A 576,716-nucleotide genomic window follows, 5' to 3' on the forward strand; every position below is an offset into this window, starting at 1 on the left:
AGACAGAGATATATTAGTGGTTGCTTAAGATTGGCAGGGGCAGGACATGGGAAAAATCAGGATTGACTATTACTGGGTATGGTATTTATTTCCAGTGAAACAAATGTTTGAAAATTAGATTGTGGTGATTGTTGTGAATAGAAAATAAAACATTGAACTGCATACTTTAAATGGGTGAATTGAGTCGTAGGTAAATTATTTCTAAATAAAATTGTTAAGGAATTGATGAAAGCCCCACTGCCTTCAAGCCAAATAAAGAAATAAAAAGAAGAAAGCTGAGTGACATTTTAAATTACAATTTTCAAAACATTCAGTTTCAGATCAAACTTGTAATTGTTAATACAGGGTGCCAAATATTAATCAGCGAGTGTCTATTGAGTGTTCAATCTTATGTAAGCAGTGTAGAGGATATAAGGAAATCTAGATGAAACCCAAAAATCTCATCCAACTATATGTTTTATCCACATGATTGAAAATATCCAGATGGTGAAAGCTACTTCTGAAAATATAAATGCTTATATAAAATCATTCTCCCTTTAAATCTCTCCCTCCATTCTGTTCTCTGTCTGTCAACATTTCACACTGACGTCCAATTAACTGTGCTGCAAAGTCCCATTTGGTAAGCAAGAATGTTGACTTCATTATGTTTTCATTACATTTCCAATAGTTTCTTCTGCAATGGAAATTTAGTTTATAGTATGATCAAAGATGTTAACACACCACCTGTTCTATGTCATAATACTTACCCTGTTTAATGGAATAAAGGCTATGGTGGGAATTCCTTTAAACAACCAAGAGAAGAAATGCATATTATGTTGCAGATTTTGAGACACCTTTCCTGCACATTAAACTTTTTGTCTCTCTTTTATCTTTTTGCTTCTATTTAGCTATTTACTCCATCGATTTTTTCACCAAAACAAATATTATTTAAACCATTATTGTGGTGAAAAGATTTAATTGAAAATTTATTTTTAATTGTTGCTTAAGAGATTATTGTAAAACTTTTAAAATGTGTTAAAATCATGAAAATTCCTAAATCCTTCAAATTTGGTTGAATATTTCAAATATCTTGAAGGTGTTATATAGCAAATTTGAGAAAATTACTGAAACCTAGGAGATATATATATATATATATATATATATATATATAAAATACAAAATTAAGTGAGAATCTTGAAATATATTTCAAGATCAACTAGGGCTTATATAAGATTCTCACTTAATTTTGTATTTTTTTATTATAATAAATGAGTTCCAATGCATATTATTGCTGGGTCTGGCATTTTAAAGAACAAATAATCTGTACTGATGAAAAACTATATGGAGATGATATCTTATAGGTGTTCAGCAATGATTAGATTAGCTATTGATTTTTTTTAAAAAGTTCCTTAGCACAGCACCTGGTGCATAGTAAGTATGCAATAAATATTGGTTAGTCTTTACTGTCTTCATTATATTAATGATATGTTAGCAGCAGTTACTAAAATTTATAATTAATAAAGTTGGGCTTCCTGGAGTTACAAATCCTACTGGAGTTGACAGTTCTTGTACCACCACTCTCGCCTCTCACACCTATAATGAATACCACGGATGGATCATAGCACTCTGTCTTTAAGTGTGTCTTAATGTCAGGTTGTTATCAAAATCCTTCTCAACACTGCTAGGAGTATCCACTAACAATAGATCTAATTTGACACATAAGATGAACATCACCTGCCATTCCCACTTTCAGTTGTAAATAAAGACTTTCAAGCAGGGTAACAAGCTTGAGGTTGCAGGGAATTTAGTGATAACAATAGTTTCATGGAGTCACTAACTGAAACTATTTCCACAGTTTTACATAATTTTCTGTTAAACAACATTCTCACAATGACTACTGTGGACCATTTAAAAAGGGAGCATTTTTCTATTCTATTACAGTTAACCTAATAGATGCAGAGTCAGTTTCACCCGCAGTTGACCTAAGAACCTTAAGTTTGTAAAAGAGTAAAACAGACTGTGGGTGGGTGGAGATCTTCAAGTTCTATTGTCAATTTGGTAAAACTCCATCTGTTTTGATATCCAGAGGAAAAGATGACTCCTCACTGTCTTCCAAGAGAATAAAAATAAACTGAAATTGATCTAATCTTAAAGTGTTCTGGCAAATATGGGGCTTCCAATCCTGTTTTCTGGCCAAAAGATTGACATTTGGCTAACAAGATAGAGCAAATAAACTATATGAGGTGGCATTCAAAATATAAATTGGAGGTTAATATCCAAAAATCATCACAATGAAACTTTAAAAGTATACTCACATCCTTAAAAACTCTAATGTATTCCAGAAGAAAGACTATATTTTGTATCTCACATCCAGGCTGACCAAATAGACTGGAGCACAAGTCTCAGGGTGTAAGTTGACAAGGAATGTCTAAAAACCTCATATTTCCTAGGAGACTTTCCTTAATGTTATTAGCTTTAAAAATCAATGTTACTTGCCCCAAAGTTTATAAATGAAAGTCAAATAAAGCATCTTGAGGAATGTTACTTGTGTTTTTGTGTAAATAGTACAATCATAAGGTTCTAAAATAACAATATTGTTTAAAATAGTTTATATTAAACTGTCTAATTCCCATATCTGCCTCCTGTCCACTCTTTCATTCCCTTACCTTTGCTTCCTATAGGTAACTACTTTAAATATTTTCTTATTATTTAGTCAGGGTTTTCCAGAGAAACAGACTGATATGTATATATATATGTGTGTGTGTGTGTGTGTGTGTATATATATATATATAACAACACGCCCGGCTAATTTTTTGTATTTTTAGTAGAGACGGTGTTTCATGGTGTTAGTCAGGATGGTCTCCATCTCCTGACCTCGTGATCCACCCACCTCGGCCTCCCAAAGCGCTGGGATTACAGGCGTGAGCCACTGTACCTGGTCAGGACCGTTCTTAAAGAAACCCCTGACTTTCATGAGCTTTAATTTAAGAAATACCACCACATGCTCCCAGTAAATACAGAATACAGATATGTGTGTATATATACATGCTCCCAGAATACAGATATGTGTGTATATATACACACAAATGCACTGATATATTTGTGTGTACACATATATACATATATATGAAAGAATTAGTATGCTTCTAATTACTGATATAGAAAAAAGAAAAGAGATATCCCCGATATATTATTTTGTGAAAAGTAATATTCAGAAAATTAGTAAGTGATCATTTGTGTGCAATAAGGGGTCAATAAATATTCATTGCTTTCCTTATATTATTATATGTCTAATAATAAAATATTATGAGGCTGGTGGAAAAGTAATTGCTGTTTTTGCCATTAAAAGTAATGGCAAAACTGCAATTACTTTTGCACCAATCTAATGTATATTTCCATATATATCTATGGAGAGAGAGAGGGAGAGACAAACAGAGCAAGAGATAGAAATGAGAAGGGACTTATTAGAGGAATTGGCTCACTGAATTATGGAAATTGAGAAGTCCCACAATAGGCCATATGCCAGCTGGAGAATCAGGAAAGCGGGTAGCATGGCTCAATCCAAGACCAAAGGTCTTAGAATCAAGGAAGTTCATGTCATCATAACCTGGAAGTTCTGATGACTAAGGGCAGGAGAAAAAGGGGGCTCTGGCTTTGGAAAAGAGAGCCTGAATTCAACCTTTCCTTTGACAAGGAAGTTCATGTCGTCAGAACCTTAGTCATCAGAACCTGGAGTTCTTTGGAAAAGAGAGCCTGAATTCAACCTTTCTCCACCTGTTTGTTCCATCTGGGCCCCCAGCTTACTATATGCTTCCCATCCACATTGAGGGCAGATCTTCCCCATTCAATTCACTGAATTAAATGTCAGTCTTCCCTGGAAACACCCACACCTGAGGAATGCCAAACCACTTGGTTTCCCTTTTAGCAGAAGAAAGATTGGCTCAATGCCTACAGGAGCATTGAAAAGAGTCAGTGCTTCACCAGCTATTTGGGTATCCCTTAATGCAATCAAGTGGATGGTTAACATCCAAAATCAACCATCACAGATATCTTCTCAAGATTCTTTATGCTAATACAACTAAATATAAAAAAGAATTCTTATTCTTCCCTTATTGTACACAAATAGTCACTTACTGTATAATTTTCTGGATAATACAAAATAATATATTCTGGATATCTTTTTCCTTTGTCCTGTATCAGCAATCAGAAGCATATTATTTCTTTTAACAAGTGTACAGTGTTTCATGGTGTGAATGTATATACTATATTAAATCAAACATCTACTGATTGACATTTGTCTACAAAGTAATAGACTCAGACATTGGAACACTAGGCATTCAGTCAAAAAAGAATTCTTACAGACTTCTGTTTTCTGATATGTAAAAAGCTTGAAAGTCATCACTCCTATTCTTAAAATGAGAAAAAAGGTAAACAAACTAAAAATCAATGATTTTCTTTTATCCTTCAGAGAATTGAGGTCGTAGGGCAAACTGACTCCTCTTAATCTGGAAAGACAAGCAAATACAGATAAATGAAGCTGAGATCAATTTTCCCCAAGCAGAAGCCACTGGAGCCATAAACTGGTGGGAACACTGAAATGATAATTTTGACAAACTGCTCGAGGCTATAGACTGACTTGAAAATGAGAAACTCCTATGGACCATGATTTTTTCTTACTTTTATTTTTTTTTTTTAAATGGAGTCTCGCTCTGTTGTCCAGGCTGGAGTGCAGTGGCGCCATCTCGGCTCAGCGCAAGCTCCGCCTTCCAGGTTCATGCCATTCTCCTGCCTCAGCCTCCGGAGTAGCTGGGACTACAGGCACCCACCAACATGCCCGGCTAATTTTTTGTATTTTTAGTAGAGATGGTGTTTCTTGGTGTTAGTCAGGATGGTCTCCATCTCCTGACCTCGTGATCCCCCCACCTCGGCCTCCCAAAGTGCTGGGATTACAGGCGTGAGCCACTGTCCCTGGTCAGGACCGTTCTTAAAGAAACCCCTGACTTTCATGAGCTTTAATTTAAGAAATACCACCACATGCTCCCAGTAAAGAGTCGAGAAAAACCTGTTTGTATTTCTAACAGGGTAAGAGAAAAGTAACTGTTTGAAATATCTCAAAAGAGAGGTAACAAAGGACTCCCTTGCAATGGAAAAGACTGCATCATAGACTTTCCCAAACTGATGGAAAGGCAGTTACCCAACTCCAGCCCTCTTTAACCTTTCTGTCTTACTTAAGGTAGGCAAGCATAAGGCTAAGAAACTTTTGTGAAGAACATTGATCAACTAAAAGACTAAGATTGAATTGTAAGGTTATAGAATGTTCCCCTCCCCTACATTTTGCCACAATAGCATCAGGGCTCCAGTATAATAACAGTGGATTGATGAAAAACAAACAAACAAAAAAACACCAAACAAAAGAACTGTTAGAAACAGGTTCTATTTTGAAAACCCAAAGATAACAGAGGAGACAAAAACAAAGACCCTAGAAGAAATCTCCATCATCTGCAGCTGCAGCTAATATTAAATCGATCACAACTTCTAGCCAGAATAATATAAAATACTACACTCAAGCCCTATTTATCTCAGTTTCCATTACACAATACACTGCATCTGGCTTGTTCTTTAAACAGAATAAATAAAAAAATCTATTGTCAAGGATATTACATTTAAACCACAGAAAACTAAAGGCAAAGAAAAAAATCTTGAAAGAAGACAGGAATAAAGCATGTTACCCATCCTGCACTTTTCATCAAAAACCATACAGGCAAAAATAAACTGAAATATAATTTTTAAGGTATGGAAAGAAGAAGAAATACTATCAAATGTGAATGCTATATACAGTGAATTTATCCTTCAAAAGTGAAAGAGAAATATTTTCTCAGATAAACAAAAATTAAAGGAATTCATCACCAGGACACCTGACCTGAAAGAATGTTTTAAAAAAGTTCTTTAAAAAGAAAAATCACCAGGCACCGAGGCGGGGATCACAAGGTCAGGAGATCCTGACCTGAAAGTCCCAGCTACTCAGAATGTTTTAAAAAAGCCTGGGCAACAGTTCTTTAAAAAAAAAAAAAAAAAAAAAAAAAAAAAAGAAAAATAATGTACCTCAGAAACTTATGTCTATATAAAGAAATGAAGATAATCGGAGAATAAATAAATACATATAAAAATGAAATGTTTTATTTTTACTATTCTTAATTGATATAAGACTTTTTTCCAAAGGAATAATAGCAATGTATTGAGCAATTATAACATAGGGATAAAAATGAATGGTGACAATGATATAAGAAGTAGGAGAGAGGAATTAGAAAAAACCTTCTAAGTACCTGCATTATGCATGAAAATATATAGTAATATTTGAAAATGAACTTAGATTAGTTGAAAATGTATATCGCAAACTCTAGGAATGCCATTAAAATTTTCTAAAAGTAAGTATAATTGTTATACTAAGAGAGAAGAGAAAATGCAATCATCTACAATGTTATTTTAAAATCAGAGAAGGCAGAAAAGAAGCTATTAATTTAAAAAAGTACAATGATTTGAACAGTTATAAACATGGTAGTTGTTAATGTAGCCATATAAATAATCATTTTAAATGTGAATAATCTACATACATAAATTAGAAGACAAAGACAAAGACAATTTTATGTTAAAAGACACATTTATGTGAAAAATAAAGGGATGGAGAAAGATATACAATGCTAACACTATTCAAAAGAACTTGAGAGACATTCTATTAATCTAAGAAAGAGAAAACTTCAACACACACACACAAAATTATCAGTGATAAGAGAAGCATTACATAATGATAAAGGAGTCCATTCTCCAATCAGACCTAGCAATCTTTAATGTGCATACACCTAACAGCGGAGAGCCAAAATACAGGAGATAAAATTGATAGTACTAGAAGGAGAAATAGACAAAGGTACTATTACAGCTGGAGACTTCCTCAACCCTCTCTTAGTGGTTGATGTATTCATTAGGCATAAGACATAAAAAGATATAATTGACTATCAATCAACTTGATCTAATTGACAATTATAGAATATTAAATCCAACAATAGTGGCATACATATTTCTTTCAAACTCACATAGAATAATCTCCATGATAGACCCTATTCTGGGTCAAAAGAACATATCACATCAAATTTAAAACCATAGAAATCATACAAATTACTTCTTCAAGCCACAAAGGAATTAAGGAAGAAATCAAAAACAGAAAGATAGTGATAATATTGGTAAATATTTTAAGGTTAAACATATAATTCTAAATAACATACGAGTCAAAAAGTCTTATGGTAATTTAAGAAAATAAACTAAATGAAAACAAATAAAACCTATCAAAACTTGTGGGATGCAGCAACGGCAGCTACTAGAGAAAAATTTATAGCATCAAATTCATTTATTAGGCAAGAAGAAAGATCTAAAATCTATAACTTAAGCTTCCATCTTAGAACAGAATGAAAATATTCAGACTAAAGCAAACAGAAGAAAGAAATAATGCAAATTAGAAAAGAAAAAAATAAAATTGAAACCAGGCAAAATATAGAAAAAAGTCAATAAGATCAAAAACAGTTTACTTGAAAAGATAAATAGAGTGGATAAACCACTAATTCAGGATAATCAACAAAGAAGAGAGAAGACAAAAATTATTAATATTAAAATAGAAAAGGGATCATAACTACTTATCACATGGATATTAACATGGACAATAAAGGAATATTATAAACAATTCTATGATCAAAATTTGATAGCCGTGATGAAAGGGACTGATTGTTTGAAAGATATGAAGTAACAAAACTCAAATAAAGAGAAACAGAAGAATTGAATAGCCATATAGATCTGTCAAAAAAGTTGAATCAACAATTAGTAACCCTCCAAAAGGAAACCACTACGCCCAGATGGTTGCATTGATGCATTCTACCAAAAATTTAAGGAAGAAATTTTACCAATTATTTGTAATATCTTCCAGAAGATAGAAGCAAAAAGAACACTTGCTAACTCATTTTATGAGGCAAACATTAATAATAAAATAAATTAAATCACAAGAATTAAAACTATTCACCAATGTCTCTAATGAATATATATGCAAAAATCTTGAATAAAATGTAAGCAAATTGAATCTGACAATGTATAAAAATAATTATATACCACCACAAAGTGCAACATATTCATTTAACATAATCCAGCACAACAACAGGTTAAGTAAAACTTACAGAATCATATTAATTGATACATAAAAAAGATGGCAAAATCCAACACTCCCTCATTATAAAAACTTTCAGTAAAGTAGTAATACAGTGGAACTTCTCAACTTAATATCTGCCTCCTTTCCCAAAAATCTACAACTTATTTATACTAAATGATAAGAAACTAAATGTTTTCTAACATCAGGGAAAATACACGGGTGTCCCTGCTCTATACTCCTGTTCAACGTCATAATGTAAACCCTAGTTAGTGCAAAAGATAAGAGAAGGAAATAAAAATATGTATATAAAGATTCAGAAGAAAGAAAACTCTCTGTTCAAAGATAATATAATTGTCTGTATAGAAAACTCCAAAGAATCCACACACAAAATTCCTCAAACTAATAAGCTATTCTATGGCTTATAGTAAATGCAAGGTTAAAATAGAGATGTCAATTGTTTTCTGTATTGTAATAATAAATAATTGGAATTTGAAGTTTAAAACACAATGCCATTTATAATAGCACCAATAATAAAAGACTGAAGTATAAATTTAACAAAGTACATATGGCATCTACAAAATGTACAGAATAGTACAAAATTCTGATGAAAGAAATAAAAGAAAATCTAAGTAAATGGAGAGATATTCCATGTTAATACTCGGGAAGGGGAACATCACACACCGGGGCCTATCATGGGGAGGGGGGACGGGGGAGGGATTGCATTGGGAGTTATACCTGATGTAAATGACGAGTTGATGGGTGCTGACGAGTTGATGGGTGCAGCACACCAACATGGCACAGGTATACATATGTAACAAACCTGCACGTTATGCACATGTACCCTAGAACTCAAAGTATAATGATAATAATAAATAAATAAATAAAAAAGAAAGATACAGTATTTCTAATATGTCCATTCTTCTTAACCTGAATCTATAGATTCCACACAATCTCAGTCTAAATTTCAGGAAGCTTTTTTGTGGTATATGAAATAAAGCACTAATAAATAAATAAATAAATAAATAAACAATATTGATGGTGTTTATCAAAGGAGCTAATGAGCAGACAGAAAGGAATCCCAGTTTCCAAATCTAAGACAATTTGAGCAACCAAATACAGTAGTAAGAGCCTAAGGTATAAAATAAATATCCATGAGTCTATACTGATATAATTAAATTAATAAATGGAGAAGAATAAACAAATCTCTTTCATAGAAAAATTCTAAATAATGTATGTTGATGTTTATCCTTGATATGGTTCAGCTCTATGTCCCCAACCAAATCTCATCTTGAATTGTAATCCCCATATGTCCAGGGAAGAACCTGGTGGAAGGTAACTGGATCATGGGGGTGGTTTCCCCCATGCTGTTCTCATGATAGTGAGGGAGTTCTCATGAGATCTGATGGTTTAAAAGTGGCAGTTTCCCCTGATTTCTCTCTTTCTCTCTCTCCACCCCCCCACCCCACATTGCCATGTAAGATGTGTATTGCTTCCCCTTTGCCTTCTGCCATGACTGTAAGTTCCCTGAGGCCTCACCAGCCATGCAGAACTGTGAGTCAGTTAAACCTCTTTTGTTTATAAATTACTGAGTCTCTGGTAGTATCTTTATAGCAGTGTAAGAACGGACTAATACTGAAAATTGGTACCAAGTGTTGGGTGCTACTATAAAGATACCTAAAAAGGTGGAAGTGACTTTGGAATTGGATAACATGCAGAAGTTGGAACAGTTTGGAGAGCTCAGAAAAAGACAGGAAGATGTGGGAAAGTTTAGAACTTCCTAGAAACCTGTTGAATGGTTTTGGCCCAAATGCTAATTGTGATATAAACAATGAAGTCCAGGCTGAGATGGTCTTAGATAGAGATGCAGAACTTATTGGGAACTGAAGTAAAGGTCATGCTTGATATGCTGTGGCAAAGAGACTAGTAGCATTTTACTCCTGCCTTAGAGATCTATGGAACTTTGAACTTGAGAGAGGTGATTTAGAGTTTCTGATGGAAGGAATTTCTAAGCAGCAAAACATTAAAGAGGTGACCTGCCTGATTCTGAAAGTATTCAGTCATATGCATTCACAAAGAGATTATCTGAAACTGGAACTTTTATTTAAAAGCAAAGCAGAGCATAAACGTTTGGGAAATTTGCAGGCTGACCATGAAGTAAAAAAGAAAAATGCATTTTCTGGGGAGAAATTTAAGCCAGCTGCAGATATTTGCATAAGTATAGAGGAGTCAAATGTTAATAGCCAAGACAATAGGGAAAATGTTGCCAGGACATTTCAGAGATCTTCAAGGAAGCCACTCCCATCATTGGACTGGAGGTCTAGGGGGAATGAATGGTTTTGTGGGTCAGGACCAGGGCTCTGCTGCTCTTTGCAGCCTCAGGATATGGCACCCTGTGTCCCAGCCACTCCAGCTCCAGCCATGGCTACAAGGGGCCAAGGTACACCTTGAGCTGTGGCTTCGGAGGGTACCAACCCCAAGCCTTGGCAGCTTCCACATGGTGTTGGGCCAGTGGGTGCACAGAAGACAAAAGTTGAGGTTTGAGAACCTCAGCCTAAATTTCAGAGGATGTATGGAAATGTCTGGATGTTCAGGCAGAAGTCTGCTGCAGGTGTGGAGCCCTCATGAAGAACTTCTACTAGGGTAATTCAGAGAAGAAATGTGGGGTTGGAGCCCCCACACAGAATCCCCACTGGGGCATGGCCAAGTGGAGCTGTGAGAAGAGGGCCACTATCTTGCAGACCCCAGAATAGTAGATCCACCACCAGCTTGCACTGTGCACTTGGAAAAGTTGCAGGCATTCAATGCCACCACATCAAAGCTGCTGCAGGAGCTGTACCCTGCAGAGCCATAGGGTTGGAGCTGACCAAGGCCTTGGGAGCCCACATCTTGCATCATGTGCGCTGGATGTGAGACACAGAGTCAAAGGAGATTATCCTGGAGCTTTAAAAATGACTGCCCTGCTGGATTTCCAACTTATATGGGGCATATAGCCTTTTTGTTTTGGCTAATATCTCCTATTTGGAATGGGATCATTTATTCAATGCCTGTACCCCATTGTATCTTGGAAGCAACTAACTTGCTTTTGAGTTTGCAGACTCATAGGCAGAAGAGACTTGCCTTGTCTCAGATGAAACTTTGTATTTGGACTGTTGAATTAATGCTAGAATGAGTTAAGACTTGGGGGGAAAGTTGAGAAGGGATAATTGTATTTTGCAATGTGAGAAGGACATGAGATTCGGGAGGGGTCAGGGTGGAATTATATAATTTGGTTCTGTACCCCAACCCAAATATCATCTCAAATTGTAATCCCCACATGTCAAGAGAAGGACCTAGTGGGAGTTAATTGGATCACAGGGGCAGTTTCTCCATGTTGTTCTCATAATAGTGAGTTCTCACGATATCTGATGGTTTAAAATGGCAGTTTCCCCTGCCTTCTACCATGATTGTAAGTTTCCAAATGCCTTCCCAGCCAAGCAGAACTGTGAGTCAATTAAATCTCATTTGTTTATAAATTACTCAGTCTCAGGTAGTATATTTAGAGCATTGTGAGAATTAACTAATACAGCCCTAAAACAGGGGTATATAACTCCCCACCTCTTATATGTATGTAGTGACTCCTTCAAAAAATTACAATATGGAAAGGGGGAAAATAAGAGCACCTTTACAATGGAGAGACACAACCAATACCACAGGTAATTAAGGTCAATATCAGCAGTCATAAATCCTTTTGATGCTGTGTACCCTTAAAATGATGTGATAAAAAAGGCACTATCTCTGTGATCATCTTTCTAAAGACTCTTAACTTCTGTCAAATCATGAGAAAAACATCAGATAATTCCAACAGAGAGACATCCTTCAATATATCTGGCAAGAATCCCACAAGACTGTGCACATCATCTAAAACAAGGAAAGTCTGAAAGACTGTCACAGTCAAGATAAGCCTTAAAGCGATGATGACTAAATGCAATGTGTCTTCCTGGATGGGACCTTGCAACAGATTGAGAGCATTAGGTCAAACTCAGGAAATTTGAATAAATTATGAGTTTTAGTTAACAATAATTTGTCAATATTGATACATTTTCCTTAACTCTGTCATACTAATGTAAGATATTGATAATAGAGAAAATTGTATGCCAAATATATTGGGACATTCTGTATTATTTTTGTAAATCTGAACCTGTTCTAAAAATGAAGTCTAATCAGAAAAATTCCAGATAATTGAATAGTAAATTTTAAACTTGAGTCATTCTTATAAATGAAGGACAAATGAGTTTTAGTCATAATTCTTCCATTACTCGTAAGCGTTGTCATAGTGTTAAATAATCTATTTGGAATAGCATACGGTATTTTTCTGTGTTTATTAACCTTTCTTTCATCTTACATTATTTGGATAGAAATAAGTCATAGGGTAAATTGTGGGAACCCAGTATTGGCCCCTCCTAATGGTTCTCTCCTAAAACCTACAACATATGAATCTTCAGTAGAATGATAGCTTAAATGATACAGTAACAAACTATAGCAGGTGTATATAAAGGATGACTTATGAGCAATTCTGACCCTTGTTAAATTTTGTCACAGTGACTTGATACTACTGTTTCACTTATTTGCAAGAAGTCCTTCTCTAAAGAAAAAAAAATCAGCATTTTTTTCTTCTTTATAAGACATGGTTATATTATTTCCACTAGTGTAGATTGCTTTGTCTAATTACTACCAGAAGAAGGACTATAGATCATTGATTATAAAACTAATCAGGATTTTTGGCAGACATTCCCCAAATTTTGACTGCTTTATGGCTAATAATCTTCATATTTATAGAGCAAACAGAAGAATAAAAATGCACAGTAGGCTGGGACAAAGAGTCATATGCACTTGATTGACCCTTGAGGATGTAACTCTGACACAGTATAACGAATGAGCCTCATAATAATAATAATCATAGAGTGTGCAATTAAAAATTGGAAGGGAGTTAAGGAATTGTAGAACCCAAGTACTGACAAATAACAACCAACCTACATTCCCAACACACATGAAGTGTTGAACAGCATTTTGAGGTTCCTTCTCAGCAGCAGGCAGCTTTGCGATAGATCAGATATTTCTGCTAGAGGCTCTAGAAGGAGCAGCAAAGCCACAGATTTCTATCATGACCTCATTGATATTACCTAATACCTCATTTTACTATTTAGGAATCTGGGAAGATCGACTATGAGTATTGTCTAAAATCAGAGAGCCAGCAGAATCCTTCTTCTACAGAACCAGCACTTGTTATTTCAGATTCATCTGATAAATACTGAAGGCCAAGTTCTCTGATGTTTTAACATACATTGTCTCACATCAAAGGTCAGGTCCAAGTGGTACTTTAAAAAGCTCTGACTAGGTAAAAGCTGAATGCACAAGTCCCAAATCCCTGAATTGTCCAGACTGTCCTTTGGTTTATCCAGTTGCTTGAGAGGACCCCTATTCAGGGGCCCTTTAAAAGCAGAGGGAGCTAGCATTTAGTATTTAAAAGCTGCATGAGTCTGGTAGTAGGCCAGGCATGACACATATGTCTTATATATCCCTCACAAAGCAGTTGGAGAATAGTAACATTATTCACTCCTTGGAGATTAAAAAACAAATCCGAAGCATGATACGCTTAAGTAACTTGCATAAAGTCTCATAGATAGAAAATTCTAAAATTAGATTTGAACTCTGGTGAGTTAAATTCACAGATTGTACCTTTTTTACCTTTTTTGCTCCATCCTAGTGCCACCTTGACAATGGTCAGAAAAACTCCCCTGATGGTTTTTGAGAATGGTGTGAGAAAGTAAAAGTTGTGTACTTAACCTGCTGCTTTCAAAACTTTAATAAATGGTAGCGATTTGGGGAAAGTAACAGAACAAAGACCAATAAGAGAAAGGGACAGCTATAAGGAAACTAGCACTTTCATAATTCTATAAAACTAAGATATAAATATATGAAAGCATTATTCTTATTCATAAGAGACACCAGGTTAGAAACAAGAAAGAAAAACCTCGTATCTTCTTCAGTGTTTTGGAGGGATCAATAGCATTAATATATATTTTTCAAATAAAGGGATATTTAATTCATCTTTAATCTAAAATCTTTAGACAATGTAAAACTTCCAAAATATTGAACTTGGAAGATTTACTTCAGTAAAGGGTATATGTTTTTGTTATAACACCATCAGCTGAGTAATAGTGGAAATGCAACAAATCACTTGACACAATTTATTATCAGTTGTGATGGAAGTGAAATTCGGTTGCTCAAAAGCATGTCAATTAGTCACACAAGAAATAAAAGGTGATGATCTTTTGGCTGCTTACATGGTATAAAAACATTGTCTAAAGATCAGGATAAACATATCAGAAATATCTGCTGCTACATCTTGTAACTTTGAAACTGATGATTATACTGTAGTTCTGAGTGAAATAAGCTGATACACCAAAGTTCTTGTTTAGTTACTGGACATCTATTTCTTAGAAAAGCTTTATGCTTGCCTGTTTACCACCTTGACAGCATGTTAAATAGAGGAAGTACTGCAGATATAGCCTCATATTTTTTCTCTTGATACTTTCTTTCATTTTTTTGTTGTCTTTCAACTTTTTAAAATCTATTTTCTCATTTTCTAGATATTTGATGAATTTTAACATATCTTTTTATAGGCCTCCCATTCTCACTGTTCCAAGATTCCCTCCAGAGACATCCCTTGGCTGATCCTTTTTGATTCTTGGTTTCTGTATAAGTAAAATGGGATAAAATATTTCCTATTTAATGTTTAAATGAAAATTGTATCGCTAGCACATAGTAAATATGCAAAATCGCTTACCATTATGAGATCCTAGAGAAAAAGATAATGTTTTACTTCTCTTTCAGCTTAGTGTTTGGATTATATAACTTACTAAATAAGTATTTCTTGAATGGGTAGGGATGCAGAAAATTAAAAATAAACAAAAGCATAAACAAATGTCTTGACTTCCTGGACTTTAAAGCAAAAAAAGTAAAGGAAATATATGTAGTCAAATAACTTCAATCCAGAAATATGAACAATATAAACAAACATATATTAAAGATCTATAAAGATGCAGTCATATAAAGGATTACAATAAATTATATTTGCGGTATTACTTCATTAGGAATCTCCTATATTGCAATGCATGCACAATGGCGACATGTCCTTTGAGGAGCTGCATATGCTTATACAGCCTAATATTCTCACAGGGCAAGCCATCAGTAAGGTGTGAGTCTATGTATTTGTGGCGAGTTAGGGAGATGTGGGAATCTCATTCAGGCTGTACTCTGCCTATTGTGCTCCCCATACTTCATCATAATCCCTCTGGTTAACTGCATCGAGAAGTCCATGTGCATGGTTTACATTCTTCTAAAAATGAAATTAGGCAATTGGTTAAGGAAGAATAGAGAGGAAGGTTAATTTATCTCTTCCTTAGAAGGTCTTTCTCTAACCAAAGGCAGAGACATCTGCTAAGAGTGGTTAATTAAATCCTTACTTGTTCTAAGCATCTTCCTTGAATTTTTCAACTGTCCTTTTAGAGGAAACACAATGGAGTCACCGTAAAATATGGAACAATATATCTTCTTTTTTAGGACTTGGCTGTAAAACCCTTAGTTCCAGGGAAGATTGGGGCTTTAAAAACCATTTCCTCTCATGCTTTTAAAACACATTTCCCTTTCTGGAATAGTCATGATGAGATGGTAAGACTTGGGACTTGGTAAAATGTTGGCTTCTAAGTGCTTATGTTCTCTAAATACCAAAAAAAAGGACATGACCTAGGGAAAACACAGATATGAGGGATGCTAAGGGGCTAAATATAGTTCTAGACATTGAAGAAAGAAGGCTAGAAGAGCTAACAGAGATTCAGAATTGTAATTTTGTTAGAAATATGGAGTATACATTCTGCTGCTGTATCCCCTTGCAATTTAGTTTCAGAGATCATAGTGTGAGAATTGGTTTTGATGGGAATATGATTTGGCTGGTGTAAGAGAAGCTAACAGCATAGGTTTACCACTGCTTTGAAGACCCATCTCCACAAACTACTAGGGACCCATGAGATATCTGACCACCAGAACTTTGGAGACTCTGTGCTTCTAGACTTCTCTGCCCAAAAGATGGCACAGATGGATGCAGACTCTGAGGAACTAGGTGTTCAGTGCCAAAAACAAAAACAGAAAGTGTCAACGAGATTGATGAAAGATAGGCAGAAGCAGCTCCCAGAATGAAGACCTCCATGAGCCAGTTTCCTGCATTGATACTTTGCACTGCCTTTTTAAAGCATAAAATAAACTTTATTTTTAGAATAGTTTTAGGTTCACAGCAAAATGGAGTGGAAAGTACAGAGAGTTTTCATAATACCCCAGTCCTTTTTCTAATGTAGTATTTGCTACTAAGAGGGAGGAGGAAGGAAAAAATATTCTAAAATAATTCACCATTGGAATTTATGGCTTTTTCTCTGTGCTTATACTATAGTAATTTCTCACAGCATCACTCACATAAGGAATCAGAAGGACAGAAGAAAACAGAAGGAAACATCATAAGTATTTACATTGTTCAAGTAACACAATACATGTATTATCATCTTTAATCATTATGGCAAATATGCAAAATTGATATAATCATTTCTATTTTCAAAATAGAAAACTGTAACTCCGAAATAAGTAACTGAGCTAAACTTAGCCAAAATTCAAAACCTGGGGCCGGGCACGGTGGTTCACGCCTGTAATCCCAGCACTTTGGGAGGCCAAGGTGGGTGGATCATGAGGTCAGGATTTCAAGACCAGCCTGACCAACATAGTGAAACCCCATCTCTACTAAAAATACAAAAAATTAGCCAGTGTGGTGGTGGGGGCCTATAATCTCAGCTACTAAGGAGGCTGAGGCAGGAGAATTGCTTGAATCTGGGAGGTGGAGATTGCAGTGAGCCAAGGTCGTGCCACTGCACTTCAGCCGGGGTGACAGAGCAAGACTACATCTCAAAAAAAAAAAAAAAAAAAAAAAATTAAAACCTGGATTCTGACTCTAAGGGTTGAAATTTAGCACTCTCAGATATTCAAGATACATAAACATGTTGAGGATGAGAGACTGTCAAGATATAAGCTCTATAAAAATGTAATTTGAGATACAGAATTTTACCTTACTTTACATTACTGCCTGGTTTACACTAGGTCCTCCCAGTTTCATCTCTAACCTGGATGCCTCTCTTCAGCCCAAATAGCCCCAATCTGTGGGTTATTATTCTGTTTCTGTTCTGGTAGACACTTATTTTTAATCTACATATTCCATATCAGAGCCATTCTTCTAAATTCCTCAATGAAGTCATCACAAGTAGAAACTCCAATACTGCTTGCTATTCCTCACTGTCTCTACTCCAAAAGTGTTTTTATTCTTTCTGTCTTTACAGATTCACCAAAATCTAAATTCACTACAGTAATATCATGGCTGCTTCTCTCCTTAGGCAATCAACTGGAACTATGATTTATGTCTTATAGAAAGTGGTATTGGATTATTTGAATTTTATTTGATTGTAGCCTGACGCACTTTCAGGCATACTCCACTTTAAATATACCTCTACATATGGGTATTCTTGCCAAGTAAAAGACGAGAGAAGTCCTTGCCTGTGTAGAGCCAAGTTAAGACTCCCATTGTTGCCCCTTACTTTTCTTAACTGAGCTGTTTAGTCACAACTCTCAGTCTCTTTCTTTCTTCTGTTCTAATTCTAATAATAAAGCTCAGTTTAATAAACAGGGGCCATACTACAACTCAAACTGCAAATGTCATAGGGCCTTGGAGTATTGAGTTAGTGTTACTTGATATTGATTTTAATATATCTAAATGTGTAACTCTTTAAACATAAACACCAAGTGTGATTTGTGTTTTGTATGACTACCATTTTTTCACAATAAATGATGATTATTGTAACAAGCTGTTGCCCTGGGGTATTTTTCTTTTGTAACATATATTAACAGCAGAGGGTGCAGAAAATATGCATAAATGAATGTGGATGACAAAAAATGTGAGCAAACCATAAAGGAGAGTTTCATACATGTTCCTATTTCTATTACTGTTTCTAGCTCAATAAATGATGATAATTTGACCCAATTTTTTTGTCCTCATAATAAATAGTATTTGCCACTGCATTTTGAAAGAGTAAGATTTGGGAACCAGGGTGCATGTGGAATTGCCATGGAAACTGCAGCCACAATCAGCCAATAAAAAGCTTCCAACATGCTCCTTCAACTTCACTTTACTTCCAAATTTAGTGATTTAAAACACCTGTTCTCTAGCACATGATTACTGTGATTTAATGGTGGCTTATTAGAGCTGTAAATAGGATGTTTTTTTAATAAAGGTGTTGAATATTGGTGTGCATATCTATTTTTAATACGGATAAAAATTCTCTCCAACTATTTCCATATCTATACAATTCTTATTCTCTTAAATTAGATAACTTTAAAGGGTAGAATGGGCAGAGGACTGCATCCTTGATCTTGTTGATACACAAATAAATTTCCTATTTCACTACTAAATTTTATCTTAAAACATGTATTTATAATGAATCTCAAGTACACCCAGTGCATTAGATTCAACCGAGTCAAAAGGTACACAGAAAAAAGCCCATCTAAAGTCACCTGTTACTATGTCCACTACCTATCTCTGATCTATACTCCTGTCCAGTGACTAGGGATGTACGTCTTTCACATACATTTAAAATCAGAACTTGTAGCATGCATTTTCTCTTGTGAAATGTAAGAAACATTTTCATTTTGGTAATTTATTATTTTTTAGTTTCAATGCTGAAGTTGTTTTGCAAAGGCCCGTTAATTGTTGCATCTGTTTAACATACTACTGAACTCTCTCTCTCTAATATATAATAGTAAGAATACATGATATAGACACATTTATTTTTATAAAATATTTTCAATTAAAAGTAATCATTTTATGCAATAGAAAGGGTTCAGAGATCTAAATATATAAAAACATGATAAAATGAACAACTTTTATTTAAGCTATAAGATGTTGGAAATATATGCAGAAACAATGCCTAATGATATATGATATTCATGGCTACTAAAACCAGTTTTGCTCTAATGTTACCAAGAAGTACACAATTACTGTGATTCCTCCAAAATATAGGAAAAACCTGATTAAATTACAAATTAAAAAAAATTTATAATGTTACAGAAAATTGGAAAATAAGGTTTATATATTAAGAATGTAATAACAATGATTGCATTTACAATAGGACCGTTGGCATTGAAAAATGAATGTTGGCCCAGTGCAGTGGCTCACACCTGTAATCCCAGCACTTTGGGAGGCCAACGTGGAAGGATCACCTGATGTCAGGAGTTCAAGACCAGCCTAACGGTAAAACTCTGTCTCTATTAAAAATAGAAAATTAGCTGGGTGTGGTGGCACATGCCTGTAATCCCAGTTACTCAGGATGCTGAGGCAGGAGAATTGCTTGAACCCAAGAAGCAGAGGTTGCAGTGAGCCGAGATCGTGCCATTGCACTCCAGCCTGGGCAAGAAGAGTGAAACTCAGTCTCAAAAAAAAAAAAAAAAAAGAAAAAGAAAAAGTAAAATGATTGTTGTTCATGTGTATGTTAATTATCCACTTAGCTATATAAAATGGGGCTGTTTTTTTACACTACCTCATTGGGAAATTATAGTGTATAACTAGTTCCTTTTAATCTTCAGTAGAGACTAGGACTTAGATGTTTATGAAAAGTAAATAAGTTAAAACAATTAATTGCATTTATAAGGTTTATGAGGTGTGCGACCAAGATTTAGTCTATCGAGATTTTGTGGATGCTAAGCTAATGGCATTTCACAAATAAGAACATTATCCAAAATATTATTTCTGTATTTTTAGATGGCATATGAAACATACAGTAAGTCTTGTAAACCCTTACAAACACTTTCACTGAAACTTTCTTCACCATCTAATTATTCACTAGAAGGAGCATGAAACTCACTAATATTTTCTATTACAATTATTTCCTTCTTAAATAAAATAGTCTATTTATTTCCTTGAAATTGGCATTCTCTATCAACCGATTTAATGTCTCCATTTATGGCCTATATTCTAGAAGCCCATTCCTAAGTTATTTCTGTACCCTGTTTGTAAGAATGTATGTTTTAAAAACTTTGCCAAGCATCCAACTAGCATCTCCATATCTCCCACAACTATGTTTGTAATGGGTGCTATGTGCTTATTATTTCTTTGGATGTAAAGATGAATAAGAAAAAAAACCTGCAAGCAGTTCAGGAGAAATGGTTTTTAATATAATTCTAATATAGAATCATTAGAAAACTCTCGGCATTCTTCTCTAAGTGACTAATTGTATTTATTTTGGAGGGTAATCTTGTCCTTATGCAGCTATTTTTAATTACTGAAGAATTAAGAGTTGATGAGGGTTGTTGAAAGAATGTACCCATTGTACATTGAAGATGTAATTCAGGATGAAATGAGTATTGCATGTCTTTATATTGTGTTATACACTCTATGATTCTTTTGTTCCCAAGCTCTAAACTGAGAAAAGAGAAGATTGGATTATTGATGACCCTTTTGTGCTACCACACTACATTGTGGCCTTTTTTTTTTTTTTTTTTTTTTACTTTACTAGCAGACGGTCTTAATAGAGCAAAACAATGCTAAAGTTTAGAAAGGCATACATTATATATCTAGAGATTTATATTGCTGTTCATAGGGAGAAACAAATCTGATGGGCACACTGAATTATAGAAGGCAATGTGATATAGTGGAATTAGACCTTATCCATACGTTGTAACCACTTCATTAACTTTTTTACTTTGCACTCCTCACTTTAAGACATCACACTGCTTCTTTGGAAAGTGAAAATGTCTTCTGGGATTCTATAGTCATTGTTTTTTCTTTCTTTCTTTCTTTCTTTTTTAGCATTTCGCAATATTTTATTTTCTGTCCTCTTGGTTTTACATGAGTACTACAATTTGGCAGTAGAGGCAGGCAAATTAATCATTGTCAGCCATCATAACTAAAATTCCTGCAAGCATATATATAGAAAAAAGCTATTTACATATCATGCAACACAAAACCAAGTGACTTTGTATTACAGGGTTTGGTTCAATTTACTCTGTAGTTTGTAAAATTTTGAAGAGTCTCAGGCTCCTCATTTGATTTTCTTGATTCATTTTTTTCCTGCCATGAATACCATCCTTAAAAGCATTAGTTGGGTAGACTAGTTATTGAGAAATGGGATTCTAGAAACCTTTCTGTAAATTGGCACTAAGGCCCGTTCATTTTAAGTTCATTCCAAGTTTTGCAGCATTTGGAATATAAAAATAAAATGTAAAATATATAAAATATAAGATAAAAAAAGGAAATGTGTTTTTGGAGGAAATCCATGCCATATATGAGGAAAACTGAATATTAGTCTATATTGTATTGCCGAAGCCAATAGGTGCTAACTTTCATGAGTTTTAAATATTATACATAGTAAGAAATACATTTTACAACACAATACATACACATGTCTATATATATGTGTGCACAAAAATATCAATATGTATATAAATATAAGCATATCAGTAACCAATTTGTTGAAATAATGTTTGCTCTTACTAATTATGATAAACCTAGAATTTTCTAATCTGGATTATTATAACTAATCAAAAGACACTTAGTGAAACCTACTAAACCAAGTTAATGATCCAGTAAAGACTTATAGTTTGAAAAATACTGGCCTACTGTGTTACTGTTAAGGGTCTCTTTTACTACAAATTGCTGATACAAGAAACCCTGAGTGTTTCTCAGTCTTTAGGCCATGCCATCATACTGGAAGAATTGTACCATAATGCATATTGCCAGATTAAATTTAGGGAATCAATTTCAGACCCTCAAATTTAATATGATTCTACTCTAATTTTAATTTGCCCGATAATCAGCATAAGAATGGACCTATTTTTTCTTTTTAAAATTCTCTTTCACCATATTTTTAAAAAGATAATACCACTTAATCTGAATTTCACTGTGATGCATTGACCAGATTAAAAGATAATCCTGCCCCCAAACACACACACACACAAACAGAAACATCAAAATGTATTGGTTTCCGAGAGGTTTCCTTTAATGACTTCAATTTAGATTTATTGTAAATAAGGTAGTGGGATCACTTATTGTCAAATAATAGAATGCTCTTGAGGGAAAGTTCACAAAACTAAGAAAATATTTCAAAACTAAAATATTGGTGGAAATATTAATTCGATTGATAAATTCACTTAAGGCCTTGCCACAATATACATCATTCAATCCTACTTCTCTGAAACAATATTATATATGTTTATTTAAACATTTTCTTATGATGCAAAATCTAAGTATTACAATTATTGCAGCTGAGAGTACCATTTTATTTACTAAGTACAACCAATGAATCTAAAGAACTATATCATATAGTTTGATACATAATTATTAAATCAGAAAGGTAATCTTGAAAAAAATGACTTTCTGTTTTTTGAGACAGGGTCTCGCTCTGTCACCCAGGCTGAAGTGCAGTGGCACAATCTCAGTTCACTGTAGCCTCTAACTCTTGGGCTCAAGCCATCCTCCTGCCTCAACTTTTGGAGTAGCTGGGACTACAGGAGACGCCACTATGCATGACTAATTTTCATATTTTTTATGGAGACAGGGTTTTCCCATGTTGCCCAGGCTCGTCTCAAACTCCTGGTCTCAAGCGATCTGCCAGTCTCAGCCTCCCAAAGTGCTGGTACTACAGGCATGAGCCATTGCGCCTGGCTGAAAAATGACTTTTCAATAAGTTATGTTGAATTTATATTTTCATTATGTATTAATTTATCAATTTTATTTATTTCTAGAATCAAATAGGACTCGAATTAATTATATTCCATGCTCTCATTTTAATAAATATTAGCATTAGGTGAATTTGTTTTACTAAAAAAGTAGATTAAAATACTTAAAAATGTGGAAGGCTATTTTTATAATTACAAAGTTGCTCAGATTTTGAAAACGATCTGAATTACATGACAAAATTCATGCAACATGTTATGAAAATGATTTTTAATGACATTCTACTTGATGACTGTATTAGGAAACAATTTTAAAGTTTTGAAAGCAATGAATTAGAAACTAACTGAGTTATTAAGTTCATTCACTTTCTTAATTTTGGGAGAATATTCTAAAAAGGATTTATCATTCTGTTATGAGAGTTGGGGAAAAAATTAATTTTAATACATTTTCCATTAAAATATTTTAATGTGATACTTTAAGTCATCCTATAATGCTTTTCAAAATTTCAGTTGGGATAATCAGTCCTTATTGTAAAAAGATCACTTAAATCACACTTATTTTCTATTGGAAAAAAATCTAACCATATTTTTTATGTATTAATACGTGTGTTGGGGAATATTTATTAAAAACTACTGAAAATAAAGTTTGGAATATTCCATGTAAAGATAAGTAATAAAAAGCAGCAAAATAAAGATCTAAATATGGTTTATTTAATGTAACTAAAATTATATTAACATTTAAGAAACAGGCACTTTTTAGCTGATTAATTTGTAATGCTATAAATTTATTATCAGCTGTAATCCAATGTTTATATTTTGTGTTTTTATTTTTAATTTCAATTTATTCTTAAATGCCCATTGTCATATAATGTTATTCATGAGTGATTTTGAGAATATTTCTAAATTTGTAAACATAATGGGGATTCTCTATGTTCATTTATGTTATTGATTTTTAGTTTAGTTGCATTGTCATCAGAAATATACTCTTGTTTCAAACCTTTAGAATTGCCTGAGGCTGGTGTTATGGTCCAGCATGTAGTCCTTAAAAAAAAAAAAGTCAATGTATGCTTTGCTTTAATGTGTATTCTATTCAGCTGTATATAATATTCTACATAGGTCAATTCAAGTATTTGGTAACCAAATTATTTAAATATTCTCTATAGTCACTGACTTTAGCCAATGAGTTCTAAAATTTACTGAGAGAGTTGTGTTAGAAGTATTTCCTGCCGGGTGCAGTGGCTCATGCCTGTAATCCCCGCACTTTGGGAGGTCAAGGCAGGAGGATCACTTGAGGTCAGGAGTTCCAGACCAGCCTGGCCAACATGGTGAAACCCCATCTCTACTAAAAATACAAAAATTTGCGGGCACAGTGGTGCATACCTGTAATCCCAGCTACTCAGGAGGCTGAGGAAGGAGAATCACTTGGACCTGGGAGGCAGAGGTTGCAGTGAGCGAAGATCATGCCACTGCACTCAGTGAGAACTTGTCTCAAAAAAAAAAAAAAAAAATATATATATATATATATATATAATGTGTACATATGTATTCAATTATGATTCTGAATTATATTTTTTCTTTTGGCTCGGATACTTTTGTTGTAAATTTTTAAGGCTACATTTTGAATTTTTATTTGTATAAATTTATGGTGTACATGTGAAATTTTGTTAACATGTATATAATGTATAATTATCAAGTCAGGGCATTTAGAGTGTTTATCACCCACATGGAATACATTTGTTTAAACTGTATAGTCACCTTACTCTGCTATCAAACATGTGAGTTTATTATTTTTTCTAATTATATGTTTGTACTGTTTAACCCACTTATCTTCTTCCTCCTCCATATCCCTAACTCATCCTTCTCTGCTATTTTCTCACTCTCTACCTTCATGTGATTCAGTTTTGGTCTCTACACATAATTGAGAACAGGTTACATTTGTCTTTTTGTGCCTGGCTATTTCAGTTAAGACAATGATCTCCCGTTCAATCCATTTTGCTGCAAATAATATGATTTTATTATTTTTGTGGATAAATATTATTCCATTGTGTACATAGACCACATTTTCTTTATCCATTCATATGTTGATGGACACTTAGGTTGATTTCACATCTCTGTTATTATAAAGAGTGATGCAATGAACATGTAAATGCAAGTATTTCTTTAATATATTTATTTCTATAATTTAGGGTTTGTACTCTTTAGTGGTTGCTGGATTGAGTGATAATTATATTTTTCATTTTTAAAGAAATTTCCATACTCTTTCAAGTAGTGGTTGTACTAGTTTACATTCCCACTAACAGTGTACAAGGATGGCTTCCCTTTTCACATCCTCACTGACATCTACTATTTTTTTTTTCTTTTTATTAATAGCCATTTTGACATGGGGAACATGCTATTTTGTGGTTTTGATTTGCATTTCTCTGATGATTAATGGTGTTGAGCATTTTTTTCATTTCTCATTTATATGTCTTCTTTTGAGAACTGCCTGTTGATGTCATTTGCCCACTTTTTAATGGGATTATATTGTTTTCCAGTTAAGTTACTGTGTTCCTTGTATTAGTCCGTATATTAGTCTCATGTTGGATGAATAATTTGGAAATATTTTTTTCCACTCACCAGTTGTGTCTTCACTCTATTGGTTATTTCTTTTACTATGAAGAAAATTTGTAGTTCATCGAAGTCCCATTTGTCTATTTTTGTGTTAGTTGCATATCGTTGTTCATAATTATCTCTTTTGATATTTTTTGTATTTCTGTGGCATCAGTTTTAATGTCTCCTTTCTCAGTTCTTATTTTGTTTATTTGGGTCTTTTCTGTTTTTTTCTTGGTGAATTCAGCTAGCAGTTTATCCATCTTGTTTATCTTTTTGAAGAAACAATTTTTCATTTTATTGATCTTTTATTTATTTTTTCTATTTCAATTAGTTCTGCTCTGATTTTATTAATTATTTCCTTCTTCTGATTTTAGGTTTGATTTCTTTTTCCTTTTCTTGCTCACTGAGGTGCATTGTTAGATAGTTAATTTGTAATCTTTTTACTTTTAATATAAGCATTTATTGATGTAAACTTCTGTTAGCAATGCTTTTGCTGTATTTCACAGGTTTTGTTATATTGTGATTTCATTTTCATTTGTTTCAATGATTTTTTAAATTTACATTTTAATTTCTTCATTGATCCAGTGGTCACTCAGAAGCATTTGTTTAATATTCATATATTTACATAGTTTCCAAAGTTCCTCTTGGTATTGATTTCTAGTTTTATTCTATAGTGTTCTGAGAAGGTATTCAGGATGATTTTGTTTTTTTAGTTTTATGATGACATATTTTGTGACTTTCTTTGTAGATTTTATTGTCCAGATAATCTGTCTAATGCTTACCATGAGGTGTTGAAGCCACCCACTTTCATTGTGTTGCAGTCTGTCACTTTCTTTAAATCTAGTATTATTTACTTTATTAATCTGGGTGCTCTAGTGTTGGATGTATTTATACTTAGAATTGTTAATCCTGCTGCTGGTTTGACCCCTAAAATCCCTTTATCATTGTATAATGGCTTTCTTTTTCTTTTTACTTTTTTGATTTAAAATTTGTTTTGTTTTAGATAAATATAGCACTTCTGCTTGTGTTTGGTTTCAATTTGCGTGGAGTATCTCTTTTAACTTCCTAACTTTCAGTCTATGTATGTCTTTATGGGTAAGCTGAGTTTCTTATAAGCAGCCTATAGTTGTGTTATGTTTTGTTCATCCATCCAGCTAGTCTGTATCTTTTAAGTGGATAATTTAATCTATTTATGTTCAAGGTTATTATTATTATGTGAGGCTTTGTTCCTATCATATAGTTAATTGCTTTCTAGTGTTTCATATGTTTTTTGTTCCTTTCTTTTTCTCTTATTCTTTGTCATTGTGATCTGATGGATTTCTCTAGTGATACTCTTTGAGTCTTTTCTCTTTTTCCATTGTGTGATTGCTATATCAGTGAGTTTTATAATTTAGTGTGTTTCCATGAAAGTGAATATCGTTCTTTCACTTCTAGGTTTAGTACTCCCTTGAGTATTTCCTCTAGGTACCTGTCTAGTGGCAGCAATTTACCTCAGCATTTGTTTGTTTGGGAAAGACTTTATTTCTCCTCATTTATGAAGAATAATTTAGATGGATTTAGTATTCTTGGCTGACAGTTTATTTTATTATTTATTTATTTATTTATTTATTTTGCTTTCGTCACTTTCAATATATCACCCCAATCTGTACTGCCCTGTAAGGTTTCTGCTGGCAAGTCTGCTTTTAGTCTGATGTGGTTTCCTTTATAGGGGACTAGATGCTTTACTCTTTTTGTTATTAAAATTTGCTCTTAGTCTTTGACTTCATCTGACTATAATGTGCCATGGAGAAGAATTTTTTCACTGGATATTTCTGAGAATATCTGAATTTCTTGTATCTGAATGTCTAAATTTCTTGCTAGACATGAGTTTTCATCTATTATTTCATTACATAGGTTATTTAATCCTTTTATTTTTTAACCTTTGGGGATACCAATAATTTGAGTATTCAGTCATTTCCTGTTGTCTCAAATGTCATAAAGGCCTTGCTTTTTGCTTTCTATTCTTTTATTTTTTATTTTTGTCTGACTGGATTATTTCAAAAGCCTGTCTTCAAGTTCTGAGATTCATTCTTATGTGTGATCTAGTGTATTTTTGAAGCTTTCAAATGTATTTTGTATTTTCTGTAATAAATTCTTCAGTTCTTGAATTTCTGTTTTGTTCTTTTAAAAAATGCCTATCTCTTTGTTAAATCTCTCATTCATATATTGAATTGTGTGTTTTTTTCTTATTATTTTTATATTTGTTTAGTATTCTCTTATATCTCACTGAGCTTCCTTAAAATAAATATTTTGAATTCTTTAAGTGAATTTTTCACATGGAATTTGGAAAAAAAAATCCATTCCTGGAGAATTGTGTTCCTTTAAAGGTGTCATATTTCCCTGCTTTTCCGTGTTTCCTATGTTACTACATTGATATTTGCACATCTGGTATAATAGTTGTTTCTTCCTATTTTTTAAATTTACTTGCATTGGGAGGACCTCCTGAAGATTTATCAATAAAGTTGGGTGGGTAGGGCATTTTACTTTGAATCTGGGTGCATACAGTGATGTAGTCTCTGTATGATTTCTGTGGCTGTATACAGCATTAGTGATTTCCTCAGGAGGTTAGGGTGCATTTATTAGTAGAAGCTGTGGTAAAGTTGTGCTGGGTACTAGGATGCCATGTGGGCCAGTCTTCAGGCCCCAATGTTGGCAGTAGTAAACTAAGTGTGTCTGTATTTGTGCGTCAGTGCACTTTATGCTGCCACTAGTGTTGGCAGTTACTAAGAGGTTAATTATTTGTCCTCCAGGAGGCTTGCTCAGATGCCAGTAGTGGCAGTGGTGAATTGGGGATGTCAGTAGGTTATCAGTCACCTGGGAAGCTGGCATTGCATGGGCAACAGCTCAAACTGTGGAGGGATGATTTTTTGGGTCCTGAATGGTGTGGTGTATTGATGTTGCCAGTCACTGTGATGGGCTAGGTGGGCCAGTCTCCAGGCCTGCGGGTGTTGCTTCCAGATAAATGCCAACTGTGGTGATAATGGCTAGGAATTTAGGCCCAACCTCTGTCTCCAAAGGTGGTGAATTCGGTTGGACCATTACTAGTACATCAGGTTATATGCTCTGTGTCTTAAGGGGTGGGAATCAGGGAAGAAGTTGGTATTAGCACTCTTGTGCTAAGGTTCCCCAATGGCAAGAGAAGTCACCAGCGATGGTAGGCAGGAGCAGGGTATTCTTCAGATTCCATGTAGAGTGCTTGAATGAGGGGTGGTAGCAGCTATTCGAAAGCCCCACCACTTGAAAGGGTGAGACTTAACTGGGTGGCCACAGCCACGGTCAGCAGATGTGAAATGTGTGTCCCTCTCACACCCCAGTCCTGGCAGGCCTTGCATCCATCCCTGGCAGTGATAGCCTGTGCCTAGCTCATGCCTGAGCCCCAGTTGCAGGAATATTTGTCCAGTTCATGACTAAGTATCTGTGGCAACTCACACACTGTTCCCATCCCAGTTTCCATCCTAGAAGCACTCACTTTCCATTGGTGGCAGTTGCAGCCCATGTCTTGCTTACTTTTCATCCATGACTTCAGGAGTTCTCCCAGATTGTGCCCCAGTCTTAGCAGTGACGGCCCAAGTTTCCCTAACACCTTAGTCCCAGCACTCCTGGGCCACAGGATAGCATGCAGTCTGACAAAGTCTCAGTTTGAAAATGGTGCCTTGTTGTAGCTATTGAGGTCTCAGAAAGAGTATGGAACCAGCCTGAATTCCCTCTCTGGAGCAGTTCCATCCTATGGTCTTCTGGAAGCTCTCTGTGTTAATTTCATGACTTGATATGGGCACGAGTCTCTCACATGTTCAGGATTGCATGATTCCATGGTGGGGATGTGGAACACTGAAAATCTCTCATTTACCCTTTGTCTACGTTGGGAAGTCACTCCCTGCCAATACTGGCCAAGCAGGCTTCTTCTGTCCCTTTTTCTTCCTTGTTCTTAGTTTTCCTGTCACTTTTCTGTTAAATTCCAGTGTTCTCTCTTGGATAATGTATTCTAAGTGCAGTTGTCTACACACTATTTAGGTGTTTCTAAGTAAAGGAGGTGGGCATGAAATGCTTCTAGTCAGCCATCTTAAAACCCCTCTGAGCCTATTTTAATAAATGTATATACATTTACATTTAGTATCTTACTGGTTATTTTCTTATTTTTGTTTCTTTTCTTTTATATAGCCTTTTTTTAAGAGCAGTTTTAGGTTCACAGTAAAATTGAGTGAAAGATACAGAGATAGTCCATATACTTCCTGTCTCCACAAATGCACAGCCCCTCTCCAGAATCAACATCCCACACCAAAGTGGTACATTTTTTACAGCTGACAAACCTACAGTGACACAACTTTATCACCCAGAGCCCATAGTTTTCATTAGGGTTGACTCTTGGTATTGTACATTCTATAGGTTTAGACAAATGTATAATGACATGTATCTGCTATTATATGGTATAATACAGACTAGTTCACTGCTCTACAAATTATCTGTGCTCTGCCTACTTTTACTCTTTTTTCCCCAACCTCTGGCAACTGCTGATCATTTTACTGTCTCCATAGTTTTGCCTTTTCCAGAATATCATATAGTTGGAATCATATGTAGCCATTTCAGAATGGCTTCTTTTGCTTAGTAACATGCATTTACGTTTCCTCCATGTCTTTTCATGGCTTAATAGCTCATGTCTCTTTTAGAGTTGAACAATATTCCATTGTATAGATGTACCACAGTTTATTTATCTACTCAAGTACTGAAGGACATCTTGGTGGCTTCCAAGTTTGGGCAACTATGAATAAAACTGTTATGTATATCCTTGTGCAGATTTTGTGTAGATATGTTTCAATTCATTTGAGTAAATATCAAGGAATGCCATTGCTGGATCATATAGTACAGGCAGTTTTAGTTTTGCAAGCAATTTATAAACTGGCAGATATTTTATTTGGCTTTTATGGTTAAAAGTTAAAAACCACTTAAAAGTGTAACCTGATGATCCTTAAAGAAAATCTCTATTATATTTGGCTGATTTAAAGGTTTGCACCTATACCCCTTGCTCCTTAATGTCTTTGTTTTCAGCATGTTCACCATAATGTGTGTAGGTATAAATATTTTATTTATATTTCTTGAAAATTATTGAGGATTTTGAATCTCTGAATGATAGCATCCATCAGTTTTGGAAGATTCTTAACCCTTGTCTCTTTATATTAACCTCAGCCTCATTTACTCTTTTTAATATTTCTGAGATACTAATTAAATTAAGCTTAGCTTTACCTGTTCTATTTTGTCTTATTCTCTTTTTTACATTTCTTTTCCATGCTTTGTATGGGATAGTTTCTTTCATCTAATCTGCTGTGTAATCCACCCATTGGATTCTTAATTTGGAGTGCTACATTTTGTTAAGTTTTAGGATTTTTAAATTATTTTTATTTAAAAAATTTTAACAGTACCTTTTATAATTTCCAGTTTCCTGCTGACATTTTTAACATCAGCTATTATTCCATAAGTGTTTTGAGTATACCTACTTCACTATCTATAATAGTAATTCCACTATTTGTAATATCTGATGTCTGTTTTTATTATATGTTGTTTGTGCTGGTTCTAAATTACATTGTTTTATTTCTTTATAGCCTTGGTTATATTTGAGAGGGTAGGACAATGTGTTTGAAAATACAAATATAAGTAATTTGAGAGCTAGGATGATGTTATCTTCCCTCATATAGATGCATATCAAATTTGTTTTATTCTACATACATCTGGGACCACTGGCAATCTGGAATCATCACATTTGAAGGCTTGAGATTATTCTAGGCCATCCAAATGATTCAAAGACCAGTAAAGTTCATGTGAATGTTGATTAGCTTTCAATTCACATTAACTTCTTTAGCCTTTCAAGTTCCCAATACTAAGTAAGAGCTATTTAACTGGGGCCCTCATTGGTTACAAGCTCTAGATGCTTTCCAGAGCAAGGCTCCCAGAGACTTGCTAAGTCTCTAAGCCACTTTTTCTCCATCAGAAAATCTTCCTTCTAATAGTAGTTTTTGCCCTGCTTGCCTGTCTGAATTTTCATCTCGTAGATGGTGGCACAATATTTTCATATGTTCCTAGTATCTTAATCAGTTAGGCTGCTTTGACAAAATCCCATAGACTGATAGGCTTAAGTAACCTCAGAATTTATTTTCCACAGTTCTGGAGGCTAACAAGTCTAAAATCAAAGTGCTGACAGATATGGTGTCTAGGGAGGGCTCCAACTTCATGACCTCATCTGAACCTAATCACCTCCCCAAATTTCCACCTCCAAATAACATCCCATGGGGGCTAGGGACTCAATATTTAAACTTTGGGGAAGCACAATTGAGTTCATAGCACCCAGTAACTATTTTATGCTTCGAGGAAGACGTGTTTATATTTTGTATAACTTACCTGGTTTCTGTGCTTCATGGAGCCTGAAGGTTAGTCAAAATAACTAAGTTTATCTTTACTATGAAAAGAAGTCTCCCTCATTCTTTTTACCTTTCTTGGGTGTAAGGATTCATTGTATCTTACTTATATGTCTCTCAAGATGGCTGTAATAATGTATTTTATATTAATTTATTAAAAATTAATTTACTATATTTTATTAAAAGACTTCTAAAAATATGGATGAAAGTGAAAATAAAAACACTTGCCAACATACTACCAAGTAACAACAACTATTATCATATTGTAATTTATTATGATAGCATTTTCTGCATGAATGTGTATACATTTCTTCCTTTTAAGAATAGATTTTTACTCATGAATCCCTTTTCACTTAAAACATCATGACTTTTTAATGTCATTAATATTATCTTATAATCTGCATTAGAATAACTATATAATATATCATTCTATGAATGCACCATTAATTGACCCCAGCTGTTGTTCATTTAGACATTTAGAGACTTGTAATGAGTATTCCTTATCATTGTGTGTGTGTGTTATTTCTCAGTTTAAAATGGGGGGTTTGCTTCTGAATTTCATTGGGAACTAAATTTAATAGTATATTACTACTAGGGTTTCAACTTTTTAATTTACTCATATATTACCATTTCAAATTTCAAGAAACAATAGGAGTTAGGTTTTGGTTGTGTGAGCATAATGAAAGAAGGTACACCACGAACTCCTCATGTTCTCACTAACTTAAAGTCCTTTGCATTTATTTTCCATATGTTTTTAGATAGAAAAGAAAATGAGTTTCTTTCTTCTTATTGTCAATGAATATATTACACAGTATCTTCAAAATAAAATACTTTTGATCAACCACATAATATAATATGTCCACTATGATCATTTTCAAACAACAAAGCATTTTGTTCAGCTCAGCAAATGTGACTACAAGAAATGTGTGGCTTTATGGAAAAGGCTTATTTAAAGTTCCTTTGACTATAAAAAGATATCCTGATCACCACCACCACCATGTTTCAAATCAATAAGTCCTGAGATGCAAATAGAAGAGTTATTAAAAATTAATCTCTACATTAAAATGCCTGTGTGACTAATAGTGAGTAAAAAAATATATGGTGTCATAAATCTCTGTGCTGGCACTAAAGCCCTATCCTCATAAAAACATTGTGATTTGCATGCACTGGTTATGCATTGGAATTTATGAACAACAAATAGCAACATGACAGGAAAAAATATCATACTATGAAAGAATGGAGAAAGCAGAAGGAATTTAAATAGCAGAATTGGCTCAAGGTGGAGATGGACTTAAAGCAGACCTTTAACTCTCACAGTCTTGCTTCTTTTCTTGGGTGGTACAGTGTGAAAAGATCATACAGATGTTAAATAATTTCAGTAATAAAAGCATCTGACAGAAAGACATTATCATATACTTTTTATTCAATTCCACTATTTTTACAGGAATGTTAGAGAAAATAATTTGGTTAATTTAGGACCAAATCATGAATATTATTTCAAAGAAAATGAATAAACCTAGGTGAAAAGTTGAATGTTATAGTTTTCACACATAAGGTTTGTAGATATGATTTACTGTAAATTTCTTAAATTCTTTAACATCTTCGTGTGCGTAACTTTAAAGGGAGAAGAGGGTGGAATGATTAAATAGAGGAAACTGAGGCTAACCATATTAATTTGGATTTGTAACGGAGTACTTCTGAATTGTTTAGTGGATCACTTAAGATATTGTTATCTTCACTGCAAGTGACTAAAATCTGATTCAAATTGATAGAAAATGAATGTCTTTGCTATATAATTAAGACACCTATGGATAGACCCAATTTAAGACAGGCTTATCCAGGAGTTCACTTATCTGTTAGTTCTGCTGTTGCACTTTGCCTTTCAGGCATATTGTCTCCCAACAATTCTAACTTCACATTCCTCCTGTTAAAAAAGTGCCTGGAACATCTCCTAACAAACACAGGGGAAAGGCTCTTTATCCTTTACTGATTCTGAATGTGCATGATTGATGTGTGTCTCCTCAACATAATCATAGAAGAAAATCTATGGAATTAGTCAGCTCTGAATCCCATGTCCACTATCCAATTCAGGGATCATACCAACTCTTCAGAAATGAGAATAGAGAAAGATGATCACACACACACACACACACACACACACACACACACAGAGAGAAATAACTAGAATAGTAAATGTGTATTATATATAGAAAAAACGAAGTCCATTGCATCCACTCTGAAGACTGCTCAACATTTTAAAAAGCCTTCTTGAAAAATATGCAAACACCTTTAAAAGTCCCACATCTATATGAGAATACTCATTGCAGCTGAAAATAGAATCACCACTTTTCTGAACAAAGAAAATTCCAGATACCAATTTGTTATTGGATCCAATCCCAAATCTTGGGTCTTTATGGGATATATATTCCTCTTCGAAGAGTTTGGATACAGTATCTCATTATCTAAGTAAAACAATTAATCATTTCCACTACATCTAGTATATATTGGTAGGGACAAAAAAGAAAATGTGAAAAAAATGCTGAGCAATTAAAAAAAAATCAAACACTAATAATACCGACCACTCTGGGATGTGCCAAAAGATTTTATTGCTTTTCAATCTAAAGGCGTACCTAATAAGAAGTATGTATGTTTCTTGATATCTATCTATCTCTATCTATCTATCGATCAATCGATCAATCGAAACTTTCCCCTTGTTAATGCAGACATAAAATAATAGAGGATTTAGGTTCAATTTTTCTACTTCCTTTGCTCAAAATAATATCTAGTTTCATGGAACCTAAAATCAGGGTCAGGAACAGTACTTTAAAACTGGTCAGATGAAAACTTGAAATAAAGTTATCTGTTTAATTTATGAACTAAAAGGTATGTACCTTATTACGTTTATATGATCTGAAAAAGTTATATATCACTAAATGAGTAACATCAGACTACTCCTCTGCTTAATATTCTCTAATAACATCCCATTCATTCCCAATAAAGGCAACATCTTTACATTATCTGTAAGTCCTACATAGACTTTTAACATTTTTCTGACTTCTTACTCTCCCTCAGCTACAATGTTGCCCAAGCCATTTCACACACTTGCCATGCTACCTCTCACTCAGGCATTTGCCTGAAGTATCTTCCTTCATATATTTGTACAACTACCTCTCTTGTTTTTCAGGTCTTTATTCAAATGACACCTGTTCAATAAAGCTTTCCTTGAAAATTAAATCTCATTTCTAGAAATCTTTGTTCCTCTTTAATTTTCTCCATAATTCTTATCACCATGAAGATACTATACCTTTCCTTACTTATTTTAATATCTTTCTGCCTCCATTATACTGAAGCTTCTCCAGGGCACACATTTTTGTCTATTTTGAAAATTGTTGTATCTACAGTGTCTAGAACAGTCCTTGAAAGAGTATTGATGCTCAATAAATATATATTTTTAAAAATTATATTATTGTTGTTTTATTGAAGACTCAGAATTATGGAAGAATCCCTATACATAGTCTCATAAAACAGCAGGGTATTCAACTTTTATAATACTTTATTTTGATATTTTTATAATGGGAATTATATTTACTAAATTTGTATAAATGTTAATGAGATACATTTAAAGTTTTTTATGTAAAGGATATGACAATATTAATAAATACTAGTAAAGTTTTAAATGTTAATAAACTATAAACATTTTATTAATAAAAATAATAAATATTAGTTCACTTTCTTCTTTTTTCCTGTTCCACATCTATTAAAAATCATCTGTATTAATCACTTAATATATGACTGTTTTAGTTTGCTAGCACTGTCATAGCCTTGTACCGCAAACCAGGTGGCTTCAAAGGACAAACATTTATTTGTTCAAAGTTCTGGATGTTAGGAATCTTAAGTCGAGTTGTCATTAGGGTTAGTTCCTTCTAGGTTCTTTGATAGAGCAACTATTTTGTACTTCTTTCCTAGTTTTGGGGGGTTACCGGCAATCTTGGCATTCCTTGGCTTATAGCTGCACCAACACAATCTCTGCCTTTATTGTCATACGGCGTCTTCCCTGTATCTCTGTGTCTGAATCTTTCTCTGCTTTTTCTTTTAAAGATAGCAGTCATTGGATACAGTGCTCCCCTTAATACGGTATAACTTCACCTTAAATGAATTACGCCTACAGAGACCTATTTCCAAATAAGGTCACATTTACAAGTGCTGAGGGATAGAACTTGCATATATCTTTTTGAGAGACACAATTCAACCTACTCTACTGTCTTCCCCTGCGTATCTCCCTATTGCCGAATCAATAAGGTCACCCTCTCAGTATTATCCCTCTGAGAATGACTGTCACTTCTCCAGGATAGTGAAACTAGAAAGTTAAAAAAGTAGGTAAGATATAAATTCCTATCAGATACCATCAACCACATTTTGTATTCAAAGGAGCTTTTAAAATTTGTGGCTGCCTTTGAAAATTTTTCTGATATTGATATTATAAATAAATAAACAAATTACAAATTTTCTTATAAATTTAAATGTACATATCACCCAAATAAAATATAGGTAAATATTCAGCTTTGCAAGTGTTAAAAGAAATACAACCGAAAACCATCTTAGTATGACTTTTTTTTTCACTAAGAAAATGACCAAAGACCAAAAAAAAGAGACAGAATCTGCCAAATTATATAATCTTCCTCTCTCATATATTAGAGTGAATGTAGGACAAACGTTTTTGAAAAGCAATTTCACAACACACATTGAGAATTTTCAACTGGAATCTATCCCAGCAACATGACCCAAAATTTGCACAAAGGCATAAGAGAGTCCAGTTTGATTACAGTAGCAAAAATCCAGAAGCAGCTTAAATATTAAAACATAAGAGAATAGTTGTATAAATTAAGTTAGGACTTTATGGTATGCTATTATGCAGGCAGAAATTTTATTCGTGGATGCTTTATTTCAAAATAAAAATAACTTTATAATTTCCTTAATTTAAATATATCTTCATATAAAAAATACACACGCAATATTGAAATAGAAAAGTATTCATAATCCCATGTTCAGAAGTACTCATAGTTAATACAGGAGATAATTGAGATGTTTAATGACAACAGTGGCCCTTGTTTTGGTACACAGGTGGATCACTGTGGTCTAAAATTACATCTAAAGAGTAGACACCGACTGAATCAGCATTTAAGCGTTTTCTTCTAAACTTCTAGGAATATTGCCTTTTTAAATTGACCTGTGTTTTAGCTTCATAGCTATTTCGTTTAGAAATCAGCTAAAGGAAAGAGGGATTCTGCACCTCTGTCAACTTGAGCAAGGCCATCAAGACAGGTTTTGTTTTGTTTATATGTTTGTTTACTTTGTTTTGAATATAAATGTTACATGAACTCTCATTAAAACATTTGGAAAGTATGTAAATTTCTAAAGAAGCAGAGAAAAAGATTTTGATCATCGTAACTAATAGATAAACAATGTGATAATTCTAAATATCTGTTTCCTCATTTGTGCTTATATTTCTTATATTACCAAGTGCTTATACTTTCTAGACTATTAATGTCTTATTCTTTCTACTTAATATCATGGACTAGGAATTTTCCTGAATTTACACAAATTGTGACATATCATCATCTAAAATATCCAGAAATTAGAATTTTAAATTCCCAAAAGCTAGAAAAAGCATGGTTATATTAATTTGGACATGCACATTTCATAAATATGCTTAATTGGATAAAACAAATACATAAGATAAATAGTTAAATAGTGCAAAGAGTATATATTATGATGTTTTCCCTATGATATTTATAATTAGATAATAATTCTTATAAACACTAAATGTTCATAAATCAACAGTGCTTAGTTATGACAGTCTACATGTAATAAAATAAAAAATACTGTAAATAATTTTATATTGTCAATTACAATCCTCAAAATATACATTGTTGCCTGAAAAAATCCAGTTGCAAAAATAGCATATACAGTTTGGTCTTACTTTATATGGGTTTAAAGTGTATATGTACTCTTCATCAATCACTGTTTTCTTCCAACTTTAAGTGATTATGACCTCATTCTGCTTGGCTTCACAGTTCTGATCTTTTTCTCCACTTTTGGACTTTGCCAAATTTACCTCATTGGTATTGACCTTTTCCCTTCCTCCAGCTCTCCCTGTTCTACATTTGCATTAACCCACATTCACACTTGTAAACCCCGCCAGGCCATTAGCTTACATGCGTGGCATTCCTTCCAGGATTGCTTCAACCTGTGTAGAAAGTTGTTTTAAAAATTAAATTACTTACAACAGAATTTATTTAAGAGATTGGACCCATGCTTAGTTATTACTACCAACAGTAACCTTGGAACATAGTTATTCAGAGTATACTTCAATTAAGAAAAATATTGCAGCAATCATTGACAATTCTACATGGATGCCCAAACAAGTTAATGTTCCAATTTAATAATCTGTGAAATTTAAACTGTGTTTTACAAACTTTTTATTTCTGAAATTAGAAGATTACTGGTCTGAGACAGCTGATGAAATTCACTACAAGCACATTTTAAAGAACACTTTTAATCTTTCCTTCGATCATGAGTCCAATCAGTATAGTGGACATCTTTTGATAATTTTATATGAATGTAATTTGTTTATTTAACAATCAAACTTTGTAGAGTACAAGAAAAAACAACAGCATCATTCTTGCAATCTCTGTGTTTTCCTTCCCTGACTCTCACACACCCCATAACTTTTCTAATTATTTTGTTATCAAGGACCACTCTCATTGTTTAGGTTTCTAAAAGTCAACTCAATCTTACATTAAAGCTTCAGTCTCTTACTTTGTTTAAAGCTTCTCCTCATTCAGAGACTGATGCAGACTGTAGAAGAAAATGGGTGTTGGATGTGTGATTGTCTTTTTATTTTCACTATTTTATCATAATTGAAATAATGAGTAGTTTAAAAACGTTTGCTTTTCTTGTGTTTTTTCACTTGGGTCAAGCCTCCTTCCCTATTCAGTATTTGGTCTGTGGATTGCTTGTGTCTTGAGAGGTGCCTACTTAAGAAATGTGAGAATTAGGAGCAGAAAAGATCTCACTTCACTGCTGTAGTCATAATCTGGCATTTATATACCTTAGGTGTGAATGAAGCCTAATTTTTTTCTCTCTTTCTTTCTTTGTAATATTCTTTTATGATTTTTTTCTGGTGGAGAAATAATGCATGTATGCAACAACCATGAATACCTATTAAAACCCACCATTTGATAATTCAGAATTTATCATAACAACATCCAAACCACTGATCCAATTTAACAAAACCCAAATCAGAAAAAAAAAAAGCATTTTACGCCTTTTAGTATGCTAGAATATAAAGTATATAGTATCCTTGAAATTAATTCAGCTCTTGCTTAATTTATTTTTTTAAATAGTAGAATCTCTATAACCATAAAATTCACTATTTTGGCATGTAGTCTCATTCATTATTTTATTCTGGAAATCATTAGATCCTTTTACACTAAATATTTTCTTAAAATACACATTATGATTCAATGTGTCATATATTTAGCCCAGGAATATTCATTTTAAGAGATTTAAAGGTATTTCTGATACATTTGTATAATAGACCTGATTTTGGGAAATGTGGCCTTAAGCATTATCTGTTAAATTAACTGTATTCGGCTAAATTGCTTTGCATTTTGTCTATTACATTTTTTGCTTGTTGAATTTGTCCACCTTGTTTTAATACTCAGCATGTTCTCATCTTTCTGTTACCCAAATACCAGACCAACTAATATATATTTCAGCTGATATTTCTCTGTGGCAATTTAGAATTAGACTATCATCAATCTGCTCATTAATGTAATGCTTTTTAATACGTAGTGTAATATTATTCTGTCCCAAAAGTGAAGTCAAACTATAGATTAAGGTGGTGTTTGATGTTCACTATTTTGGATTTCATCCTAAATGACTGTTCTTTATGTTTCACTTTATTAAGGATATTTGCATTTGACATTATTGGTCTCCTGTTGCATAAGTATTCCAAGCTAGGTTTTCCAAGCTAGGTTTTTTTTTTTTTAAAGGGCTCAAGATCTATAGAGAAAGACTTTACTCATACCATTAGCAATACTGATCACATGAAACTGTACATAGGTGCTGTTCTTGTAGTTTTATAATGTTTGCTTTTTGCGTGTGTGTGTGTGTGTGTGTGTGTGTGTGTGTTGTCTGCAATAGATAATTGATCCTTAACAACTAGATTAATCAAAATAGCATAACAGTTGATGATGGTCTTAAATGTTTCACTGATTATATTCCATAATTCTTTTAAGCATTTTTCAATTTAATATTTGAAGCTCAGTAAACAAGACAGATACAAAGACATTTAGAAGCCTTCATTTAAAAAATATATATCGGCCAGGTGTGGTGCCTCACGCCTGTAATCCCAGCAATTTGGGAGGCCGAGGTGGGAGGATCAACTGAGGTCAGGAGTTCGAGACTAGACTGGCCAACATGGCTAAACCCCTTCTATATTAAAAATAGAAAAAATTAGGCAGGCATGGTGGTGGGCACTTGTAATCCCAGCTACTCGGGAGGCTGAGACAGGAGAATCGCTTGAACCCAGGAGGTGGAGGTTGCAGTGAGCCGAGATCATGCCACAGCCTAGGCAACAGAGCAAGACTCCACCTCAGAAAAAAAAAAATACATATATATGTGTTCACTAGTGAATTTCTCAACATATCATTTATACTGACAAAAAACAAATATTTGAAATTGCATTATTTTAGTTTTTTAAAATTTTTCCTATATGTATTTAATTTTATATATATAACTAAAATAGTTAAACAAAATTTACTATACATTCGTTGTTGATTTTTTATTATGATCAGAAGTTTTACTTTGAGTGGAAATCAATAATTCTCAGATAATGTCCCACTATAAATATGTTTTTTACTGCAGATGATAGGTTGTATTTGGTACATTCAAATACAAAGGCTCAAAGACTAGTTGAGCCACAGTCTTGATCTGAGAAATTGCTAACATTTATGTGCCCCTTATAGGGAACATTTAGAATTCTTTGATTTATTGAACAATGAATGAACATTTGAACACATGAAAATTCCATCAGATTTATTTCTTATGGCACTTGATATCAATGAGACCATATTGGCTTTCCAAGGGATTCTTAGCCAATTTGTTTTTTAGCCTCTAATTATTTTAGTTGCAGACTTAAAAAAAATCATTAAATTTTGTTAATGAGGTTGATCTACTTTCATATCACATAAGTGTCTGCATTAAGAAAATTTCTTCCTTAATTGATTCTGTTTTTGATTTTCAAACCTGGATCTGCATTCCTTATTTTATTTCCCCTTATGCATTTTGCTTTCTAAATTTTACTGTAATATCACTAGTAGTCATGATATAAACCAGACACCACAGTGCTCTATTAAAATCTTTCCTTTACACAATCTTTCCCTATGGATAGCAGAGACAACTTATGCACAGGAAGTGGCAAAACTGTGAATTATTTGGTTAATGGTTGTGAATTTCTCAACATATCATTTATACTGATCTTTTTATGAGCTAAGACACAGTTCAAAATGTTGGTGAATGAACAAATAAACTTCCAACTCTCTAGTTTTCATTTTAGAACCCAGCATTGGTTATGTCTTATAAACTAGATTTATCTCATTCCTGTCCTCATGGAATGTAGGTTCTAAACATACCAGAAATCATGTAGCAAGATGTTACCCCTAATCACATGATTCACATTTTAATAAGGTTACCTATTATATTTAATGGTTAGCCTGTGTGTTGGCCATTGTCATGTCAATTTAATATGGGGCCCATTTTCCAGATAATTTCAGTCAGATAAAATGTTCCACTTACACATCCACTTAATGATAGTCTACTTCCATTTCTTATATTAATGTTGAGAGAAAACATTTTGAGTTACTGTAATTATGAGTTGATAAGGTAACATTAGGAGTCTCTTCCATTTCAGCTAGAATCTAATTGCAAAGTGTGATTCAGTGACCTCTGGTGTCTATTTATGCCACATGGGTTATACTATGTATGTATGTATTTATTTATTTACTTATTTATTTATTTTTATTTTTAGAGATGGAGTCTCACTATGCTGCCCAGGCTGGTCTCAAACTCTTGGCCTCAAACGATTCTCCTGCCTCAGGCTCCCAAGTAGCCGGGACTACATGTGTGAGCAACCACACCTGTTGATAGTCTAATTTCAATTAATATTCCTCATAGAAATATTTAGTCATGTAACTACTGGAGAACAGTTTATCTACCATTTTTATTCATTATAAATGAGATGCCATAGAGTGGTTTTTTTTGATCAAAGTATTTTGTGAGTGTGTCTCTTAGGTGAATGTGGATGTTTTTAGTAGTCCGTAGCTTAAAAAGAAAATGAGAAAATGGCTTCCCAACAAATCTATTCATGGATATAATGACCTGGCTCTAATTCTCTCCCTTAATGGGTTTAATATATATCAACATATCAGAAGTACTTTTGTTCTATAGACAATTCATTTCTCACTATAGGTATGCTTTCATTTCAACACATTATTTCTTTTTTCTTGCTTTAAATGCAGCATGGATAGAAGTATAAGGAATAAGGCCAAGTGTGGTGGCTCATGCCTCTAATCCCAGCCATTTAGGAGACCGCAGCAGGGAAATCACTTGAGCCCAGGAGTTTGAGACCAGCCTAGGCAACATGGTGAAACCCTGTCTCTACAAAAAGTTTAAAAATTAGCTGGGCATGGTGGCACACACCTGTAGTCTCACATACTCAGGGGGTTGAGGTGGGAGGAGTGCTGGAGATCGGGAAATCGTGTCTTTAGTGAGCTGGGATTGTGCCACTGTACTCCAGCCTGGGTAACTCTGTCTTAAAAAGAAAGGAAAACAAAATAAAACAAAAAACATAAGAAATAAAAAGAAGCCTCGTTGTCTTTATTCACTGTTTCTCTGCAAGACTCAATTTTTTAAAGAATGATGTTATATATTTTTTCTTCTCTCCATATTACGTATCCTTTAAACATTCATGTTGACTTCTGAAAAAGCCTTTCAATACAATCTTCCAGCTCAGTAATTCATTCTTTGACTGCATTCATTGTGCTACTTATTTTTTATTCCAATTCTCACTGTATTTAGAATATTTCTACTTTAAAATGTCTTATTTCTGTTTTGAGGATCATTATTAAGCCTGTTTTAAAATTGCATTCTGCCTCTATCAATAATTCTGCTGCATATGGCATATATTGTTCAGATTTTGTTTGCTTGTCTCTTTGTCAAACAGGGATTTCTGTCCTCTGGTATACAAACTAATGTTTGCCTGGGAGAATTCAACTTCCATTGCACAACATACATTAAGTAAGGGTTGAAAGTTAAGCTTCAGTTTGCACTCCTACATGTGACATTAAGAAGAGATGTAAGGAGGATCCCCAGATGAAGAGCCTTGTGCAAAACTGAAGCACTGTTTATTACCCTTGCATATTGACCACTGTCAGGTATTTGCCTTAAATCCTTCACCTGTGAGAAGCTCAAAAGTTTATGAAACAGTAGTATTGGGTAGAGCCAATCTTTTCAAGATGTAATCAACAAGTCATGGAGGGTGAAGGGCAAGAAGATAGAAGGGTAAACAAACATCTGAGGGAGGTTGTCTTCATCTATTTTAATCAGCTTCTCTCATCAGCGAGACTTTTATATGTTGTAATATTGTACCAGGGACACACTTTAGTCTGAACTGCTTTCTGTTTCTGCTGCAAAGGGGCAGCCTTCAATCATTCCAAACAATTCACAAGAAAGAAAGAACAGAGTATAAAAGTTTTTCCCTGATATAGACTGAATGTTTGTGTCCCATCAAAATTTGTGTGTTGAAATGCTAACTTCCAGTATGACTAGAGTTGGAGATAGGTCTTTACAGAAGTAACTAAGAGTAAATGAAGTCAAAAGGGTAGGGTCTTGATCACATAAGATTAGTGTCCTTATAAAAAGAGACAGTGTTCAAAATAGCAAAGACTTGGAACCAACCCAAATGTCCACCAATGATAGACTGGATAAAGAAAATGTGGCACGTATACACCATGAAATACTACACAGCCATAAAAAGGATGAGTTCATGTCCTTTGCAGGGAGATGGATGAAGCTGGAAACCATAATTCTCAGCAAACTATCACAAGAACAGAAAACCAAACACCACATGTTCTCACTCATAAGTGGGAGTTGAACAAGGAGAACACATGGACACAGGGAGGGGAACATCATATGCCAGGGCCTGTAGTGGGGTGGGGAGCTAGGGGAGGGATAGCATTAGGACAAATACCCAATGTAGATGACGGGTTGATGGGTGCAGCAAACCACCATAGCACGTGTATACGTATGCAACAAACCTGCACATTCTGCACAAGTACCCCAGAACTTAAAGTATAATAATAATAATAATAATAGTATGTGTAATAGGGAATAAAAGTTAATATTAAAAAAAGAGACATTATATGTGTATTTTTATCCCTTTCTCTGTCCAAACCTACCAAAATAAGAAGTCATGTGAGCACACAGCAAGACGAAGGCCACGCGCAAGCCAGGGAGAAAACAGTCACCAGGAACTGAGGCAGCCAGCACCTTGATCTTGGACTTCCCAGCCTCCAAAACTGTGAGAAATAAATTGCTGTTGCTTAAATCACCCAGTATGTGGTATTTTGTTATGGCAGCCCAAGATGGCTGATACATTCCCCTACCTGTCTTCCAACCCAGACTGCCACCAATATCATCCCCTAAATGCCTTTGCTTTTTTCAGTGGCTTTTTATTTTTTTTGATCCTTTCGTGCTTGCATTTATAGCAAGCTGCTATAGGAAAGAGAGTCAGCTGCATAGGCTAGTTCTCCATCTTGTCAGTGTCCTTTGCTTTCAAAGCAACAGTGCCCTGTGCTTTCTCCACATGTATAATGGTGAAGATCGTATGGTCCTAGTAAATTATTGAGTGTAGTGATTAAATATGCTTTCTTTCCTGTCAGAAGCAAACATTTTAGCAACCCACGGACTTCAGCGTGCTCTTAAAAGCTCTGGCCAGCATGATTTTTGTACTTATTCTTGTTATTATCCTAATTAGGAGGGTAGTTGGTTTTTATTTTCCTGAGAAAGACCATCTTGTTTAAGAACCACCTATGAAAAACACTCTGAAAAAAATATAAATTATTGCTCAAGTGTTTTGCGTACAAAGGAACAATATGACTTTTATAACATAATTGCTACACATATAATTGTGAAATGGAAAGTTGTAATTTTAAATATAAGCTCCATATGTTTCATTTGTGGATCAAATTCAACTATAATAAGTTGTCATTTATGTGGGAAATATATCAGTTCTCTAGAGTTCTAATTCACAATGTCTTTGCATAATGGTCACTTGAGGGAGAGTATTCGTTTTTGATTTTTAAGACCATGTTCTCATTTTTGTGTATTCTTAAGCATATGTCAATGTACTCTTACCTTCTTTAGATTGCAAATATGAGTCCTTCTCTGGAGTTATGTGATATGAATATGTAAGCTAATATTATAAAGACCGCATGCATTTATATATATAATGGAATTCAAATTTTGCCTAACATATAGTAAATACTTAAAATATAATTCCTCTAATAAATCTTTTATATTTAAAATCCTAAAAACTGATACTACTCTTCTCCCTTTGTCTTGCAGGTTCTGAATTTTTGCTCAGAAGTAAAAGTTTGCTATCCAAGGCAGAGACACTTGTATGTTTCAGGAAACCCATTTCTCTAATTGCTCTGTTCAGCTTCCTGTCTCTCCTCTATCTGAACTGATGACTGCCAGGCTCAAATGTGTGGTAGGTGTAACTTTTAGATCTGAAAATTATCTTCCTGATAGAGGCAATCTTTGCCTTTTCTGGCAAAACCAATTTTTATCTTTGGGTAAGTGGCTGGATATATCTGCAAGTCTTCTCTAGTCTTTGAGGGGAGGGAGGTTTGCTTCTCAAACTTCACAGTCTCAGAACAGCTCACATGCATCTTCCATCCTGGGTGGCTGAAGAGAGACCGGGTTGCTCTCCCTGCTTCCTCAGGGCTCAACATCTGCAAACACCAGGTGAATTGATATCTGTTTATATTTTTCCTGCTGGTAGAATGGATTAGGTACAGGCTCACAGTGATTATGCGAGGTATCTATAAGAATTCTTGCCCCACCCCCTCATCTGAGTAACCACTTTATTCAAACAGTGCACAAGGATCCAGTTATTCCTGTCATCTGCTTCCTAGTGTTTATCATCCTAGTCAATGAAAAGTTCAAAAACTGCAGCAAGTTATTTATTTACTTTTTCTCTCCTAAAAGTATGCCCTCTAAAGACCTTCTGTGTTGGCGGGGGCGGGGAAGGGAGTCGTGAGAATGTCTAGGTTAAAATTCCCTAACATCACCTCTATAGATATAAGGTTCTACCTTTCACTCTGTGTATCTATTACAACCTGTTTATCAGTGAATGCTATAGAAACCATGCTTACTACTGTCCTCTACCAATAACCATTCCAATCCTACATTAATTCACTAACTTTCATTAATAGATAAGAACTTAGTTAGCTAACTAGCTTGCTAGTAAACACAGAGATTACCTATCTATCTATCTGTCTATCTATCTACCTATCTATCCATACATCTATCTATCTGCCTTTAACATGACTTTATGATGAAGATAATTTGCATACTTTGCTCTTGATAATGTAATACTTGAATTTTTCCATGACAACAAGTAGAAATGTACATTGTCATTTTCATTATTGAGTCATATTCATTGATACGATTATACATTTGCAATTTTGTAGGCAATCTGATTTTGTTGTGAATTGGTTTTCAATATTAAACTGTTCAAAGAGCCCAACCAAAAATATTTTTTCTGCATATCTTCTTATACATTTCAAATCATTTATTTGAGGTATATTAAAAGATTAATAATGCTAAATATTGCAGTTTGTACTGTCAAATTGCCTCTAAAATGTGTGTATCAAGCTATATTCCCAACAGTAATGAGTGTTATCAATCTTTTAAATTTTAGGAAAGATTGGAATATTTTAAAATTCAAGAAAGGAGCTTTACTAAGCAATTAAAAGAAAAATAGGTAGATAGATAAATATAGCTGTAGGTATAGATAATACGTATATCTGTAACCTCTCAAGTGCTTAGGTTGGTTCAAGAACTTAAAATATATTGAATCAAATATTTTATATATCCATAAAAGAGAAAATTATTTGACAATAAAAGGTAGAAATTGTTAATAAATGTTGTAAGATGGACAAACTTTGAAAACATTATGCCAAGTGATAAAATGTACTCCTAATAGATAGCATATTGTATGATTCTACTGTGCAGCATAGGAGCATCTACAGAGATAGAAAGATCAGTGGTTGCTATGGGTAAGTAAGGGTCAATGGGAAGTAAAAAAAGGTTCTAAAATTAGATTTTGGTCATGTGGACACAAATTTGTGAATATAATAAACACTGCTGATTTTCATTTAGAGACCATTTAGACAGGCGAACTCTATGCTATATAAATTATATCTCAACAAAGCTGAGTAATATTTTGCTTTGGATGGATTATTTATCACCCCAAGTTGTACTTAAAAAAATCTTTTGTCTTTCTCCATTTAGAATGCAATGTATTTGACAGTAGAAACCACATTGATCATGATCGTTTTATTATCTCCAGCATCCAATACAGTTCTGGCATGTAGCATGAGCTTCATGAAATTCATTGAATGAATCTGTTGAGTGAGTGTCAATTAAAAAAAAGAAAAGGATACCACTAACCAGCAGGAAAGTGAGGAGGTGGACTAGGTTGTCAGTGGAGAGTTAGTAAGTTAAGATTTAAACATATCGTGCTTACAGTGTCTGTTGTAACTCACCTATGTCTACATCTAGGTGAGTTGTTCAATGGAAATTGTAATTATGAATCTACATTTTCAGACAGGATTAAGAACAGTGGCTTCCTTATATGATGACTATTTGAGGTTACAAAACTTAGGCATAGAAAACAGAAAAGAGGCATATTATGACTCTATGCAATATTATTTTATGAAAAAATGTAATTATTTTGAAATCTGCATTCATAACTAGATGATCCAAAGGCATATCATAAAAGATTAAATCACCATGTTTGAGACATTAAATTACTGATATTGTATTGTCATAGTCATGAATGATATATCCTATTTAAAATATTTCAGCTCTGTTGAGCTTATAAGATGAAGAGATTCAATCCTAGAACACTGACTGATTTCAGGCAGACCGACTTTTATAAGTTGCCTAAACCTGCATGGAAGTGATAATTACATTGGTAAAAGGCAATAATATTCACATGGAGTACTTGCCTCAAAGTTTGGCCTGAAATCATTTTAGCACCTTCGTGCAATCTATTTATTCTTTGAATCAACAGTAGTAAAGCCAAAAAAAGTCTTACCCACATCTTATACATTTCTATTCTTTAATCCCATCTACCCTCTTTAGTGAATGCCTTTCAATTTAAAATGGCTTGTGTCTGCATAATTTGGAGCAAAGTCTTAAAAGTGCTGCATTCCTAAGTAAGATTCTTAACTTGGTCTATGGAAAAAGAACTTAGAGTTTGAATAAAGTGAGTGTATTTCCATGGGAAATGAAATGAAATACTTGGAGATATATATATATGTATGTATGTATATATAATATATATCAAATTAGCTTCAGATATTTAAAGTGAATAAAACACACACAAAAGCAGATTCTTAGTAAATGTCATTATGGGCTTACCACATGCTTTGAATTATGCTAAATACTTTACATACATTATTGTATTTAATTGCATTAGACCTCAGTAAATTATATATTTTTAGACAAGAGAACACAAAAACAGAAATTTTAGGGGAACTATAGTATCACACACTTATTAAGTGTTGCTTCTAAGAACCAAACACAGGTCTTGTGATTTCAAAGTCTACCTTGCCAATGATTCATCTGAAAAGTTGTCTAGAAGGGTTTCTTGAATTTGATGCAGGTTTGGAGATTTCAGACCTACAGACTTAAAAATATTATGGCCCTTTGGATGACACCAGATGGTGGACATTATTGAGGCAAAATTCCATTGAAGAATATAGAATTGTGACAAAACTAGCAAAATCTATTTGCTTTTATATGTATGTAAATGTGTGTATATTGTATATATATTATACATATTTTAAAATAATTGATTTAACTTCATTTATAAAAAAATTTTCATGAATATAGTTTCAAATGATACTCTACATTTGTTGTGAAACAGATAGTTGGTATTTTCATAAATTCCCAACCACCAGAAGGCTCATGTCATTCCAAGTGATCAGACTCCTGAACCTTCCCTAAATAAGGCTGGCAAACTGGGGATGGCAGGGAGCGGAACCCAGAGCACCTTGGTAGTTTTGCACAGATTTTTTAAAAGCCAGTAACTTCCTTCTGGCCTTTCTAAAAGACAAACACTTTGGAGAAAAGCTGTGCAGTAAGGGAAACTATCAAAAATCATTCTCGTAGAACAGTGAGGCAGTGAGGCAAACACGATCTCCCTCGTGATTTTGCAGTCTGTAATAGAAATTAACAGTGCCATCTGCAGCCCGATTATGCACTTTAAGATCCCTGCATGGTTTATAGCATGCATTATGGTATACAGCAGCAATTTTTGCAAAGCTAGTCACAATTATATTCGTTTCCAGAAAATTAAAATATCCTAAGGACATAAAGAATACTAAGACAGAGGTGCGGGGAGAGGCCACGTGAGCATAAGAAACCTTCTTTATCTGAGTTTATCTGACATTCTCTAAGCCACTGGCATCAATTCTCTAATTCTTTCCTCCTATCTTCACCCTCTTTTAGAAATAAATTTTGTGCTGCTAAACTAAATTATATTATCTGCTCCAATGGTCTAAGTTAGCGACTTATTCCATATGTTCATCATCTTTGTGTGAAATAAATCTCTAAATTTTCTACTTGCTGTTAAACTCACTAATTATTGAAGATAGCCCAAAACTCAGCATAGCTAGAATAGGGGAAAAACACTCAGTGGTTCTGTAAAAGATTCACACCATGATCCGTAGATAGAAAAAAAAAAAAAAAAGAAATTTTAAACTTAGTTAAAAATTAGTTAACTAGTTAATTTATTTTACCAATTTTGCCAGAAGGTTTTTGACCATGAATGTTCATTTATGATATGAAGTAATATAGTTATTTAGGAATTAAAGCATAAACAGGTGTGTTAGAGTACAGCATCATGCTCATATCATAAAATTTGCACTGTAGAGATTTTGCTCATTTTGAGCTCAAAAAGCAAAATATAATATATATTATAAAGCATATCTGTATGAAACAATCTGCTTTCCTGAGAATGGGAGAAAATTAACGCTTATTGGACTCCCACTCTATAAGCACTTGACAGGTATTTTCACATTTATTTAGTTTAAAACGCATAGTAATTCTCTTAGGTAAAATTATTAACCTCCACTTTCCAAATGAAGAAAATGGAGACCCTGGCCGGGCGCGGTGGCTCAAGCCTGTAATCCCAGCACTTTGGGAGGCCGAGGCGGGTGGATCACGAGGTCAGGAGATCGAGACTATCCTGGCTAACATGGTGAAACCCCGTCTCTACTAAAAATACAAAAAACTAGCCGGGCGTGGTGGCGGGCGCCTGTAGTCTCAGCTACTTGGGAGGCTGAGGCGGGAGAATGGCGTGAACCCGGGAGGCGGAGCTTGCAGTGAGCCGAGATCACGCCACTGCACTCCAGCCTGGGAGACACAGCGAGACTCTGTCTCAAAAAAAAAAAAAAAAAAAAAAAAAAAAAAAAAAAAGAAAATGGAGACCCCTACCTTGCTGTAATATTCTTTACCATGTTGCTCACCAGTGTGGTTTCAATTTCCGTGTCCCCACTTACCTTTCTGTATTTTAACTTTCCCGAAGTTTCAAACCTAGTGAAAGGGGACCATCTTCTTTGATGAGCTTTGATGAAAACTGTAACACACAGCTTATACCTTTATTTATATACTCTTTAGACAAGAGTACACAATAATTGAATACTCTTTAGACAAGAGTATATAAATGAAGGTATAAGCTGTGTGCTACAGCTTTCAAACAATTTACCTAACATTACATCACTAGCAAGGACTGGCCAAGATTGGGTGGCAATTGTAACCTTGATCAGAAACTACAGTAATCAGAATGATCTTGCAGCCATACAGAGTTTTCTTCTATACATTCAAAGAAAACATCAAAATTATGCTGGAAATCTTACAAATGCAAGGAATGAAGTAGCTGGAGATAATGCTGGAGATATTACAGTAATGGCAAGTCTCCAATATCAAGTTATAAATTCATAATCAAGTTATAAATTATGAATCAAGTTATGATATTATATTAATGGCAAGTCTTCAATAACCAAGTTGTGAATTTCTACCTTAACTTTCCAAATCCCAAACAACACTAACATTTATACATTTATCTTTTGTTCTGTTTTTTTTTCCCCCCCCCACAGGCTCTCATTTTGTACCTATGTTGGAGAGCAGTAGCGTGATCTCAGCTCACTGCAACCTCTGCATCCCAGGTTCAAGCCAGCCTCCCACCTCAGCCTCCTGAGTAGCTGGGACTACAGGTGTCTGCCACCACGCCCAGCTAATTTTTGTATGTTTTTGCAGAGACGGAATTTCCCCGTGTTGTCCAGGCTAGTCTCAAACACCTGAGCTCAGGCGATCCACCTGCCTTGGCTTCCCTGTGTGCTGGGATTACAAGTGTGAGCCATCACATCTGGCCACATTTGTGTCTTAATAGCTACTCTTAATAGCTACTCTGTAAATGCTAAATTGAGAGAACTTTGGTTTCTAAATATATCATATTTACAGTGGCTGCTATGTAATATTGTGATATAAAAATGATTTTTAAATGCACAATAACCTAGCATGATTAATATTAATATTTTAAAAATTTTAAGTAAGAAGACAGATTCATATGCAGTAAATAAATTTCTCAGGGGAATATGGAGAGTAAATGGTAAACCTTGGATTTGAATCCAGGTAGGTTTGCTTCCAAAAACAATTTGTCTTTTTATTATACGTGTAATTCCTTTGCTTATTACTGAGTGAAATTTTACTAATTTTGCCTGTGTAAATTTCCCCTTCATTTGCTCAGAAAAATGAGAGTTAAATATTCTGGAAGTATGAGAATCATACATCATGTTTTTTAAGTATCCAATTCTACTTTGTTGCAATATTAATTCATAAATGTGAGATATGTAAACTATTTAGCCATAAAAAGAAATGAGATCATGTCTTTTGCAAGGACATCGATGAAGCTGGAAGCCATTATCCCCAGCAAACTAATACAGGAACAGAAAACCAAACACTGCGTGTTCTCACTTATAAGTGGGAGCTGAACGATGAGATCACATGAACACAGGGAGGGGAACAACACACACTGGGGCCTGTCAGGGGTGTGGCGAGAGGAAGAGCATCAGGATAAATAGTTAATGCATGTGGCACTTAATATCTAGGTGATGGGCTGATAGGTGCAGGAAACCACCATGGCACACATGTCCCTGTGTGACAAGCCTGCACGTTACACACATGTATCCTGGAACTTAAAAATAAATTAAATTTTAAAATACATGTAATATGAGACATATTTTATAATTTGACTTTTGATTTTTTCAGATGATTGTTAATAAAATAATAATAAATACATAATTTTTTCTCTAATGCTTTCCAATTTTTAATACAAAAATATGTTAATTAGAACAAACTGTTATCTATTTATCTTCTGTTTCTAACCCTATGTTTCCACCTCTTTTTAAAATGACGATATATTTTACTTTCAATAAAATGTAGCAATATTAAGAGTCTAGTTTGGTTAGTTTTAAAAATTTTATGTACACAAAATAATATAAAGAGTTCAATAACCCACAAAATTTCCTTCATTTATTTTTCTAGAAATTTTGACTATAATTCATCTGTTATCCAACCACTGTCTGACTTCTATCGCCTCAGACTAGTTTAGCCTCTTTTCACGTAAATACGAATCATACAATGTGTTGTGTCCAGCTTCTTTTGCTTAATATAATATTTTGAGTAATTTTATGTGTCAATAAGTTGTTACTTTTTATTGTTGAGTATTCTTTTGCTGTCAACAGATTTTGGCTATATGAATCAGTCTTATATAGATAATGGTATAGAAGTCATTTTGTGGATATAGATGTGAATTTCTCAAGTAAATACCTAGGAATGGAGTTGTTATAGAATATGTTTTAAAAGAAACCCCTAAATAATTCATCACAATAGTTTTACTATTTTACTTTACCATCATTAATTTACGAGAGTTCTAATTGCACCACATATTTGATATATTTCCCAACATTTGTTATTTTCAATATCATTTTTATTTTTAAAAATCTGGTAAACATTTATTGGCGTATTATTGTTATTTAAATTTGCTTTTTTTTTTTTTTTTTTTGCTCACACACAATCTTGAGAAGTTGAAGATTTTATGTGCTTATTGGTCACTTGCCTGTCTCCAGTTTTCTATTGGAGTGTTGTGTTTTCATTATAGATTTGTAGATAGTATTTGCATTTTCTATAAACATATGCATTGAAATATATATGTATTATGCCATATATGTACTTTTCACAGTGTGTTGCTTGATTGTACAACTCCTTAATCATGCTTTTTTTTTGCAGAAGTTTTAAATTTTGATGCAATCCAATTTATCGTTTTTTTATTGTAAGTGCCTTCTGGACTCTAAGGAGTTCCTGTCTACTACAAAATCACGTATGTTTTTCATTATAAGCTATCAATTTCTAATGACCCATTTAGGTATGTGATGGATTTCAAATTTATATTCATATATGGAGTAAAATAAAAATAAAGATTATTTTTCTTTCCACAAGGATATCCAGTTTATTCAAAGCCATTTGTAAAATAGATTTTTTTCCCCATTTACTTGGCATTTGAAAATAAAAAGATAATATATGTATGAATCAATTTCAATATTCTCTATTCTGACACATCAATATATTGGTCCATCCTTCACACAACACTACACTGTTTTGGTTACTATAGCTCTATAGAAAGTCTTGGGATCAGGTGGTATAAGTCCTCTAACTTTGTTCTTATTGAAACATTTTTTATGTTTTCTTGATTTTTGCATTTTTATATACATTTTAGAATGATTGCATGAATTTCTTCACAAAGGTCTGCTACAATGATATCAAATCTATAAAAGTATATCCAAAATGGATATATGCAGTGCCTCCAGTCTTCCAATCTTTTGACACGTTTTATTATTTCATTTATTTTAATTTTTAGACAAATTGTTTCAGCAATATTGCAGAATTTTCAAGGTGAAAACCCATTTTTATTAGATTTATTTCTAGAAGTGTCAGACTTGGATACGATGTTAAATTGATTTATTTTTAATTTCAAGTATTTCTTGTTCATCACCAGTAAACCTAAGTGCTTGTTAAATATTGACATTGTATCCTTCAATTTTGCTATAGTTTTTTATTATTTGTAATATTTTTTCTGGAAGGCCCCCCATAAGGCCTTCTGTGTACAACATCATGTCATCTGTGTATAGCAGCAATTTTATTTCTTCCTTTCTTTTTTAATGTACTTTATTTATTTTTTCTTCTTTTATTGCACTAGCTAGAACTTTCAGTTTATGTTTGTTAACATATATGGGAATAGTTTTTAAAAATTTTCCCATTTATTTATATAATCATATGATTTAAAACATTGATCCCCTTTATATGGTGAGGTACACTTTTTGCTATTTTTGAATACTAAACCTTACATTACTAGAATAAACTCTTTTTTGTAGTATCAATTTTATATATTCTGGATGTAGAATCCTTTTGCCTATTGCTGGATGTGATTTACTAATATTTTTATTCAGAATTTTTGCATGTATGTCCATGAAAGCTATTTATCTATAGTCTTCTTTTCTTATAATATTTTCTTATGATCGCAAGTCCAATAAAAAATTAGATTATTATATATGAGTGAATCTCAGATTTATATATGAATAATTCATCTATGCTTACTTAGGTAATTTCCCTTACTAATCCTAAAATAATACTTAAGGTAGAAGGAGACAACCAACTTTAAAATTCTGTATCTGCATTATGATTTCCATTTCTTATATAAAATATTTAAATATAGAGATCTGAGATGGAGTCTTGCTCTGTCGCCCAGGCTGGAGTGCATTGGCATGATCTCCACTCACTGCAACCCCCACTCCCTGGGTTCAAGCAATCCTCCTGCCTCAGCCTCCTGAGTAGCTGGGATTACAGGTGCGTGACACGACACTTGGCTAATTTTTGTATTTCAGTAGAGATGAGGTTTTGCTGTGTTGGCCAGTCTGGGACTACAGGCGCACGCCACCATGCCTGGCTAATTTTTGTACTTTTAGTAGAGATGGGGTTTCACCATATTGGTCAGGCTGGTCTGTAACACCTGACCTCAACTGATCCACCCACCTCAGCCTATGAAAGTGCTGGGATTACAGCTCTGAGCCACCATGCCAGGCTACAAAAATGTAAAATATATTTTTAAAAAGTAAGACTTGATAATCATTTGAGCAATGCTGTAAAGCTGCTGACATCGTTAGCTCTTTGTTGTTAGTATTTTTGTTATTTTGATGACTAATATCTGCCTCATTATTAGGATATATTGTACAGCTGACATGACTTGGATGATAAAATGCTGAAATATTACTTTGTTTTAAATGACTCTTGCTTTATAGTCATAGCCTGCACATAGCATGAATTAGTCACCAGTAAAGTATTCACTTCAAAAATTCATGTCAACACCAGGTATAAAAATCAATAAATGGAATATAGAATTGGAAAAAATAAGTTTTATCTCTTACATATTTTCTAACTTTGTTTTGATAATCTATTCTGGGTGAATACTGATACTGTCCAGTTTGTTTTGAGTTTGCCTGATGTGCCAGAATTTGGGTAAGTGATTTTCACGCACTAATTAATTTAACAAATTCATGAGCTTGGTGCTACTATTATCCCCGTTCTTCATGACAAAACTTAATATCAGAGAGCTTATTTACCTCAACCAAGGTCACACAATAAGTAGTAGAACAGGAATTCAAACCCAGGTCTTTCTGAAATCAAGTCTGTGCTTGAAATCAATGTTTTCCCAACTTAAACTTCCTTAAAAATTACTAAGAGATGATACTGATCTTATGATTTGGAAGGTCTAGAGTGCAGCATGAATTTCTGTGTTTCTATCAAGCTCTCATGTGATGTTGATGCTGCTAATTTTGAGGCATTTAAAAAAATGTTTAACCTTCTCTTTCTGTCTCTCATCTCCCACCCTAAGTGTTTCGTTCACCTAGTTTTATTGAGGTATAATTCATTTTTTAATGCCTCAGACTACATTTGGGGTAGTAAGGCTCTAAACGTCCATACTACCTCTACATTTCTGTTACATGTCTCAACAGGAAAAAAATTGGCTTCTCTAGGTGAAAGTAAAATTAATAAGAATTACCTTTTTATATACTTGCTTTTACTCCAATACCAACAAGTCCCTCCCCGTCACCACCAGCCTCATATGTTCACCTTTAATCACTGAGGAACCTAATATCCCTACATTACCATGCTTTTGTTTTTTAATTTGTGATTTTCATTTTGTTTTGCTGACAGTATCCATTGCCTCTCCTCTGCAAAGACTTAATCTCTCTGGTCATTTTTGTATATTGAAAAAACAATTGATTAATTAATGCCTCAACTTTATCAAAAACCCCCTTGTTTGCCATTGGAAAACTGATTATTTTTTTAGCAAGAAGAAAAAGCTGTCTGAATACAAATCTACTCATTTTAATTCGAATGAAAAGAAATAGAATTAGTAAGTTAATGCTACAAGTTATGTTAGCATTTTTAAAAGGAGGCTTAAAACTGAGTCTCATGAGATTTGTCCTTGTTGGAGTTGTAGGAAATGAGGTTAATCCACTAATTCTTAATGTACATCATGTGAAGTACCACGTGGGTCAACCCTGATCAGGCTTTATCCACAAAAACAGATTTTCCTAAAACCAAATCAGAAAAGAAGTAATAGAGGGAGAGTTTAATCCATACTTTTAAGTTTTTAACTGGTGGATATTAGCTAATCTGTTTAACTTCAATAAGATGCTGCTTACCTGACTTGTTTTTTGTAGATTTCGACAACTGTATTTGTTATTTGGCCTCTAAAGCATCACTGGACCTTTTTCTTTTTCTTTTTCTTTTTTCTAATATAGATAGACTTTAATAAAATGCCTTAAGTAATATTCTTTATCCTTTTCCTCTCAGTTGTTTGATATGTTCTTCCTATGTCATTTTCTCTTTTGATGGATTCTGCATATACACGTTTCTGATAAGCATTCTCTAAATCACTTTCTCCTCTCTCACAGTTGGCATTTTTTTGAAGTCTGAAAATTTGCTGTTGCTTCCCTTAGAACTCGGTCTCATGAGCATTTTAAATCTAATGATGTTATGATCACTCGATCTTAGATGTTCCCAGTGTGAAGCTTATTTAACATACTTGGCACTCTTTCAGGGACCAAGTCCAGAATTCATTGGAGTCATGTTGGCTGCTCAACAGACTATAGAGAAAAGCATTCCTGATATACAGGCCCTGAGGAAACATGGAGTCTCTTCTTTCTCTATTGCTGCCAAAGCTACTTTCTCTAATAACATACCAGCAATGAAAATTCTCATGCAGGTCCTATTTTTAGCATAAATCTTGGAATATAACCCAGTTATCTTGCTCTAAAATCTTGGGTGGGATTCCAATGAGGAAGCCAGTCCTCTGCGTCTGTTTCTTTATAACCATCTGTTGTTCTGGCTGGCCCTGTATCTCTGATCTGCTTTATAATTCTCTTTGCTTTCCAGAATCAACAGTCCTGCACTTGAAACAGCTTTTCATGCCCCTTGAACTCTTAAACAGCCAATGGCACGGGTTTTCAAAAGTGGATTTAAGGAAAATATGCATGCAATAGTTATATTGACTCCATTCAAATTCCAGTGAACACATGGTCTCAATAGAAATCCAGATTCCAGTCCATGTACTTGAACATTTAATTGTTTGAAAAGTAACATATTTTATTATGAAGAAAAATAATCTATATTCAAAATTTAGCAAGTATACCCTGGCAAAAAAATATATATAAAGTTGTTTTCAAATTTTCCCAATTATTTATTTAATATTTAAATATATTTAAATATATTTTCTCCTTGACTTTTTCCATATCTATTAATTATATTAATTTATTAATACCATATTATTACATATTACATCATGTTATAATAACATATCTTATAATCCCCATGCCTTTAAAAATGCCTTATTGTTCTATCACTCAAACACTTGTTTTGGACTCTCAATTGCTGTTTTGACTTCTAATGTGGCAAAATCATCTTGAGCCAATACCATTTATAATTAAGGAAGCAGAATTCTGAAAATTGAAAATGAAACCTGTTTGGATATGAAAAATCAGAAAGTTACAACTTTTTCCTTAAATAGATGTGAGTTGACTTTCATTAAAGGGGGAATAAAAGAAAGAACAAACATTTTAAGCAAATGTTCTAAACAAAGGTTGCAAAATCTTACTAATGAAGGCATAGCTGCTCAATTGGATCTTATTGAGATTTACTGATAGGTCATAAAGGCCAGGACACATTTGAAGAACTTCCTGACATATAGATAATATATTATGTATAATTTAATACTGGATGATATAATAAAGATATTTCAAAATGTTAGTAGCTTGACATAATAAAGTAAGTTTATTGTATTAAAAAAAATGTAGACTTCCACAATTAGACAAGTTGGAACAAAAAAGAATAGATTCTTTGGGAGGCCAAGGCAGGCGGATCACGAGGTCAGGAGATCAAGACCATCCTGGCTAACATGGTGAAATCACGTCTCTACTAAAAATACAAAAAAATTAGCCGGGCGTGGTGGCGGGCTCCTGTAGTCCCAGTTACTCGGGAGGCTGAGGCCGAAGAATGGCATGAACCCGGGAGGCAGAGCTTGCAGTGAGCCGATATTGAACCACTGCACTCCAGCCTGGGCAGCAGAGTGAAACTCCGTTAAAAAACAAAAAAACAAAAAAACAAACATTTATTTTACCATCTTAAACAAACAAACAAAAACATATAAAACAGTGGTTGTTCAGACATGAGCCATCAGGCAGTACAGACTAATGACCTCTGATGGGGGGAAACCAACAAATCTGACAATCCTCAAATTTGCCTCTCTATAGAGAGATTCCAGGTGGCAGTGAAGTGAGATGAAGCCCAGATTCAGTAAGTTATCTATGTTAAGAAGACAGAGCTGATAGTTTAAGAAGGCTAAAAGGCTAGAATAGAGCAGAGTATTGGAGAACAACTTAGAGTGATAGTCCCAGAAATCTGCAGAGCATTCTCCTTGAGTCATCAGCTAAATACAGTTAAGTGTGTGCATATGAGACAATGATTTGAAGCTAGAAAAGGAATGACAGAAAGGGAGCAGCATGAACAATATATGCAGCTTATACAAGGCAGAATATATTTCACTCTTCTAACTACTAGAGCAAAGAAATCTCATAATAATATAAGCTATTCAATAGAGTTGTCAGGATCTTCCTTCCTCAATTTTGGGACCCAAAAGACCCACAATTAAAGGTTGCTCTGGTACCATGCAAATATAATTTAAAACAAATTTTCAAAAAATAAAAGTCCTTACAATGAAGTTAACTTAGACATAGAGAGAAAGCTCAGCAACACTTATAGTAAAAAGATATCTAGTGAAAAACAAAGTAAATTCACAGTGTTTAGCATCTAATCAAAGAATATGAGAAATATATAGAAGAAAAAAATTAATATGAATGAGGAGGGAAAAAAGGGATCAATCAAAACCAATGAATAAGATAGATGATAAAATTGGTAGATGAGGATATAAGAACAACTAAAATGAATGCATTTCATATTTTATTATGCTAGAGAAATCATGAGCCCGTTAAGAAAAGACATGGCAGATATTTTTTTGAATATGGTAAATAGCAAAAGAAATGCTGCAGAAAAATTAGTGAAATTGAGAATATTGCACAGTATATGATCTAAAATGAAAGAAGAAAAGACCGAAAAAGTCATAACCTCAGAAAACTATAGAAATCTTAAATAACAATATGTTTACATGTAATTTAAACATCCAGAGAAGAATATAGACCAAAAAAATTGAAATAAATAGTAACCACAATTTTCCAAGTGTGTTGAAAACGATAAATCTATAGATTTGAGAAGCTCAGCCAACCCCAAAGTCAAACAAACATGAAGAAAACTATACCAAGGAACATTATAAATAGAATAAAAGCAGACATAAAAAGAAAAATGTTGAAGTATTCAGAGTTAAAAGAAATATTTTATACAGAACAACACAGATAAAACTGACAGCTGACTTTTTGTTTGAAACAATGAAAACCAAAAGGCAAAACAGAAACATCATTAAAGTACTGAAATAATATTTTTTAGAAAACTCTGTCAACTTAGAATTCTATTTTCCGTGAAATTGTCTTTCAAAGACAAAGCATCCTCAAAATATTGGCAAGTCCGTATCAAAATCACAATCACACACTACTACACGCCTACTAGAAAGAATAAAATTTAAAAGACCAACAAAGGATGGTTGACAAGAATGTGGAATGACTAGAACTCTCATTCACTGCCTCTAACAATCTAAAATGATAAAACCACTTTTGAAAACAGTTTGAAAGTTTCTTAAAATGTTGACCACGTCTCCGATTGAGTCCATTCATTCCACTTCTATATATTTACCCAAAAGAAATTAAAGCAAATGGAGCGTAAAAGTTGTAGATAAATGTTGATAGGAGCATTATATATAAAAGTCAAAACAGGCAGTGACCCACATCAACATGGAAATGACTAAGAAAATTATGACATATACATACAATGAAATTGACTCAACAGTGTAAACAAATAAATACCCAATAGTGTAAGAAAAGTGCCATTTTCATCATATCTTATCAAGGATGCGTATTATCAGTATGTATTAGTGTTTATGTCAACCTTAGTCACCTGGTAGACATTGTTCTTCATTGTAGTATTACCCTTTCCCTCCCTTTCCTCTTTTTCTACACTATACTTGTTGGAAGAAAGTCATGATTAATAACTCATATTTAAGGAATAAGAAGTTTTGCTTCACCTCCTTAAAGGCAAAAATTTAAGTTATGAAGTTATATTTAAGTTACGGATTTCTTCTGCATGGAAGATTAGTACACTCTCTTGCATGTATTTTTTATTCAATAATTCATATCAGTGTGGACTCATGCATATGTATTTTATATCTAATACATTTAACTTCTTTTGTTGCTAAGATTTTTTCCAGTTTTGGCCATGGGAGCTCTTTCATTGCCTTTTGTATCTCTTTGATATACCACCATCATTGTGGGTATATTGATGTATCCATTTATTGGTTGAACTTTTCTGAGCACTTCTTTATTGTTTAGCACAAGACACTCCAGGATCATCTTGTATATTTCCTGTTCCAGTCCTAAAATCAGCCAGTTCTCCAAGTAGCTTTGGTTTCTTCTTATTAGAGAATGTAATTAGAAACCAAAATTTAGGCATTAGGTAGACTCATTCCACTGGAGTGTGGTTGCTTCTAGGGCCTCTCAGCTGACAGAACAAAGATATGTATGTGTGTGTACTAATCTGCATATTCACACACAAACATACACTAATATATATATGTGTGTGTGTGTGTAGATATATAATCTTTATTATACAAAACATGAGTTCACAATGATGTCTCCAACTCTAATCCATTACTACATAGATTATTTCAGTTGTCTCCCCTTGTTTGTCTGTAAACTCCTATTCTAGAAGTGAGAAACATGCCTCCTACCACCTGCTACACATGTACCTAATTGTTTAATTCCAGTGTACATGTATAGCAATATCAGCACTATTAACTCTACTCACATGGGAAACAACTTTATCAATTAGCACCCAGTACTTACATGCAGTTGTTTTTTTTCCCCCTTTAGGCTTAAAGATTCTACCCATTATCAAAGTTAGTTAGGTCAACACCTTTCTCCCATGATTATTGTCAATGAGGTTGTTACATCTAATTGTAACACAATCAGTTATGTCACGTTCTGCATTCTATGCTAGGATCTCCTGATCTCCAAAGTGAATTTATTTTTTATTTAAGTAAAGTTTATTTTTTGTGATTTAAAGTTCTATTACCTTGACAAATGAATGGTACCATGAACCTTTTGTTGCAATATCATACAGATTGCTGCACCACCCTAGTTAATTCCCTGTGCTGCACCTAGTCACTGTAACCACCCACACACCCCCACACGTACACACACATTGAATCCCTGACAATCACTGATCTGTTTACAATTTCTATAGTTTGACTCTTCCACATCATAGCATATGTAATCATTTCCACTGGCTTATTTTTTTAATCATTATGCACTTAAGCTCTCTCCATATATTTTTGTGAGTTGATAGTTTATTTTTTAGATTCTAGAAAAAATAAGTCATAGTGTGAATGTACCACAGTTTTGCTTATCCGTTACCTATTGAAAGATACCTTGGTTGCTTTCAATATTTTATGACTATAACTAAGCCTATTATACATATTTATGCATTGGTTTTTGTTTAGACTTATGTTTTTAAAATGTTAGGAAAATATCTAAAATTGCTATTGTTAGATATTATAATACTATCAGTGTTGCAATAAACTGTCAAACGGTCATCAAAAAGGACTGTGACGTTTTGCATTTCCACCACCAATGAACGGATATTCTTGTTTTTCTGCATGCTTACCAGCAAGGGGAAGTGGCATTTTATTATCTTATTGTTGATAACATCTTTTACTTATTTTTTATTAGGTGGTTTGTTTTCTTATTGCTAATTCTTAGGGATTATTTCTATATTTTGGATATGAGTCGTTTATCAGGTATGCATTTTTAAAGTATGTTCTCTTAGCCTTGACTTGTATTTTGATTTATTAATAGTGTCTTTGATAGAAAAGAGATTTTTAATTTTAATAAAGTTCAAATTATCATTTCATAGAATGTGTTTTGGTGTTTTATCTAAAAACTTATTGCCAAACCTAAGGTCACTAAGGTTTTCTTTTAGAACTGTTATAGTTTTGTATTTTACATTTAGGTCTATGATCCGCTTTGAGTCAAGTCTTGTATAAGGTGTAAGGTCCATGTTTAGGTTCATCATTTTTGCATATCAATATTCAATTTTTCACTGCCATTGGTGAAAAAAACTTTCCTTTATTCGTTGATTTTTCTGTGTTCCTTGTCAAAAATCAGTTGCCAAAAAGGATACATAACACAAATATCCTTATTAGAGTTTTCTCATTTCTTGTCATCACATTTTAGAGTGGTAATTTAAGAAAAATAAGCCACATATAATGATTGATATTTTAAAAAAATAATTTTCTAGACTCTAAATTATATGGGTAGTGCCATTAGAAAAAGAAATGATTTCCTTACATAATTGGTATTGCATTGTATTACCATAATTTCACACTTTTAAAAATAATTTTGACTTATATTTTCAATTCAGGGGTACATTTGCAGGTTTGTTACATAGTATATTGTGTGATGCTGAGGTCTGGGGTACAATTGATCCCATCGCCCAGGTAATGAACATGGCATCCAATAGTTAAGTTTTCCAACCTCTTCCCTCTCTCCTTCCCCCTCTGGTAGTGTAACACATCATAGGCATAAACATTTCTATAGGATCTAATATAGCCTGCATATGATTAGATGTTAATTACAGAGTATAGATATCTCATTATCTATTGTTATATTTATGGAAAAGGTAGCATCTTATAGAAATGTGGTAGATGTTATGAAATTGTAACAATAATGAATAATTTTTATATGCAACACAAAGTTGTGTTTATATTGTGAAATTTTCAGAGACTGCAGAAAATCTACTTTCCAAAACAATTGTTGAGTATACAAAATAAAGTGAAGACTGCTGTATCTTTTCTCATAACTAGAGAGTCAACCATCCTGTAGCAAATATAGTAAGAAACCATTTACTGAACACAGATAGAAAATGATAGTGACTCTATTTTTCCACCAGGAATCAATGGAAAAGCAGAAGTTTAGAAAGTACTTTGTCAATGAAATAATATTGGGTTGAAGTTGAACTGCTTGAAGGAAAAAGCTGTCACTTTGAGACATGTACATTGAAGAAAGGTGTTTCAAAAATGGTATATATAAAGTAAAAACTACATGTTCAGGAAAAAAATGAAGCTGAAATATAATGTGAAGAATTTAGCAGATCTGAGATATTGATACTGATAACACACATTTTGGCAACATATTTTCCAAATTATCTTTTGACATATCTAGATAGATAGATAGATAGATAGATAGATAGAGATATACATATTTGGAATTTCTATCTATCTATCTACCTATCTATCTGTCTACATAAAGAGAGGGAGTGGATTGAAAGAGAAATTTCAAATAAATATTCAGATGTTACTGCTTCTATTTATTTATTTATTTACTTATTTATTTATTTATTGCTCAAGCTAGATCAAATGTTTGAAAATTGTTTAGTATTATTTTGCATGAAAACTGTTGCAGATCTAAAATTCCAACTCTTCTGAGTTAGAATTTTACTCTTCATGTACTTATTACAATTATTTTTCCACAATACAAATCAATTCAGTTATCCCTCTTGTTTAAAAATCATCTATGCTTACTTAATGCTGATGAGGAGTATATCCTTAGTATAGCCAAAAAAGTTCTTTAGATCTTGGCTGTAGTTGATCTTTGAGGAATAGATTACAGTAATTTTCAGTCACAATCAAATTTGCTCTAAATCATAGATTCTTTACTTCTTTGGATATGTGGCACACTCAAAATCAAGGGCTCTTGGTAGCACATTCAAAGAAATGAAACATATTTAAAACAACACTAACATCAGCAATAATTATAGTTCAATCTTTAATGTACTATAAAGATGTCTCAAACACTCTATAAAACCTTTCACTGTCATGACACAAGTTATTCTTTTCACTTTTAGCAACAAGCTGACCCACTGTACTACTTAAACTTCTAGAGGTGGAGCTTGTCCTACTTAGATATGCCACTATTTTTGTCACTACTCGATAGCATACAGATTTACAACTCTTGCTTCCAGAAAGCTTTGTCTTACCCTTTAGTGAAATAAAATCTGGAGATATGACACCCTGCCAGAACACAGTTAGTGAGAACAACTATTCCAGACAAATTGAACTGCTTAGTTTGGCTTAAAAATAGACTATGTTCTTTCTCTGCCTGGAGCTATTGCTTGAGTCAATGTCCAGTCCTTTACATCCTCATCCAATGAACAGAGACCTGTGGTTTGAATGAATAAATGAATGACTATTGATAGTATTTTGAGTGAAACTCATATTGAAGCAGTGAGGTAAGAAAAAAAAATAAAAGTAAAAAAGTTGACCAAAATACTGTCCTGAAAGCTAAGACATAGTTAATTTAAAGTAGTGATTGAGTGATTGTCACTGCTTTATCAGGTTGAATAATTTAATGACTTAGAAAACACTTACGGTTTTTCTAACAAAATGATCACTGATCCTGCCCAAAGAATAGTGTTCATCAAATAGTGAGAGGAAAAGTAGATTTCAAGGGATCTGGAAGGAGTATTCTGAGCATGAAGAGGAAAAATAATTCTCCACTGTTAAGGTGCACATAAGATAATTCTATTGGGAATTTTTAGAATTATTCTAATTTATTTTGCTACAGAGTCAGATACTCTTGCTGGTGTCTTGCCTCAATTTAGGAATTCATAGACTTTTGATTTTGCATACATTTTTCTTCTCAAACACTGCTCATTCTTTCCACAAAGTATTCCCCCATGAAGCACTAAAGATTCTGTATACCATCATTACTGAATGATAATAGTGTATAAAATTGGGGGGAATGGCATGTTTTCTCTAGACTGCCCTTTCTCAACATGTGCTTTGATCTTTCTTTTCCATTACAGCTTCAGATTCATTTTAGATGTTTCCTGAAGGCTCTCTACTACTTTCTGTGGAAGGTTTGTTCCTTTTCAAATTACTTCCAAGACTCTGAAGCAAAGAAGACCAAACCAACGACCAACCTACTAGCATGCATTTTAGGATAAAAAATAAGTTACATCTTACTTGGGGTAATATTCTAAGTCAACCAAAACATAGGGGAAACAAGCCTATGATCAAAATTACCCTTGAAAAATCCCTTCTGTAGCAAAAGAAATATGGAGACTTAGTTTTGTATAGACAATCTTATAAAACAATATGTTAGTATGTTTTAAACATATCAAGCACTCATTAAAAGTCTGTGACCTTAAAGTTATAGCTAAACACCACATTCCTAAATTTTTCCATATATAAAAATGGGTTAATAATAATAATAAATAATATATCTCTTAAGACAATTGTGGAGATAAATTTGTTAATGGGTACAAAAACACATACAGCAATACTCAGCATATAGTATACATCCTCAACCTATTATTTAAAAATATATAATAAAGAGTATCTAATGTAAATGTAAAAAAAATACACAATATTTTTATCACATGTAAACAACATAGTTAAGCCCATATGTTGGATTTTTTGTAGGCTAATACAAATGTAATGTGTCGTTAGTTGGTAGGTTAATAGAAACTTAGTATGTTGCAACAATAGTGTCTTCTTAACAAATTATTCGTTTCTGAGATGGATTTTCAAGAGAAAGAATTGATATTTATCAGCTTAGAACTGTCTCTAGGCCTGTGACTTTCTCATTGTTACCTTTATGTGTACAGAGCACAAAAGTCCAAATTACTGCTCAGATTAGTGAAGGAACTAGAAAGTCTATGATTTGATGCTTTTTTAAGCTACATTGAAGTTGCGTATTTTTTTAATCTTGTTGGTCTTCTTCTTTTGACTCTTATAATTTTTGCATATGTCCAGTTCCCTATGCTTTAATCAAACATAATTTCTCAGTGTTTTCAGTGCACAAAGGGCAGAAGCAGCTTCTTGATGAAGTGCATGGGGTTAACTGTCTCTGCTATGAATTATTTTCTTTATCAGAAGAAAAATAACTCAATGACCTATTTAGCATTTAGGAATAATGAAAAACAGAGTTCTCAATGCCTGTTTCAGAACTCCGTCTGGGAGCAGATCAATGGCAAAGGGGAAAAAGAGGATTTTTATCCTAGGACATGTTTGTCAACTCTTGAGAAGTTTTCTAGCTTAGTGTAAATACTTTTAAAATTATAAGAAAAACTTTGGTGTAATGGTCTTCTCTTTTAATCTTTGCTTATCTTTTGTGGAATTATATGCCATTATGTATACCGGAGTTGAGCTGTTCTTACCATTTGTAGCATTAGAGTACTAGCTATAAGTAGATGTCATGCACAAATTAGGATAAGTTGAAGAAAATATTACATTTAATAACGGAAATTTTTCAAAGTTTTAAAAGATGTGAGCAGAAATAGCAAAAGCACTAGTAATGGTGCGGTTCCCAAAGACTAATAACAATGTCTCTACTGTCATCGTTAGCCTGAAGGAGAAGAATCATTACCACAACCAACAGACTGGGAAGTACAGGTGGAGGAGGACACTGAACAGGAGTAGCCTCTCTGACAAGAGACCCAGTCAGCCTAAGGCATCCTGCATGGAGGGAGCCAGGAGCTGGACTAACCACGTAATTTGTAAGTGCTAAATGAAAATGAAGGGCTCCTTGTTAAAAACTGTAAAGAATTTTAAGGTGGTGTCAGCAGAGAATTAAACCAAGCAGGGAGCCTTTCTGAGTGTGAGGGTGCCCTGAGTGACTGCACAATTGTAACAAACCCGTGAAGCCAGTTTTGAGCAAGAGAAGAAAACAAACAAACAAACAAACAAACACAAAATAACACACCCAAAGCTTCACTTTCTTCTCTCAGAATTCTTTCTGTTGTTCCTGCTTGCTGAGTGGAGTGAGGAGCTAGAAGGCGAGAGAACCCATTCATGTAGGCAGGCCAGCATGCTGAGACAGAGTGGGAAGCGGGGATCCAGAGGAACAGAGATGACATTCAATATACCCAGTCTTTTCAATCAGCTAAAGCTGTTTATCAAATACCAGTTTAAAAATGTCACACTCCCATTGTAAGTGGTGAAGAATTGACTTCTGTAGATCTGCTTGAAATAAACAGAAACAAAATAACATGGCTGAAGCAAAATGCAAATTAAATGTTAACAAGAGAGATAGGTAGAAGCTCATCCTGCTAAGAACAAGCTGTACCTGTTCATCAATTCATCGTGGCATCATAACTTCATATTTTACAACCTCTTGTTTGTATACAACAGAACCTTTACTAACTTTGTTGTTTTCATTGTACTGTATGGAACACTAAATAATCCTTTAATATAGACATATTTATTTTGTGATCTCCTCTAACAGGGTAAGGATTAGATAATTGAATGGTGAACTTACATTTTCAAAACCATAAAATGAGGTAAAATCAAACTTGCATAGGATAAAAAATAATCCACATGAAAACTGATGACTATCATACTGATTTGTCTTTGTACATTTCAACATTAGCTTAATGTTTAAGTTAGTTAAACCCATTAACATAAACTCTATAGGAAATAATCTTTTTTATTTCATAGATTATATTTTTTTGTGGAATTATGTGTTCCTGCACAGGTACTAAAAATCTGTATTTATGTGGAGATTCAGAAATAGCTACTGAAAATTTAGCCTAGTGTGTAATGCTTATAGCTCTTCTATCATCCTGTTGTACATATAAACTTATTATAGAATAAATGTATTTTATATAGGGTTGAGAGATTATCAAATATACACTTGGGGATAAGGTAGGAATGGTATATTTAAAATGTTGGGGAATGTCTATGGTCCTGAAGCTACCATTCATTCATTTATTCAGTTATTCAACAATTATTTATTGGATGCTTACTATGGGCAAGGCACTGTGAAAATAAATGAAGGAAAAGAGGAATAAAATTGTCCCTACCCTGTATGAAAAGAATTATTCTTCAGTGATATTAATAGAAATGTGAAAGCAAAACAAGACAAAACACTACAAGAATGGTAAAAAAAATAGAAATATATATTAATTTTTTATTTGTTGAATACCTTCACTGCTAGAATGTAAGTTTCAGAAGGGTAGAACATTTTCATTTTATTCAGTGCTGAATCTCCTGTGGATCAAATGGTATCTGGTACATACAAGGCCCTCAATAAATCATTGAATTTTTTAAAAAGTGAATGAATAAATGAAAGAGACTGTGAGATCACAGAAGGTAAGGGTTAACTACCAATAAGACAGAGTTTAAATAATAAAATCATAAGAATGATAAAAATAATAAGTAAAATTTATTGTTTACTATATGACAGAGTGTGTGAAGTATTTTACATGCAGTTATTGATTCATCTATATCATTGTCTCATAATAGAGTACTGTTTGTTTTTTTGCTTTATAAGTCAAAAAAAAAAAAAAAAAAAAAAAAAAAAAAAAAGCAACAAGAGAGGGAATAAGAAATCTGCCCAAGGTCAGATAAGGGACAGAGTCTTGTCCCAGGTAGAATATACATGTTTTGGTCTAAACCACAAGATCACCTTGTTATTGACAGAATTCTCAGAGCATCTGATAATTAATTATTAAAGGATAAGTAGTAGTAGACCTGGCAGACAGGGGGAAATTAGTCTTTTAGAGAACCACAAATTTATTAGGATACTGGAGACAGCATAGCTTTTAAGAAGGCATGAGAATAAGTGTGAAAGTATAGCTTAGACAGATTAGAAAACATAGGATTATCCTAAAGAATCTGTATGTTATCCCAAATGAGATAGAGTCATCAAAATATGTATTAAGGAAATAATAGAAGGAATGTTGCATGTTTACTGATTATCCATTCTTTCTAAGTTCCTCCAAATATTGTACTTTAAATACTATATCAAAAATCTGGAAAAACAGACCTTAACTTATTTAGAAACAAATTTATTTAAGTGCAAATTTATTTGTTACTCTAAATACAAATTTATTTGTCTCCCTTAATTTACTTAAACACTAACGTAGTACAATGTGTTATATCATCAGACACATTGCCACAAAATTTGCACATATTTCTAAGGGGCAGAGAAAACACAAGTTAAATAATTTCTCATATTAGAATGAGAAGAACAAAGCATAGAGAAATACATTATATATTTCATAGAAAATATACATTATATATTTCAGCTGGGAAATTCTTTGGTGGCATTTGATAGCACATTAAATTGAAGCCCATCAAATTTCTAAAATTTACATTCATTGAAACACACTACCTATCCTCAGAGAAGGAGCAGATATTTTGTAATAATATTTCATAAAACTATCAAGAAAACTTTTGTGCTATTTGCTGCACAGGAAATATCACCTGGTGAACAGAAAATAATTGTACCAATATTAAATAACCCATGATTCTGTCTAACAGCCAGGCCTATTAAATTCTGTAGCATCTTGCTTGCTCTATAGCAGAATTTATATATATATAATAATGGGATACAGCAGGAATTATCTATCTATCGATCTGTCATCTAGCCATCCATCTATCTATCATCAAAACTTCAATAAGAGAAATACACTTTCACTAAACTTTTTTATTTTGTAATGCTATTGCTGTTTTTGTTGAAAAGTGAGAAATGTTTGGAACTACTAATTTTAACTAAAAATTACTGTGACAGGATATTTTATTATCAATTTTGTTAAGCTATAAAGATGTTTTCCATAACCCCCTTCCCTGTGCAGCTTAGAGCTGGAGGCACAAGGGACACTTGTGAGATTTGGGAGGCAGAAATAAAGCAACAGTCCTTGATCTCTGGAGGAAATGGTAACTAGTGATGACACACAGAACCAGAAGTGCAGGCAGATTTTGGTTCATGTTTATTTTCCTCTTCTTTGCTTCTAGCTTTTCTTGAGAACCACTGACCTTGCTGACCAGTAACAGGCCAAGGCCCATTACAAGATGCTTTTGTTCTTATCAGTTCTTATCAACAGACTTATGCCTTAAATTTCTCCACCACTTCCCCTTTACATTCTCAAGTGACCTCTCAGACTTACTGGCTGGTGGCTACTTTGATATTCCTCCTACCCACTGAACAATTTGACTTCCCTAGCTTTTTCATACATACGTGAAAAACTCAATTTCTATAACAAGAAGTTATATATACCTCTCTGAATGAACATAGACTGATACTACACATTTTTTCCAGCTGAGAAGTTAGAAAAAAATGGGGTGGTAAACATAAGAATTACTGAAAATAAATATATAAAGATGAAATATGGCTAGTAGTTCATCAAATCTGTCCTGTTTAAGCCTCTCGCACCTCAGCATATACTCTGGAATGTTTATCATATTGAATAGAATGATTGGTAATTTTATTGTTTCCCTTCAATGTTGGATTTATGGTGTGTATACATCATCATTAGGAAATCGTTATGAAAATTCAACTAAGATTTTATTTGCACAGTTTTTATCTCATTAGCCTTTTTGACATCCTATTTGATCCACCTTTGTATATTCACCTTTATTCTCAAATATTTATATTCTTTTAATGAATTCCCTCTACAAATATTCAGTTGATTGGAAAAGGGGAAAGAATCAAATAATTAATTTTCCATATATAGCAATATAAATGTTGATTTCTATAAACCACAAATCCAATTCAGAAAAAAAAAATTTTATCTTTTTGTAAATGGGTTAATGATACAAATTCCATACATTAGCTATAAGTTTTAAAGCACTGAAACATGTAGCACTTTTTGACATTGGCAATGACATTCTTTTAAACATCTCTTACAGTCTTACGGTTAAATAGATGCTCTTTGAACAACTCTGCAGATGGTACCATGGATAGAACATGCATGCGGAAGTGTTGCTGTCCCTTAAATGGTAGGGAATATCTGTAAAGACTGTTACCTTCCCTTTTCCCTGCAAACTTTTCTGGTGGTAGAGGTTTGGTTGTCAGTAAGGGTAGGATTTCCTCAGAGGAAAATGCTAATAGCAGAAGTGCATTCATATATTAATTATTGGATTAGCTACAAAATAGAAAAGCTAACTCTGGAACCCAACATTGATGCATACATTTTGAAGGAGCCTGAAGTACTTTCAGGTCAGTAAAGGTCCCTGTCTATTGGTAGAAGTAAAATCAAATGCTCTCTGGAATGCAGTTTCCTTCCTTTAAACTCACAGTATTGAGCAAGACTAAGGTCGAGCAATGAGTTCACAATCAAAGCCAACAAGCACGTCAAAAAGCAAGCATCTTGTGTGAGAGGCAATATAAAAACCCATAAAAACCATAGAAGAAAATGTAGGCAATATCATTCAGGACATAGGCATGGGAAAAATTTTACGATGAAATCGCCAAAAACAATTGGAACAAAAGCTAAAATTGACAAATGGAGTCTAATTAAACTAAAGAGCTTCTGCACAGCAAATAAAGCTATCATCAAAGTGAACAGGCAACCTACAGAATGGGTGAAAATTTTTGCAGTTTATCCATCTGACAAAGGTCTAATGTCCAGAATTTACAAGGAAGACATTGATGTGGCTAAAATTGTGAAAAAAGTTCAACATTACTGATCAATAGAGAAGTGCAAAACAAAACCACAGTGAGATACTATCTCACACCAGTCAGAATGGTCATTATTAAAAAGTAAAGAAACAATAGATGCTGGCAAGGCTGTGGAGAAGTAGGAGAAATCAGAATGCTTTTTCACTGTTGCTGGGAATGTAAATTAGTTCAACCATTGTGGGAGACAGTGTGGCGATTCCTCAAGGATCTTGAACCAGAAATACCATTTGGCCCAGCAATCCCAGTAATGGGTATATACCCAAAAGAGTATAAATCATTCTATTATAAAGATGCATGCACATGTATGTTTATTGCAGCATTATTCACAAGAGCAAAGACATGGAACAAACCCAAATGCCCATCAATGATAGACTAGATAAAGAAAATGTATATTTTCAGAGAAATAGCAACAGAAACTCAACAGAATTGCATAAGAATATTTGAAAAATAAATTGTATGCTAACAAATATTTTCTAGATGAAAAATAAAATCATTGGAAAAAGTCTTTTTTTTTTTTTTTTTTTTTTTTTTTTTTTGAGGCGGAGTCTTCACTCTGTCGCCCAGGCTGGAGTGCAGTGGCACCATCTCGGCTCACTGCAAGCTCCGCCTCCCGGGTTCGCGCCATTCTCCTGCCTCAGCCTCCCGAGTAGCTGGGACTACAGGCGCCCACAACCGCGCCCGGCTAATTTTTTGTATTTTAGTAGAGCCGGGGTTTCACCGTGTTAGCCAGAATGGTCTCGATCTCCTGACCTCGTGATCCGCCCGCCTCGGCCTCCCAAAGTGCAGGGATTACAAGCGTGAGCCACCGCGCCCGGCCGGAAAAAGTCTTAATGGCTGTTTTAACTTGTAGATTAAAAAAACAACTGAAGAAACAATTAGAAAATTAGAAGATTGCCTCTGAGGAAATAACCCAGATTTGAATCTCTCCCAGATAAGGAGTTGAAAATCAGGAAAGAATTTTGAGAGATATGGATGACAGAATAAAAATGAATACTATTAATTTTGTTGATGTTTTAGGGTGAACAAATACAAAAACTAATTGGGGAAAAATGGCTGCAAATGTTCCAGTAGTGACAGCAATGGTAATACTCATAGAAATGTTTAAATTTGTATTATAAGTAGGAAAAATGAGAAGTAATTCAGACCCAAATGCACTATATTAAAGCTTAAAAACACATAGTGAGAGAAGCTTATAAATGGACATAGAGAAAATCCAGATCAATTATAAGAGAACAATGATTAGAAAGCATATTATTTTAGCATCAGCAGTTGATAATGGAAGAAACTAGAGAAGCATTCCCACAGTATTAGAAAAATAAATGCCAACTTGGAACTGTTTACCTACTAAAAGTGTTTTACAAAAATGTATGTGAAATAAACATGACATCATTTTATATCTACTAAATTGTCCATAATTAGGAAGTCTGACAATGCCAGTATTGGAGAGAATGTACATGGATAAGAATTTACTGATTTGGGTGAATCGTACAATTTCTTTGGAAGACCTCAGTATTGTTGCATGATATTACATACTCACATATCCATTTGCCTATAAAGTGTACATGGACACCAAAAGATAAGTACAAAATATTTATAGCAGTACTGCTAATTTTTTTAAGTAGAAAAAACCGTAAGAACCATCCACAAGATAATAAATAAATTGTGATGTGTCACAATACACTAGTACACAAGAGTGCAAGTGCAAATGACTGAACTACCGTTAGAGGCAACAAGACAAACACGTGAAATATAACAGTGAGGGAAAAAATGCAAGTGCCAACAACTGTATAAAATTTGATACCATGTTTATAAACCCCTCAAACAGGAATGATTCCACAATAGATTGTTTATACTTACATGTATGAGTGCTAAAACTAAAGCAAAAGCAAGAACAGACACACAGAAAGAAAAATATAAAATAAGATATAGTTGTTCCCTTTAAAGGGCAAACATGGAGGTAGTACAAGAAAAGAGAACAGGAGTACGTCCAAGTTATAGGTAATTTTCTCATTCTTGAACTGAGTTAATATGAATTCATTCAATTATTAATTTTTATATCTATATCCTGACACACGGGAGCTAAACTAAGATACGTGATTCTTAGGGATCTACTTCAAACTCCCTCCCTTAATGTACAGCAGGTACATATTCGATTGATGTTTATATCTACTAAATAGATTAGTATTTATAATACTATTATTTCATAATGAGCTAGGATGTAGCAAGAGAGCAACTAGAAGTTTGTCCGAATGATCACAGTTGGCAATATAAGTTGAAATCATTTTCTGTTCTTGTCTTAAAACTAAGATTGGATCCAGGCCTGAGATGCTATCTACTTATTTCTGTCTTGAACTCCAGTTGGGTTTGAGAAACCTTCCAGAAATGAACACATTTACTATGTTGAATATACAGACACTCCCTTTTAATATTCTGAGAATAAAGGAACAGGAATGAATTAGCAACAAGATTTATAATTTATTCATTGATATAATTAAAGTCCAATATTCTTGGTTCTGTAAAAAGTCTGTAAGTTTTATTTTCCTATGGTAACTCCTCTCTGTGTGTCCTTTTCCTTTTCTCTGTGTTAGAAGGTGAATACAGGTAAATGCAGAACATGATGAAGCTCTATAATTGAGCGTAGGTCAATTCACTAATAGCTTAGGTGACACTTGAAGCTTTTTAGAGAAGGGGTAAAACTTCCATAATTCCTTATATGTATAAGTGTGGGCATAAAGCTACTCTAGTGACAACAAATCTGGGGTGAGAGTAATATCAAAAGTGGGTTAAAAATGGGATGTAAAGAACACAGGGAGACTACATGAAGTATTTGGAGCCTATTCATTCTGTGACAAAACAACATACCAATTCACTATGAGTTTCAAAACTGTTTTGATGGTTGTTGTATTGTAGATACAGGTATCATCTGAGTCTACAAAGAATAAAAGGAAAACAATAGCGAACCAATCTTCTCAGCGAGAAGTAGCATTCCTGCCTTGGCCCTTTTACCAAATATATATTTATTAAAATCCACATAATTGACAAGAGTTCCCAGCCCTAAGTTTACCTTAATTAGACAACATTGGAGCAGCAGGACATTTTTTTTTCTCATCTATAAAATGGTAATTAAAATATCTTCCCTGTCAATGTAATTGGAATGTGATGAGGTTTTAAGTGAGCTACTCAATAAAATATAAAGCATGGTATGGCATAATTTATGACCAGTACTGAGTCTTTATCAGTTTGGGCTGGAATAATTCACTTCTTTGACAACATGATAGCACATATATTTTTATCTGCTTCTTCATATCTGAACTCAGAACGTGCTAAACATGCTAGGTTAAGTTCCTATATACCTAGAACTCAGGAAAGATGTGAGAGATCATTATTTGAGAATTGGGATAGAAATATAACAAGGTCAAAATTATAAGAATACTTCAGGAAACTAGATTCAAACTTATAAATAAACTGTCTTTCAGATATCTTTGATTTCTTTAAGTAAAAAAGAAACTTTGTGGCCACTGTCTCAACCAGGTATCTATCACTGATTCTCTTAGATAAAAAATGATTTTTATGGTTGAGAAAGAAAGCTATAGCCAATGACTACTGGACAGACTTATGCCAAACTATAGAATAAGAAGATGTATCTATTCTTTTTAGATAAAATAGATAGATAGATAGATAGTTTATTATTCTATCTATCTATCATCTATCTATCTATCTATCTATCTATCTATCTATCTATCTATTAGATAGACTATTAGTCTGGGTTCAAATTTGAGGTTCATTTCTTACAATTTTAAGAATTTGGACCAGGTGTTAAAACTCTGTTTTTTATGGTCTTCATCTGTTAAAGCTGGGATAATAACCATGCCACCTTTTAGGGTTGCTGTGAGTATAAATAAGAAACTATAAGTAATATTATTAATTCAGTGCTTGGAATGTTGCAGTTTAACGAGAACAAACACGGAGCTTGAAGCCAGATGGTCTGTGTTGGAATCCTGGCATTGGCACTTACCAGATGTGTGGCCCTTGGCAGTTTGCTTAACATCTCTTTGGTCCAATTACTTAAACTGTAAAAATGGCAAGGGTAATAATTGTACCTACTTCATAAGGATTAAACTAGTTAATATTTTAAACTGCTTAAAACGGTACCTAGTACTATAGCACATAGTAAGTACTAGAATAAGTTATTTTTAAATAAAATAAAAATTTCTCACTATTAGCAATACTAGGCAAATACATTTTGTATATTTTCACTGGTTCTTGGGACCAATAATTGAGAATGATTTGCTGATAGAATACTTGCTACCCAGAAATTCAAATTTTTCAGTTAATATTCTCTGAGAAATCAAGGGAAGAAGTTTCCACAAAGCTGAAGCCAAAGGCTCTGATCTATCTGTGAATAATCACAGCTGGCTCGCCTTAAAAGGTTAGAGGATTAGAATGTTAATAATTTTGTATTTCTTAAGCAAATATGTTCAAACATGCAATGAGCAGCTGTTTCCATGGACGAATGAGCCAGTGACAAGTTTTATCTTCTCAAAGAAAAGCTATTTTTGGTCAAATGAGAGTGCAAAACAGTATTTTTAAAATGCTTTTTAATGACAGGAAACATAAATATATTTTGCAGCTCTTTAATTCAGAAAACAGTTTGCATAATTTTTTTGAACTTGAGAAGAATAGAGAGAAAGCTGTTCTCAAATCCTGATTATCAATTCTTAGGGACTTTTTTTTTTGTAAAGAAAAAACATAGTTTGTAGCATGATGGTGGCTGAAGTCAATACATGTAGGAGTAATCTTGGTTTGTTTGTAGCAGAGTTTATTAATCAGTTTTTTCCTTTTCTTTATCATGATCCCCTCACAGCCTTTCTAGATTTTTTTTCTATTTGATACTCCCATGAAATTTTGATACCATAGATACACTGTACATATATTTATGTAGTGTGTGGATATTCAGGTTTTATATAGACAAGGGTAGGAATTTTTTCATATCCAGGAACCAACTGTCTTCTCAGTGGCAGCAGTATCACCCACCCTCTTTGAGAATGCTTGGTTTAAAGTGATAATTTACAAAGGATGTGCCTTGGTTTCTGAATTTGGTATAGGCCAAAGTGCCATTAGCTTCAAAAATTATATTCACTAGGTTTCTTCATTAAGAATGGTTCTATTCCAGCACTTTGGGAGGCCAAGGTGGGTGGATCACGAGGTCAGGAGATCGAGACCATCCTGGCTAACACGGTGAAACCCCCTCTCTACTAAAAATACAAAAAATTAGCTGGGTGTGGTGGCGGGCCCTGTAGTCCCAGCTACTCGGGAGGCTGAGGCAGGAGAATGGCTTGAACCTGGGAGGCGGAGGTTGATGTGAGCCAAGATTGCGCCACTGCACTCCAGCCTGGGCAACAAGAGCGAAACTCCGCCTCAAAAAAAAAAAAAAAAATTAGCCGGGCGTGGTAGCGGGTGCCTTTGATCCCAGCTACTCAGGAGGTTGAGGCAGGAGAATGGCATGAACCTGGGGGGCGGAGCTTGCAGTGAGCAGAGATGGAGCCACTGCACTCTAGCCTGGGCGACAGAACGAGACTCCGTCTCAAAAAAAAAAAAAGAATGGTTCTATTTTCTTTGCTTTTTTATTTTTTAGTTTCAAGAAACCTATTTCAGGCTTTCTAGCCATAGGTATAGAAAGTCTATGTTTAATTGAACATGGAGAAATTTTTTAATGTTTTCAAACAAACACTTTATTATACTTTAGATAATTTTTTGTTCAGTTGCCATATATAGAAGAGGCATAAGGTATGAGTAAGTTATATGACCTCTTTATGCCTCAGTCTTCTCATCTATGAAATGGGGATAATAATAAATAATATTTACTTCATAGGGGTTGCAAAGTTTAAATGAGTTAATACATATGAAGCTCTTAGAAAAATACCTGGTAACTCTTAAGCAGTATATCTTTTATTCATTTTTATTTTTATTAAAACTAGCTTTGGAGCTTATAATATCTTATCTTATAAAGCTACATGTTTGTTGGGGTCCGCGTGTTTCCTAAACAAAGGAATGAACACACAAGACAACACAAGACAAGACAAACATGGCAGCCGCCCCCAACGGCATGCTCTGCTTTATTTTATACAGTGGTTTGTGGAATGTTGCCAAGTCACAAGACACATTGTTGTTTTTCTGACCTTTCCCTGACTTTCTGGATTTTCAAGATGTTTACACATAAACAAGCCCCCAGGGTCTGCTGTTAGCAGCTGGCTCCTTTGTCCCCCCTGTTTGCAGGGAAGGAACGCCCTGCTTCGTTTGCAAGAGCAGGAATTATCCGGATCGCCCTGCTTTGTTTGCAAGAGCAGGACTTAACGGGAACGTCTGGTTTGCGAGCACATAGTCCTCTACACATGTTTAGCTCATAATAACAATTAGGACTAGAGTCAAGACACACAGGAGTGGAGCCAAAAAAAAAAAAAAAAATTAGAAACTAAGGCAGGTCCTCTTTTGGGTGCCCACAGGGTCTCTCTCACATCTGATTCATTTTTTTATAAACAGATTATCTTAGTTTCTCTGCTCACAAAACTGGCTTCTTAACCTTAAAACATACAGGTCTTTATATCTACTGTTTCCAAATTAATTTCAAATTTCTTTCAGAGTGTCTGATTGACCCAGCTCATTGGACTATCTTTTCTTCATCTAAACTTCTGTTGGTCAATGGAGTTGAGAAATGTAGAGAAAACTTGGTAGAGAGATCCAGATTTTGAGGACAAGTGACAATGAAATAGAGTTTCCTGGAGTGAACAAATACCCAAAGTTATCTGCTACAGTTGAGTAAGAGATAACAGCCATCAAATTAACATGATGAGGTGTTAATTTCAATTTTTTTCTCAATAAATATTCTCAAGTGTAGGGTAAATTAATAATGACAAAGGAAATTGAAATGTACTAACAAGCAGTTGGAATATTTGTTAGGAAGTATTTCACACAGGTCAACACTGATAGTTTAACTACCCAATGATCCTGATATCACAAAGGAATATTGCCTCTTCTGTACAAAGCAACTGAACAATAAAAATATCAAATCCATAATAAACTGATACTTTAAACACATTAAAAAACTTTTTCCATGCTTAATTAAACACAAAATAAAGTGAACCCCCAGAAATATCATGGCTCTCTTTAAATACCAAGATCTTATTTTATTTTAGTGGCTGGCAAGTTGGGAGCTAGCTGTATGTGTATCTCTGTCTTCTTTAATTTTTAAAATATCCTGTATAAAATATCTACTGTGGAAATAATTTTAGGAAAAATGTGACTGAATGCTACTTGATATTTTGCATCAATTAAACATGTTTACTCTTGTGGTGGTGAAAAGATTTTACACTTGTGTTAGAATAACAACATACAGTGAAAGTTCAAAATGGTAATGTCTCAGAAACATATTGCCAGATAATGTTTTAAAATAGTCTCAAGAAATAGAAGATCTTGAAAATAAAATCTTGGTTGGGAAGGCAGTGCTTTCCTTATTCACATATACTGGATATTAAGCATCATTATATAGAAAATGTAGTTAACATCTAAACAGAATCAAGGATTGTATTGCTATTTTGTGACCCTAAGTGCTCAAACCTGGTTGGCATCAGGGTAGACTGTATAACTTCATGGGAAAAGTACTTGACTTTTAACCATCCCAGTTTACTATCACAATAGTTTAATGAAAAACAAATAGATTTTTATAATTCTGTACACGCAGTCAAGTTTATTTTTTTCCAGTTGGGATTATGCCTAGTGTAGAATTCCATTAAAGACAGAAGGGCTTTCAGTTTATAAATAAGATTGCCAGGCTAGTGGATATCAAGGTTATTCGATTGCCAATAAAAAATATTTATGCAAAATTTTACAGGTATTCTTAGACAAATGGATTGCAATAAATACAAGTAATATAAACTCCATCATTTGTCAAAATATATGCCTAAAATATTCATGAAAATATTCATCATGAAAATCAGAACACTATAGCTTGTATAATTACAGAGATAATTCATACGTCAGAACTAATAACTTTGACAATTATTTTATTCATTTAAGAAACAGTATTTTGCCAAAGTGGTGATACTGATATGTGATCTTTTTTGTAATTAACATGTTAAAGTTCATTTAGACTATTTTTTCATGTTCTTACTTTTTTTTTTTTTTAAAAAAGGTGGTTTGCTGATAACTTATATCCTGATATTCACTGATCTAAAACTAGCCCTTAAATGTGTAATGCACTGCTTGTACAAACTCTGGCAAAATAATTTAATAATTGAAAAAACTCTGATCATCTAAAAAAGGTTTATTAATACAGATGATAGGACTACAATATTCATATTCCACATACTTTCAAGAAACATAGTATTTTTAAAGTAGATGATACGTCTAGTCATTATCTTATAAAATTCATTTTTTGTGGAAAAAGAAGCAATTTAGAGATCTTAAGGGTTCTTTCCCAAGAATAGATAGTTATTAGCAGAGCTCCAAGGACACCACTGACTCCCAATTACTTAGAACCAGTGTTGTCCACCACACATTTTTTCTTTCTTTCATTCCATACCAACTTTCAAACTACATGAAAATCACCTTCTTAAACTTTATCAATTCAAATAAACATATTTCCACATTATCTCCTCATCTCTCATTTAATATCAGGTCTTCCTTCCACTTTCATTTTTCAAAATGTGAAAAATTGGCAAGAAAGTAAAGCCAATTTTGCTTCTACTTACTGCTGCAAAAACTTTTTTTATATTTTCTAGAAAAATTGAGGTAGGCTTTGAAGTAAGATATTTCTCAATTTTATCTGAGAAAGTTAATCTTAATGAGCATATCTGTGCCTAAGTGAAAGAAACCCCTTAAGAATAAGTGTTCAGCAGCTAAAAAAATGATTCACGACTAAAATCCACATCATACTTACTTTTTTGAAGTCATTCCTTGTACTGTGTGAAACTCTAGATGGACATTTTACCAGCTTTACTGAGGCATAATTGACGTATGGTAAGCTGCACATATTTAAGTTGTACTAATTAAGTTTTGACGTATGTGTATGTCTGTGTCTATGATGCTATCACAACAATTAAGATAATAAATATATCATCTCCCAAAGTTTCTCTGTGGCCCTTGTAATCTCTCCTCCTTTTCCCATCCCCAACCCTCCGCCTGTGGTCCTCATGCAACCAGTGATATGTTTTTTGTCAATATAAATTGGTTTGAATTTTCTAGAATTTTATACAGATGGAGACATACAGTATGCTCTCTTTGTTGACTGGCTTTTTTCACACAGCATAATTATTTTGAAATGTATCCATATCATTACTTGCATCAGTAATTCATTTGTTTTTATGACTAGTAGTATTACATTGTATGGATAACCATGATTTATTTGTACATTCACATACTGATGCAAACCCGGGTTGTTTGCAATTCTAGGCTACGAAGAAGAAAGCTCCTATCCACAAGTTTACATGCTTCACATGTTAACAAATATAAAGCCGTACACTTTTGTATGAACATAGGCTTACGTTGTCTTATACCTAGCAGTGAAATGGTATTCATATGATATGCAAATGTTTCAATTTTTTTTTTTTTTTTTGAGACGGAGTCTCCCTCTGTCGCCCAGGCTGGAGTGCAGTGGCAGGATCTCGGCTCATTGCAAGCTCTGCCTCCTGGGTTCAGGCCATTCTCTTGCCACAGACTCCGGAATAGTTGGGACTACAGGCGCCCACCACCACTCCCAGCTAATTTTCTATTGTTAGTAGAGACGAGGTTTCACCATCTCCAGGATGGTCTCAATCTCCTGACCTCGTGATCCGCCCGCCTCAGCCTCCCAAGCACATGTTTAAGTTTTTAAGAAAGTGCCAAACTATTTTCCAAAGTTGTTGTAGCTTTTCATATTCCCACTAGCAATGCATGAAATTTTCAATTTCTCCATGTTCTTTAGTACTATCTGTCTTTTGAGTATAGCCATTCTGTCAAATATTAAGTGATCTTATTGGAGTTTTAATTTGTATTTTCTTAATGACTAATAATATTGAGTATCCTTGTATGTGCTTATGACTCGTTTTTACACCTTCTTTGGTGCAATAACCGTTCAAATTATTTCCCCATTTTTAAATTGGGTTGTTTCCTTATTATTATATTGCAAAAGTTCTTTATATGTTCTGCCTACAAATTATTTATCAAATGAATGATTTGCAGTTATTTTGTCCCAGATTATAACGTGTCATTTTTCTTTATGGCTTTTTGAAGCACAGAAGTGTCTGTGTGTGCATTTATATATTATATATGTTGATATGCAATTGCCTCAGAAAGATTTGTTAAGATTCTTTTTTGCATTAAATTGGTTTTCACTTTTACAAAAATCAATTGATCAAAAACGTAAATATGCTTCTATACTCTCAATTTTGTTCCATTGATCTATATGCCTATTTTTCATCAATATCACACTGTATTGATTACTGTGGCTTCACAGTAAGTTTTGAAATCATACAGTATAAATTTTCCAACTTTATTTTTCTTTCTCACGTTTGTTTTAATGATCCTTGGTCTGTTGCATTTCCATATGCACTTCAAAATCAGCTCGTCAAATTCTACAAAAGTCCTGCGGGGGTTTGGCAGAGATTGTAATGAATTTGTAAGTCAGTTTGTAATGAGTTGCTTTCTAACAATACTGTTGCATCTGATTCATGAAAATGAAAAGTTTCTTCATTCATTTAGATATTCTTTAATTTCTCTTGGGAATGCTTTGCATTTTTTAATGTACAAATCTTACTGGCACTTTTTTGGAAATTTATTCTTAAGTACTTTATTGTTTTTAGTGTTCTTGTGAATAGAATTGTTTTTCTAATTTGTTTTTTAGATTCTTTATTGCTAGCACACAGAAAATCAAAGGATTTTTGTGTCTTGATGTTGTCAACTGTGAACTTGCTAAAGCTGTATGTTAATTCTAGTGGTTTTGTTTTGTTTAGGTTTCTTAGAATTTCCTATATGTAATAGTATGTCATCTTAAAATTTAAAAAAATTTTATTTTTTCCCTTACTAATCTGGTTGTCTTTAATTTTTTCTAGATTTTTAATTAAATGATCTAGAATTTTCAGCACAATTTTGAATAAAATAGTGGAAGGAGACATCCTTGCCTTGCTCTTGATATTAGAGAGAAGGAATTCAGTTCTTAAGTATGATTTCAGACTTGGATTTTTCCTAGACTATTTTTATGAGATATATAAAATTTCCTTTTTACTTTTGTTGAAAGATTTTACTATAATGGGTGTTGGGCTTTGTTAAATAAATTTGCTGCATCAATTGAAATTATCAGGTGGTTTTTGTTCTTTATTCTACCCATAGTATGTATTACATTGGTTATAATGCTATAATGTTAATCTTACCTCAACTACTGGCAAAAATCTCCCTTGGATATGTCATATGACCCTTTTTATACATTGCTGGTTTTGGGTTGCTTATATACATATATATATTTTTATCTTCACATATGGGTCTGTAATGTTCTTTTTGTGATGTCTTTGGCTTTTATATTAGTCTAATACTGCTCGCCATAATCTGAGCTTGCTCAGGATTACTATTAGTATCATTTCTTTTTCATCATTAGTACCATTTATTTTTTAAACATTTGACAGAATTCATCAGTAAATTCTTTGTGCTGGACTCCTATGTATGGGAAGAGTTTTAATTAGTAAATTATTGTTTTTACTTATTTTAGGTCTACTCATTTTCATCATCTGTAACAAGTTTTGGTAATTAGTATCAATCAATGAATTTGCCTGTTTTATCAAATTATCCAATATGATCTCCAAAATTATGCATCATAATTCCATATATCCTTTTCATTTGTAGGGTTTGTAGTAATGTAGACTCTTTCATTCTTGATTTTGATAATTCATGTCTTTCTGTTTTATTGTTGATTAGTTTAGCTAAATATTTGTCAATTTTGTTGATCTTTTCAAATAATCAACTTTTGGTTCAATTGATTTTCTCTAGTATTTGGTTTTACATTTCACTGATGTCTGCTATAATTTTTATTTTTTCTGCTTGCTTTGGTTTAATTTAATCTTATTTTTCTAGTTTTTAAAGTTAAAGTATAGGTTATATATTAGAAATCTTTTTTCTTTTCTGGTATAGACATTCAATGCTATACATTTTTTTTCTAATCACTGCTTTAGCTGCATCTCATGGGTTTTGATCTGTTGTTTTTTTTTCATTTCAAACAATTAATTTTTTTATTGTTTCTTATTTGACCTATAGATTACTTAGAAGTGTGTTTAATTCCTAAATATGGAAAGATTTTCAAAAAGTTTTCTATTATTTCTTTCTAATTGAATTCCATTATAGGCTGAGGACATACTTTGCATGATTTATGTCTCCTAAATTCATTTAAACTTGTTTTATGACCTAGTATGTGTTTCATGCAAGCTTGAAAATATTTTTGTTTTGTGATTTAGTGGAGTGTGCTACATATCATTCACATGGAATTGGTTAATAATGTCTTTCAAGTTTTCTATATATCTTTCAGTTTTCTTCCAACTATAATTGTTGAATTATCTTTTTCCCCCTTCATTATTTTCAGTTTTTCATCATGTATTTTGGGGCTCTGATTTTAGGTATATATGAATTTATAATTGATTTAACTTTCCAATAAGTTGAGTCTTTTATCATTACAAAATGCTTATTTTAGTCTCTAATAAAGTTATCATCTTAAAGTTAATTTTTGGCATACCAATTAAATTAACTTGTTGATTTTATTTTTAGTACATTTTTGAGTTTTTTCTTAGACATGATATATTAATGTGCATCTGATCAAAAACTAATGTTGACTAACAATTATTTATATTTGGTAAAATGTAGAAAATTTGCATAAGTGTAACAATTTCTTGTCACATGCTTTATACTATCATCGCCATAAATATTAAATTTATATATGTTAGAATTCCAAAAACACAGTATTCAAATTATTGCTTGGTATAATCTTGTGTCTATTAAATAAAGAAAATAAACTTTTAAAATTTATATAACTATTGAGTCTATTGAGTCTTCTATATTAAATCAAATTCTATATATTTTTTAAATTTATACAACTATTGACTCTATTGAGTCTTCTATATTAAATCATATTTTATACATGATTTAATTAAAGACTAACGATGTTCTTTTTTTTTATTGAGTAATCACCTGTTCTCATTTCTTTGAGTCTGAGAGATTTCCTTTATTAATTATTGTAGGAAGGCCTGGCAACAATGAATTATCTCATTCTTTAATGTATTGGGAATCCTTTTTATTTCACTTTCACTTGAGAAGTATAGTTGAATACAGAATCATTGGTTGACTTTTTTTTTCCCATATAGTATTTTGAATATGTCATCTCTCTCTCATTTCTGGCTTCCTTGATTATGATGAGAGTCAGATGTTAATCTTATTGTGACTTCTTTGAACATAATTTGTCCTTTTTTCTTTTGAGAATTTCAAATTTTTTATTTGTCTTTCAACTATTTGCTTCAGATATATGTATGAGTAAATAGCATTTTATCGATTATACCTTTTTTACAGCTTCTTGGATGTGTACATGAATATTTTGTATCAGATTTAAGAAGAGTTCATCCCTATTTCTTTATTTTTTTTTTTTTCTGCTCCTTTTCCTCTCTCCTCTCCATTTTGGCTCCAATTATATACATCTTGGTATACATAATGGTGTCACACAAATTTCTGAGTCTCTGCTCATTTTAAGTAATTTTCCAAATCTGTTATACATATCAGATTACATAATTTCTAATGATCCATTGACAATGCCACTGTTTGTATCACCCACTGCCCTAAATTTAGTGAATATGCTTCAAACTTGACAGAGAATGTGCTATTCTTTATGGCCTATCCCAGCATTGTAAAATTCCTTCCCTATCATACTGGGGAAAACACGGATGCAGCTTCAGACAATGATAGATTCTCACGATTCTTACCTCAAGTTCAGAAACCTTATAAACACAAATTCTTCTTATATTGTTGTCCACCTCGCCTGATGTTCAGAATGTCAAATGATAATTTTTGTCAATTTTGTAGAGTTTAAATGTTGGTATTGAGGAAGAGGATTTGTTCTCTAAAAGTCCTGCCTCTAGTTAACTTTTTGAATATTATGATGGTCATTTATAGTAGTTTTAATGTTCTTATCTGCTCATTTTAATGCCTATGCCAGTTTCAATTGATTAAAATATCTCATTATTTTACTGCTTCTTTTGATTTCTTCTAATTTTTGTTTATATACCAGACTTTATGAGTTTTACCTATTTGAGAGATGGGTATCTTTTAATTTTATTAATATAGTTGAGCTTTGTAGTTATTTGAAATACACATAGTACTTATTTGAAGTAGTTATTTGAAAAGAGTTTGATCCTTCTGGGTTTTAGTTTCAATATTTGTTGTAACATGCTTCTGAGTAATATACCTGATCCATATGAATCTGGCGAGTTTCCAGTCTGGCAGATGAAAATATGTAGGCATTATTTCTAGCCCAATGCAAGTGCCCGGCACTGTTACTTCATCGTTTCAGATGTTGGGTTTTGTTTTGCTGTTTTGTTTTGTTTTTTCCAGGTCTCAGGTAGTTTCCTCATATAGGTTTGCTGATGATCACCACTCTGTTGAATACTTGAGGCTATCCTCTGCAGATATCTAGAGGTATTTCTGTGTACTCTCTCTCCTTTCCAGGACTAGGACTCCTTCCTGTGATCTCTACCCTCTTCGTTTTCTCAGGCTCTCAGGTTTGTGTCCTTAACTTAGAAAGTCTGTTGACCTCCCTCTAAGCTTCTCCTCCTTGTACCTTTGCCTGGAAACTCTATCCAGGCAGTAATTGGGGGGCAACTGTAGATTTCATATCATTTGTTTTTCATTAGGGAGCTGCCTTTGTTGCCTAATGCCCAGTTTATGGAAAAGTGTTGCTTACGTATTTGGTATAGTATTTTGTTTGCTTCAGACATAATGATAAATTTGGTTCCTCTTACCCCATCATGAATGGAAGAGTGGAAATCCCTAACTAGTTTTTTTCAAAGGAAAATCAAAATCCCTTATTAGCTTGAACAAGTTTACATTGAAAAAGAAGACAACCCCCACCATCGTGGCCAGGGTGTGAAACTAGAATGTAAAGTGTGATCCCCATTAAATTTGATACCAATGAGCAAAAAAGAAATCAGCAGAGTAGCAGATGGTATTGTTTGCAGCTCTGGGAGAGACTTGAGGCTCATAGTTACCATCTGCCTGCACGGCATTTTCTCAAACTTAGTATTTAGCAAAGTTTATTGCTGCTAAGCTTATAAGCATTATGAGATAGATTATCAAAGTCCTTCATTTTGCCATGTTTTAATTAAAAGAAATACATATCATGTGTTAGATAGTTATAGAAGCTATGTGAAATATAACTACCACTGCCCATTACTCTTCTTAATAGTCTCTGGGTTTTTTTTTTTAAAAGTTGAATACTTTCTTTCTTTTTCAAAAAGAGACATAAGTTATACAACACTCTTTTAAGAGGTCTCTGGGATCCATTGTTAGGCTTCGTGCAAATTCGTACATAAATGCTGCCCCTGAACACCTTTATTAAACCTAACTCTTCATGGTTAGTGAAGTTCTCATGAATGCAGTTGGTGTTTTCTTTTATAGATCGTAAAATGCTGATGGTTATATATTTTATATTCCCAGAAACACATGTTTAGTTAATTTCAGAGCATTCATTGGCTAAAAGAATCATAACTACACATACTGAAGTTGAATCAATTGTTAGAGAAATTTTGTGAAACATACTAAGGGATAATTAATCTCAACTTTAGATAGAGTTGCAAATAGCACATCTAAATCTATGGATCTATTCCACAACTTGCATAATTCCTATTCAGTGTATCAGGTTGAAACATAAGAAGGTGCCATTTTGTGGGTTAAAACTGGTCAAATTGCAACTTTATACAGTTCAAACTAAGACTCAAGATGATTCTGATTATCATGTTTGCCAACACTGAGATGATGCTCTGGTAATGATCTCCAGAAAAAGTAAACATAGGTATTTCTTTACCATTATTGCTTTTAATATAAAAATGCACAGTGACTACTTTAGTAATCAATACTTTGTTTCCATAATATTTCTGATTATACAATCTTAATGTGAACTGAATAAAATATGTCATGAATTCCAACTAAATTTGTAGGCTCAAAAATGTATTTCAAGTGATTTGTAAATTCATACATAGGAATAAAAATATTAGAATAACTAAGATAATTTGGAAAATATTAAGGACAGGGTCTTTGGCCTAGTTCAAAGCTATAATTAAAATTGTTCATGTAACACAATGAGGAGGAGATAGCTAATTTTTTAACAGGTTTGCTATTTCATATATGTGTTGTACTAGGTATAATTCTTCACATTTCTGTGTTATGGACATTTTTAAAATCAATACATTGAAGATAATATTAGTGCTTATTTCTAAGAGATGTTGTAAGGGTTGAACGAGTCAATGCATGTAAAATATTTTAAAATCCCTTAGACATACTGAAAGCTTAATAAATGTTGGTTGTTGCTGTCACTATTGTTATTTTAGGTGAATATTTAGTATTTAGGAGTCGTACTACATGGATTTATATCCTGGCTTGGTGATCTTTTCTCTGTGTCTCAGTTGTCTCATTAGAAAAATGCAGATAAAAGTATTGCTTATTTCACAGAGCTGCTGTATCAGCCCGTTTGCATTGCTATGAAGGAATACCTGAGGCTGGGTAATTTATACAGAAAAAAGGTTTCATTGGCTCATGGTTCTGCAGGCTGTATAAGGATGACTGTAGCATCTGCTCCTGGTGAGGGCTTCAGGAAGCTTCCAATCATGGCAGAGGTAAAGGGGGAGCAAGCATGTCACATGGCAACGCAGGGGCAAGATAGAGAGAAGGGTGGGGGTGTCCCAAAATCTTAAACAACCAGATCACAAAGTAACTCACTTATCACCAAGGGCATGGTGGTAAACCATCCATGTGGGATCCACCCCCATAATCCAGTCACCTCCCACCAGACCCAACTTCCCACCAGACCCAACATTGGGAATCACATTTCAACATGAGATTTGGAGGGGACAAACATCCAAACCATATCAGTTGCTATGGGGATTAAATGAGTTATTAATGTAAATTACTGAAAGAAGTGACTTAGTAAAATCCTCACTAATGTTAGCTCTGATTGTTACTATTTTCTTTATCATTGTTATCTCTTAACATGGTGTAGGTAAATATTAATGAAACAGAATAGAAAGAGATGAAGCAAACACATTTATGTATGATATTATTAGAGGATGACATTATAATTTGAAGTCAATGGAAAAAAGATAATGCCCAGGAAAGTGAACAGCAATCACAGGAAAATAATCAGCATCATTATTAATGAAAGAAATGTTTAAAAGCCAGTGCCATATGTTTTATGATAAAATTGGCAAAAAAGAAAATATATATTATACCCAGTGTATCAGTTTGCTAGGGCTTCCATAACAATCTGCCACAGACAGTATGAGCCAAACAACAGAAATATTTTCTCACAGTTATGGAGGCTAAAAGTTTGAGATTGAGGTGTTGGAAGGGCTGGTTCCTTCTGTGGGCCATGAGGGAAGGCTGTGTTCCAGATGTTTCTCCTTGGCTTATACATTGCTATCTTCTTCCTGTGTCTTCATATTATTTTCCCTCTATACATGTGTGTATCCAAATTTTCTAATCTTATAAAGACACCCATCATATTGAATTAGGGTCCATCTTAATGGCCTCATTTTAACTTTAATACCTCTTTAAAGATCCTATCTCAAAATATGGTCACATTGTGAGTACTGGGGGGTTAGTGCTTTAACATATTAATTTTGTGGGCAGACATGATCCAAGTCATAACATCCAGCTTTTGACAAAGTGAGAAATGAATATTTTCATACCCTGGAAGTCTAAGTTACTACAACCTTTAAAAATAATAATTTGGAAATTTGCATCACGAATATTTTAATGCACTCACTTTGGCCATACATTTTTATTGCTAATAATTTGTACTAGAAAAATTTAGTAACAAGATGTCATTGCTGTATAGTTCATATTGGCAAAAATGGAAATAAGATCAGTGTCTAAAATATGGATTGTTTTTTCAAAATTACGACCTGTTTGCACAATAGGATAATTTATGAGCATCAAATTGAAAATGAGTATTCAGTGATACAGACTGATGTGGGCAGTATCTAGGTAAAGGGGAAAATATGTTAATAGTGGTATTTACTTTTGATAGTATAAATATAATTTGAGTGAGGTGTACACAAATGCAAACTCTTGAAATGCCATAGAAAGATTTATAGAAAATTTAACATGAGAAAATATACTTTTTGAGAATTGTCTTGATTATATAGGATAAGTGGAAGTTTTGAATGCCTTTGAATTTGAAGACTGAAACAAGAAGAATCTCAGACAATTGGGTGAGGGACATCATACTTGGTCTGCAAATGAGAGATTAGCCACATAGGTATCTCTGAGAATTTGGAAATAAGAACTTGTAGCTTTTGAGACTTCTTCATAAAGGTGGGCAAAAAGATAACCTATTGTTGCTTTATTTGTGACTTTTCTAATAACCAGTGGAAGAAGTACCTCTTCATATCACTACTGGCATTTTGTTGCCCATCTGTGTTAATTGCTTGTTTATATCCACAGCCAAATTCTTTTTGAATCCCCATTATTTCTCATAACCTAAATAGTAATCTCTTGTATTTATTAATTCTTTCAGGCTCTCGACAGACAGTTATTACTATTTTTCATCTGGGGCCTTTGAGCAGAATTTCCTCATTCTTAATTAATCAAATCTTCATTTAATAGATTTCTAAATCTTTACTTATGTAGCAATATAGAAAAAGCATTTTTGAGGAGAGCAACATTTTATTGTTTATTTGAAAATTGTATTTGAAATGTGGTTTTTGTCACTGCATACAACAGTCTGAGCCAGACAGAAGGCATGGTAGCCATGCCATTCTACTCTATATAAAATGGACCCTTACGAAATGAATAAAATGACTTTTGAACATGCTTTGAGAGTGTGGAAAAACTCAGAATTGGGCAACTCGGCCTTTTATATCTAATGTCATAGAGGACTTCTCTGTCATTCTAATATTCTGATTTGTTCTTTCTTATTTTCATCTTTTGAGTTCTTTGCTCTTTTGGACATGTTATAGAACTCCTCAGGGAAGGATATAACAAGATTACAAACTTTGTTTTAGTTGCTAACTACAGAGATAATAATGTATATAATTCGTGTTCTTTAATATTACTGTAGGTGTTCCTGAGAGACTTGCTATACCTCTTCCTTTGTCAGAGCTGCTTGTCCTAGAGCCTCACCCAAGTCTATTCATAGAAAACTTCAAAGTTACACTTTTTCTATCTCCTAATCAAATCTCTTGAATTCCCAGAACTCTCTATTGAAAAAGTAATGTAATAAAATAATTTTATGATGTTATTTTAGACTAACAGAAGGTTAATATTGTAGTACTCTTAAGGTAATTTATCTTTATGTTGAACTGAGTAAAGTACACATATTTTAAAGGAAAATAAAGCATTTTGTGAAATCATGAAACCTAAATTGTTTTTATTTAAATACCACTTAACTATGCACAGACATCCCTGGACATAAAGTTTTACTGCTGAGCTTCAAATTTCATTTATACATTAAATATAAGCCAGACTACAAAGCAATGGAAATTTAAATTTCAAATATTATTAAATTACTTAATAAATAATTTAGTTTTCTAGAAATTAAGTCAATGCCCACAATATGGGCAACTATGCTTCTGCATCTTAGGCTCTTGGGTTTTGTTTTAACAATAGTGTTCAATAGTATAATTTGTGATTGTGGACTCACATCTCCCATTACTTTTCTGAATGTGAACTTCTATAGTATCTGTACTATTTGCTATGTGTTCATTAATTCATTCTCTCTTCTTTTGATTAGTCCATGGTAAGTATAATTGTATGAATTGACATCAATGTTATTGTAGATAAAAACACAGAGTTATTAAAATTTCTTAACAGTACTTGATGATTATTGAGATAATCTAGGTGGTATCTATATTACTTTATAAATTGTCAATATAAAAACATAAAACATTCTCTCAAACAGCTGGAAGGCCTCTGGAAATATATTTGCTGGTTGCTAGAATCAGTGACTAACTAAATCACAAACCTCCTTTCCTTACTTACTCTGGAGGTATAGATTAATGGTGGGTCACACTTTAGACAAAGGTACCCCTTCTCCAATTTGCTTGGGATTCATAGGAGATGAACAAAAATATTGAGATACCAATATAAAATGTCAATTTCTTATTCAGCTGAGAAACAGACAAACACTCAAATTGGCCTTTTTTTTTTTTTTTTTTTTTTTTTGCCAAATGCAATTTATGAACAGAGACATTTCTACGTTAGAAGATTAACATTTTTAAAAATTGCATAATCTTTCTAGAAAAGACATCTGGCATTCTCACACTTTCTCTCTCTCTCTCTCTCTCTCTCTCTGTGTGTGTCTCACTTTCTCTGTTTTCGTATGTCTCTGTGGATTTATACATTTTTCACTGTTTGTATTTTCTCCTTTCACCAAAGCACAGTGAAAAATATGTCACAGATTAGCATTAGTCTTTGAGACCTATTAACAGACATATTATTCTTCTACCTGTATTTAACTTACACGTTTTAAGGAAATTATTGTAATTCAGGACCATGGAAGACTGTATAACTTAATCACCCCATCCTCAGTCATAAGAAGGTTTTGACACAGATATCCCAAAAATCAATACATTCTTCATTTCTCAAATCTCTAGGACAAATGTGAACCAAAACTACCATATTTACTGATTGAACATAGCAGTTGTTCTGGAGGTTGTGGGGCTAAATATGTAGAAACACACAGTAGCAAAAAAAGATTGTTTAAGAAAAAAATATTTAAGTATTTCTTACTCCCATATTGTATCTGGCTGCTTTTCAGAGACCATCCAGGTCTGTTGACTACTGAGTCTGCCGCCCTTTGAAACCAGATGCAAATCCTTGACAATCTCATTCTTTCTTTATGCTCTGTAAAATCTTCCTGTTTCCACTAGAAATATTCTGTAGGCTGTACCCTGTTTTCATATCATGGTATCATTCCCCGAAGGAAGAATAGGGCAACAATTGGAGTGAAAAAGAGAGATAGTAAATGGCAGTGAGGCCAGAAAGGGGCAGCATCACCAATTTTTGGATGATCAAAAGTGCAATTCATCTCAATTTTTAGTACAAGTCATGATTTTTATGAAAACAAATGATGATCATTTTAAATATTTTATTGGTCACATTTTCTACATTGAAGGTAGTTAGATAAACAAGCTGATATTTTATTTTCAGTGAATAAATATTATACACATTTTCCCCTTTGTTTATTTAATTTTTGAATAAACATTAATCTGAACTTTTGTATAATACCTGTAAGTATAGGAGCTAAGGCAGCCTGGTTAAGAAAAAATTACTTGTTTTAGACAGTAGGCAATTGTATTATCTGTTTTACAGAACATATAACTGTATCTATTTCTAAATAAAGCAATCAGGGTCTTAGCTACTATAGTAAATATGTAATACACTACCTTATTTTAAAATGAAATTAAGAAATTTTATTTGCTTCCTTTGCAAAATCAGCACCATTCTTGCCTTAAAGATGTACTTAAAATATTTTAGAAAAAAAGCTATAAATCTGAGAAGAAATGCTTTAAAGGAAACATAAGGCCATTTCAGTTAAATCAAGCTAAAAATATTCATTCTTTGTAAAGTAATATTTATGATTTATTTTGTTTCCTCTTCCATGTAATAACCTTTAGGAAGCCATGATAATCCATTTCTCTGGTAATTTTAATTCCTACAGTAGTTCTGCTCCCATTATTTTAGACATAATGTAAGTATTTGCATATTGCTATTACTCTTCTCACATACACAAAGAAATAAATGTGAAATAATAATATACACTCCTGATTTCTACACCGCTAAAGTTCTGTATGTTCGAATAAATACTTTTTAGGCCCAGTACAGATAAGCAAAGATTTTTGAGCATATTTTTGTGTCAGGTCTTATCTATGGATTTCTGAATTAGGAATGAGAGTGAGAACTTTGCCCAGTCTTTCTGGTGTCCTAAGTGTTGCTCTTTTGACATGTTTTCAATATTCAAAGGTTATATTCAAAGAGAAAAAAGAAGAGTGGTGGTGATTACAGAAGCTGCAAGTAAGAAAATAAATAAATAAATTTACTTTAACCTAGTATTTCTACTCTAGGAATTTATATTATCAAGGCAGTCAGAGATAAATGAACAAAGGAGTCTCTGGGAGATATTCCAGCTTTACTTACACTTGCAAATAATTAGAACAATGTATAAGGTGTGTACATAGCATGGGTAATTTAAAAAATAAATTATAACGTACTTCCATGTTAGAATACTAAAAGTAATGGTGTGTAAGTGTATACTTAAGCATTTATAACTGAAAAATAAAAAAGCAGAGACAAAGTGGTTTGGGTAATGGATGCTAAGAGAGATGGAGAGAAACGCAGAGACACAGAGAATATCAAACTTGTTCAGAATGAAATGTTAATAGTCATTCCTCTGTGTGGTGGAATTATGTATGACTTTTCTTTTTCCTTTTTGCACTCTGTATTATGTTTAGGAATGTATATAATCCTTAAAAAATTCTCTTACAGAACAAGATAGGTAACTGCCATGAATTAGCTACATAGATCAACTACAATAAACTTGAAGTATTGCCATCATCAAACATTTGCCGAGAGCTCTTAATATGTAAGACACTTATCTAGATGGTCATAATTGCTCAATCTTTGTGTTTCTGTACTTGAATACCTAATGAAAGAGAAATCAGGACATAACATGGAATGGCATCTTACTTTTACTTTTATCTCTCCCTCACTCTCTCTCTCTCTCTCTCTCTCCCACACACACACACACACACACACACACACACACACACACGAGGCTGAATAATTCCCTTAAATAAAAATATCTTACAGTAAACTACCATTTTAATCGTAAACCTATGACAAGTATGAAAACGCTACCAAGAAGCTACTGTTAATGTCCAGTTAATTGATCTCTGACAAACATATGGCTAAGGTAACTTATGGAGAAGATACAGAAATTCAACCCAGTTTGATCATGCTGACTGAAATCATTAGGTTACCACTCTATGGTTTTAGCAGCCTGAATGTCGAAATCCTTTAAATTGAAGTTTATTCTGAATAATCCAAATAGAAATCATCTATTTTTACAAACGCTAAAAGTAGAGTTGATCTCAGAAGTTTTTTTAAAAGACTCTGAATTAATCTCGAGTGTACAGCATTTATATTCCAAATCATACCCTCATTTAAAATTGTCTTCTTCTATAAAGCAAAGCCATTCTTAATTGTAGCATGGCTTTGTTTTCCCAAATCATGTAAATTCCTGAATTGCAATGGCTCATCAAGCATTTTCTGTAAAAGGATAGATAGAAAATGTGTTAGGCTTTGTAGGCCATATGGTCTCTATTACAATTATTCAACTTGCTGCAGCAGCACAGAAGCAGCCACAGATAATATATGAGTATCTGTCTATACAGTCGTGCTCAGTTTTACATACATGAGTGTAGATTGTGTTCCAATAAAATTTTATTTATAAAATGGACAACAAGCTATATTTGACCTGTGGGCTAAAGATTGCAAACCCAATCTAGATACTTGATTTAATTGTCTACTTTATGACACTGGCTTATATTTAGTTTTGTACTAACAGTACAGGTGCCTAAATAAACAACTGATGGGAAGTTATGAACATTAAAGAGCAAAATCAAGAGTTACACAGTTTATATGAATATAGATGTTCATTCAAAATCCTCCTTAATTTGACAGAGATTAGAATAATGAATTAGCCATAATTTGCTGAAGACTTTGATCCATTCTCAAGCCAATCTCAACACATTTATTGTGTAGACTGAAAGAAGGTTGTTTAATTTTTATCACGTGTCAGAGGTATTATCTCATTTGTAATCTTTACACCAATGCTGGCATACGTATTTTTATTGTTCCCATCTAAACTGAGATTCATTAAAGTTAACTAATTCATAAAATGGAAAAGAAAATGTTGGATCTACACTATAAATAAGTGCTTTTTATTGTGGTTGCATGGGAGAGTCAATTCTCCAATTAAATCTGTGGGCCCTCTGACTTTGGTACATGTAATTTACAGTTTTATACAGTTGGACAAATAATAGTAAGTTTGAATACATCACACATTATATTGATTAATGGAGTGTTAAAAACCTTTTGTTCTGTAGACCACTGTATTAGTCAGGGTTCTCTTAGAGGGACAGAAGTAATAGGATATATATACACACACACACACAGATACACACATACATACACACACATATATACACATATATATAGGATATAGGATAATAGGATATATACAGGATAATAGGATATATATAGGATATCCTATATATAGGATAATAGAATACACACACACACACACACACACACACACACACATATATATATATATATATATATATATATATATCCTATTAGTGCTGTTCCCCTAAGAGAACCCTGACTAATACAATGGTCTAAAGAGCAAAAGGTTTTTTAACACTTCATTAATTAATATAATATATACATACATATATACACACATATATATAATTTATCAAAAGAGTTTATTAAGTATTAACTTACATGATCGCAAGGTCATGCAATAGGCTGTCTACAAGCCAAGGGGCAAAGAGAGCCAGTCCGAGTCCCAAAACTGAAGAAGTTGGAATCTGATGCTCGAGGGCAGGAAGTATCCAGCATGGGAGAAAGATGTAGACTGAGAGGCTGGGCCTGTCTCTCTCTCCTTTTCACTTTTTTCTGCCTGCTTTATGTTTGCTGGAAGTTGATTAGATTGACCCCCCAAATTAACGTTGGATTTGCCTTCACCAGCCCACTGACTCAAATGTTAATCTCTTTTGGCAACACCCACACAGACACACCCAGGATTAATACTTTGTATCCCTCAATCCAATCAAGTCGACACTCAGTATTAACCATCAAAATCCTGTCTATTATTAAATAATAAAAACTGGAACTTGTCTGGCTAACTCATTCATTAGCTGGATATCTGCAAGTTACTTTCTGAACAACTTGCATTGCAACTTTATTCTTCTTTCTAAAACATTCATATATTTCACATATTTGTAAGAATGTTATTTGAGCTAAGAATAACAGGTTTCTCCTCACCTCTTCTTAGAAAAACTATTAAACTGAATTTCATAAAATAATAATATCTGTGTTGTGTTTCTAAACTTTTTGGATTGGGGATGTTTGCCATTCTAAAGCCTTTACTCAGCTATCTTCCCAAGTAAACTAGCTAGAAAATGCAAATGACATGAAACCTAAATGTTAGAATGCGTGTGCTCTCATTCTGCTTCATTAACAGCATAGCAGAACTGTATTTCAGTGAAATTCTGTTTTAATTAAGTTTTAGTAAACATCTCCTGGAAAAGCTAAATGCCATTGATAACATTTCTGTTTTTAGGAAATGCAATATACTGAGCTCTTATATCAGCCTTGACTCTTATTTATTTATTCAACATGATTACCAAGTCCCTTATCTCAGCTAGGCACTATGTATTAATCTATTTTCACATAATAACATGGTAAGTTCAATAACAGAAATTTTGAAAGGATAGAACAGAAGGCAGAAAGAAGACTTTAATTTAGACTGGGCTATCAGGGACAGATTTCTAGATGAAGTGCTGCCAGAGTTCTCTGAATCAATGAGTATATTGGCTGGGTGAGATAAGAAGTGATAAATTAGGAAAGGCAATAGTAAAGGGAGCAGAATGAGCCAGAGTTTAGCAAGAGTTTCCACTCATTCCCTGAGAGAAGAAATGTGGGCCCAGAAGAAGGGTCTCTAGGAAATGGTACATTTAGGGATAGAGGTGTTGGGTTGGATAGCAAGGTGCGGTGATGACTGTAATAGCCACAAAGATAGACTGAGGTTCTGGTGGCAAAATGGACAGGATATTGAAAGGAACTTCTTTTCTTTTGTCAGGAGTGTAGGGAATTCTAGAAAAATATAAACTCCACGGTTGAGGCCATTGCTTTGTATGCAGATTACCAATCCCAGAGTTCAAGTCTGCTTCCATTGAAGAGTCATGTAATTTTGTCCTGAAAGCAGGAAAAGCTGCATAATGTAGCTTTCTCAATTTTTCTTTATTATAGATATTTATAATTTACCTATTTTATTTAAAGGTACACTTTAAGACCATCTTCATGAAGAATTTCTCTTTAGTTTTCAGATGTAAGACATTTACTGACACTAAATCTTCCTATAATGACTAAATTGGCAGGGGTGGTAAAGCAGCAAAAGATATTTAAGGTACGAATTTAATCCCATCTCACAATATTTGGGTATGAATTTTGCGTATGGCATTCTACATTACATTACATATACATATACATCTATATTACGTTACATCTACCTTATACTACATCTACATTACATTAATTATACATTAATTAATGTAATCCTAATAGGAACCAAATGAGGCAGAAAAAAGTATACCCACTTTATGGATAAGGAAACTGAGACTTAGGTTAACTAAATTCTCTCTTTTTTTTTTTGACGGAGTCTCGCTCTGTCGCCCAGGCTGGAGTGCAGTGGCCGGATGTCAGCTCACTGCAAGCTCTGCCTCCTGGGTTCATGCCATTCTCCTGCCTCAGCCTCCCGAGTAGCTGGGACTACAGGTGCCGCCACCACACCCGGCTAATTTTTTGTATTTTTAGTAGAGACGGGGTTTCACCGTGTTAGCCCGGATGGTCTCGATCTCCTGACCTCGTGATCCACCCGCCTCGGCCTCCCAAAGTGCTGGGATTACAGGCATGAGCCACCACGCCTGGCCTAGGTTAACTAAATTCTCTAGCCTTATATAGCTAATAGATGATTAAACAACATTTAAACTCTTTTGCGTTTTGCTGTACTTTAATATCTTAGTAGAGATAAATTCCAGAGCAATAGTATGAGTCACGAAAGATTACAGGTACCTCTCTTAAAGCCACAATATAATTTATCTACGTTAATATTTGAAGGTAGAATCCCTACGAACACGGTTTCAAGAGTCCCTAAGCTGTTCTATATATATTAATTAGAAAAATCCTACTATGTGACAAATTGGATAATTCAGAAATTAAAACAAATAATCAGTGTGCTCATCGACTATTTTAGAGTAAGTTTAAAATTCCAAACAAAGTAGCAGGAAAAAAGACACACTGATGCAAACAAATCAAAACTGAAGAGGGGGTATGGTTATATTTCAGTAAAGTAGTCATTATGCAAATTGTTCATAAAACGATTTGGTTAGTGTGAATTTAGTTTGTTTTGGCTAAACTGGAATCCAGCCAGGACTCAGGATAGGACTCCAGTGGATGAGCAGCTAGAGAAGAAAATGAGTTAGAAAAAGGAAGAAAGGGAACGTAGAGGACCAACAAGGATTAGGGGCCTCCTACCAACACTATGTAGTTTGTGTTCAGTGGGGCTGTGTTAATTTTCTGTGGCTGGTGTAGCAAGTAACCACCAATGTGGTGGCTTAAACAATGGAAATGTATTCTCTCACAGTTCTGGAGACCAGAACTTCAAAATCAGTATCACTGGGTTGAAATCAAAGTGTCAGCAGGGCCTCACTCCTTCCAGACACTCTAGGGGGTTATTTGTTCTTGTACCTTCCTGTTTCTTCTCACTGCTGAAATTCCTCAGCTTGTGACCACATCACTTCAGCAAATGTGACTGTGGCCTTCTCTTCCTCCATGTGGTCCAATCACCTTACACCTTCCTCTTTAAAGGATACATTTGATTTTGTTTAGGATCCATCCAAATAATAGAGGATATATTTTGTCATATGAGCAACAGATTCCAGGTATGAGGTTGTGGATATCTTTTGGGGGCTGTTATTCAGCATATCACAAGGACATAGTTTAGAATACTACTTATATCTACACTTGGGTTCTCTGAGATCTAAATATCAAACACTAATTTCTCAATTAGGAAAAAGAATAGGTAGTGAAAGAATATTAATGTGATTTGTTGACTGAAAAAAAAGAAAAAAAATGACTATGTTTGGAAATAACCAAGGATTCTTGGGCAAGTCAGGTACCACTAAGCTTCTCAGCTTTCAGTGCTACTGCTACTTCCCTTCGAGTGATGGTTTTATTCTCCAAAACATTTTCTAGATGTCATGGACTGGGTTCCCCTAGAAGCCAACCTACTTACATAGTAGTTTATTTGTATTGCATGTGGATTTTTGGGAATACTTTTCCAGGCGGCTCTTGTAGGAGACTGAAGGGGAAATAACAAATCAAAGCAAAACAAAACACTTTAGAAAAACAGGGAAGAAAGTAAATTTTAAAAAGTGTATATAACTAAGTTCCACTAAAGATGAAGGAGGTGATATAGAATCTATAGCATTATGTTATCTCAAACAAAGAGTGAAGAAGTTAGGGCCAGCTCCTGTTAGTTCCTAGTGAGGACTGCTTTCATAGAGGGTGAACTATTCATCATTTTCAAACTGCTACGCATGGGCACAAAGAGGGCTCTAGTGGACAAAACAATCTACGGGCAAAGAAGCCCAGTGTTATCAAATGGAGGATGGGCCAGTGTGCAGGGAAATAGTAATTGTTAAGCAGAGGTCGGTGCAACATTGACATTATCTACAATACTATATCTACAGCTATTGCCAGCTTTGGGTGTCACATTACTCGTACTTTCACCATCTAAGTGAAAGTGGCTCTTACTCCAGTTCAAATTTTAAAAATCTAAGAAAAGAGTCTATTAGAGCTGACATTTGTCAATACTTGAATAGATTCCCATGAGTTAGGGAAATGGGTTCTTGAACAGAAGAGACAACTCCATCAGGCTACATGTTCTGGACTTGGGAGAAGCAGTTTATAACTAAAGGTATATGATGTTATCAGAAGAGAACCATTTTGCTTTTGTCTGTTTTGTTTCCAGGCAATAAAAAGAAGGTCAATATAGTGAATGGGGCACAAAATTCAGGTAAGTTAGCCTTCATGAGGAAACCTCACAACTCACTGTGATTTATCTAGCTTAATACTAGTTTACAGGTAGCATTTGAGCCCATATAAAATGGGCTATCAGAGAAGAGCAAGATGAGGACTAGTCATGTTGTGAGGATTCTAGGAAAACAGCTGGCATCAATTGAGTTTCAGTGAACTGAAATATAATCATAATTTTAGCCACAGGTCTAGTTACAATGATTAGGCAAACATGGCACTCCTGTAAACCCTTACTATGACTGGATGAACATGACATTGAGATAGACTCACCACACGCATACCATATAGTGGAGTAAGAACAGAATTGATAATTTCAAGTACTACCACTTGTGATGAGAAAGTTTATGTTGTCCTAGTTAGGTGAAAATTAGTTTAAGTCCTTGCCCATAATTTGGAGGCCTCAGTTTCTCCAGCTATAAAAACTTAGAAGAAGTAAGAATTAATACTCCCTGTAACAATGAGGCTAAAGTATCATCTTTCTACTATATTTTTATTAGAGCATTATTTATAATAAGTTCAATTTCAAAACTATTGTGACCTTAACATTCATTTTAAATAGGCTACCGCGGATTCCAGAATCTGAGAAGATAGTTGTAGGTACTACAACACCCCTAATCTAGTTTTAATTATTTTTGACAGAAGGAAAAAATGAGGACTGAATGAGTTTTCATTTATCCTTTTGTAACTGCACATATGCAGTCTGTGTAAGGGCAATTTTATAGGGTTTTGCTTTTCTGTAGAAATATTAAGATCTGCTACTTTTATATTTTATTTTCATGCTTCTAGTTTTTGCTATAGAACTTTAATGTTCATGCCTTAGTTTCACAGGATTAAATATTAAACAATATCACTAACTAGATATGGTACATTTACTCTCCAAGTAATTGGATTGTGGATGAACCTGCTGCTCCTGTTCATTAGTCTGTAACTTCATAAGACTTTAACGCTATTCTCCTTTTACAACACTGCAATTTGGAAAGTTTCCATAGAGCTGAGAGCAGCTGAAAATAGTTGGATATGGTCTTACATTGCTTTTGGAATGCGGGTATCATGTTCATCAACAAACGTGTCATACTATCAGTGTAGAACTCTTACATATAGCATGCCAAATCATTCAAAATTTCCCACCGAAACATTCATGTTACTATTAGTAATTTAATACTAGTTTTACTTTATTTTAAAAATTAGTTTCCACCTTACTGTTATAGTGACATATACTTATTGCAGAAAATGTGAAAAATTGAAGCAAGCAAAATTATCTTTATTTAGAGATTATCATTGCTAATATTCTCTTGTTTCTATGTATATTTTAATAAAGTTCTTACAATTTTATAAATATATAATACATTCTGTATTCCTTTTAGCAGTATATTATGAGAATTTTCTATATCTTTAAAATTTTTCATAAGTGTATTTTATAATAGTGCCTACTCTTTATTTCTATAGATGCACCATGATATAATCATTCATTGCAGGACATTTGGATTGCTTCCAGTTGTTTGCTGCCATAAATAATGGCATGATAAAATCTCTGTACATTAATCTTTGTCCTCATTTCTCATAATTTCTTTAGGAGAGATTCCCAGAAATGGAATTGCTGGGTCAAAGAGAATGAATATGCTTAAGGTCTTTGATATATTTCCAAATTTGCTTCCGTAAGCCTTTGTGAATTTGTATATCCACCATTCGTTTATAACCAGGCCTGTCTCACTCACTGAGTTCTATCAGATTTTTATGTTAAAAAGTGTTTTAATTAACTGCCCAGTACCATTGTAATATTTGATAAAGTTATTATACCATCACTAGATGGAATAATATGCATTTCATTGCAATTAAAATTATGCATATTATGTTGCAACATTAAACTTATTGATGATACACTATTAAGTAAAACACATGACATGAAATGGAATATGCTGTATCATTGCAAATATTCAAATACGTATGCATATAGAAATTACTGGACAAAGGTGATGACCGATAAAAATGAAAATAATAATAGATTACCTTAATAAGTGACAGCTTACTGTGTAGTTAATGTACAACAGTATAATGTTAAGTACTTAAAATTCATGATTATATTTTATTTTATAATGGTTACATGAAGGAGTCCTGATGCTCGAAGATTCTATACAAAAGTCTCATAATCATACAGGATTTCAGTATAGTTCTGGAATTTATACTCAGGTTGCTGGCTGCAAATCCTAATTAGGGTAGTAAGCTTTCATTTAAATCTCTTGAACATTTTTCTGTTTTCTAAACCTTGTAAAATGCTGCTGAATTTTCTTTATAGCAGAGCAATGTAAAATGGTACATTTAAGAGAAACCACAATGAATAAGCTTCCTATAATATCTTAGAAAAGAAACAAGTCATTAAGAACCAAATAAAGGATCTACACATACATTATACTAAATAGAAAATAAAATATTTGGAAAAACATGAAATAACAATATTTGACCTAACCGTTACTCAGTGAAATTCAGGCAAAGCAATAAAATAGCATTGGTTCAAGCTAATCTGAGGAGGAAGAATCACTAAACTTTGCCCAGGATTCACTCTTTATATTTTATTATTAAGACTCTAGCATAAATAATGATTTTAATATAACAAATTATCTATCTTTATTGCTGTAAGTAAAGATGCATTATAGTAAAGAACTAGGTCAACTCTTAATATAATTCAGGAATTTGTTTTCTTAAACATTCAGTACATTTAACATTTTCTATTGAAATGATAAAAATTATTCTTTAATTCATTCAAAAGTTATTTATTGGTTGTTTGTCAGGTGCTAGGCATTATTGCAGAAGCTATGGATATATGACCATATTCAACGAACTCTACCCTCAGCTATCTAATATTCTAATATGAAGTACAGACAATAAGCATAATAAATTATGCAAATGTGACATATATGTACATATGTGTATACATAGCACACAAAGTTTCAATTGAGGGCAATAGAGGGCATAGCTTCTGTTCTCTTCTCCCCTTTGTTTTTCCAGCCTATTATATTCTATTTTGCTGTATGCTAACAATAAGGCATAGAAGAGCAATATAATAAATAGGAGAGGAAATATTGAACTTTGAGATAAAATGGCTAAAAAAGTATAATTGAGAAAGTGATCTGAAAGTATATAGCTCAAAGAAGTAAGAGTGCTCTATAAGAAAATATCTGGGTAGAGCATTTAGGACAGGGGCAAGTAACCCCTGAAAAGACCTATGGTGGAGGATTATTGGATTGCTCAAAGAAGGGCAGAAAGGCTGGCGTAAGTGCAACAGCATAATTAGGGGAGGGGAATAGGAAATCAGAGAAGTAATGAGGTCCACAAGTGATTTTGTAATCAATGATCATATACCCCAGGTTTATGCCTGTTGTTTTGGTGTGATTGTCAATAACATTGTTTTCACTCTCAAGTGTTCCAGTTTGGATGATATGTCTCCATGACTGTGTTAATGGAGTTTGACGTTTATCTTAATAGGGTTTGCCATTGGATGGTTTGAGCAGATGGATAACATGGTCTGTCATATGCTTTACTTGAGTAAGTCTGATGTCTTTGTTAAGAGTAGACTGAAGAAGGGCAAGAGATGAAATAGAAAGACTCTTTAAGAGGCTACTGAAATAATCCAAGGAAGATGGCCTGAACCAAAGGGATAGAGTGGGAGTGGTGGCGAGTGGTTAAATTCAAGATTTATTTAGAAAGAGGAGTAGAACCTATATGCTGACAAATTAGTCATGAAAGGAGAATCCAGGATTATACTAAGGTATGTTTTAGTAAACTTTTTTAAAAATGATTTTAAATTTACAGAAAGCTTTACAGATTTACAGAAAGAATTCCAATAGTCTTCATTTGGATTCAATAAATACTAAACTTTCATCATATTTGCTTTATCAATCTCTCTTCCTCTATCTTTACATATAGGTGTATATGTGTGTGTAATTAATATCACTATTTGTATTAATACCTATCTGACAGGCAGCTGCAGATAGTTATTCTTATATATATTGAATTTGAACAATACGTATTTTCTGAAGAAAAAAAAGAAATTATGTTACCCAACCACAACATAATTATATAAGCAAAACAGGGCATTCAACTTGATATGATGGCATTATCTTACCTACAGAATTTATTATTTAAATTTATCCAAAGGTAACAATACGTTTTGAAGCATTTTTTTTTTTTTTTTTTTTTTAATGAGGCTGCCCGGATTATATCACATTTAGTTGTCATGCATTTTTCATCATTTAAAACTTGGAATAATTCCTTTCTCATCCTTTGTCTTTCATGAACTTGCTATTTCAAGAGTACAGGGTAGTTATTTTGTGGAATGTACCACAAGTTGTATTTGTATAATATTTTATCTTGTTTCCATCATAAGTGATATTGTTAGCAGTAACAAAACTGTACGGGCCTTCTGCAACCTCAATTCTTGCCTCCTCAGAGAAAGAATTCGACTGAAGGGCATAAGGCAGAGGGAGAGACCAAAGCACCATTTAGAGCACAGTGAAAGCTTATTAAGAAAGTTTTAGAGCAGGATTTTGAAGTACACTTGGAAGAGGGCCAAGTGGGTGACTTGAGAGGTTCAAGTGCACATTTTGACCTTTGACTCAGGGTTTTATATTTTGGCATACTTCTGGGGCCTTGTGTTCCTTCTCCTGACTTTTCCCTTGGGATGGGCTGCCTGCATGCACAGCAGCCTGCTAGCCTTTGGGAGAGGCGCATGTGCACCGTGTTTACCGGAGTTGTACACATGTCCACTTGAGGCATTTTTCCCTTATTAGTACAGTGTTCCATCCACCATTCTGCCTCTTAGTGCACATGCCTGAGTCCACTTGCTCAACTCCTGAGATCTTACCAGGAAGCTGCTGATCACCAGTTTCAGGTGCTTTTATCTCTTGAGAGACTTCCTTTCCCTGGTGCTGGCTGTGGCCAATTACTATTATTCTTTTAGAAAGACAGTGTAACAACTGCCTACAACACCCTACATTCCTGGTGGTGGTGGGGGAGCCCTCTCCTGCCCTGCTCATGTCTGCCTAGCTACCTACTGTAACAACATTGTGTTATTCTCAGTACTTCCTGTAAGGATGTCAGGATGTCAAGTTGTCCCACTGCCGGGTATGTTAACCTTGGTCACTGGGTTAAGATGGTATCTGCCAGGTTTTCAATTGTAAAGTTAAAACTTAATTTATGTCCTTAAGCATCTTATTTCCCAATTATTTTGGCATCCATTGATTAGCTTTGCCTTAATCGATTATTACTATTATGGCTTTCAAATGATTTTATAATTCTGTCAATCTTTTTACATCCATTAGGGTGCATTGCATTGTAAGGAAAATCTCTTTAGTCTTTTCCACGTTTTTATTCATCCACAGCACTGCGAATGCATAGATTTCCATTCTAATAAAAAAGGTATAAATCTCTACATTCATTTGTTGTTGTTGTTCAAATAATTTCTGATTTGGCCAGTGAAAACTCCTTCAAAATGTGTCCTTTTGGCTAATCCCCATCATTCTTTAACACTTCTTTACGCTTTGAGAAAACAAGATGTTACAAGTTTCATAATGTAGTTTCCCAGGCAGTGACCATGGGTAGACACACACACACACACACACACACACACACACACACAGAGTCACACTGTCAACAAATATTGGAAGCCATTGGATTTTATAATCAAAATAGAGAGGGGGTGTGGTTACCTTGGGGATTGAACATGATGCACATGAATAGGCTGCTTTATATACATAGAGACTGAAATGGCATCCCTCAATACATGTGAAAAGAGAAAAATGCAGTCATTGATTTGGATGTTTGGGGTCTCATTCTGCCAAACGTCTGGCTCTTTGGAGGCACACTTTGAAGCTTGTGCCAAACAAAAAGTGCTGCTTGCTTCATTCATCTCTGGTTCTAGGCCAAGAAAGACAGATTTGAGTCTCAAAATCATAATCAGGAGCTGTGTTTTATGTTTTTTTTTCTTTCTTTGGCATGAAGATTTTCTCATCACTCTCTGCTCTTCTTTAAGTCCTTTCTCTGTTCCACCAAACGCTTCCCTTTAAAAGATTCTCAGAACTCTTGAGGCCCAACTCTGATACGTAGCTTCCTATTTTACATAAGTAACTTTTGAACAGATGCTATTTCTAAGTGGGGAAGGAAATATACTGGCATATTATTTTTGAGGGAAAAGTTAAAGATTATTAATATTGCTAACTATATTTAGCAAAAAAGTATTACTTTCTTCTATAGGTTTGCTGAATCATTTTTGCTATCCTAGGACCAATAACTATGAAGACATTATCTTACTTTCTATGAACAATAGAAAAAGCAAACACAGTTTGACTTGTAAATCATTGCAAAGAAACAGTCCATGTGTTTCACATTGTGCCAAAGCTTCACGATGAAAAATTTTAAGACAGAATGAAAATGTAGATGAAAAAGAAAGGAATAAAGAAGTGGAAGGAGAGAGGGAGGGAGGTAAGAAGAAAGGAGGGAAGGGGGAGTTCATTCATTTTCTCTTCCTGAATGATAACTAATAACAAAGAGTCTTTTCATGTCATGTCTCCATCTTTACTTTTCTTCCTTTTAATATGATATATTTCTACCCCCTTCTTCTTGCAGTAAATCCATGAATAAAAAAGCCATATTGACCTATATTAGCTCCTAATATGACAATATAATGTGACAAAAATTGGGATGATAATAGTAAAATTATATAAATGCAGATGACCCAAACTGAGGTTATTTTTTCTATCTCCAGTTTGATAAATGAATAAAAAGCACTTCATGTTTATCTCCAAATTTTCCTTAATATTAAAATACATAATTCTTGCCTGTGTTTAAGCAATAAACTTCTTATTTATTTACACTACTTTATGTTAAAATGATTTTTGCTCCCCTTAACAAATTTAAGAAGTATTTTGTCTTAACAAGTCACTTTAAGATTTTGTTAGAAGGTTCCAATCCAAGTTATAACTTAAAAGCTGTAATTTTCAGGCATTCGGTTAGGTTCAAACCATTTATAAAGTTGTTATATTCTTTTCCCTACATCACACAGGCGATTACAACATTTGCCATAAGGGGTAATTACCAGTGGTTTTAAACAGGTTGAAATAGCAAAGTGCTTAGATTAAAAAATTAAGATCAAAATTAATTGGAGCAGAAAATAATTTATACTTTTGTAACCAAAATGTCTCTTTCTTAGCAACAGTAAAAAAATTGTTTTTTCCCTTGTTAGTTTCCTCAAAATTTTAAACTGAGCATGATTTTTCTGTCCATCAAATCTAAATTTCAATGACTAATCACATTGTTTTTAGATTTGGGGAAGCATACTTAATTTGTGAATTCCCAAGGCATAAGAAGTTAGCTTATAGGTCACATTACTTCTGATTTTTTAAAAGTATATTTGCCTGGAAAATAAATGTTTACATTCGGACAGAAAACATTTCATGTTGAAACCAAGAATGAAGGATTGGCAAGGTACATTTAGGAGCACAGACTAAAAGATAATTAAAGGTTGAATAAAGCTCCTTGTAACTTTAATGAAAAATTAATTTAAAAGGGAGCCATATTCATTTAAGAAATATCAAGAGTGATTCCTTCAATGTTCACACACCAAAAACCATCACCAGATCAATAAATTGTGCATTATAAATGATAAGGCAAATTTTTGTTGATACTTAGGATATTTATGTATTGTAATGAAACTCTGGCTAGATACAAAGTATATATATCTAAATATATACAGATGTGTGTGTACATATACAGATGCATATATATGTATTTTTGTATGTTTGTATATAATATATTCATATGCATTTTAATATATGGACTTATTTGATTATAAATACTCACATGCATACATAAGTGTGCTTACATGTATATATGTATCCATATATACATGGAAGCATGTGAATACATGAATACACATAGATATGAATTTATATGAAATATTATTAATGCATATGAAAATAACAATTCTCCTGTTTCAAAACATGAAATCATGTCGGCTTTACACCTTAAAATCATGTCAGCATCCTAACATCACATTGTGTAATGCATAGTGATTACAATGAATAACTATTAATTTTTCAATCTAAAATAATATCACGTTTTGGCACAACCGGGAAATTGAGAAAGAATGTACAGGACAGGTCAAATTATAAAAATGATCTATTTTCTCCACTATTTGCTGATCTATTAATCAATCTGTCATGACACTGCCTGTGATATTTATGTCAGCCTGGAAACAATAAAAGTTCACTTTTTGTTTCTCCAAAAAGTTGTTATACTATGTCGACATTTTCACCCTGGAGGAAAGCCACATTGCACTGAACATATGCTGCAAACTGCTTCATCCATGTTAAATCTGCTTAAATAAGCTACCTGCAGTGTTCAAAAATAGAATCACAGGAATATATTTTGAACATATATATGATCGCCCAAAAGAGTTCAAATGCAAATTTAATTTAAATAAAATAAATTCCATTTAATTTGTTGATATAATTAAAAACATGTATCTAAATTTCATTCTCGACATTTTAAGTTTAGAAATATTTATAGGAAGAAACTGAGCTAAGTTGCTTTTTTAGCCTCGTATATTTGTGAACCTGTGCACCTGGACCATGTTGGGCCTTCAACAGTGTTTGTTGTGCTGAAAGATTGAAATTTTTAAAGCCTCAAATGTAAAACCATTTTAAATACTATTTAAGGTATGTACTATTTTAAGCAACATATAGATAATTTTCTTTCTGTATAATTGAGTCTGATTATTGCTGGTTAACTGGGGTAATTACCAATAAATATCAATTTAAATTTGCCATTTACTGTAAGTTTTCTCTTTATACCACCTGTTCTATATTTCTTTCCCTGTTCTTTTCTTCTTTATATTGCTTTTAAATTAATTGGTTGAATTATCCACTTACCCCTCTAGTAGCTTATTATGTACTTATTCTTTTCTGTCCACTTAAGGTTTACGCTATATATTACAATGTGGAATTTTAACCTATTACAACTTAATATAAATAAGTAATTCTATCACTCAATAGTTAATGGGAAGATCTTACAAAAACTGAACCCATTTAACCTCCTCTAAATGTAATAATATTGGCTTATTTTTAGTTGTGTTTTTCTGTCTGTAGTGTAATACGATAGAATATAAGGTAAAGATCTAAAACTACAAATGTATCATAGCTTCTGTTTTAGATAGGAGATCTTATTTAAATTTCATCACATAATTGCCATTTTCACAGCTCTTTATTTCTCCTTCATTTTTGACCTGGAATCTAGAGTTAGTTTTCCCCTACACAAGGTACTCCTTTTGAAAATTCTGTAAGTACAAGTTTGCTAGTAAAAAATTTTGCTCAGATTTTGATTCTTTGAAAATGTTTTCATTTGCCTCCATTTTTTGAATAGCACATTTTTATTGTGGTAAAATGCACATAACATAAAATTTACCCTAGTAACTATTTTTAAGTATACACTTCAGTTGTATTATACATTCATGTTGTTGTGTGACCATCACCATCAACCATCTCCAGAACTCTTTTCATTTTACAAAAAGATTGGAAAGTTTAATCCATTTAAATTTAAGCAATTACTGATAAAAGGGGTCTTGTGTCATTTTTCTGTTTATTTTGTATATGCCTTATAGCATTTTTGTACCTAATTTTCTACATTATTCTTTTCTTTTGTGTCTAGATACTTTTTGGCAATGAAATGTTTTAATTCCGTTTTGTCTAAATTTAATAGTTATTTTCTTGTGTAGGTACAATGATAATTACATGTAATGTCTCAATGTTTGACTCCAATGTGAATTTACTCTAGTTTAACTTCAATAATATACAAAACCTCTGCTTCTATACAGCTCTGTCCCCACCAACTTTCAGTTATTGATGTTACAAAATTACATCTTTATACATTGTATATCTAAATACATACAGTAATAGTTGTTTTTCAATACACTAATCTCTTAAATTACATAGAAAACAAAATGTGCAGCTACCAACTGAAGTTACAATAATTCTAATTTTTTAAATAAAAGTAGTTTTTTAAAAAACTATTGGCCTGTTAAATTATGCAGAACACAAAAGTGCAATTATAAACCAATATTAAATTAATACTTGATTTTATAACTGTCAATGTATTTACCTTTACTCAGATCTATTTTTATTCATATAGCTTTAAGTTACTGTCTAATGTCAGGGATTCAGTCTAGGTCCTGTTGGTCACTGAACAGAAAGCCAATCACTGAGAGAATGAGTGTTACCAGGGAACTTTAATCAAGGGCTTCAATCAAGTAGATTGAAAATCAATCTAAAATCAGTCTCCCTGACCAACTAAAATTGAGGATTTATACAGCAGGAAATAAATTTAACCATATGTGAGGAAAGCAGGAATCAAGGAGCAGTAAGGAAGAGAAATTGGTCAACCGGAGCAGGTAGTTCGTTAGGCAGTCATGATGAAGTGTCTAGTGCCTCATTGTCCAGATGTGATGATCTGGTAAGTTTCAGTTCCTTGACATTGACTGGGAGGCCTGATGGTTGGTTTCCTGAGAAAGGAACTCAGATAAGGCAAATGTAACTTTATAAAGTTTTAAGATGAGGAGGGTCAATTTCTATTTTTTTTTCAAAAAATCCCATAAAAATCAGTTTTATGGGACAATTGAGCTAGTTTCTCTAAGGTCCTTTCATGACAGTCTTTTAGATTTCTTGCAGGGGAGGTCTAATGCTAAAAAATTTCCTCAGCTTTTGTTTATCTGAAAATATTTTCATTTCTCCCTCACTTTTGAAAAACAGTTTTGCCAGTTGTAGGATTCTTGGTGGATCCTTTTGTTTTTTTCTTTCAGCATTTTGAATGTGTCAGTCCATTGACTTCTGACCTGCAAAGATTCTGATGAGAAATCTGCCGACAATCTTGTTGATGGTCCCTTGTTATGTGATGAGCCACTATTGACTTGCTGCTTCAAATATTCTGTCTTTGTCTTTGGCTTTGATAATTTGATTACAATGTCTTGTTATTGGTTTCTTTGAATTCATCATCTTGGAGTTCACTGAGTCTCTTGAATGGTTATATTCATCTTTCATCAATTTTGGGAAGTTTTTGTCTATTATTTCTTCAACTAGTTCCTCTGTCCCTTTTTCTGTATTTTTTCCTTCTGGGAATTCCAGAATGTGTACGTCGGTCTGCTTGATGGTGTCCTACAGGCACCTTAGATTCTGTTCACTTTTCTTCAATCATTTTTGTTCTTTATACTCTTTAATTTCAATTGTCTTATATTCAAGTTCACTAATTTTTCTGTCTGCCTAAATATGCCTTTGAATTCCTTTAGGAATTTCAGTTATTGAACTTTTCAGCTCCAGAAATTTTTGGTTGCTTTTTAAGTTTCTTATTTCTTTATTTATATTTATATTTTGTTCATACATTGTTTTCCTGAGTTTCTCCACAAGGTCCTTCAGTTCTTCAAGCATCTTTAAGACAGTAGTTTTGTATAATAGTATTTGTCTAAAAGTTCACCACATGGTCTTTCTTAGGGAAAGTTTCTATTGGTTTACTTTTTTTTCCTTTAAATGAGCCACACTTTCCTGTTTCTTCATGCGTCTTCTAAATTTTATTTTTTTGCTGTTGTTGTTTAAATTGGACACTTGAATCTAATAATATAGTAATTGTGGAAATCATATTCTCCTTCTTGCCCAAGGTTTGCTGATTTTTCTTTTTGTTTTTTGATTGGTACAGGTTGTGCCTGTGCTGGGGACCTGTTTGAGGTATAAACATAATGTCTTCTCAGGTATTTTTTTAAAATTATACTTTAAGTTCTGGGATACATATGGAGAATGTGCAGGTTTGTTACATAGGTATACACATGCCATGGTGGTTTACTGCACCCATCAACCCATCATCTACATTAGGTATTTCTCCTAATGCAATACCCTCCTAGCCCGTCACTCCATGACAGGCCCCAGTGTGTAATATTCCCCTCTCTGTGTCCATGTGTGCTCATTTTTCAACTCCCACTTATGAGTGAGAACATGTGAAGTTTGGTTTTCTGTTCCTTTGTTAGTTTGCTGAGAATGATGGTTTCCAGCTTCATCCATGCCCCTGCAAAGGACATGAACTCATTCTTTTTTATGGCTTCATAGGATTCCATGGTGTATGTGTGCCACATTTTCTTTATCCAGTCTATGATTGATGGGCATTTGGTTCCAAGTCTTTGCTATTGTGAATAGTGCTGTAACAAACATACATGTGCACGTGTCTTTATAGTAGAATGATTTATAATCTTCTTTTCAGGTATTTTTAAGCCTTTGCCTTTCCCTGGGCATGCACCATCACTTTCTAACTTCGTCCTTACATGTGGGTGTTTTGAATGTTCTAGACTTTAAATCTTTGGCTCGCTAATGGGGGAAAGGAGAATCACAAAGGGCAGGATAATGCTAGCCCTTTAAATCCCCTGGAAGTTGCTTCAGCTGGAGGTGGGAGGTGGGTGGGGTGTGGGGTTGCAACAGTTGGGGAAGCAGTATGATAATAACTGCAAGATTATGTGTCTACACCTCCAAGATGAGAAGCAGCAAGCAGCAATCAGAACACAGGTCTAAAATTTTTGTAGTATAAGATTCATATTACCTACACTGGCTCCCCAAGCTGCCTGCAAACTGCTCTAGAAACTGGTGCATGGCTGCCTGGCCTAGGATATGGGTATGAGTAGCTGCTATAAGCTAAAATGGCAGATATTAATTGTAATCTACCCTTCCTCAGATTTTTTTCTGTAAGTTGCAAGCCTTTTAATAGACTCTAGAGCTCTAAAATGTTTGCATCAAACAGATTCTGTAGTTGTTGTCAAGATGTGGCAACAGATTTCTGGTGCTTCCTATTCCAGCATCTTCCTGGGATACTCTCCTTTTGCCTTCCTTTTTGAGGAATATTTTTAATGGTTATAGAATTCTAGATTGGCAGCTACTTTTATTCAAAATGACTTCTAAAATGCCATTTTTGTTTTTTATCTTCCATTGATTTTACTAAGAAATGAGTTGCCGGTTGTATTATTGCTCTTTTGAAGATAATGTGTTTGTTTCTTTGGCTCTTTAGATTCTCTCTCTCTCTCTCTCTGTGCATTTAATTATCATATGCTGGTTGTGATTTTCTTAGTATTTATTCTAATTAAATTTTATAACTATTGTTAGCTTTGTTAAGATATAATGGATCACATATACCTTAGTGTACAATTTTGTAAGTTTTGACAATAAGGTATGTGTGATGCATTATATCTCAGTTTAACCATATATTATTTTTTGTTTCTTTTACTCAGCATTAATACTTTGAAATGTATCCATATTGTTGTAACATCAATAATTTGTCCCTTTGTTCCTTTTTATTATTAAGTAGTATCCATTGAATGAATATATCAAACTTTATGTATTCATTCCTGTAGTGATGAAGATTTTGGTTGTTTCCAGCTTTAAGCTGTTACAAATAAAGATCCCATGACATTGAAATATAATTACTTGTGTACATATATTCTTATACTGCTTTTTCCATACTCTTGAGTAATAGCTGGATGTAGCTAAATGTCAAAACTTATATAGTAGTTATATGTATAGTTTTTTATGATACTGCAAAATGTTTTTTCCAAAGAGGTTGTATCATTTTATAACACCACCATAAATGGATGAGGATTCCAGTAGCTATGCCCGCTTGTGTATCTTGGAATAGTCAGACTTTCTAATTTTAATGAGTATAATCTCATTATAATTTTAATTCATATTTCCCCAAAGACTATTTATATTGAATATATTTCCATGTGCTTAATAGATAACCCATAAGTTTAGTGATATGTCTTTTCAATTCTTGTCTTTTTTTTATATTGGTTTGTTGGGGTAAGTAAAAAATGTATTTAGTACACTACCCATGCAACATCATAGCTTAGCCTAGCCTACTATAAATGTGCAGAGAACATTTACGTTAACCTAAAGTTGGGCAAGATTATCTAACACAAAACTTATTTTGTAATAAACTGTCAAATAACTCATGTAATTTATTGAATACTGTACTGAAAGTGAAAGACAGAATGGATGTATGGAAGCCAAAACTACAGCTTTTACTAACTGTGTATTGTTTTTGTACCATCGTAAAGTTGAAAAATTTTAAGTTGGTTCATCTTATGTCAAAGACTATCTGTATTTTGTATACAAATTATTTGTCAGATACATGTTTTGCAAATATTTTCTCCCATTCCGTGGTTTGTCACTTCATTTTCTTAACTGAATCTTTTGAAGAATACCAGATTTTAATTTTGATGAAGTCCAATTAAGCACCTTTCTTCCTATATGGTATATGTGTTTTGCATCCTACTTAATATTTTTTAATAAGTAGGTGAGATAATACATATGTTAAAAAGCTTAATTTAGTCATGCGACAGTATATACATATATCAAAATATCATCTTGTATACCGTTAATATACACAATTTTTACTTCTCAATAAAAAATTATGAAAAATATTATTTTTCTAACTTAAAGTAGCTAAGATTTTCTCTAATGTTTTCCCTGGCAGTTTAAGACTTTTGGTTTTTAATAGGTGGGAACTGAACAATAAGATCACTTGGACTCAGGAAGGGGAACATCACACACCGGGGCCTATCATGGGGAAGGGGGATTGCATTGGGAGTTATACCTGATGTAAATGATGAGTTGATGGGTGCAGCACACCAACATGGCACAAGTATACATATGTAACAAACCTGCACGTTATGCACATGTACCCTACAACTTAAAGTATAATAATAATAAATAAATTAAAAAAAAAAAGACTTTTGGTTTTTAAATTTAGATTTATAAACCATTTCAGTTCAATTTTGTATATATTGTAAGATAAAGGTTGAGGTTCTTATTTAAAATTGGATTTTGGGATATTAACATAAAATTCCTGGGATAAACCTTGCTTCATCAAAATCTATTACACTTTTTGTATATTGTTGAGTTCCATTTGCTTGCATTTGAATAAAATGTGTATATCAATATTCATGAATAATGTTAATCTGTTTTTTACCTCTGGTATTGCTTTTGTTTGATTTGATTACAGGTATGCCTATTTATAAGAATAAGTTGAAAAGTGTTTCTTCACCTTTTACTTTTGGGAAGATTTTATATAGATTTAGAATTTCTTCGTTAAATTTTTGTTTTAATTTTCCAGCGCAGTCATTTGGGCCTATCACAGACTTTTTGTATGTTTTAGTTTGTGTGTGTGTGTGTGTGTTGTTATGGTGGTGGTGGTGGTGGTAGTGGTAGCCTTTTGATGGGGGAGGTTTATAACAAAAATTCCAGTTTTGTAACAAGACATAGTGCCATTCAGTTTACCTATATCTTCTTAACTCCTGGCTAATTTATATCCTTCAAAATATTTTTATTTAATCTATGATGTAGAATGTATTGGTATAAAGTTATTCACATTATAACTATATTATCATTTATAATTTAAAATGTAATTTATGTTTGTTCTGTATTTTTCTGATCAGTCTGATTAGAAGTTTATTAATAATATTGATTTTGTTGAAGAACCAGCCTTTGCTTTTACTGATCCCTCATTTATTCCTTCGGTGATTTCATTACTTATTTTTATTATGTTTATTTTGAGCTTAGTCTGTTATTCACTTCTTTGTTTCTTATAGTGAAACTTAAAGAGTAAATTTTAAAATATTTGATGCTTTAATTTTTCCTTTAAGTATTGTATTACCTGCACTTGTCAAAATGTGATAAAACTTATATTCCTATGGGAATTCATCAGAATCCTGAAGCACATCCCAGATCCCAGGAAGAAAATGTAAGAAAACAACTCACGTGATGGCCTCCTACTAGTAAAAATGAGTGAAGACAAAGTATGAAGAGAGGCAGGAACTTCCCTCTGTGACTCACTTTTCCACCAGGAATTCAAGCAACTCAGATTGAAAGAGAGCACTTTGTTGTTCCCAAGCCCCAGAACTATCTTTGGGAGAAGTTTGGAGGTATTGAGAGGAAAAGACACTGGGGAAAGCTTCAGGCATTTTTCCAGACCTGGGACCAAGAACAGGACCCCATTTTTAAACTGGGTGCATACAAAGTCACCTATTCTTTGGTGACCCAGCAGCATGGCCCTGCAGGTTTTTAATATCATGCTAGAAATTGGACTGCTGGATCTGTAGTAGAGTAGTAGGCTCCACAGCCAGAATTGTAGAAACTGCCTCAGCAGTGGACACTGGAATTATGATTTCCCCTATTGCAGGCCTGGTGCAGGAAGAGAGCCACTACAGCTGCAGTTTCCCTGCACGAGACTTGCAGCCAGGCACAGCTTGGTGACCTGGAACTAATTTGCATGTGTTATTGCTGCGTGCCCCAGCCTGCTCCCCTGAGATTGTGGTGCAGTAGGGCACTCTCTATTCCACCCCCCACAGAACTCCAAGCACTAGGAACACATGCTCACCTGGACCAGCAACCTGAGCTGCAACACTCTTCCTGAGCATAGATTCTGGTGCAGTGGGGCTGTCTCCACTCCATGGCCAGGAAGATCTCCAGATATTCAGCGGAACTACTCACATGGACTAACAACCTGAGGCACCCCATGCTTACTGTTTTGAGACCCTAGTGTAGGGGGTCCCTCTCCACTTCACAACCAGACAGATTTCCAGGTCATTCTGAGCAAATGTTCTCCTGGTTGAACATTTGCTGAACCCAGCCTGAACCAACCCGTCCTTCCTGGACACAGATTGTAGTGAAGTGGGTCCCTCCTATTCCACATAGGTAAATAGTCAGACACTTGGAGCACCCACTCACCTTGACTGGCAGCCTGAGCTACCTCACCTTTCCTGTGCAGAGATCCTGGTGCAGAAGAGACCATTTTGCTTTACATTCAGGCAGATCTCCAAGAATTCAGAGCATTTACTCTCTTGGTTCAGCAGTCTGAGAAACCACACTTTTCTTAGGCACAGATTATGGTGCAGTGGTGCCCCCTCTGCTCCAAAACCAGGCAGATCTCTGGGCATTTGGAGTAACTGCTCACCTGGATTGGCAGGAAGAATGGAGCTCATGTACTATAAAAAACCAGACCATGGGCTATGGTTTTACAAACTCTGTTCTAGAAAGTGTATGATTATATGCTTTTTCATCCAATCTGGCAAACGCTTCCATTTAATTGACATATTTAGACCACTTATATTTAATGCAAATATTAACATGATTGGGTTTAAATTTACTAAATGTTATTTCGTAATAACTTGTCTCATTTTTCCTTATTTCTTATTTCCTCTTGTTTTGCTTTTCCTTTTGATATTTTGCATAATTTCATTTCTCTACTTTTTTGACTTAATAATTATGTTTCATACCTCTTTGCTTGGTTTGGTTTGTACTCCAGGGCATAAAATAATATGTTTGTCAACTTCCAAGTAGTATTATATCACTTTACCTTCCTACAGAAATCTTTGAATATTATAGTTTCATTCCCTGTCTCCCAGCCTTTTTTCTATCTGTATATACTACCAACACCATGATGAATTGTTATTACTTTAAAATAATTAACTAAGTTTATAAATGTTTAAAATGTTTAAAAAATGCAACTATAGTTTTACCATTTTCTGAATTATTTATTCTGATTTAGATTCATATTTTCATTTGTTCTATTTTTTCTGCATGAAGGCCTTTCTTTAAGATTACTTTTATATGGACCTGTTAGTAGTGAATTTACCCAACTTTTATAGGCAGAGAACGTTTTCTTTTTGCATTTATTTTGAAAATTAAATTTCATTGGACATAAATTGAAGTTTTAAGATTGTTCTATAATCTTTTTTTCTTAAATTGTTTCTAGCAATAAATCAATTGTAATTTGTATTATTCTTCATCTGAGTATAATGTATCATTTTTTTCTCTTACTTGCTTAAGATTTTTTGTTTATTAGTAACAAATAAGTTTAACCAAAAGTGTTTTGATGTGTTTTCTCTGTTCTGTTTGAGTTTCATTGAGTTTCTTGGATATGTGGGTGATATAATTTCATCAAACTTGAAAAAGTTAGACAATTTTTCAAGGTTTTTCTTTGTACCATTCCTTGTAGACTCTGGTAATCATATTTTAGACCACTTGACATTATCTATATGTTACTGACATTCTCTTGTTGAATTTATTTTTAGTCATTGTATCTATTTTATTTTATTTAGAGTCTACTGCTGTGACTTTGAGTTCAGTATTTTTTTTCTCCACAATGTCAGACCAGGTGGTATTCTAAACCAGTTTAATTTTGTATCTGAAATTATAATCTTTCACTTTCAGAAGTGCATTTTGTTTTTCTCTCTTTCTCGTGCTCATTTTGTCCTGCTACCTTCTTAAACACATATATTATAAGAGCTATTTTTAAAATCCATATCTCTAAAGTATATGATCTGTACCATTTCTAGTTATGTTTCTCATTGATATTTCTTCTCATTGCAGGTCATATCTTCCTCTGTTGCATATCTCATATTTTTAAAACATTATTGTTTGTCAGACATTATTTTACACTATTTGTGGTAGATTATTTTCATTCCTTTAACTATTTTTGGCCATCGTTCTGAGATATAGTTAAATTACTTGTAAACACTTCTATCTTTTTGAGGTTTGTATTTAACCTCTTTAGGCAAGTTCAAAACAACCTTTATTCAAGAGCTAATTTGGCCCTACTAAAGAAGTAATCCCCTTCTGAACACTCTACTGTTGGTCCCATATGTTGGTATGTATTTCTTCTTTGTATGTAGGGAACGTAAACAATTTGTATTTCTGTGTGAACTTTGGATGTTATTTAATCTCCTTTTTTGTGATTTTTTTTTCTCTGAGAAAAAAAGTTTCTGTTTTTGGTATTTTCCACTCATGCATGTATTCTGTAAATTTCCAGAGATTTTTCTATATGTAGTTATCTTCTGTTTGCCTTACAAATTGTAGCTTTTTTGATATTTTCAAAATAGAAACTCTTACACCCCAGCTTAGGAAAACTATTGGTCTCTGTTTGGGTTCAGGTGCTCTGAAAGCTCTATACAGGACAACTTAGTAATCACAGGGCTCACATTGTTCTACTTCCCTCAGTAATCAGTCTTGCACTGCCTATAGTCCAATGTCTGAAAATAGTTGTTTTACATTTTTCTTCTGTTTTTAAAAGTCATATAACATGTGGGAATATATCAAGTTCCTATTACATGGTAATACAAGAAGTAAATGTATCATATTAGTTTTTTTTCCTATCACTAAATGTTTTGATTTTAGAAAATACGTTATTATTGTTTTAATTATTGTATATGCTGCATTTCTTTCACTTACAATTCTGTAACTCCAATTATACACTTTCAGACTTTAAAAATTTTTCAATTTTGAAATTGTATCCACTACAGAGTCCCAGTATTTATATCAACACATTCATCACAAAGAAAATACAACCAGAAACGATTCAAATATGAGAACAGAGATTCATCCATGAGAGTTATCAGGAATTAATTTATAGTAGAATTTGACAAAGGTATTTCTTATAAGGTTTAATGAAGAGGAAAAATGAGTATTTAAACAAAAACACAAATTCATCCATGTTTTAAAGATTTTGGTTTCATATGCTGTAGATATAAAGAAATTTGTTTTCTTTATATTTTATCATCAAGTAGAAGTAGTGTCATTGCCTATAATGTTTATCCATGGTAAATTCATAAGTAAATAAGAATAGCTGATCATTTCTTTTGAGAAGTTGATAGAAATTTCTATTTTAGTTGTTTTTTGGCATATATTCATGTGTACTCATACCTTTTAAAAATATCCTTAAATGAGGAGTGTAGTTTTCATAGTTTCAAAAAAATATTTTTCTTCCAACTTTTATGGAATAGATTAGAGAATCCAGAAATATATAAGCATACCTACAATTGTGTGATCTTTGACAAAGTTGACAATCACAAGCAATGGAGAAAAGACTCCCTATTTGATAAATGGTGCTGCGATAACTGGCTGGCCATATGTAGAAGATTGAAACTGAACTCCTTCCTTTCATCATATGAAAAATCAACTGAAGATGAATTAAAGATATAATGAAAAATCTAAAGTTATAGTAACCCTAGAAGAAAACCTAGTAATTGCCATCCTGGACATAGGACCTCACAAAGATTTCATGATGAAGACTTCAAAGGCAATTTCACCAAAACCAAAAGTTTATAAGTAGAATCTAATTAAACTAAAGAGTCTCTGCACAGCAAAATAAACTGTCATCAGAGTGAACATACAACCTACAGAATAGTAGAAAATATTTGCAAACTGTGCATCTGACAGATGTCTAATATGCAAAATCTATAAGGTACTTGAACAAATAAACAAACAAAAAACAACCCCATTAAAAATGGGCAAAGACATGAACAGATACCTCAAAAGAAGACATATGAGCAGCCAAAAAGCACATAACATGCTCAACATCAGTAGTCATTAGATATTAATGATGAGGTTTCACATCAGTCGAAATGGCTATTATCAAAATGTCAAAAAATAATGATGCTGGTGAGGTTGTGAAAACAAGGGAACACTTAAACACTTCTGGTGGGAATGTAAATTTGTTCAGTCACTGTGGAAAGCAGTTTCGAGATTTCTCAAAGAACTTAGAACTGCCATTTGACCCAGCAATCTTATTACCAGATATATACCCAAAGGAACATAAACGGTTCTACCATAAAGATACCTGCATGCATATGTTCATCAAAGCACTATTCACAATAGCAAAGCCATAGAATCAAGGTGCTTGCCCATTAGTGGTGGACTGGGTAAAGAAAATGTGGTACATATACACCATGGAATACTGTGCAGCCATAAAAAACAAAACCATATTCTTTGCAGCAACATGGATGTAGCTGAAGGCCATTACCTTAAATGAGTTAACACAAAAACAGAAAATCAAATACAGCATGTTTTCACTTATAATTGGGAGCTAATCATTGGGCACTGTGGACATAAAGTTGGCAGTGATAGAAACTGGGGACATTTAGAGTGGGGAGAGAGAAAGGAGGGCAAGGGTTGAAAAACTAACTCTTAGGGTACTATGCTCACCACCTGGGTGATAAAATCATTTGTACACCAAACTCCAGTGACACACAATTTACCCAAGTAACAAACCTTTTTTTTTTCTTTCTAGCCCTGGGAGACTGGAAAGCTGTAATTAATCTCTAAGCCTTCACTTACAAATTGAGGAGAAATGGCATTGAATATGGGGTTCTTAGTTTGGATCATCCAAGAATCAGACAAAAAGACAAGATTAGGCATTGAACCAATACATTGGCTAGAATGTTTGCAAAGCAAGGGGGTGGGTACTGAAGAAGGTGGAGGGATCCTTAGGATCTAGCTCCTGTGAAAAAGAAAGGGAAGGATGGAGAGCTTTGTAGGAAGGAGCTCAGGCTATACCACAGTTATAAAAATATTTCATGTACACTGATGAGGAGTCCTCAAGACTTCCAGTAATTGATCTGAATTAATATCTCTGCCATGCTAAGTAATTGACTGAAAGTGGCCTATTATAAAAGTGTCTTCAGCATAAACGCCATGATAAATTGATAAAAGCAGAAGGTAGAATGATCAGTTATTCTCCCTTTAGCAAAAAGTCTCAGAGGGGCATTTTTATAATCACCAACAGGCTCCTATGCTAGCTGTGTTTCTTTTCTCTCTTCATGGTCATCTTGTCCTTTAAATCCTCTTTGCTTTTATATAGATTTGTGTGTATGTATGTATAAGTATATATATTTGTGTGTGTGTGTGTGTGTATACTAACACACATCTGTATACACAAACACACGCATGCATCTAATCACCCTCATATATACTAACACACATCTGTAAACACAAACACACACACACACAGAGAAAGAGAGATACATTCTGAATTTTTACTTTTTCTTAGAAAAAGATTGATTTAATAAAACTGGTTCATAATAGCTGAAAGGAAGAGTATAATACCATTTTGAATTTGTTTCTATAATTTCATCTTCAGTTTATACAAATGATGCATGTAATTTAAAATGTGATGTTCTTTGTGTATGGCAATTCAATATGTTATCTGAGCTGAATTCAAAAATAATCCACTGGAAAACTATAGAAAATAATCAAAGATATTAAGTTTGGAAAGGACACATTTCCATGTATTTCAAGGATGTCATGTGAGGGTAATAAGATTTTTTTAGCTCAAAATAAAACAAGGATGAAAAGTCACATTAAGATATATTTTTAGTCAAAATAAGGCTTAACTTGCTAAAATGTCAGTAACTAAAATTTCCAATCTCTTCATATATAGCTGAATGAGTAATTACTTTAAACAGAAACTAAACGGTAATTTATAAAGATCATGGCAAGGATTCCTGCTTTTCTGAGAAGCTGAATGTGAAATCCGAGGTCATTTAGGAACCAAGGGACCTTTCAATTGTGTTTCTTAGATCTGCTCCCTTCTAAGAATTTATTATAAGATATTTTATGGGCTGGGCATGGTGTTTCAAGCCTGTAATCCCAATGCTTTGAGCGCATGAGACAGGAAGATTGTTTAAGGTCAGGAGTTCTGGACACCCTGGACAACTTTTGTGAAGACCCGGTAACTACAAAAAATTAAAAAAGAAAGAAAGAAAGAAAGAGAGGTGTGATGGCACGTTGGTAACCCTAGCTACATTGGAGGCCAAGGCAGGAGAATCACTTAAACCCAGGAAATCAAGACTGCAGTGAGTGATGAGCATGCTACTGTACTCCAGCCTGGGTGACAGAGCAAGACCCTATCTCAAAAAACAGAACAAAAACCAAACAAACAAAAGATATTTTTATGGTCCTCCTTCAATAAGCAATGAAACAGTCCCTGACATTGTGATGGTTACTCTGTAGTTTACTAAAAATATGTAGTTATAGTTTACTTAAAATCTCGGCAAATGTTCCTGGCTACAGAGAGTTTAAAATCCCCAATCTGGGTTACATTTACCCTATGTTTTTCCTTTGTCTTATTTTTTGTACTCCTTCATTTCCTCCATTTTCTACCTGTCATATATAATATGAACATATCTACAGTTATATAACTGTATATATATACAGAACATAACTGTAGTTAAGTTCATATTATAGTAGGTTCTGTTTGTGGAAATAGCATTTTGTATTCTGTCTGTACTATTAAGAAGTCCTTGAGAAAATGGATATACGAAAAAACAAACAAGAGCAAAACTTCTGAACTGTTCTGATACTACAGAATACTCTATCAGAATCATCAAAGTGTATGTATTCTAAGCCCCCTCTCTGAAATACGGTTTTCAAACGAATATATTCAATGTTTTGTTAATGATAGAGGTCTAGAAAGATTTCAATCTCCTTGCTATCCTCCACATTTAAATAATTGACATACTGTGATTTGTGCTTGGATTCTTAACTTTTTCATTTTATATTCTTTCTTAATTATAATAAACTTTAGCAGGCAGTTTGTACAGTTTTTATTGCCTACTTGAAGTAATTTTCAGACTTTTATTTTTTAAATGAGTGGCTTTTTGTGTATAATCTTTTTGTGTTGAAACTAATTTAGCTCTTCTCTTAGTATAGCTTTCAATTTTACAATAAACTACTTCTTGCTACATTGTTTTATCATTTTTTGAGACTCCTCAATTTTAATTTTGATAATATCACCCTTGGCAGTAATAAATGATTTAATGGTAGAATCTTTATCAATTTTATTTTTAATGCTTAAATGCAGACTAATAATTCAGTTAGTAAAAAACTACAATTACTATTTCTCAATTATCTTCTTAGAGTAAAATATTTCTAATCATAACAATTTAATAATAATTTAATGTATTTCAGTATTAAAAATAATTCTCATAGAAGTAAACCTTTTCACACCTGGCATATAGTTGACACACAGCAGTCACTTGATATTACCAAATAACTATTAGTTGGTCTGTTGAATGCTCAAGTACTCCTCCAATATTAATGTTAACTTTTGATGAAGAGCTCTGACCATTTACTTTTTAAACAATGACTTGTGGGCCAGACATGGTGGCTCACATCTATAATCCCAGCACTTTGGGAGCCCAAGGCAGGAGGATCGGTTGAGGTAGGTGTTTGAGAATAGCCTAGGCAACACAGCAAGAACTTGTCTCCATTACTACTACTACTAATAGTAATTAGCTGGAAATGGTGGTGCACGTCTGTGGTCCTCACTACTCAGGAGGCTGAAGTGAAAGGATCACTTGAGCTGGAAGGCCAACGTTGCAGTGAGCCGTGTTGGCGCCACTGCACTCCAGCATGAGCAACAAGGAGAGATCCTGTCTCAAAAAACAAAACAAAACAAAACAAAACCAAAAAACAAACAAACAAACAAAAAGGCTTGTTAAGCATTTGTTTTGAGCCATACATCTTTTTGTTTTAATTTTAACTTTTTATGAGTTCCTCAAGAGTACTAAAAATACCTTTATGTGTTTTTAACTAACAACCTTAAATTCTGTGGAAACACTTCTATTCAAAAGAAAGAAGAACCTTACTAATCTACATGTTGGTGAAATGAAAATCATACATCTGTTCACACTCCTCCAATTATATGCTAGGGAAGGCACTTTAAAAGCCTTCAGAGAGGAATTTCTATTAGATTTACCAAGAGTAAGGAATTATATTCATGAAAGATTAATTAGGTAAGAGGTTAATTTTGAGGTTAAACCTCCCTTCTTTACCCTTGCTACACCTCCTAGCTTTTTTGTGGTACAATATGTATCATTATTTTTGATGCCTGCATTTATTAGGTTGGTGCAAAAGTAACTGCAGTTTTTGCCGTGAAAAGTAATGGCAAGCTGGGCATGGTGGCTCACGCCTGTAAACCTAGCACTTTGGGAGGCTGAGGCAGGTGGATCATGAGGTCAGGAGGTTGAGACCATTCTGGCCAATATGATGAAACCCTGCCTCTACTAAAAATACAAAAATTATTTGGACATGGTGGCGTGCACCGGTAGTCCCAGCTACTCAAGAGTCTGAGGTAGGAGAATTGCTTGAACCCAGGAGGTGGAGGTTGCAGTGAGCCAAGATCACGCCACTGCACTCCAGCCTGGTGACAGAGTGAGACTCTGCCAAAAAAAAAAAAAAAAAAAAAAAAAAAAAAAAAACCCAAAAGGAAGAAAGAAAAGAAAAGTAATGGCAATACTTTCTATTCTTCAACTAGTCAAGGTGCCATCTACAGTTTGCAACTGCTCTTGTGTATTTGTAGGCTGTGTTGTAGAGGAAAAAGATTTCTTCTCTGTAGTGACCCAAGGGCTTTCTGATGACTTGTCTTTCTTCTTTGAGCCTTTTCTCACATGGTGTTGTGCCAGTCTTCATAATATAGCCTGTATTTGGAGTTACCAAAGCTATGTCCAACTTTCCTAGTAATGCCATCACAAGGATATCAGAATTCTCCATCTGTTTCACTGTTTTTATTATATAACAGTTCTCTGGATCAAAAAAAAAAAAAGCACTTTCACAGTTTGCTTGGGAGAGCAATAAATCCAACTCTAGAATTATAAATAATTGTTTCTCCATGTATATTTACATCTTTTTTTGGGTCACTTTTATTATGGAAAAATAGATTCTTAGGGAAAAGGCAAAAACCACAACTTTCAACCATGTGCCTGATTTTCAATGTCCATTCAGTACTATGCTATAACTTATAGAAACATTCTGGACTAGTCTGTTTTCTCTTAGTATTACATTTAAGATGTTTTGATATTAACAGTAGAGACCTGGTGTCATCACAAAGACTGATTACGTGGCCTTTCACACGCAGTCACTTTAAATGTTCATGAAGAATAGAATACAAAAAAGACAACCTTTGTGAATGTGGAAGAAAGGCCACGTAAAATGTGACAGGTAGGTAGCTCATGGAAACAGACTGACAGAGTCAGGTGCACTCACCAAGTGTAAACTGCCAACAAACTGTCAACTGCCAGAATGAATCTGGCTCTCATACTAAGGAAGCCACAATCTTAAATGTTTAAACATTCAGAAACTTCACTAAGACATCTAGTCGTGCTATATTTCCATGAATGTCCTTGCCACAAATTTAGTGCTGTCTAAAAGCAAGAAAAATAAAGACATATTCTTTATGTTACATGAATATTTCGTCAATATGCTTCTGATATCGAGAGAGATTCCTTGGAAGATTGTCATGTGCTATATAACTATATTTGCATTCAACACTCATTTTATTCATAATTTTCTGTATTTTCCAACATTTTTATTTTTTAAGTTGCATGTATCTTTTGTTTCCAATACTATTAGCATAACACATACACTTCATACACCTAAATGCAATTATCACTTTGGGTTTTTTATGAACCTGATAATTAAAGATATGGAATTGGCTCTTAGAATATTTTTCCTTCCTTTCCTCCCTCTTGGCCACAGTCATACCTCTGTTACTTAGCAATAATAATAATGCCTTAGGTTCTCCAAATACTTGACATTTCCTTCCTACTATATCTTCCTATTCATCTTAATGTATTTTCTTTCTCTCTTTTATTCCTGTACATGTATTGAGGGCATGTATGTGTCAGTTGTGGAATGAGAAAGTTTAGGAAACACTTATTTGTGACCTGACCAAATGGTCTACATCTTCTTCCTCTATTGAAAATCAGCTAATTAGACTAATTAGTAAAAACAGCCTCATAGTTTTATTTTTAAAATAAGAAACATCAGTTGTGGTCTCTTGCCAAACATCTGGTGATAAAAGATGCTCATATGCTTAACATGGTTCTTTTGTGATGGCTGAAATTAATATAAATAATATATACTCTTGTACCTGTCACTGAAATGTTGCGGCACTCACTGATTCCCATTTCCACTGGCGCTACAGGGATATTCTATTACCTAAAGCACTGGAAAAGGTTAGGTCTTTTTCTCTGCCGCACATTTGGGCCTCACATTTGGGTTATTCATGGAGCAATTTTATTTCTCCTTAGTGCTTTCTTTTGTCATAAAGAATATGTTGCACTATTGTTTAGTACTTGAACTTGCTATAATATTTTGAATTCCACCAGCCTTATAACTACTCAGGAATTATATTAAAGAAGTTATGAAATAACAAAATCTTAAATTTCTAACTACAGAATTAGTTTAACCAAGCACATCCCAAAATGTTAACATATTGTTGTGTTTCTTTTCATTATTTTTGGTGGTGAACGTCTTAATTTATAGATAATTTTCATAATCGAATCCTTCCCTTTCGTTGTCATTAGAGGTCTGTGAATCTTGTCCTTAATCCCTTTAATCAACATGACTATAGTGACATACTTTCACCTAGAATAATGTCTTTCTTTCAGTATTATTCAAAACAACTAGACACTCACACTTTCTTTCTCCAGAGTTACATAACTTGTAATTACAACCTTACTTGTAAGCTTACATTTCACTGTCCCTCCCTAGACTATAGGCTTTTTGAAGATAGAAACAATGTCTGTTTATTCGCCAATATAGGTAAATTCTATGAGTGCTACTTAGAGGTGCTCAATAAATGTTTGATTATTGCATGAATGGATGGTTGGATTAATACTTTTTAGCTTATATTTGGCTAAACTGCATTGTCTATTGGCATATATAAAACTTCAGGCTATTGAGAAAGTCTTGGCTCAATTAATCCTGCATCTTCAATCAGCCTACTAACAAACTGCAAAATGAGGCCAGGTGCTGTGGCTCACACCTGTAATTCCAGCACTTTGGGAGGCTGAGGCAAATGGATAACTTGAAGTCAGGAGTTCAAGAACAACCAGGTCAACATGGTGAAACCCTGTCTATACGAAAATTACAAAAAATACTGGGTGTGGTAGCAAGCACCTGTAATTCCAGCTACTTGTGAAAATGATTCAGGAGAATTGCTTGAACCCAGGAGGCGGAGGTTGCAGTGAGCCGAGATCGTGCCACTGCACTCCAGCCTGAGTGACAGAGCAAGACTCTGTCACTCCAAAAGAAAAGGAAGAAGATTGATAATTGTAAAATAAGTGTAAAATGAGTAATTGGTGTTATTCCTGGCACAAAATAAGGGCTTAATAAATATTTTTCCTTTTAAATACACAGCTGAGATACCTGCAAGGCAATCCTTCTACAAATTTTGGAAGTCTTCAGTTGCTCTCTCACATTTCCACTTTCCTACTTCTCTCTTTTTATTTACATCTTCATTGGATCCTGAAGATCCCTGAAGACCCGATCATGGCCATGTTAATTTCTTCATCTATTCCATTCCCATTGTAACAAGGCTCTTGTTAGAAATGTGCCAGAGAAAAGAAAAAGATTTAGAGAAAAGAAGCATAATTTCCAAAGAAGTGCTTTGTAATGTAAAGAAAAAAAATCAGAAAAATTAAGAGATATATAGTGATATAAGAAAAAGAGTAAAAATGTCATTATCTTTAAGAAAAATAGTAAAAATGTTTTGCCACTAAGATTTGCATTAGATGAGTTTTGTTGTTTTTAGAAAAGAAAATATCATCTTACTCTGGAGAGAACCAGCCATCTCTGTGAGGTTTGTAGATTCTAGGACACAGGGAAATGGCGATGAACACACAGTCCCACATAATTTAATTAGATAATGACTATCAGTGATCCTATATAGTATCAGGTTTACTAAATAATTTCCAGGATATACAGAGGTTCAGTTGACAAGCACCTAATTAGATTAAGTTAGGTCATCTACCTTCTTACCCCAGTGGTGGCACATTCATCTTCTTGATTCCTTTTTTGTTTGTTTTCCGGCGCAACCAGCTGTCCAAATTGGTGCTTGTCAAAGCAGATAGGAGAAAGGTAGAAACATACATTTAACTCAGTTTTCCAGAGATAACTAGCAGAGTTAGATACACAACAAACAACCAAACAAAAGATCTCTCTGCAATATGTGTTCACTTCCACCCTCAACATTAGGTTTCCAACTAAGAAGAAACTATCAGATGGTGAGGGGAGACAGGGGAAAAGGATTTATCATATTTTATGGCAAAATCCTCATATCAAGACGTTGGGTGCTCCAGCTTATTTCCTCACACTCCTTGCCGTCCAAGCAAAAGACATATTGAACAGATGCTAAACAGTCAAAACCCAGCCTTTCAACTAATTCTAATAGAAACATCCATAGCTAGACAGAGAACAGAGCAAAAATGTATACACACAGAATTCTAAAGTAAAGGGAAAAAAAATGACTTCTGAAAAATGAGAATGAGGGCTCTAAATGCAAACTACTAATGATTACTATACGTTGGTATTTCTCAAAAACTTGAGAGAATCCTTCAGATATGAACCTCTCTGCACATGCAAAATAAGAGATCATCACTACAGAAGTAAGAAATTAAAGAATAAATGTATCAATATGTAGCAATGAAAGGAAAAGCAGGTGTCACTTCAAAGACTATAAAACAGTGTCAATATTGGAAAATCTATTAATGGAACATATCAAACTTATAGGCCAAAGATAATAACACATGATGTAGGTTTGATGTTCACATGGCATTTGATTAATTCAAACGTCTATGCCATACTACTCACTTAATAGCATGCAATTAAATTTATTTTACTATCTAACAAAGGAATAAATAGACAGTAGAATATAGTATTATAACAAGTAGACTAATTGTATATTTGGAAACTTTAAGAATGGTAGTGAGAAAACTGTAAGAAAATGTAAAAAATATCTTGGGACTAGTTGAAAATAATACAAAATTCAATTTTTTTTCTAGAGACAGATGATAGTAAGTTTATTGCTATGATTTTAAAAGACCATATTAATTTTACAGACAGACAAAACAGTAAAATACCTAGGAAAAATGTAGAAGAAATATTTATGACATATATAAAGAGAATATTAAATACTGCTGAGTTACACACATGAAAAATTCATAAAAAGTGAAAGACATAAGTTTTTCTCACATCAGATAACTCAATAATATAAATATATTTGTTCTTCTAAATCCATCAATTTAATACAACTTAAAGGAAAAATTTTAAATGATTTTTGGACCATAAGAAAATAATTTTAAACTTTATTTAGATAAACCCATGAGTGGACATAGCCAATAAAATTCTAAAATAAATGATAATGGGGAAGTAGTTGTATAAATACTAGTGTATATTATACATTCAGAGTAATTATATATATGTGTGTATATATATGTTATTTCCTGGTATAAGAAAAGCAAACCATGTATATATATGTGTGTGTGTATATATATGTGTATATATTTATGTGTGTGTTTATATATGTGTGTATACATATAAGTTAAAATTAATGAAAATTCAGGCTTTGAGCAACTAGTTGAACTGAAGTAAAAAAATTAGTCAGAGAGTTAACTTTGTCCTTACACACATATACGTCATGTAAAAAGTGAGATCCATGTGTATCAAATAGCTAAATGTAAAACATGAATGATGAATTAGAATAAAACATGGTTAAATATATTTTTGAGATTAGAATTGAAATCTTTCAAAATAATAGCATAAAATCAGAAATCCTTAAGGAAAGATGAATAAAGTTGTATATAAACAAATTAAAACTAATTTAAGGCTTACAAGTGGAGGAATAAAAAGCAAAAAAAGAAAATTTTTGCCATATATGTTAACAACCAACCATTAACATTCACAACGTACTCCTAAAAAGTTTAAGAATGGGTAACATGGCCCAGCGCGGTGGCTCATGCCTGTAATCCCAGCACTCTGGGAGGCCAAGGCGGGCGGATCACGAGGTCAGGAAATCGAGACCATCCTGGCTAACACGGTGAAACCCCGTCTCTACTAAAAGAACAAAACATTGGCCCGGCGTGGTGGCGGTTGTCCCAGCTACTCGGGAGGCTGAGGCAAGAGAATGGCGTGAACCCAGGAGGTGGAGCTCACAGTGAGCCAAGATCGCGCCACTGCACTCTAGCCTGGGCAACAGTGCAAGACTCCGTCTCAAAAAAAAAAAAAAGAAAAAAAAAAAAGAATAGGTAACATTTGCTAAGTGTTTGCTATCTAATTTAGTTATAATATTAATGTGTTCAAAATCTATCATTTTTTCATTTTATACATGAAGATACTTAAGTTTTGGTTAATTAAAAAACATTACTAAAGTTATACAGTAAGTAATAAATTGAGAATATACTAACAGAGAAAATACAATAACTAAGCAGAAAAATATTATAAAACATATTAACAAAGAAATCCATGTAGGTATTAAACATTTAAAAACTTAGTCAAAACTAGAAATAATTAAAGCAATATGATATAAAATGATAGTCTTTTTTTCCTTCTTTAAAAAAGTGGACAGATGAGAAACATAAAATGCCAATTTGCTTTTAGCCCATAGAAGCAGTCACTCTAATTTATTGCTAGATAATTGAATTGAACACTTAATTTATTGTTAGATAATAAGAATATCTTATTTTTGAGAAAACTATAATAGTGAAAATATGGATGTAGTCTTAATATCCATCAAAAAAGATAAAATTTTATTGTGTATTTATACAACAGAGTTTTATGAAGCTTTTCAAAGGAATATTATGAATCCACAGAAACTGACATATAAAGGTTCTAACACCTGTTAACTGAGGAAGGGGCCAAACTGAAGAATTCATGGTACAATCCCTTTCTGGGAAACACAATTATTACATCATTCTGTATTCCACGAAGCATTTATTCCCTATCCCCCTGCTCCAATTTAATGAATTGGGATATATTTAAAACTCATTTTTGAAGGGATTTGCTATGGTCCAGCAGATCAGTGGTGAATTATTTATCATTACTTTAACACACACAGATTTAGCTATCTTATATTTTATAGCATATACAGTTATATTTTAACTTAGATTTGAAAACTTTTTTTCCACTGAAAATGTTCCACTACGTTCACTGTGAACATTGCCATGAAACTATTTCCCTAAATACACCAGACAATGAAATTTAAGTCAGTATACATTACCACACATGTATCTTTATGAAGGTTATAGAATTTCCAACACTGAGAAATGTTGGGATGAGTATCATTGATACTATTTGTCAAAAGTTTCTGTCTGACTTCTAGCTATGATGAAATGATTGATAACGGACTAGCCCTCTACTTTTAAGTGGCCATAATCCTGGGCAAAGTATATGAGGCAAAAACGTTTCCTGACATTGGACAAGAGGCATTAGAATACTACTTTTTCTCAGAGGAAGGAAACTTTGAGTGATCTCCATAATTGCCCTTATTATCTGGCTGGGCACAATTTTTCAATGGTGGTACAGAAAGTTGAAATCTGAGGAGAACAGAGCATTTGTGTTGAGCTGAGGAGGAAGAATTCAGAATTTGAAGCACCAGAAGGGATTGGATACAGCAGCAAAGAGGTGAGGTACATGGAGAGGTGCCAGAGGTGTGAAGCTCTCCTAAAATTCCCTGGATTACGGATGGGCTGCAAGCCTGCAGAATGAGTTTACACAAAAGTGTTCCAAAAATCAACTGCTACAGAGTTGAAAATGGAACAGAGACATAAGATGCCAAACAGTAGTGGGGGCATTGGAAAATCAGCACAGTTAACGTGAAGAGACATACTTGGCTTCTCATTAATGCCTCAGGCATTTATCTGAGACAGAAAAGCTGAGCTTTAGGAATGAAGATTATTTTGTAGAATAAAGTTTATTTTGGGCCAGGCGCAGCGGCTCACGCATGTAATCCCAGCACTTTGGGAGGCCCAGGCGCGTGGATCGCGAGGTCAGTGGAGGCTGAGGCAGGAGAATAGCGTAAACCCAGGAGGCGGAGCTTGCAGTGAGCCGAGATGGCGCCACTGTATTCCTGCCTGGGCGACAGAGCGAGACTCCGTCAAAAAAAAAAGAAAAAAAAAAAAAAAAAAAAAAAGAAAAAATGAGTAAAGTTTATTCCGCACTAGCCTTCAGAAGCCTAAAAATCAAACCCTGTTGCCGGGGGCGGTGGCTCAAGCCTGTAATCCCAGCGCTTTGGGAGGCCGAGATGGGCGGATCACGAGGTCAGGAGAGCGAGACCATCCTGGCTAACACGGTGAAACCCGTCTCTACTAAAAAATACAAAAAACTAGCCGGGCGAGGTAGCGGGCGCCTGTAGTTCCAGCTACTCGGGAGGCTGAGGCAGGAGAATGGTGTAAACCCGGGGGACGGAGCTTGCAGTGAGCTGAAATCCGGTCATTGCACTCTAACCTGGGCAACAGAGCGAGACTCCGTCTCAAAAAAAAAAAAAAAAATCAAACCCTGTTAAGTACCAAAGAGGAACCAGAGATTGGATGTTTTGTACTTACAAGTTAGAAGGGCTTGAAAATTCTTTGAGTTTTCCAGAGATCCTTAACAAAGCGAAAGTGGAAAGTAAACAGTAAAAGAGTAACAGGCTAAAACAAAAATCTTCACAGGAAGGTAAGAGAAGCAATGGTCTCTGTAATACACTGATTATAGAGTTAGGGCACAATCAACAAACAGAAAAAAAATGTGACCTATAATATTTTAAAAAGTCAATTGTCATTTATTCAAAATGGCAAATTATTGCATTTAAAGGGTAAACATGTTAATTATTATAAATATTTTCTAGTAACTAAAAAAATAGGTTCAAGAAATTCAAGGGAATATAGTAATAAATTTTTGTGAATTTGAGTTAGGCAGTGGTTTCTTAGGTACCACACAAACAGCACAAGTAACAAAAGGAAATCAGGTAAATTGAATTTCCTAAAAATTAACGATACTTGTGCTGGATACAACACCATTAAGTAAGTGAAAATAAAAACCACATAATGGGATAAATATTTGCAAATCATATATCTGACAAGGTGCTTATATTCACAAAATATAAATCGTTGTTACAATTCAATAAAAAGATAAACTGATTAAAACATAAACAAAAGATATGAATATATATTCCTTCATAGAAGATATACAGAAGACTATTAAGCACATTAATGGGCGCCAACAACCTTAGCCATTAGAAAAATGCAAATCAAGCCAGGCTCGGTGACTCACTCCTGTAATCCCAGCACTTTGGGAGGCTGAGGAAGGTGGAACATGAGGTCAGGAGATGGAGACAACCCTGGCTAACATGGTGAAACATGTCTCTACTAAAAATACAAAAAATTAGCCAGACTTGATGGCACTCACCTGCAGTTCCAGCTACTCAGGAGGCTGAGGTAGGAGAATCACTTGAACCCGGGTGGCGGACGTTGCAGTGAGCCGAGATCACGCCACTGCACTCGAGCCTGGGCAACAGAGCGAGACTCTGTCTCAAAAAAAAAAAAAAAAAAAAAAAAAAAGGAAAAAAGTAAAATTCCAATCAAATTTACAAATTTACAATAATATACCACTTCACACCTACTAGACTTGATCTTGGCCAAAAGGTCGAGAAGTGATACAAACCCACTAGTATGAGTATTATCAGAGACAGACAATAATTGAGTGTTGGTAACAATGTGGAGAAATTAGAAACCTCAGAAATTACAGGTGGGAAGGTGGGAATGTGAAATGAAGCAGCCACTTTAAAAAACAGGCAGTTCCTGAAAAGTTAGATACAGAGTTACCATACGACCCAGTTAGGCAGGGAGAATAATGTGTCCTCCTCCAAACATGTACATGTTCTAATCTCCATAATCTGCATGGCAAACGGGACTCTGCAGTTATGATTTAGTTAACGAATTTAAGATGAGGTGATTATCTGAGTGGGCACAATGTAGTCGCAAGCGTTCTTATAAATGAAGTAAGGAGGCAAAAGTGTCAGAGAGAGATTTAAGTATGTTACTCAACTGGTTTTGAAGACGGAAAAAGAGAGCACAAGCTTAGAAATACAGGTGGTCTCCAAAACCTAGAAAAAGCAAGGGTAATGGATTCTCTGCTAGAATATCCAGAGCACCCAGTACAGCTCTGCCAACATCTTACGTTTATTCTAGTGATACCCATTTTGAATTTATGGTCAAACCATAATAAAGTAAATCTGTACTGATTTAAGCAAGTAAATTTGTCACAGTCACAGCAGCAATAAGGAACCATTACACCCAGCAATTCCACTCCTAAGTGTATATGCAAGAGAAAAGAACAAAAATATATCTATGCAAAAACTTGTACAAAAATGTTTATAGTAGTATTATTCATAATAGCCAAACAGTGGAAACAACCCAAACGTCCCTTAACTGATGAATAGCTAAATAAAATATGAAATGTGATTATAATGGAATAGTATTTGTCAATAAAAAGTGTTAATATTTGCTATAATTCATGAGGATTGAAAATGTTATGCTATGTGAAAGACAGTCCTGTAAGACCAAATGTTACATAATCACATTTATGTTAAATGTACAGAATAGGCAAATTCATGGACAAGAAAGTAGATTAGTGGTTGCCTGTGAGGTAGTGTTAGATAATGGAGCGTAATTGACAGTGAATATGGGGTTTCTTTTATGGAGATGTAAATGCTCTAAACTTAGATTGTGACAATGATTTCTCAATGTTGTGAATGTAAAATGGTTAAAAAGTTAAACTTAAAAATATTTAAAAATTAAAGTAAGTACAGTCTTAATGAGTAATTATTTGGGGAAGTTTAGCAGATAAAATAAAATTATAAGAAAATAAAAATTCTAAAACAAAATGAAATTAAAAATTCACTGTATGCATGTGTCTTTATAGTGGCATGATTTATAATCCTTTGGGTATATACCCACTAATGGGATGGCTGGGTCAATAATATTGGTTTCCTCTTGAGAGTTGGACTTGGGTCAGAAATGTTGGAATAGGGAACTGTTACATTTCATTATGATTCCTTCAGTATGATTTGATTCCCTTGATGTATTTAACTATTTTTAAGGGTATAAGATTAAACAAATTTATAGTCAAAATTTCAGAAAGGAGGATAAAGTCAAAACACTTGAACTATAGATAACTACTGTTGATATTTTACTTATGATTGTATTAAACTTATTTTACTACCCTGTTTTAAAAAAATCACTGTATGGTTTTAACAGCATATTTGAGTAGGCGGAAGATTCAGTGAACTTGAAAATGTATTCCAAAGTATTCCCTGGAATACTAATCAGCAATAAAAAATGAATGAAATCATGTATTTTGGAGTGACATGAATGAAGCTGGAGGCCAATATCTTTAGTGAGACAAGTCTGTTACAGAAAGACAAATACTGCAAGTTCTCACCTATAAGTGAGAGCTAAATAATGTATACACATGGACATAGGGTGTGGAATAATAGACAGTGAAGACTCAGAAGGGTGAGAAGGTAGAAGTGGGGTAGATGATAAGAAATTACTTAACATGTACAATGCATTTTATTTAGGTGATGGATACACTAAGAGCCATGACTTCACTATTAAGCAATCTATGAATATAAAAATTATGCTCTTACCCCATACATTTATACCATTTATACAAATAAAAAAGATTTTAAAAATCAATGAAAATCAACAAGCATTCCTGTGACTGACCTCAAAAAACTATTCAATTTTAAAAATTGATGAAAGAGAAGAAGATATGAAGACACTCAGATGCAGAGAATATGAAGAGAATATTAAGTAATTTGACATACATCTAAAAGGAATCCCAGAAGGAGATGAGATTAAGGATGCAGCAAGGCAGTATTTGTTAAAATAGAGATTGAAATGTGCTAAAATTTTCTCAAATGCCTCTGCTTTCATATGCTAAATGCTCAGCAAACGTCAAGAAGGATCAGCAACAACAAAAATAACTAGAAATACTATGGCAAAAAAATTACTGAATACCAATCATACAGAAAAATATTTGAAAGCAGCTAAATAAAAGATACAATATATACCTGAAACATAGAAAGAATAACTATTATTATTTTTTACCAAAAAAATTGGAAAAGCAGCTTTAAAGAGCTGTTTAAATTATTTAAACAAAACAAAACAAAACAAAAAAAACTTGTCATTCCTAGCATTCTACAGCATTATTCCATCATTGAATACATCCTTACATACAAACATAAAATAAAAACATGTATATTAGTTTGCTAGGGCCGCCATAACAAATTGCCACAAACTCCATGGCTTAAACGTTATAAATTTATTGCTTTACAGTTCTGGACAAAAGAAGTATGAGATTAACGTGCCTGAAGGATGGCTTCTTACTGAAAGTTATGGCAGAAAATTTGCTCCATACCTCTTGCTTATGTCTAGAGGTTTGCTGGAAATCTCTAGCATTACTTTGTTTGTAGAAGAATCACCCCAATTTCTGCTTGCATCTTCATATGGTATTTTCCTTGTGTGAGTGTCTATATGTCTTCTCATGGTTTATTGTCACAAGAACACCAGTCATATATTGAATTAGGAGCACACCCTATACTAGTATGACCTCATCTTAACTAATTACATATGCAAATATACTCTTTCCAAATAAGTTCATATTCTGAGGTACTGGGAATTAGGATTTCAACATATGAATTTTTGGGGACACCATTCTATAACAACACATGAAGATAAACAAAAGCTGAGTGCATTTGCCAGCAGCGGAACTGAACTACAATTCCCTTTGAAAACCGGCACAAGACAAGGATGCCCGCTCTCATTACTCTTATTCAACATAGTGTTGGAAGTTCTGGCCAGGGCAATCAGGCAAAAGAAAGAAAGAAAGGGTATTCAAATAGGAAGAGAGGAAGTCAATTTGTCTCTGTTTGCAGATGACATGATTGTATATTTAGAAAACCCCACCGTCTCAGCACCAAATCTCCTTAAGCTGATAAGCAACTTCAGCAAAGTCTCAGGGTACAAAATCAATGTGCAAAAATCACAAGCATTCCTATACACCAGTAATAGACAAACAGCCAAATCATGAGTGAACTACCATTCACAATTGCTACTAAGAGAATAAAATACCAGGAATACAGCTTAGAAGGGATGTGAAGGAACTCCAAGGAGAACTACAAACCACTGCTCAAGGAAATAAAAGAGAATACAAACAAATGAAAAAACATTCCATACTCAAGGATAGGAAGAATCAATATCATGTAAATGGCCGTACTGCCCAAAGTAATTTATAGATTCAAAGTTATCCCCACCAAGCTACCACATGGAGCTGAAAAGGAGTCCATATAGCCAACACAACCCTAAGCAAAAAGATCAAAGCTGGAGGCATCAAGCTACCTGACTTTAAACTATACTACAAGGGAACAGTAACCATAACAGCATGGTACTGGTACCAAAACAGAGATATAGACCAATGGAACAGAATAGAGGCCTCAGAAATAACACCACACATCTACAACTATCTGATCTTTGACAAACCTGACACAAACAAGCAATGAGGAAAGGATTCCTTATTTAATAAGCAGTGCTGAAAAACTGGCTATTCATATGCAGAAAACTGAAACTGGACCCCTTCTTTATACCTTATACAAAAGTTAACTCAAGATGGATTTGGATTAAAGACTTGAATATAAGACCTGAAACCATAAAAACCCTAGAAGAAAACCTAGGCAATACCATTCAGGACAAAGACATAGGCAAAGACTTCATGTCTAAAACACCAAAAGCAATGGCAACAAAAGCCAAAATGGACAAATGGGATCTAATTAAACTAAAGAGCTTCTACACAGCAGAATAAACTATCATCAGAGTGAAGAGGCATCCTACAGAATGGGAGAAAAGTTTTGCAATCCATCCGTCTGACAAAGGGCTAATATCCAGAATACACAAAGAAATTCAACAAATTTGCAAGAAGAAAACAAACAACCCCATCAAAAAGAGGGGGAAAGATATAAACAGACACTTCTCGACAGAGGACATTTAGTGGCCAAAAACACATGAAAAAAGGCTCATTATCACCAGTCATTAGAGAAATGCAAATCAAAAGCACAGTGAGATACTATCTCACGCCAGTTAGTATAGCGATCATTAAAAAGTCAGGAAACAGCAGATGCTAGAGAGGATGGGGAGAAGTAGGAACACTTTTACACTGTTGGTGGGAGTGTAAATTAGTTCAACCATTGTGGAAGACAGTGTGGCGATTCCTCAAAGATCTTGAACCAAAAATACCATTTGACCCAGCAATCCCATTACTGGGTATATACCCAAAGGACTATAAATCATTCTGCTATAAAGATACATGCACGCATATGTTTATTGTAGCACTGTTCACAATTGCAAAAACTTGAAACCAACCCAAATGCCCATCGATGATAGACTGGATAAAGAAAATGTGGCACATATACACCATGGAATACTATGCAGCCATAAAATAAGGATGAGTCATGTCCTTCGCAGGGACATGGATGAAGCTGGAAACCGTCATTCTCAGTAAACTAACACAGGAATGGAAAACCAAACACTGCATGTTCTCACTCGTAAGTACACAGATGGGAATATCACATACTGGGGCCTGTCATGGGGTGGGGGGCTACGGGAGGGATAGCATTAGGAGAAATACCTAATGTAGATGACTGGTTGATGAGTGCAGCAAACCACCATGGCACATTTATGCCTATGTAACAAGCCTGCACATTCTGCACATGTATCACAGAACATAGCATTATTTAAAAAAAAAAAAATTAAATAAATAATTTAAAACTTAAAAAAAAGAAATGTCAAAGGGTATTCTTTTGGCTGAAGTAAAACGATAGCATATGGAAATGAAAAGGAGGATAGAAAAACATCAGAAAAGTTTTTAAAAAACGTAGACACATCTATAATAGTATTTTTTGTATAATTTTTTGAAACACAAATGACTGTTTAAAGCAAACAAACATAAAGGGACATAAAAATGCACATGTGAAATATGTGACAATAAAGGAACGGTGTGGTAAATGGAAGGTTATGATTGTCAAGTTATTCTATATGAAGTGGGCCATATGAAGTGGGAACTTGTAAGTGTGAGATGTTATATCCATCTCAATTCTTTCAACTTTGAGACTCTTAAAACCTTTCTATATATATATTTTTAAGAACTTGATTATTATACCTCTAAATGATCTGTATAGCATCACAGGCTTTAGGATTAGATTGTTACAACCAAAAATTTGTCTACCACTGATAAATTGTCTGACCTCAGACAAGTTTATTAAGTATTTCTCCTTTTTCTCGTCTGTGAAGTGGGGAAAAAAGTAGCTCATTCATATAAGGTGATGATGAGGATGAAATGAGATATTTCCATTATATAATTTTCTCTTTGTAATAAGTGTTTCATAAATAATTGTCCACTCTTGTTACCTAATATTAGCACAAGTATTCCTGTTTATGTTTGAGATTATGTAAGTATTATCTTCCTATTTGTGAGGAAAATAGAAAGAGACATTTTTGATCAGTTACTGTATTTTAAAGAATTTAAGTACAAATAGATTATTTTATTTACCATAAAAAACTTTAGAATCAGAATTGTATTTAAATATAGTATGAATTAGATATAGTATTTTGTTTATATCAATATATTGAAATATTAAAATGTTTTCTTACCCATTTTGTAAATAAGATAGGATTAAAATCTGAATCTCCTTGACTAAAAAATCATTATCCTTTTTACTCACAAGAACAAATCATTGTATTTTCTATTCAAAAACAAGCTATACAATTGTACAATTATTATATATTGAACCATAGAAAAATGAGTCAACTTGAACCTAACAACATCTGCCTAAATAATTTTGCATCCTGAACAATACCTGTTTAATATTTTTTCTAAACATCTCAGATTCTGAAAATTTTAGGAAAGTTTGATATAAAAATTTTCTTTCTATTGGCCTCACAAATCATAACCCTGAAAAATGCAATATTTAAACTTATAAACATGAGCTAATACAAATTCTCTCTTTTACTAAAATACAGGCAAAATCAAAATCACAGCAACAGGCATATCAAGTTTGTTATTCATATTTTGAGTTACAACATCTATCTACTGTGTTCATGGCTCCTCTTCAGAAGAAAGATACATAACTTGGAGTCAAAAATTATTTTGGAATGTTCAGAAGATACAAAGCAAAAACGACCACATGAATTCTAAGTGTGGTATCATATCCCTTAGGTCAAAACTCCTGTGGAACAGACCTGGCAGGACAGTGGAGGGAAGGCAGCTCGGGCCTTTTTTGTATGTGCACAAACGCTCCTTTCTTTCTTCAAGGAACAATGCCCTCAAACCCCAAAGTGTTCACATTTCCTGAGGACTTGTAGGAAGCAACAAGCTTTCAATAAAATTTGAGTTTAATAAAATCATATGAGGTTTGCACATAACCTGGTCATTCCAGAAACCTACCTTCCCCAAACATTGGATACATCAAGTTGGTTTTACTTAGTCAATAATCCTCTGAAAGCAAATGAAAGCGTCTGAGACAGGATTTAAGGATTTATTCAGCATAAAAATGACACTAATTGACAGCTGCAGGAGGCAGACAATTTCTTAAGCACTTAGGGGTGTCCCCAGTGAAATCTGACCTTCGAGCCAAAGGCAACTTGAAGCCTGAAAACCCTGCTACTAGTTCCAGGTAGAATCCACCACCGAGAGTGAGAATTTCCTTGATGTCTTTCAGCCTATCAAATGGTGCTTTTTCCAGGCCTGTGCATGGACCAACCAGCAGACAGTCATCTCACCCACGGACCAATCAACACACACTTTCTCCATTCCTAGCCCATAAAAGCCCTATCTCAGCCACATGTTGGGACTACCCACTTACAGATAGGAAATACCAACTTTTGGTCTCCTCTCTGCTGAGAGCTGTTCTGTCACTCAATAAAACTGTTCCCTTCCAGTTGTCCACCGTAAGCGCATTCTTCCTGGATGTGGGACAAGAACTTGGGACTTGATGAACAGTGGATGTGAAAAGGGCTGTAACACGTTACTGGCTGGCTGGCTGAACTACGGGTGGTGCCAAACTCCCCTTTGTCAGACTGCAGAAGTGAAGAGCTGCTACCCATCTGGGGGCCCAGACTTTAGATTGTCCTAGCAGGAACAGTAACATTATAGCCCTCCTGCCCTCTGTCAGTGTCGGGCGGCCACCCCATATGACAGACAGCAGTGGTGGCGCCAGACCAGCCCAGGACCTGCAGGCTGGAGAGAGGTGGCAGGACTGATCAAGCTGAAACACATCCCCTGCCCCGTTCGCCGAGCTGCAGGTAGCAGTAATGAGAGGGCTGTAGCATACTCCCTTCACCTTTTAGGGTTTCGCAGTTGGCGGCATCTCTGTTTTTGGGCACCACTGCATTCCCCTCATCCAGATGCTGGAGCCTGCAGTGGAAGCCACTTGTGGTAGACCTGGTCTAGCCACAGCTTCACACGAAACAGGCACCTATGTCAGCGCCAGGAGCTGCCCACCTGCTACAGCAGCCAGTGCACCTGGCTGTGTGCAGTGGCCAGACCCTGCGCTTGCTCGCTCACAGACCTCTCGCCACTCTGCACCTGGCTCACCCACAGTGGGCGTGGGATCTGGGCCAGTAGCATGAGCTGAGCACAGCTGGTGGGCCTAGTTGTTGTAAGGAGCCCAGAGGGTGCAAGCGAAACTCAAGCAGAGGCGCCACCAGCCACAGAGGATTCCAGCTGGCGAAGCAACAGCTGAAGGGTCTTGTGACATAATGAAATCCTAAAACCTGTTATTTTAATAACTTAAATTTTGTATGTCTTGTCAGGTGTATGAAGGATGAAGTTCACTTTCAGTACAGTAGCATTACTCCTCCCAGCCTACCTCTTTACCTAGTAATTTAAATGCAATTTCAGCTTTTCTCGAAGTTTTGAAAAAATAGAAATTAGAAAGCATCACAGAAAGTTAACTTTAAACAATATATAGAATGTATTTTAAAAAGTAAATCTTAGTTTTAATAAGGTGGCCATTATTTGTAATAAAATCATTCTCACTCTCCTCAGTAATGATAATGATGCATCAATGTATTTCGGATCTTGCAGTTTACAAAGATGGCTTATTCCATTTCATCATCTTATCTTCCTAAGCCTTAAACACATCTATATTTTTCCTTTTCAATATGCAACAAAAACAAAAAGGCTGATTAGAACCGGGTCAGGGAAAATGATTTATGGCCATTTAAGAGTATATGCCTATTGAAACTTGTTGTCACTGAGTTTCCATATCTATCACCTTTAAATTCTAAGAAAGAATGTGGTTAAAGTGAAAGACTGTAGACTGAATAGAAATCAAGTAAATAGCAATGGTTTATCAGTTTTAATCAATTACTTTCCAATCACTTTTGGAAATTAAAATGGAAACTGTGTGTCTTGCACCATTTTTGGTACTCTGTGCTCACGGTCAGTCCAGCACAGCCAATTGTGTGCTACTTACATGATATTACTTATTTCAGAGCTTTTATCATCACGTTTTCATATTTTATGGACACATCTTTCTAACTGTGGATCAGACATAAACATGCAGCTGCTGTTCAAGCTAGTTGACTGCATTGCCTCAGCAAATCATAAGCCTTCAAATTAGGCATTCTGGAACATAAGCAGAAATAACAGAGGGAATTTGTTTTTCAAATAGAAATTTTCAAACAGCCTTTTTTTTTTTTTTTAAGGAGTCTCATTCTGTCACCCAGGCTGGAGTGCAGTGGCACGATCTCGGTTCACTGCCACCTCTGCCTCCCAGGTTCAAGCAATTCTCCTGCCTCAGCCTCCTTAGTATCTGGGATTACAGGCATATGCCACCATACCTGGCAAATTTTTGTGTTTTTAGTAGAGGCAAAGTTTTGCCGTGTTACTTAGGCTGGTCTCAAACTCCCAGCCTCAAATGATCTGCCCGCCTTGGCCTCTCGAAGCACTGTAATTACAGGCCTGAGCCACTGTGCCTAGCTCCAAATAGCCTCTTTTAACAGCCATATTTTGTTCTTTGATTCCAGGAAGGTAAAAAGAAAGTTGGTCACTCTTTGGATAGCAAAGGAACTTTTTAAATTTACTTCTAGTTTGACATTTTTGAAATTATGGGAATAAACCAGTTCTTGGGAGAAGAAAATCATCAAATGTCTCCACCTCATTCTTGTTAAGGGATTACCTCAATTCATCACCCTATTCCTGAGTCCTTGTCCTATATTCTTTCCCTGTAACACTCATTGTCACAATCAGGACTTATAGAGAACTCTCATGCTATCCAAAGTCTGTCAGACAGACTCTCTGCATGTCAAGATCACTCATTTAAAAAGTCAACATTTATTGGAGACTTTCTTTATGTCAGTTACTACTAAATGCTGGGGTTAAAAGATCCAGTGAAATAGTTCCTTGCTTTCAAGAAACTCACCATCTAATAAACCAAATTTTATTCTGTGGTTAATGTGGGAAAGGCAAGAAATTATGGTGCTACTTTATTTAAATTCAGAAGAAAAACACACAAAAAAATAAATTTTAAAAATATATTTGTATGTATAGATCAAATTTCCAAACATATATGATTGAAACATATATATATATTACTATATATATTTTTTACTATATGTATATTATATATATATTTAAAATATATGGGATTTGCTTGGTTTTGCAAGTAACATGGGCATGGAGAACCTGCATTAAATGTCGATGATGAATCTATTGGTAATAAAAGTGTAGTTTGGCCTCACATGGACCTATGAGAAAAAGTTACCAAGGAAGGTACTTTTTTGTAGCTCTCAAGGTAACATGGTCTTTTATGTTTGTTTCTCTGTGTTATTCTTAATTATATATGCTTACTACTAGTTCTTCTGCTTCACTGTATACTTGGTAGAAATTATTTGTCTTAGATCAGGAAATATATTATTTTCCATTTTCAGCAAAAACAAACATTTCTATTCTTAAACCCCATTCGGAAATTTCCAACACAGATAAGATGGTTAGCTTTTAGAGGCCACACTTTCTCCAGTCTTGATGATGGTAGAAATGGAGTATGGTTTGAAGGCAGAGTCATGTAGTGCAAACTTGCCTACAGGTGTGGACTGAGTACAAACCGCTCAGCACCACGAGGATAGACCTTGGTAGAGAAAATCTAGCATGAATCACAGGAAAGACTGTGTTGTTTCTATGCTAATACTTTCTAACAGCACAGCACAGAACTGTAACAATATTATATATCTGTAATACTTTCTTCCTTTCATAAGAGAAATTCTTAGGCGAAGAAGTAGTGACAAAAATATGAACAGATCAACACAGTGCCGTGGAAAAAGTGCTATAAAAGAGGTAGATATGAAGGACAACCAACAGAGTGAGAAACCACGCCACACAGCAAAAGTGCACACACTTCTGAGGCTTTATTCTTTTTGTTTTATTTTTGCTTTATTAGTATCTTATTGTGAGTGATTTCACATAGAAAATCTCCTTATTTTCCAGTGTTTTTAGAACCTTCACTGGATTACAGAAAAAAATCACAAAGAATATCCGTACAGCTTGATGAGGTTTAGTAATGAGCAAGTATAAACTAAACAAAACCAGCACCTTGGAAACCTTTCTCATGTCTCTTCCTTGTCATTACTCCCCACTCACTGCCTAAAGGAAACCACTTTCTGTCTTTTATCTTCAGCGATTAGTGATGCCTCTTTTAAAACTTCATATAAATGAATTCATGCAGTACACTCTTTTTGATGTCTGACTTTGTTTTGCTTAACATTATAATTGTGAGAATCACCCATGTTTTTTGTGTAGCAGTAGTTTGTGAATTTTTATTGCCATATAGAATTTTATTGAATGAATATGCCACAATATATTTATCCATTACACTGTTGAGGGCTATTTGGATTGTTTTTAGTTTGGAGCTAGTCTGCTAAGTGCAGCTATTAGTATTCTTGTACAAGTTTCTTTTAAAAAATGCATGCAGGATTTTTAGCTAATTTTTGTCATTCTGATGGGCATTTAGTTGTATGTGGTGGTTGTTTTAATTTGTGTTTCCTGATGACTGATGACGTTGAGCACATGTTGACAGGAAAATGGATTATTTGGTTATCATTTTTGATGAGGTAAAAACTTAGGGTTTTTTTTTTTCCTAACTGAATTTTTTTTCTCCTTCTGCCTTTAAATGGACTTCATTAAATTTTTAAAAAATCTGTTTACCAAATAACACAACTGAGACATTATAAAGAAAAACACTTTACTTATAAAAATATAGAATTTCTTTTACCAAAATTTGATTCTTACTTAAATCTTTAGAAATGTCTCCATTGCATGAATTAAAAATGCCTATATTAATAAACATGAAACTTTACAATATGCTAATAATGTTCTATAAGGGAAAATTTAACTCAAAGACTTTTGACTTCCTTTTAATTTGCATAAAAGATTCATATTAGAAAAAGTAACCTACACATTACTAGTTATATATTTTCCATGGGATCTCAGTGGTCAAAATCTATAAAAAATACTCTCTGTCTTCCCCTTATCACTTATCTTCTTGGTAACTCACAGGAGAAGTTTTTCTCTTGTCTCAGAATCAGAAAAATCTATGCTGGGCAACCGACTTGGTTTTCTTCTATGGCCACTGTGGCTTTGTGGGAGACTGTTGACATTTCCCCACCTTTCTCTCCCAACAAACGGTTATTCCACATTCATAAATTAGAAAAGACTCTATGTATACATTTGTTCACTCTAATCTTATCTGTTCTTTTGTTTTGCCATTTCTCTGAGATACTTCTTTTTATATAAAATATGTAATCAATATACAAGTACAAAACAAATAAAACACATAACATATTTGTGTCTAAATATATTATATATGGTATACATATCCTAAACTAAATACATATAAACTACATAAAATATATATAATAAATTTAATATATAAATAGGGGTGTGTGTGTGTGTGTGCATGTATAATATACACATGCACATACAGGACAAATAAATTTATTTTTCTGTTCTGCCTTAAATGCATTTATATTGTAAGGATAAAATAAATATTAATTTTATAGTTAATGGCCTTATTTAATGTTTACTCCTATGCCTCATGGCATAATATTATTTTTGCTCCCTTCTTTGGTCATATGCTTTCTTAACTTTAGTTTCATGCCACACAGTACAGATTAGCACTGGGACTGAAACTGCCTAAAGTATTCTATGCAGCATCTAATTTGTTTGCAAAGTTCTTGAACTATGAATAAGGATAAAATTTCAAAGCCAAAGTATGGAAAAAAGACTGGAGAAAAGCATTTTTATGCTAATGGCCATAGCAATGATTATAAAGCAGAGTGCACACAGAATGCACCATGGAGATGATAAATAATATTTATGGAGCATATGGGCCTTGCAAAGCAGAAGCAAAAATGTTCTTTTCTTCAAATTCTGTTTGCCAAATTACTTTGGACATTAAGGAAAGTGTTGAAGTTTCATTTGAACTGTGGATCAAAAACCCTGACCAAAAACAGTGCTGGGATTTGTGTGCTGTCATTTTATTCACCACAACATTAAATAGAACTGTGACATGCTAGACTGATTCTGGATACATTGTCTTTTACTGGCTTGATATGAGGATGCTCTGAAGGAAAAAGTGTGAGACAAGGAATAACTTTCAGAAAAGTTTGAATAGAGAAGTTTCTCTAATTCTTAATAGAGTCAGTATAATTCCAAGGGCCAAACAAATGCTACTTTTATGCAAATTTATTGCTTCAAATTTTATTGTAATAATGTGACACATCAATTCATATTTTGAGGATCTGGAAGCTTTTTTTAATTTGAAAAATGTATAGCTATCTCCTTTGTCATCCCTTCTGCCTCAAAATAGTAAACATTCATGGGTTCCCTGGTAAGTCTCTGGTGGTCTGCATTTTATTTACTCCGATAATTATAACCAAGGACTTGGCAAGTGTCAGGTGCTATGCAAAGCTTTTTACCTCTATTATTGCAAGACACATTTTATTTTCTTAATTGTATGTTGAGAAATTTGAGATTCAGGAAGTCTAGGGAGCTTGTCAAAAGTCACAATTAGTAGTAAAGCTGGGATTCAGTTATGCCTGATCAAAAGTGTTCTGTCGTTTTAAATATACTACTACCTTATATATATATAAAAAGATCAAGCTCACCAAAAACCACCAAATGCTATAGCAGAGACATTCTCAAATTCAAATTCTGTTCATAGGAGAAACTTATCAAGATGCTCTTAAAATTGTTAAAATCATTGTCTAAATATTTTGAGGATTTCTGAAGATGCCCTTTATCTGTTTCAAACTGAATATATTGTGGAACTGGAGGGTTACTTCCCTTGGTTGAAAGTTTAAAGTCCTGATGAGTTTGAATAACTTTTGTGGAGAAAGACAGGTCCTCTGGCCTAAACAAATGAGCCTATCTATAAACTGGCTCTTATATTAATATGGGAGTTTGAATAGCTGGAAAATAAAACATTGACACTAGGCAGAATTTATATATTTCCACAATGTAACTTCCAAAGTTGCAGGAGAAAACTCCCACCCTCTTATTCTTCCTGAAGCCGAGGCAGAATTATGCTTCCCACAGGAAAATAATAATAATAGTAATAACAACATGTGGCGGTAAATGAAATATATCCTGGTTCTATAAGCTGCACCCACTGGCTGAATGAGTAAATAAAAGTGTGAAAAAGTCATGTAGAAAAGAACATATTTGCCAAGCTATTCTTCTTATCCATGATTATGTTTTATTTAGTTTCATCAAATTAATTATTTTAGAATTCACTCCTACTCTTTGCAAAATTTAAGTCCATTATTTCTACCAGCATAAAATATCGGGGTAAAATCTGTTTGAAGTCAATCTTTTCTTAATAATGTATGTAAAAATAACTAAGGAGTCAATATTTCTTTTACTAACAATTTAATATACTCTTATATGTAACATATTATCTCACAGTTTATTTTTTTCCCTACTTATTGAAAATTTCATAAAATGTTTTCCTTAATATAGTTTTTCTCTTTGTTGATATCAGACGAATGCAAACATAATTTACTTGGGAAAAGATATCTAGATTACTTTTTTCCAAAGATGTTTTCATTTTTTAAATTTTTTTTAATGGATGTGGGAGTACACGTGTCATTGTGTTATGCGGATATATTGCATAGTAGAGAAGTGTGAGCTTTTAGTGTACCCATCACCCAAATAGTGTACACTGTACCCGACAAGTAGTATTTTATCCCTCACCCCCTCCACTCTCCCTCCTCTGGAGCTTCCAGTATTTATTATGTATACTCATTGTTTAGCTTTCAGGTATAAATATTATACCTGTTAACCTTTTACACCAAACTTGCATCCTTTCTATGAATGCGTGTCTAGTAAAGTAAAATACAAACCCAAGAGTAAAAGTTTCATATTGAACCAAAACAATGCATACATGTAGTTGAAGCAGATATTTTTGTAGGAAAAAAAATAAAAGAACACATCTTTACCAAGTTTAAATAAGAAGATAAACGAGTCATTTTTTTTTTTTTTTTGATACTGAAATATTCACCCTTTGTAGGCTATGGCAACAGAGAACTTAATCCCAGGTAGGACAAAGGAGGGGAGAAGAGAGACTTCATTTAGTCCCAGGAGTGACCTCTTTTACTTTTTAAGACTGGAACGATGCAGGAGGACAAGAATAAATCTAAACAGGATGCAGGCAGCAATTACTATAGCAATATTTTTCAACATTTTCTATTTTTTTCATCTCCCTTATGCCTATGTGCGTATCTAACTTTATGAACTTTTCTTCTTTTGGTACTATTTCTATAGTGTATTCAACAGAGTAGGCCCATGTTTTAAAATTTATTTCTGGAAACTTAAAATACAAGAGCAACTCAACAGTGATAGAGTAAACAACAAAACAACTAAAATGGTGATATCTAATAGTGAAAACTGTTTATAGGAAATTACAGTTATTATAGCATCTGAACATTTATGTGTTCACTTTATATTCACAATTGCACCACAGATGAAGTCAAGGATGTAACAGAGTTAAAGAAGGGAAAAGAAGGGCAATTAAGATCTACTTAACATTTGTTATAAACGAGGACTTGTACCTGGTAATTTAGACACATTTTAAATTTAATCATAATTAAATCTATTGAAGCTGATATAATTTCCTTCACGTTGGAGAGGAGTAAACTGAGGTTCTAAGAATAAGCTACTAAACTTCATGAAGTAATTCAGGAAGATACCTTTTTTCCCCATCCTAAAAGGCAAGGCATTTTAATTTCTTATAATTTATATTTGGAGGGCATCATTTCTGGGAATTGCCATTAGATTATACAATTCCCAGACTATCTGCTTTACAAAAACATAAAAAGAGATAAATCTTAAGCGTGTTTAAGCACTGTGCCAAACTAATTCAGTGGGGGAGGGTTTAGTACTTATCTAATGATGGGAACACAGAAAGATCCAGATAAAGCAAGTATTTTGTTGTCATATTTTGGCAATATCATTTAGAAAAATATAAAGTATTTTTTAATTGCAACTTCTGAAATAAAGTTTTGGGAGTCCTCAACTAGTCTTTCAATCATTCAATTGATAGAGATCAAGTACATGTCTTTAACACCTTAAGCCAACAAGACAAATGTTTTTCCTTTGCTGCTATAATTGTATGGTTTCAAACCTCAATTTTTTTTAACATAAGCCAATAACATATTTGTTTATGATCATTATCAAATAAACTATTTTGTACTATACATAATTGTATGTGCTATATTTTTATGTGTCTGGCAGCATAGTATGTTTCCCTATATCAGTCTCACCACAAGAGTAAAATATTGTGCTAAGATGTTTACAATGGGTAGGAGTCAATTTGTTTTTAAGAAAATAATTTATTTAATATTTTCTTCTCAATTGGTTTCATTCCTGAAACCTGAAAGTAGGCAGATTAAACCTATGTGTGTCTATAAAAGTAACAGTAATATCCAATTGCGTGATAAACGCCAACATTCTGTGTGGATAATTTGAATCAAATGATCTGGAATTCAGGCTTTAACATCAGCCTACTTGAATTTGAATTCCTGTTTCAATAATTTTTTTTATCAGGTTTACCAATCTCTTTCTGTCCACGTGTCCTTCTCTTTAAACTTGGGCTATTACTTACACCAGCCTCATCAAATGTTATGAAACTTATCAGAAGTAATAGTATGATATAAATTAAACTAGAATGTTTATTGGCTTACAGTAATTTTAGTATTATTACTACTTAATCACTTTTTTTTTTTTTTGAGATGGAGTCTCGCTCTGTGGCCCAGGCTGGAGTGCAGTGGCCAATCTCGACTGACTGCAACTTCTGCCTCCTGGGTTCAAGCGATTCTCCTGTCTCAGCCTCCTGAGTAGCTGGGACTACAGGCGATTGCCACTATGCCGGTTAATTTCATATTTTCAGTAGAGATGGGGGTTTTACAACGTTGGCCAGGCTGGTCTCGAACTCTTGACCTCAGGTGATCCACCCTCCTGGGCCTCCCAAAGTGCCTGGATTACAGGCATGAGCCACCACGCCTGGCCCACATTTTTAAATAAAATGTATTGATATTCTGAGATACACAGAAGCCCAGAAACCCATGTAGCTGTATTCTAACTAACATCCTAATTCAGCATTTGGATCTTACCAGCCCACCCCTGAGCTTTCCTTAAATACTTCCACTAATATGATCCTCAGCATCTCCAAAATTGGTCCAATATATTTTAAATATTTAAGTTTTGTATTTTTTTTTTTCCTAGACAGTCTTGCTCTGTCACCTAGCCTGGAGTGCAGTAATGCCATCTCGCCTCACTGCAAACTTTACCTCCTGGGTTCCAGTGATTCTCCTGCTTCAGCCTCCTAACTGGGATTGCAGGCACGTGCCACCACGACTGGCTAATTTTTGTGTTTTTAGTAGAGACAGAGTTTTGCCATGTTGGCCAGGCGGCCTTGAACTGCTGACCTCAAGCGATTCACCCACCTCAGCCTCCCAAAGTGCTGGGATTACAGGCGTGAATCACCGCACCTGGCGAACGTTTAAGTTCTAAAAGGCTTGTCACTCATCTTCAGCCCCAAACTGCTTTCTTGTAATTTGGCTGAGTTTTGTTCCCTGAGAGTGTATAGAATAAGTCTAATTCCACATACGAAATAAAATATTTCAGCTAGTTAAAAGCAGACAGCAAGTTATTCGCTAGATTCCATTACTTCAGGCTGAACATCTTTTGTTCTTTTGTTTTCCTACCAATTGACAAGTTTATTTTGACTCCCTCAATTGCTCTTCTTCATTATACTGGAAGATTTTGTATCATTATATTACAAGAGTGAGCAAAGTACAGAGTGGCTCTGAACCCTATCTGCACATTAGAATATTTGAAGAGCTTTAACAATACCAACGGAAGGGCTCCACATCCAGAGATTCTGATTTAATTAATTGGTTTGGGATGCAGCCAGCTTGAAAAAACACATTGATTTAGAAGAAAAAACATGGAATGTATAGTTAGAAACATCTCTTGCTTATGTGATTTTGAGCAATTACTCTCTTTAAACTTCATATTCCTTTTTTCATTTAATCAGCAAATATTATTAAATGCTTACCAGGGGTCAGACCTTTTGCTTAGCAGAGGCAATACACAGAAATACGACATACTTGTTTCTTTCAAGTGTCAAGATAGTAATGATCAAATAATGACAAGAATGGAAGTGTATTATACATTTAGATGAGTGCTAGAAAAAGGATCATGGTTCTTTGAAATTCAACAAAAACAAATCTGGCATAGTTTGTATTATAGAGGGGAAAGCATTTGTCTTAATCCCAGAAATAAAATGGAATTTTGACCAAAAAAAAAAAAAAGCTTTTACGATTGATTGAATCACCGATTTTTACAAGAGGTAAAAGACACTTTCTTATCCTCTTCATAGAAAATAACTACTTTTTATTACTTTAAAGATTTGAAATGTGTGGCGATGGAAGTTCTTAGGGACAAAGATTTGACATAAAAACACTTGAAGAGTGATGGAGTTGGCAGTTTTGTTCCTCTCCTCAAGGAAACTTCCAAATGCAGACCCCAGAGCAGGCAACATGCCAGGCATGGAGGTAGAGCAGCAGCTGGGACATCACCTTATTTGCTGGCCTCTGGCTTTCAGGGGACAATGTGATGGAGATAATACCTCTTGTGGAAAAAAAATTATCCGGGCTGAGGATATTTTTCATGAAATCCAATAGTATGGGACATTGATTAGTAGCTATTTTGGCCTAACTTTGGGAGAATAAGATTTTTAAAGTCACAAAGGGTCCAAACAAATGTCTCACAAACTTCAAAGTTTACACATATCTGTATCCATCTTGTTAAGAAGATTGTAATTTAGTAGTTCAAGGTTGGGGCTGGAGATTGTGCACTTCTAACACATTATCAGGTGATGCCAATATTGCTCCTCAGTGGACCATAGTTGATACAGCAGGGATCTAGTTACTGAATACTCAATCCCATTTTGGCCATCACAAAGTATGTGTTTGATACAATTATCCTAAGTGTCAGCTACAAGAATAAGCTAGTTTCTGCCTGGATTTAATTTGAATTCCTTTCCGACAAATATTTGAAGTATTACCACATGAACCTGCATTCCCTCAGTTAGAAATGCCTGCACATTCCTCCTATATTCTCTTTTCACCTTAATCATTTCATTTATTGGTTCAACGGTAATACAATATTCTAGGGATACCAACTACTTTCAGATTTCTTGACACTCTTTCTGCCCACCATCTTGCTGCATGTCTTGATCATTGACTGAATATACTTACCATACCAGTGATCACCAGTTATTCAATGCACTCTGAAAACTGCATTGATTAAAGTGTCTAAACAATCAAATAACTTAGCCAAAAATCAATATGACATTTTTAATATTCCACAGAAAGACTGCTTACTCCTCACCTCTGGAGGGAAAGGCAACTAAAGGAATTATATTTTTGTCTTTGAAATTTGTGCCATATGCAGAGCAGTACGTATGTTAGAATAATATTTTTAATCTGGGTGCCCACATAGTCACTATTCTTTCTTAGAAGTATAGTAGCCTACTCTAATTGCAGAAGTAGTCCTTCTGGGCTAGAAGTGCTCTTTACTTTAATTGGCATGAATGCAATCACATAATATTAGGACCAGAACTGCTACAGAAAGTATGTAGCTGGACCCATAGTTTGTAATTTAGATATGAAGGCAATAGAAAAAAAGAATTTCTATGACCACACCAGTGTATTAATAACAGAACAGGTGTAACCATCAATTCCTAGACATATTCTTCTGGTGACTAGAAATCCTGGAACCAGCATTCTGGTTACAGGTTTGTACAAAGCCATTGGACTTTGGCAGTCTTGTTTTTTTCTCATCTGCAATTTAAACTGCAATTTCTCTAGCAAACAATTTAGGTTAATATACCCAGAATCTAAGAAAAATTAATATTAAAATATGCATATAGCACTTTTTGCTAACTCAATTTTACTTTTGAATACACACCATACAACCCAAATAAATAATATTCATGAGTAACAAAATGCTAACACGCGTTACTAGGATGAATAAATTGTTATTTGAATTAGTTTTCAATTTCATAATCAGTGGTTCAACTGAGAATGATACTCAATTTTAATATTAACATAAATAATATCAGCTCTTACCAGAGACAATGAGTAGTAAATTTCACATGATAAGCTAAAAATAAAATGAAATATTTCAATTCAGATTAATAAAGTGCAGAAGCTCTGTTTCTATATACTTTAAATAATTAAAACATGTTCTATAAAAATTGTGAGCTATATGATAGCTATAATAATCTTTATGATACAAGAGCTCTAGATTTCTCTTGCCTTTATAGTGCACTATTGTTAGGTCTACATTTGTACAGAATTGTATATGTGTGTGTGTGTGTGTATGTGTGTGTGAAGCATAGTTTAAGAAGGCACCTACTTTTGTTCGTTGCAAATTCTATTTTGTATTAAATAAATACAATGAAAAAATTTTCAAGATACCAATAATATATTTTACCCCAAATAAAACACTTAGGCAACATAGACACAGAGAATATATTTTTCCCTGGATCCTTTTGTGTGTGTGTGAGGTGTAGAATCTTATGAAAATGAATACCATCGAGTGTAAGTCCCCAGGCCTGTAACTGCACAAACGAGAAAAATAGATATTTCTTTTTTTCCCTTGGATTGCTTCTTCAGCCTACACTAGGGAAGAATCAGTCTTCTTGGAGCCATAAAAACAGTATGGGGCCTAGTTATCATCCCAGAAGGGAGTCAGGGACTGTTAACCAAGGAGCATGTCTGAACAATTTTTAACATCCCCAAGTTTGTAATTCCTTATATATCTGTCGGTTTCCCTATTAAAAAAATATCCTGAGTGTTTGGTTCCATGGCCATCAAGGGAGGGACGAGAAACACTGTCTCTCTATATAGCTAAACATGAAGAATAACTCACAAGGCATATGAGGGCAGTGAGAACAGCGAAGTGAGGAGGAAAGGCAGCTGGAATTTTAGGGCTTGCAGGAAAAGAGCTGACTGTGTGGCTTCATAAAATTTACATACCATATTTTATTCAAAACTGAGTCACTGAGATTAATTCAGAGTTGTTTCAGGAAGAAGAGGCTTTGAGTCTGGGATTACTGCTTTCCTGTCCAGATTCACTAGAGAGTTTCCACACACCACTTAACCTTGCACCAACAGAGCATTCTTAAAAAGCAGCAATGTCCTATCTAATCCCTCTGGCATAAAGAGTTCAAACTTGATCAGTTGTAACATGAGGATAAAAGTGTTTTACTAGGAAAGGGGTGGAGGAAATTCTACTACTGATGGCATCATCTGTTAGATAAAAGCCCCAGTTTGAAAAGAAACCTGGTAGTCTGCCTTTGCACATTTACAAAGTGGAGACAATTTACAAAACCTTACAACTTGCAGAGATGAAAGGTATGTCAATGATCAGAACACTTTGTTGTTATCATTGCTTTATTGTTGTTTCTGTGTTGTTGTGACACTAAGAATTATGATCATCAAGGGAGCTGACCTAATCAGGAGGAGAGACCTCAGCTTGCTAGAGTGAAGTAGATACCAGCTGTCAAAGCCTGAGTGGTGGAGAAACGCACATCATTTATATGGAGGCTGCCTGCTGTTTGATAATTGTACCGTTCTTTCCAGTTTAGTCACCATTCAGCTCTCATTCCCCAGTTAGCCCCCCTTTTCAAAACACACTCAATCAAAGGACGTTATTTATCAAAACACTTGAAGATTCTGGATGAAGGCTGTGTGGTGTGTTTTGCATACTGATTCAAAAGAGATTGCCATGTTAATCAACGAAGGATCTTCAATAAGTATGATCCTCATGGGATTCCAAGTGATAAAGAAGTCGTACTCCATAGATTGTATTTTCTTCCCAGAGTTTTCCGTTTTGACAATTGCTGTCTTTAGCCTTTGTGTATGCAGGTCTGTTTGTACCTGTAAATTGACTCAGTTTCTTACGTTCTTATTCTTACTTATACCACAGTTGGCAAAGTGGTTATAAAATAATAGAATTATTATTAGGAGCAAGTAACAAAGGAAGAAAAAATTGCCTAAAACACAATCACACAGTAGAAACCACAGCTAATCTTTATAACTTTGTACTTTTTGTTTAGATTTTTACTATAATTTTTCATGGGTATTTTGCAGATAAGTAACAACATGACATATGCATAATTTTGTTTTTGTATTATTTCAGTTCAGCATGAGCTAAACATTTATTAGACAAGATAACAAATCTAAGTTATAAAGAAACTGATCATTATGATTATATTAAAATGTAAATGCTGCATATATCACGTCAATAAAAATGAACACACATTATTGTCTAAGATATTTAAAACACATGTAAACAACAAATGATTCCTCTATAGAAGAGTCTATAAAATCGAGAGCAAGACAACATAATGCAAAAACAAGCAAATGACATTCAGATAAGAGTAAATTTGAATAGTCAGTAAAGATAATTCAAAATGCTAAAATTAGACTAGAATAAAAATATTTAAAAGCACACACAATGAAAAATCATTTCAATATTTACAAAATAATATTTTTACAAAATATGTTTTTACATATAATATGTACAAAATATTAAACAATAATATTTACAAAAATATTAAACTCTGAAAATGCCATGTATTGGGTTTTGGTGAAGATGTGGTGTCATGTGAAGTCTTAAATATAGCTGTTAGAAGTGCAAATTATACTACTACATTAAATAATAATTTGTTAATACATAGGGAAGAAAAATAAGTAGATATTCTAAGACTCAGCATTTTATTCCTATTGTATATACACTATAGGAAATTTGAGGCATGAGAAGAGACAAAATATCACATGTACCCCATAAATATATAATTATTATGTATAAACAAATAAAAATTTAAAAAATGATATAGAATATTTATAACAGCAGTGTCTTCATAGCAACAAATTAAAATTAACATAAATGTTTCTTAACATGAAAAACAATAATTAAATTATAACATTGAGAGAAAAAGTGAGTTACCAAAGAATACATGCAGTGTGGTGAGATTTAAAGATTTAAAATATGCCCATTGATATATGACCTACTTGATCTATCTTTCTACCTATATCTATAGATCTGTATATATAGATACATATCTACAAACATTTATGTCATTAATATGTGTTTATATATAGACATACATATCAACTATCATTCTTATGAATATATATGTTAATATCTATCTGTAGTATAGATACATAAATCTATATAGTATATATAGATATATAAATCTATATAGTATACATAGATATATAATTATATATGGTATATATAGATATGATATATAAATCTATATATAGTGTATATAGATATATAAATCTATATATAGTGTATATAGTAAATATATAATTCTATAGAATGCCTGAAGCTCCTCCAAACCAGCCCCTCCCATTCATTGCTCAATGAAATCTGTAGATATCTGAGGAGCGTTCTGTGAGGTGTCAGAAGCAGAAACATCGAGAGAGATGACAATTTTATTCTCTTCCTTTGGGCATACATTGAAAAAGAGCAGATGAGGGAAACATTCCCTTTTATTTTGTGAACACTAGGGGACAGTGAGAAAAATAAGCTCAGGGTCAGAGGTTGTAAGAACATTTCTCCTTGTCTTTTGTTTCAACTGCATATACTAAATTATACCACCACTGTTGTGGCACACAATTTACTTAAATGTTTACTAAGTTGCTTATTTTAATTTCTTGATTTGGCTTTCATGTGTGTACTGCCAGTCAGGTATCTTTACCTTCATATAAACGTGATGCTGTATGAGTCTTTTGCTGCAATGTATAATGTCAATTAAGTGTTCAGGAAAATTAAAGCATATTCGAGATTTGCATAAGAAGCGAATGCATGTGCTTGCATACAAATGCTCTTTTTTTTCTTTTAGGAAACATTTTCTAAATAGAAAAAATGTGTTTCGCTGATTTATTCTAGAAATTAGAATTAATTCTTTACAACCACTGGCATGATCTTTCATTTATACCATTATTAAAGATTTTTAATGCTGAAAATGATTTCATTTTTTCCAATTAAAGAATGGAGTTAAATAAAAAAGCTACATCTCATGTTTAACATTTATGACTATTCAAGCAAATGAATTATTAGCAATATTTTAATTGCTTGCATAATATATACAAATAAAGTTTCTAGATGTTACTTAAATGCTTTCCATCTTTTTTGTGGTTCTGCCAAAATCACCACTGTCTGGTTGAAGATCTTATTGTTGAATATGTAAATACAGTATTTAAGTGAGTATATATGCTAGATTTAGGAACAGGCTTGAAATTTGTATCATCAGACTCTGATAGTACCAAAAATCATTGAAAGAAGTTAGTAATTTTCAAGGAGATCTTTTCCTAAGAGACTGTTTGGCTGCTTTCCTAATAAGACCAAAGTGATTTCCAGAACTCACGACATAGGGCAGGACCAAAACTTTTTTACACTTGCATCCATCCTGTTAGTTTGCTATTGGCCACCTGATACACTCCAATGAAGGATTTTGCATGCCTGGGTCACAATGCTGTGATGGATATGAAACATTTGTCATGACGACTTAATAAGAGTGGAGACATTTATGATATGTATTTGTTATGTCTCAATAAAGCATCCATTGACTCATCAAAGAGATTTTTTAAAGTGATAATCCTTTTCACAATACAAAGGCACAGGCTTTCCCACTAGAATCTAGTCATACGATAAAAAAGTCAGAATCTGTCAATGCCTAGAGGAATTAGCAGCTCACTCAAATATTCATTCTGCTTACCAGCTGTAACCCTAAGTAGTGAATATGGATAATGAGCACTATCGTAATTGTGATACTTCTATTAGGGTTTTCTTTGCTCTTTTTTAAGGAATCTATCAAGCAAAGTGTGACTTCCCTTTGGGAAGTGAATGTCCTTAAATGCCAGTTCAACTATTCTGCTTTGCAAGAGTAGGCATACATCCTGATTAATAACTGACATTGATTTAGGAATTTGTGATTTTGGTTAGTACGTGTCAGCTTACCAATGTGGACCACCTCAGAAGTTTCAGTGGATACTGGGCATAAATCTATTTCTGTGATACTTTCATTAGGGTCATATATTAAATCTTAGTGTTCTTTTTCCTCCCTTTACCATCTCCTAACTACAGCAGATTATTTTTTCAAGCCAACAGATTACCTCATCAAGGTAATCAACATAATCACACACAAAATAAGCAGGGATGAATGCTTCCTATTGATCAAATTCAGTTAATAAGCTGTAAGTGATTACACAAATTTAAATCGATCAGAAAACTTTTGATGTGTTATGATACCAAATAAACAGAATGAATAGACTGTGATAGATCAAAATAAATTATTTCTGTAAAAGTATCTGTCACCACTTAATGTAACAGAGGACTCCTAAATGCACTACCTGTCTTTAACTCATTATATATTTCTCATGAGTGTTTGGTCATGCATGTGTTTATCTGAACTTTTATTCTTTTGTTTGGTATGGAATCTTGATATTCACAAGTATCAATTTTTACCCTTAGAGATTTATAGTAATTCTGTTAAGGACTCTTCTTTGTCTACCCTAACCCCCTGGAGGCATTTGAGAAGCAAAATTCTGTGACTAGAAGCTGCTATGCTTTAATTTGTACCAACATATTGTATCAAAGATCATGAAAGCAATGTTTTCATTCAATTAAACTTGCTAGAAGTTAATGAAAACTGCCCAGAGAATTTCTCTCTGTAAATTAAAGATTCACAACAAAGATTGTCACCTGACATGTTTTCAGTTGGCTTTGTATAGTATTAATAATTTTGGTTAGCAATAGCTGTGAGGAGTTTGCATCTGTGAAGGTCAAACCACAGAGGACATAGAGATTAGGCAGAATTTGGCTAAGCTGCTACCAAAGTTTTAATGTTTATTCCAATAATCTTCAAACTCATTATGTCTGCAAAATTGAGTTGCAAATCTCTGGAGCTCATGCTTTATTAAGAGATGGCTGAAACTTCCCTTTTCCAGTTGGGTGGAAGCCCTGAGAGGACTTCATATTCTTCCCCAGGAGGATGTTAGCACATCTGCCAGTAGTCTAAGCCAGAACCAAGAACTACATATGAGTGTGAAAGAATGTATTATTAAAAATAATAGTTTTGGACTGATGATCTTGGACATTTTAATCTGCCTATCTGCTAACTTCAACCATCTCTCATTTAGAAGAACTATTTAGGAAAAGTATTGAATCCACCTGACAGAGGCTCCTTTTGTACACAAATGCCAAAGGTTTTCCAGTATCTGACATTTTCCATTTATCCCATTGTTCCCCATCAATGAGCACATCTTTCAGCACTGGTACATATATTGGGACAGACAGCCACTAGAAAGAGGTGTTTTTTTTGTTGTTTGTTTTGTGGGTTTGTTTTTTACTTCACATATTTTGGCCTGCAGAGGGTTAAGACTAACGAAGAGGTTCAAAGAAATACTAGCTTCTTATATCTTGGCTTCAGAGGGTTAAGACAGATAGAGGGGTCCAGCAAATACTAGATTGGGAGGACAGAGTCCCTGAAGCAGCCAGGCTTAGAGCCATGGAGCCCAAGCCCGAGGCAGGTCAGATGCCAGGATTTCAAAGGTCATGTAAAGATCAGCCAAGAACAAATTCCAATAGAAGCCAGTTCAGGTGTCAGCAGATTTTTCACAGAGAGAACTGGGAATGCTTTGTTCCAGTACTTGTCTGTGTCAGACTTATTCACATGAAAGGCCAAAAACCACACTATAGCTCATGTACAAGAAGAAATACAAAGGCATTTTTTAAAGCCTTATTTTACAATAGTGGGGAAAAAAGATAAGACTCTATATAATAATTTCCCCAAAAGAAAAAAACTGAAACATTTACCTTGAAGATAAAAATAACCTATAATAAAATAGTTATACATTGTACCATCTACATAGTATTTGATCTATGAACATATGGTCTGGCTGATGATGTTAATATAATTTCAGATTTTTTTTTTTCTAATTTGGGAATTTTGATTATTTAAATCAATATTCATTTTAAAGAAATTCTACTTCAGTGAAGAAAAGTTTATAGCCTATAGAATTTTCTGTAGGTTTAATCTACATTTCCCAAACCTCCATATCCTAGAGACATGGATATCTTAAACTATAAAAGCTACCACTGGGACTAAACAATGGCATACACAAAGTGTAGGGAGAAAAACACACTAAAATAAGAAAGAAAGAAAAAAAAGACAAACAAAACAAAACACTGAAGTAAACTGGGATGAGACTAGTATAGAGAAAACCAAATTAGTATGTGACCTTGTGCAAAAATGGCATGAACAATTTGTTTCTCCAGTTATTTCAAGAAAAACTTCCATAGTTTTAAATGGTTTAGATTTGTTTTTCAATATTGCTGTTTTCAAAGGAAGGACCTGGAGAAAAAAAAAGGAAGAAGGTCTGCTTGTTTACCCCTAATTGTATTTTCGTAAAATTTCCTATTCGAAACATTGACCACTGGCATAATGCCATTATAATGAATAGTGCAGGGGTAATATTGTCTGTGTTTCAATGGATGTTAACATACATGGGAATTTCTTAGACCTGATTAAACTTGCTGTTTAGTGAAACAGGTTACATATCCTGTATCTTGGAATCTTAAATTTTCTTTATATTCAGTGATCTCAGACCTTATTTAGTATAGCCCTGTCGCAACACTTTGATAATATTTTTTTATTAGTGAAGACCAATAGCAACTTAATTATATAATTAAAAATCTGACAAGTACAAATAATAAATAATGGCAGAAAAATGAACTCATTTGCCGAAGGCATAAACAGACAGAGACGTGTGCCTTAGGACAAGAAAACAAAAGCCATTAATGAATATTCCATATAAAACAAATTATAATTTGCACAAGGTATGCAGAGAACTCTCATTCTTTATCTCCTGACAGCAGAGTGGAGCAGAAAGAGTTCTGCTAGGCTGGAGTTCTGCCATTGCCTGGCTTAACCCTGGTCTTGTTGCATCCGTTCCCAATAAACAGTTTCTTTATCACAATCATGGGGGTTGTGAATCTAATTCATATTTTTGGGCTGTCCTCCATGGAAAGAGGTAAATGCCAGGAGGCTCTTATCAAACTTTGAAAAAAAAAAAAAAAAAACACACACACACACACACACACACACACACACACACACACACACACATATATATATAAATTTAGTCTCTACAAGACATTCATGATTAACCTGGTATTTTATATAAAATCTTGAATTTAACATATATGAGCCTTGTTTTAATATAACAGACAGATTGCTTTCATTTGATTTCAAAGTAGTTAATACTCTGAAAATATTAAGAGCCATCACCCTACAGAAGATAAAAAGAGGTGTGTGAGAGGAAAGTGGACTTTGCATTTCAAATAGTTCTGTTGTAGACATTCTTTGTGTATCATTCCTACTAACCATGACAATAATTATATAAAGTAGATATTTATTATCATGCTACAAGTGATAAAACTGAAGTTTCTGAGACAGTTTAATACATAGCAAAATGTCCCACACCTAGGAAGCTGCAGATATAGTTTCAGTCCAAGTCAAAGCCAAATTACATTGTTTTTCTAGGAGCATTATATACCGAAAAGCCAAAAACAATTCCCAAACATTTGTAGTAATGACAACATGGAACATCCTTTTTGGAAACCTTAAAGATCTTTAAACAAACGTTAAATTTCCAACAGCAGGTCTTTAGGATCTGGCCTTTATTATTCAAACACAATTAACTCTTAAATCCTAATTACCAGAACAAAGCCAGCTGAAGGAGAGAAAAGATTTATTCAAAATCAATAAATATGTAGGAGTAAGCAATTCACTCCTGGTTCATCTCTCTCTCTCTCTCTTTCTCCTTTCTCCTTCTCTCTCTAACTTTTTTTGTAAAGTTACATAAATGAATATATAAGAGGTTTACCATAGAAGCATTTGTGTAAACAGCAACAATAGTAAGATAAGTGGTCATATTTCCAATATTGAAGGCAGTTAAAACAAACAAACTAGATAGAAACACAACAACACGGAGAGATTGTAAAAGCATGACACCGAGTAAATTATGTAAAACAAAAGTGTGTATGTAAATTAAGTTATACATCCCCAAAACTTCACTATATACTTACAAGAATGCATCCTAATTCAAGGACTTATATCCACATACCTCAGCCATTGTTTGTAAGGATATACAAAGCAGTGAAAGATGTGGATAAAGGAAAATAAATGAATAAAACATGAAAGAGGCCTTACACAGACCCATATTGTTAGGATCCTATATGTTAAAAGAAAAAACTGCAGCCAAATTAAATTTAAAGGAGTTTAGCTGAACGACGAATGATTCACAAATTGGGCATCCCCCAGAATCACAGCAGATTCACAGAGACTCCAGGACAGCCACATGGTAGAAGAAAATGTATGGACAGCAAAAGGAAAATGATGTACAGAAAAACGAAGTGAGGTACAAAAATAACTGGATTGTTTACAACTCAGCATTTGCCATATATGAACAGGGTTCAAACAGTTGGCTACATCTGATTGGCCAAAACTCAGTGATTGACACAGATGTGGGCTATGGTCAGTTTATACCTCCACTTGTAGTTCATGATATACAGAAAAATTATTTAGGCCAAACTTAAATATGAAGGAGGCAGCTTTAGGCTAAACTTCATTTAACAATTCCCAGCTTTTGGTCATTTTCTCAATTTTGAGAGATTGACCAAAGTTTTAGTTATTGATGTCAGTATCACTATTGGTCTTGAAACCCACTGGGGAAAAAGTCAAACAGTGGGTTTTGCAAAGGTGGGAACAAGGACTGAGTAGAGGGTACCTCCTTACGCAGGAACATTCTATTTGCTGGAGAAAAACAAAACCTGGTTTGTTCTAGGATTTATGTGTTTCCTTAAAATCTTAGTTTGATGACATCACATTTAGCATAAGTGACTCCATTTTTGTTTGGTTTGGTCTGCTGGGGACTAACGCATGAATTCAGTCCAAAATGATGACCTCCCATAATTTTGTTTAAAAATTCCACCCTTTAAATTTAGGTGAAAGTGTAAATAAAACTTTGGCCTTAGCTCCACTCTCAGTTACTATCATTTTGTGTTTCCTTCTTAGCACATGATTGATAGTTTATGGAGTCCCCATGGTTGCACATTTTTTTCAGCTCTTGTCATTCCAGTTGAAGAGAAACAATCTGACATTCTAGAGAAGGCAGCATTCAAACATTTAAAACATTTGAGAGAAGACAGCACACCAGGGAAATGATTATGACTATTGGGAGCATAATACCAAGAGTTTGGAGTATGCTTCTTACCTACGGTCCCTGATATGGTTTGGCTGTGTCCCCAAGAAATCTCATCTTGAATTGTACCTCCATAATTCCCATGTGTTGTGTGAAGGACCTGGTGGGAGATAATTGAATTATGGGGGCAATTTCCCCCATATTGTTCTCATAGTGGTGAATAAATCTCACTGGATCTGATGGTTTTACAAGGGGCTTCCCCATTCTCTTGGCTCTCATTCTCTCTTGTCTGTTGCCATGTAAGATGTGCCTTTCACCTTCCACCATGATTGTGAGGCCTCCTTGGCCATGCAGAACTGTGAGTCATTAAACCTCGTTTTCTTTATAAATGGCCCAGTCTTGGGTATGTCATTATCAGCAGTGTGAAAACGGACTAATACAGTAAATTGGTACCGAGAATGGGATGCTGCTGAAAAGATAGCAAAAATGTAGAAGCAACTTTGATACTGGGTAACAGACAGAGGTTGAAACAGTTTAGGTGCCTAAGAAGCAGACAGAAAAATATGGGAACATTTGGAACTTTGTAGAGACTTGTTGAATGATTTTGAACAAAATGCTGATAATGATATGGACAATGAAATCCAGGTTGGGATGGTCTCAGATGGAGATGAAGAACTTGTTGGGAACTGGAATAAAGGTGACTCTTGGGGGCGGAGCAAGATGGCCGAATAGGAACAGCTCCAGTCTCCAACTCCCAGCGCGAGCCACACAGAAGACCGGTGATTTCTGCATTTTCAACTGAGGTACTGGGTTCATCTCACTAGGGAGTGCCGGACAATCGGTGCTGGTCAGCTGCTGCAGCCCGACCAGCGAGAGCTGAAGCAGGATGAGGCATCGCCTCACCTGGGAAGCACAAGGGGGAAGGGAATCCCTTTTCCTAGCCAGGGGAACTGAGACACACAACACCTGGAAAATCGGGTAACTCCCACCCTAATACTGTGCTTTAAGCAAACGGGCACACCAGGAGATTATATCCCACACCTGGCCGGGAGGGTCCCACGCCCACGGAGCCTCCCTCATTGCTAGCACAGCAGTCTGTGATCTACCGGCAAGGCAGCAGTGAGGCTGGGGGAGGGGCGCCCGCCATTGCTGAGGCTTAAGTAGGTAAACAAAGCCGCTGGGAAGCTTGAACTGGGTGGAGCTCACAGCAGCTCAAGGAAACCTGCCTGTCTCTGTAGACTCCACCTCTGGGGACAGGGCACAGTAAACAATAACGAATGCAGCAGAAACCTCTGCAGATGCAAACGACTCTGTCTGACAGCTTTGAAGAGAGCAGTGGATCTCCCAACACGGAGGTTGAGATCTGAGAAGGGACAGACTGCCTGCTCAGGTGGGTCCCTGACCCCTGAGTAGCATAACTGGGAGACATCTCCCACTAGGGGCAGTCTGACACCCCACACCTCACAGGGTGGAGTACACCCCTGAGAGGAAGCTTCCAAAGCAAGAATCAGACAGATACACTCGCTGTTCAGCAATATTCTATCTTCTGCAGCCTCTGCTGCTGACACCCAGGCAAACAGGGTCTGGAGTGGACCTCAAGCAATCTCCAACAGACCTACAGCTGAGGGTCCTGACTGTTAGAAGGAAAACTATCAAACAGGAAGGACACCTACATCAAAACCCCATCAGTACGTCACCATCATCAAAGACCAGAGGCAGATAAAACCACAAAGATGGGGAAAAAGCAGGGCAGAAAAGCTGGAAATTCAAAAAATAAGAGCGCATCTGCCCTGGCAAAGGAGCGCAGCTCATCGCCAGCAATGGATCAAAGCTGGACGGAGAATGACTTTGACGAGATGAGAGAACAAGGCTTCAGTCCATCAAACTTTTCAGAGCTACAGGAGGAATTACGTACCCAGCGCAAAGAACTAAAAATCTTGAAAAAAAAGTGGAAGAATTGATGGCGAGAGTAATTAATGCAGAGAAGGTCCTAAACGAAATGAAAGAGATGAAAACCATGACACGAGAAATACGTGACAAATGCACAACTTCAGTAACCAACTCGATCAACTGGAAGAAAGAGTATCAGCGATTGAGGATCAAATGAACAAAATGAAGCGAGAAGAGAAACCAAAAGAAAAAAGAAGAAAAAGAAATGAACAAAGCCTGCAAGAAGTATGGGATTATGTAAAAAGACCAAATCTACGTCTGATTGGGGTGCCTGAAAGTGAGGGAGAAAATGGAACCAAGTTGGAAAACACTCTTCAGGATATCATCCAGGAGAACTTCCCCAACCTAGTAGGGCAGGCCAACATTCAAATCCAGGAAATACAGAGAACGCCACAAAGATACTCCTCCAGAAGAGCAACTCCAAGACACATAATTGCCATATTCACCAAAGTTGAAATGAAGGAAAAAATCTTAAGGGCAGCCAGAGAGAAAGGTCGGGTTACCCACAAAGGGAAGCCCATCAGACTAACAGCAGATCTCTCAGCAGAAACTCTACAAGCCAGAAGAGAGTGGGGGCCAATATTCAACATTCTTAAAGAAAAGAATTTTAAACCCAGAATTTCATATCCAGCCAAACTAAGTTTCATAAGTGAAGGAGAAATAAAATCCTTTACAGATAAGCAAATGCTTAGAGATTTTGTCGCCACTAGGCCTGCCTTACAAGAGACCCTGAAGGAAGCACTAAACATGGAAAGGAACAACTGGTACCAGCCATTGCAAAAACATGCCAAAATGTAAAGACCATCAAGGCTGGGAAGAAACTGCATCAACTAACGAGCAAAATAACCAGTTAATATCATAATGGCAGGATCAAGTTTACACATAACAATCTTAACCTTAAATGTAAATGGACTAAATGCTCCAATTAAAAGACACAGACTGGCAAACTGGATAAAGAGTCAAGACCCATCAGTGTGCTGTATTCAGGAGACCCATCTCACATGCAGAGACATACATAGGCTCAAAATAAAGGGATGGAGGAAGATTTACCAAGCAAATGGAGAACAAAAAAAAGCAGGGGTTGCATTACTAGTCTCTGATAAAACAGACTTTAAACCATCAAAGATCAAAAGAGACAAAGAAGGCCATTACATAATGGTAAAGGGATCAATTCAACAGGAAGAGCTAACTATCCTAAATATATATGCACCCAATACAGGAGCACCCAGATTCATAAAGCAAGTCCTTAGAGACTTACAAAGAGACTTAGACTCCCATACAATAATAATGGGAGACTTCAACACCCCACTGTCAACATTAGACAGATCGACGAGACAGAAAGTTAACAAGGATATCCAGGAATTGAACTCATCTCTGCAGCAAGCAGACCTAATAGACATCTATAGAACTCTCCACCCCAAATCAACAGAATATACATTCTCTCAGCACCACATCGCACTTACTCCAAAATTGACCACGTAATTGGAAGTAAAGCACTCCTCAGCAAATGTACAAGAACAGAAATTGTAACAAACTGTCTCTCAGACCACAGTGCAATCAAACTAGAACTCAGGACTAAGAAACTCAATCAAAACCGCTCAACTACATGGAAAGTGAACAACCTGCTCCTGAATGACTACTGGGTACATAACGAAATGAAGGCAGAAATAAAGATGTTCTTTGAAACCAATGAGAACAAAGATACAACATACCAGAATCTCTGGGACACATTTAAAGCAGTGTGTAGAGGGAAATTTATAGCACTAAATGCCCACAAGAGAAAGCAGGAAAGATCTAAAATTGACACTCTAACATCGCAATTAAAAGAACTAGAGAAGCAAGAGCAAACACATTCGAAAGCTAGCAGAAGGCAAGAAATAACTAAGATCAGAGCAGAACTGAAGGAGATAGAAACACAAAAAACCCTCCAAAAAATCAATGAATCCAGGAGTTGGTTTTTTGAAAAGATCAACAAAATTGACAGACAGCTAGCAAGACTAATAAAGAAGAAAAGAGAGAAGAATCAAATAGATGCAATAAAAAATGATAAAGGGGATATCACCACCGACCCCACAGAAATACAAACTACCATCAGAGAATACTATAAACACCTCTATGCAAATAAACTGGAAAATCTAGAAGAAATGGATAATTTCCTGGACACTTACACTCTTCCAAGACTAAACCAGGAAGAAGTTGAATCCCTCAATAGACCAATAGCAGGCTCTGAAATTGAGGCAATAATTAATAGCCTACCAACCAAAAAAAGTCCAGGACCAGATGGATTCACAGCTGAATTCTACCAGAGGTACAAGGAGGAGCTGGTACCATTCCTTCTGAAACTATTCCAATCAATAGAAAAAGAGGGAATCCTCCCTAACTCATTTTATGAGGCCAACATCATCCTGATACCAAAACCTGGCAGAGACACAACAAGAAAATAAAATTTTAGACCAATATCCCTGATGAACATCGATGCAAAAATCCTCAATAAAATACTGGCAAACCGGATTCAGCAACACATCAAAAAGCTTATCCACCATGATCAAGTGGGCTTCATCCCTGGGATGCAAGGCTGGTTCAACATTCGCAAATCAATAAACATAATCCAGCATATAAACAGAACCAAAGACAAGAACCACATGATTATCTCAATAGATGCAGAAAAGGCTTTTGACAAAATTCAACAGCCCTTCATGCTAAAAACGCTCAATAAATTTGGTATTGATGGAACGTACCTCAAAATAATAAGAGCTATTTATGACAAACCCACAGCCAATATCATACTCAATGGGCAAAAACTGGAAAAATTCTCTTTGAAAACTGGCCAAGAGAGGGATGCCCTCTCTCACCACTCCTATTCAACATAGTGTTGGAAGTTCTGGCAAGAGAAAGAAATCAAGGGTATTCAGTTAGGAAAAGAAGAAGTCAAATTGTCCCTCTTTGCAGATGACATGATTGTATATTTAGAAAATCCCATTGTCTCAGCCCAAAATCTCCTTAAGCTGATAAGCAACTTCCGCAAGGTCTCAGGATACAAAATTAATGTGCAAAAATCACAAGCATTCTTATACACCAGTAACAGACAGACAGAGATCCAAATCATGAATGAACTTCCATTCACAATTGCTCCAAAGAGAATAAAATACCTAGGAATCCAACTGACAAGGGATGTAAAGGACCTCTTCAAGGAAAACTACAAACCACTGCTCAGTGAAATAAAAGAGGACACAAACAAATGGAAGAACATACCATGCTCATGGATAGGAAGAATCAATATCGTGAAAATGGCCATACTGCCCAAGGTAATTTATAGATTCAATGCCATTCCCATCAAGGTACCAATGAGTTTCTTCACAGAATTGGAAAAAACTGCTTTAAAGTTCATATGGAACCAAAAAAGAGCCAGCATCTCCAAGACAATCCTAAGTCAAAAGAACAAAGCTGGAGGCATCACGCTACCTGACTTCAAACTATACTACAAGGCTACAGTAACCAAAACAGCATGGTACTGGTACCAAAACAGAGATATAGACCAATGGAACAGAACAGAGTCCTCAGAAATAATACCACACATCTACAGCCATCTGATCTTTGACAAACCTGAGAGAAACAAGAAATGGGGAAAGGATTCCCTATTTAATAAATGGTGCTGGGAAAATTGGCTAGCCATAAGTAGAAAGCTGAAACTGGATCCTTTCCTTACTCCTTATACGAAAATTAATTCAAGATGGATTAGAGACTTAAATGTTAGACCTAATACCATAAAAATCCTAGAGGAAAACCTAGGTAGTACCATTCAAGACATAGGCATGGGCAAAGACTTCATCTCTAAAACACCAAAAGCAAAGGCAGCAAAAGCCAAAATTGACAAATGGGATCTAATTAAACTAAAGAGCTTCTGCACAGCAAAAGAAACTACCATCAGAGTGAACAGGCAACCTACAGAATGGGAGAACATTTTTGCAATCTCCTCATCTGACAAAGGGCTAATGTCCAGAACCTACAAAGAACTCAAACAAATTTGCAAGAAAAAAACAAACAACCCCATCAAAAAGTGGGCAAAGGATATGAACAGACATTTCTCAAAAGAAGACATTCATACAGCCAACAGACACATGAAAAAATGCTCATCATCACTGGTCGTCAGAGAAATGCAAATCAAAACCACAATGAGATACCATCTCACACCAGTTAGAATGGCAATCATTAAAAAGTCAGGAAACAACAGGTGCTGGAGAGGATGTGGAGAAATAGGAACACTTTTACACTGTTGGTGGGATTGTAAACTAGTTCAACCATTATGGAAAACAGTATGGCGATTCCTCAAGGATCTAGAACTAGATGTACCATATGACCCAGCCATCCCATTACTGGGTATATACCCAAAGGATTATAAATCATGCTGCTCTAAAGACACATGCACACGTATGTTTATTGTGGCACTATTCACAATAGCAAAGACTTGGAATCAACCCAAATGTCCATCAGTGACAGACTGGATTAAGAAAATGTGGCACATATACACCATGGAATACTATGCAGCCATCAAAAAGGATGAGTTTGTGTCCTTTGTAGGGACATGGATGCAGCTGGAAACCATCATTCTCAGCAAACTGTCACAAGAACAGAAAACCAAACACCGCATGTTCTCACTCATAGGTGGGAACTGAACAATGAGATCACCTGGACTCGGGAAGGGGAACATCACACACTGGGGCCTATCCTGGGGAGGGGGGAGGGCGGAGGGATTGCATTGGGAGTTATACCTGATGTAAATGAAGAGTTGATGGATGCTGACGAGTTGATGGCTGCAGCACACCAACATGGCACAAGTATACATATGTAACAAACCTGCACGTTATGCACATGTACCCTAGAACTCAAAGTATAATTAAAAAAAAAAAAAAAAAAAAAAGGTGACTCTTGCTATGTTTTAGCAAAGAGACTGGCAGCATTTTGCCCCTGTCCTAGGGATTTGTGGAACTTTGAACTTGAGAGAGATGATTTAGGGTATCTGGTGGAAAAAATTTCTAAGCAGCTAAGAATTCAAGCAGTGACTTGGGTGCTGTTAGAGCATTCCATTTTAAAAAGGAAACAGAGCATTAAAGTTCACAAAATTTGCAACCTGACAATGCAATAGAAAAGAAAACCCCATTTTCTGATGAAAAATTCAAGCTGGCTGCAGAAATTTACATAAGTAACGAGGGGCCAAATGTTAATCACCAAGACAATGGGGAAAATGTCTTTAGGACATGTCAGAGACCTCTGCAGCAGCCCCTCCAATCACAGGCCTGAAGGCCTAAGAGGAAAATACAGTTTTGTGTGCCATACCCAGGCTCCATCTGCTGCATGCAGCCTGGGGAGTTGGTGCCCTATGTCCCAGCTGCTCGAGCCATGGCTAAGAGGGGACAAGGTACAGCTTAGGCCATGGCTTCAGAGGATGCAAGCCCAAAGCCTTGACAGCTTCCATGTGATACTGAGCACACAGGTGCATAGAAGTCAAGAATTGACATTTGGGGACGTTTGCCTAGATTTCAGAGGATGTATGGAAATGCCTAGATGTCCAGAAAGAAGTTTGTTGCAGGAGTAGGTCTCTTATGGAGAACCTCTTTTAGTGCAGTGCAGAAGGGAAATGTGGGGTTGAAGCCCCCACACAGAGTCCCCACTTGGGCACTGCCTAGCAGAGATATGAGAAGAGGGCCACCATCTTCCGGGCCCCAGAATGATAGATCGACTGAAAACTTGTACCATGTGCCTGGAAAAGCCATAGACACTCAATACCAGCCTGTGAAGCAGTGGGGAGAGAGGCTGTGCCGTGTAAAGCCACAGGGGCAGAGCTTCCCAAGGCCATGAGAACCTACCTCTTGCATTAGTGAGACCTGGATGTGACACATGGAGTCAAAGGAGATAATTTTGGAGATTTAAGATTTGACTGCTCTGCTGGATTTTCAACTTGCATGGAGCCTTTAGCCCCTTTGTTTTGGCCAATTTCTCCCATTTGGAATGAGTTTATTTATCCAATGTCTGTACCCCATTGTATATAGGAAGTAACTAACTTGCTTTTGATTTTACAGGCTTATAGTGGAAGGGACTTGCCTTGTCTTAGAAGAGACTTTGGACTGTGGACTTCTGAGTTAATGCTGAAATGAGTTAAGACTTTGGGGATTGCTGGAAGGTGTAATTGGATTTAAATGTGAGGACATGAGATTTTAGAGGGGCCAGGGGTGGTATGATATGGTTTGTCTGTGTCCCCACCCAAATCTCATTTTTAATTATAGCTCCCATAATTCCCACATGTTGTGGGAGGAAACCAGTGGGAGATAATTGAATCATTGGGGCGGTTTCTCCCATACAGTAATCATAATAGTAAATAAGTTTCATGAGATATGATGGTTTAATAAGGGGTTTCCCTTTTGTTTGGCTCTCATTCTCTCATCTGCCACCATGTAGGATGTGTCTTTTACTTTATGCCATGATTGTGAGGCCTCCTCAGCCATGTGAAACTGTGAGTCCATTGAACCTCTTTTTCTTTATAAATTACCCTGTCTCAGGTATATCTTTATCAGCAGCATGAAAATGGACTAATACAGTCCCAATAAACAAAACCAGCTAATATTAAATAAATGAATGAATTAGCTAGATAAAGTCTACTTGCTTAACTAAGCAGTCTCTTCATTAATCCCCTGCAACGGAATCTCTATAATCTATGTTTAATGTATTTCTCCATAGGCCACAAGTGCCAGCAGCTGCACAGGTAGTTTTCTGTTTAGCCAATTCTATTATTTAGCATAACTTTTACAACACAATTTAAAGCCTGATGTGTAACTATAGCCTCTACAGTAGAATCTGCTATAAAGTGCCCATCATGAGGAATACATTTCTAATCATTGCCTCTTTTACTCAAAACTATGGGCAAAAGATCTTACAAATGATGTCTTTCTAGCAGAGTGAAGGCCTCCCTGCAGTGTACTTTTTAACCCACTATGTAGGTTAAGAGGAATGAACTAGTGTTCTTTTTCTTACTGATTATGAGGCAACATATGTGCCATTGAAGTTTCTCATCTAATACACTGTGCCTTCATTTTTCATCTACCAAGGTAAAAGGTTATCCATGTATAAGGTTGGCTGCAAAATCTTTCACAAATAAAATTATACACCATAAGTACACATAACAGACCTTTTCTTTACTTCCATTGTCATAGAGGCATAAGCAAGGAAAAATATTTAAAGATAAGGGTTTCATGACAGCTGACAAGTCTTGATCTGTGATCTTGAGAAAGCTGTTCACATCAAGGATGCCTTTATCTGAGGACAGACTTCCTTGATTAGCTTTACCTTAATGGATGTACAGTTCCAAGAGTGTGGAGGGATCCTACTCATTTGTGAGATTATAAACCCAAAGTTCAAGATCGTGAAGTTTTGTTGCAGTGTGGATGGCAAGGACAGTTTTTCTCTGATGTTTTCAGAAGATCCAATATTCAGGTTCTAGATTTTGAAGAGACTGATTATTATCAGTGATCCATATGAAGCTTTCTTTACCTGGTGACAATATACTGTAGCATAATAAGCTAATGTTATAACATCAGCCCTCTTGCATGGGAGAACTTATATACAACTAGAAAACATGCATTGAAAATGGCAATTGAATAAAATCTCTTTAAAAATCTTTAAATGGCACATCAGGTAGCCAAATGTACCTGAAGTTTTGATTGTCTTCCCAGGAATATTGGTTTGACAAATTAAACATTGGTTATAAAATATTTTAGCAATTTAGAAGTCACCACACCAATTTATATTTAATTTGGATCATCTTTTCCACGATGAGCCATGAAATGCAGAACTATTAATAACAAAAGTTTTAAGTACTTGGGAAGGACAAGGCAATTTTCCTTGTTCTCAAAGAGTCCATGCTTAATATTGGACTTATGTTCTTTTGAATATCAGTTGTTATTCCAATAGGTGCATAGCACTGGTAACTGATGGGTTGACATAGGTAATTTTATTTAGATATTGGAGTTTATTTAACTTGTATATCTAAACAACTTCAGTATTGGTTTATTTAGCATGAAGATCTGGCAATTAATTGGTATTCAATTAATTTTTATTTTACTTGGGTTAGTGGTTTTATAAACCAGTCTGTCTTTTCATTCAAGTTTCAGGAATTCTTACCAAGTCCAGTTCTTGAAGAGTTGGGGCAATTCATGCAGAATTCTTTTTTTTTTTTTTTTTTGAGATGGAGTCTCACTCTGTTGCCAGGGCTGGAGTGCAGTGGCTGGATCTCAGCTCACTGCAAGCTCCGCCTCCTGGGTTCACGCCATTCTCCTGCCTCAGCCTCCTGAGTAGCTGGGACTACAGGCGCCTGCCACCTCGCTCAGCTAGTTTTTTGTATTTTTTTAGTAGAGACGGGGTTTAACCATGTTAGCCAGGATGGTCTCGATCTCCTGACCTCGTGATCCACCCATCTCAGCCTCCCAAAGTGCTGGGATTACAGGCTTGAGCCACTGCGCCCGGCTCATGCAGAATTCTTACCTATGATTTTATTTTAAAGTTATTAGAAACCTGAATTCAAGAGTGTTTTTCAGGGTCCTTCTCATACTTTTATGGACCTCCTAAAAGACATCATACTGCAGGATTTTGCATGCTTGTGATGTTTTCAGGAACTGCATCAGCAATAAGCAATTAACTATGGAAATGACTTTGAATAGTCATAGTTAAAAAAACATTTTACTAGGAAATTTGGTTATTTCTGTGGTCTACAATAACATAATAACCACAGTTATGATTGATAGGAGGTACTCAGAAATATTACAATTTTAAAAATCCCATACAATTTGGCAACATATATTAATATCATCCACTAAAATATAACCTGAAAAGGGTTAAACATTTTTTTTTAAATTTTGACAATGCTTCCCATGTAACATGGCTTAACATGTCAAATAATCCTGTTTACCTCTCTTTTGGATGCTTCAGGGGCCCTATGTAGCATCCCAAATTTAGAGGTCATAAAAGGCATTTTTGAAGCTGAAATGTGATTTTGAGAAGCCTATCAAATATGTTAAAGGTTTAAAACACTTGATATTATGAAATAGACTTCCAGGTCACCATAAGTCATTCATTTAGCTAAAATGATGAGTCAAACATTTTTAAAAGGCAAAAACCTTTCTTCATTGACAGAGGGAAAACTTAACTTTCCAAAAATCTGTCTCTTATTTTTCTCTTCTTTTTTTCAGTAGTTTATTTATTCAAAGGGCAAACAAAAATCTTGCATTATCCTTTAATATTACATGAAAATCATGAAATCCTGTTCAAGAGAGAGAGCCAAATTTCATTCTTGCATTAGTGTACTGTTAATGTCAACTCAAATTGTTAATAAAAGCTTATAAACAAATCTATCCAATCTTAATCATTTGACCATAAGGTGAGATTCTCATCAATATTTTATAACTCTTTATAAATTTTTCTTAAAGAGCAGATCAGTGTTTTAAGAAAACCATGTTGTGCTTTTATTACAATGTTTATTGTTCAGAAAAACCAAATAATTGCTTTTGAAATTTAGTCAGTATGTTCATAAACAAAATTTATTTCACAAGATTAATTTTTTTTTTTTTTTTTTTTTTGAGACCGAGTCTCACGCTGTTGCCCAGGCTGGAGTGCAGTGGCGCGATCTCGGCTCACTGCAAGCTCCGCCTCCCGGGTTCACGCCATTCTCCTGCCTCAGCCTCCTGAGTAGCTGGGACTACAGGCGCCCGCCACCGCGCCCGGCTAATTTTTTGTATTTTTAATAGAGACGGGGTCTCACTGTGGTCTCGATCTCCTGACCTTGTGATCCGCCCGCCTTGGCCTCCCAAAGTGCTGGGATTACAGGCTTGAGCCACCGCGCCCGGCCCACAAGATTAATTTTTACAACCCTTCCACAACTTGTTCAAACCTTAGGTTTATCTTATCTAATTTAAAACAATTCTTTAAGCCTCTAAACTAGGCAAAAATTTACATTTCCTTGCCTTCTTATAATATTTGCCAAAAAAAGTTACTTCCCTTATACACCTTGTGTGTAAAGCTGTTTTTTCGGTGGTCTCAATTACATATTATAATAATAACTCTTAGCAATTTTTACTTTTTTTGCATACTTTTCCTTTCACAAATCCTTTCATGACTTACCCAGACCATTTGTGACACGCTTGGACTTTCTGACTTGTTCTAAACATTTCTCTTTTTAAACAACCAATTATTTTATTTTAGGACAAGGAATTACTATACAAGATCCTTTCTTATATAAAAAGTCTTTTTTATAACCTTCTTTGCATAGCTAGGGGGCATGGCTAATTCCACATTTCCCTAGGCCTTATCTGGAATCTAATGTCTCCAAGGTAGGTACATTGAACAATTTTCAAAAGTCAAACCAGTTTGTGACCTTAAACCATTTAGCAAACCCAATATCTGACCTGCCTAATTTAGACAAAAAAAGTCTTCATTTTACCAATAATCTTTTAATTTTTTTATTTTCCAAAAGTTACTAAATTTGCGTGAAATAAAAGGCATTATGGTTTTATTTTTCAAAATATTTTATTTAAGCACTTATTTTAAGCCAGTTAATTAGTACTCTTTTATGTAAAAATCATACACTCACACTTATATATCTATACAGATAGATAGATAGAAGAAGATCCAATAGTTGTAAGATTTTTCATTTGCCAGTTTTTAAGTCTTTTTTAATGCAAAACGGAACTCTAGAAATTAAGGGTCTCATTCCCATGCTTACACCAGATCCTGGATCCAACAAAGAGGGAATAAGCCCACCTCCCATAGAGTCTTATCTCTCAACAAGGGTTTGAGGATATTTCCATAATTTCAAGATGGCCAAGAGCATTATTCTCTGATCCAAATGTGCAGAGCTCAGTCTCTCTCCCCATAACTACAATTAGGCATCCCTGAAAGTATATATTCCTACCTAGTTATTAAATACAAAAGCTGTCTCATAATACAAAATAATTTCTGGTACTCCTAAAAGTCAAAAACATCAGATAATGCAATGCAAAATGGAAGAGCCTTAGGTTTTGAGAGGGTTCTATCTACTTTTAATTCCTGAGATTTCATGAGGAAAACAGATGTTTTCCCTAAAACAGGGTCTGCAGTGCCTCTTCTGCTTTTCCCAAGGAATCCCAGGCTGTTAGAGCTTGAATATCTGCTTTTAATTAAGCTGACTTTAGCCATAGCACTTTAAAAGTTCTTTTAAATATCTTATTACCTGACTTCAGTCAGACCAAATGGCCACTATTTCTGTGCTCAGCGAAAGGAAAATTCAAGATGGTTTATGGAGGGGATGAGAATCAACAAATGTCAAAGCTCATGCTGATATCAAACCAGAAAGGACTCACTCCCTGTGTCTGGAATTGAATCCAGTCTGCCACTGTAAAATGGCAGAGATCAAGAGAAAGTATTGCCATGTGGTTACAAGGTCAAGATTCCAAGGACATAAAGCAAGATGGAGCTCTCATCCAATTTTTCCTGTTTTTTTTTTTTCCCTTTGTAGACCTGCAGCAAAGTTTGTAACTGACCAGTTTACTGAGCCATCTGGAACAGTGGGTTGATGGCATCTTAGAACTGCATTCTATCCTAAGGTACTCCTCGTTAAACAGAACAATACAGAAAGACACACAAAGCACACCAAATTTGTTACAGGTTCTGATTAGGCTCATGAATCCTTTTTCCCATTAATCAGAACTTTACAGAGGAGATAAACAGTGATTTTTACCATTTGTTCAACAGGTTTGTACAGAGAGAGAGTGACAGAGAGAGAGAGAGAGAGAAAGATGGAGGTCAGAAGTCTGACTGGTAAGAAATTCTTACCCTTTTGCTGGCATGCCAGGCTATTGGGTTTCCTTTCCCTAAGACTCCCTGATGATGCAGTTTGCTGCACCACAACCGTGGTGGACAAGCAGCAATACAAAGGAAAATTATATTTTTCCTTTCTGGCCAGAGCAAAATACATGTGACAAAACATAGGCATTAGCCACTCTGCTTAGCACCCAATATGGAATTGACAAGGCTCAAACTTGCTTCTGCTTGGGCCCTGTCATCTTTAATCAATTTTTAGCCAAGAGGGACTTTACTGAGTGGTGGGCCTCTAACCTAATCCCATCCTTTACTCAGGTAAATGTACCCCATTACTTATCCAAAGTCAGCCAGTTGGTACTGCAGTCTATTTCCTTTGGATTGGGACAGTAACTAAACTTAAAAGGTTAGCAGATTTAATTTTTGAGAGCTTTCATTTTTAAAAGCACTTCAATGTGTTGTTGTTTATTGAGAACATTCCATTTTAAGCTGTCTTTATTGAGGTTTTGCCATTTCTATAAGACTTTGCTGTTTTCTATGCCTAATGTATGTGTTGGAAGGAACTCAGTTTTTCAGGAATTAAGAATCCTATTTTAACTGAAAATATTGGTTTTACTTTCAGGTTTCCTTGATTAACTTAGCCAGTTATTTTTTTTTTTTTTTTTTTTCCCGACCAAAGTGCACAAGAAAAATGAAACAGAGAAGTAGAACACAAAAATTCCTGTGAATTTTCAAAAGCCAAATTTTATAACCCCAAAATATTACCATTTACTACCAGAATTTTTCTTAGACAGATGTAAGAGGTCTCATACTAGATCCAAGACAGTTAATTACCAGACCAAATACCACCATGAAAGCAGCCCAATTTCTGTCACGAGTTCCAAACCCAATCTGGATCAGAAATTTGCTCACAGAAACTTGGATAACTTAAAACACAAATCTCTGTAGCTCTGAAATCTGAAAGAACTTACCCACAATCCCCTGCCACTCTGAGAGTAGATCAATGGACACAAGAGGGTCTTTGTAGGTACCTTGCTTGTTCACTCAGTGCTCCTGGGGGTTTTTAAAAGCTCTACTTCAGATAGCACCACTGCCACCATCTGTTTAAAAACAAAAACAAAAACAAAAACAACCTTCATCTGAATCAAATCTAAAGGAGTTTACCGGGAGGTAGAAGTTGCAATGAGCCCGTATCCCACCATGCAATTCCAGCCTTGGCAACAGAATGAGACACTGTCTCAATTAATTAATTAATTAATTAATGTTATGGAGTTTAATTGAGCAATGAATAATTCGCAGATAGGGCAGCCCCCAGAATCACAGCAGATTCAGAGATGCTAGCACAGTCACATGGTGAAAGAAAATTTATGGACAACAAATGGAAAGTGATGTACAGAAAATAGAAGAGAGGTACAGAAACAACTGGATTGGTTACAGCTCCACGTTTTCCTTATTTGAATACAGTTTGAACAGTTGGCTACATTTGATTGGCCAAAACTCAGGGATTGGTAAAATTGTGAGCTACGGCACACCTCCAATTGTTAGAGTTCACAATGTACAGAAAAAACCTTTAGGCCAAACTTAAATATATAAGGAGGCAGCTTTAGGCTAAACTTGATTTAGCATATGAAAGTAAGCCTTTAGTAATTCAACGCTCTTCACTTTAAGTCCACATTTTCTAAAGAAATAAATAATGCCATAATTTTCAGCTGATATCTGAGAAGTCTGAAGATTTAATGTGCTTTCCTAAAAGTCTAGAAATGAACACAGTTTACAAAATTAGAAAATATAATAGTGTTATTTGCTAGAAATTTTACTTTCTAAATGTATGACTATCTGTTATAAAATTAGACTAATCTTTAAAAAAAGCACTCAATTTTAATGCTATCGTGTGAGAGAAAGTTTGTAGTAAATGTATAAATTTAGAGATCAATTCCATTGAGAACAAAGTCAAGAATGGATTTGGCAATTCTTTGATTAATTTGATTAATAGACACAAATAATTCAAATTTGAACACGATTTATAAACATGTATTATCTCATACAGCCAGTTTGGGTTATTAAATTGAGGAGACAACTGCAAAATTTTCACTTTTATTATATAATAAAGTCATCAAGAGGAACTATACTCAGACTCTCCAAATGTACATTGCAGCTCTAAAGAAGTTATTAATTAAAACATCTGTTTAAGCAGACCACACATGTGCATTTCTATAGTTTATTTAGTGCCAACAAGGAGCAAAAATGTTTATGATGCTAAATTGGTCCAGAAGGATGTGGGGTCCAACTAATAGTAACTAAAACATAATTAAAATCAAAACTGTTCACTATAGCAATCAAAGCTGTCCGTTGAGCGTAATGGTTTCTGGTTATCTTAGGATAACCCCACCACAGCAGCCAGCAAGCCTGGCTGTGCACAGTGGCCAGAGCCTATACGCACTCACACACCCCTTATGGCTCCATGCCTGGATCACCCTTGACAGGTGTGGGATCTAAGCACAGTCTGCCAGTCTGAGTGGGTGGAACAAGTCCAGTGGGCATGAGCAATAATCAAGCAGAAGGTGCCACCAGCATAGAGGTTTCCAGCTGGTGAAGTGACACTCCAAGAATCCCATGACATAGTGAGATGTTATTTGAAGATGGAGGCATGAAAGGACATTCCAGATGGAAGGCTCAGTGGCTCAAAGGCATGGGATAATATGGTACTTTGGCAAGACTACAAGTGGTTTTGGTAACTGAGACTGAAGAAATATCTCATTAATGCTTTCCTTCTGCTTCAGGTAGTATTAGCAAAAAGCAGTGTAAAACCTGCTTGTAGTTCCATGAACTCCTCTTTAGATTGAAACCTGTTTCACATGCTGTCAGATGTGGCTAACACGAATATTTTAGAGTCTAAAAATAATCTGCTGTAGACACTCATGCCTATAGTATGAACTGAAGAGTATCTGGGAAAAGTCCAAGCTTCTGTTCCCAATGAATTTCCTCTTAAGAATGATAGAACCAGAATCTCCAGCTTAAAATGTAAATCTTTAGAGTCTTACTCAAAACGTCAATGCACTAGTAAAATGTTTCCCACTTATGGAGAATGCTTTGTCAGGCTTTTTTCTATCCATTACAATGAGAGAAAAGTGAATTAAAAAAAATTAGAACATAGGGTAACAAAAGATGTCAGGTAGTCTTGATTGTAACCATCATGTGTTCTCATTGTTCAATGCCCACTTATGAGTGAGAACATGAGGTGTTTGGTTTTCTGTTTCTGTGTTAGTTTGCTGAAGATGATAGTTTCCAGCTTCATCCATGTCCCTGCAATGGACATAATCTCATTCTTTTTTATGGATGCATATATTCTATGGTATACATGTATCACATTTTCTTTATCCAGTCTATTATTGATGGTCATTTGTGTTGGTTCCATGTCTTTGCTATCATAAATAGTGCTGCAATAAATATACACTTGCACATGCCTTTAAAGTAGAATGACTTATATTCCTTTGGGTATATAACCAGTAATAGGATTGCTGGGTCCAATGGTATTTCTTGTTCTAGATCCTTTAGGAATCACCACACTGTCTTCCACAATGGTTAAACTAATGTACATTCCTACCAACAGTGTAAAAGCATTCCTATTTCTCCACAGCCTCACCAACATCTATTGTTTCTTAACTTTTTAATAATTGCCATTCTAACTGGCATGAGATGGTATCTCGTTGTGGTTTTGATTTGAATTTTTCTAATGACTAATGATGTTGATCTTTTCTTCATATGTTTGTTGGCTGTATGTCTTTTGGGAAGAGTCTGTTCATATACTTTGCTCACTTTTTGATGGTGTTGTTTGTCTTTTTCTTGTAAATTTGTTTAAGTTTCTTGTAAATTCTGGATATTAGACTTTTGTCAGATGGGTAGATTACAAAATTTTTTTCCCATTCTGTAGGTTGCCTGTTCACTCTGATGATAGTTTATTTTGCTGTGCAGGAGCTCTTTAGTTTACTTAGATCCTATTTATCAATTTTGGCATTTGTTGCAACTGCTTTTGGCATTTTCATCATGAAGTCTTTGCCCTTACATATGTCCTGAATGGTATTGCCTAGGTTTTCTTCTAGGGTTTTTATAGTTTAGAATTTTATATTAAGATTTTAATCCATCATCTTAATTTTTGTATAAGGTGTAAGATAGGGGTCCAGTTTCAGTTTTCTACATATTGCTAGCCACTTTTCCCAGCACCATTTATTAAATAGGGAATCCTTTCCTCATTGCTTGTCTTTGTCCAGTTTGTCAAAGATCAGATGGTTGTAGTTGTGTGGTGTTATTTCTTGGGTCTCTGTTCTGTTCCATTGGCCTCTATGTCTGTTTTGGTAACAGTACCATGCTGTTTTGGTTATGTATACTTGTAGTGTAGTTTGATGTCACATAGCATGATGCATCCAGCTTTGTTCTTTTTGCTTAGGATTGTCTTGGTTATAAGGCTCTTTTTTGGTTCCACATTATTTTATAATTCTGTGGAGAATGTCAATGGTAGTTTGATGGGATTAGCACTGAATCTACAAATTACTTTGGACATTATGGCCATTTTCACGACATTGATTCTTCCTATGCATGAGGATAGCATATTTTTCCATTTGTTTGCATTCTCTCTTATTTCCTTGAGCAGTGGTTTGTAGTTCTTCCTGAAGAGGTCCTTCACATCCCTTGTTAGCTGTATTCCTAGGTATTTTATTCTCTTTGTAGCAATTGTGAATGGGAGTACATTCGTGATTTGCCTCTCTGTTCGTCTATTGCTGGTGTATGGAAATGCTCATGATTTTTGCACATTGATTTTGTATGCCGAGACTTTGCTGAAACTGCTTGTCAGCTTAAGGAGTTTTTGGGCTGAGACAATGGGGCATTCTAAATATAGTGTCATGTCATCTGCAAACAGAGACAGTTTGACTTCCCCTCTTCTTACCTGAAGACACCTTATTTCTTTCTTTTGCCTGATTGCCATGGCTGAAACTTTGAATACTATGTTGAATAGGAGTGGTGAAAGAGGGCATTCTTGTCTTGTACCAGTTTTCAAAGCAATGCTTCCAGCTTTTGCTCATTCAGTATGATAATGACTGTGGGTTTGTCATAAATAGCTCTTATTATTTTGAGGTATGTTCTGTCAATATCTAGTTTATTGAGAGTTTTTAGGATAAAAAGATGTTGAATTATATTGAAAGCCATTTCTGCATCTATTGTGATAATCATGTGGTTTTCGTCATTGGTTCTGTTTATGTGATGGATTATGTTTATTGATTTGCATACGTTGAACCAGCCTTGCATCCCAGGGATGAGTCTGACTTGATAGTGGTGGATAAACTTTTTATGTGCTGCTAATTTTGGTTTGGCAGTATTTTATTGAGGATTTTTGCATTGATGTTCATCAGGGATATTGGCCTGAAGTTTTCTTTTTTCGTTTTGTCTCTGCCAGGTTTTGGTATCAGAATGATGCTGGCCTCAGAATATGAGTTAGGGAGGAGTCTCTCTTTTTCAATTTTTTGGAATAGTTTCAGAAGGAATGGTACCAGCTCCTCTTTGTATCTCTTGTAGAATTCGGCCTTGAATCCCTCTGTTACCGGGCTTTTTCAATTTTTTTATTTTATTTTTTTGTAGGCTATTAATTACTGCCTCAATTACAGAACTCTTTATTCATCTATTCAGAAATTCAACTTCTTCCTGGTTTATTCTTGGGAGGCTGCATATGTCCAGGAATTTATCCATTTCTTCTAGATTTTCTAGTTTATTTGTATAGAGGAGTTTATAGTATTCTCTGATCATAGTTTGTATTTCTGTGGGGTAAGTGATGAGATCCCCTTTATCGTTTTTTGTTGTGTCTATTTTATTTTTTCTCTCTTTTCCTCTTTATTAGCCTAGATAGCTTTCTATGTATTTTGCTATTTTTTGAAAATGTATTTTGTTATTTTTTTCAAAAATCAGGTCCTGGATTCATTGATTTTTTTAAAGGGTTTTTTGTATCTCTGTCTCCTTCAGGTCTGCTCTGATCTTAGTTATTTCTTGTCTTCTTCTAGGTTTTTGATTTGTTTGCTCTTGCTTCTCTAGCTCTTTTAATTGTGATGTTAGGGTCTCGATTTGAGATCTTTCTAGCTTTCTGATGCAAGCATTTAGTGCTGCAAGTTTCCCTCTTAAAACTGCTTTAGCTGTGTTTCAGAGATTCTGGCACATTGTCCCTTCGTTCTCATTGGTTTCAAATAACTTCTTGATTTCTGCCTTAATTTCATTATTTACCTAGGGGTCATTCAGTAGTAGGTTGCTAAATTTCCAAATAGTTGTGTGGTTTTGAGTTTCTGAATCCTGAGTTCTAATTTGATTGCAATGTGTTCTGACAGACTGTTATTACTTCAATTCTTTTACATTTGCTGAGGAGTGTTTTACTTCCAATTACGTGGTCGATTTTAGATTAAGTGCCATGTGACACTGAGAAGAACGTATACTCTGTTAATTTGAGGTGGAGAGTTCCGTAAATGTATATTAGGTCTACTTGGTCCAGAGCTGACTTTAAACCCTGAATATCCTTATTAATTTTCTGTCTTGTGGATCTAATATTGACAGTGGAGTGTTAAAGTTTCCCATTATTATTGTGTGGGAGTTTAAGTCTCTTTGTAGGTTTCTAAGAACTTGTTTTATGAATCTGAGCGTTCCCTTCTTGGGTGCATATATATTTAGGATAGTTAGCTCTTCTTGTTTAATTGACCCTTCTACTGATATCCTTTCTTTCACTTGGTTGATTCAGCTATTGAAACTTGTGTATGCTTCATGAAGGTCTTGTGCTGCATTTTTCAGCTCCATCAAGTCATTTATATTCCTCTTTATGCTGGTTATTCTCGTTAGCAGCTCCTGTAACATTTTGTCAAGGTTCTTAACTTCTTTGCATTGGGTTAGAACATGCTCCTTTAGCTCAGTGGAGTTTGTTATTACCCACCTTCTGAAGCCTACTTCTGTCAATTCATTCATCTCATCCTCTGTCCAGTTCTGTGCCCTTCCTGGAGAGTCATTGCAATCATTTGGAGTGAAAGAGGCACTTCTTGCTTTTTGGGTTTTTAGTGTTTTTTCATGGATTTTTTTCTCATCCTCCTGAGTTTGTCTAGTATTGATCTTTGAGACTGCTGACCCTTGGATGGAGTTTTTGTGGGAATTTTTTTTTTTTTATGCTGTTGTTGTTGCTTTCTGCTTGTTTTTCTTTCAATGGTCAGGTCCCTCTTTTGTAGGGCTGCTGTGGGGTTCACTTCAGGCCCCATTCATCTGGTTCACTCCTGCACCTGGAGACGTCACTTGTGGAGGTTGGAGAACAGCAAAGATGGGTGACTGCTCCTTCCTTTGGGATCTCTGACCTCGAGGGGCAGCTGATGCCAGTAAGAACTCTCCTGCATGGGGTGTCTGGCAATCCCTGTTGGGGGGATCTTATCCAGTTGGGTAGCATGGGGAGCAGCACCCATTTAACGAAGCACTTTTACTGTCCCTTGGTGGAGGGGGTGTGCTTCCCTGAGGGAAAACCCACTCGTCTGGGCTGCCTGGATTCCTCCGAACTAGCAGGAGGAAAGGGTAAGTCTGCTGGTCCACAGAGACTGTGGTCACTTCTCCCCCACCAGGGCTCAGGCCCAGGAAGATAACAGTTCTGTCCCTGAGCCCTTGGCTGGAGTTGTTGGAGTTCCTGCAGGGAAACCCTGCCCAGTGAAGAGGGATGGGTTAAGATCAGGCCTTAAGAGGCACTCAGTCCACAGTCTGCTACAGCCAGTGTGTCAGGATGTGGGGGGATACCTCTTGAGACCAAGCTGTCCCACCTCCTCGGCTCCAGCAGGGGAAGAGTGAGGCCTGGAGATACACAGATGACTGCTGCCTTTTCTTTACCCTTGGACCTTAGTGTGTCAGGCAACTATCAGTCCTAGTGTTGGCTGTTGTTCCTACCCCAGGGAGCTCAAAAGGCTTAGACAGCTGGCAGCCACAGCTGGGAAGCATGTTTCCCAGGCTGTGTAGCACACTTTCTCACCGCCTCCCTTGGCTGGCAGGTGGGGGCTACCCTGCCCTGTGTGGCTCTCAGGTGGGCCACTACACCACACTGCATTTCCTTCCTCATGTGTTTCACACCAGCCACCTAGTCAGTTCTGATGACAGAACCTGGATACCTCCGTTTCCTGTGCAAGGTTCTTATGTTGTTAGGGTTCTTTTTGATGGGAGCCTCTGATTGCTGCTGCTTGTAGTGGGTCATCTTGGCCCCGCTCCTGTATTTTTACTCCTTGTGTCTTGTTTGAAAACACCTTCCTTAACTTGAGCTACTAAAACTATCCTCCAATGTTTCCTATAAGTTGTAACATCACTATTTCTGTATTTAAGTTCTTGATTCATCTGGCCATGATTTTTGTTCATGGTGGGTTATAGAGATCCATTGTATTATTTTTTTTCTCTAAGTGAAAAATGTATTCTTCCTATTGTCTTTCTTTGATTCCTTTTTAGTTAATGTTTCTTTGTTTCTTTTCATATTTATTGTTTCTATTTTTCTGTCTTGTGTTGTGCTAATTGAATGTTTCTTTCATTTTTTCCTCCTTTGGAATTTATGATTTGTTTTTCGACTCTTTCCTGTTGTGACTGTAACATATATAAAATACACATTTAACCCAACAGTCTAAAATTGATCTTTAGCTTTATTCTCCTATATTTTGAATGTGATTCATGATCTTATTTTATTATCAATGATTTTAGTTATATTCAGTTTATACCATAAATTACACATTATTTCCACTATCTTTCAGATGATCTTTTTTTCTTCAAAACTCTTGCATTTCCGATCATTCTTCTGTAAATATTTTTCTTCTTGATAAAGTAAATCCCTCCAATCTTCATCTATCGATTGATGTCTTTGTACTAGATTCTTTCTTCTTTTATGTTTTTTATTTTGTCTCAGTCTTGAATATGATGTTGCTAAATATAGAATTCTGGTTGACCATTCTTTTCTGTTAGATCTTTCAAGATGAAATTTAACTTCCTTGTGGCTTGTTATTATTGCAAATAAGTTTTTAGTTTAATTGACGTGTCTTTGTACATAATGGGCACTTGGCTGGCAGCTTTTAATGTCTTCTTTTATTTTTAACATTTTCTAGTTTCAATCTCATGAATATATATTCTATTAAATATTTATTGGATTTCTGACCTTGTAGAATGCTTTCCTTAATACATATTGGAACTTTTCAGCCATTATCTTCTCAATATTTTCTTTATTCTTCCTATCATCACCTCTGGAATTCCTGGCTTCTTCATTTTACCCTCATGTTTCTGGATGTCTCAGTATCTCCAACTTTTTATCTCTCTAAAGCATCTTCTACTTGTTTTTTTCAGATATATCTTCCATATTAGTTTGCTCTTGAATTGCATATGCTTTGTTATCTAATACATGTTGTGTTTCAAAGTTTAATGTGTATATATATACATATATTATATTTCAGAATATCTGTTTCATATTTTTAAATCTTTCTGGGTTTTTTTATAAGTTGTTCATGCTTTATTATGTTTTAAAATGCTGCTTTAATTTGTTAAAATATCTTAAATATAACTTTTCATATACTGTTTCTGTTCTTGATATTCCAACATTTGTGAATTCGAAAGTTCTAATTTTTAAGCTTTATTTTCCTATTGACTCATGGTGGCTCATTTTTCTTATGATTTCAGTGAGGCCTGAATGTGAGCAATATTTTTTTAAACTTCCTCTGTGAAATCATTTGAGAGCTGAGTTTAAAGTAAACTCCTTCATAGTGGGTTTGTGGTTCCTTTTCCGTACTCCTGGAAATACTAGCAATCTGAGACCAGCTTTTTGCTCACGTTTACTCTCATTTGTGCAACATTCTAATTAGAATTTCATGACAAGGTTTGACTAAGAGGACTATGTATCTACACAGTCTCCCTTCATAGATTTCACAAGGTCTAGGTGTATGTGGGTGTGCTAAATTTTAAAAAATTGAAAATAAAATTTAAAAACTGATTTCATAAAAGTGTGTGTGTGTGTGTGTGTGTGTGTGTGTATTCTTTGACCGAGAGTGGTGTCTCTTGGGGGTCCTCGGTCCTGGCCTCATGAGTCTAGTGTTTTCACATAGATCATTATGACACAGTTAAAGGTTCTGTTTTGTCCCTGTTTTCTAGAAGCAGCTTTAATTATACTCAAGTTCTAATCTACTAAAGCTACCAAAAACCTTTAGGGCAAACACGAGATACAATACTTATTTTCTTTCTTGCCACCTAAAACTTCCTTAGTAGTCAACATATCAGCCATATATTACAATGATGTTTTTACTATTTTTTATCCAGCATTTTTGGTAGTCATCTCAAATGGATGAAAATGAAATCATAGCTGCAGTGAATATCATTCTATAACTATTTATTGTAAAAATAGCTATCTAGCAACTACTTATTTATATGGTTTACACTTTAAGATTCATTAAGGACGGGTCATTTTTTGAGATTGAATTGATATGGGAAACAGTATTTTTTCTAAATAGATTCAATATTTATAACATATTTTACCAAGGGATTGTAAAACAGTCAATACTCTGGGATTATCTGCTAAATAAATGGTTTGCCTCTGATAAAGGCAATTTATGTTTAATGTGAGCATTTACATTGCATCAGCATTTTAGAATATAGCATCAAATGACCAACTACCTATTACTGATGAATATAAATTTAGAGTCATTTATTTTCATCCTGGAGATAAATTGTGACATTTTATTTTATTCTTAAATATTTTTTTGAGGTGGGAAAAATCTTTTGTAAACTCTTGTTAAAAGATTACTGCTTTAAATTTTTCTTGTATTACTTATTGATGCACTTTATATATAAAACAGTCACAAAATATAATTATTTTGATTGGCATATTAGGCAAAAAATGTGATCAAACCCACTCACATCTTAATACTAGAATCTGAGCGCATTCAAGATGACATTGTCATTAACCAACAATCAATAGTAGTAACTACCATGTATCAAGTGTTAAAAAATATGCCACTGTGCTAGACTCTTTATAGACACTTAATAATCACAACATCTTTTGCAATAGAAACATTTCTATTTTACATATGGGAAAACTTATGGTCAGCAAATTAAGCAGCTTAGCCCATCGTGCAATACTCACAAATTATATAATTACAAGGCAAAAACAATTTGCTGAAAGAATTGATTGATAAGTATACTAAAATATATTAAAAGGTAAATCTTTGTTTATATTTTAACAGTTTATTCCTTTCATAATTGGTGTTTAAATATTTCTTATTTCGTTATTTCATCTCCATTTTTAGGCTAAAATTATTTCTTTTTTATTGACAGAAAAGTAGTGTAATGTCATGGTTTCACATAATTAGTTTTATACTAAGATTGCCTAAGATTAAACCATGACAACATCACTTACTGCTGTGTGACTGGAGGTAAATCATAACACCTTTCTGTGCCTCAGGTTTATAATCTACAAAATGGAAATAAATAATTATGTCATGTTGCTGATGTAAAAAGTTAATGCATGTAAAACAATGCTGACAACACACACTAAGTAGTGCTCACTAAGTGTTTATATATGGGTGTTACAATATCATCTGCCTCCAGCAGTCCTCTCTATACTATAACTTTTAATGTTGTCTAAACTGGAAATCCATATTTTGTCTGTAAGCCTGGATATTAATGTATAGCTTTTGTGACACTGGTTTATGTGGCTAGAGGGATATTTTCTTATTTCTGTTATTTTTGTTCTTTTTTTCCATAGTGTCTGAATAACTGAAAATGACAGATGTGTGGGTTCTAGATGAGTAAAGTAATTGTATATTGCAATTTTTGTCTTTAAAAATACCATTTTATTTCCGTAAAGTGAAGAATTTACAAAACTGTAATGAAGGTTGTTTTGCCAACAATTTTTTGCTGCATAACTCCAAACCATTAGGAGTTGTAGAAAGTAGAGCTTTCCCACTTAGACCGTGAAAAAAGAGGATGGCAATTGGGCCAGTCTGTTTTCACACTCTGATAACTGAAGTCAATGACTCAACATATTGGTTGTGTAATTCAAAACATGTCAACATTCACAGATTTAGTGACTTTATTTGTTTCATACAGAAGGACAAACTTTCTCACTCTTGCAAAAAACTCCAGTGAACTTCCTTTCTAGTGCTATTATAGTAAAACACCTGAATGACAGCAAGTGAGAATCCATATACAGGCATGTACCTTATAATATTGCAGTCAATGACAGACTGAATATATAATGACGTTTCTATAAGATTGAAATTCCATATTTTACCATACCTTTTCTATGTTTAGACAAATGCCATTATTCACAATTGCCTATAGTATTCAGTACAGTAACATGCTGTACAGTTTTATAGCCTAGGAGCAATGGGTTATATCACACAGCCTACATGTATAGTTGCTTATACCATCTAGGTTTGTGTAAGTATGCTCTATGATGTTTGCACAATGATGAAATCACCTAAGGACACATGGCTTAGAACATATTCTCATCATTAAGGGACACATGACTTTAAGTCTATGTATCTTTAAATAACTTGCTCTTTCAATATATCTAAATTTGTATGTTCAATGCACTCTTAAAACCAAGTGTACTAACCTCTCTTTGATTATCGTGTAAAATATCAGTGTTATTCTGGGAAAAAATATTCAAAAAATAAATTGCATTTCCCTGTCTTTTTCAAAAATATTCATGAGAAATTAACACTGACTTGTTCAATTTTGATTAAGACTTAGGAAAAATGAGTTTATTTTTCTTTTTCTTGTCTGCTACCATGCAATACTTTAAATTAAATGGATATCAGAAGAAATGGAATCCAATCCCCTTTATTTTACAGATGGGGAAGTTGAAGCTCATAGATACTCATATTTATGCAGCTCAATACAAAGGCTACGTAAACAGTTCCACTTACTTCATTGCACTCCCAATATGCCCTTTATTAAGTCATTTTCAATTGTTTTATCCTTTTTCCTCTTATACTTTTTACAATTTTATGACATGAAGGGCTAATAATTTAGTCAATCCTGTGGACAATATAACTAAAAATTGTCTAGTATGGATTTGGTGATATTGAATAAATTAGAAAAAGCAAAAATCACTTTCATGTAATAATTCTACTTACTTTTCAAGTCATTATGATGGAATATTATGGGTTTAAGTCCTTATGGTGGAATATTATCAGGTAGGCACACTGATTAAAACATTATGTGAAATTTATGCTGAGATTTTTTTTTGTCCTCAGTTTTACAATTACAAAATGATTTGTAGTGAAGGATAGAGATTAGGGACTCACTGGAGGCAAAGTGAGTGTTCCTATGTTTCTCTTCTTTGTTTTCAAGAACTAAATGCAGGGGTACATAGCTTATTTCCCATGGCTGTGTCTGTGATCTTCAGTGAGATAATGCATAACAAGTGCTTAGAATGATGCCTGAGATGTAGTAAGCACTTGATAAATGTTATTAATTCAGAGCTTTATTTTGGTTCTTGATGGTGTTAGAAAACTTAATTGAATAATTTGAACATTCCTAAAACTTGTTTCCTTTTGGAGTCCATTGGCCTTGGATTCTTGCTTATTGATAAGAAGGGGTGAAATTGTGTATCTCAAAGCACATGAAGTATAACCCTTTTAGGATAAAGCTATTTAGAGAGGGAAGTACTACTAGTAGGCTCCTTCCCTGTAAATTAGGAGACTGTGAATCCTCAGTGTGTAGAAAAAAATTAAACCAAGTACTATTAGTGATAGAAAAGCAACCAGTGCATACTGAATTATAGAATATTGGTATACAGAAAACTTAATTCCAACAAATACTTACTGAAAAGTGGTGGCATTTTGCATTCTACTCCTTGCAATGTCTGTGCTTATTTTTAGGAAATTAAATTATTTCATGATATTTCTGAATTACATTTAAAATCATCCATGGAGCTGTGAACAATTCTTATGTGAGATTCTAGCATGTTAATCTTGCAAACTCATCCACAGCACCTAAAGATCTATGCTGGGAGAAGAGACAAGAATGTTAATTTCATTTAATTTTCTATCTGTTTCCACTTAGAGGGAAAGTGAATTGTTTTTTAAAAGAGTTAATGTTTGTACCTTATTTTTATGACTGGTGCTATTTTCAGGACTGAATTATTCTAGCAAGCAGAAGCTAGACATTAATTCTATCCAAAGGGGTAACTACTCTCAGAGGCACCCACAATATAAATTTTTTCAGGTAAGGAGCTGAGGAAATACAGTGCCTTAGAGAAATTTGTCTATTTTAAAATCAGTCTTCTAGTACCCTTTATTCAATAAATACTTATCAGACACTTACCATGTACCAGGAATGGCTGATATAATGATGCATGAAAATCCTGCTGTCTTCAAGGATTTCACTGTACACAAGATGAAATATTTGACCTGAAATAATGTTAACTCTGAAAGAGTACAGTTTAAAGCAAAATGTAAGAATTGGCATAAGAAAAGCACAGAAAGAGATGTTCTCAAACATTAGGGAAAGGAAAAGCAGTTTTATTGGGTGAGGTAAAGAAATTCTTATTATAGAGAGGACATTTGATATGAACACTGAACAAAAGTTATATTTTCACAGGTAGAGGTGACAGGTGTGAGGCAGAGAATTTCAGGTGTTTGAGGAAGGCATGAGCAAAGGCATAAGGCATACACTTAGAAATAATCCTGGAAAAAAAGCAGTAGTCAGAGAACTTGAAACAGGTAAAATATCGAGAGTAACAGGGGTTAAGGTAAGCAGAGCCCCACTGAAGTACAAAATGGCAAATGTAACTATTTTTCTCCCTTAATATTGAATTAAGCTGAAATTGATAGACTCATATTGTCATACTATTTTCAATTTTTTATGAATTAACAAATACAAATATGAGGATGGTAATATGTTAGCCCTAGGTTCACCTTTAATAATTAGTATACTTTAGATTTTAAATAGCTTTAATTTAAAGTGGATTATGGAATATAGACACAGTATCTTACTTAGCATACCTAGTGATAAACTTTTTCTAACGCAAGGTACTTCAGTAACTAAACTGAACTTTCATGAGTGTTAGTTTTTTTTTTGTTTTTTTGTTTTGTTTTGTTTTGTTTTGTTTTTAATTACCATTCTGGCATCTCTACCATGTTGATTTTTCTCCACCTACAGGACTCCTGACTGTAAGTTGTACTGCTATCTCCAGAAATCTAACTTTATAACAAAACTACTCAAAGACAACATGATGATAAGAATAGCATCTTGTCTTCATACACCTTTTAAAAAGAGAGAAATTTACCTTAAAGCTGCAAAGAATGTTTTCCACTACATCTCCTTTGAATTTTTCTGTGACGCCATGAATTTTGAGGCATAAAAGATAAAAGGAAAGCTAGTCCATTATCTTACACAAAATTATTGACTAGAAGTGATTTTCTTTTACTTTCTAGTCAAAATGAATATTATACAGTCTTCTTCTTCAACAAAAACTTTCCTGCATATTCTTGTAAAAATATATTTTTTAATATCTACACACAGAAGAAAGTAGGCTATAAAGATGAACAGATTAAGAATAAGGGGAAGTGCCTGGATCCAGAAATTTTACCAGGAGCTTACTGGACTGATTACATAAAACAGTTTCAGGAGTGTAGTAAAAGGGGATATTACAGTAAGTTATAAATGCCTGACCCTAGGCTCAAAAGTGGGAAGGCAGGTATAGCCTTTCATGAAGTCTTAGATTTGACATTGAACAAAATATGAAAATACTTTTTGGTTGAGGGAGAAGTCTTAGGAATATTTCATATTGCCACATAAGTTTCCCTTACCTAAAACTAATAATGAAAGCACAAACAACCCATACATCAGAAAATTTTAATCAAAATCTATTTTCCATTTTGACAAATACCAATGAAACGAGATTAATACTGTTGATGGATCATCTGAGAAAGAAACCTGCATTGTACTGCTTGATTGAAACTGTGGTGTGTCAGATCTAAAGCTGCTAAGAGTGGCTTGTAAAGAAGGAAAGAGAAGAAAAATAAATTGGGCAAAAAGGTGAGGCTGAGTGATAGTGTGATGAAAATAAATACTGTGGCCATAAACATTCCATTTAACTGCTTCTTAAACTAACTTTGCACTTAATATTACAGTCACATCAACCAATAATTGCCTCTTGAAGCTACTTTTGGTCTGAATTTTATGCCACTTTCCAGTTAGGACCCAATTCCTAACTGATATATCAACTGACCTTATCGATGCCAAAAGTTCAACATTAACATTTAATTCTTATGGAGAATTATTGAATTCTTCCTGCTCTTCTTTTTCTAAAGTAGTAACTTTTATGTAAAGTCACTAACACAGCAACTTCAATGGGATTATAGATCACTATTCATGAGAACTGGAGGATCTGCTGCATCATAAAAACAGTGGGGGCCTGAGGTGAATGATACTGCTGTATCATTTGTTGTACTGTTACAGGAAGAAAAGTTAGAGAAATAAAATTACTTTTTTTTTTTTTTTTGGGTTAGGGATAAGGAAGACTTTTAGTTTTCTGAAGAAATATTTTAGGTTTTATTTATTTCCCTGCAAAGTATGGTCAAACTTATTTAAACAAATGATATTTAAGTTATATAAGTTGATGGAAACATTCAAATTAACAAACATGATTTGTTCTCTGAAAAGTTATTATCAAAACATCCACGTTAGAAAATGTTGTCACTGTCTGAACGCCTTATTTTGACACTTAATTCACCCATTGCCCCAGTAAATGCAGAAATTTGCTAACTCATCTTCTTTACAATTTTCCTTCTAATGTACTCCAGCCAAACTTACAGCCCACGGTTTCCTGGACAGACAGGAAACCACCATCATAACTTTACTCTAATGGAGTATGTCTAGTTCTTCATTTTACAATCCCCATATTTTCCAAATATTGCCAATTTTTCAAGAACAAGGTAAAATTTTATTTGTATTACAAACTTTTCCTTGTTTATAATATTTAGAAATAATTTCCTAGTTTTCTGAACATCTAAATATTTTCACTTATACATTTTTTTGCATTAGTCACAATATAGTTGTACTTTTTAATGGTTTTATTTGCTTATACTTTACCCTTTTAGATTGACAAGTTTCTATGCACTTTTCATCTTCAAATATGATTCGGCATCCAGAAGCGTGGCATTTACATAATGAATGAAAAAATATATCTATAATGTGACTAACATGTTTATTGAGATAATGAATCAATAAAATTGCTTACTTTGTTAGATAGTTGCCATGATTTTTGTCTGAGGTAAGGTATTTAGTGTCCAAATCTTCATTACTTATACAAGCACAGACAATACTAGGAGAGTCTCCTGGGTTAATTTTACATTAAAAACTCTTGGAAGATTTTTACTACCATGCAATTTACCCTTGAACAACATGGAAGTTAGGGGAGTGACACTTGTGCAGTCAAAAATCCACATATAACTTTTGACTCCCCCAAAACTTAAGAACTAAAAGCAACTGTTGACAAGAAGCCTTACTAATAAAATAAAGTCAGTTTATGCATCATATATGTATTTCATTCTGCATTCTTCCAATAAAATAAGCTAAAAAAGTTATTACAAATCATAAGAAACAGAAAATGTATTTACTATTTATCAAGTGGAAGTGGATCATCACAAAGGTCTTCATCTTTCTTGTCTTCACATTGAGTAGGCTGAGGATGAGGAGGAGGAAGGGTTGGTTTTGCTGTCTCAGGTGTGGCAGAGGCAGAAGAGGTGAAGGAGATATTAATAGACAGGAAAGCAGGAGTTACATACTCAGTGTAACTTTGGTTGAAAAAAATCTGTGTTTAAGTGTACCCGCACCGTTAAAACCAGTATTGTTCCAGGGTTGACCATATAATAATATTTTATAAAATCTGTGATAAGAACTATAAAATTTTATACTCTATGAAAATTGATTTTATGTAAATATCATTTAGTGCTTCTAATTCAGGTTTAGCTGTTTTTATTAATAATTTACTATGCATAACCTCTATACATTCTGTTAATTCAATTAGTCCATGTTCAACTGTGAAGTACAGAAATGAACAAATGTTTTCTACCTTGAGGATCTTCCATCATAGTTTTAATAAAATTTAAATTTTACTCTTTGAAAAAAGAATAATGTAAGAGTTATATAGATGTATCTAACATATACAATCAAAGTAGACATCTGGCCTAGCTAATTTAGACTTTAAAATTTACTATTGGCTAAAATTATTCAGATAACATTTTGATTCTTTAATTCATTTAATCTGTATGGTCACAGCCTAAATGATTTGCCCTAAGCATACTTAACTAGGCATTAAATTGAAGTTTAATAGGATCATTAGGGAGGTTAAATAGATACTTTAATGATTTCTTAAAAGACATTCATGAGTGTATACAGCAATATATCCATGATATACTTGTAAATCCTCAAAAATACCTTATATTAATAATATACCATTTAATCAATATAATTAAATTTCATAAATATCTAGTTATAGTGACATGGTCTAACATTAAATGAGCATTGCTAAAACACATGTTGGGGGACTGAGCTGTGTAACTGCTAAATATCAACATATTTATTGATTACTTGTTCATCATGAATGTTATTGGAACTTCAATTATAAATTATATGAACTTTCATTCTATTAAAAATATTATATAAATTTGATTAAACTATTTTTGTGTTATCCTCTTACATTTATATCATCTATTATATACAGTTTACACGAATTTCTTACTGAGTTTTGAATTATTCTGCTATACAATCATATATAAGTTAGGACATATCTTCAGGGATAAACTGTTTTGAAAATGATACCACAAATAAATGAAGAACACTGATAAATGTGTGAATAAATACATGAGATATAAGATACCAATACCAGAAAATACCAGAAAGATCTCTAGAAAATTTCCAAATATTCAGAAAGTAAATTAAACACTTATTAAATATATTATTAAATAATGAGTGTCTCAAGGAAGGAATCAAAAAGGAAATAAGGGAGTATATTGAACTAAATGAAAATACAAATGCAACTTGAAATGTATGAGATGTAGCTTCAGTTTTAAATGATAAGAATTTCATTAATATTTAAGAAACATTTTTAAAATACATCAGTAAGTGGATATTTTTAAAAAGATAATCTCATATTTCATCTTGCAACACTATAGAAAGAACAAATTAAATTTAATTTAAACAGATAAATTATAATAATAAAAACCAGATCAGGAATCAATGAAATAGAAAACACAAAATAGAGAAAACAGATTAAATTGAAACCTAGTTATTTGAGAAGATCATGATAAATCTGTAGTCAAACTGATCAACAAGAAATAGAAAGTTCACAAATTTCCAAAATCAGAAATAAGAGAGATGATTTAATTACACAATCTAGAAATATTAAAGAGGTAATAAGGGAATCTTATGGTGACTGAAAGCTGATCTGTGGTTACCTGAAAATCCGTGTATGGAGTGGAAAGGTTAATAAGAGAGTCTAATGAAGCCTGTGAAACTCTGGAGTTGATGATTGTGTTTATTATCTTGTGTGTCATGATTTCTCAGTTTTATTCGTATATTAAAATGTATTTGATGGTATATTTTAAATATGGATGATTATCTTGTGTCAATTCTACTTTAATAAATCTGTTTAAAGCATTAAGAGATGACAATGTGAGGTCATAAAGAAATTCGAATGGTAATTGGGATGAAGTTGCATACAGAAAGGGAAAGTTGTATAAAATAAGGATATAGAGACAAAAAAATGCGTGAAAGAACAATGTGAAACTATAGGTAACAAATGTAATGATCATGGTAGGTTTTTTGTGTTGGTGAAAATAAATGGGTAAATTAAAAAAAATAACTTTTAAAGAGTCATAATTATGTCTGGAAAGTCCAGGAATAGTTTATATTTCTTTATTGATCATAGCTTGTGAAAATACAACTATTATAGCACACAGTTGAATACTCTTCATTTGACTTAAGTAACCTGCAGGATAAAGGACTTTAAACAGTATGCCGGTTATCAATTCAAATTTTTCCTTCAGTAAATGCCCTGCCATAATGGACAGAATTAAAGCATCCTCCTTTATGGTGAGCACCATCTGATACTTCTCAGTAGAGAGAGCTAGAGGGACCTTGGGGGAGAAAGAGGCTCTCTTGCTGTTTCCTGCTGCTGCCCAATGGGTTACCAGTGGTGTGGAACTGAGAACATCAATGTTGCAGACAAGGTCCTGCCTGTCAATAAGCTTCCAGCAGCCCTGTTCATGGAAGTAAGGCTAAAAAACCCCACCTTCACCTGCGTTGGGATTCCTTCTGCAGACCCTGTGCAGCAGTTTTACAGAGTTCTCAGCAAGCTTCACTGACACTGCTTGTTTGCCCACTGACTGCAGACCAGTTCTGAATCAGGCAAACCAGTAAATTTCTCTATCAGTTGGCTGAACTAAGTCTCCAACAAAATCTGGACTCTTTCCAAGTTTGTCCTTCCTTGAGTACTATCTCTCATTCCTCGGGCACCATACAGAGTTTCCTTACACTTATAGTTACTTCTTTAGCAGAGTTGCATAATCTTCATATCTCACTTTCCCTGTTTAACCTGCTGTGTGATATTTATGTGTTGATTGGATTCAGACAGATTTAAATGTATACATAGTAAAACCCCTGCAAAGAGTATCAGGAAAGATACTTAACTAAATTCCAATAAATAAATGTTTTTTTTTTCTATCAGAGAGGTTAAATAACCCCCCTCTTTCTATCAGATACTCCAGAAAAATCTTAGCCAATAGAAAAATACAGAGATTATGCCAGAGAGAATTCAGACAATGTGATAATTCCATTGATTAAGGGACCATTATGAATATGTTTTAAAACTGCTTATTTCCAATTGTTCATTCCTAGTACACATATTCTTCGTGTGTGTGTGTGTATTTACTTTGTATTCTGTGCTCTTGATAAATTCGCTAGTTGTATAATATTTTTGTAGATTTCCTGGGATTGTGTAATATGCTACATAATCATTTCATCTGATTTTAGGGAGTATTGTTTTTTCCTTCCCAGTTTGTATGACTTTCTTTTTTCTCCCCTTATTGCACTAGCTAAAATGTCTAGTACAATGATGAATAGAGTAGTGAAAGCAGATATTTTTACTTTGATACCAAACTTATAAAACATTCATTCTTTTGCCATTAAGTATAGCACAAGTTGCTGGTTTTTGTGTATGTCCTGTATCAAGTTGAAGACTTCTTTTCTATTCTTTCATGAGAGATTTTCATCATGATAAAAGTTGAGTTTTGCCAAATGCTTCCTCTATGCCTTAGTCACATGATCACAGTTTTACTTAAAAGAAAAAAAAATTGTGGCCAGGTACAGTGACTCACACCTGTAATCCTAGCACTTTGGCCGGCCAAGGCGGGCAGATCACCTGAGGTCAGGAGTTAGAGACTAGCCTGGCCAACATGGTGAAACACCATCTCTACTAAAAATATAACAAATTAGCTGGGCCTGGTGGTGTACACCTGTAGTCCCAGCTACTTGGGAGGCTGAGGCAGGAGAACCGCTTGAACCGGGGAGGCAGAGGTTCAAGTGAGCCAAGATCGCGCCACTGCACTCCAGCCTGCATGACAGAATAAGACTCCGTCTCAAAAAAGAAAAAAAAAAAAAAGCTGTAAATATTGTGAATTACCTGGACTGACACTTGCATGTAAAGGCAACTTTTTATTCCGATGATAAATTTCGCATTCAAAATGTATTATATAGTTTTTGTATAGTGTTAGATTTCTTTGCTAGATTTTTATTCAGTTTTTTTTTTTTTTAATCTATGTTAGTGAGAAATGTTGGTCCATACTGTCTTTTCCTTTACAGTATTTTTCTGGTTGTAATGTCAGGGTAATACTGCCTTCACAGTATAAGTTATGATTTTCCTTCTCTTCAAGTTTCTAGCCAAATTTTGTAGAATTGCCATTTTGTGTTTTTTAAATGTTTAGTAGAATTAACCAGTGAAGTCGTTAGCATCTGGAGGTTTGTTTTTGTTGAAAGAGTTTGACTTACAAATTCAATATCTTTTTTTATATATATTTACATATATATATGCATGTTATCTATTTGTTATTGTGCTATGAGTTTGTCTCTCAAAAACTTGTACATTTTAACTAAGTCTTCAGAAATATTGGCATAAAGTTGTATATAACATTTATTACATTACACTTTTGTTTGCAGTAGAATATGCAGTGATGTAATCTCTTTTATTCAAGATTTTGGAAATTTGGTTTTCTCCCATTTCCTATTTCACTGATTTCATGTTTTTGTTCAGACCTTTTTAAACTTATTTGCATTTAATTCTCACTTTTCTTTACAGTGTGTTAAGATGAAAACTGTGGCCATTGACTTTAGATCTTTTTTCTGGTATAGCCTTTTTATTATAAATGTCCTTTGTAAATGTTATAAATGTGCTATTTTAACAGCTCCACACAAATTCTGATATGTTGCAGTTTCATTTTGCTTGAGCTCAAAATTACAACTAATTTTCACTTTTATTCCTTCATATGTCTTGGGATTTTCCAGGGTTTTTTTTATTATTGATTTCTCTTTTAGTTTAATTGATGGAAAAGTCCAGAGAATGTATCTTGTATGCCTTGAATCCTTTAAAACAATTGAGATTTGTCTTATGTTCCAGAATATCATCTATCTTGGCAAATGTCTCATGTTTCCTTAAAAATAATGGTGTTCTTCTGTTGATGGTGCGTAATCTATAAATATCAAATTGGCAAATTTTGTTTGTAAAGTTGGTCAGATCATCTATATTACTGATGATCTTCTATCTACTTGTTCTTTCTATCATTGAGAAAAGGGCGTTAAGATCTTTGCTTGTAATTGTAGATTTGCTTTTTCTCCTTTCAGTTCAATCAGTTTTTACTTTGGGTATTTCGAAGCTCTGTGATTATGTGTATAAATCTTTAGGACTATTGAAATTTGAAGAGTGATTGATCTCTTACTCTTCAAAATAACCGTTTATCTCTGGTAATATTTTTTTCTTTGTAATCTATTTTGTCTGATGTTAATATGTTACACTAGCCCTTTTATGATTGGTGTTAGCATGCCATACCCTTTTTCAAACATATTATTTTAATTTATTTCTCTGTTCATAATTAAAGTGCATTTTTATAGGCAGCATATAAGTAGACCTTGGTTTTTTTATTCAACATCATGATCTCTCACATTTAAATGAAGCATTTAGAGTACTTACATTTAATGTGATTATTGGCATCTTTATCTTCAAAATTATTACACTAGTTATCCCTTAAATATAATGTAATTTTATGAAATTAAATAATGTATTACAGACTTTTCTCAAACATGTAGTCTACCATAATTAATCCATGTGCCCATAACGTAGTTTAAACAATGATCAATATTCAGCCTGTTTCATTTACACTCCCACCTACTTGTTGCAGGGTAACTTAATGCAAATCCTGGACATTGGTCACCTATAAATGCCTCAGAATTTCTTATTTATTCTTGTGACTTATAGTTGCTGCCATGTCATTATTTCCTGAATCTGTTTCAATAAAGCTGGTTTTCATGATCATCCGATAACTTATAAAAATTATTTTATAAATTGTCTCAACCAGTCAGAATTGGACATAGTTAATTCTTAATTTTTCTTTTATGTTTGTAGCAACAAATATGACTTTTGATATTTAAAAAGCTTACAAAAATTGACTAAAAAACATTAGAATGTTAGGCAAAAAATGAATAAAGTACGAGAATATACAGTTAATATAAGAAATAAAAAGACTATCAGGCACATTTATAAAACCAAATGATTCAACTTTAGTAACATATTAAATGTTATAAACTCAAATTTACACTTAACAAACAAAAATATTACACTTTGCTGCTGTTCACACTCTTTTGCTGCTTTACCTTTTTTTTTATTGTGGTAAAAAACATAACATAAAATGTACCATCTTATTTCTAAATGTACAATTGAGTAGTGTTAAGCATGTTCACATGGTTGTGGAACCAATCTTCAGAACTTACCATCTCGTAAAACTGAAACTCTACATATTAAGTGACAGCTCCCCTTTTCTCCCTCCTCCTAGCCCCTGGCAACTACCATTCTGCTTTCTATTTCTATGAGTTTGATTACACAAGATACCTCATATCGATTGAATCCTACAATAAATGTCCTTTTGTTGTGACTTATTTCATTTAGCATAACGTCCACAAAGTTTATTCATATTGTCGTGTGAGTCCAAATTTTCTTCCTTTATAAGGCCAGTTAATACCTTTTTTTTGTGTATATACCACGTTTTGTGTATATACCACATTTTGTTTATCCATTTATCCATTGACAGATAAATAAATAAACAAAACCTTGGGTTGTGTCTATCAAATCTTTAAATTGTAAACACAAATAAAAAACTCAAATAGTCACAGAGAATAACAATATTGAACCATTTTATAGATCCCCTTTTCATTTGTCTTCATCAGGCAGAAGCTTTTTTGGTTTGATGTAGTCACACTTTTTTTTTTTTCCTGGCTCTTGTCACATTCATGAAATCATTGCCAGGACCAATGTTGTGAGGCTTTCCAGTATGTTTTATTTGAGACGATTTATAATTTCTTATATTTAAGTATTTAATCCATTTCATGTTGACTTCTGTAAGGGGTAAGATAAGGTTTTAGTTTGATTCTTTTGCATGTGGATAGCCAGTTTTCCCAATACATTTATTGGAAACACTATCCAATCCCCATTGTGTATTTTTGGCACCTTTGTCAAATATCAGATGACAATATGTGCATAGATTTATTTCTGTGATTTACATTCTGTTCAATTAGTCTGTATGTCTATCTTTATGCTAATACTTCACTATTTTACCTAATATCGTTTTATAATATCTTTAAGATCAAAGAGTGTGATGCTATAGTACTTTATTCTTTTTTGCAAGATTATTTTGGCTATTTGGTAACTTTTGTTGTCCATATCAATTTTAGAGATTCTCTCTGTTTCTGTAAAAAATAATGCTATTGGAATTTAAGGATTGCATTGAAGCTGTAGTACACTTCAGATAGTGTGGGCATTTTAAGAATATTGTCTTTTCTTTTTTCTCTTCAAGACATAGTCTTGATCTGTCACGAGGCAAGAGTGCAGTGCACAATCTTGGCTTGGTTCACTGCAACCTCCCCTTCCCAGGCTCAAGTGATCCTCTGACCTCAGCCTCCCCAGCAGCTGGCACTAAAGGCACACGCCACCATACCAGACTGAATTTTGCATTTTGTATAGAGATGGGTTTTCCCGTCTAGTCTCAAACTACAGGACTCAGTTAATCTGCCTGCCTTGGCTTTCCCAGAGGCCACTGCACCAGGCCAAAAATATTGCTTTTAATTCAAGATCATGGAATGTCTTTCCATTTGTTTGTATCTTCTTTATTTTCATCAAATTTTTTAGTTTTCAATGTACAAGATTTTCCCTTCCTTACTTAAGTTGATGCCGAAGTATTTTAATTTTTTATGCTGTTGTAAATGAAATCATTTTTCCAACTTATTTTTCAAATGCTTTGTTATTATTATGTAGAAAACCAACTGATTTTTGTTAATTTTATGCAAATTTACTTAATTTCTTTATTAGTTCTAGCAAGGTTTTTTTGTTGCTTGTTTGTGGCATCATTAAGGTTTTCTTTATATAAAATCATGTCATCTGCAAACAGAAACAACTTAATTTTTTCTTTCAAATTGGGATAACTTTTATTATTTTTTTTCTGGTGTGATTTCTCTGTCTAGGACTTCCAATACTATGTTGAATAGAAGTTTCAAGAATAGACATCCTTTCTTTGTTCTTGACCTCACTGGAAAAGCTTTCAGTTTTCCACTGTTGAGTATAACATTAGCTGTAGACTTTTCATATATGGTCTTTATTATACTATGGTAATTTTTCTCTATTCCTATTTTGTTGAATTTTTTCATTATGAAAGGCATAAAAGGGTATTACAGTTTATTAAGTGCTTTTCTTATTTTTTCCTTGTGGAAGGGTTTTTATTTGTTTAATAGTTACAGGGCTGTTCAAACTTTCTATTTCTTCTTTTTTATACAAGCAAATGCAATATATTTTATTTGCTTTTTTTCAACTTTTATTACAGGTTCACAGGGTATATGTTCAGATTCGTTACAAAGGTATATTACATTGATGCTGAGGTTTGACGTGTGAATGAATCCATCTTCCAGGAATGTTCAGTGTTTGGTTTTCTGTTTCTATGTCTGTTCACTTAGGGTAAGAATCTCCAGCTGCATCCAAGTTGCTGCAAATGACATTATTTCATTCATTTTTATGGCGGTGTAGTATTCCACACATTCTTTATCCAATCCAGTGTTGATGGGCACTAGTGACTATTGTGACTAGTGCTGTGTTGAGCATATGGATATATGTGTTTTTTGATAGAATAACACATTTTCCTTTGGGTATACACCCAGTAATGGCATTGCTGGATCAAGTGGTAGTTTAACACCTAGTTCCTTGAGAAATCTTCAAACTGCTCTCCACAGTGGTTGGACTAATATATATTCTCACCAGTAGTATATAAACATCCCCCGTTCTCCACAGCCTCACCAGCATCTGTTGTTTTCAGACTTTTTAACAAAGGTCATTCTGACTGGTGTGAAATTGTATCTTATTATGGTTTTGACTTGCATTTCTCTGATAATTAATTATAGCAAACATTTTTTCATATGGTTGTTGGCTGCTTGTATGCCTTCTTTTGAGAAGTATCTATATTCTTCACTCTGTTTGTAATGGAATTATTTGTGTGTGACTTGTTGATTTAAGTTCCTTATAGATTTCAAAAATTAGGACTATTTATGTGTGTTTTCTGCATCTATTGAGATGACTTTGTGATTTTTATCCTTTATAAACATAGTAAATCATGTGAATTGATTTATGTATGTTGAACTAGTGCTGAGTCCCTGAGATAAATCTTACTTGCTCATGGTATATGATCCTTTTAATGCGCTGTTGAATTCAGTTTGCTAGTATTTTGATGAATAGTTTTGCATCTGTATCAGGGATGTTGGCCTGTATTTTTATTTTCCTGTGGTATCTTTCTCTTGCTTTGGTATCAGGATAATGCTGGCTTCATAAAATGATTTTGGTCATGTTCCCTCCCCTTCAGTGATGTTGTAAGAGTTTGAGAAGAATTGGTTTTTACTGTTGCTAAATTATAGAATTCACCTGTAAAGCCATCTAGTACTGAACTTTTCTTTGACAGAAGTTTTTTGATTATTGATCCAATCTTCTTACTCAATATTAATTTGTTTATACTTTGTACTTTTTACTGATTCAGTCATCATAGGTGTATACTTTTAGCAATTTCTTGTGAGTTATCCAATTTGTTCGAATATAATTATTTATACCAGTATCTTTTGATCCTATTTATTTCTGTGGCATTCAGTTGTAATGTGTCCTCCTTCATTTTTAATTTTTAAAGTTTTATGTTGTCTCTTTTCCTTCTTAGTCTACCTAAGGGTTGATCTATTTTGTCTTTTCAATAAGCCAACTCTTAGTTTTACATTGACTTATTCTATTGTTTTTCTAGTTTCTCTTTCATTTATTATTTTATCCTTTTGAAACTTTCACTTAGTTTTTCTTTTTCTTGAGTTCTTTGAGGTCTAAAGTTAGGTTGTTTATTTGAGATCTTTCTTCTTTTTTAATTTAGGTGTTTATCACTATACACATCTATGTACTGCTTTTGGTGTATTCTGTAAGTTTTTCTGTGTTGTGTTTTAATTTTCAGTTTCCCTATGATATTTTCTTATTTCTTTTTTGTTCTTGTTTTGACCCATTAGTTGTTCATACGTGTTTTATTAAATATCTACGTTTTTTTGGTTTTCTAATTTTCCTTATGTTATTAATTTCTAGTTTCTTACATTTGTAGTCAGGAAAGATACTTGATATGATTTTATTCTTCTTAATTTTGTTAGGACTCATTTTAAGCCCAAAATATGCTCTATCATGGAGAATGTTCCATATGCACTTGAGAAGAATGTTATTCCTGAAGCTATTAGATGGGATGTTCTGGATATGTCTGTTAGGTTTATTTTCTCTACAGTGTTTTTCAAAACTGTTGCTGCCTTATTAATTAATTCTGTTTAATTATTATTAATTTAATTAATATTAATTAATCCTTATTAATTCTGTTTGTGGGTCCTATTTGTTGTTGAAAGTGGGTCATTGCAGTTTCCTACTATTATTGAATTGCTGTCCCTTTGTTCCTTTATTTATATGTTAATATTTGCTGTATTAGTTACATCTTCCTGAAAATTGCTCCTTTTATCTTAATATAGTGTCCTTTTTTTTGTCTCTGAGAATCAATTGTAACTGAAATACCATTCTAAGTATAGTTACCCCCACTCTCTTTATTATACTATTTTCAATAAATATCTTTTTCTATCCCTACAATTCCACTCTACATGTTCCTAAACCTTAAACATAAAGTGAATCTCTTTTGGTAGTATCTAGTTGGGTGTTTTCCATTTTTTTCTTAATCAATTTAGTGATTATATATTTTTAGTGAGGATTTTAATTCACTTAATTATTGGGAAATAAGGACTTCTTATTGACATTTTGTTGATTGTTTACTGTCTTTCTTGTAGTTCTTTCTTTTCTTTTTTCTCCTCATATTGTCTTTTGTGTTTTCTTGATTTTTTTAGTGATTTTTTTCACTCCTTTCTCTTTCTCTTTTGTGTTTCTTCCATATATATTAATTTTTAAGGTGGCCATGAGGCTTACATAAAATACCTTGTACATATAATAGGCCAATTTAAATTGGTAATATATTTCTTTCATCCATATCTATAGTTTTATTCCCCAACCGGTACTTTGTTATTGATAACATAGTTTATATTGTTTAATATTATGGATTCAATAACATATTTATACTTATATTTATTCTTAATCCTTTTGACTTTTAATTTTATATGAAAATTATGAATGACTTCCATATTATCATTATAGTAAAACAGTATACTATATTGTCTTTATAGTTAGCTTTATAAAGTGAGTCATATTTTCATATGCTTTTGTGTTGTTGTTTATATTTCTTTTATTTCATCTTCAAGAATTTCCTTCGCATTTTGTAAGGAGTGTATGCTGGTAACAAGTTCCTTCAACTTTTGTCTAGAAATGACTTTATTTCTCCTTCCTTTTTAATAGACACTTTTGATGCATATACAATCACTGGTTAGTCATTATTTTTTATTTCCCTCTCCCTTCTGCTGTGAAAGATTTCTACTGAGAAATCTGCTGATAGTTTTAGAGGGGATTTATTTTACACAATGGTTTAGTTTTTCTTTGCTGTTTTCAAAATTTTTTGTCTCCAAATTTTGCCAGTTTGATAATAATATGTCTTGGTGTATACTTCTTTGGGTTTTTCCCATTTGGAGTCTTCTGGGCTTCAAAAATCTGGATGTCCAAATTTTCTTTCTAGATATAGGAAATACATGGTTTTTGTGTATTTTTAAAATATGCTTTCTCTCTCTGTTTTCTCTTCAGAGTCCCCCATAGTGTTTATGATGGTTAACTTTATGATATCCCTTATGTTGCTTATTTTTCTTTCATTTTTTATTATTCATTTTCATTTTGTTTCTCTGACTGGATAATACCTGCGACCTGTCTTCAAATTCACTGATTCATTTTACTACTTGGTTAAGTCTCCTGCTGAAGCTTTCTATTGCATTGTTCTATTCAATTATTATATTCTTCAGCTTCAGAATTCTGTTTGGTTCCTTTCACTGGTTGCTATTTTTTGGTTAATATTCTGATTTTGCTTATGTATCATTTTTCCCATTTTGTTTATACATCTATCCTCCTACATATCATTAAGCTTCTTTGAGACGATTATTTTGAATTCTGTGAAGGTAATTCACTGTTCTCCAGTTATTTGTGGTCTGTTACTGAAGATTTATTTTGTTCCTTTTATAGTGTCATGTTTTCCTGATTCTTCACAATCCTAGAAGCTTTGCATTGTTTTGTAAATCTGTGTACTTACAGGAACAATGACCTCTGCTAGTCTTTATGACTGGCTTCAGCAGCCATGCACATCCATAAAACACATTTCAGTCTTCAAGAATTTCTAGCTGAGTTTTTCCCTTCACTCAACCCAGCTAGAGATTCTTGAAGTCCCTCAGAATGTGAATGTTTCTGTACTCTCCCTCTCTTTTGGGAGAAATCTCAGAATCATGAGCCTTCTTCTAAATCTGCAGAACTGAGCTGGGTGCTAAAAGTTGCCCACTCCTTTTCCCTAGGAGAGTATACTAAAATGCTGAGATGCTGGTACAAGTTTCACTTTTTCCTTTCCTTCCTGAAAAATAAAAATCAGAATTGTGCATCTTTTCCCAATCCTGCTGATCCACACCAGGTACTGAGAGTCACTATCTCCTTTCTCCTAGGATTGTGAACTGAGAGGCCAGAATATCAGGCGAAACTCTCCTTCTCTCCTTCCCTTTCTCGTGAGGGAGAAGTGCCAGAATTGTGTGCCTTCTCTGAATTCTGCAAAGCCTAGCCAGCTACAAAGAGTCACAGCCACTGTTGAGATCCTGGATGACTGATGAGATCCATAGTCTGCTGAAGATCATACCATCTACAGTGATCATCATTATCTACTGAGATTCTCACCAGCTGCCATAATCTATGTGAGTGGCAGCTATCTGCACCAAGTGTTGAGCTCTGATGGCTGCTAGGACTGTACCAGCTACTGAGAGCTATGGTGCTAACTGGGAGCTGCACAATGTGCTGTGAGCTATGTGCTTGGAATCTATGGCTACTTGGGGCTACATTGACTGCTGAGAGCTATCTACTCCTCTCTGTTCTTAGTTGCCTCTAAGTGTTCCAACTATGCTGGATCCTTCAGCACTTTGGGTGAGGTGAGACGGGAGCAGGTATCTCAGGAAGTGCTCTGAAAGGTGGTGGACATTGGGAACCCTCTCCTTTTTTCCCTTGTGGTAGAAATTATGGGCTAAGAGGATCTCTCTCTTGGTTCTGAGGTATGCCAACTTCAGGGAGGGGAAGATGAAAAAAAATCATAGTGAAGTCGTTCTTCATACCCAATTAAATGAGGTCCTGTGCTCTTCTGGGGTGCTGCAAGTTCTTTGCTAGATTCTGGGGTCCTTGCAAAGACCATATATGATTCTTAAATTGGTGTTCTTCTAGGAGGATGAAATATAGAAACTCCTATTCCACCACCCTGCTAATAAAACTCCTACCCTTATCTATCATTCTGTGTGTGTGTGTGAGCGTGCGCATGTGTGTGTGTGTATGATTTTACTTCATCTCCTTTGTTGGTTTATTCTTTATAACTCTTTATTTTGTTATTTAGTGGTTTCTGTAGGATTCATAATACATCATTGAATACATCATAATCTACCAATAAGTGATTTTCTTCTGCTTCATGTATATTACAAGAAATTTGCAATTTTATGCCTTTATTTCTACCGCTTCAACCTTTGTGCTACAGTTGTCATACATTTTACCCTAACATATATTATAGCACTCATGCTGAATTTTTATTGTTTTATTTTTCCCTTGCTCCTTTAATAAATTGCCACAAAATTTGTGACATAAAATAACATAAATTTATTATTTTTGTTTTTTGTAAGTCAGCTGTCTGACACAGGTCTCAGTGGGCTAAGCAATTTACATCATATTTGAATTACAGAATAAACAGATTACTCTGGACAAGAAAATAGGTGATGTTAGTCATGCTTAAGTCTCTTACATCTATTTATCTATTAAAATTTGTTTTCATTTAGCTGTATATTAGTTTTAAATGTAAAAAATATGTGCTACAAATGAATGTATGCATGTACCTTTAATATATAGAAGTAACAATTATTTAAGGTAGATATTTCATTATTTGTCATCTGAAATCTGCTTTGGATTAAGTCAAGATATTAATATATTTCAAAATTCATTAGAAATAAAACAGTTATTCAAATGAAAATTCATTGTTTTGTGGTAACATATAGGTTTAAATGTAATAATATACTAATTTAAAAATGAAAACTAAGTTTTGATTTTTCTTACGATAATCTTTTGTCTTTCTATGTACCTGTAGGCAAGAAATTTTTGATTTGTTGCAATTGAATTAAATTACAAAAAATGTACTAGTTATTTTATCTTGATTGAATATATAGTAAATATTATCTATAAATTCCTATGTGGAAGCACTCTATGTAATATGGTTCACTTGAAAGTTTCTATTACTTATCTCAATGTTGATAGCTGCTTTGAAACTAAAGAAGTTCTCATTCACTCTAGTCTCTGAAATGGTGTGTTGTAGCAATTTAACTTTGCAAAGAACATGTATTTTTAGTAATATATAACATAGCTATGCACTCTCCATTACATAGTATTCAAAAGTGGCACTGAAATACATTAAATAAATAGAAGCCATGAACTATATATATTTTGGATTAGGAATTTGTATGTCCAATATTTGCTGCCTCTACACTATCCTCTATTTGTTAGAACTCATTGAAAATAATGAGAACCTTTAGAACAAGGAGGAGGAGGTAAAGGAGGCATAGAATGAGGAAGAAAGGAAGACATAAGGCTTGTGAATTGTGCCATTTCTCATCTTTGAACACATCACTAGCCATTGCTATTGAACACTGGCTGATCACTTTAGACATCAATGCATTTACTTCCTCCCCATAAGTATAGTCTATGTGGTGTCATTTGTATTCACCTCGGGCAGACACAGAGCCTCTGCTCATTTCATCAAAGGACTATTTATGAGGCTGTAAAAAAGATGAGTTTTCCGAATAGTCTCCAAATTAAACTTTTTAAAGTTTAATGTTGGCACACAAGAATAATTACAGTTATAAACCATTAAACATTTAGAAGAAATTTATAGGATTGGAGGGAGAAAATTTACAGCTGTGGCCTAATACAATAAATTTCCTCTGTAAAAGCAGAACCACAGAAACATTCCTATTCAGGACTCCAGCAAAAGAAAATGCTTTATTAATATTACCCAAACATGCAGGCATTATATTCGGACATTATTTATATAGAAAAATGAATACGTTTGTAAGATACAGTTAATTAACCTTACAAGCAAAAGTCAATATTTTTTGTTTTTAATATCAGTAAATAGAGTGCACTAAATGCATTTTTAAAATTAGGCAAAATATACTCTCTTATCCTAGAGCACAGTCCAGTGCTTTGGAGTATTTTTATTTCTTCTCGGATTACGATACATCAATTATTATACTCCTGTGTGGATTGATGGTGTTAGGGGGATATCTTTATGAATTTCAATTATGATGTTTAACACAAACAAACAAATACCCAGCCCTGCAATTACAGTTTAGTTTCTGAATAAACTTCTTCATCTGAAATGTAAATGCTACTTCATAGTACAATATATGATTGGTTTTGATTTTTTAATGTAAAAAGAACTATATTTTCATGACCCATTATTGTGATGAAATATCTGTTTGGTGACAGATTGCTCTCAGGCAACTGCTCAGTTTTTGTAAGAGGGTATCTGGTCACCAAACAGATTGACTACACAGTTAACTAATCACCTACTGCTTAGAACCTAGTTCTACCTCATGCAACTTTAGCCAAGAACGACCATGGCTTTCTGCTTTATGTTTGTTCAAGTCTTCCTTTGCCACCTAAAGTAGCATGTAAAATTGTTTTTCCTATAGATCTTGCACATTTCCTCTTGATTCTTAAGTCTTTCAATTATTTTGCTTATATAAATATATTTGTTTCATTAATTTTATTTATTCACTCGTTGTTGTTGCCCAACTTCTTATTGAATTATCATACTACTTGTAATTTTAATTAATTTATATTGGATTTGCATGGAATACTATGTAGCCATAAAAAAGGATGAGTTCATGTCCTTTGCAGGGACATGGATGAAGCTGTAAACCATCATGCTCAGCAAACTATCACAAGGACAGAAAACCAAACATCACATGTTCTCACTTATAGTGGGAATTGAACAATCAGATCACTTGGACACAGGGTGGGGAATACTACACACCAGGGCCTGTCATGGAGGGAGGGGTTGGGGGAAGGATAGCATTAGGAAAAATACCTAATGTAAATGATGAGTTGATGGGTGCAGCAAACCAACATGGCACATGTATACCTATGCATCAAACCTGCATGTTGTGCACATGAACTTAAAGTATAATTTAAAAAATAATAAATTCTGAGAACTTATAAAATTATATTGGATTTTCAAGGTAAATATTAAAATCATCTACAAATAAGGATAATTTTACTTCCTCTATTTAAGTTTTACTCTCATTTATTTTCATAGCCTTAGATGATTTGTAAATGTTTTTGGTGATATATGAGGTCTTTATCTAGTTCTTTGCTTTTTCTAGAGAAAGTTTCATTGTTTTCTCATGAAATATGATGCTAAATTTTATGTCTGTTAAAAATAATAGGTAAATAAATCAATGAGATAAATTATTTTTATAAAATATTTTTTGAGGTAGTGTTTTAATGAGACTTTTAACATGTGTCTTACCACTGAGTTTTTACAATCCAAGGAGAAAATCAGATACATTTTTTGCTCTATTTCTGTGACAAATTATATTTACTGAGATAATAATAATAAGGAATCTTTATATCTTTAGAATAAGCCCCATTTGATTATGTTATATTATTGGTCATCAAGCTAAAAGATAAAAGCAAGAAAAAATCTGAACAGGGACTTCAGAGACATTAAACTACAGTGAAAATGAATTTCACAGAAATAGTTCAATTGAGTCATTAAACAAACAAATGACCAACCAAAGAACTAAAACATTAATTCTCCATATGTGTATGTGTGGATGGTATTCAGTCTTTATAGTTTTGTCATTATATTATCTTTTATTTTAAATGGTGAAATGGCTTTTCTTTTATCTTTGCTTTTACAGCTTTATTGAAGTATAATTGAAAAATAAAATTTATATTTAAAGTATACATCTTGATGCTTTTATATGTACAGTGTGAAATGATTAGCACAATGAAGCTTATTAACATGTTCATCATCTCACAACAACATATTATTTTAAAATACAGTTTTGAAGATAGACTTCAGATTTTTTCAATCTAAAAAAGATAGAAAAAAGTAAATTAAATGATAGGAACAGAGCCTTAGAAAAATGTGAGGCATCATTAAGAACTCCAAAATATGCATAATAGGAGTACAAAAAGGAAAGAATATAGAAAAGGAGGCAGAACAAATATTTGAAAATGTAATAGATAAATGCATTCCAAAGATGATGAACAATATGAATCTATCTTTCCAAGACACACATTAAACTCCAAGTAGGACAAACACCAAGAGATCCACACTCAGACATGTCTTCATCACATATTGAAAGCCAAAGACAAGAAGAAGATCATGAAGGCAGTTAAACAAAATAAAACAAAAAAACTCATCACATTTGAGAGAAACCTAATACTATTAATTGGCTTCTCAACAGAAACAATGGAGGAAGAAAGCAGTGGGTGACATATCCAAAGTGCTAAATTTTTAAAAAATTAATATTTCAAAAATGAAGATGAAATAAAATTTGTTTCTGTCAGATCTGTTACACATGAAAAATAAGTTCTTCAAGTTTCAAAACAAATGAAAGCAGACATTAATTTAAAGCCACATAAAAAAACAGAGTAGTGCTAAAGGGAAGTATGTAGAAAATAGTAAATGACAGTATATTTATATATTTTGTCTTTCTTTTCCTAAATTATTTTAAACATTTGAATAAAGTAATATGCATGTAACTATACAACTGGGCTTGTAGTGTGTGTGTGTGTGTGTGTGAGAGAGAGAGAGAGAGAGAGAGAGAGAGAGAGCAGAGAAAGAGATTATACAATGGCAACCTAAAGGAGTCAGGTGGGAATAAAACTATGTTGATGTAAAAGAGTGGAAACCAATGGCAGCACCAATGTACAGGACACAATTAAAAGAATAAAAACCAGTGTGATGAAAATATTCTTGATTAGATTTTGATAATGGTTAGTTGCCCAGATCTGTAAATCTGCTAAAAAATAGTTGAATTATACACTTTAAATGGGTTCCTTGAGGAAATGTTATTTGAAATATCTTATTAAGAGATGAAAATCTGGTGGACAGAATACCATGCATAAGACATGAACTATTACACTTAAAATCTAAGGATATTCAGACATAATATGTGGAGTTTGTGATCAGAAAAATAGATAAGCAAGAATCATCCAATTGAAGATTCTGTATTGGTAAACACTGGGATTTTTTGTCTAATTAAATCTTGACTTGGAAAACAGTATTGTATAATAGTTGATTGGGCATAAATATGCACTCATTAGTGTATTCTATAAATATTTTCAATGTTGGCTAAAAGCACTTGCTTAGTGTCGGACTTTGTAAGTTTGCTTAGCTTGTCTGAAAGGATAAAAATAATACTAACACAAAAGTTAAACCTGTGACATAATAAAATGTTTGAGGCTGAATTGTCTACTGGGAATGTCTAGAAATTAATTATCAGAGTAGCCCTCAGTATAAAATTGGTGAGTTATAATATATAAAGAGATAAGACATGAAACAGTAGCATTGAAAAAGAAATCCTATCTATCTACCCTATACTCTGAAAATACTTAGTCTTCCAGTAACAGGAAAATATAGCTTGGTCAATGTAAAATAGAAAACAAAGGGGAGGATGAAAACAGAAAGTATGTTTCTATTGAAAATCATATTCAGAATAATATTTAGTAACAACATCACTTTACATGGAACTAGGATTTTTAAGAAGATCCTTGTTGAATTAGTTCTTTAAAAGAACTAAAAATAACTTAAGAAGAGCATACTAATCTCTTTATAAGTTGCATAAAGAGCATATGCAACTTAAAAAGTAGCATACTAGTGGACACTTTAAAAAATCATTTATTTTTATGATTCTGTTTGTATATTATACAGTTTTCAAAAATAGAAGAAAGATGGTAAAGTATTCGGATGGTGAGAATCAAAGAAAAGAACCCAAACGTCTTTAGCATATGAGGTTGGTGGTGTTCCTTATTTCACTGTCTTCCTGCCCAGGATTTGTTGACTGGTGTAATCAAGTGAAGGAGCAGTGGTGATGGATGTCAGATGATTATAATTTCTGTGTTGTTGTTCCAGCCATCACAAGTCTGAAATATTTTCAGAATTGCTGCAGCTGCAACTGATGCCATTTCTGAGCAATGATCACAACAATTTGCAAATATACATGGATTAATGTGGTGCTAATGTGAGCCTTGGAAACCAGTATATTGTGCAGCTGTTCATTTATGGTATATAAATGTCCAGTCCTATGGGAACAGTGACTTTATATCAGAATGAAGCTATCCAGTGGCTTTCAGAATGGCACAGGTATGAATTACAAATTAACCTCATAGCTGGAAAGTGTATCGTTATTTAATTTTTCCCCCAATTATATTTTATGTAAGTTTCTTCCTCTCCTAATGTAAAAATTGATGCTTAGGAGAACAAAATGATATACATGGAATTTAAGAATCCTTTTTTTGAAACAGGTCTATTTTTTAATTGTTTAAAATTAATTTGTTATTTAACTATTAAAGTATTTCACCCTACAAAGTAGACTTCAAAGCACAGCACTATGAGATAATTAGGAGGGTTGTTACTAGTGTTTCCTATTTTTTTTGTGTATGATATTTTAAATGTTATCAATTGAGAAAACGTGAAAATGGAAGTACATATACTTTTGCTAATATTGTCATGTTATTTAGTCTGAAGACTCTAAAAATGTTTAATAAATATTGCAGAATGCTTTTCTCTTTGAAGCTCATCAAGATCAAAATAAAATGAGAAGTAAGTTTTGTGTGTTAGCAATGTAGAAACTCAGTTGCCCCATCTGTGGCAAGCATAAAAATCAGTGAGGCTCTTATCAAAGACCTTTTCTGCATCTATTGAGATAATCATGTGGTTTTTGTCATTGGTTCTGTTTATATGATAGATTATGTTTATTGATTTGCGTATGTTGAACCAGTCTTGCATCTCAGGAATGAAGCCAACTTGATTGTGGTGGATACGCTTTTTGATGTGCTGCTGAATTCAGTTTGCCAGTATTTTATTGAGGATTTTCACATCAATGTTCATCAGGGATATTGGCCTGAAATTTTCTTTTGTTGTTGTGTCTCTGCCAGGTTTTGGCATCAGGATGATGCTAGTCTCATAAAATGAGTTAGGGAGGATTCCCTCTTTTTCTATTGATTGGAATAGTTTCAGAAGGAGTGGTACCAGCTCCTCTTTGTACCTCTGGTAGAATTCGGCTGTGAATTCATCTGGTCCTGGGCTTTTTTCTTTGCTGGTAGGCTATTAATTACTGCCTCAATCTCAGAACATGTTATTGGTCTATTCAGAGATTTGACTTCTTCCTGGTTTAGACTTGTGATGGTGCATGTGTCCAGGAATTTATCCATTTCTTTTATATTTTATATTTTATTTGCATAGAGGTGTTTATAGTATTATCTGATGGTAGTGTGTATTTCTGTGGGATCACTGATGATATCATTTTTTATTGCATCTATTTGATTTTTCCTTCTTTTGTTCTTTATGAGTCTGGTTAGCAGTCTATCTATTTTGTTAATCTTTTCAAAAAACCAGCCCCTGGATTCGTTGATTTCTTAAAGGGTTTTTTTGTGTCTCTGTCTCCTTCAGCTCTGTTCTGATCTTAGTTACTTCTTGTCTTCTGCTAGCTTTGGAATTTGTTTGCTCTTGCTTCTCTAGTACTTTAGGGTGATGTTAGGGTGTTGATTTTATATCTTTCCCGCTTTCTCCTATGTGCATTTAGTGCTATAAATTTCCCTCTAAACAGTGCTTTAGCTGTGTCCCAGAGATTCTGGTACATTGTGTTATTTTTCTCATTGCTTTCAAAAAGTTGTTTATTTCTGCCTTAATTTTGTTATTTACCCAGTAGTTATTCGGAGCAGATTGTTCAGTTTCCATGTAGTTGTGCAGTTTTGAGTGAATTTATTAATCCTGAGTTCTAATTTGATTGCACTGTGGTCTGAGAGACTGTTTGTTATGATTTCCATATTTTTTTACATTTGCTGAGGAGTGTTTTACTTCCAATTATGTGGTCATTTTTAGAATAAGTGCAATATGTTACTGAGAAGAATGCATAGTCTATTGATTTGGGGTGGAGAGTTCTGCAGAGGTCTATTAGGTCTGCTTGGTCCAAAGCTGAGTTCAAGTCCTGAATGTCCTCGTTAATTTTCTATCTCATTGATCTGTCTAATATTAACAGTGGGGTGTTAAAATCTCCTACTATTATTGTGTGGGAGTCTAAGTCTCTCTGTAGGACTCTAAGAACTTGCTTTATCAATCTGGGTGCTCCTGTATTAGGTGCATATATATTTAGGATAGTTAGCTCTTCTCATTGCATTGATCCCTTTACCATTATGTAATTCCCTTCTGTGTCTTTTTTGGTCTTTGTTGGTTTAAAGTCTATTTTGTCTGAAATTAAGAGATAGAGACACGAAAAACCCTTAAAATCAATGAGTCCAGGAGTTGCTTTTTTAAAAAAATATTAGCAAAATAGATAGACCACTAGCTAGACTAATAAAGAAGAAAAGAGAGAAGACTCAAAATAGACAAAAAAGAAAAATGATAAAGGGTATCACCACTGATTCCACAGAAATACAAACTACCTTCAGAGAATACTGTAAACACCCTACAAAATAACTAGAACATCTAGAAAAGTGGGTGAACTCCTGGACACATATACCCTCCCAAGAATAAACCAGGAAGAAGTCGAACCCCTGAATAGATCAATAACAAGTTCTTAAATTGAGGCAGTAATTAAGCCTAACAACCAAAAATAGCCCAGGACTAGAAAAATTCACAGCCAAATTCTACCAGAGGTACAAAGACGACCTGGTACCATTCCTTCTGAAACAATCCCAAACAATTGAAAAGGATGGACTCTTCCGTAAGTCATTTATGAGACCAGCATCATCCTGATACCAAAACCTGGCAGAGACACAAAAACAACAAAAAATCTTCAGGCCAAAATCCCTGATGAACATTGATGTGAAAATCCTAATTAAATACTGGCAAACTAAATCCAGCAGCACATCAAAAAACTTATCCACCACATCAAGTTGGCTTCATCCCTGGGATGCAAGGCTGGTTCAACATATGCAAGTCAAAAAATGTAATTCATCACATAAACAGAACCAATGACAAAAACCACATGAATATATTAATAGATGAATAATAGGCCTTTGATAAAATTCAACACCCTTCATGCTAAAAACTCCCAATAAACGAGGTATTGATGGAATGTAATTCAAGCTAGTACAAGCATTTTATGACAAACTCACATCCAATATAATACTGAATGGGCAAAAGCTGGAAGCATTTCCTTTGGAAACTGCCAGAAGACAAGGATGCCCTCTCTCACCACTCCTATTCAACATAGTATTGGAAGTTCTGGCCAGGGCAATCAGGCAAGAGAAAGAAATACAGGGTATTCAAAAAGGAAGTGAGGAAATCAAATTATCTCTGTCTGCATTTGAAATGATTGTGTATTTAGGAAACCCCATCATCTCAGCCCAAAAACTCCATAAGCTTATAAGCAACTTCAGAAAAGTCTCAGCATACAAAATTGATGTGCAAAAATCACAACTATTCCTACACACCAATAACAGACAAACAGAGAGCCAAATCATGAGTAAACTCCCATTCACAATTGCTTCAAAGAGAATAAAATACCTAGGAATCCAACTTACAAGGGATGTGAAGGACCTCTTCAAGGAGAACTACAAACCACTGCTCAATGAGATAAAAGAGGACACAAACAAATGGAAGAACATTCCATGCTCATGGATAGGAAGAATCAATATCGTGAAAATGGCCATACTGCCCAAGGTAATTTATAGATTCAGTGCCATCCCCATTAAGCTACCAATGACTTTCTTCACAGCATTTGAAAAAACTGCTTTAATGTTCATATGGAACCAAAAAAGAGCCTGCATTGCCAAGACAGTCCTAAGCCAAAAGAACAAAGCTAGAGGCATCACGCTACCTGACTTCAAACTATACTACAAGGCTACAGTAACCAAAACAGCATGGTACTGGTACCAAAACAGAGATAGAGACCAATGGAACAGAACAGAGCCCTCAGAAATAACACCACACATCTACAACCATCTGATCTTTGACAAACCTGACAAAAACAAGCAACGGGGAAAGGATTCCCTATTTAATGAAATGCGTTAGGAAAACTGACTAGCTATATGCAGAAAACTGAAACTGGACCCCTTCCTTACACCTTATACAAAAAAATAATGCAAGATGGATTAAAGACTTAAACGTAAGACCTAAAGCCATAAAAACCCTAGAAGAAAAGTTAGGCAATACTATTCAAGACATAGGTATGGGCAAGGACTTCGTGACTAAAACACCAAAAACAATGGCAACAAAAGCCAAAACTGAAAAATGGGATCTAATTAAGCTAAAGAGCTTCTGCACAGCAAAAGAAACTATCACCAGCATGAACAGGGATCCTACAGAATGGGAGGAAATTTTTGCAATCTACCCAGCTGACAAAGGGCAAATATCCAGAATCTACAAGGAACTTAAACAAATTTACAAGAAAAAAAAACCCCATCAAAAAGTGGGTGAAGGATTTGAGCAAACACTTCCTCAAAGAAGACATTTATGTGGCCAAAAAATATATGAAAAAAAAAAAAAGCTAACCATCACTGGTCATTAGAGAAATGCAAATCAAAACCACAGTGAGATATCATCTCACCACCCAGTTAGAATGGCGATCATTAAAAAGTCAGGAAACAACAGATGGTGGAGAGGATGTGGGGAAATAGGAATGCTTTTATACTGTTGGTGGGAGTGTACATTAGTTCAACCAATGTAGAAGACAGTGTGGCGATTCCTCAAGGATCTAGAACCAGAAATACCATTTGACCCAGCAATCCCATTACTGGGTATATACCCAAAGGATTATAAATTATTCTACTATATGCACATTTATGTTTACTGCAGCAGTATTCACAATAGCAAAGACTTGAAACCAACCCAAATTCCCCTCAATGATAGACTGGATAAAGAAAATGTGGCACATATACACTGTGGAATACTATGCAGCCATAAAAAAGGATGAGTTCATACATTTGCTGGGACGTGGATGAAGCTGGAAACCATCATTCTCAGCAAACTAACACAGGAGGAGAAAACCAAACACTCCATGTTCTCACTCACAAGTGGCAGCTGAACAATGAGAACACATGGACACAGGGAAGGGAACATCACACACAGGGGCCTGTTGGGGAATGGGGGTCTAGTGAAGGGATAGCATCAGGAGAAACACCTAATGTAGGTGACAGGTTGATTGGTGCAGCAAACCACCATGGCATGTGTATACCTATGTAACAAACCTGCACATTCTGCACATGTAGTCCAGAACTTAAAGTATATTTATAAAAAAAAAATCAGTGAGGCTCTTTTTAAAAAGCCCTGGGACTCATTTCATTGTTCACAGATCTGGGGTAGGCAAGAGAAATCTATTTCAACAAGTTTCTTGGGAATTTTCTGTCTTTCACCAATAAATCACAGAACAAAAACCACTGCACTAGTAGAGGATTCAAACATTAATTAAATTAAATGATATTTAGCACTTAGTGTAAGTACAATGTAATTCTTGGAGCTGTTAAAGACAAAGTAGACCAGATGCTATGGCATTAATATGAAGAAATTATTGATGTACTCTGGAAAAGATTAAAAATATACAAACAAGTAAATAATGCAAGAGAGGTAATCAACTAAGTAATATTTACTGAAGTACATTAATATTGAGGGAAATCAGTGAGAGCCACAGTTGCCTGATAATGTGACATAAAGAAGATAAAATGTAAGACTATTATTTTTTTTAAAAATGAGAACAATTTGAATACTCAGAGTAAGTAGGGAGAGTAATCTTTTTCAGTGCTGTAGATTTGTAATTTATGAGAGTATTATTAAATTGGAATACTACATGTACATTGACAAGAATTGAGGAAGCGTATCAAATAAGTAGTGTGGCATCAAATTATGAAGGAATTTGAAACCCATGTTGAGTAGCAGATTCTATACTGATGACACTGAAACATTTTTTCTTAAATGGTCATAATAGGCAGATTATTTCTGTGATCCAGCGGTTGCTCTGATAAAATTTGAGTTAATATATAAATAAAACATTGCCTTGTAAAATCAAGAATGGAAATATGGAAGAAGTGATTGCTGCTGATTTAACAATATGTTCTAATCTTTATACACTATGTAGAAGAGAATAATCAATATTTTAATTTATTAAAATAATCTATTATTAGAAAAAGCACAAAAGCTTTTTAATCCAGTTACCTTAATTTCCAGTGTGCAAGTTTGAGGACAGTTATCATAATCCCCAATTCTAGTCTCTTTTCTCTCATATCATGATGCAATATGTTGAAAAGACTAATATTATATATTATTATCTCTAGGGTGTTGAGTTATGACTATTGTATTTACTTCTGGGCTCTTTATTCTGTTTCATTGAAATATTTGTTTAATCGTCCATTATTATACCACTGTTTTTATTATTATAGTTTTATATTAGTCTTGTTGTATTAGTCATATTAGTTGTCTGACTGTGTTTTTCTCCTTAAATATTATCTTGGCTATCTGGTTTTTTTGTTTTGTTTTGTTTTTGTTTTTTTTGCCTGTCTCTATAATCTTGAGAATAAGTTTGTTGCTATGCACAAAATAACAACTTGTAGAAGTTTTGATTGGGGTTATGCTGAGTCTACAGGTTAAGTTGAGAATATAACAACTTGTAGAAATTTTGATTGGGGCTATGCTGAGTCTGCAGGTTAAGATGAGATGAATTTTCATGTTTACAATATTGAGATTTCAAATTCATTTACATGAAATATCTCTTCCTCTGTTTATATATTTTTTAATGTGTTCCTGATCTTAGCAGGAAAGCATGCATTCCTCACTATTAAACATTATATTAGCTGTAAACATTTTTGTAGCTATTCTTCATTAATCTGAGGAAGTTAAATTCTAATACTAGTTTGTTGAAAGGGTTTATGATTAATGGATGATTAATTTTGCCAACTTTTTTTTGTATCTGTTAATATGAGATCATATGACTTCTTTTCCTTAGCCTGTTGACATAATGGATTTCATGGTTTTCAAATGCTAGACCAGCCTTGCATATGTGTAATAAATTCCACATGGTATAGATTTCTTTTAATACATTATTGGCAATTTGATAATGTTTGGTTGAGGATATTTGAATCTATATTCATAAAAGTTATTGGTCTGTAGTAGTGTTTTCTTGTATTTTTCTGATTTGATATTAAGGTAATGCTGGCCAGAAAGATTTAGCAAGTATTTGCTCTGATTCTATTTTCTAGGACAGATTGTAGAAAATTAATTGGTTTATTTCATCTTTACATGTTTGCTAGAACTCACCAGTGAACTGATTTGGGTTCTTTTTTCCTTTTTTGTCTAATTGCATTAGCTATGACTTCCAGTATGATGTTGAATAGGAGTAGTGAGAGCGGACATCCTTGGAGTGTTCCTAATCTTAGATACTCTTTACTAATCTGAGGAATTTAAATTCTACACTTATAAATACTAAATATAATTATGTGTTTTTATAAACTTAAGTAAATTTTCTTGAATTGAAAAAATGTTCAAATATTTAAAAACTCTGTTATACATCTGGTCTATACACTTAATGAAATTATAAAATCCTATAAAAATTTGTACATTTGTGTAAATTCACAACCTCATTCAAAAGTATACATGCCAATCAAAAGTCCAGAATGGTCAAGGAAAACTTGTGGAAGAAACACAAAGCTGGAGAAATTACAGAATTAAGTATCAAAATCCATGTCATGATTTAGAAGCTGTGTTATTTGTTGTAAGAACAGACAATAACCAATGGAACATATATAAGCAGTTTTTAGATTAATGTCTTCAGCGTAACAAGAGGAAAATTACCTTTTCAATAAATGGTTTTAGTTAAATTGGATACCCTTATTTTTATAAGGGAATAATGACCCTTGATTAGTATCATATACAAAAATCAATTATAGATGTTTCATGGATTTTAAAAAGAACAGAAAAACAATGAAGCTTTACATGAAAACTTACCTATTCACGATCAGTGAACTTTTCTTTAACAGAATACTATGTGAAATGGCGTTTGATATATTAACCTCTATTTAGACCTGGTATTAATTAAAATGTACCATTAAGAAGGTGAAATTCAAGCCAGTGTGAAAAGACGTCTGCAATGCCTATATCAAGTAATACTTGTAGCCAGATCACATACAATGAATCCCCACAAATACAAAGAAAAGACAGAAAGGCCAATAAAAAAGGGATAAAGTCTTGTAGAGGATCTTCTCAAATGAGGAATTTTAAATAACTAGATACACTTTAATAGATACTCAAACGCTTATTCATCAGATTAAAAAAATTAAATATAAATTAAATGCCATTACACAGCCAAAAGAATGGATTAAGTAAAAATGACACAAAACCAAGATTTATTGAGAATATAGAACAATGAAAAATCTTCATGCACATCTGTTGGGAATTTAAATTGGTAAAAAAAAAGAACTTTAGGAAATGGTGGTGCAATATCTGCTAACGTGAAACATACATCCACTGACCCAGTCCTGCCTCTTTACTCCAGAAATGCTTGCATATGAACATGTATAGGAATATTTTTAGAAGCCTTATTTATTACAACAAAACACTTGAAACAATAAAAACATCTTCAAACAAGAGAAAGAATAAATTGTAATATATTTATCAAGGATCGAAAAACCACATAACATACAAAAATGATAAAATTTCAAGTATAATTTGAATAAAGCTAGAGATGAGTACATATGAATCTACATAAATATTTTTAAAAAAGGAAATACAAAAATTTAATGTTGCACAATGCATACTTAATTGGCAAAACTATACCAAAAAAAAATTTTACCTATTTACTATGGCTACTAAAACAGTGGTTGTATCCAGTGAGGAGGAAAGTAATTTTAATTGCAAAAAGTCATGCAAGACCTCCTGAAATCCTAGCAGGGTTATTTCTTGTCCTAGAGGGTATTATGCAGGCATTCCTTCAGAAAAATTTGTAGAATGGTATATACATTTTGAGTAATATATATCATATATATAATATAGGTAACATATCTCATAAAGTAGTTTAAAATTAAAAATATTCATGTGATTCCTTAAGATATGTTTCAGATTAAAAGAGCACTCTTAATATGACAGGAAGATTCACAGATAATGAGAGAATAACACATTGTGTCACAATATGTAAATTACATCAATTTTAGTTCAGAAAATTTTATTTCTAAGTTAAATCATTTAAAGAGATATTAGCAAGGAAAACAGTTGAGTTTATAAGAACCACAAAATCTAAATGTCAGTTACAATAAATAAAATATTTATATAGTTGTTAAAATTGAATTCAAAGACAGATTTCCAAAGATGGATACCTCAGATACCGGGATAGTACTCTCTGTTTTATAATCATTTGCTTATTATTTTGTCATTGATTTAGAATTTAAAATATATTTCTATACATTGGCTATATCACAGTTTCTCTTGATATTATTTATTTAAACATAGCTTAACTTAAAAACTATTTTCTTGTTGAAAAGGAGTTTGTATTTTAATGTGATATCAGCCTGTTCAAATGTTTATAATATCTGAGAACCTCCTGACAGCCAAATATTGAAGAATCATTTTTTTTTTTTTTTGGCCAGGATATATTGTTTAAGTAAACAAGCAATGAGCACATTCTTTTTTTTGATAACACTCGATGTTTAACTTCTTATAATGTCACAGATTTACCTAAAAGGGACACAGTCAACATCAGTTTCATTAATTAATCAGAAAAACACTGACATTTTAATTACTAATTTTCACACATTTCATATCTTATAACTAAAACTCTCAGAACTAAGATGGTCCAAGGAACACTGTATCAAGTATTTATTTTATTTTTAAAGTAATTCTAACAGAGCATTTCTGTTTTCTAGTTTTTTGATAACTTAGTAAGTATGATATGATTTGAAAGTTTTGTGCTTAAGTTCTGTTTGACAAACTTGTATAGATTTCTTTTCTGCAGGTTTTCTCTGACTCTTCCATAAATGAATACATACCTATACATTCAAAGAAAAGATTTTCAAATATATACAACTGCAGCATTCTTTCAAGTAAGTTCTTATGGGAGAAGATGTGCACACAATGTATTGGTAAAATTGAACTTATTTCAGGATAAATCAATCATTTATCTTATTATGTGACAATGTCATAAATTAAGGGTATTTTACCTATCACTTTTGTTGGTTTTCCTGATCACTTTCTTTAATTTTTTTCTAATGTAATAATTTATTTTTTACAAAGGTTTTGGCTTTTGTGTTAGTATACTTCTTAAACATTTTATATCATGTTGGTAACTGGGAATTATGAATGAAAGAACTGAATGGTGAGTGTTTAGAATTAATATGGATGGAATGTGTATTTTATACTAGTTAAGACATCTATCACCTTCAATGTACTTGCTAGGACCAGATGATTAAGACTAAAACAGTTAAGCTAGACTTTACATAGATGTATCTTAGACAGTCAGCTATATGTTTCAAAGCACGTATTCTAAGTCATGGATCCACATCAGAGACATAGAACAGCTATAGAAGAGCCATATTTCGTGTTTTGCTGTAGACATAAATTGTCTCATAGGTTTAATATTTTTTTAAATTTTAAGATTATAACATTGGGTACTACAAAGAGAGAGAGGGTTTGTAAGATTGCTCAGCTGTTGAGAACATGTTTATTTGGCTTTATACACTAGTGTATGTCCATTATGCATCAATTTACAAGATAATATTGAGATTTTTTATGAGATATTATGTGTAATCAATTTAAAATTATAGTATACTAATATAATTAGATTTTTAACACATAAAAATCATAGAGATTTTTACACACTTAATCAGAATTTTAAAAGCCAGTGATAACAAGTTAATAATTGTGACAACTAATAGAGTATCTAAATAAATGTCACTATTTTTATTAATTGATATTTAATTTGCTGTAGTCTGCCTCGGTAAATGTTAATTAAATGCCAGAAAATTCCTTATAATCTTAACATATTAATAATCTTATAATTATGCCTTTATTGCTTACATAATTATAAGTTAATTACACAGCTACTAGATTTACTGTACCTTTTATAGAGAGCTCAAGAATATCCATTTTTCTCCACAGTTCAATAAATTTGATTGCTTGGTAATCACTGTTGGTCAGAGAACATCAAAAGCTGTTTTAATAAATATACACTTCCACACAAAGGAGTAAGCATTACATATAAAAATAGAAAAATGAAATAATTGAAATCTGCCCTTATTCTTCTATTAATTTATTATCACTTACCTTAGAAAATATGTGACAATTTAGGAGAACATAAACGAATTGTTTCTCTTTCACAGACATTTCTAAAATGATGTGCCTTAAGAGTGTTTTGTTTTTCTTAAAGTGCTTTTATATGTATAGTCTAATTTTATATTTATGACGACCTTAGAAAATGCAATTATCCTCAATTTACTAATGAGGAAATTGGTTTAAAGATGATGTAACTTTTCCAGTAGGATCCAACTTTGCTTTTCCTTATACACATACTGATCTTCTGTCTTATGTCTTGTATTTTCACCACACATCCTCTCAATTTACCTACCAAGGCTATGTAAATTGTCACTAACCTTTGTCTATATTTCTGGTAGATAATATTATACACAGAAAAAATGTAGATATGTTAATTTATTCTTCAACAAACACATTTTTTATTCAATTTTTCACCCATTGTGGTCCAGCATGTTGATGAATAAGCTGTGCCTTATTCATCTTTGTAGTCATCTTTGTATGCCTTATTCATCATGTAATTTGTCACAAAACACATAGTATTATAATAAAAATAATAATAGAATTCAGTAAGTTTTCTGGTTAAAAAAATGTAACTACAACGCTCAATAGCCTATGTATCTATTAAAAAACAAAATAAGAAAAATTACCAATCTTACTTATCAAATCATAAACTACATATGCTAGAGTGATATTTAATATTAAAAACTTATTTAAGAAAATAAAAAAATAGTACAAAGGTAGATAAAATATAATTAATGGAGGAGAAACACCATGTGTCTTGTTTAGGTACATAATATCAAATTTTATGCAATTTCAAGAAAAGCTCCTTGGATGTTAATTATGAAAATTATAAGAATGCTAAATTGTATTTGGAAGAATAAATCTGAGAATAGATAATAAAAATTATGATTCGATTCATGCCGGTATGGCATGTAAAATAGCCAACTGATAGCATTGCTTATACTGGATTGATTCATAGATCCTTAGTGTTTGATAAATGTTAAAAGGATTTATGTGAATGAAAATTTATGTTTTCTGAGAAATGTAGATCTTAAATGCAGTCTTTTTTAAAATTCAAAGCATTATGGATGGGGATAGGGAGGGCCACTAAGGTGGAGGGCAAGACTTATTTACTATGTTCTATCTAGAATTTTCCACAGCTAATAAGAATTGTGTTACTGTTTTTAGGAAAAACGTTATACTATCCTGCAGAATTTTGGAGTCTTGGCTAATAGTTTGGATAGGATGAAAAAATACAAAACAAAATAGTGTTTAAAAGTTGTCTGAGTAGATGGATAGTCACTGAAGTTAATATTTCGATTCTTTTCTTAAAAAATACAATGACCTGTTTTCTTAGCACCATTTATTAAATAGGGAATCCTTTCTCCATTTCTTGTTTTTGTCAGGTTTGTCAAAGATCAGATGGTTGTAGATGTGTGGTGTTATTTCTGAGGGCTCTGTTCTGTTCCATTGGTCTCTATCTCTGTTTTGGTACCAGTACCATGCTGTTTTGGTTACTGTAGCCTTGTAGTATAGTTTGAAGTCAGGTAGCGTGATGCCTCCAGCTTTGTTCTTTTGGCTTAGGACTGTCTTGGCAATGTAGGCTCTTTTTTGGTTCCATATGAACATTAAAGCAGTTTTTTCAAATGCTGCGAAGAAAGTCATTGGTAGCTTAACGGGAATGGCACTGAATCTATAAATTACCTTGGGCAGTATGGCCATTTTTACAATATTGATTCTTCCTATCCATGAGCATAGAATGTTCTTCCATTTGTTTGTGTCCTCTTTTATCTCATTGAGCAGTGGTTTGTAGTTCTCCTTGAAGAGGTCCTTCACATCCCTTGTAAGTTGGATTCCTAGGTATTTTATTCTCTTTGAAGCAATTGTGAATGGGAGTTTACTCATGATTTCGCTCTCTGTTTGTCTGTTATTGGTGTATAAGAATGCTCGTGACTTTTGCACATTGATTTTGTATCCTGAGACTTTGCTGAAGTTGCTTATCAGCTTAATGAGATTTGGGGCTGAGACAGTGGGGTTTTCGAAATACACAATCATGTCATCTGCAAACAGGGACAATTTGACTTTCTCTTTTCTTAATTGAATACCCTTTATTTCTTTCTCTTGCCTGATTGCCCTGGCCAGAATTTCCAACACTATGTTGAATAGGAGTGGTGAGAGAGGGCATCCCTGTCTTGTGCCAGTTTTCAAGGGGAATGCTTCCAGTTTTTGCCCATTCAGTATGATATTGGCTGTGGGTTTGTCATAAATAGCTCTTATTATTTTGAGATATGTTCCATCAATAGCGAATTTATTCAGAGTTTTAATCATGAAGAGCTGTTGAATTTTGTCAAAGGCCTTTTCTGCATCTATTGAGATAATCATCTGGTTTTTGTCTTTGGTTCTGTTTATATGCTGGATTACATTTATTGATTTGCATATGCTGAACCAGCCTTGCATCCCAGGGATGAAGCCCACTTGATCATGGTGGCTAAGCTTTTTGATGTGTTGCTGGATTTCGTTTGCCAGTATTTTATTGAGGATTTTTTGCATCGATGTTCATCAGGAATATTGGTCTAAAATTCTCTTTTTTTGTTGTGTCTCTGCCAGGCTTTGGTAATCACCTGGGTGTGGGCCAGGCGTGGTGGCTCATGCCTGTAATCCCAGCACTTTGAGAGGCCGAGGTGGGTGGATCATGAGGTCAGGAGATCAAGACCATTCTGGCTAACACAATGAAACCCTGTCTCTACTAAAAAAAAATACAAAAAAAAAAAAAAAAAAAAATTGTCGGGCGTGGGGGCAGGCAACTATAGTCCCAGCTACTCAGGAGGCTGAGGCAGGAGAATGGTGTGAACCTGGGAGCCAGGTCTTGCAGTTAGCCAAGATCATGCCACTGCATAAGTAGAAAGTTGAAATTGGATCCCTTTCTTACACCTTATACAAAAATTAATTCAAGATGGATTAGAGACTTAAATGTTAGACCTAAAACCATAACAACCCTAGAAGAAAACCTAGGCAATGCCATTCAGGACATAGGCATGGGCAAGGACTTCATGTCTAAAACACCAAAAGCAATGGAAACAAAAGCCAAAATTGACAAATGGGATCTAATTAAACTAAAGAACTTCTGCACAGCAAAAGAAACTACCATCAGAGTGAATAGGCAACCTACAGAATGGGAGAAAATTTTTGCAATCTACTCATCTGACAAAGGGCTAATATTCAGAAGCTACAAAGAACTCAAACAAATTTACAAGAAAAAAACAACCCCATCAAAAAGTGGGCAAAGGATGTGAACAGACACTACTCAAAAGAAGACATTTATGCAGTCAACAGACACATGCAAAAATGGTCATCATCACTCGCCATCAGAGAAATGCAAATCAAAACCACAATGAGATACCATCTCACACCAGTTAGAATGGCGATCCTTAAAAAGTCAGGAAACAACAGGTACTGGAGAGGATGTGGAGAAATAGGAACACTTTTCCACTGTTGGTGGGACTGTAAACTAGTTCAACCACTGTGGAAGATAGTGTGGGGATTCCTCAAGGATCTAGAACTAGAAATACCATTTGACCCAGCCATCCCATTACTGGGTATGTACCCAAAGGATTATAAATCATGCTGCTATAAAGACACATGCGCACATATGTTCATTGCGGCACTATTCACAATAGCAAAGACTTGAAACAGACCCAAATGTCCATCAGTGACAGACTGGATTAAGAAAATGTGGCACATATATACCATGGAATACTATGCAGCCATAAAAAAGGATGAGTTCATGTCCTTTGTAGGGACATGGGTGCAGCTGGAAACCATCATTCTCAGCAAACTATCGCAAGAACAGAAAACCAAACACCACATGTTCTCACTCATAGGTGGGAATTGAACAATGAGAACACTTGGACACAGGAAGGGGAACATCACACACTGGGGCCTGTTGTGGGGTTGGGGGAGGGGGGATGGATAGCATTAGGAGATATACCTAATGTAAATGACGAGTTAATGGGGGCAGCACGCCAACATGGCACATGTATACCTATGTAACAAACCTGCATGTTGTGCACATGTGCCCTAGAACTTAAAGTATAATAAAAAATAAAATTAAAAAATGCAATGACCTTAAGAATGTCATAATTCTAATGACCTTTCATTTCATGTATTTATTTTAATTTAGATTCTATTTCAGTTTTGTTAATGAACTTCCAAAATTATTCATTGACACTTTTTATTATTTTATTGTTTATTTGAATCACTGGTTTCTGGAACTCTTTTTCTATATATCTCCTTACTCTCTGGAATTATTCTGCCCCCAAACTCCCAGGCATCTCAACCTCCCCACATTACTGTCTACATCTCAGTTCCCCATGCCAGCTCTGCTGTGTAAGTTCCCTACCTGGGTCTACTGCCAAGAAGTGATCAGCTCCAGTCTGAAAGCCTGGGCTGCTGATGGGTTCATTTTATTTGTTTCCCTTCCACAAATATCATAGTCTTGTTTTGCTTGTCTAATGTCTGAAAACAGTTGTTTTACATATTTTATCTGATTTTTCAAACGTTCACAATAGGTAATTAACTTAAGGTCTTGTTTTACCATTGTAGCCTGAGGGGCACGTTCTTTATAATTATTTTGATTAAAGTTTGCCAGAAAGATGGCACTTTAAAATTTTATATATCTGGTATATATAGATTTACTTAATCCACATGCTTGCAGCATGTCAGAAGTTCCTAAGAATAAATACATTTTGAAGACAGCAATGCAAAACATTTAATTTATTAAAGCATATGTGTATTTTACATTTATTATGACACTAAGTAATTTGATGTATTTTGATTCATAAAACATAGTATGAAGTATGGTTTGAGTAAATAAAAACAAATAAAAACAAATGTTAAAATTAGCATAATAAATTATAGGAAAAAGGAATCAAACTAAAGCTTTCTGAGAAAAAGAATGTATTGAATAAAATAAAATATAACGCTTTCAAGATGAAATGTATTAACCCAAACAAATGATCATGTCCAAGAATTCACCCTGAATGGAAACCTGGTATCAGTTTTAACTTTTATATGATTTGGTATTTATTTACTATTAAGTGGTTTTAAAGATAAGAATATTTTTTGGTAGCCTAATATTAAGTTGCTTTTTTTTCTTACCTATGCATCTGCCATAGATATTACAGTTTACTTTTTCTTGACAGGTATTTTCAATGAGACTTTTTTTTCTTAAAGGGCCAGGATATTTAAGTCATTAGAAGTTCAGTTTCTTCTTTTTATAAGAATTATCTCTTATTTAAGTTATTAGTACTTATTTATTTTTATAAGTCAATTAGAACAATAACTCCTTCAAATTTAAGAGTTTTTGTAATCTGAGTTATCAGTTCTTCCTGGATGTAAACAAAGACATAGCACTCTTTTCAGAAACATTTCACTCTCGCAACAAAATAATTGTAGCAAATTCACAGGAAAGTAACGAGACTTGGGCTTGCCTTTTTCTGAAGAGCATAGCCAGTATTTCTGAACTTGACTATCAAAGAGTGTTCTTAGTCTTGGAAATTCTTCCTATTTGATTTGTGCCATTTTCTGTAGTACCAGAATTTGTCATATTTGAGTAAAGCTAGAAGCTCAGGTTCAATATTTAACAGAGTGTAATTCGTCCAGTAAGCTTTTTCTCATTTCTGGACATGACTTCTTTTTGCATTTCTATAGGGAGTCTCAACTTCTTGAGATAGAAATATTAAAATTGATGCACTCATCTTTTCAGATTTCTTGTGTAGTAATTCAGAATTTATGAAGTGCAGTACAAACTCAAGACACCTAATATCTCCATACAAGTGTTATTACACAAGCCAAACAACCTTTGTACTCTATAATCAAAACTTGTTTAATTTTTTACCTCTTTCTATACATTTCCCTTCCTTTGATCTGTCTGTTTTAATTAAACACAAGCATGATGTATATATTGGCAAATTCCTACAATCCATACATATTCAAAGGGGCTATGTGAAGGATACACATAAAAACACATCATTATAAAATCTAATTATTTTTTGTCTGGTACAATAATGAGACTTCCTTCACTTACAGATATAGAGAACACTAACGTCAGGTAACTTCAACCACAAGTTTAAATGAAATACAGACACAGGTACATATGAGAAAAACTATTGCAAGGAAAACAGACACAGATAAGACAATTGGATCATTCCTTTTACAGCCAAATGAAAATAGTATTAGTCATTAGAACTGTTGGCTTGATGACCTGGTTATGAGGAGGAAGTAGACTCAGTTTCTGAAAATTTTGCAGAATATGGTAAACATGACAAGTTTTTTTGTTTGTGTTGTCGTTTGTTTTTTGAGTCAAAGACAGGTACCATCACTCAACTCTTTTATGTATTTATTTTTTTTTTGAGACGGAGTTTTGCTCTTGTCACCCAGGCTGGAGCACAAAGAATGGCTTGATCTCGGTTCACCGCAACTTCCGCCTCCCTGGTTCAAACAATTCTCCTGCCTCAGCATCCCCAGCAGCTAGGATTACAGGCACCCGTCACCACTCCTGGCTAATTTTTGTGTTTTTAGTAGACATGGGGTTTTGCCATATTGGTCACCCTGGTCTTACACTCCCGACCTCAGGTGATCCGCCCACCTTGGCCTCCCAAAGTGCTGGGATTACAGGCATGAGCCACCACGCCTGGCCTCAGCTCTTTCACTAGTTAAGAAGACCAGGAGGCCGTTAAAACAGAATTAAGACAGATTGGTCATGAAATACAGAAAAACGAGAAACACAATCTGCAAAAGCAGTGATCCTTAATACTGAAGCCAAAGAAAATAGGCCTAAGTGTAGGGAGTCTTTGTGGCAACAGTTCTCAGGCAACTAAGTATATTCAACCGAAATGGGTGATCCCTGTGTACCACATGGAGTTACCTCCATAAAAATAATAATTTAAAAAAAAGAAATTTGTGATTGCTGAGTGAAGGTTTTTTTTTTTTTCTTTTTCTTTGAATGAAGCATATTGATTGAATAGTAGTCAAGCTTTCAGAATAACCAATTGGCTGAATTTTTACTGTAAAGTTTTATTATGACAATCTATCATTTTCATTAAATTATGTTTTGTAAATTTTGATTAAAATTTTAATTATGATAAAACAATTAACCAAAGAAAATAACTCAAAACACACATACATACAGAAATACACAAAAATAAAGAAAAACAAAAAAAACCCAAGCTCCTGGCTTGTCATCTGATGTCAACACAAAACTTAAATCTTCTGGTCATGTATATAATCTGCTCCATGGAAGACTAGCAACTAGGTTAAAGTTAATTAAATTAAGACTAAATGTTAGTTTTACCTTTGTGTTTCATGACTTTGGGTAACCCATTTTGGTTTTGGATGTCTAAGTAAAACAGGCCTTTGATTAAGTTTTATTATAGCTTTCTATTTGTTGGTTTTAACACTGCAGATCTTATATACTTGACATACGTAGCCATGGAAGCTCAGGCTTAAAATATGATTTTTCAGGACAAATACCACTCACATTTTTGGTCCACGTACAGACAAGTATTAGTGTGTTCTAATTGTATTAGTTGGATGATTTTTTTCTCTGTTTCAAATTACTGCTGAGAGTGTATTAATCTAGGAACCCTAGTTTTATAAATGCATCATGTTCTATCTTCTTAAGTCCAAGCCTGGTCTACATTCCCCAGATGGACATGAGTGTGAACAAATTTACTAGGATTGAAACAACATCTGGTAGAAGGGATTTCCTTTTATTTATCTTATGTCAATGCAGAAAATGGAGGATTTACATTAGGTTAATGATATTTCATTTGTCAAATTTGAGTATATGATTCAGAAGATGCTAGATTTAGGTAAGAATTGTTTGGGATCATGTGTTATAAATCTTTGTATTTACATTCGAATAGACATGGGAAATATCTAGGCTTCAAGATAAATAATAGAGTACTTCTTAGATGCTTTAAAATAAATAACCAACTGTTACTTGGAAGATATCAGCAAGTTGACCACTTTTCTAATTGCTAACTTTTATAGCAATTTCACAGGTTCTTCTCTAGCGACATTTAACCCTTTAGTATTGTAAAAATAGGAGAATGATTAAGTGTTCAGGTTTCAAGGGACTTCTGTGTACACAAAGTAAAGCAATACAAGTATAGTTATAAATAAGTAAGTGTTGATCTAGCTATCAATAGGGATATTAAAGGAGGCATCAAATCCATAAAGCAGTGAAATTACCAATAGATAGGAAAGTGATTTTTCTAGAGTAAGCAGGGATTGATGATGAGATCAATAATGAACTAGACTTCTGTTACTTTTCAGCTACTTCTAATATTTAGAAATTAATATTTATACCTTAGTCAACTGAGGTATTCACAATTTCTGAACTCCTTTTGATTAAAACCTCAACCTAGTAATGCTAGAAAGATTTTTTTTTTTCCCCAAGGGCCTGTTAGTGTGGTTCTGGGTTCTAGGTAAACACATAATTATTTTAAAAAATATTACGATTATTTGCAAAACTAGAATCATAAAAATATCCATGTTTCCTGCAATTGGATTGAGTTGGTGGGTGGGCCTTAGAAGTGGCAGTTGTTCATTCACTGTGACCATTTAAAATTATACATTGTATTAAATTCTTGTCATAACAATAGGTTTATTGATGTCTAATAATTTATTGTGAATATATAACAGATGAATGTTTTCTACTATGATAAAACTCCTTTATATTATCTATATCAGTTGTTCATTAAGATTTTGATATGATAGGTAATCACTAGGGAGAGCATTATTTGTTTAGCTTAATCCCAGAAACCACAAACAACTTTCTGTTATTCTAGATGTGCCTCATTAGAGAAATTTTTTTTAAAAAATCTCTCTTACAATATATCAAAATCCTATGACCTGTACCAGATAAACTACTGCTTTGATGCATAATGCGAATTCAAAACTAACACAAAAACTGACCTTTTCAAAATGGTTTGATAAACAACTAACTTGAAGTTGGTCTAAAAATCAGTTGGTGTTCATTGTGTGAAAGCAATGACCCCACCTCCTAAATACTTAAGCATTCTTTTTAGGAGTTGGTCCAGAATGCACAACGTTTTTCATATTTTGAGAATTTAGCCTGCATTTTGTCACAGAAGTGTATTCTTAAAAATGTGTCACATATACACCATGGGATACTACGCAGCCATACAAAAGAATGAATTCATGTCCCTTGCAGGGACATGGATGAAGCTGGAAGCCATCAGTCTCAGCAAACTAACTGAGAAAAACAAAAAAACAAACAAACACTGTATGTTCTCACTCATAATCAGGAATTGAACAATGGGAACACATGGACACAGGGAGGGGAATATCACACACAGGGGCCGGTCAGGGGGTTAGGAACATGGGGAGGGACAGCATTAGGACAAATACCTAATGCATGCGGGGGTTAAAACCTAGATGACAGGTTGATAGGTGCAGCAAACCACCATGGCACATATATACCTATTTAACAAACCTGCACGTTCTGCATATGTATCCCAGAATTTAAAGCAAAATTTTTTAAAAAATAAATTACTAACAAGGACATATTGATTATTGTCAATATTTTGTCTGAACTTAAATTCTTACTTTAGGTACTATGTGTTTTAACCTAATGCAAGAACAAACCTAATGGAAGAATAAGTTGCTGTTATTTTCATTCAGTAATGCTTTTATACTGGGGAGAGGTCCAGAGTCCTTTTATATCTTGGAGATCTTTCTTAAATAACTGTATGTCAAGATGTCTCAGGATTATTGTATAGTTTCTGCCCCACAGCGAGAACCAATTGTTGCTCCATGAAGCTCTGCTTTCTTCTAATAGGAAATGACGTATCAGGTCCATTATTGGTGTTATGGAAGCCAACTGCTTCTGCACTGGTCATTGTTTCTAGGACATTTTTAATGAATGAAACTAGGCATATACACTATCTAGGAAATCTCTCTCTCTCTCTCTCTCTCTCTCTCTCTCTCTCTCTCTGTGTGTGTGTGTGTGTGTGTGTGTGTGTATTTTTAATGGTAAAATACCTCATGTTTCATTGCTGCTATTTCTTTACCTTATGTGGCAGCATCACAAGGATTTTACTTAATCTCTTCCACGTTACATCTGAATCTGCTTAATTCCACACTGAGAATTCTGGTTTTCAATAAAAATAGGTGAACTGATAATTACATATTTTCAGTATCTTCTTTACATACAACAGTTACAGATTAATGATATTAATATTTTTATTTATCACCAATTATTATTGAACATGCTTTTAAATGTTGACATACGCTAACCTCATTATCTTCGCATTTGGTAATAGTTGCAATATATCTTAATTATCAGATCAGATAGCCATTGCATGCTATTTTCTCCCCTTTTTAATTCTCACTGAATTTTGATCCTATAGAAACAATTAGCGCTCACGCCACCTTTTATGCCTGAATCTCTCTGGTTGTCTTGCTTTCCTGAAGCCTGCTCTGAGTAAAATCTTTAGGAAGAACTCCTGGGAACTACATTCCCTGAGTTTCTGCCACTTGATAACAGTTTCTATCCTTCACATCCACGGTTCACATGTTCTTTCCTTGAATATCTTAGATATATTACTCTATCTTCACATGAAAATTGCTGTTGAAAGTCTGATAAGATTCTAGTTTCATTTTCCTTCAAAGTCATATGTTTAATTTTTTCCTTATCTTCCTTGAAGTGCAATAGTTTCATTTGGATAGATTTTTATCATTTTAGTCAATATTCTCAGATGTACAGTGATTCCATTAATGTAAAATTTAAACTTTTTAAAAGACAATTTACCTTAAAGGAACATATTAATAATTATTTTCTCTGATACTTGCCTTAGGTTCTTCAGGAACTGTAGTGTCTATATGTTCAATCCTCTTTATCAATCCTCAATACTCATTACTTTCTCTCTAATATATTTCATCCCATCCTTTGTTATTGTATATTTTTAAAATGTTCTTTTGTTCATCTGTTTCTCCTGAGAAATTTTTGTTGTGCATATTAAACCATGTGCATTTCTCCTAGTTTAGTCTTCATTAAAATAAATATTCCTTTCACATTATCTCCTTTCATATTAATTCATCTGTCTTGAATTGTCATCTAAGTTTTTGTAATGCTTTTTATGTTGTTCTTTCACATTTTTGTGTATAATAATGTCTTCCAACTTGTTTTGAAATAATATATTACAAATTGGTTCCTTTAGTATTACTGTTTTCTTTCTAGTATGTTTAAAATGTTTGTCAGGATGTCATAATGCTCCTTATTCCTATTCTTCTTAAAATAATTTTCTATGGAATTTAAATTCAATACTTGCCCCTTGTTTATTCCTATTTTAATTTGTTTTTACAAACATAAAGAAAAAAGTTTGACTCATAGCGTTTCCAGCTTTACAGAACTTCAACTTCTGTCATTTTAGGGTAGCATTAAAAACTATGGTAGGTTGCTTTGTCAGATTTCCTGCTTCCATTTCCCTCCTCCAATTTTAGACTTCTATTTATTTGTTTATTTTTCTACTTTAAGTTCTGGGGTACATGTGCAGAACATGCAGGTTTGTTACATAGGTATACACGTGCCATGGTGGTTTGCTGCACCCATCAACCTGTCACCTACGTTAGGTATTTCTCCTAATGCTATCCCTCTGCTAGGCCCCCAGCCCGCGACAGTTCCCAGTGTGTGATGTTCCCCTCACTGTGTTCATGTGTTCTCATTGTTCAACTCCCACTTATGAGTGAGAAAATGTGGTGTTTGGTTTTCTGTTCTTGTGATAGTTTGCTGAGAATGACTTTTATGTGGAACTTGCCTTGCCTGCCTCTCTAAGGTCTCTCTCTTGCTTAAATTTGGCACCAAACCCTGAAGTTGTTCTTCAGTGAGAAGGGAGTCCTCAGAATTTCAGTGCGGCTAGATTGCTTCGGATCTTTTAGACCTTATTGCTGGCCAAGAGAGTCAAATTCTTTGCAGCATAAGGTAATTCTGTTGTTTGGGTAAGGCTGAATCAGAAAGATGTTAGCCATACTGGTAGTTTATTATTATTTTTTGACCAGTTTTATAGGTTAAGAATAAAATGTTTCTATATAAAAATGTACTTACAGGAAAAAGGTTGAGGTGTTTTGTTTTTTGTTTTTTTTTTCCTCTTGAATTAAAAGCAGAATGTGAAAGCCCAGATTTCTTTTATTTCACTATACATTGTTCTTGACTCCAGCTTTCACTTTTTAGGGAAATTTTCTCAAAAGTAAACAAGAAATAAAACAAATGTTATAGAAGATTATAAGCAAAGATCACAATGCTGATTTAGATATTTGATCCTATTCAAGGAGGTCAGAATTAGATGAATTGGTACTGTTGCCTAATACTGGAATAGAAAAAAATATTCAGAGATCATCTTTCATAATTATATTCTAAGATGTCTAAATTCCCGGAGAGCATGAAGTTAATTTCATATCAGTGGTTAGAATGTTTTTGCAATAAATTCTTGTAGTTGTGACATTTGGAATAAAAGTAAACAATTCAGCAGTGGTGAATGAGAGGAAAGTACATCCATACAGCATTTCTGTAGGGAAAAAAATAATTTCTATAAATACTAATACTGTAAATAAGCTTGTCAATTATAAAACTAATCCTGTATTTCTCATGTATACAAATAGCACATACATGTTATATTTCTCTCATATATACACACATTTCCTAATGTATATATTATCTCCTAATGAACACTTTTTTGTAACTTTATTTTTCAAGTTATAAATAAAGACACTTTTTGTAACTTTATTTTTCAAAACACCATATTGACGTGTTATGTTTTATCTGAATATTTCATGCCATTTGATTATGTAGCATGTACATATTGCAAAATTCCAAAATGTGAATCGAAATGCAAATGCTTGGAGCAAAGTCTGAATAATACGGAAGTGAGATTATCACTGTAGCGCTTTAGGACAAATTTTCAATTAAGTAACCATTTGTTTACAAACCAGGGGAACAAATTTTCATGATTTATTCAAAATTGATATCTCCTTAAGGAAATTCTTAAAGATAATGGAATTTTGCTTTTACTTCATACTGTCCTTTCCTATGGATTTGTCAGTCTTAGTGATGAAAATTCAGTAGTTGAAGTTTTATTAGTAACCATAACCATCAGAAATATTCTGGAAGACTGTTCACTTAGTGGGCACTAATACTACAATAAGTTAGAATAAATGTTATTCAGAAAATAGAATGTTCATTTATATAAAGATAAACGATTATTTCAGGATTCCAGATATCATTCAAAGACCTACATGCTGTACTTTTTACTTTCTCTCACAAATAAATATATGCATTTAAGTACTTTTACTCACACACATAAATATATACATGTATTACTAATTATACATAAAATGTAAGTAATATGAAATAGATACTAATTTAATAACTGTATTATTATATAATTCAAATATATACAATTCACCTATTTGAAGTGTATAACTCTATGGGTTTTAGTATATTCACAGGGTTGTGCATTATCACCATCATCAATTTTAGAATATTTTCATCACTCCAGAAGGAAACCTCAAACACATCTGCAGTAATCCTCCGTTTCTCCTTAACTCCTCCCTCTCTCACCTCCCCACTTCCCCCTAAGTGCTAGGCAACCAATAACATTCCATTTGCCTATTCTGTACATGTAATATAAATAAAATAATGTGATGAGGATATTTGTAACTGGATTATTACACATAGAAAAATGTTTTCAAATATTATTCACTTTATAGCATCTATCAGTATTTGATTTGATTCCTATTTTATTTTAAATAGTGGTCTATTTAATGAATATACCATGCTTTGTTTATCCATTTAACAATTCACAGACATTTGGGTTGTTTCTACTTTCTAGTTATAAAGAATAACACTGCTGTGAACATTCATGTAATATTATTATGTGGACATATATTATTACTTATTTTGGATATGTATCTATGAATAGAATTGCTGGGTCTTGTGAGAACTCTACGTTTTACCTTTGAGGATCTTCCAGAATATTTCCCAAAGGGAGATTTACAGTCTCAACATTTACAGTCTCAACAGCCATACTTGAAGGTTCTGATTTCTCCACATTCTTATCAACAGTCATCACTTCTTTTTTATTATATTCATCTACATAAGTGTAAAGTAATGTCTTGTGTTTGCCAAAAAAGTTGAAGATAATAATTTATCTTTTTTGAATACTGTTTGTCCATTTTTTATTGGGTTATTTGCCTTTTTATTGCTATGTTGTAAGAGTTCTTTTTTTTTTTAATTTAAGTTCTAGGGTACATGTGCACAACGTGCAGGTTTGTTACATATGTATACATGTACCATGTTGGTGTGCTGCACCCATTAACTCGTCATTTACGTTAGGTATATCTCCTAATGCTGTCCCTCCCCGCACCCAACAATAGGACCCAGTGTGTGATGATCCCCTTCCTGTGTCCAAGTGATCTCATTTTACGAGGTCAACATCATCCTGATAACAAAGCCTGACAAAGATACAACAAAAAAAGAGAATTTTAGACCAATATCCCTGATGAACATCAATGCAAAAATCCTCAATAAAATACTGGCAAACCGAATCCAGCAACACATCAAAAAGCTTAGCCAACACGATCAAGTGGGCTTCATCCCTGGGATGCAAGCCTGGCTCAACATACACAAATCAGTAAATGAAATCCAGCATATAAACAGAACCAAAGACAAAAACCACGTGATTATCTCAATAGATGCAGAAAAGGCCTTTGAAAAAATTCAACAGCCCTTCATGCTAAAAACTCTCAATAAATTTGGTATTGATGGAACGTATCTCAAAATAATAAGAGCTATTTATGACAAACCCACAGCCAATATCATACTGAATGGGCAAAAACTGGATGCATTCCTCCTGAAAACTGGCACAAGACAGGGATGCCCTCTCTCACCACTCCTATTCAACATAGTGTTGGAAGTTCTGGCTAGGGCATCAGGCAAGAGAAAGAAATCAAGGGTATTCAGTTAGGAAAAGAAGAAATCAAATTGTCCCTGTTTGCAGATGACATGATTGTATATTTAGAAAACCCCATCGTCTCAGCCCCAATTCTCCTTAAGCTGATAAGCAACTTCAGCAAAGTCTCAGGATACAAAATCAATGTGCAAAAATCACAAGCATTCTTATACACCAGTAACAGACAAACAGAGAGCCAAATCGTGAATGAACTCCCATTCACAATAGTTTCAAAGAGAATAAAATACCTAGGAATCCAACTTACAAGAGATGTAAAGGACCTCTTCAAGGAGAACTACAAACCACTGCTCAGTGAAATAAAAAAGGACACAAACAAATGTAAGAGTTCTTTATATATTACAGATACAAGCCTTTTATCAGATATGCATCATGTGAATACTTTCTCCACCTCCCTGGGTTGTCTTTGTTCTTTCTTTACGGTATTATTGGAAGCAAAAAAGGTTTTAAATTTGATCAACTTTAATTTATACAGTTTTTCTTTCTGGTGCTTGTGATTTTGGTGTCAAGAAACCATTTTCTTTCACAAGTTTAGAACTTTTAACACATGTTCAGAGACTTATTCCATTTTGAGTTAATTTTTGATATTGTATAGAGATTATACATATATATATATATATTTTGCATACAGCTATCCAGTTGCTCCAGCACCATTTGTTAAAAAACAACTATCTTTTATCATTGAATTATTTTAACATCCTTGTTGAAAATTAATTGGCCATAATTATCAGGATTTATTTCTGGACTCTCAATTATATTCCATCGATTTTTATGTCTCTCCTTATGATAGTACCACACTGTCTTAACTGCAGTCACAAGACACTGATACTGCAATAAATTTTGAAATTAGGAAGTCTGATTCTTCTAACTTTGTTATTTTTCAAGATTGTTTTGCCTATTCTGAGCACTTGAGTTTCCATATGACTTTTTGTATCAGCTTCGAAATTCTTCAAATAAACCATATAGAATTTAGATAAGAATTAGATATGGCATTTAATTTGTATATCAATTTACAGAATAGTGCCATCTTAGTGATATTAAGTCTTCCAATTCATGAATATGGGATATATTTCCATTTCCTTAACTCTTCTTTTACTGTTTACAATGTTTTGTAATTTTTGCAATATAAGTTTTATGCTTCTTTCATTAAATTTCTTTTTAAAATTTTATTACTTTACTTTTATAACTAGTATTGTTTTTCTTACTATTTTTCTGGGTTATGTATTGCTAGCATACAGAGAAAATAATTTGCTGTAAAAATGTATTTATTTGTATCCTGAAACTTATTGGAACTTGTTCATTAATCCTCATAGTATAATTTAGTGGGTTCTTAAAGGTTTTCTTATATAGATAATGCATCTACAAATACGCATAGTTTTATTTCTTTTTTTATCATCTAAATGCCTTTTATTTAATTTATTGCTAAATTGCCCTGACTAGAACTTCCAGTCAAATGTTAAAAACAAATTGTGAAAAACGACATATTTGTCATGTTCCTAATCTAAGGGACAAACCATTCACTCTTCCCCCATTTATTCTGAGGTTAGCTGAGTTTTTTTGTAGATACCTTTTTTCAAATTGAGGAAGTACTTTTCTAAGTGTGTTGAATATTTTTATAATGCAAGATCAGTATATTTTGTTAAATGGCACTTCTATGTCTATTGAGATAACATGGCTTTTACTCTTTATTGTATAATATATAGTGTATTATCTTAATTGACCTTCAGATGTAAAACAAACTTGCATTCCTATGCAACATGAAGAAATCTCAATGGTTCAAATTTCAATTGTTGATGGTGCATACTTCTTTTTTATATGTTGCTTAATTTAGTTTTTTTATACTTCATTGAGGATTTTTGTATCTATACCCATTTGAGTAATTGGGCAGTAATTTCCTTGTTATGACTTTGTTGGCTTTAAAATTGAATGATACAAGCCTCATAAAATGAATTGAGTAATATTTCCACTTCTTCTATGTTTTGAATAATTTGTGAAAAAAATGGTATTAAATATTTTTTAAATATTTGGTAGAGCTCACCAGTGAAGCCATTTAGTCCTGAACTTTTCTTTTGAGAAATTTTTGATTACTAAACCTTTCTTTTTACTTGTTATAATTTTATTCTAATTTTCTAATTCTTCTTGAGTCAGTTTTATTACTCTGTGATTTTCTAGGATTTGTCAGTTTCATCAATGTTAACTAATTTATTTTGCAACTTTAATTGCATTCCATAAGTTTAATGTGAATTTTCTGTTTAATTACAATAACATATTTTTTGATTTATTTTGGAATCTCTTGTTTAACCTATTAGCTATTTAGGAATATGGGTTTTTTTTTTGCATATTAATTACTCAAATTTCCTATTGGTATTAATTTTTAACTTAATTCCATGGTTACCAAAGAACATTGTTTATATAATTTTAATACTTTTAAATTTATTGATTCTTGGCATATGGGCTAGCATATTATCATTCACAGGGAATACTCTATGTGCACTTGAGAAAAATGTTTATTCTACTGTTGTTGAGTGGAGTGTGCTATAGATGTCTGTTAGTTCTATTTACTTTATAATGTTGTCCAAACCATCTATTTCTTTTTTTATCTTCTGCTTAGTAATTTTATACATTATTAAAAGTAGCATATTGAAGTCTGCAACTATTATTGTTGAGTTATTTATTTCTCTTCCATTTTTAAAGTTTGTGTTGTACGTAATTTAAGGCTCTGTTGCTAGGTGCATATGTGTTTAAAATTGTAACATCTTCCTGATGGGTCGACTCTTGTATCATTATAAAATATTCCCTTAACTGTACTCATTATTTTATTGTTTTAAAATCATGTGTTGGCCGGCGCGGTGGCTCACGCCTGTAATCCCAGCACTTTGGGAGGCCGAGGCGGGCGGATCACAAGGTCAGGAGATCGAGACCACGGTGAAACCCCGTCTCTACTAAAAAAAAATAAAAAAAAAAATTAGCCGGGCGCGGTTGTGGGCGCCTGTAAGCTACTCGGGAGGCTGAGGCAGGAGAATGGCGTAACCCGGGAGGCGGAGCTTGCAGTGAGCCGAGATCGCGCCACTGCACTCCAGCCTGGGCGACAGAGCGAGACTCCGTCTCAAAAAAAAAAAAAAAAAAAAAAAAAAAATCTGTGTGTCTGATGTTAAATTTGAGATGTGGACCCTCTCCCAAGAAATTTCTGTTGCCTTATTTTTTCCTATACTATCCTGTGTGTTTATGTCTCTTGTAATTTTCTGTGGAAAAGGGGACATTTAGACAATATACTGTAATAACTTTAAATACTGATTCCCACCTCACCTCAGGACTTGTTTTTCTTATTTTTCCCACTTATTTACAGAGTGATTTGGCAGGTTTATTTTTGTAAAATATATTTTTCCCTCAGTGTGAAGCTTGATATTTTGCTTTTTAGAGGCACAGTCCTAGGCATATGCCATTTGGATGGCAATGGCTTTATCACAGTTCTCTTTTTCTTTTCCCTTGACCTCTCTATTAAGCTGTCTTCTTATGCTGATGTCATATACAGCTGTTGGACTCGCTAATGACAGCTGACTAATCTATAATTTTCAACAAAGCTTTGGAGCACACAGTACTTCACCATTTGATCTAGTAAAATTTAGACCTACTATAATTTAAATGTTTGCCCCCTCCAAAACCCAGGTTGAAATTTAATTGCCATTGTAGCAATTTAAGGGGTGGAGACTTTAAGAGGTGATAAGGTCATGAGAATTATCTCATACATGAAATTAATACTGTTATAAAAGGGTGAGTGCCTTTTGGCCTTTTTGCTTTCTGCCATGTGAGAAACCAACATTTTTCTGTCTAAAGGACACAGAATGCAAGATGCCATCTTGCACTATTTTGAGTAGTTTTAGATTAATCAGTCTTTTACTTGTTATAGTTTTATTCTGATTTTCTATTTCTTCTACAGTCAGTTTTGTTAGAGAAAGAAGAAAATCACCTATTGGCACTTTGATTTAAACTTAAAGCCTTTGGAACTGTGAGCCAAAAAAAATTCTATTTATAAACTACCTAGTCTCAGGTATTCTATTATGGCATTGCTAAATAGACTCAGACAGGCCCCTTTGTAGGGACAGTTTTTGAGGCAATTCTGTAAGATTTGTTTTGGCACCAGGAGGGCTTTTCTTACCTATAGATTTCTCTGAATAAATGTGACTTTTTTTTTCTTATACCCTTAAGACAATTTCAACAGGTATTATGTGATGTTGTCTTCACCAGTTTCATTTGTTTTGCTGGGAAGTTATTCCATGAAGTTTGTCACACTGCCATTTGAAAGTGGAGGTTGGATATTAATTTTTACGAGTGCTTTCTCAGTTTTTGGCTCTTTGGAAGGTATAAACAAGTTCAGCATCAAGTCTATATGCTTTGAAGGTTCTTTTTATACATTATTATGAACTCATGTAGAAATTTTCACACATATTAATGCTGAAAGTTTCCAGATATCTAAGTATTTAACAATTAAAGTTTTCTACTCCATGGTGTTAACTTCCCCCAGAATGCCCCATGTCAAACTCTATTTACTCAATCTCACTTGTCTTCACTTATGATCTTCCCCCAACCAACAACACATACTATTTTAAGTCCTTATATGGGATAAAAATTGTAAGGATTGAGGTAGAAAAACATTAACAAAGAGAGAGGTAGTGAGGCACCATGTCCTCTGATTTTTTCCCAGGCCATTGATTTGCTGTTCAAAAGTATGATATTGTAAGGAAAATACTACATATAAACGCCAAACAACAGATTATACGACTGTTAGAACAATGTCAAATATAGAGAGATAACCAATGAGAAATTTCAACAAGTTTGACACTATGAGAATCAACTTAAGGAGTGTTAAGTACAGGTGCAAAGGGAGAAAGCCACAGTTTAAGTTAGATAAAGGTAATGAGAGATTAAAAATGGCTTGGAGGATGCCAGAAAGTCTACATAATATACATATGAAATGGCAGAGAGAGATATATTGGTCCCAAAATCATAGGATATTGGTCCAAAAAATGTGGTTGATTAAAATCCTGTACATGGAAAAATTACTTGCCAACTTCGCCTCTTATTCTTCTAGGCCACTAAATGTTCTAGGTCTCCCAAATAATTCGTTCCATCTTTAGAGAAGAACACTTGGATCATTTTCTGGGATAGAAACACCTAGTTTTACAACCAAAACCTATAATATCTTTCTTTTTCACTTACTCAATATTGTTTTAAATTATTTTAAGTAGAAATGTTCCTTTCACCCTAGAGGGTAAACTTAGGCATTTGAGTCAAATTCTAGCCACAACCTGTGGATGATCCTCTCCGATTGTTTAAATCTTGTCTGTCTTGGTATCTGTGTGCTTTAAGTGGAGATAACAGTAGCATATGATTATGGATAAATCTTATAATAAACATAAAGCATAACCATTATTAATTTTATTATTCTCACCATAATTAATTTTAAAAATTGGGTTGCTGTTTATTTACATATTTTGATGTATTTTCATAATAGAGTGTTAGAACTCAGGAAGCCCTTATTTTTTATACATGTGTCTTTAAATTTGTTATATATATTTAAGGTGTATAACTTGATGTTTTTATATACATACACACATTAAACTGATTGCTTCAGTCGAGCTAATTAATATCTCTTCGTATATTTACCTTCTCTCTCTCCCCCCTCCACTCTTTGTGTGTGTGTGTGTGTGTGTGTGTGTTTGGTAATAGCACCTGAAATATATCTCTCTTGACAGATTTTCAATATACAATACAATATTATAAACTATAGTCATCACATTTTACATTACATTTTTAGACTTATTCATCCTCCATAACTCCAACCTTGTACCCTTTGACCATTATCTCCTTATCTGCTCCCCTGAACCGCCCATTCACAGAAACCACATTTTGACTCTATTTCTGAGTTAGACTTTTAAAAATTCCACACATAAGTGAGATCATGCGATACGTTTCTTTCTGTGTCTGGCATGTTCACTTAGCACAACGTCCTGCAGGTTCATCTATGTTGTTACAGATGGCTGAATAGTGTGAGTATATATCTCACAATTTATTTAGCCGTTTATCCATTGATGGATACTCAGGTTGTTTTTGTATCTTGGCCTTTGTAAATAATGCTGCACTGAACAAGACAGAAATAACATGTCTAAGTGTTACTGATTTTGTTCCCATTTGCTATACACCTAGAAGTGAGATTGCTGGATTGTATGATTATGCTATGTATTTTTATTTTTTTGCAAAGCCTCCATACAGTTTTCCATAATGGCTGCATCAATTTAAATTCCCACCGAAAGTGTATCAGGGTTCCTTTTCACCACATCTTTGCCAACACTTATCTTTTGTCTTTTTGAGAATAGCAATGCTGACAGGCATGAGGGATATCTCACTGCACTATGATTTGTATTCCCCAGATGACTAATGATGTTGAACAGCTTTTCATATATGTGTTGGCCTTTTGTCTGTCTTCTTTGGAAAATGTCTATTCAGTTCATTTGCTCACTTCATAATCTGATCATTTATTTTTTATTTTTACATTTTTGATACTGAGTTGTGTGAGAGATTCTTGTAAATTTTAGAGATTAAGTCTTTATCAGATATGTGGTTTGCAAATATTTTATACCAATCCATACATAACTTTTTCATTTTGTTGATTGTCTTTTTTGTTGTATAGAAGCTTTTGAGTTTGATGTAGTCAAACTACAAAATGTTTATTTTTGTTTTTGTTGCCTGAGCTTTTGGTGTTATAACCAAAACAACAACAATAACAAAAACCGCTGTTGTCAAAGTCAAGGGGCTTTTTCCCTGTGCTTTCTTTTAGAAGTTTTATGGTTTTAGGACTTAGTTTAAGTCTTTAATAAATTTTTAGTTGACTCTTATGCATGGTGTACAACAATGTTCTGATTTCATTTTTTTGTATGAGAATATTCAGTTTTCCAACATCAGTCATTGAAGAATTTCTTAATTATATATTCTCGATGTCCTCATCAAAAAATTAGTTGATCCTATTTGCTTTGGTTTTGTTTTCTGGTCTCTCTAGTCTGTTCCATTGTCCTACTTGTCTATTTTTATGCCAGTACTATAGTATTTTGATTACTATATTTTGTAATATAACTTGAATCCAGGAAGTATGGTCCTTCTAACTTTATTCTTCTTTCTCAAGGTTGCTTTGGCTATTCAGGGTCTTTTGTGGTTCCATGTGAATTTGAGAATTGTTTTCTGAAAAATGCTATTGGAATTTCATTAGACATTTTGTTGAATCTGTATATCTGCATATCAGTTTGGGTAGTATAGATATTTTTCTTCCTTTTATTTTTACTTGATATTTAATAATTGTACATATTTATCGGATACAAAGTGATATTTTAATACATGTATAGAATATGCAGTGATCAAATCAGGGTAACTGGCATACACATCATCTCAAACATTTATTTTTTGTGTGTATTGGGAACATTTAAAATCCTCTCTTCTGTTTAAAAATAGGTAGTTTATTATTATTAACTGTAGTCACTCTGTAGTGTGATAGAATACTAGAACTTATTCATTCTATTTTGCTGTAAATTTGTATTTATTAACCACATTTCTATCCTTCCCTCTTCCCTCCCCTTCTCAGTCTTTAATAACTACAATTCTATTTTTAACCTCTATGAGCTCATCTTTTTTTACCTTTCATATATGAGTGAAAACACGTGGTATTCGTCTTTCTGTGCCTGGCTTACTTTACTTAATATAATGTCCTCCGGGCTCATCCATGTTGCCAAAGATGACAGGATTTCACACTTTTTATGGCTGAATAGTATTCCAATGTGCCTATATACCACATTGTCTTTATCCATTCATAGGCTGGTGAATATTTAGGTTGGTTCTATATCTTTGCTATTGTGAAAAGTGCTCTAATAAACATCAAGGTGGCCGGGTTCATTGGCTCACGCCTGTAATCCCAGCACTTTGTGAGGCTGAGGTGAGTGGATCACCTGAGGTCAGGAGTTTGAGACCAGCCTGGTCAATATGGTAAAACCCTGTCTGCACTAAAAATTAAAAAAAAAATAGCCAGGAGTGGTGGCACGCACCTGTAATCCCAGGTACTCGGAAGGTTGAGGCAGGAGAATTGCTTGAACCTGGGAGGCAGAGGTTGCAGTGAGCCGAGAACGCGTCATTGCACTCCAGCCTGGGCGAAAAGAGTGAGACTCTATCTCAAATAATAATAATAATAATAATGATAAATAAACAAACAAACATGAAGGTGTAGCTATTTCTTTGATATAGTACTTCCTTTCCTCTGGATAAATACCAAGTAGTGGGATAGCTACTTGCTGGGATTATACGAAAGTTCTATTTTTAGTTTTTTTTGAGAAATGTCCATACTGTTTGCCATAATGTCTTTAATAATTTGCATTTCCACCAACAGTGTATAAGAGTTATTTTTCTCTGCATCCTCACCAAATTTTGTTATTTCCTGTCTTTTTGATAACAGTCATTGTAAGTGGGGTGATAAAATATCTCATTGTGGTTTTGATTGCATTTCCTTGATGATTAACAATGTTTAGCAATTTTTCATGTACTTGTTGACCATTTGTATGCCTTCAGTAGAGAAATGTTTATTTAATTTTTTGCCTATTTTTAAATGGATGATGATGATGATTATTATTATTATTATTACTGTTTAGTTGTTTGAGTTCCTTGTAAATACTGGGTACTAGTTCCTGCTAGATGAATAGATTGTAAATATTTTCTTTCATTCTACCAGCTAATCTGTTTACCCTGTGAATTGCTTCCTTTGTTTTACAGAAGCTTTTTAGTTTGATATAGTTTGTTTTTCTATTTTTGCTTTTATTGCTTTTGTTGCTGTTGTTTGAAGTCTTACCCATAAAATCTTTTCCTAGACCAATATTCTGAAGCATTTTACCTATGTTTAAATCTGAAGCATTTTACCTATGTTTTCTTCTAATAGTTTTATAGTTTTGGGCCTTAAATCTAAATCTTTAATCCATTTTATGTTGATTTTTGTGTATGGTGAGAGTTGGGGATCTAGATTTTTTTTTTCTGCATATAAGTATCCAGTTTTCCTAGCTCCATTTATTGAAGGAGGGTGCCTTTTCTAGTTGTAAGATTTTAGTGCCCTTGTCAGAAATCAGTTGGCTGTAAATATGTAGATTTATTCATTGGGTTTCTATTATGTTCTATTGACATAACTGTCTGTTTTTATACCAATACCATGCTGTTTGGGTTACATAGCTTTGCTGTATATTTTGAAGCCAGGTAGGGTGATGCATCCAGCTATGTTGAATAAAAGTGGTGAAAGTTGGAATCTTTTCTGTGTTCAATATGATGTTAGCTGTGGGTTTGTCTTACTGCCTTTATTTTGTTGAGATATGTTTCTTCCACATAAATTTGTTGGGATTTTTCATCATGAAGGGATGTTCAGTTTTATCAAGTGCTTTATCTGTGTCAACACAATGATTATGGTTTCATATTGTTCAATCTGTCGACATGATTCATTACATTTATTAATTTGTGTATGCCAAGCCATTCTTACATCCCTAGGATAAATCTCATTTGATCATAGGGTACGATTTTTTGTGTGTGTGTGTGTGCATTTGGATTTGGTTTGGTACTATTTTCTTAAAAATGTATCCATCTATGTACATCAGGTATATTTACCTGTAGTTTCTTTTTTGTTCTCATGTTCTTGATTGGTTTTGGTGTTAGAATTGTGCTGGATTTGTGGAATGAGTTAGAAAAAATTTCTTCCTCTCCAAATTTTTGGAATAATTTGGAAAAATGATGTTAGTCCTTAAATGTTTTGTAGACTTTAGCAGTGAAGACATTGATCCTGGAATTTACTTTGTTGGAAGACTTTTTATTACTGATTTAATTTTGTTACATGTGATTGTTCTGTTTACACTTTCTGTTTCCTCCTGGTTCAATCTTTGTAGGTTATATGTGTCTAGGACTTAACCATTTTCTAAGTTTTCCAATTTGTTAGTGTATATTTGTTCATGATAGACTCAAATGATCCTTTGCATTTCTGTGGTATTGTTTGTAATAACTTCTTTTTTGTTTGTGATTTTACTTACTTGACTTTTCTCTCTTTTTTTCGTTAGTGTAGCTAATGGTTTGTCAATTTTGTTTATCTTTTCTGAAAAGTCACTTTTCATTTTATTGATCTTTTGTATTTCTTGGTAGAGGGAGTCTCTACCTGTGTTTTCTTGTATCTCATTGAATTTCTTTAAGGCCATTATTTTAATTTCTTTTTAAGTATTCAATAGATTTTCTTTTCTTTAGAGTCTGTTGCTGGAAAATTGTGTTTCTTTGGAAGTGTTATGTTTCTTTGCTTTTTCATGTTTTTTTGTGTCCTTATATTGAAATATGTGCATCTGGTGTAACAGTCACTCCTTCCAATTTCATGGAGTAGTTTTCATAGAAAAAGATTTTTCCTTAGATGTATCTATCATGTTGGTAGGGTGGAAGTCTTTGCCTTTGGTTGTGGGTGTGTACAGTAGTGTATATAAACAAAGGTAAGTAGATAGCACTAAAAGGAATAAGTAGACATAAATAGAAACTTTTAGACATATGGACAAGTCCTCCTCAATGTATGATGGGGTGATATTCCAATAAACCCAATGTAAATGGAAAATATTGTAAGTTGATAATGCCCTGAATACATCTATTTCCAAACATTATAGCTTAGCCTAGCCTACTTTAAACAGCCTCAGAATACAGTAATTAGCCTACAGTTGGGCAAAATCAACTAACGTAAAACCTATTTTATATTAAAGTGTTGAATATGTCATGTATTTTACTGACTACTATACTGAAAATGGAAAATATAATAGTTGTATGGGTAATTTCAGTACAGTTTCTACAGAATGTATATTGTTCTCACAACATCATAAAGTCAAAAATTCATAAGTCATGCCATCTTAAGTTTGGAACTATCTGTATTAAATTTGTAAACAGCAATCAGAAAAAAATTTATACCATTTATTAACAATTTTTGTTTCTGTTTACACAAATAGAATGTTTTTAAGCCAAAAAATTATGTGTTTCTGTATTAAATGACAGTAGTAACAGGCATATTTTCCAATGTTATAAAACATTGAGGAAAATCCAAAATAACTGAACTAATTGCTCTAGAAAATACTTGTCCCTGGAAGACACATTCATGAGTCAATTAAAACAGTGTACATATCAAGGCTAGCAGCTTGTTTATTGAGAATTCTCCAAAATTGTTGACTCTCTACACACACCTATCCTAAGCCATTATGTCAAGTATTCCAACCACACCCAAACAGTACTCTATCTTGCAATATCTGTCTTAAAACAATTAAGTCCAGTCTTAAGACTCTGTAAATATTTCCCTCTAGTGCTCCCATTCTAAAAAAACTGTTGAGATTCTTTTATGGTGGACTTTCCTTGAGTGACTAGGTCTAATAAATTTAACTTTTGATCAATGGATTTTTTTTGGTGGTCTCATGAAGAGTAAAAACTTCATATCTTTTCCAAATATACTGTGCACATTAGTGAAATTCAAGCTGATTAAAAAATACAGAAGAAAACTAATTCATTTGATAATTTGGTTTTAAAAGTGTTATTTAATTTTAAAACACTTTTAAGATTTTAAAAACTATCCATTTTCAAAATTGTTATTCACTTATGTAATTTAAAATTAGGTATTATAACTATTTAATAATGAAAAAGAAAATTTTACTTTAGCAAAAGTAGAGTTTTATTATCCATACAACTATATACATTTATAACTGCAACATGGAATTTGCAATAAAATTTAAGTTAACTTTTAAAGATTTTTCTCATGACTACATGGGTAATCCGCTGAAGTTTAACACTCTACCTTCAACATAACTATGCCTACATATTTCTACCTGATAAATAGGGTTGTAAAAATATTTTTAATATACATTTCCAAGTGACAGTTGATAAATGTTGTCAAATATCACAGAGACATTTAAATTAGCATCTTCTACTTTCATAAAATTCTTAACTTTCTATTTCAATATTCATAAATGTTATGCTACAGTTTTTTCTCCTTCTAAGTTCTGTAGTTCTTCTCCCAAATAGCATAACAATATTATATGAGCTGAAATTTTGGTGCAGATTAATAATATATAACTGAAGAATTTATCTATTTTTTAAAAAACAGAACATTCAAGAATGCATTGTTAATGGCTGATTAGAAAAACAAATCGCAATAAAAATATGGAAGAGGGACATTTTCACGTGCGGTTTCAATAATACTAAGTTTATAAAAACATTGAAATTTAATTATTGGCAGATAGAGATTATTCATTAATTTTCTATTCCTTATAAAGCATGATTTGTCATTATGTGTATTACATATTTGTCATGTGTATTACAATGTCATTTTTATTATGTAAATTTCTTAGCAGAATCTTTATTCATGGAATGCTAAGCAATCTTTAGTACTGTGTATTTTATTAAAAATTCTAAACTAAATGAGGTCTACATTAAGGAGATTTCTCTAAGTTAACTTTTATATAAATTGGGGCAATCAAATTACTAGTAGAACACAAAAAATAAACACAGTGATTTTCAAAGGTAGTTTTCAAAATCAAACAAAAGGTCTGCAACTTTGGTTTTATTTTCCTGCTATTAAAAAATTACCATTAAATAAATAAGTGAATAAGAGTTATTCTTTATTCTCTTTCTGGGATAATGATAAACTCCAACCTACACAAAGAGGTAATTTTTTAATTTTTACTTTATTCTTATTCTTGGAAAGTGAGGTTAATTTCTTTACATATCAACATTGTCCCTGGTTTCATAAGCTTCTACCAAAAAGAGCATATCATAAGTTCTGAGGTTTGATATTAAGTGATTATCATAGCTGCATATATGTGGAAATGCTATTTCAAGGTTCTTTTATTTCCTATTTGCCACACTTCATACCACAGAGTAGTACCTAAAAGTTAAATGCATTTTCTTGAAATGAGCCACATGATAAAACAGTGTATAAGAAAATGGCAATAGGGTGCAGTGCAACTGTGCTGTGAAAATGAGTAAACCAGATGTTAGCAATACTTGAGCTCAGTTGTGGATGTGTTAATTTTCCCCTAGATCTGCTCAGGAAGCTGGCAGGCAGAATCCCTTGCCTCAGAGATTAGGGAAATAGCTCAGAGAAGGCTCAGAGGCAGAAAATGCAATTGACGGGGGGAAATTCATTGAAGTTTATTTTTTAAAAAAATTGAGATTGTTTTTAGTAGGTTTTTTGTTTGTTTGTTAAAAAGCAGACTTTACTAATAATAACATTGAGATATAAAATGTAATGAAACAGAACAGAATAGGGTTTATTGAACTCCAGGGTATCTTTGAGAGCTGATCAATCTTTATTCTCTATTAGGCAGATCAAAAAGAAGAATGAGAGGTTAAGTGACTCTGAGTCTAATGGCAAAATAAATATTTTACTGTATATGTTCAGTTTTTACATACAGTGTATTTTCTTCTAAGTTAAAAGTGAAATATTTCAATGAATATTCAACATTCATTATAAAAATAGTTAGCTAAAAATGAAAAATAGCTATGCCTAGACCATCATCATCGTATCTCCATATAATGAATATTTTGTTCTTGCATGAATTTGCTTTGCAATTCATGGAATCAAAACCGAAGTAAAAATTAGCCTTTTTAAAAAAATGTAGTTTTACTGCAAATATTTATTGAGAAATATCCCAAGTCCACTAATTGTTCACCAATATTTATTTGTCTTATTTTCTGTAATAATATAACAGTAAAATTTTAGCCATACATCTATCTGCTCAGAATACTCTATTTTGCAAACTCCTCGACAGTTCAGTTTGGTTGTATGACTAATTAATATTCAGCATGATATACTAGAAGTAATGTGTGCAAGTTTTGCAAAATGTCCTTAAATGGGGATGTGGGGGTGGCCTTCTTTTCTTCCCTTCTTTATGCTGGCTAGAATACAGATAGGGTGTCTGGAGGTCTGGAACTGAAGCTGACACATAAAAGTTAAGGCTTGAAATGAAGAAACCCTCAATCCTGATGGTGGGAGCATGATGCCAGTCCTAGAAAACCTATAGGGGACTTTTGCAAGAGAATGTAACAAACTTCTGTTTTGTTTCAGCCATTGCCACTTTGGATTTTAAAATTATTAGCCAAACCTCATTCTAACTCATTCAAGTCCCTGCCATGTGACTGTGATTGTTGTAGGCAGTTAAAAAAAAAATCCTTCCTCTCATGGAATTTATATTCTGGTTTAGGCTAACTAAAATGGGTTAAAGGATGGAAGACGAAGGATGGAGGATTATTTTTTCTTTTATATAATGGGGCCATCAATGTTCTCTAATCAGGTGATATTTGACTATAAACCTTAAGGACGTGTACAAATAAATCATTCAGAAACCTGGGGAACAAATATTAAAAAATCCTGAGGCAGGAGTTATTTCCTTTGGAAGGTTGGAGGGTCAGAGAGCAGACCAGTGTGCCAGGAGCAGAATGAGTGGTGGAGAGAATGGTGGAGAATGCAAGGCCTAGGAAGCCATTAAAAGATAGGCTTTGTCTTTGACTGTAATGAAAAGCTATTGGAAAGGATCTTGTACAGAGAAGTAACGTGAAGAGGTGCATTTACAAGGATGGGTCTGATAACTCTGTTAACCTGATCAAAAGGAAGTTACAGGCTTGCCAAACGTAGAAAGGAATTTTAAAATTATATGATCTTGTAAAATTTGCTCAAGACCAGAAAATGTGATGAAATTTTCTGAATATAATCCATGATTTATAGATATGAATTGTTACAATCCATATGCAGAGATTTTACACTCAGCAATGTGTGCTATTTACATCTAATCTTCACAGCAACCCTAAGATATTTTGAATCCTCATCTTACATATGAGAACAAAATGAATCAAAGTTTTTCCGATCACATATGTAGTAATTAGTAGAGCCAGTTTTAAGACAGAAAATCTGAGTCCAGTCCCACCTGTCTTTTTGGGTATTCTCCTAACAATTATGCAACATTGCCTTCCAATTAGATTATATTGCAGCAAGTTTGCAACAATCACCTGTGGAGTGACTTTTCAATCAAGGAAAGCAATTGTATCATGCAATAAATAAAATATGTAAGAAAACTCCATGTTAATCACAAGTCTACACTAATATATTTTGTGCGATCAGAATAGATATAGGTATATTTTGCTATTAATTTTATTTAAACTGGTTGCAAGTAAATGAGGTAGTCCAAAAAGGGTTAAAATTTTCTAAATAAAAGGTAATTAATAAAAGCTCTTTTGAGTTTTATTTATTTCTAACCAGTGGAGAATTAATTTGTTATGCTCCAGAGGATGCCAAGCTCCAATTAACACCCTATGTGTGGTTAACATGTTTGTAATGGATTGGCTGTACAGTGTGCTAGAACCAAGAGGCTCAGGCCCCTACATGAGCAAGTAATGGGTCCACAGTTTCTGGGCCTCAAGTTAAGCTAGGAGTAGATATAGAGAACCTAGCTAGCTCATTAGTTATTTACTGAAAGCTGAAACATTGCTCTGACCATTCTTTTATTTGTTATATGCTTTAAAAAGTACCTTGGGGCCGGGCGCGGTGGCTCAAGCCTGTAATCCCAGCACTGTGGGAGGCCAAGACGGGCGGATCACGAGGTCAGGAGATCGAGACCATCCTGGCTAACACGGTGAAACCCCGTCTCTACTAAAATATACAAAAAACTAGCCAGGCGAGGTGGCGGTCGCCTGTAGTTCCAGCTACTCGGGAGGCTGAGACAGGAGAATGGCATGAACCCAGGAGGCGGAGCTTGCAGTGAGCTGAGATCCGGCCACTGCACTCCAGCCTGGGCGACAGAGTGAGACTCTGTCTCAAAAAAAAAAAAAAAAAAAAAAGTACATTGGTTTTTAGATGACCTCTAGGATGCTGCCCTGGTGATAGGTGGTAGGTAATATATTTTTTTTTTTCTGAAAACTTAAGGGACCTCAATTTCATAAGGAGCATAGTTAATGATATGAATACTTACACAAAATAGTATTGCTAATTTCATCCAACTACTAGTCAGTTTACTAAATAAACAATGTGCTAAATAAATAAATAATACCAATTACAACCAGCTATTTTTCATGAGGCAGTCATAGTTTTTAAACCACTTTTTGATTTCTTTATCCTCTTTTTTAACCAGCATATATTAATATGCTAATCAAAGAAACATTTTGTTTCTCAAAAATAATTTAAAAATACATTCCAGTGTGGATTATTTTAATAATAATTTTGACTTATTCTGTGGAACGATAGATTTTTAGTTTTCAACTAGTGCCTTATTAATGTAGTAGAAATCTTTTTAAAATTTCACAGGTATTTCAGTACATTTTGAGGTCCCCTATCCTCCACATTTAATATTGCAAAGCTTGTAACCTAAATTTTCTTAAAATGATGGAGAAATAACTGTAAGTGTACTAAAGTGAGGAATTAATAAGATAAAGTAAAATGGTGAAAAAGAAGGAGGAAATGCAGTGATGTAATTGAAACATTTATAAAATGAAGTAGAACTCTACCAAGTCTGAGTTACCAATCATTTCAAGACACAGTTCCCCTTTAATGTTAACTTCATTCCAGTTGATTTTCTTCAGGAATATGAGAATGGGAGTGGCAAACTAGTATACTGCATGCATTTATAGAGGTCGTATTTCATTTAATATATGAACATAAATGCGAACGTATTTTAGAGAATTTGGAATTTTAGTGAATGTGCCAAAAGTTACCCTTAATAATTGAGAATAAATTCACATCTTAAAATATTGAGTTTTATTTTATTCATTACCTGATTCCACCAGTGTCTTAGACAGTCATACCTACTGACCAGCAGTTTTTTTTCTCTGTATCTCATGCTTCTTCCCATAAGTGCCTATTCTGGCCATATATTTACAATATAGGCTTTGAGTTATTTCCTTTCACCTTGGATCCATTTTTTGAAAGGAATATCTGAAGGGAAACAATAAGAATAGAATCCCATCTTCCTTGTCTGCTGAAGTACACAGTTCTATTTTTAAGAGCCTAGAAAAGACATTTATTGTTCCAGCTACCATGGTTCATTGTTTCTGAAGAATATTGGTAAGTGGCAGGGCAGAAAGAGAAAAGACTAAGAAAGCTGCTGGAGAAACTGAAAGCAGGCAAGAGTTTTTCTCCTTTCAGACCATTAAATGATGCTGCCTTACTTATGATGTCAACGAAGCAAGTGGTCACCTTTCTTGTTCTTTTATCTTTGTGTCTTTTAAAAAGGTAAGGATACATATGGAAGTTTTTCTTCTTAAAAGCACACATTACAGAAAGCAATATCATGCTAACAGCAAGGCCTTAAATAAAACCTTTTATCGAATAATGAAAGAAGGATAATATCAATATGTTTTTTATTTGGCCAAGAAATTTCTCCATAACAGTCTTTGGGTGCCCAGAGTTATAATGGGTTTATGACTACTAATGGCTTTTTAATCTTATCGTCTGTAATGCTAGAGTTTTAAATCTATTTACTTCAATTTCCTGACATGCATCAGAAACAAAGAGGTTATTTACTGGCTTTGTGGGCTTTGTCTTACATTTTTTATTACATTAGATGCTGACTTTTGCATCAGCAACTTGACTAGATCATTTTTGGGGAAAGGGAAAAGAAAAAGAATAAAGTCCTCAATTACATAGTTTCAGAACCACCACCTCAAATGATATAAAGGTTTAGTTAGACTCACAGTGTATATACATGGTTTTGTATTCCAAGCAAATTTTGCTGTAAGTTTTTTTGTTTTGTTTTGTTTTTGAGACGGAGTCTCACTCTGTGACCCAGGCTGGAGTTCTGTAGCCCAATCTTGACTCACTACAACCTCCACCTCCCAGGTTCAAGTGATTCTCCTGCCTCAGCTTCCCGAGTAGCTGGGACTACAGGTGCCCAAAACCACGGCTGGCTAATTCTTTTATTTTTACTAGAGATGGGGTTTCACCATGTTGGCCAAACTGGTCTCACACTCCTGACCCCAGGCGATCAGCCCACTTCTGCCTCCCAAAGTGCTGGGATTACAGGCGTCAGCCACCGTGCCTGACCAGCCTGCGAATTTTGAATAGGCCAGACAGAAACATGGTTCTTGTCTATGATATTTACATTAGACTATATTTACATTATCATCTGCTTTTCATAATCCTTCATCGTTCAGGATCTGTTTTTTTGATTGTTTGTTTGGATTAATGTCCTGTATCTATAGCTAATATATTTTTATTTTCTCCTAATAGAGTAATGATAAGGCGAATCACTTGGGTCAACTTGAACAGTTCACCTAGTTTCTCTTGTTCTGACTTTCCTCAGATGTTGAAATGTAAAAATAAGTGTTTTTCTGGCTGGGCGGTGGCTCACATCTGTAATCCCAGCACTTTGGATGGCCTAGGCGGATGGATCACCAGGTCAGGAGATTGAGACTAACTTGGCTAACGCGGTGAAACTCTGTCTCTACTGAAAATACAAAAAATTAGCCGGGCGTGGTGGCGGGCGCCTGTAGTCCCAGCTACTCAGGAGGCTGAGGCAGGAGAATGGCGTGAACCCTGAAGGCGGAGCTTGCAGTGAGCCCAGACCGCGCCATCGCACTCCAGCCTGGGCGACAGAGCGAGACTCCGTCTCAAAAAAAAAACAAAAAAAAAAAAAAAACCAACTTTTTAAAAGTAAAATATGTACTTCTTTATTAATTTCCATATTTTAGGTAGAACCAAAACATGTTCTACACTGGGGAAAAGACAAAGGGAAATTAAAGCAAATAAAATAATTATAAATGCGAAATAATAGTATATATATTAATTTTCTATTCACTTAACGTTATTCACCACTATCTTCTCTTTCAAAAATAACACCGTAAAACAAATTCTTGAACATGTATTATTTATCTATAAAACATCTTTTAAAAAGTCCACTTTTCATAGAGATGAACAAAACTAATGTAAACTCAAATGAGGGTTTAAAAAATTTTTTAAATATTCAAATATTACTAGTTTATTGTGACACAGCTAACAAATTTATCCTTCTCTACTCTTTCACTGCACTGTGTTTATGCTTCTCTTATGGTGCTTAATGTGTTGTTGCCTTTTTTTTTTTTTTTTTTAATAAGATGGAGTTTCGCTCTTGTTCAGGCAGGAGTGCAATGGTGCGATCTCATATATATATTTATATATATATTCCATTAGTCATTAGTTCTGTCCCTCTAGAGAACTCTGACTAATACATATTTTGGTACCAGGAGTGGTTCTAGAGGAACAGAATATTAAGGATGGAGTTCTTTCATTGGTTTGGGGTTTCTGCAGTTGGTTGCTTAATATGATTAGACCCCAAAATGCTAAGACTCTACTTCTGATAGTATGGAGAACACTGATAGTCTTTGGTGTGAATTGTGTAGAGAGTTATGCAAAATAAATGCATTTGACACTCCTGATTAATTGCTTATGAGAGACAAGGAGTTTAGTAACACTACACGTAATACCTTTGACCATATATGGAGAACCAAGGAACATAATGAAGCTGGTTGGTTGCTCCTAAGTTCAGTGGACATAGTGATGAAAGAAAATAATGAATTCAGGGATTCTCCCTCCCAGCTTCAGAAGCAGATACTGAGCCTCAAATCTGCTAAGATTGCCTGAGTGAGAGTCATCTCCTGTTGAGAAAGAGCCGAAATTGTGGAAAAACAGATACAAACTCTTATCATGCTAATGGCTGATGTGCAATGAAAAGGTGCATGCCTCACGAGATGTCTACTGTTAAAGTGAGGGCATCGATTGGAAAAGAATGGGGCCCTGAAACTTGGAATGGGGATGTGTGGGAGGACCCTGATGAAGCTGGGGACATCGAGTTTGTAAACTCTGATGAACCTTTTTTGCCAGAAGAAACAGCTTCCCCATTCCCAGTGGCAAGAATCCCTCTCTGACCCATGCTGCCATCAGCCTTTCCACCTATGTCTGAGGAGATAAACCCTACACTGCCTGAGGCAACAGTGATGGCCTCCCCTGAGGTAGTTGCCCGGCAAGATAATGTTGATTATTCTCAGGAGCCACCCCCAATACCCCGGTTTGCTTCTAGACCGATAACTAGACTAAAGTCCCAGCAGGCCCCAAGAGGCGAGGTTGAGAGTGTGACCTATGAGGAAGTCCACTACACTCAAAAATAATTGCTCGAGTTTTCTAATTTATATAAACAGAAATCTGGAGACGGGCATGGGAATGGATATTAAGGGTGTGGGATAATGGTGGAAGAAATGTAGAGTTGAAGCAGGCTGAATTTAGGAGAATGGCTTGAGCCCAGGAGGTTGAGGCTGCAGTTTGCCATGATCATACCACTGCACTCTAGCCTGGGCAACAAAGTGAGACCCTGTCAAAAAAATAAATAAAAATAAAAATAAAAAAAAGAAGAAATGAAAAACAATAAATTGAAATTGGAAATTTATAGTTATTAGTGCCTGACATACAAAAAAAAGTGTTTGCAAAACAACTAAATTTTTAAAATGTTACTTGTATTAATTATTGACACATTCTAAATGGTTTTGATGAGGAATTTTAAAAATTAAGGGAATATGGGGGCTATTATAAAACAAATCAACAAATAAAATAGTAAAGTAACAGAAAAATATTTTAATTGAAGGGCTGGCTGTCTTTTCTTTTGAAGATCACAACAGTTTCAGTGGTGGTGGCTCAGGGTGTCCAAGACTTTCTTTTACCAGCTCACCCTTACTGACTCCTATTTTTAGAGGCCTTACATTTTTGTGCAAGTTGTAAACTCAGATTCAACTGAGCTTATTCAAAGTTGAGTCATAAGTTAAAAGGAACGATGCATCGATACCAAAATATTTTAAAAAATAAAAAAGAAAAGAAAAAATACTAAACTAGCAAGCAGATGATAAATATGCAAAAGATTAAGAATTTCAAAGCAATCATAACAGACTTAAGACAGATGTCTTGCTATTTCCTCAAAGAAAGTAAAGCAAAAAAAAAAAAAAAAAAAAAAAAAAAAAAAAAAAAAAAAAGCCTGGATAAAACAAAAAGGGAGATACAGTTATTTAAAAAAAGAAAGGATAAGACAACAGAGTAAGTGTAAAATTGGAATAATTCATGAAATAAATAGGAGTTACATAGTAAATGTATTATAGAAGTGCAATAAAAGCAATAGAATAAAATGCTGAAAATAGAGTTAGTAATAGGGAGAAATATCTTTAGAAAAATCACCCTAAACAGAAAAAGGTAAAAGTGGTAGAAGAGAATACGATAGTTAGATTATACACAGGATATTGGATGCATAATTAGTACTCCTTAAAAAGAGAAAAAAACTTGAAGATGTTGATAGAAGACACCTAAATTGAAGGAAGGCCTGAATCTTTTAAAATATGTATTGTTATGACACATTGTTTAAATATGTTATTGTATTTGAAGGCTTATCCGTTTTTAATCTTTCTTTATATCTTTTGTTTTGGCATAAATTGGATGACTGTGTGCAAGTATATTTATCTCAATTTTTAAGGTCCTTTCTGGGTTTAGTTGTTCAAATGCTTATTTGGATAAGCATAAATTATAAATAGGAATCTATTTCTAGCTTTTTCCAAATTTTAGACACTATGTAAGCAACTAATTGGGAATGAGAAAGAAATTAGGACAAAATATACACTAAAAATGCCTCTGTAATGCAGAGATTCATAAAGATTAAAAATAAAATGATGAGCAAAAGAACAGAAGTACATAAGCAAAGCAAACAAAAATAGGATTGAGGAGTTAGTTTGTTATGAACCAGTCCTCCTGCAAATGATAGTTAGGAACTCTGGAAAAAAAAATCAAATATATATATATATATATATATATATATATATATATATATATATATTTTTTTTTTTTTTAAAAAGCAGGACATTTGAAGAAAAGAGTCAAAATTTATGGGAAGGTGGAAGTTATCTATCCTGGTGGCTTCTCCATTATTCAAACTTTCACCCTGAAGTGCACAATAGTTTCGACAGTGGCAGCTCAGTGTGTTTAAAACTCCTATAATACACCTTGCTGTCTTTCTAAAACCAGTGCAAATAGGTCTGGATCACCAGAGGTGCCAAAAGGTGAGTGGGGAGCTCCAGAAAATATTGTGAAAATGCCATACTGACCAAAGTAATTTATAGATTTAATGCTATATCCATAAAGCTACCACGGACTTTCTTCACAGAATTAGAAAAAAACTACTTTAAATTTCATATGGAACCAAAAAAGAGCCAGTATAGCCAAGACAATCCTAAGAAAAAAGAGCAAAGTGGTAGGCATCAAGCTACCTAACTTCAAACTATACTATAAGGCAACAGTAACCAAAACAACATGGTACTGGTACCAAGACAGATACACAGACCAATGGAATAGATCAGAGGCCTCATAAGTAACACCAAACATGTACAACCATCTGATCTTTGAAAAACCTGATGAAAACAAGGAATGGGAAACGATTCCCTAGTTAATACATAGTGTTGGGAAAACTGGCTAGTCATATGCAGAAAACGGAAACTGGACCCCTGCTTTACACCTCATACAAAAATTTAGTCAAGATGAATGAAACATTTAAACATAAGACCAAAAACCATAAAAACCCTAGAAGAAAACCTAGGCAATACCATTCAGGATATAGTCATGGACAAAGACTTCATGACTAAAACACCAAAAGCAATGGCAACAAAAGTCAGAATAGACAAACTGGCTCTAATTAAACTAAAGAGCTTCTGCACAGCAAAAGAAGCTATCAGCAAAGTGAACAGGCAACCGACAGAATAGGAGAAAATTTTTGCAATCTATCCATCTGACAAAGGGTTAATATCCAGAATCTACAAAGAACTTCAACAATTTTACAAGAAAAAATCAAACAACCCCCTCAAAAGTGGGTGAAGGGTATGAACAGACACTTCTCAAAAGACATTTATGTGGCCATCAAACATATGAAAAAAAGCTCATCATCACTGGTCATAAGAGAAATGCAAATCAAAATCACAATCAGACACCACCTAATGCCAGTTAGAATGGTGATCTTTAAAAAGTGAGGAAACAATAGACGGTGGAGAGGATGTGGAGAAATAGGAACACTTTTACACTGTTGGTGGGAATGTAAATTAGTTCAACCATTGTGGAAGACAGTGTGGAAATTCCTCAAGGATCTAGAACTAGAAATACCATTTGACCCAGCAATCCCGTTACTAGGTATATACCCAAAGGGTTATAAATCATTCTCCTATAAAGACACATGCACATTTATGTTTATTGCAGCATTATTCACAATAGCAAAGATTTGGAGTCAACCCAAATGCCCCTCAGTGATAGACTTGATAAAGAAAATGTGGCACATATACACCGTGGAATACTGTGCAGCCATAAAAAAGAATGAGTTCATGTCCTTTGCAGGGACATGAATGAAGCTGGAAACCATCATTCTCAGCAAACTAACACAGAAACAGAAAACCAAACACCACATGTTATCACTTACAAATGGGAGTTGAACAATGAGAGCACATGGACACAGGGAGGGGAACATCACACACTGGGGCCTGTCAGGGGGTGGGGGACTAGGGGAGGGATAGCATTAGGAGAAATACCTAATGTAGATGATGGGTTGATGGGTGCAGCAAACCACAATGGTACGTATATACCTATGTTACAAACCTGCATGTTCTGCACATGTATCCCAGAACTTAAAGTATAGTAATAAAAAAAAAAAAGACAGAAAAGAAGTCACAGAAGGAAAACCCTAATTCTCTGTATATGCCCACCTGAACTGTTGGCTAACCCATGAACCATCCCAGCAAAAGTTGGAACTAAAAGCAGTCAAAGTGAGACATCACTCAACTGCAGGCTTTGTAAAGATTGTGGTGTGAGTGTAACACAGTTAATTGTCTACTAAAATCAAAACAGCAACACATGTCTAAACAATGTAACTGAATCACAAATTTATATATTAGCATACACATTGTCTAGAATAAAGTGAAAATTATGAGAAAATGAACACATTGTAACTCATGGTGACTAGATGTAGGACAGTCAGACAATGACTATAAAGGAGCTATGAGAACAATACTCAATGAAGCTGAAAAAGACACTCCTAATAATGAAAAGTTATACATTCAGCATGGAAAAATAGAAAACATAAAAAGATTCAATGGATTTTCAGTATCTAAAAATACAGTATCTGAAATACTTCATTCACAAGCCATTCACTTGTTTCCTTAGTAGCAAAATAGAGATGATTAAAGAGTGAATGAACTTCAAGATAGATTAATAGAAATTACCCAATAGAAAGGAGATGCATAAAAATTCACAAAATGAATTGAGCCTAAGGAACCTATGGCGTGCTATTAAAATGTCTGACACATGGATTATTAAAGTTCTATCAGATAAGAGAATAACAATTCATAAACAAATAAATAAGCACACGAGCAATGACCCCAAACTTTCCAAATTTGATGAAATATGTAAATGTACAGCTTTCAGAAGCAAAAGAATTACAAACATGATACATAGAACAATTCCTGGGAACATCATATTAAAATTAGTTAAAATTAAAGACAAATAAATTTGAAGTAGCCAATGAAACATGTTGTACTGCATACAGGGCAATATAATGTGAATAGCAACGGGCTTCTCTTCTGAAACCATGAAGGCTAGAAGACAGGGGAGCAGTATTATTTAAATGCAGAAAGAAACAATATTTCAGAATTTAAAATAACTCTTACCATTCAATTAGCAGAAAAAAACGCCACTGATTTAAAATTGTTCAGAAATTTTGGATAACCAAAGTGGTGTGCTTATGGCAATAAACAGAAAGATTGGCTCAACATTATTACTTTTCGGGAAAACAGGTGGAAAACACAATGGGATACCAGTGTTCACCCATTAAAGTAGCTCAAATTAAAGAGTGACCTTTAACAAGTTCTGGGCTGAAAGTGGAGAAACTGACACTTTGATGTACTAATTCTTAACCCCTTTATTACAAAACTGTAAGGTTTAAGAAGTTGGTCAGAAATCCATTTGTGAAAATAACCTAAAATGGCATCAAAATACATAGACAAACCAGTAGAAAATATGATGGAAAAATTAACATGAATATGATAATATTGGGAATTTTTAACTTATCTTTTAGTAGATGAAAGAAGGAAGAAAACAGAATATGTGAGTGTTTTATTTATAAAAGTGATTATATGTATGTGTGTGTATATATACATATATCCTGGACAGTATACTCTGGAGCAGAAAATACTTTTCTCTTTTCAATTAGCCATGACTCTCTTTTAAAATATATTCAGCTATAAAATAAACTAACATTAATTTCAAACAAGCAGAACACATTTTCAGGAAACAATGCAAAATTACTGTAAGTGTGTGTGTGGGTGTATTCATTTATTTATCCTTAAAACATGTATATTTTAAAATGTTATTTTGCGTAGGCCCTAGCCCAATGAAATATGGACTACTTACTAAAATTGCTTTAAATTACAAGGTTTAATTCTAAATAATACTGTCTAAAATAAGAGAAAAATAAGTATATTCTACTAGCACTCATTCTATTAATCCAACCCTTCCATTTTCAGATATTTCCCACATGTCATTCCTCACTGTGATTAACATAAATTCTCAGGCCTCTCTTCCTCATTGCATTCCACTTCTGCCTAGGCCCTGGAGATCCAGTAAATAGCTCCTCTGCTCTTTGTAAAGCAGCAACTTATTAGATTAGGGATAGTTAGTAATTAACATAGAAACATAATTTTTAAGAAATGATAAGTACTACATTTGCTGGTTGTATATTAATAATAAGTTATTTACATCCTCATGGCTATAACTTTGGAACATTCTTATGGATCTCATTTACATTAGAGAGAAATGGAATTTGGGGGAAGGTGAGAATAATTTTTGTTTTATTCATTTTTGTCAACTTTTATTTTGGATCCTGAGGGTACAGTGCAGATTTGTTACATGGTTATAATGTGTCATGCTGACATTTGGGGTTAATAGTGATCCCATCACCCAGGCAGTGAGCATAGCACCCAATAGATAAATTTTCAGCCCACGCTGCCCTTTCTTCCTCCTCCCTCTAGTAGTCCCCAGTTGATCATTTTTCTTTCATAATTTTTGACTTATTTTCTCATGATGACTGATTTTCCAGTGGAGATAAAAATAGTTTTCTTTTTCAGCACTCTCATGTTAGTCTTCCATACTTATTTTGAGCACACTGTCAGAAATACTCAGTTTAGATTTGAGAGAGCTCAACTTAGATTTGAGATTCATTCACATTGTAGCTTTGGGAGCTTGAGCAAATAGCAGTTACCTTGAGTTTTATGGTTCTCATCTGTTGAATGAAAATCTTAGTGCATACATTGGGGTACATAGTTGAAGCTAAGTAAATAGTAGTCATTACTATGATTAACCACTGTCTAATATTCATAGCAAAAACAATCACTTCCAGTCCCATTTCATTTGATAAATTTAAAATCAATAATTCTAATGCATGCAATAGCAATGGATATGGTCTGTATTCTATCATTTGCATGCCTGCTGTTTTCCAACCTGCCAATAATAACTCTCATGGCTCAAAATGGTTGAACTTTAATGACTTTTTAAATGTAAATTATTTAGTCTTCTTGATTTTTGTCATAGTGTGTATGATTTTATCTCCAACATCTTAGTACAATAATATATTGGGGCAAATTACCTAAACAAAAGAGACAGCAATTTTAGTGTCACAATAGAACTAATTAGAAAACTTTATATGAACCCTGGAACCTTGACTTAGAGGCGAAGCCTTGAATTACAGCCAGCCCTTAACAAAGCTGTCCCTAAAGAACAGTTGACATTGTTTTAAATGAATTTCATCAGTTTCTTCTCAAAATTCAATTAAAATTATAACAACAAAAGAAGTGTGCTCTTTACACAAAGATAAGAAGTAGAAAAGTTTCTGATGAAAATGATCACCTGTTCCTTTGTACATTCAGATGCTTTTATTGATTCTCATTTAACATGAAATATTTTTGTCTCTAGTAAGTATTCAACAATAACAATCTGTTAATAATCAGCAGGATAGGGAAACTTAAAAACTCTGTGTGAATTGTAACAAAAGTGCATTGCAGTGGCTCTCTTTGCTTTGAAATACCTTGGAGGTAGTATATTTTTAAGCGTTGTTATTTCTTTAACCAACCCTGTAGTTAGATATTAAGTACAATTCTCTAGATAGATATTACACATTTTCAGGGATTCCTGCACAATGCTTCTGATATAAATTCTTTAACTTCACACAACCATTTTTTTGGAGGCTGATTTGGCATATCACTAGATAGAAATGCCAAGGCTTAACTGATACGGCCTTGTGGTTCTCTGACTGAGTGACAAGTTAACTTTCAGGCACTTTTGTGAGCTGTGCAATAAATTCTCAATCGAATGTTGAGGACGAGTATGTTAAAATCCTCTTGAAAATGACTTACCACATCCAGTTCACTTTGCCATAATTTGGAGTATCTGAATCAAAGACACTTCTATGGTTTCTAAAATAACACATGGCTTTAAAATAAAATTTAAAATAGTAAAATAATGCATTTTCTTAGAAAAGAGGGAACAGAATAGTGAAAAATTAATAATTCGTGCAGTGAAGTATCTATATTCTTGAAATCTCTTTGGATATTTTTGAGCATTTACCATGCATTAGACACTCTTCTGTATCCATTGCAGATACAATGGAAAACAAGAAATAAAACCTCTGCTGTCAAGAAATTTTCACTCAAATTAATTAGTATGGGACTGGAATTAATATTTCATTTTTAATGTACATAAAATTATGTACAAGGTACATAATTTTACAACAGTTCATTTTTAGTTCAGTGTTGTATTTAAAGAAATGGGAGTCAAAAGATTTACATTAATGGAGCTATCAACTGAAACAGTTATTTCTAAGACTTTTCTCCATTAAGTCTTGAAAAATCCATATAATCCTTTTATCTCCTTACAGGAAAAAATGCATATTGTTGGTTTTGCCTTTATACACTGTATTGAAGTATTGTGGGGAACTTAAAAGTGAGATTATTTTTCAGCTTAATGAGGACAAATAACAAGCCACCATTTAGCATTTGGAAGCCAAAAAAAGAAAGATGATTGAGGTCAGAACAGATTAACACAAACACTGAACAGTTTCCAGCTGATGGGGCATATTATGAAACACAGGCTAGTTTTATCAATAACATGTTTCTACTTCATTAGCTTTATTTAGCCAGGAGGCTGCAAAGACGGACCACAGACCTCTTCACCATTACTTTGCTTCTGTCAAGCTGTGAGGAAAATGACAATAAAACCTCACTGAGCCCTAAAGGGCAACAATGAATAGATCTACTTCCTTTCCCTGCCTTTACTTCCAGAACTCTCTGATGATGTTTAATGCACATTAATTAAAGCATGCACTTTAATTAATAGAAATGTTCACTTGCTCTCCTATTACATCTCTAGGAATCATGCAAATTGCCTCTTGGAATCAAGTAGAAGAAAATTAGGGTTTGTGTCTAATCAGAGGCAACTAGATCGGGTTATTTTTAATATAGAGAATATCTAGTTTATATCACCTGGACCCACAATGAATCCATAGATTCAGAGAATTTTTGATGCTTTAGACACAAAAATACGAACACAAAGTTTACTTGATCTTCTTAGAACAATGTAGTAGAGGGACGAATCATATGTGTCCAGCATAATTGTTTAACACTTTTTCACTACTTAGGAATAGCCTGAGTTTCCCATGGTAACTTCAAAAACAAAAATAGTAGACAATCCTTAGTTGCATCAACTTTTTTTCATACTTCCTAGTTGAGTCTGTCTTAATAGGTAGACTTATTTCTCAGTCTCTGGTGTACTTGCTTTACTTTTGTTAACTTCGGCCAAAGCTGCATTGTTAAAAAAAAAAAAGTCATCATCATCATCATCATTACTATCATCTTTACTTTTTCTCCTATCCTTACCAGCAATTTCAAATAAGATATTATTTCCAAGGTTAACTCCAAAAAGTAAAGAAATCTTCATAGGGTTGTCTGAGTTTAGATCTTTACATAGAATCTGAAATGGGCTCCTTAAGATATTATAGCATTGACCCACCTGCTCTAAAAACACTTCAGTGAAGGGAAGTGAGAATAAGAAATCCCAATTGTCCAACTGCAATGCTGAGTACTGATATTAATAATTCATTGATGTTTGCCTAGTACTTCATCAGCCATTACACTTTTAAAAGAGTAATCATATAATTTTCCTTTTGCAGCCTTTCAGAAATGCTAAAATTCTCTGCTCTGTTCTTTTCCTAGAATGGCAATAGGCTAGAAAGTTCCCATGGTCAAAAGCTTCCTTTTATTTTATGTAGTGGTGACAGCACTTTGGGAGAAGAAGGACATGTTTATGGTTTCAGTATCTTTTCAAACAATCTTGCCTGGCTTCCCCTGCTCCATAACTACTTAAAATCCTGAAAGGGCACTTAGTGAAATCAACTTGCAGTTTCAAAAATTTGGGCGGCTTTCAAGTCGATTGTGTTTTATAAGAACTTAAATACGGAATTTGTCATTTGAAAAATTTAAGTTTTTCCATGACAAATAGCCCAAGAGCAGTCCCAGAATTTGTTGAGTGCTGAGAGAATGAGGCAGCCAGGTGTGCAGCCAACCTCAATGCAATGCAACTTTTTAAAAAAAATTTGTATTCAACAAACTTTTGTTAAGCATCTATTAAACACCAGGTATAATGAAAAAGTAAGTTAAATGAAATACTGAAGCCCATAATCCAGTGAAAATTATAACAAATATGCAGATAGGTATAATGCATTATAATTGCACAGTACAGTTGGATTAAATGGGTATTAGTCACAAAAACTTTGATTTGCATGAAGGCTGGAGAAGCTTCCACAATATGAGTTGTTTTGTGTGTGTGTTTTAGTTTTTTAATTAATTTTTAATTTTTTAAACTTCTATTTTAGTTTCAGGGGTACATGTGCACTTTTTTATATAGGTAAATTATGTGTCACAGGGGTATAGCGCATGGATTATTTTGTCACCCAGTAATAAGCATAGTACCCAATAGATAGTTTTTCTGTCTTCTTCCTCCTCCCATCCTTCACCCTCAAGTAGGCCTCAGTGTCCTTTTTGTCCATGTGTAGTCAACATTTAGCTCCCATTTACAAGTGAGAACATGTGGTATTTGGTTTTCTGCATTAGTTCACCTAGAATTATGATGTCCAGTTTCATTCATGTTGCTGAAAAGGACATGATCTTGTTTTTTTTCCTATGGCAATGTATTCTTGAGGGTTAGGATACTGTTATTCTAAAGCATTCTGCAAGTAACCAAGCATCAAAAGCTACTACAGCAGCTATCTGCTTCATACAAAACAATGTGCATTACAGCATTTCACCAACAGCAGATCAGCCTTCAAATTTATTTTCCCACTTAAACAAGTTATTTTAAGAATCTTGTCAAAGGATCTAGTTTAATAATGTTCACTCAACATCAAGACATTAGCAATTGCTGGCAGAGACTGAGGAAAAATTAGGAGGAGGTGGAAGATAGAGGTTAGGAGGCCAAGAGGGCAAGAGTAAAGTGGGGAGGTGGGAGGACAAACCCAATAACCCAGTGTGGAATTATTTCAAAGAAAGTGCATCCAAATAAGGTGGGTATATAAAAGGTAAAAGTAAACACTTCAGGTGATTCTTGAAATGTTTGTTTTTGCCCACCCATTCAGTTATGATTTTAAGAAGCATTTCCATATCACTTGCATGTGTAGATGTTGTACTGAATACTTAGGGAAAAGCACAACAAAGAAATGTAATAACCATCCCTCCAAGGCTCCTATAATACTCTCTCTCTCTCTCTCCCTGCCTCTCTCTCTCTCTCTGTCTGTCTGTCTCTCTTTCTCTCTCTCTGTCATCTATTTAGAAAAGGCTCAAAACTGAAATTTGCATAGACTGGGGAAGAATTGGTAGATTTCAAGGGAGGGTGCACTTAATTGAGGAGATGAGGTATTTATAGAGATTTTGAAGTAGTGTCTTAATAGAGAAGCTGTGTGGAGAGAAGGACAATCCAATCAGAGGAAATAACCATAGTCACAAAATATAGCTATGTGGCAGGCAAAATGTATTCTGCAAATGGTATAAGGTAATAGTAATACAGTATGCACAGGAACTTGATAGAAAATAAAGGTTTAAAGGCAATGAGATCAGATTGTGGCTATGTTTATTTGTTACATTAAATACTTTTTATACTATCTTAGTAATATCTTAGTAATAATATGATATCAAAGATTTTTGATATAATGAGTATATATAAAAAATTGTTGTGTATAATATATTAGAAGAGGAGAGATTATAGTAAAAATTTTAAAAGTTAGTTGGCAACTACAATAACAGAAGAGAGAACCAATACAAAATAAATGGAAAGGAAGTAACAGATAAGAGCATTGTCTCCTCAGATTTGCCGAATGTAAAACACTTACTTGGAATGCTGTATTAAACATACATTATTTTATGAACCTATCATGAGATCGAGAGATTTTATGTAGTGGAACTGACATGGAGCTTGGGAATTTGTTTTCAGAAATACCTCAGGTAATTTTTATCCCCAGGAACATTTGGGAAAAAACTAAGGTAGAGGATATGTAATCAGGGTTGCTTATGAGGAAACTCATAGATAAAGGGACTGTGCTAAGGAGTTGCCAGGGAATGCTAAGTAGGCTTAATTATTTGGATGCAGATAAAAAGAGATGCCCATATCAATAGCATATTGCATAATCAAAGTCTAAAGAAGTAAAATCCAATGGTTGGATGCTGCGTGGATTGATTTCGTTGCTTGTAAACTTGGACAAATAAAGTAGTAAAGGGAGCAAAGGAGCAAATAGACAATGAGTCTGGAATAGAACTTTAAAAATGTACAATCGCATAATGTGGTTTTTCTAATGGCATTATTTCTTCTAATACAAAGACTATGTATAGTACTACCTTAATTTTTTAGCCATGTATAGCCTAGACAAAAGAATATGTTTCTGTCAAACTAAGACATTTGAGAATAATCACTTTTAACAATAATTTTAAACAAATCACTGTCAGATACGTTAATAGCACCCGCTTCTGCATATACAATGCCTTTCTCATGCTAGGGTTACAAATACAGAAGACAAGGTAAATATTTCAAAAATTCCCTATGAAAAAAGTCAGTGAAAGCCCCAGATTGAATATTGTATATGTCAAGATACCTCTCTTTTCTTGACATAAAACTGTTACATTTAAAATAAATAAATTTTAGTGTGATGCAGATATTTGCTTTCTTTCCTTGTCTAAATGACCCCTTTCCTCTGACTTAGCAAGATACACAGGAAATAGGATCTTATCCAATTTTTTAACTATCTTCTGGTGGTAGGATAGGGACAGCTATTTTATCTCATGCTGTTCCTTTGCCCTTGTATTTGAAGATTCAGCCTGGCCGCTTACTTGATAAAATACCAAATTTTTTTTGATTACAGTTAAAAATTACATTAAAATTTAACATTACTTCATATTTAACTATCCTTGACCAGGGAAGGGATGATTGCACATGCATATGATGTCTTCTTTTTAAACTACATCCACTTTAAATTTTTGATTATTCTTTATCCTTGAGTTTAAACCATAATTTCGACTTGCTATGTGGGTTTCTTCTTGTGTGTTTGTTTGTGTATTTGTTTGTTTGTTTGAGATGGAGTCTCACTCTGTCGCTCAGGCTGGAGTGCAGTGGCGCGATGTTGGCTCACTGCAAGCTCCGCCTCCCGGGTTCTCGCCATTCTCCTGCCTCAGCCTCCTGAGTAGCTGTGATTACAGGCGCCCGCCACCACGCCTGGCTAATTTGTTTTGTATTTTTAGTAGAGACGAGGTTTCATCGTGTTAGCCTGGATGGTCTTGATCTCCTGACCTCAGATCCGCCTGCCTGGGCCTCCCAAAGTGCTGGGATTACAGGCGTGAGCCACCGCTCCTGGCCTTTTTTTTTTTTTTTCTGTAGTTTTACATTTACTTATAAATGTATTCATTGGAAATAAATGGAAGTAGGTTTATTAATTTTTTACTGAGGTGGTGGTAACTTTATAACAAACAGCTCAATGTCCAAACGTTTTGTCATCTTTAGAGGAGTCCTGTGGACCTGTATCTCACAGCAATGTACCGGTAAAGGAAAGGCAAGTGATTTCAGTCACTGCATACTTTCACCCTCCCAGCTCAATGGCCAAATGCCCTGCACTTCCAAAATATGTCACATGGGTACTTCAGGCAGCTGCTGAGGCAGGCACAGTCTTTCTTTACAAGTCAAGTTCAGCCAGTGTTCAGACATCCAAATAAGGGCTTATGGACATTGTCTCCACAAATGAAGTAACTCCCTTGTTCTTTAATAATCAGGTATTTAGTAATGCCTGATTAAATGAAATAAAATTCGTTCTCAAATATGACACAAGTTTGAACTTAGTCTCACCATCAGTCTAATCCTATCGCTATGCTTATTGAACCTATATAAATAAACCATATTATGAAAATATTGTTACCTCAGCAAAACTATTTGTTTCTGATTTTTGAGGAGTTAGTAAGAATTGAGTATCATTAACATGTATTTAACCACGGAAAAGTATAATTTATTAAATCAGGAGGAATTAAAGATAAATAAGAGTAAAAGTAATGGTTTACTCATATGTCTATCAGAAAAGAGAACATTAAAAAATACCAACAATTTCAACATAGAAAACAATAAAATTTCCTTCATCAGTTTATTCAGTCCTGAATAACCAACGTTGTTCCTCTAGATCTCAGGGTGGCAGTTTACTTTCACGAATTATGTTTGTTTCTGATCTAAAAAGAGTTCTGATAATCCTTAGTCCTCTGGTATTGTCTGAAAGTTTTCTAAGCAGTGCAATGCCAGTGCAGATCCCAGTACCAAGACCCTAGTCTGTGAAGCATCAACTTTTAAGAGTACCAGGTACAGAAATTTCCATGAGGATCTGTGACGGATTTTTACTGGAGGACAGTTTAACTTCATAACTTATAAAAATCTTTCAGACAAACATGAGAGGAAAGCAGAAAGTATTTTAATGGTAAAATTGAAAGGCTGTGATTATTACGGTAACTAATAATATCAGAATGGAAGACAGTAAAATTCTCTACTAGGATACAATAAAAAGTCTTTTATAAAGACTTGATCAATTTTTCCCTTGAGGATATAAAATGTGTTAAAGATAAATCTCTAGTGCTGTTCTGTAAAGTGTGCAACACTTAAAATAAATCTATATTAACAATAGTTTGCCTGAATATAAATAGATGCCATTTACTGTATCTATTGTTTTATTTCCAGGTTGCCTGTAAATTTGAATGTGAGAAATACTGGAGGATAGTCTTTCCCAATGACTGAAAGTAATCACATCTTCACTGCTTCTCATAATGCTCTATAGGCTATGATAGGTTTCATTACAAGGAATCACATACATCCTTAGCCTTTACTATAGAATGTAATTCTTGTATCTCTTCAGGAGTGCATACAAACAACATCTAAATAAGCTCAAATGAATTTAGTTTATTGTGTATTAATTGGAACTCATTTTTTCGCACAATATTTCATTAGGAAGAGCAAGACAGGTTAAATCGTGCTTATATTTCTCTACTATACCCTTTATTCTTTATAGTAGACATATCTTTGGATTGTCTACCTGGGACCTCAATCCCTTAGGACTTCCCTCTTTCCATCCCATTCACATAACCACCATGAAGAATGACATATTTTTGCATGTACCTACCCCTGGTTGTGTTTTATTAGCCTAGGCATTGGCACTTGACTTCAGCCAGGCCAATGATTCTCTTCCCTAGAATTTTCGAACTTGTATCAGTGTCAGGAACAGACTTTTCTAGTGGCAGATTATGTAGTGTGTAAAATTTGCTATTATGATAATCTATCCTGCCATGTCAATAAACTCTATTAGCAATAAGATAAAATAAAGTCTACGTAGACAGAGAGACTAAAATGAAGCACTGACAGAAGCATAGGTTTCAACATGTTTATATCAGTGTTTGCTGAGGTAATACAGGTGTTCTAGCCATGGGCGCACAGCTAGTAAGAAGAAGAAGCAGTTCTAAAACACAGACATTCTCAGTCCTTTTTCCACTATTCTACTCATAAAAATTCCAGGAGAGCAGAGATGTTTATCTTGGCTGATTATTACTCTATCTTCAGTGAGTGGAATATTATAAGCATCCAATAAATAACTTTAAAATAAATAAGTATCTATGGAACACCCTACTTGGATTATTAACCAAACTTAAGTTTTCTCATCCAGACAAAGGGTTGGGAGTAGCAATAAAAGCTGGCATAGACACACGTGGGTTTTCTTTGCATAAAAATACAACATCATCATGCTTAATATATTGTACTCTTGATTAGTGAGTATATGGTGGTATTATTGGAAGCAAAATATATGTATGATTATTCCGTATGTAAAATGATTCATGTATACTTTTAAAAACCCATTTTCATGTAGTGGCAATATCTAAGAATAATGACACTTAAATAAACACTTGCTCTGACATTCAATGGGCAATGGAGAGATATGGTCTTATTACTACAGGCACACATGCACATTCAAAGACGTACTTTGCAATAACACATATTTTTTATTCATTTATTGGTCTTTCTTATTATTACCACTTTCTACTTTAAGACGTATTTTTTTTTATTATACTTTAAGTTCTAGGGTACATGTGCACAATGTGCAGGTTTGTTACATATGTATACTTGTGCCATGTTGGTGTGCTGCACCCATCAACTTGTCAGCACCCATCAACTCGTCATTTACATCAGGTATAACTCCCAGTGCCATCCCTCCCCGCTCCCCCCTCCCCATAATAGGCCCCGGTGTGTGATGTTCCCCTTCCCGAGTCCAAGTGATCTCATTGCTCAATTCCTGCCTATGAGTGAGAACATGCGGTGTTTGGTTTTCTGTTCTTGCGATAGTTTGCTGAGAATGATGGTTTCCAGCTGCATCCATGTCCTTACAAAGGACACAAACTCATCCTTTTTTATGGCTGCATAGTATTCCATGGTGTATATGTGCCACATTTTCTTAATCCAGTCCATCACTGATGGACATTTAGGTTGATTCCAAATCTTTGCTATTGTGAATAGTGCCACAATAAACATACGTGTGCATGTGTCTTTATAGCAGCATGATTTATAATCCTTTGGGCATATACCCAGTAATGGGATGGCTGGGTCATATGGTATTTCTAGTTCTAGATCCTTGAGGAATCACTATACTGTTTTCCACAATGTTTGAACTAGTTTACAATCCCACCAACAGTGTAAAAGCGTTCCTATTTCTCCACATCCTCTCCACCACCTGTTGTTTCCTGACTTTTTAATGATTGCCATTCTAACTGGTGTGAGATGGTATCTCATTGTGGTTTTGATTTGCATTTCTCTGATGGCCAGTGATGATGAGCATTTTTTCATGTGTCTGTTGGCTGTGTGCATGTCTTCTTTTGAGAACTGTCGGTTCATATCCTTTGCCCACTTTTTGATGGGGTTGTTTGTTTTTTTCTTGTAAATTTGTTTGAGTTCTTTGTAGGTTCTGGATATTAGCCCTTTGTCAGATGAGTAGATTGCAAAAATTTTCTCCCATTCTGTAGGTTGCCTGTTCACTCTGATGGTAGTTTCTTTTGCTGTGCAGAAGCTCTTTAGTTTAATTAGATCCCATTTGCCAATTTTAGCTTTTGTTGCCATTGCTTTTGGTGTTTTAGATATGAAGTCCTTGCCCATGCCTATGTCCTGAATGGTATTGCCTAGGTTTTCTGTAGGGTTTTTATGGTATTAGGTCTAACATTTAAGTCTCTAATCCATCTTGAATTAATTTTCATATAAGGAGTAAGGAAAGAAGCCAGTTTCAGCTTTCTACTTATGGCTAGCCAATTTTTCCAGCACCATTTATTAAATAGGGAATCCTTTCCCCATTTCTTGTTTTTGTCAGGTTTGTCAAAGATCAGATGGCTGTAGATGTGTGGTATTATTTCTGAGGACTCTGTTCTGTTCCATTGGTCTATATCTCTGTTTTGGTACCAGTACCATGCTGTTTTGGTTACTGTAGCCTTGTAGTATAGTTTGAAGTCAGGTAGCGTGATGCCTCCAGCTTTGTTCTTTTGACTTAGGATAGTCTTGGCAATGCGGGCTCTTTTTTGGTTCCAATAAACATAATCCAGCATATAAACAGAACCAAAGACAAAAACCACATGATTATCTCAATAGACGCAGAAAAGGCCTTTGACAAAATTCAACAGCCCTTCATGCTAAAAACGCTCAATAAATTCGGTATTGATGGAACGTATCTCAAAATAATAAAAGCTATTTATGACAAACCCACAGCCAATATCATACTGAATGGGCAAAAACTGGAAGCATTCCCTCTGAAAACTGGCACAAGACAGGGATGCCCTCTCTCACCACTCCTATTCAACATAGTGTTGGAAGTTCTGGCTAGGGCAATCAGGCAAGAGAAAGAAATAAAAGGTAGTCAATTAGGAAAAGAAGAAGTCAAATTGTCCCTGTTTGCAGATGACATGATTGCATATTTAGAAAACCCCATTGTCTCAGCCCCAAATCTCCTTAAGCTGATAAGCAACTTCAGCAAAGTCTCAGGATATAAAATCAGTGTGCAAAAATCACAAGCATTCTTATACACCAGTAACAGACAAACAGAGAGCCAAATCATGAATGAACTCCCATTCACAATTGCTTCAAAGATAATAAAATACCTAGGAATCCAACTGACAAGGGATGTAAAGGACCTCTTCAAGGAGAACTACAAACCACTGCTCAGTGAAATAAAAGAGGACACAAACAAATGGAAGAACATTCCATGCTCATGGATAAGAAGAATCAATATCGTGAAAATGGTCATACTGCCCAAGGTAATTTATAGATTCAATGCCATCCCCATCAAGCTACTAATGACTTTCTTCACAGAATTGGAAAAAACTGCTTTAAAGTTCATATGGAGCTAAAAAAGAGCCCGCATTGCCAAGACAATTTTAAGACATATTAATTGTATGAAAGGTGGTGACTCAATTGATGATCTTTTCAGGAAATACCATATAACAAAGGGGGTAACCTAAAAACCTTCATCCTTTGTGCATTCTTCTGATATAAAAACACAGTCCTATATCTTAACACAACTTCTGCAAAATGTAAAATATGCATCATGCCCTAACAACATATTTTGAAAATGGAGATTTAAAAATGTCACAAAAAATAGCCAGCACATTTTAAATTATTTTTTAAAAAGTCAGCCAACACATTTTAGAATCTGAAAAACAGTGGCAACTTTTCCTGTTTTGTTGCACTTTTTGAAAGAAAAAACTGATATGAATGGCCTCAATAAGTCCAGTAGAAGGAAACAGATGAAGATGAGTCAAGTAAGAAACTGGACCTGTCTACTGAAGAGAGAGGATGTGAATGACATGAAAAACTTATGGGAGCTGAGAGGAGCCTTGCCCAGCCAGCAGATGACAATCTAAAATGTGTGGCAGCATTATGGGAAGGTCCCCCAAAGGAATGGATGGTCCAAGAGAAAGTAAAACAGAAGAGAAAGGCATTCACAAAGTTCACTAGCAAGAAAGCTTGGTTCTATTCTAGTGATCACAACTCAGAGGAGGACTTAAGTTACTCAGTTACAATAAGCAAGAAGGAGGTCACTCCTCAGAACGGGGGATGCGACACCAAAATTAGAATCCAATAGGCAAAACTGGGGCATAAGTGATTATTAGAAATAAGGCAGAATCCCACTTAGGAGATCTAGGATACAAAGTTGGAACAAGAATACAAGAAAGGGAGTTTGATGCTGACATGCAAAGAGGTAGTCTAGAGCTCTTCAAACTTTTCTACTTCTGGCCTGGATGGTCCTATGTAGGTATCAAATGGTCACAGATATGAGGGATAGGAAGAATGCAAGCCAGGGATTCAGAATCAGTATATTATACATTTTTCTTAAATAGACCAAGCAGGGGCAGGTTGGGAGGACAATCGAGGCAAAAATGAGGCAATTTAATATACTTCTTTTATCATCGAGCAGATTAATTTTAATTTTGACTTTGCTTCTCATTAACTGTATTTGGCCTTTCCTAAAATAGGAATATGTCTGGTGTGTATGAAGTATAGTAACCAAGGCAGTGTTTGTGGGTTGGATTGAGAGAACAGTTAAGGGGCAAGGTCAGAGAAGTAGAAAATGGAAGAAACATCATGTTGCTCTAAACAGTCTGGCTTGTCTTTTCCTGAAATATTGGAATCTTTGGAAAATTTGAAACAGAGGAATTATATGCAACTGACTTGCATTTCTAGAGGATAATGTGGGCTATTGTGTTGAAAAGAAGGTAGAAGATAATGATGGGAGATGGGTGAACAGTTAGAGGTTATTGTACTTTATGGTGACAGGAATTGAGATGCTTATAGTAGAATTGGGAGAAGAAATTGTATTCCCGATTCTGGATTCAGATATACAAATACTTTGGCCTTTGAAAATAAGGAAACTGAAGCTCATTTCAAGGACAAAGCTCTGAAAAGAATTCTTGATTTTACATCACTTATTATTACTTCTTACTGATTCTTCTGACAAAAAGTGGTATAGTTGCATAATACAGCAGATTAAATTGGCTATTAGCATATGATTTATTATAAGTATAAAATTCTAAATTTTTTAGTAGAGAAGTTTTACTGTATGCTTTGTTAATTTTGCAAAATGTGTGCAATAGTTTGACTAATACGTACATTATCCTGCCAGCACACTGTCATAGTTAGGTATTAAAGCAATCAACACTAGAAAAATAAATCTGATTTACTTGGGGTCATCTTATTTGTTCATTTATATAATATAATACACTTTAATGAATAGAAAGTCACTATGATGCAGCAGATGAAAACTATGACCAGAATTTTTAACATTAAAAAGCACTAATTCTTCAGACAGAATAGTTACAAGTTAGTCATGTACAACTGTGCAAGAAAATTATTTTTAGTTGTTTTCATCATAAATACTGTGTTATGCATAATAATGCCCCCCCCAACTATGTTCATGTCCTAATTCCCAAACCTGTGACTATGTAAGCTCACTTGACTAAAAAGAATAAAGTGGGTAGATGGAATTGTTTACCTTAAAGGAATCAGCTGAACTTGGTACAAGATAGTATTCTGTAATATCCAGATGGGTCCATTGTAATCACAATAGTCCTTATAGGAAGGAGGCAGGTGAGTCAGTATCAGAGAGGTTGTGATGACAGAGCAAGATAGGGGAGATGTGAAGACACAATCTGCCATTCCTGGCTTTCAAGAGGGAAGAGCCAAAAGATTGAGGGGCCCTAGGAGCTAGAAAGTAGAAAAACAATTATCCCCTAGAGCCTCCATACATGAATGCCTTCTTCCAACACCTTGCTTTGAGACCAATGAAACCAGTTTCAGACTTCTGAATTCTAGAACTGTATGATAATAAATTCATGTTGTTTTAAGACACTAGGTTTATGATAATTTGTTACAGCAGCCATAAAGGCTACTTAAAATATAAATTTAATGTTTATCAGATTGATCTATATTTACAGTTATAACTATTTTAGCTGATACTTCTGTAAGATTTTATTCTTGGAAACTGGCTTGAGTAAAAGAAATCTAACATACCTTCTAGCAATGGGAGATTGCAAAATATCCTATTAGACATTGTCTCAACTCTGATTATTAAAAATGCCCCCTCCTCCTAACACAAAAACATACCAGTCTGAAAATGTGTAGTTATACTCTATCTTTATATAAATTTCAAGTTTAAATTTTATATAATCTCTGTGGTCACTGAAACCACCATGTAAAAATTTAATCTAAAATTGTCTTCATTTGCAAGTGTCATGAGGCATCTCACAGAAACAAATGCAAATTCTTTCCCTAAAAGTATTTTTACCTGATACCACTCAGAATGTCCACAGATTTAGACAAGATTACTAATGTAAGCACAAAAACTAATACATAGATGTGGAAAGCCACCATTATGAAAAGGTAGCAGAAACAGTAAATAGAATTAAATTCCAACAACTTCAAATACGGAATTTACAACTACAGAATATAACATGAGTATACATAAATGTAGATATAATTTAAGGACTAAAAATTCAATCAAAGATCAAAAGATTATAAAAGTGCTCCAGGATATTTTTAAAGAACAAAATAGAAGTTCAAAAAATGAACTCATGGTTATATAAAAATTCAATACACAGATGTAATAGAATATTGAACAAAACTGAAGAGATGAAAAATAGCAAAATCAAGAAAATAACTTTAGAAAGATCAAAGAGAAAAAGCAGATTATCAGTCAATGAACCACAGTTATTTTGACAGTAAATTGCTCATGAACATTAAGAGAAACCTGAATATGGTAAGGTCCTTTCTTTAAATTTCTGAGAAATAATAACTATAAGTTTTGGACTATGTATTAAAGTAAATGATCATTTGGAAATGAAGTAAAATTAAAGATATTTTCACCAACAGATGTGTAATTTATAAAAAAACAAAATGATCAATGATAAATAAATTTAATATATTAGATAATCTAGGATTGGGAAGTAAATAGAGTATATGCAAAATAGCTTAAATCTGTATTTGTAGTATTTTTCTAAACTAGTTATTGTATACCAGTCGTTACCTTGTAATACTCCACAACTTTAACTGAGAGACTTTATCAAAATTTTAAAAAATTATATGCAAATAATGTAATAGCAAATGCACATGTTATAAAGGACAATTTGGGAATACTTTCTTAAAATTCAAAGAAAAAAATAAAGAAAAAAATGTAATAAGTTCAACTAACTGGTATAGTTTCAGTTGATAATCAGCATTTGGAATTTTGAAAGTAAATAATTAGAAAACAAGCAAAGGCACAAGAGAATAGTAAACTGAGCTGAAAACCACAGTCCCATTAAGAAATTCACATGCAGAGCTAATCTCCCATTGCTGTAGATCGAATGAATGCAAAGAAGACAGCAGATGGACGTAATGTGTACATATGTATATATATTCCAGTTACTATGCAACAAGAAAAGTCTGTTGCCTAATTAACAACAACAATAAAATCAAAAAAACCCTTTTTTCTTTTATTAATTTTTAATATAATGAACACTTGTAATACAATAGTACCATATATATCTGAATACCTATATTAAAAATTATAGGCTGTTTTGGGAGATATTTAAATACTCATCTCTTAAACATTAATAAAGCTAGTAGACCAAAATATAAAAAAAAGATTGGTGAATATAATTGGTGCAGTTGAAGTAACTGATATATTAGTATCAATTACATGAAGAGTATAAACTACACCTTATATTCAAGGTTTTGTAAAACATGCACATAACTCTTTATTATTCATCCATCTCTCTCTCCCTATCATTTTATATTCACAATTATATAAAGTATAGATAAATAAGTATATATTCATATATTATACAAATACATACAATATATATTTAGTTATACATTTATGGCCATTGTATTGCCCACAAACTAAGGGAAATACTCAAGGATAGAAATCAAGCTAAAACAACATTCAAGGAGGTGGAGTTGAAGTTTCTGACTAGCTGAAAATATATTTTATTCTCTGGCCTGTAGCTTTTTTTTTCTTGGTCATGCAGGACCCATTGAAACAGACACAAAATTAGGACCCACTCTAATAGAGTTACTCTACACAAAGCTAACTCCCTAATTTTGTTCAGCATGAACTAGAATAAAACAATCCTCTGTAATATAATAAGCAGCATGGAAACTTTTAGGTTTTAACATTGGGTAGAAGAAAGGAAAAAAAAAAAAAACTATCAAGACAAAATGTTCACTACAAGTAGGCTCCCATGTAGAATTGTGTTCCACAGTAAATCTTAAGCAGAAAATTGCTCCTCAGTGCCCAGGAGAAGTAAATGCTAATCTATTCTAGAACATATTCAACAAAGCTCTAAAAAATTTTAATAGAAAAAAATCCCAAGAAAAAATGAACTAATCATCAAAAACTACAAGACAGCTCAGAAGACAAACTACCACGTGTATAAGCCTGTAGAAATAATAGTCTTCCAAAGACTTTAGGGAAAGATGTCAGGATAATAAAAATAGGAGTGCTTTTTAATCTATGGTAGAGTTTGCTTTCAGTATGGGAATAGTGGAAAATTAACGAGGATCACATTATAAATTTAAATACTGTCTATATTTTAACTTTTGATTCCATAAGAATACATTAAATTAAATGTTTTGATCCTTCTTAAATGTGTTTGATGCAGTGCATTGCAAGGTCCTAAAGATGACACAGGAGAATTTGAGAATGATCTCCCATGTGTAGCTCTCATTCCTTTGGCAGTTCAGTAGGTCTAGCCCCCTGGACGACTTGATGTTGCTACTTTAGGTCTTTCTATCTCCATTTCAAGATCAAGGATTTGATCTGCTACTGTCTTGTTAGAAAAGGAGCTCTAAGGAGTCCAGGAATATAACTCCAGAGTGTATTACATTTAATTACAAGATAAAGTATTACATTGGTTTATCCTAGTTCCCATTTCCTAGTTAGTGAACTTACTATTAATAGATTATTTTACAACATGACAAACAATAAAAGTATATAATTTTGATTAGTATGGCACTTTCCCAGGTAGCATTTGCATTTTCCCTTCGAAGGGCTGCTACCTATACACACACACTGAAAAGGAAGAATGCGTGGGTGTAGCAGACACTGCTGGTGCTCTGCACAGATGCCCTCTAATGGAGCAGTGTACCCTCAAGTTCTGAGAGTGTTAGTTGCTAATGGCTCACAGTTTCCCCTTCTGAGAATGACCCAGAGGAGCTTCTTTGCCAAGAAATGCCTAGGAATTTATGTTCTCTCATAAGAGGCAGCAATAGCTAATGGCTGATTGAGTTGGAAGTACAAACGGCTGACCTTTGTCTCAAGGTGTGACAACTTTGTGGTGGTACATATTTCCCAGAGTTCTCTATGGCCTTCAGTTGAACCCAAACTTCTGCTTGGCTTCATTCCTTTTCCCACTTCCTTCACCCTCTTACAGGTTTCATCTGGCATCATTCAACCACCAAATCCTTTGCGTAAGAATCAATATCTATGCTTCTTTATGTAGGAAACTCATGCTGAGAAAAAATATTGTGGAACTGTCATAGATTTTTTGTTATGCTAAATCATACACAGTCAAACATTTGGGAACTCCTCCTGTAGAACCCACAAAATAAGGTATTGTTTGCTCCTCCTACTTATGACACTCCATTGTGTTAAGTGAATGTAATTTATGGCACAATTGTATGTGTGTGCCTTTACAAAATCTGCATGTAGATATTTTTACATGTATGTATTAATATACTGAATGTATTCATTTTGTGTGAAACTTGATATATTTTGAGATCTCTAGGTAATGTTACTTACTTTCAGCCAAAATACAATTTGAAACGTTTATAGGGCAAAATTTAGTAAAAGTTGTGTGTGTGCATGTGTGTGTGTGTGTGTGTGTGTTGTCTTCAGGTGAAAGTGTGCTGTTTAGAGAAAGGGTATCCAGGGTTGTTTCAGGATGTTGGTATGGTATAGCCCATTATGTGATGAACTCACCTATTAGAAAAGACATTGTGATAAAAATGAAAAACACAGATTAATTTTATAAGGTTGCAGTTATACCAGAGTGAACATTTTTTAAAAGGAAAGATTTTTAAGTAGAAAAAATTACTCAATTATAATTAACCACAACATAAAAGAATTTAAAAGGACTTTTTTCTTTATTTTTTTTTAAAACCTATTTTGTTCCCTCGTTCTTCTTTCTGAAGTGCTTGCACATTGTTTATACTGCTTTTATAACTCTGCAAATGATACCACTAGTTCCTTTTAACCATTACATCTGATTTTAATGCCCAAGAAAGAACTTTCTTGAATGAATTCCCCTAGTGCTTGCATCAAAGAGTCACATGGCTTCAGGCCTCATCCTTAGCACTGGCTTGGGCTCTAGGAAGACAGACAGTAGAGTAGAAAAATAAAGATGTCTTGGATCAAATAATTGCATTTACTAAGCTAATGGGACTTATATTCTAGTTAGTTAACCTTTTATGTATACATTCATATACCTCCAATATAGCATTCCTTGAATATTAAATATTTGTGGAGAATGATATGAGAATCTCAGTATATTAGAACAGGTGAGGCACTTTTTATATGCTAAAGGAATTGCAAGTATAGACTTGGAAGCCATGAATGCAATAACGTATCACTAAGCGTCATTTGCTAAGAGTCACAGAAGCAGTGTGAGCAAGACCCAAGCACTCAAGAAGGAAGAACAAGGCAAAAAAAAAAAAAAAAAAAAGGAGATTTTTTTTTAAAGGGGGGGGGGTTCTTAATTGTCCATGCCCCAATTAATCATAAATGAGAAAATCTCTTACTTAAAAAATAGAGATGACACCATAAAATAATACACTGAGACAGACACACACACATCAAAATATTAATTCACATAATTTCATAACCACAAATATAGAAAGGTAAATTCTGAGGGGAGGAAAAGCCAACTTTGTTCGGTTAAAAAGAAATAAAAAGATGTAGCTTAGCTATTTTTACAGGCCATCAAATTTCAATATCTTGCAATACTTTGAAGCAGCCATGTCAAATGTAGAACAAACGTTATCAGAATTCTCTTCAATTTCATTTCAAAGCTTTCAAAATGAATTTTTGACTACACCTGAAAGCATTTAATAATGTTCATCTAATATGCTACTCTTCTGCCCTGGGACTAAGGGTCTAGGATTCAGAAACAAAAGATTCTCAGTTGGCAAAAGCCTAATTTTTCCCTTCTAGCACATGCCCAATATATTCTTTGGATACCTGGTTTAGTATTTTCTTCCTTGAAAGCCTTAGGAAATTTTTCAATTGCAGGAAACACAGACTATATATACATAGAAAGAATATTTGCAAATGAGATGTTAATATCAAAATATATTATTTATGTTATTTATGTAAATAAAATAGGGCATAGAATTCTCCAAGTGACTATTATTGGGGTTTCCATATTTTATAAGTGATTTTTTCCTACTTGATCTATCAATTATTAAAATATGTATGTAACATCTCTAAATAGGGTATTAGATTAGTCTCTTTTTTCTCTGCAGTCCTGTCAAGTTTTAATTCATTTTGTGGCAATATTGTTAGATTTCTACAAATTTAAAACTTGTATCTTCCTAGTGGATTGAAATGTTTATAATCACAAATTGACTCTCATTACCTCAACAAAGTTTTATGTCTTCAAATATATTTTATATTAAAATTAGCATAGCAATGCCAGCTCCCTTTTGCCTAATGTCTCTCTGGTCTATAATTTTAATTTTTATTAATTTTATTAATTCTAATAAATTCATTTTAATTTTCTTTTTACTTTCAACCTTTCTTTAGCCTTATATTAACTGTTGTGCCTCTTGTGTACAGTCCCTTTTAATTGTTTTATTCAACCTGTTGCCTTTTCCTTCTGGAAGGGTTCTGTTTGCTTCTGCCATGAAACTGGGCGCTTTACTCATGGCTTGTTTAAATTCTGAGTTTGAAGTGTTTGGAACTACACAGGTAATATGAATTTTCTCTGCTAATCATTCTGAAGGCCAGATTAGGGTAACAGATTCTTAGGGATAATTTAACCTTTATATTCAGCACTAAGATTTAGGACTGAAAATTTTTCTTGCATTTCCTGGAAAAGTTGGGTATCTTCTAAGTTTACTCTCTCTCTGAGATCTCATTTTTATGTAGATGTTTAGGAGATGTTAAAAATAAAGAGATATATAACTCATTGTTTTTTTCAAAATCAAGAGTCCATATTATGCTGTTAGAATTAAATTTTTTATTTTAAAACACTTATTAAGTACTTAATAGATTTCTATGCAATGCAAGATAAGTGTGCCAAACCCTCAACAGGCTTTCTATCTAGCTTATTGCCTCTCATTTCACTACAAATGCAAGTGATGTAAGTGATTCATAGCCTTGTCATTCATTCATGGCATCCGCCTGATACTTGCCTGTTTGTTTATAGAGCAGAGTGAAGGGAATGAAATAATGGAAAGGACATGTTGTCTTCTTGATGCCTCATAAAATCAAGACCTTCCATCAATTCTTGGCACATGTATTTTAATCATATATCTGAAGGATCCAGCTATTCTGTTCACTTCCCTCATGTTCTGCACTCTTCTTACTGAGTGCAACATTGGTTTACTGCTTTTACCAACTCCACAGCATCTCTCATCAAAATTTATTTCCCTAATAGCATATCTCAGGTTTCAAATTGTATTCAGATTAGTCATCCTTGAATATACAAACATCCTTGAATATACAAAATTTAAAGTGAGTTCACTTTAAATTCAACATATCTGAATCTTTAGTCATGATTTTCCCTCTAAATTCATCTGACTCGTGATCACTTGTTGCTCTGAAGACAGAAAGATTTGCTGCTGGAGTATATTAAGTGTATATTTTTACAAGGCACTGTATGCAGTAGACATTCACAAAGTGGGGGAGACGAAGAAAACTGTTAATACTAAACCTCTTCAATGCTCTCAATTCTTTTTTTCTTTATAATTTTCCACTATCCTTTTAATCTTGGAGTATAAAATGATATTAATTTAACATGGAATTTTAACGGAGTTAATGTCATAAAATCCCCCTGCCCACTCCTCACCAAATATCAGAAAATATTCTGACATAATCCAATTACCTGGTTATTCATGTTGTCTATTCCTAAAACTTCCCTTAATAAGAAAGTCATCTAATTAGGAGACAATCACTCTCATTGCTACCTAGCTCTGTTACCTTTTTAAAACTACACAAAATTTAGGCTATCTCTTCTTTCTCTCTCTCAATCTTAATTCTAGCCTGATACCCTGAAATTTCACTATGACTAGTGACATTTTACTCAAATTCTTCACAACTACCAATTAAGGTTAGAATATAATTTTCATGAAACCACCCACTTACTCTACAAACAAGATCGGGTCTTCATGCATATTTGGTTAAATTCCAGCTCTCATCGATTCAGGATTATTATGTCACTTAATCCCAATTTATGATAGAATGTTCTCATCAGCCATTCTCAAACCAGTCTGTATTATTTTGATTACTTAGGAGTCATTTCAAAATATCCATCCTTGGACACAACCACATAGAAGTTAAATTAGGATCTCAGCAAGGAGACTGGGATGGGCACTTTAGAAATTCCTTAGGTGATTCTACAATGGAGTCATGTTTGAAAACTCCCAGTTAAGTTCTTATAAAGCCTTCAAGTTCTAACATAATTTCTCAAGTTTTTACTACTTTATAAGGCTACTTCTCATATTCCAGTCACCACAAATTTCCCCCTAAGGATAAAATTTAATATGTAATAATTTTATCAGAAAGAATCTTCTTTATTGGAAAATAATAAAGTACTTCAACAGCCTGCTGTCCCTTTACAAGACATAATTTTCTTGTTGCTCCCATTTTCCTCTCTCACCTTTCATCAAGTAGTGAAGGCTCTATTTTCTCATATCTAGTTCCAATAAAATACAAATTATTAATTATTAATTTTCCCTCTTAATTAGCATTGTATTAAATCAATGTGTTTATGCCCTGAGATGTTTCATTATCCATTATGGATTGACTCTCTTTCTCTCTCCCTTCTCTTGTTGTCTCTCTTTCAATACATATTATTTTTCTGGTTCAACCCATGAGTAACTATACATAAGCTGGATAATACTAGGAGGTAGAAAGATTTTTTTTAAACCATTGGGATTCTTTTCATTTGGAAATAACTTTTAGTTGTCCCGTTAATGTTTTTCACTGTGTCTACTTTTTATAGAGTTACTATCATGTATTTTGCAACCTGCTTTGTTCACCTAGCAATGTTATATGAACAGTTTGCCATGCAAAGTATTCTAAATATACATTTTATTCTTTCATGGCATTCCAGTTTACATTTTATTCATTCCTTTAGAGTTGTTTTTAAACCATTTGTTATTATAAATAACCTCACAATAAACATTTATATATATATGAAGATTTTACTATAATTCTGAATATTTTTTCATTAGTTTTTTTTTTCTTTTCTGACTTCCAGATGAATTTCAAGCAGGAGCATATTATCAAACTGGCAATATAAGTGCCTAATGTTACCTAGGTAGAAATAATTCTGGGAATTTTTCCCTATATACTATTAAAATTGACTCTAGTGTATGCTGACTTGTATTTATCTTTTTGGATGACTACTCTCATTTAAATTTAATTTTTTGTATATATACAAATTTATTTCTGAAAAAAATTATGTAGCTTCTTTGAGAAGAGCGTATTTTAATACTTTATTTTACAGACCTGAAAGTATAAAACAGATGTTTAATGAATTAAAGAGAAAACAAATATTTTCTTGATTTATCACTTTTCTCATGTTTTTAAAATTGTGACCATGTTTAACAGACAAAAAATTAGTATACATAGCATGTCCCTTGTGAATATGCTTGTGGGCATATGGGATATGATTACTGAAACTAGAGATTTAGACTGTCACACAAAATTAGGGATGCTTATTTTATGTCAGCAACATTTCTCTCATCATGATATCTTCACTTACAAATGAGCATAGTAAAATAGCTAAATAAAATAACTTCACTCTTATCTCCACATTTGAACATCCCACATAAAAAGAAGAGCTTCTACTTTACTGACCAAAATACTACTTCTCATAGTAATATAATTCAAGCTTATACCTGAGTCAAAGATGCAATGCAGAATATTAAAGCCATGTATTTCCTAAGATCGTATAAAATTAATTTACCCGGAAATGTGAAATCTCAGAGAAAATAGCATAAACTGAAGTTTAAATCATAAACAAAAAATGTGCAAAAGGAGAATATATTTTCATTTCTGATTTGTAAATAACTCATAAGTTAATAATGCCTGTATTGCTACCTTCCCCTGGATTATTTCCAGTGAAGAGTTAGTCTGGTTTAAATTACATAGCCTAATGAGCACTGATAGTATAACTACAGTTTTTTAAATTTATTTGGAAAGTGTAAGAGAATGTAACTACTTTGGAAGTGTATGCTGGCAATTCTAACATCTTAGTAATAGATTCCTATAGCTAAGATGAGTTTTTTTCCTCATAATTTGAGATTTTTTACATTTTTTCTGTATCAACGTAACCTTAATCCTAGTAAATATTTCATTTTAATATTTATCTCAAATATTGATCCTAAGCATCAATGGAACTGCCCCTAATTATTTCACCAATTATTAAGATAATCCAATCAGTTGATTTATGTGAATCTGATTTCAGTTGTTGCATCAGGCCAGGTATATGCTCATATAATTTTTTTCTTAAAAAAGGCTATAACTTATAATAAGCAATCAAAACAAGCATTTAAAAATATTTACAATATACCCTATTTACTAGTCTATTTATTAGATAATCTGGTCCTAAATTCTAGCCTGTCCATAAATATGATAATTTTAACATTTGCCATCTATTTCCTTCCCAGAAGTAATACTCTCAGCAGGCTCACCACTTGTGACATTTTCTTTCGTTTTACAGAGATAAGTGGCATCCTGGAAGCACCTTCTCTACTCCCCATTGCATTAGCATTCATAATATTAATTGCCAAAAATTACCAGCTGCAAGAAGTTTTATCTAACAAAGCTGCTCTATGGCTTTCTCAAGACAATTTAGTAGCATTTATGTCCCAAGCAAACACTTAGGTATGTAAATAGGAAGAAGCCCACAGTATAATTAATATTTAAAAGGTAAAATGTCAGACTCAGCTAAGCAATTTTTACCATTCCTCATCCCCTCCCCCTTTGCTTTAACCACATGTTCTTCCTAAAGATGAGCTCTGGGATTTTACTGAAAAAGCTACAATTGATCTCAGCTAAGTGTTTTGCTATAAAGTGCCAACAATTACCCAGGCATGCAGTGCTGAATTCAGGGTTGGGACTGAATATACGATATTTAACTCTGAAACTTCTCTTGCTCATTTGAATACTTACTTCCACTGAAATAATGTATTTAACCCAAGAAAGTAAATTACTTGAATTAAGTTAGTACAACATGATATAAATCAGGGTCATGCCACTCAGAAGCTTTTGACAGGAAGAAATTCTTCACAATGTTATATATATATTGATTAATCACCTGCCAATAAAAAGCCATATACTGCATTCATCTCAAAAGTGCAATGAATTCAAATTACTTCTATTAACCAAGAGGTCTTCTTTATTCAGATGTGTTCATGATTTGTGAGAGACATATCAATTTCTGTCACTCTTAAGGGAACTCACTGGAGTTTAAGAATTTCTTCATTTAAAATAAGAAGATAATTTATAACAAGAAATAAAACATGTAGATATCTGAAATATTTGCTAATTATAAAAGTGGGGGCATTGTGATTTATTTGGAATTCTAATTTCTAAATCAAAGTCCCAAGTTCCTTTTTGAAATACTATCTAGCTCTCTTACCAAGTTAGGAAATTAAACAAAAGGGTACAATGCTATGTAAATGGAAACAACAACTTGGAACCAGAAAAAATACAGAAAGAATAATTTGATAAAATCAACTCATTCAAAAAAATACAACAAAAATGTCTGTATTTTGGCAAATGGCAAAGAACTGCACAGTGTGAGTAGGACTGAGCTATGACTAACAATAAAGCATTAATCATATATCCATGGACTAGAATGTAAGATAACAGAGCATTCGAATGGAAGCATATCTCAATTCTAAGACATGCAGATAAATAATTGCAAATGATTTGCAAAAGTGAAGATGTGCGAGATATCTTGGCCATTTCCAAAATATGTTTATTTAAATCTCTGCTTACACATAAACGTGTGCTATTTTATTCCACAATAAGAAATTTTTGCTGTGTTGTTGTTTTAACACATTTCTTTACTTCAAAGTTAGTTTCTCAATTTTCTTAAATATCATTCTCTTTTTGTAGCAGGAAAATTATTCCAATGCAGCAGAAAGGCTTTCTATGTTACAATATAGTCATAGGTTTATCTGACATTGTCAAAAAAGTAGCTGTAGCATATAAGAAATTTTTCCAGAAATGTGAACTATGACTTAGTTTCTTCTCACCACCATATATTAACTATAAAACAATGTCTTCATTATGTGTAAATGTCTCCAAGATAATTTATACAGACTATTAAACAGAATATTAAACCTAATGGTACTTTCAATTTTTAACTTTGATCATTTGCAAAATGTATAATTAGTCCACAGTATATTACTACTGAATATATCACATATTGATTTCTAAATGGACTCACTGCTTGCTTTAAAAAAAAAAAGAATTCTTGTATCTTCTACCTTATTTTCCCCTCTGAAGAATTATCAGTAATTTTTTTCTTATAACAAGCATTGAATCTGCCTTTAGCAGTCTTTAACTCATTTAAAATTTCTTGATTGTAAATTAAGACTTAAAAACACAAATTGTTAGACCTATTTGTCAACTAAAAAGTAAATAACCCCCTAACTGGATGTGAGGGTGATCTGGCTGTGACATCTGTCACCCCATTGATCGCCAGGGTTGATTCGTCTTACCTGGCTGGCTAGGCAGCTGTCTGCTGCCTCCTTTGCCATTCCAGGTGTGTCCCTCCAGAAGTTTCGTTCTGGGTAAGGGGACGACCATCCCCCATAGAGGACCAGTATTTAGTGAAGGGTGTATCAATAGCTGTATTCCCCTGCTAGAACCTCCAAATAAGCTCTCAAGAGTAAATAACCCCTAACTGCTGGTCTGAGGGGATTATGGATTTAAATGTGCACATGTGTGTATGCATAATATATATACATAAATATATGTGTGTGTGTGTATATATATAATTTTAAATACTTGTGTTGGCTTCTCAAGCACCTTTAAAATCAGTTAGTTGAAGCAATTTTCTGAAGTTCTATTTAGCTGAGTTTGCTTCTTTATTAAATAAGGTGTGATTGGATTTACTATTTCTTTTAGATGTAGCCTTTTAAGAATTCTTAGATAGGCTGGGCGCGGTGGCTCAGGCCTGTAATCCCAGCACTTTGGGAGGCTGAGGCGGGCAGACCACGAGGTCAAGAGATGGAGTCCATCCTGGCCAAAATGGTGAAACCCCATCTCTACTAAAAATACAAAAATTAGCTGGGCGTAGTGGCGCACATCTGTAGTCCCAGCTACTCAGGATGCTAAGGTAGGAGAATGGCATGAACCAGGAGGCAGAGCTTGCAGTGAGCCGAGATCATGCCACTGCACTCCAGCCTGGCAAGAGAGCAAGACTCTGTCTCAAAAAAAAAAAAAAAAAAAAAAAAAAGGATTCTTAGATAATCAATAATAAATGAATGGCGGTAGTTTCATTACAATCACTTCTTCAGTTATGGCTAAGTCATCTATTTGGTCACCAATAGCCCGATATGAGGCATAAATAACCATATAGAACCACCTTAAGTATAGTAAATCTAGAGAAATTAAGATTATGCTTAAAAAGTAAATGATCAAGAATAAGAAAACAAGCAACCTAATACAGAATTGGGGGGAAAAGACTTGACCAGACAATTAACTAAAGAAAGTAGTGGATGACAAAAAGTCATCAACATGATTAGATATAATGAAAGGCTATTTAAAACCACACAGAATACTATTTGACCGAAGTATGTCATCAAGTGATGCATTGAGATACTAATCAAGGTCATGCAAATTCCTGCAGTTGGCAGGAAGAAAACTCTTCATAATTTGATAATTATTCAATCATTGTCTGCCACCCCCAGATAATATATATTTTACTCATTTCAAATTTAAATTTTTACTATTGCTATTAACTGAAATATTTTATTCATAAAAATTAAAATGACAATATCAAGTGCTTTTGAGCATGTGGAGCAATTGTAACACACACATATTACAGTGGGAATGAAAAAAGCTATAGCCTCTTTGGAAAATAGTATAGCAGTTTCTTATAAAGTTAATCCTTCACTTATCATATTACCAAACGACCCTATTCCTTTATCCAAGAGAAAGGAAAACCTTTATGCCACTGTTTATAGTAGTATTACTCATAATTGCCAAAAATTGGAAACAATCCAAATGTCCTTCAGCTGGTGAATAAACTGTGAAACATGCATATGATGGAATACTTCTCAACATTCAAAAGGTAAGAAATATATAGATATAGATATAGATATCACCCAGATGACAAACACAAAAGTTATCAAAATAATTAGATACTAGGAAAGGCTATTTAGAACCACACAGCGTATCACATATATATGAGATATATATGATACCATATATATGGTATATGAGATATATATGATACCATATATATGGTATATGATATATATGATACCATATATAGGTATATGATATATATGATATCATATATGATATATATCAACACAGATATATGATATATATGATACATATATGGTATATGATATAGATGATACCATATATGGTATATGATATAGATGATACCATATATAGTATATGCTATATATGATACCATATATATGGTATATGATATATATGATATCATATATGATATATATCAACACAGATATATGATATATATATGATACATATATGGTATATGAGATAGATGATACCATATATAGTATATGCTATAGATGATACCATATATATGGTATATGATATATATGATATCATATATGATATATATCAACACAGATATATGATATATATGATACATTATATATCATATATAAACACAGATAAATTGCTAATGAATTCTTCTGAATGAAAAAAGTCAGAGCCAAAAAGCTGTACATTTATAATTCATTTTTATAATATTCTATAAAAATGCAAACCCTAGGAATGGGGCTAAATCAATAGTTACAGGAATTTAGAGAGGTGAGAGGAGTTGACCATGAACAGACAACAGAAAGGAATTTGATGAGGGTGATGATGGAACTGTTCTAAATCTTGATTTTCATAGTGAATGTATGACTGTATGTATTTTTCAACATGGAGAAAACTGTATACAACAAATTGTAAATTTTATTGTTTGTAAATTTTTAAAAATTAAAAATGAAGAGATGAGAACACATAGGATATATGCCTTTGTATCCAAAATGACAGTTATATAAAATGATATCAGAATATTTTAAGAGATATTAGGCCTATTAAAATAAAATTTGTTCTTTGGGTTTTTTAATTAAAAAAATAGAAAAGGAGTGATACAAGGAGGGAGGCAAGGTGGTGAGGGCAGTTAAGAAAACAATAATTTTTCAAGGTCAAATATGTAATATTGAAACACACTCACATATTTTTGTGTATACACATGTTTTCACGTGTAAACAGGAAAACAGAGAACCCAGTGTAGGTATGGATAACATACAGGCTTTCTTCCATTTGCCAACCTCAATGGTATGCCGGTGTCCAGGCTAAAGCAGCATGTTGAGTAGAATTACTACAATGATTGATTGCTGGTGCAAAGGAAAAGTAACAGCAAACATATTTGTTATTTCTGTCTAAGGAGATTAGAGGGGTAGGTAAAATAAATTAATCCATCAGGGCAGCACGAGCTAATAGAATTAGGAGATTTGATCCAATAACAGAATCTTCCTTCTCCTAATATAAATTTGGACACATAACTTCTCTGCAGTGAAACTGAATTCCACTCTAGTGGAATTTACAATTAAAATAGAGGCATGTTTATAAAAAATCTATTAAATACTACAGAAATAATATTCCAGAGAACACGATTTGGAAACTCTGCTCTAAAGTCATAAGTGTTGAAGTACAAGATGATCCTTACTCTCACCGACAGTACTAGAGCAGAAACCAACAAAGAACAAATATCAAAAAAGCTGCTATACATAGGTAACAGGAAGAAACAACTTTTGTTGAAATATTAACTTTTAAAATTCCATGTGTTTCCAAATATGTTTATAAATAAAAAGCCTCACTATTTACAATGACAGTGAATTTATTTTTATATTACTAATAAATGATTGTAATTTTTGCTCATAAGAATAAAAAGTTAGAATAGATGAGACCTTTTTGAAAAAAGGAAAGTTAAGTAGGCAAACTGGAAAAATTAAGGAATCAAGAAAATATAATGAAAATACAGGGAAAAGACTTGGGTATGTAAGTCTATAAATAGCTGTCTATAAAACTGTCTATTCCCTGTCTATAAATAACTGCTGCTGTCCCCCAATCATGCCATTTCTGCCTATTTCCTACCAATGTGTTTGCACATGCCATTTCTTGTGCCCCACACTCTCTTCTCATACCTCTACTAGTTATCTTTCATATTGTAGCAGGAATGTGTCTTCTACATGGAATAATATCCTTGCCCATAAATAGATAAGATTACCTTTTTAGTCACTCTTATAGCATTCTAGGCATCACGTATAAATTGTATGTCATTGCATTTGTCAGAGTTTTAATGGTGTTTACTCATCATTCCTCCCACAAAGCTTACTGCAGTAACTATTATGTAATAGGTCTCTATTAAATATTTAATAAACTAATCAGTAAGCAAATGATATTTAAATCATTGATTCTGTCATGTTTCTACCAGAAAGTATTGCAAAAGATGAGGTTTCATGGTTTATAAATATTCTGGGGGTCATGATAGTTTTGGAGCAGATCGGAAGGATTAGAAAGCAGGTTTGACAATAGGCCAAACATGCTATAAAGTAAGTACATACCTTTTAGGATAGCATCATCTTGAACTTAAACATTTTCTTCTTCATAGGAATCATACATAATCCTCTGCTACACAAGGTATTGAAATGTGTTTAATCTCTACTTGTGAAACATGACTTTGCATTATGCATCACATTCAGATAGTTTCTCACTTAAATATTAAATAGCAGGCTTTGGATGATCCCTATGAATGGCTGCTGTATCTAAAAGGAAAGCACTTGTCAAGGGGTGGGTGTCATTTTCTTTGTGTTTCTCAGGATTTGACATTCCATGCACCAAACCTATGTGCACTCTGCATTAGTCTACTCAGCAACATTTTCACAAACTCCTGTGGGCAGACTTTTCTCTTTATCTCTGCATGCCATTTTCAAAATAATTAGTTTATCAATGGATTCAGTGTTGGCATCAAACCTTTACTTCCCTAAAATTTGATTTATTGTATATGTATTCCTCAGGATGAATTCAAATAAACTAATCATCAGGATCCAACCCACCAATCCTTTATAAAAAGCTTTTCTAAAAATCTTCCTGGAAGAGATCCTCCCTCCCTCTCCCAAAGAGAGAGTTCAATAGTTCTCTACATGCTGTCCTAGAGCTTTTAGAGAAAAACTAAAGGCTGCACATGTATCCCAGAACTTAAAGTATTATTATAATAATAATAATAATAGAAAAAAACTAAAGGCAAATCCATTATTCCTTCTACTTTTTAATTTTTCCTATATTTTTATTATTTGTTTTATTTAGTGTAACTACATCACAATATAAAAATTAAATAAAAATTGGTGAAAACAAACCTACCACTTCATCACCCTTACAAATCAGCTCTTCCATTCTGACTTATAATACTTGTTCACATTTGAACATATTTTAGTGGTATTCAGTGACAAATTAAAGTGTTGTGTTTCTGGATTTATTAAATCCTAAGAATATTTCTGTGTGAAGATTTGTCTCATAGTGTTAATTTTGAACCTGTTTCCAGAGGTGATGATCTTAGGAAATTAATAGAATGTATTCTTAATCAATATTGATTTTTAAAACTTTGTGTATTGAATTGAAGATTTTTAAGCACTAATATCACAGGTCATTGATTATAATATGAAAATTTTATCACATGTTAATATTTCTGGAATTATAGTGCACCTTTGAATTGGTGACATCTATAATTGCTGTTTATTATGATGTAGTTGTCATTATCTATACAAGAACAAATGAAACAACAATAGCACTAGTAATACAGAGTTCATTTCTGTGGCTAGGAAGAAAATCTTGAATACAATAGTGAAGTACATGTATAACCTTTAGAGACGAATGAGGTAAACATTGGAGCAAATGGGAGTTTTGAATTACATGTGGTTACCTTTTATCTCCAAGAAAAATAATATGATTATACCAGTAGATGCAGAAGAAAATTAACACAATCTATCAATAATTTATAATAAAAAACTCTCAGAAAACTAAATACGGATGGGAACTTTTTCAATCTAATAAGAGACAAATATGAAAATCCTATTGCTAAAACCATGCCTAATGGTGAGAAATTAGTTGCTTTCCATCTAGTAAGATTAGGAACAAGGCAAGGATGTTCTCTCTCACTACTCCCATTTAACATTGTAGTGGAATTATTTGCTTAGTCAATAAGACAAGAAAAGGAAATAAACAGGTGTACAGATTGGGAGAGAAGAAATACAGCTGTCTTTGTTCACAAATTATGTGATTTTTCTATGTAAAAAACCCCAAAGAATAAATGATCAAAAATACCTCTTAGAAGTCATAAGTAATTGTGCCAAGGTTGCAGGGTACAGGGTTAATATACAAAATTCCCTTGATTTTTTAAAATATAAAAGCAATGAACAATTGGAATTTGAAGTTAGAAACCTAAAACTATTTACATTAGCACAACAAGTGAAATACTTAGTATAAACTGAACAAAATATGTACAAGGTCATATGAGAAGATCTCTGATGAAAGATATTAAAGAAGAATGAAATAGAGAGATATTTCATTTTCATGGATAGGAAACTCAATATTGTCAAGATATCACTTCAGTTTTCTTTCATCTTGATCTGTAGATTGAATCCTAACAAAAATCCCAACAAGTTATTTTGTGGATATCAACAAACTAATACTAAAATGCATCTGAAAAGGTAAAATACTAAGAATAACCAACACAATATTGAAGGAAAAGAATAAAGTTTGAAGACTGACATCACCTGACCTTAAGACTTACTGTAAAAATGCAATTAAAACAGTGTGGCATTGCCAAAAGAACAGACAAATAGATCAATGGAATAGGATAGAGAGCCCAGGAATAGACCCAGAAATGACATAAATATAGCCAACTATTCTTTGATGAAGGAACTAAAGACAATAAAATGAGGCAAAGTGGCCTTTGTGACAAATGGCATTGAAAAAAATGCACATCCACATGTAAAAAATGAATCTAGACATAGACATTATATCCTTCCTCAAGTTAACTCAAAATAAGTTATAGTCCTAAATGTACAACCTAAAACTATAAAACTATTAAAAGGTAATATAGGAGAAAACCTAGATGACTTAGAGTATAGCAATGACATTTTACATGCAACACCAGAGTCATAATCCATAAAATTATTGAAAAACTGACTTCATTATATTAAATAATTCTGCCCTGTGAAAGATATAATCAGGATAATAAGACAAGTCACAGACTGGTAGAACATATTTCCAGAAGACACATGTGATAAAGAACAGTTATTCAACATATACAAAGAGCTCTTCAAACTCAACAATAAGAAAAAAACCCAAGTTAACAATAAGCAAAATAACACAACAGACCTGTTGCCAAATGGCAATTTAGCACATAGCAAATAAAAAATTTAAAATCTTCAACATCATATGTTACCAGGGGAGTGCAATTAATATCTTTCATTAATTAAAACAAGATACCACTACGTACCTATTGGAATGGCCACAATATGAAACACTGACAGCACCAAATGCTGGCAAGGATATGGAGCACTAAAAACTCTCATTCATTTCTGATGGAAATGCAAAGCAGTATAGCCACTTTGAAAGACAGTTTGACAGTGTCTTAGAAAGTTAAACATATACTTCTCATAGGATTCTGCAATCATTTTCCTTGGTATTTACCCACTTGAGTTGAAAGTTCTGTACACAAAAATACCTGCACATGGATGTTGAGAGCAGATTTATTCATTATTGCCAAGAGTTGCATGTAACCAAGATGTGCTTCAATAAGTTAATGGATAAACTGTGATATATTCATAACATGGAATATCATATGTTGACTAAAAAGAAATGTGATGTCAATGTATGAAAAGACACAGAGAAACCTTAAATGCATATTGCTATGTGAAAAAAAGCCTATCTGAAAATGCTACATTCTTTATAATTCCAATTATATAACATTCTGGAAGAGTCAGAACTATAGTGACTGTAACAACGATCAGTGGTTGACAAGGGTTTGGGCGAGGAGAGGAAGGGATGAGTTGGTATAGCATAGGGAATTTTTAGAGCAGTGGAACTATTCTGTATGGCACTGTAAGGTTGAACATTTGTCATTATATATATATCAAAACCCATAGAAAGTACATGATGAAGAGTGAATTCTGATGTAAATTTAGACTTCAGATAATAATAATTGAGTAATATCAATAATATCAATGTTGATCTATCAAATATACATATTTGTGTTAATAAAAGGAGAAAATATGAGTAGAGGAGTGAGTTTATGGGAACTTTCTATTCTTTCTGCTTAATTTAGCTGTAAATCTAAACTGCTTTAAAACTGTAGTCTAATTTTTTTAAGACAGTGTTGCAAAATGGATAGAAAAACAGAGAAACAAACAAACCAACAAACATAGTTGTGGTGCAGCAAGCCCAGGGGAGGTATGGTGCCAAGATGATGTTTAGTAGTTGAGATTACAGTCGTGTATGTTTAACAATGGGGCTACTTTCTGAAAAATGTATCCTTGGGCAATTTTCTTGTTCTGTGATCATCACAGAGTGTACACACAGAAACCTAGATGTTCCAGCCTACTGTACATCTAGGCTATATGGTATAGCTTATTGCTCCTAGGTGACAAACTTGTACAACATGGTGCTCCACTGAATATTGTAGACAAGTATAACACAATGGTAAGTATTTGTGTATTTAAACGTAGAAAAGTACACTAAAATAGTATATAATTTTTTAAAGGTACACCTGTATAGGACCCTTAAAAATTAATGGATCTTGCAGGATTAGATGCTTTTCTGGGTGAGTCACTGAGCGAGTGATGAGGGAATGTAAAGGCATAGGACATTACTGTACACTGCTTGTATAACTTACCAACACTGTATGCAATTAGGCTGCACTTAATTTATTTAAAAAACTCTTCTTAGATAACAAATTAACTTTAGCTTACCGTAATTTCTTTGAACTTTATAAACTTTTTGTTTCATAAAGATTTTTAAAGTTTTAAACATTTTTGAATTTTTATATATAATTTTTTTCACTTTTGAAACTTTTTTATTAGAAACTAAGACACTAACACAAACATTAGCCTAGACCTACACAGGATCAGGATAATCAATATCACTTTCTTTCATCTCCACATCTTGCTCCACTGGAAGGTCTTCAGTGGCAATAACATGTGGCGTTGTAACCTCCTATAATAACTGGAGGAATATTTTCTCAAGGACGTGCCTGAAACTGTTTTACATCTAATTTAAATGTAACATTAAGCTGTTTTACCTTAACTTAAATGTAAACTTTAGGTGTTTTACATAAAAACTTCTTTTTTTTTTTGAGACGGAGTCTCGCTCTGTCGCCCAGGCTGGAGTGCAGTGGCCGGATCTCAGCTCACTGCAAGCTCCGCCTCCCGGGTTCACGCCATTCTCCTGCCTCAGCCTCCCGAGTAGCTGGGACTACAGGCGCCCACAACCGCGCCCGGCTAATTTTTTGTATTTTTTAGTAGAGACGGGGTTTCACCGTGGTCTCGATCTCCTGACCTTGTGATCCGCCCGCCTCGGCCTCCCAAAGTGCTGGGATTACAGGCGTGAGCCACCGCGCCCGGCTAAAAACTTCTTTTTACGTAAGTAGGAGAAGTACACTCTGAAATAATGATAAAAAGTATAATGCAGTAAATACATTAAGCAGTAACATAGTTTATTATCATTTCAAGTATTCTGTACTATACATAATTGTATGTGCTATGCTTTTATATGACCGGCAGCAGAATAAGTTTGTTTATACCAGCATCATCACAAACACATAAGTAATGCATTGTACTATGAGATTATGACAGCTAGGCCATCATTATGCAATAGAAATTTTTCAGCTCCATTATAATCTTATAGGACGACCATCGTATATGTGGCCATCATTGACCAAATCATTGCTATGCAGCCCATGACTATATATCTAATAAGCCTATGTACATGTCCAAAGAGTTTATATTTTATCAAAATGTCAAGGGAAGTCATTAAAACACAAGTGATGACATGATGGAATCACCCTAGGACAGACAATGCTTTGGAGGATAAATTAGGTGGGAAGAGATTGATGGCAAGGGTAAGGATGGGCACATACAGCGTTAATGGAGCATAAAAGAGTTAACACTAAGGCAAGGTAGGAAAGGTAAAGGAACTTTTACAGAAATTCAATGAAATGTAAGCTCTCTAAGCCATCTCATCTCTACAAATAAAATGGGAGTTCTATGTATTTCTTAAGGACTAAGGAAGAACACCATGAACTGCTTTTAAGAACAAAGGTATAATCTCTGGAAAAAAAAAAAAAAAAAAAAAAAAAAGAAAGAAATAGCAAGTTTGATCCCAGCCTATAGGGACAAGGACTTGACAACGCACCCTGGATTCTAGATAGAGATTCCTAAGCCTTTAGTCCTGTTCAGGGGCACAGAGAATAATAATAATGTAGAACATCAAAAAAAGAAAAAATAAAATCCTGTTACAATTACAACAAGAAATCAATAAAGCTACCACAAAAGTGCAGTCGGGTAATATTTAAGGGAGTACTTTTTCATAACCATCATTTGAAGGTTGACTTCAGCAGAAAAAGTTATTGAAAACCAACTCATGGCAAACTGAGAAGACATGAGTTCTTGGCCTAAGGACTTAATGTTTTAGAGCCCTCAAATTGAGTCTTTATGTTAAAATCTGTTAACAGGGGGAGAAATCACTGTCAATTTTCATTTAAGATAAATGGTAAAATTTATGTTATTTTTATCCATAGCAATAATTTTTATTTTTAAGCTATCTTGCACTCAATGTTTATATTAGTTTGACTGTACTTGACAATTTAAATAATACTGTAGAGAAGTTTCCAGTTATAGATTGATCATTTTTGAATTCTTTACAAATTTTGCAGGAGACTGTAGCAACTCCAATAGTGACTGTTTTTCAGTAAACTAGGAAGGCATCCAGGGAATTGGATTTTAGAATAATTGGAGCCCAAAGACCTCCAGTAAGGAACAGAAGGGTGCATCTCAATGAACCTCATTTCCAGACAGAGACCTTGTAAGTCATATGAAGAACTGTCATCTCAAACAAAAAAGAAACTGAGAGAAATGTAGAGAAGCTGGTGGATTTAAGGGGGGATGAAGGGGGATATCGTATATATCAAGGGTAAAGGGTTAAAGTTTGGCTGAGGGCAGTCGCTCACACCTGTAATCCCAGTGCTTTGGGAGGCTAAGGGCTAAAATGGGAGGATTGGAAGCCCAGGTGTTAAAAAGCAGCCTGGGCAACGTAGCAAGACCTGTTCTCTACTAAATAAATAAATAAATAAATAAATAAATAAATAACTGGGTATTGTGTTTTATGCCTGTAACCCCAGCTACTTGGGAGGCTGAGGCAGAAGGATTGCTCGAGCCTAGGAGTTTAAGGGTTCAGTGAGCTATGATCTTGTCAATGCTCTCCAGCCCCAACAACAAAGCAAGACACTATCTCTTAACAAACAAACAAACAAATAACAACAAATACTTAAGGTTTACTTAGATAATTCTTATAAGAACTTCATGAAGTCATGATTTTGTTATTCCTATTATATTTTGCTGAATGGATAATTAATGCTTAGAGTTAAGGATTCTACCCAAAGTCAAACAGATAGCAAAAGATAAAGCTGAGATAAAAACAATTTTAAAAACTTGTTAATTTATCAGTTCATCAGATAATAGTCAGAAGTGAATAAACATTAGGTATATAAACAGTACAGCTTTTTACTTTGGAATATCAAAGGAAATGCCCATTGTTGCTGCATGTATGATGACAGCTGTTGGAAGTTATTTCTCTGGTTGTGTCACTGAACAGTCACTGCCTAGAGGAAATGGAGTAACCTCTACTGGAGGTCATTCTGATGAAGCGTTTTGGAAATCAGAACTTTAGCCAAAATACTGAAGTGAGCATTGCAGTTAGAAATGAATCTGTTCTGGTAGTTTGGTTTCACTCTTTGAAGTAAGTTGATAACACATTTCTTTGACAGGAAACCTACATGTTCATAAAGTATGAAGGCATGATTTCTTTTCAATTCAACTGCTTTCAGAGACAATGGAGATATTGCAATTGAACTAAAATATGCTGTTAAAGTCAGTCTAATGATTCAATTTGTACAGTTTTTGATAATAGATTTTCAGGTCAAATGAAGACAGAATGAAGGAAGCAGTACGCAGAAAAATTGTCTCAATTTAAGTTTAATATGACAACGAACAGATGGAAAAACTGAATTATCATTAAAAACGTAGAAAACATGGGGAACAAAATATATGGATGCAACACATCTGTATATGTGCGTGTATAATATAGGCAGAAAGAACTTATGGCCTTTGTTAAAAGTATGATTTTCAAATTACAACCACATTGATGTAGGAAAAATTAAAATTAACTCTTGAGTATCCATGAATTCAAATAAAATTATATAATAAAAGCTATAACACCAATTAATACAAATATGTATTTAAAATAAAAAATTGGCTGACATTAATCTAGAAATTTTACATATGTTATCACATTGAAGCCACAGCAAAATCCTAAGAGGTCAGTACATATCAACTGACTTTTCTTACTAGAGAAAACGCGTGACATAATGAATAAGGGTGAACTCCTGAATTTCAAATCCCCACTCCTCTGCTAATTAATTACATAAACTTGGGCAACTCACCATTTGTTTATTTACAAATGGACGCCCATTGCAGTCATACTTAGCACATCAGCTTGCTGGGACCTTTAAATGAGAAGTCATGGGAGCTCCTTAGGCTCTAGGGTCTGGTCCAAGTAAATGCTTGATGAAAATGAGCTTTTTACTCAATGTCATCATTAATAGAGGAAGAAGTGACAAAAAAGAAACTTGTGTAATATCACAGCATTGGAAAGTAACAAAGCCGAGATACTGATGTTTAGAGAAACACCCTATGATCTCTGAAGTGTCATATACAAACATTAAAATCTTGTGTTATTATCCCATTCTGATTGCCATTCAAAAATCTTCTCAACGTCAGTAACTACTTAAATAAATGAATAGTCAATCTAGTAGGTTAATATTAAGCAGTTTTTAAACTAAACATTAAGGATCAAATCAAGCCAATTTACCCCTTCCTCAAAATACTTTTCTCTTTTATATAGTCTATAAAACACACATAAAAAAACAAAACTGTTCCGGTGTCTGAAAACTATGATGAAATCATGTGGTTTATACAAAATTGATCTTCAAGTTACTGACCAAACTCCTTCCTTTTCTTTAAAACTGAACTTCAATAATAAGACAATATTGACAACTCCAAATTCAATTTCTTCCATAATTCATTTGCATCATCCACATCCACCACACTGGTCCCCCTTGTACATACTTTATTGGACTAGCTCAATTGTTAAATTTTCTTGTGCTTGTTTCCACTTGTTTCTGTCCTTGTTTTCTCTTTCCATATGTTCTTCTAAAAGAACGGTATCTGAGCCCAAGGTTTCAAATGCTACTTATATGCTGACAAATTTGATTGTGTATTTCAAGACCACAAAACTCCCAGCCCCCAACCTCACTTCTGACTGAACACTAGCTTTTCGTAGCTTAAAGTTTTATATACATTCCAGCTTAATTTGTTAATAACTGACTTCTGAGTATTTCTAAAATTTGCTTTCTTTTTTTTGTATTTTGCTATACACCTGTTCATTCATGTTACAAACCTTTACAGTCACATTTAACTCCTACATATCTCTCATTCTTCGTATGTAATTAATCTCTAAGTATCATTGACTCTTTCATATAATTATCACACAAATATGGCTTTACTGGTTCATTTAAACTAAAGCTGCCTGTGTTCAGATTCAAAATAATTGCTTGAATTATTTTAATATTTTAAAATCTCTGATATTAGTGTTCTTCAGAGAAACAGAACTTATTGAATATATATGTGAGATATATATGTAATATAAATATATTTACTACATATATATTTATTATTTTTTCTATAAATATATTTATATAGTTATAGAATTAATTACTATATGTAATATAATTATATATTTATATAAATATATGTAATATAAATATATATTTAATAAATATATATGTTATATATGGATATATACAATATATATGCAGATTTATATATAGATAATGTATATATATCAGTTACTATCTTCCAGGAACACCCTCATAGAAACATAAAGAAATAGTGTGCTTCATGAGATAGCTGGGAATTCCTTGGCCCACCCAAGTTGACACAGCAAATAATCATCACAAGTCTTTACTGTGATCAAATTTCAATGTGTATGGCAGTTATCCATGAAGAAATTAAACGTGCCACACATCTACCTGAACACATATGTTGTATTCCCCCACTGATTGAAGTATTAACCACAAATACATCATCTTGTCATATTGAAAATGTGAATTGAAAAATATGCCATCAGAATTAGTCATAGTTAATAACTGAAAATGACAACTGTGTTCACATCATGGTTTTGTCATTTACTAGTCATAAATTTATTCAATCTTTGAATTCTGCTTTTTAATTTTAATTGGTCACCTATCCCATAAAATTAAAGGTATAATGCAAGTGAAAAGGGTACCATGGTTATAGGCAATTAAAATATACATAAATAAGTTAGAATTTCTATGACTTTGTTACTGTATCACACATTAGGGGGTTATTAGATTTTCACTAGATTTAGAAGTGTTTGATTCAAAATGTCGTCTACATTCTGGGTTTTAAATTTACTGAAGGCTTTGGAGAACACTCAAACAAAGTAAATAATTCTTTAGAACAGCTGAAAATGGATAAAATAAAATGTCCATGACACTGTTGATGGATAGAAACATGCTATTTGGTAGAATGCTTTGGATGGAGAACAAAACAAACCAAACCAAAGCAGCACAAAGAAGACTCTGACCTTCAGAAACTGATTCATAATAGAGTTACCTTTTACATGGAGAACTGTACATAGATGCCCTGGGATGAAGAGCAGCAGTTCTCCCTCACAATTTTAGGCCAGCTAATGCTCAACCAGTGCTAGAAATGTGCTGTTTGATACTGTAAACTTTGGACTCTGGGGCAGCCTGCCTAAGATGGCATCCTGGCTCCGCAGCTTACTAACTATGCAATCTTTCTGTTTCTTCATCTGCAAGTGGAAATAATAATATCTCCCACTTCGTAGAGATGTAAAAATTAAGTTAGCTTGTTTATGCAAGATATGTTTAAAATAATAGATACACAATCTTTGTCAGCAGTTTTTATACCTATTTCATAATTTTACTTAAATTATTTCTCTTTCACTCTAATTATCATCATAACAGCAATATCTATATCATGACTATGTATATTTCCCTTATAATGTCAGGATGTTGCAACTGGTCTTCCTTCTACTAGAAATCTATCATCCATGTCTTCATTTGGGAAAAAAAGTATTATTTAGTACTCAAATTATGCTAGAAAAATCTCTTTTATAAAAAGATTTATATAGAACCCTGAAAAAGAGTTGATGCTTGTCATTAGTGTTTCCTCAAAAGATTATTCATAAAAAGATAAGGTTTATAATGGGCCTACAGAGGGCAGGTGGGCCATGGAATAGCCTTAATGGGAATAGGTGAGATCTACACGACAAGAAAAAAATTGAACAAGAACAACTAGAGGTAAATTGGTAATGAAGGATCTGACTAGAGTTTCTTTTCCTTGTGTTTTCTTATCATGGTAGTAAAGTGATGAAAAACTTCAGAAAATAAATTATCTGGTGCAAAAGTTACCTACAGGAAGAGTGGTATTTTGGAGACATATCTTGCATTTACTGTTATGTAAATATATACCATTGTTTCTAATTTCTCCTAACACCATACTAAAAGGAGAACAATTACTGTGCTAGTACATAACAGTAATTAAGAGCACAAGTGCTGAAGATAAATTTTTGGATTCCATCATTGGCTTTGCCATCTACTAACTATGTAATCGTTGGCAATTTGCTTAATTTCTTAGGTCACGTAAAAAGATATTAATAATTATTAGCTAGTCTTATAAAGTTGGGGTTATGTGAAATGTAACACTAAAAATAGAATAAAGTTATAGGTAAAAGGAGCATACAAAATACACTTAATATGATCCTCTTCTTTGAGAAGGTAGACAAATTGATTCTTGGTGGTCTGATAGTCAACTCTAGACACTCTCTATCTCATTCTCCTTTACACTTATATCTTTATAATTTGTCAAATAGAATAAAAGATAATTGCTAAGTATTAGTAAGTAGAAGATCAACATCTGAATATGAAGCATATTTTTCAATACCAGCATCAGAGAGTTAGGAAATGTAATATAAAATAATGACATTTGCAATAGTACATGAGATAGATACAAAGAACCTAAGCAAAAATCTAACAACGTAAGTGAAAGACCATAATGAAGATAATAAAACCTTATTGAAAGATTTTAATACTTTATAGTCAGAGAAATATATCTGTCTATGGTTAGAAAGCCTCTTTGCCATAAATATGCTAATTTTTTAAAAAATTAACCTGTTGGCCCGGCATGGTGGCTCATGCCTGTAATCCCAATACTTTGGGAGGCCGAGGCAGGCGGATCACAATGTCAAGAGATCGAGACCATCCTGGACAACATAGTGAAATCCCATCTCTACTAAAAATACAAAAATTAGCTGGGCATGGGGGCGTGTGAACTGTAGTCCCAGCTACTTGGGAGGCTGAGCAGGAGAATCACTTGAACCCAGGAGATGGAGATTGCAGTGAGCCGAGATTGCACCACTGCACTCCAGCCTGGCAACAGAATGAGACTCCAAAAAAAAAAATCTGTAAATTCCATATAATTCCAATATTTAATTTCATAGAAATCAATAATTTGATTATAACTTTGTCAGAAGATTAGTAAGGATTATTTTGTAGTAAAAGATGATCAGAAATTTACCCTTCCAGATACCAAAACATAATAAAAAGCGATTGGAATTACAACAATGTGGCAGTGAAGCAGAGGTATACAAATTAAACAAGGAAACAGGATACAGATTCTTCTAATAAACTGACTCATACATGAAAATTTCCTGTGTATGGATTGTTATGGCACATCACCAGAGAAAGAATGAAATATTAAGGAAAAGGCATAGAAAATTATGTAAGAAAGTTTGAGAAAAATTATGAAAGGATGGTGATATGTTTTGTCTTTGTGTCTCACCCAAATAAAATGTGGATTTGTAATCCCTGGTGTTGGAGGAGAGGTCTGATGGGAAGTGATTGAATCATGGGGGTGGTTTCTAATGGTTTAGCACCATCCCCCTAGTGCTTTCTCATGATAAAGTTATCACGAGACATCTGGTTGTTTGAAAATGTATAGCACTTCCTCCTCTTCTCTCTCTCTCTGTTTCTCTCTCTCTCTCTCTCTCTCTCTCTCTCTCTCTTTGTCTCCTGCTGGCCTTTAGAAGATGTGCCTGCTTCCCCTTCACCTTCTGCCATGACTGTAAGTCTCCTGAGACCTTCCAGAAGCAGAAACCTGTAGAATCCTCAGAACTGATTAAATCTCTTTTTTGTTGTTGTTGTTGTTGTTAATAAATTACCCAGGCTCTTGTAAGTCTTTAAAGCAGTCTGAGAATGGTGTAATACAGATAGTACTCACAGATTGGAAGAATTAAGATTGTAAAGATATCAATTCTCCCTCCCTGAATTTATTTATAGATTTCTTATTCAATCAAATTCCTATCAACATACGAGCAATATTATATTGACATAGATATGCTTATTATGAAATGTACAGGGAAAGGCACAAGCCTAAGAATAACTGACCAACAATACCTTTAAAAGAGAGAGAGAGAGAGAACACAGTGAGAAGAATCACTATACTTAACAGTAAAACTTTTTATCTAGCTTTAGTAATCAAAACTATCTGCCATTGGCAAGGAACAGATACAAAAATCAATAGAACAGAATAGAGAACCCAAAAATAATTGCACACAAGTACAGTTAACTGATTCTTGACAGAGTGCAAAGCAATTTAATGAAAGAAGGATAGTCTTTTCAGAAAACGCTGCTGGAACAACTGGATATCCATAGGCAAAAAAAAAAGTGAACCTCAGTGTAAACCTTATACCTTCTATATTAATTAACTCAAGATGGATCATAAATTTGTAACACTAAGACATAGAAGTAAGCTTAGGGACCTAGGGCCCAGTCACAAATTCTTACACATTGCACACCAAATCATGGACTATAAAATAATTTTTAAAAATAACGAATTCAGCTTTATCAAAATTAATAACTTTGCTCTGTTAAATGCCCTGTAAATAAAGGGTTAAAAACAACCTACAGAATATGAAGAAATACTTGCAAATCACATATCTGACAAAGGACTTGGATTTAGAGGATATAAAGAACTCTCAAAACTCAACAATAAATATATAATATATACATATATTTTATTTATCTATCTATATGGCAAAATATATATAGAGACATTGAGGTAAATATAAAGATGACAAGCATAGAAAAATGTTCAAATCACTAGCCATCAGAAAAATGCAAATTAAGATTATGATGTAATATCTCCACATAACTAGCGGAACATCTAAAAAGGAAATAGAAAAGCACATTAAAGTCTGTCAAAGATGTGGAGAAAGTGAGTCTGGTACACTGCCAGTAGGAATGTAAAGTGGTGCAGTCACTCTGGAAGTATAAAGAATGTAAACACAAATCTAACAAAGTAAATGAAATACCTAGGAATAAAGGTAACTATGGAGGTGAAAGAGCTCTACAAGGAGAACTACAAAACATTGCTCAAGGAAATCAGAGATGACACAAACAAATGGAAAAATATTCCATACTCATGGATAGGAAAAATCAATATTGTTAAAATGGCCATACTGCCCAAAGCAATTTACAGATTCAATGCTATGCCTACAATACTACCATTGACATTCTTAACAGAACTACAAAAAACAATTTTAAAATTCATATAGAACAGAAAGAGAGCCCCAATAACCAAGGCAATCTTAAGAAAAAAGAACAAAGCTGGAGGCATCATGCTACCCAACTACAAACTATGCTACAGGGCTACAGTAACAAAACAGCATGGTTCTGGTAATAAATAAATAAATAAATAAATAAAAATAATAAATAATAATCAGGCACATGGACCAAGGGAACACAATAGAGAACTCAGAAATAAGATCACACAACTAAAACTATCTGAGCTTTGACAAACCTGGGAAAAAAAAAAAAAAAAAAAAAAAAAAAAAAAAAAAAAAAAAAAAAAAAAAACAAGCAATGGGGAAAGGATCCCCTATTCAATAAATGGTGCTGGGATAGCTGGCCAGCCATATGCAGGAGATGAAAAATGGACCCCTTCCTTACACCATATAGAAAAATTAACTCAAGATAGATTGAGACTTAAATGCAAAACCAAAAACGATTAAAACCCTGAAAGACAACATAGGCTAGGCAATACCATTCTGGACATAGGTGGGGCAAAGATTTCATGATGAAGATGCCAAAAGCAATTGCAACAAAGGCAAACTTTGACAAATGACATCTAATTAAACTAAAGAGATTCTGCACAGCAAAATAAATTATCAACAGACTACACAGACAACTTACACAATGGGAGAAAATTTCTGCATTCTACAAAGTCCTAATATACAGCACCTATAAGGAACTTAAACAAATTTTCAAGAAAAAAATAAACAATCCCATCAAAAAAAGTGGGCCAAGGACATGAACAGACACTTTTCAAAAGAAGACATACATGCAGCCAACAATCAAATATAAAAAGAAACCCTCAACATCACTGATTATTAGAGAAATTCAAATGAAAACCACAATGAGATACCATCTCACACTTGTCAGAATGGCTGTTACTAAAAAGTCAAAAAATAACAGATGGCTGTTAGGTTGCAGAGGAAAAGGGATGCTAATACACTGTTGGTGGGAGTATAATTTAGTTCAATCCCCATTGTAGAAGACAGTGTGGCAATTTCTCAAAGAACTAAAGACAGAAATACCATTCAACAGCAATCCCATTACTGGGTATATACCCAAAGGAATATAAAACAATCATTCTATTATAAAGATAATGCACATGTATGCTCATTGTAGCACTACTCACAATAGCAAAGACATAGAATCAACCTAAATGCCTATCAATGATAGACTGGATAAAGAAAATGTGGTATATATATACACCATGGAGTACTACTATGCAGCTATAAAAAAGAATGATACTATATCCTTTGCAGGGACATGGGTGGAGCTGGAGGCCATTATCCTTAGCAAACTAATGCAGGAGCATAAATCCAAATACCACATGTTCTCACTTATAAGTGGGAGTTAACCGATGGGATCCCAGGGACACACAGAGGAGATGGACACATAGAGGAGAACAATACACACTGGGGCCTATCAGAGGGTGAGAGGAGGGAGAAGATCAGGAAAAAGAACTAATTGGTACTAGGCTTAATACCTGGGTGATGAAAGAATCTGGACAACAAACCCACATGACACAAATTCACCTATATAACAAATCTGTTCATGTACCCCTGAAGTTAAAATAGAAGTTTTTTAAAATAAAAATTACTAGACATATACCTACTACAGGACCCAGTAATTAATTACACTCCCTAGCACTTATAGAAATAAAAACATATTTTGAACATAAACTTCTACATGATCGTTCAGTTTTATTTCTAATGATCAAAAATACTGAAACAGTCAAAATGCCCTAGACTTGGTGATGGTTAAACAAATTGCTACATTCATAGCCAGATACACATGTCAGCAATAAAAAAGGAACAAGTTATTGATAGATGCAACAATGTCGATGGATTTATGTTGAATGGAAAAACACATTGGAGTCATCTCATATACCATAAGATTCTGTCTATATAGCATTCTCAATATGGCACAACATAAGGACCAAATTAGTGGTTTCCTGGAGTTAAGATGATGGGGAAAAGGTAGTGGGTGTGACTATGAAGGTGCAGCATGAGGGAGATTTGGTGTAAAAAATATTCCTGTATCTTGATTTTATTGGTGGTTCTATGAATTTATACATGTGATAAAATAACAGAATATTCACATGTAGTGTACCATTGCTGATTTCCAGCTGTTGTTCTTATATTATGGTTATGTAATAAGTGACCCATGGAGGAAACTGGGTGAAGTAGGGGAAAGGTACTGGGGAATTCTCTGTGCTATCTTTGCAACTTTCTATGAATTTATAATTATTTCAAAATAAAAAGTTTAAAAATTAAATGAAAATCAGGAAGAATGTGATTTTAGGGCAGAAAAACCTTTTTGAAGATAAACAATAGCACAAACCATAAAGGGAAAGATTGTGCAATAATTCTAAGCCAAAACGATTTCTGTTAATGAAAATATATAAGAAAGTAAAAAGCCAACCTATAGATTAAGAAGATACAGTCTTAAAAATAATAATATGTATGGCTCCCAGCAAAATGACCAAATAGGAACAGCTCCATTATGTAGCTCCCAGTGGGACCAATGCAGAAAGCTGCATTTCCAATGCAGTGATTTCTGCATTTCCAACTGAGGTACCTGGTTCCTGTCATTGGGACTGGTTAGAGAGTGGGTGCAGCCCAGGAGGGTGAGCAGAAGCAGGGCGGGCTGTCACCTCACCTGGGAAGCACAAGGGGTGTGGGAACTCCCTCCCCTAGCCAAGGGAAGCCTTGGGGGACTTTGCCAGGAGGAACAGTGCTATCCAGCCCAGATACTATGCTTTCCCCATGGTCTTTCCAACCCAAAACTCTTCAAGCTGATAAGCAGCTTCAGCAAAGTCTCAGGATACAAAATCAATGTGCAAAAATCACAAGCATTCCTATACACCAATAATAGACAAACAGAGAGCCAAATCATGAAAATGGCAATACTGCCCAAAGTAATTTAATGTTCAATGCAGGAGATTCCCTCAAGTCCCTAAAACACAAGCACTCTGGATTTAAAGCAGAAAATTGGGCAGGTGTTTGGGCAGACAGCAAGCAAGCTGCAGGTGTTTTTTTTTTGTTGTTGTTTGTTTTTGTTTTTGTTTTTGTTTTGTTTTTTTTTTTTTTGCACCCCAGTCATGCCTGGAACATCGGTGAGACAGAACCGTTCACTCCCCTAGAAAGGGGGCTGAAGCCAGGGAGCCAAGTGGTCTTATTCGGTGGATCCCACCCCCAAGGAGCCCAGCAAGTTAAGATCCACTGGCTTGAAATTCAGCCAGCACAGCAATCTGAAGTTGACAATGGAGCTTGGTGGAGGGAGGGGTGTCCACCATTACTGAGGCTTGAGTAGGCGGTTTTCCCCTCACAGTGTAAACAAAGCCTCCTGGAAGTTCTGACTGGGTAGAGCCCACCTCAGTGCCACAAAGCCACTGTAGTCAGACTGCCTCTCTAGATTCCTCCTCTCTGGACAAGCCATCTCTGAAAGAAAGGCAGCAGCCCCAGTCAGGGTCTTATAGATAAAACTCTCATCTCCCTGGGACAGAGCACCTGGAGGAAAGGGTGGCGGTGGGTGCAGCTTCAACAGATTTAAAGGGTTTTGCCTGCTGGCTCTGAGCAGAACAGCAGATCTCCGAGCATAGCGCTCAAGCTCTGATAAAGGACAGACTGCCTCCTTAAGTGGATCGCTGACCCCCCGTGCCTCCTGATGGGGGACACCTCACAGCAGGGGTCGACAGACACTTCATGCAAGAGATTTCCGGCTGGATTCTGGCAGGTGCCCCTCTGTGATGAAGCTTCTAAAGGAAGGAGCAAGCAGCAATCTTTGCTGTTCTGCAGCCTCTGCTGGTGATACCCAGGCAAACAGGGTCTAGAGTAAAGAAAATTTCAGGCCAATATCCCTGATGAACATCAATGAAAATCCTCAATTAAATACTGGAAAATTGCATCCAGCAGCACAATAAAAAGCTTATCCACCACAATCAAGTTGGCTTCATCCCTGGGATGTAAGGCTGGTTCAACATATATAAATCAATAAACATAATCGATCACATAAACAGAACCAATGACAAAAACCACAGAATTATCTCAATGGATGCAGAAAAGGCCTTCAATAAAATTCAACACCCCTTCGTGCTAAAAACACTCAATAAATTAGGTATTGATGGGACATATAATAAAAGCTATTTGTGACAAACCCAAAGCTAATATCATATTGAATGGACAAATGCTGGAAGCATTCAAGAAAAGGATGCCCACTCTCACCACTCCTGTTCAACATAGTATTGGAAGTTCTGGCCAGGGCAATCAGGCAATATTTTTAAAAAAGGGTATTTAAGTGGAAGAGAGGAAGTCAAATTATCTCTTTTTGCAGTTGACATGCTTGTATATATAGAAAACCCTATTGTCTCAGTCCCAAAACTCTTTAAGCTGATAAGCAGCTTCATCAGTCTCAGGATACAAAATCAATGTGCAAAAATCACAAGCATTCCTACACACCAATGATAGACAAACAGACAGCCAAATCATGCGCAAACTCCCATTCACAATTGCTACAAAGGGAATAAAATACCTAGGAATACAACTTAAAGGGATGTGAAGAACTTCTTCGAGGAGAAATACAAACCACTGCTCAAGGAAATAAGAGAGGACACAAACAAATGGCAAAACATTCCATGCTCATGAATGGGAAGAATAATTATTGTGAAAATGGCAACACTGCCCAAAGTAATTTATAAGTTCAATGCAATCCCCATCAAGCTACCATTGAATTTCTTCATAGAATTAGGAAAAAACTACTGTAAACTTCATATGGAAACAAAAAAGAGCCCGTATAGCCAAGACAATCCTAAGCAAAAGGAACAAAGCTAGAGGCATCACACTACCTGAATTCAAACTATACTGCAAGGCTACAGTAACCAAAACAGCATAATAGTGGTACCAAAACAGATATATAGGCCAATGGAACAGAACAGAGGGAGGCCTCAGAAATAACACCATAAATCTACAACCATCTGATCTTTGACAAACCTGACATAAACATGCAACGGGGAAAGGATTCCTCAGTTAATATATGGTTCTGGGAAAACTGGCTAGACATATGCAGAAGACTGAAACTGGACCCATTCCTTACACTTTATACAAAAATTAACTGTAGATGGAATAAAGATTTAAATGTAAGACATAAAACCATAGAAAACCTAGGCAATACCATTCAGGACATAGGTGTGTGCAAAGACTTCATGACTAAAACACCAAAAGCAATTGCAACAAAAGCCAAAAGTGATAAATGGGATCTGATTAAACTAAAGAGCTTCTACATGGCAAAAGAAACTATCATGAGCATGAGCAGGCAACCTACAGAATGGGATAAAATTTTTGCAATCTATCCATTTAACAAAGGGCTAGTATCCAGAATCTACAAGGTACTTCAACAAATTTACAAGAAAAAGCAAACAACCCCATCAAAAAGTGAGTGAAGGATATGAACAGACACTTTTCAAAAGAAGACATTTGTGTGACCAAGAAACATATGAAAAAAAAAAAGTTTATCATCACTGGTCATTAGAGAAATGCAAATTAAAACCACAATGAGATACTATCTCATGCTAGATAGAATGGCAATCATTAAAAAGTCAGGAAACAACAGATGCTGGAGAGAATGTGGAGAAATAGGAATGCTTTTACACTGTTGTTGGGAGTTATTAGTTCAGCCACTGTGGAAGACAGTGTGGCGATTCCTCAAGGATATAGAACTAGAAGTATCATTTGATCCATCAATCCAATTACTGGGTATATACTCAAAGGATTATAAATCATTCTACTATAAAGACACATGCACACATATGTTTATTGCAGCACTATTTACAATAGCAAAGACTTGGAACCAACCCAAATGCCCATCAATGATAGACCAGGTAAAGAAAATGTGGCACATGTACACCATGGAATATCATGCAGCCATAAAAAAGAATGAGTTCATGTCCTTTGCAGGGACATGGATGAAACGGGAAACATCACTCTCAGCAAACAAACACAGGAACAGAAAACCAAACCCTGCATGTTCTCACTCCTAAGTGGGAGTTGAACAATGAGAACACATGGGCACAGCAAGGTGAACATCACACACCGGTGCCTGTCGGAGGATGGGGGTCAAGGGGAGGGAAAGCATTAGGAGAAAGACTTAATGTAGATGATGGATTAATGGATGCAGCAAACCACCCTGGCAGGTGTATATCTATGTAACAAACCTGCCAGAGATGTTTTATCTCTTTCTGTATTTTCCCAGTGTTGTGGCAATTCAACTTGGAGTCAATTTATTTTGACTGATTTTTTAAAATTCTTTGAGTTTCTGTAATATGTTTGGAAATGAATTTTATTGGCTCCATAGTGTCTCTTTTTTTATCAAATGTGCATTTATAGCTTTTAAAAACTAATTCATTTCTTTTTTGTATATGTGTATCTTTTTACAGATTTCATACTCCTTCCTACTTTGAAAATGTGTATATTGGTAAAGGTCATGCTAATGTTCTTTTCAGAAGACATTCTTCCTGGCTCAGAAAATGTATGAAAATATGTTTTTGTTTGGGTTTTTGTCTATGAATGTTCTTGTACTAGGGTATGTGCTTGTTTTCCTTTTTGTGTCAGAGTTATTTTAGGCTTTTATCTTTCCACAGTCAATAGAGATTCCCAGCTTCAGGGATGCTAGCTGTGTACAGTCAATCTCCACCCTACTGTTTGATTTCTCATTCAGTTGAAGCACAACCACTACTCTATGGTATCATAGTGCATCCCAGAATCTCTTATTATAAGACTAATGCAACTTTCTCTGCATGCTCAAATAAGAAAATTATAGTTTCCTTTGCAGAATGAGTGACTCTTTTATAGAATAAAATCTGCTAGATTTGCCCCCAAATCAAGTTCAAGCATCTCTGAGTATCTCCATTTGACATTTTGGGCATTTACTAAATGTAGACATTTAGGGTATTCCTTCATATACTGTTGTTCCAATATTTTACCTCAAAATAGTATGTGCTTTCCTTTTAATATAATTATTCATGATTTCTGAAATAAGAATAAAAAACACTATCTTTTTCTGCTATTTTAAAGCCTTGTGTATCATGTATCATTATAATAATAGGAATAATTTTTCCCATGTATTCAGCTGATTTTCAATAAGCAAAAGGTTTTAAAATTTAAAATCAAAAATTGCTCATTTGTTTTATTGTAGTTTATACAAAGTTTCCATAGAACAATATAATTTGTAGTATCACATTTCCTATGTATTTTAAACAATGACAAAATATGTTTTTATTTTTTTTAATTAACAAAATGGTGTTTGCTATTGTTTGAACGTGTCCCCACCCAAATCTCATCTTGAATTGTAACTCCCACAGTTACCATGTGTCATGGGAGGAACCGGGTGGAAGGTGATTGCATTATGGGGGTGGGTCTTTCTTGGGCTATTCTCATGATAGTGAATGAGTCCCACAAGATCTGATGGTTTTAAGCATGAAAGTATTCCTGCACAACCTCTCTCTTCACTTGCTGCCATCCATGTAAGACATGACTTGCTCCTCTTTGCCTTCCACCATGATTGTGAGGCATCCCCAGCCATGTGAAACTGTAAGTTCCTAAATCCTCTTTCTTTTGTAAATTGTCCAGTTTCTGGTATGTCTTTGTTAGCAGCATGAAAGCGAACTAATACAGTGCTCTACACAGGACAAAGGGCAAAGGCGGTAAAATGGCTGTGTGATACCACTATACAACAAAGATTGAAATAAATACATAATTTAATGTCTTCTTACATTATCTGGGAAGGCTAATACATCATATAAAAGTATAAATCTCAGCAGTTTTGCAATTTTTCATGATCAGGGAGAGTGTATCAATAGAGTTTTGTCACCAGCAGGGACTACACTATATGGGAAGATGGATGTAATAAGTATCATGCATTGTAATCAATCCAACAGTCAATACAGATTAAATATTGACAGAAATTCCTCTACCACTGCTAAACTGAACAATCCCTAGGAGGTCCAGGAAAAATTATCATTATACAGTAAAATCTGTGTGATAAATCTGATACACTAGTGTTACTTATTATACCTTATGAGGCTCTGAAGATAGGTTTTCAAGTGGAACATTTTGGTTTTAAAAAAGCCTAAGGTGAATGGGTGGAAACTTATATTGGATTTAGTAGCAGCATTAAACAGAGCTCCTTAATAAGCTGATTCATAGACTATTAACATACCTTACATCAAGAAACATTACAGTAGATTGTATATATCTAGAAAACAGAACCTTTCCTGGCTTTTGACTTAGGATTCTTGTGAATAGTTTGGATCATCCACATTTTATTTTATTTTTAAAAAGATAAACAGAAAGGAAAAATGAGAGACAGAGATCTAGCTCTTGAGACTTAGGACAGTGTTTGAGATTTTGTAATAGTCATCGGATTTTCATGATTATAAAAACATTTAGATTGAGTTTTACTTCATCAGAACAAATGGACATGTGATTGTAGCTCTTTCAGTAAATGTGTATATATATATAAAGATAAATATATATAAATATATATATTCAGTAAATATATGTAAGTTTACAGTATATACACACACATATATATGTATATACACTTCACACTATCTTTAATCAGAACTTCACTTTACCTCTGTAGACATACAATTTAAATTAAATTAAATTAAATATTGAAACCCTCTACAAATTAAAACCAGATTTAATATTAAGTCCTTTGTTCTCTGAAATTTAGACAAAATGGAAAAACTAACAGCATTTAATCAGTTAGTAAATATGCATTATCCATTACTGCAAGCTAATTAATTCCATGACAGAGTCAGATCCTTGATGATTTTGTTCACTCCAATTTTCTTGGAACTTCAGAATCATACTTGAGACTTAAAAGACAATAAATATTATTGGCTCAATGAATAATAGTAACAGATTTTAAAAATAATCTGAAAGTATTAATTTAATTAATAAATATATAAATCATTTAAAAAACAAAAACAAAAAAGTGAGTCATTATTCCTGTCCTCAGATCTCTTATTATCTAGCTCTACTGATAATTTATTGCAAAGTTACTATAACTGACAACATCAATAAGCATAATAAAATAAGCATCAGATCCAATAAAGCTATTTGCATAGAGGTATATGTGTTCTTTATTAAAAAAATAAATTATCATATAGAAATTTTTGAATAATAATAATTGCAAATTAGTTCTACTAAAAGGGGAAAAAAGTTTTACCTTTTCACTTAATTGAGAAATCAAGTTATCCATGTATGTATGTGTAGATTAAAAGTAAGTATGACATTTCAATATTAAGGTTAGTGGCCACTGACAGGATGGGCACTGTTAGTATCAGGTTGAATTTAGGATATTTTAAAATATAAGCAAACATGTTTATTATACATATATTAGTTGTGAAGAAAGCACAAAGTCATAGAAAGTCTCAGTTTGTGTTCATTACTTGACAGTCTTTGATCTTTGCGGGAATCACTGACCCCAAAGACTATTACTCTGGCACTCAAAGAATTAATGAGAATTTGTTGAGTTTCACAGAAGGTAGAACTAAACAATGGATCTTCTGTATGTAGGTGTCCAGCTGGACAGCTTTCTGAAGATCTTTATTAGCCTGACATAGGTATAGCAACTTAAATATAAAGCAGAGTCTGTGAATTTAAATAAGACATCTTAAATTATGTATTTGTATTTTTATCAAACATTTATAACGATAAAAATTGAATTATTTAAATTAAGCAATAACATTTTTTGTCAAACCTATCAAGTAGATGTTCTTAAGGCATCATCTTGGTTTTTGAGGGCAGTATTTTACATTTTATTTTATAGTAGTTTCAGGGTTATTAGTGTTATGGTAAATCTAGAACTTCTTTGTTCTGAGTACATGTTGGAAATTATAATATGAGTAAATATATAAGAGCTGCAACACACAGTTTTAGAGTCTATAGAAATGTGTACCCAAAATGGACATGCTTGATGATAAGTTTTACATGTTAAACCAGCAAATGCTTATCCCACACAATCATATGTCTTTTGTATGTTGTCTTATTCTAAAGAGACTTAAAATTCAGGATGTGTGGTTTCCAGGTTCGTGCTCTATAAGTGTACCACTTATATTCTCTAAAGAAGTTTCTGGCACCTGAAGAAGAATGTCAATGCCTTCCCACATGGAATTGGAGCCACAGACATTTCTTAGGAGGATTTATAGTGAAGGTGTGCCTTCTAAGTTCTTCCTTTTCTTTTTCATATGGAGAAAAAAAAAATGCTTCTCTTCTTTGGATGGTAAGTTCAAGCTGAGGGTGCAGAGGCTGCTACATCAGCAGTTCAAATGTAGCTAGGGAATGCTGTTTTGTGTAAATCTAGTCTGATTTCCTGTGCTCCTTATCAGGAAAGGTTGTGCCCACCTATATACAGTGGAGAGAGGACTTCAACTGCATGTACAGTTTTGTTAGACAATATAGAAAAAAAATGATGTAAATTCAAATACAATGAGTCTATAGCACAAAACATCCAACAAATCTATATATCCATAAACTGTACTGGTGCCTATATTACTGAGCTGATTGGTTGCTTATTAAAACTGAGAAAGAAGTTTTATTATTTTTTTTTTCTGAAGGGAGAAAGGGAGAAAGCCCACCTCTCTCCTCACCTAATTTGTCTAGTTAAACCTAATTTCTCTAGAGGAATTTTCAGAGAATCTTTAAATTCCCAGACCCCTTTATCAAGCTCAATCTATTATTTGTTACTGAAGGAAACATGCATTTTATTTCCTGCTCAAAAAAGACATTTTCATACTTTTCTTTTTCCTAAGGAGATATCACTAGTCTGTTCCCTAGAGAATAAGATGTTTTACCCTCATAGTATGCAGTGAATGGATTGTATCTAATAATAACATCAGTTGGGTTTTATTGCTCACAAAAATGACAGGTCTCCCTGGAATTAAGTTGACCTGATAATTCAGAAATGGCAGAGCTTTAGGGTCCTTTATTTCACTGGATTGAGTTTTAGATGTCACCCTTTCTACCAGGCATAATATATTTGAATTTTTATTTGTGACTCCTTTCCAAACAGACAATATATTCAGTGTCTCATCAGTTATCACATACATCTGCAGCTCATGTTCCATTTCTCCCTGTGGTGACTAGTAAACATGATTTCAGCATAGAGTGATTTCTGTAAATAGAGTTATTCCTATTTTGTGTCTCAACTTATTCTTACCAATCTCTCCCACTCCAGACTTCCTTATTATTTTTTCATTGTTAATACCAGATGCCATAAAATATTGTAAGTTAGAACTTTTTAAATGATGCTTATTAGAAAATGTTCTCATATATAAAAGCTCTGTGAATCTAAAATTTGAATATTTAAATAGGATATTTTATCAAATTCAACATCAAACCAACAACATCCTCTATAACAACAATTTGCCAAATGGAGAAATGTCAAACTCTGAATGAGCATTATCCTTCATGCTGAGAGGTGAAATTAATGAATTAATTAAAAACCCATAAAAAGAAAATGAAGAGTGTCAGAAGACACCAACAAGATGGAAAACAAAATATTTTTGGCACGGTAATGTGATTGCCAAAAAAAAAAAAAATACCTTTCGCCATTCTCAAGGAGAATGAAGCTTCATTCACAGAGCTGAAAAATTTTACATGTAGTTAGCTTATTTTCTTTAATATTCAACAGCCAATCATGTCACAATGGAATATTGTCCCCATGCTTTGTCAAGATAAAAAAGATAACCAGGCACCATATATAATACATTTTTTAAAAAATGGATAATTTGGGCATATTTTCTATGAAGCGTCCAATGTTATATCTCTAAAATAACAATTTAGAGATACCAGCAGATGAGGAAAAACAAGGTACCTTGGATAGCAAATGTCACTGTAGGAAGCATTTCATTTTTTTGAACTAGAAAATTCTCATAAAAAGCACATTTGTTGGTTTACAGCATTTCCCCATTTGTTACGCTTAGACATTGTTTTCTCATCTTTTTCAGTGTTAGTCCTACTAGAAAAATAAGAAATGGGGCTGGGCGCGGTGGCTCATGCCTGTAATCCCCGCACTTTGGGAGGCTGCGCAGGCGGATCACAAGGTCAGGAGATCGAGATCATCTTGACTAACACGGTGAAACCCCATCTCTACTAAAAATACAAAAAATTGGCCGGGCGTGGTGGCGGGTGCCTGTAGTCCCAGCTACTCGGGAGGCTGAGGCAAGAGAATGGCGTGAACCTGGTAGGCAGAACTTGCAGTGAACGGAGATTGCACCACTGCACTCCAGCCTGGGCAACAAGGCAAGACTCTGTCTCGAAACAAAACAAAACAAAACAAAACAAAAAGAGAAAAATAAGAAATGAATATAAGGAATAACCAAATTTAAGTGTTGTGATTCTTTAGAGACAGAAGATAGCACTATTAAGAAAACTTTCAACTGAACAATCCCCCCAAAAATGTAATACTTTTGAATATTTGATTTGTTCAAAATTCAGACTAACTTATTCTGTCATGAACGTGGTATATAATGAGAAGAAACCTCTTTTATAATAAAAGACTCTTATTTGTTTATGGTGCCTGATACAGTTTCATTGTATCCCCACCCAAATCTCATCTTGAGTTGTAGCTCCCATAATTCCCACATGGTGTGGGAGGGACCCAGTGGGAGGTAATTAAATCATGGGGTGATTTCCCCCATACTGTTCTCATGGTAGTGAATAAGTCTTATGAGATATGATGGTTTTATAAGGGGAAACCCCTTTCACTTGGCTCTCATTTTCTTTTGCCTGCTGCCAAGTAAGATGTGACCTTTTGCCTTCCACCATGATTGTGAGACATCCCCAGCCACGTGGAACTGTGAGTCCATTAAACCTCTTTTTCTTTGTAAATTACCCAGTCTTGGGTATGTCTTTATCAGCAGCATAGAAATGGCCTAATACTGTATCCTTGTGTAAATCTGAAGGAAGAATAGTTAGTTCCCTCACTTTTCAAACTGAAGACAAGGGAGAAAAAGTAATAGGAATACTGTTATCCCAATTACACTCTTACATGCAGTTGCCTTTTGCCAATCTTCTCTAGTTTATACCCTATTGAGTCCCATTAGTGCTTTCCCCTGATAGGTCACACAAACCACATCTGTACAATGCAACACTTTTGTTTCCCCTATTTTGGGTTGAAATATTATATTTGAGTCCATACTTGAAGCTTAATAAGTACAAAAAAGAAGGAACTATAAGATGCTGCAGGTGGCCAACATTTTAGGAGCTGCAGGTGGCCAACATTTTAGGCGGGAACGTTGAAACACTAATGCCCACTAATTGTAATTATGACTATTAGACAAAGAAGCAGCAATTGTTACCAAGGATAAAAATCTCCATTCTATTCCAATGTTGAATAGGAAATTATTGCTCTTTTCTATTGCAGTGATGCTACTCGATCTGGGAAATAATATACAGTACACTAGATTTGAACTTTCAGTTACAATAAATACAACAACCTCCTCTGCATCTACCGCCTTGGTAGATTTATTCGTCTTTAAAAAAACAACCTAATGAAAAATTATTCTCATTTATTCTTTTTACACATAAATGCACACATACAGACACACACACACACACACGTTTAGTTGACAGGTATGAGGAAAGAGTAGCAAAAAGTTCTTTGTTGTTTTGTTGAAGCATGGGTGTACTGAGGTATTTGAGCAAGACCTAACTCAGCATCCATTGCAAAAGAACCCCAGCCATCTCTTGAGAAACAAGGCCTATTGAAACTCTGAGCAGACAGTCAATAAGAATGCTGAGGAGTCCAGTACTTCTGAACTAATGAGCCAGCAAAAAATCAACAGAATAAATGTGTGAAAGTCATTGTATACATATCTGAGGGACTGAGAATGTTTAAAGCATCATGCAAGGGAAAAACATTTCAGAAGATCAGCATGGTTGGTGATTGATGTACCATACAGATCCTCTTTCAGTAATGAAGGACTTATTCTCCCCTGGTAGCTGACAAGACTGTTCTCCTTGTCAAGGATTCTGCATCCAATGACTGACCCTTGCAGCAGGTAACTAACTAATCATGTGACCCCAATATAAGACAGGTAGATCTTTTTTTTATAGGTTCAACTGATGCTTCCCATGAAAGAAGTTGCTGCTTAACCCACTGCGTGGTCTGGTCTCCTTCTCGTCCTATTTCTTCCCCCGCCCCTGCCCTCCCCTTCATTCTCCTCTCTTTGCTTCATCTGGAATTGATTTTAAGAGACCTCCTAATAAACTTCCTGCATGCTGATCTGCTTATTGGGAAGCCCAGCCTCACACTGCCAGATAATTGGGCCCTCTGTTGATTGATAGTCAAAAAGATGATGCTTCCAGGGCAAGGATTGCTTGCCCTTTTCATATTTTTCTCCTACTTGTGGTGACCCTAATTCTGTGACTGTATGTTTAAGACCAAAGGAAAGTGAAGAAAAGGACAGATATAAATGCTCCTAATTGATCCAGGACAGAGATGCTTGAACTCCCCCAAATTTCTCATATATTTTCTGCTGAGAATTATAACGATTCTTTTTTTTTCTTTTCATAGTTAAAAGGATATGAATTATTCCAGCAATATGTGTCAGTAACTCCTGCTTTCTCAGCCAGCTGAGAAAAAAAATGTACTCTGTAATAAGTTACAACACTTATACAACGGTCTTATGTGAACAGATCTGTAAAACTGGGAAATATATGAGATAAAGGGAGTAAATCACATTTATTGGGTACCTACCGCATGCATGCAACAGTCCTAGGCACCTTACAAATGCCAGTACTGTTCTAACAAGAATACTGTGCAGTTGACATTCTGTATTCTTTCTGCAATAAAGTAACTATTTAGATATTTGCTCAAGGTCAGGAAATTGGAAAAAACATTTAAATAACCATCCAATACCTACATCCATGTTCTTCACCTATGTCATACTTCCAAAGACTGAAAGAAAATGGGAAGGTTTTAAAATCGTATTACATTTTGAGAATGTATATATTATAAATTAAAGAGTTCGGTTGAAACAAATCATAGTGTCTATTCCTGGTTAGATTGTGGAAAACATAAATTACTCTTACCAATGTAATACATTCAAGGATTTGCTAAGGAATATTCTGACTTTATTAACTTGTGCTCTCCCCACTGATATTAAGGCTTATTCAGTAAAAGATTTATTGTAGTCAAACCAAGCCTGAAAACACATAAAATTTTATGTGCAAAAGTTATTTTTTTGCAAAAAACTACTTATGCATAACAAAGGTCATGTCTTGAACTGCAATCTGGACATTTGTATTATTATGAGCCAGAAAATCCTTTGCCCTGATACTCCAAAATGTGAATTGCTTGCTCTTCAAATTACAGTTTTACTCGTCTCATAGTGCAGTGGTGTAATCTACTGACATTACCAAAAATAAGTTTCTTGTTAACAAATTTTTCACTGAAGATTTGTCTTGTGTAATCAATTTATTTTTAATAACTACCATACATGCAAAAGCATTAAACATTTGAAAATTATATTTCTTATTTGAATTTTGCTTAATATTATATCAAAAAACTAACATTATAATGAAAAGGAACTAAGAGCAGCTTTTCCGTTCACATTATAATTTATCTAAAATATCTAAATCAAAAGTATAATAATTAAGCCAAATTAAGGGAATGGAGTAATATTGTTTGTATACTTTTAACTAATCACATTAGCTGATTAGGTCAGCTTGTAATTCCTTGGACGGTGAATCCAGGTGCCAACTTGAGGGCTACCATGTGTCAAAGTGATCACCTATGGAACCTAACTGGTCACCCAGACCAAGCAAAAGCAAGACATCATGCTTATTATTAGTAATGTGTAATTGATTATGGAGTGGGAAGAAGGGGACAATCTTAGAGCTATGGTGAGCTTTTGCTTTCCTTACTATCTGGAGCTCAGCCAAAGAAGAAACAAATAGGATGACTCATGAGCATTAGATTTTGTCCTTTGCTCCCACTATCCTTCTGGAGTCAAAAGTTATGAGTGATGAAAGCGGAAACTTATTTCTTTCCGGCTAATGGACAATGGACTGTAATTGTCTCAGGAAGACGTATTAGACTATCTCTATGAACCTCTACTTGTATCATCATAATAAGATAATTAAACTTACGCTGGACTGTACAATAGACCTAGAAGTCTATGAATAACTGTAATTGAATACAGTTCATTTTAATCTCAAGTAATTTAAAGCAGGATTTGCTATTCTGCAGTAAAATTTAGGAGCTTGTTGTTTTTGTCTAGCCTATTTATTATTTGAAATAAATCACAGATCAGTATTCTAAAAAGTATGATTTATTACACAGACATATAAATTTGAATCAATCAACCTATGCACATCTCTAAAGCAAGTATTAAGTACAAGACAATATCTAGCTTGGAATATATATATATACACACACATACACACACATATATATGTATATGCATACACATATATATGTATATTTTATGACACTGTTTTTATAGATCTTAGAGTTGAGAAAAATATAAACATAAAAAGTTAATGTTACAGAAGTTTACTAATGCAAAAACAATACCAACTCTACTAACAACAGAAAAACCCACATGTAGCAATGAAAAAGTTTCCAATATACATTTATCTTTGTTTATTCACAATAGCATTCTTTTTCTGATAAAAGCCTAAGCAAAACAAAGTCTCTGTTGCTCTGTAATGTGCTGACAAGACTCAAAATGTTTTAATCCTATATATCATTTCTTGGTATATTATACTAATGAACTCTTTGAACATGGAATCTTTGAGCCAGTTTATGTTGTGTTAATCTTATTATTGAATTTTCTAATTAAGTGTCCAGTTATGATATGTTTTCAATGAGAGATAAGTAACACAGTATCTAAAATGGTACACTTGGCCTGTGTGAATTGTAGAATATGCTTCAAAGTTCATATAAAGTAAATAATTTTTCTGAATTTGAAGCTAAATTTAGAACATCTTGCTTTACAGTAAAAGTCCAGAGAGACTGTAAGTCTTGTCCATGGTACTTTAGCTGGTTGACAACAAAAGTTGTGCTACTGGTCAAGGTCTCTTTACTCAGGAGCCAGCACCCTTTTTTTCTTGCCATCTTTAAATAGAGCTTTACATACCAAGAGAGTATTTATACACTTTACATTATTAAATTTTTACTCAGTCTGTTATTACATTTGACCATCATAACACTCCCTTGAAGTACTCTGTATGTTGTGTTAGGGAAAAGAGTTTGATATTAACGAGAGAATGCTGCAGGTATTTTTCTAGGCAGTTAACTGTTCAGAAAATGGATTCATGAAAGGTTAAGTCTCATATTAAAAGTTGCATAACAAATAAGAAAACAGAGCCAGGACATTAATGAAAGAACTCTGACTCTACTCAGTATCTTGTCCAATTTGCCACTCCATCCACCAATATAATTATTTCTGGATTTTCTTACCTCAAAAGCTAAAAACATTAAACAAATACCATGCAAGCAGAATATATTACAGTTGAAAAATAAAAATAAAGCACACAACCAAACATAAATTAGTTCATAGATCACATAGCACATAATGAGTATTTAAATAAACAACTATGCTACAGTGTGACAAGGTACGAATACTGGAGATGTGTCCCATCAGGTATAATGGGGACATAAAGGAAGTCAGTATTCTATGATTGACTTCTTCACTCTCCTCAATTAAATTAAAAAGCAAATATGACTATATTTTGTTATAGAATTTGCCATAGTAATACACTAAACTGTATTTTCATAAGTATTTACATCTATTACTATGCAGCTGGTAACATTTACATGTAAGGTAGTTCAAAAATCATATTAGCTATGCAAAATTTTACTATTTAATCCTCATATATGTGTATAATTATTTTTTAGTCTTAACAGTTTATATTACCTGACAGTTACAAAACTGTCAAAAGTAGATACCAAAATTGAAAAGTGAAATGAAAGATTGGTGTTGGTTTGCACATTCATTTTAGACTTATAGGGTGGGGCGAAATACATACAACAGTGAAAAATAAGAACTCAATTTAGTCCACCAGGGAGAAAATGGATTCCTCCCAAAGAATATATCATTTTGACTGTGAAAATGAGTCAACCTCTCCATGTTTAAAATGTGTTATATATTAAATTATGTTTCTATAGAACATTGCTAAGGTAAATTCGTGATTTTGGTTGCCTTTTCTGAATCAGAAATGGGCCCAGTCAGTAACAGATCTCTCAGTTTGAGAGAAAAACAGTGGTGTAGAGTTTGTCCTTTTATTGCCATTGTAAATAATAATTTGAGTGCTTTATAAAGTTATTTTTAACTTTTTAAATTCATTACCTTATTTGATCCTCACAAGCACCTTCAAGTTTGACTCACTATTGCTATCCTATTTTAAATCTCAGAGAGATTGTTACATATTTCACTTGGCTAGTGAGAGGCTGAGAGAATATTCCAACACAGACCTTTCTATTATATCTTGTTTCTCTTAATTGTATGATGTTCCAAATTTCTCTGGAATGATCTGTAATCATTCTTCATTAAATATCAATATATGATTTTCTATATATGTTTATTTTTAAAGTCAGATTTATATCATTTACATAGACAAAAATTTCCTGTTTAGTAGTTCCATTTTCCAGTTCTGTGAGTTTTGGCATGCACATATAATTGTGTAACTACGTTACTAGCAAGACAGAACCGTCTTATCAACGCAGCATATTCCCTTATGTCCTTTATAGTGAACTCCTTCTTCCAAAACTCCTGGCCCAGGCAACAATTGATCTCTTTTATTTCCCTGGATATTGGCCTTTTAAGAGTGTCATAGGAATGAAATGATATGTGTCAGTTCCAGCTTCACGGAATTGCAACCTATGCTGTAATGTTTGAAAAACAGGCTCTCATTTGCATTTTGCATTGGGCAATACAAATTATATTGCTTGACAAATATACAGCATACAGGTATTTGAGTGTGGTTTCTTTCCCTTAGCATTATGCATTTGAATTGATCCATGTTTTTGTGTGTCTCAGTAGTTTGTTCTGTTTTATTGTCAAGTGATTTTCCCAGTGTTAAGAATTTACCACACTTTGTTTATTCATTCACCAGTTTGCAGTTTGGGCCAATTATAAATAAAACAGCTACACATACCCACATATTTGTGTATGTGAACATAAATTTTTATTTATTCTAGTTAAAAATCTAGTTGTGCAAATGCTGGATTACGTAGTAAATGTATGTTTCTTTTAGAAGAAATTTACAAACTATTTTTTCCACTATTTTGTATCCTGGTGAGCAGTGTGTAAGATTTCTGATTATTTCACATTCTCATTAGGATTTAGTATTCTCATTTTTTTCTTCACTTCTACCATTCTAATTTTTGTTGTACTATCTCATTGTGCTTTTTGTGTTGTTATAAGGAATAATAATATTGAGAAATTTTTATATGTTTTCATGCCATCCATATTTTTTTAGTGAACTGCCCTTTCACATCTTTTGCCCATTTTAAATTATTTTTATTCTTATTTTTGAGGATTCCTTATATTCCTTGGATACAAATCTGTTATCATACACATGATCAGCAATTACTTTCTCTCAGTGAATGAGTTTTTCATTTTCTTAATAATGTCTTTAAAAGAACAGAAATTATATCCTTTAAAATGTGTCTGTTTTGATAAGGAATTGGATTTGATGTTCTTCCATTGAATTAAAGAGGGAGGGAATGTAACAAGCCTGGTTTGTCTCTTAAGAACCAATAGTATTTTCCACCCACAATGGAAAAAAGTTTTAACTTGTGCTATTTATGATACGTGTGTTGTGGTTTAGGATATTGGGAGGTTTGAGACTGGGTCCAGTCTTGGGAGAAAATAATTCTATGTTTGATTACCAAATTCAGTTAAAAAATTCGAAGGGAAAAATACCACCAGGTTGATGGCGTGTCTTAATGCTTAAGTTTATTTCTTGATCACCAAAAGATATATTGAATTATCACTAAGTTATCTGATTTGTACATTCTATTTAGCATAGTGATTCAGTGTTCCAATTATAATTGTTTTGCACATTTACAAGTACAAAACAATTATTAAGTCAAATACATAATGATTATATTATATCGTTAAAAGTATTCACTTTTCCTCCAAAGCTACTCTGATTTGACCAATAATGTTCTATTTATAAATGCATTTATATTATATGTGTGTATATTGACATACATACATATATACACATAGATATATACATAGATATATAAGCAATTCATTTTTATAACTCTTTGAAGTGCATATTAGTCAGCTGCTGTCACAATAATTCCAGGTAACAAATCATCCCCAAATGCAATGAGTTATTACAATAAGCCTTGCTTTTCATGCATGTGAGTTTTCAGGTCATTAAGTGAGGCCAACTGAGCAGGTCTGGTCTGCTTTAAGTTGGTGAGGCTAGACTCCTGACTAGAGTTTGGGATCAGGTTTGCTGTACGTGCCCCTCATGATTCTAGGATTGATACTTCTCCTAGCATATTCTTACAGTAATTACAGAGTACAATAGAGCAAACAGAAGCATGCAATGTTACTTTAGGTTGTGGCCTGGAACTGGCACCTTACCTTCCATGCCGGAATTACACTGGCCAAAAAAGTGATGCAGTCTAGTTCAATATTTACTTGAAGGGAATATACCCCTTTCACTATTATGAGGGAAAACAATAATTCAGATAGCTCAGGCATATAGTTTAATTCTAACATGTGGGGAGACTAAATAATTGAGAAAAATTATTCAGGAAATAGAGATATAAAGAGGCTAAATAACTCACATGCAAAGTCTTACTCATGGCTGTGTCTGCCCATACCAACTACTTCTTAACTAAAGGAAAGGATCGTTAAGGTGATAGTTTATGCACTTTTAAAGTTCTGGGTACATAGTATGTATATAATTAATATATAATACAATGTAATATACATATAATTACACACACAACTTTAAATATATATATATATATGTATAATGTGTGTGTGTGTGTGTGTACTTAGCTGTTTGGGGAAATAGTGTTGGTGGTGCTAGTAAATGACAGTAATGAAGAAATGAAAGATGTAGCTGGTGAACTGTATGGTCTTGAGTAAGTTGTCTGGACCTTCTCTCTCTTAACTCAGCAACATCTTGTATATTGGAAGGAAATGAAAACAATCCTTACAGAAATGTTCTCAAGACTTTGGAGAATACATTTTAGAATAAAGTCTTAGGGATAAATACATTCCAGAATTTCAAAACAGGAAAAATTTAGATTTTTTAAAATAAATATATTTGTTATCCTGAATAGATGTGGCCTAAATTAAACCTCAGGGTAGCACATTTTGTATACAGTGAGCATTTGGCAAATTATTTTCTCCCATTTTATAAATTTTTGGAAAAAAAAAGAATGCTGAGTTTGTAATTAATGAGTTTTTTACAGGCTTGTAAAATCTGCTGCACTCCCCTGCTCAGGGACTGGTTTATGGAACAAGGCTCTTTTGAGGCCTACCTATTATTCTGTTTCTCCATTTCACGTTTCTCCTTCATCTTTCTATGCTTTGGGGTTTTTATCTTACTCTATCCTCTCACTTTTCATTTCTTGCCCCCTGTTTTTTGTTTATGTATACTATTTATGAGTTTCTTTCTCTGACCTACTACATTATCAGCTATTCAAGGACACAATGTATATCTTAGTGTCTTATTCATTTCTATTTCCTCAGATCTGGAAAATTTTAAGGAACTCCCAGAAGTAAGCAAGTTATCTGAAAACCACAGTGTAATAATAGCACTTCTTTACCTAATTTTATAATGTTCAGATGCATATTCTCCTATTTTAAAGATGTTTTCTTATAGTATAGTAAGGGGGCACCTTGCAAATTAGTGACACGTCAGTGGCCCAAAGCATCTTGAAGAAATCAAGAATCTGTCAAAACATTTGAGTTGTTTCACCCAACTCTAAACTGTTTCTAAACTGTTTCTAAACAGTTTAGAGTTTTAATTTTCAAAAGACTTTTAGCCAGTGTTTTTATAATTGATAATTCTTTGCAAATTACAACTGAGGAAAACATATTCCAATTAAAAAAACAAACACAAACTTCCAGCCCAGACAAGATGGCATAGACTCAACTCTACCTGCTCCTTTCCACTAATGATGATGATATGGTTTGGATCTGTGTGCCCACTCAAATCACATGTTGAAATGTAATCGGCAATGTTGGAGGTGCAGCCTGGGGGTAGATGATTGGATCATGGGGGCCGTTTCTGAAGGTTTAGCACCACCACTCTAGTGCTGTCTTGTGACAGAGTTCTCACATGATCTGGTTGTTTAAAAGTGTGGAGCACCTCCCTACTCTCTCTCAGTCCTGCTCCTGCTTTGCCTCCCATCGTGAGTAAAAGTTCCCTGAGGTCTTTCCAGAAGCAGATGTTGCCACGCTTCCTGTACAGCCTGTGGAACTGTGAACAAATTAAACCTCTTTTCTTGTAAATTACCCCGTCTCAGGTATTTGTTTACAGCAATGCGAGAATGGACTAACACAGATGACTATAAATCCTGGAAACGTTCAAGTGGCCCACAGAAGAGAGTTCTGAAGATGGAAAAACAGAAGCTGAGGATTGAGGTTAGGGATGAAGCACTGAAGGCACAGCATAACAGGGCACATTACTATCCTCTTCCTCAACAGAAGGTGTTAATCCAGACTGTAAACCTCCTGACTCCCAAACTAAGAACAGAATTGGGAGCAGGTAGACACACTCTTCAATCTAACAGTGGCACTGCCCATAAAACGCCAGCCTGGCAGAACAGGCAAGAGGGGATCATGGGAACTCCTGCTGAAGATAAGCACCCAGGGAAAATCTAAACCTCTGCCATAGAGGCGGAGGCTTAACACCTACCCAAAGACACCACGTGACTGGGAGCACAGGTGAGAGGGATCTCCCCACATCAAGTGAGCAGCAGGGAAAGAGCTCTCCATTCCCCACAGGAAGGAGAATCTGCCACAAGTTATCAACATAGGAGGTACTCTTCCTCCCAACAGGACACCCCTTCCCAACAAAACGCAGTTTTCAGCCAGTGATTAGTGGAAGTTGGTGAAGCTCTCTGTATTAGTTTGTCCTCACACTACAATAAAGAACTAACGGAGACTGGTTAATTCATGGAGAAAATTGGTTTAATTGACTCACAGTTCTACAGGCTCTAAAGGAGACAAGGTTGGGGAGGCCTCAGGAAACATACAATCACAGTGGAAGGCGAAGGGGAAGCAGGCACAATCTTCACATGGCAGAGCAGGAGAGAGAGAGCAAAAGGGGAAGGGCTAAACACTTAACTAGATCTTGTGGGAACTCACTCACTATCATGAGAACAACAAAAGGAAAATCCACCCCCATGATCCAGTCACCTTCCACCAGGTCCTTCCCCCAACACTGGGGATTAGAATACAACATAAAATTTGGGTGGGGACACAGAGCCAAACCATATCACTATCTCATTCCTTGAAAGAAAAAATTGGAGGCACATGTTTTCCAGTGGCTCACAGAATTCCCCAGAAGGCATAAGCATCAGTTTCCCACTGGTAACATGCTTGATAATACACTCATTGGCTGTCTTCCTTCTTTCTTACCTCCCCACAACCTTACTGATTTTTCCTAAAAAGGCTTTCTACCTCTTAATCAGATATTATCAAAATTATTTTAGAAATTTATTGAATAACTTTGTCTACACATTACCAATTTCTTTAAGGGGCCTTCTTATAGCTTAGATATTTCCTTTAAAATATTCTCTCTTTTCCCAATGTACATCCTATCGTAGTTTTTGTTGTCGTTGTTGTTGTTGTTTTTAGTGAGAGTCTAGTGATGGTAAACAATGCCCTTGTTTGGGCAGGATTTTTGGGTTACATTAAATTTTAAAGTTTGTATTGTTAATGTCATTTTTACGTGACCAATCATGATTATATATATTTTGAGGGGTACAATGTGGTGCTTTGATATATGTATACAATGCAGAGTGACTAAATCAAGCTAATTAACATATCTATCACCTCACTTATCATTTTTTCCAGTGAGACATTTGAAATTTACTCTTTATTTTGAAATATAGAATATATTCTTATCGACTACAGTCACCCTTCTGTGCAATATGTCTCAAAGCTTAATTTATTCCTCCTATCTATCTGAAACCTTGTACCTTTTGACTTCCTATTCCGTCTCTATATGCCTGCCCACCTCACCCCTCAAGCCTCTGGCAACCATCTTTCTAATCTATATTTCTATGAGTTCAACTTTTTTAGAAACTAGTTCCAACAGATGTGAGGTGATATCTAATTGTGGTTTTAATTTGCATTTCCCTAATGATTAGTGATGTTAAGCATTTTTTAACGTCACTAACAAGGGATCTGTTAATCCTTTGTATGTATTCTTTTTTTTAGACAGAGTCTCGCTCTGTCACCCAGGCTGGAGAGCAGTGGCGGAATCTCAGTTCACGGCAAGCTCCGCCTCCTGGGTTCACCTCATTCTTCTGCCTCAGCTGGGAGTAGCTGGGACTACAGGCGCCCGCCACCCCGCCGGGCTAATTTTTTGTGTTTTAGTAGAGACAGGGTTTCACCTTGGTCTGGATCTCCTGACCTCGTCATCTTCCCACCTCAGCCTTCCAAAGTGTTGGGATTACAGGCATAAGCCAACGCGCCCGGCCATATGTATTCTTTTGAGAAGTGTGTTTGTTCAAGTCCTTTGCCCATTTTTAAATTTGGTTATTTGTTTTCTTCCTGTTGAGCTCTTTGAGTTCCTTATATATCTTGGATATTAATCACTATCAAATCTATGGTTTGCAAATATATTTCCCATTTTATAAGTGATGTCTTCACTTTGTTAAGCATTTCTTTTGCTGTGTTGAAGCTTTATGGTTTGATGCAGTTCCATTTGTCTATTTTTGCTTTTGTCGCCCATGCTTTTGGTGGCATATCCAAAACATCGTTGCCCAGAACAATGTTGTGGAGCTTTTATCCTCTGTTATATTCTAGTAGTTTTACAATTTTAGGTCTTATACTTAAGTCTTTGTTCCATTTTGAGTGATTTTTATGTTGTAAGATAATCTAATTTCATCCTTCTGTATGTGGATAGCCAGTACCCCAACACCATCATTGAAAAGACCACCTTTCACCATAGTGTGTCCTTGACAAAAATATAAATGTCATTTATATCATTGTCAAAAACATAAATGTATTGGTTTATTTCTGAAATTTCTGTTATGTTCAGTTGGTTGATGTATCTGTTTTTATGTCAATACCATGTTGTTTTTATTTAAATTCTTCATATTTTGAAACCAAAAAGTGTGATACCTCCAGCTTTTTTTCCCTCAAATTTGTTCAGGCTATTTGGGATTATTTGTGGTTTCACACACATTTAAGAATTCTCTTATTCTGCTCCTGTGAAAAATATCATTGGCATTTCAATAGGTATTGCATTGAATCTATAGATTGCTTTTGGTAGTATGGACGTTTTAACAATTTCTTTTTTTGTGTTTTATACATTTCAGTATACAGGTCTTTTACCTCCTGGGTGAAATATGCACTTAAATATTTTATTCTTTTTGATATTATTGTAAATAGGATTGTTTTCTTAATTTCAATTTTTGATAATTTGTTATTAGCATATTGAAACTGCTGATTTTTGCTTGTTGATTTTTGAACCACAATTTTTCTGAATTTGTTTATCAGTTCTAACAGTTTTAAGGTTGATTATTCAGGGTTTTCTACATATAAGATTATGTTATCAAGAAACAGATAATTTTAGTTTTTCCCTGTTAGGATTCTTTTATTTATTACTCTTACCTAACAGCACTGGCTTTATATTGTCCTGGATCTTAGAAGAAAACTTTTCGATTTTTATGTTGGAGTATGATGTTAGCTCTGGGATTGTGATTTGTGCCCTTTATTGTTTTGAAGTACATTCCCTCTATATCTAATCTGTTGAGAGTTTTAATCCTAAAACAGTGCTGAATTTTGTCAAATATTTCTTCTGTTTCTATTGAGATAATTATGTTTTGTTTATTCTTTATTTCGTTATTTTGTCAATGTGGTGTATTACATTTCTTGCATATATTGAATCCTCATTGCATCCATGGGGTAAATCTTCATTGATCATGGTGAATGATTCCTTTATGTGTTTTTGAATTTGATTTGCTGGTATATTGTTGAAGATTTCTGAATCTATGATCATCAGGGATATTGACCAGAAATTTTCTTTTCTTGTAGTGCTCATGTCTGGTTTTGGTATCAGAGTAATACTGGCCTTGTAAAATGAGTTTGAAAGTATTTCCTTTTGGAAGAGTTTGAGAAGGATTGTTATTAGTTCTTTAAATGTTGGTGGACTTCAGCTTTGAAGCCACCAGATTCTGGGCTGTTATTTGATAGGTAACATGTTATTATTGATTCAGTATTCTTATTTATTATTGATATGTTCACATTTTCTATTTCTTCATGATTGTTTTGGTAGGCTGTCTGTGTCTAAAAATTAATCCATTTTTTTCTGGAATATCCAAAGTACATTGTAGTTTCCTAAAATTCTTTGTATTTTTTGCTTTAAAAGAGTTCTTAAATTTTACCTCTTCCTCATTTCCCTGGATGTATATTCCTAGTTTTATAATTACCTTTTACCCCTTGCTATTGTAATTATTGAGAAGTCTGTTTCTGTCCAATTAATGTTCCTGTGTTTAACAATCATTCTTTTCTTTCTGAGATCTTTTCTCTAACATCTTCTCATTGTTTTTGAGTTCTGCCTCTCATGATGATGTAACCAAGTTTTACATTTTTATCCTGTTTGGTACTCACTGTGTTTCTGTGGTCTGAGGATATAGGTCTTTCACAAATTCTGGAAAATGTTCAGTTATTATCCTTTGTCTATTGCTGTACTCTTTTCTTCTAGAATTGTTATTAGACAACTTATAGATCTCCAAAATTTATCCTCAGCATTTCTTAACCTCCTCTTCAGTTCTATCTAATCTTCAGTTTGCCCACACACTAAGTTTTTAAATTAAATGTTTTGGTTTGATCTTAAAAAGTTATTTTAACAATAGAGGACTGCTATTAAACAGTTACACATGAAGAATTAATACATTTACACTATTCTTATAATACTACAATTTTAAAAAATATTTACAAAATATGCTTCCGTGCCTGCAGAAGGTTGGACACACTGTTTCACTTCTCTTTACTCAATGGCCAATAGAATCAATAGCTTCTCATTTTGCTATACAATCAACTAGATTTTGTTAATTTAAGACATATTGGAAAAGAGAAGAGATAGTAAAATGTAATCTCAAATATGATTTTGTGTTTTTATAATTTCCTTGAGCTATAGTTACAGAACACTGAATTTCACTTGTTGAAAGTACAAGTTGGTACTGCTTTGACATATGTATGCTTTTGTGAAACTGATACCACAATCAAAATAACAAATATTTCCATCAACCTCCAAAAGTTTCCTTTATGCCACTTCCTAAACTATCCCTTTTCAACTCCTGACTCCAAGAAACAGGAGTTTCTTGGTGTTGGTTTCTTGATTTAAACAGTTATATTGACTTGTAGTTCACAAAGCCATAAATTTAATATATCCAGTAGTTATAAAGTGCATATTTCAAGGATTATTTGAAAAACTTTAGTAACTTTATGGAGCTGTGCAATAATTACCATAACCTGTATTTAAGAATATATCTGCTACTCTAGAAACGTATCCTAATACCTAATTGTTGTCACTCTCAGCCTCAGAAAATTGCTGATTTGCATTATTTCTATATAGATTTCCCTTTTCTAAAAATTCAATATAAATGAAATAATACTCTACATTGTACATACTCTACATTGTACATATTCTGCATTTTATATATACATATATAAGCATATATATAGAGAGTGTGTGTTCTATATTTTTTCTTTTTATTGCTGATTAGTATTTAACTATATAATTATATCATGGTTAGCTTATACTTTCACCAGCTGATGACTATTTCAACACTTCCCTTTTAGGGGCTATTATAATAACACTGATATGAACATTTTCACAGTCTTTGTATATACATATGTTTTCATATATCCTAGGTTGTTACCTATCCCGTTGAATTTCTTAGTTGTATAGTAAATGTATGTTTAACATTTTAATAAACTACTAAACTATTCTCCCAAGTACTTGCTTTATTTTGCATTTTTCTCAACAATATATGAGAGTTACAACTTCTCCAAATACTCAATGATACTTGCTAAATTTATTTAATGGCTATGATAGCCTTTTTGTAAATTCCTTAGAATCATCTACATGAATGGTCAGCTTATACGCAAATAAAAACAATTTGATCATTATTTTTCTCTATATTATTTATTTAGTCTTATCAAAATGGCTAGAATGTCCAGAGTATGATAAGTAGGAATGGTGAAAGCAGCCATCCTTAATTTCCTGATTTCAAGGGTGAAGTATCGAAATATTCAGTATTTTGTCATTAAATACAACATTAGATGTAAGTTTTTTATAAATGCCTTTTATTAGGTTTAGGACTTTATTTTTTCTATTTGCTTTACACTGTGAATAATACATTGCTAACTGCCTAGATTTTGTTGTCTTTCTTTAAAAAAAAATAGTTGTTTTGAAGACAGTTAATTATAGAGCAGCTTGAATCCTTTGAAATTTGTTTTTAAGCGTTGTTAGGGTCTGTCTTGTGTTTATAGGGTTAGTTTAGTTCTACTAAAAGTCATAACCTTCAAAGATCCTGTACTGAATGTTCAGGATACATACTATAGCTAATTAGGAATTGAATATTTTCTAATATTCAATTTATCTAATTAAATATTAGATTATACATTCTAATATTTTATATTTTTGAGCAATTTTATTTCATACATTATCATAGTTCTTTGCTTTGTCTTGCTGTTTTATATGTGTGCTATTTAGCAACAGACTCAAATAGACACCTATGCAGATTTCTAAAGCTTTCATTTTGCAGAACTTCCTCCTCTACATAATCCTCCCTACAAATTCCAGTGTCTCATACTTGAAGAACTGTGAAGTCAGTATTCTCAACTCAGCAAAACTACTATGTTCTGCTTGGATTTTCCCCTCCCTGTGGCAGACTTCTGGAGGTACTTCCAGGCAGAAAGCCAGGATAAAATAGGAATAATCTCTTTTGCTTCCATTCCTCACATGTTGTCCAATACCTGCATATAGCTGTTTCACATAATTTTTTAAAATATTGTAGTTGTTTTCACTCGGAGGACAATGCCTTCACTAATTAAATCGTGATGAATGAGAGCAAAAGTCCCTTTTGTCTTTTTTATAAAATGTAAAATTATGCTAAATGATTCCTCTCCTACTTTCTTAAGTAGTTTTATTTTTCTACTACAATTTTTAAAAGCTCATGACAGAAGTTGGCCAATATCTTTGTATAGACTTCCATCTTGAATGAAAAATCTTAATGTAATATTGTGCTAGAGTAATTATAAATATATCTTTTGAGAAAAAGGCTACCATTTATGTTAATTGCAAAAGAAGATGGTTAGCAAGAAGTATTTGGGAAATTTCTGGATACTATCTGGAATTATGAAGTACATTCTCCTCCATAGCTCCTGGTGTAGTCATTTTCAAATAACAGATAACAATATAGACCTAGATACTAACATCCTAGGCATATGATAAACATGACGCCATCCAATATGTGTGTAAAATAAACATTCATATTTCAAATATTAGTCATATCATTGACTAATATTTTACAAATTCATTAGATTCATAGGATGCTAAGAAAATTCAAATACGTGGTTGGCCGTCTTCAGCCCAACTTATGCCTATAAAGCCCAGACGAAAAATAGACCTGACTTGGCTTGCTCTGTTTCTATCATTAAGCCACAGAAAGATTTTATCAATCCATTTGTCAGTTTCTGAATATCACTGCTTATAAGTCACAGGAGAGTTCTATAAATGGAAGTATTCTAACATATTTAAGAGATTAATCCTACAGAATAGAATGTTTTGACAGGACTTTGATCTCCCGCAGGCAAAGCTCCAGAGACATTTTCTTTCAAAGTGGCAAACCATTATCTTGTCTCAGTATTCTAGTACTAATGACAATTTTTTTGTCATTTCAAATCATTGAAAAGTAAATATGGCAAAGAAAGGAGCACTCTAGGCTGGCCAACTAGATGGCTGTAATCACTAAGAGGCAAGGTCAGGGAAAAGGAAGAGATTCTGTGCTTTTTTTCAAACACTCTTAATTCCTGCAAAAATCATAGGATTTCCAAAAAACAGACTACTCCCTCACAAACGTGAAATTACTTTTTTCCAGACAGAAGGTTATCAGGTTCTGGATTCCATCACCATGTGTCTAATGTTATTAGGACATAATATAGATACTTATGAAACATGGGGGCTTATGAGTCTGATCCATGTAACATTATTTCACCCACTGTTTAGGCCAGTGTTCACATGGATATGCAAATCCCATTGAGCACAACCCAAATGTGCAAATCTCATTGAGGAAACATATTCAATTTTCTCATTCAGAGACATGGTTTGTTTCTGGGTTTTTCTGCACTGGATATCTTCCAAAATGGCAAATTGTATTAAATTCCACTGAGAAAAGTAAGTATGTGACTCTCTGGGAAACTTTCTTAAATGTTCCCTTCCTACCCTCCCTGCACCAATTCTCTATTGGTCTAGGTATGATGCTCTGACACAGTGCCAAAGATTAGTGACAGTACCTGCATACACAAATACATTCTTGTACTTGATTTTAAGTTCTTTGAATCCTGGGGCTACACCTTCACCGTTGTTTTATGCTAAATGCTTAGCAGAGTGTTTTGCACATAGCTAAAAATACAAATATTAGTTAGATTATTTCATCCCTAGAAAAGGTCACGACTTCTATCTGGTGAACAAGTTCTCAGTGAATATTTCTAGCATATATTACACTAGGTACCATATGAAGATTAAAAGGCAACTAACAAGGTATTTTAAAGAGTCTCTAGAAAAGAGTGTGAGGACATCATTAAGACTTGTTCAACAAAAATTGTCAGAAAGTCTTGGTAGAGACAGAGAAAAAGTTACTATTGCCATGAGCTAATCAAGAATAGTAAATCTCCTCTTTCTTGGATAGTACATTTTTATTAGTATTATTATATATCACTTTGCTATTCATATATTTAGGGAATAAACTAAAAATTAAATACACAAGACATGATAAAACAATCACTATGCTATAAAATAGAACCTCATCATCCTCATTTTGATATCTGCTAGATGAGTTTTCTTAACCTTTGTTGATTCTATTTGCAAAAGCCAAACATCCAGGCTTTGTTATTACTGAAAGATGGTGAATATAATACAAAAGTGAAAAAAATAATTTTTAAAAAGGTGAATAGCATCTAATTTACAGTCTCTGATAAATAAATCCTAATGACTTCTAAATATTGCTTGAAATTGTTTATTATTTTGTTGATTTTGTGAACATTACTGAAGTCCTAGAAGACTTGAAAATCTCCAACAAATTATTTATATAACAAAAAGTGACAGTTCAAACCATCCAACTGAAATTTGACACTGGGGGTTGAGAATCAAATGAAAAAACTGAGTCAAGTATTTTCAGGAAAATAGCTTCTTAATATACAATGTTTTTCTATATTAATATTGGTATGATAACCAATAGTCCTCAAGTTCTAATCATGTACCAGGAATCATGATAAGTGCTTCATATGCTTTAATGCATTGCAGAGTGACAGTCTTATGAAATAAGTGTCATTATTCTTCCTGTTACAGAAATGAACAAACTTATGCTCAGAAAAATTTACGTTTTTGCCTATCTTCACACACTTAATAAATGACAGAGCTTAGACATTAACTCAGTCTGTTTGAGTTTAATATCCATGGCCTTAACCCTGATACAATCCTGCCTCATCTAAATTTCTTTTTGGAAAAAAAGAGATCATTTTGAACTGGACACCAAAACAAAAATATGTTAGTAAACTACACATGTATTTATGTATTTTAATACATAAACAAATTGTATAATACATGCATTCAACTTTCATGGTGCATTTATGCACAGATAAAATTATTCTTAAAGTTAGAAATCCCTAGGCTTGCAAAAGATCATTGCTTTCAACTTATATAAGCTTTTCATTTCATAAACTGGGAAAGTAAAAATTAATTATTATAAGTAATTCAAGGAAGTCAACTAGAAACTAGGTGTTTGATTGTCAAGTTAGCCAAGTCTACTTTTCATAAGTGAGCCCTACCATTTTCCTGCAAATATCCAAATAGAGGCTGCCTCACATTGCAAAACTACTTGGGTCTTGCAGAAAAATTAACAATTAATAATGTAATAGGTCAGTCATGGTGGCTCATGCCTGTAATCCCAGCACTTTGGGAAGCCAAGGTAGGTGGGTCAAGAGGTCAGGAGTTCGAGATGAGTCTGACCAACATAATGAAACCCCATATCCACTAAAAATACAAAAATTAACTGGGTGTGGTGGTGTGCACCTAGAATCCCAGCTACTGGGGAGGCTGAGGCAGGAGAATCACATGAACCCAGGAGGTAGAGGTTGCAGTGAGCCGGGATCGCACCACTGTACTCCAGCCCAGGGGAAAGTGCGAGACTCCATCTCAATAATAATAATAATAATAACAATTTATCTAGCATGGCCAATATCAGTAAATATGAGTGTGCCGAATAAAAGTTTTTCATTGATTCATCCACCTATTCATTGCAACACATCTATTACTAATGGTTCATTATTTGCCAAATCCTCCAGTATGCTTTAGGGAAAAGGATGATGCCTGGCATCATAAAAAATTCTCAGTGAATGTTAAATGATTGTAAAATAAATCAAAGAAAGGGTTTCTGCCTTTAAAAATATCCAAGCAAACATATAAACTTATAACAGAAAGACAATAAATTATATGTGAATAAGAAAATAAAAATGTTATTGAATTAGAGAAAAATAAAACTTGAATGTGAACAGGCTAGAATCAACAAAAGAGGGGAGGTTAGTAAAAAGAGTAAAAACACCAAAGTAGAAGTGGCTAGTAAAGGATTGTCATGCAATCAAGTAAAATAGTATAGCATGCACATTTTTTTTTTTTTGCAACAGCTACAAGGCATAAAGCACTAGAGAAAAATAATCCCGATCTCTTTAAATGGCAGGATAACAATATAGACACAAAATGAAATAATATGAAGTGATTTGTAATAAATGTTACATTCAAAGGAATGATAAATGTTTGGACTCACACAACTTAGAAAGGCTTCACTAAACAGAAAATTAAGCAGTAGCTTCATAGAAACAGTGATCTTATGAATGAGTTTAGGAGACGACTAATTCATGAGAAAGAGAAATGCATGATAAAGGCAAAGAGGGATGACATATCAAGACTTATTGAATGAAAAGTTGAGGATCTGGCAAGATGGCTAAATAGGAACAGCTGAGGTCTGCAGGTCCCAGTGAGACCAATGTAGAAGGCAAGTGATTTCTGCATTTCCAACTGAGATACCCAGTTTATCTCATTGGGACTGGTTAGGTAGTTGGTGCAGCCCACGGAGGGCAAGCAGAAGCAGGGTGTCACATCACATTACCTGGGAAGGAGCTGGACACCTCCCTTCCCCAGCCAAAGGAAGCCATGAGGGACTGTGCTACCCAGCCTGGATACTACACTTTTCCCACAGGTTTTGCAATCCACAGATCACAGGATTTCTTCATGTGCCTACATCACCAGGGTCCTGGATATCAAAGCACAAAACTGGGAGGGTGTTTTGGGCAGACGCCTAGCTAGCTGCATGAGTTTTTTTCATATCCCAGTGGCACCAGGAACCCCAGCAAGACAGATCCGTTCACTCCCCTGGAAAGGGGGCTAAAGTCAGGGAGCCACGTGGTCTCACTCTGTGGGTCCCACTCCCACGGAACCCAGAAAGCTAAAAAACACTGGCTTGAAATTTTCTCTGCCAGCACAGCAGTCTGAAGCCAACCCGGGATGATCAGGCTTGGTGAGGGTGGGGGCATCCACTATTACTAAGGCTTTAGTAAGTGGTTTTCCCCTGACAGTGCTACAGAGGCCAGGAGGTTTGGACTGGCTGCAATTCACCACAGCATGGCAAAGCAGCTGTGGCCAGACTGCCTCTCTAGATTCTTCCTCACTGAGCAGGACATCTCTGAAAGAAAGGCAGCAGCTCCAGACAGAGGCTTATAGATAAAATTCCCATCTCCCTGGAACAGAGCACCTGGGGGAAGGGGCGGCTATGGGCACAGTTTCAGTGGTCATAAACTTTCCTGCCTGCAGGCTCTGAAAAGAGCAGTTGATCCTAACAAGGAGGATTCTCCTGGCACAGCGTTCAAGCTCTGCTAAGAAACAGACTGCTTCCTCAAGTAAGTCCCTGACTGTCGTGACTTCTGACTGGGAGAGACCTCCCAACAAGGGTTAACAGACATCTCATACAGGAGAGCACTGGCTGACATCAGGTCAGTGCCCATCTGGGACGAAGTTTCTTGAGGAAAGAGCAGGCAACAATCTTTGCTATTCTGCAGTCTACACTGGTGATTCGCAGTAGAGCAGGGTCTGGAGTGGATCCCCAGTGAACTGCAGCAGAACTGCAGAAGAGGGGCCTAACTGTTAGAAGAAAAACTAACAAACAGAAAGCAACAACATCAACATCAACAGAAAGCACCCCCACACGAATACCCCATCCAAAGGTCATCAGCCTCAAAGACCAAAGATAGATAAATCCACAAAGATGAGGAAACACCAGTGCAAAAAGGCTAAAATTTCCAAAAACCAGAATGCCTCTTCTCCTGCAAATGATCGCAACTCCTCTCCAGCAAGGGTACGAAACTGGACAGAGAATGAGATTGATGAAATGACAGAAGTAGACTTCAAAAGGTGGATAATAACAAACTCCTCTGTGCTAAAGGAGCATGTTCTAATGCAAGGCATGGAAGCTGAGAACCTTGATAAAAGGTTATAGGAACTGCTAACTAGAATAACCAGTTTACAAAGGAAAATAAATGACTTGATGGAGCTGAAAAATACAGCACAAGAACTTCTGAAGCATACACAAGTATCAATACCTGAACTGATCAAGTGGAAGAAGGGATATCAGAGACTGAAGATCAACTTATTGAAATAAGGCATGAAGACAAGATTAGAAAAAAAAAATAAAAGAATGAAAAGGAATGAAGAAGGCCTCCAAGAAATATGACACTATGTGAAAAGACCAAACCTATGATTGATTGGTGTATCTGAAATTGATGGGAAGAATGGAACTAAGTTGGAATACACATTTCCTGGATATTATCCAGGAGAACTTCTCCAACCTAGCAAGACAGGCCAACATCGAAATTCAGGAAATACAGAGAACACCACTAAGATACTCCTTGAGAAGAGCAACCCTAAGACATACAATCATCAGATTCTCCAAAGTTGAAATGAAGGAAGCAATGTTAAGGGCAGCCAGAGAGAAAGCTCAGATTACCCACAAAAGGAAGCCCTTCAGACTATCAGCAGATCTCTCAGCAGAAACCCTGTAAGCCAGAAGAGAGTGTGGGCCAATATTCAACATTCTTAAAGAAAAGAATTTTCAGCCCAGAATTTCATATCTAGTTAAACTAAGCTTCATAAGTGAAGGAGAAATAAAATCCTTTCAAGGCAAGCAAATCCTGAGGGATTTTTGTCACCACGAGGCTCCTGAAGGAAGAGCTCCTGAAGGAAGCACTAAATATGGAAAGGAACAACCAGTTCCAGCCACTACAAAAACACACCAAAATATAAAGATCAATGACACAATGAAGAAACTGCTTCAACTAATGTGGAAAATAAGCAGCTAGCATAATGATGACAGCATCAAATTCGCACATAACAATATTAAACTTAAATGTAAATGGCCTAAATGTCCCAATTAGAAGACACAGACTGGCAAATTGGATAGCATCAAGACACATCAGTGTGCTGTATTCAGGAGACACATCTCATGTGCAAAGACACATATAGGCTAAAAATAAAGGGATGGAGGAATAGTTACCAAACAAATTGAAAGCAAAAAAACAAAAAAACAAAAAACAAAAAACAGGCTTTGTGAAACTAGTCTGATAAAACAAACTGTAAACTAAGAAAGATTAAAAAAATATAAAGAAGGGCATTACATAATGGTAAAGGGATCAATGCAACAAAACCTAACAATCCTAAATAAATATATATGCACCCAATACAGGAGAACCCAGATTCATTAAACAAGTTCTTAGAGACCTACAAAGAGACTTAGACTCCCACACAATAATAGTGGGAGACTTTAACACCCCCCTGTCAATATTAGACAGATCGAGACAGAAAATTAACAAGGATATTCAGGACTTGAATGCAGCTCTGAACCAAGCAGGCCTAATAAACTTCTACAGAACTCTTCACCCCAAATCAACAGAATATACATTCTTCTCAGCACCATATAGCACTTATTCTAAAATCGACCACAAAATTGGAAGTAAAACACTCCTCACCAAATGCAAAAGAACAGAAGTCATAAGTAACAGTCTCTGAGTGCAATCAAATTAGAACTCAGGATTAACAAACCAACTCAAAACTGCACAATTACATAGAAACTGAACAACCTGCTCCTGAATGACTACTGGGTAAATAATAAAATTAAGGCAGAAATAAAGAAGCTCTTTGAAACCAATGAGAACAAAGACACAATGTGCTAGAATCTCTGGAACACAGCTAAAACAGTGTTAAGAGGGAAATTTATAGCACTAACTACCCATATCAAAAAGCTGGAAAGATCTACAATCAACACCTGAACATCACAATTAAAAGAACTAGAGAAGCATGAGCAAACAAATTAAAAAGCTAGCAGAAGAAAAGTAATGACTAAGATGAGAGCAGGGCCAGGCGCGGTGGCTCAAGCCTGTAATCCCAGCACTTTGGGAGGCCGAGACGGGCAGATCATGAGGTCAGGAGATCGAGACCATCCTGGCTAACAGGGTGAAACCCCATCTCTACTAAAAATACAAAAAAATTAGCCGGGCGTGGTGGCGTAGTCCCACCTACTCCAGAGGCTGAGGCAGGAGAATGGCGTAAACCTGGGAGGCGGAGCTTGCAGTGAGCTGAGATCCGACCACTGCACCCCAGCCTGGGCGACAGAGCGAGACTCCGTCTCAAAAAAAAAAAAAAAAAAAAAAAAAAAAAAAAAAAAAGATGAGAGCAGAACTGAAGGAGATAGACACACTAAAATCCCTTCAAAAAATCATTGAATCCAGGATCTGTTTTTTTGAAAATATGAACAAAATAGATAGACCACTAGCCAGACTAGTAAAGAAGAAAAGAGAGAAGAATCAAATTGACACAATAAAAAATGATAAAGGGGGAAATGACCACTGATCCCACAATAAACAAACTACCATCAGAGAATACTGTAAACACCTTTACACAAATAACTAGAAAATCTAGAAGAAATGGATAAATTCCTGGACACATATACCCTCCCAAGTCTAAACCAGGAAGAAGTCAGATCCCTGAGTAGACCAATAACAAGTTCTGAAATTGAGGCTGTAATTAATAGCCTACAAAACAAAACAAAAAAAGCCTATGACAGAGTCACAGCCAAATTCTACCAGAGGTAAAAGAGGAACTGGTACCATACCTTCTGAAACTATTCCAAACAATACAAAAAGAAAGACTCCTCCCTAACTCAGTTTATGAGGCCAGTATCAACCTGATATCAAAACCTGGCAGAGACACAATGAAAAAAGAAAACTTCAGGCCAGAATCTCTGATGAGCATCAATATGAAAATCCTAATTAAATACTGGCAAACCAAATCCAGCAGCACATCAAAAAGCTTATCCACCACAATCAAGTTGGCTTCATCCCTGGGATGCAAGGCTGGTTCAACATACAAAAATCACTAAATGTAATCCATCACGTAAACAGAACCAATGAAAAAAAAATCACCTGATTATCTCAATAGCTGCAGACAAGGCCTTCCATAGAATTCAACACCCCTTCATGCTAAAAGCACTCAATAAACTAGGTATTGATAGAACATATCTCAAAGTATTAAAAGCTATTTATGACCACCCCACAGCCAATATCATACCAAAAGGGCAAAAGCTGGAAGCATTCTCTTTGAAAACTGACACAAGACAAGGATGCACTGTCTCACTATTCCTATTCAACTTAGTATTGGAAGTTCTGGCCAGTGCAATCAGGCAAGAGGAAGAAATAAAGAGTATTCAAATAGGAAGAAAGGAAGTCAAATTATCTCTGTTTGCAGATGACATGATTGTATATTTAGAAAACCCCATTGTCTCAGACCAAAAACTCCTTAAGCTGATAAGCAACTTCAGCCAAATCTCAGGATACAAAATCGATTTGCAGAAGTCACAAGCATTCCTATATACTAACAATAGACAAGACTAGAATCATCACGAGTTAACTCACATTAACAATTGCTACAAAGAGAGAATACCTAGGAACACAACTTACAAGGGATGTGAAGGACCTCTTCAAGGAGAACTACAAACCACTGCTTAAGGAAATAGGAGAGGACACAAACAAATGGAAAAACATTCCATGCTTGTGGATAGGAAGGAAAAACATTCCATGCTCATGGATTGTGAAAATGGCCATAATGCCCAAAGTACTGTATAGATTCAATGCTATTCCCATCAACCTACCATTGACTTTCTTCACATAATTAGAAAAAAAAACTACTTTAAATTTCATATGGAACCTAAAAAGAGCCCATACAACCAAGACAATCCTAAGCAAAAAGAACAAAGCTGGAGGTATCATGCTACCTGACTTCAAAATGTACTACAAGGCTACAGTAACCAAAACAGCATGGTGCTGGTACCAAAACAGATATATAGACGAATGGAACAGAACAAAGGCCTCCGAAAAAATACCACACATCTACAACCATCTGATCTTTGACAAACCTGACAAAAACAATCAATGAGGAAAGGATTCCCTATTTAATAAATGATGTTGGGAAAACTGGCTAGACATATGCGGAAAACTGAAACTGGACCCTTTCCTTACACCTTATATGAAAATTAAATGAAGATGGATTGAAGACTTAAATGTAAAACCTAAAACCATAAAAACCCTAGAAGAAAACCTAGTCAATACCATTCAGGACATAGGTATGGGCAAAGACTTCATGATTAAAACATCAAAAGCAATGGCAACAAAAGCCAAAATTGACAAGTGAGACCTAATTAAACTAACGAGTTTCTATGCAGCAAAAGAAATTATCATCAGAATAAACGGGCAACCTACAAAATGGAAGAAAATTTTTGCAATCTATCCATCTGATAAAGGGCTAATATGCAGAATCTACAAGGAACTTAAACAAATTTACAAGAAAAAAACAACCCCATCAAAAAGTGGGCAAAGGATATGAAGAGACACTTCTCAAAAGACGACATTTATGCAGCTAACAAACAACAGACAAAAAGCTCATCATCATTGGTCATTAGAGAAATGCAAATCAAAACCACAATGACATACTGACTCTCACACCAGTCAGAATGGTGTTCATTAAAATGTCAGGAAACAACAGATGCTGGAGAGAATGTGGAGAAATAGGAATGCTTTTACACTGGTGGCGAAAATGTAAATTAGTTCAACCATTGTGGAAGACAGTGTGGCGATTCCTCAAGGATCTAGAACCAGAAATACCATTTAGCCCAGCAATCCCATTACTAGGTATATACCCAAAGGATTATGAATCATTCTACTATAAAGACACATGCACACATTCATTTATTGCAGCACTATTTAGAAGAGCAAAGACTTGGAACCAACTCAAATGCCCATCAGTGATGGACTGGATACAGAAAATGTGGCACATATACACCATGAATGCTATGCAGCCATTAAAAAATAATGAGTTCATGTCCTTTCAGGGACATGGATGCAGCTGGAAACAAACATTCTCAGCAAACACAGGGGCAGAAAACCAAATGTCGCATGTTCTCACTCATAAATGAGAGTTCAACAGTGAGATCACAAGGACCCAGAGAGGGGAACATCACACACTGGGGCCTTTTGGGGAGTGGGGGTGCAAGGGGAGGGAGAACATTGGGAGAAATACCTAATGCATGTGGGGCGTAAAACCTAGATGATGGGTTGATAGGTTCGGCAAACCACCATGGCACACGTATAACTACGTGACAAACCTGCATGTTCTGCACATGTTTCCAGAACTTACAGTAAAATTTTAAAAATTAAAATTAAATACATAAATACATAAATAAATGAAAAGTCAAGATTATATCCATACAATTATGTTGTTTAATTGGGATTAGGACCTGTTAATAACCTTGCCACACAGCCATGTACCTCTATGTAAATAGAGGGTTTTTTAGTAAAAGCAAATGTAAATTTGTACAAATATACTTTTCTCAAAGGGGTAGATCAAAAGATGATCAATCTGTGTAACATACCAGAACTATTTGAAATTTGCAAATGAATATATTTGAATTTTCTTAGTTTTCATGTGTCCACACCGATCATTTTTTATGTAAATGTTCTTCTTTCATTTATACAAATAAAGTTCATTAATAATTAATATGTTTAAGTTTTAACTGCCTTCCATTCCATATAAGACCCTTAGGCTCAGTCAACACTTTCTCTTAATTAGCATGCTTATTCTTTAATAACAGTATAAACAAAATTTTGATTTGAAAATGTGATAAATTCATCGTGATGATGTTTGATGATTTCATCAGTATATACTTATTTCCAAACACATAAAATTGTGTACATTAAATATCTATAGTTTTTTGTATGTTAATTATACTTTGATATAGTGGTTAAAAATAATTTGTTAATTTTTCTTCTCTGCTACACATATCAAATTCTATTGAGCTACTAGCCATAAATATATAATAGAAATTAAAAACATACATAAACAGCACATTTATTAAAGAGCACATTAACTCACACAGATATACACACATATATTTTATATATATATATGTTTACACATATAATTTCTAAAACCCTCCTTAATAGTTATTTAAGCATTAAAATGTCAATCATGGAAACACTTCAAGCGGATCTTCTTGATGCTAATATGAGGTGCTTAATAAAGTCTCACTATTAACTTAAAGTTACAATTGGAAACTGGATAATGTTTATGTTAATTGATAAATTTCTAAAATTCAAAGCCCAAACTCCTGAAGACAAAATTACACTATAAGGTGGAAGTGCCTTTCCTAATAAAGCACACATGAAGCAAGTTGCCATAAACCCCACTGGGGAAGGCAAATCTCATTTCTACTCATTGATGAAGTGTGAATGTTGTATAAAAGATCAAAACACTACCACTATTAGGGATAAAATAGCAGTTGTTAACAAAAAATACGTTCAGATCAGGGTATTCAACACTGGCTTGCAACCACAATAGAAATAGATACTTATTTCCTGTTGAATTATTTTCCAGAATGTTGAATGGTTTCATAAATGAGAAGAAAAGATCTGGAGTTAATGCCACATATGCTAGAGCAGACAAGTTTGAATAAGTTGAATGTGTTCAGCTGTATTCTGTAGAAGCTGGATATGAATTTTCTTAAGTTGAATATATTCATGTGTTTCTTATTACATTAATACTTATCACTGTGTCTCTTAAAGCAAAAAAAAAATTAATAATAATAAAAAAATAAAAATAAAAAAAAGGACCTGGCTCTACAAGGTTGAATTTAATTTTCTCCATAGATGTTTAAGCTCCTTGGCTTCCAGAATAGTTCATTTAGTTTTACTTGCTGGTTTTATTTTTTATATCTTAGAGTTAACTATAATTTTTATTTGCTGATGTTAATGGGTGAGAATTATTGCTTAGCTTCAGTTAATTGCATATCTTTATGCACTTTATTCAGTAGTCTACAACTAAGTAAAAAACAGAAGTTTTAATTTTTAATAAGTTCCCAGGTGCTGCTGCTGCACTGTTCCGTGTGGAACACAGAATAGTAAGTAGTAAACAGTGAGCTTGTTGGATGTTTAAATTGTTATATCTTCTAGTTTCCTCTGTGAAACCAGAAGCAAAAATTCATTCTGTTATTAGGACATCTTAATGGATTTTAAATGTTGACATTCCATAGAAAGAAGCAGAGAGAGAGAAGGAAGGAAGGAAAGGAAGGGAAGAAAGGAAGGAAAGAGGGAAGGAGAGAAGGAAGGAAAAGAAAGGAAAGAAAACATTTGGAGGGAAAAACAAAAGCTTAGCTGATTTGGCCTATAGGCTGTAAGTTACTGACTTCTGAGTTATGAGCTCCAGAAAAATGATTATATGTCATTCAGGTATGAGAAGTGGGTGGTGAAGGGCATTATAGTGTTCCATGTTATTTTATTATGATTTATTGTTCATAATAAACAATTACTATTAATGATGATAAAAATATTCATTATTGCTGTGGAAAAATAAGTAAAATTGTGTCTTGTCACCCAAATATCTTGCTAGTCTTGATTTCTTGTTACATTGCCTCAGTTACCAATTTGACTTCAAAATCTTCTTTTACTAACTCATAAAGAAAGTAAGTCTAATCTCATCATATTTCTTCAGATATTGTCTTCTACCACCTATCACTGGGCATTCCTTACTCCTTGATATTCTTCACCTAAAGTTAATTGAAAAGAAAAAACAAAATATTCTCTTTCCTTATCAATATGGCTCAAGCCTGAATTATATATAAATACAAACACACACACACACACACACACACACGTACCAATTATTTGTGTGTTTAATCAGTGACTTATGTTATGAATTTGTGAATATTTATTTTAGGCTTTGAGTTAAAATCCAAAACTACATTATTCTGTCTCAGATTGTTTCAGTTTTGGCCAATGGGAGTGCTTTTGATTGTATCTTGTGTTCCTTCTACACTGGGGAGAGTGGTTTGTTCGAAGTTTTATTGTGAGATTCCTTTTGATTAGGTAACATTTCTTCATCTCTCTCTCTCTCTCTCTCTCTCTCTCTCTCTCTCTCTCTCTGTGTGTGTGTGTGTGTGTGTGTGTGTGTGTGTGTGTGTGTGTCTTAGATCATTCGGCTATAACAAATATATTAATCTGGGAAATTTATGGACAACAGAAATGTACTCCTTACAGTTCTGGAGGCTGGGAAATCCAAGATCAAGATGCTGACATATTCAGCATCTGGTATGAGCTTGCCCTCTACTTCAAAGTGACACCTTGTAGTTGTGTCCTTACCCTGTGGAAGGAGAGAACAGCTCATTTGCACCTCTTCTATAAGGCCACTAATCCCACTCCTGAGGGCTCTGCCTTCATGACTTAATCACCCACTGAAGGCCCACTTCTTAATAGCAGCACAACAGCAATTAAGTTTCAACATGAATTTGGAGAGGATACACACAGGTCATAACAGTGTGTGTTTTATTAGCACTTTATTACTTTCTGTTGTACAAGATGCTTCAAGATTATATTTTATATTTTCTCCCTCTTTCCTAGAATAGTCTAGACAAGGAGCTCTAGTTCCTATCACTGGAGAATTATATTAGAAACTAAGATCTAGGTGCTGGGTTTGCTCATTGCTATGAGATGTCATTGAATCTAGAACTTCTGAGCTGACAGTACAAGGAAATGCATGTGCATATACAAGCCTACATACTTACACCAATCTATAACACATATAAATATCTGCAAGACTGTATTTACATCAAGCTAAACATGAATTCTTACTGATGTCACTTTATCAAAAATGTTACTATTTCCTTTGATTAGATATATGATCTTAACACTTCAACAGCGAGAAACTTGGTTCCTGTCATCGAACATGTATAATTAAATAATTATTCAGTTCTAGTACATGAATAAAAGTATTGGAATTGTTGAAGCCTAACCCTGTGCAAAACAACATTATGAATTAGAGTGCAGTGCCTACATTTATTTTGCTTTGCCTTTAGTCTTATAGACTCCTCTTGTTTTCAGATTTAGTTATTAGAAACTTGCTCCCCCAACCACCTTAAGTGAGGTTGGTTCATACATTTATAATGCAGTTAGATTCTCTTGTCATAGTCTGCATTCCATCATCACATCCCACACCCTCATAAGCTGTTTCCTTTTAATGAGTAAATAATATACCGTTATATGGATCTACCACAATACATTTATCAGTTCTTCTACTGAAGGAAATTTTGGTTGCTTCCAGTTTTGGATGATTATGAATAAAGTTGCTATAAACCTTCACATGTCGATTTGTACCTGGAAATAAATTTTCTAATTAGTTGAGTAAATACACAGAAGTGCAGTTTCTGGGTCATATGGTAAAACTATATATATCATTATAAAAATCTGCCAAATTGTCTTCCAAGTGGCAGTATTATTTTGCATCCCTACCAGGAATGAATATTATTGATGCTTGATGTATCTCCCAGAAAATGATGTTAACATTTCTTGCCATTCTCAAATTAATGTTATCTCATTTTTGTGTCAACTAATTTATAATAACAAATGACCCCGAACATCTTTTTTATATGCTTACTTGCCCTCTTTATATCTTTTTTGGTAAGGTGTCTGTTTTAAAATGCGTCCATATTTAATTGGTTGGGTTGTTTCTTTTCTTAAGAAGTGTTTAAAAGTTGTGTTTTTTTTTCTTTTTCAAAAATTTTAGATACAAGTCTCTTACCAGATATGTGTTTCACAAATATTCTCTTCCAGTGTGTGACTTATTATTTCATTCTCTTTGTATTCTTTTTAACAGAGAAGTTTTAAATTTAATAAACTCCTACTTACCAACTTTTTTATGGATTGTGTTCTGATGTTGTATATAAAACTCATTTTCACAGCCAAATATGGTACATATTTTTTCCTATGTTATCCTTACAGAAGTTTTATGCCTTTGCTTTTTACTTTTAGATCTGTGATGCATCTTGAGGATCTAAGGTTTGTGTCCAGGTTTTTTTTTTTTTTTTTACATGCGGTCAATCTGATTGTTCCAATAGCATATGTGTAAAACTGTATTCCTTCTTCACAGAGTTGCTCTTGCTCCTTTGTTAGATTACCTGATGACATTTGTGAAAATCTATTTCTGGTCTCTCTTTTCTATTCCATTAATGTATACAAAATCATAATATATTTATTACTGTGATTTTATGTTAAGTTTTGAAATTGGGTAGTGTGAGTTCTCCAGCTTTATTCTTCAATGTCATGTTGGCTATTCTAGGGCTTTTGCTTTTTCATATAAACATTAGAATCAAGTTGTCAGTATCTACAAAACAGCTTGCTAGAAGTTGATTGGGATTGTATTAAAACTATAAATCACATTGAGAAAATTTAACAGCTTAAAATATTGAGTTCTAAATTCCATGAACATGGAATATCTTTCTATTTATTTGAATTTCATTGATTTTCTTAATAAGCTTTGTAGTTTTGCACACTTAGATTCTTTATATATTTTGTTAAATTTATACCTATTTATTTTTTAGGTGTTGTTGTAAATGGCATTTTTTAAATTCCAAGTTTCAGTAGTTCATAGGAAAGCAAATGACTTTTGTCAGGTTTATTGAATGTCTTTATTGTTTACTTATTTTCAATTTAATTGATTTTTGCTTTCCTCTTTTATTTTTTATTTTTTTCCTTCCTTGTTTGGGAGTAAGCTACTCTTTTTTCTCAAGTGTCCTATGGTGGAAATTTAGGTTATTAATGTTAGATCACTCTTATTATCATTTTTTTAAAATATTGCATGGCAGAGAAAGGGAGATACACAGTGAGAAAATGGGAGAAAGACGGAGGGCTGCAGAGAGATAGAGCTTCTTTTATGATATACCCATCTAATGCTATAAATTTCCCTTAAAATTTAGTGTTGCTTTTGGTGCATCTCACAAATATTAATTTTCATTTTGTCTTAGTTTTTATTTTTTCTTGAGATGTTTTCCTTCACCCACGTATTATTTAGAAGCATGTTGTTCATTTTCAATATTTGGGAGATTTCTAGCTTTCTTTCCTTTATGTATTTCTAATTTATGGTAATTTTGGTCTTAGAGCATACTTTCTATCATTTTTTGTTTGAATTTGTTAATGTGTGCTTTTTGGTACATAATGTGCTCTGCCTTGGTGAATATTTCATGCGAGCTTGAGAATAATATGTGTTCTGCTGTTTTATGATGTTTATTCTAAAAATGTAAATTAAATTGGTTAGATTGATTTTACTACTCAACTCATTGACATCCTTCCTGAGTTTCTGGCTGCTTGATCTTTCAATTACTAAAAGAGGGTTATTGAGTTCTCCAATTGTAATAATGAATTTGTGTATTGCTCCTTAAAGTTTTCTCAAGTTCTATGTAATTTTTAAGATGATATTGTTAGGCACATGCATGTAAAAGATTGTTATACCTTCTTGAAGAATGAACCCCTTCTTCATTATACAAGCTTCTGTTTATTCCTGATAACTTGCTTTGTCCTGAAGTTAATTTTGTCTGAAATTAACATAGTTATCCTAGCTTTCTTATCATTGGAGTTATCAGTCCATATTTCTCCATCTCTTTATTTTAACCTATCCAAGTCTTTATGTTTAGAGTGGGTTTTTGTGTACACAGTATATTTCTAGGTGCTGTTTATCAACTCAATCTTTGTCTTTAATTTGTGTATATAACACATTTATACTCATTATAAATAGAGTTGGATGAACTGTGTTTTAACAGTTTTATGTTTGTTGAATTTATTCTTTTATATCCCTGCTTTTCTGACTTCTATTTTTTAAATGAGTACTTTATGATTGTGTTTTAAAAATCTCTCTTAGAATATCAATAGCATTTTTTAAAATAGTGTTTTCCCTAGAGTTTACATAATAGAATTTAACTTCACTTACAAATTGCACAATAGTGTATAATGCGAATTATGCACACATTATTAAAGAATATTTCCAGTTCTACCTATTTAATTTATTCCTTACCTAATATTGTAGGTATAAAAGGTTTCAAATTTCTTAGTTTCATTTTGGTCTCCACTCTTGACTTTGTGTTTCCAAAAGTACTACACTTCAGAGAGAATCCCTGTCTGACAGCTCTTTCTTTTATAATCTTTTGTTACCATGCTGAATCCCCATTGGTATCATGGTAAATTGTGACTGAGAAAGTTTTCTATAATCTTATGCATAAATGTCAGTCTTTTAGTGGGCCTGTCTCAAAGTTGTGCCCTAAACAAACATTCTCCAGTAGTATAATTTTTGTTTGCCTTAGGTGAGACAAAATAATCTAATTAGTCTAGAGTGAGAGGAATCCATCCTCCCCACATTCTATGACATAACTCTCTGTCCAAATATTTTACCATAGGGAATGGGAGCTATCTATTCTCAGCTTGTCTCTGTTTATACCTCTGGAGAAAATCTCTCAACTACTGGTCGGGTTCTAGGAGCAAAACCATGGTGCACTTCTTTGGAAGTGGCATTCCCACTTTATAAACTGAGCTCTTGTGAATTTAAAGCATAACAAACTTAGATCTCCCCGGTTTGCCTTTCTGGTATAGACACCCCACTCTTTGAGTTCAAGCAAGGCAATCAGACCCCAATATATTCGGCATGCTATGTTCAAGGTACAGCCTCTAACCCACAGATGGAAATAGGGTAGAAGAAGAGAGCCCTCACCTCTTGACTTTACTAACCTAGAACTTAGCCTCAGCAGCAGAAAGTTGGGAGAAAGATGAGAAATGCTGACATGTTGCCTATATCAGGAAAATGTTCCTCTTACTTGGACTGGGGGAAAAATAGTCTTATGCCTTGGTTGTACTACCCTTGAATGACCTTTCTGTTTTGCTGAGCTGAGAAGGCAAAGGGAGAGTGTGGATATCGGTTCAGACACCACTGGGTCTCTCTCATCTTAAAAATGTTTAGATTTTTTTCCATAATTAATTACATGTCTATAGAGACAATTCAAGAAACCTTAAATGACTTATATTTTTAGTAATTTTTAGCAGTTTCATTGGGGAGGGGTTCCACAGAGGTCTTCATACACTCATACCAGAAGTAGGACTTCCTACAGAAGCTTTTCTGCATTATTAATTCAACTTCTGAATTATCAGAAATAAAACAAGTCAGTACTCCACAGCACAATGCATCAGTTTTGCTTTCAAACAAGGTGCAGTATACCAGGATTCATAATCTAGAATCAATGATGTCATTGTTGAGACATTTACTATATGTGTTTAGTTTTGAGGAATTTCACAAACATTATTAACTTCACTGTATCTAGTAAATTCAGTGGCAGTTGTAAATGCTAGTAAAAATAGACATAGAATTATTATAAAAATGAAACAATATAATTTAAAAAGTGAAAGAAGGGAGAGGGCATTATACATGTTGGCATGTATAATGTGTCCAGTATTAGCAACCTCTTTGAAGAACAACCTATTAATCATACAATATGTAAAATGCTGTGGTGTTGCATGTCTACACAACTGTAATTCTTCAAAGGAAAAGTAAAGGCAATGTTGCACTTTTAGTAACATGTAATGATGTCAGCCCATTTCAATTTTGTTACTTGAAAGGCTCAATATTATGACTAGAAAATCAACATCAATGTTGTTTTGTCTGAAGTTAATTCATGAGAAGGTCACCAATTTGTTGAAGAATATTAAAGTCCAAGTATGGTAAGAGGGCCTCTGATAAAAATGTTAGTAGCCAGGAACAGATAGGAAAGAATTATGTTTTCATAATATGAAAGTGTGTTTAATTGTACACAGAAGTGTGCTCACAGAATGTGAATACTGATAGAGAAGTTTTATGGGATTATCAAGAAAAAACGTAAACTGATTTACCAAGGGATTTTTAATTAAAGCCATGTTTTATATAGAAAAATTAAAAACATTCCATATAAATTGTAGTTGCTAGGAAGAAGAGGATGCCTAGTTTTAAAGGTTTAAGAAATGACACCAAATCTTATTTGCTGTATATGAATCCATAGCCTGGAATGGCTGAAACCATGCTTTGTCAATTATATATAGGGATAACTCTTGGCAAATTAGTGTATTAAAAGAGCCTTACCTCAGATTTATTAAGAGTAATGGGAAAAATGCAGTGGGCAAATCACTTATCACAATGTCTAGATAAACAATAGACCTCTTTCTCATCCTGTCAGCTGTCTAAGATTATTGGATGCTTTGGTTTTAAAGGGAGCTATCTAGGATTAGGCTCCTCAGAAAACAGACTCTGAAACTATGAGCTTTTCATGAAGAAACTTTATTGGGGAATGCTTTACTAATTAATTCTTATACTGGAATGAGGGGAGCAGGACTGGTTAGAGAGAGATTTTTAATTATAATGCAGTTGCAATCAAGACTTCATCTGTGGGCACCTGAGGAATGAATGCCTCCATTCTGAAGGAAAAAAACCTGAAGAATGACCACATATGGTAAGGACAGTTTACATGATATCCACTCTCTTAACAAATCTTAAAGTGTACAATACATTATTGTAGACTATATGTACAACATTATAGAGCAGATTTTTAGGGCTTATTTATCTTGCTTAACAGAACTTCATGCCCATTGATTGATAACTATTTACTTTCTCCCAAATCTCAGTCTCCCCGTCATTGACCCTATAGCTAACATTCCACTCTTGATTCTACAAATTTGACTATTTTAGATACTTTATATAAGCAGAATCATGCAGTATTTGTCTTTCTGCTAACTGGCCCATTTCACTTAGCATAATGTCCTCCAGGTTCATGTATTCTGTCACATATTACAAAAATCCCTTCTTTTATAAGAAGCTGAATAGTATTTCCTTGTATGTATATCCCACATTTTATTTTATTCTATTCATTCATCTTTTGATGGACATTTAGGTTGTTTCCACATCATGCCTAGCGTGCATAATCCTGCAATGACATCGGAGTGAAGGTATCTCTTCAAGATTAGATTTCAATTCTTATTTATTTATTTATTTTACAGAGTTTTACTCTTGTTGCCCAGGCTGGAGTGCAAAGGTGCAATCTTGGCTCACTGCAACCTGTGCCTCCTGGGTTCAAGCAATTATTCTGCCTCAGTCTCCTGAGTAACTGGGACTACAGCCATGTGCCACCATGCCCACCTAATTTTGTATTTTTAGTAGAGATGAGGTTTCTCCATGTTGGTCAGACTGGTCTCGAACTACTGACTTCAGGTGATCCACCCGCTTTGGCCTCCCAAAGTGCTGGGATTACAGGCGTGAGCCACCACGCCCGACCCAATTCTTTCAGATATATGCTTAACAGGAGGATTGCCACATCATATAGTAGTTCTATTTTTAACTTTTTGAGGGACCACCCTTCTGTTTTCTATAGCAGCTACAGCATTTTGCATTCTCACCCAATGCTATGCAAGAGTTTCAGTTTTTTCACATCTCACTAATGCTTGTCTTTTATTTTTAAACATAGCTATCCTGACAGGTGTGAAGTGATATCTCATTTAGATTTTGACTTGCATTTCCCTGATGATTACTGTTAAGCAATGTTTCACATACAGGTTGATCATTTGTATATCTTCTTTGGAGGAATATCCATTGAAGTCCTTAACCCATTTTTAATTATATTAGTGTTATTTTGAAAATACTGAGTTGTAGAAGTTACATATTTTGGAAATTAACCTCTTATTTATCAGATGTTTGGTTATCAAGCAATTTTGCAATTCTTCAGGTTGTCTATTCACTTTGTTATATTCTTTGCCATACAGATATTTTTAGTGTGATATAGTCCCTTGTTTGTTTTTATTGTCTGTGCTTTTGTTATCATGTGCATAAAATCACTGCCAAGACCTATGTCATGAAGCATTTCCCCTCTATTCTCTTATAAATATTTTACAGTTTGGGGTTTTAACATCTAAATGTTTTCAGATCATTTTGAGTGGATGTGTATGAAGTAAGATGAGGTTCCAATCATCCTTTTGCTTATTTACATCTAATTTGCCTACACCATTTGTTGAACTCTTTCCCTATTGTATAATATTGATAACCTTATTGAAAATAACTTTACCATATGTATGTGGGTTTCCTTCTGAGCTCACTAATTTGTTTCACTGGTTCATATATCTGTCTTTATGTATTTTGATTACTGTAGCTTTGTAAGATATTTTAAAATAAAAATGTAATATTGTCAGCCTTGTTATTCTTTATCAAGATTGATTTGGCTATTTGTGGTTTTCTGCAGTTCCATGTGAATTTTAGAATTGTTTTTTCTATTTCTGTAAAATTTTCCAGGAACGAGGTAAAAATGCTCACCCTCATCACTTCTAGTCAATATAGTACTGGAACTCCTAGTCAGAGCAATTGGGCAAGAGAAAGAAATAAATAGCATCTAAATCAGAAAGTAAGAAATAAAATTATCTCTTTTTGCAGATGACATTCTCATATATATAGAAACCACCCAAATACTGTTAAAACTAATAGATAAATTCAGTGAAGTTACAGGATACAAAATTATCATACATAAATCAGTTGCATTTCTTAATCAACAATGAACTATCTGAAAAGGAAATTTGAAAAACATCATCATTTCCAATAATACCAAAAAGAATAAAATACCTAGGAATAAAATTAACTAAGGTGGTAAAAAGTTGTGTACTGAAAGCTACAAAGTATTGATGGAATTAAAGTGGAAACAAATAAATTGAAATGCATCCTGTGTTCATAGATTAAAAATTTTAATATTGTTGAAATGACCGTACTACTCAATGCAATCTATAGATTTAATGAAATCCCTATCAAAACCCCAAGGATTGTACACATCATTGAAGGAAGATATTTGCAGAGGAATCATAATGGAACACAATGAAATGGTTATTAACTTTAACAGGACTATTGTGTAAGGGAAGGTTTATGAAGAGGTGAATCTTCAGTTAGTTTTGAAGATAGGTGGTGTTAGTGTAACAAAAACAGAAGTAGAAGGGCATTTAAGAAATCAGAGTATCTTTTCAAAGCTCTCCAAAGATATGCCATCACCAATTCCATTCCAAAGACTTCAAAATTCTAAACAAAGAGAATTCTGTCTCATTGTAATGGGCTTATCCATGGACAATGGATTGGAGAAAATTTATGGATATATCTTGATAAATTAACCAAAAAGGTTATTTCCACTTTACCTGAAAATCCCACATAATATTTTTATTTAATATTCAATTTGTAATTGTTCAATACTCTAATTTTATGTGGGTAAATTCATATAATAACATGCCTGAAAATTTAGAATATCAATGTATCTCTTCTTGAAAGACAATAATGCTTTTGAATTTCGTTTGGAACTTTATGTTAAGAATGCCATAAATTAATTCAGATTGAAATAGTTATGCTAACATCACATTTTAACATCCATGATTAGAATAATAGACATACAATATTGTAAAAACATTTAAAAAACATATGTTCTAGCATTTGAATCCTATGACAAACCATTTAAATTTACATAGGCACTGTGCAAGTGTCATTTAATCTAATATTCCTTCAAACACTTCAATATTTTTCTCTGCTAGTCTGAAATTTATGCATTTTTGATAGTCTTCAGTTTATTATAATGGCCTTACATTTCTTAACAAGTATATTATAGAAAATTTTCCTTCGAGAAGTTCAATTATTTTTTCCCACTCTAGGGAGCAAAAAGTTAGATCTTGGGTTCAGTGATTAGAGGCATAAGCATATTGCATAAGCAATAGTGCCTCACTGAAACAGTGAAGAACTTGTCCAGTTACCCATCTATAGTCATTTATTTATTTTCTCACTTAAACTATGTTAGCACTCACTATATGCAAGTCACCATGAAACTGAATAATTTAAGGACCTGCACAGGAGGGTGAAAACACTGAAGCTGATTTTGTCCAGGTGACATTGTCTTTCTCCCTGAGAGTATGGAGTCCTTCTAGCCCATCTTACAGTCTTACTTTTCTTTCATTTCTCTTGACTTTATGCATAATCTTTAAACAATAAATCACTGCATACGAAACAACCAGTCTTTGTTTTTTTTTGTTTCTTTGTTTTCTTCCCAATTTATCTTCCCACCTATTCATTATTCTATTTTCACCCTTCTGTTTGCTCTGCTGAGATTGTTGTAAAGGTGGAGCCACTACTGTGTACCCTGAACATTCAATAAAACAGTCCCTAGAGATCTTCATCTTAGATAACGTATTTTCTTCATTGACAATCCAAGGCTCTGGAAGCCCTTATGTAAAATATTTATATTATTTTATTTTATTTGTTCACTGACTCCCTATGAAACTTTGAGACACTCCCTTTACTATCACCCTCTGAGGTTCTGTATGAGTGAGTGAGTGTGTGTGTGTGTGTGTGTGTTTTATGCTTGACAATATTCACTTATTTTCTGGTTACTATAGACAACGAACTTACTAGACAACTTTACTTTTGAATCAATTACCTTAATCCCCTCCCCAATCTCTTTTCCTTACTCCCTTATTTGCCATTTTAATCCGCATCAAGCTCACATTCATTGAATACCTTGTTGTCTTTAAATAATTTTGATCTTTATACATCACATGATCTTCTATTTCATTATAGGCAGACATTAAATTTCAAGGACACTAATCTAAAATTGATGTACTAGAAATGGGTAAACAGCAAGACCAGCTGGTTAAGAAGCAATTACACTTGAAGTAAGTAAGAAGTAATGTAATTCTGCATTCGTACAGCTGTTAGTGAAGAGATTCTGTAGTGGATAGATTTGAGAGAGAAAGACACTGAGAAAGAACAGAGGGAAGATACAGAAGCTGGGCTGAAGGGGGAAGAAGCTGAGAACTCTGCACAGGATTACCATGCACAAGGATACCTTTCTGGCTCCCAACAACTTCAGAGAAATGGGTTAGTTGAACTAGCAAGGAGCAACCTGCTCCAGCCACAAGTCTCTGGAACTCTGGCAGGAGGAGACCACTCAACCACCACAGACAGAAAGAGCTGATTAAAGAAGTGGTAGGGGCAGTACTCCTGTAAGTGTGCAGCCCAGAGGGTTCAGTGAAGGAGTGTCTGTAGTGAAGCATGACCAGGGACACCCACTCCCCTAGGCTCAACTTGCTCCCATAGAAGACTTTAGTTCTAGGGGAACAGTGTGACCTGAACTCTGCAGGTGGTCTTGCCCATCACACTGGCCCATTCGACCTAAGCTCTACTTGGCCTAATGAACTCTCCTGGAACTCGCTTGCAGTGCAGCCTCGGGTGCCCTGGAGTTCCATGTCATAGTTCCTACACTCTAGCTGACCATGCCTGACTGGCAGAGAGCTCCAGCATAACAGTCCCCAGGAACAGGCAGAGGTCCACTTGCTTCCTTCCCCCACTGCAGCTTCCTCCTAGGCTCACAGCCACTGCTCACATCAATTTTGGGGTGGGTGTGCCTGCAGATGGATATTGCTTTCCCTGCCTCACTAGCGCACAGGTAGGTGGGCACCCTGTCCTGCCACTGCTACTGGAGTGAGTGCATTCCTTCCCACCCCCAGCACACATCATAAAGCCATTGTAGTAGGAGCCTTGGCTGGCAAAGAGCCCACTAATCTCACCCCACCAACGTCCAGCCCCTGAACCAGCACTGCCTATGGAGTGAAACTAGGCATGGAAAACAGTGGCCCTTCCCCCACACAGAGCAGAGGGCACACACAGACCTCTGGCCGCCAGCGCCCCACCCCTGCGCTAACACAACCACCAGAGTGACCACACACATAATCACCAGCAGGGGGCTCTGGCCCCCTCCCCAGCCACCCTCTGCCCCTGCTGCAGCTGAAGCCCGTGCATGTCCTGTGCTGCTGCTGCCTTTGGTCTGGGAGCCGGGGGAACAGTGGATTCCTAACCTCAAGGAGCCAGAGAACAAAATCCCGCCGGATACTAGTCCCACGGTGTTAGAGCACACAGTCCAGGAGTTGGGAGCTGAGCCTTGGCTCTCTAAAATCTTCCAGAAATAAAGCCAGTTAACTGAACCCACCTTATACCACAATCAAACTCTCGAGGTCATCAAGCATAATAATAATAATAATCATCATCATCATCCTAAGGACACCAACTTCAACGATTGAAGAAACATCAGCCCACAAAGATGAGAAAGAACCAATGCAAGAACACTGACAACTCTAACAGCCAGCATGGCTTATTTCCTCCAAATGATTGTACTAGCTTAGCTCTCCAGCAAGGGCTCTGAACCAGGCTGAGATGGCTGAAATGACAGAAATGGAATTCAAATATGGATAGAAATGAAGATCACTAAAATGCAAGAGTATGTTGAAACTCAATTCCAGGAAGCTAAGAATCACAGTAAAATCATACAGGAGCTCGCAGAAAAACTAGTCAGTAGAGAAAATAACGTAACAGACCTGATTAGAGCTGAAAGGCACACAAGAATTTCGTAATGCAATCACAAGTATTACAGACCAAGCTGAGTAAAGAATCTCAGAGATTGAAGACTGTTTTTTTAATATAAGACAGTCAGACAAGATTCAAGAAAAAAAGAATAAAAGGGAAGAAACAAAATCTCTCAGGCATATTGGATTATGTAAAGAAGCCAAATTTACAACTCAGTGGTGTCCCTGAAAGAGATGGGGAGAATGGAAATAACTTGCAATATATATTTCACGATATCATCCATAAGAACTTCCCCAACCTAGCTAGAGAGGCCATCATTCAAATTCAGGAAATGCAGAGAACCCCAGTAATATGCTTCACAAGATCATCCCAAAGACATATAATTATCAGATTCTCTAAGGACAAAATGAAAGAAAGAAATATTAAAGGCAGCTAGAGAGAAAGGTTAGGTCACTTACAAAGGGAAGCCTATCAGACTAACAACAGACCTCTCAGCAGAAATCCTACAAGCTAGAATAAACTGGGGGCCAATATTCAACATTCAACATTATTAAAGAAAAACAATTCCAACCAAGGATTTCATATCTGGCTAGACTAAGCTTCATAAGTGAAGGATAAATGAGATCCTTTTCAGACAAGCAAATGCTGAGGGAATTGATTACAAACAGACCTGCCACACAAGAGCTCCTGAACAAAACACTAAACGTGGAAAGAAAGACCATTACCAGCCACTGGAAAAACACACCTAAGGACACAGATCAGTGACACTATAAAGAAACCATACAAACAAGCCAACATCATGATGACAGGATCAAATCCACACATATCAATACTAACTTTGAATGGAAATGGGCTAAATGTCCCAATTAAAAAGTACAGAGTGGCAATCTGGATAAAGAACCAAGACGCATTGGTATGCTGTCTTCAAAGAGACATGTAGCATACAATGACACACATAAGTTCAAAATATAGGGATGGAAAAAATTCTACCAAGCAAGTGGAGAGCAGAAGAAAAGCAGGAGTTATAATCCTAATTTCAGACAAAATAGACTTCAAACCAAAAAAAGATCAAAAAAGAGAAAGAAGGGCATGACATATTGGAAAAAGGTTCAATTCAACAAAAAGACGTAACTATCCTAAATATATATATGCACCCCACACAGGAGCACCCAGACTCATAAATCAAGTTATTAGAGACCTTCAAAGAGACTTAGACTCCCATGCATTAATAGTGGGAGACTTCCACATTTCATTCACAGTATTGGGCAGATCATTGAGGCAGAAAATTAACAAAGACATTCAGGAAGTGGAATCAATACTGGAGCAAATGGAGCCAATAGACATCTATAGAACTCTTCACCCAGAAACAACAGAATATACATCCTTCTCATTACTAATCAAGACTAATTAAATAGCTGAAAACTATACAATTATATGGAAATTACATTACTTCTCCTGAATGACTTTTGGGTAAAAAACTTAAAGCAGAAATCAAGAAGTTTTTTGATAATAATGAGAACAAATACACAACATAACAGAATCATTTGGACACAACTAAGGCAGAGGGAAACTTAGAGCCCTAAATGTCCACATCAAAAAGTTAGAAAGAACTCAATGTAACAACTTAACTTCACACTAAAAGAATGAGGGAAACAAGAGCAAAGCAACTGCAAAGCTAGCAGAAGAAAACAAATAACCAAAATCAGAGCTAACTGAAGGAGACTGAGACATAAAAAAAGATTCAAAAATCAACAAAACCAATAGTGGCTTGATTTTTGAAAAAAATTAATAAAGTAGATACACAGCTAGCCAGAATAATACATATGAAAAGAAAGAAGATCCAAACAAACAATTAAAAACAACTATGAAACGTTGCCCAAAGAAATAAGAAACGACACAAATGGAAAAACTTCCCATGCTCATGGATTGGAAGAATCAACATTATTAAAATGGCCATACACCCCAAAGCAATTTATAGATTAAATGCTATTCCTATCAAACTACCAATGGCAGAACTTCACAGAACTAGAAAAGACTGTTTTAAAATTAATATAGAACAAACAAAACCCTGAATAGCCAAGGCAATCCCAAGCAAAAAGAACAAAGCTGAAAGTATCATGCTACCTGACTTTAAACTATATTTCAGGGTTTTAGTAATAAAAACATCATGGTACTAGTACAAAAACAGACACATAGACCAATGGAACAGAATAGAGAGCCCAGAGATAAGGCTGCACACCTATGACCATCTGATTTTTGATAAAGTTAACAAAAAGCATCAATTGAGGAAAGGACTCCCTATTCAATGAATGGTACTGGGATAACTGGCTGGCCACTTGCAGAAGATTGAAACTACACTCCTTTCTAACACCATATACAAAAACCAACTAAACAAGGATCAAAGACTTAAATATAATACCCCAAACTATAAAAACACTGGAAGACAACCTAGGCAATATCATTTAGGACATAGGATTTCACGATGAAGATGCAAAAAGCAATTGCAACAAAAGTCATAATTGGCAAATAGGACCTAATTAAATTAAAGAGCTTCTGAACAACAAATGAAACTAACAACAGAGTGAGAAGACAAACTACAGAATGGGAGAAAATTTTTGCAAACCATGCATCTGACAAAGGTTTAATATTCTGCTTCTCTAAAGAACTCAACACATGTACATGAAAAAAGAAACAACTCCATTAAAAAGTGGACAAATTACATGAACAGACACTTTTGAAAAGAACACATACATGTGACCAACAAGCATATGAAAAAAAACAAAAAACAAAAACAAAACCTTAATGTCACAGTTCATTAGAGAAATGCAAATCAAAACCACAATGAGATAACATCTCACAAGAGTCAGAATGGCTACTAAAATGTCAAAAAATAACAGATGCTGGCAAGGTTGCACAAAAAGGGAAGGCTTATACACTATGGGGGAAGTGTAAGTTAGTTCAACCATTGTGGAAAGCAGTGTGGGGATTCCTCAAAGAACTAAAAACAGAGTAGAGCAAACAATGGAATGTTAATAAAGGAAAAAATGGAATGCTAACATACTAATATTAAAATACTAAATAAAATGTACTACTAATATTATATAAAGATTCAGGAAAATAAAACAGATGAAAAAAATAAGTGGAAGAAATATACATAAATATATAGCAGGTAGACTTAAAGCCAACTAAATCAATAATTATAAAAAGTGTAACTGGACTACATACCCCAGTTAAAAGACAGATGCTTCAGTCTAAGTTAAATAGCGAAAGCCAACATTATGCATCCTATGAGTGATGGATATTATAAATATAAAGACAAATATAGTTAAATACAAAAAGAAAAAAATGACATGCTATATAAACACTAAGTAAAGTATACAAATTTGATGTCATTGTACCTCTATCAGACAAAAATAATATGGAGGTCAAAACATGTAATTAATCAGAAAGATATAAAAATCCTTATTATGCTTATCCTTAATATCAGAGCTTCAATTAAAAACTGCTCAAACAAAAGAAGAACGAAACAAATCCACAATCACACTTGGAATTCTTAATACCTCACATGCAGTGATTGTTGCAACAGAGAAAAAAATAGGAATGATGTAAAATCATGTATGAGAATTACTATCTCCAACCTTTACTTAATTTACATTTATAAACCACTACAGCCAACAACTGCAGAATACTCTTACTGCTCAAATGCATGTGGAAAATTCATGAAGATGAAATATATGCTGAAAATAAATCTAAAATAATTTTTTAAAATTAATATTTTACAATCTATTCAGGAAAGAACTCCCAAATGGCTTAAAGAAACCAACTTTCAGTACCCACGAGTGGTTGGAAATAATACCTCTTCCCAGAAGCCAGACCAGAAAACAATACTGCAAAGAAGAGCCTTGCCTCAGCATCAGTGAGTAATTAGACTGATGCTTCTCCAATCCTAACTCACAAAATTTCAGAAAACAAAGCCCCAAAAAGATCACACTAAGAAATACTTTCGAAATAAATAAACTGCATTCCTAAACAAAGCTCAGGTATATTTATAGGAAAAAAATATATATATTTAAAACCCCAGAATGTAAAATTCACAGTAGTTGATAGTCAGTAAAGAATTATATGTACGAAAAAGAGAAGAAAAATTTGAACCATAATGAGGAAACAATAAATCAAAACTGACCCAGAAGTGACAAAAATGTTGGGATTAACAGAAAATATCATTAAATAGTTATTATAATTACATTTCTTTTTAAAATTAATTTTTTAATTGACAAAAAATAAAATTTATAGTGTATAACATGATGTATACATTATAGGATGCCTAAGTTGAGCTACTTAATATATACATTGCCTCACATACATACCACATTTTGTGGTGAAAACACTGAAAATTCACTTTGTGGTTTGCAAGTATAGAATACCTTGTCACCTTGTTTACAATAGATCTCTTGAACTTATTCCTCTTAAGTGAAATTTTATGTCCTTTGACCAACTTCTCCTCAATTCCCATCCCCCTCTCTCCAGCCCACATGAACAGCATTCTACTTTCCATTTCTGTTAGTTCAGGTTGATTAGATTCCACATATGATATCATGCAATATTTATCTTTCTGTACTAGGTTTATTTTACTTAATATAATGTCCTCCATGTTTACCCATGTTGTCAAACATGACAAGATTTCCTTCTTTTTAAAGCCTGAATAGTACTCCTTTGTGTATATATTCCACATTTTCTTCATCCGTGCATCCACTGATGAACATGTAGCTTGATGCCATAGCTTGACTGTTATGAATAAAGCTGCAGTGAACATGGGTGCACAGATATCACTTAGATATACTGATTTAATATCTCTTTGACATACAGCCAGTAATGGGATTACTGGACCATATCGTAGATCTATTTTTAATTTTTCAAGGAACTTCTGTACTGTTTTCCAAGACAGTTGTATTAGTTTACATTCCTACGTATGGTGTGTAAGGGTTTCCTTTTCCCATATCCTTGCCAATGCTTGTTATGTTTAATTTTTAAAATAATAGACATTCTAATAAATGTGAGGCAATATCTCAGTGTGGTTTTACTTTTCACTCCCCTGATGACTAGTGATGTTGAGCGTTGTTTTATATAAATCTGGTCCATTTGTGTTACCTTTTTTTGTGTGAAGCATTTCTTCAAGTCCTTTGCCCATTTGTAAAATCAGGTATTTGGTTTCCTGCTATTCAGTTTTTGAGTTCCTTATGTGTTTCAGATATCTACCCCTTATCAGATGTACGGTTTGCAAATATATTCTCCAATTCCGTGACTTGTCTCTTCACTCTGTATATTGTTTCCTTTATTATGCAGAAACTTTTTAGTTTGATGAAATCACATTTGCCTTTTTTTTTTTTTTTTTTTTTTTTTTGGCCTGTGATTTTGGGATCATGTCCAAAAAATCATTTCTTAGACTAATGTCAGAAAACGTTTTTCCTATGTTTTCCTCTAGAAGATTTCCCATTTCAGTTCATAAATTTGAATTTTTAATCCATTTTAAGTTGGTTTATTCATTTATTTTGCTTTTTTCTTTATTTGTTCTAAAAAGAAATGGGGGGGATGCATGTGCAGAACGTGCCGATTTGTTACGTAGGTATATGTGTGCCATGGTGCACCTCGTAAACAAGGTGACTATAGTGAATAACAATGTATTGTATGCTATCAACCCATCCTCTATGTTTCCTCCCTTTAGCCCCCACCCTTCTCTGTATGTTGTCCCCCTCTCTGTGTCCATGTGTTCTCAATGTTCAACTCCTACTTATAAGTGAGAACATGTGGTGTTTGGTTTTCTGTTCCTGTGTTAGTTTGCTGAGGATGATGGCTTCCAGCTTCATCATGTCCCTGCAAAGGATATGATCTCGTTCTTTTTATGGCTGCATAGTATACCATGGTGTATATGTACCACATTTGCTTTATTCAGTCTATCATTCGTGGGCATTTGGGTTGGTTCCATGTCTTTGCTGTTGTAAATAATGCTGCAATAAATATATGTGTGCATGTGTCTTTATAGCGGGATGATTTATATTCCTTTCAGTATATACCCAGTAATGTGATTGCTGGGTCAAATGGTATTTCTGGTTCTAGATCCTTGAGGAATCGCATAATGTCTTCCAGAATGGTTGAACTAATTTACATTCCCACCAACAGTGTAAAAGCATTCCTGTTTCTCCACAGCCGCGCCAGCATCTACTGTTTCCTGACCTTTTAATAATCATTCTGACTGGCGTGAGATTGTATCTCATTGTGGTTTTGATTTGCATTTCTCTGATGATCAGTGATGATGAGCTTTTTTTCTTATGTTTGTTGGCCCTGTAAATGTCTTCTTTTGAAAAGTGTCTGTTCATATCCATTGCCCACTTCTTGATGGGATTGTTTATTTCTTGTAAATATGTTTAAGTTGCTTGTAAATTCTGGATATTAGACCTTTGTCAGATGGGTAGATTGCAAAAATTTTCTTCCATTCTGTAGATTGTCTGTTCACTCTGATGATAGTTTCTTTTGCTGTGCAGAAGAATGCCCCAATTAAAAGACACAAACTGGCAAATTGGATAAGGAGTCAAATTTTGTCTGGGCTGCCCAGACTCCTCAAAACTAGCAGGAGGAGAGGCTAAGTCTGCAGTCCACAGAGACTGCAGCCACATCCCAAATAGGGGCTCAGGCACAGGGAGATCCAAATTCTGTACCTGAGCCTCTGGCTGCAGACTGCCACAGTTGTTGTGTTGGGCTGTGAGGACAAGTCTTGGGACCAGGCCATCCAGCCTCCCTGGCTCCAGCAGGGGAAAAATGCAGCCTGGAGTTATAGAGATGGGTGCTGCCCTTCCCCCGCCCAGAGAGCTTAGCCTGTTAGGTAGTTGGGTATCCCAGTGCTGGCTGCTGCCCCTCCCTCAAGGAGCTCAAGGATTAGACAAGCAGGAGCCAGAGCCAGTGCTGGTCGCCACTCTCGCCAGGAGTTTGGTAGGCTTAAGGAGATTCCAGCTGAGGCTGTAAGAATCTTTGTATTCCGTTGTTGGGACGCTGGGTCTCGGTGGCATGGGTTCACGAGTGGGAACTTCCAATCTGCAGGTTGCACAGTTTCATGGAAAAAGTTTCCCCAGCTGGGTAGCACGCTTACTTACTGCCTTCTTTGGCTGGGGGGAGGGGATTCCCCTTACCTGTGCGGCTCTCAGGTGGGCCGCCGCTTCCTCATTTCCGTGGGTCACTCCAGCCTTCTAGTTAATTTTGATGAGAGAACCTGGATACCCCTGAGATGCCTGGTTCAGCTCCATCTGGCAACTGGTGGATGCCAGGTGCCACAAATTCAAATGCTTATGTCGATTCATTTATGTAGTGTAAGATGAGGATCTAATTTGCTTCTTCTATATGTGGATAACCAGTTTTCTCTGTAAAATTTATTGAAGAGGTTGTTCTTTGTTGAAGATGAATTGACAGTAAATGTGTAGGATTATTTCTGGGCTCTCTATTCTGCTCCATTGATTAATGTGTATGTATTTATGCCAGTAACATGAAGTTTTGATTACTGTAGCTTTGTAGTAGATTTTGAAATAAGGTAGAGTAATGTCTGTGCTTTATTACTTTTTTGTTCATGATTAATTTGGCTACCTGGGTTTTTTTGTGTGTGGTTTAATACAAATTTTAGGATTTTTTTTCTATTTGTGAGAAAAATGTCCTGGAAATTTTGATGATAATTGCATTGGATATGTAGATCACTTTGCATACTATGGACATATGAGTAATTTAATTATTTCAATTCATGGATACAAATATCATTCCATTTGCTTTGTATGATTTTAGATTTCTTTCATCAATATTTTATAATTTTCAATGCACAGATCTTCCACCTCCTGGGTTAAATATATTCCTAAATATTTTTTGTAGCTGGGATTATTTTCTTGATTCCTTTTTTATTTAATTTGCTGTTGGAATATAGATAGACTACTGATTTTTGTGTTGATTTTATATCCTGTGACTTTGAAGAATTTGCTTATTAGTTCTAACAGGTTTTTTTGTGTGTAGTCTTTGAGGAAGTCTATCAGTAAGATCATGTTTTGTGCAAATGGAGATAATTTAACATCTTTCTTTCCAATTTAGATCCTTTTATCTATTTTGTCCTATTGCTCTGACTAGCACTTCTTTACTAAATTAAAGAGAACTAGCAAGAATGGGCATCCTTGTGTTTTTTCCTAATAATAAAGAAAAAAATTTTCCTTTTTACCATTGACTATGATGCTAACTGTGGGCTTGTCATATATGGCCTTTACTGTTTTGAGGCACATTCCTTCCATACCTAATTTGTTTCAAGTTTTTATCATGAAAAAATATTAAATTTTGTTGAATCCCTTTTCTACATCTTTTGAGACAATTGTATGATTTTTGTCCTTCATTCTGTTAATGTGGTATAATATATTTATTGACTTTCATATATGAACCATCCTTGTATCCTAGCAGTAAATCCCACTGGATTGTGGAGAAAGATCCCTTTAATAGGCTATTGAATTTGATTTCCTAGTATTTTCTTAAGGATATAGCAGATAGTATTCATTAGGGATATTGACCTGTAATTTTCTTTTATCGTAGTGTTTTCATCTGGCCTTAGTATAAGGGTAATTCTGGCCTTGAAAATGAGCTTGGAAGTTTTCTCTGCTCTTCAATTTTTTGGAAGAGTTTGAGAAAGATTGATTCTTTAAATGTTTGGTAGAATTGAGCAGTACAGCTGTCAGGTCCTGTACTTTTCTTTGAGATAGAAGATTTCTTGATGGAGGAGAGTTATTCAGCCCACGCCTCACTCTCTGGGGTCCCCAGTGGGAATGACTATTGCTTACCTCCGTGTCAAAGGATGCCAATGTCTTCTGCAGAGAAGGTACGTGGGGGCTCCAATGATTCCTTCAGAGTGGCTGATACCTATAGCCTCTGCCTTTCTTCTTTGTTCCTATCAATCTTCTGATATCTCAGGTATGCCAACCTCATCAGCAATCCTTTCTATGTGAATATTCTCTGTTTTGTTTTGTTTTATTTTGCTGTATTGTGTTGCTAGAGATTTTTTAATGGGCCCTTGAGGTCTCTCAGAGCTAGTTTGGTTTGTGGATTGCTGCATATATTTGCTTTTTTGTGAGGGATGGGGTCCATATCTCCTATTCTGCCATCTTGGTAATGTCATCTTAGTCTCTTTCTTTTAGTGAGCCTATGCCTTTTGAATGTGAACTTCACAAATGTTTCTCAGTATTTGTCTCTTATCTTAGGTGGGATAGGACACCTAGAGAGGGCTGATGTTAGGTATTTTCTTTTCCTCAGGTTGGTTAGGCTTTGAGATCCAGTTAAGCTGCTGGAGGTAAAATTCACGAAACTGTAGGGGGGATCCCTATGACTTGATGCTCCCGGAGTTTTTAACTCTCATATTGTTCACACTGAGCTTCCAGCAATTTTTCAATTACAATTTAGGTTTTTCTGACCCTATACTGGTTCCAGCAGTGGAATCTGCTGCTCAAGAGTCTCTGCTCTGATAAGCTGTGACTGCCTGTATTCACGTGTTTAGCGCTCTAATTTGGAGGGCAATTTGCCCTGTGTCCTTACCTCTTTTAGGGATACAATAAGAACTGTTTATTTTTCTGTCTTTCCAGCTAATTATTTGTTGTTAGAGTAACAGCTTCCAGGCTCCCTCTATGTAGAATTGGACCCTAGAAGTCTGGACTTAATTTTTCAGGTGAGAAGTAAGTATAAAGGAAGAAAAGTATCACCCATGTCAAAATGTTGTCTCAAGAGAAGGAACCACATCATAGAAATGGCTACTAAACATCAATTCAGCACTCTCAAAGTATTAAGGCAAAACATTTTAGCACTACAGTCTGTCTTTGAAATTACAGTTTGAAAGTAAGTTTTCAAAATTTATTTGTTTATTTAGAAACAGGGTCTTGCTCTGTTTCTCAGGCTGGTATACAGTGATGCAATCATAGCTCACCATAACCTCAAATTCCTGGGTTCAAGGGATCCTCCCACCTCAGCCCCCCAAGTAGATAGGACTACAGCCATGTGTCACCACACTGAGCAATTTTTTTTTTTTTTTTTTTGAGACAGGGTCTCACTATATTCCCCAGGCTTGTCTCAAACTCCTGGCCTCAAGTGATTCTTTCACTTTGGCCGCCCAAGGCGCTGTGATTAGAGGTATGAGCCACTGTGCCTGCCCAACAATGACTCTATTAAGGCTCATTACAAAAAACTGGGCATCTCTAATATCAGGCGAAATTTCTGTTCTAAATACACTATATGTTCTAATAACTCATACAGTTAAATAAATCACTGTACATATTCACAACTCCAGATCATAGGTGCCTCACCACAAACTTGTGTTTAATGCCTACTTTCAAAAAGTTCAGAAACACCAAGTATTCATTCCTAGATCTTAGAAAATAGGACATTGGTGACTAACCAGGACTTCTAACTCTGAAGTTCCCAGTTTGCCATTTATAATATGTAAGATAAATATAGAGTATTCCAAATTATTTGTCACAAATATATACTTTGTATAGAAAACCTGATATATGCAAATACAAATTATTTACATATAGTCTTAGTTTGTGAACATTCTACTTATACTGTTTCTAAACATGTTGCTCATTTTTTCAGTGAATATTTTTGTTTGGATTTTGTATTGTTTGTTTGAGGTGTCCATTAGTTCTATAAAAGAGAGTATTAATCCAGTGAATGTACTTTAACATTTGCAAATGAGAGGCACAGAAAAGGAACTCAAAGGAACACAGAATTTCATGTCATTCCCTTGAATCTGAAAACAAGCTCATTATTAGTTTCGAACCTTGAAAAGTAGCATGTATATCCTTATGCATTAGTGTAGAATTTCTTCTACTTAAGAATTTATCAAAATAATGTTGAAACTTTTTTCTGAAATTAATGCAAATATTATTAAATAAAAGATAAATAATGAGAACACATTTTATATTTCCTACATATGTGCAGATACATGCAGAAATGGTTCATTATAATCAAAAGGAGTATAAGTTGCTGTAATCTGAGTAATATTGGTTACTTGTAGGCCATCACTAGCTGAGATAGCTAATATTGTGTACCTGGTCAAAACAGAATATCTTCTACTATAATAATAGAAATCAGTGTTTTCCATAAATCCAGTCAAGGAAACATGCTTTGCATACAAGTCTAATCAAGGTATATTATTAGAAAACATAAATTAATTCCATTCAATTTCCTAAATTAAGTACAGATTAGTGTCTTTAAGATTTTGGTTTCATACATGTGCATTCAAGAAACCCTAGATGAACAAAACCAGACAAAACACAGAATTAAACCTTAAAACTCTTCCTGGATCTTGCCTCCTGGAAAGCAACTATAAATCCTATTTTCCAATATATTTTCTTCCTTTCTGGACTCTAGAATTCTTAATTGATTTAGTGTCTCCTACTGATCTTCCTCTACCCTGTTCCTGGGGTCTGGTACCATGGGCTAAATTGTTATTAATCACCATGTTTAATCTCTACCCAGCTTCACACTATAAAGGCTACTTGAGAGCATTGTCCTTTTTTCTAAAGAAATGGTTTGTCACATAAAAGGTTAGTGATAAAACTATGATAAAGGAAAAATGTTAAATGTGTTAATGTTCTGCCAGAACAGTTGACCCTCAAGCAACATGGATTTGAACTGTGCAGGTTCAGTAATATGGGTATTTTCTTCTGCCTCTGACACTGCTGAGACCACAAGGCTACCCCTCCTGTTCCTCCTCATTCTCAGCCAAGTCAAGGTGAAGATAACAAGGATGAAGACCTTTATGATGATCCACTCTGCTTAATGAATAGTAAATATATGATTTTTTTCTCATGATTTTTAAATAACATTTTCTTCTCTCTAGTTTACTTTATAGTAAGAATACAGTATATGATACATGTAAGATATAAAATATGTGTTGTTTATCTTATCAATAAGCCTTCTGATCAAGTAGACTATTGGCAGTTAAGTTTTTGGGGAGTCAAAAGACGTACACAGATTTTCTACTGTGAGAGAGTAAGTGTCCCTACCCCCAGTGTTGTGCAAGTATTGACTGTATTATTCCAAAGAGATCTATTTAATTTCTAGCTGAAACCACTTGTAGTCAGTACAAAACATTTTACTACAGCCCAGGTGACCCCTCCCTTGAGATCATTCACCCTCTTTTCTATTTGCAAAGTTACTATGTATTTACTCAACACACGTTTTCTTCCTGTGTCTGATTTATACTCAGCACTAGAACAAAATTGGAAGAACAGAAATAAAAAGTAAGAAGCAATTCAAGCTCTCATAATGAATATAATGATCACTATGTGTGTGTGTGTATATATATATATATGTGTGTGTGTGTGTATATATGTGTGTGTGTGTGTGTATATATATGTATCTTATACACACAATAATGAATGTTCACAAAAGTTACAAAATTAACTACCACAGCGAATAGAAATTACAGCCTTCATGGTCCATCTTTAATTTTTCAACATTTAGTAATGCATGGGTACAAAATATATTTTATTTTCTTCTAAGTTCTCCAATAGAGCACAACAGTACAAATATGATAAGAAGGAACTGACCAAAGTGCTTCGATATCAAGAACACAATAAGAAATCAGAAATATTTGGATATAATACCATGTAGTAATAAAAGCTAAGTCTTGATAATCTGTCTCATGTTTTAAGGGAAGTCAGATATCACTATTTTTTTTAAATAAATGCCACTGGCTGTTAGATGTTGGTGACTAATTATTTTTAGTTCTTTTAAAAATACTATGTTTTTAAAGCACAGATTGTGCCATCCCTTTGCCAAATCTACAAATGATGAGGTCTCCTTGGTGGACAGGAGGCCTCTTTGTTAATAACAAAAGTAAATTTTGACAGCTAGATGAAATTTGCTATGTGACATGTGAGTCCCATTTCTCACACCAAAATTGAAAAACATTGCCAAACCTTCCTTAATTTATGCAGAGAGTATTTTCTCATATGGAGAATGAGGAGTGATGGGTAAAATCGTCTCAATCTCTTTTATAAACGTGAAAAGAACATATCCAGAGTTTTGAAGCTAGGTCTGCCCTAATTGAAATGGCAAATTTTCTTTAAGAACCAGAATGCTTACAGTATCTATTCTCATCCATGTCCCCTCAACTATTTATTTAATTGCTATTTGCAAACACATTCTGCTACTCTTTCACAACTTCTAGATTGTCTGTTTTTCCTGCCCACAAGGCCTTCTAATCTATCTGAAACATCTAAGATGACAACCTTTGATACATTAGTACCTGCTCTTGTCACCCAAATACAGCAGGCATCAATGGGGTTACAAAGCAAAGTGCTTCTACTATAATTTGTATACAATTAAAAGTATTTAAAACTAACATTGGGAATAACAGTTTTAATATATTTAGAAATACTTCCCAAAAATATTCAGGCAAGAAAATGTCCCTCACTTCCCTAAAGGCCTGAAACAAAGCAAAAAGCATTTTCACAAGGTGTTCACATGCAGAAGGCACATGGTTTTTGTCATTAGCTGGTGAGTGCATATTCATCAAGAGTCACACTTCCAACATCACCTGCTATGCTCAGATTTCTACAGCAGCAATTAACGGCAGAAATGGTAGAATGGTAAGGACAGGCTTATTGTTACTCTAAAATTATTATATATTGTCATATTTTATTTGTATTTGTTAACTATTTAATAAACATCTTATGGTTTGCCCTTTCAAAGTATAGGTTGGCTGGCCGGGCACGGTGGCTCACGCCTGTAATCCCAGCACTTTGGGAGGCCGAGACGGGCAGATCAAGAGGTCAGGAGATCGAGACCATCGTGGCTGACACGGTGAAACCCCGTCTCTACTAAAAATACAAAAAATTAGCCAGGCGAGGTGGTGGGCGCCTGTAGTCCCAGCTACTTGGGAGGCTGAGGTGGGAGAATGGTGTGACCCTGGGAGGCAGAGCTTGCAGTGAGCCGAGATCGCACCACTGCACTCCAGCCTGGGCAACACAGCAAGACTCCATCTCAAAAAAAAAAAAAAAAAAAAAAAAAAAAACCCACAAAGTATAGGTTGTTTGTTGAAGTAAGGCACTGATGTTCAGTCTGTACTGTGTTAATGATCAATTTTTATATTAATGCATTCTAATAAATGTGTAATGTTGTAAGACTTAAAAAATACATATGTAACTGCCAGCACCTAGCACAGTATTGTGTACATAATATGTGCTCAGTTAATTTTTCTAAATTCAAATTTAAATTTCAGTGATAATCCCTATAAATTTTTCTTTTTCTTGGAAAGATTTAAGGAGAAAGTTTGCCACCTGCTTCCTGTCTTTCCAAGCTGCCATTTTCTGTAGTAGCTTTTCAATAAATAGTCTTAGAAAGTTGAAAATTGTTTTTTCTTTTTATGGCTCTTTGCAGTGAAGTAGCATTTAACTCAAATCTGATTTTAAGCTAGCTCTTTAGAAAACTACTGCATGAGCTATCATTGTATTACACAGGTAACAGTCATGTCTTAATTCACCTATCTTTTTCTTACATTGTCTAAATAAACATCAGTAACTTGTAGTAAAGTACATCTTGGAATGAAGGTTTTTTTAAATCTAATTTTCTCTGAGGGACACACTACATGTCTTCTCAGAAGTCAAATAGAGAACTGTCTCATGGGGCATTATTTTGTTTATCACAGAGTTTAATATTTCTAAGCCCTTCACAGAGAAGCATGTTCATGTTGAGAGACTGATATTCCTTTGGGATTTGCCTAAGTCACTCAATCCCAATATTTTAGTATCCCCTTAAGAAAATCACTGTAAGATTCCATCTGTGTTGTGACATTTTTCTCAGTTGCCATCTCACTGGTTCCTGACAGTTCTTCAATACCACTGGGTCACAGAGTTCATTTCATCAAAGAGTCAAGAGTTTTTGCATATCTGTATGTTACCAGCATTTTATAAATAGTGTTTCATGTTTTTAAAAAATGTTGCTGTTATAGTATGTTGCACCTCTTACTCATAGTTTTTCAGTTCTCAGTTCTAAAAAAATATTTTTTACCTTTCCACCATTAAAATAAAATCATTGATCACTGTAGAATTTCTTGTGAAAAAAATCAATAAATTCACTATGAGGATAGATTAGACTCTTCCTGGATGATGAAAACTTTATTTCCTGTGTCTTCACAATAGGGCAGATTCATGGATAATAAATATAAGAATATCTTTACTGCATTTCTCCTCAGTTTTAATAAGATATTTATCATAGACACAAAGTGTTTTGTATGAGATATTATTAATATTCATTAAAGTTTAAGCAATCAGTGCATCAATTTTATGCAAGGAGAAACTAAAAATAATTTTCACTTAGCCCTTCATTTTACTTTACTGAAAATAGGCCAGAGCAATTGCTTAAAATTTGATTAGGAATTACTTGTGCATGCTGGAATTAAGGATAGTTGATTTTGGCTTGCAAAATTGCAGTTCACTTTATCTCCTTTCTACTGACTAAATAAAACCAATCACCAACATTAGAATGATGCAATATTATTAGGAAAAAGCAAAATAATTTTCTAATTAAGTAGAGAATAATAACTTCCTAATGCAAATAAACACATACTTCTGAGCTTAGCTGTGAAAGAAGAATCATCTTGGTGGAAGATGAAGATGACACAGAAGGCTGACCCTTCCCAGTGAATACACTGGACAAGAGTTCAGGTACTGAAATCTCAACCTTTGGTTCAAAAACTGGGCATTACACTTATATCTGTTTGGTTTTAGGTATATTATTTATATCTAATTATACATTTTATCACCTATAAAACAAAGATAGCAGTACCTTCTTCATAGGGTTGACTAAGGATTAAATGAGATTAATTCATATAATTCATTTAACATAGTGCTTCACAAATAGTAGAAATTCAATAAATATTAATTGTTATAGTTAGTGACTCTGGCATCTGTTAATTCTAATTCTCATTGCTCCCACTACAAAGGCTGGCAGGAGTAAACTTTAATAGATAGCATGTGTATAAATTACTTTCCTTGGGTCTTCTTTAGGACAACTGTACTAGAATAAAACCTTTTAAAACATCTACTGAAGACTAACGTTAGCAACATAGGTATGGACCAAGACAAGTCTGAAATATCTACTTGCTAGTCACAAATACCTGGCACAAGTTTGCAGGATTTGTCAGGACAATTCCCTCCTATATTTGGTGTAGCTGTATGTGGAGGGTATGAATTTAATAAAAACTATCCAAGATATTCTTAAAGTCTTTCTTGGTTGTTGTTTTCAAACAACAAAGCTACTCTTCTGCTATAACAATTCAAGACATTGATTGAAAGAATTTTGGGAAGCTTGCCATATTTCCAGAGAAGTTCTGGAATAAAACTTGAGACATAGCAGGAATTTAAGGAAAACTAAGTAACCACATCTGTAGTAACCTCAACTTCTGCTGCAGAACATTAAATGCCATTGTTTTCACAGTCATAGATGCTGCCAAACTGCCACTACTGCTGCCACCTGCTATCAGAATGGATTCTGCACAGCATTCACCATAGTTAATCTGAAGTTGGGGATAGTGTGTTTGATGGTCAGAGTTTGGGAAAGACTAGAAATCTGATTTTTTTTCTTTTAAATTATCATTATAAGACTTGGGGGACTTGTCTTCAAGATTACTCCAGATGATTGGCAAGCTTGCATAGGTTACTAAGGTCTATCAGGATAATGTGTCTTAGTTCAATTTAATAACATGTAACTTAAGGAATTACACATAAGCTCTACTGTAAAGCTGATAACCTATTTGTTGGCATGAGTGATCATAGGTAACGAGAGAGCATAGGTAATGAGAAAGAAACAACTGGATTTGGCAATACTGAAAAAATTTAAAACAGATCATTCTAAGATAGAGTAGTTTCTTTTCCCCCAGACTAAATCCTTTTTACTCTTAAGATACAGGCTCTCCAAACAATCATCCCTACAAATTTCACCCTTCCCCTCCTACACAGACATGTAAGCTGAGACAGATGATGTTATTCTTTGCTATTCAAACATATTGTATATATTTCTTATAGTTGCTATTATATTTAAAATTTCTCTTTAAGCCTCTAATCTCATCTTCCCTGTCTAATATACCAGTTTCTCCTGGTGGGATCTTAGAAGAAAGAGTCACGCCTTAATCATGCTGCCTTCCCAGTAACCAATATGGTGACTGACTCATAATAGGTAATTGTTAAATATTTTTTGATAGTTATAGTTTGCAGATGCATGCAAATATTCAAAACACAAGTGGGTACACAGAAAATAAAAACATTGAATTATAAATGACAGCATCTTGCAAAGTTCTTGATTTAGCTAGTTTTGAAATATAAACAACTTCTAGTTGCTTAAGCGGCAGGGTAGGAAAACATATACAATCTTTAGACAACGAAATATTCTAGACAGGTGGAATCGGTATTGATAACATAAAGGGGAAATTTTTTTTGGTCTTTCCTAGGGAATATCAAAGAAAGAAAGGAGTCAGAATAACCTCTTTTTAATAATGGCTTCTGTTTATTGTGTATTTACTTTGTAAGCATACTACGCTTGGTATTTACTTAATTCATTTATATCTTGCAAAAGCCTTTGGAAGAAGACTTTTATTCTAGAGTTAACAAAACTAAAGGAAATTAATAATAATATCAATGTTGAATTACCAATGATAAATAAGATATAACAGATCAGTCCTCTCTGCAATTCCTAGCTGACCATGGAATTTCTTATCTGATGAACTGCTATTACATCATTTAAAAAAAAATTTTTTTTATTTTTTATTATTATTATACTTTAAGTTCTAGGGTACATGTGCATAACGTGCAGGTTTGTTACATATGTATACTTGTGCCATGTTGCTGTGCTGCACCCATCAACTCGTCAGCACCCATCAACTCGTCATTTACATCAGGTATAATTCCCAATGCAATCCCTCCGCCCTTCCCCCTCCCCATGATAGGCCCTGGTGTGTGATGTTCCCCTTCTCGAGTCCAAGTGATCTCATTGTTCAGTTCCCACCTATGAGTGAGAACATGCGGTGTTTGGTTTTCTGTTCTTGTGACAGTTTGCTAAGAATGACGGTTTCCAGCTGCATCCATGTCCCTACAAAGGACACAAACTCATCCTTTTTTATGGCTGCATAGTATTCCATGGTGTATATGTGCCACATTTTCTTAATCCAGTCTGTCACTGATGGACATTTGGGTTGATTCCAAGTCTTTGCTATTGTGAATAGTGCCGCAATAAACATACGTGTGCATGTGTCTTTAGAGCAGCATGATTTATAATCCTTTGGCTATATACCCAGTAATGGGATGGCTGGGTCATATGGTACATCTAGTTCTAGATCCTTGAGGAATCGCCATACTGTTTTCCATAATGGTTGAACTAGTTTACAATCCCACCAACAGTGTAAAAGTGTTCCTATTTCTCCACATCCTCTCCAGCACCTGTTGTTTCCTGCCTTTTTAATGATCGCCATTCTAACTGGTGTGAGATGGTATCTCATTGTGCTTTTGATTTGCGTTTCTCTGATGGCCAGTGATGATGAGCATTTTTTCATGTGTCTGTTGGCTGTATGAATGTCTTCTTTTGAGAAATGTCTGTTCATATCCTTGGCCCACTTTTTGATGGGGTTGTTTGTTTTTTTCTTGTAAATTTGTTTGAGTTCTTTGTAGGTTCTGGATATTAGCCCTTTGTCAGATGAGTAGATTGCAAAAATGTTCTCCCATTCTGTAGGTTGCCTGTTCACTCTGATGGTAGTTTCTTTTGCTGTGCAGAAGCTCTTTAGTTTAATGAGATCCCATTTGTCAAGTTTGGCTTTTGCTGCTGTTGCTTTTGGTGTTTTAGACATGAAGTCTTTGCCCATGCCTATGTCCTAGAGGTTTTCCTCTAGGGTTTTTATGGTATTAGGTCTAACATTTAAGTCTCTAATCCATCTTGAATTAATTTTCGTATAAGGAGTAAGGAAAGGATCCAGTTTCAGCTTTCTACTTATGGCTAGCCAATTTTCCCAGCACCATTTATTAAATAGGGAATCCTTTCCGCATTTCTTGTTTCTCTCAGGTTTGTCAAAGATCAGATGGCTGTAGATGTGTGGTATTATTTCTGAGGACTCTGTTCTGTTCCATTGGTCTAGATCTCTGTTTTGGTACCAGTACCATGCTGTTTTGGTTACTGTAGCCGTGTAGTATAGTTTGAAGTCAGGTAGCGTGATGCCTCCAGCTTTGTTCTTTTGACTTAGGATTGTCTTGGAGATACGGGGTCTTTTTTGGTTCCGTATGAACTTTAAAGCAGTTTTTTCCAATTCTGTGAAGAAACTCATTGGTAGCTTGATGGAGATGGCATTGAATCTATAAATAACCTTGGGCAGTATGGCCATTTTCACGATATTGATTCTTCCTATCCATGAGCATGGTATGTTCTTCCATTTGTTTGTGTCCTCTTTTATTTCACTGAGCAGTGGTTTGTAGTTCTCCTTGAAGAGGTCCTTTACATCCCTTGAAAGTTGGATTCCTAGGTATTTTATTCTCTTTGAAGCAATTGTGAATGGAAGTTCATTCCTGATTTGGCTCTCTGTTTGTCTGTTACTGGTGTATAAGAATGCTTGTGATTTTTGCACATTAATTTTGTATCCTGAGACTTTGCTGAAGTTGCTTATCAGCTTAAGGAGATTTTGGGCTGAGACAATGGGATTTTCTAAATATACAATCATGTCATCTGCAAAGAGGGACAATTTGACTTCTTCTTTTCCTAACTGAATACCCTTGATTTCTTTCTCTTGCCTGATTGCCCTAGCCAGAACTTCCAACACTATGTTGAATAGAAGTGGTGACAGAGGGCATTCCTGTCTTGTGCCAGTTTTCAAAGGGAATTTTTCCAGTTTTTGCCCATTCAGTATTATATTGGCTGTGGGTTTGTCATAAATAGCTCTTATTATTTTGAGATACGCTCCATCAATACCGTTTTATTGAGCGTTTTTAGCATGAAGGGCTGTTGAATTTTGTCAAAAGCCTTTTCTGCATCAATTGAGATAATCATGTGGTTCTTGTCTTTGGTTCTGTTTATATGCTGGATTATGTTTATTGATTTGCAAATCTTGAACCAGCCTTGCATCCCAGGGATGAAGCCCACTTGATCATGGTGGATAAGCTTTTTGATGTGTTGCTGAATCCGGTTTGCCAGTATTTTATTGAGGATTTTTGCATCGATGTTCATCAGGGATATTGGTCTAAATTCTCTTTTTTTGTTGTGTCTCTGCCAGGCTTTGGTATCAGGATAATGTTGGCCTCATAAAATGAGTTAGGGAGGATTCCCTCTTTTTCTATTGATTGGAATAGTTTCAGAAGGAATGGCACCAGCTCCTTGTACCTCTGGTAGAATTCAGCTGTGAATCCATCTGGTCCTGGACTTTTTTTGGTTGGTAGGCTGTTAATTATTGCCTCAATTTCAGAGCCTGCTATTGGTCTATTCAGGGATTCAACTTCTTCCTGGTTTAGTCTTGGAAGAGTGTAAGTGTCCAGGAAATTATCCATTTCTTCTAGATTTTCTAGTTTATTTGCGTAGAGGTGTTTATAGTATTCTCTGATGGTAGTTTATATTTCTGTGGGGTCGGTGGTGATATCCCCTTTATCATTTTTTATTGCATCTGTTTGATTCTTCTCTCTTTTCTTCTTTATTAGTCTTGCTAGCGGTCTGTCAATTTTGTTGATCTTTTCAAAAAACCAACTCCTGGATTCATTGATTTTTTGGAGGGTTTTTTGTGTCTCTATCTCCTTCAGTTCTGCTCTGATCTTAGTTATTTCTTGCCTTCTGCTAGCTTTTGAATACGTTTGCTCTTGCTTCTCTAGTTCTTTTAATTGTGATATTAGAGTGTCAATTTTAGATCTTTCCAGCTTTCTCTTGTGGGCATTTAGTGCTATAAATTTCCCTCTAGGTAGTAAGTTTACCTACTTTAAATGTGTCCCAGGGATTCTGGTATGTTGTATCTTTGTTCTCATTGGTTTCAAAGAACATCTTTATTTGTGCCTTCATTTCGTTATGTACCCAGTAGTCATTCAGGAGCAGGTTGTTCACTTTCCATGTAGTTGAGCGGTTTTGATTGAGTTTCTTAGTCCTGAGTTCTAGTTTGATTGCACTGTGGTCTGAGAGACAGTTTGTTATAATTTCTGTTCTTGTACATTTGCTGAGGAGTGCTTTACTTCCAATTATGTGGTCTATTTTGGAAGAAGTGCGATGGGGTGCTGAGAAAAATGTATATTCTGTTGATTTGGGGTGGAGAGTTCTATAGATGTCTATTAGGTCTGCTTGCTGCAGAGATGAGTTCAATTCCTGGATATCCTTGTTAACTTTCTGTCTCATTGATCTGTCTAATGTTGACAGTGGAGTGTTGAAGTCTCCCATTATTATTGTATGGGAGTCTAAGTCTCTTTGTAAGTCTCTAAGGACTTGCTTTATGAATCTGGGTGCTCCTGTATTGGGTGCATATATATTTAGGATAGTTAGCTCTTCCTGTTGAATTGATCCTTTTACCATTATGTAATGGCCTTCTTTGTCTCTTTTGATCTTTGATGGTTTAAAGTCTGTTTTATCAGAGACTAGTATTGCAACCCCTGCTTTTTTTTGTTCTCCATTTGCTTGGTAAATCTTCCTCCATCCCTTTATTTTGAGCCTATGTATGTCTCTGCGTGTGAGATGGGTCTCCTGAATACAGCAGACTGATGGGTCTTGACTCTTTATCCAGTTTGCCAGTCTGTGTCTTTTAATTGGAGCATTTAGTCCATTTACATTTAAGGTCAATATTGTTATGTGTGAACTTGATCCTGCCATTATGATATTAACTGGCTATTTTGCTCGTTAGTTGATGCAGTTTCTTCCTAGCCTCGATGGTCTTTACATTTTGGCATGTTTTTGCAATGGCTGGTACCGGTTGTTCCTTTCCATGTTTAGTGCTTCCTTCAGGGTCTCTTGTAAGGCAGGCCTAGTGGTGACAAAATCTCTAAGCATTTGCTTATCTGTAAAGGATTTTATTTCTCCTTCACTTATGAAACTTAGTTTGGCGGGATATGAAATTCTGGGTTTAAAATTCTTTTCTTTGAGAATGTTGAATATTCGCTCCCACTCTCTTCCGACTTGTAGAGTTTCTGCCGAGAGATCTGCTGTTAGTCTGATGGGCTTCCCTTTGTGGGTAATCCGACCTTTCTCTCTGGCTGCCCTTAAGATTTTTTCCTTCATTTCAACTTTGGTGAATCTGGCAATTATGTGTCTTGGAGTTGCTCTTCTCGAGGAGTATCTTTGTGGCGTTTTCTGTATTTCCTGGATTTGAATGTTGGCCTGCCCTACTAGGTTGGGGAAGTTCTCCTGGATGATATCCTGAAGAGTGTTTTCCAACTTGGTTCCATTTTCCCCCTCACTTTCAGGCACCCCAATCAGACGTAGATTTGGTCTTTTTACATAATCCCATACTTCTTGCAGGCTTTGTTCATTTCTTTTTCTTCTTTTTTCTTTTGGTTTCTCTTCTCGCTTCATTTTGTTCATTTGATCCTCAATTGCTGATACTCTTTCTTCCAGTTGATTGAGTCGGTTACTGAAGCTTGTGCATTTGTCACGTATTTCTCGTGTCATGGTTTTCACCTCTTTCATTTCGTTTATGACCTTCTCTGCATTAATTACTCTAGCCATCAATTCTTCCACTTTTTTTTCAAGATTTTTTGTTTGTTTGCGCTGGATACGTAATTCCTCCTTTAGCTCTGAGAATTTTAATGGACTGAAGCCTTCTTCTCTCATCTCGTCAAAGTCATTCTCCGTCAAGCTTTGATCCGTTGCTGGCGATGAACTGTGCTCCTTTGCCGGGGGAGATGCGCTCTTATTTTTTGAATTTCCAGCTTTCCTGCCCTGCTTTTTCCCCATCTTTGTGGTTTTATCTGCCTCTGGTCTTTGATGATGATGGTGACGTACTGATGGGGTTTTGGTGTAGGTGTCCTTCCTGTTTGATAGTTTTCCTTCTAACAGTCAGGACCCTCAGCTGTAGGTCTGTTGGAGATTGCTTGAGGTCCACTCCAGACCCTGTTTGCCTGGGTGTCAGCAGCAGAGGCTGCAGAAGATAGAATATTGCTGAACAGCGAGTGTACCTGTCTGATTCTTGCTTTGGAGGCTTCCTCTCAGGGGTATACTCCACCCTGTGAGGTGTGGGGTGTCAGACTGCCCCTAGAGGGGGATGTCTCCCAGTTAGGCTACTCAGGGGTCAGGGACCCACTTGAGCAGGCAGTCTGTGCCTTTTCAGATCTCAACCTCCGTGTTGGGAGATCCACTGCTCTCTTCAAAGCTGTCAGACAGAGTCGTTTGCGTCTGCAGAGGTTTCTGCTGTTTTTGTTGTTGTTTACTGTGCCCCCGTCCCCAGAGGTGGAGTCTACAGAGACAGGCAGGTTTCCTTGAGCTGCTGTGAGCTCCACCCAGTTCGAGCTTCCCAGTGGCTTTGTTTACCTACTTAAGCCTCAGCAATGGTGGGCGCCCCTCCCCCAGCCACGCTGCTGCCTTGCCGCGATATCGCAGACTGCTGTGCTAGCAATGAGGGAGGCTCCGTGGGCGTGGGACCCTCCCAGCCAGGTGTGGGATATAATCTCCTGGTGTGCCTGTTTGCTTGAAGCTCAGTATTGGGGTGGGAGTTACCCGATTTTCCAGGTGTTGTGTGTCTTAGTTCCCCTGGCCAGGAAAAGGGATTCCCTTTCCCCTTGCACTTCCCAGGTGAGGCGATGCCTCGCCCTGCTTCAGCTCTCGCTGGTCGGGCTGCAGCAGCTGACCAGCACCGATTGTCCGGCACTCCCTAGTGAGATGAACCCAGTACCTCAGTTGAAAATGCAGAAATCACCGGTCTTCTGTGTCACTTGCGCTGGGAGTTGGAGACTGGAGCTGTTCCTATTCGGCCATCTTGCTCCGCCCCCTCCACATCATTTTTAAAAAGAAAAATTTTAAATAAAATATCAGATGTCCCATGAACTACTGATCTGATTGTAAGATTTAAAATCTGTCACTTTTCCATAGAAGTTCATCTATGCCCAAGAGCCTCCCTCCATCTTTCAGAAATTATTTTAAAGTTTCCAAATATTTCATCAACATATTGAGTGTAAAATATATACAATAGAACAAAAACATTAACTATCCAAATAATAAAGAAAAATATAACTTTTAGAACTACAATGTAAGTCTATACAATGTCCATTCCCACCATGTAGCTCTATGTAAGTACTTATACACAAAATTACATGGATTTTGAGCATCTTCTCACCCTTTTTTTATTTTTAGCAAATTATGGTAATATTTAAGAAAAACAAGTCTTAGTAGACAATTACTTTTGATGCTTTACTCATTGTTCTTATTTGAGTAATTGTCAGTTTCATTTAACGTTATGCAATCATCATTTTTCAATCAGTAGTCATTAATTATTCATTCACAAGTCCTATATAATTTTTTGTTACATTCACCCAAGCAATGCACAGGTACTAGGCAACCACACTCTGCATTGTCACCCTAATTTGTCCAGGAGCCCCCCAGTGTTCCTTCTTTCTAAAACTGTTTATGATTCCAACACCTTTATGCTGAAGGTTGTCAGTGATACACCTATTTTCAAGTGTTTTGGTTCTCTACTGAAAAGAAAGCCTATTCCCCTTGGAAAGGTGATTTGGAGGACTGAGCTTATTGTCTGTTTAAAAGTTCCCCTGATTCATCTTAGAGGGCCTCCAAATCTCAGAGAGAGAGTCCAATCTCAACTCTTTTTATAAGCCTTTTATCAAACCTTCTTTGGTGAACATAGCAATTCTAGCATAATGGAAGACAGCTAAGGATTGGGTTGACTAATACTAAAGTGGTTCGTTGGCACTCACTATTCCATTCTGCTAGTCTTGGATGCAGACTTATTTTTCACAATGAAACTCTTGATTAGAAGGCCATCAGCTAATTCCAGTGGTCTTAAAATTTTCTGCCAAATGTCCGTCTACAACAGAGAATAAACACACAACCTATAGTCTAAAACGTCTAAGAATATAACTTAAAGCAACTTGTCACAATAATTAAATGTCTTCACAGTCACCTCCTTTATGTTTAAAACTCATATAAATTTTGTAATGTAATTGGTAACAATGTTTGCATTTAACATAAAATTTTATAAAATAGCTGTCTACTAAAATGCTCCAAGAAGTTGTGTCAGATGTACTCCCTATTCTCATAGTGTCCAATGCCAGCAACATAATGTCTAATATTCCTGAGGATAGCCTTGTTTAAGATAAGCACAGTGCTATGAAAAGAAATCTTCTATGATCCTAGTGTTCTATTTGGGGTGCCTCAAAAACTCATGTTTTTTGTTTCTCATCTTTGTCACACATCACTTACATTGACTCACTGAATTGTTCAGGTTGTAAGGTGGTCAGATGGGCAATAGTAAGTAAGGGTAAAACTTCTGAATATATTAATTTAAATATTTCTAGCTGTCATGTCCTCTATAATCTCAGTGGATTTTAAACTTTTATAGAATAAGAGGTTACACTTTAACCCTTTGTGCATCTCCCCACACCTTTCTCCAACTCCAAAGTTCAAACACAATAAATTTCACAATATAGATGTCCAGTAAATGTTGATTTCCATTTTAAGATCCTGTGAAATTCTTTCTATCGAAATATTTTTGAAATTTTATTGGGGCGAAATTCTTCATTTTACAAGAGAATTACCTGTAGTACAGGAAATGTATTATCCCCAGATCCTGGAATTGAAATACTAGTACTATTCCCAGATAGTCTGACAATCAGAAATTCTTCTGCACATTCTTAAATGTTATTCTAAGGTATTAGTACCACTCCTTGTAGAGGAACAATAAAAGTTCATTTGTACATAAATTTATACATAAACTCAAAAAATTCAACACTGAGAGGAAAGGAGAAAAAGGAAAGAAAAAAAGCAACTGAGTCAATAACAATTAAAAAGGGACAACAAAGAAAAATAAATAAATACAATTTCAAGTAATGGAAACTATAATTATTCCAAGTCCCTGAAAAGTTTAAGATCCAATTGGGTAATTGGGTAAATTAGAGAAAATTCAGCTAAAATTAAAATGTTGGTATCTTCTTACCTGTGATACATAGATGTCAGAATTACTAATAAATTTTTTAATATTCTCAAGAAAAATATGTAAATGACAAAATAAAAACTTAACTTAGTCAAAACTGTTTAACTCTCATCTTATGATGGTATTTTTGCCCTCCTATTTTATTCTTTTAAGTAAACATTATTGAACAGCTACTCTTTGTCATACATTGAAATAGGTGATGAGGATGAACTACGCAAGGACATATATGTATTCAAATAAACATTATGATAGTGGTTTGTCCAGATAAAGTTGACACACAAATAAAGGAGAGGTCCTTTCAATGTGAAGTGTGGAGTGAGTAGCAGGTGTAAAAAAGTAAAGAAAAAGAAGTAGCCTTTCCTGCATTAAAAAAATTCCTCACTAAAGTTGACCATCACTAACTTCATAAATATAGTTCAAAATTCTTTAAGTAATGTTTTCCTCAAAAAGTTTGCACCATTTTCTCTTAATGAGGATGTGGATGTAATATAAGAACCATTAGGCTCAATAAGTACTGGCTCCACTTACTGTTGGATGGTGAGCCATGTTTGAGCAAGTCCAATATTCCAAACTAGATGATAAGAGCTTTCAAAACAGGAGTGGAGACAACATCTAGTATATATAGGATCTAAATGATAATTGCATTAATGATTGAAGAGTTACTCAAATGAGACTCCTTGGATAGCCAGGGGGAAAAAAAAGAAATATTTGGAGACCGCTGCCTATATTAGGGCAGAGGTGGAAGGTATCCAAAAGGAGCTTGAGAACCCAATTGTACTTCTTTTCATTACAGTCTTTCAGAATAGCTGTTCCTGCAAAAATCCTAATACAAACCCTGCAATGCTTTCTAGATTTGCCCACCTCTATTTATTTTAACCCTTGCTGGGAAATAAGGTGAAAGAGAAACAAGGGCATTTGGGTCCAAATAAATTTAGAAAGGAAATCAAACTGAAAGATTCTGTAACCACAGACCAAGGATTAAAAAATGTACAGAGAAAGCCTGTGTAACTCTGGAATTCAATATAACTGGGCTTCCCATTCAATTCAGTTTCTTTTTTTAAAAAAAAATTATATTCATAGGTTTTGAAGGAACAGGTGGTATTTGGTTACATGACTAAGTTCTTTGGTGGTGATTTGTGAGATTTTGGTGCACCCATCTCCCGAACAGTAGGCTCTGAACCCAATGTGTGTGTGGTTTTTTGTTTGTTTGTTTTGTTTTTGTTTTGTTTTATTTGTTGTTTTTGTTTTGAGTCAGAGTCTTGCTCTGTCATCCAGGCTGGAGTGCAGTGGTGCGATCTTGGCTTACTGCAACCTTGGCCTTCTGGGTTCAATTGATTCTCCTGCCTCAGCCTCCCAAGTAGCTGGGACTACATGCCACTATCCCCAGCTAATTTTTGTACTTTTAGTAGAGATGGGGTTTTACTGTTAGCCAAGATGGTCTCGATCTCCTGGCCTTGTGATCCACCTGCCTTGGTCTCCCAAAGTGCTGGAATTACAGGCCAATATATGGTCTTTTATCCATCATCCCCTTCCCACAATTTCCCCCTGATTTGCCAAAGTCCATTGTGTCATTCTTATGCCTTTGCATCCTCAGAGCTTAGCTCCCACTTATAAGTGAGAACATACGATGTTTGGTTTTCCATTCCTGAGTTACTTCACTTAGAATAATAGTCTCCAATCCCAGCAAGGTTGCTGTGAATGGCATTAGTTCATTCCTTTTTATGGCTGAGTAGTATTCATATATATATACACACACACACATATATATATGCTTTAAAATATATATATGCTTTAAAATATATATATATGCTTTAAAAACAGGAGTAGAGACAACATTTAGTATAGATAGGATCAAAATTATAATTGCAATAATGATTGGAGATATATATATATATATATATAGCTCACAGTTTCTTTACAGACTCATTGATGGATGGGCATTTGGGTTGGTTCCACATTTTCGCAATTGTGAATTGTGCTGCTATAAACGTGTGTGAGCAAGTATTTTATTTAAAGTATTTATTTATATAAAGACTTCTTTTCCTCTGGGTAGATACCCAGTAGTGGGATTGCTGGATCTAACGGTAGTTCTACTTTTAGTTCTTTAAGAAGTCTCCACACTGTTTTCCATAGTGGTTGCACTAGTTTATATTCCCACCAGCAGTGTAGAAGTGTTCCCTTTTCACTGCATCCATGCCAACATCTATTATTTATTTTTTTATTTTATTTTATTATAGCCATTCTTGCAGGAATAAGGTGGTATCGCATTGTGGTTTTGATTTGCATTTCCCTAATCCTTAGTGATGTTGAACACTGTTTCATGTATATTTTGGCCATTTGTATATCTTCTTTTGAGAACTGTCTATTCATATCCTTAGCCCACTTTTTGATGGGATTGTTCAATTTATTTTTCTTGCTAATTTGTTTGAGTTCATTGTGGATTCTGGATATTAGTCCTTTGTCAGATGCATAGATTGTGAATATTTTTATCCCACTCTGTGGGTTGTCTGTTTAACCTGCTGACTGTTCTTTCTGCCATGCAAAAGCTCTTTAATTAATTCCCAGATATTTATTTTTATTTTTATTGCATTTGCTTTGGTTTCTTGGTTATGAAATCTTAGCCTAAGCCAATGTCTAGAAGGGTTTTTCCGATGTTATCTTCTGGAAATTTTACCTTTGTTTCTTTCTCTTGTCTGAGTGCTCTGACTTGTACTTCCAGTACTATGCTGAATAGAAGTGGTGAGAGTGGGTATTCTTACCTTGTTCTGCTTCTTAGAAGGAAGGCTTTTAACTTTTCCCCATTTAGTATTATGTTGGCTGTGGGTTTGTCATAATTGGCTTTTATTACATTGAGGTATGTCCCTTGTATGCCAGTTTTGCTGAGAGTATTAATCATAAATACTGGGTTTTATCAAATGCTTTTTCTGCATCTATTGAGATGATCATGTTATTTTTGTTTTTAATTCTGTTTATGTGGTATATCACATTTATTGATTTGCATATGTTAAACCATCCCTGCATCCCTGGCATGAAACCCACTTGATCATGTGGATTATCTTTTTGATATATTGTTGGATTTGGTTAGCTAGTATTTTGTTAAAAATTTTTACATCTATGTTCATCATAGATGGTGTAGTTTTCTTTTTTTGTTATATTCTTTCCTGGTTTTGGTGTTAGGGTTTTACACATACTGGCTTCATAGAATGATTTAGGGAGGTTTCCCTCTTTCTCTGTCTTGATGTTTTATAGTCTATAATATTGTGAAGTGTCAATGGGACTGGTACCAAGTCTTCTTTGAATGTCTAGTAGAATTCAGCTGTGAATCTGTTTGGTCTAAAACTTTTTTGTTAGTTATTTTTTTATTACCATTTCAATCTTACTGCTTGTTTTTGGTCTGTTCAAGGTATCTAATTCTTCCTGATTTAAGCTAGCAGGTTTGTATCTTTCCAGGAATTTATCCATCTCCTCCAGGTTTTTTACTATATGCATGTAAAGTTGTTCAGAACCTCTTTAAAGCATACATTTCACATGACCTATAAAACAAAATACAATAAAAAACAAGGTATGTAGGCAATAAATAGCATAGGAAATGGTCTAAATGCTCCACTTAAAAGACACAGAATTGCAGAATAAATAAGAATTTACCAACCAACTATCTGCTGCCTTCAAGAGACCCACATAACATGTAAGGATTCACATAAACTTAAGATAAAGGGATGGAAAAAGACATTCCATGCAAATGGACAGACAAAACAACTTATAAAGCAATAGTGGTTAAAAAAGACAAAGAGCGACATTATATAATGATTAAAGACCTTGTCCAAAAAGAAAATATCACAATCCTAAGTATATATGCACCCAACACTGAAGCTCCCAAATTTATAAAACAATTGCTAATAGGCCTAAAAAATGAGATAGACAACACCACAATAATAGTGGAGGCCTTCAATACTCCACTGACAGCACTAGACAGGTCATCAAGACAGAAAGTCAACAAAGAAACAATGGATTTAAACTATACCCTGGAACAAATGGACTTAACAGATATTTACAGAACATTCTACCTAACAGCCACAGAATATACATTCTATTCATCAGCACATGGACCTTTCTCCAAGATAGACCATATGATAGGCCACAAAACAAGTCTCAATAAATTTATGAAAATTGAAATTATATCAAATACTCTCTCAGACCATGGTGGAATAAAACTCAAAATCAACTCTAAAAAGAATCTTCAAAACCTTCCAAACCATATAGCTGCATAGAAATTAAATAACCTGCTACTGAATGATCATTGGGTCAACAACGAAATCAAGATGGAAATTAGAAAAATTCTTCAAACTGAACACTAATAGTGATACAACTTATCAAAACCTGTGGGCTACAGAAAAGGTGGTGCTAAGAGGAAAGTTCATAGACCTAAAGGCTTACATCAAAAAGTCTGAAAGATCACAAATAGACAATCTCAGGTTACACTTCAAGGAACTAGTGAAATAACAGAAATCAACCCAAACCCAATACTTTCTGTTATTTATTATATTAAAATAACGGGATAAGGAGAAAGCTTAGTGTCATCTCATTTATTATTCTAAGGCTACTTCTTTGAAATTTGTTCAACATGCTGTATTTCAGCCAGTGTATTACATAAAATAGATACAGTTACTATTAAAGGTTTCAGGGAGAGATTTCAGATGGCATTAAAATATTTCAGGAAACCTAATTTTGGATTCATTCTTAGCTTAGTGATTTATCTGATAACCCAATTCTTAAATATCACTGAAGGAAAGAACAATCAACAACAAAAAAACTCTGACACAGATTGTTCTGAGGATTGGATAAAAGATTATCATCTCCCAAACTCTTGCTTTTGAAATTGTACATATTTTTGAAGGAGATAATATTGTTCTATATGGTGGAACTGCTTCTCCAAACATCATGCTTCAACTCTGTTATTTAAGAATAACACTATACATTTGACATGTCTTCTAACAACTGCACTTTTCTTGAAAGATAACAAGTAATTTTACCTTATTTTCTCACAGTGCAAGTCTACTGTGCAGGAATGACCAAGATTCCCTCTTATAAAATTTATTTTGTGATAATAGTGTTATGCACAGAACTGCCAAGCTTAGGCATTCCTTTATGAAAACTCACTGAAATCCAGACACAAGATTGTGTTTTAGAGAAACTTTTAATTCAGAGTAGATTATGGTGATTTAATATTAATACTTTTATCTCTAAAGAGTCACTTGAAAACATTTCAAAAATTAAAGTTAAACAACTTAATGTCATAGTTTAAATAAATCTATCCTTTGTATACAACTTTGGAGAAGTCTTCTTATATTAGGAGTGACCTAAAATAAAGAACTATCACCTCATATTTGTTATAAACAATATTCATCTTCATCCTTGTTTAAAAAATGGCATTTTTGTATTTGAAAGTTTTTATGAAAATAAATCCATTGGAAATCTAATATAAAAGAGTATTTTGTAATCACAAAGGATGTTTTATAGTCTATAATATTGTGAAGTTTTATCATTGATTACCTACCAAGTATATTACATTTAGACAATCCATACAGATACTAAGATAGTAATGAAAAACCGATAGCGTTATGAGGATTATATCAGCAACAATATTGAAATGCTGAGCTAATTTAGAAGAATAGTATGCTGTCCTTTACACTAGAATTTCAGCATGTATTTGTTAGTAGTTTTTTGGACTTTATCTGTAGATTAATGTAATTTAATTTAACAAATGCTTTTTAATGTGTGCCAAAAAATTGTGCTAGTCATGAAGAATACAAATAGAAACCAGAAAATAATATGTATTTTGTGCCTTTGAAAATCTAAGCATGAGCGTCATGATTTATTTATTGTAGAGGACACTTTCTGTGCCATGTTCCGTAACCACTAAGCCTGCCTGTGATTTCAGCACAACAGCCGTGGACAGTTCCACATTTAGACAGCCTCTCCCAGAGGCTGCTCTATGTATTTCTGCCCATGACTTTCTTCAAATCCATAGGAATTTTATTGTTCTATAAATTCAAGTAAGTTAAATTACATGGAGAAGGGAACATGTGCAATTACTTCCTTTTCTCCACCTCTGCTTTTGGGGAAACCCAAAATAAGACATTCGATGAATAAAATTTATTTCAAAAAGGATAAATACAGTGCATACTAGGACCCTAGCACTGTGAATATCTAATGTATGTATCAGATATTAAACACAATTTCAAACATATGTGCAATATATTATTACAAATGGAGAAATTTACTACTTATTTTACTTACATCACCTTTAAAACTCACAATAATCTTGCAAGATAAATTTTACAAATGAATAATAGAATATTCAGGACATCAACTAACTTACCTACATTTATACAACTAATACATCACATTTCTGAAATTTAAAAGCCATTTTTTAACTCAAATGTTTTTATTTATTTTAATAAACCATCTCAACTCACTTATAAATGAATAAGATGCCTAATGGACGTTATCCTCAAGGAGTTTATAGACTAATAATAGAGATCAACAAGTAGCACATAACTGAAATTCAATATGAAACTGTATACTTATGTAAAGATAAGAACAGACTGACTCTAGTACCAATATTTTATCCAATATATATTTTTGTGTGTGTGTGTGTGTGTGTGTGTGTGATCTTTTTTTGCTCTTTGGTCATAACCTTTCATATTGCCTCTGTTCCTGAAAAATTTGACTAGATATCCCCTCTCTGAGATCATGGAAACTTATAAAAACTATTAACATCCACAATATAAGCAAACAATTACTCTCATGTCATATGCTCTTGAGATTGTCTTCCAGACCTCAACTTCAGGATCTCTTCTCCAGTTTGATACCTTTGTCACTTTAAATTTGCTTACTTCTGAACTTCACTTTTGATGTCTAGGCTTCAAGATGCTGCTTAATTTTTGACTTTGCTAAATCAGTAAGCTTTCTCTCACACACAGAAGGACACAAAAAAAACACACTTTTGATTCCTTCATCATGAAATGTCTCTGTGATATTCTAACAAACACATCTTCCCCATATGCCAAAAATCTCTAATATGTGTTTGTAAAACTTACAACAATAAATCACCAATAGGTAATTTATATCACTGATTGCCAGCAGTTAATTTGTATCACTGTATTCTACATAGATGTACCTTCTATTAAAGAGAAACTTCTATTGAGCAAGATAAGTAAAGGGGGGAACCTTATTTTCACTACATATTCTCACCCATGCATTCTCAATAAAATAGAACACTTTCATCAGTAGTGTAGAGGAAATCCTCTCTTGCATCTTCTCTATTAGTTGTGTAAGGGAAGTATTAATGTATTCCACAGTCAAACGAACCTTGGAGATAGTTAATTTACACAGCAAAATTCTCCATCATTATCAATGTGGTTTAAGGTTGTAAATTCATCCTTATTTCATTCATTAACCGTACAATTACTTTGCTTACATATTGCTAATCATAAAAATGCAAAGCAAATGCTGTCCAATTTACTTTTGTTCTATTTTTCTTTCTTCCTTTCCCTTCTCCATGTCTCTCTCTTTCTCTCTCTCTGAGATAATGCAATAGATTTTCAGCCTGTTATCAAGAAAGAAGAAAGCAGTATCTATTTATGTCACAAAGTTATTTTGTCTGCTGTCTCCAATGCAGCCATTACTCGTTATTCTGGAACACTTTATTTAAAGCACAGGGAGAAAATGACTGCCAAATAATCTTGTATTAAAATGTCATTGTCTGACACACCCTAAAACACAAGTCTCAGTCTCTATCAAATTTTATTAATGTTATAACTATTATATGGACTCCTGATGAACATTTTTTCATATTATGAAGGATAAAAATTTGCAAGGTGACAAAGGGATTATAATATTAAAAATAAGTGTGAACATGAATACAAAGTAACTTGGAAGCAAGTAAAATTAGAGTGTATCATCCCTCTCTCTGAAACATCTGCTTGGGATCTCACAGTTGAAAGCTTCTCTGAAATAGTAATTGATCAATGGAAAAAGTAGACTCCTGTCACAAAAGCTAGCACTGTTTAGAATGTACTGGAGATTAGGCATTGCTAATAGAAATTCCAATGTTTACTTTCTTCTCTGAAGAACAACATTCAAGTGGATAGCCACCTGTAAAGTCAACAAAGCCATTATTGGGCGTGTTGGACTTATGATATGAACAATGCAAAAAACATGAAATATGGTTAATGATCTTCTAAACAGGTCTTGATTAAACTCTAAATAAGGCATATTTGCACAATGAATCAAAAACCTCTTTAGAATCTTAAATTACCTGCCATGTTTACTGCAGTATAGTAGCAAGCCATTTAATAAGATTCACTTGCAGTTATGTGGGAGTGGTCATTTTGTCTTTAATTGATAAATTTATTTAATAGTTCTTGATGACTACATTTAGAAGAAAATTACCCAATAGATTAGAAGGCCCATATCTCATGAACATATCTTTCCAGCAAAGCACAGGTCCTCTCTTTCTCTAAGCTGTGTAACAGCTCACTTACTCAAATCATTTAATTCACATTGAAAAGGGAATTCCTATGGCTTATATATAAAAGAAACCATGGCAAAAATTCTCTTAGAATGAGTCTTTTCTCCAGAGAAATTCAGTGAGTTGCCACAATATAATTATGTGATTTCCTGATTTAAAAAAAGAATTTGTCATTATGAAACAAAAAAATTATAGATTTTATTTCAAAATTATTGAAGCCTCTGAAAACACTTAATTTACAGAAATTTTGATGCCAAAATCTACATGAAATAATTAAATTAGGAATTGGGGAATAAATAAGGATGGTTACATTTAAAACAAAAACCTGAATCAAGTATGAACAATGGCTAAATAGACTTTCAAAAAAATGAAGAGGGATGAGAGAAAATTTTGGATATAAATTTAAAACAATTTCATGTCCAGGTCAAATGTGTGAGAATCTCATCTAGAGAACATCAGAAAGGATAGCTATCTTGGGAATAACAAGAGGCACTTTAACTATAACCAATTCAATATCAGTAGATAAAATTTTCAGTCAAACCTTCATGAAGTAGCAGACCACCTAACTTAAATGGAACTTCTGAAAACACAAAAATTGTGCTGTCTTTGTCAGTTGAAGCAAGTAGTGCACAGTTTTTTGATTGTTCTATTCGAAGCATATTCAACTATAACCATGAAATTCACGGTGGATTTCAATATAATGTTTTAAATAATCTTGTTCATATTGTTTCGGACGTGTGCTTCTTTTAAAATTGTCCCAGGTGGGAAACGATTTGCACCACCGAAGCCAAGACATATTCTATTATTATTATTATTATTATTATTATACTTTATGTTCTAGGGTACACATGCACAACGTGCAGGTTCGTTACATATGTATACATGTACCATGTTGGTGTGCTGCACCCATTAACTTGTCATTTACATTAGGTATATCTCCTAATGCTATCCCTCCCCCCTCCCCCCACCCCACAACAGGTCCCGGTGTGTGATGTTCCCCTAAAACTAAACACTGCATGTTCTCACTCATAGGTGGGGATTGAACCAAGATATATTCTTGATATCTGTGCTGAGAGATTTTTGTCATCATTTCCCGAAAATCATGCAATGGGCAAAAGTTGTTTTTTTTTTTTTTTTAAATTAATTTATTATTATTATACTTTAAGTTGTAGGGTACATGTGCATAACGTGCAGGTTTGTTACATATGTATACTTGTGCCATGTTGGTGTGCTGCACCCATCAACTCGTCATTTACATCAGGTATAACTCCCAATGCAATCCCTCCCCCCGCCCCCCTCCCCATGATAGGCCCCGGTGTGTGATGTTCCCCTTCCTGAGTCCAAGTGATCTCATTGTTCAGTTCCCACCTATGAGTGAGAACATGCGGTGTTTGGTTTTCTGTTCTTGTGATAGTATGCTAAGAATGATGGTTTCCAGCTGCATCCATGTCCCTACAAAGGACACAAACTCATCCTTTTTGATGGCTGCATAGTATTCCATAGTGTATATGTGCCACATTTTCTTATCCAATCTGTCACTGATGGACATTTGGGTTGATTCCAAGTCTTTGCTATTGTGAATAGTGCTGCAATAAACATACGTCTGCATGTGTCTTTATAGCAGCATAATTTATAATCCTTTGGGTATATACCCAGTAATGGGATGGCTGGGTCATATGGTACATCTAGTTCTAGATCCTTGAGGAATCGCCATACTGTTTTCCATAATGGTTGAACTAGTTTACAATCCCACCAACAGTGTAATAGATTCAATGCCATCCCCATCAAGCTACCAATGAGTTTCTTCACAGAATTGGAAAAAACTGCTTTAAAGTTCATATGGAACCAAAAAAGACCCCGCATCTCCAAGACAATCCTAAGTCAAAAGAACAAAGCTGGAGGCATCACGCTACCTGACTTCAAACTATACTACAAGGCTACAGTAACCAAAACAGCATGGTACTGGTACCAAAACAGAGATCTAGACCAATGGAACAGAACAGAGTCCTCAGAAATAATACCACACATCTACAGCCATCTGATCTTTGACAAACCTGAGAGAAACAAGAAATGGGGAAAGGATTCCCTATTTAATAAATGGTGCTGGGAAGATTGGCTAGCCATAAGTAGAAAGCTGAAACTGGATCCTTTCCTTACTCCTTATACGAAAATTAATTCAAGATGGATTAGAGACTTAAATGTTAGACCTAATACCATAAAAATCCTAGAGGAAAACCTAGGTAGTACCATTCAGGACATAGGCATGGGCAAAGACTTCATGTCTAAAACACCAAAAGCAACGGCAGCAAAAGCCAAAATTGACAAATGGGATCTCATTAAACTAAAGAGCTTCTGCACAGCAAAAGAAACTACCATCAGAGTGAACAGGCAACCTACAGAATGGGAGAAAATTTTTGCAATCTACTCATCTGACAAAGGGCTAATATCCAGAACCTACAAAGAACTCAAACAAATTTACAAGAAAAAAACAAACAACCCCATCAAAAAGTGGGCAAAGGATATGAACAGACATTTCTCAAAAGAAGACATTCATACAGCCAACAGACACATGAAAAAATGCTCATCATCACTGGCCATCAGAGAAATGCAAATCAAAAGCACAATGAGATACCATCTCACACCAGTTAGAATGGCGATCATTAAAAAGTCAGGAAACAACAGGTGCTGGAGAGGATGTGGAGAAATAGGAACACTTTTACACTGTTGGTGGGATTGTAAACTAGTTCAACCATTATGGAAAAGTTGTTTTTAAGGGAAGGTCATGCTAAACTTCAAGGATTGAGTTTCTTCTTGTGAATATGAAATAAGTGCATCTTTCCCCATTTTATTTAGCTATGCAGAGGCTATCTCTCCCTGATGACCTGACACAGACCCAGCCAACACCATCTATAATGAAAATCAATGGCACCAAGTCACTAAACAATTATTCCGTCTTCTTTAAAAATGCACAAGTCTTCAAAAAACAAGGATTTAGAGACTGATTAATTTGCCATTTGTGTAGAAGATTGCACTAGCTGCATTATTTATGAAGTGCCTTGTCTGTGCCCTCAAAAGCTGAACCAAGATCAAAGATATGTGCATCACCAGTTTCTATGAAGGACATTTGGTGAAAGTATGAAAGGCAGCTAGAAGTTGTGCTATGGGTTTGCAGGACTTAGAATCTTTCAAACACGTAAGACGATGAATGGTTGCAGCTTTTCCATGTATGTAAAATAGAAAAGGAATCATGGCTCAAAAATGGCTATATATTTGTTTATTCAAACAAATATTTATGGGAATATATATTTTTCATGCATATTTTCTAGGAGAAGGAAAACCAATCGAACACATCCAACTGAACACATCATACTCTAATCTTGATTTTATTTTCTTCTTCCTCCCTTCCTTTGCAACTTATCTGTAAGTGTTGATTCTATCATAAGAAAATGATGATCTCTTTCCTCTTTATTTGTATCCTCTTTATAACATTTCTCAACATACACTCCCACTCTCAGTATTTCTACTCCAGTACACACAGTAGAAAAATTCACCAAGACATTATATGGTATGTATATTATTTCCCCTCCTCCCACTGGTCCCATTCAGAGAGTGTAGCCAAGTATTTTTCAACTGTTAACTCATTAATTTAAATGTTTAACTCTTAAGTGTTTGTGTGATTAAGTTATTTTTTCAAAGCACAGAGAAGAAACTGCTAGAAGTTATGTTTTCTTTTCTTTATAAAATCTTCCAATTACTAAAATTATTTTATTAGAAGTGTCTTTATTGACGACAGCAAACTGTACAAAGAATTTTCTCTGAGACTAAAGAAATGATATAGGAATTGAGAGACAGCAGAGCCCACATGTTTCTCTGGACAGTTCCCCAGGAAGTTGGAAAAGGTGACCTCAAGCAAAAAATGAAAGTACCTCAGGAAGTGTCAGTGTGGTTGCATCTATGAAAGGCAGCCTTCAGGCAGATGACTGGCACATCATCATAGTTGACTTCAGTGGAGAGGTCAATCACTTCAATATGCTTTCTTCAGCTTTCTGAATATTACCCTGCATTATATAGCATCATATATTTTGTTTATATTTGTTAATATACCATTTAAATGTTCCTGCAGCCTGCTTGTCACTCAGCAGGTGAAACTAATTTCTCAATATAAATCTGCTCAGTGAATGATAAAGTTAGGAATAAGTAATGCTTGATGCCTAGCCTGAGATGAAGTAGTACCCTCAATTTTATTTAGGATAAGCTTATGTGAAGACAGAATAAAGATGATATCCCGACAGCCTTCTTCTTCCACATCCATGACTCAAATAAGTAGTTTTGAAGATAATCAACAGATAGTCTTTAAGAGGCTGGGGAAAGAAAACTTTTGAATGTTAGAAACTGTTTGGGGCAAATTGATTGTTGATGGCCTGAGAGTTTTCTAAATGTGTGCATTGTTGTACCATACACTGTTGAAAAGGGAATCATTCACTTCTCTGACACTTGTGTACACAGGATAATTTAAACACACATCACTTGTGTTGTTCTTAAGGCAACACACTGTAACAGGTGATGCCAAACAGATCTGATTGTCTTTAATTAGCAGATGAGCATACAAAAGTTCAGAGAGGTGAAATGACTAACTTAAGCTACATGGCCCCTAAGTGGCAGAGCCTGGCTTAAAGTCAACTTTCATATCTTCAGTGCCACTTACATTACCTTATGCCACCTCTTAATTCTAAAAAGTACATAAAGAAAAAAGACAATTCACATGTCTGGTTTATTTTTTGTCACTTATGTATTCAATAAGCTATCAGAAGGAGTGTAAGTTCAGTAAGATAAACCGAAGGGGAGGGGAAAACAAGTCTCCTCTACCTAAGGTCTGTGAGTGTGTATTGTCAACTCAACGTCACTATCACTACCTTCTAGAAGAAAAAACAAGAATTGCATATTCAGACTGTCCTTCCACATATGGTTCCAGGTTAGAATTTGCCAATAAAGTACCTGCACATGAGATTTTAGAAGGCTATAAAATAGGGGAGGCCATTATTCCCCAATGGAGTAAGGCAGAGGTATGGGCATATGGCAGACTTTAAGTTCACAGCAGCCTCCTGGAACATTACCATCAATCACTCACTTTAGCTGCCCAGGCAATAGCTCCTGGAGAATCACATGTGTAGTCATTGCATACTAAAATAGTCTTTGGTGGTTTATAATATTCAAAGTAGCTTCTGTGTGAGTTGCCTGAATATTTCCTATGACATTCTTGCATTTCCAGCCAAATGAGAGACCCACGTTGCTTCTGGAGGTTGAGATTTTTGGCACAAACTTGCCTGTTCTATGTTCCCACAGAGCTTCCAGTAGTTGTTTAACTTTAATTTCTTGTGTTAGAATCTTTCATTAGTGAGAAATATAAAAGGGCTTACCTATTTTGCAAGTCATTCTTAGGAACTAACTCTGCGTGTTACAGAGGACATCATTAGAAATGCTAACTTAATACAGATTGTGTCTGTGTGCCCGTATAATGATGATTTTATGTGGTTTAATAAAGGTACTCATGCAATCAAAAGAATCATCTGGCCAAAAAGTGCTTTCAGAAGTCACAATTGCTGCTAGGACTATCAAATAGGTATACTATTGGTCGATATTTTCCCCCAAAGGATAAGGTATACATGCTATTTAATATAAAGTAAAATGGTAATAGGTAAATCTTTCTCTGAATCAAAAGACTCAAAGTTATCCTACCTTAAATTACCATCAAAATAATTTATGAAATTCTAATATATTTATGATTATGTGTTGGATTCTATACACATACTTTTAAGAGGCAGTCCTTGACTGTATTAAATCTTGTGTTCTATAAACTAGTTTTTGGCTCTATCATTAGTGTTTTATATACTTCTAGAGCTTAAAAAGAACTGATTTTCTCTTAAATGAGTATAAAGTAATCTTTTGGGCATGCAATACAATTCAGTGTTATTGTAGTATAGAGGCCACCATTACTTTGAATGTCATTTGTCTATTTAAAACTAGAAAAAAATACAAGAACTGTTAGTAGTTAGGTCTGATAATATCTTTTGACTATGTAAGAGAATACTCATATTTTAAAGATGCAAACTGAATTAGTTACAGGCATGGCATAGGGTATTCTTTTCAATGCTTCATCAAATAAAAAAAATAAATGGAAAAAAGTTACTATTAATTAAATATGGCAACTTCTTAATTTTAAAACCTGGCTTGTGGGTTATAGGAGCGAGGATTCTTTGTCATACTCTTTACTTTTTGGTATGTTTCAAATCTTCATAATAAAATGCAAATAAATACAGAAATATAAAGCCATAAATATGTTTTTATACCACTATACCAACATGAAATTAGTTTATTATAAGACATGAAAAAATAACAGATCAGCAAAAATACTTATGAGAATAAAATAATTGGGCCTTAATTGAGTAAAAACCAATATTAAAACAAACAAAAAAAATTAAATGAAGTATCAATTCCCTCCCTCTCTCGCTACATATATATAATAATATATTTGTGTATATAATAATATGCATGTATATGTATATATTTGTACATATAATATACATGTGTACATATATGTGTGTGTATATACAACACACACATATATATAGGTAGAGAGTGTGTTTAAATATATGTATATATATACACACATACATACACAAATACATACATTTATACATACATATATGTATTGAGTGAAAGAAATACCAGTGAACTATGTTTCCATGGTCTTACCATTGCATACTGAATTTCTCAATGAATGAATACATTGCATTTCTTTTTTGCTTGTGTTTTTTTTTTTGTTTGTTTTGAGACAGAGTTTCGCTCTTGTTGCCCAAGCTGGAGTGCAATGGCGTGATCTCGCCTCACTGCAACCTCCACCTCCCAGATACAAGCGATTCTCCTGTCTCAGCCTCCAAAGTAGCTTGGATTACAGGCATGCGCTGCCATGCCTGGCTTATTGTTTTTTGTATTTAGTAGAGATGGGGTTTCACCATGTTAGTCAGGCTGGGCGCAAACTCCAGACCTCAGGTGATCCACTCGCCTCCGCCTCCCAAAGGGCTGGGATTATAGGTGTGTGCCACTGCACTCAGTCAACACATTGCGTTTCTGAATCAATTTTCAATATATGTAAAATAAACATTTCAATATATGTACAATATGTGTAAATAAAGCTTTTGATATATGTAAAATATATGTAAAATAAACCTTCCAATATATGTAAAATACATGTTTTTCACTATAGTAGCATTTCCAAAACTATGTTTCTTAGATATCTAGAATTCTGAATTGCTTCAGGGATCTCTGTACATTTAATGAAGGGAAGCTAACCGAGTGAGCATACTGGCCCCTTGGTTCGCTTCAATAAAAATACTACTCTGATGGTTCTTTTATATATTGTGAATTCTGTTGCCTAAAGTTTTAACACTACTGAACCACATAATCTCCAATGTTTTTCTCAAATATCAAGTTCTGTGGAATGTTTAATATTCCTAAGGTCAAGAAGAGAAAAAAAAAACTAGTAATATCTTGAATGAAAATATACTTGCAATCATAATATTAATAATGACAGATGCACTACCAACAACTCCTGTTACCATTCAGTGAGAATCTGCTGTATGCCACGCATTTTAAACATGTTTAATCCTGCATACAGTCTCAAAAGCAAGGATCCTTATCTCCATTTCCATGATGAGAAAGTGGAGGCTCACAGAAGTTAAACCCTTTGCCCAAGGCCAAGAACTTATAAAATGGTACAGGTATAGCAGGACTAGGTACAAAACTCACACATTTGCTAACACACTACACTGTCTTCCAAATTTTATATATAATAAGGAGAATTAACGAACTAAAGAATTTCTAAAGCCTTTGAAAGAAGTAAAAGGACTTGCCTGAAATGCAACATAATATCAAGTGAAGTCTGAGATTCAAGCCCACATGCTCTGACTAAACCTATCCCATTTTTAACTTCTGCCATTTTGCCACAGTCGAGAGCGAGGGGTTCTGCAAGATCATAATGATAGATATAGGGTACCTTGGGGTTTGTAGGGGCCATCAATAAACCTGGCTCATTTCTATATTTAGCTAAGGTTAATTATGCCATTTTTAATAGAATGTATTTCTTAAACAAACAAAATCCACAGAATATTTCCAAAGGCCTTATCTTTTACTAATTACCCAATAATTTTAAAAAAAGCTTTTGTTGATCAATAATTCAATAATTTCTGAAATAGCATGTTTAAGAGATTTTTAACAAGAGAATTACTATTAATTATAAATAATCAAATAATAATGTTTGTAGATCCTCTAAAAATCCAGGTTCCTACTTTGTAACTGTGTTATACATTATTACCCTAGCACTGAAAAGAATACATGTTTTTACTTGCCACTTTCCAACATTTCTCAGTTAATGGTGCTGTACCTCTCATAACTCACCCAGCTTCTCTCTAGCTTTGACTGTGAAAAAAATACACTATCCTAGTTTGTGGCCCAATACAGGCTAGAATTTGAATTTTCACCTACCAGCTTTGTCATCAGCTGTAACATATTTTCCATTAAAAAAAAAATCTTCTATAATTTAATTGCCCTGTTCTTTATCTTTTTATCCTGTTATACTTTTCATCTGAAAGCAGGTACAATTCTTTGACCTTAAATAGGATTAGGTCTAAATAATGAACAATGATAAACCAAATAAGCTACAGAAATGGCAAATTTCTGTTGATTTACTTATACTTCATTTTAAATCCCTTTTTAAAATGAAGCCAGAGTATGCAAGGCATATACCATTAAACATTTAATGAAATAAACCAAACAAACTTAATAACTGGAATGTAGAAACTTTAATGGAGAAACCTGATCCTAGTGACCATGAGTTAACCTTGGTTTTCTAGAGAAATGGTTACCCAGAGCAGAAGATATACAAGATTTTCATGTAAACAGTAGCATATAGATACCAGAAAAGTGGTTTCTTACAATTTTTCATGTCTGTATTAACATCCTAGGTGTCAAAAATATACTTATAACTATTTTTAGAAGCTAATAGGATTACTGTAAGTTTATTTTAGTTCCACTGATATGGTGGTAAAGCCACAAATAATCTACTTATCCAACAGGATGAGAGTCAGACTGCTGCTTCCAGCACTCGGTATCTGTGTCCTCTGCTTGATCATATGCACTGGCAGATGCTCCATTGCTACCCAGATGGAAGTCACCTAACATCTTGTAAATCTTACATCACTGCAACTGACATCTCATAAATGTAGAAGTGTCATTCTGTGCCAATAACAGGATTGCTACTAAAATTAATAAATATATTGGTAGTGATAAGTGTAACAACAAATATTTTTGGCTTTTAGAGAAAATGCTACCTCTATATCATAACAATTTTACCAACTACACAAATGTTCATATGGCACAAAAACTACACATAAAGTCTCCACAAATATTAGTATTTTAAAATGAAAGTATTGGAACATCTAGAACACTTCTGCTAATCCCTAGCACAAAAATTAAACACTAGTAAAATTTCTGATGGTTTTAGGTAAATAATCAGTTTCCTTAAAAATAAAATTATGGTCATATTACTGATAAGATTTTTCTGATGTATTTCCATATAAATGTATCTTATGCTTCTGTGTCAATTAAAAATACAATTCAATCCCTAACATAGATAAATCATATAAAATAAAATGAAATATACCATTTATTGATACATGATTTATGTCTGTATTAGTTATAGTTACATGTTATCACTGCATAATTTCATACTATTAAATTTCTTTATGGAAAAATTTAACTCATTCACACTTAGTTTCTTAGTTTTTAGATAATATTCTTTCCTGATTGTATTAATTGTGTTTTTATTTTCTATACTACTTTATGATGCTTTGACATCTTGGAGATGTGTGGACCCAGGAAGGGACTGCTCCTCCCGAGGTTAGCTAATTCTTGGAGACAACAAAACCCTTGCTTGTGAGCCTACTTTTAATAGGCAAACCAACCAATCCCTACTCCATACTGTCATCCACCTGCATTTATCAGGCGCTTGCAGTCTGAATTACCTTACAGTGCCAGGTTCCAGACAAATAGGTACCACCTCTATGGCCCAGTCCCTACTGAAATTATTTAGACTAATTGTAAACTGCTCATCTTGCCTACCTTGCCTGACCCATTCCTTCTCACCAAAACCTCAATAAAGGAACTGGCCTTGCTTTCTCCTCATTCCTTGTGCCTGTGGACTGTTCCTGGTGCTTCCACACACAGCCCTGAGTGGTGTAGTGTTCCTTTTCTTCTTGGGAACTATGAGTAACAAGCTTTCTTTTAACTGGCAATAATCCCTTTATTGGTGACCTCACCATGCATAACTGAATAAAAAACAGAATCTCAGTACATTTTAAAATCCTAATCAAACCCACTTTTTTTTCAATAGACCCTAAGTCCATTTCAGTTCCATTAATTAAAAAGTTTGATATAACTGGTATGAAGCTTATGTCTTTGTAGAAGAGAGTTGATAGAAACAATACAGAAAACAAAAATTTCTTGAATGGAAAACAGTTATGTTCCAATCTTAGTTCTGAAGCTCATTTCGTAATTAAATATTCAGCAATAGGTTTCACCATATAAATCTTCTCTTCTGAAAAATAATGACTTATACTAGAAAGAATAGTTTTTACTTTATAATTTGTCCAGTACACATTAGGTGCTGAAAAATGTGCATTTTTGTTCACAAAGTAATTGAGTAAAAATTTCAAACTGGGAAGAAAGAGTTAATTTCAAATGTTTCTTCATTTTTAATTACAATATTTATGTATGTTTAATTTATCATAAAACAACACAGACTTTTATAAAGAAAAAGTAAATGAACACCCAGCCCATGTACAAAAACCTCAGCTCGTCTTGCACTAATGTTACTACCTGGTAACAAATTTTTCAACACCTTTTTTAAAGGAAGAGTTTAAAAGCTTAGATTTAAAATCCACAAAATGTTGATCGGGGAAGGCTTTTCTTTATGGAGGAATTTTAGTTAATTAATGTTAAAAATGATATAATTATTTTATCAATTTGCAATTCTCATCATTACTTCAGGCTCAGTTGGTAAGTATATTAAAACTACTAGATTAAAATGTATTTTTTCAGGGAGAAATTACTCCCACAGTGCCAAGGTATCACCCGAGGGATGATTTGTACTATTTATAAGAAAAAATCAGATATCTACAATGAGGAATTCTACAGATTATCACTTTAAACAAGTGGTCCAAATTAACATTACTAATATTATGACAAGCTCATATATGGTCCCCTCATATGATGCAATTAAGAAGTACCTCTTATGAAGAAAGTAGTTTTCAAAAAAAAAAAAAAGTTATTTAAATATAAGGAAGCCTTTAGAGTTATTTTTTTCTTTACAGAAAATAAGGTTGATAGGGTTACTTATTACATTACTAGCAATCAGACAATCCAGAATGTGGAACATTCTATGACACTTTGGTTTCTTCAACAGGTAATGTCCTTAAGAAGATTTTTTTTTTTTTTGGTAAAAGGAATGGTATATTTTTGATGAAAAGAGATTAAGAGAAACTTTTTAAAAATGTAACATGTTGGGAACTGCTATGGTCCAAATTCATCCCCCAGATTCATGTATTGGAGGCTTGATTTACCGTGCATCCTTATTGGGAGGTGTTTGGATCATGAGCGGCCCATCTTCGTGAATAGATTAATGCCATTATAAAAAGGACTTGCAGGAGTGAATTCTCTCCCTTCTACTATTCTACCATGGGAGGAAACAGCATTAGTCTTCACCTCCTCTCCCCGCTTTTCTCACTTGTGAATATTACCTGATTGAACACCAGATGTCGGTGCCTTGATCTTCGACTTCCCAGCCTTCAGAATATGATAAATAAATTTCCGTCTTTATAAGTTACCCAGTCTCAGGTATTTTGTTATAGCAGCACAACAGACTAAGACAGAAACTTTGTGTACTTTCTGCTCAATTTCACTATGAACTTGAAACTGCTCTAAAAAGTTGGTGAAATATATGTATATATTTCATATACATATATATGAGATTTTACTGAAATCTGGTTTGGAAAGCAAATCTAAAGCAATTGCAAAAGTTTAATATTGAATAAATATTCGGTTATATAATTGTTAATTTTCTTAGTTGTGATAAGTATATAATTGTTAATGTTCTTGGTTGTGATAAGTATATATCCTATATATGATTAATTATATAGGGAGTAGTCTTTTTCCTTAGAAGATGCATGCTAAAGTACATAGGAGTGAAGTGTAGCCATTTCCATTATTTCTTTTTAAATAGTTTCACATCAAAAACACCTAGAGCTCTGTGTGTGTATGTTCATACACACATAAGGATAGAAAAAATATGTAAACTTCTAACTACTTTGGGATGTATAGGGATGTCTATTACTATTCCTTAGACTTTTTTTTAAATGTTTGAAAACATTTTTAACAGAAAGAAAAAACACCGCCCTGTAGGTTTTCCTACATTAGCCTTTGATTTTGAGGACCATGTCCCTATACATTCAGATTTTCGTCCTGGATCTGTATTGCAAAATAAAAGGAAATAGCCGTCTGACTTTTGTATATTTGGGGTATGAATGCTACAAATTTTTTATTTACATTTTATTGGCCTACTAATTATCTTTTTTTGTATTTATTGTTTTAAAGAAAACTGAGTTACACAGCTCTGAAGATGACTGGATATTCCTACTAGTATCTGAATGTGGAACAGAAGCCACTCTCTTGCTTTGTGATGTATTGACATGTAGTTAAACTATAATAAAAGAAATGTCACCAAGATGAAACTGTAAGTACCTAAATCTGGAGACCATGCATGTTTCCATTTTAATACACTCAAGCACTGCTCCACTAAGTTTCTCATCTGCTTTAATGGCACGCCCAGTCTCCTACAAGGGCCTGAAACATTACTTTCTTTGAGTAGCATTTTATAAGATGAAAGTTCCTATGTTTACAGCCCTTAATTGTTGAAAAAATATTTTTTAATTTTTTTATTTCTTCCATAGAGTAGAATACTAATTGGTAGCCCTAACAATTACAAAATTTTTTTCCACTCTTATCGGAATGTAGCTCAGTTGTAGGACAAGTTTGCATTCTTTGCTTCCTTTTATTTTGTTCCCCTTGGCTCTGGATTCTTCAAGCTTGAGGTCATTTGTCATTTTTGCCAATTAAGACAATGAACATGGCCAAATTAAAAGGGCTGCTACTCCTTTAAGGACATATTTAATAATTCATGTATGAAATAGAACTTTTCGTTCTCTGCTGGAATGAACAAAATTTCCTAAGAGATTGCTTTAGTATTATATCTAGATAATGCTTTCAGATTACAATCTAAATCATACTAGAATAACTGCATTGGAATTACTATGATACATCATTCTAATGTACAGACTTACAGTGTAATGTTACAGTTGGAGTAATCCAATAAAATCAGTGGGTCCCAGAACTAGAAGTGTGTGAGAAAAGCCTTGAAGACTGCTTGAAATATACATCTTTACAGAAAGGAAAAGAATCTGTACATTTGTGTTCATACAGCTACATAGCCATTCCAAAGGATATATGGAAATACTGTTACAACTAAAGCAAAAAGTAGACTGTAATTTTAAGCCCATGTCCAGAAAATGGCAAATGGTTCAAAAAACTTTGCATGCTAAAAATCATTTTGGTATAATGCAACTGACACGCATTCACTTGGATTTTATATGATTAATGTGAAAGAGAAGTTCAGATATTATGTGATAATTTTGAGTATCTGTTTTTGAAAATTTATGAGTTTTTTTTCACAACTGATTTTGGTATATAATATCCACTATTTTTTGTCTTACTTCAAACATAAATTTTGGTATCCCATTTTACTAGTTTCTGTAGAAAAGACTGATGACTGTGAGAAAATGAAGTTCAAAATTCTTATTGGATATAGTTTTGGGGGGAATTTATGCATTGTTATATGGGCAGAATATGTAAGGTATCTTGCAATCCCAGGAAATGGCTTAGGTCATGGGAATGATTGAGTTGAGAGATAGAGAAAAGTATGGCAAGAAAAATGTCTGTAGAGTGTAGGAATTAGTCAAGATGTCTCCGAACATTGACTTGTTATTTCAAAGTCCTTATATTGAAAAAACAAACATACAAACAAAACCTAGGAAACTGAAGATCAAACTACCAATTCAATTTCTTTGTAGAATACTTGAAGAGATCCTCATTTATTTCCAATGAACTTCATATATTAAGTTTATAATTATAGAATTTACAAGCAAGCAAATTGTTTCAGTATGTAGTTTATTACCTACACTTTCTAATGTATTTTCATGGACAAACGTTAGCAAATAATCCAATTCCCCTTTTCCCTCATAATAGGCAGTATAAGTGCTGCTTTTGGTGTGTGTGTGTGTGTGTGTGTGTTTAAAAAATTTATCCATGTTGCAAGGAGTGTAGACTAATCTGCTCATTTCCAAACATCAGAGATATCTATAAGCCTTTAAGACTTAACTTCTTTATAAACTGGGTTTCACTCATTTTAATTAATATCCTTATAATTATATAATAAATGTTTTGGTGTTTAAAATTTCTTTTATTTATTTTTTATTATTATTATTATACTTTACGTTCTAGGGTACATGTGCATAACGTGCAGGTTTGTTACATATGTATACTTGTGCCATGTTGCTGTGCTGCACCCATCAACTCGTCAGCACCCATCAACTCGTCATTTACATCAGGTATAACTCCCAATGCAATCCCTCCCCCCTCCTCCCTCCCCATGATAGGCCCCGGTGTGTGATGTTCCCCTTCCCGAGTCCAAGTGATCTCATTGTTCAGTTCCCACCTATGAGTGAGAACATGCGGTGTTTGGTTTTCTGTTCTTGTGATAGTTTGCTAAGAATGATGGTTTCCAGCTGCATCCATGTCCCTACAAAGGACACAAACTCATCCTTTTTTATGGCTGCATAGTATTCCATGGTGTATATGTGCCACATTTTCTTAATCCAGTCTGTCACTGATGGACATTTGGGTTGATTCCAAGTCTTTGCTATTGTGAATAGTGCCGCAATAAACATACGTGTGCATGTGTCTTTAGAGCAGCATGATTTATAATCCTTTGGGTATATACGCAGTAATGGGATGGCTGGGTCATATGGTACATCTAGTTCTAGATCCTTGAGGAATCGCCATACTGTTTTCCATAATGGTTGAACTAGTTTACAATCCCACCAACAGTGTAAAAATGTTCCTATTTCTCCACATCCTCTCCAGCACCTGTTGTTTCCTGACTTTTTAATGATCACCATTCTAACTGGTGTGAGATGGTATCTCATTGTGGTTTTGATTTGCATTTCTCTGATGGCCAGTGATGATGAGCATTTTTTCATGTGTCTCTTGGCTGTATGAATGTCTTCTTTTGAGAAATGTCTGTTCATTCAATACCTAGGAATCCAGCTGACAAGAGATGTAAAGGACCTCTTCAAGGAGAACTACAAACCACTGCTCAGTGAAATAAAAGAGGACACAAACAAATGGAAGAACATACCATGCTCATGGATAGGAAGAATCAATATCATGAAAATGGCCATACTGCCCAAGGTTATTTATAGATTCAATGCCATCCCCATCAAGCTACCAATGAGTTTCTTCACAGAATTGGAAAAAACTGCTTTAAAGTTCATATGGAACCAAAAAAGAGCCCGCATCTCCAAGACAATCCTAAGTCAAAAGAACAAAGCTGGAGGCATCACGCTACCTGACTTCAAACTATACTACAAGGCTACAGTAACCAAAACAGCATGGTACTGGTACCAAAACAGAGATCTAGACCAATGGAACAGAACAGAGTCCTCAGAAATAATACCACACATCTACAGCCATCTGATCTTTGACAAACCTGAGAGAAACAAGAAATGGGGAAAGGATTCCCTATTTAATAAATGGTGCTGGGAAAATTGGCTAGCCATAAGTAGAAAGCTGAAACTGGATCCTTTCCTTACTCCTTATACGAAAATTAATTCAAGATGGATTAGAGACTTCAATGTTAGACCTAATACCATAAAAACCCTAGAGGAAAACCTAGGTAGTACCATTCAGGACATAGGCATGGGCAAAGACTTCATGTCTAAAACACCAAAAGCAACGGCAGCAAAAGCCAAAATTGACAAATGGGATCTCATTAAACTAAAGAGCTTCTGCACAGCAAAAGAAACTACCATCAGAGTGAACAGGCAACCTACAGAATGGGAGAACATTTTTGCAATCTACTCATCTGACAAAGGGCTAATATCCAGAACCTACAAAGAACTCAAACAAATTTACAAGAAAAAAACAAACAACCCCATCAAAAAGTGGGCCAAGGATATGAACAGACATTTCTTAAAATTTCTAGTAATTAAAAATTTAATACTATTTTATATATTGGTATTTGTTTTAGGCTTGAGAATTTTTTCCAGGAGTACCAAAAACCTTGTACTGAAAGCCTTTGAGAAATAAAGTTCCATATAACTTTCATCAGAATTTTTAACAATATTCTTTGTAGTAGAAACCTACTGTTTTGCCTATCAGTACAGTTGCCTTTGGGAACAATTGTCTCCCGTTTTCTGGAAACAGCCCCTGCCTTTGCTTCCACGCTCATAGGCACAATCAGAATACTTGGCTTTACTTTTTTGGCCATAATTAGTTGGTTCAAAGTTGGGCATGTGAAGTAATTTGTACCATCCAAAGTTGGTTTGTGGATTTAAAATTAGATTTAATAATTCCTTCTATCTGACTGATCAAATTAAGAGGAAATAGATTTTTTAAACTAAAATATTAAAAGTACCCATCTGATCTCTATGAAGAAATAAGTATCTAGTCTGTATGAAGAGGATTGAAGGGTTTGTATTAAGGAAAAATGCAGATGAGAGAGAGAGAAAGAGATTGATTCCTGAGTCCCAGGCTAAAATTTGTCTCTATGCCTGAGTTGTATTCCGTTCCTTGATTACTAAGAAATATTCCTTCTATCGTTATTTTAAGTTATTATTGTTATTATTATTTTTGCATAAACTCATTATACAATGTTCACTTTGTACCCCCAAAAAAACAAACAAAACACTTCTAAGTGATATATACCCATGTTGGAAGAGAGGTTCAAAGGTCACTTAATAGGCTTGGCATCAACATGTGCTTGTTTTAAGTCTCAAACTTCCATTCCCATTGTTTTCCATCAACCATATCATATTGCCCAAAGATGACAAATTCTAACTTGTTGATTCTGGAGAAATAGTATAACTTCCATGAAAATGTATAGATTTTTATGTAGGTCTCTCTTTATTTAAAAATTTGAGGTCAGGCGCAGTGGCTCACACCTGTAATCCCAGCACTTTCGGAGGCTGAGGTGGGTGGATCACCTGAGGTCAGGAGTTTGAGACCAGCCTGGCCAACATGGCGAAACCCTGTCTCTACTGAAAATACAAAAATTAGCTGGGAGTGGTGGCAGGTGCCTGTAGTCCCAGCTACTCAGGTAGCTGAAGCAGAATCGCTTGAACCTGGGAGGCGGAGGTTGCAGTGAGCCGAGATCACGCCATTGCACTGCCATCTGGGCAAGAGAGGGAGACTCTGTCTCAAAAAAAAAAAAAAAAAAAAAAAAAAAACAAAAAAAAAAAAGGTGACAAAATTAGGTGAGATGATACACATATTTCCTAATAAATTCCAGGCCCAGCCTCTGTGAATTGTGCCCCAAGACAAACATTTTATAATTTAAGGTCCTCTTCATCACTTGAAAAAGAAATAGTTAATCATTAATATGGTTTCCCAATCTTCAAACATCCACAATTCAGGCTGTTTTATTAATACCTTTCCATCTCCCTACTCAACATATTATTTTCATTCTCAGGAAACACTCAGTTTTACATTCACAGCTTGTTCAATACTTTTCTTCTCATCATTTTTAAGTGTGGTTTTATTGTTGAAGGTATCTGTTGAGTATTCAATCCTCATCACTCAAACATGAACACTACTGCATGAATAATAAGTACACGCAGACTGCTAACATGTTTGATTTACAAACATCTTTAGTAGGCCTCCAGCTAATCACAGAAAGCACCTCCCACCCCATGCCTCTGCCCTTTCATTCCTCATTACTTAATGGAGAAAGCAGATTGATCTGTTGTCTGACAATTTGTCATCCTCCACAGCCTGCTGGTGTCAATCAGGGTTAGGGGACAGACATTCATCACAACAACCTGGACCCTGTCATTAAACGTGGACGTGTGTTTCCTATAAAGTTGATCTGAAATCTGAGCACCCACAAAAAGGGCAATAAATAGGATACCCTGAAGGCAACTGGAAGGTAACTATTAGCTATTGAAAGATGGCAACAGCATTTTCTTCAATTCATGGTCATGTTTCTTTCAGGTGACAGAAGAGGAGAGAAAGAAAAAAGAGACAAAGAAAAACAAGAGATGTCTGAGAATGCTAAGGGTTTCATGAGGGTTTAAACATGATTGTTAGAGTAAGATGCAGGGATCATATATTTCTAAATTTAAAAAGTCATTCTGGAGGCCGGGCGCAGTGGCTCACGTTTGTAATCCCAGCACTTTGGGAGGCTGAGGCGGGCACATCATGAGGTCAGGAGTTCAAGACCAGCCTGGCCAACATGATGAAACCCTGTCTCTACTAAAAATACAAACATTAGCTTGGTGTGGTGACGCATGCCTGTAGTCCCAGCTAGTCAGGGGGCTGAGGCAGGAGAACTTCTTGAACCCGGAAGGCGAAGGTTGCAGTGAGCCAAGATCATACCATTGCACTGCAGCCTGGGTGACAAAGCAAGACTCTGTCTCGGGGAAAAAAAAAAGTCATCCTGAATACTCTAATAAATGCTGTCTTTTATAAATTGCTATTGCTAAATTATACCATTTCATAACACTATTTAATAATGTTAAAGCCACAGCAAAACTTCAGATAAAATTTCATGGTAAAAATAAATTAAAATATTTAAAATTAAATTTGTTTCAGAAAAGAGTTGATAGCAGTTATCATTAAAGACTTCTGACTAAAAAATATAAAATATATATAATTGTGCATTACTTAGATCTCAGAATAGCATTCATTAGCAATCTTTTTTTTATTGCAGTTACAATTACTTAGAAATTCCAATTCCTATAAAAATAATCATTTATCTTACACTATGTTTGAAAATGGTTATTAAATTGATTAAACATTTTTATTTTGTGATAGGTTTTCTAATACTGAAATATTATCTTGATTTAGTTATCTGGCTTATGATGATAAGTCAATGATCAGAAAAATTTAAAAATAATACTACGTTATCATTGAACTGGAGATTACTTGTTTAAATTGTGTTTCATCTGGGTGCTAATTAATTACATAATTTATTGACTATTATAACACACATCCACACCTCTAACTACAATGGATCTTGAAGTATCATAATTAGTCAAATGAATTTAAAGTTTTACTTAGTAATTTACTTTGAAAAGTAATACAATACTCTACTTCCTCTAGTTATTCATTCAGTAATTGATTTGCCCATTGATTCAGTAAATATTCACCTAGCTCTACTAATTTTTATGCACTGTACTTGGATATGAATGAACAATGATGGATTAAAATGACAAGCTCTCTCTTCCTTAATAGAGTAGTAAGCCTAGGTATCAAAACAGAATATAAAAACATCATCACAGATATACTATCATGTTATATGAAGTGTGATGAATGAAGTGGAAAGTCTCCATGAGAAAGAAAAGTAATTTGGAGAAAGGAACTGCTTTAGATAACAAATCAAGTTTATCCTCTTTGAGATTTAGTTTAAGTAGAGAAATAAAGAATAAGAAAGGTCCATGATACGAGGAACAAGGGAAGGTATTCCAGGCAGAGAAAATGCCATGTATGAAGGTCCTGCAGCATGCTCAGCATTTAGTGAGTGAGGAAAAGAGTTGTGCAGGATGTTGTTTTGAAAATTAGCAGGGTGAATAATTTGAATTATCATTTATTTGTAACAGAAATCCATGATGATTGTAAAGAGACAAAACCAAAATCTCTTTCATACATACATATACATATGTACATATATACACAGACACATACATACATACACACATGCATACATTTCTAGTGAGTGTATTAATTAGTACAATCCTTAATCTGTTTTAAAATTCAATAAAAGTGTAAATTCATGCTAAGACAAAAGTCTTGTATCTGTTGGAAAAAATAACCATTAAACAAATATGTAAAAATGACGTCTAAAATGTCTGTTGCAGCATTATTTATGAAACCAACAATTGAAGAAAATCGAAATTGCCAACTATCATTAGAGTAAAAGGCTGCACTTGAAGAAACAGTAAAATCAAAACTATAAATATCATTTATATCATTTATTTTTTGTATTTATAATCATATATCTTATAAAGTCTATATGAATACTTCATATTAATGTTTATAAGACATGGCCAATGTACATGCTTAGTCAAATATACAGACTTAAATTGTTGCATTCTTTATAACTAGAAAAAATGAGAAAGCCTAAGTGTTATTCAGTAAGAGATTGACAAAATACTCAATTTATACATCCACTCTAAAAATATTGTGTGTGCATATATGCACAATCCTTTATCTGTTTTAAAATTCAATCAAAATGTAGCCATATATACACAAACACAAATGGGGAGTTAATATGATTTTCTGATAATTGCTGCTGCTTTAATTCTGTTGAATCTAAATACAATATGAACCTCAATAAATGAGGAAGAATGGCAGTTGAATAACATGAAAACACGGACTCAGTAGCCTACATGCAAATTAAAAATACAGTTGACTGGCGGGGTGCGGCAGCTCACGCCTGTAATTCCAACACTTGGAGGCCAAGGCGGGTGGATTACTTGAGGTCAGGAGTTGGAGACCAACCTTTCCAACATGTTGAAACCCCATCTCTACTAAAAATACAAAAATTACCTGGGCATGGTGGCACATGTCTGTAATCCCAGGCACTCAGGGGGCTGAGGCAAGAAAATAGCTTGAACCTGGGAGTCAGAGGTTGCAGTGAGCCGAGATCGTGCCACTGCACTCCAGCCTGGGTGACAGAGCAAGACTCTGTCTAAATAAATAAATAAATAAATACATAAATAAATAAATAAATACACACACACACACACACACACACACACACACACAGTTGGCCCTTGAACAATGCAAAGATTAGAGGTGCTAACCTCATGCAATCAAAAATCCATGTATAACTTTTGACTCCCCAAAAAATTAACTACTAGTGGCCTATTGTTGACCTGAAGCCTGATCAATAGATAGTAGATTAACACATATTTTCTTTATTAAATGTTTTATATATTGCATTCTTACAACAAAGTAAGCTAGGAAAAATAAAATGTCATTTAAAAAATCAAAAGGAAAAGAAAATACATTTACTATTCATTAAGTGGATTGGATCATCATAAAAGTCATCACCCTTGTTATTTTCAGGTTGTGTAGGCTGAGGAAGAGGGGGAAGAGAAGAGGTTGTTGGTCTTGCTGTCTCAAGGCTGGCAGAGGCAGAAGAAAATTGTATATAAGTGGACCCAGCAGTTAAAATGTATATTGTTCAAAGATCAACTATATAACCTTAAAGTGGTTGTCCTTTTTCCTCCAACTACTCTTTTGCTTTTTTTGCAGATCCTGGGTACTGTAATTCTATGGGTGTAATAGGGACCAAAAATGTTTCCTAAATGACAATGTGTCTTGTCATTTTGTGTGGAGCTCCAATTCATGTTAAGTGTCTAATTAAGTTTCTAAATTATAATTGGCAATCTGTCCATTGTGTGTAAAGGAGGAAACCTAGCCCTACAATACATATTCAGAAATGTGTAAGAATCAAAAAAAAAAAAAAAAAAAAAAAAAGAAGAAGAAAAAATACATGCCAGGACACTCAGTTTAATTTGATTAAATCTCCTTAAATTTAACCAATAATACATATGCATAAATTAGGTAAATAGTATGTCATATTATTTGAATATGGCAAATAGACCTTACTTCAAGTAATTTCAAATAATCAGAATTGTTTATGTGGCCTACTGTATGTCAATAACAGTGTTAGGCAACTATAATCCATCATCTTTTGTTACAGTCTTGATGAGCACATTGTAGAGAATACTGAGCTGCTTACTCTGTTTAAAAATACTTTTGAAGTATGACTATGTTTTATTTACCTTAATTTATAAGAAATGACCCCAAGCAAAATCATAGATTCATACATGTAATATGCAAAGACTGGGCAACAATAACTTTGGGAGACACATAGACAGTCATTTTACATGCAATTTATATGCAGGTTATTCTTAAATCTACTTCTCCATCATTGAGCTTTTCCCTGGGTACGTGAAAAAATAATTGGGTTTTTAGCATTGTTGGGATTTGCCGTCTGATATTGGAATACTTAAATAAATGTAAATTATTCTTAAATAAATATGGTTTGTTATACATCATTTTAACGGGCATTTCTTGCTTTTTTTGTTAATGACTTATTACTGGCTGTTTATGCTTATTTTAGACTGTGGAAATTATGTTAGACAAAAGGCAAATTGGAGCGATTTTCTTATTCAAGTTCAAAATGGGTGGTAAAGCAGCCCATACATCAACGCATTTGGCACAGGAACTGCTAACCAACGGACAGTGCATTGATGACTCAAACAGTTTTACAAAGAAGAGGAGAGCCTTGAAGATGAGGAGCTTAGTGGCCGGCCATCCAAAGTTGGAAACAACCAATTAAGAGCAATCATCGAAGCTGATTCTCTTACAACTACACAAGAAGTTGCGGAAGAACTCAAAGTTGACCCTTCTATGTTAGACATTTGAAGCAAATTGGAAAGGGGGAAAAAGCTCGATATGTGGGTGCCTCATGAGCTGACTGAAAAGCTAAAAAATCGTCCTTTTGAAGTGTTTCTTTTCTTATTCTACCTAACAATGAACGATTTCTTGATCGGATTGTTACGTGCTATGAAAAGTGGATTATATACGACAACTGGCAACGACTCGCTCAGTGGTTGGACTGAGAAAAAGCTCCAAAGCCCTTCCCAAAGCCAAACTTACACCCAAACAAACAAACAAACAAAAAAGTCATGGTCACTGTTTGGTGGTCTGCTACCAGTCTGATCCATGACATCTTACTGAATCTGGGCGAAACCATTGTATCTGAGAAGCATGCTCAGCAAATTGATGAGATACACCCAAAACTGCCTGTAGCCTGCCATTGGTCAACAGAAAGGGCCCAATTCTTCTCCATAACAATGCCCGACCACACATCGCACAAGTAGCGCTTCAAAAGTTGAACAAATTGGGCTACGAAGTTTTGCCTCATCCACCATATTCATCTGACCTCTCGCCAATCGACTACCACTTCTTCAAGCATCTCAGCAACTTTTTACAGGGAAAACACTTTCACAGCTAGCAGGATGCAGAAAACGCTCTCCAAAAGTTAGTCAAATCCCGAAACATGAATTTTTATGCTATAGGAATAAACAAACTTATTTCTCATTGGGAACAATGTGTTGATTATAATCGTTCCTATTTTGATTAATAACAATGTGTTAAAATTCACGGTCCAAAACAACCATTAATTTTGCACCAACTTAATATTAAATATTTACAATTTAGGTCATAGATTCCTAATATATGCCTTCAATTCATCCTGAAATGCCTCATGCTATTTATTCTAATTGTAAATTGTAAATTTTATTTCTGTAATTGTCTTTCACACTAGACTCTCACATTAGACTAGGAATTTCTTGAAGGTTGATACCCTGGACATCAAGATCTGTCTTCTGAGTTTCTCTCTCTGACCACCCACTGCCATAAAGTCTTAGGGTTTATTTTCTTTAATCTCACCTTACATAATTTCATTGCAGTATTTTTATCTCTACCGAGGAAAGCAAATTGGGTACATGTAATTTGGTGGATAATGCCAGGCTGTAGCATAGTACCTGGACTGATTGCTTGTTCTATACACACCTTTACCCCAATACACTTACCATGTGTATATACAGATTTATTGCGCAAATTGTTCAACTAAGATTCTACAGTTCTCTAAAAATAGATACAAACTAAAGCGAAACAGTAATATATTTTAAGATATGTAATATAATTTTAATAACCTATTTGGTTGATTCACTTGTTTGATTAGTGTCCCCAGAAAAATGCATCCATTTGTCATTCATCAGTATGCCCAGATATTTTAACATACTAAATATCTCGGCATACTGATGCTTCAAAATAAAATATTATTTAAAATTTTTTTATAGTTTTTGGGGTACAGGTGGTTTTGGTTACATGGATAAGTTCTTTAGTGGTGACTTCTGAGATTTTAGTGCACTTGTCACCTGAGCAGTGTACACTGTATCCAGTATCTTGTCTTTTATCCTTAACCGCCTCCCACCTTTCCGCCTCCAAGTCCTCAAAGTCCATTATATGTCTTTCCATCCTCATAGATTAGTTCCCAGTTATAAGTAAGAACATACATAATTTTTTTCCATTTCTGAGTTACTTCACTTAGAATAATGGCCTCCAGTTCCATTCAAATTGCTTCAGAAGACTTTATTTTGATACTTTCTATGGGTGAGTAGTATTACATGGTGTATATATACTATATTTTCTTTATCCACTGATTGGTTTATGGGCATTTAGGTTGGTTTCATTTGTTTGCAATTGCAAATTGTACTGCTATAAACATGCGTGTGCCTGTGTCTTTTTCATGTAATGACTTTTTTTTCTTTGGGTAGATACCCAGGAGTTAGATTGCTGGGTCAATTGGTAGTTGTACTTTTACTAAGTTATTTAAGGAATCTCCATACTGTTTTCCATGTGGTTGTACTAATTTGCATTCCCACCGGCAGTACAAAAATGTTCCATTTTCTTCACATTGACATCAATATTTATTGGTTTTACTCTTTGTAATTATGGTCATTCTTGAAGAATTAAGGTACTGTCTCGTTGTGGTTTTAATTTGAATTTCCATGATGGTTAGTGATATAAGAATTTTTTTCATGTTTGTTGGCTGTTTGAATATCTTTTTTTGAGAAATTTCTATTTATGTATTTTGCCTACTTTTCGATGGGATTATTTTTTTTTCTTGATGATTTATTTGAGTTCCTTGTAGATTCTGGATACTAGTTCTTTGTCAGATGCATAGTTTGTGAATATTTTCTCCAACGCTAAATGTTGCCTGTTTACTGATGATTAATTTTGCTGTGTAGAATCTTTTAAGTTAAATTAGTTATTTGTTTTTGTTGCGTTTGGTTTTGGGGTCTTAGTCACGAATTATTTACCTAGGCTAATGTCCAGAAGAGTTTTTCTAATGTTACCCTTTGGAATTTTTATGGTTTCAGGTCTTAAATTTAAGTCTTTCATCCACCTTGAGTTGACTTTTGTATAAAGTGAGAGCTGGGGATCCAGTTTTATTTTTTTACATGTGGCTTGCCCATTTTTCCCAGCACATTTTTATTGAATAGGGTGTCCTTTCCCCAATTTATGTTTTTGTATACTTTCTTGAAGATCAGTTGACTTTAAGTATTTGGCTTTAGTTTTGAGTTCTCTATCCTGATCCATTGGTCTAGCACCTACAAAATAAAATTTTAAAAATTCAGGACTTAAATGGTAAGAGATAAGTCATCTACCTATATAATGTTACTGGTGTCAGGTAGCTTCTTAAAACAAACAGTTTTCAGGACAGTTGATTATTGCTTGTCATCTTTTAATCAATCAGGCATTGTTTAGGTTTAAGTCATTGTCATTTCACTTAATCATTTATTTCATCATTTGCTAAACACTCCTCAACACCCCATGTAAAGAGTTCATCTCATGATGAATTTACACAGATTTATTTATGTTTAGATGTATTCATTGTCATTAGTTATGTTACTCCTTCTTCCTGATTTCTTTCACTGACCTGCATGGCATATTCTGACACAGTCTTCAGCCCTCAATTTCAGAATTGCCTAGCTCCTTAACTCACGCAGACAGAATTGAGAATTTCTTTTCTTTGCCTTCATTGCACCCTATACAATTCCATTAATATTTAACACACTATATTGTAATCTTCATAGACATGTTTGTTTCAAAACTATTAACTCAGGGAATGTATTTTAACCACTTTTTTATACCCAGGGTCTAACAAATTAAAAATATGTTCTCAGTAAATGAATAAATCCATATTTTGAAATGACAAACGATTATCTAATCTACTAGCATACCGTTCCTACCCTCATCAGATAATAGGCTGCAAGGAATGAATGAACATGCATAATCTATCACTTTCATTAATCTGCTGATAAGTCAAAATGAATCCAAGCATTCAAGACATGAAAAAAATCTTCAAATCAAATAAAATGTACACTGTGTAAGATAGTGCTTAAGTGAATAAAAAACAACCAAATTGTTGAGCAGCATCAAATGTAAATCATGCCAATTGGTGAGCAATTGTTAACTATAAAACAAACATACTTTAGTAAAGCAATTGGGAAAATTCATAATTCAAATGATAGGATCTTGTTTAAAAATGCATGGCTGCCATTGTATTAAGCATATATGATGAAAAAATATACTAGATCAAATTTTGGATGAATTTAAAGATGATATGCCTAAATATTTATAATTTTAAAGTTCATATAAAAGCTAAGATAACATTATAATCAAAGTGGTTTATAGCAGCAATAGTATACTTATGATTTATTCTTTCAAGCATGTCTGCCACTAAATTAAAGTTACCAAGGAGAAATGAAAAAAACTAGATAGTATTAAAAACAGATTTCTATTTGCTTAACATGAACTTCTTTAAAATGTTTTCTTTTCCAATTTGTCCTAGGTACATTTTAGCTTAGAAAACAAAATGCATATATGCATGTGTACATATGGACATTTGACTTTAGTTGCTAAATAGGGCTGCTGCTTTTTTAAACAGTCCAACTCCTTTTTACCACATAAAGGGACAGTTTTAAAACATATTTACATCTCATAGTTTAAACTATAGCATGATTTATTAGAAAATAGTTAATTCAATACCCTTGATTGAACCTGCAATTTGACAACAAATAAGAAAACTTTTGTGTTTCGTTAAAAAGAAAAAAAAAAGAAAATAGTTTAACACAGCACGTTGGAATGTTAAAATGCTTCAAGGAAGATTAATAACATCCAGATGATAGTTATTTTCCTGCTTTGCAAGAAAACACATTATCTATTCCATAACAATTGATTGCTTTCCTGTGCAGTGTCCTTGATTTCAATAGTATTGTTCAGGCTTTTGATACTAATCTGTAAGATGTTGTTAGGAAAGAATCTCACCTCATCAGCTATTCTGCAAGAAATAAAAAATTCTGCACCTGATAAATCATCTATATTCTTAAAGTGACAATTTTCACTTGAAGAACTGGTCTCCTCTGAATGCTTTCAAAATCAAAAATCAGAAGTATGTTGTAGAATAAAAAAAAAATAAAATGTGTCTTCTCAAGAGAAGGGCTACAAAAATAGAAAATCAATCTGCCCTTTTCAAACTTACTTTGCTACTTTGACTATGACTTTTTGAAATGTACTTTCTGTTTTTTACTGGCTTTAGAAACATCTGCTGATTTTTTTTTTTTTAATGGACAATGCATTGCCCATCACAAAATCATTCAATTTTCTTAGCAAGCAATTTTGAAAGTTTTGGGTAAGTTTCTTCACTTAAAAATAGTTACTCGAAATTTTGCAGATATCTTCTGTTTTTCACATTTGTACAGTATCTTCCTGCTAGGCCATGCATACTTAAAGAACCATAATGTAGACAGAAAGAAGTATAAACCTGTACTCAGAGATGCCTGGGGGGAAATGGTGTCTGCCATCCCCTTACTGGAGTGACCTACCACAGTCAGTTACTTTGCTAACTTTTCTGCCTCTCATTTTACTGATAAATAGGAACAGAGTCAATAAATCTTATTACAAGATTCATTATTGTGATGTTTAAATGTGATATATGTAAGCATTGAGATATACAATTTATTGATAAATATTGGTTTCTTCTATGGCTTGAATGTGCCTCTCAAATTTTATGAATTGGAAATATCCTCAAATTCATATGTTGATGGTTTATGGAGGTGGGGCTTTCAGGAGGTAATTAGAATTAGATAAATTCATCAGAATGGAACCCCCATGATAAGACTTGTAACTTTATAAGAAGAGGAAGGGAGACCTGAGCTGGCATGGTCTTGCCTCTTGCCATGTGATGCCCTTTGCCATGTTATGAAACAGTAAGAAGGCCCTCACAAGATGCCAGCACCATGCTCCTGGACTTTCCAACCTCTGAAAATGTGAGCTAAATGAACATCTCTTCTCTATATATTACCCAGTCTGTGGTATGCTTTTACAGCAAGAGAAAAACAACTAAGACAGTTTCCATATTTTATGGCAGTTATTCTGGCTATTTGAAAATTATATTTTACATAGTGATTAGCAAACTTTCTCTACAGAGTTATCAATAAAATAATGAAAAAGTAAATTGCTAATGTGATTGATTAAAATAGAGAGGGGATATAATTTGAAGGCACTCCAGACCCTCTGCACAATTACAGAGATATCTGAAATGTTAATTTTCAGGAGGGTCAGACTAGCAAGACAGCTCAGAAAAAATCACAGTGAGGGAACTGCCATTTGTATTACATACCTATTTATCCTGCAGGTTTAGGGTTACATATAAGACCAGAAGTTCTTTATCATCTCTGCAATGGCACAAAAATGCTATTGTGTCCTAAATTATTCTGTCCTAAATAATTGTTTTCTATGTAAGCTATTTTGTCCTAAGTAACTAAGCATTCAATATTTAAAAAATTTTAAAGTGTGCATAACATGTAATTAAATATGTATATTTAAGTGATATGTATGTATGCATATATGCATATAAAATGTAATATAAAATATTCTTTTTATCTATAAATCTATGGAAAACTGGGACAGAATATAATTACAGAGTACTGATAAAACACCTGATGGAAAATTAGTTACATTTCAAATCTCTCAACTATTAGTCCCTTCCTTCAACTTCAATTCTTCTTTTAATCTATATTTCTATCCTTCTTTCTTTAATATTCTATGTGGGTATGGAAAAGAACCAAGTTGGAAAGAAGCTTCCCACAAGAGTAGAACATTGAAGAGATCACAGACATAGATCATATTTGTAGTATTTCCAGAAAAGCATGTACAAAATTACTAAGCTTAAAATGGTTAGGGTCCATTTTTTAAGGGAGATAAATGAGGAAATTGAAAAAAAAATCAAGTGACATTCAATAACCTGAAGTATAGCAATTTTGAATAAAAACTGAACCTTTGACAATTTTACAAGTTCATGTGTTTGTGTATGTGTTTCTGTGTGCTAGACATTACAGTCTTTTGTAAGTCAGAATGAATACCCTTAAGAGCTACTATATTATCATCTTTATTTTTTCTTTTTTTTCACTTTCCTCAACTTTTTCTCTAATCCTACATTTTCTTTCCTTCTCTTTGCCCAATTATTATACCTTTTTCCCATCCCATTCTTCTAACAAGGCTGATCTGAAATAACAATTTTTCTGATAATGAGTTTTAGAATTGAAACATTAAATTAAAGAATATAAACAGAATTGCTGCTATTCACGTCTGCAAAATCCAAGTTTCCTGACCTTAATTTTATAACATGAATCACAGCCATTCCACTGATATTGGCAGTGATTGATAACAAGGGGGATGGGAGTAATTAAAGAGCATATGATGTGTTTGTTTGCATTTTGAGTGACTGCTATGGAGTATATGCAATCAAAGGCATGTACATTAAATAAATCAAATAGCCCCATACATCAGCACAACCTGCCAAAAATGAGCAGAGGGAGCTTGCAATGCAGCAGGCCTGCATGTTAGGCCTTAGGCAAGCTGTTACCTCCAGGGTGAAGTCATCAAAAACAGAGCTCAAAGAACCAGGGAAGACTTGCTATTTGCAGGATTCAGAATCTCAGCAAGAGAGCCTAAATGTAGTGTCATTGTTTTTAACATTTGTGCAGGAATGTGAAGTTTATGAGCTTTATTAAAATCTAATGTGTGCTCTATAAACATCTTCACTGGTTTGTACCAACATAGCTATGGGATAATTTCAGAACTGTTACCCAGTTTACATTCAATAGTTTCACCTTTTATTTACTAAAATAAAATTCCTGAAAATTCTGCCAAAAGATGACATCAGTAAGAAAATATTTTACACGTTGATTCAGTCACCAGTGATATTGTTACCAAGGTTCTGGAATTAAGAGAATAAAATGATTTTAATAGACATTATTTTTAGAGCAGTTTCAGGCTCACAGCAACATTGAGACAGCTAGCAAGATTTTTGAGATTCCCATCCCCACATATGCATAGCCTCCCCCATTATCAACATCCTCCCCTAGAACAGTACATTTGATTCCATTGATGCACCTACATTGACACATTACTATCACCCAAAGTCCATAGTTTACATTAGAGTTCACTCTTGGTTTTGGACATTCCATAGGTTTGGAAAAATGTATAATGATATGTATCTACCATTATACAGTTTCTCTTTGACTTATGATAAACTTATCATAATGTTGAAAAAGTGTACATTGAAATGTGGTAAGATGAGTACTATCTTTGTTGTCATTCAGATATTTCTCTGTTCTCCTCCTACTCATCCCTCCCTCCCTACTAACTCCTGGCAACCACTGATCCTTTTACCATAACCTTAGTTTTATCTTTTTCAAAATGTTATATAGCTGTAATCATACAGTATGTACCCTTTTTATACTTATTTCACTTACTAATATGTATTTATGCTTTCTTCACATCTTTTCATGGCTTGGTAGCTCATCTCTTTTTAATACCGAATAATATTCCATTATCTGTATTTACCATGGTTTATTTATCCTTTCTCTCACTGAAGGACATCATGGTTGAAGTTTTGACAATTATGAAACAAGCCTCTATAAACATTCATGTACAGGTGTTTTTTTTGTGTGTGTGGACATAAATTTTCAACCCCTTAGGGTAAAACAAATTTTAAAATATGCAACTTTTGCTGTGGTTCTTATTGATTTTGGGGTAATAAACATATGAAAATATGGGGAAATGTTTCTCTATCGGGAAAACACACATACTCATTCACAGTTTCACTTTTCACAGTTTCAGTAACCCTCAGTTAACTGCAGTTTGAAAATACCTGAGCGCTATAGTGTCATAAGCTAATTCTGAAAGATAAAGACTACAGTAACATCATTTTTATTATAGCATATTGTTACAGTTGTTCTAGTTTATCAGTTATTGTTGTTAATCCCTTACTGTGCCTAATTTTTAAATTACAGTTTATCAAATGTATGTATGTATAAGGAAAAAAACACATAGGGCTTAGTATGATCCAAGTTCAGGCAACCAATAGGAGTCTTGGAACATATGCCCCAACAATAAGGGATGACTAAAGTATTGCATAAAACTTTAGAACCTTGCTTGTTGACTCCTTGAGTTTGCAAGAATACCTGTTTTAAAACCTTGAACCTTGAAATAAGTTTCATTCCTTCTTACATATGTGTTTCCTTTTGTCCCTATATCAACATTAGGTTTCAACCTTATTAATCATAGATTATATATCTTAGCAAGGAAATTAGGTTTAAAATAGTAAGTATATTATGAAAATGAAGCATGTTTCTTCTTTTTTTTCTTTTTCTTTTTTTCTTTTTGAGACGGAATCTCACTGTGTCACCCAGACTGGAGTGCAGTGGCGTGATTTCATCTCACTGCAACCTCTGTCTCCTGAATCCAAGCAATTCTCCTGCTTCAGTCTCCTGAGTAGCTGGGGTTACAAGTGTAAGCCACCACGCCTGGCTAATTTCTTCTATTTTTAGTACAGATTAAGTTTCACCATGTTGGCCAGGCTGGTCTCGAACTCCTGACCTTAGGTGATCTACCCACCTTGGCCCCCCAAAGTGCTGGGATTACAAGCATCAGCCACCATTCCAGGCTGAAGCGTATTTCTTACTACTAACACTTTGCAAATTTTAATAGGACATACATTTGGGACAAACAAAAAATTAGCAAGATCTTTACTTAATGTCAAGGAACATTGACTTTGTGCAAATATACCCATATATAGATATATACCTATATATACATATACATACACATCTATATATAAAACGTGGGTCAAGACAATGCATTACAATAAATTATAGTATGCATCTCAGGAACTCACATATTTATTTAAAATGTATTCCAGTCAAAGCAATCACTTATCATTTAGATTAAATAGTTGAAGCAGTTGGTTCCCAGTTTGACTAATCATCTGTTAGCAGACTTCTCCAAAACATTTGAAAAGGTAGTAAGGAGTGTGAAAATAGAAATTGTATTTTGTTCTAATATATTGCTCTGAAGCTGGCAAACTGTTGTTGTTTAAAGTCCACAATGATTTTAAAAAGTCACAAAGCGTTTTTTTTTTTTTTTTTTTTAGCTGACACTGAATTTATAGTGTAAACAAAATCACTTTTTGGAAATACAAAGAATTCACAGTGAATTCAAAGTGAAGTATTTGCAATGCTAATTACAATTGTGTGCTCTATTGGAAGTGTGTGTTTAGAACCCTGGATATTGGACATCTTTAATATATACACCTACACATGAGAAAACATGTCCATCCTGTGTTTGGATCATTTCTGTGAGGACAGCTTGCAGGATTCTGTATTGGTGAGTCTAGTGACTCCACTAGTGTCACTAGTAGCAGATATTACAACTGAGAGAAAACAAGCAACAATGGAGAAGTAGATAGTGTATCTTACTAAGCTAAACTTGGAAAAAACAACCTCCTAAAACCTGAAATCACAGAACATTGTTCTTCTTTGTATCTAAGAGGAATGGAGAGGGAGAAAGGGAATGAAATGGGGAGGGGAGGACCAACATTTACTTGCATGTAAATATAGAATAGTATATATTTTTCATTCTGTCCAACTAAAACTTTATATTCTTTTCCCGCAATATATAAAATAGTACGTTTTAATTACATGTTAGTGAAATTTAATGGGGGAAAAAGCAACCTTCTACCTGCATCAAAGCATTACAGTCATTGAGTTTAATCATTTATTTACTCATTTGAAAAATACTCATTGGGTGTTTCCAGTGCACCAGTTACAGTATTGGTCCTAAGAATAAAATGAAGACTAAGGTTTAGTGCCTGCTCTACAAAATCTCAAAGTTTATTAGGAGAACAAAACACGTAATATGTTTTGGTGTGTGTATACATACATACATACATACATACATACATACATACATACATAAAGAGCATGAAGAGTATTGCATACAAGAGTAGCAAAAGAAGAAAATAATTACCTGAACCTAGGGGACCCTCTCAAGGACACATCCTTCTTACCCAGATGACCACTGAAACAAGTCATAATACATAAACAGGAGATTGGTAGACATGAATAGAAAGTCTGAATACCAGAAAGAAAAAGTAAGCACTTTGAGAGACAGTAAGAAAATGACCTGATTTTGAGAACATTATACATTTCATTAGCTTGGAGAAATATATATTAGGTATGCAGTATATCCACTGTAAATCTTCCCGGTGACATTACTGCTGTATCCAAAAAAGCATTGAACATTTTGATTTCTACATTTCAGCACAATGCCATTAAAAGTAAAAAGCAACCCTAATATTTGTTCATCTGAAGAAGGAATCAGGATATTTAAAAAACTGCTCAATCTTTCTATGCCTTAGTTTCCCCAAATTCATAATAGATGAAAATTAATAATACCACCTAACACTATTGTTGAGGATGAAATGAGGTAATATTTAAAAACAGAGATTAAGGGACATAGAAATTAGCAGCAAATCTAGTTTTTACTATAGCCAATACAGTTACTATATGTTTGAATAATATGTTTCACTTTAAACAAGGTGATACTAAACACCCAGGGCATTATATGCACTAGAGCTAATTTCATTATTGAGGCCTTAAATGAAATATGAGGCATGTGATTTCGAAGATCTACCTAAATAGAGTAGTTATGTGCCTGATTTTCTAAAGAAGTCATACTAACTCACACGTATTTTCATTTTACTGAAAATAACTGTTTCTGTGTCAGGGCATTTTAAGCATTAAATTCCTTTGTCACTTGACATGAGTGAAATCAAACTTTGTATCAACTTCTTTTTCTTAATTGTCTTGTAATTTCAATGGGGTGGAGAAAAATAAGAGAACCTCAATCACGGGATATTTTTCACATCAGATTAAAAAAATAATTTTGCAGTAATACAATGATATCATGCCACATTTTATCAAGCTCTATATAACGTGTAAGTTTGAAACACATTCTAGAAACAAGCAACACTGCAATTACTATTTTTAATAATATGAAATTTGCAATTCTTTATAGTCTTATTCAGGAAATAGATCTGTTAATATCATTTAATATATTGGATTTCATTCTGGTGAGATGTATTGGTGATGGGAATGGAGAAAAAACAAAGACAAATTCCATTAAGTCTACATCTTTCAAGCTGAGTATTTACAAGAGTCTACTAATTGAATACTTTCTGTTCCCTGAAGAGTTTTGAAATATTATTATATGTAGAGGTTAAATGTGCTACAAATATTAAGAAACATATTTTCCATATATCAATTAGACTGCATTCTCAAGCACTATAACAAGTAAATGTGTTTGCACGTGTGTGTGCATGTGCAGGCACATATGTTATGCATTTAGGGAAGAGAAGGAGGGAAGTATTAATGGTATTATTTTCCAAACATAAAATATTTGGTTGCATGGGCGTTGCATATACCAAAATGAAATCTCATAGTTTTTTCTGTTTTCACCGTTAGTATCTGATTAACTTGCAAGTGCCAATAAGCTAGTTGATAAGCGTCAGGAAAAGGGACCATTTTTATCAGCATGGTAAAACCACACAAAAAATCATACTTAAACATTAGGTATCTCAAAACTGTTATGTTTTTCTGCATTTTCTCCATATGTTTCTATTTTTCAAAATTATGTAACAGCTTTAAATTGCAAACACACTCTTGAAAATAAATGCCATTCAATTCCAGTGGAGAGCTATAGTTATAATTTCATATATTAACTTTGACCTAAAGTGAGAGATATTGCTATTTTCTCTGAAATCACCCAGAATGAAGCTTGGTAGGTCTAATTGTTGGTTACTTCAAAGTATAACACTATATAACAGCAGTAATAATATAATGTTCTGATCCACCTATGTTTCCTTTTACGCACTAGGATTAAGCTACGTACAGGGCTTGATGCTGCCTATTAAGAAAAGATGATGTTATTTATAAATTAAATTTGAACTTCAAAGTCCAGAAATATTGCGGGCGTGGTAGGGAATAGAAATTCAGACCTCAGCAGTTCTCTACCTGGACAACAATAAATAAAATAGAAGACAGGAAAAGGCAAATGACAGCTCATGTATTGATATTGGGAAAACCATGTTCTAGATTAAGCATAACACATTCTAAATTCAATTAGATGCAATCTTAGGGTTTCACTAACATTTTAGTCATTTGATCCCATAAGTGAAGTGTGTTGATGCTTCCTTTATGGAGCTATGATTCATACAGAGCATGAGGAGATAAGTAAAGTGATATTTCGGGAATACTCTGGTGATTAACTGTCAACAGGGGAAATGTGGCTTGAAAGTCTGGGTTGACTTACAATTTGAACCACACAAAGTAAAAGCTGTAGAGAAAACCCACAGCAACTTATACCCTGTGAATGCTATAGAAACTCTGAATTACTATATTTTATGAAATTCAAAAATAATTCTTCTTTCAAAGTTTGTTATGTTAAGAAAAACATGGTCATATTTTAGTCATGGGGCATTGCTATTGGTGAGGAGTCAAAATGGAAAGAAAAAAATTTAAAAGGTACTTTTATACATGAGTCTATTTTTGTAACATACCTAAGGACCAATGAATTCTATATTTTAAAATACAGAAAAATGAATTGTATAAGCTTACAGAAAAAAATAAATTTATAAAACATAAATCCTTAGAAAAACTGTCTACAAGAGTGATATTCCATCAGGTATAACTCCCAATGCAATCCCAGTTATACCTGATGTAAATGACGAGTTGATGGGTGCAGCACACCAACATGGCACAAGTATACATATGTAACAAACCTGCACGTTATGCACATGTACCCTACAACTTAAAGTATAATAATAATAAATAAATTTAAAAAAAATAAAAAAAATAAAAAAAAAGAGTGATATTCCATAGACAATATTTTCAGTAAACTTTGGTGGAAATTTTATAAATTTTACAATTTAGAGACTCACAATTCTTTTCATTTTTATTTATTTATTGAGACAGGGTCTCACTCTGTTCCTCAGACTGGAGTGCAGTGGTACGATCTTGGTTCACTGTAGACTCCACCCCCCGAGCTCAAGTGATTCTCTCACCTCAGTCCTCCAAGCAGCTGGGACTACTTGTGCATGCCACCATACCCAGAGAATTTTTGTATTGATTGATTGAAATGGGTTTTACCATGTTTCCCAGGCTAGTCTCGAACTCATGGGCACAAGTGATCCTCCCACCTTAGCCTCCCAAAGTGCTAAGACTGGCAGGTCAGACACTGCTCACAGTCAGGAATCCTTTCTCAGTAGAAAACTTTTGTACAGTGAAGAGTACGCAATAAGCTAACGATCAGCAGTATAATTAGCTTAGTTAGTTGGCTGAGGGGTTCAGATCCAGCTCAACTTATTTATGTTCTATGAAAATAACATAAACTCCCACCCTTACCCATAATTTAAAATAAACTTGAAAATTGGGTTTAACTGTTCAGCCTATGCCAACTACATCTGTGCAAGTCATCCTTCTCCTACCTACTGAAACAGTGGTTTTAATATTTAAAACCCGGCCGGGCATGGTGGCTCACGCCTGTAATCCCAGCACTTTGGGAGGCCGAGAGAGGCAGATCACGAGGTCAGGAGATCGAGACCATCCTGGCTAACACGGTGAATCCTCGTCTCTACTAAAATACAAAAAAATTAGCCGGATGTGGTGGCGGGCGCCTGTAGTCCCAGCTACTCAGGAGGCTAAGGCAGGAGAATGGCGTGAACCCCGGAGGCAGAGCTTGCAGACCGCGCCACTGCACTCCAGCCTGGGTGACAGAGCGAGACTCCATCTCAAAAAAAAAAAAAAAAAAAAAAAAATTCGAAACTAGTAGTAATCTTATCATTATCTTGCTTAGAAGAGCCCAAAGATTCCTCATTGTCCTAGACATCAAGCCAAACTCCTTCACAAGCTAACAATATCTTAGTATACTCTTTGAAAGAAACTATCCAAAACTTACAAATAAAAAAAGTTATTTCCTGCTCTTTCAATGACATAATAAACCATTGTCTAACAAACCCACCCAAAGAGTTATCTATGAAACAGAATACTGAATTTGTTTGACTTACTATTCCCTGTTAATACTATGAATAAAGATCCAGATTCTGGAAAGAGATGGAAACTATCAGAAAATTCTAAATTGTCAGTATTTTTTGTCCATAAAGACACAAATTATGTCTGGTAAAAATATTATGCCTCTATTGCCAACATATGGTATTAAACAGTTTCATATTTAACTTTCCAATCTTATACTATTCTGCTACTTAGACAATAAATAGATTAAATAGATAGATGATTGATAGATAGATAGATAGATAGATAGATAGATAGATAGATAGATGTATTCAATTATTTGAAAATTTGATTTGGCACCCTCTAACTTCTTCAACATCTTACACATAGAAATACTCATAGTTTCCTACACGTGAACTTTTCTTCAAGGGTCTCCCGTGAGTCTCTGTACATCTTGTACCAATTGCTTAGAATATGTATCTCCCATTCAGTTCTGACCAACTCATTTTCATTCTTAAATATATAACTCACTTCTACAAAACAGAGGTAGATGTATTAAGAAGCTCCCAGCACTTTGGGAGGCCGAGGTGGGCGGATCACGAGGTCAGGAGATCAAGACCATCCTGGCTAACACGGTGAAACCCTGTCTCTACTGAAAATACAAAAAATTAGCCGGGTGTGGCGGTGGGTGCCTGTAGTCCCAACTACTCGGGAGGTTGAGGCAGGAGAATGGTGTGAACCTGGGCGGCAGAGCTTGCAGTGAGCCGAGATCACGCCACAGCACTCCAGCCTGGGCAATAGAGCGAGACTCAGTCTAAAAAAAAAAAGCTTATTAAGATAAATATTTGTGCCTTGTCACATTCACAAAGCCTCTTCCAAGACCTTGGGAGAGACCCTAGAAATTCTCTATATTCTCTATAATTCTCTATATTCTCTATAATTCTCTATATTCTCATAAATTCTCTATTCTCATAGTCATATATATATAGAGAGAGACACACACACACACACGTGTGTGTGTGCATGTGTGTATACTTAAATTTACATTTCAGATTTATAAATCTGAAAAGGTAAGATATTTTATCCAGCACAGATTAACACTAACTATTTTAATTTAATCAGATATGCCTTCACTTTTTTTTTTCTTTTCTTGAGACAGGCTGTCACTCTGTTGCCCAGACTGGGAGTGCACTGGTGTGATCACAGATCACTGCAGCCTCAAATTCCTGGGCTTAAGCAATCCTCCCATCTCAGCCTCCTGAGTAGCTGGGACTGCAGGTGCACATCACCACATCTGGCTAATTTATTTTTAAAAAGTTTGTAAAGACAGGGTATCCCTATGTTGCCAGGCTGGTCTGGAACTCCTGGACTGGAGTTATCCCCTCACCTTGGCCTCCCAAAGTGCTTGGATTACAGGCGTGAGCCACTATACCCAGCCGACATTTCCTTTTTTGTTTGGTGATTCTGAAAATGGCACTTTTAGGACTTAAATAAGAAAAATACAAATTTTATAAATATTTAATTTGATTTAGAGGGTTATTTTTTATCTAATGTGCAGTTCCATCCATGCATAATAATGTTATTGCTAGCCACCCTGATGATAGAATGATGTCCAAGAATATTTCCACCCGCCTACTGGTCTGACTCATCCAACAACACAAAAAATGTAGCAGGGCCAGGGCTGATAAGAACATGTTTCAGTGTCCAGCAATTGGGTAGGTTGTTGAGGAAAGATAGGGTTTGAAAATACAAAGCTAGGTATTATCCTTGGGAAAATTTTCAGCGATCCAATGTGTAAAACTGTGAGAGAAACATTTGGATTTCATTTGCTAGTTCAAAATAGAGGTTCTCAATCTGTTGATAATGCAGATTATATAATCATAAGTATACCATATTTTCATTCCTTCAGAAATAGGAATTGTACAAAATAAAATTATCTAGATTTATATGATTTAAGTATGTGAACTTTAACAGTACAAGAAATAACAAGTGTATCTATGTTTAAAATTGCACCTTTATGCCTGTCTACAACATGTGCCTCCTCATTAAGCATCAATACTGATAAAAAATAAAGAAATTTCCTAATACTTCAGTACAATTAGGATATAAAAACCCCATACTGGCTAAAAATTCTGAATTAAAAGAGTATGTAAGTTAGTTACTAACAACAACAACAACAAAACAAATTGAGAATCCCTGAAATGTTACTGCTGTTAAACAAAAGAAACTTGACATAGTTTTCTGCAGTTGACAGCAGTACCAAAAATTTAGGTGGCATTAGCAATGAGTTTTGAAATTAAAAGATAATTTTCTACACTGTTAGTAAAAATAATAATAATATTGAGAAAACTAGTAAGAAGACAGACACAAATTCTTTCTTTTTTCTGTATAGAAAATAATGTAATAGTATTGTCCAAAAGATTTGTGCTCAAAAAATGTAGTCAGACATGTAGATCTAGATAAAGAATAAAGCAATGCAGAAGCAATAAATCAAGTTAAATAAAATATTTTATTTTTTATTTTAATAACTCTAAAAAAATCTTTAATATAATTTTAGTACCAATGTATTTGATGATTGCATATGGATGAGTGAAAAGAATGGTAACAATTTCGTGAGGGACAAGATGAGGAATTGGGTGTAAACTTTATTATAAGGCACCTTCACTACATGTGAAGTGGTAGTGATAGTACTATTTGAAGGATGAATTTACATTATTTAATAAATGCATATTGTAAACTCCATAGCAAAAATTAAAAATAATTTTAAAGGAAATATTAATGATACACTAAGAAAAGAGATAAAGTAAGAGCAATAAAATATTTGATTAAAATCAGAGAAGGATAAAAATGGGAGGAAATAACTCCGAAATTGAAATGAATAAAGAAAAGTAACAAAGATAGTATATATTAATTCAACTATGTGGATAATAATTTTATATAAATGCCTTTGACACATACTTTAAAAGAAACAAATTCAGAGTTAATTCAAAAGAAAAAAGACACACAATATGTTGTCTACAAGAAATTCACTTTAAATATGAGGATATGGTTACGTCAGAAAATAATTCATAGAGAAATATATACCATACTAACACTTATCAAATGAAAGATGAAGTAGTTACCTAAATTTCAGATAAAGTAGACTTTAGAACAAGGAATATTATCATGCATAAAGATTGAAATAACATAAAGATGAAATGGTCAATTCTACAAGAAAAGTGGCAATTCTTTCTATTCCAAGAAAGAATAACATAAAAATTTCAAACATGCATTTACATAGTAACAGAAGACCAAAATAATGAGGCAAAAACTTATAGAATTGCAAGGAGAAATAGAAAAAATCATTATTATATCTGGATACTTCAACACTCTCTATCAGTAATTAATAGATCAAAGAGAAGCACCTGAACAATATCAGTCAACATGATCTAATTGCCACTTATAAGATTCTCAATTCAGTAACAAAAGAATACTTATTATTCTCAAGTTCGCATAAAACTTTCTCAAAAATAGACCATATTATGACCAAAACCATACCTTCACAAATTAAAAAAAATCATATAATGCATATTCTCAGTCCACAGTAAAATTAAGCAGAAATCAGTAACAAAAACATAATTAGAAAATCTCTAAATATTTAGAAACCAATGACAAATGTCTAAATATCACAAAGAAGAAATATTAAGAGAAATTAAAGACATATTCTGAATTAAGTGAAAATGTATACACAAAGTATGGAAATTTGCATACAGCAAATGTAGTGCTCAGAAGAAAATTGATGACCTTAAATTTTATCAAAAAAAATTTAAGCTTCTCCCTTAGCAAACTAGAAAAAGAAGAGAAAATTAAACCTGATAAATGAAGAAGAACAGTAATAACAAATATTGGACTAGAAATCAATGAAATTAGAAACAGGAAAATAATAGAGAATGACCAATGAACTTAAAAACTGGCTCTAGCAAAATCAATAAAATTGATTAACACCTAGCCAGACTAACTAAGCAAAAATCAGAAATGAAAGATGGGCTATAACTACTGATCTCATAAACATTAAAATTATAATAAGACAATAATATAAATAGTTCTTTGCCCATAATTATGATAACTTAGGTGAAATGGACCAATTCCTTAAAAACATAAAATATCAAAATCCATACATGTATTGTAAGCTGATTTTATTAATGGTACAGAGACAGTTTAATGGAAAAGGATAGTCCTTGCTACAAATGACACCAAATAACTGGATATCAACATACAAAAACTTGAACTAGATACTGACCTTATGTGTCACAGAAAAATTGACTCAAAATAGATCACAAGCCTAAATGTGAAATACCAACCATTAAAAACTTCTCGATAACACAGGAATCTACATGACCGTACATTTGGTAAGAGTTTTTATATAAAATACCAAAACATAACCCATAAAGGAAAAAAAATTGACAAAATTGACTTCTTTAAAATTAAAAACCTGTGCTAAAAGAACAGTGTTATGAGAATGAATAGGCAAGCCATAGACTGGGAGGAAATATTTGCAAAATGCATATCCGGTAAAGAACTTGCATCCAAAAATATACAAAGAATTCATAAAACTAACAATGAAACCTGATTAAAAATAGGCAAAATGCCTGAACAGAACTTTACCTAAGAAGATATACAGATGGAAAATAAGTATATCGAAGATACCCCCAAATCATTTGTCATAAAAGAAATGCAAGTCAAAACAAGGAGACAGCACTACACATCTATTAGAAAGCATGAAATCCAAAAAACTAACAATACCAACTGATGGTGAGTATATGGAACAAGAGTGCTCATTTATTGTCAGTGGATATGCATTATGGTACCGCCACTTTGGAAGAAAGTTTTGCAATCTTTAACACGCTAAACATATTCTTCCCTTACAAACCAGTAACAGTGCTACTCATTTTCTGTGGTCGTCTTCTTTGCAGGTCTGAAATTAAAGTGGAAGCTACTGCCACTGAACTGGAATTTCCAAATGCAATAGGGGTAATTAGATGCCAGAGTGGCAAAAGCTAAAGACAAGGTAGTTGTGGTTACTATGATAAATAGGAGAGTTAAAGCAGTAATCAGAATAGTTTGACTGACAGAGACATATAGCATCGCTAGTTGATACAGAGTTTCAAGGAGGGGGAAAAAAAAAGAAAACAGATGAGCAGTCTACTAAATTCTTACTCTATCTGTATAAGTGAGAGAATTCCAGGTCTCATGGAAATAAATCTAATTTGAATCACCAAAACAGAGAGTCATGGCCTGGTTTGTACTGAATTATGCTGAAATTCTAATTCCCAAATGTCACTATGTTTGGCTATAAGGCCTATAAAGAGGTTATAAAGGTTAGATGATGTTATGAGGGTGGGCCTTAATCGAATAGGACTGGTTTCCTTATAAGAAAAGGAAGAGACACAAGATCTCTCTCTCTGCACCTCCCACTTTCTGCATGCACTGTGTTTGTGTATGCACACACATAGAGGAAAGACCATGTGAGGACACAGCAAGAAAGTAGCCATCTACAAGCCAGGAAGAGAGGTCTTACAGCAAACCAACCTGGGCATCACCTTGATCTTGGGCATCTAGTCTCCAAAACTGTGAGAAAACAAATTTCTGCTGTTTAAGCCACCTGTCTTTGGAACTTCATTGTGGCAGCCTTAGCAAATTAATACATGTATATTTATAGGTTATCCATGCATATATTTTCTTGATTTGTCAGCCGAGAGAACCTAGAAACTATGACGCCCCACATCACTAAGCACATCTAGTACGTAGGGATTAATTTCTAATACATTCTGCAACAACAGTAAAAAAAAAAAAAAAAAAATCAGAACTTTCTAGAGAAATGACTGATCCTAGGGCTATGGCAGGAAATAACTGAGATGAGCCTGAAACATTATGTAGTTCCATAAGGTAAGGATTATTCAAAAATATCACAGTGATGCTGCTATGTCAAAGAGATACTGGAGCCAATAGAAATTATACCTTATGGACAAATTTGGTCAACAAAAAAGTAAAGAAGCATTGAACTATAAGCTCAAGTAGAAAATAAATATTCATGAATTCATATTGATGTAAACTAAACAGTAAATTTTAAAAAATTAAAAAAGAGACAAATATTCCATGCAAAAGAATTCAAATAATTTATGTAGATATGCAGCCATCCATAGGTGAAGTACAAGTCTCACTCCCTACATGTAGGGTGTGCCTAGTGATTTTCTTCTAAAGAGTTCAATATGAGAAAAGGGGATAAAAAGAGTAAATATTCAATGGAGCAATCAAGGTCAACATAAGCAGTGCTAAGTCATCTTAATAAGATGTACACTTGGTAGGATGTGATGAAAAAATGCATTTTATCTCTGTGGTCTTCCTAAAACCCATAATCCCAATCTAATAATGAGAAAAACATAAGATAAAACCCAACTGAAGAACCTTTTAAAAAATACGTGACCAGGGATCTTCAAAAGTATCAGGGCCATTAGAAATGGAAAAATGGGTGAGGAATAGAAAATTCAAGGAGTTTAAAGAGACTTAATGATTGTATTAAGTCTCTTTAAATTGTATTGCAGCACCTTGGATGAGATCCTGAAACAGAAAAAAAGGGATCATTAGGTAAAAACCAAAGAAATATGAATAAAGAGTGATATTAGTTAATCATGATGAATCGATATTGGTTTGTTAATTGTGACAAAAATACCATACTAACCTAAGACGTTAACAATGAAGGAAACTGAGTGTATGGTGTATGAAAATTCTCTGTAATATCTTTGAAACTTTTCTATAATTGTAAACATATTCTAAAATTAACATTTTATCAGAAATTATTTCTGAAATAATCTACAGCCAAAATGCATTGAAAAAATATATGGTCATGTCAGCCATGAATAAATATAAATTTTTATTTACACAGGTAGATCAAATCTTAGCTGGAAAATTCCATCTTTATTCCTAATTTCTACTGATACAGTTGAGTGGATCAATAAGTTATACGCTTATTCTCTTAAAAAATTTTTCTCTCTGTGAGAAAATACTCTAAACGTTTCATACTTTAGAAGCCTTAGGCAATGGTAGTCCAGCCACAACACTGACTGTATTGTCAGAACAGGCTTTCCTAACAGTGGAGCTCCTGATTTTAGGATCTTTTACAAACTGGAAAGACAGAATTTTCCAAATCATCAAGCCTTGGTGTCATCTGTTTAAAAGTCTTCTCTCAATTTATCTTTCTTCTCACATTTTACTATGAGCATCAAGATGAAACCAATATGCACCTTCTAAACTTTGCCTAGAAATTTCCTCAGCTAAAGATATATAACTTCATTGCTTACAAATTCTGACCTCTGCACAACTGTGGGATACAATTTTGCTAAATTTTCTGCCACTACACCACAAGGATTACCTGTCTTCCAGTTTTCAATAACATGCTTCTCATTTCCTTCTGTGCCCTCACCAAATAACCAAATATTCATATTTCTACTAATATAGTAGTAGTAATATAGTCAATTATATATAGAGAAATACACACATACACACACACACACACACACGCACACACACACACAGAGACACAGTCTCAGACAAAACAGGCTTTCTCCACCATATTCCACCCTTCATTATGAGCCCTCACTGGTGCAGTCTTTAGCATCCATATTTCTACCAACAGTCTGTTAAAGTCAACATAGACTTTTTCTACCATGCAATTCAAAATTCCTTCAACCTCTACTCACTACTGTTATTAAAGGCACTTACGCCTTTTTAGGTATTTGTTACAGCAGTATCTCACTTCTTGGTATCAAAATGTTACTTTCATTTTGCCACTGTAACAAATTAGTACAAACTTAGTAGCTTAAAGCAAAATAAATTTATATTTCACAGTTTGAATAAGACAAAATCAATGTGTGAACAAGGTCATACATCTGCTGGAATTTCTAGGAGAATCTGTTTCTTGCTACTTCCAACTTTTGGTGACTACCAGCAGCCCTTTGCTTGTAGATATATCACTTTAATCTTTGCTTCTGTTTTTACATCTTCTTTTACTCCCAGATTAACAATTAACAACTTAATTGCCCCATTTTAGTGTAGTGGACATTTCATACACTTTCTAACTCTTCTGAGTGGCTGTAAACTTTCTTCTTAGTTACATAGTCAATCTCTCAGGTGTAATCTTTTTCCCATACCCTTAAAACACAAGTAGTGCAAAGGGGTAGCTTGGAGTTACAGAAAGAACACTTAACCAGAATCCACAGACTTGGGCTAAGTCTATCCTCTGTTATTTACTGAGTGTATATGTGTGTTCTTAGGGAAGTGGCAATGTCCTTTAGACAAAATTTTACCATATGTAAAATGAAGATAATAATAGCTCTCTATACCTCACAGGACATTTTGAGAAATAAAATAAGACTCATGTTTATAAAAGTGATGTGTTAATGTAAAAGTGATAGGCAGAGTCACCATTAAAAATATTAGTAATGTAAATTAAGCATTCATATATTAAAAGCTTCTGAGAATGTAGTAAAACTTAGAGATTTTTTAATCTTAGAAAGCAAAAAATATGGGTCATACAGCCTGAGAAAAGTTCTGCAGTGAGGCAATCTGGCAAAGCACCTTAAATTGTTTTTGAGCTTCAAGGAGGTTTCCTTCCATGTGCATTATTAGAAAGTTGGATAATTGAGTTCATAACATCCATGGGCATGAGGATCAAGGAGAACAATTAATCCAACACATAAAAGTATACAAGATGGCAGTGCATATAGGGGAATTCATCTCCCATTCAAACTTCTGCATCTCTTAAGTCTTACATGGGACAGCATCTATATTTGTGGTCAGACTAGGTCATACTAGGTCCTATCTCAGATTCAATCCAAGTACAAATTATTGTATCATGTTGTTAACATTCTCTCTGTTGTTTGCAAGACTTTCATGTAAGCTCAAGTACTAACTCCCACCTGTAACAATGTGAAGGTATTTTGAAAAATTTATCTATACCAGGATAGCCTTGCAATACGGCCAAATCTACATTTTTTTCCCACTTTGGGCATGGCTTTCAATTCTTTATTGTTCCAAGGATGTGTGAAAAGTTTAAATGTATGTTTATAAAATTTGTATTTGTGAAATACATATTCAGAGACTAGCCTGCACAAATTTATCTATTCTGAATGATATGTATATTTCAAATCTCATGATGGATTGTTGCTGAGATATTCAGATTAACACCCTAAATTGGAAGTGGTTTTAAAAAATTATAAGTCTTCACTATATAAATCAAATGCAAGAAAGAACAAATATTTTTGACAAAAATGATACCCCCTCATGCTCAGATTTTGTCATGTTATGCTCTATAAATTCTATGTCTAGCTATATATTTTCTCAGGAAGTATTTCATTCAATGGATGACATTCATAGATTCAATGAAAATGAGCCTTGATGAATACATATATAGATATCTTGGAAGAAGTCAAAGAAACATAATGAAAACGAGTTGAAATTGATAGATTTGTGCAAAGGCATGGCTAATTGTGAGAACAAAGTTCATATTTTTCAACAGAAACACTTTCTCAGGATACTATAAGCCTTTCTAAACACTTTCTAAAGCTATTTCAAGATACATGCAAGATACTTTCATGAGATGAGAATGATAATATTTTTCATCCCTAGTTTTTACTTGTTCTTTTCAACTGATCTTAAGTTTCCTGTAGAGCTCATCTCCTTTAGAAAGACTATTTAAAAAGAAGGTTGTAACAATCCTGGTTTAAATATGTGCTCCTTCTAGGTGAGCATGAGATGCGAGTAGGAGCTTTACCAAAGACTTTGTTGGGATTGGGTTCCTTGAAGCCTAGATAAAAATGGGAGGAGGTGGGATTGCCTAGTCAGTGGCTGAGACGAGCTAGGGTAAAAAGTGAAATAAATCTAAAACTTTGGTATTTGATTTATTCATTGACTGATATTATTCACACTTGATATTTGCCTTCCTAAATTAGGACATTCTAGATATTTGGTTCAGAAGGCAGAACCTGGGAACAGAATCTCTGAGGCAGAAATATACTAAAAGAGACTCATAGATTAATGGAAAAAGTAGGAAGGACACACAAAACAAAACGGACTCCCTGTTGTTTTTGCTGTCTACCAGTCTTTTCAACATACCACAGCATGGAATCTGAAACATCTGGAAACAAATTAGAAAACTGTATCAATCATATGAAAATTAATTTCCAAAATTTTAGTACTTTTCTCTGTAATTAGATGAATTTATTGAGCTTGCCTTCAGACATTTGACCTTGTTTGTGCTCAAAAAATATTTAATGAAGTTTAGTCAGAAAGAAATGGGAAATCCCCTTAATAATCTGGCATCAGGTATCATTTCAATGAGGCCATCTATTCCAGTTCATCCTGAAAATTATGAAGGCTCAGTCCTATTGTACTTTCATTAGCTGATCATTATTTTATGTAGTCTCACTGACAAAGAAAAATCTTTACCTGTTTTATTCTACAGCCTCAAAATTTTCACTCTGCCAGATGGGCGCTTACCTAATTGCAAAGCAGATTGTGTCTGTGTCTACAAAAGCAAATTGAATTGAAGACTTGCACATTAATCTAGAGGCCATATGTGTGTGTTGTCCTAAGTAAACATGACAATAGCAACCATCATTAAGTTCTACTCACCTAACTACAGAGCTCTACTTACACTGATTCATCTATGTATCAGTATTTTTCTAAGTGTAAAGTTAGAGTAGCTAAGTTGTAGTCTTCAGTTGTCTATATTAAGTGCATTTTCCTGGGATTTACTCAAGACCTACAGTATTAGAATCTTTGAAATCCAACCATGGAAAATGTGAATTTCAGCAAATACCCCCAGAGATCATCTTGAATGAGAAACCTGAAAATGAAGTAGTCTCTAAAACAGTGGTTCAAAGAAAGGTTAAACATTGATGATTGTTGGAGCTGAGCATTGGATGTAGGAGGATTGCTATACTATTCCCCCTATTTTTGTATGTGTGAAATATTCCATTATATGGAAAAAGAAAATTTTGAAATACAGTGATTCAGTGATTTCTCCACCAACAGGATATTTGGCAATGTCTCTAGACATGTTTGGTTGTCAAGACTTTGGCAGATGAGAAGGGATGGGTGCTCCTTGACTGAGGGCAGGTATGATGCTAAACATCCTACCATGAACAGTACAGCCCTCCACAACAATGAATTATCCAGTCCAAACGCCAATACTGGTTGAGAAATCCTGTTTGCCAGTGACCAGAATATGTAATTGAAAAATGCACTGACATTTCTGACTCATGGCTGTGGAACACAGACCATTTATCCGAATGCAACAGGGAAACAAATTTTGATTTCCATTTTACATGATTTTTCAAAATGACCACCTTCATATAAAGTCTTTTAACTTCTCTATTTTAATCATTCTTCCATAGGTGATTGCATTGCCAGCTTCATGCTATGCAAACTGTGGAGCTGCATACAACCCCATGCTTAGAAGGGCCCATGCTTTGCTTAATGGCGCACTACAGTCGCTATCTGCTGTCTTAATAATTATTTAACAAGGGGTCTTGCATGTCCATTTTTCAATGGGCCTTGTTCTGGGTGATGGTATATTTTTGCACAATTTTTAAAATTTGATTTTAAATTAATTGTTCCAAATAAGATTCCAAGGAAGTTCTAGGGAATTATTTTGCTAAGGTAAACTTAAAAAGTTTCTGAAATGAAATACAGGCTAAAATTCGGGGGATCCTCCCAAAAATAAGATTTATCAATCATTCAGGAATTTTAATTCATTTTACAGAAAAAGCAACAAAGACAGCTCAAAACTAAAATTAAATCAAATCTAGATGGGGAGAGATGAGGATAGTCAAGGAGGGAAGAGCCTTTTTCACTCTTGTTCAAAAAATAATATAAAATAGAAAGGAAATTTTGGACTAAAATGTTTAAAAGATGCTCATCTTTAGCTGTGTGTATATTTATCTATTATCTACCTATCTATCTGACTTTCCATGCATAAATAAAAGGCAGGCCGGGCGCGGGCGCTGTGGCTCACGCTTGTAACCCCAAAACTTTGGGAGGCCGTGGCGGGTGGATCATGAGGTCAGGAGATCGAGACCATCCTGGCTAACACGGTGAAACCCCATCTCTACTAAAAATACAAAAAATTAGCCGGGCGTGGTGGTGGGCGCCTGTAGTCCCAGCTACTCGGTAGGCTGAGGCAGGAGAATGGCGTGAATACCGGAAGTGAAGTTTGCAGTGAGCTGAGATCATGCCACTGCACTCCAGCCTGGGCAACAGAGCGAGACTCCATCTCAAAAAAAAAAAAAAAAAAAAAAAAAAAGAAAGAAAAAAGAAAAGGAAAAAAATGAGAATTTTGGCAGAAATGGTATCCAAAGAAAAAATATATTGGCTTTTGTTTGGATTTATCACAGGCCCTTTTCTATCAGGTGATTGAGGAGGCTATGAGTTACAATTTATAGCCCTCTCTTTGTAGGAAAATGTGAGCACTTGGACCAATAACTTGGTACTGTAAGATTCAAAGAGTTTTGGTGCAGATTAAACTGTGTGAAGCAAACATCACAGAATAAGCAGTAAGAAGAGATGAAGATTAGAGACAAAGTTATCAAAATATAACTTTGCTTGCATATATTAAATTAAACTTTAATCCATTATTTCATTATTTTATGCACATTTTATGGTAGCAATATTCAAGTGATGCCATACATTTTTTTAAAAAGTATTTAAAATAAGTGACAAGAATTTTACAACTTGGAAATTTACTAGTTTTGTAGTTCCACGTGCAATCACTATTTCTGATTATATATTCACCTTTCTCAAGGCTCAAAGTATGTATTCCTGGTTATTGAATTCCAATCTAATTAACACTACTTTTTGTTCTTTTTGTTTATTTTTTATTGGAGGAATTATGGCATATTTGTGAAACTGTCTTTGAGATACATTTAAAGGACCTCTTCTATTCCCATCTTGGCTTATACCTGCTCTCCATTCTATTTTAACTTTAAACCTTGTGACTCACCACAACAGGCATAGACTATTTTCAGGGCATTGATATATTACAAACCCGCAGGCAATGAACTACAGCCACAGGAAAAATCTTGATGGTTTTCTTTTTTTAGGGTCCCAGATTATTGCTCAAGGTCTTACACTCCTACTCAAAGGGATAACAGGCTGAACATTTTACTTAAAATCTATAGGTAGCACTTATACCAGGTTTATATGTTATCACCTAATGCATGCCATTAAAGCCTTCTTGGCTACAGCTGCATCTGGTGCTCCACACTGTATTCTCCTTGTAAGGCCCCCGGAATCAGCCTGCTCTTCTTGAAACTGTTGCCAAATGCCTTGATAATTAGAGTCATTAGTAATGTGCTACTGAAAAGAAACATTCAATGGGAACTTCCAACTCTTTAACTGAGGAAAATATTTTTGTTGGCTTTTTGAAACTCCTGGGTGCAAACTGAACGTTGTATCAGTTTTAAAATATATTATTTCCTCAGCAAACGCTCTGCTGAGATTCTATTTTGTCATCAGATATCTACGACACATCTACTTTGTGCAAAACACAAGGGTTGGCTGGCTATGTTTTTCAAACTACGTATCAGAATACATGGTCTGAAAAGTTCCACATGTTACTTCATATTAATGATGCAATAAAATAATAAAAGCAGTCAAACACTGCTAATGAAAACTTAATCTATATGATCTCTCTAAGCAAAAAAAAGTGATAGATATCAAATGCCTTAAAGCATGATTCTATTTTTTGACACAGTAAATTTGTTTACAACTATATATTAATAAAATAATCACAAGTGTAGACAAAATTTGTTAGCTTTTGTGAATTTCAACATTTTTAATACAATTGAAAATAGAATATTCTTAACTGCCCAATATGGAGAATGGTTAAACACCCCCAAATTATTAAATACAATTGTATGTAATCATTAAAACATTTAATGATAGTATATAATTTAATATTCATAAATGAAACCAGAGTATTAAAAATACATATATATATATAGAAATACCAAATAAAAGAAAAATGTATGCTCAGAATTTAATCAAGGAAACAGAAGGCACTCTATGAATTACAGGTGTGAGAGATTTCACTTTAGGGTTGACATTCTCCACAAGGAGCTGTTACAATTCTCTATCTTGGAGAAACTCTAACCAATTATCTCAGTCAACAGCAGCCAAGTGGGTAGTTCTTCGATGCCCACTGGGAAAGCCATTTTCAATCTCCTGTGTGCTCCTGAGTCTCTTTGCCACTTTCTCCAAGGAATAATGGCCTCTCATTTTCTTCTGCTGTTAAAAGCTCCTGTCAGTCCCTCTCACTTGTAAAGCTCTAACCTGAATTCACAAAGAGGAAGGAATCTGGGGAAATGTATTCTCAGCTTCTCTGAGAAGAGTTAAGAAGGGGACAGAGGAACTTCTGAATTCATAGCTAACAATCTTGCACAGAAATAGAACATGAGGTTTACAGAGTTTTTTCTAGATGATAAAATTGCCGCAGAGGTGGCTGGGCTTGGTGGCTCATTGTCCAAGCTCAAGAGGTTGAGACCAGCCTGGGCAACATGGCAAAACCCCATCTCTATCAAAAATACAAAAAATTAGCTGGGCGTGGTGGCGAGCATCTGTAGTCCCAGCTACTTGGAAGGCCAAGGTAGGAGGATTGCTTGAGCCCAAAAGGTCGAGGCTACAGTGAGCCAAAATTGTGCCACTGTACTCCAGCCTGGGTAACAGAGGGACACCCTGTTTCAAAAAAAAAAAAAAAATAGTAGTAGAGGAGGCTGTTATAGTTTTCTTAATATTGTATTTCATAATACAATATTTCTCTTTCTATAGCTTCCACAGGTAGAGTTTGTTAATTTAGAATAAGAAAAAAAAAAGTGTTAAGTTTCAAACCAAGTATGGACATTGGAACTGAATATTTGAAATTAGGGCTTTTGAGGAAAACCCCGAATTTTTTTTTTTTCTGGTTAAAGCATGTCAGCATCTCAAAAGTTTACTGAGTACTTCTTGAGAAATCTTATCTATCCCTGCCTCAAAACTCGAGCCATGCTATTTCTTCAGTTATGAATGTCCTGCTTCTGTTCAAATATTAGTAGAAAATATTTTCTATCACCTGCAGAAATAAAGTCTCACCTACAAAATACAGCTCTGAGAAGTAAGCTTAGGCATCAGGCTTTCATTTCATGTCCCCATATTGAAAATTTACAGTCACAAATGCTGCAGTCAGAATCTGGGAGAAAGTTAGTTTTCCAGACCTAACACAAGACTATGTCTCCATGTCAGGACTTGGGTTTGGGATTATGATCTCTGGAGAAATTTTTCTAAATGCTTTAACACCCAGTCATCTGGGCAGGGTTGACTAGGAGCTTAGGGTCTCTGAATTCTTAACGAAACTTTACTTTTGCTGTGAGATTGACTTTGGGCAGCAGTGACTGGAGCAGGGGCGATTGCCACTCTAGATGCTTCCATGGAAAGAAACAAGAAAATGTAAGGAATTTCAATGTAGTGGTTGAAAATAAAATTCAGTAAATATATACACGAAATTACATATGAATAATTATGCAGCTTTACACATTGTGAAGTGCTAAGGCATTAGGTAAGTGCTGGTCCTCTGGGCTTCAAGAACTAATGATAGGAATCTAGCTGGGGGCACTTAGAGGAGCCTTTAGCTATTTGCAGGCTCAGGTTATTCATCTGTAAGGTAAAGGTGTTTGATTACATGTTTTCAAAATTCTCTTCCAGCTCTGGCAGTCTGTGTTTCTGTGAATCCATCACAGCCAGGGCCTGGATGAGATGCCAAACTTGGAAATGCAGTTGCCTCACCATGCATCTTACTCTCCTTTTTCTGCTCTATTGCCCTTAGGCGATATCCCAAAGCACCCTCTCTACTTGGGATTTTTCCAACCATCTTCTCTTAGTCAGAGTTCATCAGCTCAGTGTCTCTTCCATATCTAATATGATACATAATATGTCCTGCTGTGATGGTGAGAGCTAATGAGGTAAAAGCCTGCCAGATGGCGTATTTGCATTTTAACAGGGGCCTTCTGGAAACAATGCCTTCGTATAAAGGAGTGCTATAATTGGTGAAAATGTTATCAGACAAGGTAGTCCTTTTATGGAGTAAGACCATGTATAATGAAAGATAAGTCAATCAGAGCTTACCAAACGGAAACTGTATTCCTATTTTGAGCACACAATACAACGACAGAGGTAAGAATTTTTAAATTGTTAAGGCATTTGAATTACACCTGAATGAAAATATTTTCTTTCTTTTGGTGGTAAATTTTCATGTTTTTAATGACGCTAGACACAGAGAACTAAGTGAATGTCACACTCTAATTAAATGGTAGGTAACCAGGATGCTAAACCACTGCCACATAAAGGACAGCCAGTGGACATTTCACCTTGCATAAAAAGGCTTTCAATACACGTGATGTTTCATTTGGATTCACAGACTGAGATTTGAATATAATCTGAAATGTCACTTAAAGTTTCATGTAAAATTAACACAAACACAAAGGAAATTGGTTTGGAATTCTGAGAGCATACAGTTAATTATATATTAAAATTAATTTTACATGTACATAAAGGCAATTTATTTAGTGGCAGATATCCTAAAGTTTATCCTAAAGCTTCTCAGTTATTTTAAGCAAAAATTCTTACGATATGATTCTTAAGGGTACAGGAGTATTATGAGTCATTGTAAAACAAGATAAGCAGAATAAATTTGAGGCAGAATATGAAGGTTCTAAATAGTATCCTAATCCTCCAGCACTGTTGTAATTTGCTCTGTGCAGGTCTTTATTTTCTCCCAGAAAGACTTTTTCTTACCCAAGTCAGGGAACTTTGTATTTATTACATATATGAACTATTTATCACTCCTGATACAGAAGAACACTATCTTTATGGATTATTGTGGTATGGGAAAGTCCATTCTGCTTACAGAGATCATCTCAATTAAATATAAGGACTGAGAGGTTCATGAGAGAGCATGTCTGACTCAGAGTCTCAACTGCCCGAGCAGAAAATAGCACTAACTTAAGGATAATGATACTTCACTTCTAAGCCCTAATAAAGATGGTAGAGGAGAATAGGTCATGTCGACCTCCCCTGGCTTAAAATATATATCTTCAACCTTGCAAATTGCTTATTCCTTGTTATAATTTTTATGCCAGTTATTGACTATGCTTCTAAAAACATTGAATAGTTTTTAGCAAGATTTAAAAAAATGGGTATGAGGCTCCCATCAAACTCACAGACAGGGAATCTTTTCAGATAATATTTGTACGCTTTTCTTAATATGTAAATTCTGTTTATTCATATATTTATTCACTGAGTCAAATCATATTAATTTTCTAATTCATTTTATAAAGTGTTGCAAATGTCCTAAGCAGAGCCAGACAAGTGAGTGTTAACCTTTCTAGCAATTTGTTTCAAAATTTCTCATTTCTTTTTAAAAAATCACTTAAGAAAATTATAAAAGGATAAAAATTATATTTAATTTTAAAATAATAGTAACAACAATAATAGTATATAAAAAGTGTGTGTCTTAAACATTTTTAAAGTTAACTGGGTCAATGGCTTTTCTACTTTTGCATTGCTAACTATCATTAAAGAAGTAAAGAACTACTTTTAGAATTGCCATACATATTTTATCACTTTTCTTTAGGTAGTTGCTAGTCTTTTTTGGACATATAATGGGAATGATTCTCCTATTTCAAAGACAAACAGTATATTGGGTCCAATAAGGCAGAATATATTATTTTCCCTCCATCCCTTCCTTCCTTCCTTCATTCCTCTCTCCCTCCCTCCCTTTCTTTCCTTCCTTCTTTTCTCTCCTTTTTTTTATTTTTTTTTAATGAGACAGTGTCTTACTCTGTGTCCCCAGGTTAGAGTGCAGTGGTGCCATCACAGTTCATTGAAGCCTCGATCTCCTGGGCTCTAGCGATCCTCTCACCTCAGCCACCCAAGTAGTTGGGACTACAGGCACACACCATCAAGGCCAGCTAATTTTTGTATTTTTTGTAGAGACAGGGTTTTGCTATGTTTCCCAGGCTGATATCAAACCCCTAAGCTCAAGCAATCCTCCCACCTTGTCCTCACAAAACTCTGGAATTACAGGCACGAACCACCATTCCAAGCCATATTATTTTGTTTCTTAAGAAAAGTATCGGCCGGGCGCGGTGGCTCAAGCCTGTAATCCCAGCACTTTGGGAGGCCGAGACGGGCGGATCATGAGGTCAGGAGATCGAGACCATCCTGGCTAATACGGTGAAACCCCGTTTCTACTAAAAAATACAAAAAACTAGCCAGGCGAAGTGGCGGGTGCCTGTAGTCCCAGCTACTTGGGAGGCTGAGGCAGGAGAATGGCGTGAACCCGAGAGGAGGAGCTTGCAGTGAGCTGAGATCCGGCCACTGCACTCCAGCCTGGGTGACAGAGCAAGACTCCGTCTCAAAAAAAAAAAAAAAAAAAAAAAGAAAAGTATCAACTAGCAGATTTTAAATTTCCCTGAAAAGGAGAGGGTTGGCATGACTAAGGACCCCAGAGGTCTTTTGATATGAAGGAATGTTCATCCCAGTTGCTCATCCCAAATATTCTAAATTATTACTATCCATCAGATTGAACCAGGTGATTGAAACAAAGGGATAGGAAAAAAAAAAAAAAAAAGGAAGCATGAAAAATGATCATAGAGTTAAAAAAGGAAATAACAATTAGTTGATCCTGCATCCCGACTGGTAATGAAAAGAGGACCTTTTTGTGTTCAAGAAATTGCAAACTATGAATCATTCCTAGCCTACCTGAGAACGTGCTTGCTCTCTCACGTTTTCTCTCTCCCCTTCTCTTTTTTCTTTCTCTCACACTCTAAATAAATCTAATGCACTGTTATGTAGGGAATCCAGGACAATTTTGTGCTATAAGGCAGTTGACAAATAATGGGTTTAGAACAAATATTCCTTCCCAGAACCTGAAGGATCCACAAAAGCCTGAGAAGGAAATCGTTAATCCTTGATGTATGCACGACTGAAGCAAGTGGCTCAGCCCTACCAGCAATCCTGGGATGTGAGCCTATGGCAGTGTGAAGAGATGAGCTCTTGGAAATTTTGGTACTTGGGCTACTTTTCAAGGCGGTAGATCTGTGTTACAACTCATATAGCAAATCTGTCACAACCAGTACTACTCTTTGACAAAATTAACAGTGCTGTGTTTCAGTAATAGTGAGATGAAAGTGGTGGCAGACACAACAAAGACTTGGTTGAGCTGAAGGTTTGTATGAACAGTGTGGGTTTCAGTAGCAAATGGTACTTGCCCTTTGAATGTAAGAAGGCTCCTAGGCTTGACATCTTAGAAAATAGAAATACTGACCCGCTTGGACAGATGGGTAAAGAATGCTTTATTTTGAGGATGGTAATTTGTATGCACATACTCTAAAATAGAACATGCCAGCTTCCCATGTAAATAGTTATTTTGCTAGTTATGAAATAGAGCTAATAAACCAAATACTTGAGCTTTATTAATTCAAAATTTATTCAGATTCCAGGATAGACTGGTATATCAATCACCATCACTGAGCAATTAAAACGAAATGGATCCAACAAATACTGTCACATCAAATACAATGAACAGTATTTCCTTTTCTAAAATAAATGCTTTTTCAAGAAAAATAAAATGGAGCTAAAATATACTTTTGAAGTGCTTTATCAAAACAGATAGTTCTTTTTAAAATATAGTTTACAGTTTCTTTTTGTTTCCTAGTCTGTTCTTCCCACTAATTTTTATATATTTATTAACCTCACTTATAAAAAAAATTCATTTACCATATTTTCTAGCAGAATAATCAGCTTTCTTTTTTGATAGGTCATAAACTAAAATATAATTTTTACTTGTTTCAAAACAATGTTAGTGATTATCTCACCACAGGAGAGCCACTTCACATTTGATTTTCAAAGGATCATTTGTTTGGGTAACTGTTTCTTTGACAAAACCTCCAATGAGAAAGTAGTTCACAGTATACTTATAATATATATTGTTCCATGCACTATACGTAGAAAATTAGTATTTTGAATTCCTTTGCAAGTCAAAATAGCATGTGCATGATGGTACAACACACATTTGTATGATCATGATACTTTCTTTCCCTAGACACAAAATATCCCAATTGCTTTTTGTAGCCAATTAAAAAGCAGCCTTGATTATCTAGGCTTCCTAGAGACATCCCTGACATAACTGAACACATTGATTCCTTTCAAATTAATCACATTTTTTCAAAGAAAAATAACTGCTCTGTGATCACTTTCTTCTTTACCTACTTCACACATATTAGTAACTAGAGTCATCAACATCAGTTGACTCATCAAGCACATTTTATGAGGATAAGCTTTCATAACATAGCATCTTGTTTCACCTTATGTAAGGGATAGGGAAACAAAAGAACAAATAATCTAACTAATAAGAACAAGGAATTTCATTGAAGTGTGCAGTTGTACACACTTCAATGAAGTTGTGCAACTGATGTCATTGAAATTTCTAATTGCATCAAGTTTCACTGACGCTGTTGTATAAGATTTGTCATGTTAGCAAAATATATTCATTTTGTCATCTCTATGTTAAGAATTATTCAAGCAACACAAACACAAATGTCTGTAAGATTCTACTACTACAAAAACACTTCTCTTAGACTGCAGTAGCAAAGCCATGCCCAGGTGCACCACGGATTTGTTTTTGGCCATTTTCTAGCATGTTTAATGACTGGAGATGTATAATAACAGTCTGGTCAGGGAGTGGTATCGATGTTTGATAAAGAAGTTCACAAGTAATGAACACAGCTATAATTTAATTTTAACTCTTTGATTTGGTTTACAAAGTATTCTGATGCTTTCCAGAAAGATTTCTGAATTTTGGTATGGAAGTACAAGATAAGGAATGCTCTCATAGAAGTTAACTCATTAACTATGTATAATTCAGAAAATATCCCAAAACATGCTGGTACCGATATGTACTGTGACAGAACAACTCAACTCGAGCAATTCCCCACTGTGTACAATTTGATGATGTGTTTAACTCATTGACTTACATTTTTAATCAGAAGGTTATACATGAGGGAAATGAGGCATGGGAAGATTAAGCTGTTTAAAAGAGTATGATTGGGATTCAGATACAGAAAGTTTAACCTCAGAACCACTACATTACACTGCCTCCTAATGCACTGGCAACTTATGTATTGTCAGGCTGAGAATTAGGAATTTATTTTCCTTGAGTCATGTTAACATGGTTTTACTTGTATGTTTGAAGACTTGCCTTTTGTACAAGTCTAGAATAACTTATATCCCAGGTGAAAATTTTGAGAATTGCTTTGAGTACACTAAGACTGATTCAAGGATGAGCAGATAAAGTCACTGCCTTCGCTGGATTAACATTTTAGCACAGATATAGACGTATAAAGAAATAATAAACATACAATAAAAATCAGGAGGCACATGTTTCTGAAGACTTCTTCTATAACAAACCATAAACCTAGGCTGGAATACATTCCTGACATCCTTTAAACACTCCCTCCCAATAAATATTACTCTATTGTCCATATTGGCTTGTTTTTGTTTTTAATGAACATAGAACCCTCCATATTGAGCACAGTTGTCCAATGTTCACCTGGAAAATCTCCCAATTTCTCCAGTCTACATTGTACTACCATGGCTGTCCCAGATTTGGTAAAGAACAGCAATACCTTCATCTTTAATGCTTTAGAGTGTCTAAAATTACCACTAACAACAGAAGAAGCTACGACAAGTTTCAGTCATTGGAAGATGTTTAGTCAAGTCAGGAATACATTGGGACAGAATTATAATTTGTCACTTTTCATTATAATAAAGGTTCTTGGAATTCTTCACACTATATTAAATGAAGATTAGCCTTGATTAATAGCTGTATCTTTTCTTTTGCTCCTTAGGATTCAGTTGTTGTATATATATTTGCTTCATATTCTTATGACTCTAAGGAGATAATAAATTGATTAATTAAAATTGATAAAATTCAATACAAAAAATAAAATTATAACAGAATATTTGTAAAAATTATTCTTGAATTGAAATAGCATGTGTACACTCTCCCATTCTATATAAAATAGATGCTTTACTCAATTTTTGCTGATTTAGTAAAGAATTGCTATCTTTCCACCTCCTCCTTTTCTCGTATGCTCACAAAGTAAACAATTGTGACTGAATCGACAACAAAGAAGTGATGATTTAACGTATATTTTCTGAATTTAGTATGAATTTTATGGCCACATATCCACCTTCCAAATTAAATAAACAAAAACACATTTTCTCTTTCTCATCAACTTTGCATATGTTGAATTTATTGAGCCATATATTGTATCATAAACACTACAGAATAATCAAATGCTTTTGATTTTACACTCTCCGGCTCATATAAATAAAATATGCTTAAAAGGGAAAAATAAATTAAATTATAAAAATAAACCTTTTCATAGCAGTTGTTCAGTAAAAGATTATAAATATAAACACAAATAGTCCATAGACAGTCCACTTATTAATTTTTCTTCAAAGTTCAACTGAGTACAGAACCCTGGTTGCACCCTAGTGAAACCACTATAATCAAATGTGACCTCAAGAAGGAACTTAGAAACTGAAACTATTTTAGTTCTAGGTGAAAACAGCATACCTCCTGAACTAATTTTTTATGGATTACCTCCATGTTTTATTTAAGGCAAAACAATTGTTATTTCAATAGAATAGTTGTCTTTGTGCAAGAGCATTTGACGTATCAGGATAAAAATACGTTTGGAAAAATTTTAAAAAAAAAGGTGTTTTCCTCTTTTCCTTCCTTCCTTTTTTTTCCCTTTCTCGCTGCATTCCTTCAATTTCGTTTCACCAGGTTAAATTACAATTAGAAATCAATATGAATTCAAGGACACCAGAAATTGATGTCAACAAACTTACATTCGTATTTGAAATCTTAATACTGGAAGTCAGTCTTTAAAATACCCTAAGTTCTAGAAACAAAATGGAGACAAATGTACTTTATAATCTTAAATATATTTTATAATATTAATGTAATCTTTAATCTCTAACATAAATTATATAAATACTCAAATTTCTTTTACATGCATAGATTTTTGTGTGACATTTCTATCTCACCATTTCTAACCTGTAATTTGATTGTCCTACAGTTCTTTGATGGAAACAGTACTGTTTAGATTAACTAATGTTTATAGACAGATCATTGATTAGACAGGAATTAAATTTGTTATTTAACTAACATATGCTGCCTCTATCTCCCTTTGATTTATCTGTAAGTCTCAGATCAAGTTGTTGCTGTTTTCTTTTGAAAATCTTCTTCAGAACTTCCCTCATTATGGCAGAGGGTAATGAAGGTTATTAGCCTGCCATTGTGAAGAGTCAAGTCCTTGATGTACAGTAGGTTGGCATACACATGCAGAATTGTTGGATGTATATTGCATGAGCTCTTGAAGCTTCTCTGAATCCATTCCATTTGACATTTTCAGTGCAGTTAACTCTGAAATGCTTGATATATCATAAGAGACGGAATAAGTTGTATAAGAACTAGCAGCGAAATGAGCAACAATAATGGAAAAGAAATGTAAGCATGTGACTAGCACATACTCTAATAATATACATTTTAGAGGCAAACATTTCTTGATCGTACCTTTATCCATTAAATTCTCTACTTATGTAAGAGATTTTGCAAAGCCTCTTGAGGCATTTTATGTTTGGGCTCTTGGTATGTGTATTCATTTTGTATTGCTGCTTAGAACAGTATTAGAAACTTTATGGCTTAAATCATATCCCACTTATTATCTCACAATTTTCAGGGGTCGGGGCTGTGAGCACTGTTTAGCTATGTTGTCTCATCGGGGTCTCTAAGACTAATATAACAATGATAATGATAATAATGAGGCCTGCAGACTCATCTGAGGCTCAAGATTCACTTTGAAGCTCACATCGTTGTTGCAAAAATAAATATCCTTGCAACTGTAGAACTCATAGTGACTTGCTTCTTCCAAGTCAGCAGGAGAGGGAGTTTCTGACCTGTAGGCCCTATTTAAAAGGTTTGCCTGATTAGGCCAGGGCTACCAGTGATAACATCACTTTTAACACAAAGCCCTCTGACTTAGAACCTTAATTGAATATGTAAGATCCCTTAACATTTGCTGTATAAGATACCAATCATATAGTCATACATTATAGCCATAGGTCCTACCGCATTTGAAGGGAGAGGGCTATACAAGATAGGGCGTCTTATAGGGGTTATGATAGAATTCTGCCTACCACACTGTTATTTTCAAATCCTACATTTTTTTATTCCAAGAAAAAAATCTATATATATATATAATTTCTAATATATGGACTAGTTATCCTCAAGATCACTATATTTTATGCTTTCATGGAAGTTTTCTGGAAATTTTAAATTTCTTAAAACTTATTATGTAGCTCAGCATTTTAAAATAATAAAAAACAGAAGCCTTCTGTGTGCCATCTCTGCTTCAAGAACTTTATATACATAAACTAATTTTAATCTTATGAGAACCACATGACATGTATATTATTATTATTCAGTGTTGGATGTGAAGAGACTGATATACAAAGAGTCAAATTCATTTGTAAAAGGAAATACCTTGAAATTAGAATACCAGAAATGTTAAAATAAAAATTTAATATATTTAACTTCATGAAAATCCAAATACTTCACTTTGGAAGATGCCTTATCCGTAAAATAAGAAGTTACATCTCAAATTGATATATATAAATGTGTATATACATATATACCCAACTCATAAAACATGCTAATATTATTGATATGAGTCCTTAAAATATTAAAAACAAAAATTTCAACAGAAAAAGGTAAAAATATATAAACAAATAGGTCTTAGAAAATAAATATAAATGACTCTGTAAAAATGTATTCAATCTTACTCATAGCAAGAGAAATGAAAATTAAAGTTATATATTGTATTTTACATTTTAGATAATTATTACAAATTTAACAATATTTGTTATTATTGAAAATGTAGCAATACAGGCACCTTGATATATTGCTGGTGACTTTTTAAATAAGTCTAATGGAGGACAATTTTATAAAATTTCAAAATAAAAATTATGAACAAATATTAAGGCTTAGAATAATCAAGCATGTCTTGTCTTGGCAGGACAGACCACAATAAGTGGAAGAAAATGTATAATCCAGAAAACAGACACAAGCAAATATAAAACTGAAACTAATTTTTTACAAACACGTCAAGCAATCCAGTAGAAGAAAGATGGACTTTTCTACAAATGGTGCTGGAGCAACTGGATATCCACAGGCAAAATAATGAACCTTAATTTCAAAAACAAATGCCAGCAGGGATATGGAATCTGTAAAATGGTACAACTACTATGGAAAGCAGTGTGGCTGTTTCTTAGAAAACTAACATGCAATTAGTATTCAACCCAGTAACTGCACTCGTGGGCATTTATTCTAGAAAAAAACATGGAAATGTATGTTGACACAAAATCCTATACATGAATTTTCTTAAAGCACTTATTATGGTAACCAAAAACTGAAAATAACCCAGAAGCCTGTCTAGAGTTGAATCATTGAACAAACTGGTGCAAGTATACCATCCAATACTACTCAGCAATAATAAAGAAACAACTATTCATGTATACAACAACTCATATGAATCCCAAGATAATTTTGCTGATGAAAAATGTCAATTCCAATAGGTTACATGTTCCATGATCCATTTATATACCATTCTTGAAATGACAAAAGTATATAGATGGAGAACAAGTTTAGTAGTTGCAATGTATTAAGATAGAGTAAGGGAAAGAAGTGAGTATAGATATAAAAGGACAATTCAAGACATCTTTGTGGTGAAGGAGCTGTTTAGTATCTTGAGACTAATGTGTTGAATACATGAATCTATATTCATGATAAAATTGCATAGAACTAGGTATAATACCCCCGCCATATACATACGTACCTGTATGCCTACATAGACACAAACATATAAATAGCACAAGCAAAACTAGAGGAATATGAATAAGGTAGACGGACTTTATCAATGTCAATATCCCAATTGCTTTATTTTACCTCAGTTTGGCAAGTTGTTACTATTAATGGAAATGGGGCAAATTTCTCTGCATTATTTCTTTTTTTTTTTTTTTTTTTTTTTTTTTTTTTTTTTTTTTTTTTTTGAGACGGAGTCTTGCTCTGTCACCCAGGCTGGAGTGCAGTGGCCTGATCTCAGCTCACTGCAAGCTCCGCCTCCCGGGTTCACGCCATTCTCCTGCCTCAGCCTCCCGAGTAGCTGGGACCACAGGCGCCCGCCAGCTCGCCCGGCTAGTTTTTTGTATTTTTTAGTAGAGACGGGGTTTCACTGTGTTAGCCAGGATGGTCTCGATCTCCTGACCTTGTGATCCACCCGTCTCGGCCTCCCAAAGTGCTGGGATTACAGGCTTGAGCCACCGCGCCCGGCCATCTCTGCATTATTTCTTATAACCACATGGGAATCTACTCTTTCATACAAATAAAATGTTTGATTTTAAAATAAATGACCTGTGACCACATGATTCCACATCTAGGGACTTATCTTACGGATATATTCAAATAGGTACAAAAACCATGAACAGATTAAAATTTATTTAACATTGTTCAATATAACAAAAGTTTGAAAAATAACTAAAAATTATCAAAATAAAAATGCTTTTTACACTTTATACAATGAAGTTATTCACAGCAAATAAAAATAATAAAGCATATGTAATAAATTGATACAAAAATATCTGTAAGATATGTTAAGGAACAAAAATCTTGGAACACAAGCACAAGAAAAAAATTATGAATATACCATCAGATACAGCAAGCTTTTTGTTTTTGCTTTTGGGGAAAATATGACAAGTTAGATAATTAAGTGAATGTGGAACTGGGGAGAATTACATTCTTAGTTTTTCTTACTGTATAATGGTGGCAATCATGGGAATGTTTTGCTCAGATCTGCTCATACAGGGAGCAAAGTTGAATAACAGCCACCAGTACTGCCCTGCAGATCCACAACTACACTCATATAAAAACCATTTCTGAATTGCTCAGAGTCAATGATGGAGCACCACAGTAGTGCTAGTGCCATCCTCTCTAGAAGGTAATTATTTAGTAACTCTTTAACAATTTTGGCTGGAAGATTCCCCATCAGCCTAGCTAAAACTTTCTTGAAATTCCTCTGCAGCCAGAAACTTTCAATTATCCTTCTACTTTCATAGGTATGAGACCTGCATGGTGAACCAAAGGCTCTCATTGTTCACTCCTGCTCTTTTCTCCTCTATCCTTCAGAGTTATTTCCCCTCATTCACCTTTTCAATTATAGGCATCTTCTTTTTGAAGGAGTCCAACTAACAGATTTGTTTTGTACCATGGCCATGTATTAGATATAATACAACAAGAGATATGCAAGCATTTTATTTTACTTTGTGGGAAAAGATGATATTAGATATAAGAACATTAAAGTTGCATATTTTAATTTAAAGTAAATGTATAGTTATTACAGTAACTTGGCTCATGTACATTTTCTAACATACATGTAAAAATACTTGAAAATTCTCAAATATTCTTTGAGTAACTGCATATTATGTACCTCATATAAACTTAATGGCATTGTTAGTTAGAGTGCCCCAATCATCTCTGGAACTGAATGATTCAAAGATAGTTCTTCAAAGAGGTTGACTTTTAGTTCCTGCTACTCGGATCTCTAAAGCTCTCCTGGTTCCTTGAGCTTCTAAGGGCTCAGCTTTAAAATTACTTTTTAAGTTTATTAAGCTGCACTCAGAACATTCCAAGGACTTTATTTTTTACTATTTAAAAAAAAAAAAGTTTGGAGAGTAAAGATTCCTGAATACTAAAATAACACTTTTCTAAAGGAGTAAGACATTTGCTATAGTTTGAATGCATCCCATCCACACTTCAGGTGTTTCCAGTATAATAGCATCAAGCAGTGGGACCTGTAAGGGGTGATTAGACCGTGAAATTTCCTTCTGCCTGAATTAGATTAACGCCTTTACAAAAAAAAAAAAAAAAAAAAAAATACCTTTACATGTTAGTCTAGCTTGACTTCTGCCTTCCTTGGGAGCAGAGAGCAGCCCTGACCAGACAACAACCAAAGCTGCAGGCACCTTGATATTGAACTTCCCCGCCTCCAGGACTATGAGAAAATAAATGTATCTTTTCTATAAACCACCCAGTTTGTGGTATTCTGTTACAGCAGCACAAATCAACTTAGACGTTACTGATAATTTTCTAACCTACTTATCTCACCCATTATGCCTGTGTACATATTTATGGCCACTAGGAATATTCTCATAACAAAGAATATAGAGCATAATTTATAGGCAATCCTGCTTTAAAACTAAATATACCCTTCCTCCTGTTTATCCTCGAATGGGTGAATATTTTGCTGAACTTTATCTTATTTCTTCTGCTGTAAGAAGCCAAAACACATAAAATGAGTTTTATTAAAATAAAATGCTTTATACCCCAAGATTCTTATATACTCTACCTTGATCCACACCATGCCCATAGCCAGTGGGGGTGAATATCAGTGCTGTTCTTCCCAATTGACAAACACTTGGCTTAGTCAATATTTCTCATAAGTTTTGACACTGAATAAAATGTTTCTGTTAGAGATTTATTCCTTTAACCATTTTTTCTAAGTTAATAAGTGCCTACTATATGCAATGATTAAGGCTATTTGCCTACATTATTGTAATCCTAACGCTATATTGCTTGTAACTTTGGAAGTGAGATAGTCTTAGTCCCATTTCAAATATTCAAACACTTTGGCTGATAAAAGTTAAAGAACTTAACAAAGGCCACTAGAAGGTAAGTAGAAATACTGAGATTCAAATTAATCTTTGATTCAAAATATCATTCTATTTCCACCCTGATAGACTACCTTTCACAAAATGTAGATGTTCATGGGAAGATTAACATTTCAATCCATTGAATTGACATTTATTGAGCACCAACACTATGGTCAGTTCTATACTGAGCACAGTGTAGGGACTCTATGAATCATTCCTCTTTTGATAGCACAGTCTCCAAAACCTACTAGGCACTCTAGAAAAGTGAACTATAATGAATTGTAGTTTAGTTAAGTAGATTGGAAGTCACAAATATTTTAAAAGTAAATCAATTTTTATCTCAGAATTTCTCCCCAAAAATAGCTGTGAGAATTGGAGTATAACTGGGGAGGGAAAATGGAACACTGGTGTTACCAGGCAGGACTGTGGTGGCAAACACAAAGTCTCTAGGAGCTCGAGTGGGTAAGGCACAGGGGAGAAGTTGCCTACCATGTTCTTAATGGATGAGGAGAGAAATAGTAACACGAGGAAGGAGGTGGATGTAAATGGTATTTTGTTAAAATTCTAAAAACTAAAATCCCTTAAATTAACATATGTCAGACATCAAGCACTCTCAGTTGGCTTTCTAGCTATAAATATAGGAATTTGGTTGCAGGTAGATCTCGGAAGTCTAGTTCTAAAACCTCAAAATTTGCAGACCAGGTAACAAACTCCATGAGGGCAGAAACCATGCTGCTTCACAGTTGTATCCCTAGCATTTACCATAATGTTTAGCACATAGAAGTCACTCAATGAATACTTACAATAAATAATTAATCTGACTCTCCTTCACAATTTAACATATTTCAAAACATTCTAATAACTTACTCTAGACATCTTAATCATATCTATGTAAATAATATATTTATGAATTGTTGGCACTTCAAATTTTAAATCTTTCTATGTTTTTTATTGCTGTTGCTAAATAACGTTGAGTGTGAACATTAATGCTTATGTATATATGTATGCATATATATGCACCTGCATTTATACATATATGTATACATACTTAGGCATCCAGAATAGTTAATTTACTCTTTAGGATTAAATAAGTGCACAACATGACTACAATGATCCACTCAACATGACTATATTAGTGCACTGTTTCAAGGGCACTGCTGCCAACATCAAAAATATAACTCCTGAGTTCCAGCTCTGCAATGTTATTCCATTTAGTGATTGCTCCATTCCTGACAAACTGCACAGGGCAACTGAAAATACATTAGCCTGAGAATCAGGGGACTTGGACTTTAGTTATGACTGATTAGTTGAGAAACCTTCATCAAGGTCCTTATATCCCTGAGCTCTGGTTTGTAATTATATAAGTGAAAAGGAGCAACTCTCGATCCTTATGTACCTTAAGGAAATACAAAGTATAGCACCCCACAACATGCCTGCTGAAAAAAGAACACAACAACTATTTCAAGAGAGAACGTGGTACTGGAATATGTAATTCAGTCATTGTTAAGATAGCCAAATAAATATAACTCGTCTCCTGGTACAACCACTTGGTTCAACTCTGTCTAGAAGATAATGATAAGTAAATGACTGGTAGTTATTGATCCACATACAGTAGTTCTCTAGAAAGAAAATGGATGATTTTGACATATAATAATTAACCTTAAACATTAAAGCTTTTCTCCCATAATTCAAAACTTGATAAAATTATAAGAATCTAGTCAATAGATTTCATACTTTCAATACATAGATTCATTCCAAATGAAGTTTTTGTGTATTAAAATCTATTAGGCAAAAAGATTCATTGTACAATATATTCTAGAAACTTAATTGAATTACCTTGACTACTCTTCATGTCTTACTATGAGTTTAACTTAACTAAAATACACTTGCATTTATCATCATACAAAATTAATACCTACTATAACAACTGCTTATATTTTTTCAAAGTAGTTTCATATATTATGTTAGAGTTCTCCAGAGAGACAAATTAATATGATGGATGATAGATAGATAGATAGATAGATAGATAGATAGATAGATACATACATACATACATACATACATACATACATACACACACACACACAAAATACACAGATGAACATAGTTACATAGATGTATGAGAAGGGATTTATTCATGGAATTGGCTCACACAATTATGGAGGCTAAAAAGTATCATGATAGACCACCTGCAAGCTAGAGAACCATGAGGCCGATAGCGTGACTTCCAAGGCCAAAGGCCTCATAACCAGGGAAGTTGAACTCTCACTCTGAGGCCCAAAGGCCTGAGAACCTGAGGGCATATTGGTACAAGTTTGAGAGACCAAAAGCCAGAGAATCTGAAGTTCTAATGTGCAAAGGCAGAAGATGAAGGGTGGCCCAGATGTAGAAGAGATAAAAAATTTGTTTTTCTTCTGCCTTTTTGTTCTTTCCAGTCACTCAGCCAACTGACTGGTGCACACCTCCACTGAGTGAGGGTAAATCTTCTTTACTCAATGTATTGATTCAAATGCCAGTCTCTTCCAGATATACCTAGAAATAATGCTTTACCAGCTATCTGGGTATCTCTTAATCCAGTTAAGTTGACACCTAAGGTTTAATCATCACACATATATTATACTAATTTTAGTAATTTAAATAGAATTAAATAGCTAGTGTATGGTGGAATAGCAACCAGAAACTGGGTGTTTACCCTCTGTAAAAACTAAGCGTTCTCCTTTGAGCAAATTTTCATTTTGAAATGTTATACCATATTTCATAAAACTGCTGGAGGTTGAGAAACATTTCTCTCATCTCATTGTTTAATTTGAGCTAATGAATGGCCAAAACATAGCCGAAAACACAATTTTGGAAATTTTTTTTTTTATAAATTCTTATTTCCTATTTTGATTGCAGTGTTTTTCATACTAAAATCTTGTTGTTGAATCAAAAACTTACGCTTTATTTTTTTTTCATCTAAAAATTCTTATCTCTAACTCTTTCTTTTCCATATGTACTTTATTTTTTCAAATCTTGGGTGAAAATATACACTGTTATTCTTCTTTGTTTTGTACCTTAATATCTGTTTCTGTTACTAGTTTTCTTAACCAGCCATTTCGACTTTTTTCAGTCACACCTCAATACTGGTGGCAATAATTTATACAGTAGTCCAGGCTGCATTATTTTATTATGGGGAGGCCTTTTGTATGGGCTTAATAAAGTAGAATACAATCATATTATATCTACCACAAAAAGGTGAAAATGTTAACTCTATAGAGAAAATGTTAAAAGCATAAATGAAATAAGACTCTCTAATTCAGAATTTTCACACTATATACTCAATTATATACTTAGTGAGCTCGTGCTGATTTTTCTCTGAGATTTTCTATTACAATGTTAGGATTTTTTCTCAAAAATTTAACTTCCTGATTGGTGGAGGTAAGATTTCCTTTCAACCTACTGGAGCTGGACCAAGATAAATGAGAGAGAGGCTAGGACAATAAAACGATTCTAGCAAACTGAGAAAACTTCAGATGATCTGAATTATTTTCCTACACAGTAAATTTTAACTTATTGCATTCCATAGATTTTAAACAAGTTCATAAAATCCAGGAAATACTGTCAGTTTTTATATAACTAGTATGAATTTTTTTGAATCATAAAATACTACATACTTATTGTTGATATATACAGAAAACATGGTAAAGCTCAAATAAGAGAAGTCTCTAGTACAATCACCACTCAAAGAAAACATAGGCTGTTATGTAACTCTACTTCCTAATTCCACTGAATATAGGCTGTTAATAGGTAGATTCTCTGCTTTCTCAGGGACTTCCTCCATATTCAGCTCTTACCCTTCCAGAGTTTTCCTAAAATTTAAGATTTCTTTTTAAGCCTGTTTCCCTTGAACACCCATTGCTTCCTTAGAGTTACTGGTATGTATTTAATATCCTCCACTAGTTCCTTATCCTGTTGGTGTAGGTTTGCCTTACTTTTTACCTCCTTTTAATCATTTCAATGAATTTAGAAAGAAAGAGCCAGAAATATGCTCATGTGACCATCATCCTCAGGAATATCTAAGGATACTATGTTTTATAAAACAATAATTAAATCAATAACTTCAGCATTAAAAAATTGTTTGTGAACAAAATATGAACAAAAAAATATTCTAGTGAAAATAAGGATTGACATACTCAATAACTGTGTCGAATAAACAAACATATTTAGTCAAAAACTTAAAAAGGTGGTATCGCATTGTGGTTTTGATTTGCATTTCCCCGATTATTAGTGATATTGAGCATTTTTTTCATATGTTGTTGGCCATTTGTATATCTTCTTTTGAGAATTGTCTATTCATGTCCTTAGCCCACTTTTTGTTGGGATCATTTGCTTTTTATTTACTGATTTGAGTTCGTTTAGCTTCTGAATATGAATCCTTTGTTAGATGCATAGATTGTGAAGATTTTCTTCCACTCTGTGGGTTGTCTGTTTACTTTGCTGACTGTTCCTTTTGCCATGCAAAAGCTCTTAAGTTTAATTAGGTCCCAGCTATTTCTCTTTGTTTTTATTGCATTTGCGCTTGGGTTCTTGGTCATGAAATCTTTGCCTAAGCCAATGTCTAGAAGGGTTTTTCCAATGTTATTTTCAAGAATTTTTATACTTTCAGGTCTTAGGTTTGAGTCCTTAATCCATCTTTAGGTGATTTTTTATATGAAATGAGAGATGAGGATTCAGTTTCATTCTCCTATATGTGGCTAGCCAATTATCCCAGCAACATTTGTTGAAAAGGGTGTCCTTTCCCCACTTTATGTTTTCGTTTGCTTTGCCGTAGATCAGTTGGCTGTAAATATTTGTAAATATTTGGGTTTATTTCTGGGTTCTCCATTCTGTTCCATTGGTCTATGTGGCTGTTTTTATACTAGTACCATGTTGTTTTGGTGACTATGGCCTTATAGTATAGTTTGAAATCAGGTAGTGTGATGTTTGCAGATTGGTTCTTTTTGGTTAGTTTTGCTTTGGCTATGCAGGATGTTTTTTGGTTCCATATGATTTTTAGAATTGTTTTCTATAATTCTGTGAAGAGTGATGATGGTATTTTGATGAGGATTGTGCTGAATTTGTAGATTGTTTTTGGCAGTATGGCCATTTTTACAATATTGTTTCTACCCATTAAGGAGCATGGGATATGTTTCCATTTGTTTGTATAATCTATGATGTCTTTCAGCAGTGTTTTGTAGTTGTAGTTTTAGTCGTAGAAGTCTTTCGGCTCCTCGGTTAGGTATATTCCTAAGTATTTTATTTATTTTACTTTATTTTTTGTGGCTATTGTAAAAGGGTTGAGTTCTTGATTTGATTCTCCACTTGTTAGCTATTGGTGTATAGAAGAGCTACTGATTTGTGTACATTAATCTTGTATCCGGAAACATTGCTGAACTATTTTATCAGTTCTAGGAGCTTTCTGAAGGAGTCCTTAAGGTTTTCAAGGTAAATGATCATATCGTCAGCAAACAGTGACAGTTTGACTTCCTCTTTACCAATCTGGATGCCCTTTATTTCTTTCTCCTGTCTGATTGCTCTGGCTAGGACTTCCAGTACTATGTTGAAGAGTGGTGGTGCGAGTGGGTATCCTTGTCTTGTTCCGGTTCTCAGAGGGAATGTTTTCAACTTTTGCCCATTCAGTATTATGTTGGCTGTGGATTTGTGATAGATGGCTTTTATTGCATTATGTATGTCCCTTGTATGCCAATTTTGCTGAGAGTTTTAATCATAAAGGGATGCTGGATTTTGTCTAATGTTTTTTCCTGCATCTATTGAGGTCATCATGTGATTTTTGCTTTTAATTATGTTTATGTGGTGTATCACTTTTATTGACTTGTATGTAACAGTAGATCCAGCTACTTGAGAGGCTGAGACAGGAGAATTGCTTGAACCCGGGAGGCGGAGGTTTCAGTGAGCCAAGATCGTGCCATTGTACTCCAGCCTGCACAAGAGTGAGACTCAATTTCAAAAAAAAATCAAGTAGACATTTGCTCTGCAGCAAATTTGTCTTTCTATGAGCAAGACACTGTTTTGGGGAATTAGAAAATGTGAAATGGTATGTTTTCTGGGTTACAAGGGTACATAGTGAATAAACTAATGGTGGCAGAGATTTTTTAAAGGAGGTTATATTTGAAAATAATTTTATTTATAGCAGAATGTCATAGAGGAAGTCAAATATTATAGCATCATGGAAGAAGAAAGGCAGATTGAAAAAATTAAGAGCTATTAAAGCTGAAAAAATCTGTTGTTATTAAGTAAGCACTAGTTGTTAAAATATTAACTAGACATATATGGGGCTTAGCAGTGCTGGACATCTAAGATCTGACTTCAAGATGGGCACTGCAATATCAGTTAGTTTTATTTTCAGTGCCCAAGCAGTTACAAATATTGCAATAGTCCAATGTCATGTAAAATTTTAGCATATATTCTTACTCTTCAGATATATAATAGTTGATACATAAAATAAACATTTTATTTGGTAATATTTAATGATAGTTTGTTAAGAGTTTGAATTAGGTTAAATAGTGTCCCCTCAAAATTTGTTCCACCAGGAACCTTAGAATATGACCTTATTTGGAAATAGGGTGTTTGCAGATATAACCAGTTACATTGAGATGAGGTAATAGCAGACTAAATGCAATGACTGGTGTCCATTTAAAAAGGCCCTGTGAAAACACAAAGACATGTGTTTGAAAAATGAAGAATATCATCTAAAGATGAACATAGAGATTAGAGTAATGCATCTCAAAGCCAAGGGTCATCAAGAATTGCTAGAAACCACTAAAAGCTAGAAAAAAAATGTATAAAACAGATTATCACCAGAATTTCCAATAGGAACCAACCTTGCCAACATCTTAATTTTGGACTTTTTTCTTCCAGAACTGTGAGAGAACAAATTTCTGTTGTTTTAAGCCACCTAGTTTGCAGCATGTTGTTACAGCAGTCTTAGGAACTTGATACAAAGTTCTAGCAATTTGTTGGAACATATTACTGTTTATGCAGTGTTGTATAAGTGCTCAGGTATATTGGGCCAGAGGAACTTTAGAGAAGTGAGTTTTCTAGATTAATAGCTAAGGAGCTAGCTTACAGGAATATTATATGCAATATAACAATCAAACAGAATATATGTGTTAAATGTAATATTTTCAGATATCTACTGGTAACATAAATTTTTTTTTCAATATAGTTTTCTGATTAAGCCCTGGCCAACTACGCATCATAATCTTTTTATTTTTTGTCAGATGAATTTCCCTCAGTAATTACTAAGATAGTATATTTTATGACATATAATTCCCAACACCCCTAGTAGCAGCTAAAATAAGACTTTTACTCTGTATTTTTAATATATAGAAAATACTCTACATCGACAATCTAGAAATTATTTGAGTAAATATTTGAATCCCTTTGTGAACCAGAAAATAAAGGCTTCAACACCCACATATTTCTTTGCTAGTATTCAGCTTCTTCTGGACTAAAACATATGTGCTAACCTTCATGAACTCACTGCCCAAAATGTAACATAGATGCATCTTCACTGGGGTCAGTGGTTTAGTCCTTTTCTAGGGCCTTTATATGCTTCTTAAGTCAACTACTGAAGCCAGGCAGATCAAACAAGTAGCTTTGTTGCTATCTTTCTGCACTTTCTGGGAAACAAATGGCAATTCAATCTGTGCTGGTTTTCTATGTGGTCTCCCCACATGGCCCCAAGGATCCAAATGTCAGACACTGGGCCAATTCTTCAACGAGGAAGAAGGTTTACTTTCTTTCTTGTGATCACAAACTCCTTCCTTTTTTTTCTAACCCCCTTTCAAATGTCTATTCTTCGGTTTCATTCAGTTTTCTTTTTATAGTATGTCTAATAACACTTGAGTCCCTCTTCTCAGGTAGTAATATACTCTAACTGTTACCATGGTATACTTTTATAGCAAATTCCTGTGGTAGATCAGCTGTTTAATATATATGCATATAGTTATATGCCTATAGAGAGAAAATTATATTTGGATAATATTATTAATACTCCTAGAGCTATACAACTATTACTAATATTTTAAAATATAACTAAAATTAATATCTGGAGCAGTTTAAAATAATTTGAATTTTCCCTTCCTCATTCCTACCTCTCCTCAGACTGTTATACAACTAGGTACTACGGTACGCCTTACCAAGTTCATATTTGTTATTTTGCTTATGTAAAGCTATATTTCTGCTTTTTCAATACATAAAAAAGATTTACACATGAGGTAGGGAAAGGTACTGCCATTTATGTAAATAGTTATTCAGAGGGATTGAAAGGGAGCTTGGAGAAGGTATGGGGAAGGAGGGGAGGAGGCAAATGGAAGAGAGAGGTAATAGCAAAAGAGAGGAGGGAAGAATAGTTAGGGGAGAAAAGAGAAAGAATAAAAGGTAGGGGAGAAAAAAATCAGAGAGAAAATGGATAAAGGAGAGCAAAGAAAGAAGGATGAGTGAGAAAAAAAAGAGAAGTGACATAACCACTCAAATAGAAAATATTGTCACTATAAAAATTTTTAAAGAAGGCGAATAGAGGAATCATTATGCCCAGGATCTGCAAGTTAGGATCTTCATTAAATACAATTTGGGGCAGACACCAGCCAAGGAAATCATAGTTCAGAGCTAAAGGTCTGTAACCAATGAGTATTAGATTCTTTATTCAACATGGAGTTTTTTTTTTTTTTTTTTTTTTTTGGACATAGACATCTCTCTACTCACAGTAAAAGAATGAATCTGAAAAACATTAAAACCAACTGTTTTTCAAAGTGTGGTTCCTAGCATCTGAAGTATCAGCATCATCAGAGAACTTACAAAAATTTCACATTCTTAAGTCTCATAGGATACTCTGGGAGTTAGGTCAAGAAATGTGTATTTTGCCAAGCCCTCTAGGTGATTCTGACATGTGCTACAGTTTAGGAACCTCTAATTTAAACCTAGATAGAGTCAACTTGGGTTTCTTCAACATGGTATTTAAAAGAAGCTTTTGAGCTACTATTGAAACATTGTGCCGATGTCCCTTTTGATCACAAATAAGTACTGGTAGTTTGCTAAAACAGGGGCAACATTTTCCCACAGAGCTGATTGGGAAATATTAAATTTCATAAGCCAGTTATTAAACACACAGTCACTTATTAGAAAACAAATTTATAAACACATTATTAAAAACAAAAGTAACAAATACTGAAATATAATTACTTTTTAAGTATTTTACCTTATTTTCCTATTATCTAAGATTTAATGTTCTATTATCTACAACAATTGTATACATATATTGTAACACTATGTAATGGTGTGTTACTGCATATTTTTAATCACCTCTATTCAGTGATGTCATTTCTAGCTTTAAATCAGTCATGTAGGAGTATTTATACAATGATAATTGACAAACATGAAAGTCAGTTGTTAAATATTTTCCTGCACATCACTGGATATGACTGAAGATTTCTAGAGGTCCTGTTAAAAATTACAATTAACTAACTGAAGAAATCACAATGAAGAATAATAAACACTATTCAGAAAGTACTACGAAGCTGAGGAAATGTCTTGCAGTTTATAAAAGTCAGTTATCCAAATAACACATGTCTTATTTTACTGATTGTAAAATATGAAAATATTAGTATTGTTTCACTTAATAAAAAACAGTGTGATAAAGAGTGTGAATGCCTAGAAGGCAACTTTTAAAAAACTTTAGCATTTTTCCATGTGTTTAATAAATCTCTAACCAGAATTATATAACCTTCTCTTCACAGATTTTCACCTACTTGTTTTTCCCTTGCTATCATGACACTTTCACTCACTTTAATCTCTACCTTTGCTCCCTTTTTCCTGAAAATATTGAATGTCCTTTTGAAAATCAACCTTTACTAGTGAGTATGAAGTAACTGGTTTCTTTTGTCAACCTTTTAAACAGGAAAAATAAAAGGATAGAGCATAGTGAATTTATTGAGGCAATTGAACCTGCGTGTTTCATACTCCAGATTAGTATTGTTAGGTGACTCTGTGAAGATAAAATCTCCAGCCTTGAGAAATTTGTATTGTGAAATGGTTTCCTTATCAGTGAGGTTAATGAAGATGTCAGCAAATGGGATGAAGCTTTGCTAAATGGAATTACTTTCACCTCCAATCCAACTTAGAAAAGGTGTTAATCAGTATATTAATCTTATCAGCAGCTGAGAAGGAGGATTTGGATGTGGCCATTTTCTGCTCTTCATTAGAAACTCTGAAAAGACAATTATTCTCAAAATCCATATTATCTATACTATAAAAACTCTCTTTTGCTAAAGTAAAGACTTTTGTAAAGCAAAGACAAAGATGGATAGATGGGCCAAAAAGAGTTTTGAAAGAAGAAATTAGAATGGAAGATACTTACAACAGTATTAAAGTTTTTTGAAGTATTCAACAAAGGAAAGTATATCAACCAAACATAATCACAGAAGCAGATCTACCGCAACAAAAAAAGTCATTAATACGACTAACACCACAACTGAAAATGATATGCATGTTTGAAAATGTCAAGGTGTAAAATAGAAGCAAAGTTTGTTGCTACAAAGTTGACTACCCTGGTCATACAGTGTGAATATAAAAAGTAAATGAGAACCCCTACCTCACACTATTTACAAAAATGAATTTCATTAGGACTGCAGACCTCAGTGTTAAAAGTGAAATGATGAAGCTTATAGACAATAAAGTAATAGAACATTTTTCTGATATAAGGTAGTAAAAGATTTTAAATAACACACAGAATCATCTAAGAATAAAGGAAACAATTGATAATAGGAATTTTATCAAATTAAGAATCTTTGTTAAGAAACTTGACATGAAGAGAGTAAAAAAGCAAGTCACAGAGTGGAAAAGATTAGGAAATGCACACAATAAATTAAGAACTAATACCATAATAGATAGTTTCTATAAATCAATAATAAATGACAAAAAACTCAATTTTAAAAAATTGGGCAAAGGCTTCAACAAAGTCTTTAGAATAAAAAATATTCTGGTAGGGGACAGTGGCTCACGTCTGTAATTCCAGCACTTTGAGAAGCTGAGGCCAGGAGTTTGAAACCAGCTTGGGCAACATAGGGAAATCCTGTCTCTAAAAAAATTTTTTTTAAATAGATATTATGGCATGCACCTGCAGTCCTAGCTACTTGGGAGGCTGTGGTGGGACAATCTTTTGAACCCAGGTATTTGAGGTTACAGAGAACTATGAATGTGTCACTACACTTCAGCCTGGGTGACAGAGCGAGACCCTGTCTTTACTACTAAAACCATATAGGTACTTGATCTGCAATAAGTATGTGAAAAGACACTCAGCATGATTAGTTATTAAGGAAATGTAAATTAATATCATAATCAGATACTATCACATATCAGAATAAATATTAAATGACTAGCAGTACCAACTGTAGATGAGGATGCACAGTAACTGGAATTCACACACAGTTTCATGTACTGTTTGTAATCACTCATAATGAGAGTTTGAATTGGTACAACTATTTAGAAAAATGACAGTATTTATTGAAGTTGGACATACACATACCCCGTAATGCTGCAATTCTACTCGTAAATATGTACTAACAGAAATGTGTACAAATATCCTGAAAAGACATATACAAGAATGCCATTGGCATCATTAATTACATCAGCCCTCAACTGGAAACAATTCAAATGGTGATAAACATTAGAATGATCTTTCTTAATAGTGGTATAGTCACACAATCAAATACATAAAACAGAATAAAAGAATATACTAATACAATACGTATATTTCATGAAATCCAGACAATAAAGAGAGTTTTACAAGTCTTTTTAAATTTTACTTATATCCAAACAAGGAGAGGAAAACCTAACCTATGCTAAGTAGAGTCAAAATAGTACTTATTTTTAGGGTGGAAGTTTGAACCAGTAACTAGAAGGTAGATTAGAGGATTGCTGGTAATGTTCTATATTTTTATCTGGGAGCTGCTTTAAAAGGTATAGTCACTGAAAATTTCATTGAGTGATATAGTTAAGATTTTTGCACTATATGTATGCTGTAATTCAACACGAAATTGTCAGTTAAATAGATAAAGAGTAGCTAAATTGCAGAGAAGTTGTAGGATAGGTATAATGGACAAATCTGATGACAAAGTTAAGAAACATTATAAGAACATTGATATTTTCCATCTGAAATATTAAAAAGAGAGGAATGAAATGCCAAAAAGATCACAGAAATAAGTTAGAGTGTTTTAGTTTTCTTTAATATATACTGAAGTATAAAAACTTCAATATTTATTTCTTTTAGAGGCTAAATCTAGAATGAATGTAAATAATATAAGCAACCAGGAGGAATTATTATCATCTCAGATAACAAGAAATCTTGAGGTAGGGATTTTTTAGTTACTTAATTTATTGGTCCAATAACATTATCAAGAGCTCAGTTTTATTTCTTCTTTCCACATTCATATGTTGCATTATAACTAGAGTAATTAAAACACCCTGATGAGCTAAAAACAATCGAGATGCACAATTGGCTTCTGGAGACATCCATTCCCCTTTGGGGTTCATATTTCTAAGGGAAAGAGTGAACAAAATCAGAGTTCTCTAAACAGAAGAAAAGTTTGCATGAACACATTGGATACCACTTCCACACGTAGAATGACCTGCAATATGCCACAAATCTCCCCTGTTAACATGGCATGAGCTTTCTGAGCATCATCGTAGGCCTTGATAAACCTCTGGGGATTTTTGTTTCTTTTAGTAAAGTGGTTTTCTTCTTTAGGGATTTTGTTTTGTCTCTTTGCTAGAGATTAATTTATGCTTATAAGATAAATTATACAATATTAGAAGCTGCTAGATGCATTTACACATTTATTTTCACAAAACCTTATGAAGTAAGGAAGGTAAAACTGAAGAGATGCTCAGAAGGGTTAAATGCCTTACCCAATGTCACTTGGCTGAATATGGAAAACCCAAAGCTTATTGTGTCAAAGATGAAATCCTCAAACCAGAGACCAGAAAACTTATCTATAAAGTCACAAGCAGTAAATATTTTACACTTTGTGGGCTGTACAATCTCTGTTGTACCATGATACACTTAATTCTATCACTTAATTTTATCTTGGTGGCATGAAAATAGCAACAGACAATACATAAATAAGTGTAGCTGTGCCCAGTAAAATTCTATTTATAAAACAAGTGGCAAGTTTTACCCAAATCTATTAATGAGAAAACAGTAAGACAAATGTAGTTTGCAGAACATTCTACAATAACACTGGCCTGGACTCTGAAAAAAAAAAGAAAAAAAAAAAGGTGTGCTGGGCAGAAAACTGTTCTAAACTAAAGGACACTAAAGAGACATGTTAACTAAAGGCAATGTGTAATCTCTGAATAATTTTTTTAACTTTTAAAATTTTAATTGAATATGTAATATTTTAAAATGTTTTAAAATGTCAAAGAATACAAAATAAAACATAGCTAAAAATAATTCTCCCTTCCACTATCAGACCCAAATTTCTCAGCTCTCCTGCTTCAGTGGTAGCCATCATGAACTAGTTTACTATGTTTGACCGAACTCTTCATGAAAGAATCTTTCTAAAAAATGTACCTACGAGGAAGAGTTTATGGATAATTGGGGGATATCTAAATAGAAGCTGTATAAGAAATCATATGATCATCCTGATGTTAAAATTCTCTGGTGAGATCATGGTATTATAACTATGTAGAATAATGCCCTTTTTCTTTGGAGATAATATTTAGGAAAAAAAAGAAAGAAAGAAAGAAAAAAAAAAGGTAGCAGGTCATGTTTGTCCTGTGTCTGTAATTTGCTGATCTTCACTTTAAATTTCTATAATACTCTTGGTTCCCACCACATATCTTAAAGGCAATACTGCTTACAAAAGTTTTATGTATTTATTATTTAGCACTCGCATGTGATGATCAGAAAGAATCTAATCATGACCGACATTGACTTAAAATTCCCCACAGCTTCACTAAACTTTAGATAGATTTCTTTCTGACAATAAACCCCTGACCTCTCTTAGAGGATATGCTTCAGAAAACTTGCAACTATAAATTCTTCCTCTGCCCCTTTGCAATGTACATCTTCTACAATCCAGGAATGTTTTTCTCAAGGATCTGTGAGTCATCCACTTGAAACGTAATCAACAGGAAAAATAGGGCCTCTATCTCCCAGTGGTTATGGGAGGGCAGCAGTCTAATTTCAGTAAATGCTAATTCACAAAAGAGATGGCCTAATAACATTAAACGATCTCCCCACTTTTAGACCTTTCCGCTAGCTCATCCTAACCCTTAAAATCTCTCTGGCCTTTTGTTTCTCTGAGTTGTGTTCAATCTTTCTCCCCTACTGCAATAGTTTTGAATGAAATATTTCTTGTCATTTTTAACAAGTTCTTAGTAAAATTTATCTTTTACTTTATATCCCAAAATATCTATGCCTACTGGGTCTCAAACTACAGACCAAACTAGATTGATTAGTAAATGTAATTCAAAATCAATCTAATTCAATTTACAGAATGGATATGTTTATATTTGATTTGCTTTTTCATAAAACTAAGGTCTTAACACTGACATCGACAAAAGAAAAATAGATTCCAGTGAAGTCTATATATGCCCTGGATTTATGTCTATGCACTACAGAAGCTGCATTTTCTGAATAATTGTTTAGTCATCAAAAATCATGGCGGTCACCTGCTTCCCAGATAAGGCATCTTCATTTTAAATAAGACCAACTTGAAAGTGACATCGCAGAAAATTCTGGTAAAACATGTTGAGATAGTCAGGTTTTCCTTTGTCCACCATGTCAAACAACATGTAGCCTTTCCTGTTGGTGAGTCCAACCCTTGAAAATGAACCAGAAACAACCATATTCTCCTAATAGGCTTTATGATCACCAAGCATGATCTAAATTCAAGAAAATGGATCTTTAAATCATTAACTTACTGAAATGCTTCAGTTTCAGCAAAAGTCAGACAACTGATTTTTCTGTCTTCACTTAACTCTTACACTAGCCCTGGAGTTGTTTGTTTTCCTTTCACTGGCATCTGAGAGATATTTGTTTTAAAAAAATAAGATGTCAAGGACAGGAAATGTATGGTAGAAGAGAACAAGCCCATCTGCTGACTATGCATTACACAAAAAGTCAGCAAAAGGGTCAGCGGCAGCTGAAACCCACTACCCAAGCCTTGATCATGGTCTCTAGACCACATCTACCTGGTAAAAAAAGATAACTTTTTCTTCACACAAAGGCATCCTTCATTTTCCTAGCCATGTTCTCTGGAGCCACAATTGTCTAGAAGATTGTTTTTACTTTGTCCTTTTTCTAGAGAAATCTCTCTTCTTCTTACTCTCAATTTTTAACTTCTTCTTACTCTCAATTATACATGTTCAATATAGCCCTGGATTTGGATGAATAGCTGGCATCTCTAGACCCAGGTATAACCCAATTTATGCTACGGAGTGCTTACATACTATAAATAGAGGGGAGAAATCTGAGCTTAGAAACCTGCATCCTTGTGCTTAGTTTTCCAGCAACCCTCCAAAGAACTTTATACTTGACTCTTAAACTTCTTCATGATAATGATGCCAGAGGTCTAACACAATTTAAATTAGATAGAATGGTAGATATTTTAAAAAGTACTCTGAAAATGTTGCAAAAAATCACGACTACTAGGTGAAGGAGATTTTGGTTTTGGTTTGGTTGGTTTCTTTTTTTGTGACATATGTTTTGATTCTCTATTTTTTTTATGTGCTTTATATTGTATCATCCCTCTCTCAACTCAGCATGAAAGTCAGTAACTGCAGTCAGTCTTCCCATTAGTAGTCACAGTATGTTTAAGTTTGTTGTTGATTTTCTTTTTAATTTCATTGGAATTTTAACAAAATAATTGCAATGTTATATACTTTGCATGGTGATTCAAGGGATTATGTTTACTTTGAGGACTTTTTTTAGTCTAGGGATAACAGACAATAAACAAGAATAAATAAAAGTATCACAGCAACTTATTGACAACAGCGAGAAGAAAAATGATCGGGAAATTTCACTGAACCCCAATGTGTTGAGTTTCCCAAACATCCACATGAAAGCTATGCAGCCATTTATTCTCACAGTATAAGACAGGTAGGAAATCTCATGGTCCTGGCCATTTTGATTTATCCACTCCATATTCCTCAAAACCACTGAGAAACGTTGAGCTCAATCTCTCAGATACTGTTTTTCTTCCCTTCATGTTCTCTAATTCCCTTCTTTGGTTAGGAATTAATAAATTTTATGGTTGGTACATTTATTTGAATATTCTTCTGGGCTAGGAAGCATAAGTTAATTTAACATACATAATGATGATGACGGTCAACACAGGTTTTTTTCATTTTTGTGGATTTAAAAAAAAATAATAGATGCATGTACTGATCTCTCAATATCTGCCATGCACTGGGATGAGCCCTTTACCTACATTATATCATTTAGTTCTCACAACTATCCTCTAGGAAAAGAAGCGTATTCTTTACTATTTTGTGTGGAAATGAGGCCAAGTGATGATAAGGAACAGATCATTGGATGAAAATGTCTGGGCTCTTTTGTACCACTCCACAGGGCAATTTGCACTGTCACCCACCCCAGAATACAATACTGAAAGATAATCATTAGTCCATAAGGTAGAAATGCACGGGAGCACTGAGTTTTAGCCCAAATCTCTTACTTTAATCCTAGTTCCTCAAGTTTACTTTGCCTTGCAGGGCCCCAATCCTCACATGTCAACTAAAGAAATGGATATTCATGATCTTCAATGTTTCATTCAGCTATAACAGTCCATGAATCAATGGGAAATGTGTCCTTAACTTTATTAACAATCATTTAAAAATGTTGTCTTTTCCTTTTTTAAGTATTTTACAAACTATGCACAAAAGGTTAATAAAAAAACAAAAACAAATAAAAAAACAAAAAAACCTGTATACATATTTTGAGAAATCTCCATAGACTTTATTTCAAAAAAATAAAAAATAAAACAAAACCTGTGTATGCATGTTGAGAAATCTCCACAGATTTTTCTTAGTTTTCATGAAAATTAAAGTAGAAAGCAGCTCTTATTTGTAAGATAGACTTCCAGTTACAAATTTTGTCATGGAAATTTAAAGTTCAATTCTGGAAAACAAAAGTAAAAAAAGGAAAACCAGTCCTTTAAATAAAGGATTCCATTTGAATTAATGAATGTAATGAATTCTAGAAAGTAAAATGAGTAACAGCATCTTGATTTATCTTCACTTCCATTTATCTGAATCCCCTTTTTCTTATTCTAGCATGTTAAGGTTGGATGTAGAAAATTCATTTCTTTTGCATGTTTGATTTCTAAGTAACATAAAGAAAAGAGTAATGATATTTTAGCTACTTGTTTCAAAAAGTGTATCTATGGCCAGGCACGGTGGCTCATGCCTGTAATCCCAGCACTTTGGGAGGCCGAGGTGGGCAGATCACCTGAGGTCAGGAGTTCGAGACCAGCCTGGCCAACATGGTGAAACCCCAACTCTACTAAAAAAAAAAAAAAAAAATTACTCAGGCATGATTGCACACGCCTATAATCCCAGCTACTCATGAGGCTGAGGCAGGAGAATTGCTTGAGGCCAGGAGATGGAAGTTGTAGTGAGCCAAGATTGTGCCATTGTACTCCAGCCTGGCCAATAGAGCGAGACTCCATCTTGAAAATAAAATAATAAAATAAAATAAAATAAAAACTTTATATTGTTTTTATGGAGTAGCTATCTAAAGTGATTTACAGAGGACTAATAAAAATTTTTATGTATTAACCACTATGCTTTGTCAAAGACAAAATTACAGCAAATTTAGTTTACAGATCTTAGTGGCTTTTGTTTGCAATTCTAGAATTAGGCAACATTTCATTTTATAAAATATGATGAGTGTTCTGATGAGCTGTGCAGGGGAGACCGGCTTTATAGACAGAAAGGGCTGAGGAAAGCAGAAACAGAAAAAAAAAGTAGGTTAATCATTTCAAAGTTATTTTTCTTATAAAGGTTAGAGCAGAAGAGACTCTCATCATATTGGCTAAAACTGGCTGCAAGGGATTTTAGCTATTCTCTCTCTCATCCTCTCTCTCTCTTTCCTCATTTCTTGGAAGGTCAGACAAACAACATAGTTTTGGCTTGGTGGCATGGAACTTCAGCATGAGTAATTTCATTTTGGTTTGGCCTATTGGGCATAATGCAGGAGCTCAGTCCAAACGAATGGCCTCATATAAAATTTATTTAACAAAATATAACAATATTTAGAATGAGTGAAATCAATGCCCCTGGCTGTAAGACAGCAGGACCCATTTCTGCCCTCTGCCTGTTTATTATTATTTCAGGTAGGACTTATGATTGACAGTTAGGAGGCAGTCTGTTCAGGCAAAAACACCTAACCGTTTCAACCCCACTGCCCTCCATATCCAAGGCTACTTTCCAAAGGATCAGCTCTGGGAAAATTCTGAAATTAGGAAACATAAGGCTCTGACATGTGGGCCTCCTTTCACTTCTTCCTTGCTGTCCTTAACTTCTTTTTGCCTGGTGTCAAGGATGCAGGTGAGGTGTCAGAGCCCCAGCATCGGAAAGTGGTTGGGTAGTACGGTAATAATAATTTACCAATAACAGTATAGGTTTGAAAAGGAAAGTTTTAGTAGACAGAACACTGTAGAAGAGCGCAGTGTGGTGCCTCAGCAAGAGAGGACGGAGTGTGGTGCAGTGGATTTGTTCTTAGGGATATTCATGGACCTTACAGTGGGAACTTAAAGTAAATTTAAACATATTAGTTACATAGGTCATAATAAATGGTTATATTTGTAGATATTTTGGTGCCTTGATGTGAACAAGGGTTGCACAATGAGTTGTGACATGCGTGCATTCCAGAGATGCATAGCAATTCTGGATATATATATATGTATATATATGTGTGTGTGCATATATATATATGTGTGTGTGTGGATGTATATACATATATACACACACGCACACATACATAGACACACACACATTTTTAAAGCCTGGTATCGGATGCCACCATTAGATAATAGGAAGTCTAATTAATTCTAAATTCCTCAGATAATAATTTTTGCCTCTGGATGGTCTGCTTGATGGCATCCAGGTGATTTTTGCTGTCCTCAAAGAGCCTTCTCTAATTCCTAATATCAGAAAGAAAAAGTGAATTCTTCCTGTTCACACTTCTTTACTTTGACAACTCCTATTTATCATCCAAAATGTTACTTATGTATCACCTTTTCTTGGAAATATTCCTGGAACCACCAACACAAACTACCTACCTTCTCTGCTTCCATGACTTGCTTGTTCATGTTTCTATTATAGCAATAATGATTCTGTATTGTCATTTATCTGGTAAATATTTGTTAAATGTACTAGGTACTGGGAATATAACTGAAAAAAAGGAGAGAGTTGTTACCTTATGCTGCTTGAAACAAGCTTGCAAAATATATGTGCACACACACACACACAGACACACACACACATATACACATAACACAATGACTTAAAAGACCAAAATAGACACCACTTAATCGACTAAGGTGAACCCAAAGGTTAAGGAAACAAAATTACCTACCAGACTGGTAGAGGTTTCAGGCCTGGCTGGCATGGCAACTTTCTAAATTCCTACAACTAAACTCTAGGAGCTATCAGCTCCAGTCTATAACCCAGACCACTACAACTCTGTTTGGATAGAGGACCTGCCTTATAAACCTTCTTTTCTGATAAGCTGTTGTAAAACTTGTCAATTTTAGCCAGTTTATGGAGTCCACACACAAATTGTCTTTGTGTCAGATAGCTCACCTTTTGACCTAAAAAGTCAAATTGCATCTCATTTAATACTGAGAATACCCCAAAGTGAACATGGTATGTATGTTACATACATGTTTACCATTGAACATGTGCTTTGCTCCCCTTACAAATATGTATAGCTTTTTTTCCCCCCAAATCTGCTGACTATGTGTGATACTGGCCCTGTGAGGCATAAAACCCAACCTGTCTTTCCTCTCTTTGAAGATAAAACACCTTTAATTCACACTGGAAACTTTCTTTTCTTGGCTGCCTTGCAAACTGGCCTAGCCTTTCTGCCAACTACCAAACCTGGTAGCTATTATTTAACATCATGTTTCTGGAAACTGTGATACAAAGAACAATGTATGGCTGATCAACAGCTTATGTTATTTAAATGTAAATTCCTGGTAGACAACTTAGGAATTGCTTTTCCTTTTCTTTTAAAAGTTCCCTTGTAATGGCTACTAATCAAAGTGTATATTCAAGGAAATTTGAATCTGTGCTCTCAGGTTGCAGTCCTCAGCTTGGCCCAAATAAATCCTCTACTTAAGTTTGTCTCAGCGTCTTCCTTTTAAGCAGACTATATATATGAAAAATAACACAAAGTGGGTAAATGATCTGACACCAAGAAACAAGGCTCACGGGCAGAGAATCTTCTTTTGAAAGGAGAGTTCCTCTGAAGAGGTCAAGTGAGGAGGCAGGACTAGACTCTGAAGACGGGACTCATACACCTCGACAAAATTGAGGACTTGCTAAAACAGGGACAGGGCAGAAGCAACTTCCCATAAGACAGCTCCACTAATGTGTCAGCTCAGTTTACCATTGCCATGGCAACACCCAGAAGTTACCACCCCTTTCTATGGGGATGACCTTGAAAGGAATGAGGCACATCCCCCATATATCTCCCAACTTCCTGAGTCCAGCACAAACACATTCCTCCATATTTCTTTCAAACTTCAGAAAAACATCACCTGGGAGATCTCCGATAAGGAATGCTAAATGTATAATGTTAACCAATTGTAATGCTGTAACCGAGAGAATTACCTTGCTCCCTGTAACTTTACATATCCTGTTTACATCGGGCTATAAAAAGCAAGCACTCGCTTTGTTCGAGGCCCTCCTGTATGCTGTGGAATGGAGGGACCAAGTTCGAACTTGTAGTAAAGATCCTTGCCGCTTGGCTTTCACTCTGGACTCTGGTGGTCTTCTTTGGGGAACAAACGGTCTGGGCATAGCAACCTGAAGCTACCACTGTTTTCTAGAAATTTCTGCATAATCCACCCCTTAATTTGCATGTAATTAAGAGTAGGTATAAATATGACTGCAGAAGTGAATTTGAGCTGCAACTATGGCCACACTGCCCATGTGGTAGTCCTTCTCTGGAAGGAGCAATATCTCTGCTGCTGTTGTACACTGCCACTTCAGTAAAAGTTGCTGTCTAACACTACCAGCTTGTCCTTGAATTCTTTTCTGGGTGAAGCCAAGAACCCTCTTGGTCTAAGCCCCAATTTGGGAGTTCACCTGCCCTTCCTCAAAAATAACTCAGCTATTTTTTCATTCTCTCATTAGTCTCAGAAGATGGAGAAATATTTGTATTGCTCTATTTCTACCACTTTTCACGCTTATTATATAGCATGCCCTAAATAAATATTGAATGATGAAATGACAGAATGATCTATTCACATTTAATTATAAAACCTATGATGAATTATCTCTCCAACTGATTTATTTTTGTTGCTATATGTGGAAACTCAATTCAGTTATTTACCAGACAAAGAAACTTGCAGGAAGTGCTTTTCCTATCTGAGGCTCTTTCTCTTATTGTTCAAAGAGGAATTATAATACATATATTGAAGAAATTATTTTGGAAATGACACAGCATGTTAAAAGTACTTGACAGCTATTGTATAATTTATTTTGATGATGATGATGATGATGAATTTTGAGCTGCACACTGAGAACAAGTCCTGTGTGGTTGGTGCATGTGGGAAGATGCACTGCCTATGTAACTAGAAGAGCTGAGGGGGACACCCCTTCACCATGCTGCTCCTGCTATGCCTATTAGCTTCCTGTAGACTTTATATGGAAAATGGGAATGTCAATTTGTATAGCCACATGGTACTCTCTGACGTAGGTCCGGGGACTCTCCCCTAGACAGAAGAGTAAGGAACAAGTAGCCAGTGTGTAGCTTAGAAAACAGGCCCTCAGCACAAGCTTATTATGTATTTTAAAAGTTATTGTTTCTCTGTAATGGAGTTTCTAGCACACAGTTCCTAGTAGCACAGATACTTTGTGAGGTGGCAGCACTGGTGTGGTGTCTTGCCTTTACCCTGACTACATTACTCCTGGTGTCATTGTTCCTTTCTGTATAGCATTCAAGACTGATTCTTTAGCATTCCTGCAGATTCCATGAGATATGTAATATTTGATGCAATTAAAAATCTTATTCATTTCTCTTTAATCATTTCAACACTCTAGGAATAAGTACTTTAATAGGTCTTCATTTTACAAATAAGGAAGCAGGCTTAAAGACGTGAAGTAATATGCTCAGGGCCCACAGTTATAATACCGCAAAAACTATATATTAATATCAGTCTCTTGACCTCAGACCTTAGAGCCAGACCTTCCCACCACGTAAACATCCCATTATTTTCCTCACCATTCATCTTTTCCTATAGCTATGAATTATCATGAAAAGTGGAAGCATAACATATTAACCTGTCACTAATAAAATTTTTGGTAGGTATGAATCCACTCTTGCTGAAGCACTTCCAGTGACATGTTGCTCTTTTGTTCTTGGAGTGCCTTATCGATCGATCAATCGATTGATCGATAGATAGATAGATAATTTATACACACAAATATATTATAAATTATATATACATACATATGCTTATAGTTGTTAAATCCTACCTATTGAGTATTATATAGTAGTCCATTTCATATTATACTATACAATGTAAAAGTTAATATTTATTATATAATAGTTTATTTTAAAGCTAATAAAAATTTATATTAAATATGAAGTTGACATTTTGAAAGCACGAAAGTTGATTCTCCCGACTGCATTCTGAGACAAAATGATGAAGAAATTCAGGTTAGAAAACTCATAAAACTTGAGAAATGCCTTTTAGCTAAGTATAAATAAATAAATAAATAAATAAATAAATAAATAACATTTTTAGACCCAAAGTCCAGTATTCTTTTCATTTTACATTAAACATTTCTGTTTTACATTGAGTGAAGATACTTCTTTTCATAATTCCTAACTTCTAATCCTAGTCCTCAACTTAAAAACAATCCTCCATGTTTTTCTGCAGTACAGTAGGCCCTAGAGATATAAATATTGAATGAATATTGGCTAGAAAGCAGCTGTTGGCCAGACTAAAAATTATCTGCTTCCTTATTTTTGTATTCAGTTGAACATGGTATTTAGAATGTCATCATTCAATGGTGTCTGAGCTGCTTCATAAGAGCGAAAGTTGCAAAATATATGGGAGACAGAATTGTCTTCAGGATATGAATGGAACTTATTTTTTTTTTAACATATCTAACATCAATATATTTTCTAGCATGTGCCTCATCTTACCAAATTGGTGAAGGTGGCAAGGAAGAAAATCCTAGTTACAAAAAACAACCTGCTTATATAGCTAAGGAAAAAAAAAAAAAAAAACTGCTTCTAAAAGAGTTTACTGGTTAAATCAAGTCTTCTTATGAATACGGAATAGAAGGGCAGGCATCCCAAAGGCAAGGAACGGAGAGTCTTGTTCTATACCGGAAAACTCTATGTTAAAGGCTACGTGTCTGATCAAAAAATTAAAATAAAGTCCTCCAGTCCTGTGCAGCACATAGACAGCTCTGGGCATTTGTTTCGTGGATGAGAATTCTAGGGGGTAAGGACAACAAAATATCTGAGAATCTAGAAATTCTTTCTTGAATTTTCTGGGCTCAGGGAGTAAGTACTGTGTAAAGGTATATAAATGTACTCAGGTCTTGCCAATAGATAAAAGCCTCCCTTTCAAATTGCAGTTGCTTGTACAGCACTTTCCCTTACAATATAGTAAATCAATCAGTCAATGAAAGAAGTGGTGGTACCCCAAACAGCACAGCCCTCATGTTCAAAGAAGTCTATTTCTCAGTTTTGTATCCTGGAGTTCCACTAGAGATTGTGACAACAGGATGATTTTGCTGACCTCACAGAAAACAAAATAACAAAAGGAAAATAATCAGACTCCTTGTGCAAGATGCTAGCAGATGCTGTGAATAAAGGCAGAATAGCAGCAGCCAGCCATGTTCCGCTATTGGTGAAGTTTAGCTAATCAATATGGGTTTGTGTCAGGGAGTTCCTGAGTCCAGGCACGAATTTAGAAACCACATTTGGAAATGTTCTTCTTCATTTTATTTGCTCTATTGCTGAAGCCAAAAAATAAAATATAGTCAAGAAGTAATACAATTAAAGGATTTTAAACATTTTCATCTTTATTTACTGCCTTATATAAAGTAAAACAGAAATAACCCTGATTTTCTCCCAAGTTTTTACTACAGAATGAGTAGTAAAATTTTATATTCAACACTTACTTTGTAAAACATGCAAATAATATGTTTCAGCAAACAGTCTACATACTTCACTCCTCTAGGAAGAATGGAAATAATTTGATTTTCTCTAAATGTAATGTTAAATGCTTCTTAAAATACTTGAAAAACACTTAAAAGTTTAAACCTATATATATGGTGTTTTTTATCCATCGGCAGGAGGAAGAAGGCATTATAATTTAAGGCTAAGAATTGTGATTTTAGAATTTATCTGCATAAATTTGCAATCGGTATTCCTTGGAAGCTTTTAAAAGTTATTTATATTACCCGCTTTTTGGAGACTCCAGTTGAGTGCATCCAATATACTTCCCTGCCAAATGATGTCAAGTTCCCCAACTCTACTATTAGTCAGTACATGAAGCAATAAGAATTCTCATGCATTCCTGCAGTGAGTGTAAATTGGTAAAGCACTTTGAAAAACAGTTTGGCATTAGCTAGTTAATTTGAAGATGCTCATTTTCTATGACCCAACAATTCAACTCCAGATATATACCCTCAAGACATTAGTGATTATTGCACATGGAGATGTGAGCAAAAGTGCTCAGAGCAGCATTGTTCATAATAGCTCCAACTTGGAAAGTATTCAAATGGTTATCACTAAAATGAATAAATTGGGATATAGTCATATAATGGAATACTACACAACAATGAACAGGAACAAACTACAACTAATATGTAACAAATGAATCCCAAAACATGTAAAGCAAAAGATACAGGCACAAAACAATACACACAGTGTAATTCTATTCACATAAGGTTCAACCTTAGAAAAAACAAATTACCTATCTATGTATCTATGTTTTACACATTTATATATGTATAAATGGCCATTTGTATCTTAGATGGGAATTCTAGGGGCTAAAGACAGCAAAATCTTGGTGAATCTGGAAATTTCTACTTATATCGTCTTTACATATATCTTTAATATGTAAAATATATATATTTAAAATGCATATGTTTATAAATAAAATAAGGAAATTATTATCAGAAACATAGAATATGGTTAAAGCAAAGAAAGACAATCTATTGTTCACTGTTCGATTTTACCTTCTTTTATTTTAAGGACTTTGTTTTCCTTCCTTTAGCTACTTGCAGCCCCCTCTTTGTTTGCTATTTCCCACCATGAACTATATTCAACTGGTAAAAATACTATGTGGTGCCTACATATTGTTCAATAGTAATGCCTTCTTTTTCTGTATTATTACACACAGTCCAATGCTTATGCACCTGCCAGGGAATGAAAAGTAATGTTGAATCCCACTATGTGAAATCACACCAAATAGCACTTTCAGATCAAATAAACAAAACACCCACCACTTCAGCTGGAATTTGTGCCAGCCTCCAAATAGGCTCTCTGAGTTTTAGGTACCTTCTCTCTATCTGAGAAATGCTGCATCAATATAAAACATATCACATGTTTTGTTACCTTTCTCTCTTTAAGATCTCTATAAAGGTAGTAGGAAGAAGCCAGAGTAGTTTCCTTTATAAAGTGAGTAGGCATGGGGTATTTGATGATGTTATCTTCTTGCTGTGGCTGATTAACACACTAGGGAAGAAATGTGCAAAATGAGCAGTCAGGACTGTTTCCATGGTTGCCAAGCTCTTTGCATAGAACAAAAGTAAGGCAGCCTCAGAAGGTCCCTCAGTCCTGGAGTTCAGCATGATTGAGTGCTGGAAATGTAGAAGGAGGCATTCATTGCAAAAGACAGTCCACATATAATCTTATAACCTCATTAAAGCAAATTTGTTACATAAATATTTTAAATGAAATATAACAATGTTAATGCAATGCTTTTGTGTAGCAAAATTTTATAGAGGACTTTATAGGAGGAGGAAACTAACCTTTACCATATGCATTCTACCTCCTTGGAACAAGCTAGACCATCCTTATACCAGGAGACACAATTATCCTTCCTCTTGTTTTAACAGATATGAAACCAAGACTCAAAAAGATCAAAGCACCTTTCCCAAACAAACACCTGAGGCTTTTTCTCTCCAAATTCAAAGCCAGGACTGCATCTACCACGGACTCAGATATGCAATTGGCCTCTGTGAGATAGTCCATGTGATATTCTGAGAAAATGTGTTTCCCTACAGTATTATGATAAAGACGCTGTCCATAACATTTCTTATGTCCCCTCAATATTGATTCAACCTTGAAAGAAATTTTTGCACCAGTATCAGAAATAGCTGTGTATATTTAGGAAAATTAGTTGGTTTTCATGTTATAAATTCTGTAGATTTTATAAATGTCCTACACTTGTTTTTTCAATGGCCTCAAGGGAGCTTAGAGCAAAATTTGGGACCTAGTTCAAGCTCTGAAGCTTATGGTTTGCACCCCAGCTCCAAACTAAAAACAACCCACCCTTGCTTTCCTTTTATCTGTTTTTTCTCATCTGTATACTTTCCATTTCTTTTTGCTGAATTGTATATATTTATGTCAGCAGAGACAAGACAGTATGAATAATATTTTCTTTAAAGACAAGCTTCATGTTTCCTCTCTTTATAAATTTTACAATCAGGTGGTTATTCTTAGAGAATAACTTTTCTCCTCACATATCTTATTTCTTCTTCCACGCTTCTTTAAAAAGGGTCTAATATGTTGCACTATAGAGATATCTGCTAGGGACAACTAAATATCCATTCTGTCTTGTTATATCTTTGTCAGAAGAATGAATTCTGTTCTGTCTCAATCTGACCTCTCAAATGTTATGCTTTGACAGACTCCCTCTCCTTCACCTGTCAGACAGTCCTGGAAATAAGAGGAGAAAAACACTCAGTAAATCACTCAGGATTCATCTATATTACAGAAGAAAAATCAAATGCAAGATTGAAATATAATCATTCTGTTTCCTTCCCTGGGAAATCTATAGAATGGGGATTCACAAAATCTTGTTCTTTATGTTTTGGGGGACACATGAAGCTATCACATGGGTTATGTTTAAATTCTAATCCTCAGCAAAAGGAGCTCTGTCATCCTCTAGTTGCTCTCTGCTGTCACCCTCCTCATCATACACAATGGGTCATGCTGACAACAGGTCACGTATTGTGCCAATACATTGTGTGTGTGTGTGTGTGTGTGTGTGTGTGAACAACCATAACCCTACGGGATCCAGAACATTTACGATCAGTTTTATTATAAAATGTTGGGAAATTTTATCTGTATCTTTCATATCAGTTAGGCTGAACCATCATATGGGTCAGACATAAATGTCTTCTATGAAGAACAATGAAATACATTCTACATAAGACTTATGTGTCATCAAAATTCCTCCTTTTTAACATTTCACAGTTTTTTTTCCCCCACTTCTAGCACCAGCTACTCCTGTTCCCTTGTTTTGTAGCAGCATATAACCAAGAACAAAATGAGAGAGCTGTACCAAGAGAGACAGGAGGAGTCATATTTAGGCCCTGCTTTGGTCTTTGAGAGCTTATACTTTTTTCCACTTCTAAGTTCTCAGCACCCACTCAGTGCACTAAAAATGTTTCCACAGACTGGGTGCAGTGGCTCACGCCTGTAATCCCAGTACTTTGGGAGACCAAAACAGGCAGATCACTTAAGGTCAGAAGTTCAAAGCAGCCTACTATTCTTACTAGAAACCTTGTCTCGACTAAAAATATAAAACTTGTAGGGCATGTTGGCACACGCCTGTAATCCCAGCTACTTGCGAGGCTGAGGCAGGAGAATTAGTTGAACCCAGGAGGTGGAGGCTGCCGTGAGCAGAGACCATGCCACTGCACTCCAGCCTGGGCAACAAAGCAAGAATCCATCTCAAAAAAAAAAAAAAAAAAAGTTTCTGCATAGAACTGAATTTTGCTCAATACCTTAACATCAGTGATAGCACTTGGAGTAATCCCTGTTTCGGCCCCAATATATTAGTTGATTTCCAAAATCATGTAATTAGTTCATGTTAGCTCAGAGAGGACAAAACAAAGCATTTGAGGTCAAAGGCAGAATGCAGGATGATAGAAGCCTGCAAATATCTTGAATGCAGAAGATCAAGAAAGAACAAGTATCCAAATGTAACTTCTCCCATCCACTGCTTCTTGGGAATGCAAAACTCTTCAGACCCATATGGAGAATACTCCTAGCTTATGTCACTAGGTTTTCTCAGGCTGTATCTGGAAAGTGTCAGATTCAAAATATTGGGAATTTCGGAATTAGAAAAAAAAATGTATTAGTGTATAAGCACGTGAGGACAAATTTATTTATTCAATTTAATTGAGCACCAACTATTTATTTCTCTCTCTCTCTCTCTCTCTCTCTCTCTCTCCTCTGTCTTTCTCAGTCTCTCTCTCTCCTTCCTCCCTCCCCTACCACACAGAAAGACACAGATTCTGAATTTGTAGATGAGGGAAAACTGAAGGGATTAAGGTTTTAATTAACTTGTTCAAGGTTCCGTGACCTGAAAATTGTGGAACTGAGATTCAAATCACTCCAAAATAAGCTGTGTTTTTGTAAATTTAACTATTACAAGATTTTGGTCAAATCAAGTTTAAGTGATCAGACCATTAAAACTCGTCCGCTGAACTGGATGCTTGAACCAGCAGAGACACCATCTTCACCCTAGATTACAACGAACTCACTCTTTTCTCCTTTCCTCTATCCTTTTCTATTATTTTCAGAACATGTCTTCTCTTTCTTCCCTGGTGAAAGGATTTTTTTTCTTATACTCCTAGTGCTCCCCCTATCCTTTCGAAGCAGGAAAGTTTCCCTTGTCCCCCTCACAGGGCGTGGGATGGGGGTATGGCGCACTTCTTCAGTGCCCCGCTGCTCAAACCTCTAGGGGAGCATACAGACCGGCAGGCTGTGGGGCTCCGCAGTGTCTGGAGGTGAATGTTTACAGCTCCTGAAGCCCCAGTGGGCATGTGTTAACAGGGTGCTCTTTTAGTTTGCCTGTAGGCAGTTTGTGTTATCCAGCTCAATTAGACCCTCTACTTCGTCGCAAGGACAGAGGGCTTTCTGTATCCCAGGTCCTTGACTTGGTGTACCAGAAGAATCAGATCACACATTGGCTTGGAGAATGAGGGCAAATTTTCATTGAGTGGAAGTATCTCTCAGCACATGGAGGAGATAGAAGGGAGATGATTTTCCCCTGGAGTTGTGCCGCCTGGTGGCACGGCTCTCCTATGACAGCTGGGCCAAACTCTGCCTTGTCCCTCCAGTCCATGGCCTGCCGGTGTGCCTGTGCCTGTTGGTGTGGTCTTCTGCAGGCCTGCTCTTCTGTAGGCATGCTCCCTCGGCATCCTCCACGTGTCCTATTGCTTGTGTCTTTCTTCTTCCCCTGATGTTCTCCTCTTGAAGTCTGGGTGCCTGTGTACCTCCCTGCTAGGGTCTTGTTGTTGTTGTGTTTGTTTGCTTTTTTTTCAAATGGAGTCTCGCTGTCACCAGGCTGGAGTACAGTGGCACAATCTTGGCTTCCTGAAACCTCTGCCTCCCAGGTTCAAGCAATTCTCCTGCCTCAGCCTCCCGAGTAGCTGGGACTACAGGCACACGCCACCATGTCTGGCTAATTTTTGTATTTTTAGTAGAGACGGTGTTTCACCATATTGGCCAGGATGGTCTCAATCTCTTGACCTCATGATCTGCCCACCTTGGCCTCCCAAAGTGCTGGGATTACAGGCCTGTGCCACCATGCCCGGCCGAGTCACGGGTTTTTATAGGCCCAGGATGGGGGCGTGGTGGGCCAGGGTGGTCTTGGAAAATGCCACATCTGGGCTCGAAAGCCCGAGTGATTATCCTCACCTAGGTCTGTTGGGGTGGAGCCCTAGGCATGGAGTACGCCTTTCTCCACCCAGCACTTCCATGTCCCCACTTCTGTATCATCTCCACCCAGCACTTCCATGTCCCCACTTCTGTATCATTTAAAGGGACCATGCTCTTCCCTTCCCAGCACTCCCATATCACTTTCATGTTTTTTTTTCTTTTGATTCACCTGAGATTTCTCACCGCTAAGCATCCCTCCAAAATGTTAATAAAACTCAGATCTTCATCATTTAGCCTAAACCCCTCCAAGCTCTAGACTGATATTCTTCTCTGCATGTTCAACCTGGATATCTCAGAGGCATTTGCTATGTGTTAATATTATTACAGTGAAACATCAGTGTTACATGTTGCAATATTTGTCCTTCCCTCTGGATAGTTAATTTTCTGAACTGAGGAAATGAATCTTACTGATCCAGTGCTTGTTCATAATTGGCAGCCAGTATATGATTGTTGAATGTGTTACTTAGGTAATGCATTAATAACCAATCTGATGCTGCCTGATATTGAAAACGTATGCCCTCTCCTCTTCAATACTGGTCCCCCAAATCCTATTATCTGCTCCATAGAAGAGGTGTTAATAAAGTATCTAATAGTTATTTTTATTGCTAATTAGCCATTCTCTATAAATATATATAAAATATGTAGCTATAGCTACTATATGTATACATCATACTTTAATATAAAATAAGTGTATATATTTTTTCTTTTTAGATGGAGTATCACTCTGTCATCCAGGCTGGAGTTTACTGGTGAAATCTCGGCTCACTGCAACCTCCACCTCCCAGGTTCAAGCAATTCTGCTTCAGCTACCTGAGTAGCTGGGACTACAGATGCATGCCACCACGTCCAGCTAATTTTTGTATTTTTAGTAGAGATGGAGTTTCACCATGTTGGTCATGCTGGTCTGGAACTCCTGACCTCAAGTGATCCGCCTGCCTTGGCTAACCAAAGTGCAGGGATTACAGGCATGAGCCACTGCGCTCAACCTAAATAAGTGTATATACTGTATGTAATGTATACAACCATTATGTTTAATATAAAATATATATTATATTTAATTTATAAGTACATGTTCTTATGTCATAATTATATCTAAATATAAATATATAAATGCATATTAAATATAAACATATAAATATTTTAATATATAATTATATAATATAGATACCATAGTGCAAATAGATATAGTATACAATACAGATATATATTAAACTATAGTCATTTCTTGTTATTCATGGGGATTGGTTCCAGAACTCCCTGTGAATATACTTAAATCCCTTATATAAAATAACATAATATCTGCACATAACCTATGTACGTCTTCTCATATACTTTAAATCCTCTATAGGTTACTTTAATACCTAATGCGATGTAAATTATATATAATTGTTATACTGTGTCCTTTTTTAAGAAAATGTGTTTTTTAATGTTGTATTCATATATATTTTTTCAAAATATTTTCGTTGTAGACTAAATTCCTGGATGCAGATCTCAGGGATATGGAGAGTCACCTGTGTTTATAAAGGGTCAGAAAGGTAAAATATTTTGCCTAGAGTTGTTTGACTAGTTACACACAAAGTTAGACATAAATACCCAAGTTTATATTTTTGAGTTCAATGCTCATATGCAAATTTATGCTAATCAGTTGTTTGAACAGGATTTACATTTTAAACATGTTTTGTAATTTTCTAAATAATTACTGGAGTATTATCATGCATAAAATAAGTGCTCAATAAGTATGTGATGAATGAATTATAAAGCTAACCTTTATCCTGATACTTAAACATACCTGAATGAATGAGATATCTCATACTTGGGACATTTCAAGTAAATTACATCTTGAGTCAGCTTTAGCAACCCTATATGCTAACCCAATGGAAACAAGAAGAGTAGAAAATATTTTTTAAAACATGAGAAAATGGAGATAGATATTCCAGTAGAGTAAACATTTCACGTTTGAATCTCTCACTGATTGCTCTTGTGTAGAACATTTATCCTTTTTGAGTTTTGATATAGTCATCTGCATAACTATTACAATACAGAGCTGTTTAGAGAATTAAGTGAGAATTTATATGTAATAAATATCAAGTGTATTGCTAATTGAAAGTCTCTATATAAATGTAAAATTTACTTTTGTAATATATTTATTCATGTAAGTACTAGTATGAAGATTTATAATATTGACGTAACTATGTAGTTAGGATATTTTGCTAAGTATCTTACCGACAACAGAATCTTATTGCTAGTTGAATTTACATGCTTTGCTCTTAGGCCTCAGGTTATTTAGGCCATAATAATAATAATAATAATAATAATAATTAGTATTATTATTATAGATTATACTTTAAGTTCTGGGGTACATATGCAAAACGTGCAATTTGTTACATAGGTATACACATGCCATGGTGGTTTGCTGCACCCATCAACCCGTCACCTACATTAGATATTTCTCCTAATGCTATTCATCCCCTAGCCCCCCACCCCATGACAGGCCCTAGTGTGTGATGTTCCCCTACCTGTGTCCAAGTATTTTCATTGTTCAACTCCCACTTGTGAGTGAGAATATGCAGTGTTTGGTTTTCTGTTCTTGTGTTAGTTTGCTGAGAATGAGGGTTTCCAGCTTCATTTATATCCCTGCAAAGAACATTAACTCATTCTTTTTATGGCTGCATAGTATTCCATGGTGTATATTTGCCACATTTTCTTTATCTAGTCTATCATTGATGGGCATTTGGGTTGGCTCCAAGTCTTTGCTATGGTGAATAGTGCCACAATAAACATATCTGTGCAAGTGTCTTTAGAGTAGAATGATTTACAATACCTTGGGTATATATCCAGTAATGGGATTGCTGGGTCAAATAGTATCTCTAGTTCTAGATCCCTGAAGAATTGCCACACTGTCTTCCACAATGGTTGAACTAATTTACACTCCCACCAACAGTGTAAAAGCATTCCTATTTCTCCACATCCTCTCCAGCATCTGTTGTTTCCTGACTTTTAATGATTGCCATTCTAACTGTTGTGAGAAGGTATCTCATTGTGATTTTGATTTGCATTTCTCTGATGATCAGTGATGAAGAGCTTTTTTTCAAATGTTTGTTGGCTGCATACATGTCTTACTTTGAGAAGTGCCTGTTCGTATCTTTTGCCCACTTTTTGATGGGGTTGTTTTTTCCTTATAAATTTGTTTGAGTTCTTTGTAGATTATAGATATTAGCCCTTTATCAGATGGATAGAATGCAAGTATTTTCTCCCATTCTGTCGGTTGCCTGTTCACTCTGATGATAGTTTCTTTTGCTGTGCAGAAACTCTTTAGTTCAATTAGATCCCATTTGTTAATTGTGGCTTTTGTTGCCATTGCTTTTTGTGTTTTAATCATGAAGTCTTTGCCCATGCCTATGTCCTGAATGGTATTGCCTAGGTTTTTTTCTAGGATTTTTATGGTTTTAGGTCTTACATTTAAGTCTTTAATTCATCTTGAGTTAATTTTTGTGTAAGGTATAAGGAAGAGGTCCAGATTCAATTTTCTGCATAAGTCTAGCCAGTTTTCCCAACACCATTTATTAAATAGGGAATCCTTTCCCCATTACTTGTTTGTGTCAGGTTTGTCAAAGATCAGATGGTTGTAGATGTGTGGTGTTATTTCTCAGGACTCTGTTCTGTTCCATTGGTCTATACATCTGTTTTGGTACCAGATCATGCTGTTTTGGTTACTGTAGCCTTCTAGTGTAGTTTGAAGTCAGGTAGCATGATGCCTCCAACTTTGGTCTTTTTGCTTAGTATTGTCCTGACTATGCAGGCTCATTTCTGGTTCCATATAAAATTTAAAGTAGCTTATTCCAATTCTGTGAAGAAAGTCATTCGTAGTTTGATGGGGATCGCATTGAATCTATAAATTACCTTGGGCAGTATGGTCATTTTCACGATATTCATTCTTCCTATCCATGAGCATGGAGTGTTTTCCCATTTTTTTTGTCCTCTCTTATTTCCTTGAGCAGTGGTTTGTAGTTCTCCTTGAAGAGGTCTTTAAATTCTCTTGTAAGTTGTATTCTAGGTATTTTGATCTCTTAGTAGCAATTGTGAATGGGAGTTCATTCATGATTTGGCTCTCTGTCTGTTATTGATGTATAGGAATGCTTGTGATTTTTGCACATTGATTTTGTATCCTGAGACTTTGCTGAAGTTGATTATGAGCTTAAGGAGATTTGGGGCTGAGACAGTGGGGTTTTCTAAATATACAATCATGCCATCTGCAAACAGAGACAATTTGACTTCTTCTTTTCCTAGTTGAATACCCTTTATTTCTTTCTCTTGCCTGATTGCCCTGGCCTGAACTTCCAACACTATGTTGAATAAGAGTGGTGAGAGGAGACACCCTTGTCTTATGGCAGTTTCCAAAGGGAATGCTTCCAGTTTTGTCCATTTAGTACGATATTGGCTGTGCGTTTGTCATAAATAGTTGTTATTATTTTGAGATACATTCCATCAATACCTAATTTGAGAGTTTACAGCATGAAGGGCTGTTGAATTTTGTCAAAGGTCTTTTCTGCATCTATTGAGATAATCATGTGTTTTTGGTCATTGGTTCTCTTTATGTGATGGATTACCTTTATTGATTTGCATATGTTAAATTAGCCTTCCATCCGCAGGATGAAGCCAACTTGACCACGGTGAATAAGCTTTTTGATGTGCTGCTGGATTCGATTTGCCAGTATTTTATTGAGGAATTTCGCATAAATGTTCATTAGGAATATTGGACTGAAATTTTCTTTTTTGTCGTGTCTCTGACAGGTTTTGGTACCAGGATGATTCTGGGCTCATAAAATGAGTTAGGGAGGATTTCCTCTTTTTCTGTTGTTTGGAATAGTTTCAGAAGGAATGGTACCAGCTCCTCTTAGTATTTCTGGTAAAATTCGGTTGTTTATCTGTCTAGTCCTGGACTTTTTTTGGTTGGTAGGCTATTAATTACTGCCTCAATTTTAGAACTTGTTATTAGTCTATTCAGGGATTCAACTTCTTCCTGTTTTAGACTTGGGAGGGTGCATGTGTCCAGGAATTTATCCATTTCTTCTAGATCTTCTAGTTTATTTGCATAGAGGTGTTTATAGTTTTCTCTGATAGTAGTTTGTATTTCTGTGGGATCAGTGGTGATATCCCCTTTATCATTTTTTATTGCATCTATTTCATTCTTCTTTCTTTTATTCTTTATTAGTCTGGCTAGCAAACTTTCTATTTAGTTGTTCTTTTGAAACAACCAGCTCCTGGATTCATTGATTTTTTTAGGGTTTTTCCTGTCTCTATCTCCTTCAGTTCTGCTCTGATCTTAGTTATTTCTTGCCTTCTGCTAGCTTTTGAAGTCATTTGTTCTTGCTTCTCTAGCTCCTTTAATTTTGATGTTAGGGTGTGGATTTTAAATCTTTCCTGCTTTCTCTTATGGGCATTTAATGTTACAAATTTCCCTCTAAACACTGCTTTAAATGTGTCCCAGAGATTCTGGTACATTTTGTCTTTTTTCTCATTGGTTTCAAAGAACTTATTTATTTCTGCCTTAATTTCATTATTTACCCAGTAGTCATTCAGGAGCAGGTTGTTCGGTTTCCATGTAGTTGAGCGGTTTTGAGTGAGTTTCTTAATCCTGAAATCTAATTTGATTGCACCGTGGTCTGAGAGACTGTTATGATTTCCCTTCTTTTGCATTTGCTGAGGAGCATTTTACTTCCAATTATACGGTCAATTTTAGAATAAGCATGATGTGGTATTGAGAAGAATGTATATTCTTTTGATTTGGAGTGGAGAGTTCCACAGATGTCTGTTAGGTTCACTTTGTCCAGAGCTGAGTTCAAGTCCTGAATATCCTTGTTAATTTTCTGTCCCATTGATCTGTCTAATATTGACAGTGTGGTGTTAAAGTCTCCCACTATTATTGTGTGGGAGTCTAAGTCTCTTTGTAGGTCTTTAAGGACTTGCTTTATGAATCTGGATACTCCTGTATTGAGTGCATATATATTTAGGATAGTTAGCTCTTCTTGTTGCATTGATCCCTTTACCATTATGTAATGCCCTTCTTTGTCTCTTTTGATCTTTGTTGGTTTAAAGTCTGTTTTATCGAGACTAGGATTGCAACTGTTACTTTTTGTTGTTGTTGTTGCTTTCCATTTGCTTGTTAAATATTCCTCCATCCCTCTGTTTTGAGCTTTTGTGTGTCTTTGCATGTGAGATGGGTCTCCTGAATATGGCACACAATGGGTCTTGATGCTTTATCCAGTTTGCCAGTCTGTGTCTTTTAATTGAGGCATTGAGCTTGTTTACATTTAAAGTTAATATTGTAAGTGTGAATTTGATCCTGGCATTATGATGCTAGCTGCTTATTTTGCATGTTGGTTAATGCAGTTTCTTCATAGTGTCAATGGTCTTTACAACTTTGTATGCTTCTGCAGTAGCTGGTACTGGTTGTTCCTTTCCATATTTAGTGCTTCCTTCAGGAGCTTTTTTAAGGCAGGCCTGGTAGTGACAAAATCTCTCAGCATTTGCTTGTCTGTAAAGGATTGTATTTCTCCTTTGCTTATGAATCTTAGTTTGGCTGGATATGAAATTCTGGGTTGAAAATTATCTTATTTGAGAATGTGGAATATTGGTCCCCACTCTCTTCTGGCTTATATGGTTTCTGCAGAGATCCATTGTTGGTCTGATGGGCTTCCCTTTGTGAGTAACCCACACTTTCTCTCTGACTGCCCTTAACATTTTTTCCTGCATTTTAACCTGGGTGAATCTGACAATTATGTGTCTTAGGGTTGCTCTTCTCGAGTAATATCTTTGTGGTGTTCTCTGTATATCCTGAATTTGAATGTTGGCCTGTTTTGCTAGGTTGCTGAAGTGCTCTTGGATAATATCCTGGAGAGTGTTTTCCAACTTAGTTCCATTCTTCCTGGCACTTTCAGGTACAACAATCAAATGTAGATTTGGTCTTTCACATGGTCCCATATTTCTTGGAGACTTTGTTCATTCCTTTTCATTCTTTTTTCTCTAATCTTGTCTTCTCATTTTATTTGAGTTGTTCTTCAATCTGACATCCTTTCCTCCGGTTGATGGATGTGCCTATTGATACTTGTGCATGCTTTACAAAATTCTTGTGCTGTGTTTTTCAGCTCCATCAGGTCATTCATGTTCTTCTCTGAACTGGTTATTTTAGTTAGCAATTTGTCTAACCTTTTTTCAAGGTTCTTAGCTTCCTTGCATTGAGTTAGAACGTGCTCCTTTAGCTCAGAGGAGTTTGTTATTACCCACCTTCTGAAACCTACTTCTGTCAATTCATCAGACTTATTGTCTATCCAGTTTTGTTCCCTTGCTGGCCAGGAGTTGTGATCCTTTGGAGAAGAAGAGGCATTCTGGTTTTTGAAATGTTCAGCCTTTTTGTGCTGGTTTCTCCCCATCTTCGTGGATTTATCTACCTTTGGTCTTTGATGTTGGTGACCTTCGGATGGGGTCTCTGAGTGAATGTGCTATTCCTTTCTGTTTGTTAGTTTTCCTTCTAACAGTCAGGTCCATCTGCTGCAGGTCTGCTGGAGTTTGCTTGAGGTTCACCCAAGACCCTGTTTGCCTGCATATCTCCAGCAGAGGTTGCAGAACATTAAAGATTGTTTCCTGTTCTTTCCTCTGGAATTTTTGTCCCAGAAGGGCACCTGCCAGACACCAGCCAGAGCTCTCCTGTATAAGGTTGGCCCCTACTTGAAGGTGTCTCCCAGTCAGGATACATGGGGGTCAGGGACCCACTTGAAGAGGCAGTCTGATCCTTAGCAGAGCTCAAACGCTGTTCTGGGAGGTCCGTTGCTCTCTTCAGAGCCATCAGGCAGGGACATTTAAGTTTGCTGAGGCTGTACCCACAGCCGCCCCTTCCCCCAGGTGCTCTGTCCCAGGGTGATGGTGTTTTATCTATAAGTCCTTGAGTGGGGCTGTTGTCTTTCTTTCAGAGATACCCTGCCCAGAGAGGAGGAATCTAGAAAGGCATGCTGTGCTGCGGTGTGCTCCGCCCAGTTAGAAATTCTAGGTGGTTTTGTTTATACTGTGAGGGTAAAGCCACCTACTCAAGCCTCAGCAATGGTGCATACTCCTCCCCCAACCAAGCTGGAGCATCCCAGGTGGATCTCAGGCTGCTGCTGTGCTGGCAGTGAGAATTTCAAGCCAGTGGATCTCAGTTTGCTGGCCTCATGGGGTGGGATGTGCCAAGCTAGATCACTTGGCTCCCTGGCTTCAGCCCCCTTTCCAGGGGTGTGAATGGTTCTGTCTCACTTTTTTTTCCAGGTGCCACTGGGGTGTGGAAAAAGAAAAAGAAACAAAACAAAACAAAACAAAACAAAACCTCCTACAGCTAGTTCAGGGTCTGCCTGAACAGTCACCCAGTTTTGTGCTTGAATCCCAGGGTCCTGGTGGCTTAGGCACTGGAGGGAATTTCCTGGTCTGCAGGTTGTGAAAACCATGGGAAAAGTGCAGTTTCTGGGCTGGAGTGCACCGTTCCTGAGGGTCAGTCCTTCATGGCTTCCCTTGGGTAGGGGATAGATTTCCCCAACCCCTGGCATGTCCCAGGAGAAGCGACACCCCACGCTGCTTCAGCTCACCTTCCGTGGGCTGCACCTACTGTCCAACCAGTCCCAATGAGATGAACGAAGTACCTCAGTTGGAAATGCAGAAATCACCCGCCTTCTGCTTCCATCTCTCTGGGAGCTGCAGACTGGCATTGTTACTATTTGGCCATCTTGCCAGCAATCTCAACCACTATTGCTATTATTTTTATTGATTGATTGATTGATTGATTGACTGTGAGAGGGAGTCTCCCTCTGTTGTCCAGGCTGGAGTGCAGTGGCACAATCTTGGCTCACTGCAACCTCCGCCTCCTGGTTTCAAGGGATTCCCCTGCCTCAGCCTCCCCAAGTATCTGGGACTACAGGTGTGTGCCACCACACCCAGGTAATTTTTGTATTTTTAGTAGAGACCAGGTTTCACCATGTTGGCCAAGTTGGTCTCAAACTCTCGACCTCACGTGATCCGTCCACCTTGGCCTCCCAAAGGCCACTGTTATTTATTTGTCTTCTGCTATGAATACGAAATCTCTCTTTCTTCCAATTATATCCACCATTCTAACATTGTATGCATATTTAAACTGTTCCGTTAATTTTAAGCAATCTACATTAGAGCAATTTTTCCATCCTTCATCATTTCCATTCTGTTCTAAGATGTTAACCCATTTAAGCTTTTTCTACTATAAACAGTCTAGATACAATTTACGAATATGTTGGCTTATAAACGTTGGTTCATAAATCAAATTAGAATTCAGAGCATCCTTTATTTAGTTGCAATGGCCTGGAAATGCATAGGCCTAAATTTCAATTTTGTTTTGTCTCTGTCTAGTTTTGTAACAGATGGTAATCTATGCAACCTCTTTGAATTTCTAGTTTTGTAACTGGTAAAATTAGTGCAGTGAACTTGGCTATCACTGCTATTTTTCCAATTTTATAAAACATATAAATCACAGGGTAATTTTTAAGGAAAATTATGATTTGGAATATTAAGTAACTGTTACTTTTTAATACAAGCAAAAGATCAGTGTGGCTAGTTGTCAGTGGCAAAGTCCCTCTCACACACTCTTAATGTGATACTAAATTGTTATATTATTTATGGAGCAATTTATTAATATATCAATCAAGAGCCCTAAAAATATTGATAGCCTTCATCTGATAATTATTAATCTCAGAGACTATTAAAAAATTACAATTTTCACAATGGATAAATGTTTGTATAAATAATATATTTCTAGTGAGATTATAGTAACAAAAATATAGTTTATACAGCAATAGAAGCAATGGATTCATACAATGAACAATTATGTTGTCACTAAAATCATATAATTTTTTCGCAAGATAAAATCTTTAATATCATTAATATTAATAAAAACTAATTTTAAGGTCATATAATATCTAAATGACAACAATATGCATAAAAAATAATGGAAACATGCCAAAATGTTAACAATTATATTCCTTAGAAGATGGGATTATAAATAAATGTTTCAAAAGTGGGTGTTATTTTGATATTCAGAAAAATATTTTTAAAATAAAAATAAACATAGGATGCTGCCCGCTAATAATTAGGACTAGTGCTATTTCAGTTTTAATATATGGAAGTATGTTTTAATAGTATTCAAATCTGTCAAGAGTTTTAGGTATAAAGATATTATAGGTAGCAGTTTTCTTTATTTTGGAAGGTTTCATACACAGGATAGTTTTACCACTTTTTTGGAATATTTGAGGGACTACTACAATTGCAAATGGCAGTTGTACTAGAACATTTTAGGGTACCTTCTAATTCTTAGAATCTAGGAACCTAGATAATTCTAAGAGCTCTTTTCATCTCAAAATACCCTGTTTCCCACTGAAGCTAAGTTACCTGCTCAGTCCATTAAAGTCTATTGAAACAAACAAACAAAAAAACCCACCTCATTTATCTTGTCTACAATTATAATAATGTAGAACTAAAACATTTATAATTTTTATCCAATAGTGGTTCATATTTATTTGTCTCTGTTTGACATTTAATTCACTTTGCCAAGTACTTAGCATATCCTGGCAACAACCTTGTCAATAGGTTATATTATTCCATTATGTAGGTGGAAAACTGAGGCTTAAGGAGGCTACATGATTTTTTCCCCCACTCACAGAAGGAGTACACAGAATGGCTCAGTTTTCAATTTCATTCTTAGACATAATTCAATGTAGCCTTCTGCCTGGAACTACTAGGAACACATCTGCTCATGCCAGGGCTGGGGTAAAGGACTATGCTCAATAGACTTTTCCAAGTGAAAAAAAAATGAGTTCAGGAACTTGTGATATAGCTTCAGCAATTTTCTAACAGTAAGAGGTAGTGCAATGTTTTTAGTGGGTAACTCCACTAGGAAGGGTGACTACAAGTCCTGTAGTTGTTTTCTCTGAAGGGGCAGGGATTGCAACTCTATGTATGAGGAAAACGAAGGTATTTATATAGGTGTCATCAGATGTGTGTTACTCAGTTTTCTATTTTTAAATAATAAAATATTTAAAAAAATACAATGCACAATCTAATTCAATTTCCTTTTCTACAACTAAAAAAATTCATTCAGTCTGAAAGCAACATTTTGGGTATAGTTACCCTAGAAACAATGTCCATATGGCATCAATCTATCAAAGGAGGAGGATTAAACAAGAAGAAAAGACTAACGAGTTGATTTCTTGATTCTCCCACTAACTAGTTATGTGACATCAGAGAAATTATTGAAATTATTTTTGGAATTTCATAGTTTGAGAGATTCATGACTTATATAGTTCATTCATAATTTCAGAGATCATGTATTTTTTTCAGCTTTATTATAAGGCATAGAAATTTGAATGATCGTCTTAATACTTTAGAGTAATCCAAATGTTTCATATTGCCCTCACAATATTTCTGAGTATTATACTCACTATCATTCTAATATTTGCAATTCAATATAGATAAGCACAGAACTAAAATGTCTTTGCTTATGGTGTTACATTTATAAACATCATACATTCCACAATCAGACAAACACATTCAGGACAAAGATACTTTACAAATCTGTAAAAAATATTTTATAAATATGTAAATGTAAAAGTGTCTTACTTTACAACCATCTCCCAGTGACAATTATTAACCTAAGTTTTCCAAAAACCTACATATTTTAGATGCTTATCAAGTAATTTGACACTCAAAATAAGTATTACAGAATTGTTCATTTTCTTTACTTTCCTAGTATTCAGTTCTTCTGAGATATCATTTTAGCACATTAGTAATTTAGATGTATATTGTATAACTGATTGTTTTATAGATGAAGGTCATTATTGTCTCTGTTCCATGATAGCATGGACCATGGAGCAAAAATGTATTTTACTCACACTAAAATATTACAGTGCACTCTATTTTAATTTTTTGCTATATGACAAGGTGTAGAGACTTATACATAGGAGAGTTTCAGAAGAATTACAAGCGTTGCATGGATTCTGTTCTTTATTGGGGGATATTTTGAGTTATACCCTAAGCCAGGTGATATCTCATTTGACTCTCTTCTCATACAACAATGCAGAAGGATGCTTAAGTCATCCACAAAAATGTAATAATGATCAGCTTGTTACCCTTTAAAGTCATGCCCTTGGGTTTTATTGAGGACTGATGCAAAGAACAGCCATATGCAGATGGCTTCTGCATCAGCTATAAAATCATTTTTGAAGGCATTATCCATTTACATTATTCAATATTCCCTGTAAAGGAGACCTTGAGTTATATCCTTTGGAACATTACATCAAGGGAAAAATGTTTTCTGTGTAAAAATATTTTCATCCTCTTCCAATTAATAAAATCAAGTTTGTTTATTAATTTTTGCCCTGGGTGCCAGTGAGCTCAAAGTTGTATGTAATACTAAGTCACATAACTTAATAATTATTTTTTCTAACTAGCATATTTGACTCATAAATTTGTCTATTGTAGGTAGATTTATATCATAAAACGTCTTAAAACATTCTTGGAAATGAAAAGAATTTGGTAGAGTAGGAGATAACACTGACATTTTTTAGTCACCCACTCTGAGAAGCATTGTGTTAAATAAGTTGCAAATATTACTTAATCAGTATAATATTATTAGTGAGCTCATAACCCATACTTTATGAACTTTTAAAGAATATAAGATATCTAAATGTTAAGCTAATAACTCATAGTGACTTAAACTTGTAAACCAAGTTTGTCTCTAGCTTTAAAATATACTTTTTAAAACAAATATTTATGCTTTTTCCCCTAAAACATATATACCAATAATTATAAAGATGAAGAAAGGATACAAACTACTTTCCACACAGGACCATGATGGAGATTATATGGGCAAATCACTCAGGACATTTCCATATAGGCATATGATCATTTTGTTTTGAGATTGCTATAGCTTTTTCATTAACTGTACATGAAAACATAGACTTTACCACTTATCAGAATAACTTAACTGTTTCCTTCCATAATCTTTATGACCCACCTGTGCTGTACCAAGTGGAAAGGAAAGATGTGTGATATGTCAAGTAAAAAATATCAGTTTATAGAAATATTTATTTATAATAGCAGCATGTAGTTTCCTTTATTCATGATCCATCGAGGTACGTACAGCAACCCTTCCCTTCCCTAGGCTCATGGCAATATATAACTAAAGACAAGAAAATAAGGAGGCAGGATGTTCATTTTTAAGTCCTTTGCAATTTAGGGTCTACGCCAGTACCAGTTCTTTCTCCAAACCTCTCTAATTGCATATCACCATCACTCATATGCATGATTTCTCTATTTTTGCCTCAAATTAAAAATACCTGCTTTTTCAAAAATATCTCTATCTGCACTCCTGCTCAGAGATATTGATAAATTTGGTCTTGCATTAACATTTTTAAAACTTCCCCAATTGATTATCATACACACCCAAGTTAGGAAAACAGTACTATAAAACTGGTTTTAAGGTGATTATTAAGGAAATAATTCTATGCTCACTCAAGACTCAACCCCTACACACTTACAGAAACACATATACACTCACTTCTCCTTAATATTACCTGGTAGCATTTTTCAAACTCTTGATTCTTGTCTCTCAGACCACTCTGATCCTGATTGTGTTCTCTAAATTTAGTATTCATTTAAAATCCCTTCCTGGGATTACATCTCAGTTCTCATTAGTGGACTCTGTTATAGCTTACTTCTCTGGCACCTATTTTCTCCTGTTGACTCAGACAGAAATATCTGCTGAAGGCTACATTAGAATTTAATCATCTCCATGGCCAGCTTCAGAACTCATTGTGGAGATGATGTAAGGAGGTTAAGGCACTCAATGTTTCAATAAATATGATTTTTTTTTTTTTTACAAAATATATCTAACATATTAATGAGGAAGACAACAGATACCCAACTCCCTAGAAATATTTTCTTATTTTCTATTTTAATGTTATGCAAACTCTGTCATGAAAATGGGTTGAAGGATTGACTCAAGCATGGACAAAAGATCTCTATCAGGAAATACAAAGAATTTTACCCCATGCATTTATGCCACCATTTTATCTTTAAAATTTAGTGCAAATAAATGTTTGGTTACTTTATTACAAACTATACCTAATGTGTAAGAGGATTTTTAAAATCTAGTTTAATGTTTTTGGCAAATTCTTCTAAAGCAAATAATTCCAAAAGCATATTATTGTTATTTTGAAACAGTTCACTGATCAAAAATTATACAAAGGTTCCACATATCATCTCTGACTGAGTGTTTATGACAATTGCACTCAAAATAAATAGCTTCATATCAAAATTTGAACCACAGTTGGGAGCCAAATTAGTCTGAAAGACAGCTTGCAAGAATCTTTAAGGTATGTATTTTTCCCAGTTTCCTACTAAAACTGCCTTTATCATTTAATCCACATAATAGTTTCCACCATTATAAATTTATCAACCAGATTATTATTCATATGCATAGCATGCATAATTATAATTAATTAGCTGAAGGCTCATTTTGCTGCTTCTATTAATTACAATCTTATGGCTTTAAATATATCAGTGAGAAAAGGGGAGAACCTAATCTACTGATATATAGTAAACTAGTCCAATAAAGTGCATCACTCAAATGACACTCCCTGATAGTATCAGGGAGATAACTTACTGTTTGAACATCAGCACTGAATTTTAAATTTTTACTAGTGAATCTAATGCTGCATAATTTTGCCCTCCTCTCTCTTTCTTCCAAATCTATTTTCAGCAATAAATCACTAGATCACAAAAAAGAATACCGGGCTAAAATATAGCAATAAAAGCCACAATCAGCAGTGTAAATTATGATTCCTAGGGAAGTTAATTAGGTTTTTTAATTAAAACAAAATGAATTTTTCTTTCCAATTAAACAATCCCATCTCTTCCCCCAAAACCCTGCCTTACAAAACAACAACAACAAAACATATCCTAGGTTATTAAAATCCCATTCTGCTCATATGAAATGCAAGATGTACAAGAAGAAAACTGAATAACTCATACATTTTTGCTATCGCTTCTGCTTGCTCTCTTTGAAACGTAAAACTCTCAACTGAAATAATCATGGTAGGAAAAACCCACTATTTCCTAAAGAAACTGCAGGGGAGATCTTTGATAATTTATTGAAGACACTTTTAAGAGTGGGTAGTCTTTGATCATAAAAACCAATTTTCAAAAAATTTCTATCATTTTTCAAGGGAAAAGAAAGTGAGGGCTGTTGGGGGATATTAAACAACACTGTGTTTTTGAACAACAATAGACTCTTTCGTTTCTCCACAGGAACCTCAGGAGAGAACATTGCATTATAGCCCTGAGCCATGCCTAAGTAGTATTTTTAGTGGTTGTTTGAATTGAAGAGTCACTTATAAGAAATGTTTCCTGGCATTGAAAATCAAATATAAATGGTACATGCTCCAAGTTTCTTTGAAAGGTCTAGGAATCCTCAGATAAGCATTTTTTTTGGTATGTATATTGTCATAACTGGTTCAGAATCTTGAACATTCTTATTTCCAATACTATTTAACAAATATTCTTTATAGTGGGGTTACTATCAATCCCTGTGTTTTCCCATTGCCCCAGAGTAAATAATAATATATCCTTTCACTATCAAAAGTGGCCTGGTTTAGAGAATAAATTGTATGGTGACCCTATTTACAGGGATGTTTAATTTTTAAAACAAACAAAAATTTAAAAAACCACTTTTATCATATGTTTCTCTGATGCCAATATTTGATTATTGCGCAAAGTGGATTTTCACTTTTGGATCAGAAATTTCACTTTTGGTGAGACACAAAACACATCAATATTTCATTACTGAACAACAAGAAGATTTTCACTTTGGGGTCAGGATATTCTGTGACAAATTTTCAAATAGCTATAAGCCACTCTAGTGATATCCTATGTACATTAGGAACAGCTGACATTAAAGTAATAGGTAAAATAAAATGCGACAATTTGACCAGCATTTTGATGAGACACATTTGTATACATTTTACATTGCATAAAATAGATCCAACAATAGGTATAAAATATGTCCAACAAAATTAATGCATTACAAACAAATTGCACATCTGCACATATTTATATCATAAAAATTGGCCAATTTTGCACATTTCTAGGTTCCTAAAAGTTGTTGCATGGTGAATTTCAACTCACTACTCCAATAAGTTCCAAGTGGAACTTTTCTGCATGATAGAGTAACAACAGGAACTGAAAGTTAATACAATCTCTACAGGATATCTACCATAAAGATTATATATATGTAAATCCTTGAGAAAACATGACTATGAGTTCTGGAGAAAGACTTAGCTCTTGTCTACAATTTAATGTTTAAAAATTCAATATAGTATGTATCAGGTGAAATAAATAAAAATTGAAGTTGGCAAATACAAAAATAATTTTTAAAAAGATTATTATATGTAATATGAAAAAGCTGTGCTCAGCCATGTCCATCAGTATGACACACTAGATACACTGCTCTCCCTTATTCTATTGAATTATATATGTAAAACATGTATATGTTTACACATATACAAGTACACACAGACATGCATATACTGAAATATACCAGAAACACATACATATGTATTTTCTTAAAGGAAATTCTGAGTTGGCAAGAACAAAAAGATTACTAAAACACACACACACACACACACACACACACACACACACACACACACACACATACACACATACCACTAAGCCAAGACGGGAATCCAGAAAGAAACTGTCATAAAGTTGGCCCTTTCTTGAGATTATGGTAAAGCTGATCTTCAATTTTCAGCTTCTTACAGGACTTGGGAGATAAACAACAAGGTCAGTTTCATTCAAGTGAGGCAGTTTAATAGAAGGACTTTTATTAAATAAGGGATATGTACAGTGTAACCCCTTATTGTTTAGGTGCAATAAGTTCCCTTTCTAGTAACCCTGGGGAAAAAGGTCATAGGGTAGGTTCTCAATTCTGATGGCTAATTTTATGTTTCAACTTGCCTGAGCCATAGTGTCAAGTATTTGTTTAAACATTATTTTCAGTGTGTCTGTAAGGTTGTTCCTAAATGAGATGAACATTTGAATCAGTAGACTGAGTAAAATAGATAGATCAACCAATGTGGATGGTGTAGGGCTCACCCAATCTGTTGGAGGCCTAAATGGAACGAAAGGCTTAGTAAGAAGGAGTTTGTTCCCTCTGCCTATTTCCCAGCTAGGACATAACTATTTTTCTGCACTCAGACTGGAATTTATCATCTCTCCTGATTCTCAGAGCTTAGTACTCAGGCTAGAACTGCATCATTGGCTCTCCTGGGTCGCTATACATAGATATGACATATATAAATATATGTACTGTTCTGTGTTTTAGGAGAACACTGATTAATATACCAATAAATACAGAAATTAAGACTAGGGATAAAAAAAACTTAGGTGCAAGTAGTTTAATTGGTAGATAATCTTGGAAGGACAAGTGATAAAATGAGAAAAATGAAGCAGGGAAGAAAGAAAGCCCAAAAAAGGGGTCATTAACAAGCAGTTGTGAGTAACTGGTGCTCAATTACAGTAGTAACCCAATAAATTGTTTGGAACATGCTTCATTATTATCTTAATTGAAGGAAAGAATGGTGTGTAATTAATGCATTGACTCCCACCCCCACTGAGGATTGCTCTGGAATGTTAACTTCCTCCTTTACTGGGTTTGCCTGCCTGAGGCCCAGCCAGCTCCTATGGTGTTGAAGAAAGGCTTCAGCCAGAGAAGAAGAGGTACTCAGGTACATTAGTTGGGAAACATCCAGCTGCTAGAAACTGTGTTTATGTGTAACTGTAGATGAACTTGGTTGAGACAAGGGGATATGTGGTGGATGATGAATGCAAAATTTGTAAAGCACTTCTACAAAATGAAACGGTTACTATAAAAATTTTCTCTAGAGAAACTGAAACTCTTCACAAATATCAAATATCCAAATATGCAGATTAAGTTAAAAGAAATTTGGTTTTCAATAAAAATGTCACAACAGAAGAACAGAGATAGAATAAACAAGTGTCAGGAAAATAAAATATTTGTATAACCAGAATATAAAAGCAATTGTGTTTGATGTATTTTAAATATAATGGAGGATGTCAAGTGGAACAAAATAATAATAGAGGCAATAAATTTCCAGAAAAATTGGAAAATGGACCAAATATTTCCAAGTATGAAAATAATAAAAATCACAATTAGAAGAACCTCACTTAGCTTCTGACCAGAATGGAGTAACAGAAATTAACTTTACCCTCTCACTCAAATCAACCAAAAAACAAAATGTGTATGAAACAGTTGTTAACAAGGGATTGGACATCAAAAAATAAAGTATACTGATCCCTTTGTTAAGGGAAACAAACAAGGTATGCCTTATAATTGCCCTAGATTGCTGTCTTGAGCTTCCAGCCACGGTGCACAGAGGGGTACATCAGGATAATCCTGGCATACTCAGAGGCAAAAATTACAGTTTGAAGAGACTCGGATATGAAAGAAATGTTGGGATTATCAGTCTGGAACTTTAAAATTACTATATTAATATGCTGATAACTTTTATCAATAAAGTTTACAGCATGGGAGAACATATGGGCAATACATACAGAGAGACAGAAAATCTAAGAACCAAAAAGTAATGCTAGAAATCCAAAATACTGTAACAGAAATGAAGAATGCATTTGATAGGTTTATTGGGATACTTGTCATGGCTAAGAAAAAAGAAATCTTTCTTTGAGATTAAAAATATTTCAATAGAAACTTCAAAATCCAGAAGGTTAAGAGAAAAAAAGACTAGAAAAAAAAACAAACAAACCTAGAACAGATTATTCAAGAAGTGTGAACATCTACAAAGGTATAACTTAATGACAATGGGAATACCAGAAGAAAAAGAAAAAGAAAAAGAGACAGAATAAATATTTGAAACAATAATGACTAAAAATGTTCCCAAATTAATGTCAGATATCAAACCACAGATCCAGAAAACTGAGAAAACTCCAAGCAGGGTAAATGTCAAGAACCAAACCAAGACAAACCTATTCCTAGGATAAAAAATTCTGAAAGAAGTCAAATAAGAAATACAACTTACCCAGAACTAAAGCAACAATAAGAACTAAATCTGACTTTTGCTCAAAAGCCATGCAAACAGGAAGATAATGGAGTAAAATATAATGTATTAAGCATAACAACTACCAACTTGAAATTCTGTACCCTGTGAAATTATCCTTCAAAAGTGAAAGAGAAATAAAGACTTGCCGGCAAATAAAGTGAGGGAGTTTATTGCCAGTAGAACTGCCTTGCAAGAGAGGTTAATAAGTTCTTTAAAGAGAAAGAAATGATATTGATTAAAAATTCAGATCTACAGAAAGAAATGAAAAGCATCAGAGAAGGGATAAGGGAAGGTAAAATAAAAAATATTATTTTATTTTTAATTGATCTAAGACATAACAATTTGTTCATAACAATAACAGCAACAATGTATTTGATTATGTATACTTATCATACACACATATATGCTTATTTATAAGTGAAATGAATAACAGCAATAATGCAAAGAGGAATAAATTAATATTATTTTGTTATTATAAAGATGTTGCAGTACCCACAATGTGAGGTTCAGTGTTACTTGAAAGTAGACTTAGATTAATTTTAATGATATTCTGCAAACTGTAGGGAAAACATTAAAAAAAAAATTAAAAAGCTATATATGCTAATATGCAAAATAACTGATATGCTAAGAAAGCAGAGAAAACTGAATCATATAAAGTGCACAATTAAAATAACAAAAGCCAGAACAGAGAATGGAAGGAAAAAAAAACAGGAATAAAGAATAGAAGACCAAGCAGAAAACAGAAACAAATGTGTAAATATTAATCCAACTATATCAATACTTACTTTGAATATCAAGGGTCTAAATGCACCAATTAAAAGTCAGACATTGTCAGAGTGGATCCAAAGCAAGACTCAACTATATGTTGTGTATCAAAAACACACTTTAAATATAAAGAAATATATAGATTAAAAGAAAAGGGATGGAGAAAGATACACTATGCTAACACTAATCTAAAGATATTAAATTAAAATAGACTTCAGAACAAGAAAGTGATTATGGATAAAGAGTTCCATCCTTCAAAAATATTTAACAACCCTTAACGTATATGCACCTAATAACAGAGCATCAAAATATATGAGATGAAAACCGATAGAATTGCAAGCAGAAATACATGAATCTACTATGATAGTTGAGGACTTCAACATTTCTCTATTGGAAATGGACAGATTCAGCAAACAGAAACTCAACAAGGATGCAGTGGAGCTCAAAAATATTATTGAATCAACTGGATATAAAGGACATCTATATATTACCTTATCTAAGAATAGCAGAATATACATTCTTCTCAAGCTTGAATGGAACATTCTCCAGGAGAAAACACACTCTGGAAAATAAAACACACTTTAAATTTAAAAGATATCCAGAATATCCAACACAATATTGAAGGAGAAAAACAGAGTCAGAAGACTGATACTAGTCGCCTCAGGAATTATTGCAAAGCAACAGCAATCAAAACAGTGTAGTAATGGTGATAAAAGTAGTCAAATAGATCAGTGGAACAGAATGGAGATCTCAGAATTAGTCACACAAAAATACAGTTAACTGAACTTTAACAGATACTCTAACTCATTGCTGGTGGGAATGCAAAATGGCACAGCCACTTTGGAAGACCATTTGGCAATGGCAGTCGAGAAAAAAAGTACAACGGAGAAAACAGTCTTTTCAATAAATGGTGTCTGGACAACTCAACATCCACACACCACCACCAACAACAACAAAAAAGGAATCTAGACTTTACGCATTTCACAAAAATTAACTTGAAATGGATCACAGACCTAAATGTAAAATGCAAAACTATAAAACTTCTCGACATAACATAGAAGAAAATCTAGATAACCTTATGTTTGGTGATTACCTTTTAGATATAACGGCAAAGCCACAAGCCATGAAGGAAATGATTGAAAAACTGAACTTCATTAAAATTAACAATTTCTGCTTTGTAAAAGACTTGATTGAGAAAATGAAAAGACAAGGTACAGATTGGAGAAGATAATTGCAAAATACATGTCTGACAAAGATATGTTATCCAAAATATAAAAATAACTCCTAAAAGTCAGTAATAAAAAAAGAACAACCCAATTTAAAAATATACAAAAGTAATGAAGAGACACTTCACCAAATAAGTTATACAGATGGCAAATAAGCATATGCAAACATGTTCTACATCAAATATCATCAGGAAAAACAAATTAAAATAATAAGGTAATACCACTATACGCCATTAGTCGGGTTAAAATCCAGAACACCTACAAAAATCAGGATATTGATGACATATTAGAAATCCCATGTTCACTGAAGCATGATTGAGAATTGCAAAAGTATGGAAGCAACCTAATTGTACAACAACAGATAAGCTAATAAAGAAAAAGTGATATATATCACTTCTTTATTCGGTTATCTGTTGTACATATACGTATAATATATACATTATATATTATACAGACATACATGTAATATATACATTGTGTATATTATATATGTGTATATACATATACACAATGGAATACTAGGCAGCCTTTAAAAAGAAGGAAATTCTGCAATATGAGACAACATGGATGAACCTTAAGGATATTTTGCTAAGTGAAATAAGACAGTCACATAAAGATAAAATTGTATGACCCCACATATATGAGGTATTTAACATATTCAAATGCATAGACTGAAAGAGTAGAATGATGGTTTCCAGGGGTTAGGGGGAGGGAAAAATAGGGATTCACTCATCAAAAAGCATAAAATTTAAGAAAGATAAATAAGCTCTAGAGATCTGCTGGACAATATTGTACCTATAGTTTACAAAAATGTATTGTACACTTAAAATTTTTTAAAGACAATAGACCTTGTGTTAAGTGTTTTACTGTAATAAAATAAAAAGCTTTTAAAAGGATATACAGTTTTACAATATTAAAGAAAAAACATTTACCTAAGCAATGATTTTTTAAAGGGAGTAAAGATAATTCTTAATTTCCTCTTGCTGAGATAATACAGCAAGAAAGACTTCAGGTAGACATTTCAATGTAAGAATTATATAAATTATGGAAAGTTTGATCAGATGTACCTAGGAGGCAACAGGTAAAGAGCAAACTTACTGAGCAGAAACATATCCCAGCATTTTTGGCTCCAGGGCACTGCTCAGATGCTCACCATCATCAGTGTTCATTCATTCACCAAACCCCAGGAGAATAAAAGAGCCTATCAGCTTTATGATGGTCTGATTGGTGTTTGTGTAAATCACTGACTAAGCCTTCTGTAGAGAGAAAAGAAGCAGGACATTTTGGCTATATGCTGTCATTCATTGGTCTTCACCTCTGGGTTTTCCTCCATCCAAGCCTTGGAAATGACTTAGCACAAAACACATCCAAATCTCATGGCTGGGCCGCAAGTCTTGGCATTATTATCTCAGTACCTGTGTCTCTCATTGATTTTTCTGTCTCCCTTGCCTCAACCTGACTTAAAGTTTGTGTGAATATAAAGAAGTTTCATCTTTCTGTAAGTTTTTAAATATTAAGCAAAGGAAAAGGCAAAACGTTAATGTTATCAAAGTTTTTCTTAAGAATCCCATAGTTTGTCCCTTTTAACACAGTATATCTGCTCTCAAAAAATGTAGTAAAATATTTTTGCTCCAATGCTGGAATATATCATTTTTGTCTTTGAGTACCAGATATAATTGTTGACTTATGTCTTGCTGCAATGTTGTACCCAAACAAACAAAAAACAAACTTCTCTTTCATCTGTAGACTCACTAAACCCTCATAGACTCACTAAACTCTCAACCAAAAAAAAAAAAAAAAATTTAATAAAAGTCTCATAGGGAAAAAAGGCTGACTGAAAACAGTGGATTTATGCACCATCTCTCAAATACTCTGAAACATAGGCTCATTGCATGAACATGAATAGTTACAGAATGGTCTTGATTGTTCAAGCTGTTATTTTTTTTCTTTTTGCTTCCAATAGAGCTGGTATGGTTTAATTTTCAAAAATTAATATGCATGAGACACTGTTTCATTGTTCCTGGTTCATATGAGCCCACTTGGACCTTTGCCACATACTTTCTCTCTGCAACCTGCCCGCTACCTCAGTTTTCCTTTTTTTACTATGCCATTCACAGCTCATAACCAGGCCCTGACATACCGTATTAATTTTGGCTGTACTTCATATTTGCTGGTCTCACTTGTCAGCCTCTATTTCACTCTGACCTTCCATGTGTCAAACGTGGCAGATTCCTAATAGCCAATATCAAACATACAGCTGATCTAAATCAGTAGTTTCTGACCCCACTCATCACATAATGATCCTCTATCAAGTTAATCACACCTAATATTTTGGATTATGTTTTGGGTTTGGGTTTGTGTGTGTGTGTTGGTTATTGTTTTTGTTGTTGTTGTTCTAATTGTGCTTCTGGTCCTATGCCTGACTTCCACTGTGGGGATAAAACAGTGTCCTTACATTGTCAGTGACCACACTGAGATTTATAACTATAGGCCAGGGAGGGATCAGCAGAGGACAACATGACTAAGCTAAAAATGCACCTGGCTTACCAGTGATGGTGTGAATAGTAGTGATTAGGCAAAAGGATGAAGATCACCAGTTAAATGTGCAATCCCAAAGCCAAAGCCATCTTTATGAATATGACTCCAGAAACTATGTCTGACTGTAAAAGGGAACAGTCAAATGAAAACACAAACAAATAAAAAAACCCACACCTTTCAGGCCTCTGGTTCCTCTGGTCCAATGTTCCCCTTGCCTCCCCTGGCCTCTTTGTTTTCTGGTAGACTTTCTCTCATCTTTCAAAACTCCAATTAGTTGTCCCCACAATGATACCTTTCAGAGCCTCAAAGAGTAATCTTTACTTTCTGTTTTCTATTTCCTTATGGAAATTTCTTCACTGTTCAGTTGAGGCACTTATTACATGAGGTAACATGCATTGGGAATTATACCTGATGTAAATGATGAGTTGATGGGTGCTGACGAGTTGATGGGTGCAGCACGCCAACATGGCACAGGTATACATATGTAACAAACCTGCACGTTATCCACATGTACCCTAGAACTTAAAGTATAATAAAAAATAATAATAATAATAATAAATCTACTTAAACACATAAAAACAAAACAAAACAAAAAAACATGCACTCTTCCTTTTCTCTGTATTGAGAACTTTATATGCTTAGAAAAATACTCTTGATTGTAATGGGTAATTTCTTTCATATATTTTTAAAACCACTATTCTTGTTTGCTCATGAGGATTTTCGCACACATACACATAACAATCCAACTTATACTCATAAATGCAAAAATCTTAAAGAAACTCTAGTAAACAGAATGGTGAAAGTTTTAAAAATGTTATAATATGACATATTGAATTTATTATAGAGCACAAGTTACGTTTTAACTTTAAAAATTTAATTGCCTCATTAATAAACTTAAAAAGAAAAATAACATATCTCAAATTACATACAAACCTGAAAAAATTAATAGCCATCCATTAAATAAGCTCTTAGCAAACAAAGAATTTTTTTAAATACTCATAACTGAAAAAAGCAAACATCATACTTCCCTGTGATATAATGATCATAGCCATCAACGTTAGCTTGGATTGAAAAAACAAAAGTCACATTATAATTTTTAACAGGTAATATGTTTGTCTATTAATAAAATGAAAAATAAACTACTCATTATTTTAATTAACAGTTCATTTTTACAGATTTTCTCGATAGTAACTTTGCTTGCAAAATAATTTGAATGCCTATATAATAGCAAGATAAATCTAAAATATGTTTTTAAAATATTTAAACAGCATCAAATGTTAAATACATCCGAATGCATCTAATAAATATGCATATTATGCAAAATATTAATGTTTTATTGAAAAAACATTAAAGAAGATCTAAATAAGGAGATATACCACTTTAAGAAATTACAAGATTCAGGATTATGATGTTAAGTATTGCCAAATTAATCAATAGAGTCAATGTAATATTAATAAAATTCTAATTTTCGTTCGTTTTGTTTTGCTTTTTAGAATTAGACAAGATTAAAGTACAAACTATTCCAAGATACTCTTGAAGAAGATCAAGGTGGATGAACTTGCCCTACAGTTTGGAAATTAAGATCTAAAGGTGTTAAAATAGAGATGAACAAAGAGACTAATAATGGAATAAAACAGAGAGCACAGAAATACATTCATAGAAACATGATTTATGACACAATTGCAATTACCCCAAATGGAGAATAAATGGTCATTTCTATTATATGGTGTTGAGAGAATTGCATATCCTTATGAAAGAAAATATAAAATTGTATCCTTATGTCACATTAAGCATGTAATGCCATTCCAGATGAATTAAAGACTTAAATAGTGATATAGTTTGAATATATGTCTCTGCCAAGTCTCATGTTGAATTGTAATCCCCAGTGCTGGAGGTAGGGTCTAGTAGGAGGTGTCTGGATCATGGGGACAGATCCCTAATGACTTGGTGCTGATCTTGTGATAGTGACTGAGTTCTCCTTAGATCTTGTCTTTTAAAAGTGTGTGGCACTCCCCCAAAACACCCTTGCTCCTACATTTACCATGTGAGATACCTGCTCCTCCTCAATCTTCCACCATTATTATAGACTTCTTGAGGCCTCACTGGAAGTCGATGCCAGCGCTGTGCTTTCTGTACATCCTGCAGAACCATGAGGAATTTAAACCTCTATTTAAATCAAGTATCCAGTTTCAGGTATTTCTTTATAGCAATGCAAGAATGGCTCAACATAAATATGGAAAAAAATCAAGTTAAAGATGAAACCCACTCTTCTTTTCTGCTTGGGAAGAACTCCAGAAATTGTCCATATCCTCTGGAAACAAACATATTGCCCACTTTTTTCCCTAATATAAAAACTTTGTCTCATGTTTTGATGAGCCTATCAATCTCGTCATGCTTTCTGAATCATTTCCTATAATGCTCTATTCTCTCCTGTTTTAAATCCAATCCAGAATTTAATTACTAATTCTTCAAAAAATGTTGCCCACTTCCTTACCTTACCAAGATTTACTTTTCCCTTTTCTAAATTTAATTTTTATTTAATGCTTACATCAACATTTACCAATACATATTTCACAAAAATTTTTGAGAGAAAACAGGGTTCTATAGTCAAACAAGTTTGGGAACCACTGCAAACTTATGCTTCCTATTAGACATTCTATGTGTATTACTGTAAAGTTCTGAAAAGCTCTACAATATTAAACATTTTTTAAAGACTGATTAACTTTGCTGAAGCAAATACCTGCCTAATTATTCAGCCACAGAACCCTTTATTTGAAGACCATCTAGACATCCTTCCTGGAATAAATTTAGCAATATATATCTGTACATCTAGGGGACAAATTCTGATAAAATTGCCCAGTATCTTTAATTTTATCAGGTAATTATCATGCTTTGTGTATATTTCAAAATTATAAATAAATGTTTCATGATTTCCTCATCTTCCTTACAAATTTTCTTCACAGGGGCAAATATCACACAAAAAATTAAAATTTGAGACAATTAAATTACATTTTCTAATTGAATCTTCACATCTTGATTTATGCTATATTAAAAATCCATTTTACTGAAAAGGACATGAGGTTTATAAAATTTTAGGAGTACCATCACCTGGCAATTCTGAGTTCTAAAAATTATTATTGAATTGAATACTCTATTTGGTCATTACTCATCAGGCTTATGTAAATTAATTTCTGTAGTTACCTTAGAATGAATAACACATATATAAACATGGAATCATAAATTGGTAGAATTCTATTGCATTAATCATTATGTAACTTTCTATATTACTGGCTGCTCTGGAATCTTCTGTCAAATATTTCTTAAGACAGGCAATTGGTGTGCTGAATACAGTAACCACATATCAAAAAATCTTTGCCTTTGTATTTACATGGAGAACTTTTTGAGAAGCAATATTTCCAGAAATGGAACTCAATATAGAAAGATATTGAGATACATATAAATATCAAAGATAAACATGATAACATCAATATAATGGAGAAGTTAAAATTAAATCATAATAGCACAAATAAGTTTTGAATTGCATCTCTGAAGGTTGAGGTAATATCTATAATTGTCAGAAAACAAAGTTCTCTTTCATATTTCTTATTTCTATTCAAAGCAATACCTAAATATTGTAAATGCGGTTATATTCAGTGTGAATACTTTATGTCATTTTTCAGAGTTTGTAACTAGCAGATATTATATGGTATACTACTGAAACAAAAAGACTATCTGAATAGAAATAAAAAGAAGATAAAACTATTCTGCATATCTGGGCTCTTCTTCTGATTACTATATAATTCATAAATGCATAGGGTTGTAGTTAAGCAAAGCTTTCATTGTGGCGTAGAAATATTAAACTAGTATCTCTATATATCTATGTAGCAATATATAGAGATACACAAATGTGTATTTACATACATTTATGTAGCATTGAGAAATATTCACTTGCATATAATTTATTTAAACTTGGTCTTCTGGAACCATGGAAGGACATAAGCAAATGCATGATGACACTGTATATAATACCATGTAAACAGTACATTCATTCATTCATTCATTCATTCATTCATTCGTTTGAGACAGAGTCTTACTGTGTCTCCTGGGCTGGAGGGAAGTGGTGTGATCTCAGCTCATGGCAACACCTGCCTCCCAGATTCAAGCGATTCTCCTGCCTCAGCCCCCTGAGTAGCTGGGATTACAGGCCTGGTCTATCATGCTGGGCTAATTTTTGTATTTTTAGTAGAGACGGTGTTTCACCATGTCGGCCAGACTGGTCTCAAACTCCTGACCTCAAGTCATCCACATGCCTCCGCCTCCCAAAGTTCTGGGATTACAGGTGTGAGCCACTGTGCCCAGCCAAAACAGTATTTTTAATTATTAGAGTTGCAAATTACAAAGATCTGAATAGCCCTTACTTTTATATAAGTCTTCACAGTCTTAAGAATTTTATATACACTAACTAATTTGTTAGTTACAAATCATTTGTAAGAATGTCAAATGCAATAACTAATTAGCTAAAATAATTTAATCGACCAGGGAGAACAGATTTTCTCCTCTTAGTTTTGTGAGAGGTGAAGGAGAGGCTCAGGAAGGTGAAATGGCTTGCACAAATGCACAGAGATACTTTGTGGTACAGTTCACCCAAGAGTAGATTTAGTTCATAACAACTGAACTGCAATTCCTCTACATTCTGAAAGACACATCTTGAGGAATGGAAATAAATTAATTGTAGCTAATATTCTGAAACACAATGAAAGTATCTTAGCTCTCTGACTCACAGATCAAACATATCTAGTAAATTTTAAAAATTCGATTTCACAGGTAAGAAAATTAAAGCCCAGATATAGAAACAATTGGTTATCAATAGAAAATAAAATGGATCTTTCAAGAGGCAAACATAAAGATTTGTTATGTAAGATATTTTCTGGGGGAAATATTTGTGAGTGGGTAAAAGAGGGAACAAAGCCGAGGAAGTGGGGACACATATAAGACTGTGAGACAGAACTGAACCTGGGAAGAAAGTAGAAAGAAGACAGAGCTTGGTAGAAAAAGTCTTAAATTGCAGTTCATGTTTGGTTTTTGTTGTTGTTGTTTGTTTGTTTTTTAATTTTAGCTAAGTCAATGGGGTGTCCTTAAGTCAAAATCTCAAGTAATTAAACTTTTTATGTCAGGATATTTGAGTAGGACATATTCATGGTTACCATATACCTTGACCTCACACCATGCACAGAAACCATTTTACAGTAGAGTGAAAAATTAGGAAAAACTACAAAAATTTTAAAAGGTGATATAGAAATATATCTTTTTTGGAGTAGGTAAGATTTTTTTTGAACAAGACACATTAAATACTAACACCATAGGAAAATACTTTAAATCTCACTACATTAAAATTAATAATTTCTGACAGTAATAGGTACTATAAATAGGTGAAATAGCATGCCACAGGCTAAGCATGTTATTGGTGTTATGTAACCAATAAAGATCTGGGATCCAAAACCAATTACATTGACAACAGCTAGGAGTATTGAATAGGAATTTCACAAAGGGGAGGCTCATATGGCCAATAGGCATATGTGATCAATAACCACTTTAATAATAAGGAAAACCCAACTCAAAAGATGATATGATGAATTACAAACCCTACAGTTTGGCAAAAAAATAATAACTGACAATAAAAAAAATGTGACATGGGAGAAATGAGAAGTCTTTCTGTGAGAGAGTATATTGGTACAACAGAAAAAGGCAGGCATTAATTAACTAATGAAATTATAGATGCACACACTACATCGCCCAACATATTTATACCTAGTTATATATCTTCATGCCAAGAGACACATGTAGGAATGTTCAGAATAATTTTTTTTTTTTTAGACAGAGTCTCACTCTCTTGCCCAGGCTGGAGTACAGTGGTGTGATCTCAGCTCACTGCAACCTCTGCCTCCCAGGTTCAAGCGATACTCATGCCTCAGCCTCCTGAGTAGCTGGGATTACAGGTATGCGCCACCATGCCCAGCTAATTTTTGTATATTTAGTAGAGATGGGGTTTCACCATGTTGGTCAGGCTGGTCTCGAATGCCTGTCCTCAAGTGATCCACCTGCCTCAGTCTCCCAAAGTGCTGGGATTACAAGCATGAACCACCGCACCTGGCCAGAGTAGATATTTCTTAAGAGAGGCTCATACTGGGGGATAAGGCAAAGGGAATTGCTCACGGACAGTAGATTAAATAAATAATAAATAGTAGTATAATCATAACATTGAATGCTGCACAACATTGAAAGTGAATGATCTAAAGCTGTAAATTCAGCATTGACCAATCCACAAACTAACATTGAGCAAAAGAAACAAGTTGCAGAACAAGAAATCAACCTGATTTTTATAGAAGTGAGCGAACCTATATTGTATTGTTAAGGAAATTCATACATATGGTGTAGAATTATAAGGAAAAGCAAGGAAATTATTACAGAAGTACAGCATTACCTCTGGGGAAAGGGGTTGGAAAGAGGGAGATACAAAGTGGAGGGAAGACATGCAGTTTTGTTCTAAAAGGTTAATGGATATACATCAGTGCTTGGTTAACTTTTTTCTTCCACATATGTATGTTTTATATTCCTATTTGTTTGTATGTTTCACACAATTAATAGACCATAAAAGAAAGTAAAACTCAAAGAAGATGAGTGACTTATTCAAGGTCACAGTTGATAAGAAGTAATAAAATTAAAATTCGATGTGATCTGATTCTAAAACTTACACTCTTTCTTCACAAATTGTCAATGAATTAATTTTCTCACATATCTACATAATTGTTGTCCTCTTCAAAAGTACAGTCTTCATTTGGAATGCATATCTTAGTCATGTATAGAGGAACAAACTTGTTTTAAAATCATATTTATTTTTCCCCCATAGTCAGAAGGTATGTTGAGCCTTCTTCAGAGGACAGACATTACTTTTAATATCTCCATCTCTACTTCCTTGTTTTCAGTTTATAAACACAGGTCCCTCCATCTCAGACAAATTATCAGCTGTTAATTTTTGGCTTAAGTCTCCTTTTTATAGACAAGCTTATGAAAAATTAAGAGAAAGAAAGAGAGCATGCCAGACCTTCTGTCTGTAACATTCTCTCCCTATCACCTCCTCTCTTTCTGCCTTTCAAGTAGCCAACTCATAATTAACCTTCAATCATTTTTCTAACATTTATCGAGCATGGAATTCTGTTCCAAATACTTTAGGTTAACTCTTTAGTTATACTCTCATGGAAATGGTATGAGCAGGTACATTTGTACCTACTTTATTGATAGGACATTGAGAATTGAAGGCACTGAGAAGCAGAAACATGCCCATGACAGTATGGTCAGTAAATGGTGACGTGTAGACAGAAGAGAGAAGACGTACAGCCTGCCTCTGAAACCTTAAAACCTTTTCCCCATCACTTGATCCAGGCTCCATCTCTCTGGGTTGGAATTTCTACTCATGGGGTCCCATATAACGCAGTGGATATATCTGTCATAATGTCAAAGCATAAATGCTGACAGTGTGGACGTAGGATGTAGGACTCAAACTACCTGGAATAAAATATTTTTTTTTGCTATCTGCTTGATATAGTTACCAAGTTTTCAAGTAAATTTATGAAATATCTGGAAAATGGTGGCAAAACTATGTACCTCATGGTTGTGTTGAGTTTTAAATGAAATATGAGTGAAGTACTTAAGCTAGTGTTTAAAACATAGTGAACGTTCAATAAAAGTTATTTCTCCGTTATATTTGCAAATAGGAAAGACAAACATCTTTCTGCTTGCCATTTGTTACCTTTACAAGGTATGAACAAATAAATATGGGTTACTTCAATAAGCAGGGGGATTTTTCTGTTATTAAGAATCTATTCATTATTTCATCAGGTACTGAACTAGAGGGGAAATGGGGGCACTCAAGCTATCTCTGTTTTCTGGCGAATACAGGAGCTTGCAGGTCTACCATCTGCTTAAATTTTCAGAAGCATTGAGGTAGTAAAGTATGTGAAAGGCAAGATGATCAAGATTGCCATTTGTTTGCCTAACCAACATTTATTTATTTATTTATTTATTTATTTATTTATTTATTTAGTATACTTTAAATTCTAGGGTACATGTGCACAACGTGCAGGTTTGTTACATATGTATACATGTGCCATGTTGGTGTGCTGCACCCATTAACTCGTCATTTACATTAGGTATTTCTCCTAATGCTATCCCTCTCCCCTCCCTCCACCCCACGACAGGCCCCGACCAACACCCATTTATTAACAACTCTTTATCCTTGCAAATCCCACTGTTGAGACAGATGAAATTCTGACCTGTGGAGAAGTAATTCCCAGAAATTTCTTTAATGATCTGCTCTTCTTCAAGATTCTAGAAAGTATATTTAAACTCTCCTTAGACAGAGTTAAAAATACAGTGGCTTTTGCATGGTGCAGCAGAGATTAATAATATAGAGAAACCCTAAAAGGACAGTAAAATGATAAAATTATAAATGTAGTTAAATATAAACCATCCTAACATATCTGTGCAACTTAAGACAGAAGCAGTTATTTCAGAATATTAATTCATGATTACAATAGAAAAAATATCTCTCTGGAAAGTCTTTGCTAATAGAATTATTTAAATACTATTTTGTAAACTTTCCACTGTCTTAAAAACCAAACATTTTCCAAATTATTATGTAATGTTCTCCTACAATCTTTCTTTCATCTGTAATATCTTTTCATGTTTTTAAGCTCTGAACTTTGCTTAGAAGAGGAGCAGCTTGTTTCCAACATATTTTACCACTTCTTAAGAATAATCCATTTATATTAATTTTGAAAGAAGATATTTAAAATTTTTTAAATGCGAAATATTGAAATAAAACACAAATTTACTTATGTAAAAAGACATTTCAAGGAAATTTGAGTCTAAATTACTACAGGATGCAGCCACATTTTTAAAATAACTTAATGTATGGGATCATAGTATTTATTAGTGGTGTAGCTTAATTAGTGGAAATGAGCTTTATCTGCATAAGATTTATCATTTATAAAACAGAAGTTATACTATATACCATGTGGATATAGAGTGGTGAATGAAACAATTGAATGTGTAAATTCACTATCATATTTCTTAGGTTACAAAGGCACTCAATTCATATGCCATAAGACCACGTTTTAACATTCTTCGCAATCCCCTGCATCCACACCCTTTAACATATAACTCTGTAGATCTACCCCTTGACTTTGAGCTTGTCCACATAACTTACTTCAACCTATGGGATGCTACAACAAATGATACAATCAGAGGCTTAAAATGTGCCTGTGCCATTGGGCTTGATATCTGCATAGGAAAAGCTATCATGTCTTGTTAGTCTGGAATCTACACATGAAGCACATGTGAGCCTGATTCTAAGTGAGGAGCCATGGCTTGGAGCAGGCCCACTTAGCCAAATGACACAGGTGTATGATGGAAAATAAATAATTGTGTTGGCCGCTGTGTTAATCTATCATACGCTGGAATTCTGTGTTATGCAGCATTAATATGGCAATAGCTAATTGATACCATAGCTCCACAAAGTTTCCTATGTAGTTTTAAAAATAAAATTTTATTCTTTGAGAAATGAATAGTACTTTCATGTAGAGTTTTTATGAGAATTAATGAGTTGATATTTGTGAAGCACTTAGGATGGTTTACATATACTTGTGCATAGGAGCATCATAAGTGCTACCTGTTGTTCTTTTGTTGTTAATAAGCCTCAACTCCTATATTTTAAAGTGTTATTCATGCAGGGGAGGTTCTTGGCTTTGTTCAGGAAATAATTGAAGAGTGAGCCAGTGGTGGAATAAAGCAGCTTTATTGGAGCCACGGTGTTACAGCTTTGTGATTGCTCCTTGCAGAGCACGGCTAGCCTAGCTCACAGGCAACACACTCAGAGTACCAGCATATGGGCTGGTTAGCTTTATTTAGACCCACTTTGAATGACATGCAGATTAAGGGGTGGGTTATTCATAAATCTCAAGAAAATGAGTGGTAACTTCCAGGTGTTACCATGCCATTTGTAAGCTGTCATGGTGCTGGTGGAGGCGTCTTATGCCAGTGGGTAGTGCAAGCAACTAGAGGTTGCTTTTGGTGCCACTTGCTGGCTTTAGCTTGTTTCCTATCTGGTCTGGGAAACAGGACCTGCTGGTTTCCTACCTCATTAGGTGCTTCTATCATTTAGTCTCTGTGCCTCCCCTTTTTGAAAAATAATTTAAATTAGGAAATGTGCCTATCTAATTGGATATTTTCCAGTTACAAAATACATCTCTGACTGGATCCAGCTGGGCACGGCCCCCAACTTAACAAATATATTATTAACATTGTTTTAGGTATAACTATAATCATATTGACTTTCAAATATGTAACCATTATCAGGAATAATGGTTGAAAGGAAGGCACAAAGAATAGCTTAGGATCAGAGACCTCTGGGCAAGGGAGAGTTCTTTCTCTGTTGTATGCAGTGTGATAGCTATTCCTGTCCCTTGAATTTTAAAGGCTGTCCATTAAATGTCTTTATTGCATGAATCAGTAAAAATCATACAGCTGGAAGAATAGAAAGACATAGGATAGAGCAGCTTGTGATGATTAATTGTATGTGTCAACTTTGCTAGACTATGGTGCCCAATTGTTTGGCCAAAATCAGTCTAGATGCTGCTGTGAAGATACACATTTAGATGTAACTCATATTTACATCAGTAGACTTTAAATATATTGCCTCCCATAATGTCAGTGGGCCTCATCCAATCATTTGAAGACCTTAAGAGTAAAGACAGAAGTTTCCCCCAAAATTAATTCTGCTTTACTTCTGTACCATTAAAATTCTGCCTGAGTTTCCAGACTGCAGATTTTGGACTCTAAACTGCAATATTAATTCTTCCCTGAATTCACAGCTTGCTAGCCTGCTCTACAGATTTCAGCCTACCCAGCCCCCACAATAATGTAAGTCAATTCCTTAAAATAAATATCTATGGTTTAGATATAGATGTAGGTACAGATATATAAATACAGAAATAGGCATAGATAGATGGAGATTTACTATTGCTTCTGTTTTGCTGAAGAACTCTAATAGAGAAGCATATGTAGAAATAATATTTAGGTAAGATAGGCAACGGATGCTGTGCAGCAAATGGAAACGAATCTAAATTTTCTGTGGTATATCTCCATTTATTAATTCAGTAGTTCAGTAAACATACAGTGATCCCTACCAAATAATAGAAATTAATGAGATTAATGAGATTTAATCACACCCTCCTGGAATAATTTAGGGGCAGAGTCAAACTGCTAATTACACAAAGGAGGGAAATCAGATGACAAGAATCATTGTAGCATAGAGAAGTCATGATCTAGAACCAAACAAATGTGTTTCAAAAAGAAGTCAAAATAGAAATATGCCAAAAGTAATAATTATACAGAGTAATGGAAATAGGACAATTGACAGAGAAGAAACTAATATAACAAAACCTTGGAGATGAGAAGCTGTATATTATAGTCTGAAACTTCAGGTACTGCAGATTTGCTTTTGTAACAATAGCTGTTGTAGCAATCAATAGCTATAGAAAAAGAAGGCAGATGAAGTCTGTTAAACAGAACACCATGTACGGGTATCAATCTCCAGAAAGCAGAGCACCAGGCGCCAACCCCAGGGGAGGACTCTAACCAACCCCAGGCAAGGACTCTAACCAGCTGCAGGAAAGGCCTGTAAACACTCTGCCTATTGAATCTTGGTATTAGAATCACCAAAGGAAATAGAAAATAATCAAGCACAGGATGGAAAAAATAATGTTTTATTTATATAGAGAAGAGACAGAGCAAGATGAGCTAGAGTCTGAAATATTGAGACCTGTGGTAAGACCTGGGGACAGGCCTGAGGGCCACTGACATGCAGTTTTAAGCACACTAAAAGAACACTCACTGCATCTGAGACACAGAAAGGTATTTCAACACAAGATGGTAAGCCTGGCACAGGCTGTGTGGTTCCCTGTCTCTTGGTAAGGAAATGTTCCAGGCTCAAGGTCCATTCTTATGTGGCCAAGCCACAGAGTCAAAAGACTGCACATGAAACTGTTTTCCCAATAAAGTCTGTAAAGAGTTAGTGTTGATCAATTACAGAACCAAAAGATTCTGCAGTTAAGACAAAGTCTGTTCTACTTGATTTTATTTGTCCTTCATCTTTGTTTCCTTGAAACCTAGCAGATTCTAATGTAAATTCTCAATAAACCTTTATTTCAATGTGAATAAGTGAAATATGCAAATGAATAAAACAGCTTTTAGTGGAAAGAGATCATAAAAGTTGCCAAAACGTCATACCAAGAAAAATACATGTATTGATTCAACAAGTATTTGCTAAGCCCTCTAAATGGTCCAGATACCTGGTAAAGCACTCTGTGAGAGGCTGGTAAGAAGGGCAACATTATCTCTGTTCTAAATGAGCTTAATTTCTAATAGCAAAGAGAAGGAGAAATGAAAATTCTTAGGGAAGCATACACTTAATACAGTTTTCTGTAGCCTCATCTGCGTAAGGATTTCCCAGTTCTTTTTCCCTTAGGGAAAAGAGATTGGAGACATACATTATTTGTATAATGTATTTAGCTACAGTTTGTTGTGTTTTTACCTGCATATTAAATTTTATACAGTTCATTCCCTATTGTGATATAGCCATGCTCAGCTTGTCATTTTGGATAGTTAGAGTTATTTGAAATGGAGCACTTTCATATATTATATGGATAAATCAGGCCAGGTAAACCTTAGTTGGCAATTTCAGTCAAAAATCTGGTGCTGGAGTACAGAGGCTTGACCAAACATACTCCTTGTGTAATAAATAATGGATAAAACAGCTTTCTGTGTGAGTGTGGTCCATATTTCACACTATAGATTTGTCTTCTAGCACGTCTTATATCATTATTAGCTGAGCACCTAGTGTAGACTCATGTTTCCATACCCACGCTTGAAATGTTATACTCTCTATGGTCAGCCTAGGTCAAAAGATATGTAAAAACCATAGCTACATTTGTGTTCTTAGAGTAGTTACTTAATGCTTTTTAAAAAATATTAAATGTATTTCTGAACAAGCCAAAAAAATGGTTCTGTATTATTTTTCCCCACAAACCTATTTTCATATTTCAACTTGTATACAGAGAATGGTGTAAGATATGATAAACAAAATTATCCTCTTTCCCCACTAATTTAGTGAACAGATTCTCATTTTTATTTTTTCTTTATCATGGTTAAACTAATACCTCCAAATTTATCATCTCATTTTATCCCATAAACAGATGAAGAAACTGAGGTATATAGTAGCCAAATTAGTTTTCAAGATCAAAGTAGTGTACCAAACAAGAAAGAAGGGAATATCAGTCAAGAAAAGGATGAAGAAAGAAAAAAACACAGTTTTTCCTCACACTGGCCTAGCAACCAGAATCAATGATATTACTGATCTAACTGGTGAATTGCATCCTGAGCCTTAAAAAAATGAAATGTAACATTGGACAGGTTCTATGAAAGATTAACGATTGCTTCAGAGCACAATTGGGAAAATCTAGAAAGAAGATTTCAGACATTATGCACTAGTGTAAGAAGCCTTATGAAAAAATTACATTTTCAATAAGTAGAAAAAATTGAGGAATCCACAAGAAGAAAAGAGAATAACCAACACTTATTTAAACATTTTTACTAAAAATAGCAGAACACAAGTTTATATATAAAATTCAATTGTTCACAGGTTGTCAGAATTTAAAAAAAAGAAAAACAAAATTTAATTTCGCAGATATATCCTGAAAAAAATGAAAAATAAAATGAAAAAAATGATTAAAAATATAATACGTATGAAATTTTAGAACAAATTTAATTAAAAATTTACAATTATACACTGAAAACTATAAGGCAGTTTTAAGAAAAATGAAAGATGACGTAAATACCTAAAGAGATGTACCATGTATTTGATTTGGAAGATTCAATATTTTTAAGATGCTTTTTCCACCAAAATTTCTGATAGACTTAGGAAAATTCCAATCAAATCTACAAATCCAATTCATGTAGTTTGACAAGGTGATAGTAAAATTAATGTGGAAATGCCAGGGACCTAAAATAGCCAAATGATTTTGGGGGAAAAAAAATAACCAGAACATGATTAAAGGACCTTAACTACCAGATTTCAGGTGTAGCACAGAACCAAAGCAATTGAAACATTGTGGAATTTAAGTAAAGTTAGATACACAGATAAATGGAATAGAAACGAGAGCACAGAAATAAATTCATTCATATATTGTCAATTGATTTTTGACAATGTTTCAGAATACTTCAGTGGAGAAATAGGGCTGAAAACTTGATATGTATTTGGAAAAAAAACCTCACCATTATTGCATCATTGCATGCAAAAATTTAACTCAAATTGCATCATAGGCAAAAACAAAAACAAAAACAAAAACAAAAACATTGTAAACTAGATTTCATGAAAATGAAAGTTTCTGTTTTTCAAAATATTTCCTGAAGAAACTGAATGAAGTCACAGACTACAAGAAAATTAAATATCTATAGTATGTATACTACATATAACTTATCTAGAATATTTACATAAATAGAATATATTTAAAAACTTCAACCCCAAAATAAGACAATTTTAAAATGAATAAATAATTTGAATGACACTTTTAAATAAAAAATATACAAAATGCTGGGAAAGACATGAAAAGTACTCATTATCATTAGTTACATGGAAATGTAAATTAAAACCAAAGTGACATATTATATACCCATTAGAATTACTAAAATTAAAAATAATGTCAGTCCCAAATGTCAGCGAAGAGCAGCTGAAATTTCATATACAATGTGTATAACAACTTCAGAAAACATATTGACAGACTGTTATAGAGTTAAACATGAACTTATCATGAGTCATTTTTACTCCTAGGTATTTACACAAGAGAAATTAAAATCTGTGTCCATAAAAGACTTGTGCATAAGTGTTTATAAAATCTTTATTTATAATAGCTCTAAATTAGAAATAATCCAAATCTCCTCAAAATCTAAAAATAAACAAATTGTGGCATATACAGATAATGGAATACTATGTGGGAATAAAAAGGAATGTACTGCAGAATTTCACAGCAACATTGATGAATCACAAAATAATTATGCTTGTGGAAACATGCGAGACACACGAGCATATCCTGAATGTCTCTTTACATGAAATTCCAGAACAGGCAACACTAATCTAAAGTGACATGAAGAGGATTTATTGTTGCTAAGGTCCTGGTAGGGATGGAAGAATTTATCAGAGAAACTTTAGAGGTGATTAAAATTAGTATGCCCAGTGCATTTTATGATATATAAATTATTCCTCAATAAATATTATTTACAAAGAAAATACCACTTGGTTAATTTTTACTCTCTGCTTTGTGAAAAATGGTTTCCTCTCCACAGGAAAGACAGCATGAGAGAAGATAAAGTAATGGAATACATTTATGTAGATAATTTCTAAGGAGATGGTGCTTAAAATTTTCCTCAGTGGTATTAGGGACTAAAATGGCAGCATTCTACAGTATTTAAGAATGGAAATATATGACCAGCAGTTAATTACAGTTATGAGTTTTAGGACAATGGTCATGCATCAATGTCTCTGGCCATGGTTGTATTCTCAGCACAAGAAAGTAGTTTTCCTTCTGTTGGAGTATCGCAAAGTGACTATGTTTAATGAAGCCAGAGCAAGTTTATTACATCTCCTTGCAGTAACATAAATAGGCTATTTAAGAATTATAATTGTATTTCCCATCATTATGAATCACTAAATATTTGACTTTTTCAAGGGAAAATTTCCACTTTACAATTCTATGGGTAAACTTTGCAAAACTGAAAACACGGATGCCTTGAGAAAAACCCATGACTGGACATTTTTCTCTTTTCCTTTTTTTTATTATTATACTTTAAGTTCTAGGGTATATGTGCACAACGTGCAGGTTTGTTACATATGTATACATGGCCATGTTGGAGTGCTGCACCCATCAACTCATCATTTTTCATTATTCCTAGGAAAACATCCAGAGAGGAGATTGTTGGGTATACAAAGGGTTATCACTAAGAATAGGGGAACCATCTTTCTTGATATTATGAGCAATTAATAAAGAGAAATCATTTAAACTTCAACAGAAGAGTTACCCAAATTTAAAAAGAAAATCTACAATAGAAGGTTTTTTTTTAATTAGGAAATACCTCACATGAATGCCATTCTCATATCTTCAAGATTACGTAAATTCTCAAGAAGTTAAAGTATTATGAATAATGTACTTCAACAGATCAACCTAGTAAATTCATCGTTAAAAGAGCTTGTTAAAAATCACAAAAAAATTGGAATTTGGGTAAAGTATTTCTGATCTCTTCAAAAAGACATATATCCACAAGAAAAATAATAGTTTGTGCCTTCACTTCAACTTTGAGAGTCATCTCTGACTAAAATCCTTTAATATGTCTGAAGAAAACTCAGTGTCCCAGACTGCTTCTCTAAATAGAACACTGAAGAAAATATGGTCATGAAAAACATGTTGAATTCAACAGCATCATGGAAATAGCCTTCTCAATTCCCGTTTTGGAGAGGAATAAGATGAATAAAATCAGATGAATTTCCGTGGTATAGAACCATAAATGAATCTAATACCATAGAATTTGATAAATTGCTACATCACAGCATTGCCCAAAGTTGCAATCTCAGTCCAGGGTGTACACAACATGTAAGGGACATAGATTTTTTAAGTTTTCAGTAGAGAGGGGACAGTCATTTATATTTTTTAAGGGGACTGGGCATCACAGATTTCATTTCTTTGCAGGTAAAATCATAGGTATAATTGCTAATTACTCTGTCAGTAAGTGTAACTAATGCTCATCATTGCTGTTAGAAGCTGATTACCTTCTGAGCCTCCCCTCAATGTCATGTCAAGTAAAATTACAGTGGCAATGTAGCAAAACTAATTAGACTACACTGACCTTAGCAGTGGGCAGTTCTCATCGATCTCAGCCCAAGCTTGTTAGAATTTTGAAAAATGAAAACAAAGTAGAAAAATATTTCTATTTACTACTAGACCTTTCTAACCACCTATTTACTCCAAGTGACAAGAAATTAATGAATTGTCTATCAGAGGGGGCAACAATCAGAAAAGAAAGGGAAATCCTTTGAGGTGCACTTCTAATTACATGTTGATCCTCCATTTAAATGTGCATGCTGCATTATTTTTGTTAATGCTTTATTCATTTAAGTGAAATAATTTTAATGTAAATACTCATTTTAAAGGAGCAACAGAAAATATATCACAATAAAATGACATAGAACCTCAATTTAAAATAGTGTGAAATTACATGCTTTTTTCAAGATTCATTATTTCTTGAGGTCCACCTGTTAAGAGAGTAAGAAATTCAAGATTTTGCTTCAGAACAAGCATTGTCCTATGCATATACTGATGACAAAGAGTGTCATTCACCACCTTATGATTTCTGAGAGACATTCAAGTGACAGTTCTCCCAGTAACATTTGGGCAAGTAAATTAGCACTGTCATTTCTTTGCTTTTTGAAATGTGCTTTTCTTTACTTATATCATCACTAAAGCTAGGTTCTGGAGCTCCTATCATATTTGCTGACTTTCTAAGTAAAGTCAACTCTCTGATTCACATTTCACCCAATGGTGATGGTACATATATGGGAATTCTAATAGAAATATAAGAAATAAGATACTAAAAATGCCAATCAACCTATTATTTATAATATGAATGTGTGTGTATGCAAGTATATTGTGTGTGTATATATATATAAATCTATATGGAGATACATATATATGTGTATATATGTATCGATAGATAGATATAATGATTGTTTCAAATGTAATCATCCAAATAATATCCTACAGTAGTGGAGCTTATCAGATTATATGCTCTTAATTTTTTGAACTATGTCATATCAAAATAAAAACAAGATGCCATCAATAATGCCATAACACAGATCATTAAAATTCTATTATACTGAGGGAAGAAACAGTATTTGTTTTTGGTTGTTGATTAACAGTATTAGATTCTGAGAGAAATTCATTAAGTTATGTACCGCTGAAGTCTAATCTCAAATACTAAGAGAGTAAATTCCCTCCATGGAATGCCTAATGGTGCTTAACCAAAGAATGTATTCCTACCGAATGAATGTAATTCATTAGGAGCAACCATACACTGCATATCAACAATTTTAAGAAGCAATCAACATGGGAGCAGTTAGGGAGAAAACCTGTTGCATGAACATGTATTTCATAAGTATCCCACATATAAAGAGTCACAACTTTTGCTACATAACATAGATCATAAAAGAACAGAAGAATGATAAGGCTATTAGGGAGTATTTGAAGCTTCATGAAGCCATTAAGAGATGTAATTATTAGCCAGGCACGGTGGCTCACATCTATAATCCCAGCACTTTGGGAGGCTGAGGCGGGAGAAAACCGAGGTCAAGAGATTGAGACCATCCTGGCCAACATAGTGAAACCCCGCCTCTAGTAAAAATACAAAAAGTAGCTGGGTGTGGTGGCACGCACCTGTAGTCCCAGCTACTCGGGAGGCTGAGGCAGGAGAGTCGCTTGAACTTGGGAGATGGAGGTTGCAGTGAGCTGAGACTATGCCACTGCACTCCAGCCTGGAGACAGAGCACAGGTCCATATAAAACCTGAACAAAATTATGCCAAGTAAAATGTAGAATTCAAAATTATAGCTCTACTACTACAAATTATTCAAACTTAATGTAGCTTTGTGTTTCCCACAGCTCTAATCATTGGTCACAAAGTCCTGAAGGTTGAGCTTTTAAAGTATCTTTTCCCTCTGACTCCTGTTTTCATTTTTACTAACAGTATCACTTCTTTAATTTGCGAGTTCTTTTTCTTTTTACTTAGTTACCAAAAGATCTTTATAATCCTTCCACTGGACAACTCCCCACATCTCACTGCATTGTCATTTTGCAGCAACTCCCACCAAAAGGTGGAGTCCATTTCCCCAACATTTATTTTGGCCTTACCTTATGATTTATTTTGTCATAAAGAAAAGAATAAAATTGATGTTTTTTAGCAGTTTCTAGCCTCAGGTAGCCTTGCAGTTTTCTGCCCTCTTGGAGCCCTGTCGAGCCACCATAAGAAGATGTACATGCAAGCCTGATTGATGAAGAGAGCCATGGAGACCAATTGCCGCCCTCAACCTGTTATCCCTAGCAAAATTCCACCAGCTCCCAAAAACAGATTCCATGCTGAACCTGCAACTGATCACACAGGCAGATATGATGTCCCACAAATCCAGGAGTACCATTAACCTGGGCCAACCCATAGATATGTAAACTAAGTAACTAGATTTAAAACTAGGTGTTTGTTTTGTTCCTTTGTTTTGAGACAGTCTCACTCTGTTGTCCAGACTAGAGTGCAGTGATGCGATCTCGGCTCACTGCAACTTCCGCCTCCCGGGTTCAAGCGATTCTCCTTCCTCAGCCTCCTGAGTAGCTGGGATTACAGGCACGTGCCACCAGGCCCAGCTAACTTTTGTACTTTTAGGACAGATGGAGTTTCACCATGTTGGTCAGGCTGGTCTTGAATTCCTGACTTTGTGATCTGCCCGATTTGGCCTCCTACAGTGCTGGGATTACAGGTGTGAGCCACCACGCCCAGCCTTAATACTAGCTTTACGCTATTCAGTTGTGTTAGCAACAGCTAACTAGTACAGTTATATTTTTCAACTTCAAAATTCTATAATAAATGCCAATCACTTAACACAATTAAATGCAAACTTCTTTTCAGTGGACAAAATTATTCCTTCCCTCTTGAGCCTATTCAGCCTTACAGCCCTCTCTTTTACCCCATATTTAAGTGACAAAGAGAATAATACTCTAACACACAAAAGCCCCAAACTGAAAGACTTACCCTTAAAACATCCCAAAACGCTTATGTAACTTATGACATTCCAACATTTATCACTCAATAGGAACAATAGAGACTGAAGTCAAAAATGTTTTCCTCCAGAAAAAGAACACTATATTCAAGTTGCTGAGCCAATACAGAGTGGAGCTGGGTCTGGGGTTGGTGGAAACTTTTTCTGGATACAGATTACCACCAGGTTTGGGTGATTTGAGGGGAGCATGAAACTTTTTCTTGAGCAGAAATTGGAGTCTTGAGTTTAAGACTGTTGAGTTTCAAGTAATCTCTTTTGCTTTATGAGCAGCTCTCTAGCTTTTCAAACTGCTTTGACGCCTAGCTATCATCAGCTTTTTGGGGATTCCTGGGGATTGCTCTTTTCTCTCCAGCCCTGCCCCAGTTTTCTAAGCTTTTGAGATATGGCTACCGTACTTGCTGCAAAGTCCTGAAATACCTCAGAGGATTTCTTTCAGCTCTCCTGCCCTGTCTCTGCAATTGGAGGGTCCTGCTTTCCTCTTGAAGAAAGACTTGAATGTGCAGAAAATATATCACAAGTGTTCCTGTATCCTCCAAGTCTTCAGCATAATAAATACTACCTTACACTAGATGACAGCCTATGGGAAAGAATAAGCAGGTGGATACTGACTCATGCTATGACTGGTCTCTTCAGATACAATATTTTAAAAAGGTTCAGCTAGTTCTTTATTTCTACAGACCATGGTAAATTTCTCCTCTTCCTACTTCTTGCTCAGGTATGAGAAGTTGTCGTGGGTCTCTGCACTCCACCAAAGGGTTCACGACTTCATGTAATTCAGTTCATTACTGTTTTTTTTTCTTTCTCATAGCTCATATAGATTACAAGCAATTATAATTTCAGTAGTCATCCAAATTTTCATTTTAATGCAAGAGTGATGTATCTTGCAACTTTCCAAATCCAAAGATAAACTGGAGTCAATCTTTATGGATCTTTACATCACCATTGATGTTCACTTAGCAGCTATATACTTGAAAATATACAGATGAATATCACCCTCTGACAATTTTTTCCTTAGCCTGGTATGTAAACAAGTCATGTAACCTCCTAAATTCAGTGTTTTATACAGGTAAAGTTAAAAGCTCTCCATGTATAGATTCAGCCACATAGGAGCTAGAAGTACTAGGCTCAAATGTTTAGTCAACATTTTTATCCCAATTATTCAGTACACTGACAAACATACTAATATGTTAATGCACTCAGAGTCAAACTGCGTAAGCTGAGGTTTCAGTATAACCAAGGAGAGACAAGCTGAGCCTAGCAATGTGAGAAGATTTCTCACAGTTATATTAAGAGAATCAGTGTGTGGTTTTAAAATACTCAGTGGGAGAATAAACAGAAACACTATGGAATATTGCTGAAATTGGAATTAAGTCTCATAAGAAGCTTGGAAAATTTCCAGTAGATGAAGATGATCCATTAAGAATCATCTCATGAATCCAGGCCTAAAAAATGTTGTACAATGTCTATATCCTTATTATTCCTATGATTGATTTCGTTCCTACTATTCTCATCTTCATTCATTCTGTTCTAGTCATACAAGCATTTTTTTTTTTCTATGTCTCAATCCAATTGTGCTACTACCTTAGGGCATTTTCATTGGCTCTTTGCTTTACCTACAGTGCTTTTCCTTCAGTTATAAGAATGACTTAACTACTTGCCTTTTTAGGTGTTCGCTGAAATGACATCCAGTTTGTGGAGGCATTCTCTAATCACCATATTCAAAATTGGAATTGCCATGCCTGTATTTTTTATCATCTTGCTTTGTTTTTCTCCAGAGGACTTACCTAATATATTAGATAGATATTATATTAGATATTAGATGTTATATTAGAGGATACTATCTAATATATTTTTTAATTTTCTGATTTATTTCCTTTGTGTGTTATTCTCCCCCACCCCGACCCTCCCACACAAATCACAGTTGCGTATACACTGCAAAAGGACTACCTAGAAAATTAATTTTCTTTTTTCACTGCTGCCCCCTAGGGCCTAAAACAATGTCTGACCAATAGGTAATTGAAAAGGAGGCCAGGCACAGTGGCTCATACCTGTAATCCCAGCACTTTGGGAGGCCAATGTGGGCAGATTACCGGAGGTCAGGAGTTAGAGACCAGCCTGGCCAACATGGCAAAACCCTGTCTCTACTAAAAATACAAAAATTAGCCGGTCATGGCGGTGGGCACCTATAATCTCAGCTACTTGGGAGGCTGAGGCAGCAGAATAGCTTGAACCTGGGAGGCAGAGGCTGCAGTGAGCCAAGATTGTGCCACTGCACTCCAGCCTGGGTGACAAGAGTGAGATTCCATTTCACAAAAAAAAAAAAAAAAAAAAAAAAGGAAAAAAAGGAAAGAAAGAGGGAATAAAGGAATGAAGAAGATAATGAAGGAAGGAAGAGGAGAAAAGGTAAAAAAAAAAGAGAGAGAAATATAAGAATATGGGCTCTGAAGTCAGATTAAATGAGATGAAAATTTCAACTCTTCTGCTTACTCTAAATTTTCTTGACCCCTATGAATTATGAGTATTAATTCCAGAGTTTTTAATTTAAAAGGTTTTAACATCTACCTCACATTTAAAAATAATATTCAAGTGAGATAAAGCATATATGAGAGTTGCTGGAAAATGAGAAACTTGTTTTCATTACATATATAATACTAATTGCGGTTTTTGCCATTATTTTTATTGCAAAAACTGCAATTACTTTTGCACCAGCCTAAAAACTTAGGCCAGCATAATATTGAAGGACACAAACAAAGTTGAAGGACTGACACTACCCAACTTCAAGACTTACTTTAAAGCTACAGTAATCTAGACAGTAGTAGGTGGGAGACTAGATGAATAGATCAACGGAACAGAATAGAAAGCTCAGAAATAGTTCAATGCAAAATAGTTAACTGATCTTTGACAAAAGAGTAAATGCAATACAATGAAGAAAAAAAGACTTTTCAACAAATGGCGCTAGAACTAAAGGCCATCCACATGTAAAAAAAAAAGAGAGAGAGAAAAAAGAAAAATGAATCTAGGCACAGAACTTACACCATCACAATAATTAACTTAAAATGGATCATATACCTAAGTGTAAAATGCCAAACTATATAACTCCTAGACAATAACATAAAAGACCCAGATGACATTGGATATAAAGATGACATTTTAAATACAACAACAAAGCCCTTATCCCTGAAATAAATGACTTATAACCTGGACTTCATTAAATTAAAAACTTCTGCTCTGTGAAATACACAATCAAGAGAATGAGAAGACAAGCCACAGATTTGGAGGAAATATTTTCAAACGACATATCTCATAAGGAACTGTTATCCAATATACACAATCAACAAACAACCTTATTAAAAACCGAGCAAAAGATCTGAACCAACACCTCAATAAAGAAGATACACACACAGCAAGTAAGCATATAAAAAGATGTTCAACATCACATGTCACTAGGGAATTGAAAATTAAAACCACAAAAAGATACCACTTCACACCTATTAGAATGGCCAAAATTCAGAACACTGACAGCACTAAATGCTGACTAAATGCTGACAAGCTTGTAGAACAACAAGATCTCTCAATCATTGCTAGTGGGAATGCAAAATGGTTCAACCACTTTGGAAAACATTTTGGACTTCTTACAAAAGTATACATATTCCTATCATATGATATAGCAATCACACTCCTTACTATTTATCCAAATGATCTAAAAACTTGTGTTCACACAAAACTTTGCACTTTCATGTTTACAGCAGCTTTATGCGTAATTGCCAAAACTCGGGCGCAACCAAGATACCCTTCAGTAGGTAGATGAATAGATAAACAGTTATACATTCAGACAATGGAATATTATTCCTCACTAAAAATAAGTTATTAAAACATGAAAAGACATGGAAGAAACTTAAATACATATTACTAATTGAAAGAAGCCAACCTGAAAAGGTTACCTACTTATATGATTCTAACTGTACCATGTTCTGGGAGAAGCAGAATTATCAGCTATAGAGAAAATCAAAAGATCAGCGGTTGCCAGAGGTTAAGGGGAGAAAAGGATGAATCGGTAGAACACATAATATTTTTATAACAGTGAAAGTATTCTTTATGATACTAGATTGGTAGATACATGTCATTATACTTTGTTCATATCCACAGAACATACAACATCAAGAGTGAATTCAATTGCAAACTATTATGGAATTTGGGTGAAATGATGTGTCAAGTGGGTTATCTCTTTGTAACAAATGTGTCATCTTGGCCCAGGATGTGGATAATGGGAGAGGCTGTGTAATATGAGGGCAGGAGATATACGGGAAATCTCTGTACCTTCTGATTAATTTCTCTGTAAACTTCAAACTGCTCTAAAAAAAAAATCTGTTAAAAAAATGAACTTTTTTTTAAAAGAAACTGAAGACTTCTGCCACTGATAATGACAAACAAGATAATTTGAATTAACCTACACACCGAGGACAACTGAAAAAGCTAAAAAATTAAAATATTTTTTCTGTGTGAAGGCAATGGAGAACAAACCCTAGAGTCAGGAATTATGGGGCCAAGCGTCTAGGGTAAAAGGACACCCAATGTGAAAAGCAATGCAGATAGGGTCATTTTTTTCCCAAGGGCGATTTTAGAAGAGAAACTGAGGTGTACATCATTATTTACAGCCCAATGTCTTCGGACAACAAATTTTGGGTTAAGTTTGAAAAATTACAAGTAGACCTTGTAGGGATGAAAAAGTCCAATTTTGAAACTTAATCTCTGAAATTGAACTAAGTGAGCTTATATTGCTAATGCCACTAGAATCCTACAAGAATCAGATTTTCTTTATTGAAAAAAAATATGATCCTAGCTCACAAGTTCATGTTTAATATTTTTCCATTAATTATATTTGCCCAATGTCCCCCAAATTTTCAAGCATATAAATGAACTAGAACACATAATTAAAAATGAGGAACAAATATGGATAGTAGAAATAGACCCATGGAGGCTCCTGATAATAGAGCCACTACTTTTCCAGTAACTATGCTTGCTTAATATCCACTAGGAGATTAAAATTGAATATTATTTTTGAAAAAAGAGACACAAATTCTAGAAATTAAAACATATAGAAGTTTTAAAATGTGAACATTAATAGATGGCATCTGTGAAGATTTGCCATAGCTGAAGAAAAACAGACTGGAAGCAATATATAAATAAAATATATACAATGAAATAGACAGAATGGAAATTAGCCATTTGGAGTGACGAACAACAGCATATTGCAGGGGTCAGTAGGCAAACATTAGCCTAAAGACCAAAACTGACTCATGGTCTGTTTTTGACAGACACCTATGTGACCCACAAACCTAAAATTCTCTGGTCATTTATGGAAAATATTTTCCAACCTGTAGAATAAAAAAAGTAAAGTTCACTAAATTTGTAATTGGAATCCCAGAGAAGAATAAGTAAGATAATAGGGAAGACATGATTTTGAGGAGATAATGGGTGAAAATTTTTGGAATATTGGTCAAATCACTACCAAGATACTAAAAAAGCAAGTCACCCTGTTGGAAAAGAAACTTGTAATACCTGTGTCCACATTCAGAGAGATATAAAAGAACTTTTGCATTAATAAGAAAAATACTGAAAATTGAATAGAAAAAAAAGTGCAATAGATTTTTTAAAACAAGATATCCAAATAACTCATAAAAATTTGAAAAAGAAATCAAACTATTTAGTAACCAGGATACGTACAATCCCCTTACTGATTTGTCTAAAATGAAATTGACTAAAAATACTTTATGGTGGAGAGGGTGTAGAGCAATTGGATTTCACAAACACTGCTGTTGGAGTGTAGGTTGGTTAAAATCTTTTGCGAAACTCTTTGTTATTATCTAGTAAGTGGAAAACATGCTGATCCAACAAGTATGTTAATAGGTATACATGCATTCAAATACATGCATTCAAAAGACAGGTCTAAGAAGGTTCACTGAAGTTTTAATCACAATAGTAGCAAGTTAAATGTTCAACAGCAGAACAGATAAAAGCAAAGTTAAATAAATTAAAATCCGTGAATGAATTACAGGTACACATAATAATATGGTTTAGATTCTGATTCTCTCGATGCTTTCGTTGAATAAGATAAGTTAAATACGTTGCAATTAAAGATTAGTCAAAGCTAAATCTTAGGGTTAGAAGTTGGGATAGTGTTTACTCTCAGGGAAGAAGAAACGGCACAATGGTAGAGGGGTAGCAAGAGGGTGTTTCTATACTACTGTTTACATGAGTTTAACGTATGATAATCGAGTTGTACAATTACGGGTTTGCACTGTAGTGTGTTATAATACAGTCAGTTTTTGTTGTTGTTGTTGTTGTTGTTGTTGTTGTTGAGACGGAGGCTCTCTCTGTCGCCCAGGTTGGAGTGCAGTGGCGCAGTCTCGCCTCACTGCAAGCTCTGCCTCCCAGGTTCTCGCCATTCTCCCGCCTCAGCCTCCCTAGTAGCTGGAACTACAGGCGCCCGCCACCACGCCCGGCTAATTTTGTGTTTTTAGTAGAGACGGGTTTCACCATGTTAGCCAGGATGGTCTCAATCTCCTGACCTTGTGATCTGCCCGCCTCGGCCTCCCAAAGTGCTGGGATTAGAGGAGTGAGCCACCGTGCCTGGCCTACAGTTTTTTTAATGTTAATAAAAAGGAATGAGAAACTTAAAAAGGTTAATGAGTAAAAATAACAGAGACCTGTTTTCCCTATTTCGCTTGGTAAAATGTATTGAACTTGACCAAGAAGGGAAAAATTTTTGCTAGCATCCATAACAGATATCAGGAATATCACACTTTAATGTATTGATAAGAATGTAGGACAATTGGAACTCATATATTAAAGCAAGAAATGTAAAATCAAACAACTACTTAGGCAAAATTAAACATATACCTATCTTTTGATCTAGTCATTTCACTTTAATATATAAAAACACATGCCTGCCCCCAAAAATTGTTTTAAAATGTCCATAGCAGCTTTATTCAAAATAATCCCAAACGAGAAACAAACCTAGTACATCAACAGAAAAATGGATAAACAATGGAATGCAACTAAGCAATAAAAATAAAGCAAACCATCGATATATATAACATGGATAAATCTCACAGCATTGAACAAAAAAGGCCAGCACAGAGGAATACACACAATGTGAACCTAATTATATAAAGTTCTGGAATAGGCGAAATTAGCCATATTGATAGAAATGAGAACAGTGTCAGCTTCTTGAGGGTGGTAATAAAATGGAAAGTGAAAGAAGGAACATTTGATAGAAAGTGGGAAAGTTCTGTATCTTTGTTAAGGTGCTAGTTATACACAGATATTGTTAGAACTCACTGAACTTTGCATTTTCACTATGTAAGTTGTACATAAATTTAGAATGAGATATTAAAAAATATAATGGCTGACCACTCTCCTAGCCCCATATTTAAAACCTGGCAACTGAGATGTTAAATAAGAGAATACAGGGTCTAAAGAGAACTATAACCAAAGTCTACATCATAATTCTAACTTTTTATTTTGTAAATGTAGCAGAGATAGAGTAAGGAATTTCAAACCATAAATAATTCAGTACCAAAAAGCACAACCAAAGTCCACCTCATGATCCTAACTTTTTATTTTGTAAAGGACAGCAGAAATAGAAAATACAGTAAGAGATTTCAAGCCATAAATAATTCAGTACCAAAAACATTAAGAAATATAAGGGGTTATATTTGGTTCAATAAATGATTCTTGGTGACAATGGAATGAAAAAATGTGTTGAATAGTAAATTAATCACAAATAATGTTAAAATAATGGTCGCATTAAGAATCTTATACAATTTGAAAGAAATAACATACAATTTGCATTATTCAAAAGCATATTTGAAAAGGGAAACTCATTAATTTTATTTGAAAACAAGTAAGATGACAGTCCAACAGTAGTTTGTATAATAATTATGGCCTAAATTTACTAATGAACAAGAACATTAGCAAAGACAACAATTGAAAACTGACAAAGAGTGTTAAAAAAAAACACAATAACATGTGACTAATAGAGCCACAAAATATCATAAAAATACAAAAAGACTAAATAAGAAATGATGAGCAGATTAATGTACAAAATTAACCAAAAATTAAATAGATTTAGCACTAATTTATGCTAAACAAAGTAAAATACCTATAATATTACCAATGAAAAGCAGGTATTTTAACAAAAAAAATGCTTAGATAATAAGCCTAAATGTGCCAATTAACTCCAAAAATCATGAAGCCAAAACTAACAGCCACAGAAGAAAAAATTTTCAGAAAAAAAAATTTAAGGAAGATTGTATCCAAGTATTAATTTGTAAAAGTCATAATGAATAGAAATTGAATAAGGATATAGATGAAAATACAACTTACAATGAAATTAGATATTTACTAAACTCTTCCCCCTAAACAATGCACCATTGCTTAAAGGATCTATGACTTTTTCCTGATCATACCTTGTAGTAGATCTCAAGAAAAAAAAAAAAAAAAAAAAAACGAAACAAATTTATCAGCTTTGGTTCTTAACCTTTTACCTGATGAAGATACTTCCAAATACTCAGTTTCCAAGATAAGTTTTGGTTAACACATAATAAGAATTCCAAAAACATAAGTTCAAAAGCATTACTTATATAGCTATTATTTGAGGCGATTACTAAATAATAAGAGAGAAATTTTCAAGGTAAATTCTATGCCATAACACCATGCACTATGATGAACTCCATATAAAATCAAATATTTGTTAGATATACTTAAAAACACTCTTAAAATATAAGAAATATTAGCCATGTGGAGAAATAATAAATATTTTAGCTTTGAAATAACAGAATAAATCACAAAACACATACCTTATACATTTAAATATGGAAACTTTTCAACTTTTGTTTTATGAGATTAAAATTGAATGATGCTAAGTATTATAATTAATGTAGTAGTTCAAACATTTACCAAAAAAAATGCAGATTCCAACAGAAGTATTTCCAAGATTATGAAGGAATTTATATGAAAAGAAATAAAATTAAGAGAGTAAATTGTATGACAATATTCTTTCTTGCATTTTATCAAAGAATTATTAATAAGAGCACCCTGAAATAAACAGGACAAAAATTTTAATAAAACATAAATGGTCATAATGAATAAAAACGGTTCTTATGAAATTGTCATCTTTATTCAGACCTAGTGACATTATAATTTTGTACAGACCTTTGGAAATTATTGTGAAAACTTATAGAAAATGTCTTGTAATCATACATTCTTAGTTCTAAGTCATTCTGATTGTACGCTTTTACCTCAAGAAAATAATTCTATAGAATTTCAAACTGTATGCATAGAAATATGGTTTCATTATTATAAGCAATAGTAAAAAAAGTCTAATCTTCAAAGACACGTTGTAGCCTGTTGTATCAAATTAGTAACATTATCTGTAGCCATTAAAATAGTAATTATGACCACTATTCATATTTATTAATGTTGAAATTTTAAGAGCAAAAAGAAATATATAACATGGTATCTATACTATGATTGTGATTATATTAAAAATACTATACATGTGTAAGAGAATATATAAATATAAAAATAGTGATAGAATTATGGCTGATGTTCTAAAGTTGTTACCCTTTAAGAATTTGTCTTTAATACAATGTCTTTACATAAGAAAAAGCCTAATGAGCCACTTTTTATTATTCTATATTATTGCAAGCTCACAAAGTGCATAATAATGAATAGGAAGGAAACTATTAGAATAGAGAACATCATCGACCTCCTGCTTATAGAAGAAACTGACCTTCAAGATAAAGAGGAATAAAAAGAAAACTATCAGGTATTAACCAAGTAACTTTGCTCACATCTGCTAGAGAAATGAAATAGGAAATAGGCACAGTCTTCACTGACCTTCCAGGTACCTATGACACAGTATAACTTTGAGACCTCAAATAAAAAATGCAGCCTATTGTACCTGACAGGAAGCTTTGCACTTTCATTATGCATATAATAACTAATAGATCTTTTGAAATCATTACCTGTCAAGAGGCAAAAAAAAGATAGAGGAAAATCCTTGAAGAATAGAGTTTGTCAAGGGTCAAAGTAAATGGCAATATACTTTAATAAGCAATAAGCTCTACATTATTTCTGGGTGGCCTATACACTCAGTGGACTGTGGTACCACATATTGAATTACAGAATAACTTCTCAGTGGCCCAGAATACCCTTCCAGGATGTCTCCCTATTCATCAGTTTATATATAGCTTAAATAATAAAAGTTAATGTTATTACCTATGTAACACATAACAGGGAAGGTACATTTTTGAGCTACCCAAACCTTAAAATGTATTACATGTTTATTATTGTTGTTGTTTTACGTTATCTACATAATCATTCCCCCATATTAGTAGTAACATTGAAAAAACTTAGTGTTTTTCAGTTTTTCAGCATTTAATATCTAAATAATGTATGCATGTCAATAATGTATGTAGACATGATAATATATAAATTATATTTGTTAACCATGGGGGGGGGAAGGAAATCCTTATTTTTTAAGTAAATTGCTCTTTTCCACTGCATGCTAGTGAAACAACAGAAACCACCTTTTCACAAATAATCTCGGATCTAAGAACATGAAAGAGAGGCATTCCATACACCACCCAAATATCCCATGCATCACAACCTACTGCCAGAGTGATTGACACAGAAACAAATGAGTGGGAGTTAAATTATTCAGTTGCTAGTTTGCGCTCTATTGTAAAATAGCTTGTCATCCTCTCTGAGTCTTTGGTTCCCAATTTTCTCATTTTACAATAAGTAGCTAATTCTCAATGCATACATGAGATGTTCTCTACAGTTTCTGCCAGCTGTAGGTCCCTATTTCTATTGGGAATATAGAGTAATTTTTCTCCTTCTTTTCAACTAGGCATTTAAGAAAGAAGCAAAATCAAGGCCTTGTTATCTATTCCAGTATGGTTAAACAGTTTGGCAGGTTGATGAAGTCGTATATTTACCAAAGTCTCGATGTTATTTACTACAGGGAAACAGTCTCCTTCTCCCCCTCACTATACCTTCCAACATCTAATGTGCCAAGTGCCCTTGCTGTTAGCTTGCAATAGGTCTAAGGAAAAAAAAGTATAGAATTCACTACTACAAATATTCTTTAGCCTTAAGAAGGTTAAAGTGACTTCCAGGATTTCACTGGGATTGTGTAGTTTTGCAAAACACTTCAAATTTCAGAGCACAGTGTGTGGCTATAGCAAGTTAGTTGTTTTCCTTTTGCTGAACTTTGTATAGCTAAAGGTACTACATTGCTGGATGAATGCATCTGTATTTCTCAAGATACTAAGCCAAACATACTAGCCTCAAAAACAAAGAATCCTAATGTTCATCAGAATTCAAAAGAATTTATAGGAAAAAGGGGTTTCTGAGATACTTTGAAGATCTAAGCTTCATATATAACATTTTTATTTTCAGGTTTCAAAGATAAACTTTAAAAACACAGGTTTTATACTTAAGAAGGGAAAACATTATAGTCTACTGAATTCAGGTGACACTTCTAGGTGGTGCCACGAAAGTCCTGTAATTCACCTTGGCATGAGATGCACCAACTCAAAAGCATATTAACACTCTAAGTACTTCTACAATTGTGTGTCTGTATCTTTAACTTTATTTTATCATAAAAATGAATAAATATGCAACTGTCAATTCTAAATTTAAGTACTCTTAGACCTACCTTTTAGATAAAGGTACTTGTTCAATACAGTATGGAGCTGATAGTTGTTTGACGTTCGGTTACAAAGATATTCAATGGGATTTGGTAATTATTTTCTTATCTTTGTGTTTCTTTCTGTCATAGATGCTCTAGCTTTCTACAGTCTCTTCCAGGGAGACTCTGAAACATTGCCAATTTCACTTTTTCACTTATTAGTTTACTTATTAATTCAATTTTAATGTAACTCATTTAACTTTATTAAATCAATACCATCAAACTAATATTTACTCTCAAACTAACTTAATAGCTGAGTGGCACTTAAAGGATATAAAAATAATTCTACTCATTAGGAATATATAGGCTGGCCGGGCGCGGTGGCTCAAGCCTGTAATCCCAGCACTTTGGGAGGCCGGGACGGGCGGATCACGAGGTCAGGAGATCGAGACCATCCTGGCGAACACGGTGAAACCCCGTCTCTACTAAAAAAATACAAAAAACTAGCCGGGCGAGGTGGCGGGCGCCTGTAGTCCCAGCTACACAGGAGGCTGAGGCAGGAGAATGGCGTAAACCCGGGAGGCGGAGCTTGCAGTGAGCTGAGATCCGGCCACTGCGCTCCAGCCCCGGCGACAGAGCGAGACTCCGTCTCAAAAAAAAAAAAAAAAAAAAAGGAATATATAGGCTGACAGATTCCCTCAGAAATCTTTGTGTAAATGCAACACGGAATGGCAAGATAAATAGATAAAATCATATTTTCATCATTCTGCATTATGCAATTTTGGAAACACTACAGAAATTGCCTATAATTATTTGGAACTGCCATCTTACCAATATCCCTTACATTCAAATGTCTCCAGTTGTTTTCCAACGATACTACATTTTGTTCTATATTGTATGTTAGAGTACCATTGTCTATCATTAGGCAGTGACTCATATGTAATGTTATGTTCCGAGTTGACTCCCTATCAGCAAATTCCAAATAATAGCAAATAATTTAATGAGGAAAATCAACATTAATTGTAAACACGATACACTAAAAACTGGAACATTCCTGGAAATAGATTTATCTTAATGGTTATCTAAATCTCGAAAAAATGTTATCTGCATATTATAGAAAGATATAGATGATACATAGATGATTGATAGATAGATGTATGTGTACATATGTATATGTAAGTTTATGTGTGTAAGGTTTTGCAAAAAAGAATATTATTGCCTTTTTAAAAATTTACACATGGAAAAATTAATTTGTGGTGATGATTAAGCACTAGCTTGTTTAAAGGTTAATTTTATGTCTCAAAATGTTATGTGGTTTGGGTATTTTTCTCATTGTTTTCAGATAGTTGAAATAAAACATTTTATGGGAATACTTTTCTAAGAAAAAAATCCAGTGTTAATTTGTGCCTGAGAACTACTTAAAATCGGTCTTTATTCCTAAAATAAATATAAGCAGACAATTCTCTCAAAGTAGTATCTTTCAAAATCATAAATATCCAAAATATTCAATACAATCTTTATAAAATATCATTTAGATGATAAATGTGTTACTGAATATTAATGTTGCAACATTCAGCTTCTGTTGGCTTTACCTTGGGAATATTTTATTTTGTTTTAGTAGGCACAGCTCCTTCTCATGGTCTACCATTCAAAGATCAGGGTGCATCCCCAGTTGCAGAAACATGTGGAAAGCACGAAGTTATGGTCAGCCACCAGGTAGAGTTTTGAATATGGACAAAACTTTTTTATTTTACTGACCACCAGCGGACAAATTCCATCTTCATTCATATATTATTAGAGCAGAGCAGAAAATATAAGACAGTCCTGAAAACTAAGGCAATGGACTACCTACCAGGAAATTGTAAATTCTAAGGAGGTGATAGTTTATTCAATGGGTGTTCATTTTTTCCCCTTAATTAACCATATCTTAGAGTTATTGTTGCAGCTGCTGTGTTTCTTGTTAGTTGGCACAAGGCTGAGAACAGTGAGACTCGGGTTGGGTAAACTAGGGTTTTTCCATCTTAAAAGAGTTGATTATTAATCTTCTGAGGAAATTGCTAAAATGACTTTGGCTCAGTTATTTATTACTATAACCTTTTATTCACTCATATGTAAAACGATGATTTAAGATATTTTACTTGCACAAGTGTTGTAAGGACTTGAAATCATATATAAAAAGTACCACAGTGCTTAAGCACATAGTGGGTTTGCAATTTAATGGAAGTTACTCATATTATTGCCATATTAATAAATTGTAGATCATTCCTTAACACTAAAAATTAAGAGAGAAATTGAAAAACTTTTTGTAAAAGTATACAGTAAGGAATTTAAGCTTCGTGGGTTAAGAGGCAAAAATAAAAAATAAATAAAAAATAAAAAATACATAGGTACTTGTATAACCATTTCAAATATAACCTTTTTAAAAAGCAAAAATCATTCTTAGCTCATTGACTATAAGTAAAGAAATAAGTAAGGCAGAACAAATCAGGGTCACAGACTGTAATTCACCCCTGAGTTAGAAGATTAAAAGTAAGGAATGAAGTGAAATATCCAGCCCATTCCCTACTATTTTGGTAGAAGATTAGTTAGTCTTAACTAAAATGAGAAATGATCTGAGAATTAACCTTTACTGTTATTATTCCTGTGAATGTAATTTTGTTTTATGGAGCTAACACCAATTGTCTAAACCTTCTGTCATTCAGCAAATCCAAAGAGATAAAGTGTGCAAGCATCCATGGTAAAACTTCATAACAAGGACATGAATGAAAACATTTTATGGAGAAAAACATGCCAAGAAAGTTTTCTTCACCATTCAAAATCAAACTATGGCCTGGTAAGTGGCAAAGTCCTTAAGACTAAAATATTCATTTCTAGATATACAAAAGCTAATACTGACTTGGTTATTTGTTTATTAAAGTGCCATCTAATGTGAACGTTCTACATGCCATACACTGTTCCAGGACCAGTGGATATATAGACAAAACGAATATTTTCTCATCATTTTGAAAAATACATTTGGGGCCGAGCGCGGTGGCTCACACCTGTAATCTCAGCACTTTGGGAGGCCGAGAAGGGCGGATCACCTGAGGTCGGGAGCTCGAGACCAGCCTGACTAACATGGAGTAACCCCGTCTCTACTAAAAATACAAAAATTAGCTGGGAGTGGTGGCGCATGCCTGTAATCCCAGGTACTCGGGAGACTGAGACAGGAGAATCGCTTGAACCCAGGAGGCGGATGTTGCGGTGAGCCAGGATCGCGCCACTGCACTCCAGCCTGGGCAACAAGAGTGAAACTCTGCAAAGGGAAGGGGAGGGAAGGGGAGGGTTTGGATAGAGGAATACAGAGAATAAATAATAAATATGGTACTTTATGGGGTAATGAGCATTATGAAGTATTGTGTTTTATGTACTATGAAAAATACGCATGTTTGTGGTATATAGGATAGGGCAGTTGCAATTTTACATAGGTTAGTTAAGGAAGATCTCACTGATAAGGAAAGAAGCTGCAAGGAGTAAAGAAGCTAGCCCTGCAATTATCTGCAGAAAGAATATTTTAGGTAGAGGTAAAGAAAACGCTCTGAGGCTGAAAGATGCCTGATATCAAGGAGAAAGTGCAGTGAAAACTGACTGAAGCCAACTAAGAGATATCGAGGAAAGGGAGAATGTTGTATAAGGTGCTGCTTTGGTAGCCATTGTAAAGAATGGAAACACTTTTATCCCTGTCAGGGAATGGGGAAACCACTGGAGGGGTTATAACAGTAGAGCAACATAATCTAATTTTCATTTTAACAAAATTCCTCAATAATGATTTGTTTTTGGGATTATTTTTCGTATTTAATTTGACAACGATTGGAAGTAAAACATCACTATGGTGGGAGATTTTCTTCAGCCTATTATCATTTATTTATATCAATTTATTTTGTTTCATGGTCTCTTTTTCTTTCAAAACATGAGTAGTTCTCAAGAGCCAAATTAAACATGTATCCATTTATTACAAAGATCAACAAAGAAATATTTAATGTATGTTAGGTGTCAGATTCTGGATGAGACACCGACAATAGAAAGAAGGTCCACATGTACTGTAAAAGCCTGTAGTCTATTGAGGAAGTGTAATACAATACTGGACAATATAAGAATAAAACAGTAGCAATGCTGAGTAATCCAATCCATTTTCAATCTATAGTATCTTCTGTATTTTATTATCACTAATTCTACTACTAAGAATGCTAATCATAAAGATAATAAACTCCTAACCAAAGAGAAAATGGGTGGTTTCTTGGAACAATCATTGCTACCAACTTTACATGTAATGCAATAGATTTCATCTTTCTATTTCTGTAAAATTAGAAAGCTATCTTCTATCTGTACTCTACACATGGCTTTAGGTATTTGTAACTGTTATTGTTGGTTCCATTTCACAAGTGCTTACCTTCATACAGGTTTGACAATCTTTATCCTGAAGCTATAAATAATTCGAGATATTTAGGTTATTTAATTATTTTTCTATGTTTAACTTTGTTTTTTAACTTGTATTTTAGATTCAGGGTTTAGATGTTCAGGATTGTTACCTGGATATATTCCATGATGCTGAGGTTTTGGGGATGTATGATCCCATCTTCCAGGTACTAAGTATTAGTTAACAATTGTTAACATAGTTAATATAGTTAACATATAACATAGTTATATATATATATATACACACACACACACATAATATAGTTAACAATTGTTAGTTTTTCAATCCTTGAGCCCACTCTCATTTTTCTTGCTTTAATAGTCCTCAGTTTGTATTGATGCTATATTTATGATCCTGAGTACCCAATGTTTAGCTACCACTTACAAGTGAGAATACGTGGTGTTTGGTTTTCTGTTTCTGCATTAATTCAGTTAGGATAACAACCTCCAGCTGCCTCCACAGTACTGCAAATGACACAATATCATTCTTTTTATGTCTGCATAGTATTCCATCGTGTGTATGTACCACATTTCCTTTATCCAGTATACTGTTAATAGGCAACTAGGTTGACTCCATGTCTTTGCTATTGTGAATAATGGGGGTGCTGTGATGAACATGTGAGTGCAAGCGTCTCTCTGGTAGAACAATGTGTTTTCTTTTTGATATATACCAAGGAATGGGATTGCTGGGTTAAAAGGTAGTTCTGTTTTAAGTTATTTGTTAACTCTCCAATCTGTCTTCCACAGTGACTGAACCAATTTACACTCCCACCATCAGTGTATAAACATTCCTTCTTCTTCTCTGCAGCCTTTCCAGCATCTGTAGTTTTTAGACTTTTTGATAATAGCCATTCTGACTGGCATGAGATGGTATCTCACTGAGGTTTTAGTTTGCATTTATCTGATGATTAGTGATGCCGAACCTTTTTTTGTGTTTCTTGGCCACATGTATATGTTCTTTTGAGAAGTGTGTATTCATATATTCTGTCCATTTTTAAATAGGGCTATTTGGTTTTTGCTTCTTCAACTGTTTAAGTTCATCCCAGATTTTGGATATTAGATCTTTGTTGGATGTGTATAGTTTGTGAATAGTTTCCACTATTCTGTAGGTTGTCTGTTTATTCTGTTGATAGTTTTTTTGTTGGTTTGTTTGTTTTTTGCTGTGTAGAAGGTCTTTAGTTGAATTACATCCCATTTGTCAATTTTTGTTTTTGTTGCAATTGCTTTTGAGGGCTTAGTCATAAATTATTTCCCAAGTTGTCCTGAATGGTATTTCCTAGGTTTTCTTACCATTTGAGGTCTTACATTTAAATGTTTAATCTGGCCAGGCAAGGTGGGTCATGCCTGTAATCTCAGCACTTTGAGCCAGCAAGGCGGGTGAATCATCTGAGGTTGGGAGTTCGAGACCAACCTAACCAATATGGTGAAACCCCATCTTTACTAAAAATACAAAAATTAGTCAGGCTGTGATTGTGCACACCTGTAATACCAGATACTCAGGAGGCTGAGGTGGGAGAATCACTGGAAACTGGGAGGTGAAGGTTGCAGTGAGCTGAGATCATGCCACTGCACTCCAGCCTGGGCTACAGAAGGAAACCCTGCCGAAAGAAAAGAAAAGAAGACAGAGCAGAGCGGAGGGGAAGTGAGGGTAGGGAAATCTTTAATCCTAATCCAGCTTGAGTTAATTTTGTGTATCAGGAAAGGTAGGAGTTCAGTTTCACTCTGCATATGGGAAGCCCCTATCCCAGCACCATTTACTGAAGAGGAAGTCCTTTCCCCTTTGCTTGTTTTAGTTGACTTTGTCAAAGATCAGATGGCTGTAGATGAGTGGATTTGTTTCTGGGTTCGATACTCTGTTCTATTGGTCTGTGTCTGTTTTTATCCCCCTGCCATGTTTTGGTTACTGTGGCCTTATATTATAGTTTGAAGTCAAATAATGTGATGCCTCCAGCTTTATTCTTTTTACTTAAGATTGCTTTGGCTCTTTGGGCTCTTTTTTGATTCTACATTAATTTTAGAGTAGTTTTTATTTCTAGTTCTGTGAAAAAGGACATTGGTAATTTGATACCAATAGTATTGAATATGTAGACTACTTTGGGCAGTGTAACCAATTTAAAGATATTGAGTCTTCCTATTCATGTGCATGGAATGTTTTTCCATTTGTTTGTGTTATTTATTATTTCTTTCACCAGTGTTTTGTAGTTCTCCTTGTAGAGATCTTTCACCTCATTTTTTCCAGACAATAAAACCTTTATCTGTGGTATAGAAAGTTTAGGGTAATATATATGAAAGTATGAAATGAAAAACTGGAGAACAATCTAAGAATATAAATATAGTCTCTCTTTATATGAATATTCAATATGTTATTTGACACATTGGTTTGAGTGAAGCTCCACAAGTACAATTTTAAGCATCTTGACTTGGGCTGAGGTTCAGTAAATTATACTTTCCCAGCAATTATAAGCGCTCTCTCACTAAAACTACATGTTCATGATCTACTTAGATGTATTCCTAGGTATTTTATTTTTTGTGTTGCTATTGTAAATGGATTGCATTTTTGATTTGGCTCTTAACTTTGTTGTTATCGGTGTAGAAATGCTACTGCTGTTTGTACAATGATTTTGTATCCTGAAACTTTAATGAAGTTTATCAGTTCCGAGAGCCTTTGGTGGAGTCTTCAACGTTTTCCAGATATAGAATCAGATCATTTGCAAAGGGACAGTTTGTCCCTTCCTTTTCTATTTGGATGCCTTTTTAGTTTTCCTGTTACCTGATTGCTCTGGCTAGCACTGCCAGTACTGTGTAGAGTAAGAATAGTGAGAATAGGCATCCTTGTCATGTTCCAGTTCTCAAGGAGAATGCTTCTGGTTTTTCCCCATTCAGTGTGATGTTGGCTGTGGATTTGTCATAGATGGCTCCCATTATATTGAGGTATGTTCCTTAAGTGTCTAGTTTCTTGAAGGCTTTTATCATAAAGGGATGTTGGATTTTAACAAAAGCTTATTCTGCATCTATTGAGATGATCACACGGTTTTTGTTTTTAATTCTGTTTATGTTGTTAATCACATGTATTAATTTGTGTGTTGAACCAAACTTGCATCCTACACAGGAAGCCTACTTGATCATTGTGAATTAATTTTTTGATGTGCTGTTGGATTCAGTTTGCTAGTATTTTGTTGAATATATTTTTGTGTATGTTCATCAAGGAGATTTGGCTATAGTTTTCTTTTTTTATTGTATCTCTCCCAGATTTGGTATCAAGATGATGATAGTTTAGTAGAATCTACTGGGGAGGAGTCCCCCCCTCCTCAATTTTTTTGAAATAGTTTCAGTAGAATTGGTACCAGGTCTTCGTTGAATGTCTCATAGAATTTGGCTTTAAATCTATCTGGTCTGGGGCTTTTTTGCTTGGCAGTTTTTTACCACTGACAATTTTGAAACTTCCTATTTTTCTGTTCAGCATTTCCCTTTCTTCTTGATTTAATCTTGGGAGATTATGTGTTTCCAGGAATTTAACCATTTCCTCTAGATTTTCTAGTGTGTGTGCATAGTGTTGTTCATAATAGCCTCTGAGGTTCTTTGGTATTTCTGTGGAATCAGTTGTAATGTCACCTTTGTCATTACTGATTGTACTTATTTGGATCTCTTCCCTTTTCTTCTTTGTTAATGTAGCTAGTGGTCTACTGATCTTATTTTGATCTCAGTTATCTGTTTAAATAACAACTTTTCTTTGTGTTTATTCTTTGTATGGATTTTTACAACTCAACTTTCTTTAGTTCTGCTCTGATTTTAATTATTTCTATTCTTCTAGTTTTGGGATTAGCTTGTTTATGTTTTTCTACTTTGTCTAGGTGTGATGTTAGATCCTTAATTTGAGATCTTTTGAACTTTTTGAGTTAGGTATTTGGCACTATAAACCTTCCTCTTCATACTGCTTTTGTTGCATTCCAGCAACACTGGTATGTTGTGCCTATGTTTTCACTGATTTCAAATAATTTTGTGATTTCTGCCTTGATTTCATTGCTTACACAAAAGGCACACAAGAATAAGTTGTTTAATTTCCATGTAACTGTGTGGTTTTGAGAGATCCTCTTGGTATTTATTTCTATTTTTATTCCACTGTGGTCTGAAAGTATGTTTGGTAAGATTTTAATTTTTCTGAATTTATTGAGACCTGTTTTACGGCCTTATTGGTTGATCTTGGAGGATATCCCATGTGCCAATCTAGAAAATTTTTTTTTCCTGTCTGCAATTGCAGCCCACCTTCTCCACCTCTCATTCTGCTACTGGTGCTGCTTTACTTCCCTGGATGCTGTGTTCTTCACCATTGCAATTACCACCATATAATATATCATATCATTTCTTTTTTTATTTTTATTATACTTTAAGTTCTAGAGTACATGTGTACAATGTGCAGGTTGTTACATAGGTATACAAGTGCCATGTTTTTGTTTTTAAATAGCGATGGCTGCAAATCACTGCAAGAAACTAGAAATAATTAGGGTGCCACAAAATTAGAACTGATAATCAATAACATACCGCTCATGAGGTATATAGGAAAGAACACAGGATTAGAAATAAGGAAGGGCTTATTTCTAATTGAACTGACCATAAAGGAAGTCAGAGCAACTGGGGCTTTGAACAGTCAAGGAAATACTTGTAGCATTGGGTGATGTTTAACAATTTCAGCTCAGAAACACATACCATGAGTACTGGGTGATAAAAAAATCAGAAAAGTGGTATAAGTAAGTGGTGAAGACAACCTGGGAACTGACAGGACATAGAAATCATAATTAGAGGGAGTGACAAGTTCACACTTCATATAGGAGTTTGTACATGCACATAAAAATTATTTGAAGGAAAGATGTGGTTTCAAGTAACAGCAAGAGAAAGGGCATTCTAAACCAAAGGAATGGAATGACTAGTGATCCTCATTGATAAGGCATGGGCATGCATGCACACAGCAGGGCAAGATGTTTGCTTCTAGCTACAGTAGAGGGTTTTTTGTGTATAAAAATTACACAAAAGCAGTGTCCTTGAATATTTACTAACTTTGTGATTTACATTTTTTGGCAGAACCCAAAGATGAGGCTGGTAGACAATTTATTCTGTTGTAGTTGGCTTAACTTCAACTGTTTAGATTGATTGTGAGGATTTTCTTTAAATTTATCTTATCAGTGAATTACATGTCACAGAAACAAAGTATTTTTGATTTTTAAAATCAATCTATTCCTCTCATTTTACACATTAGGAAACAGTCATAAAAATTAAATGACTTAGGATTAAATAGTTGGAATATTTCCCAAGTGATTCTACCTTGGGAGATTATACACAGTCCTGTATATAGTCATTGCATTTTAACTCAAAATTTTGCTGAAATCCATCTTAATGGTAGATTGCAAGTAAATAAGAAAAAAATGCAACATATTTAGAAATTTGAACTCTCTTCCAAATGGATTCCTCAAGCTCAAATGTCATAAGTATTGTATTATATAAAATACTGGTGATTTAGTAGAAAGTTTGTAAACATAAAATTTAAGCCTGCCAGGAGAATCTCTCGAGCCTGGGAGGCAGAGGTTGCAGAGGGCCAAGATTGCACCAACGTACACCAGCCTGGGTGACGGACTTCATCTCAAAAAGAAACAAATAAAAATAAGACTGTCATGATCCCTGGTTACCTTTTTATCTAATATATATAGATAAAATAAATACTTGGTGTAGTATATATTACACCAAGTCCACGTTATGAATTGAGCATAGATTAAGATCAGAAAACCTGAACAGATATAACAGAATGAAAATATGTTTTTAAAAATCACAAAACAATGTTACTTCTATGGTACTAATAATGTTTCATATTTGCCTTTCTTTTCTCTTGATATAGTCAAAACAACTTTCTGAAAATAGGATCTTCGTTTTCTAAAAGCCCATCTGCTCTTGATGTTTATATATCACTTAATGAATTGACTGTTTATCTTACATCATAAACTCCAGACTTACTGCAAGATGAAAGTTTCAGCTTCATTCTCACAAAATGGTCAAACTTGCCTGACCATCTCTAAACATAGCACCTATTAGAAAGCAAGATCATTTTTCTCTGCACACTCCCTAGACTCAGTGAGCAACAAAATAAAAAGTCCTTTAGCCAACTTCATATCAAAAAGGGAAAAGGTGAAATCAATGGAACAATAAAAACTGCAATCTCTTTTTGTCACATTTTATGACCTCATCACCAACAGACTCCACAAGGTCATCACTCTTTGTATTAGTCTGTTAACGGTCTGGGCACAATCACTGCTACCTTTTGAACTTTTTTCTTTTTTACAATATTGCTTTTTGTTTGTTTGTTTTTTATTGAATGTTTCTATTGGTCCTTCCCACTGCTTTTGGTTAAAATGAACCTCCAAGAAGAATGCTAGCACAGAATTCAATAAACCCATGCAAGAAATATTCATGTGGTCCTATGATACGATCATTTCCTATAGCTTCTGTTGCTCAGTCACTTTGATTCTTTAGTTAGCAGTTTATTTAGATGTCAAGCCAAACCCTAGAAAAATGAATGTGTTCTCTATATAGCTGATTGCAATTCCTACTATGACTTCTTGCGATACAAATGAAAAAAAGAATGCTTCTCTGTATAGAAAATTCATGGCATAAAATATGAATAACATAGCATGGACAGACAACCTTTCTTTCAATAAGTAATATAATTTTGAATGAAAACTCAAAACATTCAGATATTTTGGCTAGCATTGTTGGTTGATTACAATTCCTGCTTCATTTTTAATGTATCATAGCCAAGAAGATTTTATATTAATCCAGGATTAACAAATTGCCTGTAATTTCTTTTAATACTTAGAAGATTTTATTTACTGTGGGACTGAGTTGGACAGAGTCTTTAGGAATTTGTTTTCATGAAATATTTGAAAGTTAGGCAAGGACTCTTAGCTATTCAGAACTATGAAGTTTTTTACCCATAATTGGTTCTTTAGATTTGGGGTCAAGATATTTTCAGTCCTCTCAATATTTTCCACGGGGCTTTGCACTCCTTGTCCCTTAGTCTCTCTTCTGCTTCTCATCAGAATAATGACTCTTACCATCATGTTGTTAAGGGTATCTATATCCTCAGCCTTTTTACAGAAATCTATTTCCCCTTTGACGTAACAGGATCCTGGCTCTCAAACATAGTTTTTATCTTTTAGACAATCTTGAAATTCACTTCTAGACTTCATTTTTAAATCAAGATATGGTTTTAAACAACTCGGACAATACACTTGCAACAAGGTTTTGGCTCTTATTGTATGAGAATAAGCTTCCTTTTCCCCCCGCCCTTAGCTATTAGCTTTCAAGTCCAAAATGGATTCCATCAAAATTTGTAAACTCTACCCTTTGTGCAAAGTTTACCTCCTCCTTTCTGCCATACTGCCTTTGAGAAATAATCAGAAATTTTTTTAAAAAATGCAATTTTAATACTGCAGTAAGAGGAATAAAGGAAAATACCACAATGCCACATAGGACTAGTAAAGGGGTAGGTTTTGTTAGAGAAGTCTGAAAGTCAAAGCCGAGCAAGATAATACCCATGATTCACTATTTTACCATCATCACAGGAAGACATCTGCAGTGGGATAATGTCCTCAAGGAGAAACACAGTCCTCGCACACTTTACCATTTTATAGTATAAATAAGGGAATATACTTTGGCAACGACAGGCAGGGAGGAATTAGGCAGCAGGAAATCCCCATGCCCATTTTCAGTGCAAAGGAATTCTCTGGATATTCTGTAGTTAACACTCTAGTTCCTTATGAAAATTCAGATTCAAGATTCTAGGGAGGAACCACACCCTGGTTCTGTAGGAAACTAGGTTCCAGGCATTCCTGCTGTGGAAGAGGAAGCCTTCTCTCCTGTTGCCCACTGCAGTATGGCAACTTAATATTCTGGAGCACGTCAGATTACAATACTTCTTACCACTTTACAGAAAGATGTTTGGTGTATATTGTTTATAAGCAAAAAAATTGGAATTAGTCGTCATTTGAGTAATAGTTTAAATTACATTTGCTTAATAGAAAATTATAGAGCCACTAAAAAAACAAGTTTTCTACAGAAAATCTAAATTTAAAAAAAAATTAAAAAATTCAGAGTACTATCTTCACAAATAGTTTATAAAATATGACAAATATGAGAATCTGATAAACACTGAAAATTTTGTAGAAATAATGATTTTGCTTCTAAAGAAAGAGGAAGAAAATATAATACATAATTTTAAATTGATAAAAAAATAAACTGTAAGAATAATATAAATTAATGTTATGTAAGTTAATTTTATTTTATATTTATGTTGGTTAATATTACATAATCAATTTAAAGTATACAAAGTCTTCCTAAAGAGAATTCAAGTATCCATGATAGTATCAGTTCTAATTCAAAAAAGTTTTAATAAGTTTATGCTTGGTAGCAAAACTGAAACTTAGAGGAAAACTAGAAATATAATAATAAGTAGTCTAATTTCACTGTCAATCTTATAGAAAATATAAGGCTTTGTCGCATTTTATTGATTCATATGTGCATTATTCTATAATGTTTCTATTCTTAAAGTCAGTCTCAAAAACCAGCACTCCTAAGACAGCCACACACACAATAAGCAAACATCAGTTGGAGTGGTATCAGCAATGACAATAAAAGTAGGGAAGAAAAAGCCATAAACATTAATTTAGTTCACTAGAAGCCCCATTATCATCACTGAAATCTTCAAAGTTGGATCACTCTGTGGTAGCTTCAGATTTAATGTCAGAATATTTTGCAACTAAATTGAAAACATCAGCTGTTGTCATCTTCTGAGCAGGGAAATTTATTCTGTGTAATTTAATGTAAAAGAGCCTTTTATACTTGTGACCATTATGCCTTCCCACATTAGAGCAATAACAAGACACATTGAAAAATGAAGGCAAGTTTTACTAGACTGCCTTATTGACGCTACAAAGAAATGGAGAAACTTGTAACCCAGAACACTGTATGCTGATAATATCTGCAAGGACATTTTTTCCTTGGTTTGTATATTGCTTTAAAGTTAGATTTTTATACATTGAACTCAAACTAATGACTGTGCTGATGAGGGTCAACTTTAATGATAGATTAAAGTGTCTCCTTAACTGTTTGTACTTTGAGTCTGACCTTGAGCGATTTTGACTCAAATCATCTACCATTCTTAAAGAAGTTTCAGAATACTTGTAATCCCTGCATTAAATTTTAAAGGGTAGAATCCAGTATTCCTTTAAGCCTTATCTGCCATTCATCATGCTGAATGAGTCCTAATGTCTCCACACATGTTAAGTTTTATTCATATTAAGATAAAATCAACATATGTAAAACATGGCCTATAAAATCTTGTAAAATCAGGTCCCTGTTCACATCAACCTGGGGAAAAAAAATGAATATTATGTACCTGGTATTATCCTGTCACTTTGTATGTGTTCTCTCAATCCAAGCACTTTTACAGAACAGGCTCTCCTTAATAATCCCTGCCTCTTAAACAAACAGTGTTCACACTCCACCATGGTTCTTCCCAGGGCAATATAAACTAAAAGTCTTTCATCTTCCTAATAGTACTCAAATTTAGGAATACAGACCCACCAACAGTTGATATGCTTTATTTTATGACCACTCTGTGGCCCTGTATTAGTCTGCACAGTTTTCACACTGCTATAATGATACTACACGAGACTGGGTAATTTAAAAGAAAGGAGGTTTAATTGACTCACAGTTCTGCATGGCTGGGGAGGCCTCAGGAAACTTACAATCATAGCAGAAGGCAAAGGGGAGGCAAAGCACATCTTACATGGCAGCAAGAGAGACAGAGAGAGAAAGCGAGCAAAGGAAGACATGTCACTTTTAAACCATCAGATCTCAGGAGAACTCACTTACTATCACAAGAACAGCATGGGGGAAAAATCGTCCCCATGATCCAATCACTTTCTACCAGGTCCCTCGCTTGATATATGGGAATTGGAATTCAAGATGAGATTTGGGTGAGGTCACAGAGCCAAACCATATCAGGCTCCATGTCACTTATATATTAATAAATCAATCCTGCCCAAGGAACAGCTCTGCATCTTAGGTTCCTAAAGAGTCAAAAACAACTATTTCTACTAATATTCTTGGTATCTTCAGAATGGGATGAAGCAGTGCCTTTATCAATATCCTTTCATTTTAGGCTTGAATAAAACCTATTTTTCTCTACTCATATTCAAGAGACATATGCAACCAAACTACATTATAGGTATACTACAATAAAAAATAAATTGCAACAGTTTTTATAATATGCTACGTTCTATAGTGACTCAATAGTACATTAACGACAATAAAAATGATCCATTATTTCAGACAAACATTTAGCTAATATACTTGCTACACTAGGCACTTATGCCTTTCAATTAAAAAGGGCATATATTTTATAATTTAAAAAACAAAATAGCTGAATTCAAGGCTGATAATATAAGGAGAGCTCTAGAATTTTAAATTTCAAAAGTACAATTTGGTTGCTTCATGTACCATAAATCAATGTCCTGTGTAACCAAAAAGGAAAAATGAAAGTCTGCCTAAATTAATAATAGTGGAGGAGCCCATGTATATTAATCTAATCTAACAGGTTTTATTACTCTGCAGAAATTTTCTCAAGGCTTAATATTTCTCATATAAAAAAGAAAGGATGATTGAGAGTGATTAAAAATACAATTGAGGAAAATATTCATTTCAACTCTAAATGAAAACTTGTAATTAATGAGCAATGAATGTCCATGGGTTATGTCATTGCTCAGTAATCATATTTAACAGAGAAATATAGTTTAGATTAAAATATGCTGAAATAGAGCTGGAGAAAAGATTAAAAAAAAATCACCTACGTATTTTAATTTCTAATTAGGTACCCTAAAGCAGTGAGCAATTTCACTAAGACTAAATTGCCCTTGCTGCATAAAGCCTTATAGCCAGTTGACATGTTCTGAAATCCCTAATACTTTCACAATTGAAATGCATACATTTTCATATGCTTTAAGAGATTAGGAAAAAACTTTAAGTACATAATAATTGGTCATTATAAGAAGAGATTATGTATGTTAAGAAAGATATCAAAATATTGTCATATGTTTATAAATGTAGACATGCATTTGATATATATATAAAGTGCAGAAATAATACAACAAAACAAGATAAAAGTTGAATAAGAAAGAAAAATTAGGCAAAGAGAAAAATGTTTGTAATAAAGGAACAGGAATTTTTATATAAGTTTAAACCATATAATATTATACCAATTGTTAGAAAAGGATCTCAAAATAAATTGAATTTCTCTCTCTTAGTCAATAAGAAAAAGAAAAATATATTGTGTGATTAGAAGTGTGTCAAAATTAATACTAGATGTTTGGAAGAATAGGAAAGATTTGTGGTACTCAATCAAGAAAAATTTCTTCAATTAGTTTTCATAAATAAGCACTGTTAAACAATGGACAATAACTTACAATGAATATGACACAGTTGAATTGATCAGATATGCATTGATTGGCAACCTACTGGATGATAGGTATTTTAAAAGGTGAGCAAAATAAAAAAATTCTGCACTCACTAGATTTTTCATTCCAACTGTGAATGGCATAAAACAAATTTTAACTCATTTTAGGAAAGTGCGACATTGGGGAAGTCCCTGTTTGCTACTGAAATATGGTTAATGTGATGCATTTCATGGAGTCTTTGCTCATAAAGGTATAAATGTACTTGTAAGTCTGGCATCATAACAGAATACATTTCAGTAGAAGCAAGTCGTGCCTGATTTAAAATAAAAGCATACTGTATCTGTGCATAGTTTTCTAACACTCTAATATAACCAAGGCATGCCAATCAGGAAAATGACAGTTGGCATAACCTTCAGCCTCTCATTAATGTTTTAGTCAGGATAGGTCAGCCTATAGTGTGGCAATAAGATGTCTCCACGTTTTAATATTTTAAACAGAAATCATTGTTTTATCCACAGTACAATATCTGGATGATCGCCATGGAAGGTGGAAGGGAATGTAGTAATTCATGTGTTAGCTCCTAAGTGCTGCTGCCTTGAAATAACATATGTTGCACATTTATTCGACCAAAATAAGTAACAATCACCACTAACTTCAAGGAAATGGAAGCCATCAATCCTATCCTGGAAGGAAAACCAAAAATATTGATGAGTGATGCTAGTGATGACCATACCCCATAAATGATGTCTCCAAAGTCTGGACCATGCTGAGAGAAGCTGTGAATGAGATTCTGATTCCCAATAAAGACTTGGAATATAACTAGGAACAGAATTGACATCTTTCTGTATAATTTAATGAGAAAACAAAGTCATCTGAAAGAAGAGAGTATCTGTCAAGTCAGACATTTTCTTTATAAATTTTGGAATGATGATGATGATAGAATAATAGGCCTCACAAATCTGAGCCGTATTATATAGCTGCACTACTTTTAGCCAATAAATTTTGTATAGTAGGTGATAACAAACAAACAAAAAAAAAAACCACTTGATCAATAGAAAACTCTCAATAAAGCATATCTATGTAACTTTTGGGATGCTTGTGAAGATGAACTAGTTACAAAATCTATGCTTATATAACTAAATGAAGAATCTCATTATATGGGTTTATTAGACACAGTTCATTTAAAAGTTTGGGAATATGTACCCCAAGTAATTTTAATTTGAGAATAGATTAAAAGTTTTCTATAAAGTCCTTCTTTCTGGCAATAGATAGCATGGCCAGAATCACCTCAAAATTCAACACAGACAAATGACGTTTAGCCAATAAGTTAATAAGTAGCATTTCTTCTGGCATGTTTTTCACAAATCCAAGTGTACATGTATTATGCATATACATTGAAAACATGAACGCACCAATTAAGATTAAAGAGAATATACTTGGCATATATAAATAAGTTGGTTAAAATATTTGTAGCTAAAATGACTGATTCATTAAAAACTAGGGAGATTTTAGGGAGTAATCTCAATTTTCCAGACTTACCTCTGAAGAAAGGGCATATATTCATGGAGCACATGCTAGCTATCAGATACTAGTCAACCACATGCTATGTGGGGCTATGATTCTCACTTTACAGTATGTTACCTGATGATTTACTCAAGGGCATGAAGATCACACTGGGATTTCAACCTGAGCTAACTTTAAATCCTCAATTTATTCTATTATACCTAGGTTAGAACTTGGCATATTATCCCATTCTGGAAACAACCATTAGCAAATTCATTAATTAAGGTCATGTTGACATTTCTATTTTCAACTAAAACATCTGTTAATTTATACAGAGGTCTCCGTTTAAACCAACTTGTCATTACTGCCTCTCAATGAGGGATAATGTGCTTGGGTTTTACAAGCAGTCTAAGTGTGAACTGAAAAGATTAACAGTTCTTGCCAATGGGCTCTCTCTGTCCATATTTTTTACATAATAATAGTTCTCAAGAAGGCACTGGGTCTTAAGATAATAAATGATCATTCCTCACAACAGATCTATAAACAGGATCAGGATTAATGAATTTGCTGGCAGCTATTGGAGTTAATTAGCTCAAATTCAACTGCAACAGAATCATATCTATTCATAAGATTTGGATTTTGCTAATACAGCTCCAAGACAACTATTTCTATAATTTAAGTAAAGCAATTGGTCAGATTCTTATTTGAAAACCAGCTGCACAATTAACTTGACAAAAAAAAAAATCTTTAAATTATTCACCTTTTCTTCCTTACTTTACCCAGCTGCTGTTTACATCTTTAATTAAATATCTTACCATACCAGCCTAACTTTTTAACTACTTTCCATACTATCTCATTTATCTTGTACCTTTAATTTTACATATGGTTTTGTCTTGTGTGTTTACTTCTAGATGTGACCAGAATTTATTTACCCTGTTTCTGATCCTCGTCAATTGTAATCGATTCTGAGTTTTCTTTTTCATCATGAATGTCGCCTCCAAGAAGCCCTCTCTCTATATGCCACACCAGACTCTAACCTCCAATTGTTTCTAGAATAGTGTTTTAGAAACCTCCTCACATGGCGCTGGAGTTGTCTAACTGCTCACAGTGTTTTTTCTAAATGGACTGTGACCCTCATGAGAGATTAATGGAACTTGCAAGAAAAGTGCATTTCACAGCCCACTCGATGAAGTAGTCATAACTTGGCTATCAAGTTAAAAATTTATCCTTTGGCAATTACATGCTCCTCAATTGAGGCACCGAATAGCTGAATGAATGGAAAAGTGTCCTCTGCTACTTGTGTACTGTTTTAAAATAGCTTGATTTACTTACAATAACTTTCCGCAGTCCTCAAACTTTGCTTCTTAATCTGATTAATAAAACATCTTGAAAAATATTTGACCAACATTTCAGAAAATGTTCCTGAATAAACACATTGCACCCTTGGAGGTGGAGACCCTAAAATTTCTAAATGAGGTGAGGGAGTAAAAAATGTCTTCTGAGGACTAGAGTTTTCATATACTAGATCAGATACAAGTACCATCTGGGTGCTGGGTCAGGGTTGAGAACAATACAGACTAGCAGAACTGCATCAGATGGAAAACCTCTCAACAGTGGGCAATTAGAATTATGCCAAAATAATCTTCCATTTAGTTGTAGACTTGAGAAAAGGTTGTAACTGGAAACTTTTGGGGGATTAGAATGGGAAGTTTCAGAGGGTAACAGAATAAGGATGGGGAAAGAATTGGTTTATATTTGGGCAATAATTGGGACCAGTTACTTGGAAAAGATGACTGGAAGTAGACAGTGAGGCATATTACACCACTTCAGAGATACTGAGATCTAACTCTTTACTTGTTCCTCAAACTCCATCCCCAGTCATTGCAATAAAAGGCCAGCACTACCTAAAATGGGATTCCAACATATTCTTTCCTGGATTGCTGGGCCTTATTCATATTATGTTCTTCATACCAATGAGCTTTAATCCTCTAATCAATTTATCACATTACTAATGTTCTTATCCATGTTGCCAAAAACTTGATGCTTATTCCTGCCATTCCAGCTATAACATTAATTCCCCTTGACCACTATTTGGATGTCCCATCTCACTATATTGCCTAAACAACACAGCTCAGAGGAATCCCTGTGGGAAGTGGCTTTGCTTGAGAAACCTTGGTAATGAAAGTCTAACTATGTTCCTTTTTTGTTGTTGTTTTCTTTTGTGTCTTTAAGAGAGTGAGACTTCTAGCAAATGTTAATCAAATTGACATACATCCTCACTAGAATCTATTGACTTGAGGCCAAATTTGGAATTTATAATAGGCATGAAAATAGAGAACAGGTAATTTAATTTGTGAAAGATCTTAACCTGATATGTA

Source organism: Macaca thibetana, chromosome 15 (genome assembly GCF_024542745.1).
Source record: "Macaca thibetana thibetana isolate TM-01 chromosome 15, ASM2454274v1, whole genome shotgun sequence".
In the NCBI taxonomy this organism is placed as follows: Eukaryota; Metazoa; Chordata; class Mammalia; order Primates; family Cercopithecidae; genus Macaca; species Macaca thibetana.